Raw genomic sequence first — 564,142 nt, forward strand, 5'->3', positions numbered from 1 at the left:
ATTAAAATCGGGGATGCACAAGAGGCCAGAACTGGAGGAATGCAGAAATCTCAGAGGGTTGTGAGGCTGGAGGAGATTACAGAGATGGAGAGGGGCGAGGTCATGGAGGGATTTGAAAATGAGGATATGAATTTTGAAATTGAGGTGTTGTCGGATGGAGAGCTAGTGAAGGCCAGCAAAGAGGTGTTGGCTGAATGAGTTTTGGAGCAAGTTAAGATATAGGCAGCAGATTACATATTATACATAAATCATGTGTTATACTGTAAATTTAGTGACATTTATTACATTATAATGATGGTGTCACATACATGATTATGTTAAACTTGTATTGAACCTTGGTTTGACCAGAGTACTGTGTACAGTTCTGGTCTCCATATTACAAAAATTATATAGAAATACTGGGAGATGCAAAAAAAGGATTTACAAGGCTGATACCAGAACTGAGAGGTTTTAACTATATGGAAAGAATGATGGCTCTTTTCTCCAGAAATGAGAAGGCTGAGGGGTGACCTAATAGAGATCTTTAAAATTATGAAAGAGTTTGATAGGGTAAATGTAGAGAAGATGTTTACACTGTGGATCAGTCCAAAACTAGCAGTCATCAATATGAGATAGACACTAGTTAGCCCAATCAGAAATTCAGGAGAAACTTTTTTACCCAGAGAGGGGTGAGGCTGTGCAACTTACTACCACATGGAGTAGTTGAGGTGAATTGTAGAGATTAATTTAAGGGGAAACTAGATAAACACATAAGGGAGAAAGGAATAGAAGGATACGCTGATCGGGTAAGATGAAGTAGGGTGGGAAGAGACCTGTGTGGAGCATAAACACAGGCATAGACCAGTTGGGCCAAATGGCCTGTTTCTGTGCTGCACATACTATGTAATGCTATGTAATGGTGCCCTGAGACCAAGGTAAGAAATGGGCCGTGGATTTCCAGTGAGCAATGCTACATGAGATCTACTATCACATAAAGCATTTTTGTCTTAAGACAATAGAACAAGCTGTGTAAATTCTTTAGTACAGGTTTCAGTAATTCTATTATATGCTGTTTTTACTACTGTTGCCATATTCTACCACAAGATGACAGCAGTGCTCCTGCATTAGCTCCCTTCCACCAATTGCAACTACAAATAATTTGAGCAGAGGCAAATGATAAGGCTTAACTTTGTATGTGATGATGAGCTTGTTACCCGATTAAGACCAGGGCCTAAGTTGCCACTATTCATCTGCCATGCACTCACATTCCCTAACTATGCTGTGGACTGTGTTATTTAAAAAGGGATAGTCAAACGTAACTTATACCAGCTCTCATATTTCCACGGTTCTGTAGAGCAGTTCTAGAACACATTGAGTCACCAAAACCACATAAAAATCCCGAAACTCTCAGGCTCCACTTATCAGGCTATTGGTGAGGCCCTGCTGATAGCATGTTGCTTGGACATTTAAATTCAGCAAATGGAGGGTCAATTTTCCTGCCCTCCTCTCCCCACTACAAGCAGAATTTGTCTGTCCTATAGTTCCTGGTGGTGGCCATTTAGATACGTCCAACATTCCTTGATGTCACAGACCTGAAACGTTAACTCTGCCTCTCTCTCCACGGATGCTGCCTGACCTGCTGAGTATTTCCAGCACTTTCTGTTTTTATTTCAGATTTCCAGCATCTTCAGTATTTTGCTTTGATTCCTTGATGTGGGCCTTCTCTTTAGCTTGGCTTTCCTTGAAATAGGTGATGAATGTCAACTGCTGGTACAAGGCGTGAGACTTGCAGCAGAAGTAATGGTTACCTGCTTTGGGGCGTAATTCTGGTTGCTGTCCATAACTGCAGCCAGAAGGTCTTCTTACTGGTTCTGGAAGAACATAAAAGGTACTTCCATGTGTTAAGTTCTAATAAACACTGGCATTGGTGTGGTGATAGCTATTGCTGCTTTTACTTTCAGAATATTTCTGTCAAAGTATAACAAAACAGTACAAGATACACCCTGGAATGTAATTGATACTGTTTGCTTACTCCTATCGGGGGCCATCAACAACACAACTACTAGAATAATTACTTGTCTGAGGCCGGCTTTTTCCAACCCAGTATTGGCAAGACTGAATCTATGCTCTTTGGCTTGCACTAGAAATTCTTCAACAAAATCTCTCATCCTATAGCCCTCTGTGCTTCTCACTTGGACCGAATGAGGCACTGCCAAACTTCATCACTCTATCTGACATCACCAAAAAAAACCACTGCCCAACCCTCTGTCCCACCCCCTCCGCAGCTGAAATCCTTACTCATGCCTTCATCGTCTCCCGGTTCAACTGCTCTAACAAGCCCAAACTCTGTCATCTGCAACACCAAGTAACACCAGTTATCACTTGGCCCTTGTTGACTTCAAAATATTGAATTCAAAATTCTTGTTTATAAATCCAACCACGTCTCACTTTTCCCCAACATTGTAACCCCTTCCAAAGGTACATTACCATGCATGCCCTTGGTTCTTTGAATTCTATTTGGTACAAATGGAGAAATTCAACTTCAGCCTGCAGTCACTAAAGCAATGAACACCTGACCAGAAACCGAGTCGGGCCATGACCTCTTGGTAGTAAGGGTAAAAATATATGCTTAATTTCCCTAGATTGTATTGACATCTTAAGGCTCTAACTGTGCTGACTACAAGAGACAGTATTAAGGAGCCAAACCAAAGAGGGATTCGTCCAGTGCAGGATTCATTGTCAGTGAACATTGTAGAGACTTTCTGCATTTTGCACTTGGTAGGGAGTCTCGTCAGCTTGGAGTATTTATTGGAAATTCAGGACCGTGCAGTGGTACCTCCTCATTTCTATAAGTGCACACTCTTATTCTCTTAAATCGGAATAAACAACTTTAAATCAATTAACAACTTACAACTAAAATATTACTTCAGGCCATCTGATCAATTACAGTCCATCAAGATTAAAATTCCAATTAAAAACACACAAGCACATCTTTACATCTTATCTGTGTGATTAACTTTATCTCTGCATGATGCTCCACATGTCCATTTAATTAGAAGATAGCAAGTTACGTGTTATTATTGATAAAACTGCCTTAAGGGGACATTTCTGGCTCCATGCTCCAGGCAGTAAGCCTCATCCTCCAGAATCATGTGTTGAAAATTCATGCATTGGCCAGACGTGATTTCTAATCATCTAAATTGATGGGCATGGATTCTGAAAATAATCCCTCATAGCAATATGCATTATGGTAGCAAAAGTGGAGAGACAGTGACATAGTGGTAATATCACTGAACTTATAATCCAGGCACCCTGGCCAATACACTGGGGGCATGGGTTGATATCCCACCATGGCAGCTGATGGAATTTAAATTGAATTAATAAATTCAATTAATTAATAAAAATCTGCAATTGAAAGCTAGTCTCAGTAATGGTGTCATTAAAATATCATCGATTCTTGCAAAAACCCATCTGGTTTGCTAATGTCCTTTAGGGAAGGAAATCTGCCATCCTTACCTGGTCTGGCCTACATGTGACTCCAGACTCACAGCAATGTGGTTGACTCTTAACAGCCCTCTGAAATGGCTGAGCAAGCCATTCAATTGTCAAGGGCAATTAGGGATGGGCAACAAATGTTGGCCTTGCCAGCGATGCCCACATCCCTTGAAAGAATAAAAAAAAGAGCAGTGTTAGATAAGCAGTTTGAAGAGTGTCTCTGATCCTGCCTCAGCTCATCTGCTGCTTTGTTTCTTCTAGACTTGACCAATCCAATGTTCTTCTAGCTGGTCTCCCATCTTCCTGCAAAGTACGATTTGGCTCCTTTAATGTAACCTCAGCATATGCCTGTCATGACATTCTGATATTGTGCTCTGCTCTTGCCTCCTGTAAAGAGGAAAGCTCCAGACACAGCGACAGGGGTGGTGGGGGGAGGGATCATGCCATATTCGGAAAATACAATTGAAGTACCAAAATAGGGGAAAGTTGAACTTTTAAATACCTTAATTAGCTACCCACCACTGCCAGGCGTGCAGCCATTGCTGCTGGGAGCCCGCCTCCGGAAAAAGCGCACGGAGGAGGGATTACCTCTGGGAGACAGCCCAACGCCTTCCATCCAGAAATTCCCCACCTCCAAAGTCACCTCCACAGGGGTGGGAAGATTCCAGCCTTTAGTGCAGTAGTGAGGGAGTGCTGCATTGTCAGAGGCGCTGTGTTTCAGATGAGATATTAAACCGAGGCTCCAGCTGCTCTCTCAGGTGGATGTAAAAGATCCCATTGCACTATTTTGAATAAGAAGTTATCCCTGGTGGCCTGGCCAATACCTATCCCTCAATCACCATCACTAAAACAAACAGCTTACCTAGTCATTATCACATTGCTGTTTGTAGGAACTTGCTGCGTTTCCTGCATGACAACAGTAACAGCACTTCACAAGTGTTTCATTGGCTGTAAAGTGCTTTGTGACATCCTGAGGTTGTGAAAGGTGCTATAGAAATGCAAGTCTTTCTTTTTTTCGTTATTGGCCAAGCTTTTGGGTATCTGTCCTAATATCTCCTACTGTGGCTCGGTGTCAAATTTTGATGGATAACACTCCTGTGAAGAACCTTGGGACATTTTACTACATTAAAGGTTCTATATAAATGCATGTTGTTGTTGTCTAAGAGAAATGAAAGGGTAAATGTTCATCTCCACTGCCTGGTTGGTCATCTGGCAAGGTAGATCTCTTGCCCATTATACAAGGCCCTGCCCCACCCAACTCTATTGTCCTTTCATTGAAATCATTAGAATTAAAATTAGACATATATAAAGAGCAAGAGGGTAACTAGGGAAAGGGTTGGCCCGCTCAAGGACAGAGAAGGGAATCTATGTGTGGAACCAGAGGAAATGGGTGAGGTACTAAATTAGTACTTTGCATCAGTATTCACCAAAGAGAAGGACTTGGTGGATGATGAGCCTAGGGAAGGGAGTGCAGATAGTCTCAGTCATCTCATTATCAAAAAGGAGGAAGTGTTGGGTGTCTTGCAAAGCATTAAGGTAGATAAGTCCCCAGGGCCTGGTGGGATCTACCCCAGAATACTAAAGGGAGGCAAGGGAAGAAATTGCTGGGGCCTTGACAGAAACCTTTGCATCCTCATTGGCTACAGGTGAGGTCCCAGAGGACTGGAGAATAGCCAATGTTGTTCCTTTGTTTAAGAAGGGTAGCAAGGATAATCCAGGAAATTATAGGCTGGTGAGCCTGACATCAGTGGTAGGGAAATTATTAGAGAGGATTCTTCGGGACAGGATTTACTCCCATTTGGAAACAAACAAACTTATTAGCGAGAGACAGCATGGTTTTGTGAGGTCGTGTCTCACTAATTTGATTGAGTTTTTTAAGGAAGTGACAAAGATGATCGATGAAGGAAGGGCAGTGGATGTTATCTATATGGACTTCAGTAAAGCCTTTGACAAGGCCCCTCATGGCAGACTGGTACAAAAGGTGAAGTCACATGGGATCAGAGGAGAGCTGGCAAGATGGATACAGAACTGTGTAATAGAACACAGAGGGTAGCAGTGGAAGGGTGCTTTTCTGAATGGAGGGATGTGACTAGTGGTGTTCCGCAGGGATCAGTGCTGGGACCTTTGCTGTTTGTAGTATATATAAATGATTTGGAGGAAAATGTAGCTGGTCTGATTAGTAGGTTTGCGGACGACACAAAGGTTGGTGGAGTTGCGGATAGTGCTGAGGATTGTCACAGGATACAGCAGGATATAGATCGGTTGGAGACTTGGGCGGAGAAATAGCAGATGGAGTTTAATCCGGACAAATGTGAGGTAATGCATTTTGGAAGATCTAATGCAGGTGGGAAGTATACAGTAAATGGCAGAACCCTTAGGAGTATTGATAGGCAGAGAGATCTGGGCTTACAGGTCCACAGGTCACTGAAAGTGGCAACGCAGGTGGATAAAGTAGTCAAGAAGGCATATGGCATGCTTGCCTTCATAGGTCGGGGAATAGAGTATAAAAATAGGCAAGTCATGCTGCAGCTGTACAGAACTTTAGTTAGGCCACACTTCGAATATTGCGTGCAATTCTGGTCGCCACACTACCAGAAGGACGTGGAGGCTTTGGAGAGGGTACAGAAGAGGTTTACCAGGATGTTGCCTGGTCTGGAGGGCATTAGCTATGAGGAGAGGTTGGATAAACTCGGATTGTTTTCACTGGAACGACGGAGGTGTAGGGGCGACATGATAGAGGTTTACAAAGTTATAAGCAGCATGGACAGAGTGGATAGTCAGAAGCTTTTTCCCAGGGTGGAAGAGTCAGTTACTAGGGGACATATGTTTAAGGTGAGAGGGGCAAAGTTTAGGGGGGATGTGCGAGGCAAGTTGTTTACACAGAGGGTGGTGAGTGCCTGGAACTTGCTGCCGGGGGAGGTGGTGGAAGCAGGTACGATAATGACGGTTAAGAGGCATCTTGGCAAATACATGTATAGGATGGGAATTGAGGGATACAGTCCCCGGAAGTGCAGAAGGTTTTAGTTTAGACAGGCATCAAGATCGGCACAGGCTTGGAGGGCCGAATGGCCTGTTCCTGTGCTGTACTGTTCTTTCTTTGTTCTTTGTTCTAGATGGGAGTGGGAGGTCAGATGCACCTGACTACCAAGCAGGCAGTGAAGAGAAACATTTTGCCCACATACTTCCAAGTTGTACTTAAAAAGTGTTACAAAAATGATTGAAAAGGAACAAGTAAATATTGCTGGTGAACCTGGAAGACAGATAAACATGTTCCAGATGCTTGGAGAAGGAGACTACAGGGAGTGAACTGCCGTGATTCAAGAGTTAAAAATCTTCCAAATAATCAGTCGGATTAGATATTTTTACACTAATATTATCCAAGCAATAGATTTAATGTTAAAATATAATTGTATGGGAGGAATATTGTGTTGGCGGCAGGGGTCTCGACATAGAGGGAAACTGTGCTGAGATTCTGGTGTTGCCTCCTGTACGGAAGGCCCACCAAATTTACTGCCAATCAGGCCCTTAACTGGACAGTGGCGGGCCTTCTGTAAGATTTAGGACCCTGTCGCTGGAAGTCCCGGCCTTGCAGTGCTGCCAGCCAATCAGAGGCCGGCAGCTGCAGCGCCACCGCAGAGGCGGTGACTGCTGCTGTAACCACCAGACACTGAGGAACGCCACTGAAATCAGGATCAAGGTAGATCAGGGCAGGAGGGGTGTTGCGGGGTGGGGGTCGTGGGAGGTGGGGGGATGGTCAGCAGCAAAGGCAGGAGAGGGATGGCCCTCAGCGGGACTCCCATCCCCCATTCCAATGCTGGGTCCCTCGTTAGGGCACTAAGTGCCTTTGAACGAGGGACGCCACCACCCCCACCCCCATCTCCACACCCCGTCCCACACCCGAGGTGGAAAGCAGCCCACACGGGGGGTTTTTGGTGCTATTCTTCCCGTGCAGTGACAGGGCTGCCCGCCACATGGGTAATTGTGGCTGTGGTAGGAAAAGGACCTTAATTAGGGATTAATTACCTAGCTAAGGGCCTCAATTGGTGGGAGGGCTGGAAGGCCGTTCACAGGTCTTCCGGCCCTGGACTAAATTTCGGTGGAGGCCGGATGGTGGCGGGATTTCCCCCCCACCACCATCCCACCCAATTTTATGCCCTCCCCGCCTTCAAACCCGCTGCAGGGGAAGGCGTAGAATTCCACCCGATGAGTTGACTTCAAAATCACAATGGCTCAGATTTTCCTGTAACATGCCCGAGTAATTAGACTTTTCCCTTATCCTCCAACTTAAAAATGTTTCTTTCCCTGTAAATTCCGGGAAGGTGTTAGGGCAACAGGGCATCTGGGACTTTGGTGAACGATGGGACCAACAGTCTATCACTTCAATCAATAAAATTAAGGGCCTGAAAAAGAAATAGATGAACGACAAAGGAGAGTGAATTAGAGTCAAATCAGTTGCAGAGAGAAATAGAGGAAAAGAGAAAATTGGTTAAGAGAGAGCGAGAAAAGAAACAGAAAGGGAAAGTTAGAAAAATTAAAAATTTCAAATTGGAAATGTTTTAAATCTTTAAGAAGAATTCGCTACTTGTAGGAATGAGACTCAACAGTTTAAGTAATTCCCTATCTGAGCTGGAGGGATTGTTTGTCATTGTATTTACAATTGTCACAGCATGAAGAGGATATTTACATTGATAAATTCCAGCCCAAACTTTCTGCGGTGAGTTTAATTTGAGTGTAATGTGCAAATGCAGTGTCTTCATGAAACCCATGGAGAGGTTGTGAGCGAGATGTCATTGTCGTGAGGCTAACAGCAAGCAACGCAAGTCATTCAGTAACTTGCGCCAATGCGCAATTTATCAGCACATCTCTTCCTCACTACAAGTTGTTCGGTGACTACATTCAAGAAAGGATGAGCACCATTAAACTCACACTTCTTTTGTCAGTAAATTCAAGGCCAATATGATTTATAGAAATGATAAAGTCGATTTTAAGATCCTCCTCATGCAGGAACTGTGTAGACGGGTGGGGAGGAGTTGGGGTGTGTGTTAAGATAACGGGTGGGAACTTATTTCAACATTCCCAACGTATTCCCACACCTACCATTCTTATATGCCTGGACTCAAGTACAGAAGAATTGGGGCCGAAAAGGTAGCGCCACCTCTGATGACATCATCAAGATATGCAGGACAATTTAAAGACTACAAAGTCCCTTTAATTGTTTTTAAAGATTCCTCGTGGTCAAGGAGGAGCAGGAGTGTTCCCCCTGGTCCCATAATGATACTTTGAGCTCCTGCTGCACTGGGATTCCCCCCATTAACTGCTAATATTCTGAAATACCGGTCACAGATCAAACAATGGTAATGATAGAGAACAATGTCTCTGTAAATCCATTGGGGTTTTCCTGATATCCTGTGAAAGCTTTGGCAGAAGACTGGGGAAGCCGCCAGAAAAACTGAATAAATTGGAAGTTCAGGGAAAATAACTGGATTTTCAGCTGAGCAGGACCCAGTTACCACACTCCCCGAGTTACAGTTACTGAAGAAGCTCCTTGACTACTACATTACAATTCACTTCACAATATATCACACTTTACAGGATAATATGATTCAGTATCCTGCAGATCCTCAGTTCCAAGTTTGATCTAACCCACTCAGTACCAGCTGGCTCATATCGATAGGCAACCTGACTATCCCATGAGGTGGTGACTGGTTTTGTTTGTCAGCTTCTTTTGAACATGGGCAACCCTGACACACTGCTGATCAAAATATCTGAAGTACAAAACACTGCACACTTTTTGTAGTGCAATAAGGTTAGTCCCACTTTAAATACTGCCGATTTGCAGAGTCAATGACAGAGCTGGGCAGTTTTCCTGCACCTATTTTTCCAGTGCAGGGAGTGTGATACAATAAGGAGCTTGAAATAGCCTACTAAGGTACAGCAAGGCCAATCCTCTTCACTATTGGCACTGATGCAACCACACCAGGATCAAGCACAGCCCTGTTTTTTGCTGCTTTCACATAATCAGGGTAAGTAAGATCCATAAGGGCATCTTTCCTCGATCATTTCATGTGCAAGTGAAGTGATGTTGATTTGATCCATTGCAAATAAATGAGACTAGACATTTCCCATATAGCTGGTGCCTCTATGGATTAGAGGTTTTAACATTTTAAAAATGTATTTACATTTCTGTAATGTCTTACCACATAATTGAAATGTCTCAATGTATTCCACATACTCTGGTGAGAGTTTTATGCAGGCAGACATCTCCCATTCTGTGCTAGCCATGTCCCACCAACTGCAGTAAAATAAATGACACTTAATCTGTTGATTATGTTTTTTGTTGAGGAAGTAATGTTGGTAAAGATATCAGGAGGTCTTTCTGAATAGTGTTAAGATTATGATTGAACATCTCCTCTGATGAAAGGCACCTCAGACAATGCAGCACTGTCCGCACGGCACTAAATTGTTAGGCTTTTCTAGGGTTTCCGTGACTCTTTCACTGAGTGTTATAGGGACAATTTGGGAGAACCTCCATGGAAGTTCATCCCCAGTGTGTTGAAGCAGTATGCTGCTGAAACCCCCATCCATGCCTTTGTTACATTTAGACTTAACTTTCCAATGCTCTCCTGGCTGGCCTCCCTCCTTGTACCCTTCATAAACTTGATCTCATCCAAAACTCAACTGCCCATATACTAACTCATGCCAGGTCCCATTCACCCATCACTCCAGTGTGCAGGGCCTACATTAGCTCCCCTGGTCTGGCAACCCCTCAATTTTAAAATTCTCATCCTTGTTTACAAATCCCACTATGGCCTCATCCTTCCCTATTTCTGTAGCCTCCTACAGCCCTACAACCCTCTGCTGCTGTCCTCCAATTCTCTCTGGCCTCTTGCACATCCCAGATATGTATCACACCACCATTGGTGGCCGTGCCTTCAGCTGCCTAGACCCTCAGCTCTGGAATTGCCTCCCTAAACCCCACTGCCCTCTCTCTCTCCTCCTTTGAGATGCTGCTTCAAACCAACCTTATTGACCAGGCTTGCAGTCACCTGTACTAATATCTCCTTATGTGGCTCGGTGCCAAATTTTGTTTGATAACGCTGCTGTGAAGCGCTTTGGGACATTTTACTATGTTACTTTAAATGCAAGTTATTGTTGTTGATAATACAGCCACATGTCTTACTTAGTTTTCTATTTCTTTCACCATATATTGATTGTCTTTTTTCTAACTGACCTATTATTTGGCTATGATATTGCCCCCATTGCTACTGGAAACCTGTATTATTAAATCTATATGGATCACAGTTCTTGGTTTTATGAATCCCACTATCTGATAATCAAATTCCTGTTTGTGACATATCATTGTTTCTTATGCTGGTGGAAATGCATAAAACTGAGAATGTCGTAAATCTGAAAAAAAAATCAGAAAACGAAAGACACAAGTCAGCCAGCATCTGTGAAAAGCATGGATAAGTTTGTTCTGTTCACAGACGTTTACTGGTCTGCTGCTTGTTTTAAACATTTTCCTTTTTTTCAGTTTCTTATTACAATAAAGTTGGCTGCCTGTTTTTTGTTATCTCCAGAAAGTAAGGATGAACTTTCATGTAAGCTTGGCTGCTGGAAGCTCTGTCATGGACATATGAACAGTAATTTAAGTTCTCATTTATTTAACAGTCTGGCTAATCTCATTGATGTTTCCTTGTGAAACAGCTATCTTATCTTTCTCTGTCTTTGATGATCTAGGTACCCTTTCAATGTCATTATCACATGTATGAGACTTATGACATTCTAATCCAATATCCTCCATGCTTCCTGCACTATATTCATGATGGAATAACTTGAGGCATCACAATTGGTTTGGATATCTTCGTTAGGTCTGACTACCTGCAAAATATATGTAATGTACTTTCCAATGGCAGGTTTTGGGGTCTGCGTTTCTTTCTTGTGTTTTTAAGGGATGCTGTTATAAATGCTTAATTTACACTGTTACGACCAGGTGAGAAAGATGTCTAGGGGTCTTTCTCAGCCTTCACCTCGTCTTATTGTTACAGGGCTTTAATTTTAAATACACCTTGTTTTGAGTTCTCCCTTGGTGAATCCTTGTTCACCACTTTCCAAATATAAGGCAAAGAAATGAGCACAAACAGGCTTTCTTAGGTTTAAAGTAGAAAAGTGAAATTTATTTAAACTTAAACTCTAATTTGGTTAACGTCTACAGATACACGCCGCGTCCCACACTAGCATGAATATGCAATATGCACATGCAAATAGAGACAGATAAGAGAAGAAAAATAAAGTGAAAAAGTTTGAGGCAATCTCTGAAAGGGGTTTGTTACTGTGTTTCAAGTTCGCTGTATTCCTTGCTTGTAGGTCGATCTTGCTTTTCGTCGGGGCACAGTATTCTTCTTAAGCCATGTTCTCTCTTGGGGTTCATATGTTTTCAATGGATTCTGAAGATGGTGAGAACGAGATGAAAGCAGACAGGAGAGAAGTCTTTTCCAGTCCAGGAGCAAACAGCTTTCTGAGTTCAAATTCTCTGTGGCATGTTCAAATTCAAAAAACTCCAACAGCCAGTTAGTCATGTGATTAAACTTGTCTGACCACATCTGTTTTTGTATTCGGCCATCTTAGCAGTTAACCTGGAATGCTAGCTTCTCCATCTTCAATGCCTGATAATCAAAAGTCCATTGTGGATTAAATTGGAGCAGGGAGTGGCCCCTTTGTCATTTCCATGCTCTGTCTGTTACTATGCAAATGTCTTTCCAGTCAAGGGTCCGTTTTTTTTTAAAGCAAGTTCTTTTTTTTTACTCCAGTGACAGTTTAAAAATCAATGTTCATGCGATGAAATATATGTGCCTCATTCTTGGCAGGTGGGGCCTGCATGACAACACTATTAAATCTACAATATTCCCCTTTTAGCAACTCACATGCTCCGCACATTTGCCTGCCATCTATCTCAACTTGGGTTTACCCATCTTCATAAACGTAGTGAGAGATATAAATCAGACCCCTTTTCTCTGGGTATGTCACATTTATAGTCTCCACGGGAATAAACCACTGTTAAATACTCTAATGGCAATATGGAAATCTTATAGATCAAATGTATTCATGCAAGGTACTAGCTAGTATTATTGGTATTGTTTTTTCTTCTTGATGGTTTAGCAAGCTGAGCTTTAAGGTGTGTGCATTGCTCTTTATATCATTAAAGTTCCAGGGCTTTAATTTGTACTTTGTACTTTCCTCAGCCTCTGTGATTTGTCAGTGCATGCCCTCCTCACTTACATGCACCCTACCAGCTGGATACACTCATCCCCTCAGTGAGCTACTGTTTAACTGGTCATATTGAGTTTCCTGCCTAATCGATGTCTGCCAACACCATTTAAGTTCCAGATACTTCTTTTCAACATCACGTTCTGTACAGTGGGGTTTCCTGTCTAACCTGTCATTATTTTTTTTTCTACATTTAAGATCCTTCATTCCCTCCTAACTTGTCCAGTTAGATTCTTCATATATTTTATTTATTTAGAGATACAGCACTGAGTCTGTACCAACCAAGAACCACCCATTTATACTAACCCTACAGTAATCCCATATTCCCTACCACCTACCTACACTAGCAATTTACAATGGCTAATTTACCTATCACTTGCAAGTCTTTGGCGGTGGGAGGAAACCGGAGCACCCGGCGAAAACCCACGCAGTCACAGGGAGAACTTGCAAACTCCGCACAGGCAGTACCCAGAATTGAACCCGGGTCCCTGGAGCTGTGAGGCTGCGGTGCTAACCACTGCGCCACTGTGCCGCCCTAAATTTTACCTCATCAAGCTCTGGCAACCTTCTCAGGTGCCAATTCTAGTTATATATGCTTTACATTCCAGCTTTATTTATGCATCTTTGATTTTTTGCTTCAGCCTTTTGGCGTGTTCTTTAAAACTAGGGATGATTGTTTTTAACAACCTTGCAACATCATTCCTGTATTTACTATCAACAGACCCCATGATTTAGCTTGGCCTTCTTCCTCTCTACATTCGAGGGTTATGTTTTTAACAGAGATAATAGTGTCTTTTGTTTCTTTATTGGTCCCTTTACCACTCTCTTTGGCTTTGTACCATGAACTCTTTTGTCATGTAATCTGCCCTGCTCTCCACCCTATCACACACCTTCCCTTTTGTTCTTCTTCCCACTCTCCTCCCCTTTCACTTGCTCAAAACCTATTCCATTTCTAACTTTTCCCAGTTCTGATGAAAGGTCACAGACCTGAAATGATAACTCTGTTTTTCTCTTTCCGCAGATACTGCCAGACCTGCTGCGTATTTCCAGCATTTTCTGTGTTTATTTCAGATTTCCAGCATCTGCAGTATTTTGCTTTTGTATTTGTGATAGTAGTGTCTTTTCCATACCTGACTGCAAACTGCTTCTGGTTCTTCTACCTCCATTCTGTTACTTGGGAGTTTTTATTCTACTGAAAGAGATCTAGTTAAAAATCTCATTGTGGGATTTTGCTGTGTGAAAATTGGCTGGTGCGTTTCCCTACAACAGTAAATGCACTTCAAAAGTACTTCTATCAAGTGCACATACATTTAAAAACTTAACATTCCTCATTGGACAGTCCAGATAATAATGTTGCTCCGTTACCTGCTAAAAAAAAAATGCTTCTGCTTTCTCTGTGGCACTTTAAATGTGCCTTCCCGTTTAATGGTGCCTTTAAGGCTTAGAATGTGCCTCCTTCTCTCTTCATGGCTGTGGCCAAAAACTGCCTAAAGTGTGTCTATGTTACACTTCTTTCATCTAATGATAGGCAGAGAGCAAGTTTGAGCGCTTAATTCTTGGCCCCAACACTGCGTATCTATATAATAAAAGCAAAATACTGCAGATGCTGGAAGTCTGAAACCAAAACAAGAAATGCTAGAAATACTCAGCAGGTCTGTCAGCATCTGTGGAGAGAGAAGCAGAGTTAACGTTTCAGGTCAGTGGCCCTTCATCAGAATTGGCAAATATTAGAAACGTAATAGGTTTCAAGCAAGTAAAGCGTGGGTGGAGCAAGAGATAACAAAAGAGAAGGGTTAGTAGGACAAGGTCACAGAGAATAACTGACCAGAAGGTCATGGATCAAAGGCAAACAGTATGTTAATGGTGTGGTGAAAGACAAAGCGTTAGTGCAGAGAGGGTGTTAATTGACAGAAAAATGAACAGCCTTGGCCTCAAGCACAAACGTGAAAAGAACAGTGGGTAGGCACAGTAGAAACAAACAAATAAAAAATACAAAATAAAAAAGAAAAAGTAACTAAAAATTAAATAAAAAGGGGGCCCGTCATGCTCTGAAATTATTGAACTCGATGTTCAGTCCGGCAGGCTGTAGCGTGCCTCATCGGTAAATGAGATGCTGTTCCTCGAGCTTGCGTTGATGTTCACTGGAACACTGCAGCAATCCCAGGACAGAAGATCCCCTTCCCACAATACCTTCTCCTGCAATCGCAGGAGCTGCAATACGTGCCCATGTACCTCCTCTCTCCTCACTATCCAAGGCCCCAAACACTCCTTTCAGGTGAAGCAGCGATTTACTTGTACTTCTTTCAATTTAGTATACTGTATTCGCTGCTCACAATGCGATCTCCTCTACATTGGAGATTGAGTGACTGCTTTGCGGAACGCCTCCACTCAGTCCGAAAGCATGACCCTTAGCTTCCGGTTGCTGGCCATTTCAACACACTCACCTGCTCTCCTGCTCACATCTCTGTCCTGGGATTGCTGCAGTGTTCCAGTGAACATCAACGCAAGATCAAGGAACAGCATCTCATTTACCGATTAGGCACGCTACAGCCTGCCGGACTGAACATTGAGTTCAATAATTTCAGAGCATGACGGGCCCCCCTTTTTATTTTTATTTTTGGTTACTTTTTTTATTTTGTATTTGTTTATTTTGTTTTAGTTTGTTTCTACTGTGCCTACCCACTGTTTTTTTCATGTTTGTGCTTGGGGCCAGGGCTGTTCATTTTTCTGTCAAATGAACACCCTCTCTGTACTAAAAACAAGAAATGCTGGAAATACTCAGCAGGTCTGGCAGCATCTGTGGAGAGAGAAGCAGAGTTAAGGTTTCAGGTCAGTGAACCTTCATCAGAACTGGCAAATCCCTCTCTGTACTAACGCTTTGTCTTTCAGCACACCCTTAACATACCTTTTGCCTTTGATCCATGACCTTCTGGTCAGTTATTCTCTGTGACCTTGTCCTATCAACACCTTCTCTTTTGTTATCTCTTGCCCCACCCCCACTTTACTTGCTAAAAACCTTTTACATTTCTAATATTTGCCAGTTCTGATGAAGGGTCATTGATCTGAAACATTAACTCTGCTTTTCTCTCCACAGATGCTGACAGACCTGCTGAGTATTTCCAGCATTTCTTGTTTTTATGACTGCGTATTTATAGTGTGTTCTGCACTTAATTGTTCCTAGACAGAGCCAGGAGAGGGAGATTAACCCTGATAATTTAGCATTCATTGGATTTTATTTAATAATGATATAACACAGCAACATTTAAAGTCCCTTGCGGCAGGAGTTTTGCTCCCATATGTGGGTGACTACAAAGGCAGTTGAGCGCGATAATTTGAACCGCCAACTGGAATGGTGGTTTGCCAGTTTGCCGGCACCATCCCACCCCAGGCCTTCTTCTCGGAGGTGGGATCAGCGGCCGAAGGGCAAGGCAATTGAGGAAAGTTAATGGCCGATTAGGCCAATTGTCGGAGGCTGGACTGGAATTTTCCAGTTGGCCTGCGGGCCCCTGAGGCGTTGTTGACTAGGTCGGCGGCCTCCCGGTGGCTTTAACACCCTCCCCGCCTGCCTGGTGACAGCTCTGGGGAGGGATTTCCACTCCACGACGGTGGCTCAGCAGCTGAGGCCATTTTTATATTGAAAACTATTAAAATATGCAGAGACGACACCTCTCTTACCTGAACTGCAGGCTGCTGCTCCTTCTGAGCTGCAGGGCTTCCACTTGGCCCTCCAGCTTCGAGAGCCTGCCTGCCATCCTCACCTGGACAGCGAATCCACCCTGTGGCCACTAATTGACCAATTTGGGCAAAATCACTGCCAGGTAACTGTTTGCTGCACAGTGTGGGCTCGTGACCCCCATTTCACCCCGATGTTGGAGCCCCCACCCAAACGACAAAAGCTTGCCCCAAGATTCCACTACAGACTTCGCAAAATCAAAATTCACCACATATAAAGTGGCGTTGGACTACTTACAGTATTATTACTGTTCTTTTGGGTGACGTTAGCATAAACATATAGTACCTGTTCTAACTATGGCATTGCACAATTCATGCTCCTGTGATTTTTCAGTTTCACCAGTTAGGATATGCATTTCCTGGTTCCTCCAATGTTTTGTGTTCTTGAACTTCACCTAACATTTGACATTCTATTGTAGGGTGTCTGTTGTCTATTGGACTGTCATTTCTTTATATGCTTCAAAACATAGATTGTTACATTAACTGTTGGAATGCACTCAATGTTCACCATTTCTGCTTTGAATTTAACAAATTCATCTTTAAAACATTTTTGCAAGTTCTCCCTGTGTCTGCGTGGGTTTTCACCGGGTGCTACGGTTTCCTCCCACAGCCAAAGACTTGCAGGTTGATAGGTAAATTTGCCATTATAAATTGCCCCTAGTATAGGTAGGTGGTAGGGGAATATAGGGACAGGTGGGGATGTGGTAGGAATATGGGATTAGTGTAGGATTAGTATAAATGGGTGGTTGATGGTTGGCACAGACTCGGTGGGCCGAAGGGTCTGTTTCAGTGCTGTATCTCTAAATAAAATAAAAAAATAAAATAAAAACGTAAGAACATAAGAAACAGGAACAGTAGTAGACCATACGGACACTCAAACCTGCTCCGCCATTCAATACAATCATGGCTGATCTTCTGCCTCAATTCCACTTTCCCGTCCACAACCCAAATGCTTTGATTCCCTCAGAGATTAAAAACCTATCTATCCCTGCCTTGAAAATACTCAATGGTGGAGCCTCCACAACCCTGTGGGAGAGAGAATTGCAAAGATTCACAACACACTGAATGAAGAAGTTTCTCCTCATCTCAGTCCAAAATGATCAACCCCTTAACCTAAGGCTATGTCCCGTTTTCTAGATGACCCTTAACTTTCTAAGCTTTTTTTTATCTTTACTTCCTTCAATCTTCTTCCTAACATTCTTAAAGCCTCTAAACCCCTTTGTAAAACTTCCTTTAACCATGGTCTCTCTCCCCCAAAAATTCCATGTTTGAACAACTCTCTGCAGCAAGAAATGTCTCCGATCCTCTCTGTTCCCCTCTTTGTGATAGTTCTGATCAATCACCCTTGATCAATGACTACCCAGTATTCATTCTCTATTCAGTCTATCAAAATCCTTCATATTTTTAAAGACCTCTATTAAATCTCCTTTAAGCCTCCTCTGCTCCATTGCAAGTAGTTCTAGTATTGCAAGTCTCTCCTCACAATTATAGGCCGGGATTTTACCCTTGGCGGACAGGAGCTTTTATTGGTCTGAGGCGGGACTGCCACCTGCTTGAGGTAGGATGTCCCGCCTAATAGAGCTGCCAGTCAATCAGCAGGCCGGCAGCTCTCTGTCCCAGCAGTGCCACCGGAACGCAGGGAAGATTTTGTTGCCTCGCTGGTGTGATCGGTCGGGCCCTGCCAAGGCAAGGGTGGTCGATTTGGGGCGGGGGACGTTTTGGGTATTGGGGGTGGTTGGGCCAGTGGGGACAGCCCTCCATCGGGCACAGGGTGCCTGATCATGAGGGCCACCACCCCCCCCCCCCAACCAGGACATCCGAGAGCCACCTGCTTTTAACAGATGGCTTTTCCCAGGCCTGGCCGCCTGACCAGCCACAGGTAAAAACCCCATGGAAGCCCTTACGTGGCTGTTAAGTGGCCACTTAAGGGCCTTGATTGGCCTGGGCGGGTGGTCCGCTTTTGACTGCCGCCACCGCCTTGCGTAAAGTGGCAGCGGAGGCAGGAGTGGGTTGGGAAGGGCCCCCCGAGCCTCCCAGTCCATTCTACGCTCCCCACCAACCTCCCCACCAACCCCCCCCCCCCCCCCCCGCCACCTTCCCGCTCTTTGGGGGGGCGTAAAATTCCAGCCATAGTTCCTCATCCTTGATATCACCCTAGTGAATCTACACTCTGCATCCATTATCATCTTAATGCCCTTTCTACAATAGAGTGGCCAAAACTGCACACAGTACTCTAACTGGGGCCTAGCCATTGCTTTGTACAAATTTATCAAAACCTTTTTGCTATTGGAATATATGCCTCTATTTATAGATTCCAATATGGAATTGGAAACTAAGGGAATTAAGGGATAAGGGGTTAGTTTGGGAAAGTGGAGTTGAGGTAGAAAATCAGCCATGATTGAATTGAATGGCAGAGCAGGCTCAAAGGGCCGAATGGCCTACTCCTACTCCTATTTCTCTTGTTCTTTTTAATGGCTTTATTTACCCGTACTTGCACTTTCAAGTAATTATGTATTGGACCTGATGTTTTGCTGATCATCTACATTCTTCAGCCTCTTTCCATTGAGTTTATACTCTCACACAGTTCAATAAAAAATAATTAAAAGCCGAAGATTTAATTGTGACCCTTTTCACCTTTGAATAACTTACCTTTCCTTGGAAAGTTAAGAATTTTGCAACAGGATAGAAATCAGTTCAGGCCTGGTCTTTGCAAGTTCAGAAGGAGGAACACTAAACAACCTAATATAAATAATCTGAAGCCATAATTTCAGGACAAGTGATTCTTACCCAGGGACTCATAACTGAAAACATTAAAAACCAGCAGAAAGGTGTAGTAAGATTTAATTTTCAGTCTCTATCATAACATACATAATGAAACAACATAATTAATATTATAAAAACTTATAGGCAGTATGTGGTAATCGAGTAAGGCAAAATTCAAAGGTAGCGCTGAGAAACTAAATACATTTATATCATACAGTTTGCTACAGAAATATTAAATAAAGAAACTATGCATAATTTAATATATATTTCGTCATGAGTGAGATGACTCAAGGGTATGCCGGATTTCTGAGGACAAGCTATTAGGTTCAAGGAAGCTCCTAGTTGGTTTACAAAGATTGATAGGCTGTCAGTTAAGGTTCATGAGCTAGTCTGTCATATAGTAGCTAACTGCTTCATCGGGACCATATTTTCCTTTATTTAAAAATTTTATCAAAAATATTGACACGAGTAAAAGGAGTGAAATGCCAGTAGAAATCACTCAAGGATTCTCCATGTTATAGCACTGATCATAGGCTTTGCATCCCTTTAAAATGGATGCATGATTACAATTTAAAGTGCTAGAAACATCAGATTTTTTTTATTTAAACCAGTTTCAATTTTCATTAATGGTGAACCTGTTGAGTGTCCTGGAACTTCACAATCTAATCAAAAGTGAAAATATTATTACAGCTCAGATCTGTCCTTATAGAACTTAATGAGCAAGAAACTTTTAGAGCATCACAAAGTCAGTAATAGAAGTGAGTCAAGCACTGAAGTTTTTTTTTTAAAAGAGTACAGGGAAACTGCAGGGGAATCAGACTCAGTGGATAAAATTACATAGAATGCAGAATACAGAAATAGGCCATTCAGCCCAAGTGGTCTATGATGGTATTTAAGCTCCACACCAACCTCCTCCAACCCTATTTCATCTAACCCGATCAACATATCCTTCCATTCCTTTCTGCCTCGTGTATTTATTGAGCTTCCCCTTAAATGCATCTGTGCTATTCATCTCAATTATTCCTTGTGGTAGCAAGTCCCACATTCTAACCACTCTCTGAATAAAGAACTTTCTCCTGAATTCTCTATTGGATTTATTAGTGACTATCTTATATTTACGTTAGTTCTTTCAGAGAGCCAGCTACAGGCAGCAGGAATGATTAATTCTAGCTAGTTTACTTGAATTGAATTGAATTGAATTGAATTGAATTGAAGAGCAGCTACTGGAAGGTGAAGGCTACTGTCTGCAGTCTTGGTTGTCAGGTCAGAAGGTAAACACAGATAAAGTGAGGCCCAGGCAGTTACCTGGATGATCACAGGTCTGTGGCATCTTGAAGCAGGGTGTCCAAAATAATATTTTATCTGCTGTATGCTCAACAATTTTTCTATCCAAGAAGGCCTAGCCATGGAAAATGTGCCTTTAGAAAAATCTTTTTATCCAGAGGAATAGTACACTAGGCTGTCATAGATGCATTATTTAGTTAAGTGTTTGTGTTGCCAATATCAATAAGGCTTTTATCCATATGTGCACTGTGCAGTGTCCCAACATTATCCTGTGCAACATCTAACTACACTGGAAGCTCTTCCTTGGATTTTCTGCTATCTCAGCAGAAAGGTTTGTGAAGCCCCTGCAAAAATGGCAGCCTTACTCTAGTTAAAGCAGTATAAGACAGCCTACGATACATTAGAGTCCGAGGCCTTCATACTAGCAACATGAGCATCCACAAGAGATAGTCCAACTTTCTAAACTAATCATTTTTCCCTAAAAAGATATTCATAAAAATCTGTAAAAATACATTACGAAACAGTTCAAAACAGCACCAAGCTGACATTCCAAAAAGTGCAAAGGAAATCAGTTTTCTTCAATACAGGAGTGAGTTGCCTCACAACCCTTCCATTCCATTTTACATACCATGTACATTTTACAGCAAACCCATATTTTAGTGTATACAGCCCGAGGGGTTTCCCATGGGTTCAGCCCCTCAGTTCACTTTGGTAGGAGGATCTTACACAGTCGTCTTTCCCCATTGAGCAACTTTCTAAACTGATTTTTTTTTCTCCAAAATATACTTTATTCATAAAAATCTGTAAAAAAAAAAATTACAAAAGAGTTCAAAGCAGCACCAAGTTGATATGCCAAAAAAAGCAAAGGAAATCAGTTTTCTTCAATACAGGAGTGAGTTGCCTCACAACCCTTCCATTCCATTTTACATGCCATGTACATTTTACTGCAAACCCATATTTGGTGTATACAGCCCGAGGGGTTTCCCATGGGTCCAGCCCCTCAGTTCACTATGGCAGGAGGACCTTACACAGTGGTCTTTCTCCATTGAGCCTTTGCAGTGGCTGCCCCAAGCTTTAGTGCGTCCCTCAGCACATAGTCCTGGACCTTGGAATGTGCCAGTCTGCAACACTTGGTCATAGACCAAAAAGCGTCTTTCACCTAATTAATGGTCCTCCAGCAGCAGTTGATGTTTATCTCGGTGTACGTCCCTGGGAACAGCCCGTAGAGCAGAGACTCCTATGTTACAGAGCTGCTTGGGATGAACCTCGACAAAAACCACTGCATCTCTTTCCACACCTGCTTTGCAAAGACACATTCCAGAAGGAGGTGGGCAACTGTCACTTCCCCACTGCAGCCACCTCGAGGGCAGCGTCTGGAGGGGGGGGAGATTCTGGGCATGCAGGAAGGATCTGACGGGGAGAGCCCTTCTCACCACCAGCCAAGCTACGTCTTGGTGCTTGTTTGAAAGTTCTGGTGATGAGGCATTCTGCCAAATGACTTTGGCAGTCTGCTCAGGGAACCATCCGACAGGATCCACCATCTTCTTTTCCTGTGGGGCGTTGAGAACATTCCGTGCAGACCACTGCCTGATGGATTGGTGGTCAAAGGTGTTTTCCTGCAGAAACCTTCCCATGAAGGATAGGTGGTATGGCACAGTCCAACTGGATGGAGCGTTCGGCGGCAATGTGACCAGACCCATCCTTCGCAACACCGGGGTCAGATAGAACCTCAGCATGTAGTGATACTTGGTGTTTGTGTACTGGGGATCTACGCACAGCTTGACGCAGCCGCACACGAAGATGGTCATCTGGACAAAGGCGACGTTGGGTACATTTTTCCCCTCCTTATCCAGAGGTTTGAACATCGTGTCCCTCCGGACCCAGTTCATTTTGTATCTCCAGATAAAGAGGAAAATGGCACAGGTGACCGCCACGGTGCAGGAGTGGGGTATGGGCCAGACCTGCGCCACATACAGCAACAACGTGAGCGCCTCGCACCTGATGACCAGGTTCTTACCCACAATGGAGAGAGATCGCTGCTCCCACATGCTCAGTTTATGGTGTTCCCTGGCTACTTGCTCCTTCCAGATTTTGGCGTACGCCCCAGCCCTTCCGAACCATATCCCCAGCACCTTCGGGTAGTCTGACCTGACGGTGAAGGGGACAAAGGATCGGTTGGCCCAGTTCCCTAAGAACATGGCCTCACTCCTGCCGTGGTTGACTTTGGCTCCCGAGGCCAGTTCGAACTGGTCGCAGATGCTCATCAGTCTGCAAATGGACAGCGAATCCGAGCAGAAGACGGCAACGTCGTCCATGTACAGAGAGGTTTTTAGCTGAGTGCCTCCGCTGCCTGGGATTGTCACCCCTCTTATGCCTGCATCCTTCCTAATGTACTCAGCAAAAGGTTCGATACAGCAAACAAACAAGACAGGGGAGAAAGGACAGCCCTGTCTGACTCCAGCTTGGATTGGGAAACCTTCTGATTTCTACCCATTGATTGAGACTGCGCTACTGACGTTTGTGTGGAGCAGTTTGATCCAATTGCAGATTCCCTCCCTAAACCCTATTTTGGAGAGCATGTCCATCATGTAGGTTTGCGATATTCTGTCAACATGTCTTCTCCTGGTCCAAGCTGATAAGGCAGGTGTCCACCTTCCTGCCCGTACATAGGCGATCGTATCACTAAGTAGCGCGAGACAAACAGAGATCTTCCTGCCGGGTACAGTGCAGGTCTGGTCAGAGTGAATCACCAACTCCAGAGCAGACTTGACACGACTGGCGATGACTTCGGACAGAATCTTGTCGTCAACATTAATCAGTGAGATGGGCCGCCAATTTCTGATTTCCGCCCTCTCCCCCTTCCGCTTGTAGATGAGAGTGATGACGTCTTTCCTCATGGATTCTGACATGCTGCCGGACAGAAGCATACTCTCATATACGTCTTGCAGGCCGAGGCCCATAAAGCTGAATACAACTCAACCAGTAAGCCGTCACTTCCGGGAGTTTTACTCATCTCGAAGGACCTGACGGCATTTGTCAGCTCATCCAGAGTTAACGGTTTGTCCAGTCTCTCCCTCATGCTGTCATCTAAGACCTCTGTGATAGATGACAGGAAGGACTGCTTCAGGTCGTACAGCCCAGCAGAAAAGGATTTGCTGATCCTTAGTATGTCGGACTGCGAAGACGTTACCGAGCCGTCCTCTTCCTTCAGGCTGCTGATCACAGAGTTCTCTCTGTGTACCTTTTGGAAGAAGTAATGTGAGAATGTCTCATCCTGCTCAATGGAGCGGACTCTGGACCGGAACATGATCTTGGAGGCCTCCGTAGAAAGGAGCGAGGCCTGCTGGCTCTTCACCTCTTGGAGGTCCTCCTTGACCTCGACCCCCATCGACAGCAGCTGGAACAGATTTTGAATATTTTTCTGGAGTCGGGACAAATTCCCTCAGTCTCTCTCTTGCCCTCTGAACACCTTTGAAGATAAAGAATCTCTTGATGTTCTCCTTGATCGCCTCCCACCAGTGAACTGGAGACTCAAAGAGGGATTTTCATGGTTCTCCAACCTTTGTAATCCCTTTTGAGTTCCTCAACATTTTCTGGGGTTAGCAGTGTAGCATTGAGCTACATGTCCCCTGCCAACCTGTTGGTCATCCTGTAAGTGACAGTCAGCCAGTAAGAGGCAATGGTCAGAGAAGAACACAGGCTTGATGTTGGTGGATCTGACCGTGACAGCACGGGACACAAACAGAAAGTCAATCCTGGAACGGGCAGACCCATCCGGTCTTGACCAGGTGTATCTATGCTGTGCTACATCAGCAGATTTGCTGAAGAAGTCGTGCAGCTTGGCATCTTTTACTGTTTCCATTAGGAATCTGGACATAGTGTCCAGTTTGCTGTCGTCACTGCCGGATCATCCAGCTGCATCAATGATGCAGTTGTAGTCACCACCTAGAATGTCCAGCCTGGACGTCACCAGCAGCAGTGGGAGCTGCTGGAAGACAGTCAGCCGCTCCCTACGTTGAACCAGGGCATACACGTTGATCAACCGGAGCGGAGCATTGTTGTACATTACATCTGCTACGAGGAGGCGACCACCCACCACCTCCTTAACTTCAGAGATGGTGAAGTGACCTCCCCACAGCAGAATACCCAGGCCAGAGGAACGGGAATCATTACCCCCTGACCAGATTGATGGCCCGTGGGACCACCATCGCAATCATTGCCTGTAGGTGCTGATGTGTGGTATTCCACACTCCTGCAGAAACAGCAGGTCCACTTTGACCTTGGCGAGGTCGTCCAAGGTTGAAACACATCGTGTAGTGGATTTAATGCTAAGCACATTAATCGAAGCAATCTTTATACCCATTTCTAAGTTAGCTGTTGCTTCCCACACCAGTTGTCCTTGCTAGTCCCAGTATGTTCCTGCATACCCATAGTGTACGCAAGCTGTTTCACATTCATTGGGCTCAGAAACCCCTCCTGGTTTCTCATGGGGGTTTGTTCTGCTGGAGTGAAATCGGGTGGGTGGGGGTCTTGTAGGCAGCAAGGCTTAGGCTGTGCTCTGCTGTTGGTGTCTTTCCCCTCTGTTCCTCCTTGAAGACATCACTATTTCCGGCTTCCCGGAGCTGGAGTGCACCAGATACTTCTTTGCTCTCGGTGTCCTTGAACTGGGGTGCACTGGGCATGTCGCTAGGTTCAATACTTTGGGTTTGGGGCGCGCTGGGCCCATTACAGCTTCCAGTGCCCCAGAGCTGGGGGGCTTTATCTTCCAGCACCTTTGAGTTCTGCCGCTTCTTTTGCAGGTGCCATCATTCTGGCCGTTCCTCATCCAATGAGGAGGAGCTGCCGTAGTCTGTCTCAGACAGTAGCCTCCTCTTGCCACTGGTTCGGGTGGTGGCCTGTTCCTTTTTTGGAGGTTATTTCTTTGTGGTTTTCCTTTGTACCACTTGCATTCTGTCTGTACAGGAGGGGTTTCCGGGCATGGGGTAGGTGTTGGGTCGCTGGTTGCAGCTGCCTCCCCTTTCTTCCCCTTCTCAGGTAGACTTTCCTCGCTGCGGAGAGGGTTGTTTGTCTTCTTCGCAGCACCAGACGCATTCACCATTCCTTCTCCTGACCTTTCCTTGGACCTTGCCCCCTCAGCATAACTGAGGCAGCGTTTGGGGCAGGTTTTGTAGAGGTGGCCTGCCTCACCGCACAGTTTGCAGCACTTACTCTGCTTACAGTCCTTGGTCTGATGGCCTTCCTTCTTGCAGTTCATGCAGACGACTGTGCCGCAATTAGCTGCCAAGTGACCGGATTTGCCACAGGTGCGACACACTCTGGACTGCCCTGCATAGATCAAGAAGCCTCGACTTCCCCGATAGCAAAGCTGGAGGGAGGATGGATGATGGCTCTGTTGGCATCAACCTTCAAGGTCACCTTGACCTGCCGCCTGCTGGTCCAAATCCCAAATGGGTCCTTGACATCAGTGCTGCTGCCGGCCACCTCAACGTATCTGGCGAGGAAGATGTGTACATCCACGACAGGAATATGGGGGTTGTAGAGGTGAATTGTCACCACCCGGTCACGTTGTAATGGCAGCGTGAAGAGTGGCTCCACTGTGAGGATGGACAACGGTACTTGGTTTCCCTTCTTGAACAACTTCAGGAACTTGATGCATCCCGCCACATTCTTAAACGTCACCTCGAAATAACCACTGCTGGGGAAGTCCTGCAGACAGAAGCTGTCCGCAGCTTGGAATCCACAGCAATCAATAAGGATTTTCTTGATGAAGAAGGTACAGTCAACCGGCGCATCTCCTTCCTTATCCTTGTCCACCACCCGAACGGTGTTACGCTCTCCCTGGCCTAAAGCTCTAGAATTGGTTACAGCCATTTTACTCAAAACCTACCAGGAACAGGATCAAAGGTCACTGATCATGGTTTCTTCCCCTGATCACCTGGTCTTCACTCCAGATGCCCCTGGAGTTGTCAGGTTTTCCACTGTACAATTTACTCCAATAATCAATAATACACCTCACAGTCATAGCTAGATTTTACAAGGTAGTCTGAAAGGTCTCAAAATGACTTCATAAGATGTCCGTGCTCCGTTACCAACCTTCTTTTTTAAGCAGATCCCAAGAGTTTGAATCCCTGTGCTTTGCAGTTGAGGAAGGACTTGAGTTGGCCTTCCAACCTGCTGGTTGCAGCATCTGCCAGATGCTGCTTCTCATTCATGTTCATTGTTTCTCCTGCAGCTAGATCCTCAAACTTCCTACCTAAGTTCCCAAGAATGGACATACTGCGCTGATGCTAGCAATAGGTGGGGTAAGTAATGCAGAGTGCTGTAAGCTGCTGGCTTCTTCAGTGATTTTGGAAGCTGTGACTGGTTCTTAATTGAGACACACAGAAACATATATTAGAATGCTAGTCCCATGGCTCCTTCATATATTATGTCCATAGCTCTATATAGTGTGACATAGAGTTTCTTATAGAGTGATACAGCACTGAAACAGGCCCTTCATCCCACCAAGTCTGTGCTGACCATCAACCATCCATTTATATTAATCCCATATCCCCTACTTCCCTCAATTCTCCTACCATCTACCTACACTAGGGGCAATTTACAACAGCCAATTTACTTATCAACCTGCAAGTCTTTGGCTGTGGGAGGAAACTGGAGCACCCGGCGAAAACCCACACGGTCACAGGAAGAATTTGCGAATTCCGCACAGTCAGTACCCAGATCCCAAACCGGGTTGCAGGAGCTGTGAGGCTGCAGTGCTAACCACTGCGCCACTGTGCCGCCCTACTGTACTCAAATATCTACCCATGTGATAGTAAAAATGAGTAAGAAAGCAGAGAACAAAAAAAGCAGCGCTTCAGTCCATGTTTGGAAAGATTGGGAAGTGTGTGCATAATCTGAAATTGTGCAGGACAGATACATTCTTTAACATTGGAAGCTGAACCCACTTCTTGGAGTGATCAGCACTGTTATCTCTGTGAAAATGTGTACAGCAAATCATCTATGACAGGTGGTATATCTTCTTTCATGTCAGTTTGTCAGGGAGTGTAGCAGGGGAATCTCCTACCTCTGGATGAGGGTGGGGGATGGAGCAGGGAAGTAGCTGGTTTAACTGACAGATCTATAGGCCAGACAGGGCGGACAAGGAGCAGCCTAAAGGTCAAACCATTATCTTTTTATCCAGGAAGGGAACAAAGATCAGGAGGACACGTGGTCTGGGATAAGTTTGATAAGATCGAAGAATGAAGTCAGATCCTGGAAGAGAAAATTCTCTTATTTTAAGCTGAGAACCAGTCAGGAAGACAGGAATGTTAAAAATGGCAGATAGCAAACTGAGGGAGACAGTGGGCTGCACTTTCAGGTCCCTGCAGGGGTGGGAACAGAGGCTGGGGAGTGCGGGCCGAAAATACCAGCACCAGTCGACATGCCTGTTTCCCAACAGTGTTCCCCGCACGGGCAAGTTTCACCAGGGTGGGGGTGGGGAGGGGGGGGTCCCACGATCCCACCCGTTTGATCAAGTAGGCCAAATAACATTGTAAAAGAGCTCATTAAGAGCATGTTCTGATTTTCACAGGGGCACACAGGCTACACACACTGTCTGGGCAGTCCAACTGAATGGAGATGGACACACAGGGCTGGATTTTGTGTTGGAGGTGGGGTTGCCAGTGCCAGGTCAAGAATCTGGGGGAACCCTGCCTCTGTCTTTCCATGCCCCCACGGAGCAATCCACCGGTCTTTTTGATTCAAAGTTTTAGGAGGCAGGATCTCTGTCCTTTAAAAACTTTAAAGGGATGGGGATCCCGCCTCCAAGAGCTGCCAGCCAACCAGAGGCTAGCAGCTCAGCAGAATCTGCAGTACCACCAGGAGTGGTGGCCACTCCCAGTTCTGTAGGGGCCTCGCACCCTCGCCCAGTGCTGGAACCTCGGAACAAAGGTAGGTGGGATGGGGCTGACAGGGCCAATCCGGAAGGCCTCTGGAGGAGGGACTCCCCGCCCCAAGCCCGAAGGGAGGACTCTGCATTTTACAAGGCATCCTCCCCATGTGGCGGAGGCCCCCTCACCCCCGCCACTGGGAAGATCCCAGGGAAGAGGGCTTTAATTGGCCTTTAAGAAGCCACTTAAGGGCTTTGATTGGCCTCTGAGTTGGAAAGCCGTCGTCAGCGTATCCTGTCCCTGGGAAGATCGCTGGTGACGGGGAAGCGACGGGCCCTCCGCCCCTTCCTGCCACCCATCGCAAAACTCCATGCCCCCCATCTCAGCCGGGCCTGTAAAATCCTGGCCACAGTATAGAACCAGTCATGGCTGCTCCAGGGAATTAGCTTGGCCCCATGAAAGTGTGAACAGCACCATTAGGAAATAGGTGCCATTCGCTGCATGCAGGTGGCGGGGAGAGTAGGTAGTAAATGCCCGAGCAGTGCAGGAGGTCATCACCCTCCTGGCATTGTAAGGCATAAGAGGAAGGGGCAAAACTGCCAATTACAATTGGGAGACCAGCTGGGGACAAGGAAGGCTGAAGCTGGCAATGGGTGCATGACTCGCAGACTTTGGGTCCAGGGGTGATGAGAAGCAAGGCAACCTGCAGGAAGGGAATTAGGAGGGAAGAGGAGGGGGACAAGGGGCAGGAAGGACACGGAAGCCACACCCTCATTATAGGATCTACTGGTGAAGAAGGTGCTACCTTGAGATGACCGAGAACCAGTGTAGAAGGAGACTGCGACTCTCCAGGGAGATGGTCACAGACATCTGTGCCCTCATTGCTGAAGACCTTACACCTCACAGAACTGTTCTATCATGGCCTGCCGGTAGCAGTCAAGGTCATTGTGGCCTTGAACTTCGCTCTTTCCAATGATCAGCTCATAAACAACTGCACATCACTGCATTAAAGGCCAGCTTCGGTATGAAATTGAAACCCGAGCCGGGCCCGAGTCCTTTGATTTTTTTTCCCATGCCCAACCTGACCCGACTACTGTAATAAAGTTAATTATATCAAACATACCTTGTCCAAATGTTGTGATCCTCCGTTCCGGCGGTCGTCTATTCCTGCAGAATTATGCAGAAGTTCCCTCCCTGAGCTAGGCAGCACCGTGTCCACATTCAGCCCTACCTGACCTGAGCACGAAAGCCGGACCTGGAAGAGAGACCCGACCCAACCAGACCCGACACATGTTGTCGGGTCTGGTCAGTTTCAGGTCGGGTAGCCATGCTTTACACTGCACCTCGCAGGTCACTGATGCCCTATTTGCAAGAGCTGGACAGTACATTCAATTCATAACAGACATGGTTTCACTGACACAGAGGGCAGTGGGTTTTGCCTCCATTGCTGGATTCCCATAGGCACCCATGTGGCCATCAAAGCACTGGCTGGCCATCGAGTGAGAGTCATTAACAGGAAAGGCTTCCACTTGTGGTCTGCAACTACAACAGGAGTTTCCTCCATGTGCACACTCGCTTATTTCGCAGCTCCCATGACTCCTTCATCCTCCAGCAGTCCAGGCTGCTGCAGATCTTTACTCCATCCTCCAAACTCTGTGGATGGATCCTAGGGGACAAGAGATATCCCTTGAAGAGATGGTTGCTTACTCCTCTACGAGCCCCAGACAAAGGCACATAGGTGATACAACAAAAGCTCACCAGGACTGCCATTGAGCAGGTCTTCGGGCTTGTAGTGGTCTGCTGCGCTCTCCATAACATGCCCCTCCAGAGAGGTGTGGACCTTGAGGATGGTGAGGCCCTGAAAGCAGCCAGGTCATTATAGAAAGAGGAGAAACAAGATGTGGAAGAGGAGGAGGAAGGGGAGGTAGAGGCGCAAGATGCAGAACATTAGGTGCTCCGGCTGCACAAGGAGGTGGTTGGGCCCAGTGTGGGGCTCGAGGGTCTCATTAGGATACCATCAAAGTCAGGAATCATCTGTTTCAGGCATGTTTCAAGTGAGCCTCCATGACCCAGGAGGAACGGTATGGTATGGAACTCACTCGGAGCAGCCTGTGCTAACACTTCTATTGGTCGCCACACTACCAGAAGGACATGGAGGCTTTGGAGAGGGTACAGAAGAGGTTTACCAGGATGTTGCCTGGTCTGGAGGGCATTAGCTATGAGGAGAGGTTGGATAAACTCGGATTGTTTTCACTGGAACGACGGAGGTGGAGGGGCGACATGATAGAGGTTTACAAAGTTATGAGTGGCATGGACAGAGTGGATAGACAGAAGCTTTTTCCCAGGGTGTAAGAGTCAGTTACTAGGAGACATAGGTTTAAGGTGCGAGGGGCAAAGTTTAGAGGGGATGTGCAAGGCAAGTTCTTTACACAGAGGGTGGTGAGTGCCTGGAACTTGCTGTCGGGGGAGGTGGTGGAAGCAGGTACGATAGTGATGTTTAAGAGGCATCTTGACAAATACATGAATAGGATGGGAATTGAGGGATACGGTCCCCGGAAGTGCAGCAGGTTTTAGTTTAGACAGGCATCAAGATCGACGCAGGCTTGGAGGGCCGAATGGCCTGTTCCTGTGCTGTACTGTCCTTTGTTCTTTGCTCTTTGAAGACACAGCCTGGAATATGTCAACTCTTACCACCAATATAGGAGACACATTTGCCCAGAGGTTTCACCTTCACCATTGATGTACTCTTGCTCTCCTTCATCACTTCATACCTTTTCTCTTTTCCTGCCATTCATAAAAGGAGGCTCACACGTCTGGCTTCAAGTGTCAATACTTAATTCTGCTCATAAAGGACAACAGTGCACAGTTGCAGGTGAAGCAAACCCCAGTGATCCACTGAGTGCTCTGTGCAATGCGATGGCCACCAAGCTCAGCCACATCCACCCACTGCTCCCCTTGTGGCCTTGGAGGAGGTGAGGCAGCTTGCTCACTTGTTTCTGCCAGCGACTGAGAGGCATGTATTGGTCGTCCTCATCATGGACGTACCCATAGGCCATCTCCAGAAGGTGCTGCACCTCAGTCATTGTGGGGGCAGCCTCTGTCACTGGGCCCTGATGCACAAATGCTCCCTTTGGCAGAGGAACACCCTCATCTTCCTTGGTGACATACTCAGCCATTGGCTGGTGCACCAGATGGCCGGAATGGGAGCAACAGCTGTGGCACAACTGGGATCCCCTCCAAACATCTCTGCGCCATCAAAGCCACTGATTGGTGCATGCTAGATAGTGTGGCATGAATCCTGTGGATGTCAGTGTGCAGTTCCTGCATGTACTCCAAGCGCTACCACATATGGCTCTCCAAGAGGTTGGCCACTCTCTCAATGGAGGAGCTCATGTGCTCATAGCTCTGAGCCATTGTGACACACATGAGCTGGATGGACTCCTCCATTCTCTGCCCATGACAGTGCACTGCCTCAGGAAACTCGACATGTGAGAGCACATCTGCTCCTGCAGGTCTAGATAGCGCCTCCATTCCTGTGACTCCTGAGGCCCTGCATGTGTGCCCAGAGTTGTGTCTGTCCTCCATCCTAGGAGGGGCACTGCCCACAATTACCTCTGCACCTCCTCCTGAGCACTAGTGCCATGCTTGTCACCTAATGCCACCCTATCTAACCACCGAGATGAGCGTATCTGGGCTTGTGCAGGGTGCGCTTGTAAGGTGTGATGGTGCTTTTCTGGGCTCTGCTGTTGCTGCTCTTGGCATGATGATGTTGAGGGAATTGGTCTCCTTGGCTCGATGACTGCACCTACCGGTGACACAAGAAGAGATCATGAGAAGTAGCCTTGGCGAACAAAAGCCTCTGCAATGCTGAGGCTTCCCAATGCAACTCAATGTTGGGTATGCTGTCAGAAGGGGTGGAGTGCAAGGCTCCCCTTTAATAAATGCTTTTCCCTCTCTAATCACCATCTCTACGACGGACGCCCATCACTCCATGCCCAACTTCCTTGTGGTATGCAATTGTGTCGATGTCCATGGGTCTTCCTCTATGGCTGTGAGCATGTGAAGATGGGAACCCCTCCACCAGTCTGGGCCCTCTCGACTGCATTATGTGTTAGTTTCTCCTGCAAGGATAAAGGAGAATGTAATAAGGCACTGCCGTCCTCTAAGGCTAGTGGCAGCTGCTCTTATTCAATGGAAGCTATTTTTCAGTGTTGGCAGGTCCTCAGAAGCAGCATGGCTACAAGCCATTCTGAGGGGTCAGCAAGTTTCCTGGGCACACACCCCTCCCAAGATTAGGAGCAGCATGCGCCCTAAGGCTCCTCAGCTGGTGTGTCTGCTGGAGGGTGAACCAGTGGCCTGTCCTGTCTGGCTGGGGGTTGCACTCACCTTGCCGGAACTCATCAGGTCATTTAACCTCTTCCGATACTGGATACAACTTCTCATTACACTTCTTCTGCTAACTGTGTCAGCTATCTCCATCCAGTCCTGCTTAGTCTTGGTAGGTGGCCTTCTCCTGCCAACCTCTGAGAAGAGGACCTCCCTCCTCTCTCTTACAGCTTCCAGGAGTACCTCCAGGTCTGCATCAGAGAATTGAGAGGCTGCCTATCCTGGGTACCAGGCCTCTCATTCTCCTGAGACATTCTAATATCTTCTGAACTGAAACTACAGCACTCACAGTAATGGCTGCCATGGTCTCTTTAAATCTGGCCTGCACTTGAGCAGTCCCACCTCCGTCCCCGCTCCATAGTCGCTAATTGGCTGCCAAACCTGTCTCCATGCCAATTGTCTCTGTAAAACTCAAGGGCGGGTTCAGGGCCCGGAAACAGTCCCAACTTCTGTTTCCCAACTGCACAGAGAAAATCCTGCCCGGTATATCTTTCATTTGTTATTTTTCTCTACTGTGAGGATTGACTGAATTAATTTGAAGCAAGGTGAGATTTACTGTAAAATGTCACTCTGAATGTTCGCTAAACAATTGAAATTAAACCTGTCAAATTGTATTAACTTGTCTCATTAAAAGCATGAAACAGCCTGCCTTTCAAACCATTAGAGAAGCAGTTTCATTGATCAATCCCCTAACATGTGCCAATGTGGTTGTTAAAGAATGTGAGGTTTGATATTGCAGCATTTCCTTTTATGTTTCGATCGAGGTTTTACTTTTCACAAGTTGTGATATGATGGTTTTAATAATTAAACACATATAAACACAGTGGCTGTTTTTCAGGCACTAACTGGTTTAACTAACCCCCACAATATGATGGGCAAGAATCCTGTGCATATTTCAGGCCTTAGTGCGTTGCCTGTCATATTGGTGAAAGGAAATAGCTGTCGTACAGTGATGAATTTCTATTCCATGCACAGTTGTGGAAAATATTGTCCTTAGATGAATTGGTCCACATTATATACTCTTTTCATTGAATCCAGGTTTAGACTGTTACTTTGGAGGCCTCTAAAATGAAGCAATTGGAAAGTATCATGTTTAAATACTTGTGCACCAAACTGTCTCATACAAATGCTTACCATCATGATATAAAATAATTCTATTTTATGTCAGCTTCTATTTTTGTGCAGGTCCAGACGGATTGAAAGGCAAATCAATTGATTAAAATTTACCACAAGTACCGCAATGCTAATTTGACATGCATCTTTTAAAGTGACAATGCTGGCACATCAAATTCCAGGCATGCGTACAAACACAAAGAAAAGCAACTACCAAAACATTGTCATTGATTAATGTGGTGCTACACCATGTGGTGCTACCACCCGCCTCAAACCGGGCAGCCGCCGGTCAGTAAGGTTCTGTCCCGTCACAGTCCACCTGCTTCAATCGGTGCTTGGAGCTCAGGGTCATTGCCCAACAAGTGGACTGTAACACCGCACCAAACTGCACGACAAAAAATGGAAAGAAGGCACCAGCCCTTCGTTTCGTAAGCTAGAACGTCAGAACTATGTGTCCTGGCTTGTCGGAAGACCTTATACAAATCAACGATTCTCAGAAGACCGCCATCATTAACAACGAGCTCAGTAGACTCAATGTGGACATTGCAGCACTTCAGGAGACACGCCTCCCTGTGAGCGGATCTCTAAGAGAGCAAGACTACACCTTCTTCTGGCAGGGTAGGGAAGAACCAAGACAGCGTGGAGTGGGCTTCGCCATCAGAAACTCTTTGCTCAGCATGATAGAGCTGCCTTCAAATGGCTCAGAATGCATACTGTCCATCCGACTGCTCACCACCTCTGATCCAGTACACCTACTCAGCATCTATGCTCCAACACTCTGCTCCCCACCTGAAGTTAAAGACCAGTTCGACAAGGAACTCCATAATATCATTAGTAGCATTCCCAACACCGAACATTTGTTCCTGCTGGGGGACTTTAATGCCAGGGTTGGGGCCGACCATAACTCATGGCCCTCCTGTCTTGGGCGCTATGGCATTGGAAGGATGAACGAGAATGGACTGAGACTGCTTAAGTTGTGTACCTATCATAACCTCTGCATCAGCAACTTGTTCTTTCAGACTAAACCCTGTCACCAGGTTTCATGGAGGCACGCAAGATCACGTCGTTGGCACCGGCTGGACCTCATCGTCACAAGGCGAGCCTCTATAAACAGCATCCAAAATACACGCAGCTTCAACAGTGCGGACTGCGACACCAACCACTCCCTGGTGCGCAGCAAGGTTAGACTCAAACCAAAGTAGCTACTTCACTCCAAGCAGAAAGGCCACTCGTGCATCAACACTAACAGAATTTCTTATCCACAGCTGTTACATAAGTTTCTAAATTCACTTGAAAAAGCCCTTCAAAACACTCCCACAGGGGATGCAGAGACCAAGTGGGCCCACATCAGAGACGCCATCTATGACTCAGCAATGACCACCTTTGGCAAATATGAGAAGCAGAATGCAGACTGGTTTCAATCTCACTTTGAAGAGCTGGAACCTGTCATAGCCGCTACGCACATTGCACTGTTGAACTACAAGAAAGCCCCCAGTGAGTTAACATCTGTAGCACTTAAAGTAGCCAGCAGTGCTGCACAAAGAACAGCCAGGCGCTGTGAAAATGACTACTGGCAACACCAATGCAGTCATATTCAGCTGGCTCGAAACCGGAAACATCATAGGAATGTATGACGGCATTAAGAGAGCTTTTGGGCCAACCATCAGGAAGATCGTCCCCTCAAGTATAAATCAGGGGACACGATCACTGACCAACGTAAGCAAATGGACCACTGGGTAGACCACTACCTAGAACTGTACTCCAGGGAAAAGGTTGTCACTGAGACCGCCCTCAATGCAGCCCAGTCTCTGCCAGTCATGGATGAGCTGGACGAACAGCCAACAAAATCGGACCTCAGTGATGCCATTGATTCTCTGGCCAGTGGAAAAGCCCCTGGAAAGGATGGCATTACCCCTGAAATAATCAAGAGTGCCAAGCCTGCTATACTTTCAGCACACCATGAACTGCTTTGCCTGTGCTGGGATGAGGGAGCAGTACCACAGGACATGCGTGATGCCAATATCATAGCCCTCTATAGGAACAAGGGTGACCGCAGTGACTGCAACAACTACCGTGGAATCTCCCTGCTCAGCATAGTGGGGAAAGTCTTCGCTCGAGTCACTTTAAACAGGCTCCAGAAGCTGGCTGAGCGTGTCTACCCTGAGGCACAGTGTGGCTTTCGAGCAGAGAGATCCACCATTGACATGCTGTTCTCCCTTCGCCAGCTACAGGAGAAATGCCGCGAACAACAGATGCCCCTCTACGTTGCTTTCATTGATCTCACCAAAGTCTTTGACCTCGTCAGCAGACGTGGTCTCTTCAGACTGCTAGCAAAGATTGGATGTCCACCAAAGCTACTAAGTATCATCACCTCATTCCATGACAATATGAAAGGCACAATTCAGCATAGCGGTACCTCATCAGACCCCTTTCCTATCCTGAGTGCCGTGAAACAGGGCTGTGTTCCCGCACCTACACTGTTTCGGATCTTCTTCTCCCTGCTGCTCTCACATGCGTTCAAGTCTTCAGAAGAAGGAATTTTCCTCCACACAAGATCAGATGGCAGGTTGTTCAACCCTGCCCGTCTAAGAGTGAAGACCAAAGTACAGAAGGTCCTCATCAGGGAACTCCTCTTTGCTGACGATGCTGCGTTAATATCCCACACAGAAGAGTGTCTGCAGAGTCTTATCGACAGGTTTGCGGCTGCCTGCAACGAATTTGGCTTCACCATCAGCCTCAAGAAAACAAACATCATGGGACAGGACGTCAGAAATGCTCCATCCATCAATATCGGCGACCACGCTCTGGAAGTGGTTCAAGAATTCATCTACCTAGGCGTAACTATCACCAGTGACCTGTCTCTCGATGCAGAAATTAACAAGCGCATGGGAAAGGCGTCCGCTGCTATGTCCAGACTGGCCAAGAGATTGTGGGAAAATGGCGCACTAACATGGAACACAAAAGTCCGTGTGTATCAAGCCTGTGTCCTCAGTACCTTGCTCTATGGCAGCGAGGCCTGGACAACGTATGTCAGCCAAGAGCGACGTCTCAATTCATTCCATCTTCGCTGCCTCCAGAGAATCCTTGTCATCAGGTGGCAGGAACGTATCTCTAACGCAGAAGTCCTCGAGGCGGCCAACATCCCCAGCGTATGCATCCTACTGAGCCAGCGGTGCTTGAGATAGCTTGGCTATGTGAGCCGCATGGAAGATGGCAGGATCCCCAAGGACGCATTTTACAGTGAGCTCGTCACTGGTATCAGACCCACCGGCCGTCCATGCCTCCGCTTTAAAGATGTCTGCAAGCGCGACATGAAGTCCTGTGACATTGATCACAAGTCGTGGGAGTCAGTCGCCATTGATCGCCAGAGCTGGCGGACAGCCATAATGACGGGGCTAAAGAGTGGCGAGTCAAAGAGACTTAGCTGTTGGCAGGAGAAAAGACAGAAACGCAAGGAGAGAGCCAACTGTGTCACAGCCCCGACAACCAATTTTATCTGCAGCGCCTGTGGAAGAATCTGTCACTCTAGAATTGGCCTTTATAGCCACTCCAGGCACTGCTTCACAAACCACCGACCACCTCCAGGCACTTACCCATTGTCTCGCAAGACAAGGAGGCCAACGAAAGAAAGGAAAGAAAGACACCATGTAATATACAACATTTGCATTCACGTGTGAGAAGCATGACACTAGCCAATGCTAATAACACATAGAAAGCCATATCCTTAAAGTTTGTAATATATTATTTGCAAGTAAAGCAAGAAGTGTAATGTAGGTAGCAGTAATTCCCTACAAATTTATTAGGGTGAGTAATTATTCTCTTCTCCCTTTATGAATAGGCATGATGATGCTTGTAATTAGAGGGCTGATTGGAATTTTAAAGCATTCATTCCATACAGTAAAGGTGTCTAGACCACTCTCACTATAATTTATGTACAATACTCGTTTACTGCTCGCCACAATTCAGCTCAAATAAACTTGCATTCTCCTGCGGTAAAACCATTCTTCAGTAAACTATATGAAAATGCTAAATCTTTCAAATTTGATGTAAAATAAATTGCATCATGATTTAAATGTCAGCGTCTTACTGAGCTGAGCAAAAACTCATGAAGGCATGAATCATTCAGGAGACCAGCTTAACCCTAGATTGTAGAATATTGAAACCATCATTAAATAAACATTACTGCAGTGAAAACTACATTTAAATCACTAAATCAAAAGATTTCTTGATTGAAGTTAGAATCTGAAGGCAAAGTGAATTCAAAAGGGTGCGCTTTTCATGCAAACTACCTCTTCATTCTGGACAGAAAAATTATGTATTCGCCAGCATTGACTCACTCAAACCATTAAACTCCGGAGTGACTCGCAGGTCAATTTGAGGTCATTATTCCTACTGTTTCAAAATAACCCACTTCAAAATGCATGGGCGATTAACAGCAACATCACTGCAATGGTGCAGCAGTAAACCAGACCCATCTCCATGGAGATTAATATTTTTTAGTTCCTTTGGCTGCAGAATTGTCCTCTTATGTTTTCATTACCTGCTAAATTGTCAATTCAACTGGCTCCTCAGCAGAGGAATTAATCATTTCAACTAGACAGGTTGCGAGGGGACATGGGGTCATCAATGAAGAATAAGGACCCTAGTCAAGACTGAATGTCGAGCAGAAGGTAATCAGAGGGATAAAGCATCAGAGATACACATGTGAACTAAAGATCAGGAAAAGGCACAAACTCAGGGCTATGAAAGGAGGCAGATCTACATTAAGATGCATACTCATGAATGCTAAAAGCATTGGAAATAGATTGCTGCGTCTGGAGATTGTTAATTAGCAGGGCACTATGATGTGGTAGGGATTTCAGAAATGTGGTTAACTTCAGAAAATGATAGCTCTTTGTCTCGAACCAGAAGCTTAGCTTGAGCTTCAGCAAGGAATCACATCAGTATCCTTCCCCTGCTGTGTTGGACACTCTAGTTGTATCGAAAAGGGATTGGACTCTAGCCAAAATATGATAATGATGTTCAGACAAGAATTTATACAAGGTCAGGGATGTATCAATGGAATAGGTGAAAGCTCCACTCCATCCCAATCTACATTGCCCGTAGGAATCTCCAGATTAAGAGTTTCATCTTTGCTAGTCTGAATTTACTTTGCTTCATTTGTTCTCTTCTATAATTATTATACTGTTTAAGCAACATAACCTACTCTAGCTTTTCATTATCATTGTCTGGATTCAAATGTTTCCTTTGGAAGTGGGAGCAACAATCAAACATTGATCTTCGATTGCCTGAAAATCAGCTCCAGAAAAAGTTTTTTTTAGCCAAACAAGGCACTGAAAAGATGCAGTAGAGTCGTTACAGGTTAGTTACTGAAGCTGTTTGGGCCACTTCGATCATCGAATTTTATTGGGTAACAATCTTGCTTTTGAGTCAGCAAATAACAGGTTCAAATCCCATTCCTGAAGTTGGGGCAGCACTGAGACTTCTGCATTGTTGGAGTCTCTTGGGTGAGCTATTAAGATGAGATCCCATTTATCTGTTCCACTGGAGGGAATTATAACTTTATGGACCACCAGGAGCAGGGGACGGGCCCAGTAGCACACTGGAGACCAAGAATTAAAGCTTTACCTCAACAGGGGGTAAACCTGTGACCTGTCACCGACAGGTTCCCCATCTTGTAGTCAGCCTGATTAACAGGCTTGGCTTCCAGTTGGCAGGGAAAGATGATGAAGAGGCCACAGCAGCAGTTAGGTCCCATCCCCAATCACATCCAGGGTGGGGGTCAGTGTCTGATCCTGAGAGGGGGAGGGAGATTGGGGGTGGGGGTGTGGGAGGGATCTAGAACGATCCTGGGTGTGGGGGTGGAGGGGTCGCAGTGTCTGACATGGGGGTGGGTGTACAAATCCAGTGGGGTGTTAGGGTCTGATCCTAGGGAGGGAAGGCCAAACCCCGGAGGATCCATTCTCGGGGTGGGATCAGATCCCAAGGGCAACCCAAATCCAGAGGCAGGCGATGGGATCCAATCCTGGAAAGGGTTCATTTCCCAGGGGTACCTGATCCTGGCGGGGGTTCCGATCCCGGAAGGGAGGGTCTGATGCCGAGGATGGAGGCCAGAGATTGGAGGCCTGAGACATCAGAAGCTGGGATAATGGGGCGAGGTTGGAGGAGGCTTTGGGAGAGATCAGGGACCACGGCGGTGAGGAAGGGTGATTGGAAGGGTCAGGAAGGGTTGTCTGAAAGCCCGAAGTTGATAAGACAGGTACACTTGATTCAGATGGTAAGTGGAAAGGAACTTATCCCCGAATGCCATAGGCCTCTTCTTTCTTGAGCTGCTGGGTTTCCGGAGGCTCAGGAAACACGACTGGCCAAGAGTTAAATTTGATAATTATAAGGTATACAGCCTCATTACGATGATGAAATTGCCAACCTGCATCCTGGGAGCTAATTGGTTGCCCAACCCCTGTCTAACTTCTGTTAAAACTGAAAGATGGGTGGTTGGAGGTGGGTTGGGATCAGAATTCAGATTTTTAATACTTTATCCTTCCAAACAACTCACCCATTTTTGGGGGGTAATATTCCCCTTATTGTGTTTTAAGATGTTTCAAACAGATGTTTTGGAGCACTACACAACACTAAGTCTCTCTCTGCCAGATAATTCACCTCTTTAAAAAGCTATTGGTTCTTTGGCCCTAAATTTATTGTAGAGCCTTCCTTTATCAATGGAATGTGGCCACCTCTCTGGATCTGCCCTCTTGAAACAAGAGAGGGGTTTCCTACAGAGGGAAAAATTTACACCAAAGGCAATTCACTTCTTGCTATAGACATGAAGTGGAAGTTCCTGGTCAGAAGCTGCGTGTTACAGTGGTTTAGAGCAGTAACATGTCACCTTAAGCATTTCAGTTGAAACATTAGCAAACATGGGGTTGCTGAATTTTATGGGCCCCCTCTGGAAGGGAACAGAGGTGGGGGAGGGGGGGGCCAAATAAAATTGCGCAGAGGCGAGGGTGTGTGCGGAGTGCCCATCGCCTTCCCGACACTGAGGATGGCCTTCCCGTCCCAGGCCAATTGTTGCCTTTAAGTGGTCAATGGCCACCTAAGGGCCTCTTTCTGCATCCACCTCTATTTAATACAAGGTGAAAGGGTCTGCTGCTGCGGGGAAACATTGCCAGGTAAAACCTGGCAGCCTCCTAATGAGGTGTGTCTCTCCTTTGGCGGCAATTCAGGGCCCCCCCACCCCCCCAGCAGTGACTGTTGCCACATGTCCCCTGCTCCCATTTGGGAAGACCCCACCCTCACTAACAACAACCCCCCCCCCCCACTATCCTGTTGCCGTGACTTAGCTATTTGGCCCCAGTGACCCCAACCCCACTCATCTCTCCTGGGATGTCCTGACATCTTTGTACTGCAGACCCTCCTGCAATACCAGCAGTGGCCAACATTCCCAGTACTGTAGAGTTGCCAGCCCTTCGATTGACTGGCTGCTCTTGGAGGCGCGAGCTCGTCCCTTAAAGGGACTGAGTCCCTGACGGTGGGCAGCTAATTGCCTGCCCACCATGAAATTCCACCAGGGGTCTCATGGAATGCCAAAGCAGGGTCTCCCCCCACCTTCTGGCCTGTCACCGGGACCCCTCTTGTCACAACAAAATTCAGCTCGGGATCTTTGTCAGTGTAGGAATCAATAAATAAGCAATATGTTTCCCCATCACTGCTGTGCTCGCTAACCTACAGTGACTTCAGGCCCAGCAATGCCTGGATTTTAAAACTCTCACCCTTGTTTTCAAATCCCTCCATGGCCTCGTCCCCTCCCTATGTCACTAACCTCCTCCAGCCCTACAACTCTTAGAGATCTCTTTGCTCCTCCAATTTTGGCCTCTTGTGCATCCCCAATTTTCAGTGCTTCATCATTAGTGGCCATGCCTTCAACTGCCTTGACCCTAAGCTCTGGGGTTCCTTCTCTCTCTGCCTTGCCGCCTTTCTGTCTTCCTTTAAGGCACTCCTTAAAACCCACTTCTTTGACCAATCTTTTGGACACCTGTCGTAATATGTCCTTACGTGCCTCAGTGCCAAAATTGCTTTGATAACCCTCATGTAAAACACTTTGGGATGCTTTACTATATTAAAGGGGCGATATAAATTCAAGCTGTTGTTCTTGTTGTAGTGGACCTGTCACAACACAAATCTGCACAAAATCCATTCGTAACCAACCTGTGCTCCTCTGACATTGGGTTAAGACACATTTGCTTTAGAACTCCCACAGTTCATGGATTGAACAACTGTGTAACGCATGCCCTTTGTGCTCCCCACCCCCATCAGGAAGTAGAGGAGGTAGCATAAAATACCTTCCCACAGATGGAAAATCTTCCCACAATTTGGAGCCTGAGCAACTATGACCACAAGGGACACTTGTGTGTTCCTGACAAACTAATCTTGCTAAGGGACTGAGGGAATTTAAACTTGAAAACACAAGAGGGGTCAATTGCTTTTGGAAACAACAGCAGCAGAAAGAATTGTTTTTATAGATCCTGGGTTGCAACGCAGACGGACTTGCAGTGACACTGAGCTTCGCAGCTGATTCCCAACCCCTCACCACCATCCCCCATCCCCCACACCCCCCACCCCAACCTCCCAGCTGAACCAGGTGCTCGCCTGCAATATGCATAAACCTCTGATCCTGGGATTTGGATGGGGTTTGGTGCACATCCATGAGAAGGGTAGAAATTCTGTGCCACACTAACTTGTAGACATATTGGGGGGAATTTTAACACCCCCTCTACCCTGCAAAACAGGTGGTTTTGGATCAAGTGGGACGTTAAAAGATAAAAAAATCTCAAACCCTAACTCAGCCCACCTTGAAGCTGCCCACTTCCAGTTTTGATGGAGGTGGAACTAGCCCATTTCAGGACCTCGGGAAACCTGACAGCAAAAGGGAGGTGAGTACTGTTGGATCCAGCAGGTAAGTGTCCTTCCGGCACTGCTTGTATGTCAGTAGGAGCCGGAATGCTTCCCCGCCATCTCCCCAGCCCCCAAACTAACCTGCTACGATCAGCTGTTTCCCCACCTCCTCCACCCCATGATCTAATCTCACCTCTAAACCATGATCTCCCAAGACAGAGAGCGGGGTGGGGGGAGAGAGAGAGAGAGACAGAGAGAGAAAGAGACAGCAGGAATGAGAGAGAGACAGAAAGAGTGGCATGCGGGGTATAGAGAGAAAGAGAGAGAGCGACAGAGAGTGCACAGTTGAGAAAGACAGAGAGAACAGGGGGGAGAGAGAGACAGAGAGAGTGTGGGGAGAGAGTGAGACAGAGAGAGCAGGGGCAAAGACAGACAGAGGAAGATAGACACAGAGAGGGGAGGGAGAGAGAGAAGGGAGAGAAAGAGATCAAGATCACTCCTGACAGCTGAACATCTGTCTGGAATACTCTGCATCACTACATCAAGTGGTCAGGCAGAGATTGAATACTTATGTAAGCAAGAACAATGCCAGGTATCTCACTAAATCAGTGTTCAACTTAGTGATGAGAAAGTAAGTCAATAAATTAGTCTTCTCATTTAAAGCTTCTTCACAAAAATACACGTTTGTTGTTGTTTTGATTCATAGAAAGATACATTTTTAATACCTTTATCTTTCTGAAATGTTCTCACTAGCCCCCTGTGTAGGAAAAAAATTGTATGCGGCTCCCCATGGATAAAGGTTGGACAATTAGATTTGTAATCTAATTGAGGTGTTTAAGGGGTTGATAGGGTAGATGGAGAGAAACTATTTCCGGTGGTGGGTGGATTCTAGAACAGGGAGGAGTAGCCTTAAAATTAGAGCTGGGCTTTTCAGGGGTGAAGTGAAGAAACACTTCTTCACACAAAGGGCCATGGAAATCTGGAAATTTAATCTCCAAAAAGTTGTTGAAGCTGGTGGTCAACTGAAAATTTTAGTACTGAGATTGATAGATTTTAGTTAGGTAAGGGTATTAAAGGTTGTGGAAACAAGGTGGGTGGATGGAGTTAAGGCAGATCAGCCATAATATAACTGAATGACTGAGTCAGCTATAAGGGGTTGAATGTCCTACTTCTGTTCTCATGTTCCTTAACTCTAAGGGAAAAAGGAGTCAATGCTAAGAACCATGTGGACTCCAAGATATTCCTATGCACTCTGACAAGAAAAAAGAACTCCGAGTTAGTATTTGGTTTCAATTACTAACTGAAACCACAAACACCAAAGGTCCATCAAAGGTGAATATTTTGGTGACCACAAAAAATGCCTGGAGTATTTACTTTTTATCTTATCCTGTCCTTCTCTCCCGACTGTGACTTATAGCCATACAAAATGAAAGGGTCCTCACAGAAATGCCAGGAGTACTGACTCCTATCTTAGTTGTTGAACAGGTGTTTAAGGTCTGGTAGACTAAATCTTTTTGAAGTTAATGTGCCAATTTGACTTTTAATTCATTATAAGTGCTTGATATCTGCTAGCCTGTGGTATTTCTGCCAAATAAGGGAGTTACTGTAGCCAACATATCACAAGAAATTGGTTGAAATAAAATAGAAAAAATTTGCATTGTGAATCAAATGTTCAGTAGATGGTGTCTTTAACACAAAAAGGAAGTAAAAGATCAGGAAGGAAGAGCCAAGAGGCCAAAGGAAGATCATGAAGAGATAGAGAGAGGATACAAAAGTTCAGAGATGTGTGAGGGCACCATGAGCCACTGATTGGCAATTAATTCAGTAAGTTCTCGACAGCAGAAGTAATGTTTGATCTATTGAAAGAACAGATATAGGAGGGGGTGAAATTATGATGATAGGCAGATTTATCATACCAATGTCAAGGAAACAAGCCCAAGTATCTCAAAAGAAGATGAGACAAACAGCTCTGCTGTAATAACTTAGAACACAAGGTCATATAAACTCCTGAGTCTTTGCTTAAGCTGTTACCTTGCAAGCAATCAGCTGAACAAACTCAACTTGTAATATATCATAGGCTTGTTATTTAAGGCTGTTAATGTGCCAGCTGTACACAAATTCTAATCTAAACTATCCTTACTGACATTTTGTCAATACTGGATACTGCATATGATATCAACTTGAATAAGCAGAGCCAGCTGATGTTATTTTACAGTGATACACTTGATCTGTCTTTGTAACCTCAGATGTTGATTATTTTTTAGCATTAAGATGGTACTAATTGTATTATCTTAAGTGTGTTAATAAAGAAATGTTAGTTCTTGGTCTAACTTCTTTGATAACTTTGGAAGGAAGAGACTAAAATTCACTCAGTGTCTTTATGTACCCTAATAAGAGGGTTGGTTGTAAAAATCCTGATATAACTTGAAGTGGATGATGTAAAACAGTTTAACCATCAAGTATTTTCTTACATGTCAGGGGGTGAATTTCCAGATCTTTCTTTGGTGAGGAATTAAGGTTTGCCTGGTACTCTTTGATTAATGTTCCCCACAAGGTTTGTAAGGGAACCAATATGAGTGTTCTTACATCATCCATGTCCAGGAGAGATCCCCAGTGTTTTGGCCTCAGTGTTCCTTCAGCAGAATTTCTAATGTGGGAAAACCAGCCTCTTCCATTAAGACCACTGGTCATGACATCTCACTTTGGAGAGTATTGTTGAGCCTAATGGTTTGAGCCTAACAGGTTTTGTGTGTAAAGCTGGACAGTTGCTTGCAAATGACCCTTTCTGATATTTAGTGGGAATTGCCACTGCACAACAAATAACAGTATCGCCCATGTTGAAAGTAAGTGATAGAATTGTGTTCAGAGACAGGTGAGTGATGTCATCAGGCAGATGGACTTTTACTAAATATTCAACAGAAACTAAATGACAATTTCTATTGGTCCACATGTTGGTAAGTAAATGACTGAGAGATGTTTCATACCTATATTTCTCCATATATGTTGTGCCATACAGTATACTATTGTTCTGTTTCCTTGCCTTAATACTTTTCCAAGTTCAAAAGCATCTTCCAGCCTTCATCACAGATGCTGTGGAGCTTGGACAGAAGATTGACTTCCATTACTTTTTCCAGCATGCCTGGCAAACTAAATGTGGCTTGATGGTTTCCCTCTAACTCAAAGTTAACATTTCTGTGTGGTTATACCCTGTCAATTGGTGCCTGGAATGCATTGTTTTCAACATGTGCTTATCTCACCCCTTTCCTTCTTTCCATGCTTCTTCATTCGCTAATACAGCACAACTTTCAAACTGCTATCCATAAGCAGTGTGTTACTGGTGGTTCTGGTAAAATGTCTAACAATAGTTGTTTGCAATTAATTGTTTAGCTCTGTGTTTATTCAAATAAATGCAAGAACCAGGATAGGAACAACATAGATTTCAATCATCTTGTCTGTGCAATACTTCATGTCAACCAAGAATTAGAAAAAGGCTTTGAACAAGGTAGACATGAAAAGATTTGCAGCCCTTGTGCCCTCATAGAAAAGGGAAGTATTTCAATCTGGGTGGTGATTTTCATTGAACATTCTCATTATAAAAGCTGTAAACTGTTTATTCATGCATTCCATGCAAATTAAACCTGTTTGTTCACTTGAAGCCTTTTGTAGAATGTTTTTCAGTCTGTTTTCCATACAGTAAGGAGCATATACTAGGTAAGGCATGTAACATTTAGATTTCAGTACAGGGAGAAAAAGTTCACTGTTATGATCCCTATTGCTATTGTCTAACTGGATTTGCTGCAACAATAGATGTGCTCCATATTGTAGGGACCAGTAGCTCTGTTTATGGGAGTGGCAATGATACCATCCCTGTGAGCGTACCTCGCGCAAGAATTTTAAAAGTTGCTGCACTAATGAACAAATGCAGAAGAGGGGAACTTGAAGAAAAACACAACAATAAAGGATGTAATTAATAAACCTGCACTAATTTTTGTTTATCTTGTTTTCTTAAACTAATTAATATTCATCTCTCTTATTAATAGAAGCTCTTCAGTACACCCTCTACAAAGACAAGAACAAATATGTTGGCATATGTGATATTACGGTGTATGCGGTAAGGGTTCTATGCTATACATCCCAGATTATGCAAACTATTAAGTGGTGCACTCCAGATTGTAAGGGATCTGAGGTCCACATAAAAGAATGGCTAATTGATGTAAAAACCAAGAAAATATCTAGTGTAAAAACTGATAATTTGTGACAGTAATGCATATACGAAATTAGGGGCAGCACAGTGGCGCAGTGGTTAGCACTGCAGCCTCACAGCTCCAGGGACCCGGGTTCGATTCTGGGTACTGCCTGTGTGGAGTTTGCAAGTTCTCCCTGTGTCTGCGTGGGTTTTCTCCACGTGCTCCGGTTTCCTCCCACAAGCCAAAAGACTTGCAGGTTGATAGGTAAATTGGCCATTATAAATTGTCACTAGTATAGGTAGGTGGTAGGGAAATATAGGGACAGGTGGGGAAGTTTGGTAGGAATATGGAATTGGTGTAGGATTAGTATAGATGGGTGGTTGATGGTCGGCACAGACTCGGTGGGCCGAAGGGCCTGTTTCAGTGCTGTATCTCTAATCTAATCATACGAAATTTAGGAAATTACATCCATGTCAAAATGATGCCTTCAGAAATTTATTTATATGTTAATATTAAGTTCTTGAATGTGTTTGCACCTCCAAAATCCATGTCCATCCTTCCCAAAGCTTTGTGTTTGAATCCCTTCAATCTCTTTTCTGCCTCTGCCATAGTACTGAATCAGCTCTGATCAAAGTCAAAAATAAAATCCTATGTGAAAGTGGCAAAGGTGAACTATCCCTCCTCATCCTTCTCGACTTGTCTGAAGCTTTTGATGCGGTTGACAACACTACCCTCCTCCAATGTTTCTCTGTTGTCGTCCAGCTGGGTGGGATTGTTCTCACCTGGTTCCATTCTTGCCTATTTAATCGTTGCTAGAGTATCACTTGCAAAGGCTTTTCTTCTTGCTCCTGCACCATTACCTCTGGTGTCCCCTAAGTATCTACATTTGACCCCCTCCTATTTCTCATCAACAACATAATCTGAAAGCACAACATTAGTTTTCACATGTAACATGATGACAACCATCTCTGTCAACTCCTCCTGTCATGCAGGCCCCCACCTGCCAAGAATGAGACACATTAATTTCGCCACATGAACATTGATTTTTAAACCGTTACTGGGGTAAAGAAAAAACTTGTTTTTTTAAAATAAAAACACCAGACCCTTGACTGGAAAGACATTTGCATAGTAAGAGACAGTACTTGGAAAGGACAAAGGGGCCACTCCCTGCTCCAATTTAATCCACAATGGACTTTTGATTACCAGACGTTGAAGGTGGAGAGGCTAGCCTTCCTGGTTAACTGCAAAGATGACCAAATACACAAACAGATGTGGTCAAATCAGTTTAGCCACTTGACTAACTGGCTGTTGGAGTTTTTTGAATTTGAACTTGCCACAGAATTTTAACACTCAGAAAGCTGTTTGCTCCTGGACTGAAAAGACCTCTCTCCTGTCAGCTCTCATCTCTCTCACCAGCTTCGGAAACCATTGAAGACATATGAACCACAAGAGAGAAAAGTCTCTAACAGTGAACAAGGTTTAAGAAGAATACTGGGCCCCAACAAAAAGAAAGATCTACCTACAAGCAAGGACTACAGCGAGCTCAAAGCACAGTAACAAGAAACCCCTCTTCACAGATTGCCTCAAACGTCTCCACTATTTTTCTTCTGCACTTTTCTGTCTCTATTTGCATGTGCGTATCACGTATGCATGCTAGCATGGGGCGCAGCGTGCATCCTTAGGCGTTAACCGAATTAGAGTTTAAGTTTTAATAAATTTTACTTTTCTTCTTTAAACCTAAGAAGGCCTGTTTGTGCTCATTTCTTTGCCTTATAATTGGAAAGCAATGAACAAGGATTCACCAAGGGGGAACTCAAAACACAGTGTGTTTACAAAATAAAAACCCTGTTACAATAAGACCAGGTGAAGGCTGAGAAAGACCCTGAGACACTTTTCTCATCTGGTTGTAACACCTCCCCTATTGCTAAATTATTAGACTGCTTATCCAACATGCAGTACTGGATGAGCAGAAATTTCCTCCAATTAAATATTGTTTTCAGTCGCCGCTCCAAACCCCGTTCCTTATCTACCGATTCCATCCTTCTCCCTGGCAACAGTCTGAGATGAAACCAGTCTGTTCATGTCATAGTTGACTCCGAAATGATCCTCCGACCAAATATTCACACCATCACTAAGGCTGCCTCTGTAACATTGCCCGACTTCACCCTTATCTCAGTTCATCTGCTGCTGAAACCCTCATTCATGCCCTTGTTATCTGTAGATTTGACGATACCAATGCGCGCCTGGCTGGTCTTTCACATTCTACCCTGCATAAACCTGAGGTCATCCAAAAATCTGCTGCCTGTGTCTTAAGTTACACCAAGTCCTATTCACCTATTACCTCCTGTGCTCGCTGACCTACAGTGGCTCCCAGTCAAGCTACATCTTGGTTTTAAAATTCTCATCCTTATTTTCAAATCCCTCCATGGCCTCACTACTCCCTATCTCTGTAATCTCCTCCAGCCCCATAACCCTCCAAGATATCTGCACTCATCTAATTCTGACCTCTTGACCATCCCCAATTTTAATCGTTCCACCATTGATCGCCGTGCCTTCAGTTGCCTAGGCTCTAAGCTTTGGCATTCTCTCCCTACTCCTCTCCACCTCTCTACTTTGCTTTCCTCCTTTAAGACACTCCTTAAAACCTATGGCCGGAATTTTACACACCCCCAAAGAGAAGGAACATTGCGGGGAGGAGCGTAAAATGGAGCGGGATGCTCAGGGGGTCCTTCCCGACCCGCTCCCGCATCCGCCACCACTTTACGCAGGGCGGTGAGAAATGGCCCGCCTACCCCAGGCCAATCAAGGCCCTTAAGTGACCACTTAACTGCCCGCCACCACGGGGATTTTACCCGTGTCAAGTGGGTGGCCGAGGCCCGAGAAAAGCCACCTGTTAAAAGCAGGCGGCTCTCTGACAGCCTGGGCGGGGGGACCTCATGATCGGGCACCCTATTCCCAATAGAGGGCTGCCCTCGCAGCCCCAACCGCCCCCAGCACCCAACACCAACCCCCCCCCCCCCCACCCCCACGTCCCCCAATCGACCACCCTTGCTTTGCCGGGGCCCGGTGAGGCAATAAAAACTTACCTGCATTCCGGGGGGGATTCCCTGACATGTTCCTGATGAAGCTGGGCTGCATTCCCAGTAGTTGCTACTGCTCCCAGTGGCACTGCTGGGACAGAGTGCTGCTGGCCCGCTGATTGGCCGGCAGCTCTATTATGCGGGACTTCCTGCCGCAAGTGGGTGGAAGTCCCGCCTCAGAACACTTAAAGGCTGGGGACCCGCAAAATGCGGGCCGTATCCCCAGGCCAGGTGGAAGCAGGTTCGCCACCGACCTTTCAGTCGACGGACGGCTCCTGTCCGCCAAGGGTAAAATCCTGGCCCATGTCTTTGACCAAGCTTTTGGTCATCTGACCTAATATCTCCTTATGTGGCTCACTGTCATATTTTGCTTTATAATGCCTTGGGACATTTTATTACGTTAAGGATGCTATGTAAATGTAAGTTGTTGCTGTTTTTGTTTCCTCTGTATTGGAAGGGTGAATCCTTCATTTGTCAAAATCCCAACCTGAAATCCATGTGATGCATAAAATGGGCAGTGATCTGGAGTAGATCTGACCCCATTTTTCAAGTGGCGATTCCCACTTTGTGCTAGAAACTGGGACATTAATCATTCAAAAGTCTACCCTAGAAACTCCTCAACTGGATGTGAATGGTTGTCATTGAGATAACGAAGGAGACATTCAACTCACGGCTACCAGTTTGGCAACTGAGGACATTGGGTGGCCAGCAGCTGAAGTGGCGCCTCAGTGGTCACTATAATGCCCAAGGCCCACCTTATGCAGCATTCAGGCTGGCATGCAAATGGGCATGCAGCCCGCCCACCTAGAACAAGCCCAATTCTGCTGAAATATACAAATTGGTCTTCTTCGCAGGTTGTAAGCAGCCGACTGCAAGCTTCAGGAACCAATGGGCGGAGTGTGTGGCCTTCCAGATTTGCCTGATTACATCAGACATTGAGCAGCCTAATCATTTCTAAGAGATGTGAAGTCTATGTAAAGGAATGACTAGTTGATGTAAAAAACAAGAATCTGTCTAGTTATTAATATCTAATTATCTGATAATTTGTGGCAGTAATGCACATATGAAATTTAGGAAATTGTCATCTATGTCAAAATGCTGCTTTCAGAACTTCATTTAAATGTTAAAATTAAGTCCTTGAATGTGGTGTTGCTTCTCAAAACTGTGGCCAGCTTTCACAGAAATCCATATTTGAATCCCTCCAATCAGGTTTCCGACCCTGCACAGTACTGAAATGGCTCTTATCAAAGTCATAAATGACATCCGATGTGACTGTGACAATGGTAAACTTTCCCTCCTCATCCTTCTCGACCTGTCTGCAGCCTTTGGCACAGTTGACCACGCCAACCTCCTCCAATACTTCTCCACTGTAGTCCAGCTGGATGGGACTGCCATTTGAAAATCAAATCTCCCACCCATCCCTTCCACCCATGAGATTGCCTCGCCTGACCTGCAGGTGGACTCAGTGTAAGAGACAGATGATTCCTCACCCTGAGAAACTGCTGTGCTTGTTTGGAGTCACAGCTCATCAATGGCACGTTAACAAGGCCTGAACCCAAATTTGGTTGGGGGCACACACTGGCACGACCCACCCAGCAGAGCGAACTCTCCACTGACTTTGTGACCATGATGAATGGAATTGGAATTTCTCAGTCTGTAACCATAGACTGTGAGTAATGATTAATATAAATCTTGAGGACCTCTCAGATTCCAAAGCAAAATTTGTTTTGTTCAAGTTCAAATGAATGACATCGTTGACTCCAAGGAACACACATGGCCTTAACAATGATAGATTATTATTGCGTGACAATTAATGTCTTTTAAATGATGAGAAATGCTCCAATGATCTTAGAGAAAACTTTAATCAGTTCAGGGCCATGTCTGTGATAAATCATCTTACAAGAGAACAGTGAACTAGGGAACTTAACAAATTAAAGATTTATTTATGGAAGGTATTTTTACTGTTCTAACAGTGGTCTCATCTGTTTGGGCATTTGATGCTTTATTCAATTGCTGATTGGAATACAAATAAGAGAAAGCAATTTCTGAAGGAAACTTTTTACACTCACAGAAACAATGGCAATAGCTAGTGACATTCAAGAAAGATTCACAGAAAATTCATTATCCTGTATACTTCCTCCAAGAATCTTGAAAGATCGCCATCAATTACTTACAGCAGGATTGGGATGTCTAGATACAAAGATACAAAACAGGGAAAAGAGGGAAAGCGAAGAACAAAATGGAATGGCCTGTGATATGGAGAAGGATCAAACACAAGCGTGGCAGGAGATAGCAATGTGGCTGATAAGCCTCCACCCTATCACAGGCCTTTTAATTTTGTTCTTTCCTGCCCCACCAACAACATTTTTGAGACCACATCTAGAGTACCATGTACAGTTTTGGTCTCCTTATTTAAGAAAGGATATAATTGCATGAGAAGCAGTGCAGAGAAGGGTCACTCGACTGACTCCTCGGATGAGAGGGTTATCTTATAAGGAAAGGTTGAACAGGTTGGGTTTGTATTCATTGGAGTTTAGAATGATGAGAGGTGATCTTATTGAAACATTGAAACATATAAGATCCTGTGGGAACTCGACAGGGTGGATGTTGAAAGGATGTTTCCCCCTGTGGGAGAGACTAAAACTAGGGGGCACAGTTTAAAAATAAGACTGAGATGAGGAGAAATGTTTTTCTCTCAGAGGACCGTGAGTCTGTGGAACTCTCTTCCCCTGAGTGTGGTAGAGGCAGGGTCATTGAATGTTTTTAAGGCAGAGGTATACAGATTCTTGACAAACAAGGGAGTCAAAGGGTATCAGGCGTAGGCAGGAAAGTAGAGTTGAGCCCACAAACAGGTCAGCCATGATCTTATAGAATGGCAGAGCAGGCTCGAGTGGCAAATAGCCTACTCCTGCTCCTAGTTTGTCTGCGCATATATATGTTCAGATAGCCCACATCCCTACTCCTATCCCTATTCCCTGGCTGTATACTTGCTTAAAAGCTGATCATCTATAACATCGACCAGTTCCAATAAAAGGTCAGCGACTTGAAATGTTAACTCTGTGTCTCTCTCCAGAAATGTTTCCTGATCTGCTGAGCAGTTTCCAGCATTTTCTGGTTTTATTTCCAATCCTATCTTCTTGACCAAGCTTTCAATCACATCTCCTCACACTCACAGCATAGCTCACTGTTTGTCCCTTTATGCTTTGTGTCTATTATTTCTCAAGGGATGTCTTCTACATAAAAGATACTATGGAAATGCAATTGTTATTTCTCAATTGTGGTTTAGGTAATTAAAGATTAAATATTTTCATAGGCCTTAAAATTACACCATGGGTAGTACTAGCATATAAACACTTAGTGCATTCATATTAAATTCCTTTCTAGACTAGTTAAATGGAGAATTTAACCTGTTTATTTAAAATGAATTGCCATCTTTGCTTAAGCAATAATTGAAGAAATTTCATGCAAAGACATTCTTGTCATGGACTTCCTGTGGTGTCTCCCATAGTAAATAAGATGTTGCATTTTTATTGCAAGGACAGATGTTATCTTACGTCTGCCAGCTCTACTACTCACCAAGATCTCTATGCTCCTCCAATGCTGGCCTCTTGCACATGCCTGGTTTTCATCACTACATCATTGGCAGCCAAGCTTTCAGCTATCTAGGCCTTGAGCTCTGGAATTCCCTCCCTCAATGCCTCTGCATCTCTACCTCTCCTCTTTTAAAACCTACCTCTTTGATCAAGCTTATGGTCACCTGTCCTAATAGCTCCTTACATGGATCGGTGTCAAATTTTGTCTGATAATACTCCTGTGAAATGCCTTGAGAAGTTTTAAATGCAAGTATAAATGCAAGTTGTTGTTGTTATACCAGGTAATACACAATATATTATTCAGCTGTTCAGTCAGAGCTGAATTAAATGTGGCCTATCCCTTTTAGGCAAAAAATTCCAATACCTGAGGTCAATTGGAGTTGAATTACTGGTAGTGGGCACAACCTGGGAAGCACCTAAGTAATTATTTATGAAATGCTTGACACAGTAGCATCAGGCAGAAGGAAAGAAGAGCAACCACCTGACCTTTTGGATTTTTGTTGGATGTTTTAAAATTGGGATTAAGAAGGAAGGTTACAGCAATGATTACATTGTGATAGTTAATATTTAATCATTGTCAGAAAATGCACTGGCTGTTTGTCTCTTCTGCATAATTTAACCATATTCTTGGGCTATAAAATGCATTGCTTTAAGATTAAAATAAAGGTCCGTTGCCAGGATAGCTTATTTCATCAGGTGCATGCTATGTGAAAGCTAAGACGACTTAATTCACCACAATAATGCTTTTGCCTCCAATATTGACACAACTCACAATTGATCAATATGCACATAAAGAATTTACGATACTGGGGAGAAAGCAGTTACTCATTCTTATTGTCGTATTCATATATGAGATGCAAGCAGGTGCCATAAAGGATGACTTATGCTTTACTGATCTAGGAGCTCCCCTAAGGTGTTATTCTGCAGTGTGCTTGCTGCTATTTTTGGAGCTTATGTACAATAGGAACTGGCCCATCACCATAATACTGGATATTTACTGAAATGTTACATCACAAGACTGGCAAGTAGTAAAAAAAATGTACACAATAGTAATGCTGAAAGATACATGGCCTCACAGTTATAATATATCACAGATGCAATATTCTAATTCCATTTATCTAGCATTTTAGCAAACCTGATGAAGCTTCAAATAATTAAGTTTCTCCTCAATCTACACAACATTTTGTTGACAGTTATTTACATCATTATTTATCAATGAATTAGTAGATTAAAAATAGTATGTTAACATTCCCACATGTCACACTGTAGTCAGCACACTTCACTGCAGCTGCAAAACAATCTTAAAATGCTGTCTGCTTCTCATCTGGAGACAGAAACTGAGAAGCATATTCCAATTTTCAAAGGTTCTTGGTGTTATGCACATGGAGGGAGCAGTGATGAAATATGAAACAAGTTCTTTACACAGAGGGTGGTGAGTGCCTGGAACTTGCTGCCGGGGGAGGTGGTGGAAGCAGGTACGATAGCGACGTTTAAGAGGCATCTTGACAAATACATGAATAGGATGGGAATAGAGGGATATGGTCCCCAGAAGTGCAGAAGGTTTTAGTTTAGGCAGGCATCAAGATCGGCACAGGCTTGGAGGGCTGAATGGCCTGTTCCTGTGCTGTACTGTTCTTTGTTCTTTGTTGAAATGAACTGGAGGAATTATGAAATAAAAATCAACTGTTGAACTGAACTACAAAAAAGTACACAGACAAAATGGAGTAGAGGTCAGGTGACCCCTCCTGACTGTCAATAAACATTTTTGTCTGTTGAACACAAAACCCATTTACCACATCTGAATTAGGTTTGGGGAAAACACACTGAAATGAAAAACAGCCCATTCCATGCTAATAAATCCTATCTGCATGAATGGAGCTAACAAAGACTTCTGCAGACAGACTGACTCCGAAGCCAAGGCCAAAATAATAAGTGTGAAATAACACCTATTTATCAGAATGGACCACATTCAAAAGCCATCATGTAACAATGGTTTCCATATCCTGGAACATTGTATGAATCACCCCAGGGGAGACAGCCCTTAGTCAGCTGACTGACACCCTAACCTGACAAGTTTCTGCCTTAAAAGGTATCTCTCTGGAGAGAGACAGAACACAGGCAAAACAACCAGAGAAGGCCTTTTCCATCCAGAACAGATGTGAGACAGTTCCAGCTAAGCAGGAGCTTTTCTGATGACATATTTTAACTACTGCAGCAGAGAAATTGCAAGGTGACTTTGGAGCTCCCTCACCTGCAAAAGTGAACCAGAATTTCTACCATCAACTTCGGATTGAGGCTTGACCACAATGAGCCTGTGGCACTTCATCCTTTTCAAGCCAAAGAACATTCAGGCCTGCACCGCTGAAAATTTTCTTCCCGAAAAGCTTCTAAAGGTTTTCTTAAAACAATGAACTCTTTTACAACAATTGGACTCTAATTGCATGTTACCACTCTACTCTCTTTTTTCTTGTGTGTGTGTGTGTGTGTGTGTGTGTGTGTGTGAATGCATGAATATTTTTTGGTTATTGAGTAAAAATATTTATCTTTCTTTTTTAACCTACGAGAAAACTTATTGTTTGCCTATTTGTTTGAGCTTTAAAACACTCAGGGACTAAAACACTTTTAAAAAAACTATCTGTGGTCAGTTGAGAGATGAAAAGTGGAAGTCACCCACACCACTTCCCACCTGTCTGTAACATTGGTGATAAAACAATTAAACTCTGAATGACCTCAAGCTGCTTTTACTCACAATAACTTGGATTTCTGGTCATTGGAAACACAACTCCAACTAAACAACAAAAATAACAACCTGCAAGGTGCATATGTGCATAAGTTATTGAAGATGGCAGGACAGGTTGATAGAATGATTAATAAAGCATACAGTATCCTGGGCTTTATTAATAGGGGCATAGAGTACAAGAGCAAGGAGGTTATGTTGAAGTTGTATAAGACTAAGACACTTGTTTGGCCTTATCTGGAATATTTCGTCCAGTTCTGGGCACCACACTTTAGGAAAGACATGAGGGCATTGGAGAGATTACAGAAAAGATTCATGAGAATGGTTGTAGGGATGAGGAATTTCAGTTATGAAGATAAATTGGAGAAGTTAGGACTGTTTTCCTTGAAGAGAAGGTTGAGAAGTGATCTGATAGAGGTATTCAAAATCATGAGGGGCCTGGACAGAGTAGATAGAGAGAAACTGTTCCCACTCATGAAAGGATCAAGAATGAGAGGGCATAGATTTAAAGTATTTGGTAAGAGAAGAAAAAGTGACATGAGGAAAAACTTTTTCACGCAGCGCGTGGTTAAGGTCTGGAATGTGCTGCCTGAGAATGTGGTGGAGGCAGGTTCAATTGAAACATTCAAAAGGGAATTAGACAGTGATATGAAAAGGAAGAATGTGCAGGGTTATGGGGAGAAGGCAGGGGAATGGAACTGAGGGAGTTGCTCTTTCAAAGAGCCAGTAGACACGATGGACCAAATGGCCTCCTTCTGCACTGTAACAATTCTGTGATTCTGTAATTCTGCATTTTATATTACCTTTAGTGTAATAAAACTTTCCAAGGTGCTTTACAAGGGCAATATCAAATAAAATTTGATACCAAGACAGAGAAGGGGATATTAGGCCAGACAAACAAATGCTTGGTCAAAGAGATAGGTTTCAAGGAGTGTCTTAAAAGAGGAAAGCAAGATAGAGAGGCAGAGAGGTTTAGGGAGGGAATTCCAGAGCTTAGGGCCTTGGCAGCTGAAGGAATGGCTGCCAATGGTGGAGCGATTAAAATCAGGAATGCTCAAGGGTCAAAATTGGTGGAACACAGAGATTTGGATGTTCTGTAGGCCTGGAGGAGAAGGGAAAGAACATCAGAAAAGCATATTGTGCATTACAGTCTATAATACTCCTGTCATTATAAAATAGCTTGCTGGTCCATTTTCTGTGAGCAACTCCACATGAGATCTGTTAATAGCATATTATAAACAGTATGGCAGTGTACATTTCAGGCTGGATTTAGCCATGCCAGTGGGCCGCCAGCTGAAAAGTTGAAGGAAATCCAGCCTCAGCCTTCTGAAGCCCCCAGGCATGATTCAACAGCTCTCAAGCACTTAATTGCCTGGTTCTGGGATCCCCGTCCCTTTAAATATGGGGATCCCACCTTCAAGAGCTGCTGGCCAATCAGAGGATCTGCAGCTCAGTAGTGTTGGCAGTGCCACCGGGAGTGGTGGCCATTACCGGTACTGTGGCAGATCTGGGACCAGGCCCAGCGCTGGAGCCCCGGACCAGAGGTAAGTGAGTCGGGGTCACAGGATCAGTCCGGCAGGCCCCTGCAATGGGGGAGGGAGGGTGTGTGATTAGTCTGGGGTGGGGTGGGGGTTTTAAGGGAGGTGGGTTGTTTGCTGTCAGGGGCCCTCCATAGGCCACAGATTGCCCACACCCCCAAGCCCACAGGGAGGTTTTCTCATTTCACCGGGCAACCTCCCCACATAGGAGAGGGCCCCTCCTCCCCCACTTCCCCTCCCCCCCCCCCCCACCCCCACCCCACTGGCTTAATTCCAACAGCGGTGGGAAGAGGCCCTTCGGTGGCTAATAATAGATCACTTAAGGCCCTAAAGTGGCTTCTACGCAGAAACGCTCTCTTTGGCCTTTCTCATCCCCCCCTGACTTAATCGCATTGCGATGGAAAGTCATGGGCCCTCCACCTCCCCATGTCCTGTCGCAATTCTATAGGACTCCACCTCCTAGCCCATTTTCGGGGGCCCATTAAATCCAGCCCTTCCTTCCCTTCACAGTTCAGGCCTCACACTCGAATATCACAATTCTTACATATCATGAGTGAGAGAGTCTGGTTAGATATAGTTCTGAGGGCTAAAGGAATCAAGGGATACGGGGAGAAAGCGGGAACAGGGTACTGAGTTTGGACAATTAGCCATGATTGTATTGAATGGCGGTGCAAGCTCGTAGGGCCAAATGGCCTACTCCTGCTCCTATTTTCTATGTTTCCATGTTTATGCCCTGGAGTGACACTTTCTAATTGGCTGAAATTTGAATTTACAAAATAGTATTTAATCTGAACTATGTAACTAACAGCAGTGACAAAAATCTACCAATAAAAATAAATGCAACTGGACCAATCCAATTGCTCAAAATATTTTTTATATATTTTTTATTTTTATTTACAGATACCATTTAATTTTCTGAACCTCCTGACACTACACATGAGAAATTACAGTTTAAAACATACCATGTAAAATCCTAAGCTACTATTCAGAAGTATTTCCACTCATCAATAAACTGACCCAACTTCTATCAGAGTTTTGCAGTGAGGCCTAAACTCAGTTAGGAGCCTGAAATGTAAATTGAGTCCAAGGCCATAGTCTATGCTCTGGTGCAGATACTTCTGGCCTCCTTTTTGAGTACAGTTGGCAAATACAGTATTAAGATGCTTAAAGGTTGCTTGGGGCTGGGACAGACAGCTGACAACTGGATGGCAAAGGACTGAAATGGGTTGAAGTTAATTTTCTTTGCCCTGTGTCCCATGGGTTTTGCCCTCTGCTCAGTAACAGTTGAACAATCACCTTGCCCAATGCATATCCATTCTTCGGTGTGATGCCAGATTTTATCTCCCAGTGATGACAACCTAAGATCTCCTCAATGCTTCCAGCCGGAAAGGCCTTTCCTCCCCAGTCCTGCCAGACTGCTCTGGACCCAGATCTGAGTAAGCCTCCATTGTTTGTCAGACTCTGCCCCCACTCACCCTCCCTTCTCTCCAGCAAGAGTGCTATGACCCCAGATTCCTCTTCGGTCCCATTACAGTATCACTACACCCAAAGATTTCCCCGATAGGCATCACATCCCCTCCCAGTGCTGTCATTCTGGTGGTACAAAATTCCCGAGTACTCCAGTGCTGTCAGATCCCAGCCCCTCCACCCTGTAGTGCTCCCAGACCCAAGGAATCTCCCATGCCTGTCAGTTACTCAAACCTCTCATTCTTTTTCCACCATGCTCTAAGTCAGCAGGATTATCCTCATTTTCAGTGGTCTCTTTTTCACTGGGGTCCTTTGTAGTGCTGCCAAAGTCCTAAATACTATCAAATCTCAGGTCCTCCAGTCCTCATGTTCCAAAACCTCAGGTCCTACTCAATGCAGTCCTCAGTGCTACCAAATCCCGGGACCGTCCTGTGGTGTTAACTCCCAGGATATCCTTTCTCTGCTGAAAACCCAGACCACCCACTGAGGAACAGACATATTTCAAGACCCCCATCTCTGTCATCTTAAAGCCAAGCACCATCGACCCCAACACTGAAGCTCCATCCCACCCCAAACTAACCATCCCTCCCCCCCCTGCCTCCCACAACAACCTGGTACCAAAGCCCAGGACCTTCACAGTGCCATGCAAACCAATTCTGTCTCCCAATGCTGCAAATCATTGGCTATCTCCTGCAAACGTGTTACAATGTGGCTCTATGTATGAGGAATGTGAATTTAGCAATAATACCGACAAGAGGCTGCAGTCTTTTCCTTGTACACCAAGGATGAATTCAACACAGTCAAAAGATTGAAGGTTTGTTAAAGGTTGAATGAACAAGAACCTACTCAAGTTACAAAGAATGCTTTGCCCCAGAAGTTAGCCACATTATAGTTGGGTGAGTTGAAATCTCCAGATGGTTCTCTTCCTTAATTCCCAACCCCTGGCTCTGTTTTTACACCATTCATACTGCCTCTAGCTGCATTACTTGATAGGCATCAGCATTCCATAACCCATTTACCCACTTTCGGTACCAGTCTCAATCTCAAATCTTATGGTCTTGAGATATACAGAAAAAATATTGGTATATTAGAGTCAGATTGACACATAAGGAGCCATGCACAAAAATAGGCATATTGAGTCTCCAGTTTAAAGTGATAAAGCGAATCATATGTGTAAGCATGTGGCAGCTAGACCTGAAGAATGCCTCTTCCACAGAAATTGTACCAATAGTTGCGATTGCAATCATTAATTCTAAGGTTTAACCACAGAATATCAGATAAAACCTAATGTAATTGTTCAACATTGAGAGGTTTTGATAGTGTAAATAGGGAAAAACTGTTTCTACTGGCAAGAGGGTCGGTAACCAGTGAATACAGATTTACGATAAGTGGCAAAAGAACCAGCGGAAGATAAGGTGAATGTTTTTTGTGTAGTGAGTTGTTATGATCTGTAGTGCACCATCTGAAAGGGCGATGGGTGCAGGTTCAATACCGCCTTTCGAAAGGGAATTGGATATTCACTTGAAGGAGAGAAAAATTGCGGGGCTGTAAGGGAAAAAGAACTGGTACAGACATAATGGGCTGAATGGCCCCCTTCTGTGCTGTGCAGTTCTATGATTCTTTGAAGTGATTCACATGAAATAGTCTCTTTTACCTTAACACCAGAGTAACAGATAAAAATTGAGTACATAGTTAAAGAAAAATATATTATTAATTAAGCCAACTTATTTACAGTTTTCATAGTAAAATGGACAGCATTATGGAACTGAATCCGCACAATGGTATGGACCGTCTGCAATTTCAAAGTGTGTTAAACACCATTGAACTAAATTACTTTATTTTTAAAAAGTTGTTTTTTATTTTAAAATCTGCCATTATAATTTAATAAAAAGGCAACAGACTTATTCAGACACCATAAATAACTGGAGCTGAAAATGGTATATCATGTGTTAGATGGTATTACACTCCTGTTGTTATAAAGCCACTTTCTCTCAGCAATGCTACAGGGGATCTATTATAATTAATAGTCTTTCATCTAGTACATGTTTACAGCTTTACAGTGGTGTGACGGAAATGACACCTACCAAAAGGAGACATATTAAATTTGTCATATGGAACATTATTTTTGAATGGTTACTGGATAAGAAGACAATGGAAGTATTCCCTGATTCAATTAGCTATATGGGATTTGTCAAGTGATGATCAAGAGACATTGAGAGTCATTGAGCCAGCATTCCACATCCCCCACCACCTCCACCACCACCCCCCCCCCCCCCCCCACCCCCTACTGAGAGAGTCTGGTAAGCTTGGAGGAATCCACAAATCTCACGGGCAAGGCTGCTCCACACAAGTTGCTAGTTACATGACTATCCTGATGGCCAACGTGGGTTTTTTTGAATTGTGCCTGACACAGAACAGTTTGGAGAGAGACTGCAACTGAACTTCAAGAAAAGATCACTCTCTCTCTCTGTCTCTCTCTCACTCAGGCAAAGTTCCAGAGACGCACAGAAGTAACTAAGCGTCAAGACAGAAGACCAGCGAAACAAGTTTGAAGATGTGCACTGGGCCCCAACGAGATCTGCAAAACTTAACTTCAATCAAAGACTTTACATCGAACCCAAAGCCAGTAACTGAACTCCAGCTATTGCTTCCATCCTTTCCTCTTTGATTCTTTCTCCTTCTCTGTCTCTATTTGCATGTGTCTTTATCGCGTATACATGCTAGCGTGGTCGCATCGCATATTTTTAGTAGTTTTAAGTGAATTAGAATTTTAAGGTGAATAAACTTACACCTTTGTTGTTTAAATCTGAGGAAACCTGTCTGGTTGATTTCTTTCTAATCACAATTAGAGAGCAGTGAGCAAGGACTCACTGAGGCGAAGCTAAAAACATGGTGTTTTAAAAAATTTAAACCCTGTTACAGCCAAACTAGGAAAACGCTGAGAGGGGAGCCTGAGACCCCTGCCTCACCTGATCAGTTGAATATCTCACCTCAGTCTTAGAGGTTAGTTTCTGGCTGCAATGTATGTGAGGGACAAGGAGCATCATTAGAATGATAGGTTTGACCCTGTTTCTATGAAACTTCAATATCCAGAATACACTATGACAGCCTGTGTCATCTGACAATCAGACAGACAATTCATAAATGCTGTTTTTAATCTACCCATAAGGGGACACTGTGTTATCCCAGTGTCATCAAACAAAAGATTTAACAAAACTGTCTCCTTCATAGAGGGATACAAATAATAAGACACAAATTATTAAAAAGGAAACTTAACAATTTCAATATTAATATTTGTTCCTGTGCCTACTCCTCACAGAGGCTTCGAGCGTACTGCCAGACACTGCATAATCCTTTTCCAGAGAAACTTGGAGAGGGACATAGTCATGGAAGAGAAACAGGCAGCCAGGGTGACCTCTCCCACCAGCCACGTCCAACGTGGACCTGTGGATGACCACCTTGGTTAGGCCCAGGAGCAGACCAATGATCCCTTCTCTGCACTGGTGGCCAAAGATCAGGAGCGTGGGACTGAAGTAGAGGCAGAGATTGAGAAGTAGCCCCTTCAAATAGTAGAACAGGGGCTGCAATCTCTCACACTCCGTGCAGACATGAAACACAGACTCATCCAGGCCTCCAAAATTCAGCAAGCCTCGGGAGTTTGTGAAGTGACGTAAAAGACTATTGGACAGTACTATTCTGTGAAACACTCTCCACTCCAGAACCCCAATGGTGTAGAGGTGGACTCCTGCATAGAGAGGCCTCCTGTGGCTGCCCCAACCCCAATTCCCCAATTCACAAATGACAATAGTGAACAGTGAGCAGCAAAGAGTTCTGGAGCTAATTCAGTTGCATGGATTGAGGCTATTTGTATTATTGAGGGGGAATAATGTTTGTCAGGGGAATACTTATGTGGTGGTTGATGCAGTGTCAGTGAGTCATCAGGATGGGTGGTGGTTATTAAAAGCACCAACTTCTCTTTACCACAGAAATAATTTTATCAGCATAACAGGTATGGAATTAGAAAACTATGTAGAAAATTGACATTTCTTCAAATAAACCAAAAGTCATAGATATATATATGAAAATTTATATCTAAATAACATCTATTGCAGAAATTAAAATGCATGAGTTAATTATAGCCTCATTCTTTATCCAAATGTTTCGTTCAATTCTAGATATAGCTGTGAACAACAATTTGCCTCAAAGTTCCTTCTAAGTGTCCTTAATGGCTGGAAGCACAAAATAGAATGTTTCCATCCAAATTAATACAAATTATAATACCTTCCAAAGGTTAACAGTGAGATGTACTGACCACATTAGGTTTACCTTCAGCTTTCAAATAAGTAAATTGTCCCAAAAAAACAAAAGCTTAAGAAAAGATCGAACTTACATCTTTGCTTTCTTCACCAAAAATCACACAATTGTACTTAAAAGAAGGAAGTAATAGCACCTTTTACCACCTCATGATGTCCCAAAGCACTTTACAGCTAATGAAGTACTTTTGAAGTATAGTCATGGTTGTAAGGTAAACACACCGACAATTTGGGCCCAGCAAGCTCCCACACACAGCAGTATGATAACGACCAGATAATCTGTACTAGTGATGTTACTTGATGGATAAATATTGGCCAGGCCATCTGGGAGAACGCCCTGCTCTTTTTCGAATAGTGCCATTGGATCTTTCACATCTACACGAGAGGGCAGATGCGGCCTCTATTTAATGTTTCATCCAAAAGACGGCATCTCTCACAATGCAGCACTCCTTCAGTACTGCATTGGAGTTGGTGTTATCCTCAAGAGATCCTGTTTATATAGGATGTTTAAATTCAAGGTGTATAAATCTAGAATTGTCCCCCAAATTTCCTGAATAAAAGGTAGGTTCCTGGTGGCCCTTTGCAATCATTCCAGTCAGGCTGACTGAATAAATGATTGACTTTAGCTCTAACGTGCAAACTCAGCATCAAAGCAACTCAGCATCAAAGCACATTGTGATCAACCCTTCCTGGACCCAATGTAAATTTAGCTCACCTCAATGACGCATCCGAAAATCTCATCCAACACAACTCACAATTACCACTTAAGAGTGGGCCTGTCTAAATTGCTTAACAAAATCAAATAATTTTTTTTTTTCTTTTCATGACCTGTTTCTTAGCACTGCAACTTGTAAACATTCTGTTTGATTGACACATGAAATGCCTTGAAGGTATTCTTGATATTAAATTATTAAATTTACGCAACGGTATAATGATTTTTTAGTATGAATTCTTTGGCCTCCTTATCTCGAGAGACAATGGGTAAGCGCCTGGAGGTGGTCAGTGGTGTGTGGAGCAGCGCCTGGAGTGGCTATAAAGGCCAATTCTAGAGTGACAGGCTCTTCCACAGGTGCTGCAGAAAAATTTGATTGTCGGGGCTGTTACACAGTTGGCTCTCCCCTTGCGCCTCTGTCTTTTTTCCTGCCAACTGCTAACTCTCTTCGACTCGCCACACTTCAGCCCCGCCTTTATGGCTGTCCACCAGCTCTGGCGAACGCTGGCAACTGACTCCCACGACTTGTGATCAATGTCACAGGATTTCATGTCGCGTTTGCAGACGTCTTTATAGCAGAGACATGGACGGCCGATGGGTCTGATACCAGTGGCGAGCTCGCTGTACAATGTGTCTTTGGGGATCCTGCCATCTTCCATGCAGCTCACATGGCCAAGCCATCTCAAGCGCCGCTGACTCAGTAGTGTGTATAAGCTGGGGATGTTGGCCGCCTCGAGGACTTCTGTGTTGGAGATACGGTCCTGCCACCTGATGCCAAGTATTCTCCGGAGGCAGTGAAGATGGAATGAATTGAGACGTCGCACTTGGCTGACATACGTTGTCCAGGCCTCGCTGCCATAGAGCAAGGTACTGAGGACACAGGCTTGATACACTCAGACTTTTGTGTTCCGTCAGTGCGCCATTTTCCCACACTCTCTTGGCCAATCTGGACATAGCAGTGGAAGCCTTTCCCATGCGCTTGTTGATTTCTGCATCTAGAGACAGGTTACTGGTGATAGTTGAGCCTAGGTAGGTGAACTCTTGAACCACTTCCAGAGCGTGGTCGCCAATATTGATGGATGGAGCATTTCTGACGTCCTGTCCCATGATGTTCGTTTTCTTGAGGCTGATGGTTAGGCCAAATTCATTGCAGGCAGCCGCAAACCTGTCGATGAGACTCTGCAGGCACTCTTCAGTGTGAGATGTTAATGCAGCATCGTTAGCAAAGAGGAGTTCCCTGATGAGGACTTTCCGTACTTTGGACTTCACTCTTAGACGGGCAAGGTTGAACAACATGCCCCCTGAACTTGTGTGGAGGAAAATTCCTTCTTCAGAGGACTTAAACGCATGTGAAAGCAGTAGGGAGAAGAAAATCCCAAAAAGTGTGGGTGCGAGAACACAGCCCTGTTTCACACCACTCAGGATAGGAAAGGGGTCTGAAAGACTCCAAGATGGCTCCTGGGCTGTAAGCTCCCTAGGAAGCTCCCTTACTGTTCAACTCTATCCATGGCCATCTGCTCCCATTCTTAGTGTTTTCTCCCCCAATCTACCCTCTTAAACTGTTTAAACTCCCCTGGCTCTTTAAATCAGTTCATTTTAGCCCTAACTAAAAGCTAACAGTTAGTTTAGTGTATGTTACCTGGATCCACTGCCCTCCCCCAGCCACACCTGCTCTTTGTTTTCTCAATGAAATTGATCCAGACGAAACTGAAGAGCACAGCTGTCGATACTTTAATCTCTGATCCTGCTGTCTTCACCGCCCAGAGTGTCTGCAGCCAGGGCATGCGGTAAGTCCATTGAGGAGAAGAAGGAGCAGCGGGACCCTAGGGAAGCATTGAGAAAAGGAGCATCTGCAGCGCACTGTCAGCAATGCGGTATGCCTTTATTTAAACCACATCAAAAAACCCTTAGCGAATATAACCACCTTTCTAAGTCTGCCCAAAGATGCTTCACCTCCCGAAGGACGCGGATGAGCTTTCCGGACGTCGATGGTGGGAACTGAGGAAATGGGTTATTACCTGCACCCGCTTTCCCCTCCCTTCCCCCTCCCACCTTTCCACAACCCCCCCCCTTCCCCTTCCCTGCTCCACCCTCTCAGCTCACCCCCTCACAACCCCGTCCCAGCCCCCCACTCGCACCATCTTCCCCCGGCACCCCCTTCCCCTGCACTCCACCCCCCCACCCCCTTACAGCCCCCTTCCCAGCTCCCCCTCGCACCACCCTCCCTCCACCCCCTTCCCCTGCATCCCCCCCACCCCCTTACAGCCCCCTTCCCAGCTCCCCCTCGCAACCCCTTCCCTCCACCCCTCCCCCTCGCATCCCCTCCTCCCACCGGCAACATCCTACACCTGTGTAGGGGCCCTAACAACCCCACTGCCTTGTGGGCGTATCGGGAGAGACCAAGGCTAAGGGAGTAAACCCTAACAGAAAATCCGGAGCGGAACCCCGTAGGCGGTCATGTGTCACCTTTGGCATGTTTCCGGCAGTTCCTGCTCTGCACTCCTTTGGACCCCACCAGAAAGGCCGAGAGGGGGGTTTTGACAACTGGGCAACTCTCAACCTCCATAAATTCGCCCAGGTATGCACCATGGAGAGGTCACTCCATAGTTGCCTCACAGCGACTGAAACAACACCGAAGGCAGCAGTTACGGATATAAGTCCAGATAAATTGGCGTAGAAACTGGGCGCCACGGGTTGCCTTTGTCGGTGGGACAGGTCATCACACCTCACTGGACAGCTACCGCCCGCCTCAAACCGGGCAGCCCCCGGTCAATAAGGTTCGGTGCCGCCACAGTCTACCTTCTTCAATGGGTGCTTGGAGCTCAGGGTCATTGCCCGAAAGGTGGACTGAAACACCGCACCAAACAACACGGATAAAGGAAAGAAGGTACCAGCCCTTCGCTTTGCAAGCTGGAACGTCAGAACTATGTGTCCTGGTCTGTCAGAAGACCTTACACAAATCAACGATTCTCGGAAGACCGCCATCATTAACAACGAGCTCTGTAGACTCAATGTAGACATTGCAGCACTTCAGGAGACACGCCTCCCCGCGAGTGGATCTCTAGCAGAGCAAGACTACACCTTCTTCTGGCAGGGCAGGGATCCTGAATAACCAAGACAGCATGGAGTGGTCTTCGCCATCAGAAGCTCCTTGCTGAGCATGATAGAGCCTCCCTCAAATGGCTCAGAACGCATACTGTCCATCCGACTGCTCACCACCTCTGGCCCAGTACACCTACTCAGCATCTATCCTCCAACACTCTGCTCCCCACCTGAAGCTAAAGATCAATTCTACGAGGAACTCCATAACATCATTAGCAGCATCCCCAACACCAAACACCTATTCCTGCTGGGGGACCTTAATGCCAGGGTTGGGGCCGACCATGACTCATGGCCCTCCTGCCTTGGGCGCTATGGCGTTGGAAGGATGAATGAGAATGGACAGAGACTGCTTGAGTTGTGTACCTATCATAACCTCTGCATCACCAACTCATTCTTTCACACTAAACCCTGTCACCAGGTTTCATGGAGGCACCCAAGATCGCGTTGTTGGCACCAGCTAGACCTCATTGTCACAAGGTGAGCCGCCTTAAACAGTGTTCAAATCGCACTCAGCTTCCACAGTGCGGACTGTGACACCGACCACTCCCTGGTGTGCAGCAAGGTTAGACTCAGACCAAAGAAGTTGCATCATTCCAAGCAGAAGGGCCACCCGCGCATCAACACGAGCAGAATTTCTCACCCACAGCTGTTACAAAAATTTCTAAATTCACTTGTGTCAGCCCTTCAAAACACTCCCACAGGGGATACTGAGACCAAGTGGGCCCACATCAGAGGCGCCATCTATGAGTCAGCTTTGACCACCTACGGCAAAAGTGCGAGTCTGAATTATTTCATCTCTTAATGTGTTATTTATGTTTTCTATAGATTGTTTGGATGATTGTCTATTAGAAGCCAGATTGTAACTGGAAACAGTTTGAAAAATAAAATAAGAAATATATTTGGTCAAATTGCAATATTTGGACAGGTTGCTCTTCAGTGGGATGTTGCCTTACCTTTATTTTAATGAATTATTAAGGTTGTTTGTTATTTGACTCAATCAAAAATGCATGACACTTTTTTAAATTCTGCACCTTTAATGTGTAAGTTGCCTGTAATACTTTTCATCAATATAAATAAAATTATTGGATCTGGTGCGTGCCTATAATACTTCATATGTTACACTTCAAAGTATCAAAAGCATTAAAAACAAAGGGAACCAATCCTTCCTGCTAGTTTTCCTGACATTGATTACTTGACTTCTCCCCAAGAGCAGGAGCTGGGAAGTTTCAAGCTGCCATCAGTGTCTAGGGATCTCCTGAGCTATTTGCCTGTCATTGGTCGCAGCGAGTGCCTCCTTATTTCAACTCTGCACAAGGACTAACTGAGAGTGGTCATAAAGATGCAGGGCAGGGTGAATGGAGCTTCATTACTGGTGACAAATTAGCTCAAAGTTTCTTCCACTTCATCGTCGTGACTTTGGTGGAGAGCCCGTATACTGGCGTCCATGGAGTTTCTGCTGAAATCACACTGGTGCAGCAGAAGAAGCTCTGACTAAATTTACTCTTTGAAACTTAGAAAAAAAGACTTGCATTTATATATCACCTTTCATGATCTCAGGCTATCCTAAAGCACTTTACAGCCAATGCAGTACGTTTGAAACGTGGGATGAATTATAGGCGGTTGTTTCAGGCGGGTATGCTGGTGTGGGGGGACGGAGATTTGCAGCGCAGCTGTCCGCCCGGAAATCCGTGTTGTGACGTAGTTCCCGATACTGTAAAGTACCGTGTTGGAATTGGCACCTGACATGACGGGGACATATTTTAAATTGCTGAAATGGTGCTTAACATGAATGAAATGTAATCATTTGTGATTTAATAAGTGGACAGTGATTTTGTAAATGGTGTGCGACACTCACATGCCTTCAGCTTTGCGGCTGTTAAAAGCTGGCAGCACTGAGGTAAGAGGCCTCAGTGCCGCAGTGGAGAGAAATCCTGACCATTGCAGCATAGGGGAAGTGGGGGATTCTGAGGCCATTATTTCTCTGCCAATGTCGGCTCTGCAAGGGGGTTGGGTGTACTGGGGTCTTTGCAAGGGGGTGTGTGTATCGGGGGCTCTGCAAGGGGGTTGTGTGTACTGGGGCCTCTGAAAGGATTCAGTTTGGGTGTGGGTGGGCATTATAGGGTTTCATTATTGTGTGTGGTGGGTCACACTACTGGAAAAGATGGTGGCCCATAATTTTGAGTTGTGAGGTTCATCAGGCATTCCACTGAGCAAATAGCGATAAGCATTGTTGCCAAGGCAGTGTCGTCTCTGTATCTGAAGCAATGCGGAGGTCCCAGGTTATGTGTCATGGTTCTTATACACCCTGTGTTTTTGGATCCCCTTGACATGTTGAGGTGCGTCCAAAGGCAGGCCTAAGAGGCAGCTGCGCCTGACCCTGAAGCTCCACAACAAGAGCAACAGCAGCCGGCCAGGCCAAGAAGGGCTCACGTACACCAGAGAGTGTGAGGACTCACATCAGCTACCTCAATGTCCGAGCGACATCGTCAGCGAAGACTACGGCTCTCCAAGGAGGCCATCACCGACTTAGGTGGCCTTCTGCAGGACAACTTGCGACCTCTGGAATTTAGGGATAACCCTATGCCAACAGCCTTGAAGGTTACCGTGGCACTTAACTTCTACGCATCCAGATCTTCTTAGGGATCCACTGGGGACATATCTGCAGTTTCCCAGGCTGCAGTGCACTGCTTCATCAAGAAGGTGACCAATGCCTTGTTCAAGAGGCTGGCGACTATGTGTGCCTGACAGTCAGGCCGAGAGAGCCATTGGTTTTGTGGCCATAGCTGGATTTCCACAGGTGCAAGCTGTAATAGATTGCACACAGGTGGTCATCAAGACTCTGACAGACCAGCCAACTGCCTTCGTCAAGAGGAAGGGTCTCCATTCAGTCAACATTCAACTGGTCTGCGACCAGCGAAAGCATTTCCTGCAGGCATGTGCCCCTTTCCAGGGAAGCAGCCAAAACACCTACATACTTAAACAGTTCCAGGTGACTCAGCTATTCAATCCCTCCCCCCCACCACGCTTGCCTACAGGGGTGGATTCTCACGGACAAGAGATACTATTGAAGACATGGCTACTGACACCTGTGAGGAGTCCTGGCAATGGAGAAGAGGAGAGGTACAACACTTGCCCTGGCTCCACCCAAGGGACCGTCGAGCGTGCCATTGGGCCACTAACAATGAGATTCCGCTGTCTCAATCAATCTGGTGAAGCCCTGAAGTATGCCCCGTCAAGGGTCTCGCATATCGTGGTGGTCTGCTGTGCTCTGCACAATGTAGCAGTGCAGAGAGGTGAGGCCTTACCTGAGGAAGATGTGCAAGAGCGACGCTCATCCTCCGATGAGGAAGATGTAGAGGAGAGATGCAGAGGAGAGATGTAGTGGAGAGATGTGGCAAGCAGCAATGGATGATGCGAACACGGCGTTGGAGGACAGACATAATGAGCGACGTGCAAAGGAGGCTAGAGACAACCTCAATGACCAACTTTCAGCCACCCTGATGTCCACTCACTGAGAATCCAATAAAGACTCACTGTCATGCATGTAATCTTCCTCCACCTTTCCATCTGTCTTCCAGCTGCAATGTGCACTAGTGCCCATGGCACAGCATATTTAATGAGATCTGCAGTCACATTGCACTAAAGGGTAGGGTGGATGTCAGAAGCTCACAATTAAGGCATTCTGGATCATGAGTTTCACATAACGATGGCTAATGATTGGCATAGAAGAACGTTTAATTAAATTCCAAAGTACATATTTGCTACACCCGTGAATTCCCAGATGTGGCTATGTGCTTTTCTTAATACGTTTGCGGGTGCTCCTACACAGTGTGACCATTGCACTAGCAGCTGTGCTAGAGGCAGGCTGCTGACCTGAGATGATTTTGGCAGTCATCCTCTGAGTGCCTGAGGCCTGGAGGATCACGGCTGCCTGAGGGTTTTCTGCACTGGTGCAGTACTCTCCTCAGACATCGCGGCTGCTGGAGCTGGGCTCACTGGCAGAGGAGCTGAGGAGCCGGTGTTCACACTCAGAGTACCCTGAGGGGAGCCCCCATCTGTGGACGGCAGCCTCTCCTCCTCCCTTTCAAGGCTCGCTGGCACTTCCCCGCTCACCAGAGAAGGACGAGGAGCAGGAGAAGTTTCCAGGCTCCTGGTCTTTCTCTGGCCTTGCACTGCAGAGTTGAGCTCATGGCCTCATGCATTTGTGGAATCTGGCTCTCCTTGAGGGTCACCAACCTCTCGATGGAGGAAGCCAAGCGCTCGTATGCCTAGAATGCGGCAGTAGTCAAGGTATGGATGGACTCCTCCAGTGTCTGCTCAAGCCTTACCATGGCCTCTGACATCTCTGCCATATGTTTCCTAACCCCTTTTTGCAACTCCAGCATCTCCTGTGCTGTCGACACCAAAGGTTCGTCATCACCCTGGGGCTCAGCATGGGCCTGGCTACCCACAGTCTTCTGACTATCAGAAGCCTCAGCTGTCTCAACGTCAGCCAGCTGCTCGGGTGTGTGTGCGGTGCTTTCATCAGCTACTGACCCTGATTCTCAGGCTGATCGATTACCCACCGAGGTGAAAGTATCTGCCCTGGTGGAAGGTGAAGGCGACTCATGGGACGGTGCATCTTCTGAGTGGTTCTCCTCCTCAGAGGTTGATGGCAGTCTTTCTGTGGCTGCAGTCACCCATGAACGCCGATCTGCATGAGGGAACAGAAACATGTGTAGGTTAGGCTGCACATATCCCATTATGCCAAACATGCATGATGAGATTCGCTATAACTCATGAATATTTCGATGAATGGCAATTATCACTCTCTTGCTCAGGGACTCAAGTCTCCCCATCAGATATTGTGCATCCACTCTAGCTCCCCACCAATTCTCAGAATCACAGAATCACAGAATTGTTACAGTGCAGAAGGAGGCCATTCGGCGCACCATGTCCGCGCCGGCTCTCTGAAAGAGCAATTCATTCAGTTCCATTCTCCTGCCTTCTCCCCGTAACCTGACACATTCTTCCTTTTCATATCACAGTTTAAGTCCCTTTTGAATTGGGTGGCTTCAACTGAACCTGCCTCCACTACATTCTCAGGCAGCGCATTCCAGACCTTAACCACTCGCTGCATGAAAAAGATTTTCCTCATGTCACTTTTGCTTCTCTTACCAAATACTTTAAATCTGTGCCCTCTTGTTCTCAATCCTTTTACGAGTGGGAACAGTTTCTCTCTATTTACTCTGTCCAGACCCCTCATAATTTTGAATACCTCTATCAAATCACCTCTTAACCTTCTCTTCTCCAAGGAAAACAGTCCTAACTTTTCCAATCTATCTTCATAACTAAGTTCTTCATCCCTGGAACCATTCTTGAGAATCTTTTTCTGTACTCTCCAATACCCTCTTGTCTTTCCTAAAGTGTGGCGCCCAGAACTGGACGCAATGCTCTAGCCGAGGCCGAACTAGTGTCTTATACAAGTTCAACATAACTTCCTTGCTTTTGTACTTTATGCCCCAATTAATAAAGCCCGAGACACTGTATGCTTTGTTAACTGCTCTCTCAACCTGTCCTGCCACCTTCAATGACTTATTCACGTATACACCCAGGTCCCACTGCCCCTGCACCCCCTTTAGAATTGTATCCTATATTCTATATTGTCTATCCATGTTTTTCCTACCAAAATGAATCACTTCACATTTCTCTGCATTGAACTTCATCTGCCACCTGTCTGCCCATTCCACCAACTTGTCTATGTCCTTTTAGAGTTCTACACTATCCACCTCACAGTTCGCAGTGCTTCCAAGTTTCGTATCATCTGCAGACTTTGAATTTGTGCCCTGTACACCAAAGTCTAGGTCATTAGTATATATCAGGAAAAGCAAGGGTCCCAACACTGACCCCTGTGGAACTCCACTACAAACCTTCCTCCAGCCTGAAAAAACATCCATTAACCACTACTCTTTGTTTCCTGTCACTTAGCCAATTTCGTATCCATGTTGCTAACTGTCCCTTTTATTCCATGAGCTACAAGTTTGCTCACAAGTCTGTTGTGTGGCACTGTATCAAACGCCTTTTGAAAGTCCATGTACACCACATCAACAGCATTGCTCTCACCAACGCTCCCCGTTACCTCCTCAAAAAACTCCAGCAAGTTAATTAAACATGATTTTCCCTTAAGAAATTCATGCTGGCTTACCTTAATTAACCTGCATTTGTCCATGTGACTATTAATTTTGTCCCGAATTAATTTTTCTATAAGTTTCTCCACCACCAAAGTTAAACTGACTGGCCTGTAGTTCTAAAGCCGCTTCTGCAGCATGCCTTTGAGGATGAATGTCAGGGACCCCTCCACCGTACCTGGCCGCCTCCATCCTGTTATGGGCCCTCTTCTCCTGCAAGAGGAAGGATGGGGAAATTATAAATTGGCATAAACATTGACAGTTCTGCTATTATGGGCCCCTTGTTCCCAAATGGGGGATCTGATGGAGCTCATGATGACACATGCTGTCATGGGATTTACTGAGAGTGATCTATGAATGAAGGCAGTGTGTGGTCCTGGTACAGCAATGTCTCTATCATGATGAGGTTATAACTACTATGCCATCACACTGGTAGTGGCACCCTCATACACCCTGCCACTTAGTCACATGCAAACCCCAAAAAGAGCATTGGAACAGAGCATCACCTTGGCTGAACACAGCAGGTCATTGATCCTCTTCCTTCATTGGATCCAGTTGTGTTGGGTGAGCCCCACGGCTGATGACTTCTGCGATCTCCACCCAGGCTTGCTTGGTCAGGTGGAAGGACCTCTTCTTGCCATTGCTGGGGAAGAGAACCTCCGCCTTTCCCTTGTAGCCTGGAGGGGAATCTGCAATAAGGCATCACTGAAGTGTTTGTCCACCCTTTGTCTACCCTCGGTCATCCTGTCCACTCTTCCAAGGGGGATTGGGTGGTGTAGGAAACAGTGCTGTAAATCTTTTATGTTTCAGTAGGGCTAGCAGGCTTTTAAAGATGGTGCCAGCACTTGCTCCACCATCAGCTGACACCGTAATCAACATCTCATCTCCCACCCCTGCTAAGTGATTGGGGGTCAACAGTGTCTCTATTAGGCAAAATGGCCGCCCACTGCATAATCGTGGCAGTGCAACTGCACACATGACACACAGGAATGACAGCAATTTCCAGGCCCACGGCTGGGATCGGCAGCGAGCTCATTAAATTCAGCCCTTAATCACTGTTGTAATGTAGGAAATATGACAATGAATTTGTATGCAGCCAGGTCCCACAAATAGCAATTTTATAATGACAAGATTATCTATTTTTAGGTGTTAGTTGAGGGCTTAATATTTGCCAGGACACCAGGGATAACTCTACTTGTTCTTCATCAAAAAGTGCCATGGGATTTTTTACATCTACCAGGAAGGGTAGACAAGCATCACCACCGTGCTCCAAACCCTAGCCTACTCATGGAAAACACCAAAGAGGATAAATAGATAGATAGCGTAAGACATTTAGATCGTGCTACTTAATGCCATACTAATAAATAATTGTAACACTTTATTACTTAAGGTGTTGATGGAGCTATTATTTCTAATTTTGCCTTAAAGTAATTACCTTGCTATAATACGAATAGTTGTAATACATATTTAGTGCGGCTGGTTATTTTTACACTCCAGTGCACTTTTCTCCTGTCCTTGACTCTAATTCAACTGAAATCAGATCATATAAAGTATTTTTCTATACAAAATATAGTAAACTAAATTGGTAATATTTACCACAATGGTTGACCTGAAATTTGATAGTGACAATTATTTTTTGACTCCATGCAGCACACTGACGTTTATCCCTGAACAATAAATGCTTTCTGTTAAATAGAAAGAACCTTGAACGTTAATTTCCACTGGAGAGTGAGTAGGATTATGAAACAGATCACTAATGAGAAAATTGTATGTCTGATCCCCTTAGTTCTGAGCAGCACTAAAGATAAAACTGAAACGGACTTTGTAGATGACAGTTTTTACAGTACTAAGCTCCTAAGTACTGACTGGCGTATATTGCCTTACACCTCATATGTATTTTATTTATTTATTTAGAGATTGATAGGCATATTTTGAAAAATATCTGTTATCAACAGAAGATTAAAACTCAATATTAGTATTATGAGTTTTTTATAATTATTTGGATTCATACAGATTCTATTTGGTCACATTAACTGATACGTCTGGGTTTGGTAATGTTGAGATTGATCATATTCCTTGGTTTAGTTTCAAGGCCCTTTATGGTGGCACGGGCTTGCGGGCCTGTATGGTCTTCTCCTGCTCTTATTTACAAGCCTGCGCCGATCTTGATGCCTGCCGAAACTAACACTTCCGGGCATTTCCGGGGCCCATATCCCTCTATTCCCTTCCTATGCATGCATTTGTCAAGATGTCTCTTAAACGTCACTATGGTATCTGCTTCCACCATCTCCCCTGGCAGCAAGTTCCAGGCACTCATCACCCTCTGTGTAAAAAACTTGCCTCACACATCCCCTCTAAACTTTGCCCCTCGCACCTTAAACCTATGTCCCCTAGTAACTGACTCCTCCACCCTGGGAAAAAGCTTCTGACTATCCACTCTGTCCATGCCGCTTATAACTTCGTAAACCTCTATCATGTTGCCCCTCCACCTCCGTCGTTCCAGTGAAAACCATCCGCGTTTTTCCAACCTCTCCTCATAGCTAATGCCCTCCAGACCAGGCAACATCCTGGTAAACCTCCTCTGTACCCTCTCCAAAGCCTCCACGTCCTTCTGGTAGTGTGGCGACCAGAATTGCACGCAATATTCTAAATGTGGCCTAACTAAGGTTCTGTACAGCTGCAACATGACTTGCCAATTTTTATACTCTATGCCCCGACCAATGAAGGCAAGCATGCCGTATGCCTTCTTGACTACCTTATCCACCTGCGTTGCCACTTTCAGTGACTTGTGGACCTGTACGCCCAGATCTCTCTGCCTGTCAATACTCCTAAGGGTTCTGCCATTTACTGTATACCTCCCACCTGCATTAGACCTTCCAAAATGCATTACGTCACATTTGTCCGGATTAAACTCCATCTGCCATTTCTCCGCCCAAGTCTCCAACCGATCTATATCCTGCTGTATCCTCTGACAATCCTCATCACTATCCGCAACTCCACCAACCTTTGTGTCGTCCTCAAACTTACTAATCAGACCAGCTACATTTTCCTCCAAATCATTTATATATACTACAAACAGCAAAGGTCCCAGCACTGATCCCTGTGGAACACCACTAGTCACATCCCTCCATTCAGAAAAACACCCATCCACTGTTACCCTCTGTCTTCTGTGACTAAGCCAGTTCTGTATCCATCTTGCCAGCTCACCTCTGATCCCGTGTGACTTCACCTTTTGCACCAGTCTGCCATGCGGGACCTTGTCAAAGGCTTTACTAAAGTCCAAACAAACAACATCCACCGCCCTTCCCTCATCAATCATCTTCGTCACTTCCTCAAAAAACTCAATCAAATTAGTAAGACACGACCTCCCCTTCATAAAACCATGCTGTCTCTCGCTAATAAGTTTGTTTGTTTCCAAATGGGAGTAAATCCTGTCCCGAAGAATCCTCTCGAATAGTTTTCCTACCACTGACGTAAGGCTCACCGGCCTATAATTTCCTGGCTTATCCTTACCACCCTTCTTAAACAAAGGAACAACATTGGCTATTCTCCAGTCCTCTGGGGCCTCACCTGTAGCCAATGAGGATGCAAAGATTTCTGTCAAGGCCCCAGCAATTTCTTCCCTTGCCTCCCTCAGTATTCTATTTCTTCTTTCTTATGGACTTAGGAGAAAATCAAAAGCCACTTTCTATCTTAAACGACAACCAAGAACTTCCATGGGATTTATGTATCATCTTGTAGAATTAGTCTCTTGCTGAAGCTTTGGCAGAAACCAAAATGCAATCATTGAGTGAAGCTCGGGTGTTTGTGTGCGTGTACGTGCATTGGTGAATATTCATCTTCAAAACTCTAAAGCAGTTATCCTTCTTTGGTGCCTGAATGAAGGATCGGCTATGCTGCAGAATGTCCATATTCAGAGCCTAAGGTTAAAGTAAAGATTAACTGAGCCATGGAACATCCATCTTCAGGGTCTCGAGTGAGGGGCATCCAACTATGGATGATATATTAGGAGCTTAATGTGAGGACTACTCAAGGGACCTTAAAGCATTTAAGAGGAAGATTGTCAGAGAATGTGGAGAAATAACTGACTGAAAGAACTTGCCTATCTTGAGTTAACAAATTCTAACGGTGGTACTCAGTGCAGTATTAAATATATGCCTTAGCCTATGACCTATATTTCTTAAAACTCATTATTTCGAACTCTCAGACAGGATGCAAAACAATGCTTGTTATCAGATAATAGATCTTTCTCTCACTGCGACCTCCAACCTCTCAGGTTTGTTTCCTCTCTATTCAATGTCAGCCATGGTTCAGTTGGAGGGCCACAATGACAGAGGCATTAAACCGAGGTCCCATTTGCCTTCCCTGTCAAAGACCCTATAACACCATTCAAAGAAGAGCAGCCAAAATCACCAAAAAAACATTATCTGGTCATTATCACATTGCTTGTTAATAGGATCTTGCTGTCTGCAAATTGGCTGTCGTGTTTCCTACATTACAACAGTGACTACACTTCAAGCGTTTCATTGGCTGTAAAGCACTTTGGGATGTCCTGAGGACATGATGCTATATATATATATTCTCTCTTCTTTCTTTTATTAGCACTATGCAATTGCTATTCTGAACATTCCTTCATTGTTAAATTAGCTGATAGTACAAGGACCAGGAGTCACAGATTTAAGGTTTTGGGCAAGAGATGTAGGGGGATATGAGGAAGAACTTTCTTATGCAGCGAGTGATAATGAACTGGAACTCATTGCCTGTGCAGATGGTGGAAGCAAAGATGATCAATGATTTCAAAAAGACATTGGATGGGGACTTGAGGGAAATAAACTTACAGGGCTACGGGGATAGAGAAAGGGAATGGGACTGATTGGATTGCTCAACAGAAAGCTGGCATAGACTTGAATGATCAAATGGCCTTCTCCAGTGCCATAATGACTCTATGACTCTATGTTCTTCTAACGCTCCAGACAGATGTACGAAAATATTGCATGCATATCAAAAGTATGCAGGTCTTAAATAAATAACAAATCCAATGGCATTGACAAATTTTTTTAAAGGTCTGGGAATTCTAGCAGATATATCATTTTCTCTGTCTAAATAATGTGGAAAAACTATTAAAAATGCTAATAGATTACTAGAATATGCTATGGCACTAAAAGATACTGCTCAGATCACATTTAGAATATTTTGTTTAGTTTTGGTCAGCATGCTACAAAATTTGCATTGGCAAGGGTACAGGGAAGGGCAAAAAGATTAATGAGCTGAGAGAAAAGATTAGAGACACTTAAATTTATGGTCTAGAAATAAAGCTGCTATGGAGGGACTTCATATTTAATAGCAAAGTGGGTTGCAAGCATACCTAAAAATAATTATGTAATTTCATAATGATTGACAAATGAAAAAAATCTCAAATCAATATACCTTATCAAAGAAGTCTGCAGGATTTTGCCACAGTTCTTTAAGCAACTACTAAATATTATGAAACATAGTAAAGTGCACAGGACATACACTTAATCATTGGATATCATAAATTATACTTTAAAGTGATTTTGACCCAATTATGTGTTTCACATATGTACTATATAACATACTCAAATGAAGTGAAAGGAAACTTTTATTCCATGGGGGCATGAGCAGAGTCGGTCGGCAAGTGGCAGAATGGTACAGCACCATATTTGATAGTTGAGAAAGTGCTTGCACTACTACATGAGATGGATGCAAGAAGGATTGCTCTTTGTCCACTCCACTGCATCCTCACCAGAGCAGTGTAATTTGCCTGTCAGGCTCAGCAGTCTGTAAAGTCCATTTATTTTCTCATTACTGCCATTTACAATGGTCTGCACTCTTGGGAGCCCCTCCATCCAAAAAAATGTCTGTACCTATTGAGCTCTTAACTTCCTTCCATAGACTAAAGCTATAAACTTGTTGTCCCTTTCAGATAAATTATCTGTTTGATGCATCTGCTGACTAATTTGGTGAATACAGAGCTGACTAATTTGGTGAATGCCACCAGTGCTGTCTTGGAAGGATCCAGAGACATGCAGAGATGAATGCACGAATGACCTTCATGCCCATGGAAAGTGATTTCCCGAAGGTATGTGGCATCAGTTATCTGCACCTGCTTCAAGAGATGACACAGCCATGCGACAGCCTTCATTATGAAGCGGAGGCACCAAAGACTTGCTCAGGAAAGAAAATCTTGACCAGTAAATATGAGTACTGGGGTAAGGATGAGTGAGAGCAACTATGTGCGAACAGTCTGATCTCCATATTGTAAAAAGAGTATAGAGGCTTTCGAGGAGGTGCAAAAATGATTTACGAGGATGATACCAGAACTACAAAATTGTACCTATCAGGGGCTCTTTTCTCTGAAACCTGGTAGAGATCTTCAAGATTATTAAGGGGTTTGACAGGGTAGACACAGACAAGATATTTCCACTTGCGGGCAAGACCAGAACTAGAGGCCATAAATATAAGATGGTCATGAATAAATCCAAAAAGGAATTCAGGAAAAACTCCTTTACCCAGAGATTGTTTAGAATGTGGAACTCACTCCCACAGTGTAAGACTCTTAAAAAGGGGTTTCACTTCCCTCTAAAGTCCTGACCCTGTACTGATTATCAATCGCTCAAAACAGACTTTGGATAAAATTTCCACTTTATGTGGAACACCTTTATTAACTCACCAAGCAATAGTATATACTTACACCAGTTGCTTAGTAGACCCGCGTACAAGAGCTCGTTCCCGGGTGTCAGGTCCGCTGAACGATGTTCTCTGCATAACTTCCTATGACTGACCAAGTCACACTTGCCGGTTGCAGCAACAATGTTCTTGTGAGCTGTGGCTTTATAGCGCTTTCTGACCCTGGTCCCTCGACATATAAGGGAATGTTTTGAATTGGGTCATCCGATTGGGTTTCAGTGCCTTATCAATCCCACCCTGGCTATGCAAGACCTTGCATGAGGTCATATCCTGTTCTCAGCAGGCGAGTTCTTAGGTGCATACCACCCATGGATGTGATATCTGCATCTTGATAAGACAAGAAGGAAACCATTCAGACATATTTCAAAAGGCCATTGTCCATGAGAGTGGTTGTGGACAGGCTGTTGATGTTCTAACAACCCAGGCTATCAGTGGCATGTCCTGATTCGTCTGTCTGTGTGTGTATCTATGTGGGGTCCTAGTTCACTTACATTATCTTTTATTTTTCAAAAGTCCACTATGAGCCCCAGCAATGATTTCTTCAGTCGGAATTCTTCTCCCTTCATCCCGATGTCCTTCGCCTCCATGTCTTCACCACCCGGGTGAGCTCCACACACTGATCCACACCACAAATGATTACATTTTACTTATGAACAGAAATGCAGGAGATATTAACAAATGCCTCACAGCACAACAAAAATACAAGAGCTATCCAAATGCCTTACAACAGGGAGCAGTTGAGGTGAACAGCACAGCTACATTCAAGGAAAATCTAGATAAGCAGATGAGGTGGAAAGGAGTAAAAGGATATGTTGATGGGGTTAGATGAAGAGGAGTGAGAGGAGGCTCATGTGCAGCCTATACACCAGCATGGACTAGTTGGGCTGAATGGTCTGTTTCTGTGCCGTAAATATTTTGCAATAGAATATATGAAATATAGTTGCACCTGCAAGAAATTCTATCTGTCCTCAAAATGGATTTCCATTGAAACCCCAAATTAATTCCATTCTGCTCACTATATCTGCCGGGCATGTCTCTGCATGAGATATTAAAACGGAGACCCTACCTGCAGATTCAGGTGGATGTAGGGAACAGTATAACATTACTGCACAACTGAATTTCCGGTTGGAAGCAAAACAGTTATAAGAAATAGAATTGAAATAAATGGTCATTTTGAAAATCCTTTACTCCCAGCTGAGAACTTCCAGGGCAGTTTCAAAGTGAATTACACAAAATTTATAGCAGAGAAGTGGCCATTTGCCCAGCAGGTCTATACCAGTTTCTAAACTCCACACAAGCTTCCTCCCACCTTACTTCATCTCACCCTATCAACTTATCTTTCTATTCCTTTCCTCCCTCATGTTCTTATCTAGCTTTCCCTCAAATGCATTGACGCTATTCGCTGTAATCACTTCATGTGGTAGCGAGTTCCACATTCTCACCAATCTCTGAGTAAAAAATTTCTAAATTCCTTAATGGATTTATAAGTTAATCCTTAAAAGCCTAGAAAAGCAAAAAAAAACTAAAATGACAATTGAAAATAAGGGGTCAGGAAAAGTGCAAATCAACAAACAAAAGCTAACTTTGAAGCTGCACAAACCAGAATGTCATGCCTGAAGTGAAACAGGATGAAGGGAGGTATGTCAGGGAGATGAGCAGGCACCAGAATTATACCACTAACCATATCTGCGGACGTTGACATACCTACCTAGCAATGGTGATTGGGAACTGGTTCCACAGGCTCCAGATCCCCATAGTGTGCAGATATTTGCAGCCTGCAGCCATACTGTGCCAGGTGGGCAGCACTACCAGTGGCAATGAGGGTCATGTGTTACCTCACCTGTTTGGCTCTGCCTCCTTCCAGGCTAGCTGACTCGGTCAGCATGGCAACTGAACTATAACATGGCTGCCTGATATTCTCAACTGGCTACATTTACCAAAGTAGGGAAGGGTATTTATTGTGTGCATATGACTATCCTTTAGCCTAATACATGTGTCTGTAAGTAATCATATGTTATGCAGGTAAGATATAATATAATTTTATATATGAAACCCTTGAGCTTGCCAAGGGCGTCAGTTGCATTAGCTTAGCTCATTTTGCAGCACTGTTGCCTTTGGGTAAGAAAGCCATGGCTTCAAGACTTGAACACATATTCTGGACTGACACATCAGTATAATATTGAGTGTGCAGCATGTTAGAGGTGCTGACCTCTGCATAAGATATTAAAACGGAGACCCTATCTGCATATTCAGGTGGATATAGAGGATAACATGACACCATTCAAAGAAGGAGATTGAGTTTTGACTCGCTACGGTCTTGTTACTATGACCCTGGTGTCTGAATATAATTCTTAAAGTGTCCCTAGGATACAAAACCATTCTCTTTATTATAAGTACTGGATCTATCCCCAGCCCCAAGAGGTACTTTCTTTTGGAAAACCTTCAGAACATTACAATGTCAGGCCACGTTTTTAGTTTTTTTTTAAAGCAAATTTATTCAACAGAAGATAAGCAGTTACAAAAGAGTCAGATAAGACACATAAATATTTATGAAAGATATATTAATTATTTCCAGGAATAAAAAAAATGATTGTTTTCTATGTATTAAACCACTCTTTTGTAATTAACTTTTGCATACACAGTTATTATCGTTGTGGCAGTCTTTTCTAACTGTGCAAGTTTTCTAATCTAATCTAACGTTTCTCTGACTCGAGCTAATTCAACTCAGTTCGACTCCACTACTCTCAGTTTTTAGATGAGGTTCAGCTCCTTCAGTACCTTTGAGAACAGATGCCAGGACTTCCTGGAATTGAAGAACTGTCATCCAATTTCATACATACCTGGCAGTCATGCACATAACTGAGCAAATCACACAGTATCTGTTTGTTTGAATGTGCTTTGGTTGCACTCCCACCCCATGCACCCCCAAGTTTGGGGGTTATCAAATGGCACTTTCTAACATTAATGTCAGTATAGGTCTGACTGCAACTGGCTTTTAAACTCATCATCCTTTGTGACTCAATTGGGAATCACTTCCAAGCAAAAAGAATACTTCACTTGTGCCACACAGATCTTGCCAGCGTGCATATTTGCTACTGTCTTTGCCTAGTTAACAATCACTACATTTCAAAAGTAATTAATTGTATATGAAACAATTTGGGAAGATGGAGTGAATTCTACACAAATAAAAAAAAATTCTTTAAGCTTTAGCTTGAATATTTGCTCTGCTGATGTATGGAGATTTATGGTAGGCAATGAACAAGCAGAAAGGTTGTGTGTGTGTTTGGTATGAGACATGTGACAATGACTGACAGATAACAATTTGTGCATACATGCTTGGGTCATCTATCTGATAATTGGTACTATTGGGTAGTCTCAGTATGGGAGCTTTTGAAAGGTTTGTCTTCTTATTCTGTATGTGCTCCCAAGTCATGTGAGCAGTGTACATAACATTGGCTGTAGTCATCACCTCCTACAAGGCATATTGTGCTACTGTCTTCCAGAAATGGTGTCTTGAAATGCTAACCATGGCAATTCTCATTGCACCCAACTCATAAAGAAACTCACTGGCTTATTTCTGTATCATGCTTGCAGCTGATTGGCTGAACTTGCACATTCATACAATAACAACAAATGACAAGTGAATGGCTACAAAAGAGGCGGCTCAAAACATATGGTGGGAATTTCCTTGCGGCTTATTCCTCCTCACCATCGGAATTTCGGCAGTAGTTTGGCGCAAATTCTAGAAGCCTCTCTCATGGACCCAATAGAAATCAAAAAAAAGTTGCCAGCATCAGGATACAAAATGTCCTTCTGAATAACTAGACATGCCTAATGAATTGCACATTGCTTGAGTCTCTGACAAGACTTTCCCTCCTGCATTGTAACTACCATTTGTCTGCCTACAGATTAGCATGGTGCCTTGTGGAAAGCTTTTGCTTAAAAACAAAAAAACATGCCTTAACAAAGCTCAAATCCAAATCCTTTCCAAAGAAGGAATTAAACAGATGATCCAGAACCTAGACAAGCTCTGTCTCTACTGTTTGAGATGGGGTCAATATCCCTTTGTACAGATGTGCAGGCATCTCAATCCATCACACTTTGCGCGGCTGAGCAGAGTTGTGGAATTTTTCGATCGAGCACCAACATTTTATGCTTTGAAAGCAAAGCATAGAAAAGTGGCAACCTTCAGCACTTAATAGGAAGTTTCTGAATTTTTCGGTCAAATGTGTCCACTTGAGTTTTCTTGCAGCTTCTGTGGGATTTCAAATTTCCTGCCCAACGCAAAAAAGACTGACCACATACAAAAGGAATGTAAAAGTTTGACCACCGTGCACCTAATTTCTTTCTGCTTTTGCTTAAATACTTTTATTCATTTCCAAACTTTTCAATTTTGTTACATTTTGCTGTAATAAAAAAAAAATTCAAAGTTAGCAGGAAATGATTAGGCAAAAAGTGATGTAGTCCCACGTCCCAATGCAAAATTTTATCCACTCAAGTGCGTGGGATATATTATGGGTATACAGCGGAACCAGAATTATTGCTCTCATAATTTCGAGACGACAGAACCTGGTATTCACCGAGGTAATAGCTATTCATTTCAGTTCAACTACTGTGAGATTCATAACTGAGGAGGTGTGGAGAGACTGCTAAAACTGAGAATTTAAACCAGAGCTGGGCAAATGTAGAGAAATTGGATAGTTTGTCATTCAGGATTGGCAGGAAGTGGGCAATCATCAGCTTATTTCTGTAGCATGCTTGCAGATGATTTGCTGAACTTGCACATTCATAAAACAGCAACAAATCACAACTCAATGGCTACAGAATAGGCAGCTCAAAACTTACGATGGGAACTTCCTCGCGGTTTATCCCATTCCACCATGGAAATTTTGGTGGTAGTTTGCCGCAAACACTAGGAGCCTCTTCTCATGGAACCCATATAAATCAAAAAGAGTTACTGATGGACAGAGAGAGAGAGAAGTAGGAATTAGTGTAACGTGCCACATGTGGGAAACTGGAGCTTTGGTGGGAGCCAGGGACAGTACACAAACAATGCAATATATAAGTGAAAAAGTCATGGTTATTGTAATGCGCAAGATGTGAGGTATCCCATTGCCTTCAACAATATGGAGATATTTTCAGTATTTCAGCATTTTCAACTTTGATATAGGCAAACAGATATGTACAAAACCAGAAAAGACCACTTCAGTCCATCAGTCCAATATCTATGGACTTGCTCAGCTCCCATTAATACAATTGGAAGTACCGTAAGAGTTAAACACAGCTACAGCTGAGGGGAAAACCGATGAGTTGTGAAACAGCATATGTTTATATTTCATAAGCATAAAGCAGAAAACAGGAATAAACATAGCTTCACTTTTTGAGATGTGCAAAACTAAACATACTTTGGATATACATTTTCTCAATTGGTTTCAGTATCTAAATCTGAATTGAATTAGATAAATTCTAAAGAAAGAAGAACAAACCTGCACTTAGCATAAGTGTTCCTCCTCACTCAACAAAGAAACCTCAGGCATCCTCTGCCTCCGGTTTCCCGTCTGCACCCCACTTCCCCTGACAGTAATTGTTCCAAACCATTGATAGCCTAACTTGCTGGGAACAGTTTTCACAGCTTGCTGCCATGTGATTGCCCCCTCCTGCCTGCTTGCCTCCAGGTTATTCCTGCCTTCTTCGGGCATGTGTTGGCACAAGGAATTTGAGACAAGGGGAGTTAAAATCTCCCAGCCCCCACACCGTGGGGGAACCAAATGGATGAACAGACGCATCAGCGTCGGCAAGGTGCACTTACACCCCAGGTTAAAATCGGGGCTTATATTTTCAATCGTATATTCATTTCAGTTTGGAACGTGTAACTACTTTTTAATTGGAGATGTTGAGTTAAATCGTATAGATGCCTTTAAGAAAAACCTAGATGAAAAAAAGAGGGAAAAGGGAATAGAAGGATATGCTGATATGCTTAGGTAAAGTAGGGTGGGAAGAGGCTCGTGTGGAGCATAAACACTGGCAAAGACCTATTTGGTCAAATGACCTGTTTCTGTGCTGTAAATTCTATGTAATTCCATGTTTGTGAGTTTTGGGCTTCCCAATGAAGTTTTCCCTAATTCTGCTGTATTGCACTGTTTGCCTATCAACATGGATAAAATGTTAAATCCTGTTGATGGTCAGGAAAATGTTTAACATTGGCTGATCATCATGACTGGACTCCTGCAAAATGAGATGACCTGGAGGTGTTTCAACAAAACTGTTTCTTTTTCTTCAAGGAAAAAAGGCTGCTTTACTTTTCCCTGATAGCCATTGATTTTGAAAAGGTAAAACTTGTTAAATGGATGATAAACCCCTTCATCCTTTAAGGAGGCAGTTCAAAGAAGGTTCACTAGGTTGATTCCTGGGATGAAGGGGTTGAGCAGGTTGGGCCTATTCTCATTTGAGTTTAGAAGAATGAGATGCGATTTTATTGAAACATATAAGATTCTAGGGGGGGTTAGAACTAGGTAGATGCTGAGTGGATGCTTCCCCTCATGGGGGAATCTAGAACTAGGGGGCACAGTTTCAGAATAAGGGTATTCCATTTAAGATGGAGATGAGGAGGAATTTCTTCTCTCAGGGGGTCATTAATCTTTGGAATTCACTATCCCAGAGAGCAGTGGAAGCTGGGTCATTGGATATATTGGTCTACAAGGGAGTCAAGGGTTATTGGGGGGACAGGAAGGAAAGTGGAGTTTAGGCCCAGACCAGAGCATCCGTGATCTCATTGAATGGCAGAATGGGCTCGAGGGGCCAAATAGCCTACTCCTGTTCCTATTTCTTATGTTTTTGTCCCCTCAGTACTCCCATTCTGATCCTTACTGTAATACCAATGCCAAGAGGAAAAAGAGGTTTTGTTGGTTTCTACTCTTCACAAAATAGGCCAGTAACATCAGCAACCATCGGAACATTCAGGCCATTGTTTTCTATGTTTCCATCTCCTCTGAGATTGCTGCACCATTGGAAGTGGCTTCTTGGTGTGGAGTTTCCATTAGGGTCACAATGGGCAAAACGTAGCAAGAATGCACTGGACACTGCATCAGTTTTGCCAAGGTGAAGTTATGCTCAAGCTTCCACACAAACTCATTGTATAAACCCGAACATAAAATCTCCCATGAATTAGAGTTAGATGATGAGGGGTGAGTAGAGGCTCATGTGGAGTAGAAATGCCAGCCTAGACCAGTCGGGCCAAATGGTCAGATTCTGTGCAGTCGTCTCAATGTAATGGATCAGCATAATTAAGCCGTGTAATTGAACATAATTGATTCATGACTGGAACAGCATCCTCCAGCATGACAAAGATGAGTGGGATTGCCAGGAAATGACCCAATCTTCAATGTTTCAAGCAGGGCAGATCAATTGACTGTTTTTAATGCTCTTGGTCTTTATTCTTTAATTGGCTTCAATAGACTGCTGATCACTGCTGTCTAACTAATTACTGCAACAGAGCAGGATACACCTGTGTGGCTTCAATTGACTTCTGGTCACAGGTCTTATGTAGCAAGGGCAGATCAATTTAATGTAATTTAAAGTAATTATAGCACCAACAGGAGAGAGAAACAAAACCTGGGTGAGGTTTCAGCTGACTGCTGGGGCCGGATTTTCAAAGGGCCACGGGGTCGGGACTAAGTGCAGGCGCCATTTGAAAATCTCGGTCCCGGAGATAATTTCAATTTTCAAAGTGCTGGCGGGGCGGGGTCAGGGAATGCAGAACACACATGCCACCAATTAACAGACCATTAATCTCCTTTAGGAGCTTGTTAAGGGGCCAAAGCATTTGGGAAGGCAATTCGTAACTCAGATTTCTGCAATCCTGAATGGTTTGGTGCACGTTAATGCACAGCTGTTGGGGTTGCTGTGGGGCGAAAGCAACTAGCACCAGCTCGAGTGCTGTACCTCCACTTGGTGTTCATGGCCACTTTCCGCTGTTGTTACCGACCTGGCCCTTTCATGAGCTGCCTGCTCTCCTCAGCAAGGCAGCAACAACCCCTAACACGGTCATTGCCTTCCTTTGCCGTTGGCGCCAGGCAGGCAGCTTCTGCCTCCTGGAGACACTTGGGGTCCCTAATTTGGCGCTGAGCTCACATCCTGCCCAATTAAGGCATTAGCATTCAAAGATCATGTGAGCGACGCCACTGAAGCATGGAGTTGGGACCCAGAAGTCATCAGGGTGTTGGGTTCCTGACTCTGAATCCTGTCCCTATTCACTGCAGGTCCAGGTGATTGACATTAGATTCATGTGACAATGGGTACATGTGTAACCGTGAATCTGGGCTCAATGTGCTGAACACCCCCAGGCGGGGCCAGTTTGGTTGGTGGTGACTGCTTCAGGTGAATGGACTTTGGAACCAGGGTAAAAGATTGCAAATTCTGAAGCATAAAGGGGCTATGGTTGCAAATCGCTTATGCTTAAAATTCTGTGATTTTTAGTACTATTTTATTCAATTAATAATGCGGAAACTGCATGCCCTTGCATTTTATGTAAATAATGCATGGATTTTGCCAGTTAAAATTAACACAAAAGACAGTGAACCTTGAAAACAAGCATAAAGTGACAACAAAACAGTCGGGCAGTAAAAGCATTGAAACAAGCCAGTTTACTTGTGTAGTTCATGCCATATTTCACAAACTGTTCATATTATTTCTCATATATGGCAATGCTGACACATTTCCAAAGTTTTGCCAGGCACACAAAAACTTTAGTACAGAGCATTGTATAAAAATGTGCAGCTATGCACTAGCACATTCCTTTCATTTGTATCCCTACTTTGAGCAACATTTTACAACCATCATATATTTCATTCCTTTAGTCAAGCTTGATACTTAATGGCTTAATGTGCATTTTTTTTGGTCTTCTAATACAGTAACGTTGATACATTTTTGCAACGTATCTGTACAATGATTTTTCAAAGTTTATTTGCACACATCAGTTTGTCCAATACAGCAACTCAACATAGTTAAAACAATGTAAAAGTGAACTCATGCACTGACAGTGCAGAAGTGATTTTACACAATCACAGCTTTACATTATTGGTTTCAAAAGAAATCGGGACAATTAGGGAGTCAACACCGTAAGTGCAAATTATCAAAAATAATGTTGTCAAGGGACCATTCGTTGTGTTCAATGATACATAAAACAGGCAAACGAGTGCAGAAGAAAAAGGCTGAAGTGTAGCAATAGTAATTATAGCTCCCATTGATGTTTCAGAAGGTAAATGCACTTAGCAATCCATATAGCCAAAAAAGGTGCCAAGTTCAATCCCTACCTGTGCTATTCTCAGTTGGAGTGGATGGGTCTAAAATTGATATCAGCAAACCTGTGCTAGAGATGAGGAAAAAAGCAGCCAGGATGTCCCTTCCTGATGGTTATCCAGGGTTTCCTGGAAACTGTGGCTGTGTGGAGCAAGCACATATGAAGGATTTTGATAGGGCAACTAAGGAAATACTGTGTCCAGTGGCAAGAGAATCAGTAACCAGAGGATGCAGACTTAATGTAGTTGGTAAAAGAACCTGATGGGAGATGAGGAGAATTCTTTGTTTTTAAACTCAGTGAGTTATGACGATTTGGAATTCAATGGCTGAAATGGTGGTGGAAGCAAATTCAATTGTAACTTTCAAAAGGGAATTGGATAAATACTTGAGAAGGAAAGAAAATGCAGGGGAGTGGCACCTATTGGATAGCTCCTTCAAAGAAATGGTACAGACACGATGAACCGAATGGCCTCCTTTTGTGCTATATGGTTTTATGATTCTCTGAAGAGTGACTACTAAAGAGAGGTACAGGATTTCCCTTCCTGATCACTATCTAGGGAGTCCTGCTGGAAACTGCAAGTGTGGATGTCCGGACGTCCGTTAGGTGCAGCATCAAGCTGTCTTTGATGCCTTTCATTGTCAAATAGTTTGATGGCACTCACCAATTAGTCTGCTATATGAAGAGGGGCTGCTTAAGAGATGTACTGGGGAGAGTTGTTGGCTCCTGTTGGACTGAATCAGTACCTTCAGGGGAGAAAGGAGGGAGTAACAGAAGTAATTTAGGAGAAAATAAATATTTATTGCAACTAAACAATATTGCATTAGGATTTTTGAATTATCACCAAGGAACTAATAAATGACTGACTCTCTGGTTATTAATCTTGTCTGTCATTGGACAGAAATTAGACAAATTAATTTTAAATAAATATATTTAAGTAAATAAGTATATCTATTAAGACATTTAAGATAAATTTTTTAAAAAGAGTGAAAGCAAACTTTACATTGGATGACATGATAACTGCAAGGCTAAGGTGCTGCTGAGCATATACGTTGCATTCTTTACCAATATGTCAACTTGAGAGATACCACTTTGTGATAACATCTTTCATTTTATATGATCTCTATGGTCCATTTTGAACTTAAAATATCCTCAGATATGCGAAAATGACTAATCTGACCAAAAGTACTCCTGGAAATCCTGAAGTGTCGGCCAGCAGTCCTGAATTATTATCATGTAGGTGACAGTGAGAAACTGTGAGCCAAGTGTTTTGCAGAATGAATTACCTGGATGAGCATAAGCTGAATCTATATCTGATCTCTCTGACCCACAAATAATTATTTTGCTATTTTTGAGTTAGTCACCATCTTAAGTATAAGATATATTAGAGATCCTTTATCACTATAATTAATCAAGTACATACAAGTAATTATCATTTTTATTCAGGTGTCAATATAGAAGCTGTTTGTTGACTTAAAAGTCCAAATACCTCTTGTTGGGTTTGATCACCAATAACTGGTGGATCAACTTGACTCATTAGGTAGAATCAGTCTACTGGATCAAAAGTTGTGGATTCAAGCCCCATACAAGGACGTATGTCATGTTCAGTCGTAGTACTGCATTGATGGAGGTGCTGTCTTGATGAACACTAAACTGATGTCCTGTCTATCTCCAAAAAACAGACCATGTGGTGATCCATCCCATCACTATTTGTGGGACCTTGCTGCAGCAGAATGGCTGTTAAAGAAAGAACTTGCATTGATATAGTGCCTTTCACAGCCTCCGTATGTCCCAAAGAGCTTTACAGTCAATTAAGTACTTTTGAAAGGTAGTCACAATTGTAATGAAGAAAATGCAGCAGCCAATTTGTACACAGCAAGATTCCATAAATAGTAATGAAATAATGACCAAATAAGCTACCTTAGTGGTGTTGGGTGAGAGATAAATATCAGCCCAGACATCAGGTAAACCCCTTGCTCATCTTTGAAACAGTGCCATGGGATTGTTTAAGCCCCCTCGAGAGAACAGATTTCAGTCAGGACATCATTTTTGAAGCGCAGAGATCTCACTGAGGTTCAGGTAGGAGAGTTGCTCCCCGATCACTCTGGGTGGATATGGCCTCCTGCTGAGACCCTTCTCCCCATCCTCCTACTCCCTCTTCCAGCAGCTCATCCTGCTGTGCGAGGCCTCTGTTCATTCTCCAATCAAACTGTATTTCAAGGGGACTGCTTACTAGTGCACCCGTGTATGGAAGCAAATAAAAACAGAAAGTGCTGGAAATACTCAGCAGGTCAGGCAGCATCTGTGGAGAGAGAAGTAGAGTTAACGTTTCAGGTCTGTGACCTTTCATCAGAATTGGCAAAGGTTAGAAATGGAATAGGTTTTAAGCAAGTGAAGGTGGGAGTGGGGTGGTGGAGAAAACAACAAAAGAGGTGTGTGATAGGTCAGAGGGCAGGAGAGATTAAATGACAAATATGCCATGGGACAAAGGCAAAGGTTGTGGTGAAAGACAAAGCATTAGTCCAGACAGAATGTTAATGGCAGAATAATGAGCAGCTCTGTCCAAAAGCACAAAATGAAAATCCAAGTTTAAGGCAGGCACATGGTTAAAAACAAAATAAATACGATCATGGCTGATCATTTACTTCAATGCCTTTTTCCTACTATCCTCATATCCCTTTATATCATTGGTATTTAGAACTCAATGACTGAGCTTCCACAGCTCTCTGGGGTTGAGAATTCCAAAGATTCCCAACCCTCTGAGTAAAGGAATTTCTCCTCATCTCTGTCCTAAGTGGCTTCCTCCTTATTTTGAAATTGTGTCCCCTGGTTCTAGACTCCCCAACTAGGGGTAACAGCTTAGCTGAATCTACCCTGTCTATCCCTTTAAGTCTTTTATCAGTTTCAATGAGAACACCTCTCATTCTTCTAGAGAATGCAGGCCCAGTTTCCCCAATCTCTCTTCATAGGACAGTCCCGCCATCTTGGGAAGAAGTCTGGTGAATCTTCTTTGCACTCCCTCTATGGCAATAATATTCTTCCTAAGGTAAGGGGACCAAAACTGCACACAGTACTCCAGGTGCAGTCTAACCAAGGTTCAAAACAAATGAAGCAAGACTTCACTACTCCTGTACTCAAATCCTCTTGCGATAAAGGCTAACATACTATTAGCCTTCCTAATTGCTTGCTGCACTTGCATGTTAGCTTTCAGTGATTTATTGACAAGGACACCCAGGTCCCTTTGTACATCTACACTTTCTAATCTCTTACCAGTTAAGAAATACTCTGCACATCTATTCCTCCTACTAAAGTGGATAACCTCACATTTTTCCACATTATATTCCATCTGCCACATTCTTGTCCACTCACTAAGTCTGTCCAAATCCCCTTGAAGCCACTTTGCATCTTCCTCACAACACACATTGTGTCATATGTGAACTTGGAAACATTACATTTGGTCCCCACATTCAAATCATTGATACATATTGTGAACAGCTGGGGCCCAAGTACTGAACCTTGTGGTACCCCACTAGTCACATCCTGCCAATGCGAGAATGACCTGTTTATTCCTACTCTCTGCTTTCTGCCTGTTAACCAATCCTTAATCCATGCCAGTATATTACCTCCTATCCCATGTGCTTTAATTTTGCTAACCAATCTCCTGTGGGGGACTTAATCAAACGGCATCTGAAAATCCAAATATACCACGTCCACCGACTCCCCTTTATCAATTCTGTTAGTAACATCCTCAGAAAACTCCAACAGGTTCGTCAAACATGATTTCCCATTCATAAATCCATGTTGACTATTCACAATCAGATCATTATTATCCAAGTGTCCTTTACTATGAGGTCATTAATTAATCCTGCCTCATTATACATTATGAGCTCTAAAATAGCCTCCCTGGTTGGTTTCAGAATGTATTATTCTAAGAAACTGGACTGAATACACTCTATTCCTTCAGAACCTACCACACCACTCCCTGTAGACTTTTACAACTGCAAACAACTGTAGAAAGTTTGTAACACATGTAGAATCTTAGCCACAGCTAGAACAAATCAATCAATAACTAACCTGTTAGTAGAGATGGGGTGAGGTGGGTGATGGTAGTGGGAGTCCATCCTGCTGAACATGTGTTCAGCTGTGCAAGGTTCAAAGAGGGCATTGGGTGGAGCATTGAGCTCCAAAGTAACACTGCTGGTGTCAAGACAGCGTTGCAGGCTCTGCCTGCTCTGCATACTCCTAGACGATGTTCACTGCACACACGCTAATGCCTGCACCAATATGGCATTAGGTGCAACACACCCTACAATGGTTGAATTTTATCAGTCCTCTAGGGGTGGATGGGAGCAGGTACGGGGCTGTAAAATGGCGACGGAAGGTGGTAATGGGGTTCTTGTTACCTTCCTGATGCCACTGAATTTTGTCAGGGGTGGGGAAGGTTGAGGATGGCCTTCCCACCCAGAGGCTAATTGAGGCCATTAAGTATCTAATTAAGGGCAACTTAAGGGCATCTTCCAGCTGCTGGTATTTTACCAGTGGATAGTGGAACCCCCACCATGTGGGGAGACTGCCCAGTAGAACCAGGTGGCCTCCCTGTGGGCTGGGGAGGTTGGCCCTCCTGTTTAGGCAACCTGTAACACACAGGGGCCCTCCAGTGGCAAAGGCCGCCCCACGCTAATACCTGACACCTGCTCACAACAAACACCACCCCCACCCCTCACCAGGACCTGACTGATTGGCCCTGACAAACCCACCCTCACTTACTTGCTTCCAAGGCCAGTGTCCATGTTGCTGCTTCTAACAGGTGCAGCCAGAGCAGTGGCCACCGCTCCTGATGGCACTGCTGAGACTGCTGAGATGCCAGCCCCCTGATTAGCCAGCAGCTTTTGGAGGGCCTGAGCACTGTAAAAATGTGGCCAGGGAGCCCCCTGCCTTTCTGGCCCGGCATCGGGATCCCTACTGCCTCCATAACATTCAGCCCCAAGAGTGCGCACCATTTTGAAGCTCTAAAGTCATTCATAGTGCCCCACAAATGGTCGCTAATGACCCCAATTTCTCACCCGGGACATCGGTTTGACATCTCATCTGAAAGACGGCACCTCTGACAATGCAGTGCTTCCTCACCTAGATTTTGTGCTCAAGTCTTTAGACTGAGACTTGAACCCACGACCTCTGACTCAGAGGTGAAAGCACTATCCACTGAGCCATAGCTGACAAAATTGCATTTGACCGTATAATAATCACAGCGCCTCGAAAGTAATTCAATGTGCTAAGAAATTAGCTTGCTAAGGTGCTACAGAAATGCAAGTGCTTCAGGAATAACAATGAATTAGAAGAAAGATTTCAAAGTAGTCTCAATTTTACCAATGATCTCAAGTGTAGGAAATTAAACGCACAGCAGTCTGACTGCAAAATAATTACTGTGGTCACTTTGAGGGAGCTTTTCCTGAAGATTATCCTGTGCAAAGATAATGAGCTGATAAAAAAAGGCTGAAATAAAAACAAACATTCCACCATCAGAGGTTTTAATAAGTTGATTGTTTAATAGTGTACGCCTTGCTTGTACTTCAAGTGTAGACATAATGGCTGCGCTTCTGTGGAATATGACATGGCATATTATTACCAAAAACACTCAAGATGTCCTTGGTCCTTGTCTTCTAAATTTGCTGATTCAATATATTTATACACAGTTATCAGAGAGAGACTTACTGAAAGATGTCATGTGTGCTTCCAGAATTTTTGGTTACAGAAGCCTCATTTGGAATGTACAATGGACAATTCTTTATGCAAATAAATTTTTCATAAGGAGAGGAGGCCATTCTATGTTCAAATCCCATACATTTTACTTTCTCTGAGGTGAGCAAATCCATTAACTTCAAATACTGATTTGGCAGTTTACTCATTAAGTGCTTGGAGTGATTTACAGACGCATTGCACAGCGTAGCAATCACAAAGTCTTAATTTAAACAATATCAATGCTGCCAAGAATTTATAAAAAATTGTTTTCAATTTCTTCTCTGTTTGGTTTTATGATGATTGCTCAGTTTGTTGTGGAGGATTTTGGCTGATTATCAGAAGTTTTGGATTCTTTCTAATGGCCCTCGATCGTTTTAGTTGCCATGCTGATCATTCAAAGACACATCTTTGCAGTAGACAGGGGTACAGTTGGACGCCTGTGTACAGGCTCCAGTGATTGCTAGTGAGAATCTGTGATGAAAGAGTATGTTACAAACACCAGTTCAAAACAATAGAAGGGAAAGCTTCACCGTAATGGCCGCTGCTTCACATTTTGACCACGACAACACAGGCCCCAGCTCTCCCGATGTTCAGGGATGCTACCTGTTGCAGGAGAAACAAAAGTTAGCACATTCACAAGACTTTGAGAAGACTAGGAACATCATTGATATGCAATGTTTCCTCTAATTTTTCTTTGTTGTGCACAGCCTGTTTGTTGCACTACACTTTCCCTTTAAGATTGTTGCATGGGCACACAGCTGAAAGGGAGCATTGTTTATGCATAGTAGCTTTTTCTGAGTCCAAATTAATGCACCTTGTCCAAATATTACTAAACTAAACAATAGATCTGAAAATACAATGAATTAACATTATTTAGAAGCTGCTAGTTCTAAATAAAACTACAATCGTCTGGAAATTAATGTTGACACTATCAGCAGGCAACTCTGTCTCTGGCCACTATTTTAATCATTTTCATAAAAAGTGTAAAGCCTGCATTAAAATAACAAATAGAGGGACATCATTGAACAATGTTAAACATACGTCCTCCAATATCACAAGCAGCGATTTTTGAGAATAACATCTTTTGAAGGAACTACAATCTTGAAATTAAAATCTTCAAATATCAGTATACAATGGAAAACACGATTGTGTGAATTTCTTGTTTCTGCTATTTTAACAGTGGTATTAGCTTGTTTAATTTAAATGTGTAACACCTCTGTTAAAATGAGCAACAAAGGAATTCCAAAGTATTTGAAGAGCTGTTAATTCATAGGAACATGTTTCACATTCAAATATCAACATTTTGAAAGCACATATGAAGACATTATGGACTGAGTACAACTAAAGACAACAAATGGTTTTCTCCAAAAATAATCTTCTAGATTTTTCTTTTCCCAGGGAAATGTTGACGAATGAAGATGTTAGGGGAAGGTGCATTAGGACGCTTTGCATGATCCTCTCTAAATTGGTACAAATTCCAAGCTCTGCTTAGCCATGTAACCTAACCACATTTAAAATATAGTTATCAGCACTAGGAGGGAAGAATTATTTTTAAAAAAACACAATTTGCTCCTCGGTATATTTCTCATTTGTCCTGCTTTAATTGAAATATCCCAGCGTCACTCACTTTTACACTGCTCAGGGAGTGCTCAAACTCTGGGTGCTAAGCAATGGAAAGAGCCATTCAACAATAAGCCTCCATCCCTTTTGCATTTCCTCAGGAATCTCAAGCTGTTTCCTGGGGGTGAGGGGGAGGGAGGGAAGAATGGAACACTTCTGTTTGAAGCTGTCACAAGCAATCCGATTCAAATGAAGCAGGAATCAGCGCCTTCCAGCTGATATTCCTCCCATTGTTCAGGGCAGACAAACAGGAAGGATGTGCAGAAAGTAAAATATGGTAGACCACAAACCTAGCTTCACTCAGATCAGAGGATTTCAGGGTAGAAAAAGAACTGAAAAATATAAGCACCATATTCGAGACTGTGGGCCTACTGTATGATAGCAGCTAGCAAGCCTCCATAGCTGGTGGCAATTGGCATTGTTGTAGGTCTTTCAAATGGTCAGATTACCACCCCCAATTCTGGGCACAGGCCCCTATCAAGAGAGGTTGGGCCCGTTCACAATTTACTTGAACCCAGAAATACAAGTGCCAGGTGGAGTGCACTCCACTTAGTTTGCCATTTTCAACTGGACAAGATCATGTATTTTACTCATACGAATATATGAACGTACAAAAAAAAACACAGGCAGGAAAAGACCCGCTGGTCCATTAAGCCTGCCCCACTCTCATGATGGCCGGAGCGTCATGACGAGATAATTCCCACCCCTTCTATCAGCTGTGTAATCTCCTCGGAGAGGCAAAAAGTTAGGGGAAAAAAACAGGTTCAATAAGGGGAAACAAAATCTGTAAAATTCCTCCCTGACCCCCCTCCGGTTTTTGAAACTAGGCTCGGAAATCACCAGATAGCTTGCTTCACCGTCAGGGAGTAACTTATCCTTCCTTGTGGAAAAAATGCAACCCATTTGATGAAACTGATGCTTCCTTCAAGTTTTTTTTTACATTTATCACTAGAATGAAGTCAAATTCAGATTCTTCAGTCACCTTTGAATCAATCTACTAAGGTAATTTAAAGAAAATTCTCAGGTCTCCTATTTATTTTGATTGATATCAATATTCCCCCTCCCTACCATACCCTATACTTAGGGTGGCTTCATATAGAATTTGCTAACTACAAACCTTAAAATAGTTAGTCACTTAACTAATTGTTGTCTAATTGCTGTTTGCTCGTGGACAGTAAGGCTATTCATGAACCATTCCTGTACTTGGATATCTAAATCCAAACTAGAACTTTTTTAACATCTGGCCAAACCATATTTCTTATTTACATGGCACTTTGCAAAGTTGGTATTGGTCTAAAAATTCAGTTGTTTCAAAATTGAAAAGCTATAACACAAATGCCAAAAATGTTTCATCCTTCCCTTGGCATGCTGACATTTTCCTGAACTGAAGTTTTTTGATGATCGGGGTGATGGATTTTGCTGCTGTGATATCAAGCACTCCCAGCTCAGATGTAGAACGATTAGATGCAGAATACTGTTTGCTTTACTCTGCCGCAATACGCCCCAGGCACTAATTCAGAATATCAGCCCTTCCTGTACCAAAGTGACAATTTTCCCATTCCCCGCAGTAGTCTATCAATTCTATCAATTTGTTGAGTGATGCTGTCAATTAATGCTGAATTAGGGGCAATTTTGTGCTGTGCCAGTTTCTGCTGGGCAGGGGTTAAGGGGTCTGAATTGGGACATTGAATAATTGAAAGCGGCAGCATGCAAATCATAGCAGCAATAGGTAATTAAATATTCCACCCAGAAATTTAAAAAGCTATCAGATTATCCCTATTAAGGAGCACCTCAGCAAGAGTTATTTAAATATATTGAGAAAGGAATCTGCATCTGTGAATAAGTGCTGATAAAGTAATGGCCTTATTATCATTGACTGAGTAATTGACTTCAACTAAAATGAAACAAATGACCTTTTTTGATAATGGGCTAATAAGAACATAAGGAATAGGAGCAGGGGTATACAATACAGCCCCATGAGCCTGCTCCACCATTCAATACGATCATGGCTGATCTTCTACCTCAACTCCATTTTCCCACTCACTTGCCATATCCCTTGATTCCCTGAGAGAGCAAAATTCTGTCTATCTCAGCCTTAAATATCTTCAACAATGGAGCATCCACAAACCTTCTGGGGTAGACAATTCCAAAGATTCAGAATCCTTTGAGCGGAGACATTCTCCTTGTCTCAGTCCTAAGTTATTGGCCCCTTATCCTGAGACTGTGCCCTTGTGTTCTAGATACCCCAGCCCCAGGAAACAACCTTTCAGTATCTGATTGAGAGAGATGGCTTTAAATAAAGAAGTAAACATTTTTATCATACATTCTGCAAAGTAGTATCTGACGCAAACCATGCAAATGTTGAAAATGATCTCAGGGTGTCTCAGTAATATACTGTGCTGTTTTGTTGCAGGGAAACCCATTTTGTTCTTCAGTTTCACAAGGAAGCAAAACATTAGAGTGAAGTTCTCCAAATGTAATTTAATTAGTGCCTATGATATTATTAAACTGCCTCATGTCCCAGCCAGCAATATTTTCAAAAGATAGGGAGAAGATATAATAGCATAGGACTGAATTGTTTTTTTTTAAATTCAATGTGTGGTTAGCACTGTCAAGGCCAGTATTTATCGCCAATCCCTAGTTGCTCTGAAAAGGTAGTGGTGGGCCTTCTTGTTGAACTGCTGTAGTCCTTGTGGTGATCCCACAATGGTGCTAGGGAGGGAATTTTCAGTCAACTTGTTCATCAGTGGCACTGAACCTTGAGCAGTCCAAATTAAACTATTTCAAGTCTGTGTCTGCTTGTAAGGTATTTTTTTTTTTAATATGGTGGTTACCAAAATTTTCAGGTAGCCATGACTGAAAAAGCAGGCAAGAGCCCAGCCTGTTCCCATTATAAACTCAGTTAAGACTATTCCACTGCAGTTACACAGCTTCTTTATAGGCCAAGAAGACTTTTCCTCAATGAGTCTGAGTCCAGGTCCCAAAAGTGAACGACCAAAGTCTAACTCATTGAGGAATTGACCCATTCCCCACCTTTTACAATCAGTTTTAAACCAATTGGAACTCGCTAAGGCTTCTTCAGCAGCATCTCCCAAATGCACGACGTCTACCTTCTAGAAGGACAAAGGCAACAGATACTTGGAACACCACCATCTGCAAGTTCCCCTCCACATCATACACCATTCTGACTTGGACACAGATCACCATTCCTTCATCGTCACTGCATCAAAATCCTTGAACTCCAAACATAACAGCACTGTGGGAGTACCTTCACTGCACAGACAAGAGGGCCCATCACCACCTTCTCAAAGAATCCTTGGGATGAGCAATAAATGTCAGCTTTGCTAGCAATGCCCTTATCCCAAGAATTAATTTTTAAAAATAAGTCATGTTGCTCTCAATCAAACTTCTGATGCCACAATAAAACTGGCCATTATCAAATTAACTTTGAATCGGGATTGTGTTCCAGCATTCATGTAAATGTATGCATGTAAATACTTATTAATGGACAGTGGTCTCTTTGGAGGTGACCAATTACTTTCCCTTCACATTTGCTGTTAACTGTTTCAAGGTCAACATTAAAACAATATCATCTGTTTAATTTAATATATCACTCTTTAGGATTTTCATAATCCATTTAATTGTCTCCAAAATATTGACGCAAACTGAAGTATTTTCATTTTTAAGTAGACTGATGGGATTGCAGCATTTATTGGTTAATTTTATAGAGTTGCTGAAGTGTGGCCAAATTCACCAAAATGTTGCCATTCTGCTTTCCTGTAACAATATGCGACACTTATTCAAGAACATTTACAATCTGCTGCAAATATTTTTGTCATTTGTTGGCTTGTAACAATCAAGGAAATTTACTTGGAATTCATTCCATTTTCTTAATATCTAGGCCAACATTTTTATTCTCTCCCAGCGTAATTATATAAATTGAAGATAATTTTAACTGGATGGGTTGATCCTACACTTTTTTTCCCCACATATTTGTTCAATCCATCATTGACTTCTACCCGGTATTCCACGCATTGAATGACCTTACCCTCACCCTCTGACCAGCCCCTCCCTTCCCTACTTACCTAACTATCCTTCTTCTACCTAAAGCTAATGATTAATTGGTACAAGTCACCAGCTACTAATCATATTTCAGATATATAAAGATCAGTAATCCAAATAATGTTTCATACATTTAATTTCTACATATCCCTGTTGGCACAAACATCAGAAATCACAATCCATAAGTTAGTCGTTAGAACCTAGCCATCGTCATTAAAGATGTCTGTTTTAATCTATTATTCTTGGCATTATATTTGGAATTATTAGGCACTAGTTCTTTTTAAGACAAAGTATTTGTAAGATATGTGAAATAGAATGTAATTTTGGCATTCTTTACAAAATAAATTCATTGGCATAACAGAAACTTTATGTCAACCTATTTGTACTTCCACTCTTTGAAGACTAAGAAAAGCTAATGACCTTCTCCAAAAAATACATAGAAATAGATGCAGATTATCATAAATTTTAGGAAACTTATTGAGTACTTACCAGCACAGGCAAGTGTGAGTTCATCCGTTTTGGACCAAACAAAGGATAGATTTGAGTATTGTTTGTGGGGTGGTGAGTTGGCAACATTGAGGTCTGGAGAGATTTAGGGGTCCATGCACACAGATTACTATAATATAGTTGTGAAGTACAAAAAATAATCAGAAAGGCTAATGGAATGGTAGCCTTTATAACTAAAGGACTAATCTGCTTTTCTATTCTTCCTGCCAAAGTGGAAAACCTCACATTTTCCCACATTATACTTCACCTGCCAAATTTTGCCCACTCACTTAAACTATCTACACCTAGGATTGCTCTGTGAAGAGTGGCATGGACTCGATGGGCCGAATGGCCTCCTTCTATGCGGTAAATGACTCCATGACATCAGAATTTTACAAATAATGTCATGATAATCAATGACACGGAATGCTTCTGTATTATTGCATCTAACAAAAGAGTTCCATGAACATGCTCTTCAAATAATGATAGGAGACCAATTTGTGCTTAAGAATGACTCAAAAGCATGTACTTCAAGAAACAAAAAGATCATTAAAGATCAGTGATTGAAAAGACATTAATTATTACCTGTGTCCATTCATTGGTCTGCGGATCATATGATTCCATTGTGTTTAGATAGGTTTGCCCATCATATCCACCAACTGCATACAGTTTGTCTCCAAGGAGACAAACTCCAACAGCATCTCGGGGGACACTCACTGATGCTATTGTTGTCCAAGTGTCAGTCTTTGGATCATATCTAATGTGTGAAAATGGAGGGAAACACGATTAAAATAAAGTTCCATTACTGTATCATCATTGAGGGAATAAACAATACAAGTTATTCATAAATAATACAAGTCTTAACTATTAATTACCTATCATTCAGATGCTTGCAACAAAAAAGGATCTTTGCCTAAGTTGTCTGAATTGAATTTTTTCAGTGTATAATATTTTTGTAAGGCTAGCTTCAGCATGTAGAGCATAAACCCCCAAGGATACAGACAGGATATTTTTAATAGTAAACGAATAATTTTAACGAGTGTTTATCAGTCAGATTTTTATCAAGATGCAGGTTAATTTAGGCTTGCACAATAATGATTTGAAGTACTACTCAATTAGACATGCCAACATTGATGATGCTTTTTTATGTAAGGTATGAAAATTCAGATGATGCAACACTGTTGGGCTGAGATGGCTGGAACATTAAGATGCATTGTCAAACATCACATGGCATGAATAAAGATTGTTTTCATTCAACATTGATGAATAGTCATAAGAACACAACACAAGAAATAGGAGCAGAAGTAGACCATATGGCCCATTGAGCCTGCTCCGCCATTCAATATGATCATGGCTGATCTTGGGCTTCAATTCCACTTTCCTACCCACTCCTCATATCCCTTGATTCCCTGAGAGACCAAAATTCAATCTATCCCAGCTTTAAATGTATTCAATGATGGAACATCCACAACCGTCTGGTGTAGAGCATTCCAAAGATTCATATCCCTTTGAGTGAAGCAATTTCTCCTCATTTCAGTCATTAATGATCGTCCCCTTATCCTGAGATTGTGTCCCCGTGTTCTAGATTCCCTGACCAGTGGGAACAATCTCTCAGCTTCTACCCTATCAAGCCCTTTCAGAATCTTGTATGTCTCAATTAGATCTCCTCTCATTCTTCTAAACTCCAGAGAATATAGGACCAATTTACTCAACTTCTCATCATAGGACAACCCCCTCATCCCAGGGACCAATCTCGTAAATCTTCGCTGCACCTTCTCCAGTGCAAGTATATCCTTTCTGAAATATGGAGATCAAAGTTGCACACAGTATTCCAGGTGTGGTTTCACCAAAGCCCTGTACAATTTTAGTAAGACTTCTTTATTCCTGTACTCCAATCCCATTGCAATAAAGGCCAACATGCCATTTGCCTTCCTAATAGCCTGCTGCACCTGCATGTTAACTTTGTGTGTTCCTTGTACGAGTACCCCCAAGTCTCTCTGAACATCAACACTTAGCAGTTTCACACCTTTTAAAAATATTCTGCTTTTCTATTTTTCCAACCAAAGTGAACAACTTCACATTTCCCTACATTCTACTCCATTTGCTATCTTGTTGCCCACTCACTTAACCTGTCTATATCTCTTTGCAGCCTCTCTACATCCTCCTTGCAGATTACCTTTCCACCTTTCTATCATCAGCAAACTTAGATACATGACTCTCTGTCTCTTCACCCAAGTTATTAATATGGAGTGTAAATAGCTGAGACCCCAGCACTGATCCTTACGGCACGCCACTGGGTTAATTAAATCATGAGAGGCGTATTGCCCACCCACAAGGTTAAGGGCAGGCTCCAGTCATGAGCACTCTGTTATTCTAATGGGTAGAGACCTCAAGTAACTGTCTTGAGGGGGAATCACTTTGAAACACCTGTCAGTCCCTTTCTGCCACCAGCAGAAAAATATTATCTTAATTTTAAAGACTGAGTCAACCTATAGGAACATAAGAGTAGGCCATTCAGCCCTTCAGGCCTGTTCAGTTACATCATGCTGATCTGTATCTTAACTCCATCTAGCCACCTTGGTTCCCTAACCTTTAACACCCTTGCCAAACAAAAGACTATCAATCTCAGTTTTGAAATTTTCAATTAACCTCCCTCCCCCCCCCCCCCGCCAACTCTACAGACTCAACAACCTTTTGGGGGAGAAAGTTCTCGATTTCCACTACCCTTTTGTGTGAAAGAAGTGATTCCTGACATCACTCCTGAACTGCCTATCTCTCATTTTGAGGTTATGTCCCCTTGTTCTAGACTCCCCAATTAAGGAGGTAGTGTATATCCATCAACCATATCTTTGAAAAATTAAGCTAGTAAAGGCCGTCTTAGAGCCCAGGTTCAAAGAGAAAATTAACCGCATTGCAATTGTTTTCATGAATCAATGAAACAGAAACAGGAGTAGGTCATTCAGCCCCTCCAGTCTGTTCCTTCTTGGTTGATCTGCATCCTAATTCCATCCACCTGCCTTGGCTCCATATCCCTTAATACCCTTGCCTCAAAAAAGTCTATCAATCTCAGTTTCAAAATATTTAATTGAGCTAACATCTAATAGTTTTTGTGGGAGAGTTCCACAATTCTACTGCCCTTTGCACAAAGAAGTGTTGCCTAACTTCTCTCCTGAAAGGTCTGTCTCTGATTTTAAGGTTATATCCCCTTGTCCTAGACTCCCCCGAGCAGTGAAAAAGCTTTCTCTCTATCTACTCTATCAATTCCTTTCTAGATCCTAAACACCTCAATCAAATCATCCCTTAACCTTCTATATTCCAGCAAATACAAGCCTAGTTTACCTACTTAATCTCTCCTCATAGTATAAAATTTGGAGCCTTGGTAACATTCTGATCAATCTGCATGGCACTCTTTTCAAGGCTAATATATCCTGTCATGCAGACCCCCACCTGCCAAGAATGAGGCATATTAATTTGTCATCCGAACATTGATTTGAAACTGTTGCTGGAGTGAAAAAATGACTTGTTTGAAGATCACCAGATACTGGGCTGGAAGGACATTTGCATACTAAGAGATACTGCTTGTGGAGACAAAGGACTATTCCCCACTCCAATTAACCCAAATGGATTTTGATCACCAGACATTGAAGATGTAAGGAAGCGCATTTCAGAGCCTGCTAAGATAATACAATTCACAAACGCAGAAGTGGTTAAGCCAGTTAGTCACATGACTGACCTGCTAGCCAACATGGTATTTTATTTGTGCCACACAGAAAGGAACAGAAGGCAGTTTGCAATTGAAGCTGGAACAAGCAAGCCTCTCTCCTGGCTGCCTCTCTCTCGCCTTCTCCCAAGCCTTTCTAAGGTATAGTGCCCGGAACAGTACACAGCATTCTAGATGTGGTCTGACTAGGGCTTTGTAAAGCTATATCAAAACTTCCTCCCCTTGTATTCTAGCTCTTTGGTTGTAAAGGAGCACTTTCTATTAGCCTTTTTAAATATTTTTGTACCCCAACTACTAAACATAGCGAGAGAGGAAGTATTAATGGGATTAGCATCCTTGAAAGTTGAAAAATCACCAGTGCTGGATGAAATGTTCCCTAGACTGTTAAAAGAAGCAAGAGAGGAAATATCAGAAGGTCTGACCATCAGTTTCCAGTCCTCACTGGATACAGGTGTGGTGCCGGAGGATTGGAGAACAGATAACGTTGTACCTCTGTTTAATAAGGGAGCGAGGGATAGACTGACAGGTCAGTCAGTCTAACCTTAGTAGTGGGCAAACTATTGGAATCTATTCTGAGAGACAGGATAAACTGTCACTTAGAAAGGCACAGGTTAATCAAGGATAGTCAGCATGGATTTGTTAAGGGAAGGTCTTATTTGACCAAATTGATCGAATGTTTTTGAAGAAGTAACAAGGAAGATAGATGAGGGTAGTGCCATTGGTGTGGTCTACATGGATTTTAGCAAGGCATTTGACAACATGGCAGACTGGTCAAGAAAAAATCCCATGAGATCCGGGGAAATGCAGCAAGGTGCATACAAAATTGGCTCAGTGGCAGGAAATAAAGGGTAATTGATAAAGGGTGTTTTTGCGACTGGAGGGCTGCTTTCAGTGGTGTTCCGCAGGGCTCAGTACTGGGTCCCCTGTTTTTTGTGGTATATATTAATGATTTGGACATAAATGTAGGGGCATGATCAAGATGTTTGCTGACGACACAAAGCGTGACCGTATGGTAGATAACAAGGAGGATAGCTGTAGGCTGCAGGAAGATATTGATGGTTTGGTCAGATGGGCAGAAAAGTAGCAAATGGAATTCAACCTGGAGAAGTGTGAGGTGATGCATTTGGGGAGGTCAAACAAGGCAAAGGAATACACAATTAATGGTAAAATACTGAGAAGTGTACAGGAAGTGAGGGACCTTGGAGTGATTGCCCACAGATCCCTGAAGGCAGCAGGACAGGTCGATAAGGTGGTTAAGAAGGCATATGGAATTCTTTCCTTTATTAGTCAAGGTATAGAATATAAGAGCAGGGAGGTTATGTAGGAACTGTATAACTCATTAGTTACGCAACAACCTGAGTACTGTGTCACCTCATTACAGAAAGGATGTAATTGCATGAGAGACGGTACAGAGGAGATTTACAAGGATGTCGCCAGGACTGGAAAAATGCAGCTATGAGGAAAGATTGGATAGTCTGGGGTTGTTCTCCGTGGAACAGAGAAGGCTAAGGGGAGATCTGATTGAAATGTAAAAAATTTTGAGGGGCCTGGATAGAGTAGAGGTGAAGGACAGAGCGGTCAGTGATTAGGGGGCATAGATTTAAAGTGATTGGTCGAAAAATTAGAGGGGAGATGAGGAAAAACTTTTTCACCCAGAGGCTGGTGGGGGTCTGGAACTCACTGCCTGAAAGGGTAGTTGAGACAGAAATCCTCAACTCATTCAAAAGGAGTCTGGATATGCACCTCAAGTGCGGCAATCTGCAGGAATACGGGCTGGAAGGTGGGTATAGAATAGGTGGATTGTTTCTCGGCCGGCGCAGACACGATGGGCCAAGTGGCCTCTTTCTGTGCCTTAAACTTTCTATGATTCTACAACATTTTAGTGATCTGTGTACATGGACTAGTTGGAGTCAACTCGATATTGGGGCAGAGATAGTTACACTGTAAAATGTAGTGGACATGAGGACCCGTTACAGGGAAGATTTGTGATGCTAAAACCTGAGGGAATATTTAATGTAAATCTCTTTGGACTCCATGAGCTTTAGTTTTAGCTAACAGTCACTCATATGGCACATAATCAGATGTCTCCTGGAAGTTCATATAAAGTACATCCATAAACAATCCCCTGTCTATTACTTTAGCAACTTCTTCAAAAAATGCAATTAGGTCTGTTAGACAAGACAAATCCATATTGGCTTACTCTAGTTCAAATTTCTCCAGTGATCAGTCACTCTGCTCTTAATTATGGATCCTAATAATTTCCCCACAACACACAGTAGACTTAAGGGACTATACGTACACTGTGTCAAAGTGTATATTGTTCATTCATCAATTTTATGGAGGCTGGAATTTTACTCTAGGTGGGGGGCCCCGCCCAGCAGCCAAAAAGTCAGGGGCAAGCCTGCCTCCACCAGGCCTGAGGAGCCACACCAGGATTTAACACTCCCCAGGCCCTTAATAGGCCTTGGACGGGAATTCCATCTCTCTGAGGCAGGAAGTTCCACCTAATGGAGCCACCAGCCAATCAGCGGGACGGCAGCTCTCAGTCCCAGCAGCGCCACCAGGAGCGGTGGCCACTGCTGGGACTGCACCCAGCCAATGGTAGGATCGTGGATGTTTGCCCAGGAAGACAGTTAAGTTTTGGGGCCTCACCGGGGACAATTGTCCGGGTGATGGCCAGGCAAGAGAGGGTTTGGTTTGAGGGTGGGGTGGGGGGAGGGACTTTATTTCAGTGGTGGCGGTTGGGGCTTTGGTGGGGGGGGGCGGTGCTTTCGGGCACCCGCAAGGAGGCCACTAGGTTTTACCTGGTGGCCTCATGGGAGACCTTAGCTGTCTGCCTGCTGCTGGTAAGATACCAGTGGTGGTGGAAGTAGATCCTTAAGGTGGTAGTTAATTGGCCACTTAAGGGCCTTGATTGGCCTGGGAGGGGCAGGCCATTTTTCGCTGCCGCTGCTCCTGGTAAAACTGCAGCGGGTGTGGGAAGGCGTCGGGAACGGCACCCCTGCCTCCCACTCAATTTTACGACACCCCCCTCCCCCGCCACCGGCCCACTCCTGTGAGGGGCAGTGGAGTGTAAAATTTCGTCAGAGATTGTAATGGTTCAAAAAACTGTGTCTTGTTTCAGTACAGTGCTTATTCAGGTTGTTTTCTGTAAAGAAAATTCACATGGTGGTATATGTTCTCCCTCAGTAGCTGGTGTACTAAGTATCCACTGTTATGAGCCCTGGCTCATCATTCAACTTGATATTTGGGGAGAGATAGTTACACTGAAAAATGCAGTGGACATGAGGACCCGTTACAGGGAAGATTTGTAATGCTAAACCCGAGGGATTATTTAATGTAAAGACAGACAAATTGTGACATTTCTTAGTAACATGATAGCACAAGAAATCTGAAGTAATATTTTTTCAAGAGTTACAATTTCATTGGATTTTCATTCTTCACATTTTTTTTGTAAAAGACGTTAAAACATGTACTGACACAGGAAGAAAGTATATTTGCATCTTTCACCTCTCTACACAGTCTGAAAGTCGAGAACAGTGGTTTGAAGCAGGAGCATCGTGGCCTCCAACTGCATAAAGGAATCCATCACATGTTGCCACGCCCACGCCTCCTCTTCTTTTGGACATTGGAGTGCACATACTCCATTTATTGGTGTGGGGGTCATAGCACTCTATAGATTTGAGGCAAGCACTTCCGTCTCGCCCTCCTACAGCGTACAACCTGTTGGCAAAGTAAAAGTTGCTCATGAAACCTTCATATTGAAAACTGGCTGACAGTTTATATGTGGCGAACAATATTTAAACTGGAATCGCTGGATCATACAGCACAGAAGGTGGTGATTCAGCCCATTTTGCCTGTGCCTGCTCTTTGAAAGAGCTATCCAATTAATCCCACTTCCCTGCCCTTTTCTCATAGCACAGCAAGCTTCTCCTTTTCAAGTATTTATCAAATTCCCTTTTGAAAACCATTATTGAATCTGCTTCCACCACTCTTTCAGGCAGCGCATTCCAGATCATAGCAACTCACTGCGTAAACAAATTTCTCCTTATTTTCCCACTAGATTTTTGCCAATTATCTTAAATCTGTGTTTCCTGGTTACTGACCCACCTGCCAGTACAAACAGTTTCTTCCTTTTTGCTGTATTAAAACCCTCCATAATTTTGAACACCAATTAGATTTCCCCTTAACCTTCTCTACTCTCAAGTGAATAATCCCAGTTTCTCTAGTCTCTCCAGAAAACTGAGGAATCTCAGCCCTGAAACCATACTGGTAGATCTTTTCTGCACTCTTTCCAAAGCCTTGACATCCTTTCTAAAGTGTGGTGCCCAGAATTCGGCACAATACTCTGGCTGAGGATTAACATTGTTTTCATAAAGTTTTACCATAACATCCTTGTTTTTGCACTCAATTCATCTACTTATAAAGCCCAGGATCTCATAAGTATTCTTTCATTCTTTTAAAAATCCTCATCAACTTGCTCTTCCACCTTCAAAAATTTGTGTTTGTGAACACTCAGGTCTCTCTGATTCTGCAGCCCCTATAAAATTGTACTATTTATTTTATATTGCCTCTCCTCATATTTCATTCCAAAAGCATCAATTCTATTGGTTTTCTTGGGCTGGAATTTAATGCTAACTGGGAGCGGGCTAGGAACTGCCCAGGGGAGGCATGAAATCAGGTGTGAGATGCAGGGGTGCCATGCCCATCGCCCACCAGCCCCGCTGCTATTTTACCAGTGGTGGGGGAGGTGGCAGATGGCCCGCACACCCTTAGACCAATTGAGATCCTTAGGTGGTCAATTAATTGCCACTTAAGGGCATCTTCCCGCCACACCTTCACTGCTCCAGGGCGACCACTGCCCCTCCCCTAATGATCCCTGGGGTCGGCAGTGGCGATGGCAGTAACAAGGGAAATGGGGTGACTTTCTGCCTCCATTCCCCAGCCACTAGTGTTTATATGTGGTGGATGCTGAAGGGGGGGGTCCAGCTGGGGTAGGAAAGCAGCAAGGTATCAAATGATTTTTATATCATTAAAAAAACTTGTTGTTAATCAATCATCATCTCCCATGTTTTGACAGCTATTCATGGATTTACCTATTATACGAGCTAGTCTTCACTCTCAGTTACAAACAGGATGTTATATATTGTTATACTATCTGTAAAGTGCTCAGAACTAATTAGCTAGGAACTAGTTGTTATGTGTAAGTGTTCCAGTGGCGCCATATTCACGGCTGCACTGGAGAGTCATGTGATATGTAACAGAAAACCAGTCTGGCCAGTCCGACAGCAAACAGCATGGTGTACGGTATTAAACACAAAGAGCTCCAGCCATTCCAAGTCTAAAGTGTGGTTATTTCTAACATCTGGGAACCAGAAAACAACAAGAAGACGTAACACAGGATATTAGATAACATTTCATTTCTTGAGAACATTCATTAAATGCTAACGAAAACATCAAAACCAACCAAGGCATTTTTAGTCATTTTAACTGCAATAGTCCCCACACAGATTTTTGCTGAACAATTCCACAACTCCACAACCTTGTAATTACAAGTGAGGCTTCTATTACACAATAATCCCCAATTCACTAACAATTCCTACATGATCCAGCACTCACTGTTCTCATGCACAAGTGTTTCCCAAACCAATTACTTTGCTTTGAGACTGAAAAAAGGTTCTTTATTTTTTGTAGTTCCCTAGAAATGACCCTTCAGTGCGACTGCACATGCATCTTTGTTTGTGTCTATATCATCCCCATCTTTTTTTTTGTTCATTTCATGGGATGTGAGCATCGCTGGCAAAATGGCAACTAGTGTTGCTTTTGGCAACTCTCACGCTTTCAGCTTGTGGCCCCAGCCTCCGGCCTTGTCCCCAGCTTCATTTGGCAGGGGGGAGAGGCTCTGTACTTTCCATTAGGCCCTTGCAGAAACTCTAAATAAAGTCAGAGATCCAGGACATCCATAGGAGATACATAGCTGACGGCTTTAATTATACATGTAGGGCATACAGTGTGCTGAAAGTATTCATCTGAAGTTTTATTTCCACCCCACTTTGATTTAATTCTGGATCATCGTGTATCACCATCATCCAGTAAGCTTTGTTACGCCTCAGTCACTTTTTCTCATTTTCACAGGTGTAGCATTGATCCAGTACACAGTATAAATATCAGTCCAGGAGTTCGTGTGACTGGCACAACCTGTTCAGATTGGAATACACTCTTAAAAGCATATGCCCTACTCACTTGCCATTTAATGCTGCCACTCCCACTGTGCTTCTAGCAATAGACATACTGGCCACAAAGGTCCACTGGCGTGCTTGTGGATCCCATCTTTCTACCGTGTTTAGGTAACTCCAACCATCATGGCCACCTACTGCATACATTGGTCCTTCCAGTACCGCAACACCTGAAAAACATAGAAATCTGTTGATGGAGTGGACAGGAATTAGGAGCCTGTACAGCAGGTACTGCAATTGTGTGGGACAGACTGGATGTACCAAAGGATCTCTTCCTGTTTGTCATTGTTCCTATGTGAGAAGTAATGTTGCACAGAATTCTTACATCAACTTGTTTTACTGTTATAACTTAAAACAAAGCTGTTTCTTACAGTGAACGTGCCCCAATTCTGTCTGGTGTTACATCAATAACAGTGATGTATATTATCATTTATCAAGTGGAATTTTTTATATTAATCTTTTTTTGTAAAATCTACCTTTTTATACTTTAATTTGCCATATAGATTACTGCTGACATAAATGCAACAGTAAGCTATTGTATCTGAAGCTTGGGGAAATCTAAATAACTACAGTGTACAGTGCCGTAGTCACTCCACAAGTATGACATCGATCATGATTTTGAAATGAATCTGTTTTTATGGTTTTAATTTGATTTCAAATCAGGGCTATTTTGAGCAGAACACTCTTCCATATTCCTACTTTACATTTATTCTCTTTATAGTTTACTTTTGTTTTGACCCCAGTTTTCTATTTTTTCCTCTGCTCTTCTTTCAAGTCAATGAGATGTTGATTGTTTTTTTCCTCGAATAAAGTCTTTCATAGGAACATAGGAATGGGAGATGGCTATTTAACAGCTCGAGCCTGTTCCATCATTCAGTGAGATCGTGACCGATCTGCGAATTAACTCCATATACCTGTCATTGCCCCATATCCCTTAATATCTTTGGATAACAAAAATCTTTCAATCTCAGATTTAAAATCAAGAATTGATTGAGCATAAATTGCTGTTTGCCGAAGACAGTTCCAAACTCCTACCACACTTTGATTGTAGAAATGTTTCCTAATTTCATTCCTGAAAGATCTGGCTCTAATTTTTAGACTCTGCTCCTTTGTCCTAAACTCCACAACCAGCAAAATTAGGTTCTCTCTATCTATCCTATCTGTTCCCTAAATATCTTGAAAACTTCAATAGAACCATAGAACAATTACGGCACAGAAGGAGGCCACTCAGCCCATCGTGTCTGCCCCGGCTGAAAAAAACTAGCCACCCAAATCAAATTCACTCAAGTTCTCCCTGTGACCGCGTCGGTTTCCGCCGGGTGCTCCGGTTTCCTCCCACAGCCAAAGACTTGCAGGTTGATAGGTAAATTGGCCATTGTAAATTGCCCCTAGTGTAGGTAGGTGGTAGGAGAATGGTGGGGGCGTGGTACGGAATATGGGATTAATGTAGGATTAGTATAAATGGGTGGTTGTTGGTCGGCACAGACTCGGTGGGCCGAAGGGCCTGTTTCAGTGCTGTATCTCTATGACTATGACTAAATCATACCTTAACCTTCTAAATTCCAGGGAATACAACCCTAGTTTGTGTAATCTCCACTTGTACTTTAAACCTCAGTGTCCAGGTATCATTCTGGTAAACCTACATTGCACTCCCTCCAAGACAAATATAGCCTTCCTCATGTGCAGTGCCCAGGATGAATACAGTACTCCAGATGCGGTCTAACCAGGGCTTTGTGTAGATTGTCTCTTCTCCTCAAGGCATTGATGTCCTCACTGAAGTCCAGTTCCTTGACAACTGAATCTCCAGTACTCCACTCATGTGGAACTTTTCACTGAGTGTCAGAGTACATTCTATGAGCATTGTTAGGCTATTCAGTTCATGGCTGCTCCTATCCTGACCAGTATCCACACAAACACGCAGAGTTCAGGTGTGGGTAATTGTGGATTTAGAAGCATGGACGATATTCCCTCCCAGAGATCCTCAGAGGAAATGATCTCACTGGTGATATTCAGGGTCTCCTCAAACTACAATTGTAGTGTTGATGCCAAAGCAGTTTCACAACAACTTACATTTATTTTGCTTGTTTAATATAAGAAAATGTCCCAAGGTGTTTTACAACTAGCATGGTGGCTGAGATCAATTAACATTGTACAAAGCCAATGTCAGTCTTAATTCAGCTACTGGGAGGTGTTGCCTGTTAGCAGCAATGTAGCTAGAAATTCATATGGGAGATAATCACTATTTATGAGAGAGCATCAATAACCATGTAACAAAATTACTCACATCAACCTTTGATAATATTGTTAAGGTTAAAACAAAGTTATTTCAGATGAAAGTGTTTTTTTTTCCAGCAATGAAAATATTAAAAAGAATGCATATAGGCGATGATGACCTTCAGAAGGAAATGAACTCATTGATATTAAGGGTCTTTTCAAACTACAAGCGTAATGTTGATGCAAAGCAGTTTCACAACAACTTACATTTATATTGCTTGTTTAATACAAGGAAATGTTGTAAGGAAAATGGATACTAAGGCAGAAAGGGGACGATTAGGAGGAGTGATTGATAACTTGGTCAAATGGCTTCATATCAACACTAACCTTGTGTGAATGCACATAAAACACCTTGACTCTGTAAAGCATTGCAATATTGAACTACAAGCTTTACCCAAATGTCAAACTTAGAATATATTCAGGATCTGAAACCTTCATTACTGTAAGTACTTACTTGGTGTCACAGTGAAATATCATTCCACAGTTCATTTAAAGTGTCCATTGTATCTTTATGAAAAAGATGTAACTTTTACCTAATTATCAGTCCTCAACAAAGCACTGTATTAATGTCTTAAAATGGCAATCGCACATTGTGTTGGGTGGAGGTTGGAAGATAACTTATTTGGGTTAAAAAGTACACAGTTGTGTAAAGTGCAGTAAAATTTAAAGGACAAATGAGACAGGGTTGTATCAGTTATTCCTGTGACAATATGTTCCAAATTTAATAAGAAAAATGTCAAAATGAATGCCCTCAAAATGGGCTTCAATCAAGGCATTACAAAGATGATAAATGATGCTATTTCCAAAACAAAGGCCTGCAAGGAAAGACTGTCCCATCTAAGGTCAGCTTTCCTTTTCTTGTAATTACCAGGCTTGCCTTCAGGGAACCATTCTTACAAAGTGAGCAGGAAAATTCTATTACATTTAATTGGTTTCCAAAGTCTCTGCTTGTTGAATTATTTACGCTAGGATATTGGAATAGGATTCTTTTTTCCTTCTGACTCCTGCTTGAAGGTGTTGGTGAAATGTCAAGGATCAGTGCAGACCATTTCACTCATTTCTGTCACATGATTTTATATATCTGTATCGATTGTAGATTGAAATCCCTCACACCTTTCGGTTAAAGTGAATACAGTCAAATGTGTCTTCATCAGGGATTCATGGCAGCAACAGCAATTTTACAAGTAGTTCTGAATGCCTCCTATGTCCATGTTGGATAACTAATCACTGCTATTGCCATAATTACACGCTTGAATTCGATGAAAAATTATTTTAAAAAATGGGTATAAGTTGCCAAGAGATGTAGGGGGAATTTTATGCTCTCTGCTATGGTGGATTTGGTGGAGTGTGGGGGTGATATAATTAGGCGGGAGGTCTTTTCATGGTGGGAAATGTTAGAGAAATTAAGTCAGCGGCAGGTTTGCGGCGTTGCAGGGTTCCCCCAGCGGTGGCAGACTGCAGCTTTGCATTAATTTAAGTGACATGAATACTCATTACCATGTGCATAGTTGCAATTTAGTCCTACTTGCCAGATTAAGTGAATGGCGAGTGATATTCCCACACCATCTGGTTCACAACTGTTTCACCATAGCATGCAGCAATCGGATTTGTGCAATTGAGTCTCAGGTCTGTGCTCGTCTCTCCTTAACTCATCTGCTAACCTAATGCCATGTTTGCCTGCATGCCAACATTGAAATGGATGTTTGGCTCCAGACTCAGCACCAACAAGGGTTGAATCTTCTCAGGAGAAGGTGGCGACGGCATGGGTGGAGACTGCATGGAGGAGCAGGGCAGGGTAGTCGGGGAGAGAAGGGTGGAGTTGCTCGGGTGCATCGAGATGAGGAGGGTGGAGCGGAGCATCCAGGGTGTTGAATGGTTACTGTTGAGACTGAAGATGCATGTTGTCGGCTGTGGGGGTGGTGGGTGGATTAGATCAGTACAGTGTGAAGATATTTGGCAAGGGCCTAAAGGGAGGGATGAGTGCTGTCAACATCGGGGAGATGTGGGGCAAATTGAGGGTACTGGCTAGCAGAGGGAATGGTCACAGTCAATGGGGGCAAATGGATTCTGTGGCGGGGAGGGAAGGTCAAGACTAATGGGTGGGTATTCGACAGCTTCATATGGAGGGGAACGGGACTCCGCAACAATGGTCAGTTTGATGTGAGGAGGTTCAAGGGTAAGAGTTGGCATGTTGACAGTAACGGGAGTAGAAACATGGGGAAGGGATGGCATGAATACATCGATGATTACACTGTGCATGGGGGGAGGCTCAATGTTAATGGAGGGAAGGATAACAGTAACATTAGGTGAGTCAAGGGTGATGTGCTCAAGCTGGAAGGTTGCAGGAGGAGGTTAGAAGGTGGGGAGACTTGCCCTGAATTCCACATGCACCATTTTCTCCAAGGACAATGGAAACAGCATGGAGACTCAAGGAGAGGAAGGAGGATGAGAGGAGGGAAATGATAGTGGGTGTGTCTTCTACCTGGCCACAATTTGAAGACAAGTACAAAGGAGCTGTTCATTGCCTCAATGTTTCAGCTCACTTGCAACAGAGGGCTGAATTGCCACACTCTACTTGTTTATTGTTCAGAAAAGCCACAGGGACATGGATCTCATACATTTAATTTGTCTAGTACCACGGGAAGAAGAGCAAAGAGAGACTAAGGAAGGCTGTTTTCCCTCAACTCATGATGCTGCGCATCAGTGACATGCAGAACAGGAAGGTGAGGATGCGCCAAAATGATAACATCAATGAATGTCCTTATCGAAGCCAGGCACTGGCATGTCATCGCATCCTTCGGACAAGGACAAATTGTCTACAAATGTCAGAGAGGCAATGCCAGAGACGCCTAAGGATGTCACGTGAAATGGTCACAGAAATTTCTAAGATCCTGCAGTATGACCTGCAGCCACTCAGCTTTGGTACCCTCAAGGTCACTGCTGCCCTCAGTTTTCTTGCTAATAGCTCCTTCCAGGGATCCACGGTCAACATATGAGGTATCTCGCAGTCTGCAACACATAGATGCATCAAAGAAGTGACCTGTGCCCTTTCTCAATGTCCCAATGATTTTGTCTACTTACCTGTAGACGAGCACAGCCAGGCAGCAAGGTCTGCGGCCTTCTGTGCCATCGCTGGCTTCGCTAGAGTACAAGGGGTGATCGACTATACTCATGTGGCCATTAGAGCTCCCAGGGACCAGCCTGCTGTATTTGTTAATCGCAAAGGCTTCCACTCTTTCAACATGCAACTGGTTTGTGGCCACAGGAGAAGAATCATGCATGTTTGCGCATGTTTCCCAGGGAGCTGTCATGCCTCATATATTTTGAGGAACTCCCATTTGCCAGAAGTTTTCGAGGAACCAGCCAAAGTGGACGGCTGGATCCTGGCAGACAAGGGTTACCCACTTTGTACATGGTTGATGACACCAGAATGTCATCCTCAAAGCACTGCTGAAGAGAGGTGCAATGCTGTTCACGCATCCACCACAGCCATCATCGAGCACACCACTGGAATGCTGAAAATGCAATTCCGTTGCTTTGACCTGTCTGGAGGCACTCTTCAGCATGTGCCACAGAGGGTGTCATGAATAATCATTGTCTGCTGTGCCATGCAGAACCTTGCAATTAGACACAGCAATATTCTGCAGGTGGAGGAACAGGAGGAACACCAGTCCTCCTTGGATGAGGATGACTATGAAGAGGGTGAGGAGGAGAACAATGCCAATGATAATGTCCTCGATAGGAGGGCCATGGTGAGACATGCAAGTAACATCATGGAGAACCTCATTTATTCATGTTTCAGCCAACAATAAGCTACATCATCAAGGAATGTTGGGCAGAGAAACATAATGATTCCTCACAGAAATTCACTTTTGCATGATGTCTTATTCATTGCTGCAATCTTAATGAAGTGTGGCTGCACTTTCATGTGATTGGCATTTGAAATCATCTCTGGGCTACAATGAATGCAACTACACACCATTGCAAACAGCGTTAAGTTGTGACTGCAGAAAAATTGGCTTAATGGCAGGATGCAGAGCGTAATGGTCGAGGGTTGTTTTTGCGAGTGGAAGCCTGTGACCAGTTGTGTACCACAGGGATCGGTGCCGGGACCCTTGCTGTTTGTAGTGCACATTAATGATTTAGACGTGAATATAGGAGGTATGATCAGTAAGTTCGCAGACAACATGAAAATTGGTGGTGTCGTAAATAGTGAGGAGGAAAGCCTTAGATTACAGGATGATATAGATGGGCTGGTAAGATGGGTGGAGCTGTGGCAAATGGAATTTAATCCTGAGACATGTGAGGTGATGCATTTTGGGAGGACTAACAAGGTAAGGGAATATACAATGGATGGTAGGACCCTAGGAAGTTCAGAGGGTCAGAGGGACCTTGGTGTACTTGTCCATAGATCACTGAAGACAGCAACACAGGTAGATATGGTGGTTAGGAAGGCATATGGGATACTTGCCTTTATTAGCCAAGGCATAGAATATAAGAGCAGGGAGGTTATGATGGAGCTATATAAAATGCTAGTTGGGCCACAGCTGGAGTACTGTGTACAGTTCTGGGCACCACACTATAGGAAGGATGTGATTGCACTGGAGAGGGTGTAGAGGTGATTCACCAGGATGTTGCCTGGGCTGGAGCATTTAAGCTATGAAGAGAGACTGAAAAGGCTGGGGTTGTTTTCCTTAGAGAAGAGAAGGCTGAGGGGAGATATGATTGAGGTGTACAAAATTATGTGGGGCATTGATAGTTTAGATAGGAAGAAACTTTTTCCCTTAGCGGAGGGGTCAATAACCAGGGGGCATAGATTTAAGGTAAGGTGCAGGAGGTTTAGAGGGGAATTGAGGAACAATTTTTTCACCGAGAGGGTGGTTGGAATCTGGAACGCACTGCCTGAAGAGGTGGTAGAGGCAGGAACCCTCACAATATTTAAGAAGTATTTAGATGAGCACTTGAAACGCCATAGCATACAAGGCTACGGGCCACGTGCTGGAAAATGGGATTAGAATAGTTAGGTGCTTAATGGCCGGCATAGACACAATGGGACGAAGGGCTTGTTTCTCTGCTGTATAACTCTATGACTCTATCTATGACTCTAATGTGCATCAGCCATGCCACCTTCGTGCTCAAAACTGTTTCAATTTCCTTTTTCTCCCACTACGTCTAGGTGCTACCCTGACGTTTGCAGCTGAGGTGGAGGCAGTCTGCTCAGTGCACTGCCCCGTCGCTGTGGATGACCGTGGCGGGTGTCCTATGGAGGAATGGAGCCTTGATGAATCCATCCTACTGGGGGTCTGCAGCAATGGTGCTTGAGTATCCCCCATGTGCTTGCCTGCTGGAGATAAGGGGGTCAATGTCAGTGAGGGGGGAGGACAAGAAGGCACTTACCATGGGGGTGTCCTAAGAGGAGGGCCCCGCGGCAGCTGGCACACGCTCCTCCTCCATCTGTGTGCACGAAGGCACCTGCCTGTCTCCCTGAGGGGAAGGAGCACCAGGAGGGAAGTCCAGGTTCCTCAGCCCTCTCTCTTAGACTCTGCTGCATGGAGCCCACGGCAACAGCGATGGAGTGCAGGTCAGATCGCATATGGCTCGAGTGGTCAACCAGACTCTACACGGAGCTCGCCAGGCTCTCTACTGAGGAAGCCATAGGCTCAAATGCCCGGGACATGGCAGACGTCATGATTTGCATGGACATCTCCATGGCACGCGCAAAGCTATGCATGACCTCAGGCATCTCCAACATATTTTCCACATGGCTTTGCTGTACATCCAGCAGACTTTTCGGAACAACAAACAGAGGATCATCATGAGCATGGGGCTGAGCAGGGGCCTGGTCCCCAGCAGTCCTCCAATTTTCAAGGGACACTGCTGACACACGCTCCCTCAGCTTCTGGGATGGTTCTGTGTCGTGACCACCAGCTTGTGACCCAGAATCTAATCTTAAACCCCCCGTGGACCATGTGGATGTATCTGTGTTGGCAGAGGTGGAAGAATAGGCAGGTGACGGTGCACCCTCTGGGGCATCGGTTGCTTCTTCCTCCCAGAGGAGGAGTCTTGGACCACCTGGCATTCAACGACTTGAGTGCAGGCAACTGCAGTGGAGACACAAACAGAGGCACATTAAACATATGTTTCACATGCATTCACACAAGTTCCTTCAGTTTCCACATATGGCTGCAAGAACAGAGATGACACTTCACCCCGATGCCTTGTGGCTCTTGCCTTGCCATCTCCGCTCGCCCAGCCTCCCTCCTCTCTCACGATCTCTGATGTCTCCTCCTCAGATGCAGTCGTCAGCCTGATATCAGGACCCTTCTTCCCATTCTAGCACACTCACGCTGGTTGTGACTTTGTTGACCCTGCAGCAGACATTGCAGACTTAATGACATGGAAAATGATGCAGCACAACCTTTGCATACATGCATCAACATCACTCATTCTGCAGTTGCTTTCGCATGACACATAAACAATGCCAATCTTCATCTTGGCACAACATGATTTTGTGAATGGCACCAAGGCTGCTCACACATTCCACTGCATTCCTTGTGTACCCTCTCCCTTAAAGACATGAAGCCAGGGAGGAAAACAATGGAGCTGCTTCAGCAAGACCACTTACCCTCGCCAATCTGAGCAAGTCATTGATGCGCTAGTGGCACTGCGTCCATGTTCTATGAGTGACCCCACGGTTCAAGACCTCCTCTGCTACTTCCATCCAGGCCACCTTGGTGAGGCGGGAGGGTCTTCACACTCCATCTGCAGGGAAGAGGAAGTCCCACCTTTCCCTGACGGCCTGGAGGAGGACCTGCAGGGAGGCATCACTGAACCGTGGGGCTGACCTCTGCCTACTGGCTGACATGGGACTCACTTTGGCTGCAGGAAAAATAAATGATGTGAAGTTGGTTCTGACTTTCACAAAATAAGAGAGGCAAAAACATTTTAAGTAAAAGCTTCAATTTAGGTTAATCTGGGGATAATAACGTGAAAGGAACGCTGCTGATCCTTGAGTCTGCAAGCACAGAATGTTTTATATCTGTGGCGATAATGTTACTTGGGACAGTGACGGTGCTCGATCCCATGTATCCCCCGTGCCCTTCGCCGCACAACTCATACATACAAAATCGTGTGCGAAACAGGAATTGCAGCGGAAGAGGAAGTCCTGCTGTCAGGGGCGCCGCGGCACTCATAAAATTCCACCTGTAGATTCAGTTGAATAAAATTCAGTTCCTAATTTTATACATATAACAAGGGCCAGGTAGCACAGTAGTATAATCTGCAGGCCTTTTTGTGCGATTCTAGACAGGGAGAGAGATACTGTTATGAATCATAAATCAAATGAATGTAACAGATCAGACTACAGAGCCTCACAGGAATTCTCCTCTGCGGTTCAAGTGGTTACTAACCACCAGTAACCCATCACACGGTTTATCAATCTTGTAAGACAATTGCTTACTAGCTAATTCATTGCCATAACAAATTCCCACTGAGATGTTTGACAGCAAAACACCCCATCAATAATGGCTCATAACATCCATCATTTTTCCCTTGCTAGCTATGACTAGTCAGGTTCAGGTTTGAAACAGTGACAAGTTTATACTTTTACCATTCAAACAATTCACTAGATTAACCTATACAATTATAGGCACTCCAACCATGACCTATTTTGGCTACACATGAGCCAAACAGTCGAACTATTATCCTTTTTTCCCATTCCGGGATTTGCACATAAAAGTCAAGGCTGAACCTCTAGTGCAGTACATAAGTGCTGTGCTGTCGGATGTGCCGTCTTTCGGATGGGACATTAAACCAAGGCCACGTCTGCCCTCTCGGATGGATGTAAAATATCGCATGGCACTATTTCAAAGAAGAGCAGGGAGGTGTTCCCAGTGTTCTGGCCAATTTTCATCCCTCGATCAACATCACAAAAACAGATTATCACAATGCTGTTTGTGGGAGTGTGCCGGGCGCAAATTGGTTGCTACCTATTCCTACATCACAGCAATGACTACATTTCAAAGGTACTTCATTGGCTGTAAAAGCACTTTGGGATGTCTGATGGTCATGAAAGGTGCTACATAAATGCACGTTTTTTTCTTTAGTTCATTTCTTATCCCTCTAAAGGTGGACTAATCCTTGACCATTACCCTTTGCAAAGCTGAAAACGTGTATTTAAATCTTACGGGATGGTTTAATCTGTGCTAAGATGGTCAACATGAACTTCTGAAGTACAATCTTCGATATGGTCATTGTTAGACAGATGGAATAGTTTAGTCTGATCAGCATGGATATAGACTGGAGACAGAAATCTCTCTTCTCCGACAATGCCTCAATTTTAATTCTAGATTTTAGCAATCACGCTGCTATTATATACTGTATAGTTATTACACTGGATGACACATATACTGCTATCTCTAAATTTGAATGGATTGTACTAAAGGAAATTAGAATCTATGCCTTCAGCCACCTTGGCTCAACTTTCTAGAATTCTGTGGGAGGTTAAAGAGTGAAGGAATTGAGTTATTTAAAATGAAGTTGATAGGGAGTGACTCCCTCCAGTAGGGACATCCAGATGAAAAGGCATAAAATCAGAACAAGACCAATTCAATGGAAACATAGAAATGTATTAACAGGACTATTTTATAATATCTTATTTCACTTGTATTAATTTAGGTAAAAGTAAACTTACAATCAAAAACATTTCTGATTACACATTTTAAAGAGCAGTTTAGTATGATTGCCTTTAAGAATGATGTCCCTTTAAGATCGTAGTATGCTAATGAGCTAAGTACTCGTTCACAGTCATGTGACTGCAAGCCACGGTCACTCTGCAACTGTAACGCCTCGAGAAAGATTTTGTAAGCAGTTTTCTCTGTAATAGTTTAGCTGTAATAAACCTGTTTGAGATCTTCAACATAACTGTACTCCTCGCATCTCATTTATGTTGCATCAGACAACATAAAGAACTCATTACAGGCAGCAGTACTTTTCCATCTATTGTCAAATCCTCATAATTAACAGAAATCTAATACTACATCTATTATTTAATTGTTTTTTAAAGTTTCAGCCAGCACTGACCTCCCCCCAACCTCAGGGCCCCAACCTCCCTCCCCGTGATCGACAACCCACCCGAATAACCAATCATATTATCACTTCCTATTATCACTTCTGATTGATTGTCCCTTTCAATTGAAAAGCCCTTCCCTCCTCCAACTGACCTCCCACTCCGATCGACCTCCCCCAACTTTGATCGACACCTCAATTCTGATTGACCATCCCCCCTCCCCCATTCTGATTGGCTCCCCCCCCCTCCCAACTCTGATCAACCCCCTTCCTCTGCCCTCCCCTGCCCCTGGCCAATCCCCCTTCTCACCCCTCCGACTGACGCCCCCTCTTCACCCTATCTGATCTATGTAATACTACATAGTAAAAAGAATAGGTTTACATAGAATATATGGGCTTTTGCTATCTCACCCAAGTGGTGTATTCTTTCCATCTGGGTTTATGATGTTTGATCAGGGACACATGAGAGTCCAGAATTTGAGGAGGGCAGAGTTCTTGGGGGATTGCAGGGCCAGAGGAGATTACAGAGATGGGGAGGGGAGAGGCCATGAAGGATTTGAAAACAAGGATGAGCGTTTTAAAATCGAGGTATTGCTTAACTGGGAGCCAATATAGATCAGCGAGCACAGGGGTGATGGGTGGACGGGACTTAGTACGAGTTAGAACATGGGCTGTAGAGTTTGGATAACCTCAAGTTTATGAAAGGTAGAATGTGGGGGCAGCCCTGAAGTGCACTGGAATAGTCAAGTCTAGGTAACAAAGGGATGGATGATGCTTTCAGCAGAAGAACAGCTGAGACAGGAGAAGAGTCAGGCAAAGTTATGAAAGTGGAAATCGACAGTCTTAGTCACAGCGTGCAAATGTCAATGAACTTCTGTCAAAACAGTTCTGATGAAAGGTTATCATCCCGAAATGTTAACTTGGTTTCTCCCACCACAGATGCTACCAGACCTGCTGAGTATTTCGTGTATTTCTGTTTTTATTAATAATAAAAAGGAAATTTGATTAATTCAACCATTGTAAAGCAATGGGCCGCATACTAAACATTAGTAACATTCATAGAGTTCCATGTAATAAGGCAGAATTTGATTTATTGGGGACAAGTTTACCCTAACCCACTGGTTGGGAAACCCATGGAGTCAGATGCAACACTGTTTTAACATCCCACCCAATGGGGGCAAATTTAACCTATCCAGCCAGTCAGGAAACTGACGGAATTAGGTGCAATGTTGGTTTTACACCCCACCTGATTTTGCTATCCATTGAAGCCAATGAGTGATATTGGGCTGGAACAGAATAAGGGATCGGCCACTTAGGACTGAGATGAGGAGAAATTTCTTCACTCACATGGAATTCTCTACCCCAGAGAAATGTGGATGCTCAGTCTTTGAGGATATTCAAGACAGAGGTCAATAGATTTTGAATACTAAGGAAGTTAAGGAATATGGGGACAGTGCAGGAAGGTGGAGTTTTAGGTCGAAGATCAGCCATGAAATTGTTGAATGGCATAGCTGACTCCAAGGGGCCAAATGACCTACTCCTGCCCCTATTTCTTACGTTCTTAGGTAAACCAGTGGCCCTGATAATGATGCATCTAAATGGTATTGTGGATCCATGGCAATAACTTTGAATCTCAGACACGGCCTCATCAGAGAGGGCAATTTTCTGTCATCTATTTTCCTGCATTGAATTTATTGAACAAAAATAAATAACCTCGAAACTTTCACTGTATGAAATGTTGCATATATACATTTCATCAACAGTTAGTGTAGACCATATCTTTAGTAACACCTGTTATAACCTCATTTCATGCCTTTCTCACAGTACGATATTTTGTATTTTTTGTATGTTAATACTGTTTCTATGGTAATAGCATTTCCTTCCATTGGATGTTAAGAACAGTCCTATTCAGTGGAACAAACTCATTAACTGAGATTGTTTTTGTTATCAACCATTAATTCTCCCTTACTGCAGTCCCCTTCTTCAATCGCTGCATCCTCTTTATTTTCACTAACACCTGACTGCACTCTTATATAAGACACATTGTTTTATACAGAACTATAGCTCTTAAATACAAGCATACTTGATACATTACTGAACTTCCATGGATTTCCAGCAGTGCTACTCAATGTAGCACTTGCGAAAGATAAATAGTTACTTAGAGAAACCATTAAGAAACCTTTTAGAGCCATGTAGTCCAACAGTAACTGCAAAATGTTTCCATCTTTGTTTTACCCACCTGCGGTTCCTAACTAAATCAGGATATTTACCACACTCATCACTATAGAACAGTAAAAAAAACACTTCAATTACTGCCCAGTTAGGAGTATATTTTCCTCATAATGTCATCTGTAACAGAAAAACTGCAGCGTATAAATTCGTGCCAAAATCTACTTGTTTTCATAAATTCCCATGATACTGCATCATTACCTAAAATGATTCCTTCTATTCATAAAGAGTTGATTTGTAGATAGTGAAAGTGGAGAGAATTAAACCTTATTAATGACCTTTTAACCATTTGTTCATGTTGGGAATTTGCTTGTTAGACACATTTGCTCTCCTCAATTTAGAACCAATTTAAAAAGGATGATATTCACTGTTAAAGGTAAAACTGTCAATGGTTTATATTATCCTCCATATGTAAAATCAATCAAAAATTTGCCTAGATTTTGAATGGAACATCTCATCATGTGCCTCATTAGTTAAATTTGTTTTCCCCTCACCTTTCAGATCAAAATAACTTTTTCACTGCAAGTTGCTGGAAATGCCAGGTGTTAATGGCATGGCAAGGGCAACGGGACCTGAGTGAATGAGGGGACCAATAGTCTAGTTCCTCAACCAATGATATTTAAGGATAGAGAAAGAAACAGAGGAATGACAAAGAAGGAAATAGAGTGAATTAGAGTCAAATCAGGTACAGAAAGAGAAATAAAGAGAGGGAAAGATTGGATTAAGGGAGAGAGAGAAAAGAGAGACAGAAGTGAAAAGTAAGAAAAAAGATTTAAAGATTAAAAAAATACTGTGACTGAAAGCTTGGTCAAGAGGGTAGGTTTTAAGGCATGTTGAAGATTGCAAAGAGGTGACAAAGTTGGAGGAGGCATAAAATGTATCATGGTCACAGTCACAGAGGATGTAATTTGTGACTTTGGCCGGGTCTGTTTCAGTACTTGTGCAGTGTCATGAAAACGTGCTATGCTGAATGATGATTTTTAATTCATCAGTTGGAAACCTAAAATAAACTTTTAAAAGGAAAGTTGGAATCTTAAATTCAACTTTTAAAAATACAGCAGCTAAGATGGCCACTGCAGTTTGCATTAAAATCCCTCACATTCCAAGGTAACGAAGTGGAGATGCATTTCTGAATAGCCCTCATCTAGAATAATGGCTTGAGCAGTTTGAATGCTAGCTGGTATCGCTTTCATTAGTAAGACCTTCAAAGCCGTTTTGGAGCATTAACACTAATGGAGACAAACCTCCAGGGGCTAAACATTGAAACAATAAGACCTGAGAGAGATTGAAACTCTTAGACTTAGATCTCATTAAAGTGAAAAGGAGAATACACTGAGACAATTATGTGACAGTCTGCCCATCTGTGTGAAAACCTGGAGTTTCTTTTGGACATAGGAGACAAGCTTTGAGTTCTAAGCAGTGCAGAACTGCAGTGGTCTGTCTGTCTCTCTCTCTCCAGGCAACACTGTAAGTTTCGATCCCTGGCTTTGGGCTGCAAAACATCCAAGTCTATCATTGCTGCAGACAGAGACTCTGCAGAGAAAACCATCTACATCATTGTCTCCAAGAAAACCCTGAACCAGGTGGCTACCTCTACCAACCAGAAACTTCAGGACCAGGAATTCAGATGGAAGACAACTGAGTTACCATACTCCACAGACTGTATATTATTTTATTTATTCTGGACTCTAATCCAGCCAAACTATCCTTCTTCACTCTGTAACCTATTTGTGTGTGTGCAATTCTCCTGTCTGTGTGTATGTGTGTTAAAGTTGGAGCATAGTTTATTATTTTTACTTAGATCAGGTTTTGACTTGAAGTACAACAAACTAATCTCTTTCCTGTTTAAACTCAAGAAAACCTGTCTGATTTGTTCTTGTATGATCATACCTCACAAAGGGTTAAACACTCACTGAATTGGTAAGCACATCCATTGTTCAAAAGAAATAAACCTGTTGCGGTCAAACAAGGAGAGGGACAAGAGGGGAGCCTTTTGACTCCTCCTTATCTGATTAAAATAGGCAAAAACCTGATTGTAGAGATTTATACATGGAGTTTCAGGAAAGATGGGCATGGATTTGAGAGGCCACAATACATTCAAGGACTTTGCAGTGGAAATAGGGTGATAATTTTCAAGCACAGAGGAGCTGAAGGTAAGCTTTTTCTGAAAATGACCAATGTCAGCAGTTTTGACAGGGAGGGAAACAGCACCTTGAAGATCTGGAGATCATCCCAAGACCTAGGTAGGTTTGATCTTTAACTTACATTGGTGATTCCATGGGGTCTTGTGAGTCAGAGCCTCCACCTGCTCCTCACAGGCTTTGGAAGGGGATGGGGTTCGGGACTGGAACTTCCGAAACTGGGGGCTTTCACTTACCCGACCTCACATGGATCCAGCGCATCATTCGCAATGGTAACACTCCTAGGAACAGGTGTACAAGGCCACCAAAAGGTGCAATATGAGCCTCCCATGGACTGGAATCGTGACCTGGACTGCTGAGAAAAGTTTTAAAACATTTACAAAAGAGACAAATGAGATGTTATTTCCATTTTACCTGGGGATGGTATGGGGTGGGCGGGGGGTGGGGGGCGGTGGGTGGTGGGAGTGCAGCACTCTCATCCCATGCTCAACCATCACAATTTGTAGCTTCTGGATCATGCAGCGATCTCTGGTGGCATGGGTGCAAGCTTGCTTGTGGTTTAGTAAGTAAGGGACATCTCCCTGACTCTACTAACTTCAGCAAGTTCAGGAATAGAGGGCCCAGGTGGGCATATCCTGGTGTTTACAGCAGGAATTGCCCCCTGTGGATTTTCAGCCCTATTCTCTATCTTTGGTGAGAATGCCCTTTTTGACTATCTCTTTCTCTCCTGCTGCTATATCTCTCCTTCCCCCTTGCTTCTTTTTCTCTGTTTCAAAATGATGTGATGGAAAAGTGGTGTCAAATTTATACTGTACGATGGTGGTGCAATCAAATCCCAGTGTACCTATGATTAGAAGGACTTTCTAAATCATATTGCAGTAGTTAGTTTGGTCAATCTAAAAGTATGTTGAGCTCCTAATAGTTATTTCCTTTGAATCTTCTTTCAGTTTGCACTGCAGCTTGAGGCTCATCCAGAATTAACATGCAACAATTGTAACGTCTATAGTCCTGGACCATTGATCTCAGAGACAGCCAAACGCTTATCTCTATCATGACTTGGTGTTTCTGCACAAGCTAACCTGACATAAACTCAGGAAAGATAAGGAACTACTTCATGAAATGAAGCAATATGCTTTATTTTCCAATGGATGTCAATTCTGCCTGAGGATATAAAAAAATACAAACTTTGCTGTGCTATGAACATGGAAATGCTGTGGGTCTTGCTCATCATTGAAGAAATAATGATATCAGAGGCAGGAAAAGAAAAACACTATGTCTGGGGCTATTCATACAGCTAACAAATAAAGTTGCACACACATATTTTGATGAAAAGCTATCATTGTTTGCTCAATATAGATTCAATTCATGAGTTTGGAGGCCCATGTAAACTGGCTACTAGGGATTAATGTTGATGCAGAATAAATCTTGTGCACTTTAGAGTCCATTTTGTGGAGTAAATGAAGTTAAATGGAAACATGGTGGCCTGATACAAGTCATACACCTTGATCAGGATAGGGCCGATGAGTTGAGAATATGCCCAATTTCAGGCTGTTTTGAATTATTTAGTGTTTCACATAATTGTTGATGTAGAAACAGAACTAGAAGATTAAATGGTCAATGTGGTTTTCTCATCTGTAGTAGATTATAGTGATGACATGATAATCGGAGATGTGATTTGAATAAACCTTTTAGCCTTACTTATCAATAACATTTGTCAGCCATAAAATTTCGTCAATCAGCTTTTTCTTCCAGGAGGCAGCCTCGGATCAGAGAACTGGAAGCTCTGGAGCCTCAGCAGCCCCACTGGGAGAGGTGCGCTCTGCTGGGGCAGATTGGGGACAGGGAGGGCACCTCAACATGAAGACACGCTCAATGACCTGCATAGTGGTGCAGAAATTAACAAGATCTAGGCCAGCAGGTCCATCGAGATGGAGGGAAAACCCTTCCACTGAATCGGGCTCAGCCGAGGTTGTGGTCTTTTATGTTGGTGGCCCCCTCAATGGGGCATGAAGCCTTTGGCTCTGACTGGCACCCCCCCCCCCCCCCCCCACCCCGGCCTGCTGCAGGGAAGCCACCTCTATTGAGCTGGCAACCTCAAGTTTTTTTTTTGGGGGGGAGGGGGCATCCCGCCAGCAGCATAATGTCAGGGAAGCCGCAAAATCGCCCTAATTTAGGGCTTAAGCAGTGTAATTGTCTGCCCACCTCCATGTAGCGGGCAGCTGATTCGATTCCCAGCCCGCCCTTGGGAAAGTGTAACGGCGGCAGCAATGTATCGTGTATCTGTCCTGATGCAACTCACTGCCATTTTCCTGGTACCCCCTCCAACATCATCACAGGGCCAGAAAAATTCAGCCCATGGTTTTTGGCTACAACTGCACACGTGAAGCTAATTTAAAAACTGCACCATCAATTAAATAATTTAATTAAAGCATTATACAAAATTAATTGGGCTGGATTAATATCAGTTCCAATAAGGACTATGGGCCCAGTGACTGTCTCACTTTCCTTCAATGTACGTCTCACTGGTCAGTTAGCAAACACAGATGTGTGCACGTTGTCAACAACACTGGAAAATTACAAGATCTGGTTCTGCTCTCACTGCTTTTAGACTGAAATAGAGAATAAATCTGTTTATTGCTTTGATAAATAAAAAATATTGTTAATGACTCCAGGTAGCTGTAAATGGAAGCAATGGGGTCAATTTTCATTACTCTCCCCTAATGTTAATGAAGCTGTAAAGGTCCCTAACTGGGGTCCATGTCCATGCAACCTGCTCCAATTTCAAAGAGGCCTACCACTGGGTGTGCAATGTGCCTGCCTGTTTCAGATGATATGCCTCTTTTAGGGCCCTATGACGTTAAATAGGGCTCTAATTCCCATTTTAGGCTCTGAAAATTTCCACGGACAATAGAATCAAAAGGGCATAATAAAAGCAAAATACTGCGGATGCTGGAAATCTGAAATAAAAACAAGAAATGCTGGAACCACTCAGCAGGTCTGGCAGCATCTGTGGAAAGAGAAGCAGAGTTAATGTTTCGGATCAGTGACCCTTCTTCAGAACTCGAAGATTAATATCCTGTGTCTGTTATATCCCTGTTATATTATTAGCATCCCTGTGTCTGCGTGGGTTTTCGTCGGGTGCTCCGGTTTCCTCCCACATGCCAAAGACTTGCAGGTTGATAGGTAAATTGGCCATTAGCAATTGCCCCTAGTATAGGTAGGTGGTAGGGAAATATAGGGGGACAGGCGGGGACGTGGTAGGAATATGGAATTAGTGTAGGGTTAGTATAAATGGGTGGTTGATGGTTGGCACAGACTCGGTGGGCTGAAGGGCCTGTTTCAGTGCTGTATCTCTAAATAAAATAAAAAATAAAAAGGGTCACTGACCCGAAACGTTAACTCTGCTTCTCTTTCCACAGATGCTGCCAGTCCTGCTGAGAGAATCAAAAGGGCCTTTGAAAGGTAAAAGAAACAGCAAAGAGAGGAGAAAAAGGCTACAAGTTTAGATTGAAAACTATTGAATTCAGTGTGCTATTTGCACTGGATTGGCTGAGGAAAAAGAACAGTAAGAAAGTAGATCATGATATAAAGTTGGCAACAAGAATGGCTGTGAGGTCCTGTTGATATTCAGTGTATTGAGTGTAGTGTTCTTGGAATGACTCAGGAGCAGTGTCACAGACAGCGACTATCAGCTCAGAGACTGCGAAAGAGCTGTGCCATCTACTGAATGAAGATTATCTGTACAGTGCAGCCAACAGCATTCAAAGTCAGGACCATCCTGCCTTCCTATACATGGGGGTCATTCCAGATAAACTCTGATAATATCTGCAGTGTCATTATGGCATCCACCAGTGGCATAAAGGGCTGGAATACCTTGGCTTTACTGTTGGTGCAACACCATTTCATGTTAGTCGCAGGCCATCTTGTCCTGTACACAGAAGCACATGAAGGACTGATGATGTCAGGGAATGTAGGAACAGGAGTAAACCATTCAGCCCCTCAAGCCTGTTCTATTTATGGAAGACCATAGTTTGTGTGCAAAGTGGATGCCTTAAGCGTGTTAGCATCACCCTGCTAGGTTTTCTTCCAGGTGTTCATTGTGAAATTGCATTGTTCCAATATATTCCAGTACATGTGAATCATTCATTCCCCAGTGAATTTATGGCAACAGAATACTGAATAACAATTAGTACCTTAACGTAGTAAATGTATCAAGGGCTTCATAAAGGCAAAACAGATGCCGAGCAGTGGTTGAAAACAAATAATGAATCATTTTCAGCTGTTTGTATAGAACTGTGACTCTTTTGAATCCATCAAAGTCTTTGATGCTGAAACTCCACTGTTCAAATCTGAAGGCCAGTTGGAGAAAACAGTGTAATGTACAATCTGATATTAAGTCATGATCATCCCTAATGGTCATTGCCAGTCTTTAACTCCAATAATCATCAGTAAAAATACTCCTGTATAACGCTTAGTCCTTTACCTCTCTCCATGACTCATAATTATAATGCTCATTCTGAGAACTCATCCCTGCTGCTTGTCCCCAATGCTTGTCCTCAGTACTTGTCTATAATAATCATCAATTGTTCAGTATCTGTAATGCTATTGTGAGCACTTATCTCAAATTGTTGCTCTTAATCATCATCACTCTCATTTGTAGCGTCCACTCAAGTACTCAGCAACAACACCTACCTCTAATGCAGAGACGTAACATTGGATGGTATGCTAACTGGCTGTTTGCAGACACTTAACTAAGTAACATGGTTCAGTCTTCTACGGTTAGTTTCCCATAACAGATAATTAGGCATATTTTGGGCGAATGAAGAAACTGAGTCAAAGGCCGGGATTTTATCCTTGGCGGACGGGAGCCATCCACCAACTGAAAAGTCGGTGGCGTACCCGCTTCCGCCTGGCCTGGGGATCCTACGCACATTTTGTGGGTCCCCGGCCTTTAAGTGTTCGATGATGCTGCTGGCACTAAGAGCTGCCAGCCTGCTGATTGGCCGCCAGCTCCATTAAATGGAAGTCCTGCCCCAGGCCAATTAAGGGCCTGGGAAGTGAAAAATCCTGGGGCGGCTCCCCAGGCCTCGTGGAAGGGGGCTTGCCACCAACTTTTCGGTCGGTGGGCAGGGCCTCCCACCCAACATTAATTCCAGCCATAATAACCAGTTTTTACGTGTTGCTTTAGGAATAAATATTGACCAGGACATTAGGGAGAACTCCTTCTTTGATTAGTGCCATGGATCTTTTACATTAACCCAAGAGGGAAGATGACCTTGTTGAATTTCATGGCATTTATTTTGAGATATTTAATTCACGTCAACATAGAACCTCTATAGGGAAAGGACACAACTGTACGGATATCAGCAATCCCTTTTCACTGAAGAAATCCTTCATTATGGCCATGATGCTCCAGATACTAAGAAAACATAAATTCTAATCAAAGTATTATATATATCATATATGTTCTTCACTCCTGTGGTACCCTTTCGCAACTCATTTTAGCTCAAAGTGTTTCAAATTAGGGCTACCTTTTTTCTATTTTTAAGACAATGTTCTATCTAGAACCCAACCCGCTATTCCATGCCCCCATTAATATCCATTAATTAACATTCTTCAAAAATATGATGCTTAGTCCCTATAAAAAAGTATATTTTAGGAATAGGAAATAGACATCCAGTATAACCCGCCCACCCCAGGCCAATCAAGGCCCTTAAGTGTCCACTTAACGGCCACTTCAGGGCCTCTGCCTGCGTCAAGTGGGCAGCCCAAGCCCGAGAAAAGCCACCTGTTCAAAGCAGACGGCTCTCTGATGGCCTGGGGTGGGGGGTGGTGCCCTCAAAATCGGGCACCCTGTGCCCAATAGAGGGGTGCCCCCGCTGCCCCAACCATCCCCAACACGCCCCCCCTCCCATCTCCCCAATCGGCCACCCTTGCCTCACCAAGGCCTGACTGATCACCCCAGCGAGGCAATAAAAATTTTCCTTAGTCCCAGGCTCCCCGACATTGTCATCTTCAAGCTGGGCTGCAGTCCCAGCAGTGGCCACTACTCCTGGCGGCATTGCTGGGACTAAGAGCTGCCGCCTGCTGATTGGTCGGCACCTCTATTAGGCGGGACTTTCTGCCTCAAGCGGGTGGAAGTCCCATCTCAGAACACTTAAGGTGGCCACTGCTGGTACTACACCCAGCTTCAGCAGGAAGAGGAAGGATGACCCCAGAAAGGTGGTGTTTTTGGGGCCTCACCGGAGACAATCGGCCAGTCCCCGGAGAGGCAAGGGGGGGTTGCTGGTTGGGGGTGGGGTGCGGTAGTGTTGTGCGTTAGGGGTGATTGGGGCTTTGGGGGTAGCCCTCCGTGGAGCAGAGGGTGCCCGATCAGGAGGCACCCCCCCCCCCCAACACCAGCCTGCAAGAAGGCCGCCAGGTTTTACCTGGTGGGGTTCTTGGGGCCTTTGCCACCCACCCGCCGTGGATAAAATTCCCGCGGCGGCAGGAGGAGGCCCTTAATCGGCCACTTAAGGGCCTTGACTGGCTTGGGATGGGTGGGCCATTTCTCACTGCCACTGCCCCGCGTAAAATTTCAGCGCAGGCGGGAAGGCGTTGGGAACGTCACCTCCCCCTGCCCCCACCCCTCCCCGCCCGTCTCCCGCTCAATTTTTCGGCCACCCCCTGCCACCAGCCCGATCATTAGGGGGCCATTAAATTCCGGCATACCACTTTGCCGTTTCTCGGACCCTGCTGTGTGCAAATCGACTACTGCATTTGCTACATTACAACAGCCACTGCACTTCGAAAAGTGTTCAGTGGGCTGTAAACTGTTTTGCAATACCTTGAGGGCATCAAAGGTGCTATATAAATGCAAGACTTTCTTTTTCTTTTCTTTAAAGTTGGACCCTAATTTAATGTCTGTTTTCTCAGTGAAACTTCAAAGTTGCATCTGCTTATGTCACAGTCCTATATTTAAAGGTCAAATAAAAACATGAATCTGTGACTTCTGCAGATATTTTATGTAATTAAGAGACTATTTGGCTATTGATTTCAGTGCAGAATTTTTAATGGTATTACTTTGCTATTCAAGTGATCTATTCTAGACTGCAGAAAAAATATATATTTTTGGTTAATCTTTCAAATGATTTGGTCCAGTCATCCATAATGGCTCTGGAATCTAAATGAATAGTGAGCAGTTATATCATTTAGATCCCAAACCCAATGAATGGTGCACTCAGTTATTAATGCACAAATCAGGTATTAACTTGTAGCGAGGAATAGACACCTTGTGAATTGCAATAAGTTCCTGGATGAATTGCACTTTAATATTAGCATGCATTTTTCAGATGCCTCTTTATTCTGTCCCCTCTCTCAATCCAATATTTCTTTCCCTCTGTTTTTTTAACTTTCTGCATTTGATGTGACATTGAATTCAACCCCTTCAATTTACGCTTCCTTCTTAGTCTTTGCACTGTTAATTTCATCATCCTTCAATCTGATTGGCTAAGAAGGTACACCGTTTCACCACGGTCCCAGATGCCCTTTTGCCCTCACCGCACTGTTATCAGTTCACACTTGCATCAACTTTGTAGGCAAAAAATTTTAAACTTAAACATGCACAAGCAAATCTCAGTAACTGGCCATGCCACATGAAGTTCAGCTCCAACAAAATCTGGCCCCTTATTTAAATAGTTTTGAGGGTTTCCATAAGAGGATGATTATAACACACTCAGATTGCACATTGCAAATATGTGTTTTTAAAATTTGCCCCATAAGCTTAAAAGAAATCTGGTGCATAAGAATTGTCACAATATCCAATTTTCAACTGCCCATCACTGCTTGATTAGCTGTCACACAATTTCATCACTTTTCACTTTTTGATATCACAGCTAAAAAGCATGCTAGCAGGGTAGATCACCTCCTTGGCCATGACCTCATTTTTTTCTGGCTATTTCTGATATGAATTAATTAGAAATGCTGCCTGTAATTTTATAAAGATTGACTAACTGTCTGCTGTCACTGCACCAGGGTGACTTCAGGAATAACTGGATTACTGAAACTGAATCATTGTATAGAGTGATGGTAAAATGCTTTCGAGAAGCTAAAGATGTGTTCAGAAGATTTATAGATTCTATTAAACTACTGCAGTGCTATAAAGTAATCCAAATGTTGTATTTTGGATAGCAGAGCAGCTCAGAACACTGCTATAACACTTTAATAAAATAGAAATGGAGAGATCAAGGACAGAAAGATTGAAAGAGAGAGATAGAGAAATCTAAAGTTAGAGATTGAGATCAACAGAGCTGGATCTAGAGAGATAGTTTGAGAAAGGGATAGAAAGATAGAGAGAAAGAGGTAGGGAGAGATATAGATGGGAGAGAGAGATTGAGAAAGAGACAGAGAAATTGATTGAGATAGATCTAGATTAAGAAAGAGATATGATGAAAAAAGGATAGACATAGCTTGAGAGAGAAATAGATCGAGAGATAGAGAGTGAGATGGATGGAAAGAGATAGAGAGACAGAGATAGATTGAAAGAGACAGCGAGACAGAGATAAATTGAGAGAGATAGATTGAAAGAGAGAATGAGATTGAGAGGGCGAGGCAGAGACAGAGAGAGCAAGGCAGAAAGAAGAGAGATAAATCGAAAAAAAATAGTATGAGCGAGGGATAGAATGGTGAAGAGATAGAGAGAGAGAATAAGAGATAGGGACAGACAGAGAGAATGAGACACCGAGAGAAATAGATCGAGAGAGAGATAGAAAAACAGAGATTGAAAGACAGATAGAGATAAATTGAGAGAGAGATACATGTAGAGATAAATTATGAGAGAGGGATGGAGAAAGAGATAAATCAAGAGAGAGAGAAATAGATCAAGAGAGATAGAGAGTGAGCTAGATTGAAAGCGATAGAGAGAGAGATAAATTGAGAGAGACAGACTGAAAGAGATATAGAAATAGAGAGATCAAGAGATTGAGAGAGAGATTAAGAGAGAGAGAGCTCAAGAGATTGAGAGAGATTGAGAGAGAGATTAAGAGAGAGATAATGTGAGAGAGGGATAGAGAAAGAGAGATAGATCGAGAGAGGGCGTAAAACTGATCGAGAGATAGAGGTTGAGAGATAGAGGTTGAGAGATTGAGAGAGGGGGGAGAAAATCAACATTAATTTGCTGATTAATAATACGATAACTAAAAGTGGGCACCTCCAGAGCTGCAATAAATAAATGCATTATGTAGGGACAGACTGATTCATTCCAATAAACTCACACCTTGGATCCCTCATTTCAATTGGTGAGCTTATGACAGCAGGTGGTGATGGGGACATATCAATTATACATCAATTTGTAAATCTGGCAACATTTCTATTTGCTTACTATCATGTTAGGCCCCACCTGCCAAGAATGAGGCACATTAATTTTGTCATGAACATTGACTTTAAACTGTTACTGGAGTGAAGAAAGGACTTGTTAAACAGATCAGCCGTGGCTGGAAAAGACATTTGCACATTAATAGACGGTGATTGGAAGGACAAAGGACCATTCCCTGACACACTCAATCCACAATGGACCTTGATCACCAGATATTGTGTGTAAGAGGAGCATTCCAGAGACTGCTAAGGTGATACAATCCAAGACTTGGTCAGACCAGTTAGTCACATGACTAACCTGCTTGACAACCTGGGTTTTTCTGAATTGTACAAACGGTTTGAACTGAGAATGTCTGTTTGCTCCTGGACTGAGAAGATCTATCCTGTCTGCTCCAATCTCTTTCTCACAAACCTCTGAATCCACTGAAGACACATGAACCCCAAGAGAGAAAAATCTCCTACAGCAAGCAAGGTTTAAAAAGAATACTGGGCCCCAACGAAAAGCAAGACCTACCTACAATCAAGGGTTCTACAGTGAGCTCGAAGAATCATAACAAAAACTCTTCAGATATTGCCACAAACGTTTCCACTTTACTTTTCTTCTGCTCTTTTCTGTATCTGTTTGTATGTGTGTATCGTATATGCATGCTAGCATTGACGCATCATGTATCTGTAGGCGTTAATCGAATTAAAGTTTAATTTAATAAATTTCAACTTTAAACCTAAGAAAGCCTGCTTGTGCTGGTTTATTTGCCTTATAATTGGAAAGCGGTGAACAAGGATTCACCAAGGGGGAGCTAAAAACACAGTGTGTTTAAAATTAAACCCTGTTATGGTAAAGACCAGGTGAAGGCTGAGCAGGACCCCTAGACACCTTTCTCACCTGGTCGTAACATTACTTTTCCTGCCTTCCTCCCTCTTGAACCATCTGATGCATTAAACTTTCAGTGATTTAATCAGAGAACTAAAGCGATTAAAATTAAAATAAGAATGATCGATCACATCAGATCCTTGATTGCACAGCAGATTCTAGGTTGCTCACATATTCATGTTACAAAAAACATAGATTTTTTTATTATTCCATCCTGTTGTCAAATAAAACCCAGAATTCATGACCGATATTGGGACTTGCTACTAAACTCTACATTTTATACATCTCCTGTTCTCTGTAAATCAAGATTGATGAAAGCTTAAATTACTCCATAACTGCCACAGAAATTATAATGCTCCTCGGGGATTCTCATATTTTCCTCAGAACAGTTCTTCAGCTTTTTCTGTCAGAAACAAATAACTGTCAGCTTTATTCAAATAAAGCAAAGGGTTATTTAAAGAAGGTGTCTGCCTCAGTTTGGTATCATCAGTGATGAAATGACAAGTCCTTCAATTCTACTGTCAACACTCTGAAGAGAAATATAGGATTAATATTTTTTAAAAAAACAAATTACAACTAAAATATAGGCAATCATTTGGCAATGCGTTGGAAAAAGACTGGTTTTGTATAAAAATGTTCCTTTTATTACAAAGTATCAACATTTTTAGATATTATATGAGCAATTAAACAAAACAATTGATTTCATAAATGAGCAATGTTGATTTTTTTTGTTTGAGGGAACTCTCAATGAAAACTGTCCAGCTTTGTTGAAACAAATAGATTATGGCCATGAACAATAAGCACTTAGCACTCCCATTTAGAATCTCATATGTTGGAAACCCAGAAGTTGCTTACCGAGACCATGCCTGTGAGTTGACATAGGAGGCAAGACAGTCCAGGTCTTTGTTTTCGGGTTGTAACATTCCACAGTGTTTAAAGTCTTCAGGCCGTCTCTGCCTCCAACCACATAAAGTTTATCATCAATGACAGCCAGGCCAAATTGCAGCCGCCTGCCATTCATCACTCCGGCTTGGGTCCAAGTATTTGTTCTCAGGTCATATTTTTCTATTGTAGTGGCACCTGATAAGACAATTAGTGGGACAAGATTGTGCTGTGAATGAGTGCACTGGAATCCCTGAATGCATACATCACATGCAACCTAAATAATATATTTTACAACTGGCTGAGAGGAAGGACAACACACTTGAAATTCATCAAGATCCTTTCATGTGCAGATGTCTGGAATGTCACCAAGTACCCTAATTAATGGGTATAGCTTTTAGTTATGAAAGCAGGCCTTTTTTTAACAATCGTGTTTGAAAATGGAAGAAGCAATGGTTTACAATTTCTTTACATACAACAGCATGATAAACAAGATACAATGTAAAATAGAAATCACAGTTTGAACATCCCTGTTCAATATGTATATTTTTTTAAATTGCTATTTCGATATTTTAGTTGAGTTTGCTCATATTTACTCATCCTCGATTTTCATCGTTCCACCATTGACAGCCATGCCTTCAGCTTCCTGGGATCTATGCTCTGGAATTCCCTCCCTCAACATCTCCATTCTCTCTCCTCCTTTAAGACACTCCTGAAAACCTACCTTTTTGACTAAGCTTTTGGTCACCTGTTCTGAACCTCCTTAGGGGCTTGCTCTCAAATTCTTTTTGATAATACTCCTGTGAAGCGTATTGGGACATTTTACTACATTAAATGTGCTTTATAATTGCAAGTTGCTGTTAAACGACAGAATTCAAAGTTCTGCCTGTTGATATCCTTAATAATATGCCCACTTTTGGAAGTACATATTATTAGAATATATAATAAATGGGTTCTACTGCTATAGTTGATGAATCGAAAACACTCGTAATATCTCATTCCAGTAATTAGTAACTCAGCTATTCTTTGTGAAAATGCTAAATTGATATTTCTATGCAGTTGTTCAAAAAGACAAACTGAACAGGCCAGCCCTTTAGAGAGCCTCATGAGTGATATAGGCTTTAGATATTTTGCTGCTTAATAAACAGAATAATTGGCTCCCTTCCCTCTGGATGGTTCCTGCTCTCATCAATACACAGCTACACCAGAATATCTTGATTTCTTCATAGGCGCCTGTGTACTGGTGGCTGTGTGTCCTTCATTATGCTGAAATGAGCAACAAGACAATTGTTCATCAAAAACTACATAACACAAATTAATCAAAATTTGTACAAATGTTTAACGCTGGAAATGTTTGAATAAGTCTTTTTATATGATGCTGTGTTGGCAACAGTCTTGGCCTACACATTTGTGTATGCCCCAACATGCTAGGGATGATTTTGGATTAATACCACAATAGGGATTAAAGGCTTTGATTTTCAGGACCTTTAGATCCAAATATTGAATTGTAAAACTGTGTGCAAATATTATGATTATAATTCCTACTGAACTGTCTGGGATTGTCATTACAATTAATTTTATTTTGAAGACTTTACAATAACCTTTGTATGCTCTTGCACCTGAGCTTGAAATATTCTTTAAGATTTTAGAGTTTTGTTCCTTCTTTTCCAGACCAATTGAATACTGACACCAGCAGGAATCTGTTATGATGTGCTATGTAACTTAAAGCACCATTTTCATATCCATGTTATCTCTGTCACTTTGTTAGGGATCACACTGCCATTCTATACCTCAATAGCTCTTGTACTGGCTTTTTCCTGAATCACAACCAGTTCTGTCTGAGCATTCAGATATCATCCCAAGGACTTAACATTGAATGTGCACAACTTCAACCATGTTTTCTAGGCAGGCACGTTCCTTGCAATGTTGGAACAAGGGTCACTAATATAAATGGTTCTTGCAACATGCAGAATACAATGTGTTTCCTTCCCCGACCACGTGGTTTTGCATCACAATTTGAATCGACAGAGTGATAACATATTTAACAAGCTTTCCCAAAAAGACTATTACAATGATTTTCCATCACAGCTGCAATGTAATGATGAATGGAATGCCTTGCAAGTAAATAGCCCTGCAAGTGACCTACTGAAATAGCATGACCACACTATTAATTATGTGCAAATAGCTGAATATTTAATTGCATTCAAAATATTGTTTTAATTGAACTTATTCAGTAAACACAGAGTATGGCATTTTATTAAATCACACATTTAAGATATCTTCACTGCTCTCTATCTTATGATGTTATAAAGCAAATGATAAAATAAGCCTGAACTCAGATGTACTATAATCAATATTTATTCACAACAATGTTTTCTCCTTGCCTCTTTGCGATTGTGAATCATGATGCATAAATCTCACCTTCAAGCATGTTTATTACTTCTTTATTTTAATCTTAATTCATCTTTGGGATGTGTGTAACACTGGCAAGGCTGGCTTTTATTACCCATCTCTAGTTGCCTGACATATAAGCCACAGTCGTTGTGGTGAAGGTACTCCGACTATGCTGTTAGGTAGGAAATTCCAGGATGGTATGCGACTTGGAGGGGAACTTAGAAGGCGATGGTGCTCCAATGTAACTGCCAGCCTTGTCCTTCCAGGTAGTGGAAGTTGGGGTTTGACAGGTGCTGCTGAGAAAGCTTTGGTGAGTTGTCACTGTGCTTTCTGCAAATCATACACATTGCAGCTACAGTATGTCAATGATGGAGGGGTAGACTTCAGACTAATGGATGAGGTGCTGATCAAGTATTGAGCTTCTTGAGTGTTGTTGCAGCTATATACATCAAGCAAGTGGAGAGTATTCCATCCCATCTTTTCTTGTGTCTTGTGGATGAAGGAGAGGCAGAATACCCAGCTTTTTGACCTACTCCAGTCATCACAGCATGTATGAAGCTTTTCCACTTGAGTGTTTGATAAATGGGGACCTCCAGGCTGTTGATAGCAGGGAACTCACCATTGACTAGTTTCTCACCTGTTAGTGATGCTCATTGCCTGGCATTTATGTGGCACAAATGTTACTTATCAGCCCAAGTCTGATGTTGTCCAGGGTTTGTTGCATGCAGGCATTGATTTCTTCACTATCTGAGGAATTATTAATGCAGCTCAACACTATGCAATTAATGAACAGATGCACTCTGACCTTATGATAAATGGAAAGTCATTGATGAAGCAGCTGAAGATGGATGGGCCTAGGATGCTGACCTGAAGAATGACTGAAATGATGTCTTGGGGCTGAGATGCTTGGCCTTCAACACCCATAATCATGTTCCCATTATGGCAACTGGGACTCCAAACATTGGTGAATACTCCAAAACACCCCCTGACTTTGGCTTGACCAGAGCTTCTTGGGGCCAGACTCGGTCGACTGCAGCCTTGCTTTTCAGGTCCAGGCTGACACAAAGCAAAAAAGCCCAAAGATAGAAAACATACATGATGAGAGCTGCCAGTGCTGATTGCACCCTCACAGGCCGCTCGCTCAAGCCAGAACTTCAATTTTGTGCCACCTGCCTCACCTACCGGGTACTCAGGTAAATCCCGGGAAGGAGGGGAAGTGTTGAACGGGCTATGGGGGGGCAAGGACAAGGTCGAGGATTAGGGACAGGGAGTGCAACATATGTCTTGTGGAGTAGTCAGAGAAGCTCTTCTGCACCTATTGTATACTAAAGCCATCTTTGGGGCCTGTAGTTTCCTGTCTGCCCTGCTCATCAGGGACAAATTTCCAAAAAGGGTCCTTAACAGGCATTAGGGACCTCATTTACATATTCAAGTACCTAATGCCTGTTTTACTAATGGAACAATTCCATTAGAGATTGGACGCAGGCCATCCCATTGTTAAATTTATACGTTTTTGCACCCATTTATGCTGGGAAAATGGGCACAATGCAGTCTACCACAGTCGCTGGTGTGGCATACAGCAAAACTGTAAAAAGCACAAAGTGTAAAGTGAAAATTAATTATAAAGTAAAAAGGGTTTAAATAAAAGGTTGCAACTACTAATGGAATATGAAGGTACAGATCATATCTCCAAGGTTGTGATCCCTAAGGTGTGCTTTAACCAGTTCCTGGTCTAGGTCTAGATCGAATGACTTCTACAGCAAAATAATCATCCTTCATACAATATGTGGAATGTACATAGAACCAGGGTAGTGTAAAGACATCTGATAGATAGGAAATATTCATTAACATTGCAGGCACTGAGATGGTCAAAAACACACTTTCTACTGGCTGTTGGTTATTATCAATTAAGCAATCATTCATAATCCATTGTATACACCCCTACAGGCTCTTCAGTACTTTCCAGAAGGCTATGGGAAAATAAAATGTAAAAAACATGATCTCGGCACCGAACTTCAAGAAGGATATATTGGCCTTGGAGTGGGTGCAGCACCGATTCGGCAGAATAATACTGGGCCTAAAAAGGTTAACGCGAGGACAAACTGCATATACTTGGCTTGTATGTTTTTGAATATAGAAGATAATAGGTTGATCAAATTGAGATGCTTAAGGTGATTAAAGGTAAATAGAGTAAAAATATTTCCTCAGGTAGGGAGTCAAGCACAAGGGGACCTAAACTTAAAGTTAGAGCTAGGCCGTTCAGGGGTGAGGTTCGGAAGCATTTCTTCATACAAAAGGGTAGTGGAGATCTGGAACAGGCTCCCCTAAAATGCGGTTGAGGCTGGGGGTCAATTGAAAATGTTTAAACTGAGACTGATATTTTTCTTTAGGCAAGGGTATTAATGATTACTGAAGCAAGAATGGATTCAATATACAGATTACCCGTGATCTATTTGAAAGGTGGAACAAGCTTGAGGGGCTGAATGGCCTATTCCTGTTCCAATGGACTGGATCGTGTTGTCCTTCCAACAGCAGGTTCCATGGCGGGGGTGGGGGGTGGGGGATGGTGTGGCTGGGGTCGGAGAATCAGAGAGGCAGGGGCTGGCACGGAACCCGAAGCTGAGATTGTTGCCCGGCCAAACCTTCCTGGGGACGGGATAGGCCGATGACGGCCTTCCTGCCCAGAGGCCAATTGTGGTCTTTCAAGTGGCCTCTGGGATCTTACCAGCAGCAGGGGGGGGGACCCACCGCGCGGGGAGGAGGCCTTGGAAAATGAGGCACCCTCCCTGCGGGCTTGGAGCGGGCCCTCCTCCATGGGCAATTTGTGGTCCATGGAGGACCCCCACCCCCTCACTGGGAACAAATGAACCCCCCTGGGACCCCCCCTCCTCCTGGACTGAATGCCCACTCCCCACTCCACCCTTGCCGGGGCCTGCCATAATGACCCTTACGAACCCTGCCTCTCCTACCTCTTCTGCGGGGTTCCAGTGCTGGGCCTGGGTCCAAAACCTCTACAGTACCGGCAGTGGCCACCACTCCCGGTGGCGCTGCCGATACTGTTGAGCTGCTGGCCCTGTGATTGGCCGTCAGCTCTTGGAGGTGGGATCCCTGTCACTATTAAGTGTTTAAAGGGATGGGGATCCCGCCTCCTTAAACTTTGACCCCAAAGAGGATCACTTCAGGTGTCAGAAAAATGCAGAGGTGGGGTTCCCCCTGACTTTTTGGCCCGGCGCCGGGAGACCCACCTCCTGCATAAGATCCAACCCTATGTTTCTGATTGGTGTTATATATGCTCTGTATAGATTGAGCTTTTAAAACAATTGGAAGTATCTTGTAACCAGTTCAAATTTGTAAAGATGTGCTTATATAGGGATCCAAACTGGGTCTTTGCAGGGCCAAAACTGACAGCAAAGTCATACTGACGTTTGATCATCAAAATTTAAATATTTTAGATCACAAGATTATAAAGGAATGTCCTTCGCTATCTCACCATGAAACAAAGCCTATTGATCATCATGGAATCCAACATTACTCCCCTCCAATCTGCTCAGGTGCCTGGATTAGTACTAGACTGCCATGATTGAATACATAACCATTAGGCTGCCGAGGATCAGATTTTTTTTTTTTTATTCATTCATGGGATGTGGGCTTATTGCCGTCAGACAGACTTGATATCAAAAGAAACAACCACAATAAAGTCATGTTGGATGGTAACAACCTCACACAAGTGTCTCGCTTTCAATATGTCAATTAAAGACAATAGGAGCACTTGTATCAATATTTTGCAGTGTTTTAAAATAGCTAGATTAAAATGGAAACAAGCCCCTGACACCTGAAGATCTAAGGAGATGACATTTTATTTTCAATGTTTAGTCTGGCCCCATTATAAAAGGCGGCACTGGGAAATAATTATGTTGGGTGGGGGGGGTGAATATTCTTTCTCACCTGGGCTGTAAAGCCACATTTTGCAGCATCCTAGGCCAGGTGATCACCTAAACTGTGCCAGACATGATGCAGGTTAAAAAGGAGTAATCTCCCACTGACCTCCCCCACTCTCCCCCTCCCACCAAACTGCAGCAGGTTGATCACAGGAGATTATTTGACCCAATCTCAATGTATTTACAAGATTGTGTCTGCACATTTTCCCAGGTCCATTCACTTTTTGATCATAAGTAATTTGATAGCATCATCTTGGGAAAAACTTAAAAATTGTCTGAAAATTGTGGAATTCATGGGTATGTTCTTAATTCTGGTACAAGAATCCAAACGCCAGGAATGAAATGGAAATTCATTTCACCTACATACAACATTCCAAGACCACAGTTTACAAAAGAGCCAAATTTCATCTCATAGTCTGTTGCATATTGGGCTTTGTAGGAAACATTCTAACAGACAGTATATTTATTTGTAGAATGATTTTAAATCTGACAGTTTTTGAATTTGTGTTGTTTCAATATTTTGCCTTAACACTTTGGCTTTAGTGTGTATTTTAACCTGGGAATAGAGTCAGCCAGATTGTTCTATCATGCCTACATTGATCTAACAGCATGTTCATTGTACATTGATCACATGGTCAGGAGAGCATGGTGGGTATCCCATGCATTCTCCAGTGGTGATTATAGTTCAATTAAAGAGCTCATTCTTAAACCTATCTATGTATTTCTTGTGTAATGACACACATTTTGGCTCTATAATGGAAACCATCTTGCAATTTGGGCCATAAGTCAAAAATGCTAAGAATCTGAAATATGATAAAATCTTCTGACTAAAGAATGGGGATGTCTTTTATTTAAGAAAGAAGAATGAAAGGCTTGTATTTAGATAGCACCTTTCATAACCTCAAGACATCTCAAAGCTCCTTTCAGCCAATTAAGTACTTTCTAAGTGTAGACACTACTGTAATATGGGAAACACGGCAACTAACTTGCGCACAGCAAGCTCCCACATACAGCCATGTGATAATGACCAGATAACCTGTTTCAGTGATGTTGGTTGAGGGTTAAATACTGACCAGGACACCCGGGATAGCTTGACTGTTCTTTTTTGACATAGAGCCACTGGATCTTTTACCACCTGAAATAGGCTGATGAGGCCACCCGTTTAACCTGTCATCTGGAAGATGGCACCTCTGACAGTGCAGCAATCCCTCAGTACTGCACTGGAAGTTTCTGCCTAGATTTTGTGCTCCAATTTCAGGAGTGGGACTTGGACCCTCAACCTTATGGCTATGATACAAGAATATTACAAATGAACCAAGTCTGACACCTTAAAATAGAAATACACAGATATTGGGCTGCTGTGGCTGCACCCAACGAGACAAAATTCCTCGAACCAACTTAGAAACAAAAAAATTAGTGTGAATAAAAAATGGAATTTCTCATTTGTAAACAAGTTGACTTGAATTTCATATGTCACATAAAATAATAGAATCATGGAATAGTACAGCACAGATGGAGGCCATTTAGCCCATTGAATTTGCGCTAGCTCTTTTGAAGAGCAATCCAGTTAGCCCCACTCACCCGCTCTTTCTGCATACCCCTGAAATTTTCTTCTCCCTCAAGTATTTATCCAATTCCCTTTTGAAGGTTGCTATCGACTCTGTATCCGGCACACTCTCAGGCAGTGCATTCCAAATCCTAACCACTCATTGCATGAAAAAATCTTTTCTCATGTAATTTCTAGGCCTTTTGGCAATCACCTTAAAGATATGTGCTCTGATTCTTGACCCTTCAGCCAGTGGAAACACTTTTTCTCTATTTACTCTATCTAAACCCTTCATGGTTTTAAATACCGTTATCAAATCTCCTCTTAACCTTCTCTGCTCTAAGGGGAGCATGTGTTACAGTATCATTATCTGGAGCCAGAACAAGCTCCAGAGAGCAGAATATTACTTTAAAAATAATACTCAAGTTTATATTTTCAGCTCAAAATATTATATTTCCAAAAGGCAAAAACATGAATAAAAATTGGGTCACTGGTTGTACCACTTTGTGCCATTGTCTACTCTTCCTTGCCAAAAAGATTACCTGAATAAACAAGTGGTAATTTCAATAATGTCAATGATTACACATTCGGATAATAGCATACTAGAAACAGACACTTTTTCCTCTTCTGCAGATTGTGTAACAGGATTGCAGTAAGGACTTCAGCCAGTGGATAGGCTTGGTAAACCAGGATAGGACCAAGAGCTTAGATTTTCTGATCGGTCCAACATGAAGTTGCATCATGAATGAATTATACCTTCACAATACATAATACACTAGTATTACATATTATTTACAGCACAGAAACAGACCATTCAATCCAACTGGTTTACACGGCCATTTATGCCTCCTCTCACCCCTTTACATTTCACCCAATCAGCAGATCCTTCTATTCCTTTTTCCACCATGTACTTATCTAGCTTCCCCTTAAATATATCCATGCTATTTACCGCAAACAGTATATGCAGCAAGTTTCACATTCTAACCACTCTCTGGGTAAAGAAGTTTATCCTGAATTTCTTATTGGAATTATTAGTGACAATCTTATCTTAATGGCCCCTAGTTTTGGACACTCCCACAAGTGGAAAGATCTTCTCTACATATAATTTGGCATCATCTACAAATTTTGATATTGTACTTGCTTATGTATTCAATCATGGGATGTGGGTATCGCTGGCAAGGCCAGAATTTTTTGTCCATCCCTAAATGGCCTTGAGAAGATGATAATGAATACAACTGAATGGCTAGGTCATTTCTGAGGGAAGTTAAGAGGCAACCTGTGAATCTGGAGTCACAGATAGGCCATACAGGGTAAGGATGGCAGATTTCCTTCCCTAAAGGACCTTAGTGAATCAGATGGGTGTTTACAACAATCCTGTAATTTCATGGTCACTATCACTGATACTAGCTCATTATGCCAGATTTTTATTTTGTTTAATTGAATTTAAATTCCTCAGCTGCTGTGGTAGGATTTAAACACTTGTCTCCAGATCATTAGTCCAGGCCTCTGCATTACTAGTTCAGTAACATAACCACTATACTACCATACTTCTAATTCCTGAGTCCAAATCTTTTGTGATCCTCACAAACTTCCAGAGTCAGCACAGTTTAATTATGATAGGTGATAAATGAAAAATGGCTCTCGTTGAGAGCTCACCCTCTGTAGAACGAGGTGTCTGTGGGCTGCTCCAGGACCCCAATGCTTGCAGCAGCTTAAAGGGGCAGCCATCCTGAAAAGCAATCTCAACAAGGAATGAATTAGGGCACAGAGAAGCCTGGTTCTCTGAGGGAGCCACTGAGATTTTACTTGAGGATGGGGTGAGAAACTCTCTTTGACAGGCTCCCAGGGTGAATCAGAAGAGGTGGTCATTAGTGTCAATGCCCCTCACATGGAGGCAATACAGGAAAAAGTGCAATGACCTTAACAGGTTTTGCTGAAAGCAGAGATACCACCATGACCTTCCGTTAAGCTAGCATATTAAACATGTATGGCACTTAGTTACCTCCCCTTCACACTGTCTTCACAGTCGCCAACACACATATCAGGCATATTGGCACTAATGCAGCTTGTGCGCTGTGACCTTCACAGCTGACACTGTCAACAAGGTGACTTTTGCCGCCTGTTGCAATTTGACATAGTATAGTGATTTTCTTCCTTAAATGCTGCTCTTCTGTTTACTCCAAGTATGGTGTTCTGTCCCTGTAGCTCCTCTCCCTGAGATACGCAGGTAGACTTTTTGAATTACTCCCAGCATTTGCCCTATTATTGTCAGCTATGTGTGTATAACCCTCATAAGTGATCAGAAAATATAACACTTCTGCTTCTTTCCTCCACAATCTTCTCTGCTTTTCTCTCCATCCTCATTTGAAGGCAGTGGCTATTCTTGGAGTATAATTTATGTTGATCAAATGTTGATCAGCTTTCAGCACTTCTGACCATTGTTCAATCACAATTTGGCAGAGTTGCTACAGTATTTGGTTAGAGATGACATTAGGTCTAGTTGAGTCCAATTCTTTTCTCATACAATGTCCATACATATGTACATTGCAACAACAGAAACCCCTGGTTGATTCTTTCCCCTCCCTAGTCCAGGAGGTTTGAGGCCGACTGTAGCAATCACTTTCATCCAAATTAAGATCAACTAACTTGAGTATTGTTGAAAAAAGACATGCTGTCAAAGTTATTCATCTTGTGCTCATCAGGACAGATGCAAGAATGCCAAGTTTCAAAGGGAGCAACAATTTATACTGCATGAGCAAAGGGTACTGATTGATTGGCAAGTCGACTCTGATTAGTCGAGGCGTTGCCATGGAAACTCACCAGGGCCTTGGTGAGACTGCACCTGGAGTATTGTGCACAGATCTGGTCTCCTTATCTAAGGAAGGATATACTTGCCATAGAGGGAGTGCAACGAAGGTTCACCAGACTGATCCCTGGGATGGCAGGATTGTCTTATGAGGACAGGTTGCAGAAACTGGGCCTGTATTCTCTAGAGTTTGACCTCATTGAAACATACAAAATTCTTACAGGGTGTGGCAAGGTGGATGTGGATAGAATGTTTCCTCTGGTTGGTGAGTTTAGAACAAAGGGACACAGTCTCAGAATAAGGGGCAGATCATGTAAGACTGAGATGAGGAGGAATTTCTTTACTCAGAGAGTGATGAATCTGTGGAATTCTCTACCCCAGAGGGCTGTGGAAGCTCAATCATTGAGCAAGTTCAAGATAGAAATTGATAGATTTCTGAATACTAATGACTTCAAGGGATATGGGGATCGTGAGGAAAAATTACATAACGGTAGATGATCGGCCATGATCTGTTTGAATGGCTGAGCAGGCTTGACGGGCCAAATGGCCTACTCCTGCTCCTATTTCTTTTGATCTAATGATCTTATTGTCCCCCATGTTTCTGTTTAATTCAAAAAGGGTGCAATGCCTGGACATATTCCTTTTGCCTGCAGAGGACAGGTACTAGCATATGAATATATGTAGCTTCCAGCAAGTGTAAGTGAGCCACATTGTGAACCCGACTGACAATCTTAAATTGGTTGCTAGTGTAATTCTTAGCACACTCAGGATTGTTCAGTAAGTGCTATCATCTAACTTAGTAAAGTCAAGGAATCAAACATGGTACCTTTCTGTTTCCTATAGCTCATTAATGTATTAAACAGTAGAGTTGACTACTGATCTTGCTGGCGGGGTGCTGAGCATGATTCACCCCATAGTGTGCTTAATTACTGTTTGATTGGTTGGTTGACGGGTTTGTGTCTATTGTTGTAAATCTATGTCAGAAAGGAATAACCACTGTTCACAGTATGTGTCTGTTTTGATGGTCATTAGCACTGCTGTTTTCACTTATCATCGGAGGCAAAACCACCAACCTCCTGCATTTAATATGCTTGGGGTGATTCAATACTGATCTCTGTTCAGAGTAAAATAATCATCTGGAGATTTGCACAACTAACTTGCTTAATGCATTTATTTTAAATGGATTATTCCCAGAACAAGCAAAAACATTGTGGCCCTGATATTTAACAAGGAGGCTGGGAGGACTTGTAGCAGTAGGAGCTGATTTAGAGATTTTCCTGGTCTGCAACCTGCCAGTTTGAGAGGTTGACTTGCTGATGGTCAGGAAGACCTGAGGCACCAGACAACAACAGGGGAGTGGAGAGGAGGGAGAAAGTGAGGGATTTTGGGATGGGGGTGGGGGATGGGAGGCCATGGATAGATTGTGGGGTGGTGGAGGGATAGGGATCAAAGGAGGTTGCCGAGATCAGAGGGTGGGGTCAGGGTAGATCAGATGTGGGGAGGGGCTGTAGATAGGTCGTGCGGAGTAGTCGCGTGAAGTGGCAAACAGGTTAGCTTGGGGTCCTGGGGGAAGCACTCCTGCCCCTCCTGGCCCACAAGCAGTGCCGGAAAGGTATCTAACTGTTGCATCTAACTGTTCTCACCTCCCTTCGGCTGTCAGTTTTTCTGCGCCCTGGGAAACCCAGGACACAGGCATTAAATCTAAAACATAGCTAAAATTTGAGGCACACATCCTCATTAAAATATTTAAATGATGGACATGCCTCTGATGAGGTTATTCGCCCATCCACCAACTCACCTCATTAAAATCGGAAAAGTGTTGGAGGCAGATTGGGGTCGAGACACAAATGACATCCTATGTGACTCCTCGTCCTTCTGGACCTTTCTGCAGCCTTTGACACAGTTGACCACACTATCCTCCTCCAACACCTCTCCACTGTCATCGCATTGGTGAGCTGGCACTTGCCTGGTTCCATTCTAACCCATTTAATCATAGCCAGAGTATCAATCGCAATGGTGTCTCTTCCTGCTCTCACACCATTAACTCTGGTGTTCATCAAGAATCTATTGTGGGCCCTTTCCTATTTCTCATCTACATGCTGCCACATGGCAACACCATCTGAAAAGATAGTGCCGAATTTTACGAGCACTGTGGCAGTGGGAAGGGATTTTGAGGCGCTCTCACGGTCCCCGACCTGCCTCAGCAGCACCCACCTCTCCCAGTGAGGCTGCCGAGGCTCTAGAGCTGCCGGCCCTCTGATTGGGCTGGATGCATTGGGAGCTGCCCACCATCCTTAACTGCATGATGAACCTGGAGGTGGCCAATTAGGAGGCTGCCTTCATTAAAATTGTCGAACAAATCCCACTGCCTGCAAGTGCGTGCTTGGGACCCCTATTTCACACTGACGTCAGGGCTCCAAAGCCCATGGTAAAATTCTGCCCATAACATCAGTTTTCACATGTATGCTGACAACACCCAGCTCTAGCTCACCACCACCTCTCTCAACTTCTCCATTATTGCTAAACTATCAGACTGCTTGTCTGACATCAAGTACTGGATGAGCAGAAATGTCTTCCAGTTAAATATTGGAAACACAGAAGCTGCTGTCTTCAATCCCCGCCACAAACTTTGTTTCCTAGCCACTGACCCCATCCCTCTCTCTGGCAACTGTCAGGGACTGAAATCGATTGTTCGCAACCTTGGCGTCATGTTTGATCCTGAGATGAGCTTCCAACCACATAGCTGCACCTTCACTAAGGCTGCCTACTTCCACCTCCGTAACATCAACCAACCCTGCTCCTGCCTCTGATCATCTGCTGCCGAAACCCTCATTCATGCTTTTGTTAACTCTAGATTTGACTATTCTAAGGCATTCCTGTCCAGCCTCTCACATTCTAGTCTCTGTAAACTTGAGGTCATCCAAAACTCTGCTGTCCGTGTCCTCACTCAAACCAAGTCCTGTTCATCTATCACCCCTGTGCCTGCTGCCCTACATTGGCTCCCAGTCAAACAGTGCCTCAATTTTAAAATTCTCATCCTTGATTGCAAATCTCTCCATGGCCTCTCCCCTCCCTATCTCTGTAATCTCCTCCAGCCCCACCACCCTTCGAAATGTCTGTGCTTAGCTAGTTCAGGCCTCTTGTGTATCCCTGATTTTAATCACTCCATCATTAGTGTACCTTCAGCTACCTAGGCCCTAAGCTGTGGAATTCTATCCCTAAACCTCCCTGCCTCTGTACCTCTCTTTGGTCCTTTCAGATGCTCCTTAGAACGTACCGCTTTGATCAAGCTTTTGGCCATCTGCCCTAATATCGCCTTATGTGGCTCAGTGTCAAATTTTGCTTTAAAACGCTTCTGTGAAACTCCTTGAGAAATAGGCCTGAATTTTACCAGCCGCACAACGTCGTGGGTCATGGCGGGGGAGCCTGTAAAATACATGCGGGGGAGGTCCGCCACAACCCATGACACCAAGACCCTGCCGCATATTACCGGCAGCAGCAAGGCCTCAGTGCAGCCCCCCTGCCACTTGGCAGGGGGCCTTCATTTAAATATTACAATTAGTTAAATAAACATGCCGATGAACCTACCTGGAACGGCAGCCATCCCACGCCGATAGTACGGGCACCGGCCGCAACTGGCGCGCCTTCGGAACTCCATTCAGAGTTCCGAGGTGAGACACTGGTGGGGAGGGGGGGGGGACTGAAAGTATCAGGGCGGGAGGGGGGAGCGGGAATAACACAATTTATTGACTGTGGGGATTTTTTTTCCATTCATTCATGGGATGTGGGCATCACTGGCTATGCCAGCATTTATTGCCCATCCCTAATTGCCCTCGAGAAGGTGGTGGTGAGCTGCCTTCTTGAACCGCTGCAGTCCATTTGGGGTAGGTACACCCACAGTGCTGTTAGGAAGGGAGTTCCAGGATTTTGACCCAGTGACAGTGAAGGAACGGCGATATAGTTCCAAGTCAGGATGGTGCGTGACTTGGACAGGAAATTGCAGGTGGTGATGTTCCCATGCTTCTCACCTTATGATGGAGGGAAGGTCATTGATGAAGCAGCTGAAGATGGTTGGGCCTAGGACACTACCCTGAGATTGAGATGATTGGTCTCCAACAACCACAACCATCTTCCTTTGTGCTAGGTATGACTCCAATCAGCAGAGAGTTTTCCCTCTGATTCCCATTGACTCCAATTTGGCTAGGACTCTTTGATGCCATATTTGTTCAAATGCTGCCTTGATGTCAAGGGCAGTCACTTTCATCTCACCTGTTGAGTTCAGCTCTTTTATCCTGTTTGGACCAAGGCTGTAATGAGGTCAGGAGCCAAGTGGCCCTGACGGAACCTAAACTCAGCATCATTGAGCAGATTATTGCTGAGTAAGTGCTGTTTGATAGCACTGTCGACAACACCATCCATCACTTTGCTGATGATCGAGAGATGGCTGATGGGGCAGTAATAGGCCAGATTGGAATTTTCCTGCTTTTTCTGGATAGGACATACCTGGGCAATTTTCCACATTGTCAGGTAGATGCCAGTGTTGTAGCCATACTGGAACAGCCTGGATAGGGGCGCAGTTAGTTTTGGAGCACAGCTCTTCAGTACTATTGCTGGGATATTGTCAGGGCCCATTGCCTTTGCAGTATTCAATGCCTTCAGCTGTTTCTTGATATGACGTGGAGTGCATCGAATTGGCTGAAGACTGGCATCTGTGATGCTGGGGACCTCAGGAGGAGGCCAAGATGGATCATCCACTTGGCACTTCTGGCTGAAGATGATTGCAAATGCTTCAACCTTGTCTTTTGCACGATTGTTGAGGATGGGAATGTTAGCAGAACCTCCTCCTCTTGTTAGTTGTTTAATTGTCCACCACCATTCATGACTGGAAGTGGTAGGACTGCAGAGCTTTGATCTGGTCTGTTGGTTGTGGAATTGCTTAGCTCTGTCTATTGCATGCTTTTTCCACTGTTTGCCATGCAAATAGTCCATTAGCAACAAGGTAACCATAGCAAGGGTGCAGTCATGAAAAGCTGGAAAATTAATGGCCCTATCAACTATTAATCAGTGCATTACATTTTTAGTACATTCAGAAACAATTTTATTGAAATATTCCTCATTACCTCTGAAGAACATTATTCCACTACCTATTTGTTAACAATGCTCCATCAAAACAGTTATTAAATACTAGTCCTTTTTGGAGTACATGTAATGTATAGTAACAGCATGTGGCAATGCCATTGATTGTGGTTACCATTGTTTAATCCATATAATTTAATTCTGAGCTCTTCCTACCATACCTGTTGTGATGGCTCCACTTATTTGATTATTCAAATGCATTGTGACATTTTACTGCAATGTTGCTGAATTGGGAGATTAGCTTTCTGTCTTTGATGGATTCATCTATCATTTATCTATCCGTAATACTTCATATGAATGTCTGTCCCCATACCTTTAAATTATAATACTATTCATGGTTGACTCAACAGCTAACTCTCCATGTTCCTGTTTTATGCTAAAACAATTATTCACACTACACATCTTTTCCTGGGTTGTGAAACAGGTATTCTTGTGCACACACTGTAAATGCACCAAAAAAGCATGAGAACAATTTAACTAAACCACTTTTTATTTTTGATTCGTACTTTAGTTTGTTTTATTCTATGACATTTGATATAGAACTTCATAATGTTTCCTCAGGAGATATTAAAAATGAACTAACATTTACTTTCCAAGTTTTCCTAAAGGTCAGTTTAGCACCTGATCAAACACAGCTTGGGTAAAAATAGCAATGGTGCCATCATGTAGATGCACCTTTTAAATGCTCTGTTGCTGCTCGACATCATCTTTCTCTGTCGTCTAATTCTCCGGGCCCATGGTTTGACCTTTTGCTGCAGTAATTGAGAATGCTCTTTCCAAAGTTGCTTTCTCTCTCTCTCTCTCTGCCTCTTAGATAAATTTTAAGCATCGAACAATTACAAAGATGTGATTAATTTAGACTCTGTTTGTTGTGCCCATTTTCTACTGAATTTTTAATATTTCTTTAAACAATGATATCAATGATTACACTGGCTTCGAGAAGTTAGTGATACTGACAGTGTGAGGGAGTGGATGCCATTAGAAAGAAACAGGGGTTACTTGAGTTTGAATTGTGCATGTTAATTCAAGCTCCCAGGTGCCCTGGAGATCAGTAACTAATCAAAGCTAATTCCTGTAATGATGCCACATGCAATCAACTGTCTAATCAGAAATACCAGGAAAAAGATAGTAAAGTTAATGAGAATTCTTTGTCGCTGATTCGCACATCCTTCCTTATAACAGGCTTTGACAATCATGTGAAGGTGCTGTCACATTATCAGATGATCATTTTGAATGACTCAAACAAGATGGACCAAATGGTGATAACCATCATCTAGTCATTCCAGAAATGGTGTTCGAAACATCTTTTCAGCTGGTAAAAGAGGGGTAAAAAACTTTGTAGACTCATTTTAAAGACATTTTTAGGCAAATTGGTCCTAGTGTCAGTCATGGTTCAGTTTCCAGCACATTCACCACTGAGATACAAGGTTCCAGGTTCAAGTCCCACTCCAGGGCTTGAGCACAAAGATCTAGGCTGACACTCCAGTGCAGTCGTGAGGGAGTGCTGCACTGTTGGAGGTGCTGTCTTTTGGATGAGATGTTAAACCCAGGCCCCGTCTGCCCACTCAGGTAGATGTAAAAGATCCCATGGAACTACTTCGAAGAAGGGCAGGGGAATTATCCGTGGTGTCCTGTCCAATATTTATCCCTCAATCAACATCACAAAAACAGATTATCTGGTCATTATCACATTGCTGGTTGTGGGATCTTGCTGTCTACAAATTGTCTGCCATGTTTCCTACATTACAACACTTCAAAGGTACGTCATTGGCTGTGAAGCACTTTCAGATGTCCGGTGATTGTGAAAAGTGCTGTAAAAATGCAAATCTTTTGCTTGTTTTTTTTGCTTGTAAACACATGACCCAATGATATAAATTACAAAGGAACAAATCATTGTGTTAATTATGCTTGATGTTATTGTAGTAATAATGCATATCTACCCAAACCACAGTTTCATAAAAATGTTCCCTCTTCTAAGTTGTGCATTGTTACTCCTACTTTGCCCAATTTTATTCCATTAGCTTTCCTTAAAGTAGTGAATGGTCCTGGAATAAAATTCCTCATTTCTACAGTTCCTCAGCCAAGATCCCAAATCTTAAGTGCCAACCTAAACAGTGTGGGTCAGCAGAATTTTTAACCAACTACAAAGTAATTTCTTTACTTGTTCTGTTACATCTCTTGCACCATCATCCCTTTTGTCATTTAATCTCCCCTGCCTTCCACTTCATCACACACCTTCCCTTTTGTTCTTTCCTCTCCTCCTTTCCCTGTTTTGCTCAAAAACTGTTACATCTCTAAGTACAACAAAAACTTATATTTGTGTGGCATTGTTAATGTTGTAAAACACTCCAAGGTGCTTCACAGGAGCATTATAAAGCAAAATATGACACTGAGCCACATAAGGAGGTTTTAGGTTAGATGACCAAAAGCTTGATAAAAAGATGTAGGTTTTAAGACATGTCTTAAAGGAGGAAAATGGGGTAGAGAGATGTAAAAGTCTAGGGAGGGAATTCTAAAACTTAGGGCCTAGGCAACTGAAGTCACGGCCACCAATGGTGGAGTGATTAAAATCAGGGATGCTCAGGAGTCCAGAATTAGATGAGCGCAGATATCTCTTAATGTTTTGGGGCTGGAGGAGATTACAGAGATAGGGTGGGGCGAGGCCATAGAGGGATTTGAAAGCAAGGATGAAAATTTTAACATCAAGATATTGCTTGACTGGCAGCCGATGTAGGTCAGCGAGCAGAGGATGAAAGGTGACTGGGACTTGATGCGAGTTAAAACACAGGCAGCAGTGTTTGGATGACCTAGTATTCCTAGATTTGAAGAAGGGTTATTGACCTGATATACGAACTCTGTTTTTCTCTCTGCACAGATGCTGCCTGTATTTCCAGAATTTTCTGTTTTTATTGCAAACTAGATTGTCCTCACTTGACATCCACACATATGTATTTCTAGTACAGATTGCTGGACGGTGACCAGGAATGAGAATCCTCACTGCTCTTATTCCCTTTTTTTTAAACCCAGGTATTTTTACAGAGGCAAAAGCAAAATAGGTCAGATGCTGGAAATCTGAAATAAAAACAGAAAATGCTGGAAATACTCTGCATGTATGGCAGCATTTGTGGAGCGAGAAACAGCAGTTAACGTTTCAGCTTGATGGTCTTTTGTGGAAAGGTCTCTCTCTTTCTGATGAAAGAGCACAGACCTTAAATGTTAACTCTGTCTCTCTCTCTCCAGAGATGCTGCCAGACCTGCTGAGTATTTTCATGCATTTTCTCTTTTTTATTACTCGCACAAGGGCCTATTATAAATTTGACACCACCACCCTCGAGTACATCAGGGATTAAACTTGGGAATTTCCTGATTTATATAGCTCTGTACCACACAATACTGCATGCTTATCCACTACGTCATTGAAGCTGTAGCCTGGAGTGTTCCTTTAACCTCTTAAGAACAAACAGTGACAATATTGTTTCTCATTCTTTGCTTTTCCACTGTACCGCTTATTCATTTTAGCAACTGAAGTCAACTGGGTCTCTGTAGACATTTACCCTGTGGCTGGAAAAAAAATGAAGTACAAACATCAGTAATGGCTGTGGTACTAAGCACAAGTCAACTTGTAGCATTAGGGCGGCACAGTGGCGCAGTGGTTAGCACCGCAGCCTCACAGCTCCAGCGACCCGGGTTCAATTCTGGGTACTGCCTGTGTGGAGTTTGCAAGTTCTCCCTGTGTCTGCGTGGGTTTCCTCCGGGTGCTCCGGTTTCCTCCCACAAGCCAAAAGACTTGCAGGTTGATAGGTAAATTGGCCATTATAAATTGTCACTAGTATAAGTAGGTGGTAGGGAAATATAGGGACAGGTGGGGATGTTTGGTAGGAATATGGGATTAGTGTAGGATTAGTATAAATGGGCGGTTGATGGTCGGCACAGACCCGGTGGGCCGAAGGGCCTGTTTCAGTGCTGTATCTCTAAACTAAAATAAACTAAGCTGGTGTATAAGTCGGGTGAGGTGGGGGTGGTGAGTGGGGCAACCATCCAGAGTGATGTAGCATAGATGGTGAATGGGCTGTCAATGATTAAATTGGTCTTTGAGTCATGTAGAATAATTATTAAACACTATGTTCAATTGCCAATTATTTTTACCATTTTCATCCCCTTCATTTCTGTCACTCCTTCACTTCCATTCCCCTCTCTCATCACTCATTTCTATTTTTCGAATCCCTCACTTCTGTCTATGAATGATGTATTCAGCTCCAAAAAAATCTCTGGCAGAAACAGATAAGCTGCTCTTGGAATTCTCAAGGCAGCAGTGTTCCATGCATCTCCAATGGCGCTACACTTGCCTCAGATCAGGACCTGCCTCGAGACTCCTAAATACTATAGGTCTTGACTCAATTGTTGTGCCCACCTCGCTCAGCTGTAGCTTGGTGATAGGAACTGGAGGGATCAGCTACAAAGCAGAGTGAGGAATAGCTGAATCTCCTGGTTTACAAATAGAATATTGCACCACCCAACTACTAATAATCTTGTTTTTATACCTATGAGTAATATTAAAGGTAAGATCGATAAGGTCCCAGATAAGAGATTAGCATGCAAAATTAAAGCACATGGGATTGGGGGTAAGGTACTGACATGGATAGAGAACTGGTTGGCAGACAGGAAACAAAAAGTAGGAATAAATGGGTCTTTTTCCGAATGGCAGGCAGTGACTAGTGGGGTACCGCAGGGATCAGTGCTCAGAACCCAACTATTCACGATATATATTAATGATATAGATGAGGGAAATAAATGTAATATATCCAAGTTTGCAGATGACACAAAGCTGGGTGGGAGTGGTAGCTGTGAGGAGGATACAGAGAAGCTCCAGTGTGATTTGGACAGGTTGAGTGAGTGGGCAAATACATGGCAGATGCAGTATAATGTGGATAAATGTGAGGTTATCCACTTTGGTGGCAAAAACGGAGAGGCAGATTATCAGAATGGCGATAGGTTGAGAAAGGGGGAGGTGCAGTGAGACCTTGGTGTCCTTATGTACCAGTCGCTAAAAGTAAGCATGCAGGTGCAGCAGGCAGTTAAGAAGGCAAATGGTAATGGTTTGCTCCATGACCTTTTGGTCAGCTATGTGACCTTGTCCAATCTACACCTTCTCCTTTGTTATCTCTTGCCCCACCCCCGCCTCACTTGCTTATAACCTTTGACATTTCTAATATTTGCTAGTTCCGAAGAAGGGTCCCTGATCTGAAAGGTTAACTCTACTTCTCTTTCCACAGATGCTGCCAGACCTGCTGAGTGGTTCCAGCATTTCTTGTTTTTATTTTAGGCAAATGGTATGTTGGCCTTCACAGTAAGAGGATTTGAGAACAGGAGCAAGGATATCTTGCTGCAATTATACAAGGCCTTGGTGAGACCACATCAGGAGTATTGTGCGCAGTTTTGGTCTCCTTATCTGAGGAAGGATGTTCTTGCTATGGAGGGAGTGCAGCGAAGATTCACCAGACTGATTCCTGGGAGGGCAGGACTAACGTATGAAGAGAGATTGGGTCGATTAGGCTTGTATTCGCTAGAGTTTAGAAGAATGAGAGGGGATCTCATAGAAACCTACAAAATTCTAACAGGATTGGAAAGACTAGATGCAGGAAGGATGTTCCCGATGGTGGGGGAGTCCAGGACCAGGGGTCACAGTCTAAGGATAAGGGGTAAGCCATTTAGAAATGAGATGAGGGGGGATTTCTTCACCCACAGAGTGGTGAACCTGTGGAATTCTCTACCACAGAAAGCAGTTGAGGCCAAATCATTAAATATATTCAAGAAAGAGTTAGATATGGTTCTTAGGGCTAAAGGGATCGAGGGATATGGGGAGAAAATGGAACAGGCTACTGAGTTTGGATGATCAGCCATGATAGTATTGAATGGCAGTGCAGGCTCGAAGGGCCAAATGGCCTACTCCTGCTCCTATTTTTCTATGTTTCTATGCAAGGTCAACCTGAAACAGTAACTCTGTCTCTCTCCTCACAAATGTTGCCTGACCTGGTGAGCGTTGCCAGCATCTTTTGTTTTTATTTCAGAGTTGCAGTAGTATTTTGCCTTTATTTTTTATTAGAGACGGAATGCTGGTTCAAATTTCAAATAGCTACAAGAAAACCAAGCAGCAACCTGCACACTCTTCTATAACCATCCAAATTCAATGAATGCAAATTCTATTGAATTGAAATACTTTAAGCAGCAATGCTAAACAATTCAAATAATGCAGAATCTTGCCTGACACTTGGGTGTAGTACTGGGGGAATGCTGTCAGTGGTATTGGGGGCAATCCTGCCATTTGGGAAACTGATGGGATTGGGTGCATTGTTTGTTTTTTTAACCCCTTCTGCTTTTAATTCTTCATTGAAGTCAACGAGTAATATTGGGCGGGTGTAAAATCAACGTTCCACCCAATCCCATAGGTTTCCCACTCGCCAAGTTAGATTAAAATTGCTCCCATTGTCTTTCAAATTAGATATTTAACTGAGATACCATCTATTTGTTTAGATGGACATGAAAGATTCTGTGGCACTATTGAAAAGAATGCAGATATATCCTGGCCAACACTTGCCTCTCACGCTAAACTGCTAAAAACAGGTTAACGAGTCACTTACCTCACTGTTGTATGCAAATTATTGCAATGTTGCGTGTCAGCCATGGCTCAGTTGGCTGCTCTCTCACCTCTGAGATGGAATGTTATGTGTTCAAGTCCTACTCCAGGACTTGAGCACAAAAATCTAGGCTGACACTCCAGTGCAGTAGTATGAGTGCTGTACTGTCAGAGGTGCTGTCTTTTGGATGAGACGTTAAACCAAGACTCTATCTGCCCACTCAGGTAGATGTAAAAAAATCCCACGACACTATTACAAAGAAGAGCAGAGGAGTTATTCCCGGTGTCCTGGTCAATATTTATCCCTCAATCAACAACATTATCACATTCCTGTTTGTGGGAGCTTGCTGTGCACAAATTGGCTGTCGCATTTCCTCCATTACAACACTGACGACACTTCAAAAGTACTCTATTGGCTGTAAAGCGCTTTGTGACATCCTGTGGTCATGTAAGACGCTATATAAATGTAAGTCTTTCTTTTCAATGTTTGCCTGCAAAACACAGTGGCCACACTTCAAAAACAATTCACTGGCTATGAAGTTTTGGGGAAGTCCTGAGGATATGAAAGGCATTTCATAGATTCAAGCTCTTTTTTACACTGTCAAGACAGAACACACACCAGTGCTGTTCATTACATATTAAAAAAATCCATCATATCTCTGCTGATATGGTCTACGCAAGAGATATTAATCCATTTTTTATTTAAACCATTTGCAACCATTTGGCCTTGAAGGAATTTCTGACTTAATTCATATATGTTACTGATATAAGCTCAGTTAACTCCCAAGAGGCATGAGCTAACTGGGGTTTTGATTACAAAAATAAGATCAATGAAAGACAGGGAAAAAACCCTCTGGTCCATCCAACCTGTCCCACACAATTGTGATACCTTGTGAATCAATACATACACTCACCACTCTACCTGAAAGCTATGTGATCTCCCAGGACAGACAAAGAAACAAATATAAAAAAAGGATAATTTTGGGGAAACAAACATGGGAAATTTCTTTCCAACATCCCCAGGTGGTTAAAACTAGCCTGGAAGATTAAAACAGTGCATTGAAAGCTCAGGCTTATCAGATCTTTAAACAGTATAAAAGTAAAAGGAGAGACTGAAAATCTGCATCAAAAACATGAAATGCTGCAAGTACACAGCAAGTTGCTCAGCACCTGTGGTGAGAAGAGATAAGCTCTTCAGAACTGTCAACACTGTTTACTTCAGCACATGGAAGTGGTGCACCAGCTATCTGTTATACCTCCTGCCCTATTGCAAAGGACACTTGGTTGGGAAGTGTATGTTGGACAGGCACTGTCCATAACTGATGAAAGTGAATATCAGACCTCGATACTTTGGCAGCTCAAATGATATGTAAATGCTACAAGTAAACACTATTTTTATTGTTAGCAACAACCCCATTAACTTTGGTATGTCAGAGGTGCTTGCTGATTTTAAAAAATAATCTGAAGAATTGTGATAAGCAACCTCGATAGGCAACCGAAGCACAAGAAAATTCTATGGAACTAACTTCTGCAAAATTAAGCCTTAGGAAACACCAGCATCAACAAGTTGGGCCAAAAGGCCTGTTTCAGTGCTGTGCATTTATTCTACGTAATTCAAAGGAATTCAAAGGAATGGCGGGCAGCCATAAAGGCGGGGCTAAAGTGTGGCGAGTCGAAGAGACTTAGTAGTTGGCAGGAAAAAAGACAGAGGCGCAAGGGGCGAGCCAACTGTGTAACAGCCCCGACAAACAAATTTCTCTGCAGCACCTGTGGAAGAGCCTGTCACTCTAGAATTGGCCTTTATAGCCACTCCAGGCGCTGCTTCACAAACCACTGACCACCTCCAGGCACTTATCCATTGTCTCTCGAGATAAGGAGGCCAAAGAAGAAGAAGAATTGAAAGGAATGTGCAGCAGGCACAGTGTGAAAATGCCTTAAGGAATTTGTCACAAATTGAGATACTGCTGCACCACAATGAAACTGAAAATGGAAAGCTTTACCTATCTCTGCTTTTGACTACAAAGCATTGTGTTGCACAGCAGGATTCCAAAAGTACTGTGAAGGTAAAATATTCCTTAAGAGTGATTTGTTGAAAATTGTTTTGTTTGCGTGACCTTATTGAGACACAGGCATTGTCAAATCCCCTTCCCTCATAACCCCCATGTAGGTGTTCACAGTATGTAGTTCAATACATATAAATAGTCATTTGAATTGTTTGCTTTTTCTGCATCACTCTCATTGTTATAGCAAAGCTCATTTCAGAATTTGAAAGCTATTTGCAAGCGTAGCAATTAATTATCCAGATTGTTCGTCATGGGTAAAGTGGGTGGGATTACAAAAATGTGCCTGAAGTTATAAAATAATAATTCAAACTAAATTTATCAATTGAGGAATTTTACTGAGATGTTAATCCTGATGGTGAGGGTACAGGTGATGTGCAAATGGAGCATGGTGGATCTTTGCCAGATTACTTGAGGAAGTCAGTTTCCCCCTGTAGGGTCTATTTGCTGCCACCCATTTTGGCACTTGTCAAAGTTGAATTTCACCTTCCAGTGGCTGTTGGTTTCTGACTCAGAGACAAAGTGCTACCACTGAACCATATCTGATAACTGAGAAAAGTCACAACAGAAACATTAATCTTTCCATGCTTTCAACTATTTATTGGTTTGCAGCACGTTTCTGAATTCCTGTTTTTCCTCTTATTTCAGCAATGTTTCATTCAAAAACAGTTCTCTAATACTTTAGTTACTATTGATTTCTGCATCTACTTGCTAATATTAAAGGCGTATCGAACAATTATGTGGGTTTTATCTCCTTAGACAAAGATTCCAATTTTTACTCATGGCGTGAGTGAGTTGTGCGGGTACTGGAGTCAGCAGGAAGCACCCTTGACGAAACTGCCATGAGGTGTGGCTCATTTTCACTCGTAAATCCTCATGCAGGACGGACTTCAGCCCGAAGATAACGGGAATGACAGGGGAGCCAGTGGGCAGGAGTGGGAATTCACATGACAGAAGACAGCTGCCAGATACCCAAGGAAAAGATCCCTGGAAGTACTAAGGGGTTGGGCCCAGATGAATTACGGCAGGTGGGCGAGGGAGGGAAGTTGAGGGCAGCATAGGATGGGTTTTCCTTGTGGGATCCTGCTCCTCCAGGCACAGGAGGTAACCTCAGAAAATAAAACAGTTAAACATGCCTAAGCCTCTTCTGGCTACAATCCCAATAGACAGCAACTTTCCCTGGCATCTCTGGCAAGATATCACTGCCTGAACCGGCAGTTAAAATTGCATCGGGGTCCGAATGATGTCATTTTACCTGATAGTTAAATAATAATGAAGATTCCTGACTGACAGATTTGATGCTGCCAAATACCTGGAAGTTAATTTTATCTTTATTCGTTCAATGTGGGCATCGCTGGCAAGGCCAGCATTTATTACCCATCCTTAATTTCCCTTGAGAAGGTGGCGATGAGCCGTCTTCTTTAACTGCTGCCGTCCTTATGGTTTAGGTACACCCATAGTGTCTTTGTTGTGTCTGGTGCCTAGTTTGATGACAGGTGGTCCATCCTGTTTTATTATTAAACTTTTTCAGAGTGGTTTGATACAACTGAATGGCTTACTAGGCCATTTCAGAGGGCAGCTGAGAGTCAAACACATTGCTGCGGGTCCAGCATCACATGTAGGCCAGACTAGGTAAGGACAGCAGATTTCCTTCCCTAAAGGACATTAGTGAACCAGATGAATTTTACAACAATTTTGTATTTTTGTTGTCACCAAACGTTTTATTCCAGATTTATGTAATTAATTGAACTTTTAAATTCCCCAACTGCCATGGTGGGCTATGAACTCATGTCTCTGGAGTATTAGACTAGGCCTCTGGTTTACCAATGCAGTAACATAACAACTATGCTACCAAACCCATTAAATAACACCAGGCAAGAATGTATCAGGAACCGAGTAGGAAGGTCCTGACCACCATTTTAATCAGCTGTCAAAGAACAAGAACAAAGAACAAAGAACAGTACAGCACAGGAACAGGCCATTCGGCCCTCCAAGCCTGTGCCAATCTTGATGCCTGCCTAAACTAACACCTTCTGCACTTCCGGGGCCCATATCTCTCTATTCCCTTCCTATTCATATATTTGTCAAGATGTCTCTTAAACGTCACTATCGTATCTGCTTCCACCACCTCCTCTGGCAGCAAGTTCCAGGCACTCACCACCCTCTGTGTAAAAAACTTGCCTCGCACATCCCCTCTAAACTTTGCCCCTCTCACCTTAAACCTATGTCCCCTAGTAACTGACTCTTCCACCCTGGGAAAAAGCTTCTGACTATCCACTCTGTCCATGCCGCTCATAACTTTGTAAACCTCTATCATGTCGCCCCTCCACCTCCGTCGTTCCAGTGAAAACAATCCGAGTTTTTCCAACCTCTCCTCATAGCTAATGCCCTCCAGACCAGGCAACATCCTGGTAAACCTCTTCTGTACCCTCTCCAAAGCCTCCACGTCCTTCTGGTAGTGTGGCGACCAGAATTGCATGCAATATTCTAAGTGTGGCCGAACTAAGGTTCTGTACAGCTGCAACATGACTTGCCAATTTTTATACTCTATGCCCCGACCGATGAAGGCAAGCATGCCGTATGCCTTCTTGACTACCTTATCCACCTGCGTTGCCACTTTCAGTGACCTGTGGACCTGTAAGCCCAGATCTCTCTGCCTGTCAATACTCCTAAGGGTTCTGCCATTTACTGTATACCTCCCACCTGCATTAGACCTTCCAAAATGCTTTACCTCACATTTGTCCGGATTAAACTCCATCTGCCATTTCTCCGCCCAAGTCTCCAACCGATCTATATCCTGCTGTATCCTCTGACAATCCTCATCATTATCCGCAACTCCACCAACCTTTGTGTCGTCCGCAAACTTACTAATCAGACCAGCTACATTTTCCTCCAAATCATTTATATATACTACAAACAGCAAAGGTCCCAGCACTGATCCCTGCAGAACACCACTAGTCACATCCCTCCATTCAGAAAAACACCCATCCACGGTTACCCTCTGTCTTCTGTGACTGAGCCAGTTCTGTATCCATCTTGCCAGCTCACCTCCGATCCCGTGTGACTTCACCTTTTGTACCAGTCTGCCATGCGGGACCTTGTCAAAGGCTTTACTAAAGTCCATATAGACAACATCCACCGCCCTTCCCTCATCAATCATCTTTGTCACTTCCTCAAAAAACTCAATCAAATTAGTAAGACACGACCACCCCTTCACAAAACCATGCTGTCTCTCACTTATAACTTTGTTTGTTTCCAAATGGGAGTAAATCCTGTCCCGAAGAATTCTCTCCAATAATTTCCCTACCACTGACGTAAGGCTCACCGGCCTATAATTTCCTGGATTATCCTTACCACCCTTCTTAAACAAAGGAACAACATTGGCTATTCTCCAGTCCTCTGGGACCTCAACTGTCGCCAATGAGGATGCAAAGATTTCTGTCAAGGCCGCAGCAATTTCTTCCCTTGCCTCCCTCAGTATTCTAGGGTAGATCCCATCAGGCCCTGGGGACTTATCTACCTTAATGCTTTGCAAGACACCCAACACCTCCTCCTTTTTGATAGTGAGATGACTGAGACTATCTGCACTCCCTTCCCTAGGCTCATCATCCACCAAGTCCTTCTCCTTGGTGAATACTGATGCAAAGTACTCATTTAGCACCTCATCCATTTCCTCTGGCTCCACGCATAGAGTCCCATCTCTGTCCACACTAGTCCTGTCAGACAGGCAGGATTAAAATTAGCCCTAATGATTCCTTTGGGTTTTTCCAATGCTTTGGCCAAAAGGGTTACATTGTGTAGGGTAGCCCATAGTGGGCTCCTTTTTAATATTAAATGTTAATCTTAGGATCATGATCAGTATAATGGCTTGAGTATTTTCCTGTTTGCATTAACTATAAATCATAATGCTCCAAGGAGGCTTGTCAATGTTTTGGGTGAAATAGTGGAATGAAGCTACTGGCAGAGTAATTCCTACATATTGTTTGAATTTGCCTCGCCACATCCATAAATAATATCAACACTTAACCTTTGCATTGTGCCTTCACATTAATAAATAGCACTGAGAAACATTTATTAATCTTTCTCATGTTTTGTTGGGCTAGCTAATCTTATTAGTATTAAGTTAGCAGACCAAATACATAGGATACAGTTCACCTCTTACTTATGTGACCATTTTTAAACAAACTGGCAAAAACATTTGTGGTGAAGTCATACTGTAAAGAAAGAATTGCATTTATATAGCACCCTTCATGTCCTCAGGATGTCCCAACACACGTTTTCAGCCAATAAAGCAATTTAGAAGTGTTGTTACTACTGTAAGGTAGGAAACATGACAATTTGTATTTTTGATTGAGGGATAAATATCGGCCAGGACACAGAGTTCCCCTGCTCTACTTCAAAATAGTACCATGGGATCTTTTATGTCTTTTACGTCCACCTAAGAGGGCAGGTGGAGTCTAAATTTAACATCTCATCCGAAGGATAGATATTAACATACAAGTGTGTTTTGATGAAATTCCTCTGGTCACTATTTTAACACAGGTGTTAATCTGTTTAACATTAATGCACTCATATGTCAGTGTACCATTGGACCCATTGTATTGTACTTTTAGCTATGCAGTGTATCGATAATTTTGACATTGCTCTTACTACCTCTTCCATTTGTCAATGCTGCCATAAGTAGCCCATTATCTCTACAGGCTGCTGTCCAGTAAGTTACACATTTTTCCTGTTTGTTTTCATTTTTTGCTTCTTTGTCCCATCAATTAACCTTCTCACACTGTCCTTGGTAAACATTTTTAATCCATCTTTTGTCAGAGTTTCATTTATATTCATTAAATCCACCATCAGTTGAGAAGTGATTCTAATGCATTATTCATTTCACTATAAACCACTGAACAGCTGAATAGTACTTTCATAAGCAACGTTATGAATACGCATCAAAATTGCCGCATGAATGCTTCTCATCTTTAGAATAATCTTTTTGCCTCTGGTCTGTGATGGACAACTGTTGTTCCAGCCATTCTGCTTACAGATCCCTTCTTACGGGTTATCTAGCTACTTTGGTCTCTGTTTATTGGTCTTTCATTACTGTTCCAGATATTGACCATTTGACTTGATCTATTAGAAATTAGTTTGTTTTAAGGATAGAAATTGCTGTTTTGATACAAGCAAATAAACATTCGGGCCTGGAGTTTCCACTCAATTGCGCTTTTTATTTGGTGCATTTCCCCCCATATCAGCATAACTGGTGCAAAAGACTGGGAACTTTAACCACAAATTGTGTTCAGTGTAACTCGAGTTTCCATGATGTTTCGCACTGGAGTTAAAAACATTGTGCTAGAAACAACCCTCAACTCTCCCCGCCCCCACTCAAGAATACTGGCCTGGCCCCAAGACTGGCCATGCCTCCAAACCTGGCCACACCCCCAGGGTGAATTAATCACCATGGGGAGTTTCTGCTAATTACGCTCACTTGCAGTCCTTTGAGGAGACTCCAAAAATTAAGCTGGATTTTTTGGGTACAAGGACACTCATAGGTACATTTTTAAAGGTTTTTGAATGATTTTTCTTAAATATTTTGCAAAGGAACTCATCATTGCACCAAAATCTAACTTGAAAATAGTTTTGTATATTTTCTAAAAGTTATTTTCAGCTATTTAAAATCGCATTTCTCACAAGTGGTGGATTAATACTGAATTAAAATGCTTATTATTTGTGATAAACCCACTTTCAGTTGTATTAATCAAATGTTGTGAAGTTGCCACTCTTAATTATATGAAGGAATATTCTTTAAAGCATCTTTCTTTTAAAAAATACATTTTAAAATGCTGCCTGATTGTGCTGGCTCATGACAGATTTTGCGTTTGGTGAAATGCAAATGAGTTTGAGCGGAAGCTCAGTGAAAATAAACATTTCACAAAACAAACACAATTTCAGGCTGATTGCACCCCAAGGCATACACTTCATCCTTTACCACATTTCTATTGCATTTTCTGTCCACTTTAACTGTTTCAGTTCAAATCGCAGCCAGAGGAATGTTATCCGGACATGTTTGGATCCTTTATAGCACTGAATCAGAATCACAGAAATGTTACAGCACAGAAGGAGGCCATTCAGCCCATCATGGCACAGGCTATTCAGCCCATTATGGCACAGGAAAGATGATTTCTGACCTTTAATTACCATCATTCTAACTTTCAAATCTGCACCGAAATTCCTACCTTTATTAGCATCCATCCCTCCAACCGCATACAGAGCTCCAACAGTAGACTTTCGAGGCCTAGTCCTCGGACTCTGCATTAAAGGTCGTCTCTCTGGTAACAGATGGTACTTCATGGCTTCAAGAATAAGCTTTTGACACTCCAGATCATCCTTGAAGAGAGCATTATTTTCAAGGTCTGCCAAAAGCTGTAAAACAATAAATAAATAGACAGACAAATTCAGGTAAGTGATTTCTACATTTGCTAGCAACTGCTCATAAGATGTATATAGAATAGTGGGCATTGTGGAAGGAGGCTGAAAGCTGTAATTTAATTGAGCAGTTCTAATGAAACCGTAAAGTTCAAATGGTTTATCAATGTCAGCAGAACTTCAAGGTTAAATTTTTGTCTTGCAACTTTCTCAAGGGCGTATTTTATTTTTTAGAACATACATTGTGTTTGAGGGTGCAATAATTTAATTGGTAATACATATCATTATACTGCACTGCTAAAGTGATTGTGAATTGCATGCGAATTGATAATGAAAGCTGAGAGAAGAGGGAATAATTACAGATTCAAATCTGCCGTAAATACCTACTCTGTTTTAAGGGCATCAGTTGCTCCCGTTAGCAGTCTGAGTATCTTACTTTCATTTGAGTTGGCTCACAGTGCCCTATATCTACCTGTATGATGGCTCAATCCAGGAATGTAACAATAGCATCTCCTTCCGATCTGGACAGGACACTCATGCCTTCTGCACCTGTGTTTCTTCCATCTCTACGAAGGTAGATTGGACATGAGCAGAGCAGTTACAGTGCCACCTCATGCACAACACCAAATCAATCTCAAAGATACCCGCCAACACCCAGCAGCCATCCAGCTCACTTACTCCGGCCACTGGGGGCAGCACCTTGAAAGAGCCTTAGGCTAAACACCACAGCACCTAAAACATCAAGGTGAAGGACCACAGCAACAAATGCTCGGCACACACACCATTCATTTCTAGAGTATTCAATTTGGTTGCAGTTTCTTTCAACTTCGTCAGGAGAATTTTCATGGAATGGTGTAATATAAGATATTAACAGATGAAAGGAGTGTGAGTCATGATAGCTGAGTTAGTGCAAAAGCCAATGTCGGTTAGAGTGCCATTACATTTGGCACATGTTGAGGACTGTAAGCACCTTGAGTGAAGAAGGCATTTAGGTGAAGTTCTCATTAATGAGATCCTGCTATATGGTTCTTGCTGCCTGCAAAGGTGGCTTAACAGGAATAACTTCTGCCCCCTCAACTTTGTCTTGCCCTGCTCTTGGCTGTGGATGGGTGTCCTCTTCCTCACTTGCTATATATTTATGCCTCTTTGCATGGCAAAGTTTTGAAGCATGCAGTTGATGACAAGATCTCAAGAGATCCTGGTGGTGGGTTTTGTAATATACCCTCTGATTTGTCCTGCAACAGAAGCTTCGGATCAAGATGCCTGCGGCGTGTTCAATAATGATCTTGGTGAATGTGTGGGCCTTGTAGCTATTTGCTGCAGTTCACGGTGGTTTCAAAGACGTCAGGAGCTAAAGGGTAACCTCGGTTACTTAGCAGCCACCTTTGCAATTTTCTATCTCCATCAATTCATCCTTGAAAGATCGATTGTCTTAAAATGAAAGCTTCAGTCTGCTGACTGAGATGTAGGCATTAGTTTGTTTTAATGGTTGTAGACAATCGTCATGTGAATTTCATGAATTGTATCAAACTGTGTACAGATGCCTACATGAACATGAGTGAAAATAACACCCTGGATTTTAAGGCATACTGACCTCTGGAAAACAAAATACATTATTTGCTCATTTTACTGCTGGTTTCTCATGGAGAAAGTGATGATGTTGCTTGCCCTGGTGCACAATGCATCAGTCATCTGCATGAAACATCTTCAGACAACAGAATGACTAAACTGTTCATTGTAAACGCCTGGAATGAGCGGAGATGTAGACGTTTTGTGGAAAAGCAGCCAAAGAATCCAGAACTGCAGTGGGCACAATGGCATTCAGCATCGTTTACAATAGTTGATTATGGTATCTGGAAAGTAGAGTATTATACTGTGCAAAAGATCTAATAGCTATTTCATTCCTTACCTGTAGCAAGATGTGGTTTATAAACCAGCTATCATAGTCCTAAACTCTGAATTATTTTCCTAAATCTCTCCATCTTATTACCTCTCTACTTTCAAAAGCTTCATCAAAACCTAACACTTCATTGGTCGTTTTCTCTAATCTAAATATGCTTGTTTCTCATTCATGACCTTTGACATTCCAGGATCAGTTTGCTACCGTCTGCAGATTCAATTTTGCAGATAAGGACAGTTGCAGGGAATTTGCCTATGATGCAATCTGGCCTACCTTGCATCCCTTCACTCATCGTCACCTACCTCCAAATAACATAGGAAGAGAGAAATTATCTTTGCGATAGCAATTTTCCACATTGAAATTTCAGCATCAAAAAAAAAAGCAGGCAATCAAATCCCTTGGTTAAAATGTCAAAGAACAGACAAAAATATAGGTAATGAAAGAAAATTCTTGTGTAAGGCTCACCACCACCTTCTCAATGGCAATTAGGGATGGGAAATAATTGCTGCCTTGCCAGCCATGCCCACATCCCATGAACAGAATTTTTTTTAAAGTAGGCCATTTCACCCCTCGAGCCTGTTCTGCCATTCAATGAGATCATGGCCGATCTATGACCAAACTCCATATACCCACCTTTGCCCCATATCCCTTAATACCATTGGATATCAAAAATCTATCAATATCAAATTTAAAATTTATAACTGACATAGCATCAGTTGCCATTTGCAGAAGAGTGTTCCAAACTTCCACCACCCTTTGGACTGAATTTTGTTGAGGGGGGGCCAGAACATCGCAGCGGCAATGGCCTGCCATGGAGCCTGATTTTGGGATTGCTGGGCCTGATCTTCCTGGTGGTGGCAAGGCTCCATGGCACTCCACTGCTCAGCGATGAACCTGACTTTAAATATTTAAATAAACCTCATGAATGCATTTACCTACAATTCCCTGTGTTCTTACTGGCTGTCTGGGATCTTCTGTTTGATGGGCGACACTCACACGCCTTCACTTTCTCGTCCAGGGAAAGCTGGTGCCACCGATGTAGGGAAGGGGGGAACTTAGGATTTTTAGTGCAGTGGGAGAGGAGCAAACAGGATCAACTCTGCATTTCTAGTGTGGGCGGGAGGGCGGCGGAAGGGGTGAGCTTTGCACTTCCTGCAGTTTTGGGGGGAGAGGTCAAATGTTCAAACTGTTTTGGGAGGGGGGGAACGGGGCGGCCATTTATTTTCATTGTATTGGTGGGGGACATACAGGTCAGAAATTTAGTTACAGTGTAGTTGGGAAGGGGGTATGGGGTTCAAATGTACAGGTCTGGCAGCCCTTTAAAAATGGTGCCAGCGCCTGCACAGAGGAAGCTGACGCCATTCAAGTGTCGCAGAGCCCTCCCCCGCCACATGATTGGGGGAGGGCCTGTCCTGCACATTTAAATGAGCCACCGCATGCTAGATCGCAGCAGTGTGGCTGCGCACCAGCCGCCATTTTTCTCGCAACAAAATTCAGCCCTTTGTGTGTAAAGGACCAAGTTTGGTCTCTCATTAATTTTACATTCCCCCAACCCTGCCCAAACTCCAGTATCACTAACAATGGTAACCTGAAAATATATCCATATAGATACTGCCGTATGTCCCGTAGTAGCTCGGCTAACTATTCCACCACCATTATATTCTCAGATCCTTGCCACAAGTCAGAATGAAATAGTCTTGCTGAATTTTTTTAAAAAGCTACATCTGTTGTTTTTGATAATTTCATCATACATCTGAAGAGAAATCAAAGATTCTCACAGCAACAGAAAACATTAGAAGAGGCAAGGGAAAAGGCTATTTAGCAATAAACTCATCAAAGCAACACCTGGAGCAAATTCATCTTACACCACTGTCTGGAAGTGATGACGATGATAACAACCACTCACACTACTTCTCCTGAGTCTAGAGCCCAGTATTACTGCCTAGCATGTTGAAACCACATCATCACCAGGATCGGAATCTCCTTGTGTTGCTTTGCCAGTTTCTCAGTTCTAAACTAATCTGAATGTAGAACCATGGGTCTGATTCCGATTAATATTTTGAGCTGCTTGAAACAGAAAGTGGTCAACAATGTTTAACTATTGATAATTTTCCTTTTTCTAACTGTATTTGTACGCATCATTCTGTATTTTGCTGATATTTGATTATGTTTTGTACTGTGCTGCTGGAACATGGTCTTATCATAAATATGCTATTTGAGCTCAAGATAAATGAATAAGTAACTGTATTTGATAAATAAAGCTATCACATTCAATCTCTGTTACCTTTACCAGCAAAACGAAGAAGTATTTTTAATCTATTACCTCTCCTCAGTGATTCTGTATTGAAGGAGTGGATGTTCTGGCTTCAGACAGCCATCTGGGGTTCTGATGACGCTGTTTCTCTACATAGTGTTCCCTCTTCTGGCCCTAAATCTTTACCAGTCATGTCTGGTGTTGTTTGGCTGCTGTCACTTGAGACAGGGATGACTGATGGCCGAGATGTGGCATCCTTTTGATAGCCTCTTGCCTGATCCATGACTACGACAGGAATGTTACTGCTGTTGGGCACATCCTCAGCATATCCCCTGATCTGTCTAAGAACTGAACTTAGGGCAGTAAAAAGTTTGTGGAATAAAAAGAGAAAGTGCTGGTAATACTCAGCATCAGTGGCGAGAGAAGCAGAGTTAACGCTTCAGCTCACTGATCTATGTGGACACTGGCTTCCAGGTTGGCTCCATCTGATCTCCAAGTACAATGGTATCTCTAAGAGAGAAGTCTAAGGCTTCTGTGGTAGCAATATAAACATTCATAAAAGATGTTCCTACTCTGCCTATGACCTGTGCCACTGAGGTCTCTGATGCTGATGCCACAGGAGTTTATCCAACACTCCACAACTCTGGGTCATTAATTCTTCCCTAGATGTTGCTTTGTACAAACACCACTACTGATCCTGCTCCAACAGACTGTTTAAAAACAGTCCTTTAGGTTTGGATTTTGTGATATTACAGGAAAATCAGTAACTACACTGGGTCTTTGGAAAGCAGGTGCTTTGTATTAGGAGAAAGCGCACTTGTTCCTCCTGTTATGGAAATTATTCTGTTTTTTGTTAAAATATTTTTTGAGGAATTCATAGTCAAACTGAATAAATGTTGGAGCAGTTTTTTTGTCAAGAGGGCACTGAAAGAATTAATTTGGCAACAATGCTTACTGGTTGTCACATGAATCAAGTTAAAAATAAAACAGAAACCCTGATAACAGGGGAAAATGTAGGCAGAGATGTCAGTTGCGGCCCTTGATTGGATAAGCCTGGCAGCAGTAGCATGCACCTGAGACGGCAGGTTGTAGCAGTTAGAGTGTGTTTTACCTTCTGGAGTGAGCAGCTGATGAAGTTAGCCTGAAGAAGAAGTGAAGGAAGGAGAGACGATCACAACCCAGCTCACTTTCCAACATCTCTAAAAGACCCTGAGAAGTCCATTGTATCAATTCATCTCGTCTCTTGTCTTTGAAGAAAGCCTGCTAAAATAAATCTCAATGCCGCCTGAAAAGAACTGTTCTAAAAGATCCCAGTGACCAGTCTACGTGTACTCAGAGGCTTAACTGTATGTCAGTTTTGGAACAACATATCACATTTGCTATTTTCTTCAAAAATGAGCAAGTAATTAGCCCAAGTGCTTTTTGTCTGTAACAGAGCTCTGAATTTAAAAAAAAAACTATTTTTATTTTTCTGGTTAACCGGTGTATGTACGTGTGTATGCATGTGTGCGTGTGTGCGTGTGTGTGTGTGTGTGAGAGAGAGAGAGTGTGATGGGCTAAGGTTAAAAGGGAACTTTAAAAATTTAAATCTGTGTGTTTATGGTTTACTTCATTACTAGTTAAGACTTAAACTGTTAATGTTCTTGTTCACTAAAGAAATCTGGCTATCGTGTTCTATTCTGGGAGAAATAAAGTATATGATTGGCTGCATTAGTAAGTCAGAAAATTTAAAATATATGTTGTGACCTATGGAGAAGTGGGATTAGAATAAACAGTGCATTCCTCCCACCTCAGTTGTAACACTCCTTACCCATGCACATTAAGATCAAACTCTTTCATCTATATTGTTATGCCAATGCATTTTGTTGACTGATAATCTCCTTTAATCCAAAGATTGGGGATCTAAATTTATATTTTTTAAAAGAAGTTTAAAAAAGAAAAGCTACAAGGATGACTTTACTGGCGACTTAAGATGGCCACCCACTTTGCTACATTGTATCCTACACTGTAATGCTGTGAGGAAGGAGACAAAATGTCTGCTCATATCCCAGCAAGAACCAAGACCCAGGAAGTTACAGGGAACTGCTTGTTCTTTTTCTTTGTAGCAAGAGAGAAATACTACTAACTGCTATGCTTGAATGCCTGAGTGACTGTCATGTGATAAGCCCCTCCCCATTTGTGGTTTTAAGCTTGTGTCTTTCTGCAGCAGAGAGAAGAGAAACAACTGGACTCTGACATGCGCAGAACCAAGTGGGGGGTCCTTTTCTCTCTCTCTCTGTCTCCCTTATAGCTTGAAAGCTTTCAAATCCTGCCTGTTGACTGACCAGCTTTGTATACTTCGGCTACAATCAGAAACCCCATTGGAGGAAATCATCTGCATCGCTGTCTCCAAGAGACCAATCGAAGCAGTCATCTACCTCTTCAAACTAAAAACTTCAGGAACACCAAATTCAGCTAGAAGCCAGCCGAATCACCAAATGCCACAAATTGTATACCCCTTTCTTCTATGGACTTTAACTCAACCAAACTACCTTTCCCCATTCTGTAACTTATTTGCGTGTGTGTAAAGCTCTCATGTGTGTGCAAGTGAAAGTTTGCATTGTTTATTATATTATTAGTTCAGGATTAGGTACAATAAAGTTAACCTCTTTCTTTGTTAAACTCAAGAAAACCTGTCCAATTGGTTCTTGTTATGATCATAGCAAGTAAGTAATCAAAAACCTACTGAATTGGCCAGGACATCCACTTTAAGAAAGAAATAAACCTGTTTTGGTCAAACAAGGAGAGGGAAAAGAGCGAAGCCCTTTGACCGCTCCTCACTTGACCGTAACAATATCCATTCAATTGTAGCTTCTGGGAAGTCATCCTACCATTCATTCTCTCCTTCATTTTCAATACATCTCACGTTGCACTTCCACTGACTTGTCATCCAAGTAGCTCTTCATTCCTTCCCATGCATCATTTCCAGGGCTCAAATGAGTGCATATTACTTTTCAAGGATGCTAGTCATAACAATTAATCCTTTGTGCTCCACCAGATGCTCCATTGTGCATTTCCCATGGTGTGCGCTAAATCTCAGGCAAATGAAACAGTAAAATCTCTGATTGACAAGCATGCTTAATTACATTGGGAAAGTTTAAACAATGCTTAGTTAACCATTTCATACTGCATCAGTAATAATTTCTCGACCTGCCAATGGAAAAACTGTTTATAGATGAAACAGTTTGATCTGATCCAAGTGATCAGCTGGTTTGTGTATATTAACTTTCTCGACGTAAATGCTGTAATTAGTTGAAGAAGTATCAAGGGACTAAATAGCAAGATCAAAATAGACAGTACGAGTACTAACGTAGGCAATCTAACTCTCAGAACACAGCTCCTTTATTTATTTCAATATATATGCCAGGATGTTTTGTTCAACCGTGGCCTGAATCAAGGTTTCTTTCCAAACTCTGTGATTGTCAATACTTCCCGAAGAGATGGAGCAGCAATTTGGTAATATTTCCCACAAGATGTTACATAAGATCATAAGAAATGAAGCAGGAGTAGACCATTCGACTCCTTGAGCTTGCTCCACCATTCAATAACATCATGGCTGATCTGATTGTGGCCTTAAGTCCACTTTCCCCTGCCACCACCAACCCCCTCATAACCCTTGATGCTGAATTCTAGTTAACTTAAAAATAAACCTTTCAAAGGGCTAAAAAAAAAACAAGGCAGCGAGATATATCTTCAGTTCTGGTTCAATCTGATGATTTTTTTCTGATTTATTAACGTCTTTGCAGATCCTTAATGACTTTCTTACAGTGGGCTAACTTAGTGTATTTTAGCTCTTTGTTAGCTGGAAAATAATAAACATATCATAGAAATGTATAAATCTTAGTTGTTGGCAAAGTTGACTATCGGTTAAATTTGATTTAGAGTCTAATCTCATTTGTTATTAATGAGAGCTATCAAAGGTGTGCACATTTTCCTTGCATTTTGGCACTTTAAATGTTCTATTATTCATCTTCAACAAATGCTTCTAGCTTTACCATTTTGTATTTCAATTTGAACCTCGAGACATTTCTTTTAGTCAACATAACAAATGAACCATACCCCTGTTTTTGGGAGTATTCTTCACATTGTTACTTCGAAGGTTTTAATGAAAACCTTTCTTTCATGTCCTTTGATGGAGCTAAGAAAAGTGGCAAGGCTTGGAGATTATTTGTTGAAGAAACAGCGGCTTTCGATGTATACTGCGTACTTGAAGCAGTCACTGAAAGCCCACTGACAGGTCAGCAAGCATACTAAATGCTACTGTATGCAATATAAGCCAACAAGTGATAAGACAAACACTGTGCACATCCATAAATGCAGCAAACATGAACAGCCATACCTTTCAGAGATGGATCAATACTTCTACAGCTCACCAGCTACATGACATGTTTTAATGATTAGCAAACAATACAAGAAAGCCTGGTTCAGGCTGCTGTTTCACTTATTCACAATCTAATATAAATCAAATGAAACTGAATAATGTTAAGAGAACAAGTATACGGACATCATCTTCTTAAGGGTTTCTTGTACCTAACTGCCAAACAGACATGAGTAATCTATCACATATTATGCTCCATTCCTCCAATATTTTGTGCCCTGTTTAGACTCAGAAAGAACGTTTTATGTAAGTGACAGTAACCTAAGAGTACTCAATTAAACTCCGCCATGTCAAAAGGCATTACAAGTTTCAAACTATAAAGCAATATAGAAGATGAAGGGTCACTTGCTGACTTCATTTGAACTGGATAAGCACAGTAGCTATTACAGCATAGTCTGGGAAAATACACTGGAGAAACAGCATATATTTTGTGTTGACCAAAGCTGTTAATTAACATCGAGGATGGACATCGAGGATCGTCCACACGCCTGGGGTCTACCTGACTTACTTCCCTCACGTTCCTGGGCCACAGGAGCCTTCTTGTTGCCAGATATTCAATGCTTCCTTCCTCGTCTGCTTTTCTGTTTTATCCATTTACATCTCCTCTCAATCCAGCTATTATACTTGTCTCATTATCAGTTATTTAGCCTTGAACCATCTTCCTTTTTGATATTTAACCAATGTAGCCTTAATCCATTCACCCTCTTACAGACCCCTCCCTTTGTTCTTTCCATTCCCGACCTTATCCTTGGCTCGCTAATTTGTGCAATTTGTGGGAAAAATCTGCAATTTGAGGAAGTAAAGAACCCAGCTAAAGCCTTTGCTAGCTGAAATCAAGACACTAGTTTTAAATCTTTCTCCCATTATTAGGTATTTATCTGTTCACGTTCTTTGCTCTTATAGTCTCTCTGTTCTGGTCTTTTGCGCATCCCTGATTTTCATTGATCCACCATTAATGGCTGTGCCTTCAGCTGTCAAGGCTCTGAGCTTTGAAATTACCTCCCTATACCTCTCGGCTTTTCTACCTCTCTCTCCTATTTTAAGACAGTCCTTAAAATCTATCTGTCCGACCAAGCTTTCAGTCACCTGTCCTGATTTCTTAAGTGGCTGGGTGTCAAATTTTGTTTGATAACACTTCTGTAAAGCACCTTGTGAACCTCACTGCATTAAAGGCCCTAGATAAAATCATTGTGCTCTGTATGCATCATTGCTTTTGCTCACATTTTGTCTGAGCAAAGAAACATTAATTTCAGAAATGCTTCACACCCCTATACAATTGCAGAATATTTTTTAAAAAATGGACAGACTGGCAAATTGCATTGTTTGTGTCGACCAGTTTGAAGGGTTATGCCTGACTGCACTTGGCAACATGTTCCATGAGAGTCAACAAGATTGCAACATTTTAGTGTTAGTTCTCCTTAACTGGTTCATTGCAGGCCACAGGATGGAGCAAGCAAGGATGCAAGTATTTACAAGAACAGATCACTACCAGAGCTTGTTAAACATTTACAGGGCTGTTACATTTAGTAACCTTAAAAGCCTCACCAATTTACATGATGGTGAAAGAGTAGTGGACAGCAATGGGCTATGAAAAAAATGTGTGGAAAATATTGAAATGATTAAAGAAAAAAGGCTGAATAAATTAAATCCAGGATGGGATCTCTAGTATTGTTTGTGCAATAAAGACAAAGCAATTCTATCAATCATTGTAAAGTATAGACAACACCACATTTTAATTCTATTGTCTACAATATGTATTGCCACCCATGCCTTCAGCTGCCTGGGCTCGAAGCTCTGGAAAGCCCTTCCTAAATCTCACTGTCTCTCTACCTCGCTCTCCTACTTTAACACATTCCTTAAAACCTATCTGTTTGACCGAATTTTTGGTCACCTGCCCTAATATCTCCTTATGTGGTTCAGTGTCAAAATTTGCTTGATGACGCTTCCATGAAGCACCTTGGAATGTTTTACTGTGTTAAAGGTGCCATATAAATGCAAGTTGTTGCTGTACTGTTTTTGATGCTGGTATCATCTTATACTTGTTTGCTCTGGTGCCCTGCAAGAGACAGGATAGTAATTGGAATCATTTAATCCTTCCAAACTAGCCTCTATACTGTAGTGGACCAATGAAAGATTTACATCCATATAAAGTGCGTAGCTAAGCAGTTAATACTGGACTACTGACAAAATGGAAAAAATTGATTGAGACCTTGCTTTTACAGCAAATGGCTACATAGTAAACACAGTAAACAGGGTACAACAGCTACATGCAAGCATTTGACAACTGCTGGTGCACAAGACTGGACTGTTTAGCTTAGCCCCATGAATGCCACCAAACATTCATTAAATATTTGCTCACTGTCCAGAGATAAACCTTAGTCTGAACCCAAGGAAATGTAATCTGTTTCAGCTCAGGATATGCCATTAGTTAACACTGAGTGCCAAGTAATCCTACAAAATCAAATGTATGAGCTTAACTGGTTCCTCCGCACTCAACCACAATACTTTAGCCAGTGCTTCCTCTTCAAGTTCACTATTCAAATTCTCTCAGAGTGGGTGTACCTGTAATGCTGCTTGTGGTAGATGGAGGAGTGACTTTGTCTTATTCATGGGGACTTATAGCTCTAATTCTGATGCTGGAGACATATATAGCAAGAAGAGTTGGCTGCATTTCCTGAAATATACATACCATGACATTTTGCTTGAATAGATGCCTGGTTAGCAGTGAGATTGAATAAGTGAATGTGGGAGTCAACAAAGAATAATTGCTTGATAAGGATAATATTAGCACCGAGTTTAGAGTGTGAATTTGAATTCGCCCTGCCTCACACCTTTATGTTGTCAATCCCTAGGAATTTCAACATGAATTTCAAAGGCTCATACTTGCAAGGCCCTCCTCCAGTTCTGCTCTTCTCCCTTCTGTTATATGCTACCTTGTCCTGCAAGTAAAAGTACTGTTGAGATATTGGAGGCATCAGGACAACATATAATGACACCTAAATGCCCATGAAATTGCCCATTGGGTACATGAGTACATGAACATTCAGAATTCAGCTATTTTTATCAGAAGGATCCTTTTTGTGTAAAGCCTTTAAGTTTTCAGTGTGTCAACAGATGCTTTGTGAGTGCCCCTGGAGACTGTAGTCAACAGTGCCTGAAAATCGGAGTCTAGGTCTGCTGTAGGTTAGAATCCAAGCCTGCATGGGCTCAAAGTCTGAGGTTTGCCTATAGATGGAGAAGAGAACTTGCTTCGTAGGTAGGCCCAGTCCATCACTGAATCTAACACTGACTTAAGTCATATCTGCAACTTGCCCCACCTGCCCTTATCAAATCTTATGGCACTTCTCTGATCTGCCTCAGTACTTGAGTGACTCCATTATTTTTTGACAACCACCCATGGGCACAGCCTGACCATAGCACTGTACTATTTAATTATAACAGCATGAAACTTATAGTCACCTGTTTTTCCAATGTATTGGTTGACTACTGCTCAGATTGGCTCCAACATGCTCAACATCGAGCCTATGAAGACTCCTAGCTTTCTTTCTACATCATCCCTGCATTTGTGAAGTACACGTGTTGTTTATTTTTCCATTCTATGGGCATTAAATTTCATCTGTCATTCATACTCGTCTGCACCCACAAACCTATCTTTAATTCACTGTAATTTCTGAGCTACTTCCTCCAATTCCACTGCCTGTTTGACATTATCAATATCTCTGCAAAATTTCTCTTTATCTACATACTAATGGTACTCAGGGCTATCTCCCTTTCCAATTTTATTTGAGCCCATTACTGCCTGCATGCTGCTAGATTGCCAGTCTCACGTTGTTGTGAATGAACCAGAGCTTTCTCCATTTGAACATCAGGAAGAGAGAAGCCGTGGCCTAGAAACTCTACTCCCAGGCAATAACTTCATTCCCATTCCTGGCTGCCTTCTCAGAAAGAATCATTCATAGCAATGGAAAACAAATCATAGGCCTTTATCAGACACGGAAAACCATGAGGGTTGTGTGTGCAATTTCTCAATATGTGCTCCAGATGAGGTAGACTTACCTTTGAGAACATACTTTTGGGAAATTGGCCTTTTACTATGTACTGAAGTTTTATTCTCTTTTTTTCTTAATTGTGCATTTGAATTTAGAAATTGCACACTAGAAACTATACAACAACATGTATTTATATAGCACCTTTAATGTAATAAAACATCCTAAGGTGCTTCTTGGGGCATTAAAAATATGACAATGATTCACATAAGGTGATATTGCGCAGATGACCAAAAGCTTGATCAAAGAGGTAGGTTTTAAGGAGCATCTTAAAGGTGGAAAGATAAGTAGAGAGGTGGAGAGGTTTAGGCAGGGGATTTCAGAGCTTGGGGCCTAGGCAGTTGAAGGTGCAGCGATTAAAATCAGGGATGCTTGAGAGGCCAGAATTAAAGAAGCATATATATCATGGAGGGTTTCAGGGCTGGAGCAGAATACAGTGATAGTGAGGGACGAGGCCATGGTTGGATTTGAAAACAAGGATGAGCGCTTTAAAATTGAGACATTGCACTACCAGAGGCCAATGTATGTCAACAAGCACAGAACATAAGAACATAAGAAATAGATGTAGGAGTACACCATACGACCCCTCCAACCTGCTTTACCATTTGGTACAATCATAGCTGATATTCTACCTCAAATCTACTTTCCTGCCGACTCCCCTTGTTCCCAGAGAGTTCAAAAATACACTGATCTCAGTCTTGAATATACTCAGTGATCGAGCACCATAACCCTCTGAGGGAGAGAATTCCAAAGATTCACAACCCCCTGAGTGAAGAAATTTCTCCTCAACTCAGTCCTATATGATCAACCCCTTATCCTGAGGCTGTGCCCCTGTTTTCTAGATTTCCCATTCGGGGAAACAACCTGTCAAGCCCCTTCAGAATCTTCCATGTTTCAACGAGATCAGCTCTCATTCTTCTAAACTCCAGAGAGTATAGGCCCAATTTATTGAGCCTCTCATTATAGGAGAACCCTCTCATCCCAGGAAACAATTTAGTGAACCTTTGTTGTTCTGCCTTCAAGGCAAGTACATCCTTCCTTAGATATGGAGACCAAAACTGCGCACAATACTCCAGGGGTGGTCTCAGTAAAGCCCTGTTCAATTGTAGCAAGACTTCCTTAATGTTGTATTCCAACCTCTTTGCAATAAAGGCCAACATGCTATTTGCCTTCCTAACTGCTTGCTGTACCTACATGCTATATTTTTGTACTCCTTGTACGAGTACACCCAGGTCTCTCTGAACATCAACATTTAAAAGCTTTGTGCCTTTTTAAAAAAATTCTGTTTTCTATTCTTACTACCAAAGTGAATAATCTCACACTTTCCCACATTATACTCCATCTGCTACTTTGTTGCCCACTCACTTAACCTGTCTATATCTCTTTGTAGCCTCTTTGTGTCCTCCCCAAAATTCCCACCTAACTTTGTATCGTCAGCAAACTTAAGATACATTACTCTCAGTCTCTTCATCTAAGTCATTGATTGTAAATAGCTGAGGCTCCAGCACTGATCCTTGCGGCACTCCACTAGTTACAGCCTGGCAACTTGAAAATGCCCTGTTTATGCTCACTCTCTGCTTCCTGTCCTTTAACCAATCCTCCATCCATGCTAATTAATTACCCCCAACTTCATGAGCCCTTATCTTGCATATTAACCTTTTATGTGACAGCTTATTGAATGCCTTTTGGAAATCTAAGTATACTACATCTACTGATTCCTCTTTATCTACACTACTAGTTACAACCTCAAAAAACTCCAATACATTTTTCAACCACAATTTCCCTTTTGTAAAACTATGTTGAGTTTGGCTGATCATACTGTGATTGTCTAAGTGCATTGTTAAGACTTCGCTAATAATAGATTCCAGCCATTTCCCGATGACTTCCGAAGAAGGGTCACTGACCCGAAACGTTAACTCTGCTTCTCTTTCCACAGATGCTGCCAGACCTGCTGAGTGATTCCAGCATTTCTTGTTTTTGTTCCCGATGACTGATGTCAGGCTAATGGTTTGCAGTTCCCTGTTTTCTCTCTCCCTCCTTTCTTGAATAGCAGTGTTACATATGCTAACTTCCAATCCACTGAGACCGTTCTAGAATCTAGGGAATTTTGGAAAATCATAGCTAGTGCATCCACTGTCTCTGATGGAGACCATCAGGTCCTGGGTATTTGTTGGCTATTAGTCCCCTAAGTTTCTCCAATACTTTTTCTCTGCTTTTATTAATTTTCTTAAGTTCCTCACTGTTATTAGCCCCTAGGTTACCCACTATTTTTGGTAATGTAACTTGTGTCTTCTACTTTGATGACAGATACAAACATTTGTTCACGTCTCTGCCACTTCTTTATTCCCCATGATAATTTCTTCTGTCTCTGCCCCTCAGGGACCAATGTTTACTTTAGTTACTCTCCGTTTATATACTTGTCAAAGTTCTGTTTTTATATTCCTGGCTACTTTACTCTCATTCTATCTTTTTTTCTCTTTTTATCAACTTTTTGGTTTTTCTTTGCTGGTTTCTAAAACACTCCCTGATACAGAGGTGGAAATAGGTAGTCTTAGTGAAGGTGAGGATATGTGGTTGGAAGCTCATCTCAGGGTCAAATATGATACCAAGGTTGAGCACAGACTGGTTCAGCCTCAGACAGTTACCAGGGAGAAACATGGAGTTGGTGGCTCGGGAACAGGGTTTGTGGCAGGCACCAAGGACTGAGGCTTCGGACTTCCCAATACCTAGTTGGAGGAAATTTCTGCTCATCGAATGTTGGAGAAGCAGTTTGACAATTTAGACAGAGTGGAGGAGTCGAGAGCAGTGGTGGTGAGGTAGAGTTGAGTGTCAACAGCATATATGGGGAAACTTGTGTTTTCGAATGATGTCATCAAGGTGCAGCATACAGATATAAAATAGGAGGAGACACAAGAAGTAATCAGATTTTCGTGTCTCTTTCACTGCTCCACCTTGGGCGACCATGCCTTCAACTGCCTAGGCCCTAAGCTCTGGAATTCCCTCCCTAAACCTCTCTGCCTCTCTCTCCTCCTTCAAGATGTTCCTTAAAGCCTAGCTCTTTGAACAAGGCGTTGGTCATCTGTCCTAATATCTTATGTGGCTCGATGTCAAACTTTGTCTGATAATGCTCTTGTGAAATGCCTTGGGTTATTTTATTACGTTATATAAATGCAAGTTGTTATTAGTGTATAACGAATTGCACTGAAGGGTAATGGGTTTCTCTGTGACCCACTCCTGTTTCGTTGTGGCAATACTTTGACGCCATTTCTCATGTCTTCCCAGGTTACACCAGGAATCCTGCCAAGAATAGATTTGCTGGGACCTTTGTCTGTTGAGAGTAGGCATGGGTTCTGTTGCAAGCCTAGACTATGGTCTGAAGCTTAAAAGGCAAATGATCTTGGAAGAATCAATTGCTATTATTCCTAGGGCTCTATATCGCTGGTGGACAGATACATTTTTTGCCCCTTTGAATCTTTGGCCTGAATAGCCTTCTGCTCTGCCTTTCAGACAGTCAGGATGCCAATCTGAGCACACTGTTTCTGAAGCATGGGCACTGCTATAGTGCTGTCACAGGCACGAGGAATTCTCCCCATTACTTAAATATTCTCAAACACCAGAATGTAGGATGGAGGCATTGGCAGGACCAAGCACCATGCCATGGCACCCAGAAAATTATAGGCTTTTCAGGATATTTAAATCCAAGGATGAGGCAAATGGTGGTATTTTAAAAGTTTAACCCTATGTAGTTAAAGATATCACAGGTGTTTGTCTGACCCACAACATTTGGCTGGTGACACCTTCACCTAATCCTAGCTCTCAGTGATGGACTTTGAACTGACCTGTAGCTGCAGTATCATGCAATCTAACACACACAGTGCAGATCTTGTTTTGGCTTTCAAGAAGTGTAATGCGTTTGAATTAAGAAAAGTCATAGCTAGCATTTCCATTTCAGCTGCATTAAGGTGTAAAGTTAATGGGGTTCATCCAAATTGACCTCGACAAGCTTTTTCCAGTGACTCGGTTAGATGGAATTTCCCCAGGCAATTTCCTGCCCTCATTTCTTCCAGAATGGGCCAAAAGCTCTGCAGAGAATTCATAAGCTTAAGTGGTTGCCAAATGTTGTAATCTGACTGTTTTGTACAGAAATCCGATGAATCCAAAGACCAAATCTAATAGGTACGAACATGTTTGGGTCATGCAAGTCTAATGGTTAATTAGTAGACTGGCAACTTCAAATCTCTAACATAACTGTATCAGCCATGTAATGGAGCAAGAGTTGATACTGAAGCCCTTCATTGGGATGACAAGATGGGGGACAGTGAGATGGAGGTGGCGGGATGTGCTAGGGGAATAAATTGGAACTGACAGAATCACCCTGAAAATGCGTGACCTCTGTACCTAGATAACCAAATGATCCAACCTTCTTAACCTATTGGAGGAAGGAAATAAAAGCATTTTCACAGAATCACAGAATAATACAGTGCAGAAGAGGCCCTTCAGCCCATCGAGTCTGCACCGATACATTAAAGACACCTGACCTGTCTACCTAATCCCATTTGCCAGCACTTGGCCCATAGCCTTGAATGTTATGACGTGCCAAGTGCTCATCCAGGTACTTGATAAAGGATGTGAGGCAACCTGCCTCGACCACCCTCCCAGGCAGTGGATTCCAGACCGTCACCGCCCTCTGGGTAAAAAAGTTCTTCCTCAAATCCCTCTTAAACCTCCTGCCCCTCACTTTAAACTTGTGTCCCCTCGTAACTGATCCTTCAACTAAGGGGAACAGCTGCTCCCTATCCACCCTGCCCATGCCCCTCATAATCCTGTACACCTCGATCAGGTCACTCCTCAGTCTTCTCTGCTCCAGCGATAACAACCCCAACCTATCCAACCTCTCTTCATAGCTTAAATGTTCCATCCCAGGCAACATCCTGGTGAATTGCCTCTGCTCCCCCTCCAGTGCAATCACATCCTTCCTACAATGTAGCCACCAGAATTGCACACAGTACTCCAGCTGTGGCCTTACCAAAGTTCTATACAACTCCAACATGACCTCCCTGCTTTTGTAATCTATGCCTTGATTGATAAAGGCAAGTGTCCCATATGCCTTTTTCACCACCCTATTAACCTGCCCTTCTGCCTTCAGAGATCTATGGACAAACACGCCAAGGTCCCTTTGTTCCTCAGAACTTCCCAGTGTCAGGCCATTCATTGAATACTTCCGTGTCACATTACTCCTTCCAAAGTGTATCACCTCACACTTTTCAGGGTTAAACCCCATCTGCCACTTTTCTGCCCATTTGGCCATCCCGTCTATATCTTCCTGTAACCCAAGACACTCAACCTCACTCACTGTTAACCACTCGGCCAATCTTTGTGTCATCCACGAACTTACTGATCCTACCCTTCACATAGTCATTGATGTCGTTTATATAAATGACAAACAATAGGGGACCCAGCACAGATCCCTGTGGTACGCCACAGTCACTAAAACAGCCATCTGTCATCACTCTCTGTCTCCAACAGCTAAGCCAATTTTGAATCCGCCTTATCAAGTTACGCTGTATCCCATGTGCATTTGCTTTCTTGATAAGTCTCCCATGTGGGACCTTGTCAAAGGCTTTGCTGAAATCCATGTAAACTACATCAACTGCACTACCCTCATCTACACATCTGGTCACATGCTCAAAAAATTCAATCAAATTTGTTAGGCATGACCTCCCTCTGACAAACCCATGCTGACTATTCCTAATCAAATAATTTTGTATTGGAAGATTTCAAACTGATGTGAGTAACAATGTTTAAAGCTGTTCAATTCACCTGCGGTGGTAGCAGAGGTAACCTGATATAAGCAAGCAGTTTGCCGAGATCTCTACATCTTCTTTGCATGTCGTACTTTACCCAGAGCATTAGGGCATGGAATATTGTCTCTTCATCTGGAACATTCACGTCATCACTAACTATAAGTTTGAGGATGTCATCTGCAGGAAGTAGCAGAAATTCCTGATTTCTGATCACCTCCATAATGTGTTCCTGTGAAAGTAAATCAAAAACTGTTCTCAGAAATCATAGGTTAGATCAATCCTTAATCCCTATGAAGTCCTTTCATATATTCATGGACACAAATTTAGAATGACCTGACAATTCCCGACTGTTGCATGCATTCTTTCTTAATAATTGTAGAATTTTGATGCCCATATGCTACCCGGAATTTTATAGCCCCCAACGAGCGAGCCGGTAGCGTGGGGTAGGATAGTGGTGGTGGCCGTAAAATTGAGTGTGAGGCAGGGGGTGCCATTCCCGACGCCTTCCGGCCTCCACTGCAATTTTACATGGGGCAGCAGCGGTGAGAAACAGCCCACCACCAACCCCCCACCCCCAGCCCCAGTCCAATTAAGGCCCTTAAGTGGCCAATTAACTGCCACTTAAGGGCCTCCTCCTGCCGCCGCAGGTATTTTACCCATGGCGGGTAGGTGGCAAAGGCCCCAAGAACCCAACCAGGTAAAACCTGGCGGCCTTCTTGCAGGCTGGGGTTGGGGGTGGTGGGTGGGGGGGTGCCTCCTGATCGGGCACCCTGTGCCACACGGAGGGCTACCCCCGAAGCCCCAACCACCCTCAATGCAAAACACTACCGCCACCCCGCCCCTCCCCCACCAACTAGCCCCCACTTGCCTCGCTGGGGCCCAGCCGACTGTCTCCAGTGAGGCCCCAAAAACTCACCTTCTTTCTGGGGTCATCCTTCCTGCTGAAGCCTGATGGCCTTTTTACGGGCTGGGGTGGGGCTTCTCCTCGGGCATCCTGTACCCCATGGAGGGCCACCCCTGAGCGCAACCGCCCCCAACACACAGCACTCGCACCCCTTCCCTCAACCAAACCCCCTTGCCTTGCCAGGGCCTGGACGATTGTTCCTCGTGAGGCCCCAAAAACTTACCTTCATTCCAGGGCCGTTCTTCACCTTGCTTGCGATGGCTGGGTGCAATCCCAGCAGTGGCCACTGCTTCCTGTCTCAAGGAGGTGGTAGTCCTGCCCAAGGCCAATTAAAGGCCTGGGGAGCGAAAAATCCCGACGTGGCTCCCCAGGCACGGCGGAGGCGGGCTCACCCCGACTTTTTGGCCAGTGGGCGGGGCTTCCTGCCCAACATTAAATTCTGGCCCATATTTTTGGGACTTAAACCTCTGATGCTTTCCTCATGCTCAGCACCAAACATCCCCTCACTTCTTGAGTCCTTGTTCTTTGAACCAGTGTTTTTTTACACACTCAACATCAGGGTAACTGTTAGTTAATCCAGCAGTCAAACAGAAACACTTATTGCTGTATTTCTGCTGACTGAATATGCCACATACCCCTCCTCGTCATTGTCTTATCTTTGGAAAGCTGTGGAGTATACAATGCATAAGATTGTAACTTGGTTATGTATATCACCACTCTCAGCAGAAGAACAGAATAAACTGGATGAAAATGTTTGCGGTATTAAGAGTCATTATAACACAGAGTCATTACAGCACAGAAGGAGGTCATTTGGCCCATCAAATCCATGCCTACATTTAGCAAAGTTACAATGCATATAAAAATGAAACCAGACATATTAAAACTGGCTCCTTTTTACACATTTGTAATTCAGGTAGTTAAATGTGCAAAATGCTGTTAAGGTTAGCTAAGTAAAGATATTTGCGTACTTAATATCCTAGCTTATTGAAGAGCCTCCATTCCTGATAAACAGATAGAGAAAAATCAGGAAAATCAAAATTTAAATACAGACTCTCAGTAGATCACGTTGTAAACTAAATTATCAATTTCCTCCTAATTTTCTTGACATATAACACTGGCCCAAGGCATAATTCCCGGCCAGGACCCCTTCTGGAACTTGTGGTTTGACATTCAGAACAAACTTTAAGAGGAGACAGCTTTGTGATCCAAACCAGAGTGCAGCAGTACATAGGAATATAGGAAATAGGAGCAGGAGTAGGCCATTTGGCCCCTTGAGCCTGCACAGCCATTCAACAAAATCATGGCTGATATTCTACCTCGACACCATTTTCCTTCACTAGTCCCACATCCCTTGATATTTTTAATATATAGAAATCTATTGATCTCTCTTTTGAATATTCTCAATGACTGAGCCTCCACAACCCTCGGGGGTAGAGAATTCCAAAGATTCACCACACACTGACTGATGAACTTCCTCCTCGTCTCAGTCCTAAATGGCTTATCTCTTATTCTGAGACTGTGTCCTCTGGTTCTAGAACCCCCTGGTTCTAGAACCCCTTTCCTGTATCTACCCTGTCGAGCACTGTAAGAATTATGTATGCTTCAATGAGATCACCTCTCAATCTCCTAAATTCTAGAGAATATAGGCCCGTCTCTTCAATCTCTAATCATAGGGCAATTCCGCCATCCCAGGGATCAGTCTGGTGAACCTTTGTTACACTCCCTCTATGGCAAATCTATCCTTCCTCAGTTGTTCACAATACTCCAGGTGCAGGTTCACCAAGGCTCCATACAATTGCACAAGACTTCTTTACTCCTGTGTTCAAATTCCCTTGCAATAAAGGCCAACATACCATTTGCACCAACATATCATTTCCCTCAATATCGTGATGTCTTTGGAGAGGTAAGATATAAGGGGAAATTTAGTGTGTGGATTTTCATAATAATGCCAAGTGTATTAAACTTAAGAAAATATTAAAGTGCTGAAACACTCATCTATGCCTTTGTTACCTCTAACTGTCTATTAACTTGAGCTCATCGGAAACTCTGCTGCAAAACTCGCAAAAAATCCCATTTACCCATCACCCTTGTGCACCTACATTGGCTTCCGGTCCTGCAACAGCGCGATATTAAAATTTTCACCCTTGTTTTCAAATCCCTCCATGTCCTCACCCTTCCCTATCCTTGTAACCTCCTCCAGCCCTGTAACCCTCCAAGATCTCCAATTCTAGCCTTTTTGCATTTGAATTTTAATCACTCCAGTATTGGCAGCCGTGCTTTCAGCTGCCTAGGCCCTAAGCTCCAGAATTCCCTCCTAAACCTCTTCACCTCTCTCCTCCTTTCTCCTCCTTTAAGCCCTCCTTAAAATCTACCTCTTTGACCAAGCTTTTGGTCATCTGCCCTAATATCTCCTTAGGTGGCTCGGTGCCAAATTTTGTTTGACAACACTCCTGTAAAGCACCTTTATGAGGTTTCATTATATTAAAAGGGGCTACATAAATGCAAGTTTCTGTTGTTTGAATCTTTCCTGACAAATGAAATATCTCTGCAACATTGCTTCATTTTACCAAAAGACTAAGTCAGCTTTATTATTCAGAACACCCCTCCAAACTTGAACAGGGGCATAGCTCAAATTAATTAATTTTGCTGACGATGGTAGAAATCAAAAACATAAGGCAATAAAAAAGCAGCATTTATAATGCATCACAAAATATAAAATCTAATTCCAAGTCATTCCTCTCCACCCCCATCCTTCCCCACTCGATTTCTTCTCAGCAGTTATCTGTGATTGCCTTTCTAGCTATACTGGCCAACTGTAGGATTCCAGCTACTCCATAGAATACATAATTTTTGTTTGTAAAGTTCTCTCAGCAAAAGTTGAAGAGTTCTTGCTTTATCTTTTTCTGAGGTATTGCAAAACAAGTACAAAATCTAGCTATTTTCAATGCTCATGAATGTGTTTTCCCTGTGGTGTTTTGCCAACAGTAATTTTCTATCAGTACACAGAGGTGAAGGAGCATCAGGCATCACAAACACAATACCGAGACATTATTGCTTGTGCACAAATTGGCTTCAACATTTCCCTACACTTAAAAAGTATTTCATTGGCTGTGAAACACTTTGGGGTATCCTGAGGTTGTGAAAGATGTTTTCAAGTTCTTTCAGTCTTTTGAATAAATTAACTGGTTGAAGATCAGCAGGATATAAGAAAGGCCTGAAAGTACTTTGCGCCCAGTCTTGGAAAGGTATGAAACAATTAGGGGCACTGAATGATGTTTAAAATGATTAAGAATTTCATAACGTTGAGAGAGACTATTTCCTCTGGTACCAGAGTCCAGAGCTAGGTAATTTAGGGGTGATGCCAGGATACAATTCTTCACACAAGCATTGTGAGTCAGTAAGAGAAAAAAAAAAATCACAAAGTATATTCCTTAACAAACTATGCAAGTCCCAGCCAGAGGAACTGAATGTTGAGTCAACAAACCATTGATCCGTAATGAGACCACTAGGGATGGCACAGAAAACATGGCAGGGGGTTTTATATATTGAAGAGTTCACTCGACCCCACAAAAAAGATTCCACATGCTTCTGATCCCTCTATGGCTCTTGCCCACCGTCAACTGACTCCATCCCCATCCCCTAACCTGCCTGCTAACTCGACTCCACGAAGGAGCCATCTACAATCGGTACCAGTCTAGGGCATGTCCAGTGTTGGCTGCTTGTCAACTTTATTTAAATGAGACCCGATCATTTAATTGGCTGGGGCCTCTCACTTGCGAGATCAGGCCAGTGCTACCTTAGTTCTACCCACTTCCTACCCATTGTATTCTTCAAATAAACATTGCCCCACTCAATGCGCCCTCTAATTTTTTTTGTTGCGTGTGGCCTGTTCATTTCAATGCGTAGTACCTTTCCATTTTTTGCACTGTTGTGTACACACATTATTTTAAATGGGACAACTTGTGAGTGGCCTGTGCGGTACCTTCTGGGTTGCTGTGCACATTAAAAGGAATATTGCCTCCCACCATCCCCCCACTGTTTTTACAGACTGGCAGACTTTGTTTACTCTTCAAGATACAATTACTCACTGAGCACCATTTAAATTCCCATCTTCGAAGACTAACAATTTATGTTTTTTTCTGGGTGTGTCATTCTGTTTAGGAGCTTAAGCTATTATGATCAGAACTCTTGAAGGACATTCTAAAAGCAATCAATAAACACGCTAGTTTGCCTTTGAAAGCCTTGCCTTGTTCATTGCATACAACGTTACAGGGTGTGACGTTTAGACTTGAACAAATTAAAATACTACAAATACTTGCCAATAACAATTCAATTCAATATCAAGTTAATATGAACCTGAGGTTTAAAAGAGACTAAATATTTACATGGCAGCCTTGATTGGTAATATGGTGGGTCCAGACCCTCAGGCAGCTCATTTTAATTGATCGATCCACAAATAATTAAATTATGATATTAGAAGCAAAGTCTGACCTTTAAGGGACAAACTAGTTTTGAGAAAAATTGCTTCTGATTGTTCGGCTCCTGATCAGTTCTCAATGTGGGATACCAAATATCAACTGAATATACTTCAGCTAATTCCTGTAGGTCATTGAGGGGAGCAACATTCTATCTGAAGGAGATAATGCTTGCAGCTATTTTTTGAATGTGAGGCACACACTTACTTACATATCACATTCCGTTGATTGCTGCAGCACAATTTTACTGTGTCACCAATATCAGATTGAAGTAGACTGGTAGTAAAGATATAATATTCTGTACAACTCCTGAACGTTTATTGATCTGTTGTGAATGTGCTGGTAATAACAACTATGCTATTTATGCATGATTAATTTTTTAGCAGATTTTTCTAATCTTTATATTTTGTGGTAAATAATGCAGTGATACAGTCCAAAAAAAATCCTTATAAATCTATGGAACACCCTTCATGTTAAATCATGTTTCCCACTTGCAAATACTTTTATTAGAATGATTGCACCACATTCTTAACTATAATATGACTTTAATCCACTATACGTGTACAAGATTACGAGGGGCATGGACAGGGTGGATAGGGAGCAGCTGTTCCCCTTAGTTGAAGGGTCAGTTACGAGGGGTCACAAGTTTAAGGTGAGGGGCGGGAGGTTTAAGGGGGACTTGAGGAAGAACTTTTTTACCCAGAGGATGGTGACGGTCTGGGATGCCCTGCCTGGGAGGGTGGTAGATGCAGGTTGCCTCACATCCTTTAAAAAGTACCTGGATGAGCACTTGGCACGTCATAACATTCAAGGCTATGGGCCAAGTGCTGGCAAATGGGATTAGGTAGACAGGTCAGGTGTTTTAATGCATCGGTGCAGATTCGATGGGCCGAAGGGCCTCTTCTGCACTGTATTATTCTGTGATTCTGTGATGTCCTACTTTCCTCAGGAAGATTCAACACCATCCTGGTTATGGGACCATTTCTCTCTACAACTATTGGGTGTGAATGTGGATGGATCAGTCTTTTTCCACAGTACAACTGCATCCAGATGCCCCTTTTCAGCCTCAAATCTGACTACAACTGACTTCTCAGTAACAGATGACAAGCACTTAACTCATTTACATCATCCGATATCAGATTCTTGCACATTCCTTTCCCCCGCTCCCTTTATCCGAATTCTCAATGTGCTCACATCTTTTCTTATCCCCGTTAGCTCTCTATTCTACGCCTCCTCATATTGAAGCTCAAGCCAATCTTCTTTGCTCTTTCCAGTCCACTCCAAAATTCAGAACAAAGTTGATTTAAAGATTAGTTTTTCTCTTGGTAAAAATTTGGGTAAAGTGGGTCAATGAGACTTGTTCAGGATAAATCAAATTCAACCGTGCTATACTGCCCAAAAATTCTGCAGACTGACCTGTACTGCCGTGGCTCTTCTTCCCTCATCAGGTGCTTAAATGCAACAGCTGTAACCTGATGGGACGTTGGAGGTCATGTTCCTCACTTATTCAAGTGTGATGGACTGCAAAACTGACCTAAGCTTATGTCTTAATTGTGGTATATTAATATTGCCATGACTTCTAAATAAATTCAGACCCAGCTTTATTCTACTAGTGTAATGTAATGTTAAACTTACCATATAAATTATTACTATACAAATATTGCATTATGCTGTTGTAGTTATAAGGGCAAACTCGCCAAACAAATACTATCACATGAAACCATCTTCAGAGGCAACCGCGGTCAAAGATGGGTGTACAATACAGCAAGCAGACATCTCTTTCCTAAGGCTTGGGTTATTGAATCACCTGGGTACAGCGAATACAGGAGAATCAGACAAGGAGGAGACCAAATCCCTTACAAAGCCTAACCCATTTTCTGTCCATTCATTTAAATGCTGGGGGGAAGGAAATTAGCCTAACTCCCTTACAAACCTGTACTCCTCCCCACCCAATTTTGCTTCCTGGCATCCAGATAATCCAATAGGCCCAGGTGTACAAACAGGAAGATCAGCCCCTGTAGCTCTGATTCTCAGCCTCACACTCCCGATATTTAGTTGATTCACCTGATGGAAATAATGTGCAATTATCATGTCTAGCATAAATGGATATTGTAAAATTATTTTGTCTATTAGCTACAAGCTTCCTGGATTTATTACAGAATTAGTAAAATGAAGTGACATCACAACCAAAATATGTAATAGTTGGAATTTTGTTAGAAATTGCCTTATTTACAAATACTATGGGAATTGTAATGGCTGTCTTGTCTGACAGCATTATTCAGGATGAATATTTTAACTGAATATATCCATGAGTTGTAACTGAATATATTCATTGAGACATTTAAGATGATTAAAGGATTTGATCAGTGAGAGAGAGAAACTCTTTCCTTTTGGCCCGGCAGGGTTGCGGGGAGTCCAAAGCCAGGGACATAACCTTAAAATTAGGCCATTCAGAAATGATGTCAGGAAGCACTAGTCACAGAAATTGCAATGGAAATCTGGAACCCTCTTCCCCAAAAAGCTGTTGAGACTGGGGGGGTGGGGGTGGTGGGCGTCAATTGAAAATGTTAAAATTGATATTGATAGATTTTTGTTAAGTAAGGGTATTAAGGTTTAGGGAACCAAGGTAAGTAGATGGAGGTGAAATACAAATCAGCTATAATCTAACTGAACAGTCAAACATGCTCAAGGTTATGAATGGCCTACTACTGTTCCCATGTTCCTTCTTTCTTTGCTTGGGAATGATACTATCATATATTGTTCGAAAGAGCTAGGAACTAATTAGCCAGGAACTAATTGTGATGTGTAAGCGTGTTCTAGTGTGCCACATTCACTGCTGCACTGAAGTCATGTGAAACGTAACACTGCACCAGTCTAAAAACCAGCTGTACCAAGCAGCATGTAGATCTATATGGAATACACAAACAGCTCCAGCATTTCTAAGTCTAAAGTGTGATTATTTCTAACTTATGGGAACCTAGAAGGCATAAGAGATGCATAACTGGGAACAACTGAAAATGAACTGTATAAAAGAACTGAAAGCTGCATGTTAATGTGGGATATGGCAACACCATCAGGTGATGTAATGATGTCGGGAGTGGGGGAACAGGGAGCTTGTGCAAACAATCCTTTACCTATTGAGAAACTGATCTTCTATGTCTTACACAGAATTTCAAGCCTAGTGTTTTCCTGCAAAAAATGATGCACATTGAAAAGGTGAGCAATTGATGAGCTGCTCTGATGCTTAATAACAAATGATTCAGTCTGCAATGGCAAGAACTGGAAGCAGAAACTCTGCCTGCCTCATGAGGCTGGAAAATCAGATGAGGGAGGAATAAAGCAAATCTTACTGTCAATTAATAGTTTGAATATGAGGCCAAATTAAAAACCAAATGAGTGACATAATTTGGCAATCAAATTTGCATTGACTTTGTGCACCATCTAATATCAGATATACTGATCATATTGCACTTAACTTTGTTTGTACAGTAACACCACTTTTTGGTTAATCTCCTTTCTACTCTAGGTTTTATTCTACCCAATTCTTCTCTTCCTTATTCTCCTGGGCCGCATTAGTTTGGTTACTATCTTCAATCTTGTCCATTTATCAGGTAGAACTTCAACACATCTTTTAGAAGTTTTGTGGCAGTAGTTCATAAATCATAGTCTGATACTCAATAAGTTGCATATATCATTTACGATGAATTCAATACAGAATTCTTGCATGGTTCTACAGACCACTTAAAACATGAAAGTGCAAATATTACAATACTACAAAGAAACACCAAATCAAAAAATATTTTAGCCCTGAAATTAGGCTGTGGATTACTTATTTTACACTTGTTCCTCTCAAAGAATTCTGTTCACTATTTCAGTGGGAAAATGGACAAGAGTTTCTGTTCAATTACTCTGTATTTTTATGGCACAATTCCCCTGATATTGGCATAACTGCCACAAATTATTGTGTCATGCAGGCCCCCAGCTGCCAAAAATGAGGCATATTAATTTTGTCACATTTGATTTTAAACTTGTTGGGAAGAAGAGAAGGCCTGTTACAAGGGCTGCCAAACACTTAGCTGAAAAACATTTGCATATTAACAGACAGTGCTTGTGGAGACAAAAGGACCATTCCCTGACACATTCAACCCACAATGGATTTTGATCACCAGACATTGAAGGTGAAAGGAAGAGCATTCCAGAGACTGCTAAGGTGATACAATCCACAAAAGCCAGGACTGGTTAAACCAGCTGGTCACATGACTAATTGGCTGGTCCAGGTTTTTTTGAACTAGCCACAGAGTTTAGGAACTTAAGAAATATTGTTGCTCCTGGAGTGAGAAGACCTCTCCTGTCTGCTCTCCTGTCTGCTCCCATGACTTTCTCACAAACCTCTGGACCCACTGAGGATACATGAACTTCAAGAGAGAAAAGTCTCCTACATTGAACAAGGTTTAAGAAGAGTACTGGGGCCCAACGAAAAGCAAGACCAACCTACAATCAAGGACTCTACAGCGAGCTCGAAGAACAGTAACCAAAACCATTTTCAGATATTGCCTCAAATTTTTCCACTTTATTTATTCTGCTCTTTTCTGACTCTGTCTGCTTGTGTGTATCACGTATGTATGCTAGCATGGGCGTGTTGCATATCCGTAGGCATTAACCGAATCAAAGTTTAAGTTTAATAAAGTTCAGACTTTTTTCTTTAAACCTAAAAAAACCTGTTTGACTAGCTTCTTTGCCTTATAATTGGAAGTTAGTGGACAAGGATTCACTAAGGGGGAGCTAAAAAAAAACAGTGTGTTTAAAATTAAACCATGTTATAGTAAGACCAGATGAAGGTTAAGAGGGAACCCTAGACCCCTTTCTCACCTGGTCGTAACCAATGAAATGTTAAGTACTAATTGTGTTTCTGCCATATTTTGCACTAGTTTTAAAAACACTCTGCTAGAATTGGACCCTGCCCACAAAACTGGCCAAACCCCCAGGGTGAATTAATCACCATTGGGAGTTTCCACTAATTACGCTTGTTTGCAGGACTTCAAGGAGGCTCTAAAAATTAAGGTACTTCTTTTGGGCACAAGGATACTAACAGGTATGGTTTAAAAGTTTTTAATTTTTAAAAATTTACTAAGAAACTCTTTTAAATGACTGGCAATGACTTTTAGAATTAGGTTACTCACAAGTGGTGGATTGACACTGATTAAAAGTGCTGTTTTTGTGATAAACTCATTTTCAGCTGCATTAAAACTTTAGAAACAAAATACAGCTCCTCGATTGCACTGGTTCGTAGCAGATTTTGCATTTGGCGCTATGTAAATGGGTTTGAACGGAAATTCAAGAAACAAAAGCACTTTTCAAAATGCATACAAGTTGCGGCCGTTTTGCTGATTGTGCCCAAGGCAGAAACTCTACTTCATTAACCCATTTTAAACAAATGTGTTATTACTTTTAACAAGACAGGGAAAGGTATTTCTCTTGACTGATATAAATGATATGTATAAATGGCCTGAATATTGGAATACAGAGTACATTTTCAAAATTTGCCGATGATACCAAACTTGAAGGCGTGACAGACAGTGAGGACGATACCAATCGACTGCAACAGGACACGGATAGGCTAGCAAAATGGGCAGAAAAGTAGCAGATGGAATTTAATACAGAAAAATGTGAGGGAGTGTATTTTGGCAAAAGGGATAGGGAGAGGCAATATAGACTAAACAGTACAGTTCTAAAAAGTGTAAAGGGACAGAGGGACCAGGGATTCATGTGCATAGATCTTTGAAGGTGGCAGAATATATTGAGAGACTGGTTAGCAAAGCATATGGGATCTTGAGCTTCATAAATAAAGGGTTTGAGTTCAAATGCAGGGAAGTTATACTGAATCTTTATAAAGCTTTGGTTAGGCCACAACTAGAGTATTGCGTCCAGTTCTGGTCACCAGGAAGGATGTGAGGGTCCTTGAGAGGGTGCAGAGGAGATTTATCAGAATGGTTCCAGAATGAGGGATTGTAGCTATAAGGTTATGTTGGAGATGCTGGAGTTGTTCTTCTTGTAGCAAAGGAGATTAAGGAGAGATTTGATAGAGGTATACAAGATTATGAACAGGTTTGGATAGGATAGACAAAGAAAAGCCTTTCCCATTAGCTGATGGTACAAGGACTAGGGGACAGAAATTTAAGGGCAAGAGATGCAGGGAGGATGTGAGGAAGAACTTTTTTTTGCACAGTAATTGGTAATGACCTGGAACTTGCTGCCTACGAGGGTGGTGGAAGTGGAGACAATGAATGATTTCAAAAGGAAATTGGATGGGCACTTGAGGGAAATAAACTTGCAGGGCTATGGGATAGAGCCAGGGAATGGGACTTATTGGATCGCTCTACAGAGAGCTGCATGGACTCGATGGGCTGAATGGCCTCCTTCTGTGCCGTAATGAGTCTATGATTTTGTCCTTTATGCTGACATGTCAATCAGAAAACACTGGAATAAATGTATCATGGTTCTGTTCCTAGTAGGATTGCTCCCAATAGGAGCATGGATCAGAAAATTTAGTGCACTGACCTCTTTGACTGGTTTTGTAATTAGTGCTCCTTGCAATTGAGAATCTGTGCCAGGAGCAGAATCTCCAAAATTTAATTCACAGGGAACAAGTTAAGGCCTTCTGGAAGATGATGGAAATTAATATTCCATTTCTGCTACAAATCTACTTCCACTTGAATATCTGAGGCTCCTAGTTTAATGGAACCAACCCAATTTACATTAAGCACAGTACTGGCAGCGACTGAAAAACAGCAATACAGGATTGCGCATGAGAGCAGAGAAGGAGACCATTCAGCCCCACATCCCTGTGCTGTTTTTTTGAAAGAGGTATCCAATAGTCCCACTTCCCTGTTTTTTCCCCGTAGCCCTGGATTTATTTTTTAATGCATACCTGTTTAGATGTAGTGATCATGGATTTAATTCTTTTGTCATATAACGTATGTTCATGGCTGTAGAAGCTCAATATAGGCCAACAATATAAAACCTACAGTTAGAAAAATGCTGGCCAATGGCATTCAATACTCCCAGCCAGTGATTGTCTATATTCACTACTATTGACACTGCTGTCTTCAAGGGAGCCTTGGAAAAGCACCTCTTGGGGAAAAAAAGATTTCCGAGAATGGTTCCAGGGTGGAGGAACTTTAGTTATGTGGATAGACTGGAGACGCTCGGGCCGTTGTTCTTAGAGAGGACAAGGTTGAGAGGAGATTTGATAGAGGTGTTCAAAGTCATGAGGGGTCTAGACAGAGTAGAAAGAGAGAATTATTCACACAGGCAGAAGGGTCGAGGACCAGAGGACACAGATTTAAGGCCCAAAGGTGATGTGAGGAAAACATTTTTTACACAATGAGTAGTTACAATCTGGAATGCAAACCTAAAAGGGTGGTGCAGGAAGATGCAGTCATGGCTTTCAAGAGGGAATTGGATAAGCAGCTGAAGGGAAAATATTGCATAGCTATGGGGAAAGGGTGGGGGAATGGGATAAACTGATCTTGCAGAGGGCTGGCATGGGCTAAAAGGCCTCCTTCTGTGCTATAACCATTCTATAATTTTCTTGACTGGTCCAGATGTAATAGAGTTGTCTCATTTATGGCATGACATTTCTCCCAAAGTCTTACTTGCTGCGAGTAGCAGTGCTTTAAAAGAATGGATGCGTAATTTGTGTCAGCTGTAGCTCAGTGGTTGCTTCTAATTCAGAAGATTGCAGGTTCAAGCCCCACATAATCTAGGCTAGCACTCCAGTGCAGTAGTGAAGAAGTCCTGCACAGTCAGAGGTGCTGTCTTTGAGATGGGACACCTAACCATGACCATGCCTGCCCTCTCAGGTGGACATAAAAGATCCCGTGGCACTTCTCAAAGCTGAGCACGTGTTCTGGCCAATACTTAAACCTCAACCTACATCACTGAAACAGATTACCTGGTTGTTATCCCATTGCTGTTTGTGGGACCTTGCTATGTGAAAGTTAGTTGCCGCGTTTCCCTACATGACAACAGTGACTACACTTTAACAGTAATTCATTGGCTGTTAAGCACTTTTGACACATCCTGAAATGGTGAAAGGCGCTATACAAATTAAAGTTGTTTTTTTAATTATATAAACCTGTACACCAATGGAAATGTTATTCTAGTTACTAAAGGAACATCGTAACACAGTGCCACGCATCGTATGATGCTGCCTCCCAATTCTTAATGATAATTTCCATCTAAAGTTGTACATAGATATGTTCTAATTAATCCAAAATAATAGTAACATTTGTGGATTGGTCAACAAGTGAGGTTTATTCAGTAATGTATATATGAAATTAAGGAGAATGAGTGGGCAACTGGCTTTCGTTAAGCTCTGGCAGTAGCTTCTTCCTGATAGTGCTAGAGCTGAAGAGAAAAATTAAATCTGTTGATTAATTTATCTTATTACTACAAAGTATAGTGCCATGGTTTAGAATTACTTCCAATTATAATCTGTAGCAACATTCAGGCCGGGTTGCTGCTGGGGGGTCTTCAAAACGATGATGGGTTTTGATATAGTAAATGAGGAGAGACTGTTTCCATTGGGAGCGCTGTTGGTAACTAGAGCACACAGAGTTAAGTTAATTGGCAAAATGAGGAGATTTGTTTCTTTTACACAGCGTGTTGTAATGATCTGAAATGCGCTACCGGAAAGGGTAGTAGAAGCTGATTCAATTGTAATTTTCAAAAGGGAACTGCATAAACAATTGAAAAGGAAAAACTTGCAGAGATATGAGAAAGAGAATGTAGAGGGTAGGATTCATTGGAGCCAGTACATGCATGATGGGCCAAATGGCCTCCTCCTCAGCTATATGAATCCATGAGGATGGTGGCATCATGCCCTACTCATTGTCAGCCTATAGTTGAGGAAAAAAACAGCCACAAAGGTCCATAGGAGGTGAGGTTTATCGGAAAGACCAAATATCGGCCAGCAAGAATCGTGACTTTGAAAACGATTACAGAGGATGGTGCTGACTGGGTCCAGAAGTCAACTGCAGTGGCAATGATAGGGAAGAACAAAATTGCAACTGAAGTGAACATTTGACAGGTGGTTGGTCTTTGCAAGCTGTGATGGCAATCTGTTTCCCACAATCTGTTTACTTCAGTTTTTCTTGTTTTTCTCTTAAAAAAAAAACATGCTGCTTACAATTAATTTATTCTGCATCAATAAATAACATGTACTATATGGGGAACTAGATCAGGAGAAGTAAGGTTTCCCTTTAGCTCATGCATCTCCCTGCAGTCTGCAAGGCTGAATTAGTCAAATGTGTACAAACACAATTAAAGGTGAAAGACATAAAATCTATATTCCCTGTAAGGATAATGGGCTTGATTTTCAAATGCCTGTGGGGACAAGATCGAGTACGGGTGAGCTTTGAATATAATGCCCCTGGATGGCATGTCAGTCTTCCGATACCTCTGGAATGTGCGGGGTGGGGAGCCAGCAACCTGTTCCTCTCCAATTAACGGCCTGTTAAGCTCCTTGAAGCGCTTGTTAATGGTCTGGAAAGAGCCAGAAGGAGATTTTCAAAGCGGAGACTGGGAAAAACGAACAGTCTGCTGCACATAAGTGCTCAGCTGTCAGGGGAAATGCAGGGAGCCAATAAATGATGAGTAAAAATAATGGAAAAATTTGGTGATTTAAACTGAGTGGGTCAAGTACCTTCTGATTGATCATTTGACCACTTGCTTGCACTCTTACACTGCTGGTCCTCTGATCTCCTGCCTGCTCCATTCTGCAAGGCAACGGCAAGCCCTGTCATGGCTGCCATCTGCCTCTCAGTATTGCAATCTGGAGCCGGCTTCTGCCACCTGGTGCCATTAAAATGGCGCTGAGCTCGCCTCCGGCCCAATTCAAAATAATATCATACCAGCAATGTAGATGTGGCATGGGGTCGGGACCAGGGAATGATCTGGGCATCGGGCTCCTGATCCCGGATTGGAAATCAAGCCCAATGAGGTAACAACTGTTTATTTTTCCAGTTTTCTTTCTATCAGTGCAAATTAAAATTATTTAATATTATTTGATACAGTGAGGTTGAATAAGCTGCAACATTTAATGTTTACTAGTTACTCTCATTGCTTAATAAAAATCTATCAAACTATTTGGAAAGAAAAATGTACATTTTGTGACAACCTTTTTAAAAGTGAGTTTGAGTGATGTAGCCGTTCAGATCGAGCTTTTGGGGGTAGATTATGAGGCTCTCAATTGGAGGCACGACTCCCTTAATGAGTTTTTGAGTGCAGCAGGTGCAGCAATCAATCTCCATGCCTAAAACGTTAGGCCCAGAGCCCATGTGATATTGGAACTCGGGCCTCTGGCTTCGTTATCATCGAGCCGCGAATATGAGCGTATGGTCACAAAATCTAACATCTAGGGTTAGATTTTAACAGCCCCCCCCCCCCCACATCCGAAGAATATAGTGTATTAGAATCCCAAAACTGGTAGAAAATGACTTACTGCCCATTATTGCTTGGCAGCAATCACCCCTGGGCCTACCGTTGGGCAGCCAGAGTACCTGTCTGAGTCAGGGAATAGGCCCACTTAAAATACAATCGTGGTCCTCTGTCCTACGTAGGACCTCCATTTACTATTTTAGGACAGTATTGTGGAGCGTGCACTGTAGTCCAGCTGAAGAAGAGCCAATAGCGTGTGTAGATTTTTGGAAGTGTTTCTCCAGGCTCCACAAAACCACTGCAACTCCAGGTCCACCTCCATCCTGAAACTGGACTCTTTTCCCATGGATTCTTCCTTCTTCTGGCCTGGAGGATGACTGGACTACCCGACATTGCATTGGGTTGGAGCCTGTGGGTTGCCTCGGAGCCTCTTGTTCTCCACCTGCCAGCTGAATACTAATGAGGCCCGGCCCGCAGGAAAGACTGAACAAGCTGGGACTCTTTTCTCTAGAAAGGAGAAGACCAAGAGGTGACCTGATAGAATCATAGAAATTAGGAGCAGGAGTAGGCCATTCGGCCCTTCAAGCGTGCACCGCCATTCATTATGATCATGGCTGATCATCCAACTCAGTAACCTGTTCTCGCTTTCCCCCATATCCTTTGATCCCTTTCACCCCAAGAGCTATATCTAACTCCTTCTTGAAAACATACAATGCTTTGGCCTTAACTGCTTTCTGTAGTAACGAATTCCACAGGCTCACCACTCTCTGGGTGAAGAAATTTCTCATCTCAGTCCTGAAAGGTTTACCCTGCATCCTTAGACTATGACCCCTGGTTCTGGACTCCCCCACCATTGGGAACATCCTTCCTGCAACTACCCTGTCAACTCCTGTTAGAATTTTATAGGTTTCTATGAGATCCCCCCTCACTCTTCTGAACTCCAGCGAATATAATCCTAACCAACTCAATCTCTCCTCATACGTCAGTCCCGCCATCCGAGGAATCAGTCTGGTAAACCTTCGCTGCACTCCCTCTATAGCAAGAGGTCTTTAGAGGTCTTTAAAATGATGTAAGGGTTTTATATGGTAGACATAGAGAAGATGTTTTCACCTCTGGGGTAGACCAGAACTAGAGGACATAAAGATAAGTTACCAATAAATCCAGTAGGAACTTCAGGAAAAACTTCTTTACTCAGAAAATGGTTAGAATGTGTAGCTCGCTTCAACATGGAGTAGTTGATGTATTCCAGGGAAAGCTACATAAGTACTTGAGGGAGAAAGGAGTGGAAGCTTATGCTGTTAGGATTCCATGAAAAGGGGTGGAAGGATGCTTGTGTGGTGCGTAAGCACCAGCATAGGTCAGTTAGGCTGAATGGCCTGTTTCTGTGTTATGTATCCTATGTAATTTTATGTAAAAATGGACAAGACCTGCTGACTGGCCTATCAAGTGACCAGCTGGTTCCCTACACTCACTGACTGCCAAAGTCCACTCGGGGGAAGGCTGCAGAAGAGATATACCCACTGGATCCTCAAAGGAGTTCTGGTGGTACAAGCCATGTAACCATACATTTCTATCAAATACTTGCTTTGCTGTCTCTTTGGAATAAAATGGATTAATTTGTTGATTAACTTAGCGGGGGGGATCTAATAAAAGCACCTTTGTATAATAACAATTTTCATGGTGATTTCCAGGCTAAATGCTCTGTAATATCTCCCCTGCAACCTCCATCCAAGTATATAATCAGGTCTAGTATAGACAGGAATTCTCAGATAATGGGTAGCTTCACAATTTCACATCAGCGACGTAACTAAAATACATGTCACTGACTGACTGTTAAGGCAAGGTGTGTGCAAAATATATAATCAACTTAATTGCCCGTGGTTTTCTGGTCGCTCTCTATGAAAAGGAGCACAGATCGCATTTAACTTTTTAGATACTTGGTTCGACAGGCTGTATTTTAAAAAATAATGTTACAACTCTAAAACTGACCATTCAAGTACTCTGTTCATGACGATAAGTGATGGGAGGCCTTGAAAATAAAGTATTTCTCACGTTGCATCCACAGTCTAGACTACACGCTTCTAAGTCAAGCAAACCAAAGCTGGCTTTCCCCATTATCAAGCTGACATGTTGCCTCCAGCCCAAACTCAGTAGAGTATTCCTTGCTACATCAAGATGACAATTCCTGCCTCCATGTTGCTGCACCTTAGTGTTTTCTATGGATCTGAGTTAGCTGACGTTGACTGTAGACAAGATTAAATCCACAAGAACCAGACCTAACGTGACAGTGATCACCAAAGGCAGAATCTAATCTCCACTCCAAGACTGGTTTCAAAGTTGTCTTCAAAAAAAAGGCACAAGACAAAATCAGTACCTCACCCAACAGCCAATCTTAATCTCATTGACTCTCTATGCACCTAGATATGCGTGCAAAGAATGACATAGAATTTACAGCACTGAAACAGGCCATTTGGCCCAAATGCTCTATGCTGGTGTTTATGCTCCGTATGAGCTTCATCCCATCCCTCTTCACCTCACCCTATCAGCAATATCCTTCTGTTGGTTTCTGTTTATTTATCTGGCTTCCCCTTAAATGCATCTATGCTGTTTGTCTCAACTACTCACTGTGGTAGCGAGTGCCATGCTCTGGTTAAAGGAGTTCATTCCGAATTTCTTATCAGATTTATTAGTGACTATTGGATTCGCTAGGAACTATCTTATATTTATGACCCTCAATATATATTCCTGTGTATTCCATCTTATCATATTTTCCAGTAAAGAGGCATCTATTTATGGGAAAGCTTGTCTTGTATCTTGGCTGATATATTTAGTGTGTTACGATAATTGGGTTGAAATTTTACTTTGGCAAGGCTGCAAAACAAGTGATCGTCATTCAGCAGCCTGTTATAACCCACTCAATTTTGTCTGTCGCAGTGGGAAAGAGAATCAGGTGGGGCATGAAGGGTCTGCCAATTCACTGTTGGCCATTTTGCGATCACAATGCAAAGCATGTTGAATTTCACTGTGTGAAGTTTGGGGATTTATTGATACGTCTTGCCAACATGATAGATGTTGTATTCTGAACAAATGCATTCTGTTGAACCCTTCAGATGAAAAATAATGTCCACTGGTTGTAACAATGAATTGTAAAACAAAGAAACCATTAAGCTGGAAATCAAGTTGCTGCAGCAAGGGTCTGGGATAAACACAGAAGAGGAAAAACGTGACTTCTGTTCAGCACATGTACATTAACTGTAAATGGTGCATATACTGAAAGGCTTTTCATTAATCTCAGTGGAAATGCATTACTTTTAATTGCTTTTTGTGAATTCATGGAGGTGAATGTAGAGGAAAAAATTATAAGATGCTATAATAAGTTATATAATCTAGCTCAACAAATCCCCCTTGATTTATAAAAGTTTAATATATTCAACAAAGAGCGCTGAATTTGCAAGGAACAGTGAGTCATGAAAATCACACGCCACCTACTCACCTATCCGGTGGGCAGTGACTATACAAAGGATTGAACTGCAAACCACTCACTTCTCTGCAGTAGTCCATCTATTTCAATGGCTCTTTTATTAGTGTCAAAAGGGCAGGATGCTGCAGCTTGGGAGCACTTACACTACAGTTGAGAACTAAACATTGTTCCAAAAACAAAAGGCAGGTTTAAGTTCTTTGAGGGAGTTACATGTGCTGTGGATGAAGGGGAACTGGTGGATGTATTGTACTTAGATTTCCAGAAGGCATTTGATAAGGTGTCACATCAAAGTTTATTGCAAAAAATAAAAGCTCATGGTGTAGGGGGTAACATATTGGCATGGACAGAAAATTGGCTAGCTAACAGGAAACAGAGAGTAGGCATAAATGGGTCATTTTCTGGTCAGCAAGATGTAATGAGTGGTGTGCCACAGGGATCTGTGCTGGGGCCTCAACTTTTTACAATTTATATAAATGACTTATATGAAGAGACTGAAGGTATAGTTGCTAGATTTGCTGATGACACAAAGATAGGTTGGAAAGTAGATTGTGAAGAGGACATAAGGAGGCTATAATGGGATATAGACATAAGGAGGCTGCAAAGGGATATAGATAGGTTAAGTGAGTGGGCAAAGATCTGGCAGATAGAGTATAATGTGGGAAAATGCAAAGTTGTCCATTTTGGAAGGAAGAATAACAAAGAAGCATATTATCTAAACGGTGACAGATTGCGGAGCTCTGAGATGCAGAGGGATCTGGGTGTCCTAGTGCATGAATTGCAAAAGGTTAGTATGCAGGTACAGCACATAATTAGGAAAGCTAATAGAATGTTATTGTTTATCGCGGGAGGAATTGAATACAAAAGTAGGGAGGTTATGCTTCAGCTATGCAGGGAATTGGTGAGACTGCATCTGGAGTAGTGTACAGTGTTGGTTTCCTTACTTAAGGAAGGATGTAAATGTGTTGGAAGCAGTTCAAAGAAGGTTGACTAGACTGATACCTGGAATGGGTGGGCTATATTATGAGGAAAGATTGGACAGGCTAGGCTTGTATCTGCTGGAATTTAGAAGAGTAAGAGGTGACTTGATTGAAACATATAAGATCCTGAGGGGTCTTGACAGGGTGGATGTGGGAAGGATGTTTCCCCAGGGGTCACTGTTTAAAAATAAGTGGTCGCCCATTTAAGACAGAGATGAGGAGAAATGTTTTCTCTGAGAGGGTCGTGAGTCTTTGGAACTCTCATCCTCAAAAGACAGTGGAAGCAGTCTTTGAATATGTTTAAGGCAGAGGTAGATAGATTCTTGATAAGCAAGGGGATGGAAGGTTATCGGGGGTAGGTGGTAATGTGGAGAAATCAGTTCAGCCATGAACTTATTGAATGTCAGAGCAGGTTCGAGGGGCCGAGTGGCCTACTCCTGCTCCTAATTTGTATGTACGTATGGTATTATACCTTGGAGCAAGATTTGGGCTCTGTTCAAATCCATCAGTGTATTTACTATGTGCATTATTTATGTTGCACAGACTTAGAGAAACAGAAGCATGCTAAAGGCCGTATCTTGTTCTGTTTGCTAATTTTAATGGGAAAGTAGATGTGCATGAACATTTAACATGGGAAATGCTCCCATCTAAAACGTTTTTACAGAATTCATGAAAAGTATTTTAAAACATTCAATTTAACTTGTTAAGGCCTTACTAAAGTCTAATTAAGAAAACCTTGTGTAAAATTTCACCCAGATGGGAGAGAATCAAAAAAGTATATTCTAAGTTCAAATCGTATCTGGAGTTACTGATCTGAAGGAAGGTTAAGATTTCAAAATATTAGTGCAGTGGTCACAGAAGTGAATAGCATAGAGGAATTTTCTGCCCGATTATGCCCGTTTCTGCAGCATGCATCTTTCATTAATGACAGGTTTCCCGAATGGAAGTTATCCTGATTGACAGGCTTGATTTCTTGATGGGTAGGGCACTCTCAAGAGAAGGCCACAGGACCAGTTGGGCCCGATCCCTGGCCCAGGGGTGGGGATGGAGCGTCTAGCCCAATGTTCCCTCCAATGTCCCTTTGCTGTGTGTGACCCGTTTGTTGGACTGCACAGTCCCTTTAAGATTGACATGTGGCTGCACATGCACGAATATTAAAGGGACCCGTGCTAATGCTTGGCCTGTCAGACCCCTGCATGACTCATTCCCGATCGCTCTGTGGCCATGCACCTGTGTAGCTCAAACAGAAGATTGGTGTGATCCCCAGTCTCGGAGTTGGGGGCATTTGGATCTCAAGCAGGGACCCAATCCATGATCCTGAGAACCTGTGGAGCAGGCTAAATCTGTGGCTACCAGCCTCATTGAAACATTGAAAATGCCTGTCCACCCCTTGTCCCGCATCAGTGAAAGCCAGAAGTCAATAGTTTGAGCTGGCTTCTCAATGCGCTTCCATTTTTTGACTATTTGACCTGTCCCATCTGCACCCAATCCCACCTGTTCACCTGTGCTAAAACTCTCCCTAAAGTAGCTATAATCAAGTATCTCCGTGTAGCAGCAGGATGAGGAATGAGTAGCATCGGACTGAAAATGCACCAGAGGAATATGACACATTCACAGCCACGACCACAACAGCATCTTCATTCAATTAGTCCAATGTTATCTTAACCAGCCCATCATCATTCACAAATTCCAGCTCATCAAAAACTCTGCTGTTTGTATCCTATTGTACACCAAGTCCCCTTGCCCATAAGACATGTCCTCGCAGGCCTACAATAGTTCCTGGTCCCGGAACATCTCAGATTTAACAAATTCTCATTGTTATGCATCCCTCCATGGCCTCGTCAACCACTTCTAACCTCCTCCAGCTGTAAATCCCTTCTCCTACCTCACCCTTACCAATCCCCCACCACTCCATACTCTCCTGTCTTTTGAATCTGGCCTCTTGCCACACGAGCATAGGTAGCAATGTAATCAATTGCCTAGGCCCAAACTCTCTGGAATTACTTCCCTAAACCCCTTCAAAATGTGCTTTTACATTTGGTTCCAATAATAAAGTTGAATGCAACAAAATTTTGTATTTCATAATATATGTTTCCAGCATTTTGTTAGTGGTCAGAAACAAATATAATAAAAAATCCCACTTTTTGACACAATGGAACATTGGAGTAGGTGTTATGCTTAAGTACTGGAATGGGTTTTAAACCATTAACTTATAATTTAAGGCAAAGATTGCTAGTCAGCTAAAATAATATTTCTACACCATTTGATAAATAGCAGTCCTGTCATTACAGCTTCTTTGGTGGTACAACATTAGTTCACGAATTTTGATGTAGCTTGAACACAGTGTAAATTAGATATACCAGAAGTCTAAGCTCAGCAAATGAACTTATTATTGTGCAGACACATGTCAATCCGCCATGATTAAAGGGGGCAATTAACATTCCAAATCATGCATCAGCTTGTTATCGTTTCACAAAAAAAAATGTTTTTATTCCCCTGGGATTAAATGTTGCCGGTCTCAATGAATTGTTTTATTTGATGGAAAGTAGTTGGTGATTTAATAACATCCCAACATATTGTCATAATATTTACAACTATTATGAGCTGAATAGGACATATCTACCCGTCATATATCGGCCCTCAGCTAGTGGCACGGCTGCTTTGTATGATGAGCGTTCACCTCAGGAACCTGCTCTTGAATCAACGGAATGACAATCTCCTCTTGCTGCTGGCTGTAAGAGTTCTAAGTGAAATGAAATTGGACGAGATTTTCCCTCTGGCTGCGAATACACAGAAGAAAACCACCTTTAATGTACCATTAAAGTGTCAAACTCACTCAGAGGGGCAATAAGAATGATTGATATGGAAAGTGGAAAGATTCAAAACTGGTGCAGTAGAGACAGGGCTAAATTGTGGCGAGTCGAAGAGACTTAGTAGTTGGCAGGAAAAAAGACAGAGGCGCAAGGGGAGAGCCAACTGTGCAACAGCCCCGACAAACGAATTTCTCTGCAGCACCTGTGGAAGAGCCTGTCACTCCAGAATTGGCCTTTATAGCCACTCCAGGTGCTGCTTCACAAACCACTGACCACCTCCAGGCGCGTATCCATTGTCTCTCGAGATAAGGAGGCCCAAAGAAGAAGAGAGTACTCGTCTCAGACTGGAAGCAAGGCAAATTGTCTGGCCAGTGTAGAGGGGCTTTTACTGCGCACCTGGTCCATACTATATTTCAGCTGGAAGCATCTAATGCTGAACTTCAGTGCCTCAGGATCAGCATTGGTCCTGTGATGATAACAATATTTAAAAATTAAAACTGTGATGACACTGCCATTCACCACATATGTAGTTTGAAACAAAAAAAGTTTATCATTCTATGCCAATTCTAAATTAGTACATTAACAATACTCAAAGCAAGTCTTCATTTTGATTTGTCATTAATTGTTACTTTTCCCATGCGTTACGGAAGATTGAGAAAAATGCAAATGTGAAAAAGGGATGACTCTTCATAACAACACGTCTTACGGACATTGGGGTTGAAACTGGCTGTTACAACCAGGTGAGAAAGGTGTCTTAGGGTCTCTTTCAGCCTTCACCTAGTCTTATTGCAACAGGAGTTAATTTTTAAACACATTGTGTTTTGGGCTCCCCTTGGTGAATCCTTGTTCACCATTTTCCAATTATAAGGCAAAGAAATGAGCACAAACAGGAAGAAATGAGCACAAACAGGCCTTGTTAGGTTTAAAGAAGAAACGTGAAAATTATTTAAACTTAAACTCTAATTCGGTTAACGCCTACGGATACACGCCGCACCCCACACTAGTGTGCATACGCAATACACACATGCAAATAGAGACAGAAAAGAGAAGAAAAATAAAGTGAAAAATTTTGAGGCAATCTCTGAAGGGTGGTTTGTTACTGTGCTTCGAGCTCGCTGTAAAGCCCTTGATTGTAGGTGGTCTTCCTTTTTGTTGGGGCCCACTATTCTTCTTAAACCTGTTCACGGCAGGAGACCTTTCCCTCTTGGGGTTCACGTGTCTTCAACAGGTCTTCAGTTCCGTGAGAAAGATGAGAGCAGACAGGAGAGAGGTTTTTTCAGTCCAGAAACAAATAGCTTTCTGAGTTCAAATTCTCTGTGGCAAGTTCAAATTCAAAAAACTCCAACAGTCAGTTAGTCATGTGACTAAACTGATCTGACCACGTCTGTTTGTGTATTCGGCCATCTTAGTAGTTAACCTGGAATGCTAGCTTCTCCACCTTCAATGCCTGATAATTGAAGGTCCATTGTGGATTAAATTGGAGCAGGGAGTGGCCCCTTTGTCCTTTCCAAATACTGTCTGTTGCTATGCAAATGTCTTTCCAGTCAAGGGTCTGGTGTTTTTTATAAAAAAAAACAAGTTCTTTCTTTACTCCAGTAACAGTTTAAAAATCAATGTTAATGTGGCAAAATTAATGTGTCTCATTCTTGGTAGGTGGGGGCTTGCACGACACTGGCCTTCAACGAAAGCACTAAACAGGTGATGCTGAATCCGCAGCTGTTTTACACCATCCCCACTTTTCTCTTCCGCTGTCCTTTTACACTTTTGTTGAAGACCAATCTCACCCCTGTGAGGTTTCATTTTGGTTTTGGAAGTAATCTCCATTGGTGGTTGAGGTTTATGTGTGGGAAACACTTACTACACATTTTTCTTCAACTACCACATAAAATGGTTCAATTATCACAAGGTAAGGCACAGAAAATGTCCCCTTTGTTAACTGATTCCAGATAAAAAGTTTCTTTTATCAAGGGTACAAATGAACAAAAAATTGATCAAAGATGTTTAGAATAGGTTATATGTAGCCTCCAAAATACTGCACACGTCAGAAGTGTAGCCTATGTACCCTTGCATAAAACTAACAAATATGCACTGCAAAATTCCATTTGATGTTATTACAAAAAAAATTAAGGTCCTTGTGATGCCAATTGAAACATTTAGCTTTATATTCAAATACTGAGTGGCATTCTGTGCTTTTTTAAAAAATCAAACTTCAGATTTCTAGCAATCAATTTTTTTCTATTTATTGCTGTAAGATTTAGATTTTGCACTATACAAACAATAGAATTAGTTCAAACAGAAACTACGAAATAATTTAAGATGAGCACTTTTTTAATGTGGAGTGCTACAGGAGATGTGAATAAGGTGTCCTTTCCATTTTAATCTGCACTACGCTGGGGGATATTTTACATATAATGCACACCAATTTCATATTCATTGCTCCAGATTCATACAGCGCTGTGGCAAAACATTTTGGCTTAATACATGAACTAGATTAGCAAATGAACATCCTCAAAAGTGTAAAAAAACAGTGAACATATGAAACATTTAGTGCTAAAAGTGACATTACCAGTTGACATCCCCAGCCTCTGCCCATTAGGAATTTCATTAACTTGTTTTAATTCCAGATGCTCATGTGGTTTAAATCTAGAGATGTTAATTAGGCATTGGCACCTGTAGTTCCTCTGTATTCAAAATGTAAATCAATGAATAAACACTAACATCAACAGTCATTATCAAAACTGGAAACTTAGAATTATGAGAATTGTATCATTGCTCCCATCCTGAATTACAGTTCCTTTTACACAAGTGATCGCTATTTTGCAAGATCCTGCACAATGAATTTAGGTGGGGGAACTCAACTAGAATAAAAAGTGATCACAGTCGATCTGATTCTAACCTCATCTACAACACTTGGGAAAAAAAGCAAGACTTACATTTATATACGGACTTTCACATCCTCAAGACGTCCAAAGCACTTTACAGCCGATAAAGTTTTTTTTTTTAAGTGTAGTCACTGCTATAATGTGGGAAATACTGTAGTTAATTTGCACACAGTAAGCTCCCTCAATGTGATATTGAGCAGAAAATCTGTTTTACGCAAAATACTGCGAATGCTGGAATTCTGAAATAAAAACAGAAAATGCTGGAAATACTCGGCAGGTCAGACAGCATCTGTGGAGAGAGAAACAGAGCTAATGTTTCGGATCTGTGACCTTTCATCGGAACCTGTTCTGATGAAAGGTCACAGACCTGAAACATTAACTCTGTTTCTCTCTCCACAGATACTCCCTGGCTTGCCAGGTTCTCCAGCATTTTTGGTTTTTAAGTGTTGTTGAGTGATCTATATATATATATTGGCCAAGACACTGAGAACTCCTCTGCTCTTCTCTGATATAGTGCCATGGAGTCTTCTACATGCATTTAAGAGAGCAGATGGGGCCTTGTTTTAACATATCATTCAAAAGACAGCACCATTCTCTCACGACTGCACTGGAGTGTACATTCAGTCGAGATTGCTGGATATCAGGAATGGGATTTCCTCTTACTTGTTCGGGGAGACCAAGTCATTTGCAGCATCCCTTCTGCAATAACGTATTTTTTCTTAAGGAGTACACTAGTATCACACCATGAGGCTTAAAATGGTAACATCATGGCTTTACATGGTATTGACATAGTTGTATTGAGTCTGCACACTCATTGAGCATACATAGTCTGTATGTAAGATCAGCCTGTAATGCAGCAATGAAAGTAATAAATTATATCATCTTAGAATGTTAATGTTTCTAATTTATATACACATCACACGTATCCAATACGTAGCTCTTAACACCGACTTATTCGATTACTTTACTTCATTGATTTCAAATTTGACTTTTAATACCAACCATTACTTGATTTAGAAAGATTGTTATGCCTCTTTATTAGCAAATGATGGCAACAGCCCTGCTACTGTTAGCTGAAATATCGGAAGCTCGGAATAATGTGGCATTTTAATTTTTTTATTCTCTACAGTGTGATGGCCATTAAAGTGGATCGCTATCATCACTGGGGAATTTCGGTAGAGTTGGGAGAAAGGCCAGCGAGACTGGGATTGTGGCCCTCAACAAAAAGAGATAGGAAGTAAACAAAGAGATAGAGTAATCTTGAGGTAGTTTATATTGAGAAAATTTTACAATAGCTTTCATGGCTGAATGCTGCAGACTGGTGCACATCTGGCTACTAGTCTAGAAAATTCAGTTGCGTTCAAGCAAAGCCTATGAACTTTCCCCTCCCCCAGGCTTGTCCTCCCAGGAGATAAACAGACCTAGCTATTTCCCAGAACAACTTTCTGTTGATCAGGTATATCTGGCCCCTATCCACAAAACTCACCTAATAAATTGTCTTTCTTGGCATTTTTTCACGGATGAAGATTTAGGAAGGTTGTACTCATTGGTTGCAGGCCCGCTGGTGGCTAGTCAGGCCTGTCCGTGACCGGCAGATTCTCCCACAGTGGGTACAAGTGAAGGTGTAGTTGCTGCTGGGGACATTTGGATCTATCCTTTTCCTCCTTTTCTCTTTCATGCTGGTTCTTCGCTCAGTCTCAAAGGTGTCTGTAGCACTCCTGAAGCAGCATCTCTAGGCATCACGATCTATGGCTTGCTGCTTCCCACTGACGATGGTTGATGTGGCACACAGAGGGGGACTTCTTCAGGGAGTCCTTGAAACGTTTGCATGGGGCCCCTCTGTTCCTTTTACCCATGGTCAGCTCTCCATACAACACGATCTTGGGCAGGCGACTGTCGTCCATCCGGGCAACGTGACCCGCCCAACGCAGTTGGCTTTGCAGCAGAATAGCCTCGATGCTGATGATGTTGGCTGTTTCCAGGACTTCAATGTTTGTGATGCAGTCCTGCCAGCGGATCTTGAGGATGCTACGGAGGCAGCGCTGATGGAAACACTCTCGAAGGTGTACATGACAGCGGTACAGGACCCATGACTCGGCAGCATGCAGAAGGGTGATGAGGACTACAGCTTTGTACACTTTTGAGTTTGTGATAAATTGTCATATCAATTTAAAATGCTATTTTACATTTCCTGTATGACCACACAGGTGGAAATCCATTGCTACAAATACTGAGGAAGCCTAAAAGTTCCAAGATAGTTAGCGGCTTTTAAAGTTAATCAGTGACAATGTATACAAAATGTTCTTCGAATAACTGTAAAATCGGTAGCCCCTCGTGACCTGAAGTAGTTTTTCTTCTCTCTTATTCAGCTACAATTTCACACATATATGGTGTATTGATGATGCAATTAAAAGAATGTGAGAATGTTTGCGATATCCGTCTTGCTTCATTAGAAAAGCCTCTGCGGGTTAAAGGTTTAATGCACTCACCAACTGGTAGATTATATGGTACGGAAGTAAAATCTGTTAAGTGCAGAGAGATTTGCAACAATGGGCAGATGTCACCCACACAGCTTCTTCATCATTTGTGGTCATGGTAACATTGACTAAATAACCAGAAAAACTAATGATGTGCTGTAAGAGCAACATCTGTGTGCTTGCATTCCTCTGCTTAAAAGAGTGATCTTTCCAAATGTTAAAGCAAATTACCCCTAATGTACATTCATGCAGTCAGCTCTTCTTCTTGCCGAAATGGTTTATCTTAATGACATAGCTACACTTCAAACCCTTGGGATGACAGGCCCATCTTACCATAATTCAGTCGATGGTCATGTAGTGATTATCGGCTTATCTTGAACCTAATGTTTTCTGGTTGAGATAACCACAAATGTTAAGTGAAATTTCATCTGCTGTAGAAATGCATATAATGAAAAAGAATCAATACAATTAGTACAGTCCCTGCATATGGATCATCTTAGTTAAAGAAGAAGCCAAAGAACATGCATTTCAGTAAACAGAGATCAGGCCAGGAAACTATGGGCTGAATGTTTCTGGCAGCAATATTGAGCAGGTCGGCTCATTTACATGACTGGGTCACACCGCTCACCCCCGAAGATGTGGAAGGGGTGGGTGTTCCGTCCCCAGCACGGCATCTGGTACCACTGCACAGGCACTGGTGCCATTTTTAAAGGGCTTCCAGCCCTTCAGTTTAATTTAACTTTTTTAAAATTACAGGAGAGATTAAATTAAAGTGAAAAATGTAATAAAAGTTTCAATCCCCTCTCCCACCCCCCCAATGACTAAATAATTTATTAATTGCCCTCTCCCCCAAAGGAAATTACCTAGCGATCCTAACCTTTCCCCCCACAAAGTTTATAACCTTTTAGCTTCAACCCCTTCCCTGCATCCCCTCCACCAATCGCGATGATTTTCCCCGCTCACCCACTGCCCTGAAAATGTACCTACTCCCCCCCCACCCCAACCAGAGTACCGCCTCAGATCTCCAAATGGAGATCCGTAGGCACGGGAGTTCTGGCAATTGGCTGGACTATCGCAACGGTACGACCAGCGGCAGCAGTTAATTAATTCAAATTTATTAACATATGGAAACTGTGATGCCGCCACCAACAGCCAGGAGGCCTCGCCTTCCCAGTGTCGAGGCCTGTGACGGGCCTCTCCCGGAAATATTTTCTGGTCCCCCCTGCCATGACCCCTGACGTCGGGGAGGGCCGATAAAATTCAGCCCTATGACAGTGGCTGATCAAAATGTGGTTGTAAAAGGCATGCAGAGCTCACAGGTACTTCTGGATCCCCATACCTTGTAAATCACAATGAGGAATGACTTGTGACACTCTGTTGAACTAAATTCTTCAGTTTAAAATTGTGAAGGTAGACAACAACAGAAATCTGCATTTATATAGCACCTTTAATATCGTAAAATGTCTGAAGGTGCTTCACAGGAGCGTTATCAAACAAAATGTGACACCGAGCCACATAAAGAGAGTTTTAAGGTGCTCAAAGGAGGAGAAAGAGGTGGAGAGGTTTAGAATGAAAATTCTATAGCTTAGGAACTAGGCAGTGAAAGCACGGTCATAAATGGTGGAGTGATTAAAATCAGGGATGTGCAAGAGGTAGAATTGGAGGAGCGCAGATATCTCAGAGGGTTATAGGGGTGGAGGAAGTTATAGAAATAGGGAGGGCCGAGGCCAATGAAGGACTTGAAAATCAGGATGAGAATTTTAAAAATGTAATTAGGATTCCAATAAGCAAAATGGTATGTTTAATCTTAAAGACAGTTCAACACAGGCAGTTTATTAAACGCTCACGTAAAGAGCAAGAACTTACATTTATATGAGGCCCGATTTTAACTCCATGCAAGTGGATAGGTTTTGAATTAGTTAAAATCTTGCCCATAATGTCTTATCTTGTCCTTAGGCCACCTCAAATCAGTCTACAATCAATGAGTTGTCTTTCTGACATGCAGCATGTTACCATCTAGTGATAGCTACAGAATTTGAAAGAAAGAGAAAACATTTCTGAAAAGGCAGAATTCTCAAACTAATTATATTATCTAGGCTATTCTGCAAATTGCCAAAGTTTGTCAAGATAACATCTACAAAAATGGGTTTTCTCATATTGCACATTCTGCAAAAGACCAAAGTAGCGTAGTTTTTTGTGTGTTGTTGGCATCCTTTCATCTATGAAAGATGATGGACATGCAACAAACAACCCATTTAAGGTGGTTATAGTGTGGATAAAACAGAAGTAATTATTTGTTTCTACTTCAGTTGTTTGTTGTGTTATGGCCACATGGTGAAGGGTTTGGGTGGTTCCCACTATTCAACTCCCACCTGATCGCAGCAAGTTTTTTTTTGTTTTTAGGGTTTAACCCCTTTGTCAAATAAACAGATAGTGACAGATTTAAAACAGAAAATCAATTATTTATTGATCAATACGCCTTAACTCAAAATTGTCGCAAACGCATATGCTCACACATTCGCTCACACACACACACATACAAACACTGACATGCACACACACAAAAATACAGGTACAGCAGAAAAGGGGTAAGCAGTTGTAAGTGGGGGATAGGTTTTGGGGGTCATGGTAAATTTGTTGAATTCTTTTGGCAGTCAAGTTCTCATTGGCCATGTTTGAATACACAGCATGTGGCCATCTTTTGCAGCATTGTCCACTTTTTGAAAAGTAAGGTCAATTTTTATAATTCTTAAGTTTGAGTGTTTTTTTCTTTGTCACACTTCTTGTACGCATGGACAGTTGAAACAGGTCAAATTATCATGTAGAACTTGAGCATAATCTTTATGTGGCAAGTGGCCTCTGATTTGACTGGCATCCTGTTGTTAGTGAACTGTTCTGGTTTTAAAGAACTGTGCCCAGCATTTCATCCACATTCGAGAACAACAAGGGTTTATGGTCCGAATGCAGGGAGTCAGGCTGAGAGGTGGAGAAGGCATCAATCACACAGATAGAGAAATCAATAACAAAATGGCTCAAATTTGGGATTTTTTTTTAATGTCAGAATTATCAGGTCAGCCAAAGGTAGATCAATTCAAATTTAAATATTTATTCTGAACATTTCTAAAAAAAACTGAAGGCACCCGGTCAATGATGAAAGTGACGGCAACTGAAAGCAAGTCGTATTTTGTGATTTTCTTTGCCATATTTTCAGTCTGTAGGAACCTACATGAAGGTGTAATTGTAACACCTCAATAACCCTTGTGTTTTTCTATTTCCCAGGGCTGATATATTTTGTAGGCATTGACAAGGATACCACTCAGGTGGAACACTAAGTAAGAATACTATAGCCAGATGTGACAGTACAAAGCTGGCAGCATAACTTGCTTGTAGCACATTTTCACTTCTTAATTCATATGCGTGGGTTTCATACATCTTTACTTCTGTCTCCTGGAAACTGGAGGGTTTTCTGTGCAGATGAATATCAAACATACAATGGGCCCATCTATTTAAGAGTTCAGACGCCTTGTTCTTTGTGTTCTCAGAAACTCCGCACCACATTCTGAGCATGAGGTGGGTACTGAACCAAGTGGCACAAATCAGGGTGTTCATAAAGTACCCTAATATGGTTGAATTTGGGTAATTAAGGCTTGGTCAGAAGTAGTGGTGTGCATCTCTGCAAACTTTCTCCAATTTTCACAGATGTATCAACCAGTTATTTACTGAACAACTCCCAGGTATGGCCATAGGCTCTAAGGAAAGTTTCATCCAGATGAGACCTTGAATTGTTTGCATGAAGCTGTTGGGTTTTTTCGCTTCAACTAAAGACACAAAATGTAGAATTACAGAGCAGATCAGTCAGATCTGAAGCAAAACGTCACGGCACTTAGTTAACATTTGCGACTATTACTTTTTATAATACATCCTTGACATTTTGGGCACCATTGGCATTTATTAACATTGTGGACCTTCCTCTTGAAGCACCACAATCTCAGAAACTTGCTAGGTCACATCAGAGGGCAGTTAAGAGTCACATTGGTGCAGGACTGGAGTCATATATAGGTCAGACTGGGGAATGATTGCAGATTTCATTTTTTAAGGGACATTAGTGAACCACTTAGGTTTTGCAAACTGCCTTGGTGGGATTGGAATTCACAGTCTCTGGATTATTAGTCCAGTAACATAACCACTACAATATCATACCCTTAAGCAAATGTATTTAGCAAATGTTACTTGTCCATCTTCTGCTACAAAGGTTTGCTGAATAATTTGCCTAAAATGAGTTCTAATGTTATAATGTTCTATCATTTGTTGCAGATAGGAATGATAGATTGAATGGAGCCCTAAATTACAATAACTTGCATTTATGTAGCACCTTTAACATAGTAAAATGTCCCACGGTTTTTCACATGAACGTTATCAAACAAACTTAATTCCAGTAGCTAAAATAAATAATTAATCAAAAGGTTGCTTTGTATGTTATCCAAAGCACAGTACTGAAAACTTACACATCTCGCTGTCAAGTTTAGTGAAGATGGTCTGGAAGGTGTAGAGGTAATCGAAAATACATTACAGCAAGAATAGGAAACATTCACATAACAAACTTTAAAAGCCATCACCAGAGACAATGGAGTCACCTGTTGCCCCTATTGGGTAATGTTATGCCAGGAGAGAATTTATGTACATTTTTCGGAATGATACTGGGGTTAAAAGGTTAACTGATAAGGACAGGTTGCTTGTATATTCTTGACTATAGTAGATTAAGGGGTGATTTAACTGAGATATTTAAGATGATTAAAGGAATTGTTAGGGTAGCTAGAGAGAACTGATTTCCTCTGGTGGGGATATTTAGAACAAGGGTGCATAGACTTAAAATTTGAGCTACGCCATTCAGATATGATGTCAGGAAGCAGTGGCGTAGTGGTAATGAGACTGGACTAGTAATCCAGAGCCCAGGCTCTGGGGACTTGGGTTTGAATCCCACCATAGCAGATGGTAAAATTTGAATTCAATTAATAAATCTGGAATTAAAAGCTAGTCTAATGATAACCATGAAACCATAGTTGATTGATGTAAAAAGCCCATCTGGTTCACTAATGCCAGTTAGGGAAGGGAATCTGCCATCCTTACCTGGTCTGGTCTACATGTGACTCCAGACCCACAGCAATGTGGTTGACTCGTAAAATGTCCTCTGAAATATTCTCTGGAGCAGAGAACACTGAGGGGTGACCTGATCGAGGTAAACAGGATTAAGAAGGGCATGGACAGGGTGGATAGGGAGCAGCTGTTCCCCTTAGTTGAAGGGTCAGTTATGAGGGGTCACAAGTTTAAGGTGAGGGGCAGGAGGTTTAAGGGGGATTTGAGGAAGAACTTTTTTACCCAGAGGGTGGTGACGGTCTGGAATGCCCTGCCTGTGAGAGTGGTAGAGGCGGGTTGCCTCACATCCTTTAAAAAGTACCTGGATGAGCACTTGGCACGTCATAACCTTCAAGGCTATGGGCCAAGTGCTGGCAAATGGGATTAGGTAGACAGGTCAGGTGTCTTTAATGCATCGGTGCAGACTCGATGGGCCAAAGGGCCTCTTCTGCACTGTATTATTCTGTGATTCTGTGAAATGGCCTGGCAAGCCACTGCAGTTAGGGATGGGCAGCAAATGCTGGCCTAGCCAGCAATGCCCACATCCTACAAACAAATAAAAAAATAACAGGGATTAGTGGAAACCTGGAACTCTTTCTCCCTAAAGTCAGTTGAGGTTGGATCAATTGAAAATTTCAAAATCAAGATATATAGATTTTTGTTAGGCAAGGGTATTAAGTTTTATGGAGCATAGGTGGATAGATGGCATTAAGATACAGATCAACCATGATCTAATTGAATGGCGGAGCAGGCTTGAGGAGCTGAATGAGCTACACCTTTACCTATGCTCCTATTTTAAGAAATTAAAAATGATCTATGTTGACTCAGCATACTCATGGTTTACCTATCGAATAATACTTTTTTTATTCGTTCATGCATTTGAGCATCACTGGAAAGGTGACATTTATTGCTCATCCCCAACTGTCCTTGAAAAGGTGGTGGTGAGCCGTCTTCTTGAACTGCTGCAGTCCATGTCGTGTAGGTACTTCCCCACTGCTATTAGGTAGGGAGTTCCAGGATTTTGACCCAATGATAGTGAAGGAATGGATATATAGTTCAAAGTCAGGATGGTGCGTGACTTGGTGGGGCACTTGCAGGTGGTGGTGTTCCCATGTGCCTGCTGCCCTTGTCATTCTCAGCAGTAGAGCTCGGGGTTTTGGAAGGTGCAGTTGAAGGAGCCTTGGCAAGTTGCTGCAGTGCTTCTTGTAGATGGTACGCACCATTGTCACTGTGCGCCGATGGTGGAGGGAGTGAATGTTTAAGGTGGTGGATGGGGTGCTGATCAAGCGGGCTGCTTTGTCCTGGATGGTGTCGAGCTTCTTGAGTGTTGTTGGAGCTGCACCTATCCAGGCAAGTGGAGAGTATTCCATCACAATCCTGACCTGTGCCTTGTAGATGGTGGACAGGCACTGCGGAATCAATTTATTTTGCTATATACTGTGAACGGTGGGATAGGAAGAAACTATAGAAACTATTGTTATGCATTTTATGTCAGTGTTGCTATCCCTTGCAGCCAACTGTTGCAGTTACTCCAAATTCTTTTTTATCAAGACATTGCTCATTCCCACACATTTGATTGTTATCTCCTCTGCAGACAATGACCATCATTATTTATTCATGTATGCTAATACTTTTACTGCACAAGTCTCTTTATTAGTATATAAAATGAGATTCACCAATATTTAAGGAACTAAGTCTCAATGCATTTTATCGTATTAATAAATTCAGCAATATCTCCAGTGAACAGCTGGGGCATTTTCAATTTCTATTTCATTACATTTTATAGATTGTACCAGAAATTTCTACATCAATATTTTTTTCGCCATGGAAAGCTATTCCAGAAGAGTGCAGTACATTAAAATTATACTTTATTGCTTTTACATTTTTTGGTGTCCTATATCTCATAACAGCACACATGATGTTTTAATGTCCACACGTTGGGGCAGATTTAATGGTCATCTAGAGCAGTTCAGTTCCTTAGTGTCCACATAACTAAACAAGCTATTATTTGGTATCAGTCTCTTCCTCAGATTGAGACTGATTTTAATATTTTAGTTCTGCCAGCGCCATATTGATAAAGTCCATGGAGATTCTGGGAACAACGTTCCAACAATGGTGCAAATGTTAGGCACACCCTTGCAAATGTTGCTTTACAGGTTCCATGCCCTGTTTGGTCTTGGTTTGAAGTACATCCAGTTGGGCGATCTTCCAAGCGGCGGTCGGCACTCACGCACCTTCACTTTCCCTTCCACGGAAAGCTGGTGCCACTGAGGTGGGAACGGGGAACTTAGAATTTTTAGTGTAGTTGGTGGGGACGGGGGAAATGGGGTAAACTCTGCATTTCTGGTGTGTGTGTGGGGGGGGGGGGATGGTGGGGAGGTGGGGGGGAGGGTGACCTCTGCACTTAGTGCAGTTTGTAGCGGGAGAGGTCAACTATTCAATTTAAGTGTTTTGGGTGGGGTTGGGAACGGGGCTACCATTTATTTCTGAGTATTGGGGGATGGGTCACACAATTATGTACAGTGTAGTTGCTTGGTGGGGTGGGGGGGGTTCAGGGGTTGACATTTTTTCTCTCTGTGCAGGCCTGGCCGCCCTTTAAAAACGGCGGCAGTGCCTGCACAGAGGCAGCTGATGCCATTTCCAGCGTCGCAGGGCCCATCCCGCCACGTGATTGGGGGACCGGACCGCCCTGCATATGGAACTGCACCACCACGTGCTAGATCGCGGTTGCATGGCGGCGCAGTATGTCAAAGTGCCACTTCCAAAGCATTAAAATATACTCAGCAGAGCCTAATGAAAGAGTCTAGTTATGTGTATTGTTCTGTGTGATTCAACAATGCTTGGATCCTGACCAAAACGTCTGATAACTAACTTGGTGTGTTAAGAAGCTGCATTTGGTTTTTATCCAACTGTACCCAGATGCCACTCAAAATCAGTAAAAATTAAAAGAATGTGATCCTGTTAAGCCAGTTGAGTTGTGAGACCATAAAAGGTCCTAGAGTACAGACAATACATGGCAATGACAATGGCAACATACCATTCTGATCGAAATGTATTCAAGTCAGATTGACTGCATATTAATATCATTTATGCCAGTGTTGAAATTTGTTTGACAAGAAAATAGTTTGCCAAATACTTTTTTGTGCAATGGTGATTGAAGCTTTTCCCTCCTCTTCTCTCCTGAAAGAATTGAGTGCTGGCTGGAACATGATTTCAGGGACTCCAGTCATCAGAACCTCCGGTAAGTCACTACTGTTCTGCAAGGGAGTTCACTGGATAGCAGTCAGGAGCAGGAACCAGACATGATTTTCACGTATCAAAATCAGGGGCACTGAACCCTATTGTAATACCCTTACCATTGAGATTGGCTGAGATCAATTAACTCAACATAGATCATCAGATAAAGGACCTTTGTAACTTGTGTGTTTCGAGCACTCGATGCATAAACTTGCACAGCTAGTGGGGGAAATAAGATGGCGTTCATTTAATTCCGGTCCTTCAGTAAGACAAGTCCATTTGAAAATCTAAACCAACCAAAAAACAAATTTCTGGTGAAGCACTATGGATCCACTGACAAACTTATTATAAATATCATTATTTATTTTAAAAAAAATTCAAAAAAGAGAACACTCTCAACAGCATCAATCCTCAAAATTTATAGAGGGCCGCGATATTAGAAGCATTTTAACAGCTACAGCAAATTTTCGCTCCTGAGAGGGAGGTTTTCTACATCAGCAAAAAAAATCATAGATTCATACAATGCAAAGGGAGGCCGTTCAGCCCATTATGCCTGTGCTGGCTCTTTGACAGAGCTATCAGATTAGTCCCAGTCCCTTGCACTTTATAAAAAGCCTTGCATAATATCAAGAACTTGGGCACAGAAGGCAGTAGACTTGCCACCAAATTTTCCATTCATTGATCTTGTAAAACTTACCTGTACAAAATTTAGGACAGAAACACAATCTTCGTTGACATTTTGATTTCGATTTCTGTTTCTGGTAGAAATGGGCACGCCAGTCTGAACACTGACAGTATACATGAGAAAGTCTGTTCACGTAGAACAATATACATGCAGGGGAAAGGGAGAAGTGATGCAAGAAGGTGATTTGAAATAAAATATCTCTTGTCACCTTACCATAGTATAGCTGTGAGCCACCTTCATTAATTCAGTGCAGCCCTGAGCATCAGCAAATGCACGGATACCCAGGCAGTTTGATGGATGGAGCAGCTTCATCAGGAAATGGCAGCACACTTCCACTACTTGGGAGAGTTGGAGCAGGCAGGCAGCTGCTAAGAGATTCTCGATTGTCTCCTCCTTTAACTCAAGGCAGCCTGAGAACAAATACATTCCCAAAACACACTGTGACAAATATGCTTCCAAGAGTGGCATGGTAAACAAAAATTTCAAAGGAGAATATTATTATTGCACAATGGTCACATACACTTAGCTCTTTGTGACTGTCAATAACAATGAAAACCATTAAAAAGTATATTTGAATATTCTTTTTGTGTGTGAGCTAATTCCATGCTAAAGAGACAAGTTACTCTGAACTGCTAAACAAACCTTTCTTTGGCAATCAGATGTGATACAAATCATTGAATTGTGAAAGTGCCAGCATGCATTATGTAATTGCAAAACAAATGATGCAGAACTGTTTCCCTCCTCCAGTATAGCGATGCAAACCTAGATTTTCCAATCAGCATAATTTTAATACCGCTGTTTATCCATTTGTTTCCAATGGGTTAACTGAGTATTAAAATAATCTCACTCAGAAATCTAAAGAAATATTTCTTTCACAATGGAAGTGTGCAATGGGTGAGAAAATGTATAATCACACCAAAAACTGAACAGATCCTTAGAAATCATGCTCCATATTTTCAACACCAGGGATTTGTGGATGTACTCGTACATGATGTACTTGACCTCCACATCATACCTTAACCTATGCAAGATGAAGGAAGGGAAAATTTCAAGCCATTTAAAAAATAGTTTAGGCACAAATCATAATTTTTTATTCTTTATTATTTGTCCTTGGGATGTGGGTGACACTTGGCAAGAACATAATTATTGCCCATCTCTACTTGACCTGGAGGCGTGAAGAGTTAACCAAATACTTTGGACTGGAATCACATTTAAGCTAGAAAAGTTAGCAGTAGCTCGTTCTCTTCCCTAAAGGGTATTTGGTTTTACAACATAATTTTCATGGTCATTTTTTCCTCGGATGGCAGCCCACAATTTACTAGATTTATTGAATTCAATGTCACTACTTACCCTATGTGGGATTTGAACTCCCAACCAATTGGTTGCTAACTCAGTACTATAACCATTGCACTGCTATATCTGCGCAGGCACATGAATGTTTTAAAGACAGTTTGCTCGGGAACTTCATTAAGTGATTCAATTGCCAATTCAAATTTTCTTTTTATTTTGGTTTAAATAAAATATATTTTTTAAAAAGCAGTGAAATCATTTTGAGTTGCAATAAATACAAGAGTCCTTTACATTGCCAACATGTCACAACATCAAACTGGCAGTGGAGCGGCACTGTTTTATTCTGAATGGGCTGTTTTTCTCTGATCTTGGTTAATGAGGAGAGGTCAAGATTTTTATGTGGCCAGTGGAGGGAGTTGTGAACTATCCTTCCCTCCCTCCATCCATCCAACCCCAAAGTTCACAGTAGGACGGGTCAGAGTGTTGAACTACGCCTTCTCTTTATTCAAAGCCCCTATATTTTTTCTAATTGGTGGAGATGTTTTGGTGAGTTACATCTTTAATCCCTCCATGTCCTGAAATTCCTCTCAATGGGGAAGGGAGTCCTCGTGATTTGAAAGCTTTCTACCACCCAAGCATTGAAATTAACCTGCATGACTTGTGGGGCTTTATGATCTGAAATAGGCGTAAAGCAGGCACCAAAGTTTCCAATATGGTGGGCGACATGCACAGGAACATTCCATGCCTGATGGTATAAGCATCGAAACAGGTGCCCAGAGCCTTGGCCTCAAACAGGCACTAAGATATTTGCAAATGAGGAAATATAAGTGTTGTGCCCCAGGATCATTAGTGCTCCACCTTTACTCTTAGTGTGTGCATGTATCTATGTGCAAGGACAAATAAGTATAGATAAAGATAAATTTCTGGTTATGCCATTGCTATTCAGCACAGTTCCAGATGTCCCATGATAAAAAAGATTGAACAGAGAGTAGATTCACCAAAATGATATTGGGAATAGAAAAGTACAGTTATGAAAACAACTTGGAATACTGGAATATTTCCACTGGAGGAGAGAAAGCTAATAGAAGGTTTGGTAGAGGATTTATAAATTATTAAGAGTTTTGTTAGAGTGAATAAGAAAAAAAAAACAGTCCTTCTGACTGGGGCTAATTGGCAAGGTATCATCAAACTAAAATTAACCATAAAAGAATGAGGAGAGAAGTTAGGAGAAACTTTTTGATACAAAGGCATAATAGAACATGGAATGTTTTAATGCTTTGAGGCCGAGACCGTTGCAATTGTTAAGGGAAAACTGGGTAAATGTTTGAAGCAGGGGAAGATACAGGCTATAGGGAGGGAGCAGGGCAGTGTGATTAGTTTTGAGTTTCTCTACCAAAGGACCAGCAGACATGAGGACCAAATAGCCAACTTCCTTGTTGTAAACTCCTAAGATTCCGAAACTATTTAAAACATTGTTGAAACTCAGACCTTTAACTTCGCCAAAAATACAATTTTTATGTATTTTCTATAATATGGAGATTGTCTGACTTGGAACAGTTACAAATTGTTATTCTTCCAGACATCTGAAACATATAAACCTTCTTGTAGAGATAACAAGACCCCACTGTACATTGTTACGACCGAGGTGGGAGGAATGCACTGTTTATTCTCGTCCCACTTCTCTACAGGTCACACATATATTTAAATATTCCCACTTACTGATATGGTCAATCATATACTCTATTTTTCCCAGAATAAAACACACCAACCAGGTTTCTTTAATAAACAACAGAATTATCAATTTATTATAAAACAAGTCTTAACTAATAATGAAGTAAAACATACACACACAAATTGAAATATTAAAGCCCCTTATTTATCTTAGCTTCACACACACGCACATACACATGCATACACACCAGTTAACCAGGAATTTTTTTTTTTTAAAAACACAGACTGAAAAGGAAGTATGGAAAAATGTCCTTTGTTTTGGTTTGGCATCCCAAATGTGTATAGATGGCTCTCAATGGGATTTTCCTAGAACTGTTCTTTCCAGGCAATGTTGAAGATCAGTTTGCGTAGGCTTTCCAGGAAATGCAGCCACAGAGGCTTCAAACAGGTCCCCCAGCAGAAATGCTGCAATAGGGCTTCAGTTCCTACACATTCCACATGCAAGGTCTCTTCAAATTAAGAAACCGACACACTGGAAATGTAGGATTTCTTTTCAAGAGAGAGAGATGAGCTGTCTTCTTCAGGTAGGCAAAAACTAACTGTATGTTGTCACAATTTAAAGTGAAACTAAAAACATTCCAGAAGTCAAGCCTCCTGCCATCTATAAATCTTGGCATGTCACTTCTTTGTAACCATCTCCCCAAGTCAAAAACAACCCCTGCTGGGCGATTATCCACAGACAGCTGCCATTCCAATAAGACTTGTTTTCAAGTCAAATCAAGGAACCTTCTGGTGACTTCTTTTTTTAAAAAGTTCAGCATCCTCTCAAGATTCCAGATGAATCTATTTCCATAATTCAACTATAAGTCCTTAAAACATATTTTACAAAAGAAATAGAAGCAATCTTGTAACAAGATGCACTGTGAAATAATCACATTGAATTTACAGTGCAGCAATGAGTCATTCTGCTCAATTGGTATATAATAGCCTCCTCCCACCACCCTTCATCCAACCCTATGAGCATATCCTTCTATTCCTTTCTCCCTCATGTGATTATCTAGCTTCCTTTAAATGCAGCTATGCTATTTACCTTAATTACTCTGTGTGATAGTGAGTTCCACATTCTCACCACTTCTGGGTAGGGAAGTTTCTCCTGAATTCCTAGTGGATTTAATGGTAGCTATGTTATATTTATGGCCCCTAGTTTTGGTCTCCGCACTAGTGGAAACATCATCTTTATGAATAATGCTTCTTGCAAGATCATATTTTATGTGTTAAATTAGGCCCAGAAATTACAATACCTAGGAAAACTACTTCTGCCCAAAGCCTATGACAGTTATTTGTGATAGATATATAATATATATACACCAAATTATTTTAGCATTGGTCAAATTACATTCTCTGAGAATTATCTTGAAACCTGGAAGAAGTATACTCTTTAACCAATGGTAAGAATCATGTTGCAAGTCTGTCAATATATATGGTAAGTGCAATTTATCTTGTCTAGTTGAAGACTTACTTGTCTAAGAATGTTTCTACCAGCTGTCATTCATCACATCTTTATAATCCTACAAACAAATTCCTGACATCCAACTTTATTTTTTTTTTATTTAGAGATACAGCACTGAAACAGGCCCTTTGGCCCACCAAGTCTGTGCCGACCAACAACCACCCATTTATATTAACCCTGCAGTAATCCCATAATCCCTACCACCTACCTACACTAGGGGCAATTTAAAATGACCAATTTACCTATCAACCTGCAAGTCTTTGGCTGTGGGAGGAAACCAGAGCACCCGGAGAAAACGCACGCGGTCACAGGGAGAACTTGCAAACACCGCACAGGCAGTACCCAGAATTGAACCCGGGTCCCTGGAGCTTGCTCGAACTGTAGACTTCATTTTGTGTTTTTTTAGGAGCCAATTGAGTTTCAGCAACACCAATGATGTAGTGTTGTCAATATCCTCGGATACTACTGACCAGAAGATTAACTGGATCGGCCACAGAAATGTCATGGCTCCCACAGTGGGTCACAGGCTGGGTATTCTGTGGCAAATAACTTACCCCCAAATCCCCAAAGTCTCTCCACCACCTAAAAGGTCAGGAGTGTTATGAAATACTCTATGTGTACCTGATTGAGTGCAGTTGCAACAACACTTAAGAAGCTTCACATCATCCAGGACAAAGCAGTTCACTTAATGGCACTTCATCCAGGATCATTAATATCCACTGCGTCCATGATCAGAATACTATGGCTAGAGTACGTATTACATGCAGTTGGCACTTCAGCGGCTCACCAAGTTTTCTTTGGCAGCACATCCCTAAACCTGTAACTTCCACCATCTAAAGGACAAGGACATCAGGTGCATGAAACACCATCATCTTCAAGCTCTCGTCCAAGTCGCACACACCACCCTAGCCTGGACATACAACGTTTGTTCCTTCATAGGTCAAAATCCTGGAATTCCCTATCTAACAACATTGCGGGAGCACCTTCAACACATGGACTCCAGAGGTCAAGAAGCTGGCCACTGTTACCTTCTCAAGGGCAACTAGGGATGAGGAATAAATGCCAGTCTTGTCAGCAATGTCCACATTCAGAGAATGAATTTTTTTAAAAATTGATAATTTGTAATAGGTTCATGTAAGAATGCACTTGTTTATAAACTCCTAATAGTGCAGAATAATCATATGTCTTTTTATGTGAAGAGTTTAAAAACATTGTGCTATCTCATTAATAATTTTTAGTAGACATTTGACCTCTCAAGCAGCCTCCCAGATGCTTCCAGGATCTACAGGACATTTAAAAAAAAATTTGTTGTCAATTTTCCCCTTTGCTTCCCAGAAGACAGTGCTTTATGCTGAGGCTGAGTTATACGAGAACTGAGTGTCCTCCAGTGCCTTAATCAGTTGTGGATTCTTCATGTGAGCACGGACAGGGACCTCTGCCAAATTGTTCCATGATGGGAAGCTTCAACACCAACTCCAATCTTGAAACACTCAGCAAGTCAGGCAGCATCGGTAGGGAGAGGAAGGTAAAGTTAACATTTCAGGTCTTATGGTCTTTCATTGGAATCAGAAGACTTCAGACTGAGGAATATCTCAGAAGCCATCATTAACTGTTCCTAGAGGGGTGGAAAAGCAGAGCAATGGATGTGTCACAGAATGAAGGCACCGTGGCAGCATCCAGCGGAATTGGTGCATACTTGCATTATCCTTTCACTGTGATTGTACAGTTGATCATTGTTGGAGAGGATGCCCTTCCTGTTGGCAAAAGCTGCTGGTTTGCCTTCTGGTATCCTGAATGCTACATGAGTGCAGTCTGCTCTGCCCTGGACATGAGGGAAGCTGGCTACTTGACCCCAGAGCGCTCTCATCATAGCTATTGGCATCCATGAGGAAGGGAATGCATTAATTGTCTCTGGCAAGGAGGGCATTGGTGATGTGCTTGATTCAGCTGTGCACAGCAGCTATGCCTCATGTAGCATTCCTGCCTGGATGATTTGGTTAAAATCGGGACAGAAACGTTTTTGTAATTCAGTCAGTCTGGCCAGAAACATTATTGCTTATCCTGTTCCAGTGTTGAAATTGTTCTTTTTTAAATTCTGGATATGAGGTTATTCCTCTGCTTAGACCATACCCATTCTTCACCTTAAAAGTGGGCAGGTGACCTCAGGCCAGTTCTTTAGCCTAATCTGAGACTGGTCATGTGCCAACTGTCAGAAATACATGAGCATTGCCCAGGTCCAGGGCAACAATGACAAGGATATGTTTTCTCGTGTCCTAAAGTGTCCACCATTGTCTTTGCCATCTCACTTTGGTAGCCGAGATAGCATTGCATGTTGGATCACTCGAGATGAACCCTCACTTAAACTACACACCTACATTTAAATCACATCGAATGCCTTTCACAGCCTTGATTTACAGCAAGACAGTGACCAACAAATAGAATGAAGGCCTGTTAAAGGTTAGCGATTTTTAAAAAATTGTTTCAAGTTACATTGTTAGCATGGGATATGTAACATTGTGCAAATAATGCACGACCGGTTGAACAGACCGATTGTAAATTTTTCTGAATTAACGCACATCTAAGACAAAAATGCATTTTATGCTTTAACATTTCTCATTGAACCCTGTCATCGGCCACAGTTCTATAAAATGGCGTGGCTCTAAATCAGAACTATATATAGAATGGGACCATGCTTTCTGAGTCAGTTGGGTGCCCTCTGGTATATTTTAAAGAGAATAATTTCTACCTGCTCTGATCATTAAAAAAACATTACAAGAAAAATAATCCAAGTAGAGAGATATTAGAAGTGAATTGCATTGTGCTGTACAAGCCATTTATGGAAGTGATACATCACACATGGAAGGATCTGGCAGTAGTTTTATCAAATCTGCTGGTGTCTGTTTGTATCTGGACACGGCACAAAACCACAATTATATGACTTCAATTCTGCAATTTTATGTGGCTGCAATGGTAAGTTTCAAATTCCTTCTCCACTAGCAGTGCTGCTCAGTAATTGGAGCACCCCTCTACCTCCACCACCACCACGAATCCACCACTGTGGTTTCTGTGCCACTATGTGCTGGATTTTATGGGCTCCCCGAGGTCAGAGGCAGGGTGCGGAGGGCCTATTGCCTTCCTGTCACCAAGCGATTTGGTCGGGAGTGGGATAGGCAGATGACAGCCCTCCCACTCAGAGACCTATTGAGACCCTTACGTGGCCTCTTAATGGCCACATAAGGGCCTCTTACCCCCACCGCTGGGATTTAACCAATGGTGGGGGGGTGCCTTCGCCATGCGAGGAGGTCACCCTGTAATACAAAGCGCTCTCTCTGCAGGCTTGGGTGGGGGGGGGGGGGGGGCGGGGGGGGAGGAGTGGCGGGGTCCATCCTCTGTGGGCAATCTGTGGCCCATATTTGTCACCCGCCAAGAAAAGCTCCACCTCCCTGGACCCCTCTCCCTCTGCACTACAGGCCCACCCCAGCCAGGGCCTCCTGGTAGCGCTGCCAATACTGTTGAGCTGCCAGCCCTGTGATTGGCCAGCAGCTCTTGGGGTGAAATCCCTGCCTTTAAAAGGATCGTGGCATCAGCCACTAAGTGCCGGAACAATGCAAAATCATGCCGGAGCCCCATCAGTGCCACAAAATCCAGCCCCCTGTTGTGCATATGGAGGAAATGCAGAGCAATTGAGTGAAATGAGTGACACAGTTAATATGAAGCAATCTGGAAGTTGTCTATTGTTAATGTGCTTCAGTGCTTGGGTTCAAAATGGTCATTGATTATCTATGTGATTTGAAATGCACTCAGCCGCTGTTACATGTCATGTACCAATCTCAGAATAAAAGAAAGACTTGCATTTATGCAGCGTATTTCACAACCTCAGGACATCCCAAAATGCTTTACAGTCAATGAAGTACTTTTGAAGTATAGTTATTGTTGTAAATTAGGAAACACAGCAGCCAGTTTGCACACAGCAAGCTCCCACCAACACCAGATCATCTGTAGTGCCATGGGATCTTTTACATCCACTTGAGAAGGTAGACGGGGCCTCAGTTTAACGTCTCATCTGAAAGATGGCACTATTTCTGTACTGCACTGGAGTGTCAGCTGAGATTTTGTGCTCAAATCTCTGGAGTGGAACTTGACTCCGCAGTCTTCTGACCCAGAATAATGACCCAGATTTTGTGTTAAGTATAACAATGGTGCTAACATATCTCACCATTATTATGGAGTAAATCGGACAGAAGCCTCTGGAGTTTGCACACATGCAGTTAAATGCAGAAATCCAAAAGTTATCCTGCTCCACCACAGGCTGCATTATAACAGTACCTCGCCTATGGGCTCAGCATTGAAATCCATGTAAGGGCTTGAAGTTGCTGTATTTACCTACTAATTACCCACTAAATACACTAGAAAAGTTAGGGCTGGTGTATTCGGTTGTAAGTGAATTTTTAATGGTAGAATAAATCATAATTACTGCCATACAGCCTCTCTGGCACTGAAAATTTAATTCTACAAGTGTGACATCTCATTCTTTCAAAATTCAATTAGTGTCGGAGATTTAAAGAAAAGCAAAATTGGAATTTTCCATTTTTTTTTCTCCTTTTCTATTTCACTTTCTGTAAATGATTTTTCAATGAATTAAATCCAATTCATAATTCCTGGTTTAGACTCCAAGTGGTCAGTGAGATGCTTCAACTTGATTGGTTGAAGAGTCATGCTGTTGCTTTCTCTGCTCACACAAGTCAGAAATCCCCTGTAGAGGGCACCTGGAAAGACTGTAAGTCAGTCTTCACTCAAAAGCCTGCTGAAAGTCTCTGGGCAGCAGTCAGCATGATAAGCCCCATTCCTGAGGTTGTGAAGGTGCTACATAAATGCAAGTTCTTTCTTTCAGTTGGGGGAAAACCAGTGCCAGCATAAGTTATTCATTGACATGGAAAAGTGTTGGCTTGAAGCATCATTTGACAATATCTCATTTGAAGCTCTAGAAGATTCATTCCAAACAATTTAATTCTGTCAGATGATAAACTGTTATTTTTGTGTGTTCACAGGTTGTGGATGTCGCTGGCACAGCCAGCATTTATTGCTTTTGAGACACTTTGCAGGGCAGTTAAGAGTCAACCACATTGCTGCAGTTCTTTAGCCTCATTTAGGCCAGACCAGGTAAGGATGGCAGATTTCCTTCCCAGAAGGACATTAGTGAACCAAATTAGTTTTTATGACAATCCGGTAGTTTCACAGTCATCATTACTGATACTAGCTTTTTTAAAAAAAATTCTAACTTTACTTAATTGACTGAATTTAATTTCCCAGCTGTTTTGGTGGTCTCCAGATCATTAGTCCAAGCTTTTGGATTATTAGTCCAGTAACATGACCACTATGCTAATGCACTCCTATTTAGTAGTGTAACAGCAAAAAAGAAATCCACACTTCTGGGGAGCAACACAAACTAACATATTTGTAAAATATATAACACACTTGGGCAGGGCTGGCTCAAGGGACAGGAAGCTGCTTTGCTGAGCTGTGGACTGGGAGGAGTGAGGGGGTGTTGACTGATAGGCCTGGGGAGGGGAATATCAGGTCAGGTACACACACTGCTTCCCCTTTTCCTCCTGGGATGTTTGACTGGAGTTGTGTTGGTGAGTGTTTCTAAACTCTGTCTCACTATCTCGCTAATGTCAGTGGATAGTAGGTTGCTGTGAATGTTGGACTATATTGCCTCTCCACATTCTTCCTCCTTCTCCCACTCCAAGTTGCAGGCTGTAGGCTCGATTAGCCTGAAACATTAACTCTGTTTCTTTCTCCACAGATGCTGCCTAAGCTGCTGAGAATTTCCCGCATTTTGCCCTTTTATTTCAGATTTTCATCAGCTATATTTTGCTTTTGTTTTATTGCAGGCGATCCTCACAGAACTGCGTCGAGAACCACAGCCAGTTTGTACTGTGGGGGTGGGGGGGTGGAAGGGCTGTTGGATGCAGCAGTCGATTCCTGGCCTCCTGTGTAAGTCTTTTTTGTTGCATCAGTTTGAGCTGGAGTGCAGATGGAGGAAAAGCTGCTGGGTTTAACCCCAAGTACCTCTGAGCCCAGTCAGGCCCCACAATGTCCAATGTGAGACTGTCAAGGGAGGTAGATTCCAGGAGAGATGGCATTGCTAAGTGGACATCAACCACACAACGAAGCCACTGCTGGGCTTCTGGACTCGGGCAAGTATAGTGATCTCTTGACCAGGCTGGCATGCAATGTCAAGTATCACATTGAAAGTTAAGATCAGTTTTCTTTCATATTAAATATATTAGAATGTAATTATAATAACTACATATTTAGTTTGCATTTACCTATCTATAATTTTCAATATTTGTTTAAGTGGCTTGTGATATTTTTCATTTATCAGCAGTAGTTCTCACTAAAGAGAAGGTTGGAGGCCCCTGTGTTAAATCATGTGTCTTTTTCTTGATAAAGAATCCAGGGACTTTGCTTTCTAGACTGATATTTTCAAGGCAATGCTATTCTTTAAGTCAACAGTAAATTATGGAAAATTGTCATTTACTTTCCAGATAATGGGCCTGACAATCAGGGGACTCCCCTCTTCTCCTTGGTCCTATTGAATCCTCCTGGATGCTAGTACTTCCAATGGGCATAAAAGGTTTCCAGACTTACGCCAAGTCCCATTTGGGCGATGGAAGTGGGAACTCCCAACTCCCTGACTCTACCCCCTTATAAAGCCAAAGAGGGAACTCCAACATAGGTTGTGATCTAATTATCTTGGACGTAGACAATTCCCGAACTGTTTCGATGGACACTCACCAGAGTTAAAGTGGGAATCCACTGGAACAGATGTGGAAATTCTGCCCCAATATTTTTTTAGACATTTGTTGTTTTTTTTTTCTGAACGGTGTGTGTCTGCCTTGGAATCCAGCATATTGACCCTGCACAATAATTGAATGGAACTCTTTGCAAATCTCTCAAGCATGGCCCAAATCAAGTCTTACATTTCTGAAAAATACGCAGTTTTAATGGAATCGGACTTGCACAGAAACTGTGCCATCCGTCAATGCACTATGCTGAAAAACACTGCCTGAGTCATTTAGCTATCTTGTCACAATGTTCTCAAGAAATACTTCAATCCCCTGATCTCATTCTACGCGCCAGCAGTATTTTTATTTTGACAGGTTGTCAGTGAGTCATTGGCTATGGCTGTTCATTGACAGTGAAGACAAATCAGGTAACTAAAAATCACAAAATCTGGGACATGTTGAAATCCATTCAAATGTATTTGTTATATAGACGTTTGACTATGTACCAATGAATCAGCAGCATCATCCTGTAAGTCTAATTTTCAAGCTCTAAATCTCTTTTCATAGTGTACATGTCTATAACTGGATTATGAATCAACTAGTGAACCTATTACACTGTCTCCTGTTCCAGTAACAAGACTTCAGAATGATTGGCTTGAGGTGGGTAGAGCAGCATAACTAAATCATTTAACTAAAGAATAGTTGATGCATTTTTAACAAAAGGTATGGAAGGTCTCTTTTGACTGAGACAAATTAAGTCATAATCATTCCAGTTTAAATTATGCAACCAATGAAAAAGCTTAAAAGCTTATTAGTTCCTCGAGAGAATCTTCAGCTTTACTTGCACTAGTTACTGAATAATTAATGGAAGATTTAAATTTCTGCAATCTTGCAGTGATCATATCAGCAATGTAATCCTCCAAAAGCGAGTGTCACCACTGACTGACTGAGTTTAGGACTGTTGATGCCTCTCACAACTCACATCAGAAAAGCATAAGGAGGAATATAACGTGAAAAAGAAAAATGGGCATAAATTCAAAAAAATATAATTTCCAAAGTACATCTCATAAAATTAATATATTAGCAGAAGTTGATTGCTGGGTACATATTCTAACCTCAGGATTTAGACTGCAGCACTCATTGCAATATGGGATGGGCTCTCTGAACAGATATTTTGCTTATTTCTTCCCTTCAATCTAGTGTTTGCTTTCTACCATTTGAGAGAATTGAGCCTCAAAACATAACACTGCATTATTCCCAATTGACTTTTATTTTTACATAATAATCTGCCCTTTGCTTAAAGAGAGAGTAAGTAGCTATCTAGAATTCAGGATCAGTATTGGATGAAATGGTCAAGTAGCAAATGATTCAGATTTCATCAAAATGCAAATGCAATGCTCAACCAAACCTGGAAGAACAATTTTAAACAAGTATAAAAGATGAGAGGCTGTTTTCCCCGGCTGGAGTATCTCGAACTGGGGATCGTAGTCTCAGGATAAAAGGTTGGCCATTTTGGACTGATATGAGGAAAAATGTCTTCACCCACAGGGCTGTGAATCTTTGGAATTCTCTACCCTAGAGGGTAGTGGAGACTCAGTTGTTCAGTCTATGCAAGGTTGAGAGCGATAGATTTTTGGACTCTAAGGGAATCAAGAGAGACGGGCCGAATGGCCTACTCCTGTTCCTATTTTCTATGATCCTACATGGGGATAGGGTAGGAAAGTGGAGATAAGATCAAAGATCAGCTATGATCTTATTGAATGGCAGAGCAGGCTTGACCAGCTGTATAGCCTACTCCGCTCTTATCTAAAGTTTTCAGGTGTAATTCAAAGTTTGCACAACATGGAAGATTCACCTTATCTTTAAAAGTTGCAGATGAATAATACATAGAACTGCTTGTTTACATGACAGGTAACAGTTTCTCCTTCAATGCAATTTTTTTTAATGAGATTAAATGAATCACATCTTTCTCAGCATGCAACTTCCAAGTTTTAATTAACTTTTGCCAAAGGTAACACTTGCACATGGAAGCTTAACGTGACTCTGTCAGCAAGGGCAATAGGTCAGCATTTTAATTTCCAAGCCATCTCTTGAATTCTATTGTAAGGCAGACAGGTGCTTTAATTCAAGCCCTGGTTCTTATCAAACCAGTACAGATTTCTACCTTTGGCACTCATTGAATAATTCCTTTCTTAACTCTTTTTCTTTAACTTCGAGTTGTTGAATCGATGAGACATTCACAGTATCTCGCAAGGCCAAAAAACAGCTATAAAATTGATAAACATGAAAGGTAATTGGTTGCATGCTGGAAGACCAGTACGTTTAAATGTAATGTAAATTATAGGCTGAATGTACACGTTACAGTGCCAGACTAAATTAGATTTAACAAGACCGAGTGCAACATTTACAAGCTGTTAATTAATTACTTCTGATTTGTTTAAATGCAAAAAGCAGTACAACAGAAACCTCACCATGACTGTATTTTTTTTGCTGCAGATGAACCTCCAGAATATTTCAATGTCTGGAACCACAAACATGCACTCCTACCTCTATAAGCAAAATTCATGAATTATGCATAGCATAATCATATTTCAAAATTTTCAATTCTGCAAAGGAGCTCTTATTCTGTGAACTTCTACAGAGCTATACTTGCTCTGTAATTTTAATACATACATAATAATTTGACAAAGTGTTATGGTTAAAAAATGAAAAGGTACTCATGTTAAACTGAGATTGCTGAAGACCTGAAAAGAAATTTAAATCACACAATAGACACTAGTCTTTTTCCAGTGTAATTACTGCATTCTCCTACTTTAACAATACTATTATTGTTGTACAAATGTCATGTATTATTACAAAACAGAATGAATTCAGAAGTTAAAATGAAGCAGGCAGCTTTTATGGTGCAATTCACTAGCTTTTTGTTCATTGACCAGTACACTTATTGCATGCTTTCCTTCCCCACCATGCATGATGTTCCAAAAGAAAGCTCAAAGGGAAGTGGTTAACGTAGTTATTGGACAAGCATGTTTGGGAATAATATTCCAGCAGAGCAGAAAGGAATGGGGAAGCTAACCTGCAAAATGACCTGTGGCTCTTTCTTCACATGCCCAGTTAAAATGACAATGCTACCAGTCTAACAAAATTTTGCCACATATATAGGGGACACCTATCGGCCGGAATCCTGTTTAGCTGCTGCCGAGGTCGTTGGCGGGCAAAGGAAGCGGCGCCCAGCCCGCGTCGGCTGCTTGTCAACGAGCCGCCGCAATCTTCAGTGCGCAGGCACTGACACCATTTTTAAAGGGCTTGCGGCCCTTCTGGGATTTTTAAAGAAATCACGACGCATTTTTGAACACAATTGAAACCTGTATGTTTGGACCTCTCCCACTCCCCTGCACACTCCCCAAATACCCACAATATTAAATACTTTCCCTCTCCACCCCAAAACACTTGCATTTTCCAAATGACCTTTCCCCCCCTCAAAGTGCACAAACTATCAACTTTACCCCTTCCCACCATTCCCTCCACCAACAAAAGCCCTTTATCGCTGCTCCCCCCACCTCCCCCCCCACAACCCCCGCACAGAAAAAATTACCTGCTCCCCACACCCAAGCAGTGTGGCACCTTGATTCCCCGGACAGGGATCCGAAGGCGCGGGAGTGCCAGCCAGCGGCACCAAGATTGCACCGGGACTGGAGGCGACGGTAGGCTTGTAATTAAGGCAGGTATTTACATTTATTCAAATATGTAAATGCAAGGCCTGTCGCCAAGTGACATGGGGGCTGCCACGAGACCACTCCTCCTCCGTGAAGATCGGACCATCAGGGTTGGGGGGTGGGCCTACTCTGGAGCGATCTTCAGGCCTCACCTGCCATGCACCCAGACACCTGCAGGGGAGCTAAATTCAGCCCATCATGGGGGAAATTGTATCTGGTTGCACCATGTTCCACGTGGAAAATGGGCACTGAAGGATCCAATATGGCATACTACGTACACATGCTAAGTCTGTTTTGGGTATGCGCCACATGCCATATTGGTTTGAGCATCCTGTAGATGTGCAGGAAGTCTGCCTGGAACAGGTGTTCGGCCAATATTTATAAAATCAGAGTCAAACATCTATTTCAGGCTCCCTTGGTGAATTGGTTTGTGACAGACTGCATAGAGGCAGTTTTCTCAGGTGCTCAACAGTCACACTAGTAGTCTTTAAAGCGAATGCTGGAAGCTGCCAGCAAAAAAAGCAAGTTTCATTTTTTTTTTAAACTTTTACGACATAAGGTCCCATCTGGCTCCACGCTGAAGCTATGGCAGACTGCAAAACACCTCTTACCCCACCCCCTCAAAACACCTCCCCCCGCCCACCACCTTTCACCAGCTTCTTTGCAACCACACGTCAACTCTTGGGGTGTGACTGGCTTCCCCAACACACCGGTTGTATCTTGATAGCTCAAGGGTAGCAATTTTGCGTGATCCTTTTGCTCATTGGCTTTGGTGTGGCGGTTCACATTTGCCCCAGACCTGGCATGAACCAATTTCTAGGCCTTTATATCACAAGTAAAATAATTCACATTAAAAAGTAGTTAGCATTTGGGATAAATATTCAAACATTGTGCATCAAATGCATTTATCGTCACTTATGAATAAAGCAGCAGACGTTAACACATTTGTCTTTAACATCATTGATTTGGAACATATTTTATATTTAATGCCATTGGAATTATCTATTTTGAAGCTAATATGAAAAACGTTGAACAATTATAAACAAGCAATGTGTCAACTGATGATTAATGCACATGAAGTTCCACTTTGAGCCCAAGTGTGGCATGCCTCTTTCTGACATACCCATTCCAATCCTTACAATACATACGATAATTCATTGTATATAAACTCTCTACCTTACCTGTGTAAGCAAATTGAACAAGATCCCAGAGTGCACCAGGGTCTATGCCTTCCATTTTGATTTCCTCTTGTTTAGCTTCACAAACATCACTGGTGAACATTGCAGCAAAATAGTCTGAAACGGCACTAAGAACAAGTCTGTAAAGAGAAGCACCACAAGGGATCTAATTAAATTAGTGCCTTTTAATTAGCTGTGAAGAGTTGACAGAAGGAATTCATTATATGAAAAAAAACCTAAAGGCCCTATTGTACTGTGACAGTTTTTTCAAAGGGGATCTGCATTTTTAGTTATTTAAATTGTTTTTAGTTTTTATTTAGAGATACAGCACTGAAACAGGCCCTTCGGCCCACCAAGTCTGTGCCGACCAACAACCACCCATTTATACTAACCCTACAGGAATCCCATATTCCCGATCACCTACCTATACTAGGGGCAATTTACAACGGCCAATTTACCTATCACCTGCAAGTCTTTGGCTGTGGGAGGAAACCGGAGCACCCGGGGAAAACCCACGCAGTCATAGGGAGAACTTGCAAACTCCGCACAGGCAGTACCCAGAATCGAACCCGGGTCCCTGGAGCTGTGAGGCTGCAGTGCTAACCACTGCGCCACTGTGCCGCTCAAGGAATAACTTGACTGGTCATTAAGGAAAAGTATAGTTATTAAAATTGCAATAATTATTTTAAGTACTAAACCATATTTATTTCATCAGTCGAGTAATGAAAATATAATGCTTCCCTTTTGCATGCATGAAAGTTAAAATTCTGAAAGTAACATTCCTGTTTTTATATAACCTAAAATGAACAACCAACAAAATACCTACCATGGGGTCATTTTATCGATTGGTATAAGTGTAAAATGGACAATATCGGATCAGCTAATGATTCTACAACTCTGCTGATTTTCATTCCCATTGTTTACCATTGGCCAAACTGCTATTGACTGTTTTACACGACCCCCAGCCTGAAAAGCTACAATTACCCCCAATTGTGCTGAGTCTATAAAATGTTACAATGGCCAGAATTTTACACCCCCCAAATGAGCGGGTGGTGGCAGGGGGCGGGGGGAGGGGGGTGGGGGGGGTGGGATGTAAAATTGACTGGGAGGCAGGGGTGGGGGGTGCATTCCCGACCCACTCCCGCCCTTGCTGCATATTTATACAGGGTGGCAGCGGCAAGAAATGGCCCATCCATCCCAGGCCAATCAAGGCTCTTAAGTGGCCAATTAACTGGAACTTAAGGGCCTCCGCCTGCTGCCATGGGTATTTTACTCTTGGCGGGCGGACGGCAGAAGCTTCAAAAAGCCTGCCTGGTGAAATTAGGTGGCGTTCTTGAGAGTTTGTGAGGCACCTTCCTGATCGGGCACCTTGTGGCCCATGGATGCCCTGCCCTGAAGCCCCAACTGTCTCCAATGCACAACACTCCCCTCACCACCCCCCAACCGACCACCTCGCCTCACCGAGGCTCAACCAATTGTCCTCGGCGAGACCCTAAAGATTTACCTTAATTCCGGAGCCATCCTTCCTCTTCCTTGTGACGGCTCCCGGTAGTGCTGCTAGGACTAAGAGCTGCCGGCCCGCTGATTGGCCGACAGGTCCATTAGGTGGGACTTACTGCCTAAAGGAGGTGTAAGTCTCACCCAAGACCAATGAAAGGCCTGGGGAGCAAAAAATCCCAGTCTTGCTCCCCAGGCCCGGCAGAGGCGGGCTTGCCACCGACTTTTCACCTCACACCCACGAAAAGCTCCAGCAATGTTTTAATTCTGAATATTTGGGCAAGGTACAAATGCAATTGGGTTATTGAAATCAATATTTTGCAACATTGTTAGAAAGATAAATATTTTACTTGAGTGAATTTGAAAATGTGGAATTAATATTCATAACTTAATTCTTTCAACTTCACCCTTTAACCTGCTATTGTGTTCACATAATAACATGAATAAAGAACATAGCAGCAACATAGGCAGACACAGTTTCTACAGTTCTGATGAAGGGTCACTGACCTGAACCGTTAACTCTGCTTCTCTCTCCACAGTGCTGCCAGATCTGAGTATTTCCAGCATTTCTTGTTTTTATTACAGTTTCTACAGTGCTCCCTATGTGCACAGAAATATCTAAGACCTCCTTATGAAATGGCAGCCAAAGAACAAGCAGTGAGCAGTACATGGAAAAAGGCAACCGAGGGATTGATGGGAGAGAAAAGCTAAGAAGAAAGATTTTAATGAGAGTTTTAGAGCTAGCATTGGAAGTGACAAGGCAAAAATGCTGGCTCGGGATTTCTCGAAGTCAGGAGCAATATAGCTTGACAGTGGAATGGAGTGAGTAAGGACTGAGCATCAAGTGTTACAACTAGGTGAGAAAGGTGTCTCGGGGTCCATCTCAGCCTTCACCTGGCCTTCCGAAACAGGGTTTAATTTTAAACACACCCTGTTTTTAGCTCCCCCTTGGTGAATCCTTGTTCACTGCTTTCCATTTATAAGGCAAAGGAACTAGCACAAACAGGTTTTCTTAGGTTTAAAGAAGAAAGGTTGAAATTTATCAACCTTAAACTTAAAGTCTAATTCGGTTGATGCCTACAGATACAAGACACGCCCATGCTAGCATGCATATGCGATACACACATGCAAATAAAGACAGAAAAGAGCAGAAGAAAAATAAAGTGGAAATGTTTGACGCAATATCTGAAGAGTTTTTGTTACGGTTCTTCAGGCTCACTGTAGAGTCCTTGATTGTAGGTAGATCTTGCTTTTCGTTGGGACCCAGTACTCTTCTTAAACCTTGTTCGCTGTAGGAGACTTTTCTCTCTTGGAGTTCATGTGTCTTCAGTGGATTCAGAGGCTTGTGAGAAAGAGATGGGAGCAGACAGGAGAGACCTTCTCAGTCCAGGAGCAAACAGACACTGTCCCAGTTCAAACTGTTTCTACACTTCAGAAAAACCCAGGTTGCCAAGCAGGTTAGTCTTGGATTGTATCACCTTAGTAGTCTCTGGAAAGCTCCGCTAACACACAATACCTGGTGATCAAAGTCCATTGTGTGTTGGATGTGTCAGGGAATGGTCCTTTGTCCTTCCAAACACCACCTGTTAATAAGCAAATGTCTTCCAGCCATGGCTGATCTGCTTAACAAGTCCTTTCTTCACTCCAGTAACAATTGAAAATCAATGTTTATGATAAAATTAATGTGCCTCATTCTTGGTAGGTGGGGGCCTGCATGACACAAGACATTTTTGGATTTATGGAGAGTATACATATGGACATAGATCTAGCAGACAGTGGTGAGGTAGAGTAAGTCAAAGCCATGGTGAGACATGTATGTTGTAATGAAAAGCTTAGCAAAGACTGAGATGGTGATGAGAATATGGACTTTGGTTCAGGTAAGCACATGGGTATTTTACATGAGCGGTATTTTGGGCTTTCGATATGGAACTAAAATTACTTGCTGTTGGGTCAGGTGTTTGGAGCTTTAGATATAACACTCTTCTTTAAGGGATTAGAAAAATGGTGACTCTGGAAAGCATCATAAAGAAGATTACATTCATGGTAAGTATTAGTCTACTTTCTATGATCATTGAAATAAGCTCATCTCTTGTAAACCATAATATGAAACAACAGTGGATTATCCAACAGAGGAGAGTGTATATCCAGGGGTAACATTTGAATGTATTCAAAATTGTTCATTTTCCTAAACTTAAACTTAATTTTGCTAGATTTAGGCAGATATTGTTTTTGAGACTCAATGCTGAAATTTGTAATTGTCTCAGTTTATCATGAAGTGATATATTTATTAATCTGTATTGTTTATTTCTAATTTTCTTATTCATTCCCTACTTTGCCACTTGATGTTACATTTTCTGCTCGAGCACATAAGGAAGGATGGTCTGAGTAGATGGTTTTACCAAGATCAATTATACTTTTAAATAGACCTCTCTACAACTGCTGTTTTCCATCTAATATCTAGTCGCTAACTGGAAGAAGTTGAGTTTAATTAGCAATCACCCTCAATCGTTGAACACTTGTCATCCAAATCAATCCTATACAATGCTGCATCAGAACCTCCAGTCGACTGAACCATTTTTCAGTTCTGTTATATTTCAGGAATGGCAGTGCTTCCACCACAGAAGAAAATTTCCAAAACTTTAAACCACTAATCTCTCATTTTATTCAGAACAGATATAACTCTTGAATATCAGCGACAAAATTAACAAAAGTGAAATCCAAAAGGAGGTAAATGGATACAGAAGAACCTCGTCTATATTTTAGTTTCTAAAAATTAAGTGACACTTTAATTTAGAGAGATGTTGAAGCAAGAAAGGGAAAAACAATGAAACCCCCTTGATTTAAGATGGAAAAAGTAATTGGAAATACAGTAAAGTGCAACATCTTAATCAAAACTTCCTGAAGACAAATTACTGATAGTCCTCTAGCTAATTCTAACGGTGTAATAGCTCAGAAAGTAGCAACTATATTCAGGATGATTGGAAAGGAACATTGATGTTTAGCTTGCCTAAAGAATGTCTTTGGAACAAATTATAGAAAGACATTGGAATGAGAAATTGTGAGACTTCGAATAAGTCATTGCTTTGTCTTATTTGAACAGATGCAGGGAAAATGTGGCTCCCTTCACTTGTCACATTTTCACAGCAGGCTAACATATTGATCGACAGCTAAAGATCTCTGATAAGATGTCCTTCGAAAAGGTGGCTGAAAAGATGTCTGTGGCACAAAGGTCAGTATTAGAAATGTACCAACAGCTGACACACAAAAAAGTGTACCAGGTACCTGTCATTAATGCCTGAACAAGAGTAAGGAGCATGCAAATAAAATGGAGTGCTTAACACAGCTTGTGAAAGGCACATGAATTTTATAAAGCTATCATTATGAAAGTGACTCAGGTGAAAGTCCTACAAAAAGCATATATTCTACCCAGGAGGTGATTTGAAAAAGGGGCATCTAACTAAGACTCCTTTGGAGACAATTGATGAGTGAACACTGGAAAAAAAATACTTATAGCCAGACATACAATGCCGAAAAAATTTAGTCACTTTACTAAGTCAAGCACGGTATTAAAACATGCCTATCGCTGAGAATTACTTCCCTCAAATAGTGTTAAAGTGCTCAAATTGCTTATTATTAATACCCAGGATGCAGTACGGACCTCTTTACACTCCCAGCAAGAGTCCTTTAAATCACACATTCATTTCACTAAAAGTCTCATACAGGATCTAACTGCTTGTTGTACGTGCCTGTCCTCATATCCATTATGTAGCAGTTTTAATGTATGAAAATGTCCCAAGGAATTTCACAGTGGTGTAATCAATTAAATGGATACCAAGCCAAGGAAGCACACATCAGGATGGATGATTGAAAGGTTGCTTAAAGAAATGGGTTAGAATGAGGGTCTTAAAACAGGATAGGGAGTTTGAGTGGTTTAGAGTTCAAATTCCAAAGCTTGCAGCTTAGACATTTGACGGACCATGTCAAAGGCTGAAGAGAGGTTGAGGAGAATGAGGAGGGACAATGCAGCGCGTTCCCAGTCACAGAGGATCTTATTTGTGACATTGGTTAGGGCTGTTTTGGTGCTGCAACATAGCGGATTGGAGAGAAAACAATAATTTGGAATACTCTGACAGCCAGCGGAACTGCAGCGGCGATCTTCCCAGCAGCAGCCTATTAATTGGCTGCCGCCACCAGACCCACTGTTCAATTAAGGTCAGCTGACTGACTTTCCACGCTGCCAGCCTAATCAGAGGGCCGGCAGCTCTGCAGTCTCGACAGCGCCATGAAGAGAGGTGGCAGCCGCTGAGGCTGCAAGGAGAATAAGAGGGCACCTCCATTTTGAGGCACCCACACAGAGCAAGAAGACAATTTGTTTTTCTACCGGGGACTAGCAGGTAGGCCACTGCTGTTGCCAGCCCCTTTCTTGGGCATAGGAGCCTCCGGCTCTGATGCCCCTCCCGCGGGAGGCCACCTTCATGCAGCTGGTGGTCTCCCCATGCGTCAGGGGCTGCTCCCCTGAATGGGGGGGTGGTCAGTGGGCGGCCGATGCACTGCCATTCCCGCCGCCGGAAAATTTCCCTGGTAGCGGGGACCGCATCAGGGAGCCGTCCTAATGCAGCTCCCTGGCATTTTACCAGCACCCCGGCTTCCTAGCCCGCCACCCGGGGGCTGGTGACGCCTCGCCCTCAATCCTTGCCTCGCAAGTACCTACCAAAGTTATCCACCTTGGGGGAGTTAGAGAGTGAGCTACAGAGGAGAGTCCTGATTATGGTTGTCTTTGTCAGTGCTGGGCTACAATTTCTTCCCGCAATATGTGACTTAATTCTGGGAAAGCAAGGGCAACATGGTTTGCTCAAATATAGATATGAGCCTCTCTGTCTTTATATTTTTGTGTTTGAAGATCAATGGGCAGGTGCTAACTAAAATGTACACGAAGCAAGACTGTGCCCCAATGATAGTTACATGATAAATATTCATTATATTCGCTTCCAAAAACAATAAAGCAAATTTAATTGAGAAATGGCTGTCAGAATACCAACAATAAGTTGAAGACACATCTTTTACTTAATCCTACACTTCAAAAAAAAATAAGAACCCGACTTTTAGCCATTAGCCAGCCATGGTCAAGAGAACAGTCTTATACCCAGGACTCTACTACTGGTACATTTTGCTAGCAAGCACTCAAGAATAAAATAAAAACAAAACATGCTGGAAATGCTCAGCAGGCAAAGCAGCATCCGTGGAAAGAGAACCAGAGTTAACTTTTCAAAACGTTAACTGTTTCTCTCTCCACAGATGTTGCCTGACCTGAACATTCCCAGCAATTTTTGTTTTCAGATTTCCAGCATTTGCAGTGTTTTGCTTTTGCTTAAGCACACAAGAATGCTTTGGAACGAGATTCCCTCCAGTTTTCTGCAGAGGTATAGGTAGGCTAAGCGAGTGGGCAAAAATTTGGCAGATGAAGTATAATGTGGGAAAGTGCGAGGTTGTCTACTTTGGTAGGAGGAATAGGGAAACAGAAGATGATTTAAATGCAGAGACTGCAGAATTCTGCAGTACAGAGGGATCTGGGTATCCTTGTACATGAATCTCAAAAAGTTAGCACTGTCGGTACAGCAAGTAAGTTGGAAGGCAAATGAAATGTTGGCTTTTATTGCAAGAGGAATGGATTATAAAATTAGGGAAGTCTTGCCACAGGGCATTGGTGAGACCGCACCAAGTGAACTGTGTTCAGTTTTGGTCTCCTTACTCAAGGAGGGATATACTTGCATTGGAAACAATTCAAAGAAGGTTCACTAGACTGATTCCTGGGATGAAGGGGTTGCCTTATGAGGAAAGGTTGAGCAGGTTGGGCCTATACTTATTGGAGTTTCGAAGAATGAGAGGTGATCTTCTTGAAACAGATACAATTCTGAGGGGGCTTGACAGGGTAGATGCTGAGAGGATGTTTCCCCTCATGGGAAATCTAGAATTAGGAGACACAGTTCCAAATAAGGGGTCTCCCTTTTAAGACAGAGATGAAGACGAATTTCTTCTCTCAGAGGGTTGTTAATCTTTGGAATTCTCTTCCCCAGAGAGCAGTGGAGTCTGAGTCATAGATTCAAGACTGAGTTAGACAGATTTTTGATCTACAAGGAGTCTAGGCTTATGAGGGGCAGGTAGGCAAGTAGAGTTAAGGCCGGTTCAGCCATGATCTCATTTAATGGCGGAGCAGGTTTGTGGGGCCAAACTCCTGTTCCTATTTCTTATGATCTTAGGCACTTGAACGCTGCTCATCCAGAGTAAATTTGCAAGCTCTGTCTGCTGGCAGCGTAGACTCAGAAAATTACCTGTACCGTGTTTCTTTTTTCACAGTAACACTGTTGTGATCGGGAAAAAAAGGGCACATCAAATCATAAAGTTCCATTGATTAATTAATTAAAACTAAACTAAATATAAAGACTCATTAGCTTGGGAGAGCCAATAGTTTAATGAAATTGGGCAACTTATCATGTTGCTGTATTGTTCAATGAAAAGGAGATTTGATATTGTCTGTTAAAGGCCAAAACTGAAAGTCCAACTTCTCTTAGTCTCAAAATTATTCCTTTTGATTACTAGATAGATAGATTTAGGTGAAGGAGGTCATTCAACTCCTCTTGGTTCATTCATCCAGAATAAAGAAAAACTTATATTCTCACCAGCGCAATATATAACTCTTGAATAAATCTGAAGTGTTTGCTCCCATTACCCTACCCAAAAGACTATTCCAAGCCCCCCAGATTTTCACTCAACTCCTCTGGCAGGAAATTGATGGGATCAACTTGTTCAGCTACCCATCCAAATTTACGCATCATCAACTTCAATGCAGAATAAAATCAGACAGGACGTCAAACGGGCGTCTGATCTGAACCTGATCTGTTCCTGACCAGAGCCCAAGTGTTGATGACTCCCTGCTTGAAGAAGTGCTTTGTGAAATCTATCTTTAATTTTTCCTTTTACCAACTTTAACCAAGGACTCTTGCTCTCGTGTCCACACATTCTTAGTAATAATGCTGCAGATTTTACATATGATTGCTTGATGCACTTGTAAAAGATTCTTTTGTTCCACTACTTGAGCAGAGGCATTAAACATCGCTTCCTCAATATCTCAAACACTAATTCATAGTCATTGCAGCACAGAAGGTAGCCATTCAGCCCTTCGAATCCATGCCGGAATACATGCTACCCTGATTGGGAATCAAACCCAGGCTGCAGTGGTAGAGCATCAAATCCTAATCACTAGACCAGCAGGGAACTCCAAAAGTTTCACTCTTGATTGGGAATCAAACCCAGGCCATGGTGGTGAGAGTGTCAAATCTTAACCACTAGACCATTAGGGAATCAAGCTATAATTTTTTAACACCTTACTAAAATTTATGTTTTCAACTTTTTTGCAAACTATTAACAACATTCAAAGAAAGCCATTCATTTTTAATGCTAACAGCTGCTGTTTGACATTAGACTTGACAGTTGTACTCAGTCTTGCCTCATTTGAAAACAAATCAGAAATTCATACATACCTACACTGAGAAATATTTATGTATTACAATTAGCAAACTTGAAGGTAACATCACTTCTCTATTTACCTGTCAGCATAAACAAAATCCATTCTGTCAGATTAATAGACCAGAAATTGCTTGCCTCCAGCATCATGAGGTTGCTAAATATACACAACCATATTATTAATAGTCTGCGCAACCAAAGCCCTCACTGGTTTAATTAGTTCAAGTCCCACTTGCATTATGTTCTTCGTTTAAAGCAGTGGTTTCAATATAGTGGTAGTACTTGAACAGGATTTCCATTCCCTGCTTCTGGGTCTCTGATGGCTGAAGGTGGTGGAACATCTGTGCCTTCATTTTTTCTGATTCAAATGAATCATCGGTCTGGAACAATTCAGGCTGTTGCATCTCACCAAGGAAGGTGAACAGCCTGCAGAAACCATTCATAATCTATCAGTATTCTTAATCTAAGTATTCTCTTACAGAGACCTCCTGTTTATTTTAATAAATTAGTACAATGTCTACAGTAGAAAGTTCTACTAGAACTAAAATTCAGACAAAATACAATATTCAGTTCTCCGGTGCAATTGTTTTTTCCAATTACAATTCTATTTTATTTTAAATTACCAGCCAATCATACTGTCTGAGCTGTGACTGGAAAAATATCGTCAGGATAATAATGATTAAAAAAGTGTTTCATTACGTGAGTTATCATATTGGAGGGGCCTTCAAAACATCATAAATGGCTAAAATAATACAATGAATAAAGAATTTCCAGTTCTTTATGAACTGTAAGTGAAATGGTAGCCTAATTTTAATGGCAGAACTAATGTTCACGGTGGAAAACAGACTTAGAATCCAATGAATAACAATTACTCAACCTGCTTCGAAACCAGTGGGAGCTTCAATGGTTCTCATCTAGGCGGAGCATGTTTTGGTAATAGTGTTGCATCTCAGGAGGAAAGAAAATTCATTATGATCAGTTTGGACTACTCAGCACAGTTCTGGTCATCTAATCACAGGACTTTGTCCTTGTCCTTGAAAAGATACAGGGGTAAGATGGTCCTGCATATCAGCAAATTAAATTACCGGAGCATTTAAGGCAGTTTATTTATTTTATTTGGAAAAGTAAAGGCTTTAAGGTAAGCTAATTAAAGTTAACAATGTTACTAAGAGAATTTAGCCAGGCATACAGTTCACTATAGTGAGAAGTTCAAATGACAGCGACACGTGTTAAAAAGAGGTAATTAAGAAAAAAAGTGTAGAAAATAAGACAGAGCTTTAACCCCAAAGTGTATTAAAGTTCTGTAGTAAGTTACCAGGAAAATCTATTGAAATGGACAGTTATAAATAGGTGAAGTGATAATTGGATGTGATTTTAAATAGGGAAGTAATTGCGGGATATAGTGAGATGCTGAGTGGATGGGATTAATCTCTGGAAAAGGAACAAGCTTGTTGGGTCCAATGGTTCATCTCCCCAAGCTCTAAAGCATACCTTGTTAATAGATATAGAATAACACTGATAACAGCAATGGGAATGTGTACGGCATTTAGAGTCACAAGAACTCCAGACGAAAGGCCACCACAGAGAACTGCACAGTACTAACAGATCAAAAAAAGGAATAAAGATAGCTAAAAAGATGATTGAGGCACTGAGAGTCATAGAAACCGCCACATCATTTATACTAATTGAAACATCTGAACTTGGCAGTAAAGAAGTCCAAACAACAGACTGTTGCTGCTCTGAGAGGAATGTTTTGTATTTAAAGAGCATTAAGTAATCATAATGCAGCAATACAGATGAAGATATTTCTGACCCTTCCTTTCTTTCTTTCTTTGGCCTCCTTGTCTCGAGAGACAATGGGTAAGCGCCTAGAGGTGGTCAGTGGTTTGTGGAGCAGTGCCTGGAGTGCATGTAAAAGCCAATTCTAGAGTGACAGACTCTTCCACAGGTGCTGCAGATAAAATTGGTTGTCGGGGCTGTTACACAGTTGGCTCTCTCTTTGCACTTCTGTCTTTTTTCCTGCCAACTGCTAAGTCTCTTTGACTCACCACTCTTTAGCCCCGCCTTTATGGCTGTCCGCCAGCTCTGGTGATCAGTGGCAACTGACTCCCACGACTTGTGGTCAATGTCACAGGACTTCATGTCGCGCTTGCAGACGTCTTTAAAGGGGAGACATGGACGGCTGGTGGGTCTGATACCAGTGACGAGCTCGCTGTACAATGTGTCCTTGGGGATCCTGTCATTTTCCATGCGGCTCACATGGCCAAGCCATCTCAAGTGCCGTTGGCTCAGTAGGGTGTATATGCTGGGGATGTTGGCTGCCTCGAGGACTTCTGCGTTGGAGATATGGTCCTGCCACCTGATGCCAAGGATTCTCCGGAGGCAGCGAAGATGGAATGAGTTGAGACGTCACTCTTGGCTGACATACGTTGTCCAGGCCTCGCTGTCGTAGAGCAAGGTACTGAGGAGACAGGCTTGAAGCACTTGGACTTTTGTGTTCCGTGTCAGTGCGCCATTTTCCCACACCCTCTTGGCCAGTCTGGACATATCAGCTGACGTCTTTCCCATGTGCTTGTTGATTTCTGCATCGAGAGACAGGTTACTGGCGATAGTTGAGCCTAGGTAGGTGAACTCTTGAACCACTTCCAGAGTGTGGTCGCCGATATTGATGGATGGAGCATTTCTGATGTCCTGTCCCATGATGTTTGTTTTCTTGAGGCTGATGTTTAGGCCAAATTCATTGCAGGCATTACCCCTGAGTCTCTGCAGACACTCTTCTGTGTGGGATGTTAATGCAGCATCGCCAGCAAAAAGGAATTCCCTGATGAGGACTTTCTGTACTCTGGTCTTTGCTTTAAGACGGGAAAGGTTGAACAACCTGCCATCTGATCTGGTGTGGAGGAAAATTCCTTCTTCTGAAGACTTGAACACATGTGAGAGCAGCAGTGAGAAGAAGATCCCAAACAGTGTCGGTGTGAGAACACAGCCCTGTTTCACGCCACTTAGGATAGGAAAGGGGTCTGATGAGGCACCACTATGCTGAATTGTACCTTTCATATTGTCATGGACTGAGGTGATGATACTTAGTAGCTTTGGTGGACATCCGATCTTTGCTAGTAGTCTGAAGAGACCACGCTGCTGACGAGGTCAAAGGCTTTGGTGAGATCTATGAACGCAACATAGAGGGGCATCTGTTGTTCGCGGCATTTCTCCTGTAGCTGGCGAAGGGAGAACAGAATGTCGATGGTGTTGTAGTTTAACAGTCTCTGCTCGAAAGCCGCACTGTGCCTCAGGGTAGACACGCTCAGCCAACTTCTGGAGCCTGTTTAAAACGACTTGAGCGAAGACTTTCCCCACTGTGCTGAGCAATGAGATTCCACGGTAGTTGTTGCAGTCACTGCGGTCACCCTTGTTCTTATAGAGGGTGATGATATTGGCATCGCGCATGTCCTATGGTACTGCTCCCTCATCCCAGCACAGGCAAAGCAGTTCATGGAGTAGTGAGAGTATAGCAGGCTTGGCACTCTTGATTATTTCAGGGGTAATGCCGTCCTTTCCAGGGGCTTTTCCACTGACTAGAGAATCAATGGCGTTACTGAGTTCCGATTTTGTTGGCTGTTCGTCCAGCTCATCCATGACTGGCAGAGACTGGGCTGCATTGAGGGAAGTGTCAGTGACAACCTTTTCCCTGGAGTACAGTTCTAGATTGTGCTCAACCCAGCGGTCCATTTGCTTGTGTTGGTCAGTGATTGTGTTCCCTAATTTAGACTTGAGGGGGCGATCTTCTTGATGGTTGGCCCAAAAGCTCTCTTCATGCCATCATACATTCCTCTGATGTTTCCGGTGTTGGAGGCCAGCTGAATACAACTGCATAGGTGTTGCCAGTAGTCATTTGCGTAGCACCTGGCTCTTCTTTGTGCAGTGCTTCTGGCTACTTTAAGTGCTACGGATGTTAACTCGCTGGGGGCTTTCTTGTAGTTCAACCGTGCAGTGCGCTTAGCGGCTATGACAAGTTCCAGCTCTTCAAAGTGAGTTTGAAACCAGTCTGCATTCTGCTTCTCACGTTTGCCAAAGGTGGTGATTGCTGAGTCATAGATGACGTCTCTGATCTGAGCCCACTTCGTCTCTGCACCCCCTGCAGGAGTGTTTTGAAGGGCTTTTTCAAGTGAATTTAGAAACTTATGTAACAGCTGTGGATAAGAAATTCTGTTAGTGTTGATGCACGAGTGGCCCTTCTGCTTGGAGTGAAGTAGCTACTTTGGTTTGAGTCTAACCTTGCCCCACACCAGGGAGTGGTCAGTGTCGCAGTCCGCACTGTGGAAGCTGCGTGTGATTTGGACACTGTTTATAGAGGCTCACCTCTATAGAGACTGCTGGAGTTGTGTACCTATCACAACCTCTGCATCACCAACTTGTTCTTTCATACTAAACCCTGTCACCAGGTTTCATGGAGACACCCAAGATCACGTCGTTGGCACCAGCTGGACCTCATCGTCACAAGGCGAGCCTCTATTTCTGACCAATGTAATGTTTTAGCACCAATATTTGTACCTATACTGTATTTCCCATTCTATGTGTAAGATACTGATTGAAAGTTTAAAAAATCTTAATTCTGTATGTTAAAAATAAATAGATGTATGTGTGTTGGAAGTAATAGTGTTGGTGGTGCAAGTGTGCAATAGTGTATATTATATACCAAGGCATCTGCGTTATTTACTATTCATCATGAAGATAATTTTAATCACAGATTAAATATTGCGATTAAAATAAGTTTTCAATTAAGTACAGAAATACTTTGCCTCCATTTGATATCTCATCATTATTTTCACACCTATAATTTGTTTCAGATCTCACCGTAATGCACTTGGTGTGGGGTTTTTAACATCCATTTGCACAAATTCCATCAGTCCTAGTATGTGGACAGGAGAGACTCCTGATAATAATACTTGGAAACAAAGGCTTAGCATGTGTAAAGAGCATGATTTTCTCCACTGTTTTATTAAGTGTGGAAAGCTGTTGTATTTTAACTTCCTTTTCTAAAATAGCGGATAGGGAATCTCATACACACAGTACACATGCTTCCCCTAATATCACTACCAGTCATTTTTGGCCTTGTGTTTTATTAATTAATGGTCATCCAAGAATAATGTCTGTAGCAGCTGATGAGGTTCCTACAAAATAAAATACAGCAGTAATGGTCTTAAAATATATAAAATATAATTCTTAACCTGATATTACAAGTACAAAATGAGTGGAAAGCTGCAAAATCCATTTTTCTTCTTGCCTGGTGACCAATTCCTGTTTTTTTTTTTACTTCTACCAGAATATGCTGCCTACAGTTCTTGCACTGGGGTCAGTAGAACCTTAACTATTCAATTAAAGCACCACCCACTCCTCTCCACATCAAACACACTAGAAGGTGAGATGTAAAACAAATTATCGGTGTGAAAATAATTCACAACAATTGAAAAGTCAAGTGAGAACAAAACACTTCTGTACTCAATTACGAACCAATTTTAATTGCAGCTTTTGAACAAATTAATATTGATTCCAGATCTGCTTACTTTCTACCGATTAATGATAAATATTGGTGAGACCCATTCCATTGTCCTTTGGCCACAGGTGTCTATTTTCTTATCTTCCATCTTCTCAGCTTCTACCTACAATGCTGGGTTAACTTGTTAAGTGAAAATTATGTGGTATGCCTTAATACCTGCAACTTTTGTATACTGTGACGCAACAACATAAGCCTTTGGTAAAAGTTCTGCTAGTTGCTTTTTATCGAAAAATCATAAGCATGGTTTTTACATGCGTGTTTAGGAAGTAGTTACTCATAGCAATAGGTGGAAATCTTTTCCCAGATTATGCTCACGGCAATTAAATATACTTTCAACCATACATTCAGCTTAGCATCTCAACGCTTCGGTCCTAATGGCGAGAAGCTAGGAATTTCCTTCCCTCAGAGAACTGTTTAGCACATACAAATTAAGATGATAAGAAATAGGAGCAAGAGTAGGCCATTTGGCTCTTCGCACCTGCTCCAACATTCAACAAGATTATGGCTGATCTTTTACTTTAACTCCACTTTCTGGCACTATCCCCATATTCCTTAATTCCCTTCGTACCAAAATCCTATCGACCTCTGTCTTGAATATACACAATGACTGAGCATCCACAACTGTCTGGAATTGAGAATTCCAAGGATTTACAACCCTTTGATTGAAGAAATTTCTCCTCATTCTCAGTCCTAAATGGTCAACCGCTTATTCTGAGACTGTGACCCTGCTTTCTAGATTCCCCAGCCAGGGGAAATATTTACTCGGCATCTACCCTGTCAAGCTCCTTAAGAATTTTTTATGTTTCTATTAGATCATTCTCATTCTTCTAAACTCTATGAGATAGAGGTCTAATCTATTCAATCTGTCCTCAGAGGGCAAGCCTCTCATTCCAGGAACCAGTCTAGTGAACCTTTGATGCAATCCCTCTTGGGTCCTTCCTTGGGTAGGGAGACCAAAACTGCACATCGTACTCCAAGTGCGGCCTCACCACATCCCCGTATTATTGTAGACTAATTGTCTTTCCTCAGTTGACGGCACTTTAATTTCTATCTGGAGGTTATTGGGGACCTATATTCCACTCAGTATTTCTAAAGAATGCCAACACATTCCAAAAAAGAGCTTTTTTTTATACCAAACAGATCAGTTTTGAATTGTTCCGAGTGAGTTAACAGGAGAAATGTATGGATGCCCTACCTATGAGCAGGTATCTTTCGGTTTCCAGCAATCAGGATGACATCACACAGCTGCTGCTGCTTCAGATAGATCTCCATCTTACAAAAGGTTTGTTCTGCATGATTCACAGCCTGGAAGAGCTCCTCACAGCTGCCTGCTTCCAAATCACTGTGTGGCATCAGGGGCTGGCTAGTCACTGTAAGCCTGTGAACCACAAAGGGAGAAATGTATTGTTGATAAAGTGCCAGAGATTATGTAGCCTTAATCACACTTTCTGCTGATAACAGACTTAAGGAAGCCAATAAGAAAAATCAATATATGCCAACGGCCTGCCAGCATGGAGTATATGGAAATGAGTACAATCTATTCCTTGGAATCTTATCAAGCCTACCTGCTTTAACTCACAGAATGTCTTTATCACTAAGTCTTTTTTCTCTTCATGGTAGCTCTGGCAGAAAATTGCATCATATTTTAGCAGGCACCAAAGCACAGTAAGTAATGCAAAATATTGTGTCCTTCTAAATAGCCATAGGTAACCTCATTATTTCTTTCTTTAAGTCATTGGTATAGAAAATGATCTGAACTTCAGCTACTGTTTGAATTAAAATAACATAAGTTATTTTAAGCCAGTCACAGACCCATTTAAACTGGACTAGATAAGTCACTTAAACAAATAGGCAATACTGTAGTGCTGATTCTCAAAATGTATCCTTTGAATCTAAATAATAATGCTTGAATCTTATCTATACCAGGCAAAGCACCAGCCTCAAAGTGTTATTACTGCAAATGTCTAACAAACATAAGCATTAACGTTGGCCTGAATCTGTATAAACAGCTTGGGCAGGATTTTCAATCAGAGGTTGCGAACCAAAAATGGGGACTAGTTCTGGGCCCCGACCCCGGACAGCGTGCTTTAGGCATGCCCACTGCAATCTTTAATATTTCAGCCAAGTAAAGGCCAGGGAGCAGGCTCACTGTCCGATCAGGGACGTTAGAGGGGCTTCTGACGCTGCAGGGCCAATGGGAGGCCCTCCAGTGGTCACTGATCAGCAGCCCCTCTGGCCCAGGTGGGAGCTGCCGATCCAAAGATGGAGACTGTGAGGGACAAACGCAGGTAAGTTTTTTTATGTTTTATAAAGCCACAGCTGCCTGGCCATGATCTGCAGCATCATCTCTTTTGTCATTTATATTATTCCTGTCTTCCACTGTATCAAAGCCCTTCCCTTTTCCCCCGTTAAACATTTTTATTTCTCCCCTCCCACCCACACACACGTCTCGTCTTTCCCTGCTTCAGTACTTGCTTTAAAAATGTTAATCTCTAACACTTTTTCCAGTCTGATGAGAGGTCAATGGCCTGAAACATCAACACTCTTTCTCTCTCCACAGATGCTGCCAGACCTGCTGAGTATTTGCAGCATTTTCTGTTTATACTACCCTTATAGTAGTGATGATGGAGAGGAAAAGGCCATCTATGTTTTGATCTTTGTAAAAGTAATGAAAAAACTATTGTGATTTACAGATATGCCAGGTGTCTTACTGAATCTTAGTAGCAATCACCACTGAGCTGGATTCTAACAGAGTGGTAGCAATCTAAGTGCTTTCATTACTTATAGTATGTATTATATAGAACTACTTTAGCACTGGCAGTCTTTCAAAAATATTATATGTACTACAGTACTACCCAGATAATGTTTATCCATTATCACTAGCTGAACATGAGGAAAACCTGAATGTTTCATAGTTTTGTATGAACAATGCTAAACTTCAATTTATTAGCAGCAAACATCAGTTTAGATAAAGTGAACCACAATCACTTGGTAATCAGGTTTACTCCCAATCTGGTTTCTCAGTGCTTTTCTTGTTAAATTATATTGTCAATCAATATGCTTTCACTAGGCTTGGCAGAGTGCATTTGTGCTGCACTATGTGTGTACCCTTGAATGTTTATAAATATTTACAAATTAAACTAAATCATGTAAGTTAGCTTAAGCTGGTCAGAATCATTTTGGCAAGTTTTATGAGAATGGCATAGGAAATCCAGTGTTAACCTTTAGACCCACCATTTCAGTACCGTATCTATAGATGCCTCGGGTTAAGGACCTTGTTCTATACATATTTGAAATCATGAGCATAGATTTGTAGGTACAGTTGTTTTTTGTTTATCATTAAGTACTGAAAAAAGAAAACATTGTCATGAAAAAGGTCTTTCCCATCAATGGCTGTAGGAAAAGAATCTACATTGATATCAGGTAGAAAATTTGTTTTATGTAGTCTCGTGCAGACCCCCACCTGCCAAGAATGAGGCATATTAATTTCATCATATGAACATTGATTTTAAACTGTTGTTGGAGTGAAGAAATGAATTGTTAAAGAGATCACCAGACCTCTGACTGGAGGACGGTTTTTGTGGAGACAAAGAACTACTCCCTGATCCAATTAACCCAAATGGATTTTGATCACCAGATATCAAAGGTGTAAGGAAGCGCATTCCAGTGACTGCTAAGATGATACAATCCACAAACGCAGGTGTGGTTAAGCCAGTTAGTCACATGACTGACTTGCTGGCCAACTTGGAGTTGAATTGTGCCACATAGAAAGGAACAGAAGGCAGTTTGCAACCAAAGCTGGAACAAGGAAGCCTCTCTCCTGGCTGTCTCTTGCTTTCTCCCAAGCCACCGGACCCACGGAAGACATGTAAACCTCAAGAGAGAAAAGACTCCGACATCGAAACAATTTGAAGCATGAACTGGGCCCCTACGAACGGCAGGACTTATCGGCAACCAACCACTGCACATTGAACTTAAAGGACTGTAATTATAATCCCGAGATTGCCTCAAACCTTTCCCCTTTATTCTTTTCTACTTTTCTGTCTCTACCTGCATCTATGTTTATCGCGTATGCATGCTAGCGTGGTCGCATATTTGTAGTCGTTAACCAGATTAGAGTTTAAGATTAATAAACTTCCACCTTTCTTGTTTAAATCTAAGGAAACCGGTCTGATTTCTTTGCCTTACAATTGGAGCAGTGAACAAGGATTCACTGAGGGGGAGCTAAAAACACGGTGTTTCCAAAATTAAACCCTGTTACAGTTAAACCAGGCAATGGCTAAGAGGGAACCCCTAGACCCCTTCTCACCTGGTCATAACAGTAGTGATTTTGATGTCTCAAGAACCCTATATGCCACACAATGGATGGTTTGCTTGTTGGAATTCAACTGAGATGTATCAAAAAAGGGGAGCAAAATATTGCCGCTGAATACTTATCCAGATTGTCTCTTTTATCTCAAGATGATAGACAACGGCATGATAGAGAGATCAAATGCTATTATTACTATTGACCGATGACATTTCGGAGGAGGAAATCTACGTTACCAGGGCTTCTTATTCCGCACTTAAAATGTCACAATCAAACACAACCAGTGAGTCACTTGAAGATGGGTTCAGAGCTTTCTATTACCTTTACAACAAGCTTCACTATAACTTTATTACATCTTATGCACTCACTATCAGGTAGAGCCTGCTTCTTTGCAGATGAAGAATGTTGTTCTGGATCACACATCTGAACAGGATATCAAATAGACGTAGCAAACACCGATCAGATCTCCAATTGTGTCATGGTGAATTGGAGGGTAGGCTGTTCTATAATGATAGAGTGTTTATGCCATGTAGGGATCACATCAGACCCTTCAATGCAGTAACTGAATAAATTAAATTAATAATGTAGCCTGTTGGGATTTTTACTGGTGTTTTTGGGGAAAGCAATTTCTTAACCCTGCCCATCAACCCATGAAAAGAAGAAACTGTTTCCAATGACAAAAGGGTCGGTAATAAGAGGACACAGATTTAAGGTGATTGTCAAAGGAACCAGAGGTGACTTGAGGAAACTTTTTTTTTTTTGCACAGTGAGTTGTTGTGATCAGGAATGCATTGCCTGAAAGAGCAGTGGAAGCAAACTCAAAAACAACATTCAAAAGGGAATTTGATAAATAGTTGGAGGGGAAAAAAATACAGGGCTATGGGGAAAGAGCAGGGTAGTGAGATCAAGTGGGTAGCTCTACCAAAGAGCCAGTACAGGCATGATGAGTCAAATGGCCTACTTCTGTGCTGCATCATTCTGTGATTCTGTAATTGAGTCTCCTTTAGTGTAAAGGTAGTCCTTTAACTTAATATTTACCTTGTCCCTCTTACCTGTTGGAAAACTGAGAAAACCCAGCAAACTGGAGCCAGAGTTAGATATTGTAGCCATACTGGAGCTGAAGGAGTGGGGTCTAGCTGCACTTGGGGTGCTACTATACTTTGTTGGCGTGAGGGACGGTACTGGGCTTTGGTAGCACTGGGAAATGGTTCTGAAATTTAACAGAACTGAGGTAGGGATCCTGGAATTTGGAAGTACTGCAGTGAAGCTGTTGGGATTCAACAGCATGAGGAACCCTTGCATCTGACAGAACTATGGAGAAAGAAACCGAGACTTGGCAGAACCGTGGAGATCAGCCTGAAGTTTGTCAGAATTAGTGTGGAATATGGGATGTGGTTCACTGGTGGATTCCTGATGTCTGGCAGCACTGAGGGGAGATATGGAATTCCCTTGGCATTTCTCCCAAATAGTCCACATAACTTTGTTGGAAGATCACAGACAGCCCGTTTGGCTAAGGCGACCATTGATTTTGCACCAAAGTTATGGATGCAAGTAAGGATGAGAACGAGAACCCCAAACAGCTCCCAGCACCATTTGTGGGCCTCATTTCTGTGGTATAGGAGGGAATACAAAAATGTCCTCAAAAACATAACAGACATGATTTTTTTTTATCTTGAACTTCAGTGCTATCATCAACTGAAACTGCAGAAGAGAACTAAAAAGACTTGCATTTATATAGCTCCTTTCATGACCACAGGACATCCCAAAGTGCTTTACAGCCAATGAAACACTTTTGAAGTGTATTTGTTGCAATGTAAGAAACACAGCAGCCAATTTGCACACAAGATCCCACACCCAGCAACGTGATATACAACGTTGAAAAAAACATCTAAGTTTCTTTCTTGCTGATTTATTCCCCTCCTCTCCTACAGGCGTCAAGTCCTTTTTGGAATATGGATCCAACTGACCATTATTCATACATTGGCCTTGCAGATGAGTATTGGGGCTTTTCAACTGTACAGGAAGGATATTGCAGACAAGACTGTGTCTTTTCTTTACCTGATGTCCACACAAGCATATTTCCAGCTGAGGTCACTGAAGAGGGATAAAGAACAGATCTTTAGCCATTTTTCCTCTCACTAACCCAAGTGCTCTGAGGCCAACTATAGTTCCTCTTCTGTCATTCTGACAAATACCAGCTAACTCAGTGTAAATCTAGTTCCTCACCATATAAATAGCTGGACCACTGGGGAAGCTCAAACTGAAGGCAGACATGTAATAGGTAAAGCCTCAAAACAAATACAAGGATTATTGTTGGGCAAATACTATAGAGTAAGCTCTTGACACATACAAGGCTTAAACATCATTAACTTTTATTGGATCAAACAAATATTCCAGAAAAGTTTGAAGAGTTTCCTCCAATTTGATAATATAGACTGAAGAGGGGTACAGGTGGTTGCTCAGAAACAATATCAGAGGACATTAAAGAAAGAAAAAGGAAAGACTTGTATTTATATAATGCCTATCATGACATCAAGATTTCCCAAAGCGCTTGATAGCCAATGAAATACTTTTGAAGTGCAGTTGCAATGTGGGAAAATTAAAAATGAAAGTGGTCATCTTGGAAGTGTTTGATGTTGAGAAAACTATTGCAGGACTATGATTTGAAGTTGGAGTGAATAACACTGTAGTAATAATACTGAGGTAAATGAGCAGATTTTATGCTGCCTTGAGATCTCTAATACATTACAGCACTAGGTAAGAGCAATGTGATTTAACTCATGCCAGATACATAATTCCTGGAGAAAAAGCCTGGATTATTCAGATTAGTCATTGATATCTTGTTAACAAAAAAGGCCCTGAAATTGCAGGCAGGATTGACTCAGTTTTTCCAGCATTCTGGCAGGTGATTAGGAAAATCCTCAGGAAAACCATGGAGACCCAACCTAACTTGGTTTACGCCAGATCTCTGCCCTTTTCCTGTGAGTTTGTCACTGTCCCACCAGAGTTACTGCAAGAATAGAAGGCCCTCCATGAAATTTCAGAGTCAAACCATTCTTGTATTTACACTATTACCTTTATGGTCTTCTTCCTCCTGTTGATTATTCGAAATATAGTGATTCACCTTTGGCACAGTGGCGCAGTGGTTAGCAGCGCAGCCTCACGGCTCCAGCGGCCCAGGTTCGTTCTGGGTACTGCCTGTGCGGAGGTTGCAAGCTCTCCCTGTGACCGCGTGCGTTTCCTCCGGGTGCTCTGGTTTCCTCCCACATGCCAAAGACTTGCAGGTTGATAGGTAAATTGGCCATTGTAAAAAATTGCCCCTAGTGTAGGTAGGTTGTAGGAGTATTGAGGGAAGGTGGGGATGTAAGAGGGAAAAATGGGATTAATGTAGGATTAGTATAAATGGGTGGTTGATGGTCGGCGTGGACTCGGTGGGCCGAAGGGTCTGTTTCGGTGCTGTATCACTCTATGAATGTTATTTTATTGCTTGTCTCTCTTATGTTGAACCCAATATTTTAGAATTAGTTGTTCAATCTACAAGCAAGCACCTGGAAACAATGGCTAGCACAGAATCATAGAAAGTTTACGAGACAGAAAGAGGCCACTTGGCCCATCGTGTCTGTGCCAGCCAAAAAAATGATCCACCCATTCTAGTCCCAGCATTTTACTCTGCAAAATGTTAACGAACACTTCAATGTTGGACCTTGGACTGAATCAGGAGGAGATAACATCTGGTGCTGGAGGATGGGTTTTGGAACTGTTTGGAGTCTGATAACCTCAATTACCCAATCTAACACAACGTAAAGCTGAGAATTAGTCACACTTGCTGACAAATTTCATTTCTGGGAGATTGGCAACAAAGGACATGCTGAAGACATTGGCTGTTAAATACCTGCAGACGGCTAGAATGCATGGATCTCTTGATGTTAGTCACAATTCAAAATATATGGGTAGGGGTAGGTTTTCAACTTGCTGTCCAAGTTGTGGATTTGCACCGTATTCCCCCCACCCCACCCCCCCACCCCCAATTATAAAAGTTGCCCGATTTCATTTCTATTCATTTTAACAGAAATTAAAATGTGAATGAAAATAAGGCGGTCTTTATAAGTACGAGCTGATCCACAACATCACTTATATGCCTGTGTGGCAAGTTAAAAATCTAGCGCATAAACTGTCTGACTTGTTTTGTTTCAGAAGCAAAGGTCAACTTTAATGTGGTTCTTACAAGCTGCCTGATGCATGAAGACTGATTTAAGAATAAGGCAGCACAAAGCAGGGTGGCTTATATACACCACTATCCTGAAAAGGGGGTTGCAATGTACTACATAGTAGTTACAGTATAAAAACAGGCCATTTGGCCCAGCAGGTCCATGTTGGTGTTTATGTTCCACACGAACCTCGTCCCACCTTTTTTCATCTAACTCCAAGATATCCTTGTATTCCTTTCTCCCTCATGTGCTCATCTAGCTTCTCTTTAAATGTATCTATGCTAGACATCTCAACTATTCTATGTGGTAACCACTCGCTAGGTAAAGAACTTCTCCTGAATTCCCTATTCGATTTATTATATTTATGGCCCCATGTTCCAGTCTTGCCTTCAAGTGGAAACACCTTCTCTATGTCCACCTTATTGAACCCTTTCATAAGCTTAAAGACCTTTATCAGGTCATCTTGTAAAAGCAGCTTATTGAAAATAAAAGAGGACAACTGAATAAAAGGAGTGACTGAAGCGGCAAGTTCTGTGATATATAACTGCTTGATGACGAGGAAGAAGATAAAATAGCTCACCCAAAGAGCTGTGGACACTGTAATAATCATAGTTCTCAGGAGGCTTATTCCTTCAAGGTTCTTAACATGTTTTCTTCATATCTCAAGAAGGAAGAAGGACAGCTGTGGGGAACATCAGGTACTCTGGTTGTGATGTGTAGCAAAATCATAAGTGCATTCAAAAAGAACACGTTTACAGTGTTACTGCACATAAGGACGAGAGTAATTCTCCTCAAAAGGCTTTACTGCTGTACAAAAGTCCACATAAGGAGCCTTACCAATCAATGCTGTCCAAGCTAATGCAATTTTTTTTTTAAGCGAAGTGTTTTCGAGATCACCGCTATTGAAGTGTCTACGTCCGTCCATCTGCAACAATTGCCTTCCATGTAAGGGCTGTAATTTATGCCTCACGCCTATAATACTTTCAAAGTATATATAATCAAAGTTCATGCACTATTCACCTTTTAAGTCAGCAAAATGAATAAAAATCATGGCTTTTAAAGCCATTTTCTATTTGCTGTTTCAACTTAACAAAGGAATCGTCTGGGTTTTGAAAGCATGTATACTTAAGTTATTCCATTGTGGATTCTGTTGCCGAATAATCTTTCCACTGACAATGGAGTCTTAGAAACAAAGAACATAGAAATATTTGAGCAGGAGTAGGCCATTCGGCCCTGCTCTGCAATTCAAAATAGATCATCATTGATCGTCTAATTCAGTACCCTGTTCCTGCTTTCTCCCCATATCCCTTGATCCCTTTGGCATTAAGAAATATATCAATCTCCTTCTTGAATATATTTAATGACTTGGCCTCCACTGCCTTCTGCGGTAGAGAATTCCACAGGTTCACCAGTCTCTGAGTGAAGAAATTTCCCCTCATCTCGGTTCTAAATGGCATACCCCGTATCCTGAGACTGTGACCCCTGGTTCTGGACTCCCCAACCATCGGGAACATCCTCCCTGCATCGAGCCTGTCTAGTCCTGTTAGAATTTTATAGGTTTTTATGAGAATCCCTCTCATTCTTCTAAACTCTAGTTAATATAGGCCTAGTCGACCCAATCTCTCCTCATATGCCAATCCTGCCATCCCAGGAATCAGCCGAGTAAATCTTCTTTGCACTTCCCCCATGGCAAGAACATCCTTCCTCAGATAAGGAGACCAAAACTGCACACAGTGCTCCAGATGTGGTCTCACCAAGGCCCTGTATAACTGCAGTAAGACATCCCTGCCCCTGTACTCAAATCCTCTTGCAATGAAGGCCAACAGACCATTCGCCTTCCTAACTGCTTGCTGCACCTGAATGCTTGCTTTCAGCGACTGGTATACCCAGTTCTTGTTGCACCTCCCCTCTTATTCAGTAAAGCTTTAGATGCTAACACAAACTTATTGATAAATTCTCCACAGATGTCTTTTACAGTAAAAATAAATCTTGGTGGTAAAGTATTTATTTCATTGGACTGGATTTTACCAGCACCCCTGAAGTCGGGGGTCATGGCAGGGGCCTGGAAAATACCTCCGGGAAAAGTCCACCACGGGCCGTGACACTGGGAAGGCCCCGCCCCTTATTAGCAGCAGCGGCAATGCCTCATGGCAGCCCTCCCGTGATGGGAACCTCATTTCAATATGGAAATAAATGTTAATGAATTAATTAATACTTACCTCATCATGACGGCCATCCCGCTCCGATATTCCGTTCGGAGATCCGAGGCGGAACACTGTTAGGAGGGGGGAGGAGTTAAATTTTCAGGGTTGGTGGGGGGGGGGAAACTCTTGCGATTGGTGGAGGGGATGGTGGGAAGGAGTTGAAGGTGAAAGTGAATAAAGTTCAGTGGGGGGTGGGGGGGGGGAAGGTCGGGATAGGAAGATGCATTTTTTGGGGGGGAGAGGGCAATCAATAAAGTCTTTAGTCATGGAGGGGGGTGGTGGGAGAGGGGCTTTAATCATATATTACATTTATGAAATTAAATTTATCGTGACTGTCCCTTAAACATGTAAATTAACTGTAAGGGCTGGAAGCCCTTTCAAGATGGCGGCGGTGCCTGTGCAGTGGTGCCGGAGCCCATTGTCGGGGACGGAGTGCTCGCCCCCTCCACATCATCGGGGGCGGGTGTTCCGCCCCCTCCATGCAAATGAGCTGCCGGGCTAAACATCATGGCAGCTCCCCAGCGCACATCTGGCGTGTGCGCCACACCGTTGTTGAAGCTCGCTGGCAAAAATTCAGCCCATTGTGCCGTATATTCTCTCACCATTTCATTATGGTCAACATCTTAAATTCCTTTAACCAGTGTATTTTAAGTTCGCCTTGAGCTTCATTCTTTCATTTTCTGCTCACTTTCTCTTGATCTATTAGGTCATGCACTTCCTGAGCGAGTGAACAAGCTGTTCCCAGATCTCTGCCAATGCCAGCTTTGAGACAACAGTTAGGAGGTGTTCACGATGTGTAACTGGGGCACGATGATGACGCTCCTCCTAATTTTCTCTTCCTCCTGTGCACAGGCTGATGGCTTGCACTCCGTGGCTGACATTGATCCATCCACTGCTTCTCGGACATGCTGAAGAATCTTGGCCAAAAGTTCAGCCAATTTTGATGCCAGACATCAGTCTCTTGCTCGCAATCGTAAGAGCATCGTTTGATTATAGACATAATTCCTTTGTAAAGCCAATAATATCACACTTTTTGCTTATTTAATCAGAACTGTCGCAGTATTGCTAACTCTCATTCTTAGCTTGAAAATTATGTCACAAAAATTCAGCTAATTATGAGGTCTGATCAGAGGACTGAGAAACATTTCAGAAACATTTACAATGAAAAAATCAAAAGACAAATACATTTAAATTCATTGCAACAAACTATTGTTTCACTGGCATTAGCTCCCTTTTCACTGTAAAAGGTAACAGCAATGAGACAAGTTTGTCATTTTAAATAGTTTCTTTCTAGAATAACAATATCCAGTTTAGTTGTCTAATATTACAACCGAGGTGGGAGCAGTCATACAGCACTGAAACAGGCCCTTCGGCCCACAGAGTCTGTGCCGGCCATCAACCACCCATTTATACTAATCCTACATTAATCCCATATTCCCTACCACATCCCCACAATTATCCTACCTACACTAGGGGCAATTTACAATGGCCAATTTACCTACCAACCTGCAAGTCTTTGGCAGTGCACTGTCTTTTCTAGTTCCACTTCTCCAGAAGTCGCAACATATATTTAAATGTTTACCCCATACAGCTAATCATATACTTTATTTTCTATCCCCTAATAAAATACACCAACCAGGTTTCTTAAATTAACAACATGAGCAGTTTATTATTAAACAAGATTTAACCAGTAACAAAGCAAAGCACTTACACACAGATTGAAATATATTCCTGCTGAATATTTCCACCATTTCTTGTTTTTATTTCAGATTTCCAGCATCTGCAGTATTTTGCTTTTATTGAAATATGAAAGTTCCCTTTTTAAATTCCCCAATTACACTCACACACTGGAAAAAAATATCGAAATTCTCTTTCTGCAGAGGTCTGTTACCAAAAAAAAAAAATCAAAAAAGAATAGTTTGGCCAAATACTTGCTAATTCTTGATGAAAAAAGAGGAGCTATGAAAGGATGTCAGTTGTCTCTTTTTTGGCCTGGCTTCTGGGTATATGCAGATGGGTCACTGGGATCATTTCAGAAGCAGTCCGTTCTGGAGATGTCGAGAATTATTCTAGTACGCTTTCTAGGAGAAATGGTTTTCCGCCAGCACGCACTTAAATTGTAGGATTTTTTTCCAGCTTCTCAGGAGCTATGCAACACCAGGGATTTTAGTTCTCCCACATTGGATCTTTGCAGGATTTCTTCAAAGAGGTAGAGGAGGAGGTGAGCTGTGTGGTTTCTTTTTTTTCCCTGGCAGGAAAACACCAACTGTCTTCAAGCAGTTCATACTCCAACTGCTGCACTGAAAACAATATCCAACCCCCAAACAGAGAGTTGACCTCCTGACCTCCATAAATCTTGATATGTGGCTTCTCTGCAACCATTTTTCTTCAGGTCACCAAGGGTTCTGTTGTTTATTGAACCCAAAGCACATGATTTACAGCACAGGTATTGTTCAAACAGTATCTCGTGTCCTTTCCGTGAACTTGGTAAAAAAAAACAATCCATGGAAACTTTTCCATTTTAATTCAAGTCCTCGAGAAAAATAAAATATTTTTAAAAAAGGAAGGACTTTTGTAACACCAAGAACAGATATCTTCTTCAATGGTCTGCAGAAACATTACTTGTTCTAGTAAATCTATTTTAAACATGTAAATGTTTTTGCTTCACCAACACTGCTGTTGCTTGATGAACAGTATCACCTGCATCAGCCAACATTCAATGCTATAAGTAAATATGCTTAATTAAATAGCTTTCCTTTATTTATTAGATTATTCAGCATTTTGTTGGTACTTGAAAAAAATCTCTCTGCTGGGTTCTATTCCACTTGTATAATTTTAGTTGATTTATCTTGCATAGCTGTGAATTTGCAAGACAAACTTCTTTTTTTTGCATTTTAAATGCACAATTGTTGCTAGTGGCAGAAATCGATTAATGAAGGCTTGCAAGGAAAAGTTTAACTGGTGAATTCTACCAAAACGTAGGGTAGTTGCATTGTAGATATATTTCTGTTTTAAAAATCCATATTGCAATATGCAAACTAATATTGAGTAAACGAGGCTCATATTCCCTGGAGTTTAGAAGAATGAGAGGTGATCTAGTTTACAGGGTAACTGCTGAGAAAATGTTTCCCCTATCTGGAGAATCTAGAACACTGGGTCAGTCTCAGAATAAAGGGTTGACTATTTAAGAATGACATGAGGAGAAATTTCTTCACTTCAAGCATTGTGAATCTTTGGAATTCTCTTGTCTAGCGAGCTGTGGCTGCTCAGTCGTTGCGTACATTCAAGACAGAGGTCAACAGATTTTTGGTTACTAAAATAATTAAGGGATATGGGATAGTGCGGGAAGGTGGAGTTGAGGTAGATCAGCCACAATCTTACTGAATGGTGCAGCAGGCTTGAAAGACTAAATGTTTCTGCTCCTATTCCTTATTTTCTTATATACAAACTATCATTCTTTTAATTTTATACATGACTTTTGTACCTGACATTAACTGAGCTAATGTGGAACTGATCTTAAATATTTGAAGCTCATGATAGTCCTTTTGCTGAAAGCAAAAACATAACAAGACTACAATTTGCAGCTCCTTCAGAAGTAAAAGATGTAATGTTCTTATCTAATATTAACATTAAAATTTCCAGAAAACCACCTTTTCAGCTATTACATTCATAGACTTATTATACACAGTTTCAAAGCAATTTAGATGCCAACTTATTGTCAAGAGAAAAATATCATTAGACCAAGCTTGTTTTCCGTTGTATTTCTCAAGATGAGAAATGTCAGTGTTTGAACACGTTTCCACTTTCGGTATCTAGTGTCAACATTAAACGCTCCCACATTAAACGTAACATGTACTGTATGAAAATTAGTGCTCCTCTTAACATATTGAAATAATCAGCCTCAACTCCAGACTTAGATGTTCACACCATATTGTGCATGCAATCCCTCATGAATCGAATTTTGCTGCAAACACCCAGATGATGCTGGATTCTATGCAATAGTCCATCTTTACAACCTCTGTGATGAAGATCCCAACTTAGTGCCAGCTTGCACCAAAGTGTGGGCAGTTTCGTGCTCTGGAAATAGAAACCAGACTTGCGACTACTCAAGCTCCTCTCATGTGGGATTTTACAGCCTGCAGGAAGAGGATTACATCTCCACCATCTGGATTAATCACAAACCCGGGACCCAGAAGTGAAAGAGCGTTCATCATTACACCATTCCAATCTTCATGTTTTGCCAGGCCTAGGATGGGCTTAACAGAGAGGCAACTGTTTCAGAACAGGAACAGGCCTTCCAACCCCACAAAACTGCTTTGCCGTTCAATCAGATCCTGGCTCAATTCCATTTTCCCACCTTTGCTCCATATCCCTTCATACCCTTTCCTATTTCTATTACTTTGCGTGGAAAAGTGCTTCCTCATTTTGCTCCTAAGTTGCCTCACTCAAATGCTAAAATTATGTCCCCTTGTTCTTGATTACCATGCCAGAGAGTTTCTCCATATCTGCTCCAACGAATCCTTTTAACATTTTAAAAAGCTTGATCAGATCACCCCCCCCGCCCCTCCCCACCTCAATCTTTTCTACTCAAGGGAATATAAGCCAACCTGTCTTCATTATTTCTCTCTTTTAGACTTTAGGGGTCCAACCTTTAAATGAAAAATAACTTCTGTGCACCAAGATATTGAAGCTTGGGCCTGCTTGAATGTGGTATTATTGAAGGGGGAGAGTCCAATAGACTTAAAGCAAGGAGATTCAGAAGAATGGGACTCAAACAGTCATTGGCCATTATCTTAATATGTGTAAGTTCACATTTTCTGATGCTTAAAATTAATGGAGAGAAAGTCATTGGCTGGAAAGCAATATTCACTTGATATATACTCCCACAATGCACCAGTAGAGCACTGATAGTAATTTTAGTGATGTTTAAGGGGCAAGTTTTATTTGAGGCGCACAATGATTGGTCAGTCAGCGGAATGAGCCCGCCACCCACCACCAACCCCATTATTGAGGCCTGAGACCGCAGGTCTGCTTTACGTGTAGCTGGCAAGCTGTGGGCATTAAATGAGTGCCCCTATGCAGCTGGTGGTGATAGCCTCCCACATTGAGCCAACTGACATTGGTGCCTGCGGGAGCTAGACTATTCCGAGGCTGTCTTGTATGGGCTGGTAAAGGGGAGGAGGCTTTTTCGTGAGCCCAAGAAGAAAACTTCTGCTCCCCATGCACCCCACAAAAATCAAAGCTTGAAAGAAACTTTGGCTGCTTGGTAAACAGCTTTTAAGGCCTACTAACCGCCTGCTGCTTATTGGTGGAACTCAGTGCATGCCCTTCCCATTTGTACTTTAAAATTGCAATCAGATTCTACATATGCCATAGGATGCTGATTTGCATATTGTAAGCAACTTCCTGTCTGAAACATGCACATGTTCTGGTTGCCAGTGCAGGATACTCAAAATGGCAGTGCAAACAGGGAATTATGGGACCTCAAATAATTTTCAGGCAATTACCATCCTACTTATGCCAGGCACATCCCTTAAAATTGTTATTATACAATCTTTAATAAATAGCCATTTCCATAAACAAACAAAAATAACTCATAGTGATCAAAAGTTCATTGTTTATGCAGTTTCCAAGTTTTAAATAATCTCAGCCTCAAAAATGCTACAGAAGAGAATGGATGTATGAATTTTGTGAAAGTGTTATAAATACATTAACACTATCTGTAATTGTTATACTTATAACTTTTCAAAAGATGCTTTCACAGCGCCAGATTTTAGAAATAATCTTGATTCCACAACATTTGCCAACTAACAGTTTTGAAGTTACTCTGAATTTTGTTGTCTAGAGCAGTGGAGAGATAGCTTTTTGGTTTCTTGTGAGGGTGATGATCAATTTAAAGCGAGCCAATTTACTCCATCAGCATGTAACTGCGCATTTTATCATGATGTGACTGCTCAGTCTCATGCAGGGCAAATGGCCCTTGCTATCGTGCAGTGGCTGTAGATCACAGATGATCAGAGGACAGCTCCTGTTAATTTAGCCAAGCCTTTTCCAGTATTTATGAGGTTGTCTATAGATAACACTGTGGAAAATCCTGCCAGAGCTAAAAAAAAATTCTTCCTACGCCAAAAAATCACAAGTACAGACACTGAGGGCTAGAAATTCAGGAGCTTTGATTTCTGGATGCACAATTCACGGTGTGCCCACACTCATTCAGATCGCAGTGTGGAAGACATAAACTGGTCTACCCACCTCATCTGCATAATTTCAGTGCTATTACCTTCATCCCCAGTGCTGGTCTCTCAACCCTACCAGTGAGCTCTGCCCACAGTAGGGACAACCAGCACTGTTGTTTGCCAAGCACATGGTATTGGCTTTCTCTTAAATGCAGGCTGCTTCTAAAGGGAAGGTGGAAAATAAAGAATTGCTGCAATGGAAATTCTTGCAAAGTGAACACCAGAGCCCACATTGTGATCCAGACTGACGGATGTGGTGCTGGAAGCATTAATGGTGAAGGTAGGCAGGAGGAGACACCATGCTCCCAGGGTGGGAGGAGGCGGCAAGAGACCCTCAAGGACCACCCTCAGAAGGGAGTGGGAGCAGGAAGCCAGAAAGGTCAACTCCCAGAGTCTGGATCTGGCAGCAGTGCCACAAGAGGTCTAATGACCTCTTGTAGATGGTCAATGTCAGTGAATGCATCTTTACATGATATCTCCTACCCACCACATCAACAGCCTCTCACACTCTTCAATGCACCACACCCCAATCACTCACCGAGCAGCACTTCCTGACACTCAGGATACAAGATTAACATTTAGATACTCCACCTCATCCTCACAAACCTACCAATGCTGCCAAGCTAACACCCACCTTTCATCACCTGCACATACCTTCAGTTATCCAGATATGGCAGACACGTCACCCAAGTACAGCGCTACAAAACAACCTGCAACCCTCTCTCTTGCAGGACTAGGTGGCTCACAATAGATGGGAGCAGAGCAAAACCAATGGGGGACAAGGACGCCTACATCTCTTGAACCCTGTGGAGGAGATGGTTCTTTGCATCGTGGTGTCTGCTGTGATGGGACCCGCAGCAACCAACATTCTGAGAATATTGTGGATGACTGCATGTTCCTGCCTTATGCCCCTACTCAACCCCCAGCACACGCTCACCCTGCTATCTGCCATGATGAAAAGCTGCTAACCTTATACCTCTTGCCTCCCATCCATCCCCACTTCCCTCACCCTAACATTCCCCTTCTGATTTCCTGCTCTCAGACACACAAGAACTGCCACCTGCCCAGCCACAGCAGCCCAAGGTGGAAGGAAGAGAACAACAGCACAGCACTGATGAAGGAGTCTCATCACTTGATCTGACGCTTGCAGCCAGATACTGCCACTGCATTTACCTTGGAGGCTAGCATAGAGTTAGAATCAGCACATGGTGAGTCACTGGGCACAAGCAGGCTGCAAGCAGGTCAGAGTGAGAGGTTGGCTCGTTTGCCAGCTCACCAGAGGGCAAGGAGGAAGACAAATGCAGCTGCAGAGGACTCAGATGAGGACATTGATGGGGCGGCACGGAAGGGAATGCTGAATGGGCATGCATACCGAGATGCTGAGTGCACAGGCTGGCCTAGCAGACTGCCTCCTGTCACTGTCAAGGAGCATGGAGGAATCCGGCTCCTACTTGACAGAGGGCATGGCATGGAGCTTGTCCTCTCCACAGCCTGTGTTCCATCTCTCGGTCATGTTGCAGACCCAGAGGCACTGCCACTGCTGCCCCTATACCAGTTGCAGTCTTTGCGTGAACAGGTCACCTACTCCTCTGCCATCCCTGTGAGGATGCAGCAACACTCTCCAGCAGATTCACCATTACACCTTCAAAAACATTCCAGACGAGACGACATTCAGACAATTCCCAATAGAAAAGGTTTCCCTAAATTTTATTTCCCTGCAATCAGGATGCCTGGCCCATTAAATAACGCTACTGCAGGGTCCATCTTGGTTTTCGTGCTTCCGCTTTTAAAAGTAGACAACACAGGTGTTGCTAGGGCCTGCATTGGTCCAATTTTGGTATCCTGATGTCACATCAGCTGTCTGATGTCAGGATAGCGCCGTTTCCATGTGTTCAGGTCCATGCAGGGGATGCGGCTGTGAAGATGAACACTGTGTGGGCCTCGAAGGTAATGGCTCGCATTGCTGCCTGCCCCCGAGGAATGAAAATAAGCCTGCGTAGTGCTGCTAAAAGTTTGATCTTCGCAACCTGAATCTTGTATCTTGGGGAACTATGCAGAAAATCCACTGATTGACCTGTCGATTCTCATCCTCCTCCTTGAACATCTAGCTAGGCCTTAAACTGACAGAGGAATAGGATTTGAAAACCTCATCTCTGGAGATGGAAGAGATAGCTTTTAATGCTTGACATTGAAGCCTGCACAGGCTGGGCATGTTTTAACAATTAGATTGTTCCAGGAAACAGCAGGTCAATAATTCACATCTGAAACACACGAAATAAATCAGGCTGTGGCACCTTAAAGTACTGCATTAAGTAGGTATGTTACAGCTTTTTGTTGTTTTCTGGTTCCAAGGTGTTGTAAATAATCACACTTTAAACTTGGAAAGGCTTGAGCTTTTCATTTATTTGTTCAGCCAACATGCTGCCTACTGTAGTTCTGGCCAGACTGGTTTTCTGTTACATATCACATGACTCTCCAGTGCAGCCGTGAATGTGGCCCCACTGGAACACTTACACATAACAACTAGTTCCTAGCTAATTAGTTCCTAGCACTTTGCAGATAGTATCACAATATATATCAAGCTAAACATTTTTGGGTCATGGTTACAGAAGATTTTATCATACGATTATATTTGTTTATTGTGAAAAAACAAAGCAAACATTTTTACATTACTTACCAAAAATAACAAGATTCTCCTGTGCTGTTAAATTCCTTGTCAATTTATGTTTACATGCAAGATTCCTTGATGTTGCAACATGTTCTTTGCGAGCAATATTACCAGCCACATGTAATCTGTGTTAAATTACTGATTATTTGCAATCCTGACTATTTGGAAAAATTTAAGTTTTAGCATTGATGGCCTATGCCTTTCCAAAGGTCTCAGTTGTACAAAGCATTGCAGCTGTCCCCAAAAAGGCATTCTTCAATTTCCTGCAATATGCCGATACTAAAAGTTTGATTTCTCAGAAATGTGCTCTTCTGGCTGTAAAGTGCTTTGGATGTCCTGAGGTTGTGAAAAGCTCAATATAAATGCAAGTTCTTTCGTTTTGCCCCCCTGTGTCTTCTTATGTTTGCTATTATTCAGTTCCGACTGAGTAAAGACATAATTTCAAGTGCACCAGCATATATTGGCTTTATTGAGGTGATAAATATAGATAATTTCAACTAAAAGCCAATTAGGTGATTTACCTTACTGCTGGCAGTAGTTTGAGACCAAAAATAGGGTATTAGAGGATTGATAATAAGTGACCACTGTAGTACGCCTGTGTAAAGTGCTTTTGTACTCAATCGGCTGAGTGTACAGCCATAGGTTTTATTGGATAGAATATATCCTTGATTGGTAGGTTGTCAAAAGGCACTATATGGCTTCAAGAAATACTTTCAGCTGGTTACAGAATAATGAAACACTCAAAGCAACTGGATTTTCAACATATACCTGGTCATTTCATTTGTCTGTTTTAGGGTTTTCTTAATAATGTTTCAATACCTTAAATTCCCTTTGTATACAACACAGATTTATCTCTGCAATGTTATTCTTCATAGCTGATGAATGATGTTAATTTTCTTGGCCATCTGAGATGTAAATTAGTCAGACTAATATCTGTGCTGCCTTGGAAATGAAGAATTGTGCCTTCGATCTCAGATTATCGAGGGAATAAATAAAATAGGATGCTGAAAAAAGTAGTAAAAAATGTGAAATGGGATTTAGTCAATGTCGCTGTATGAATAGAAAGCATTGGCGTTATTTGTTTTGAAAATACAATTCTCTTGATTATGGTTATGAAACTAAAAATGAACAATGAATATTGGTAAATATTTTGTGATGGTCATTTACAAAATGTTTGTAAACCTGGCTAAAGTAATTTATGAATAAATTATTCTTTAATGAACTAAATTATTTGTAGTTCTTGAATGCACTGATATTTGATGTTGCCATCTTAGTAAATGTTAAGTAAGGAAACCTAAACATATTCACCAGAACTGTAAGGATCTTTAGTTTTCTTCATCCTTATTTTTTTGCTTTCCAGTGTGTGTGCTATAGAATAACAGAGCACAAAAGGAGGACATTTGGCCTATCATGTCGTTACTGGCAATTTGAAAGAGCTATCCAACTATCCCCTACTCTTTCCCCATAGCCCTGCACATATTTTTTCTTCAATTGTTTACCCAATTCCCTTTCACAAGTTACTTCTAAATCTTCTTCCAACACCCTATCAGACAATTGTCTTAAATATGTGCCCATTGGTTACTGATCCTTCTGCCACTGGAAACAGTTTCTTCTTATTAACTCTCTGAAAACCCCTTCATGATTTTGAACACTTCCATTAAATTTCCCCTTAACCTTCTCTGCTCCAAGTTTATATCTGTACATCTATATCTAAGTACACTTCGCCTAACTACTGTTGTCACCTTTTTACGTAATACAACTTACGGCAGTCCTACTCAAAGTACACAAATTAAACAGATTTTTTTGCATGGTAGCTGATGGAGAATTTTAAGACATTTTATATTTTCCTTGTCAAATTACAATCCTGCATTAAAAATAATTTAGGGGGGCGTAGTAGTATTGTCACTGGACTAGTAACTCAGAGACCCAGGGTATTGCTCTGGGGACATGGGTTCAAATCCCACAACAGCAGAAGGTGGAATTTGAATTCAATTAATAAACCTGGAATTAAAAGCTAGTCTAATGATGGCCACAAACCCATTTTCGATTGTTGTAAAAACCCACCTGGTTCACTAATGTCCTTTAGGGAAGGAAATCTGCTGTCCTTACCTGGTCTGGCCTACATGTGACTCCAGCCCCACAGCAATGTGGTTGACTCTTACATGCCCTCTGAAATGGCCAAGCAAGCCACTCAGTTGCATCTAACTGCTACAAAGTCAATAAAAAGGAATGAAACCAGACGGACCACCCGGCAAAACTCCTTCCTAACAGGACTGTGGGTGTACCTACCCAACATGGACTGCAGCGGTTCAAGAAGGCAGCTCACCACCACCTTCTCAAGGGCAATTAGGGATGGGCAATAAATGCTGGCCTGGCCAGCAGCGCCCACATCCCATGAATGAATTAAAAAAGAAATTTTAAATAATGTTTAAGCCCCATATTTTCCATGAATTTATTTAACTCCTATTTTGAGGATTTTCAGGATAGCTGTTAATACTGTACATTCTCATGCCTTCACTTTTATTTTTTATATGGTATATACAGGCTAGTTGCACAATATGTAAAGCACATTGGCTGTTACACATTCAAAAGCACATTAAAACTCTAAAATACATCAAATTAACACATTTAAGTGTCTTTTCCCACATTTTAATTTCCTTGGGTTAAAATGCACACTCATTTTTATTCAAAAATGCTGCGTGTAAAAATAAAATTATATCAAATTTCTAGATGTTATTACATGACATAAAGCTTCATATTTTGTGTTTCTGTTGTTTCCTTCCACTCCCACACCCAAGTTTGCCTAAATTATTCGAATGGCTACTGTCCTGAGCTGAGTATGTGCACAGAGTATGACAAGAGAAGTAAGTTACATCAGTAGGATGTGGAAATAAATTTGATTCCCAGGTTAACTTTGCTTGCATTGCATTTCTGACGTTAAACAGCAGTGTTGTGGTTTAATATTATAGGATCATACAGCACAAAAGAAGGCCATTCAGCCCATCGTGCCTGTGCTGGCTCTTTAAAGGAGCTATCAATTTGTCCGACACTGCTGCTCTTTCCCCACATGCCTGCAATTTTCCCTTCTTCATATATTCATCCAATTCTCTTTTGGAAGTTACTACTGAATCTGCTTCCATCCTTTTGAGCTTCCACCCTTTCAGGTAGTGCATTCCAGATCATAACAAGTCACGGATTTAAAGAAAAACTCCTCACCTCACCCTCTGGCACTTTTTGCCAATGACCTTAAAGTTGTCCTCTGGTTACCATACCTCCGGTCAGTGAAAACAGTTTCTCCTTATTTACTCTTCAATTTTGAATGCCTCTATTAACCTTCTCTGTTCTCAGGGGAATATTCTCAGTTTCTCTAGATTCTCCATGTAATTGAGGTCCCTCAACTCTGGTACCATTCTAGTACATCTCCTCTGCAACCTGTTCAAGGCCTTAACATCTTTCCGAAGGTATGGTGCCAGTATTGGACACAACACTCCAGCTGGGACCTAACCAGTGATTTATAAGGGTTTAGCATAACTTCCTTGCTTTTATACCCTATGCCTCTATTTATTAAGCCAAAGATTCCATATACCTTTCAAACAATTTGTCCTGCCACCTTCAAAGATTTCAGTGTGCAAATCACTCAATCTCTTTAAAATTGTTCCACTTAGTTCATATTGCCCGTCCTTATCCTTCCTACCAAAATGCATCACTTCACACTGCTCTGTGTTAAATGATACCTGCTATATCTGCCCAGTTCACCAGTCTTTCTACATCCTCCCGAAGTCTGTTTATATCCTCTTGATTGTTGACTACATTTCCAGGTTTTGTGTCATCTGAAAATTTTGCAATTATGCGCTGTATATCCAAGTCTAGGTCATTAATATAAATGAAGATGAGTAGTTGTCCTAAAACCAATCCCTGGGGAATATCACTATACATTTCCCTCCAATCTGAATATATAACTATTTATTATTACTCTCTGCTTTCTGTCTCTCATCTACGTTTGTATCCATGCTTCCATCAACCTTTTAATCCAATGTGCTTCATTGTTGCAAACAAGTCTTGTGTGCTCCTTAAAACCTACCTCTTTGACCAAGCTTTTGGTTGCCTGTCTTAATATCTCCTTATGCAGCTCGGGTCGAATGTTGTTTGCGAGCACTGCTGAGAAGTGCCTTGGGACAGTTTACTACATTTAAGGCACTATATATATGCAAGTTGTTGTTGTTGCTGCCAGCTGCAGAGCAGTAAGTAGCCCAGCCTATCCCGACCCCTATTACTGCAGTGAGCTTCCTAATTAGGAACGAAAGTGCATCCCAAATAGGTTTCATGGAATCTTCCCGCATTCTGCAATATTTCATTGCAAAACATTCCTTAGCATGAACCAGTGAGACAAAATGTGATCTTATTGCCATAATGCTAAATGGTACTTTTCCAAATGAGTGCCTTAGACTACTGGGAAATTATTGTGTCACTGAGCTAGATGATTTTGTAAGTGTTTAACCTCCCATATTATGGTCCTGAAATGAACGCTAACATTATAGCGATAAAGCTACTCCCATGTCAGGAATGATTCCGCTATATTAATCTCAATCCTATACAATTAAAGCAAAATGCACAAACACAACTTTAAAAGAAGTGTAAAAGCTTCTGATCCTGCTTATTCTGTCATCCCTCTTTTTCAATTCTCCCATTTGTTTGCTGAATTATTACTTTTTACATTATTATGGTTTCTAACTGTGATTCCTTTTACTATGTTTGATCTCTTTGTTTTTCAACTGCATGTTAAGTGTCAGCAGTAGCTCAGTTGGTAGCAATCTCACCTTTGAGTTAGAAGGTTGTGTGATTATTTCACATTCCAGGACTTCAGCGCAAAAATCCAGCTGACACTTCAATGCAGTACTGAGGGAGTGCTGCACTGTTGCAGGTCTTTTGGATGTGATGTTAAACTGAGATCCCCTCGGGTGGATATAAAAGAACCTATGGCGCTATTTGAAGAAGAGTATGGGAGTTATCCCTAGTGTCCTGGCCAATATTTATCCCTCAACCAACATCACTAAAATAGATTGGTTGGTCATTATCACATTGCTGTTTGTGGGAGTTTGCTGTGTGCAAATTGGTAGCCACATTTCCTACAACAATGACTGCACTACAAAAGTACTTAATTGGCTGTAAAGCACTTTGGGACATTCTGTGCTTGTGAAAAGCACAAAATAAATGCAAGTTTTTTTTGTTCTTCCTTTAAAAAGAAGCTCCATCCTGTAAATTGTGTCTATTTCTATGATCAATACAATATATTTATCAGAATGTAAAGCAATGTTTAATAATTTATACAGTTACTCTGTGTATTTAACTTGATGTCACTTACAAAGTTAAACATTCCATTCACCAAATTAATTTGGAAATTATTAAGAAGTATTATAAACAAGGGTCCTAAGCACCCTGAGTGATGTAGGGCAGCTCTGCTAGACACAATTGTACAATTAGAATTGTTATCAATGATACATATTAATTACTGTTTCGAATTATCAAGTCAAATAATCATAGCATCTTATAACCAATGAAATTTTACCTTATTAATATTATTGCCATGAAGTACTTTAGGTTGAAATACATCATCAGCTTACTCTAATATGCTAATAGAGTCACATTCTTTAAGAATTGCCATCAAGTTGTTCTGTTCAACCTGCTTTGTATAAACTTGGATATACTCGTTTTAACTATCTCAAGAGTATGCCTTCTGGACATATTAGGCTGCAAACCAATCCCATAATTTTCCAATTGTGTATAAAGGGAAATCCTAAAAGTGCAAGTTATCCAATTGCTAAGTACTACATTTTTGCAATTTTTAAAAAATGATAAACAAAATAGGAACGAGGACATTCAAACACCCAATTATATCCTGCCATTCAGTTAGATCATGGCTAATCTATATGTTAATTCTCTTTATCTGCCCTAGTTCTGTAACTCTTAATATCTAACAAAAATCTATTGACCCGAGTTTTGACATTTTAAAATGATCCACAGACTCAACAGCTTTTTTTTGGGGGGGGGGCGGGGGAAGGGGAGAGTTCCAGATTTCCACTACCCTTTGTGTGAAGAAGTGCTTCCCAGTATCACCCCTGAATGACATAGCTCTAATTTTAAGATTATGCCTTCGTGTTCTGGATTCCACTGAGTAAAGGTGAAATAATTTTACCTATCTATTGCTTTACTATAAAATATCACATTATATTTAGTTGTTAACTTAAGGTGCATATGTCATAGTCTTAACTCCCTGTGCTGTATTATAAGAATTCTTTTTATGCCAAATACTGACCCACTTAGGTCTCAATTGTGAAAAATTACAGGAAAATTGTGGCAGATTCTATGGGAGTGAGCAAGTGCATTTGCCCTGAGGAACATGGATGGAGAGATAAGAAACTGCTGTAAGGAACCCGGAAGTAGAAATAAGCATGCCTTACAAGGATCACACAACTTTACATTTAACAAATGGCTCTGAGGGTACGAAACAAACAATGTCTGATGCCTTTAACATGACTGATGGTAGCCTCCTGTCCAATTTTGCATGACACCATGGATCTTAAGCAGGCAGTCCAGAAATGTTTAAAAGGTAAATAGGACAAACAAAAATCCCAGTTTCCCTTGTACACTTAATGTGAAAACATTAATTGATAAGGCCATTAAGGTTTTTAGTGAATTTCAATCAGCTAGGAAGATAGAACTGAGGCTGTTTTGATAGAGTAAATAAAGAGAAACTGTTTCCACTGGTTGAAAGATTGATAACCAGAGGACACAGATGTAAGGTAATTGGTAAAAGAATCAGAGGGGAGATGAGATGAAATATTTCGACACAGTGAGTTGTTAGGCTCTTGTATCGGTGGTGGAAGCAGATTCAATTGTAATGCCAAAAGGGAATTGGCTGTACACTTGAAGGGGAAAACACTACAGTACTAAGAGAAAAGAGAACAGAGGTGAGCCAGCACAAGCATGATGGGATGAATAGCCTCCTTCTGTGCTGTATGATTCTATGAACACAAGGCGGGATACTAGCTCATGTCCTACCACTCTCTGTTTTCAGATTTTATAAAGTGAAGCAATCTTAAGTTGACCTAATTAGAAACAAAAATGCTGCAGACAGTATTCATAAAGTAGAATTTTTCCTTCATGGAAGTTTATACACTGAAAAGTTTTACCTGTAACACTTTTATCTCATTGTTAGAACAATTTTATACTTAACACTTTAATGTCAAAATATATTCACAACGTAACAGATGGAACCTCTAAGTGAATCTAAATTTTTGGTTGGTATGTGGAGGTTATAATAGATATTGCACGATCTTGCATATTGGAGTCTTAACCTCAGAAACCTCTGGGACATTGGAACTAATAACAAGGTAGGAATGTGTTTTACGAGTAGAATATATACTCTATAAATTTAGCAACATTTCATGATTGTAATACATGCTTACGTTAAAACATTATTTAACCATGGTTCACTATGCTGTGATTATAATTGTACAGTGCTCTGCTCATGATTTTATACAAGGGAAAGCTTGCTTCCCCACTTCCAATAAGTAAAATTCTTGAGACATTCATGGCTGTGGAAGCATAGCAGGGTGGGGCAAACATTTAACTAATGTCCACCGACTTGAATCTATATAGCAGACTAGCTCGTGTCAGAAAGGTGGCAGATTTCCTGAGTGTGTTCAGGATAGCTTTCTGAAACAATGGGCTTAATTTTGCCATGAGCATTGAGAACCTGACATCGGGACCATGTCCGTGATCCCACCCCATGCGTTTCAGTAGTGTGCCCGCCGGCGTAATTTTACATAAGCCGGCTAATTAGCAGGCCGCCTCCACGTTCGCTGTCCAATTAGGGACAGCGGTCGGGCTGTGGAGGCAGCTGAGCCAATCAGAGCGCTCAAAGTGAAGGGGAGCCAACTGCTCCACCACGACGGCTGTGTGTTGATGATCTGAATGGAGTAGGAGAGGGCAGCACAAGATGGAGCTCAATTCTCATTATGTGACAAGCAGCCAGTCCCTCCTGCCCTGCATCTATAATTAAGGATAGGGTGACTAACACCTTGAAAATTTTCAGCTGATCAAAGAAGACCAACATGGATTTTTAAAGGGTAGCTCACGTCTGACAGAACTGATTGAATTTTTTGAAGAGGTGATTAAAGTAGTGGACAGGGGACTGTCTATGGATGTTATTTACATGGACTTCCAGAAGGCAGCTGATAAAGTCCCTTTAAGTGACTGTTAGCTAAAGCTGGTTAGGAAATTGGCTGAGCAAAAGCAGACAGAGAGTAGATATAACCGGCAGATACTCTAATTAGCAGGATGTGACTAGTGGTGTCCCGCAAGGATCTGTATTGGGGTCTTATCTATTCATGGTGCTTATTTAACAGTTTAGGTGATAGGATGGGAAGCCACCTATCCAAATATGCTGATGACACAAAGATAGGCGCATTATCAGCAGTGTAGATGGAAACATAAAATTACAAACAGATTAAGTGAATGGGCCAAACTACAGCAAATGGATTTCAATGTAGGCAAGTGTGAGGTCATCCACTTTGGACTTAAAAAGGTTAGATCAGAGTACTTTCTAAATGGTGAAAAGCGAGAAACAATGAAGTCCACAGAGATTTAGCGGTCCATGTACTTAGATCATTAAAATATCATGGGCAGTGTGATGTCTTTGGCACTTGGGTGAAGTTTAGCCAAGTTTGATTTGGATATGAAACAAATACAGCGAGACAAAGACTGCAGCTGAACATAAAGGCTTCTCCTTTTATTCTTTTGTCTTAGTTTCACTTTGCCAGCATGTGTGTTCTACAGCAGCCTCTAGCATATACAATGCATAATGCAATTGCAATTTCAAGACACTACAACTTTACATACAGGTACAGAAAATAATCAAAAAGGCTAATATATTATAGATATAAAATCTAGTATTCCAAGTGGCTAGAAGTTATGCTACAGCTATACAAAGCTCTAGTTAGACCACTCCTGGAGTGGTGTTCATTCTGAGGACCACACCTTAGGAAGGATATATTAGCCTTGGAGGGAATGCAGTGTAGACTGATCAGAATGATACCTGGGCTCCAAGGGTTAAATTACAAGGAGAGATTACACAAACTAGAGTTGTATTCCCTGGAACATAGAGGGCTAAGGGATAATTTGTTTGAAGTTTTCAAGATATTAAGGAGAACAGATAGAAACTATTTTCATTGGCTGGGGAGTCTAAGACTAGGGGACATAACCTAAAAATTCAAACCAGATCTTTTAGGAATGAAGTTAGCAAACACTTTTTCATGCTAAGGGTGGTGGAAGTTTGGAACTCTCTTCTGCAAAAAGCAGTTGATGCTATGCCACTTGCTAACTTTAAATTTAGGATTGATAAATTTGCGATAACCTGAAACATTAAAGGATATGATCCAAAGGTGGGTATATGGGCCAGAATTCTACGCCGCCCCAGCCGGTCGGATGGTGGCGTGGGGGCGGCGTAAAATTGAGCAGCAGGCTCCGGGAGGCCTAACCGCCCCGCTTCCACCTCCAACCAAGTTTACGGAGGTCCGGCGGGGGGGGCGGGGTGAGAAGTGGCCCGCCCACTCGAGGCCAATCAAGACCCTTAAGTGGCCAATTAATGGCCTCTTAAGGGCCCTCGCCTGCCTCCACGGGTATTTTACCTGTGGCAAGCGGGTGTGCCATGGACGTGAAAGGCTGCCCAGCTATAGCTGCCGGCCTTTCACACCCTGGGGGGGCCTGGCAATCGGGCACAGGGTGCCCGATTGAGGGCTGCCCCCGCCTCCCAACCCAACCCCAGGATCCAAGACAACCGCTCCCCCCAAACAACCACCCTAGCCTCACCAGGGCACGACCGATTCCCCTGGTGAGGCTGCCCGAACTTACCTTCTGTCCCGGTTCCATTGCGTCCTCCTCGGTCGGCTGGGCTGCAGTCTCAGCAGTGGCCACCGCTCCCGATGGCGCTGCAGGGGGACCTCCTCCCTCAAGCAAGTCGAAGTCCCGCCTCGGGCCAATTAAAGCCTGGGAATCTGTAAAATACGGGACGGATCCCCTGGCTGGGCGAGAGCGGGATCGGCACCGACATTTACGTCGGAATCCGGCTCCCGTCCATCCAGCGTAAAATTACGGCCCTGCATTTTTGTTAATGAAATAATGGGTGGTATGTTACCTCCTTAGTGCAAAGATGGGACCATTTTGGGGTTTGGAACCAAACTTCCCGACGTGCGGGCTTTGTGGTTGCTCTTTCCCAGAGCAAACCAATTACCATCTCACCTCCAGGCACCCTGACCAATTAGGGCAGGTGGGCAAGAAGATACATCCGTACTGTCAAAGGAAAGATGCCTAATTTAAGGCATTACTGTTTCAGAAAAGCTAATCAGCACTTGGATTTTCCAGGCTGCAGCACCCACAGGAATGGAGAGGAGACTTGGGATGCTGACCTGACATCCTTTTCCACAACTTTCCCAGCCCCGCTGATCCCAGAACCTGCCACCAAAGGCCTGGAAAAATTCCCCTCAATGTACCTAGAATGACAGCCTTTTTATGTCGTGATCGACTTGGCCTCCATATAAGGTCTCAATGAAGGGGCTGACTGAGCAATGTCAAAATAATGGTATGTCTACTATTTCCAAGAAAATACTTGGTTGGACAATGTCCTGTAACATCATTATTGCTAAAATGTGGCTTGATTTAATACCTGCTTCCATTTCATAATTTCAAAACTATGACCTCAAAGCAATACAGTTTATAAGACAGACGGATGCGGACCAACATATTACCATTGAGAAATGGTCTACATTAGAGACATCCACAATATGAATAAATCAACCTTTATTAAAAATTACCAAGTAGATTTTTGACAGGTAGATTGCTTGCTTAGTTGACCCAGGGTGTCTATTAGCCAGGAAAGGCTTTTTGAAGCGGTGAATCTGCACCTGAGCATCTTGCTTTTACATTCATCAGATAAATCAATGTCTTCAAATCAGTTGGTGGTTTTATTAAAGTGAATTTGGAAGCTCGTGCATAATTCTCTTGCTATTTTATTATAGAGTTAAAAAATATTAAAGTTGTCAAGCTTCTGGAGTAAATGAATGGCATATGCATGAACTCCAGTTAATGTGTCCCAGTGATTCCACAGATTACAATATACAAAATCTGATGCCAGAGTATGAATGAATTCATATCTGATTCAAGCATAGCAGTCCCAATGCACCAATTCTATTCACTCATTAAATAGAAAGCATGAGCTAATTATACTATTGCAATGCAAACTATTTATCAAGGTTCATCCATACCCCTGTAATTATCAAAACATTGCTGCACACCACAGTGGGAGTGAATCCTATTTTAAACATAAGAACTCAAAAGTAGTTAGGAATAATAAAGTGGCTCCAGTCTAACAAGCCTGTCCTTTTTAAATAGATCACATCTACCTGTCTTCTAACCCTCTTTTAGAAATGTCTACCAACTTATTCTGCTAGCAGTTAACTAATTAAGTTAACTGATTAATTTCTACTTGAATTCTTATTTCTAACATTCTCATTTTAACTCGTGAGTCTTAGTCTTTGAAATCCTTCACAACGATTAATTAATTAGACATGGCTTTCCTTATTTATTCAGTTTTGCAATGGGAGTTTGACAAAGTGCCATGATTTAATTTTAAAAAAACATATCCCAGTGCACTTTATAACTTCTGGATTTATTTATTTAAAGTGAAAGAACAATTAGACTCTCACTCCCAGTCACCATCTCTCCCACCAAGTAATTCTTCTAGTCTCCTTCTCTGTGTTACCTTTGGCTTTCACTCTAATTGTCGATCTCACTCTTTTGCTCTGTATGACTGCTATACACTTTCTGATAGCTGCTTTTGAAGAATAAGAACCCTCACTGATTTTTTATCCTCCTTCACCCAAGGGTGTTGACGACAATTTTAGAATCTTTCAGTAAATAAATGGAAGAAAAGGAGGGAAAACCATCAACTTCTACACGGACAGGATATTATTGCAAGACAAACTGTTCTTGCTAATGAAGCTTCTGCACTGTTTCAACCTTTTCCTCTGCTCTTTGCAGATTCAGTATGCTTCAGTTTATTTTACAGATGTAGTTTTCATCTGCAATTCTTACCTGGGATCAAGCAGTTATCCTGGTTGTCCCCATGGATCTGAATGGTTGTTTGGACATGCTCGTGTGGAACAAGAGGTCTCAGTTGTTTACAGGCAGGGTGGGGTAGGGACAAGCTTGGGCTGAGAGAACAGAACTGTTAGACTAAAGATGCAAGGGCTGGGAACAGAGCTGGGCAGCAGATTTGTGCTACATAAGGGATATCACTTGAGGAGTGAGCTGTGGGAAGTCGGGAACAATGGAGCCATGAGCATGTTTATGGTCTACTACACCCGTGCATGTGTTCTACAGGTGAGGCCTTAGGACATTTTGCCGAAATATAGAATACAGAGCTGCAGGGAGCTGTTTAGTTTCATTTTTGGGATATGGGCGTTGCCAGCAAGGCCAACATTTATCGCCAATCCCTTGAGAAGGTTGTGGTGATCCAGCTTCCTGGCTTACTTTAGTCCATGTGGTGGAGGTGCTTCCACTGTGCTGTTAGGAGGGAGATCCAAGTCTTTGACCCAGAGATGATGAAGGAATAGTGATATATGTCCAAATCAGGGTTTGGATGGGAACATAGATGTAATGGTGTTCTCATGCACTTGCTGCCCATGGACTTCTAGGCGGTGATGATTGCAAGTTTGGGAGGTACTGTTGAACAAACATTGTTCAGCTGCTGCATCTTGTGAATAGTACACACTGCAGCCACGGTGTGAAAATGGTGAAGGAAACAGATGCTTGAGATGGATGGGGTACGAAACAAGCGGATTGCTTTGTCCTGGATGGTGTTGATTTTCTTGAGTGTTGTTGCGACTGCACCAATCCAGGCAAGTAGAGAGTATTCCATCACTGTCCTGACAACTATGGTAATATCTATTTATGCAGGAAAATGTATCTTGCTTTCAGACTGTTGATCTTGTTGAATGGGAGGAAAAGATACTAGATGAGGGTGTACTGGAGAGGCTTAGTTTTTTTTGTCGATTTTTTTAAAATGGTTATGTGATAAAGCATATTTTAGGTGTTTGAGGAGCTGACATGTTAGCTGCATATCAAAGAAAATGTTCTTGCTAAAATATACTTGATTGTTTATGATGGAAGCAATCAAACGTTACACTGCAAAGATGGTTCGGGGGTTTTATTGGCTTCTGGTGATGTTGCTCTGAGATCTGATTGAACAGACAGATGTTTCTAGTTCAGAAATATGATCGATGCAAATAACACCATAACACGTAACCATGCAAGAATTACTAAGATGTTGTATTCACACACATGCAACTGCTCCTGAGGCATAGGGCTGAATTTTCACCACGGGGGCACAGACTCAGGATAAGGGACCGATCATTCAGGACTGAGATGAGGAGAAATTACTACACTCAAAGGGTTGTGAATCTTATAAATACGCTACCCCAGAGGGTTATGGATGCTCCATCATTGAATACATTTAAGGCTGGGATAGATAGATTTTTGGTCTCACAGGGAATTAAGGGATATGGGGAGCAGGCAGGAAATTGAAGCCCAAGATCAGCCATGATCGTATTGACTGGTGGAGCAGACTCAATGGGCCATATAGTCTATTTCTGCTCCTATTTCTTGTGTTCTTGACACATTAAGCCACGGAGTCTGGGACTCCTTTTATTTCTGCCATGACAGGAAAAGTGGTATGAGGTGGGGAAAGAGATATTGGGATCCTCCATGGTGAGGGCAAAGCCTTTGGGCAGATGTGCTTCCTTCATTGGCAGTAAGTGAATAGACAGCGTCTCCTATCCATGTGTTAGCGCAGGTATCGCAGACTCCCTTCCATGCCATGTACCTCACCCTGGGTCAGAGGGATTCAGTTGAAAATTTCCTGAATCAGAAGATCGCTGACATTCATGGTATCCTCATGCACCTCCAGCAGAGCCCAGCCACCTCTCTCTTCAGTGTCATCTTCCTCCCCCTCCACATCCACCTCCTCTCTCACCTCCTGCTCTTCCCCCAATGAGCTGTGGCCTTCCAGGACCTCACCCTCCTCAAGGTCCACATTTTTCTGGAGGGCCATGTTATGGGGAAGACAGCAAACCACCACAATGACCGAGATTCTTGCAGATGGGTATTGGAGGGTGCCACCCGACTAGTCCAGGCATTGGAATACAATCTTCAGAAGCCCGATAGCCTGTTCAATGGTTGTCTTAGTGAGCAGGCGGCTCTGGTTGTATTGCGACCGTGCCTCTGGCTCGGGCTCCCGTACAGGGATGATTAGACATGTCTTCAAAGGATATTCCATGTTCCTGCGGATCCATCCAAGCACTTTAGGGGATGGAGTGAAGATCTGAGGCAGCCTGGACTGGTAGAGGATGTAGGAGTCATGGCAGTTGCCCTGAAAGCAAGCGCACACACATGGAGGAAGCTGTTGTTGTGGTCACAGATCAATTGAACGATGCAGGAGTGGAAGTGTTGATGGATCTCACTGGTCGGTCACTCGGTGCCTTGATGGCCACATGAGTGTTATCAGTAACGGCCTGCGCCTGGGGGAATCCAGCAATGGAGATGAAGCTCAATGCCCTCGGTGCCTGCAAGGCTGCATCGGTTGTGAAATGTATGTACCGTCCAGCTCTGGCAAAGAGGGCATTAGTGACATGCAACATGCAGTGGTGTGCTGCCGTTTGCGAGATGCCACTCAGGTCTTCAGCTGATCCTTGGAAGGAGCCAGAAGTGAAGCTGTTCAAAGCCACAGTGACTTTGATGGCTATTGGCAGGGCATGGCAACCAGTCCTGCAAGGTGCGAGGTCTTCAGCAACAAGGTTACAGATGGCTGTGATCATCCGCTTGGAGAGGTGCAGTCTCCTGCAGCACTGAGTCTCAGTCATCTCGAGGTAGCTCCATCTTTGAAGGTAGTTCCTGTGTTGCGTGTATGGCCTCCTTTGCCTTCCTGCTCCGCTTCTTCTCCCTTGCACTCCAGCTGCTCGGGGTTCCGCCCTTCCTGCAGAGAGTGTTGCCCCTCATCGCCACTGGACCCAAAATCTGACAGTCATGCCCCCATTGCCAGCTGTAGCCTTCCTTCTGGTGAAGTGGCTGCCCAATGATGATTGGCAGGCTTTCCCCCTGCTCGTCTGCCCCTGCAATTCCGGGGTGGGGGGGTGGTGGTGAAGACGTTGTTCAATGGCCAGGCACTGATTGCCCGCTCTCCCTGTCACCTGTGCAGCACCAAAGACACATCCTTACCAAGTGCCAAGTCTCCCTTTTACCTGCTGACCCTCTTATGGGGCTGGGGTGATGCCCTGGGAGCAGCTCTGACTAGCTTCTCATTATGTACCCGCCTGCCTTCAGAAGATCTGTAATAGAAAGTGTGTATAACCTGTGCGCCCATTTAAAAGTTTCACCCTTCAGCTTCAACAAGCTCTTTGCTTTAATTGGCCTCAATTAGGAGGAGAGCAGGATTCCTGTCCTGCCCTCCCCTTCCTTGGTTAACATTGACAGCGCTGGGAACGACGTCCTATAACTAACACAGGGCCGGTGCCATTATTTTCAGGCCATCACCAATCCCCATCCCCCCAAACCCACCCCCATTCCTGCCTTCATAGGGGCCTGGAAATTAAGCCCAACATCTCACTCAGCTTGAGCTTGAATTGGAAGATTAGGTCTGGATAGGAACACGATAGGCAGCACCCTTCATTTTCCAATTACTGGGCAAGAATTTTCTGTCAAAGTAACAGTGACACTAATGGTGCTCACCATTATTTATACGCAAATGGTAAAGTAACTTCAAATAAGGAACAGATGGGCAGTTAAATGCATATATCCAAAAATTGCTTTCTGCTGCTGGCTTTGCTGGTCACTCTGTGCCTCACTATTAAAATGCATTGAACGCTGTAAAGTTGCACTTTAGGTAGAAACTAAACTCACCATAGAAAATTAAGACTTTTCAAGTCTAAGTGTCCTTTTAATGACAAGTGTTATTTACTGCAAATCAACCTCTCTGGTACCAAACATTGATTAATATAAGTGTCAAGTCTCATTCCTTCATGTTTTAATTGTTGTTGGAGATGTTATAAATGTTAAATTTTATTTTTTAAACTTGTCCTTTCTGTCTTTCTCTCTCTGTTAATCTAATCTTTCTTTCTCGCTCATTTCCCTTTCTGTAGCTGTTTTGACATTGAATTCACTCACTCTGATTCACACTTTCTTCTCAGAGCTTGCAATGTTAATTTCACAATCCTTCAATCTGATTGGCTAAGGCGATACATAGCGGCTTGCCCTGTTCACTCAGATCCCAGATGCCCTGTTTCCCTCACTAGAGAATGACCAGTTTGTGCTTTCAGCAACAAAAATTTTAAAAACCAAACCATGCAAGGGTTAACTGATGGCAAATGCCGTTAGATGCCCTGTTACAGCACCAGCTGAGCCACAAATTTTCCTGCTGAGCAATTGGAAGCACTGTAAATACAAACTGGAGTCACTGTCACCCACCTGAAATTCAACCAAAAACAATAAGTTTTTAATAATGGAATAGATTTTTAGACTAGAAAACATATATATTCCATAAATATAAACTATTACCCAGCACCACTTTCTACAGCAAAATTTCTACTGTTGACGCAGTCCAGATAACCCATGACTTGCCCTGTTCAATATTAAGATTGACTTCCTTACCAGGGTAAATAAATATGCCACATGAGAGGCCACATGGCATTCTGTTTAAGGCAAGAGTGAAGCATATTGTTTTGTACAATATTCTGTTTACAAATTGATTTTTGTTGTTGCTGCATAGGTAGATTATTTTATTCATAATGACTCTAACCTATGGTTTTCTGTCTTAGAAAAAGGCAGTTGAATTGCATATGAATTTAACAGCAGGCCATCATTATCAAGTAGTGACTACACTTTGACGCTGCAAATGTATTCCCATTAAAACTAAGAGTGTGCTCCAATCAGCAGCGCCATCAGGAGCAGTGGCCAGTCAGGCAGGCCCTGGCCAGGGGGTGAGATGGGTGGTTGGTGAGGGCAGGGGTGGCCTTGCTGCAGAGACAGTGATTGGCATCAGGGGGCCCTCCGTGGTCCATGAGTTGCCTCCAAAGGAGGAACGCCTCACCACCAGCCTGCTAGTAAGCCACCAGGTCTACCCTGACAGTATCTCCACGCTGCGGTGGATGCCCCTCCAATGTTGGCTAAATGCCAGTGGAGGCAGGAGGCAGTTATAATGGGCAACTTAACTGGCTTAATTGGCCTCCCAGCAGACATCCCGTTTGCCATGGTGCCTGCTGCAAACAAAATGGCCTGGGGGCAGGACAACGTTGGACACACCACCCGATGTCACCGCCACACCATTTTTGCCTGCCCCTGCACTTCCCAGCTCATTTCCAAGGTCCGGAATAAATCCAACCCTTACATTTTGATCATTCCAGGCGTATATTGTCAGGTAAACCCCCACCTGCCAAAACTGAAGCACACATTATTTCGCCACATGTATAGAAACTTAAAATCGCAAGCCCTGAGTGGAAGGACATTTGCATAATCCCAGACAATGTTGAAACAATGGGGGCCCCAGTAGTTGCTTCCCAATACACAGAAGTGGTCAGACCAGTTTTAGCCACATAACTATGGCTGTTGCAGAGAAGTTCCCACAAAGGATTTTTGAAGAGACTGTTCCATTAAAGGAGCTAGTCACATGACTAGCCTGCTGGGCAATTTGGGAGCTTTTTTTAAATTTGAACTCCCAAAGGGATTTGAGGAAGAATGCTGTGTGCTCCTGGAACTGAAGCAAGAACAAATCCTGTTTGCCTGCCTGCCTATCTCTCAGGGAACTGAAATCATTGAAGACACGTGAAACTCAAAGAGAGAAAGGTTTGCCATGTGAACAAAGTTTTAACAAGATTACTGGGCCCCAATGAAATGCAAGACTATAACTTCAATCAAGGACTACAGCGAGCTCGAGAAACAGTAACAAGATATTGCCTCAAAATGTTCTACTTATCTTTTCTTCTGCTCTTTTCAGTCCCTATTTTGCATGTTTGAATCGCGTGTGCATGCTAATGTGAGCACAACCTATATCTGTAGATGTGAACCGTATTAGAGTTAAGTTTAAGGTTTAATAAATTTCATCTTTCTGCTTTAAACCAAAGAAAGCCTGTTTATGCTTATTTATTTGCCTTATAATTGGAAAGTTGTGAACAAGGATTCACAAAGGGCGAGCTCAAAACAAGGTGTGTTTAAAATTAAACCCTGTTACAATAAGACCAGGTGAAGACAGCAAGAGACCCCGAGACACATTGCCCATCTGGTCATAACAGTAAGTGGGGGCTAGCGTACGGATTTTACCCACATACAAACAAGTGAAATTTGAAGTGGGAAGCTACATTGCTTCCAATCAAAAAAAGTAAATCAATACAGGTTTACTTGTGGTTGTGTGTGATTGAATACTAACATGTCTGCAGCTGAAGTGAGTAGCTCTCCAAGACAGGGTGAAGTAACTTGGGATAAGTTAAAAGCACTGTCTATAGAAAAGCACTGTCAGGGTGGCGCAGTGGTTAGCACCGCAGCCTCACAGCTCCAGTGACCTGGGTTTGGTTCTGGGTGCTGCCTATGCGGAGTTTGCAAGTTCTCCCTGTGACCATTAATGTAGGAATTAGTATAAATGGGTGGTTGATGGTCGGCACAGACTCGGTGGGCTGAAGGGCCTGTTTCAGTGCTGTATCACTCTATGACTCAAAGAGTTGAAACAAATGGCTGAGCAGTGTGGGATCACTGTACATGGCAAGGCTAGGAAGTCTGAACTCCTAAGGATAGTGGCCCACCATTTTTCCCTTGAAGCTGAAGTAGAAACAGGCTTAGAAGCAGAATCTGACAGGGCAGTGTTAGCAAAGATACAATTGGAACAGAGGAAACTTGAATTTGAGAAGAGGGAAATAGAAAATAAAAAGAGAGTGGGAGGAGTGAGAGAAAGAAAGAGCCTTCCAAATGGAATGCAAAGAAAAAGACAGGAGAAGGAAAGAGACGAGAGAGAGAGAGAAAGGATATTCCAGAAAGAATCCGAGGAGTGAGAGTTAGCAAAGGGGTGACAGAGTAACCCCAGTGAAAGCATGGCCAATATGGAGGATCAGAATTCAGGCTTGGGTTCAAGATTGCTAAAACTCGCCCAACTGATTCCAAAATTCAATGAGGAAGATGTGGAAGCATTTTTCGTGTTTTTCGAGAAACTGGCAAGATGGCTAAAATGGCCAGCTGAGACCTGGTCTCTTTTACTGCAAAGCAAACTAACTGGGAAAGCCCATGAGGTCTATTCCTTGTTGCCAGATGAGAGTTCATCAAACTATGAACTGACCAAAAATGCTATCCTTGGGACATATGAATTAGTACTCGAAGCAGTTTAGAACCTTCAAAAAGCAAGCCAATCAAACCTGCGATGATGTGGAGGGACTGGGCGAGCCATCGCAAGCAACGGTGTCCAGTGCCAATGCGCAGGCACCGGCACCATTTTTAAAGGGCTTACAGCCCTCAATGGCCAAGTAAGTTACAGTGCAACAAAACAGAATTACATGATCTTTGAATGCATTTTTCCACCACCCCACAATGGCATTTCCAGCCATTCATGCCCTTTCCCCCCCAGAATGCGAATAGTGAGATTTTGCCCTTTCCCCCCCTCCAAAGTTCAGCAACTTTGCCCTTTACCCCTTCCCATCACCCCCTCCACCCGAACAATTCGCATCATTTTAACCTCGCTCCCCCACTCCTGCGCAGAGAAAAAATCCTCCTCCTCCCCCCCCCCACAGGTGTTGCGCCATGTTTCCCTAAACTGGGATTCGAAGGCGTGGCATTGTCGGCTGCCCCAATGAGGATTGGTGATACAATTAAGGAGGCGACGGGACCCTCCTTAAATCAGGTATGTAAATTAATTTACATATTGAAATGGGGGCCCCGTCGCCGAGTGGTGGGGTGGCTGGCATGAGGCCTCGCCGCCACTGCCGGGATCGTCGGGGTCAGTGGCAACTGCACCAATCTTCATTCCCCCCCCCCAACCGGCCAACGATCCAGATGGCGGAGGGGCTTTAAAATCCAGCCCATTTATTCAAAAAAATAAACAAATGAGTAAAATAACAGTAATATAGCACATACATTATTTACAGTATGAATTACGCTTATAAGCTCCTCTAAAGCAAATTAAAAGGTTTCAAAACCTACAAAAATTATATTGCTAATCTACAATTGTTTTCTTATATTTTTCTGGAGGGCGTACTGATCTAACTGTGTCAGCCAATGAGTTGGATGTGGGGGTAGGATTTACAGCAGGATCTATTTTACAGCAGTCTATTTAAATGGAATTTCTACTCACTATAGCAAACAGAATCTATTTTATCAGCAAACGGTCTATTTAAACAAAGTGAGCATGAACCACAGCAAAGTCTCCCAATAAAAGCAGGATTATTTCTCTATCAAAATGCAGTAAGTGGAGGATGGTTACATAGTACAGATTATGTGTATAAAATCAATCCCAGTCACATAGCAGTGTGGTCTCCAGGCATGATTGATTCGGGAATTACCCAAGCATCTCTATTCTGGCTGGAAATAGCATAGTCATTATATGCCGTTATATTTCCCCCCACTGCAGGAGCTAAAATAGCCCATCTAAACCCTTCAACATTATAAGCAGATACTCTCAACTGAACTCTCAGTTCAGTTTAACTCAGACACATATATTTCCCCAAAAGTTCTGTAATTGAGTAACTGACCACCAAATTCAAAAATAACCATGTTCTATACACATAACTGAAGAAATGACATTCTACATGTTTCTAGGGACATGGCTAATATGCTCCCCTCAAGCCAACAGTTCAAAATTCAGGTTGAAACACCCTGGCGACATTTATTCTGGTCCTAGTTGCAATGGACTGGAACTGCTGCTGGTTTTTAAATGCTTTATGTAACTGGATTGGAAATGACATCCATTGAGCCAAAACCAGACAATATACTTCACTTCTTCACACACTCCTCTTGCTACTTCACATTCAAAAACCGCCTTAAAACTTGGCCATACTTTGAATCGCTTCTTCTGAATCTTCCCCGACAACTCAGTGTCTGTTATCACTCTCACTTTGTGAAACATCTTGGGAGGTGAAAGGATCTATGAAAATGGAAGTTGGTGTGCTGGCAGTGAAGTTAAGAGACATAAACTGAATGGGAGTGTGAACTAGATAACTAGATATGAGAACTTGAACTTTAACCCAGCATATGCTGTTGCAATGTAACATTATACCATTAGTATGGGAACTCAAGCAACTTTATCCGACAAGATGTTTCTAAATTCATAATCATGTAGCTAACAAGCAAAAAGTGGGTTACATTTCTTACATATTGCACTTTGGAAAGGAACATTATCATTGTGCTTGTAATATTCAAATTGCCCCAAGGTCCCATAATTCTTTGATAATACAGTTCAATGTTTTTCAACATGCCCTGTGCCAAGGTTTAATGTGAGTCATAAACAGGGAGTGCATAATATGCTTAACAATTCAACCTGTTTAATTTGAGAACATTTTCTGACTATTTCAGCAGCAAAGCAATGACATCTCTGACCAATTATAAGCTTGTGGTACCAAAGCTGCACTGTTAATATTTTATTAACATTGAAAATACGAGTCCAATATCCTTCCATCAGGGAAGTACAAAGCAAAGGTTAAATAAAATTACTGAACTGTACCAGAAAACAAAATCACTTCATGAGGACATAAATATGAAACCATGGAAGAAAAGAAGATTAAGCCCGTGGAACTATGGATCATGCTTGGCCATGCTTGACCACCAATTCACTGAGGTAATATTCTTCATAAATATTTCCTCAGCCCTGAAGATGATCAAGGGAAAGTTCTAGATTTTCTTATCCTCACATATCGGGCTGAATCTTCTGTGCCCGCCACCGAGGTTGGCAGCGGGTGACAAACACGGCGGCCCGCCCACGCCGATTGCATATCGCGGAGCCGCCACAATCTTCTATGCGGCGGCTCATCTGAATGGCCGGGGCGGGCCGTGCCCCCGATCACGTGGAGGGGGCAGGATGTTTGTTACCGGCAATGGCGTTAGCTGCCTGTGTGCAGGCGCTGACACCATTTTTAAAGGGCTGTCAGTCCTACCGGCAGATTTAAATATTTAAAGATAAATCGAAGTTAAAAAATTAAATAGATTTATTATTTTTGCCCCTCTCCCACCCCCCAGTAACCATAAAATTATTAATTTCCCCTTTCCTCCCCACAAAACACTTATCTGAACAATCTGACCTTCCACCACCAAACTGCATAAACTTTAACCTCCAACCTTTCCCACCATCCCCTACACCAATAATGTTACTTTGTCCCCGTTCCCCCCTCACCCCCACACTGAGAAACTTACCTCCTCCCCGCTTCCCACCAGTGTGGCACCTTGTTAGCCCAGACGGGGATCCGAAGGCGTGGGAGTGCCAGCCAGCAGTGCGAAGATCACACCAGGACAGACAGCGGGAACGTAAGTGTAATTAATTCATTAATTTTAATTTATTTAAACATTTAAATGGAGGTCCCGTTGCCCAGCGGCAGGGGAGGGGGTGGGGGGGGTGGGGTGCCGCCACTAGGCCGTGTCGCCACTGGCAATATCTGGCCGGGCCCTCCCGGCGTCAGGGTGCATGACGGCCCTCTGCCCGAGGCATTTTCAGGCCACCCTCCCCCGCCCCCCCCGCCATAGACCCCCGCGCCTGGTGAACTAAATCCAGCCCATCATCCCTGCCTTCTGCACAAACAACAATCCCTCCATCTGAGCCTCCCATAACCACCGGAATCATAGTTCACCATTTGAACCTCTCAGTTTATATTTAATCCTACACCCTCCATTGCATTTCTAACCAGAGACTAAGAACAATTAGAAATAGAAGCAGGAGTAGACCATACGGCCCCTCAAGCCTGCTCCGCCATTCAATGCAATCACAGCTGATCTTGGCCTCAACTCCATATTCCTGCCCACACCACACATCATTTGATTCACTGAGAGACTAAAAATCTGTCTATCTCAGTCTTAAATATACTCAACAATAGAGCATCCGCAACTATCTGGGGTAGACAATTCCAAAGATTCATAAACCCTCTTCGTGAAAGAGATTTCCTCTCATCTTACTCCTAAATGATCAACCCCTTATCCTGAGACTGTGCCCCTGGGTACTAGATTCCTCAGCCAGAGGAATCAATATTTATCCGTCTGCATTCATTTGTCTTCATGTGACTTTCTCAGAGGTGAGTACCTCGAGATTGGATCTTCCCAAGGAGAGGTTGCAATATGTGACCCAATGGCCAGAATTTTACGCCACCCCCCTGCCACCCAGGAGCAGGCTGTGAGGCCGGGGGGGTGTAAAGTCAAGTGGGATGCAGGGGGGGCACCATGCCTGTTGCTTAACAGCCCACACTGCTATTTTACCAGCGTCAGGGGAGGTGGCAAAACCAACGCCCCAGGCCAATTAATTGCCGCTTAAGGGCTTCCTCCCACCGTCGCTGGTACCAGCGGTGCACAGGCACTTTAGCACCTGAGGAGGTCGCCCAGTAATACATAGCGGCTTCCTTATGGGCTGGGTGAGGGGGTTCCTCCTGATCGGGCACCCTGTGGCCCACAGAGGGGCCACCCAGCAGCATGGGCTGCCCCCACTAAAACAACACTCCCTGCCCTGCTCTCCGATTCCCACCCCCCTCACAGGGGCCCAGCCAATTGTCCCCAGCGAGGCCCGAACCCCACTTACCTTCCTGAAGGGCAGCATCTATCATCCTCTTCTTGCTGGGTGCAGTACCAGCAGAGGCCACCAGTCCCGGTGGTGCTGCTGGGACTGAAGAGCTCCCAACCCTCTCAATTGGGCAGCAGGTCTTAGTCCCAACCGAGGCCAATTAAGGGCCTGTACCACGTAAAATTGCTGCATGGCTTGCAGGTCTGGTAGAGGTGGGCTTGCCCCCGCCTTTTTAGCCGGTGGCTGGGGCCACCACTTGAACGTAAAATTCCGGCCAATAATGCGTGTCACAGAAAGGGTTTTAAGTAACATATTCCGAGGAGTTGCATGCATTAAACATATGGCAGTGTATGATTCTGCCAATAGGAACCTAAATAAGAGAGATTCCAGCAGAGAGAGTGACTCAAGCTGCAATAAAACAATCTGACAATAATATATTAACTGAATAGTCAGTTTGTGTAAAGCTGCTGAATGAATAAGCAAGTTGAAGCATTAGAAACACATTTTATTTGTGGCTGCATGCTACGATTAACTATCTGATTTTGTTTAACACTAATGTGATATTCAAGGAACATGTGGAATTTATGTAGGATTTAAGCCATGACTGACAATTGCATATTAAAAAAAAAACTGACAAAATGTGTGAGACACTATTCAGGCTGAATCGTCTTTTAAAATGAAGCAATTGAAATTAAGTCAAATATTCATCGATATCCTGCTGATATGGAATTATCAATTCCAAATGTAACAATAGGTGACTGTCAGTGGGTAATCAGGTGTGGGACTAGTTATAAGAGCTATATTCATTCCTTATGTTAACGTATATCCTGCCAACATGGAATGCTATTTCTTTTTTTACCAGGTACATCTGCTGGGAGAATATTACATTCTTAGAAATATTCATTTTGGTTGATATTGCTTGTACTTTGAGTCCCTATAAACAAATGTGAACAGGGAGATAGAGTCACACACAGTGGATTTGGAAATTAGCACTTGATAGAAATTCCCTTAAATCACACATGTTGAGGAAGGCTTTGAAGAGAACAACTGATCCTGGTGTAAAATCCTTTGAATTCACACAATGAACCCATCAGGTTACTGTACATGCCAGGAATGCATGGTTAGGCTTCAAGATCAACTTTTATATATTCAACTGACTGAACTTAATACTCACTTTGGATTTAACAAAAGCTCTGGGTGTATGGCAATAATTTAAAATCATATCCACAGGGTATCTTCTAAAGGTCATGGAAAGATTTTTCAAGCATCATCATCTTCAAAATGCTGATGTACAATTGGTACTCCACTGGAAAATATGTCCTTTTGAATCTTTATGCTACTTTACCATTATCCCACAGCTTGATTTGCTTTGTGTCTTTCTCCAAAGACATCTCAGTTTGCAAGCAAGGTCATTGCCTTCTCAGAACTATGAGTATTAATCATAAAATTGTTGCTGGCTTGAGCTCTAGAGAACTTTTAATGAGCTAGTTTTACTGTGTGAAACTCTGGGTGATTTTAGTTGGAAACAAAGAGGTCCTGTATCTTAAGTCTTTCATCAATTACAGGATTTCAAAATACAGGATCAGAGAAAAAGATCAATTTCACTGCATTCAGGGAAGCCCACTAGCTCAAACAGTTGAGAACTTCACTTCAAACAAAAGTTTGAGTCTTAAGATTTCCTAACAACTGTATATTGCCTCAATCTTTTGTTCATTACAAAGACTTAAATCATATGCATCCTGCAGAATAAGATCACACAAGTGAACATGATGCTGTCTGATCCTTTTTATTATTCATTCATAGGATGTTAGTGTCACTGGCAAGGCTGGCATTTATTGTCCATTCCGAATTGCTCTGTGAAGGTGGTTGGGGGCCACCTGCTTCAACCCTGATGGTGATTTAAGACAACTGAGTGGCTTGTTAGGCAGTTAAGAGTGAACCATGTTGATATGGCAGTGAAGCTGCATACAGGCCTGACTGGATAAGAACATTAGTGAACCAACTGTGATTTTTTTCTCACAATAATCTGACGGCTTTTTTGTCACATTTATTCACGTCAACATTTTTAGTTATTATTTATTTTTATTTGAATAAACTGCATTCAAATTCTCAAACTCCCATGGTGCGATCTGAATCATTGAATGAAAGAACCGTACAGTGCAAGAGGCCATTTGGCCCCTCATGCCTGTGCAAGCTTTGACAGACCTGTCCAATTTAGTCCCAAACCCCACCTTTGACCCCATAACCCTGAAAATTAGTTCTCTTCCAATGTCCAATTGCTTTTAAAAACTCATACAGAATCTGATTCCACTACCCTTGCAGGTAGTGCATTCCAGATCTTAATAACCCTCCGTGTGGAGGCACTTCTTCTCACTTCCCCTCTAGTTCTTTTGCCAATTATTTTTAATCTATGACCTCTGATTATTAATCAACTTGCCAGAGGAAACATTTTCTCCATAAGTGCTCAAATTCCCTCATAAATTTGAATACCTCTATTAAGTTTCCCATTTTTAGGCTTCTCTACTCTGAGAAGTCTCAGGTTCTCTGTAGTAATTCAGTCCTCCAGATTCCTAGTTCAATAATGTAAACACTGCACTACCCTACATGATATATCCTCCGAAAGTGGATTTAGTCCATCTGAAGCCTAATAATGACGTGATATTAAAAATAATCCTGTTGTGTACATATACTGATAAAGTTCTCATGGCTGGAGCACTATTTCTGGTGGCAACCCCTCATATAAAAGAAAAAGAATGGAGGAAAAGCTAAATATTTGTTTATTTAGAAAAACCTCCAAGTTGCCAAAATGTAACGTTTCAATTTTAGCTGAGCTAAATCTTAAACCCTTATATAAAAGTAACCAAACTAGGTTCACAGTCACGCAATCTTTCACCATTGGCAAAAGTGGAGATACCAATCAAAAGATTTTCTTTTAAATCTCAATGGAGTCAAGACCAGCTGGTAAATCTGCAATGGATGAAATAAACTTAGGAAGATAAAACTACGGAGGTGAATTTCCAGGAGAATGTGGATTCTCCTGATTGACTGCTGCCACTTTGGCAGAAACGCCACTGACACCCCAAAAAATTGGTGTGAGGCCTGATCATTTTGCCTTTGTTCTACTGTCCTGCTTATATGTCCTTGTATTGGAAGAGGCTTTTTAATTTATTTGGTATAATGGCATCAAGTTCTTTCTGCTCATTACTTTTAGAAAATCATGAATGCATTCTTTATAAACATATTTTCTATTTCATTGCAAATAGTGCATCGAAAAAAATCTTGCCCGTAACAATTTTTAGGCTTTTACATTGGTGCAGAGGAACAGGAGTAAGCCATTCAGCCCCTTGAGCCTATCCTGGCATTTAATTACATTTTGGCTGATCTGTATCTTAACTCTAGGGCTGATCTCATGCTCCATTGACCACATTGCTCCAAAGTAAGTATGCCATAATTTTCCAATCATATAAATACAGTGGCTACAAGAGTAGGTCAGAGGCTGGGAATTCTGTGATGGATAACTCACCTCCTGACTCCCCAAAGCCTGTCCATCATCTACAACACATAAGACAGAAGTGTAATGGAATACTCTCCACTTGCTTGATAAGTACAGCTCCAATAATACTCTAGAAGCTCAACACCATCTAAGATAAAGCAGCCACTTGATCAGCACCCCATCCATCACCTTAAACATTCACTCTGTCCACAACCAGAGCTGAGTGGCAGCAGTATATACCATATACAAAATGCACTGCATCAACTCACCAAGGCTCCTTTGACAGCATCTTCCAAACCTGCACCCTCTACCATCTGGAAGGACAAGGGCAGCAGACACATGGGAACACCACCATCTGCAGTTCCCCTCCAAGCCATGTAGCATCCTGACTTAGAAATGTATCGCTGTTCCTTCGCAGTCACTGGGTCAAAATCCTGGAACTCCCTGTCTAACAGCACTGTGGGTGTACCTACACCACATGGACTGCAGCAGTTCAAGAAGGTGGGTCACCACCATCTTCTCAAGGGCAATTAGGGATGGTTCATAAATGCTGGCTTTGCCAGTGATGCCCACATCCCAAGGATGAAAAACATGAATGGATTCTTGTGATGCATTCTTTTCTGGTTCTTCATGTTTAACTAGTATCCTGTATCATCTCATGTTTTAACCTGGATTCCAATGGCTTTCATTTTAATCACAAGTCTATCATATGAATCTTTAATTAGAAGTCTTTCATGACAAAAACTTTCTGACAGTCTAAATAATCTATGTTATGGGGAATACCACAATATTGTTTCACTGTAAGCTCTCCAAGCAAGCAAAAGAGGTTGATCAGGTAGGATTTCCCCACTGATCCACACTAGCTATTTTATATCACGTTGCTGCATTCAAGAGCCCCCGTGGAGTGCATTCAATTATTTTACCTGTGATTTACATTAGGCTAATGGCCCTAACGTTGCTTGGTCAGTTTTGTCTTCTGTATTATGGAACTTTCCATGATTCTCCAAGGTGATAACTGAGGCCCTACAAAATCTCTCCCCAGTCTTCTAACACTCCAATGCTCTCCTTGATGGTATCCACACTGTTACACTCCACAATATCTCATCCAGAATATTGCAACACATCTCTTCAACCACACAAGGTCCTGGACTCCAATCCTTCCTATTCTCGCTGAGCTGCACTGGATTCCCAAGTCCAACTGAACTGATTTCATGACCATTATTTTTGCCTTCAAATCCAATCATGGGCCTACATTACTTCGGTGATCCTTTGCAGCCATAGATCACTGTGGACAACCTCCAGTACGCTAACACGAATTTAACTTTTGCTCCCTATTCCACTCAATCCCCATCATTGCTCTATCATCCACGAAGTACATGTTCATGGGAGTCCTTCTCTGAAACCTTGTTATCTTCTCCCCTACTTTTTGAGGCCTTTTAAAACCCTCCTCTGCAACCAACTGTGTTTTTATCTCCTCCTCCCAACCCTTAAGTTTCACTCTCTAAGTCCTTTCTATTTATTTCCTCCATGCTCCAAAGCACTCAGACATTTTTCCATGTATAAGGAATGCTATCGAAGTAGAAAATATTGTTCTCTAGAATACTGCACATACTACGAAAGTTAAATTGCAAGTTAGAATTATGGTCTCGAGAGAAAATATTCCCTTAATAATTTAACCATTTTATCTTCTCACTACCACTTTTATTGATCACTAAGTGTTCTTTTACTCTAATGATGCCTGATGAACTTTCTACTAATGTGCTTAAGATCTTTAGCTGTGCTCGTCTCCAAGATCCTCTTTGTACTTCTAATATTCCTTTGAACCAGTTAAAGTCCTGTAATCTTCCCTGTAGGTTTTAAAGTTTCTTTTTCCATTTTAGTTGGCTTATTCAGAATTCTTAATTAGCTTGCATTTAAATATCTTACATTGAATTTCCTAAATTTGTAACATTGACTACATTTTAAAAGTGCTCATTAGCTCATTTGCTTTGGGATATCCTGAGATTGTGAAAGATGCAAGATCTATCTTTCTTCTTTACATATACACTTGACATATGTCCTCAGCATTACAGTTCCAAAAGTATTCAAATTTCATTCCCAACTGAGATATATTTCATCAGTATTTCCCTCTTCATTTCTTTATTCATCCCTTTTAGGGTTGCCATTTTAAAAGTATATGGGGGAAAAATTGGATTAGGTCCAAAATTGGACACGGGGAATGCAATGCACAATTAACCCATGCCCGTTTGTTCCCATGCCGACAGCATGCAAACTTCATGCTGTTTGTCCATTACAATGATTGCAGTGTGCAGACAATGTGAAGCACAGTGGCTGCACTGAGAGGCCTGACTAGGGGTTTGCAAAATCTAGCAAGAGTTCAAACTAGCCTGCATTACTTAAAGCCAGCTGCAAATCTTAAAGGGGAGGTACACTGTGGCTGGAGCAGGCGCTGGAAGTCCTTCCACAACCGATTCTTGGGAAAGACATAAGGATGGCCCAACATGGCAGATAGAGGTCTCCTACATTTTCTCATGCTGCACTGGAGGCCATGGCAGAGGAGGTCCAGAGGAGGTGAGATGTCATCTATCTGCAGGGGGTCAGAAGACCCTTCAGACAAACTCTGAGAAGGTGGTGGGACAATATAGCCTGGAGTCTACCATCGAGAGCCTGGGTGTAGTGTCGTAAGAAATTCAATGACTTCACACGAGTGATCAAGGTTAGTGAAGGTATCTTCAAATGCCATAACCGACCAACTCCACACTTCTTGTGGCAGCAGGGCTCTTGTGCTGCCTTCATGTGCATGTGTAATGCAGCAGAGTCATCAGCTATGAGGTCAGTAGCCACTCTCTGGATTGTTGTGGTGGCACAAATGCAGATGGTGCCGCATATTGCTGCAGAATGAAGGCATTATGACTGCGGCCAGGATACAGGGCATTGACCTGCATGCTACAGAGTGTATGGTCAGACACCAGCTGCATGCTGAGGGATTGGAAGCCCTTCCAAAGCGATGTGCGTGCGGTCACTGGCACCCTGCAACATGGGGAACCCTGAAATCCTTGCAGAGTCGCATGCTCACTGCACCTGCTTCTCTCTGGCAAGAGAGAATAAAATGTATTCAGCTCTCTTGGAATACAGAGACTCAGTGATCTCCCTTATGCAGCAGTGGGCGGTGAACTGGGAGATGTTGCAAATATCGCCTACGTCAACCTGAAAGGAGCCAGACACACAAAAAGATCATGGCTACAGTCACCTTCACAGCCACTGACAATGCCGTCCTCACCCTGCTTTGAGGTTGCAGTTGTGGCTGCAGCAGGTGGCAGACTTCAGCAAGCACCTCCTTAGTGAAGCAGCGACATTTGAAACACTGTTCCTCATGAGATTCAGGTAGGACAATTGCTCTCTGAAAGCTCTAGCTGGATATGACTGCCTGCTGAGAGCCCTTCTCCTCCTCCTCACTGTTCCAGCAGCTTGTCCTGCACTCTGCCACCTCTTCTTATTCTCTCAGTCGTACTGTAGGCCATGGGAGATGAAAAACAGTGAACCCATGTCTGGGAGCAAGTGGTCTGTGCAGAATCCTTGCAGTCAGGATAAAATCCTTGTAGACTTTGGCAACTTGAAAGAACTCTGGAAACCTCCTGACACTCTCCAATCACAGCCAGTAGAAACCCCAATCAGTAATTAAGCTGAAGACAGCTGATAATCCCTTTGAGTTCCTGTTTTCCTTAAAGGCTGAGAGGTGATTTTATAGAAGTATTAAAAATCATGAGGAGTCTAGACAGAGTGGATAGGGAAAAACCGTTCCCGCTCGTGAAAGGATCCTGAACAAGAGGACAAAGATTTAAAGTCGTTGGCAAAGAAGCAAAATCGACATGAGGAAAACCTTCTGCACACAGTGAGTGGTTGGGATATGGAATACACTGCCTCAGACTGTGGTGGAGGCAGGTTCAATCGAGACATTCAAAATGGAATTAGACAGCTACCTGAAAAGAAAGAATGTGCAGGGTTACGGGGTGAAGGCAGGAGAATGGCACTAATTGAATTGCTCAGTCAAGAGACGGCACAGGCACGATGGGTCAAATGACCTCTTTCTGCACTGTAACAATTCTGTGATTCTGTTAACAAGAACCAGAAGTATTCACGCACTTTGCAGATGCCATTTTGGAGGTGAGTTGGCACCCATACCACCAGAAAAATGGGTGGCATGCATTTGAATCTTGTGTCCTATATCTTTTATTTGGGTATTTTCTGGTACAGATTAAAATAAAAACAACCTTTCACTGATATAGTGCCCTATTATAGCCCTTAAAATAATCACAAAGCACTTCACATGCAGTGAATTACTTTAAACAGTGACCAGCAACTTTTGCACTGTTAGCCATTGTCTTTTGTCCTCGCCACAAATTCTGTTCACTAACCACTGACTCCATCCCTCTCCTCGGCCACTATCTAAGACGGAACCAGAATTTTTGCAACCTGGGCATCCTGTTTGACCTCCGAGATGAGTTTCAGACCCCTTATCCACTCCATCATTAAGACTGCCTACCTCCATCTCCATAACCTCACCTGTATCTATCCCTGCTTCAGCTCATTTGCTGATTAAACCATCATCCATGCCTTTGGTATCTCTACACTCAACTATTCCAATGTCTTCCTGGCTAGCCTCTCATCTTACACCTTACTGAAGATCCTGGAGAAAGTAGAACAGCGTCAGAATGAGCTTAATGTTAGATTTTGTCAGCATTGAATAGGATACAATTATATCTCTTGCTTTTTCCTTCTTTCTGTTCCCGTAGGAGTACTCCAGGGTCACTTTTGAAAGAACCTTCAGGAATTCCTTCTGTTGGCACACAGGAGCATGTCTTATACATCAGGATACACAGGATGATTTTCATCAGAGCTTGTCCAATTCATTACAACCCTGTCCTGCTCTACAAAATGTTCAATTTCAAAGAAAAGTGGAAGATGGTGCTGAAATACTGCTGACCTGCTTATCTGGGAGGAATGGGTTGAGAGACACTTGAAAAAACACTCAAATTAGAGCAATGGAAGGGTCAGAAAATCATGTGTGGCTTGGACTTGACTCACTGCAGTTTTTGGTTGATATTTAGCCTATGGCAAGGAATGAATAGGTAGCAGGTGTGGAGGGATGTTGGATGACCAGTCGGCATTCTCTCAAATATGAAAAGTGAGAATGAAAATGATAAACCCTTCTGACATTCCTGTGTCGAGAAGATAGAGATAATCAAAATATATTGCACCTACCTCAGCAGCTAATATTTTAGAATTTAGGTGTGACCTTTGATAAAACGCTTCTGAAAATGCTCAACCTGGCGAAAGTAGCTTTGGACCCCCGAAGCCATTTCACGGCAGGCAGGCAGGCAATTAACTGCACGCCACCGGGGGTGCTGTCCCTTTAAGGGACGCGCTCCCGCCTCCACAGCTGCTGGTACAGTAGGAAGCCCTGCAGCACTGAAGAAGATGGCGACCCTGGGAAAGGTGAGTGGAGTCGGGGTCGCTGGAGCAAGGGGGTGGGGTGGTGGGGTGGTGAGGGTAGGGGGGGGTGTCTTCCGGGGGGGCGGCGATTGCTGCCTAGGGGGCCCCAAAAGAGGGAATCCCCCACCCAACCCCACTAAGAAATTGCCAGGTTTTATGGGGAGAAAGCGGGAACAGGTTACTGAGTTGGATGAACAGCAATGGTCATAATGAATGGTGGAGCAGGCTCGAAGGGCCGAATGGCCTACTCCTGCTCCTATTTTCTATGTTTCCATGTTTTACCTGGCGGCTTCTCCCGGTGGAGGCAGCCCCTCTGCCTCTCTCAAAATTAATTGGCCATTTAAGGGCCTCAATTGGCCTGAGGCGGGAAGGTCATCCTCGGCCTTCCTTGCCTCAGACAAAATGTCAGGTGTCCCGGCCATCAGGAATGGTGCTCCCTGCTATTTTGCTTTCTCCCCCCCTCCTCCCCCCACCCACCCCACCTCCCAGAGCAGAATAAAATTCTGCCCACTATCTTCAATTGCTGCATTGCAACTTCTAATTCGATACAAACAAGACTGTTGTTGACTTTTATCACCTAATTTCTTTATCAATGCAACAATGCATTCTTTAAACTAACTAAAGCTAACAAAATGAAGTACATGTGTACTTCATTTTGGCCACAGAGCTGCTGAAAGATTGAATTTCTCATCGACATGCTGCCGACCTCATCCGAAGACATGACGTCAGGTTTCATACAGTGATGAAACCCAAACTCTGCCTCACTGCCAGCTCCCTCAACCCCTCCAGTGCCTTTGTGTTATCAGACTTTTCATCAAACATCCAGTTCTGGATGAGCAGAAAGTTTCTCCAATTCAATATCGGGAAGTCTGCAGCCATTGCCTTTGGTCTCGGCCACAAGCTCTGTTCTCTTGCCACGAGCTCCATCCCACTCACTGGCAATTGTCTCAGGCAGAACAAGACTGCTCACAACCTCCCTATTTGGCCCCAAGTTGAATTTCCAATTCATATTCTGTCCATCATAAAGACTGCTTTCTTCCACATCTGCAACATTGCCCATCTCTGATCCTGCCTCAACTCCCCTGCTGCTGAAAACCTCATGTGTACTTTATCTTCAGACTCCACTATTCTAATCTTCTCCAGTCTGGTCTCCCATCTTCCACCTCCATAAACTTGAGCTCATCCAAAGCTCTGCTGACAGTATTCCAATTTGCATCAAAATCTCATTCACCAATAATTCGTGTGCACTGACCTATGTTGGCTCATGTCCACCAATGCATCAAATTTAAAATCCTCATTCTTGTCTTCCAATCCTTCCATGGCCTCATCCCTCCCTATCTCTGTGATCTCCAAGAAATCTTCATTTCTCCATTTCTGGGCTCTTGAGCCTCCAACCCACTCCCTTTGCCCCACTATTATACTCAAAGACATGAGGCTTACAACAATCAAATTCAACACACATTACAGAAAGCCAAAGGTCAATGTCAGAGAGAATTTGCTAATCCAATAACTTTTAATTTACAAGAAGGATTTTTGACAAGGATAAGTAACTATTACAGGCTTTGCTAATCAGTTTAGTTTCATATTATTCTCAAAATGGAATAGGATACCCGATGCTGCAAAAATACACCATTGATAGACAGCAACATGTGGCAGCAAGATGGATGGCTTCATTTTATTATTGAAAACATTGTTAGGCAAGTGACAAAGTAAGTCAAATTACTGCAATTAAATAATTTTAATTTTGTATGCACATTTTATGCTCTTACTTGAACTCTTACATGAGGAGAAAGTTTTTCCTTATGGGGAAAGAGCAGGGGAGTGGGACTAATTGTACAGCTCTTTTCAAGAGCTAGCACAGGCATGATGGGCTGAATGGCCCCCTTCAGTGCTGTATCATTCTACAATATTCTTCTAATACCTTCAACCCACACATTATTCTCTGATTTTTAATCTTGTGTGACATGGAGTCAATTGGATAGGAGATTGTTAATCAGAAAACCAAACACCAAAAAAAGTTTCTCAAGATTGAATAAATAGCCTTTGGTACTACAGTAATATCGTAAAAATGCACACACCTTTTTTAAAGGAAACATGATATAACACAGTAGAAGCTTCAAAATGTCTTCATGAAATTTTGAATTACTTTAATGTATAATCCATATTAAACAAAGGGAAACACTAATTATGGTATATCAAGTTCAAAAGAATCTTTTAATGAATTAATTCAATTACATGAATGTATCAAGACACATTAAGAGCCACAAAGAAACCTCAGATCCAATGCTGCAAACTTTGATATAGCTCTGCACTTGGTCTCCAGATAGTTCATCCCCTTCACACTACACACCAATATGTGGGACTTTGAGCATTACCTAACTATTACACAGGGAAGATTACAGACATGGTTGGTTCAACCCTTCATTTGGAAATTTTAACTTCAAGCTGGTCTGAAGACAGCTATTGCATCAAAAACAAAGCTGCCAGTGGCAGAACCATGGTTAGTGGACCACCCTCAAAATGAAAGAGATATTTCTAGTGGCGGGGGGGGGGGGGAGATGGTGGGTGGTGAGGGGGTGGTTGTGAAGGCGGATAAACAATTTGAGAGACACATTTACTAGCTGCTGTTTCCATGGAAACACTGGAAGGAAAATTGTTTTCTGATTGGATTATACAGTAAAAATGCTGAACTCTTGATTTTATATGTGGTGTACAGCTATAGACTCTATGTACGGAACTAAATATAACACATGCAATTACATATGAACCATGCAAAAGACATAGAAAAACCAGCAAAGCAAGATATGAGCAAGAATCGTTTGTCATTAAAGTTGAAATTGAATATATATAATTTGTGAATATGAAAGCAATTGACAACATGTCGTTATTATCTGATTAACTTGTTAAACTAAAATGTTTATCCAATATGCCTTAGTGATTTTCACTGTTTTCTTCACCATTATTGCTTGAATAATATACAGTATACTGAATGCAACTTTGGCAAGTTCAATTTAAATTGGTACTACTATGGGCAGTCTTCTTTGGCCTCCTTGTCTCGAGAGACAATGGGTAAGCGCCTGGAGGTGGTCAATTGTTTGTGAGGCAGCGCCTGGAGTGTCTATGAAGGCCAATTCTAGAGTGACAGACTCTTCCACAGGTGCTGCAGATAAAATTGGTTGTCGGGGCTGTTACACAGTTGGCTCTCTCCTTGCGCTTCTGTCTTTTTTCCTGCCAACTGCTAAGTCTCTTCGACTAGCCACGCTTTCGCCCCGCCTTAATGGTTGCCCACCTGCTCTGGCGATGGCTGGCAACTGACTCCCACGACTTGTGATCAATGTCACAGGACTTCATGTCGCGTTTGCAGACGTCTTTAAAGCGGAGACAAGGACGGCCGGTGGGTCTGATACCAGTGACGAGCTCGCTGTACAATGTGTCCTTGGGGATCCTCCCATCTTCCATGCGGCTCACATGGCCAAGCCATCTCAGGCGCCGCTGACTCAGTAGGGTGTATATGCTGGGGATGTTGGTCGCCTCGAGGACTTCTGTGTTGGAGATACGGTCCTGCCACCTGATGCCAAGGATTCTCCGGAGGCAGCGAAGATGGAATGAATTGAGACGTCGCTCTTGGCTGACGTACGTTGTCCAGGCTTCGCTGCCGTAGAGCAAGGTACTGAGGACACAGGCTTGATACACTTGGACTCTTGTGTTCTGTGTCAGTGCGCCATTTTCCCACACTCTCTTGGCCAGTCTGGACTTAGCAGAGGAAGCCTTTCCCATGCACTTGTTGAATTCTGCATCGAGAGACAGGTTACTGGTGATAGTTGAGCTGAGGTAGGCGAACTCTTGAACCACATCCAGAGTGTGGTCGCCGATATTTATGGATGGGGCATTTCTGACGTCCTGTCCCATGATGTTCGTTTTCTTGAGGCTGATGGTTAGGCCAAATTCGGTGCAGGCAGCCGCAATCCTGTCGATGAGTCTCTGCAGATACTCTTCAGTGTGAGATGTTAATGCAGCATCGTCAGCGAAGAGGAGTTCCCTGATGAGGACTTTCCGTACTTTGGTCTTCGCTCTTAGACGGGCAAGGTTGAACAACCTGCCACCTGATCTTGTGTGGAGGAAAATTCCTTCTTCTGAAGACTTGAACGCATGTGAGAGCAGCAGGGAGAAGAAGATCCCAAACAGTGTAGGTGCGGGAACAGAGCCCTGTTTCACGCCACTCAGGATAGGAAAGGGGTCTGATGAGGCACCGCTATGCTGAATTGTGCCTTTCATATTGTCATGGAATGAGGTGATGATACTTAGTAGCTTTGGTGGGCATCCAATATTTTCTAGTAGTCTGAAGAGACCGCGTCTGCTGACGAGGTCAAAGGCTTTCATGAGATCAATGAAAGCAACGTCGAGGGGCATCTGTTGTTCACGGCATTTCTCCTGTAGCTGGCGAAGGGAGAACAGCATGTCAATGGTGGATCTCTCTGCTCGAAAGCCACACTGTGCCTCAGGGTAGATACGCTCAGCCAGCGAAGACTCGAGCGAAGACTTTCCCCACTATGCTGAGCAGGGAGATTCCACGGTAGTCGTTGCAGTCACCGCGGTCACCCTTGTTCTTATAGAGGGTGATAATATTGGCATCGCGCATGTCCTGTGGTACTGCTCCCTCATCCCAGCACAGGCAAAGCAGTTCATAGAGTGCTGAAAGTATAGCAGGCTTGGCACTCTTGATGATTTCAGGGGTAATGCCGTCCTGCCCAGGGGCTTTTCCGCTGGCTAGAGAATCAATGGCATCACTGAGTTCCGATTTTGTTGGCTGTACGTCCAGCTCATCCATGACTGGCAGAGACTGGGCTGCATTGAGGGCGGTCTCAGTGAAAAAGTTTTCCCTGGAGTGCAGTTCTAGGTAGTGTTCCACCCAGCAGTCCATTTGCTTGCGTTGGTCAGTAATTGTGTCCCCTGATTTAGATTTAAGGGGGGCAATCATCTTGATGGTTGGCCCAAAAGCTCAGTGAATATATTGTTATTAAACAGTCTATGCACAGAAATGACCAAAGATGTAAAAGTAGTAGGATCAACATTCTTTCCCCCTTCCTCCCCCAGCTTCATCTTAAGGCAGGTCAAATTGATAACAACTGAAGTGCGCTCCATGGTTTCAGGCTGGCGTCATTTTCATTGTCCCATTGTTCCTCCTGAGAGCCCTACAGTAGGTCTGATTCGAGACCGTCTTCCTTCTATCTAAAAGCAGTGGCCCAAATGTCTGAAGCCTCCCTTTTGGACTGGCAATGATAAAAAGCATCTTTTTTGGAGGCAGGAGATGATGGCTGGAAACCCCTTCTTAGATTACCCCTCCCAATCTGACGGCTAATGGGCAGAACCTCCATGGTGCACACTTTCAATTGACACTACTGGGTTTGGGGCCTCACAAAAATGAAACAGGAGACATGCTGGCATCAATCCTGCATTATTCATTTGCATGTTTCCACCTGTTGTACACAAAAGTCCTTTGCTCCATCTTTGAGGAAATCACTGGAAATGTGAATGAAATGCAACATGAGTGAACACTTAGATGGTCTTGAAAATTTAAATTAACCCATCATTTTGCAGGAGTGAGTTCAAGATTTCCATTACTCTTTGATTGCAAAAGCAATTCCACATTTCACTCCTAAATGACCAGGCTCTAATGTTCATGTGCCCTTTGCTCTGGAGCCCCATAGAAGTTATATTTTCTCTGTACTGACCCTATTGAATCATTTTATCATTCTAAATGCCTCAACAACTCAACCTTCTGAACTCATGGAAATGCAAGCCAAGACAATACAAGCCATCCTCAATTCAACGCTGAATCCATTGGGGATTATTATGTCTCAGTTCAAAATGATGAAATCATAGTATCATAAAGCACAGTGAGAGGCAATTTGACCTATTAAGTCTGTGCTCGCTCTTTGTAAAAGCTGTCCAATTAGACCCATTCCCCTGCGCTTTCCCTATAGGCCTGCAAATATTTTTCATTTCAAGTATTTATCCAATTCCCTTTCCTTTTCAAAGTTAATATTGAATCTGCTTCCATCACACTTTCAGACAGCGCATTCCAGACCATAACAACTCACTGCGTAAAAAGAAATTTACATCTCGCCGTTGGTTCTTTTGGACAATTATCTTAAATCAGTGTCCTCTGGTTACTGACGCTTCTGCCACTGGAAAATATTTCTCCTTATTTAATCTAGCAAAACCTTTCTTGATTTTAAACACCTCTATTCTCTCCTCAACCCTTTCAGTTCTAATGATTAACAATTTTGCTACTATAGATGGGTCTATCTGAACATGATTTGAAATATTATAAGCAAACAGCTGTTATCATATCATGATCAAGGGAATAAATATAATCAGTTGTGCCAGTAATCAACAGTCCACCATAAGAATGAGTCCAATATGCATTGAAATATGTTAAAAAATTAATTGACAACCATACTTTGGTTTTAACCTATATTTTATCACTTCGTTATACCTACATTTTTGATGGACAGCTGTACACTTTGATAAATTGAAATTTCCAAATGTTTGCCTGAAATATATGGGGCTAAAATCTATTCTCCATGTTAAATAGTCTTAATGCTGTGGAGTGAAGTAGCATTAATAAACTACCATCAACAGTCTAGTATTTTTTTTGAAGATGCATAACCTTAGGCCCCATAAGTTGCCATGCACAACTATGAAAGTGGTGCAACATTACCAGAGCTGCATTTATTGCCCATACCTAGTTTCCCTGAGGTGGTGGCAGTGGGTCTTCTTGCTGTGATCGCTCACCTCCTTCTCTCCCCTAACAAAAGATAAGTATAAGGAAAACTGATTGATAGATTGGCGCACTCCATTACAGAATCTAGAAGTCCTGGACTGGATGTCCGAGAATTTCGGCTCCTGCCTGAAATGCACATGGAGGTTGGCAGAATAGCTGCTTTCTTTGCCCACATGTGCTCATGTAAGTCCCAAATGAAACTATGGTTTGGACTACGTGAGCTGCTTGTGACCAATGGGCTCCTTACTGCAGGTCACTGGTCATGGGGAGGTGGTAAGTCAGTCGGCTTTACACTGAACTCGCCAACAAGTCGGCTCGGGGTCGGTGCATCTCCCTCTATAGCCTGGCAGACTTTTATTTTGAAATGTGTGTCCAGGTGAAGCACTCTTGCAATAGGTCCCAAAATTAGGAATCCTACCACTTTTTTTCATTCAAAATATAATCGTAAGAAAAATTCAAATCCTGGCCATCTTTTTCTGCAACCGAGAAATGGGTGAAAATCCAGGGCTCTGTGGGGGAACGGGATGGTCATCTCAGCTGCTCTTTTTCTGCCTAAGGTCTTCCTGATACAATATTAAAGAGGAAACAAGAATAAGGCTGCTGTCATGCTAGGCCACCACCTGCCAAGAATGAGGCACATCAATTTTGTCATGAACATTGATTTTTAACTGTTGTTGGAGTGAGGAAATGACTTGTTAAACAGATCAGCCATGGCTGGAAAAAAACATTTACATACTAACAGACATCGAAGGTGAGGAAGCACATTCAAGAGCCTGCTAAGGAGGATACAATCCACAAGGGCCAGGACTGGTTAGACAAGCTGGTCACAAGACTACCTGGCTGTTCCGGGGTTTTCTTTTGAACTGGCCACAAGAAAGTTTGAACTCAGAAAGTCTGTTTGCTCCTGAACTCAGCAGATCTCTCCTCTCTGCTCCCATCTCTCTACCACAAGCCTCTGAATCCACTGAATATACATGAACCCCAAGAGAGAAAGGTCTCTTACAGCGAACAAGGTTTAAGAAGATTACTGGGCCCCAGCATAAAGCAAGATCTACCTACAATCAAGGATTCTACAATGAGCTCAAAGAACCATACCAAAAACTCTTCAGATATTGCCTTAAACTTTTCCACTTTATTTCTTCTGCTCTGTTCTGATTCTATCTGCATGTGTGTATCGTGTATGTATGCTAGCGTGGGCACGTCGTGTATCCGTAGGTGTTAACCAAATTAGTGTTTAAGTTTAATAAATTTCAAACTTTTCTTCTTTAAACCTGAGAAAGTCTGTTTGTGCTGGTTTCTTTTCTTTATAATTGGAAAGCGGTGAACAAGGATTCACCAAGGGGGAGCTAAAAACAGTGTGTTTAAAATTAAACCCTGTTGTAGTAAGACCAGGTGAAGGCTGAAAGGGAATCCTAGACCTCTTGCTCAACTGGTTGTAGCACTGCTTAACTATGCAAATCAGAATCCTATGCCTGCTGTAGGACCTTGATTGCAAAATTTAGGCATAAATTCTGGCACAGGCATGAAAGGTCCAATGGACTCTTTCTGCATGGTTCTATGTGCTGGCTGGTTCTATGATACTATGAAAGGGGAGTGGGCGTGCCATGACATGTATAGTTGTGTCAGGCAATGAGTCACTTGACCAGTGATCCTCCGCTGGGGCTGCCTTAATACAGTCCAGGAAATTTTGAGTCTTTATTCTTGTGGTCCTAGTAATAGCAAGTGCGAGTGCGACACCTTACTGCCTGAAATGGATAATGTTTGACTCTCCACCACTAGGTTCCCTTAACTTGGTGGGCACAAAAAAGAAAAAAAAATTGAGGCATATACAGAACAAAATTTCAGACCCCAATCAGCATTGCAACCCCAAATTTATCACTTGCCTCCATTGTATTTGGAGCTCAGTAACTTGAAATAAAAGCACTCTAGAGCCTTTTAAAGTTTTTAAGGGAATCAAGGAATATGCAAGGAAAGTGTATTTGAGATAGAAGATCAGCCAAGATCCTATTGAATGGCAATAACATTTGAGGGGTCATATGGTCTACCCCTGCTCCTATTTCTTATGTTCTCTCAGCAACAAAGGAAAATGACAGCCTTATGAAGCAGCTTTGTAATGGGCATTGATTTTGTCATTTAAGGTGTATAGTGTGTTTGCTGAAATAACACAAATTACCTTTTAAGAATTCCCATGTTACACCAAGATGTTTACTCTGAGTGTGTAATGAGTTTCACTCCAGTGCTGTTTGCCACAGGATTGTCTGATTATAAAACAGACCGATTAGGGATTGCTACAATAATGTTGATAAATGGAAAACACTACATTTTTTTTCAACTGCTAAGCCCTGAAGCATTATTGGGATTTTGACTATTGGGACTGAGGTTTTTAGCATTTCAAAATTGCTCCACAAAACATTCTCCTTTGTTACTCTGGTAGTAGTCACTTTATCCCTTTCGATCCCACCAGACTATAACCAAACATAATTAGGAGTATGGCTCATTTCCCTTTTAATCTCCAGTGTACCAATATGTTTTCCATCATTTTCTTTCACAAAGAAATTCTACACAATCTAGACACAAAATGCAAAGGGATTATCATAAATAAAAGAAAATGCAATAGCTCTGCAAAAATCAAGAAACCTGTTCATTTTTTTATCTCAAGCGAGAATTTATTCAGTCTTGGGCTTCTGGATCAGACAAACACAACAATTTAGAAACCAGTTTTCCACACTTTTTTCTTGTTAGGGGAAAGGAGAAGCACCATCGCTATAAGGACTGCAGCCGTTTGCGAAGATTTACCACCATCTTTTCAAGGCAACTATGGATAGGCAATAAAAGCAGCCTTGCCCGAATCGACCATTCTCTCTGCTGGAAAATGGAAACCTGCAAGAAATGGGACAGGATCTTGCTTAATCTCTGCTTTTGGAAATTTAGGCCTGAATGTGTATTGGACTTTCTAGGGAGCTGATCTATTAGTATCTATAACTTTAACAAGTTAGGCAGTAATTGGGTAAGAAATTTAATTATGTGATATGCGTAGTGGACAGGATATTGTTTTGAACTCTAGTGTTGGCTCAATGATTAAACATTTCCACATCCTATTTTATACAGCTTTTCTCTTTAATAGGTAGAGTTAAATTGGATGCTGTCTTTTCTCCAAATGTAGCTGGGATTTAAGGAGGGGGGGGGGGTCAACAAAAATGAGAATTGATTTGAAAATTAGATTAACATGGCTTTGTTCTGGGTGCAAATGTACACAATTGGCATTAACGTATACCGGGAACAAGTGTTCACTATTAGTCCACCCAAATGTCTCTCCATATTGTGCTCTTTAAGGTAGAACGATTAGCAACACTAATTTCAAATGCCCTTTAACTGTACGAGAACTTTAAGATTCTGCTGTAAGATTTAGTTATAGCAAAAGTCTGAATTCTGTGGATGTACTGATATTTGCATCATCCACATACAACAATGCAACTTAAATAACTACCAAGAGACAAATCTGACTGTTTCATTCAAAAGTCCAGTTGGATATCAGATTTTGTAAGAAAGTCTAAAAAAAGGGCATATTTTCCTGAATGCATTCTAAATTTGTTGTTCTTTATTAGTATTTACTGCTATTTCAGTTTCTTGCTGTTCTGCTTCTGTCTATTATTTAACCTGTAAATAAACTTAGCCACATTGTTTAGCCTGTATTGTTTCACCCCATTTGGCAACATATCATTTTTCATCTTTTAGAAGGGGCACAAAACTATAGTAGGATCCCTATACTATAGGAAAAACGAATGTATACTGAAGTTTATTGTCTGAAGACCCATGTTTTACAATTGTATTGTAAAATGGATAATAGATTATTAACATCTGTTCTGTCTGAAGGTGAGAACTGGAAATGGCCAATGTTCTCTCCAAATCTTCTTTGAAGCCCATTTTTCTGAACCTGGTTTTCGGAGAGGACCTGAAAAAAGCCATCTTGATGTGTATTCTCCAGTGAGCAACACACTTCTACCACAGGTTAATTACTAAACCATAAATGAGGTAGGTTTCAGTTCATAGTAGTCATAATCTGTTTATGCAAACTGCATTCTATCTGTGAGCAAGAAACAAAAGTGTTGAAGAAAAGCTCAACCTCATATTTAAGATGATGATTAAATACAGAACTAATGATGACATGAATTGAGTCTGGTCTAATTCAAGAAAAACATTAATAATTTGAAATCACTATTTAATCTCACTGTACTTTTTAAGCTAAAATCCTGGGCTGATGGTGACATTCATTCCTATGTCAGTCATATCGCTAAGGAGAGTGACATATTATAGTTCCTGAATGGTCTTGACAAGGTGGATGTGGAAAGGATGTTTCCTCTTGTGGGTGAGTCCAGAAATAGGGGGCATTGTTTTAACATTAGGGGTCTATAGATGAGAGGAATTTTTTTCTGAGGGTTGTGTGACTTTGGAACTCTCTGCCTCAGAAGGTGGTGGAAGGGGGGCCATTGAATATTTTTAAGGCAGAGGTAGATAGATTCTTGTTAGGCAAGGTAATCAAAGCTTATCGGAGGTAAATGGGAGTGTGGAATACGAAACACAAAAAGATCAACCACAATCTTATTGAATGGAAGAGCAGGCTCAAGGGGTCAAATGGCCTACTTCTGCTCCTAAGTCATTATCCATTTCTCTTGAAGTACATCTATTGGTGACAGAGCATGAAGGAGCATTTTAAGCAAGTAAGACTACAAATTAGTGTCCTGGTCACCAAACATCGCTATGAAAGAGCTTGTGGAGGTAAGCAGCAAGGATTTAACAAATTATAAGCCTGAATTGAACAAAACTGAGCTATTTAGACTTTGCAAGACCATTGAAATTTAGCCCAATATCGTACAACTTCAGGTTTCAATAAGCCTGCTGTAATGGAGTCCACGGTGCGAGACCAGTGGAGGAGTGGCTGCAGACCATTATCGAAGAGATGACTTGCTAAATGAACTGTTAGGTGCTATGACTTTGGATTCAAAGCTTGTGCTTTTTTCTGAGACAGTCGTTTACTGGGAAATGAAACTAAAAGCTACAGAGTTCTGGGAAGACCAAATGGGTTCTATCCAGTTTAAAGTACAGGTCACAGAGTCACATGAGAGAGGTATGACCAGGGCTATTCAAGGCTCAGATTATAGATCAACGAAACTGAAACAGACTGCTCTGTGTGTGCATGTGTCGAAGAAAACAGAAAGCAATTGTTTTAAAAAGACAGATTGAGGAAATCAGGCGTTGAGAGCTGACCATTGGCAAATACAACTTATGGCAGCTGTTTTTGGTGACTTTAAGAGTTATCAGTGGAACCACACCATCAAGACTGTTGTGAACGAGGCTGAGGTTGTTCAGGAGGCGACAAGACCAAACCATTAAAGGGAAGATTGCATCGCTCAGTATTGATGGGACATCATTACTTCCATATCTGCATCCTGGAGGACAGGACATGGAAAACTACCTGAGGAAGTTCCTGATTTTGAAGAACTTTGTGACGGTTCATTGCCATCGCTCTGATAGGACTGCTCAGAGGACTTGTGAGAACTATCTCTGTTGCAACTGATAATTAACATGTAACCTTTAAGTTCATAGGGTTAAGAGACACTTGGTGAGTTGCAATTGTCCAGAACTTACTGGTTGATTTACTGTACTCTTGTTTGCCTCACTGAAATGGCATCTCGCCCCTAGCTTCCCATTATTTCTAAGAGTTTGCCAGATTATTTGTCCATTAAACTTGCTGCAGAAGGTTCATAATTACCAATGTAAGTAACCTTATAGCAATGTGATAATTGTTAATACAATTACAATCAACATCTCTAGCCCTGAAAAGGAAATAATTTAAACTGTTGAGTCTCACTTCTGCATGTAGCAAATTCCTCTTAGAGATTTAAAAATTGTCCAAATTTAAAATTTTAGTTTTTTCTTACTTTTCCTTTTTATTTTTCTTAATCCTCTTTATTTCTCTGCTTGCACCTGATTTGAACCTGATTCACCCTCCTTCTCAGTCATTCCTACGCTTTTCTCAATCCTTAAATCTCATTTGTTAAAGAGATAGACTGTGGGTCCTGCTGTTCGCTAATGTCCCAGATGCCCCATTGCCCTCACTATTCCTTTATCAGCTGGCACTTCCAGCAAAGCACAGCGCAAATTATAATTGAGCTGAAGGGTGCAGGAAGAAGTCCAACTAATAGCGCATCCTCAAGATGCCTCACTCCATCCAATTTTGGTCCAGAGACTAAGTGATCACTCCAGAAAGCACATGAAAATTAATTTTGATTGTTGGGTTTTCTGAAGTTATTTTATAAGTTACTTTATCAACTTTCTTTGCAAACAACTTAGATTTAAGAAACAAGATTTACCTTCTGTTGGGTGGGGTGGGGGTGGGGAAGGTGTGGGAACTTGCGTGAAGCAGCAAATTGGCTGTTGTGTTTTCCACATTAGAGCAATGATTACACTCATTGACTGTAAAGCACTTTGAAGTGTCCTGAGGTTGTGAAAGGCGCTATCTAAATGCAAGTCTTTTTTGCCTTCTTTTTCTTCTTTAATAATTTGGTTAACTTCTTCAAATAGCAACTCTTGCTGCTCATGCGGTAGACAGTTTTGATGACAATTATATGGAGTTCATTCCCTCCTGCTCTATCAGAGGAAGACAAGTATTGCAGAAATTGACATGAAAAGTAGATAAAAGCAGCAAACACAGAAAAATATGTGTGCTGCCCCAATCCTGGCTCTTGTTTTGTCTATTTTTATTTCTATGCTGGAGCCTTTTTCTAAAAAAAAAAGCAGGAGCCTTCATCACAAAGATATTTAAGCATTTACTGAAGAGATCAATTTCAGTATCCTGTGGTTTATATACGCTTCTGCTGTTGATCTCTGCTCTGTGCCTTGGGGTTCCTGCAAATCACAAGACAGGAGTGAACAGTAGAAGTCAGCAGCATTCTTGAAATCTATCTTCAGAGTCAGAGTTCAATAGAATGAATTGTAATGTTCAGTTGATAGCCTGGAGTTTTTAAAGATTGACTGCAAAAACTGGACCATCTTCTTCTTCAGCCGATTAAGTTCGGGTAGAGTCAACGATATGGTAGCCAAATATATTCACTTCATCACAGAGGGCATCTACTTCCACCTTTGTAATATTAATTGCTTTTGTCTGTCTCATAGCCCATTTGCTGTTGAAACGCTCATCCACACCTTTCTCACCTCCTGACTCAACTACACCAATGCTCTGCTGGTTGGCCTCCCAAAATCCAACAACCATCAAATTCAAAATGACAATTGTATTTGAAATTCTGCCATGCCCTCAAGCCTATCTCTGTTATCTCCTCCAGTGCTACAAGCTGCACCACAAACCCATCATTCCTCTGATTCTGCCCTCTTGTGCATCCCGAGTTCCTGCCCCCACTTTTGCCCTACTGTTGCACCTTCAGCCACTGTTGAAGTGTATTCCCAGGGCAGAGGTACCTGCAATAAATACTATACTAATAACCAATAACATATAATTCTAGCTAGCAATTAAATATTTGCAAAGCACCATGGGACTTAGCTAATTAACTTGACTACATTCCTTATAAGGGCTGATCAAGCAGCCTCTAGCAGATGCCCTTATGGAATGCTGACAAAGATACCAGCCTGTAACAAGGTTAAGACAAGATGTTATGTATACATAAGACCCAAGGACAGTAGATAAGGGAGTTTGGAAGACATCATGAGTAACCCCCTAGCTGTCCATGAGCTGGTCACGCAGTCCCCCAATGCCTGGTAACCAATGTCATTGGTTCCACTAATCAATGTATGTAATCTATAATCACTATGATTGGACTGTGTCCAGCCGGGATGGGCTGAGTAACTGTTTGAAACTGTATAAGTATTGATGATTTTCCTTTGTTTGATGAAGAGGAATCTGGATTGCCCAGTGACCTGCTCCCTGCCGGCGTAACCCAATAAACTGTTTGACGTTTGGAGCAGACCTGAGTGTCGAGTGATTCTTTCAGATTCATTCCCGCTAACAGCCACCTAGGCTCAACACAGTTCTCCACCTTTCCTTCTTCTTGTAAAAGTCAGCTGTTTGCCAAGATTTTTTTTTTACTTGTTCCCGCCTAATATATTCATGGCTTGCATCCATTTTTTAATCTGAAGTGCTATAGGGCACCACTCTATGTAAAAGGCACTATATAAATAGAAAGTGTTGTTGCCAAAGGACAGAATTTTATTTTTGCATTCTCGCGATATAGGCAATGCTGGCAATTATTGCCCATCCCTAGTTGCCCTCAAGAAGGTGGTGGTAAGCCTTCTTTGTGGATCGCTGCCATCTGTGTGGTGACGGTACTTCCACAATGCTTATTATAATTTGAATGGTTGCATAATGAAGGAAAAAATATTTTTGCAGTTTGGGTACATCAGTTCTTCTGTGAAAAAAAATTCTATGAGCAAATACATAAAAGCGTTCATGATCCAACCATGACAGCTAAGGCCAATATTATCCTCATGTGACATCAACATAAGCAGATGTTTAGCAGGCGTCACATTTTCAGACTGTTCCAATGCACTTCACAGCCAATTAGCTTTTATTCAACTTTTCATTTGTTGGTAAATGTAGCAGCTACTTTGCAAACACGGTCCCCTCAAACAGTAATGAGATAAATGGCAAATTAATCTGGGCTTTTTGTTGGTAGATTTGGAAGAAGGATGAATGTTGGCCAGGACACTAGGAGAACCACTCCCCTCCACCCACTGCTCTAGAATCTTTTTCATATACTAAACAAATAGGTAGGACCTTGGTTAAGCAGCACCTATGATAATACAGCACTTCCTCAGTGCCAGCCCAATTATATCCTCAAGACATGCAGTGAAGCTTGAACTTTCCGAGTCAGAGGCTAGCGTTTGACCATAATTCCGAGCTGCCGCCCACTGTATATCAGTAAAAGATTTTATGTTCAATCGCATAAATGATATTTTGGCGTTAAAAAGGATTAATATTAAAGCTCTTCCAATAGTTGGTGGAACTGCACCATCCAGTGCAGTACTTAACCAAACAAAGGAAGCAGACCTAGCACCATCGCATGTGTTAACTTACCTTAATTTAGCAAGGCAAGTAGTTATCCAGCTTCAATTGGTCTTAGCAATCCTGTGCCAGCAAAGAGTTGGAGAGGGGGGGAAAAAAAAAATCAGAAAGGATTCCCACTGCGAATTACTAGTCTAAGCCATGTTGACATCGAATGAGGATCAGCGGTCATCAATAGAACAAACCCCTGGCATTAGTTCCTTGGCATTTGACCTCTCCTCAGCCTGATATTATTACCCTAAGTAGTACCAGCAGAATCTTCTTTTTCAGACATTTTCTTCTCCAACTCCAAGGATATCAGCAACCTTTGATGCAGAACATTATTCAAGATCTTCTGTATGTCCAGGTGTACCACGTTCCTCAAAAGCATAAAGGAGGCTTGTCAGGTAGAATTGCCTCCTTCTGAAGCCATTTTGGAAACTGTGCATTCAGTTAATTTCACACAGCTAATCCTCATGTTTATTCCTAATGATTGGAATCAGTCATTGATTTGAGGCTGTTTGGGCGGACAAAATGGATTTGTATTCTAGGTTCTGTCTGTATTCATTGATTTCATTACAAATGTCAGCCATTTGTAGATTGTATCCTGTGTTTCACTCTCGAATATAAACTCTTTTTCTCCGAGTCTGTAATTGTTTTGAAACCTCTGAGCTTTTGTCAAACTTACACATGAATGGTCAATAAAGTTTATGAATAAAGCCTGTTACAATGGGTGTCGTGCTCCCCATGTCTTCATTACTGAATACTTCCAGGTATCATTTAGCACGTAAATTATTTTTTATTCATGCTCAATCTAATCCCTGTTACATCCTTAAGAGCTTCCCATCCTACTTTGATAATCTTCCTACTGTTATAATACCGGAACAATTTCTTACATTGTATTGGTTTTCTGCAGCTATGCTCATTTCCAGTTCCTTTTTCACCCCTCTAATCATCTCTTTTCCATTTCTTGGATGCTCCTGTATTCTACAGTGGTTTTCCTCACCTTCCTCCCAATAAGTTATGATGTGTTTTTCTTGTTTATTTGTATCGCCATATTAATCCAACGAGTTTTACATTCATTTAGTCTGAGCCTGCTTGTCGCCTATATGTATTTATTCTGCATGCACAGCAGTATGCCCTGAACCATATTTCATATATCATCAACTGATGCGTCTCAGAGTAGTCAATTCCTCTTAATTTGAAATTACTTAATTCAAATTATTTGCTAAATCAATTGAAGTCTCACAAGGAAAGCCTCACATTCACTGTTTAGCTTAAGTTGCTTAATTCATCCGGTGGGGTAATTCAGATTATTCTTGACAAAACAAAGGCTGCAAAATTGGACTCTGCCGTGTCCATAGTTTCAGTGCTAAGCATGCCGTTTTGGTACCAAAATGGTATCTGAGCTCCACCCGAACATTTCTGGCCTGGCTTATGGTGAACGGGATCGAGGCATGGGTGTTCGGAGTGTGCTAGAAGTATGCAGAAGAGGTAAATCATAACATCAGTCAGGGTGTAATGCTGATTTGAAGCCTGCCTTACCATTTTTGAGAGAGGGAAACAGGGAGGGGGTGGAAAACAGGGAGGGGGAGGAAAACAGGGAGGGGGAGGAAAACAGGAAGGGGGAGGAAAACAGGGAGGGGGAGGAAAACAGGGAGGGGGAGGAAAACAGGGAGGGGGGAAACAGGGAGGGGGGAGAAAACAGGGAGGGGGGGAAAACAGGGAGGGGGGGAAAACAGGGAGGGGGGGAAAACAGGGAGGGGGGGAAAACAGGGAGGGGGGGAAAACAGGGAGGGGGGGAAAACAGGGAGGGGGGGGAAAACAGGGAGGGGGGGAAAACAGGGAGGGGGGGAAAACAGGGAGGGGGGGAAAACAGGGAGGGGGGGAAAACAGGGAGGGGGGAAAACAGGGAGGGGGGAAAACAGGGAGGGGGGAAAACAGGGAGGGGGGAAACAGGGAGGGGGGAAACAGGGAGGGGGGAAAACAGGGAGGGGGGAAAACAGGGAGGGGGGAAACAGGGAGGGGGGAAACAGGGAGGGGGGAAAACAGGGAGGGGGGGAACAGGGAGGGGGGGAACAGGGAGGGGGGGAACAGGGAGGGGGGAAACAGGGAGGGGGGAAACAGGGAGGGGGGGAAACAGGGAGGGGGGGAAACAGGGAGGGGGGGGAAACAGGGAGGGGGGGAAACAGGGAGGGGGGAAACAGGGAGGGGGGAAACAGGGAGGGGGGAAACAGGGAGAGAGAGAGGGGGAAACAGAGAGAGGGGAAACAGAGAGAGGGGGAAACAGAGAGAGGGGAGAAACAGAGAGAGGGGAGAAACAGAGAGAGGGGAGAAACAGAGAGAGGGGAGAAACAGAGAGCGAGGGGGGACAGAGAGCGAGGGGGGACAGAGAGCGAGGGGGACAGAGAGCGAGGGGGACAGAGAGCGAGGGGGACAGAGAGCGAGGGGGACAGAGAGCGAGGGGGGACAGAGAGAGAGAGTGGGTGTTAGAGAGAGAGAGTGGGTGTTAGAGAGAGAGAGTGGGTGTTAGAGAGAGAGGGAGAACAGAGAGAGAGAGAGAGAACAGAGAGAGAGAGGGGGAACAGAGAGAGAGAGGGGGAACAGAGAGAGAGAGGGGGAACAGAGAGAGAGAGAGGGGGAACAGAGAGAGAGAGAGAGGGGGAACAGAGAGAGAGAGAGGGAGGGGGATGGAGAGAGGGGGTGATGACAGAGAGAGAGGGGGGGACGACAGAGAGCGAGGGGGGGACGACAGAGAGAGGGGGGACGACAGAGAGCGAGGGGGGGGGACGACAGAGAGCGAGGGGGGGGACGACAGAGAGCGAGGGGGGGGACGACAGAGAGCGAGGGGGGGGACGACAGAGAGAGGGGGGGACGACAGAGAGAGGGGGGGGGACGACAGAGAGAGGGGGGGGGACGACAGAGAGAGGGGGGGGGGACGACAGAGAGAGGGGGGGGGACAGAGAGAGGGGGGAGACGACAGAGAGAGGGGGGAGACGACAGAGAGAGGGGGGGGACAGAGAGAGAGACGACACAGAGAGCCAGACAACACAGAGAGCCAGACAACACAGAGAGCCAGACGACACAGAGAGCCAGACGACACAGAGAGGGGGGCAACAACACAGGGGGGGGGAAACACAGGGAGAGAGACAGAGAGAGATCAAGATCACTCCTGACAGATGGATATCTTTCCAGAATACTCTGCATCACTACATCAAGTGTGTGGACAGAGATTGACTACTTATACAAGCAAAAACAATGCCAGGTATGTCACTCAATCAGTTTTCAATATAGTGATGAGAAAGTAAGTCAACAAATTAGTCTTCTCATTTAAAGCTTCTTCACAAAAATGCACATTTGTCGTTGTTTTTAATGGTAAGGTAATTTTTTAATGCCTTTATCTTTTTAAATTTGATCACCGGTCCCCTTGCTTAAAGCAAAAATTGTAATGTGGCGTCCACCTGAAAAGGTTGGATGACCCTGCTCTAAAGAATTTGCGGTGCCATTATCTGAGCTGGTGGCTGCGAGTGTGAGATCGAGTGACGGTGTTTCTTCTTCATCAATCTCTTGTTCCTCTTCGAATTCAGGCTCTTGCCTGACCAGGTGACAATTCTTGGCTATCTGAAAAGGAGAAAGACACAAGGGTAGTGTTGTGGTGAGGAAAGGGAGGAAAGCAAGAGGTGCATGCTTACACCATTTGCAACTTTTCAATCACAAGATGTTGTGGGATGAGGTGGAAATGGTATTCGAGAAAATGCATTAGGTAGGTACGTACCGTAATCCTCTAGGGTTTCAGCCCCACCATAGGCCACCATCTCAGTTGTCATCACACCAACAATTACCAGCACTGTCTCCTCTGTGCGGGGGACGGGGACATGGAATTTGTGAAGTTGTACATTACAATATTAATTTATCCCAGATCAAGTCAAATTTGATCATTTCATTAATAACTGTCACCCAGGGTGTCACTACCTTTATTTCAGGTATATCACCTGTTTGCTCATTACTTGCTGGAGATATGGTTTACCACTTGTGCCATCCCTAACATCTTGGGTCAGGGAACAGTCATGGATTACATTTATCAGTTTAGATTGTAGACCACTTAGGCATTGATACATAACAAATATCAATGTATTGTATGAGCACATTCACTACATAATCATCCTACATTCTCGTTGGCAGTGGAAAAAGTTTCATGCAGTCACTGCCAGACACTATCATGCCAAAAGGTAGATTCTCTGCTTGGATCAGGTGATTCAGTCGGGCAAATATAATCTATTGCCACCCAGTGACAGGTTAACAATTAGTGTACAGCCATTGTTACAGCAATGGAGCAATTAAATCAAACTCTGCTCAGACACTAGACTTGAAGTGACAGCCTTTGTTCTTGACAAGGAATCTGGCTCGCTGAAGGTGCAGGTCCAAAATTAAATGCTGAAGTCAGTGCATCCAATCTGGTTATTAATTTTAATGGTCGAAAAATCAGCAGCATCACAAATCAAACAAAATGACTTTAGAACCCCGTTCTCTGATCTATTGAGTGACATTTCACACCAAGAGGGGGATCTTGTCATTTCTAAGCTTCTACTTTGCAGATGAGTTAGCAATCTTGCCTACTAGACTCAAGCAAGCTTTCTACTTCTTAGTCCAATAGTTTATTCCAGTCAAGTAACATAGACTTACATTACCAGATCATTGCTGACAGTTGTACGCTGATGCCACTGTTACTTTCTTCAGAATCATATTTATCAATTTTACATTGCTTTACTACCTGTACAGCCATAAAGAAAAATAAATAAAATAGCAGACAGCAAAAGCACTGAAGGGGAGATAGAGCCCTTGAGGTTGCATCTGCAGTTGTATTTTGGACTGGGCTTTAGAACATCAATCAAAGTCTACAAAGACAGCCTACCAGATGGCTTAGCCTCTTCCAACAGGTTGGCTGACTTCCAGACCTATGATACCACAGTAATCACTTTCCAATTGCCCCTTAGAGAACAGCAGAGCTGGGCTATTGTCCGACATAACAGCTTCTATTTCCTTGGCATTCTTACTTAGGAACAAGAGCTAATGAATGCCCATTTCCAGAGATTAATGAGAGTAATTAACACCAGCTTCTAGGGTGCCTTTTGAAATATCGCTTAGCCCTGTAGAAAATCATTGCAAATTTAACAATTATTTCTGCCAATATAGCACATTTTATAATAAAAGCAAAATACTGCAGATGCTGGAAATCTGAATAGCACATCTTATAGCTTGCATATTTCCAACTTTGTCAAGTTGTGTCGTACATTACACTATGAGTTATCACATCATTCCAGTCTTGTCTGGACCATATCTATCTATTGCCTAATTGCCAAGGTAAGAAAACAATGCCTTAATAAGGATAACAGAAAAACCTGGAATAAAAGTAGAAAATGCTGCAATTGCATTGATCGGCATCCAAAAAGGTTCCTAGAAATGTCTGCTTTTAATTCATCAACTGTTGTGGATCTCTCTGGAATGCTTTTTTATTAACAAGGATAGAAGATTCATAACAGAAAGAGAAATAATCTGCTCTAAATTAACAAAGGTGAAAAACCTGACAATATTAGCCCGATATTAGGGAAATCATAAGAATCCAAGGGAGTATCTGGACCACATAGATGCTGGTAGTTCAAGATGTAGGCCTAAAACTACCCTGACAATTGCAACTAAGGATGGGCAATAAATGCTCGCTTTTCTAGTGATGTCCATAACCCAAGAATAAATATAAAATAACCAAATTAATTAATGGCTGAAAGGGCATTGTCAACAATCTTACAAGATACTCAACAAGGACTGCCAATAAAATTAGTAGATTAGATGTATTGTTACAAATCCACATTTACATAAGTAAATCATTTGAAGTTTCCCAATTCAAATTAAGAGGAATAGACTACTGCCAGATCCTTAGTTGATAGCATACAAAATACATTTAAGAACATACTGCTGCGCATGCAGGATAAATACATACCGAGGACAAGCAAGCTGAGACTAAATTAGTGTTAATAGGGCAGTACAATGTGATAGAAACAAGAAAAACAAATGTTAAAACCTATTTGGAGGAAGGTGAAGAAAACCACTGAAGAATACAGGAGCATCCAAGAAATGGAAAACAGGTGATTAGAGGGGTAAAAAAGGAACTGGAAATGAGCATAGCTGCAGAAAACCAATACAATGTAAGAAATTGTTCCAGTATTATAATAGTAGGAGGATTATTACAGCAGGATGGGAAACCCTTAAGGATGTAAAGAGGATTGGATTGAGCATGAATAAAAAATCGTTAACATAATGTGAAGAAGACCCCCACCCGTCAAGAGTGAGGCTTATTAATTTTGTCATATGAACATTAACTTGAAACTGTTCCTGGAATGAAGAGATGACCTGTGTAAAGAGATCAGAAGTGGTTGGAAAAACATTTTCATACTAACAGACAGTGCTTGGAGAGACAAAAGAATTGCTCCCTGATCCAATTAACCTGAATGGATTTTGATCACGAGACATTGAATGTGCCAGCGAACCTGCATTCCAGGATGTCCGCCAAGGTGGAGAATCCACAAACACAGGAGTTTGTTTAAACAGCTCACAGGACAGCTTAGGTCAGACAGCAGATTGCAACTGAACTTGGAACAAGCTCCTGTCTGTCTGTCTCTCATTAATCTCCGGATCTACTGAAGTCACTTAAACCTCAAGCGAGAAAAGACTCTTACCTCGAAACAAGTTAAAGCGTGACTGGCCCCAACAAAACAGCAAGACTTGCCAGCAAACAAAGACTCCACATCGAACTCAAAGGACCGTAAATAGAACCCAGCTATTGCCTCAAACTTTTCCCCTTTATTCTTTCTACTTCTGTCTCTATCTGCGTGTGTGTTTATCATGTATGCATACTAGCGTGGTCGCGTCGCGTATTCGCAGTTGTTAACCAAACTAGAGTTTAAGATTAATAAACTTCCACCTTTCTTGTTTAAATCTAAGAAAATCTGTCTTTTTTTTGCCTTACAATTGGAAAGCAGTGAACAAGGATTCACTGAGTGGGGAGCTAAAAGCACTGTGTTTTTAAAATTAAACCCTGTTACAGTTAAACCAGGCAAAGGCTGAGAGGGAACCCCTTGACCCCTTTCTCACCTGGTCGTAACAATACTAAATGCTACCTGGAAGCATTCATTAGAAAAGACACTAGAAGCATTGTAGCAAGTTTATAACTAAACTTGATTGACCATTCACATGGAGGTCTGACAGAGGCTAAAGGATTTCCTAACAGTTACAGCTTCAGAGAAAGAGAGTTTATATTCGAGAGTGAGACACAGGAAACAATCTACAAATTGCAGACATTTGTAATGGAATCAATGAATACAGAGAGAACCTAGAATATAAATCTGTATCGTCTGCCCAAACAGTCTCAAATCAATGACTGGCAAAATAATGGAATCAATCGTTAGGAATAAACATGAGGATTAGCTCTGTGAAAATAGCTGAATGCACAACAGCCAAAATGTATTCAGAAGGAGGCAATTCTACTTGACATGCCTCCTTTATGCTTTTGAGGAACATTGGAAAGACCTATAAAGTGGTGCATCTGGACATACAGAAAGCCTTCAATAATGTTCTGCATCAATATCCATGGAGATTCAGAAGGAAATGTCTGAAAAAGAGGATGCAGCTGGTACTACTTAGGGTAATGACATAAGGCGGAGGAGAAGTTGAATGCCCAGGGACCAGGGCTAGAGGCCTGTTTCTAATGATGACTGCTGATCGTCACCTGACATCAACATGGGTACACTTTCCATAAAGGGTTATTGTGTCGTAATTAGCAGTGGGAATCCTGGCTGATTATTCCCCTTCCGCACTTTCCCAGGGCAGGGTCACTAGGATCGATCGTAGCATATTAACTGCTTACTTAGGCAAGATAAGCTAACTTAGCACACGTGCAATGGAACCTAGGTTTGCCTCATTTGTCTAGCTCAGTATCACCAAGCTATTCATTATTCTTTTTAACTACAAAATGTAATTTCTGGGATTTAATGTAAAATGTTTTACTTATATGCAGTAGTGCCAGGTTGGAATAATGTAAACTTTAAAAGTTTTTTAAAATAAAAACATTAACAGTAAAAAGGATAGTCAAATGATGGGTGGGGCCTCTTAGGGTGCAAAAAAAAAGAGACTTCCTTGTAGAGGCAGAGGGCATGGTTGAGGTATGAAATGTCTGCACTAGAGAAGAGAATGCTGTCAACATAGCAGTAATGCAGGAGACTGTAGCGATATTGGATAGGATAAAATTAGATAGAGGAGGTACTTAAAATGGCACTCATCAAAGCAGAAATGTCACCAGTCCAGATGGGATGCACTCTAAGTTACTGAGGGAAGGGTAGAAATTGCAGAGTCTCTGGCCACAATTTTCTAATCCTCCTTGGATATGAAGTGGTGCCAGTGGACTGGAAGTTTGTAAATCTTATGGAGAGGGATAAACCTGACAAAAACAGGCCAATCAGCCTGACATCAAACTTTTAAACACAATAATCTGGGAGAAAATGAATTGGCATTTAGAAAAATATGGGCTAATAAAATGAGAGTCGGCATAGATTTGTTAAAGGCAACTCGTGTTTTACTAACTTGATCGAAGTGTTGAAGTAATGGAAAAGGTTGATCAAGTTCCTGTGGTTGATGCAGATACAGACTTTCAAGACGAGTTTGACAGGGTATCACATTACTAACTTGTTAACAATATTAAAGCCCATGGGTTTGAAGAGACAGTGGCAGCAGGGATACAAAATTGGCTATGGGGCAGAAAGCAGTGAGTCGTGGTGAACGGTTGTTTATTAGACTGGAGGGAAGTATACAGAGTGTTCCCCAGGGGTCAATACTGGGATCACTGCTCTTTTATATATATATTAATGACTTAGACTGGTGTATACAGGGAATAATTTCAAATTTTGCAGAGGGTACCAAACTCAAACGACAAGGATAGTAACCAACTTCAGGAGGATATAGACAGACTGGTAAAATGAGCAGACCAGTGACACATGATATTTAACACAGAGAAGTGTGAAGTGATACATTTTGGTAGGAAGAATGAGGAGAGGCAATACAAACTAAATTGTATAATTTTAAAGGGAACACTGAGGCAGAGAGACCTGGGGGTATATGTACAAAACTCGTTGGAAGTGGCAGGTCAAGTTGAGAAGGCTGTTAAAAAAGCATATGGAATCCTTGGTAATAAAAACAGAAAATGCTGGAAATACTCAGCAGGTCTGGGAGCATCTGTGGAGAAAGAAACAGAGTTAACATTTCAGGTCTGTGACCTTTCATCAGAACTGGAAAAAGTTAGAAATGTAATAGGTTTTGAGCAAGTGAAAGGGGGGAAGGGGGAGAACAAAAGGGAAGATCCATGAAAGGGTGGAGAGCAGGAGAGATTAAATGATAAAGGGTTTCATGGTACAAAGCCAAAAGGGAGTGGTAATGGGACAAGTAAGGAAACAAAAGATGTGTCTAGAGGAGGTGTGAATGACAGAAGCTGCCATCCAAATGCAAACAAGAGGAAATGAGAAAGAAACCAGAGAGAAAAGAACAAACCAAAGTAAAACCAAACAAAATGGGGACAGAAGTTATGATCTGAAATTGTTGAACTCAATGTTGGTTCAAAAAAGCTGTACAGTACCCAGTCGAAAGATGAGGTGCTGTTCCTTCAGCTTGCACTGAGATTCGCTCGAACACTGCAGCAGGCCAAGGAATGAAAGGTCAGAGTGGGAACAAGGTGGAGAATTAAAATGATAGGTGACTGGAAGCTCGGGTCATGCTTGCAGACCAAATGGAGGTGTTCTGCAAAGCGGTCACTCAGCCTGCATTTGGCCTCCCCAACGTAGAGGAGACCACACCGTCAGCAGTGAATACAGTATACTAACTTGAAAGAAGTACAAGTAAATCGCTGTTTCACCTGGCAGGAATGTTTGGGGCCTTGGACGGTGAGAAAGGAGCAGGTAAAAGGGCAGGTGTTGCATCTCCTGCACTTGCATGGAAATGTGCCATAGGAAAGGAAGGGGATGTTGGGGTGACTGAGGGGTGAACCAGGGTATTGCAGAAGGAACGATCCCTTTTGGAATACTGAAAGGGGAGGGGAGTGGAGGGGAAGATGTGTTTGGTGGGGGCATCACACTGCAGATGACGAAAATGACGGAGTTGAATATGGAGGCTGGTGGAGTAGAAGGTGAGGACAAGGGGAACCCTATCGTGGCTCTGAGATGGAAGGGAAGGGGTGAGAGCAGAAGTGTGTGAAATAGAACGGACACGATCTGTCAACCGCGGTCAGGAGGAATCCTCCGTTAAGTAAAAAGAAAGACATATCAGAAGTGCTAGTATGAAAGGTTGCATCATCCAAACAGATGCAATGGAGATGTAGATACTGGGAGAATGGAATAGAGAAAAGTGTCAGGTCTTATGAAATGCCACACCCTAAAATGTTAATTCTGTTTCTCTCTCCATAGATACTGCCAGACATGCTGAGCATTCCCTTCATTTTCTGTTTTTTTATTGCAGATTTCCAGCATCTGTAATATTTTTCTTTTGACTCCATAAAATGGAGCTCACCTAAAACTCTGCTTCCCACATTCTGATTAGCAGCAAATTCCACTCAAGCACCAGCTCTGTACTCATTGGCCCGCATCAGCTTCCGGTCCACCAACGCCTCAATATGAAAATTTTCATCCTCGTGTTCAAATCCAGTCATGACCTCATCCCTTCCTCTTTCTTTAATCTCGTCCAGCCCTGCAACCCCCGAAAACTCTATGTTTCTCTGACTGGACTTGTGCTTCCCCCATTCCTTTTGCCCCGCCATTGGCCTCCATGCTTTGAGGCATCAATAGAACCCTCTGCTCTGGAATTCCCTTCCCTAAACTGCTCTGTCTCTCTTCTCCTTTAACACCCTCCCTAAAACTTGGCCGCTTTGACCAAACTTTTAGTCACCTGTCCCAGTATCTCTTTCTTTGGTTTGGCATCACTCTTTGTCTTATTACGCTCATCTTGGGATGTTTTCCTACATTAAAGACACTTATAAAAATGCAAGTTGTTCTTGTTTAACTAGAATGATGCAGAGCCAGCAAATAGTGCAACCTTTTACCTCTCTAGGCAGCTACTGGTCCCAAACCAGTCCCTTCACTATAACAGTGTCATTAAACAGCTTGTGAAACATCCATTAGAGCTACTAAGCTCATTGCCAACAGCAATATATTGAAGCATAAAACTTCATGTAAATAGGACACAGATTTTGTCTTGGCTTCAGAATTATTCTCCAATGCAGCAACATCATTGCAACAGCCTTTAACGAGTTCCCTAAATGAGGCAAAATTCCAGCATTTATAATACATGTGGCACATATGTATTCCTGAGTGCTTTAGCTTCTAAAAATACTTTTATAACAATCCTCAGCTCCAAAGTGATACGATAAGCTCACGGCTCTAATCCTTACACTGGAGTTGTGAGGCATAAACTAGCATTTAATGTGCAAGAGGGTTAAAGAGAGATTTGTCAGTCCATACCTTTTCTAACACCTTGGTGAAGTTTATTACACATCTTTGTGATGATATTACATATTAAAAAAGGATGTTTAATGCTTTAAAAAACATTTATTCCAACTCCAATGAGAACAGATATGTAGGATGTAATTGTAAACTAAGCTGTTTCTTACCCTGCCGAATTTTACTTTCAATTGATTTCAAGAAAGAAACAGCATGCATTTCTGTAGCAGCTTTCACACCTTCAGATGTAGTCTGGAGGTATGGTTGTAGTATAAGGGTTTGAAAGGGTTAATGTTTGATACAGTGTGAGGAATACCTCCTATTATGATAATGTAAGAGTTCAGTTGAGAGAGAGACTGGAGGGAGAAGCAGCATGGCTTCAGAGGAGTCATACAGACTTATGTAAAGCTGTATATAGTTAAAATGTAATAAATGAGTTAATGTTAAAATTACTGAGGACTCAGAAATCTCTCCTAGCTAGACTAACCAAATACACAAACAGTGGCAGACCAACCAAACATACAACAGTCGTCACTGTTGTAATGTAGGAAATGCAGCTGCCAATTTGCACACAGCAAGCTTCCACAACAGCCACAAGGTAATGAGCACATAATCTTTTTTAGTGAAATAAAAACAAAAATTGCTAGAAATACTCAGCAGGTCGGGCAGTAGCTATGCAGAGAGAAGCAGAGTTAACATTTCAGGTCCATGACCTTTCATCAGTATTTACAGCACTCTCTGTTTTTATTTCAGATTTCTAGCATGTGCAGTATTTTGCTTTGATCTTTTTAGTGATGTTGGTTGAAGTATAAATATTGGCCAGCTCACCAGGGAGACTCCCTTTCTCTTCTTCAAAATCATGCCATGGGATTTTTTATATCCACCTTCAAGGGCAGACAGGTCCTCAGTTTAATGTCTCATCCGAAAGACAACACCTCCCTTGGTACTGCACTGAAGTGTCAGCCCACATTTGGTGCTGACGTCTTTGGAGTGGCACTTGAATCCATGACCTTTTGATACAGGGGAGAGAGTTCCACCACTGAGTAAATTGGGCGGAGTGTAAAAGGGGTGCCCAATCCAATCCTACCAGTTTTTCATCAGGCAAGTTAGGTTAAAACTACCCCCACAGTAATTAATAATCCCTGAATGATGTTCACTCTCCTATACACAGAGAAGCAGGCATGCCTCTGAGATATTGGCTTGGATTTCCCCTGCTTTGGCAGAACAAGAATGCAGTTTCTGGATGCGAACCCGTAGCTAACTTACTACAGGTTTTCTCCCCCAGTGCATTCATGAACTCTCTTGCTGTTCCTCAAAATAGTGCTGTGGGATCTTTCACACCAACCTGAAAGGACACATGGAGCCTCGGTTTAATGTCTCATCAGAAGGACAGCACTTCTGACACTGCAGCACTCCCTCTGTACTGCACTGGAGCGTCAGCCTAGATTTTGTCCCAAAATCTCTGGAATAGGACTTGTACTCACAATATTCTGACTCAGAAGTGAGAGTGCTACCATTGAGCCACAGCTGACAGTCTGTCGAAGTAATGATTAACTTAATATAAATTACATTAAACAATTAATAATATACTCACAAAATTATCAGTATACTATCACGGTACCTGCCATAGGGAACTTTCATTCTTGAGATTGAAAGTGATAATAAACATGTCTCTGGGTCATGTCACCACAATCTCAATTTACAATGAGCCTGCCTCAAAATAATCTCTAATATTTGATCCTGTGGTATTGCTCAACTTCAAAAATAAAAAAATAAAGTTGCCTTAGTCTTGCTGAATATTAAACAAGGAACCATAAATATAAGAGTTATAAATCCAATAAGGAACTCAGGAAAACTTCATTATTCAGAAAGTGGTGAGAAGATGGAACTCGCTGCCATGTGGAGTGACTGATGCATTTAAGGGGAAACTAATTAAGTATACATGGAGAACGGAATCGAAGGATCTACTGATAGCGTGAAATGGATGTAAGGTGGGAGCAGGATCGTGTGAAGCATGATGTGGTGATCACACAAATCAAAATGCTCCCTCCCCAGGCAAAACGAAAAATGCCCATCCCTATTCCGTCTTTTTAAGTGTCGTGTTTAACCTTTCATTGGTGAAATCTCAGATGGATTAGACACTCATTACAATTATACTTTTTGGTGTCTTGTATTACATTGGCTATCTGGTGGATTATTGAGTATTATTTTTCACTAGATTATGACATGCAATGCCACAAGTTAGTTTATCCTTTTATTTAATTGGCAGATCAAGGAATTTGTTGACGAATACTGAAATCTCATTGGTATTACAATCACTTTGAGTTCTCGGTCACACAGCTCTTTGTGTTCACACACTAATGATGATTCATGGAAACTAGTCACTATTCCGATTATCAGATATCTGCAAAAATTAGGCATCAGGTTTTCTGGCTTCATATGCATACCAGACACAGAGCGAGTCAATGTATCGTGTAAGGAAAACATGCTATGCTGAAAGAGGATCTTTAATTCATCAGTTGGAAACCTACATTAAATTGTTAAAAAGGAAAGCTGGAATCCTACATGTAACTTTTAAAAAGCTGGCAGCTAAGATGGCCACTACAATTTACATTGAAATACCTCACATTCCAAGGCATCGAAGTAGAGACACATGATAAGTTTTGAGAGCTAATCAGTGCAAGACCCCGATGGGGCTGTGCCTCTCTCTCTGTCCAGGTAACATTGCAAATTTCAAAAATTGTCCGCGACTGCGGAACATCCAAGTCAACCATTGCTACAGACAGAGACCCCAGGGGAGAAAACAACCTACATCACTGTCTCCAAGAAGACCCTGAACCAGGTAGACCAGCTGCAAGTGCACTTCTACCAGCCAGAGACTTCAGAACCACGAAGTCAACTGGAAGGCAATTGAATTACCAGACCCCACAGACTGTATATTATTTTTATTTGTTCTGGACTCTAATCCAACCAAATTCTTCTTCATCACTCTATAACCTACTTTGTGTGTGTGATTCTGGTCTGTATGTGTGTGTGAAAGTTGGAGTGTAGTTTATTATCACTTAGATCAGGATTTGATTTTAAGTACAATAAACTAAACTAATTTCTTTCTTGTTTAAACTCAAAAACGTGTCCAATTAGTTCTTTTATGATCATAGCACATTAAGGGTTAAATGCGCACTGAATTGGTAAACACATCCACTGTTTAGAAAGGAATAAACCCTGCTGCAGTCAAACAAGGAGACGGACAAGAGGGTAGCCTTTCGACCCCTCCTCATCTGATCGTAACAATCTGTATTTTTCAACAAATCGCAGAGACCTAGGTGACAAGACATCATTTACCTAAACTCAGACTAGAGTATTAATTGTATGGATTTTACAGACCAGATTCAATCAATAAATCAACATTAACTTCCTGTAAATTAGGCAAATTATCTAATACTTTTTGTGCCATATTATTGAATTGTCAGCCATTCGCTCAAAATTTAATGTACTTCCCAGTTTATGTTGAAAGCATAGGGTACAAGAAAATTGTTATACACCATCATGATTCAGACTCTTCTATAATCTTGCAGCATGCCTAACTTTTATCTGGAATCGAGCACTTCCAGTTTAGGTACAGCAAACCACAAAGGCAGAGTTAACAGCCCTCGACTCCATAGGATTTCGAACCAAGTCACCTGGCTCCTAGGGGGTAATCATTCAGCCTATCAGACTTCCCTCAGCCTGTCAACTGATTTCTGTATTTTTTCTATGTTTGTCGATATAATGCTGATGTAATAATGACTTTTAAACAAACTATATGTGGAGGGGGAGTTTTACATTGAAAGACATTTCATGTCTTTCAGTGATAATATTTTTGTTCAAATTGCATCCTTTCCTATTGGCACTGCTTGAAATATACAAATGATCTGTTGCGGACGGCGCTGCATGGTTTCCACTTAATGACAGCAACTGAGAAGTAGTAACAGCATGAAACACTTACACTTCAAACAATCTCCCATTGCACTTGGAATTATTTCAGAGTGATGCAATGGGAGGTTGATAATGATTTGACATGTTAAAAAGGTTTTTCTAGTCTCCAACATTGACATCCATCATCAGTTCACCACAGAGAAAATTATGTCCAATATATTTCACAAAAAAAATCCTTAGCATTGATCTTATTGATTAATGCATGTGATTTGAATTAGTGGGAATTGATTATAATCCTGTTGGAAAAATAATTCGTACATCTGTTATGTGGGGAGGCCAGAGTAGATGGGATTTTTCCCAGATAAGGTTATGGAGCGATTTAACAGATTTAAAATTATTAGGAGATTTTATTGATTCGATTAGGAGAAATTGTTTCCACTCGTAGGGGGGGGGAGGGGGGGTCAGTAACCAGAGTGCACAGATTTAAAGTAATTGCAAAAGAACCAGTGGAAAGATGAGAATTTTATTTAAACGTGGTGAGTTGTTGAATTCTGGAATGCACGGCCTGAAAGAGTGGTGCAAGCAGATTCAATAGTGACTTCCAAAGGGAACTGGATAATTACTTGAAAGGGAAAATATTGCAGGGCTATGGGTAAAGAATAGGGGGTGGAACTAATTGGATAGCTCTTTCCAAGAGCTGGCTCATCCATGATGGGCCAAAAGGCCATATGGATCTATGTATAAACGATTAACCTATAATTTCTAAGGGGAAAAACTTAGTTCTCTATAATAATATTAACAGAAAACATAGGCATTTAGATTTTGTGTTTCATCCTGAGACCTGCCCATTAAATTTTTCAACAGGAAAATTTCCATCCTCTATAAGCGTAATTATTTTGGCATGTATGACATTTGCATTGTGTTATGACTGAGGCAGGAGGAGTGTACTGTCTTTTCCAGTTCCATTTCTCCACATTTATCCGGTTACCGACACAACCAATCATATACTCTTTTTTTTTTATCCCAGAACAAAATGCACCAACCAGGTTTCTTTAATAAAGAACAAAATTATCAGTTTATTACAAAACAAGACTTCACCAATAACGAAGTAAAGCATTAACACACAGATTGAAATATGAAAGTTCCCTTTTTAAAAATTCCCCAACTACACTTCACACGCAAAACCGGACAAAATACCGAAATACACTCTGCAGAGGTCTGCTACAACAAAAGACAAAAATAAACTACTTTGGTCAAATACTTGCTAATTCTTCATGAAAAAAAGAAAGAAGGTATGGAATCCGAGTATACGGAGACGGGCCAGCACACACTTGAATCACAGAATTTATTTTCAGCTTCTCAGGAGCTATATAGCACCAGGGATTTTTTTTTCTACACTGGATCTTGGCAGAATTTCGTCATAAAGTTAGGGAAGGAGGTGAGCCGTGTGATTTCTTTCCTCCTTGGCAGGAAAACACAAACTGTCTTCAAACAGTTAATAACACAACTAACTAAAAACAATGTTCAAATTCCAAACAGAGAGTTGACCTCCTGACCTCCACAAACCTTGACAAGTGGCTTCTCTGTAACCATATTTTTTCCAGGTCACCAAGGGTTCGACTGTTTTATGAGCCCAAAGCACAGGTGGCTCTCAAACAACATTTTGTCCTACGGTGAACTTGGTTTAAAAAAACACATCCATGGAATCTTTTCAGTTTTAACACAAGTCCTCAAAAATATTAAATATTAAAAAAGGAAGCACTTTTGTAACAGCAATTTTTGTATATCTAAAGTTTAAAAAAAGAAATTGAAAGGTTTCAATTAAAACAAATACTTTTCAGTCTGAAGACAAATTTCTCAGAATTGAGTAATCATTTTCTTAACAAATTTGCATAATGTATATCCATCAAAGTAGGTAGGACATAGGTAGAAATAGGGATGAGGTCCTGCAGGCAGATTTCAGGGAGCCAGGTAAGAAACTAGCAAGCAGACCTTAGAGGTAATAATCTCGGGATTACACCTGGTGCCACCTGCTAGTGAGTGTAGAAATAGGAGGATGAATGTATGGCTGGAGAGCTGATGCAGGAGGGCTTTGGTACTGGTTCTGGGGGAGATGGGATCTGTACAGGCCAGATGGGTTGCACCTGAACAGAGCTGAGACAAATGTCCTTGCAAGGCAATTTGCTAACGCTATTGGGGATGGGAACCAGGAGGTTAACATGAGAGAGGAAAAACAAGGTACATAAATATTTGGGAGAAACAGATAGCACTAGAGTAAGAAATAGCAAGGTATTGGGTGGGGGGTTCAGAGTAAGATGGAATGCAATAATATCTACATTAGGTTTAGAGTGCATGTATGAGAATGCATGGAGTGTGGCAAATAAGGTCAGTGAGCTGCAGGCACAGGTAGCCACGTGAAAGTATGATGTTGTGGTGATAACGGAAACCTGGCCCAATAAAAGGCAGGACTGGGTATTAAATATCCCTGGATACAAGGTGTTCAGAAAAGATAGGGAGGGAAGAAAGGAGGAGGAGTGGTAGTATTGATGAAGGAGAACATACAGTGCTGGAGAGAGAGGATGTCCTATAGGGGTCTAGGACAGAATCTATTTGGTTAGAATGAAGAAACAATAGAGGTATCGTTACATTACTGCATGTATTCTATGGGCTGCCAACTAGTGGCAAAGACATAGAGGAACACATTTGCAAGGAAATGATAGAGAGGTGCAGAAACTACAGAGCAGTTATAATGGAGGAGTTGAATTATCCGAATATAGACTGGCATAGTAATAGTCTAATAGTTTAAAGGACAAAGAGGGGGGGAGAGCTCTAAAGTGTGTTAAGGAGAATTTTCTACATCTATGATTCTGTGAAATTTATTTACATCGACAACTTTTTAAAAGAAAAATATATTCATTATTGCATTTCATTGAAGTTAGCTTTGCTGCTGAATGTTTAATTTTGAGCAATATATTTTAAGTAGTATAATAACATAGATGCACTCAAGGGGTTGGTAGGGTTGTTAAATGGTGCAGCAGGCTCAAGGGCCGAGTGACCAACTCTTGGTCCTAATTTGTATGTTCATATGTTTGTATGTCCCCCTGAGAAGGCAGACAGGGCCCAGATTTAAGATTTCATACAAAAGATAGCACTGCTTTAGTATTGCAGAGCGTCAGCCTAGATTTTTGCACTGAAGTCCTGGAATGGGACTTGAACCCAAAACCTTCTGACTCAGGAGGTGAGAATGCTACCAACGGTGTCATGGCTAATGCAGTGTAATGCTATGGTGATTAAATTATTTTTTTTAATCTGGATCCACTGCAAATTCTGATCTCTGAATCGATACATACCAGATACTAAATACAGAACAGCTCCATCTGAACTGAAGTTTGTCGTGGGTGACTTCCAAAGCAAATTCATCAGCACGTAGCTGGAGCACATTGAAATGATAAGGAAAGGTCAGGACACAGTTCACAATGATGCCATTGTAATGTCAGTCATTGTGGTAAAGGTGACCTCTATTTGCGGGACTGAGCTGCAGCTTCTTACATGTGACCCAATTCTGAAGGGGGTCAAATATTATGGCTGCCTGACAGTATAATGTAGAACTATGTCTAGCTTGTGATGGATCATTGTAAATGCTGGATTCAATTTGCTCTATAAATGGAACAGAAATAACGAGATGCCCAAATGTCCGGGGCCAGCCCACCAGGATTTTACATTCCCCAGGACATTAAGTGGACTTGGGCAGGACTTCCACCACCTTGAGGCATGAAGTCCCGCCTCCAAGAGCTGCCAGCCAATCAGCGGGCCAGCAGCTCTTAATCCCAGCAGCGCCACCTGGATTGGTGGCCACTGCTGGGACTGCACCCAGCCAATCGCAGGATCGTGGACGTCAGCCCCAGAGGGTAGGTACGTTTTGGGGCCTCACCGGGGACAATTGGCTGGGCCCCAGCGAGGCAAGGGGGATCGGTTGTGGCTTCGGGGCAGGGGGAGGCCCTCCGTGGGACAGCGGGTGCCGGATCAGGAGGCTCCCCTATCCAGGCCTGCAAGGAGGCTGCCAAGTTTTACCTTGCGGCATTCTGGGAGCCAGAGGCACCCACCGGCCGCTGGTACAATACCAGCGCTGCCGGAAGCAGGCTGTTAAGTGGCAGTTAATTGGCCACTTAAGTGCCTTGATTGGCCTGGGGCGGGCAAGCTGTTTCTCGCCACCGCTGGAAATATTGCAGCAATGGCGGGAAGGCATTGGAAATGGCGCGCCATGGCCCCCCACCCCCCCCCCCACCAGCCCACTCAAAGAACAAACAAAGAACAAAGAACAGTACAGCACAGGAACAGGCCATTCGGCCCTCCAAGCCTGCGCCGATCTTGATGCCTGCCTAAAATAAAACTTTCTTCACTTCCGGGGACCGTATCCCTCTATTCCCATCCGATTCATGTATTTGTCAAGATGCTTCTTAAACGGCTCTATGGTACCTGCTTCCAACACCTCCCCCGGCAACAAGTTCCAGGCACTCACCACCCTCTGTGTAAAGAACTTGCCTCGCACATCCCCTCTAAACTTTGCCCCTCTCACCTTAAACCTATGTCTCCTAGTAACTGACTCTTCCACCCTGGGAAAAAGCTTCTGACTATCCACTCTGTCCATGCCGCTTATAACTTCATAAACCTCTATCATGTCGCCCCTCCACCTCCATCGTTCCAGTGAAAACAATCCGAGTTTAACCAACCTCACCTCATAGCTAATGCCCTCCAGACCAGGCAACATCCTGGTAAACCTCTTTTGTACCCTCTCCAAAGCCTCCACGTCCTTCTGGTAGTGTAGCGACCAGAATTGCATGCAATATTCTAAGTGTGGCCTAACTAAAGTTCTGTACAGCTGCAGCATGACTTGCCAATTTTTATACTCTATGCCCCGACCAATGAAGGCAAGCATGCCATATGCCTTCTTGACTAGCTTATCCACCTGCGTTGCCACTTTCAGTGACCTGTGGACCTATACGCCCAGATCTCTCTGCCTGTCAATACTCCTAAGGGTTCTGCCATTTACTGTATACCTCCCACCTGCATTAGACCTTCCAAAATGCATTACCTCACATTAGTCCAGATTAAACTCCATCTGCCATTTCTCCGCCCAAGTCTCCAACCGAACTATATCCTGCTGTATCCTCTGACAATCCTCATCACTATCCGCAACTCCACCAACCTTTCATGTCGTCCGCAAACTTACTAATCAGACCAGCTACATTTTCCTCCAAATCATTTATATATACTACAAACAGCAAAGGTCCCAGCACTGATCCCTGCGAAACACCACTAGTCACATCCCTCCATTCAGAAAAGCACCCTTCCACTGCTACCCTCTGTCTTCGATGAGCGAGCCAGTTCTGTATCCATATTGCCAGCGCCCCTCTGATCCCGTGTGACTTCAACTTTTGTACCAGTCTGCCATGCGGGACCTTGTCAAAGGTTTTACTAAAGTACATATAGATAATATCCACCGCCCTTCCCTCATCAATCATCTTCGTCACTTCCTCAAAAAATTCAATCAAATTAGTGAGACACAACCTCCCCTTCACAAAACCATGCTGTCTCTCGCTAATAAGTCCATTTGTTTCCAAATGGGAGTAAATCCTGTCCTGAAGAATCCTCCCTCATAATTTCCCTACCACTGACGTAAGGCTCACCAGCCTATAATTTCCTGGATTATCCTTGCTACCCTTCTTCAACAAAGGAACAACATTGGCTATTCTCCAGTCCTCTGGGACCTCACCTGCAGCCAATGAGGATGCAAAGATTTCTGTCAAGGCCCCAGCAATTTCTTCCCTTGCCTCCCTCAGTATTCTGGGGTAGATCCCATCAGGCCCTGGGGACTTACCTACCTTAATGCTTTGCAAGACACCCAACACCTCCTCCTTTTTGATAATGAGATGACTGAGACTATCTACACTCCCTTTCCGAGGCTCATCAGCCACCAAGTCCTTCTCTTTGGTAAATACTGATGCAAAGTACTCATTTAGTACCTCGCCCATTTCCTCTGGCTCCACACGTAGATTCCCTTCTCTGTCCTTGAGTGGGCCAACCCTTTCCCTAGTTACCCTCTTGCTCTTTATATACGTAGAAAAAGCCTTGGGATTTTCCTTAATCCTGTTTGCCAATGACTTTTCTTGACCTCTTTTAACCCTCCTGACTCCTTGCTTAAGTTCCTTCCTACTGTTTTTATATTCCTCAAGGGATTCGTCTGTTCCTAGCCTTCCAGCCCTTACGAATGCTTCCTTTTTCTTTTTGACGAGGCTCACAATGTCCCGCGTTATCCAAGGTTCCCAAAACTTGCCAAACTTATCCTTCTTCCTCACAGGAACATGTTGGTCCTGGATTCTAATTAACTGACGTTTGAAAGACTCCCACATGTCAGATGTTGATTTACCCTCAAACAGCCGCCCCCAATCTAAATTCTTCAGTTCCTGCCTAATATTGTTATAATTTGCCTTCCCCCAATTTAGCACCTTCACCCGAGGACTACTCTTATCCTTATCCACAAGTACCTTAAAACTTATGGAATTATGGTCACTGCTCCCGAAATGCTCCCCCACTGAAACTTCGACCACCTGGCCGGGCTCATTCCCCAATACCAGGTCCAGTACAGCCCCATCCCTAGTTGGACTATCTACATATTGTTTCAAGAAGCCCTCCTGGATGCTCCTTACAAATTCTGCCCCATCCAAGCCCCTAGCACTAAGTGAGTCCCAGTCAATATAGGGGAAGTTAAAATCACCCACCACTACAACCCTGTTACCTTTACATCTTTCCAAAATCTGTCTACATATCTGCTCCTCTACCTCCCGCTCGCTGTTGGGAGGCCTGTAGAAACCCCCAACATAGTAACTGCACCCTTCCTATTACTGAGCTCCACCCATATTGCCTCGCTGCACGACCCCTCCGAGGTGTCCTCCCGCAGTACAGCTGTGATATTCTCCTTAACAAGTAATGCAACGCCCCCACCCCTTTTACATCCCCCTCTATCCCGCCTGAAGCTTCTAAATCCTGGAACATTTAGCTGCCAATCCTGTCCTTCCCTCAACCAAGTCCCTGTAATAGCAACAACATCATAGTTTGGGCGGCACAGTGGCGCAGTGGTTAGCACCGCAGCCTCACAGCTCTAGGGACCCGGGTTCGATTCCAGGTACTGCCTGTGTGGAGTTTGCAAGTTCTCCCTGTGTCTGCGTGGGTTTTCTCCGGGTGCTCCGGTTTCCTCCCACAAGCCAAAAGACTTGCAGGTTGATAGGTAAATTGGCCATTATAAATTGTCACTAGTGTAGGTAGGTGGTCGGGAAATATAGGGACAGGTGGGGATGTTTGGTAGGAATATGGGATTAGTGTAGGATTAGTATAAATGGGTGGTTGATGTTCGGCACAGACTCGGTGGGCCGAAGGGCCTGTTTCAGTGCTGTATCTCTAATCTAATCATAGTTCCAAGTACTAATCCAAGCTCTAAGTTCATCTTCCTTACCTGTTATACTTCTCGCATTGAAACAAATGCATTTCAGACCAGTCCCGTTGTGCTCCGCAACATCTCCCTGCCTGCTCTTCCTCTCAGTCTTACTGGCCTTATTTACTTGTTCCCCCTCATTTATTTCACCTGCTGTCCTACTGCTCTGGTTCCCACCCCCCTGCCACACTAGTTTAAACCCTCCCGAGTGACGCTAGCAAACCTCGCAGCCAGGATATTTGTGCCCCTCCAGTTTAGATGCAACCCGTCCTTCTTGTGCAGGTCCAATCTGTCCCTGAAGAGATCCCAATGGTCCAGATATCTGAAACCCTCCCTTCTACGTTAGCTGTTCAGCCACGTGTTTAGCTGCACGATCCTCCTGTTTCTAGCCTCACTGGCACGTGGCACAGGGAGTAATCCCGAGATTACAACCCTAGAGGTCCTGTCTTTTAACTTTCTACCTAACTCCCTAAACCCCCCCTGCAGGACCTCGTCACTCTTCCTGCCTATGTCATTGGTACCGATGTGTACCACAACCTCCTTTGAGAGGACGTAAATTTCTGACCATAAAGTTAATTGTGGAATACTTAATTTCTCTGTCTATTACTAGAAGCTTAATGACATGCAGTTAGAATACTTTTAATATCTACTTTCTGTTTTAAAGGTAATTTTTCCCATGTTTTCTTATGAAATGGGAATAAAAGTATGAGAACAGGAATGGTCCAATCAGTAAACAGGACTTAAAGAGTGTATTTTTCTCAAGTTTGCTTTTTTATCGGGAAATATATAGAATCTAAAATCTAAGCTCCTGCTGTCATGTGATCAGAATGGCTCAATTGTTTTTAATGACAAATAACAAAACAGAATTAAGTTATTTGGTATTGGAAAAAATTGTGCAAAAATTACCAAGTCGCCTCCCCCAATCAGATCAGAATACAATTTATTTTGCTTCAGTTGCATCTCCCTTTTTAATGCCTTCCCCAGTCTCTGTCTGCCATGTACTCACCCTTCCCTCTCTGTCTATGGTTCTATGGGTTTGTCTCATGGTACAGAAGACAATTGGATAAGACTAGCATAAGATTACAGATAGTAAACAATCTGAATTAGAGGAGATTTACTTACCAGATGTGTGAAAGTAATTGTTGACAACTTGATAATTCTGTAAAGCATCTGGGTTTGATCGGGGAGGACAGTGCCTCTATTTCTGCCTTTTCTAAGTCTTAGAGGTCATTCTTCCTGGCTGCCCTATATTTCTGAGACTTTTTTCTCCCTCACTATATCATTGCAATCTTCCCATCTTCTCTTGAGTCCTTAAAATTTATCTGATTTTTCTCAGTAAACACTGATAAAAGCACAGTGGAATTATCAATTCAGGTAGATGTTGGACTTTTAACCCTAGGGTTTAGAATCTCCATAACCAATATTAATATCGTAAATAAATCTTTGCCATATTTCCTCATATTTAATCTAAAACTAATCTCTGAGATCATAACCATTCCAGGGAGACCACTGTGCTTTAGTAATCCAGGTGCTGTTAAAGAAATGCCACAGAATAAGGTCAACTAGTTCGGCACAATAATAGCACTTTCATCTTTAAGTCAGATAGTTGTGAATTTAACATCCACTCCAGAGACTTGAGCACAAAACCTGTGTTGAATTACGTAGAATTTTATAGCCATTGGGACCAACTGGTCTATGCCAGTGTCTATGCTCCACCAGCTGGGTAGGAGGATCATTTGAGACCTCAGGGGGTGGTCATCCCTCCCCTTTTACAAATCATCTCAGGCCCAGGCAAGGATCCCAGGCTTAGGGTTACGAGCCATGACCAATGGGTAGAACAAGCAAATTTTCAATGGTGGTGGCAAAAGAGCTAGAACCTCGAGGGACAACAGCTGTTTACAGGTGGAGAGGATCCTTCAGGAAGAGGATTTGAGCTTCCTTTAAAGCACACACAAGGAAGGCAACGGAAATCACCTCATGTACTTTTTCCTTAGTCATGTTGCTAATTTCTCATGGAGGCTCTTACCAGCAATTGAAGAGGAAAGTGCAGGACCGTGAGACGTGGAAAAATGAGCCAAGGAACTGCCCTTGGGCAGATCATCACATCACAACAAAGTTCCCATGAAAGGTCATTGACCTGAAATGTTAACTCTGTTTTTGTCTCTCCACAGTTGTTGCCAGACCTGTCTGCATATTTCCAGTATTTTCTGTTTTTATTTCAGATTTCCAGCATCCACAGTATTTTGCTTTTACATTATTGTCCAGACTGACATGTGAGACATTAAATTTAGCTGTAGCCCAGCAACAACTGACAGCTTCAGCACATGGGAAGAACATTTGAGGAAACAGTGTCTTGTGAAATATAATTTTGAATGATTTTTTATAAACTTTAAATTTCAGTGCACATAAGATCTGTAAAAATACTTGACCATTCTTGTTGCATGGACTCTGATATGTCCATGCATTAAATACAAGGCAAAATCTAGTTAACATTATCTCTACACAGTAGATTATTGTATTTTACAAGGCATGTTGGTGATAGCTTACAACTGTAAGCTGGTCTTGTTTATCTGTCTCTTTCTAAACATAAATGTAGAGCTGACAACTGGGGAAAAAATCTCCTAACATTACACACTGCCCCCCGTTCCTCCTTAAAAGTATGAAATATCTGCTGTGACATATCCCCATCTAATGACTTAAAATAAATGCCACATGACATTGTTTTCAGCTTCTGATTTACTTGTTTAGAAAACAGTCTTTGAAGCCTGAAGCTCAGAACTGTGTAGACAGACAGAATTATCAAATCAAATGCTCAAAAGGATTATTAAACTAATATTTCTCAAATGTGATCATGAATGCCTTGCATATAAGCACTTCATTGCACATGTGCCATCTAAGTGTGCATTGCTCAGCTGATGACAGATTAATTCTCTACAAAGTAAGTATTGTCAATTACTGGTAGAATAACTTTTAAGTAACTACTGTTACAATTAAAAAAAAATCTTATGGCATCTTTGCTGAGTATTTTAATGGTAGAAATCTGACAAATAGAGTCTATATCTGGTGATTATGGGAACCAACATGATGATGGCATTGGTTGATGGCTCACTGCATAGTTTTTGAGAGTATAACGTCCTGTCTCCACAATGAGGATATCTTTCATGGTGCTCTGTGGCAATCCTACTCAGCCTCCACCCAAAGCTCCCCCCCATCATAGCTGTCAATATCCAGCCAATTCTTTTCACATGATATGACATTAACATGAACATATATGTTAAGTGGACTAAAATAAGAATAGATCCAGCAGACCAAAAAATGGGTATCTGTGAGGCACTTTAGGTCAGAAGCTAAATTGTGTCCCACCACAATCTGTAACCTCATTGCCTGCTACATCCCTCGCTCCCTGTTATCAAGATGGGAGTGCAGAAGGACATGATAAGACCAGCACTGAAAATGTGCTACAATAATGTGCCAACCTGGTAAAGTTATATTATACTAAATATAAAAAAGCAGTTGGTTGTAGACAGACCTACGCACCACATTAGCTCTATAGCTCTAGCATATCCAGCTAAGAATGTTGGTAGACAATCAGGCAGCTGAGGGGAAGGGGAAGTTCCATGAACATTCTCATCATGGTGGAGTCTGGCATTTTAATGCAAGAAGTATGGCTGACGTGCTGGCAAACATCGTCAGCCAAAATTGCTGAGTGGACAATCCGAATCAGCCTCCACTCAAGGTCTCCAACGTCATTGATGTCAGTGTCCAGTTAATTTACATGACAGTAAGAAGCTGCTGAGTGCATCAAACACAGCAAAGGCTTTGGGTGAGGCAACAACCAGGCTGTAGTGCTGACAATCCCACATATAAGATTTAACTTTTTTCTCCCACCCATCCACCACAGCCAAGATGCTCCAATGCAGCTATGAAACAGGCATCTACCCAACAATGTGGAAAATTACTGAGGCGTAACCCTATTCATGGAGTAACAATGACAAATCTAACCTGGTGAATTAGCACCTATCAGCTGTTTCTACCCCCTCGAACACACCCTCCCCTCCCCACACCCCCAAATCAAAGTGATGGAAAGAGGAACGTAGAAACAAAAATAGGCTATTCAATCCCTCAGGTCTGTCCTGGCATTCATTGAGATCATGGCTGATCTCTATCTTAAATCCATCCTTGTGGATAACCTCCTTATTTAGCAAAAACTCTATTGCTGTCAGATTATTAATTGAGCTCGCATTTACCGCTTTTTGTGGAAGAATTCCTAACTCTGCCACCCTTTACATGAAGAGGTATTTCCTAACTTCTCGCCTGAATGACCTGGCTCTGATTTTAACGCTATGTTGTTTTGTTCTGGACTTTCTCACCAGCAGAAACGATTCTCTCCATCTTTTCCTTCCAAATCGTTTCCTTCCAAAATCCTGAAAACCTCAATCAAATCAGGGAATGCAAGCCTAAATTATGTAATCTCTGATCATAGTCTAACCCTCAGAACCCTGGTAATAATCTGGGGTGAATCTGCACTGCACTCCTTCCAATGCCAATATTTCTTTTCTAAGGTGCAGTGCCCAGGACTGTACACAGTACTCCAGACATGGTCTAATCAGGGCCTTATATAGCTGCAGTAACACTTCCTCTCCCCTTTACATTCTAGCCCTCTAGTTATAAAGCCCAACATTCCATTCGTCTTTTTGATAATTTTTTGTACCTAATTACTACATTTTAGTGATCTGTGTACATGGACCCCTAAATCTTTTTGGAGCTCCATTGTTCCAAGCTTCTCACTATTTAAAAGAAATTTCAATGTATCCTTTTTTTTAGATGAATGACCTCATACTTACCTGTGCTGAAATACAGTTTTGTTCACTAACTTAATCTGTCAATGTCTCTTTGTAAAAGAAAAGACTTGCATTTATATAGCGCCTTTCATGACCACTAGACATCTCAAAGCGCTTCACAGCCAATGAAATACTTTTGAAGTGGAGTCGCTGTTGTAATGTAGGAAACGCGCCAGCCATATGGCACACAGCAAGCTCCCACAAACAGTAATAATAACAACCAGATAATTTGTTTTTGTGATGTTGATTGAGAGATAAATATTGACCAGGACACCAGGGATAGCTCCCCTACTCTTATTTGAAATAGTGCCATAGGATCATTTACATCCACCTGAGAAAGCAGACGGAGCCACAGTTTAACGTCTCATCTGAAAGCCAGCACCTCCGGCAGTGCAGCATCCCCTCAGTACTACACTGGATTGTCAGCCTTGATTTTTGCGCTCATGTCCTGGAGTGGGACTTGAACCCAGAACCTTCTAACTCAGATGCAAAAACACTACCCACTGAGCCTCAGCTGACACTGACAATGCTGGAGTTTTATGCTCCCATCATAAAGAGAGATAACAATAGTTCCATTAATTGCTACCTAATCACTAATATCCTGCTGACCAATGCTCTATTCGGACTGTGCCAAAAGCCACTCACTTCCAGACCTCTTCACATCCTCAATATAGGTATGAACACAAGAGCTGAAGGTCAGAGTAACTGCCCTCACTAACAATCCAGTATTTGACTGATCAGGGCACCAAGGAATCTTAGCAAAGTGAAGTCAATTGTCATTAAAGGGAAAGTTCTCCAATGGCTGCAGTCATGGCTAACACACAGGAAAATGGTTGTGTATGCTAGTGTCCAATTGCAAAATCCATTGCATTGCTGCAGGAGTTCCTCAGCGCAGTGTCCTTAGCCTATCCACCTTCTGCCATTTCAATGATCTTCCTTCTGTCATGAAGTCAGGAGTGTAACTGTTTGCTAACAATTCAACCTTTCCATTCACAACTCCTCCAATAATGAGGCAACATGACTTACACAACATTGAGGTTTGGGCTGAAAAGAGGCAGATAACATTCACTCCACATTAGATGCACCAGGCAATGATTGTCCCCTTTACCTTCAGTGCACCATCATTACTGAATCCCTCATTATTTTAGGGGTCACCATTCACCAAAAGCCTAACCAGATTAGCCATTTAAACACTGTGGCTACAAGTGCATTGGAGAGGGTAGGTACTCTGTAACAAGTGGCTCACCTGTTGACTCTGCAAAGCTTTGCCACCACCTACAAAGGTCAAGTTAGGAATACTCACTGGCTGCCCAGATGGAAACAGCTACAACAAAACTCAAGAACACCACATGACCCAAAACACAGCAACGTGCTTGATCAGTGCATCTGCCATGGGACTCAATAACCACCTCCTGCCACTGGATATTTGGACTGCAGTATGTAATATTCATGAGATGCATTGCCCCAACTCACTAAACATACTTCAGCAATACCCATCAGTTCTGCAATCCCTACCACCAAACAGGACAATAGAAGTAACATTATTGGAACAGCATCCCCTCCAAGTTTGTCTCCAAGTCACAGCAGACTGATGGACATATAGAATCATAGAAAGGGTACAACACAGAAAGAGGCCACTTGGCCCATCATGTCTATGCCAGCTGAAACATGATCCACCCATTCTAATCCCACCTTCCAGCATTTGGTCCATAGCCCTGCAGATTACGGCACTTGAGGTGCACACTGAGACCCCTTTTGAATGAGTTCAGGGTTTCTGCCTCAACTACCCTTTCAGGCAGTGAGTTCCAGACCCGCACCACCCTCTGGGTGAAAAAGCTTTCCTCATTTCCTGTCTAATCTTTTACCAATCACTGTAAATCTATGCCCCCTCATCACTTACCTTTCTGCTGAGGTAAATAGGCCCTGCCCTCCATTCTCTCCAGGCCCCTCACAATTTTGTACATTCCAATCAGATCTCCCCTCAGCCTTCTCTGAGAACAATCCCAGCCTATCCAATCTTTCCTCACAGTCACATTTTTCCAGCCCTGGCAACATCCTCGTAAATCTCCTCTGTACCCTCTCTAGTGCAATTACAGCCTTTCTGTAATGAGGTGGCCAGAACTGCACATAGTACTCAAGTTATGGCCTAACCAATGATTTATACAGTTCCAGCATAACCTTCCCGCTCTTATGTTCTACACCTCGGCTAATAAAGGAAAGGATTTAACCATCTTGTCGATTTGTCCTGCTACTTTCAGGGATCTGTGGACATTGACTCCAAGGTCCCACACTTTTCGACACCTCTCAGTTTTTTCCCATTAATTGTGTCACCATTCCTTTATTCTACACATGAGCCTGACCATATGAAAATTAAGGACTTTTGGTATTGTGTTATGATCGGAGTCAAACAGAATATTGTATAGATTGACAATTTATGCTTATGAATATTCATAGTTAGATCCCAAAATTGTCATGTCACATCATATTTGAATATTTACATCAACGATAATACACCAAATCAGAGCAAATGTGTATGAAATGTAATGTGTAATTAAGTCATTTTCCCATTTCTAAAGAATGCACTTCTTTAATTTCACTGCACTATATCGCCCTCTGTGGTGATAATCTTATGGCCTGCTTACTGGATCTAGCAGTATGATTATTTTGGCAGTAGCCAATCTTCTGGCCTGATGCACTGATTTAAAATAGACCTCCACACAGTGATTGATGAACCAATTAAACCAGTTTTTGGGGGTGCCTTAGACTGGAATAAAACTAACCTATAATTTTCCACATACTGTGCCATATACATATTGGTCTATAACGCACACTTGGTACAGGTTTAATAAATCACTCTGTTAGATAAATGCATCTTCACAAATATATGTAGTGCCTCAAATGAACCTGCTGTGTTATATTGCTGGCATTCACTGCAATTAGGCACTTGTAGATGATTTTTTAAAAATATCTGAATCAATGCACATTACTTAAAACAATCCAAAATAATATATCGGCTAGTTGATTAAAAATAATAATGAAATTGATTTAAATAAAGTGTTGCTGTATCCACTTATCTCATTATTTTCTTCCTATAAGTTAAGGCACCTCCACATCTACAGATACTTTATGTAGAAAAAATATTGAAAGCGAAACAGTTTTTTTGACTTACACATGCAGAGCCTGAGTACAGAAGAATAACATTGTACTTGCTTGACGTTTCATACTAAAAGTAAATAATTTGCACTTAGGTTTGCATAGAAGAAACAAATCAAAGATTAGGGTAATGTCATCATTGGTCGTTCCTATGTCTTCTAAAACAAAGTTCTATGCATACACTGCCTAATATACAATTTGGAGAGGAGACGTATTACAAAGTTCATCCACAGGGTCAGCCTCTAAGTAAAATGGCACATCATCCACAGTAGCACTCAAGCTGTCTCGATAATCCCAGAGGACCCCAGCCAGTTTATGGAATAGTGCAGTCAGCATATTAATATACTACAGGAATTTTGCTCGGCTAACTGTTCACAGTGAACAATGGGCGGCACAGTGGCACAGTGGTTAGCACCGCAGCCTCACAGTTCCAGTGACCCGGGTTCAGTTCTGGGTGCTGCCTGTGCGGAGTTTGCAAGTTCTCCCTGTGACTGCGTGGGTTTCTGCCAGGTACTTTGGTTTCCTCCCACAGCTAAAGACTTGCAGCTGATACGTAAATTGGCCATTGTAAATTGCCCCTAGTGTAGGTAGGTGGTAGGAGAATGGTGGGGATGTGGTTGGAAAAATAGGATTAATGTAGAATTAGTATAAATGGGTGGTTGTTGGTTGGCACAGATTTGGTGGGCTAAAGGGCCTATTTCAGTGCTGTATCTCTAAATAAACTTATCTCATGCAACACAAAGATGCAATGTCATAAATTAGCCGTGGGTATGTGCGGAATCAAGAATATTTTTCATGCTCTGAGCCATCAAGGCACTCCGATTTTCTGCTGTCTCAAGATGTGGACTGAAAAGTTTAAGGGGACAATGTCTGAGCCATTGTTTATGTTCTTTGTTTTCTAGGTGCATCAAGGGATGACGTTACAGTAGGGAGTTCTGTATGGATCCTTTAACTTAGGTGATATCTTGCCAGCTTTTCTCTTTCCCCAGTAGTGCTGAATGTTCAAAGTCCAGCATTAGCAGAGTTTATCCTTTCTCCTTCCTCTCCATCTTCACATTCCTCCTCCGACACAATCACAGCAGGATGTTACATAATTCTGCAAAATCAAACTACAGTGGAAACATTTTGATTTTGGAGAGGACAAATTCAATTGAAAGTGGGGTATCGACTCCTGAACTATAAGGAAGACAAAGGAAGTTGGTGATGTTTATAAGGCAAAAAAAGGCAGCTCAGGGGATGCCTAGTCATAGTTTTCAAGATTCAATAAGTTATAGACAAACTCTGTTTAATCGGGCAGTACAAAATCAGGAATGTTTGGCTGGATTTTGTTCTCAGCCCAACATCAGGTTTCATTGCGGGGGTGGGGAGTGGGGGAGGGGGGGTGGGGGGGCAGAGAATCGGAGTGGCAACAGCCACCACGGAGCTCGACACCGGGATTGCCGGGCCTAAACTTCCCAGTGGCACTTCCATTGCGTAGCAACGGGACCCTACTTTACATTGTTGGCCAGGGACAGCAAGAAATACAGAATCAGTTACAAACTGCTGGGATTGTTTGTGACCTGTAGTAACCTGAAGCTCAGACACTGGCCTGTGCTGGTAAAAACCAGTTTGAACTAATTACTTTATGTGACAAGACAAAGGAGTGATCACAGGAAAAGAGCCTTTTTTGGACAGGGTGTGATACTGGGGTCTTTGGGCCTGGGTCAATTAGGAGAAGATGCAGACGAGGTGAGCAGGCATAAACCAACCGGAAAGAGACAGCTTAGTTCTGGAGAGATGAGAAGGAGAATAAGAATAGAGCTTTTTGGGCATAGAGCCAGCGATAAACTACGGAGATCAACCATCATGGAAGTGGAAGACCCTGCGTGAGCAACGCGGCGACGACGTAAAAGAGAGAGAGAACGGAACGCCTGGCCAGCGGCAACTCTCCCCTTTTTCGGGTATTATCCTTTGTTTTCTGTGACTAGGTCAGGGAAAGGTCAGAGGAACCTAGTGGGTGTGCTCATCAATTCTAGCTAGTTTTGTAATTAACTGTATAACTCAGTTTGAGTTGCATGCTTTTGTCTAACTAAGTGTATGAGCCTTATTCTTACATTGTACAACAAGGTGAATAAAGTAAATTGATAGTTAAAGAAAGGACTGAGTTTCCTCCTCTTTGTACTAAGCCATTAACTGTAGCTGTGGATTAAGCTGGAGGGTGGCTCTCCTGTAACCCGATATCCCAAACACCCAGCCTGAGCCTGAATTAAGAGGACTTAGTCCCACGTGAAGGCCAGGATCAAGTGGGTGCAGGGAAAAAAGGGGCCAAGGGGGAACTGACTCCGAGCCACAGGTTACAATATATTTAAAATAGCTCTCTGCACAAATTTAAATTTAATTCCCTGCTATCTTTCCTTCAATTCCCAATCTTGAGCACATCGTACGGCACTCATGTGCCTTCACATCCTGTCCAGGAGAAGCTGGCACCACCGAGGTGGGGAAGGGGTCAACTCTGCATTACGTTGACCTGTTTGCAGGGCTGGCAGTCTTTTAAAAATGGTGCCAGCGCCTGCTCCTGTATCAGATGACGCCGTGAACAGTGCCGCCAATAACGCTGCCACCACGTGACTGGGGTGGGGCGGCCGCCATCAATATGTTAATTGGTCGCCCGCTGTGTAATCGCGACAGCGCGAGTCCTGTGCGGGGCAGTCACCATTTAATGTACCCGCCACTGCTCCCAATGGCAGTTCAACAAAATACAGCCCTTTATCTTTGGTACATGATAATTTAACTGACTGCACTGGGGCTCTGGAAAAGGGAGTGGAAAATCAGCCAGGGCTCATAATCTGAATTGTTACCAATGATTGCGGGCAAAATGTGCTCTTCTAGGAATGTTGAGTGAAGACAGGAAAAGACTCAGCTGCGATAGCCTGCCAATATTCAAAACAAAGGCTTACACAAGAAGAATGATAAATTGGACATGTTGTCTGGGACCTCCAGAGAGCTGTACCTCAATGTACCACTTTCAGGAAAGAATGTGCGAGGAAATGTTCCAAAAACCCATGTTTTAAAGACATCCAAATAGAGTTAGTGACCTATCATCATGGCTTATATTCTTACACATTGAATGATGCAACATGATTGATAATATTCAAAATAATTTACCACAACGTGAAGAACATTTTTCTCTCGAGGCTGAAAAGTACATTACTATTCCTTCCAGCTGCAGGCAGTAATTTTGCTTCACCCTTTTTCATTCGCTGCAGGTCTTTACTCTGGATTGCCTTCACCCTTCCTACCCTGTTAAGACATTCCCTGTAGGCCTGTATATTTTTAAAACTTTGTCAGTTTATGGGCTTTTTTATCCCAGACATATGCATGCCTACTGGTCGTAAAATAGCATTTTTAAGAGCACATACATTTCTCTTCTTTTAATGACTTGCTTCACCCAGTATCAGCTCATCTCTCCCGAAAGATGGTTGAAAAATTAGTACATTCCAACATACTTTCCTAAAACCATTGGACATCAAGTCACTCATTTGCAGATCAAATAAGTTTTCCAATTGTTGAGGTTTTTAATTTAAATTCTAACATTTTACATTTCGTTGAATGCCTTGACTTGTCACCAACAGTACACTATTATGGAAAAACATGGAAAGCTGCATTCTAATGGTTGATTAGCATCTATGCTCAATTTTTTCATTCCTTTATACTTAAGGGTCGATTTTAATCCTGCAGATTAAAATTTTAACCTGAGCAAGAAAGAAGGAAAATGGTGGGGTTTCTCCTTTAAATATGCAGATCCAGCTCTGCCGATGTAATTGCAGCCTGACTGCTACTTCAACCTTGGATTGGAGATAGTATCCGATTGTCACCCTTCCTGCAATGTCAATCTAGCATAAACAGCCAGGGCCAAAAGAGGCCAAAAATGGTAAGATTATTTTTTAAACTTTCCTCGTGGGGTCTGGATGAACAGGAGTGATATGGTGAGCCCTCCCACCAAGGAAAATTTAGGTCTCCTCCGCCCGGGTTCCCACCAGAGCCACCCCACCACCAATCTATTTTATTAGGAACTGTAGGCTTGTTGAATTGTCTAGTTTTCCCCTGTGTTGCTGGGATTTAGCAGTTTTATTTCGCTGATGATTAATGTACGGCTGTTACTACTAGAAATGATGCACTGGAGCAGTCCAAAAGCTTGTGTCCAAAAAAGAATATCATAAGAAAATAGCAATCCTCTTTATCATTGAGTCAACATTTGTGAGATGATAAGTATGTGTGCCATCAGTGGGATGTTCCACTCTCTATTCTTGTACTAGATCCATTTCCCTAATGATGTATGGTTATTGTTGAATGTAATAAGGTGTTAGACATGCAGCCTCATCACCTCATACAGCCTTGCAGCTGGAAAGAATGGAGGGTGTGCCAATATTTACACTCGGGTTGTTTAACAAATGCTTTGAAACTGATAATATACAGAGGATAACAGTTAACAAGAACTTTAAGTGATCCTTGCCTACAAGTTGCATTCACCATTCAAAACCCTATAAATGCAGAACTAGCTCCCCAAGAAACAATCTGCTTGGATGAGGATTTCTGTAAAATAGATAAAAACCAACAACTCACAAATGTTTGTACCACAGTCCATTCAATCTATCACTCAGCAATTCAATTTAAAGCTAAAAGGAACACAACAGTCAGTTTTGCACTAATGACAATAGAATTCTAACATGTATTGCTGTTTCAAAATAAAACTTGACAGTTGATTAACATGTTAAACAGAATCACTTATTGAAAAAAGCATGTACATGGGAAAGATTTCAACCTGGCCGAAGGTTTTTCTGTTTAATTGTTGTGCTTGGATAGGAATTATATAAAATGAGGGAATAAAAGTGATTGGCACCTTGGAATTAAGAATGATGCTTCAATAAAGGAATATGTCTATCCTCAAGATGACTGTACAAGGCAGAAGGGCCAGGCATGCATTGCAGCTGTAAAATTGTAACAGTCTCATTCTCAACATCGTGTCTCCTATTTGTGATATTGGCTGCTCATACATTTATCAATCATTCACTTTGCTTGGTTTCTCAGTCTTCCTTGGTTAACACTTTAAATAGAAGATCACAATAGCTGGATACTGAGAAAGCACTGGTACCAAATGAGATAGAAAGAGGCCTCAAATATTGACAACTTTTTTTTTTGGAATTCAGGCATGTGCAAACTTGGAGGAAAAAACAGTAATTTTAAGTGGCCAAAGCCTCATTTTTGGCATATCCCAAATTGAAGGATCTTTTGGCTGGGCCCCCAGGCAATGTGATTTTTGTTTATGGACAGAAAATTTCTAATTGTGAGCTACTGCTATGTCAAAAAGCCCCAGCGAGTTAACATCCGTAGCACTTAAAGTAGCCAGAAGTGCTGCACAAACATGTTGTCACTTTAGATAATCTGTTTTTCTGTATCTATTACTCATCTCAAATGTAATTACAAAAATAACCAATGTGGCATTTCTCCCCTATCTTATCCCCACCATGTTGTCTAAAGGCAGCCTGTACCATATTATTATTAGTAGCGTCAATTCAGTTGGCCCAAATTAATGCTAATGGGCAAGCAATTAATGGCTCCTTTCAGCGAGCATCAGTAAGTAGAATGTATTCAATTTTGCTTACAAATGGAAGAAGCTGGGCTGAGAACTGCAACTGGAACAGAAGGTGAGAGTTAAATAGCTGAATTGGGAAGGGGATGTGGGATGGGATTGTGAAAAAAAAGAAGTAGTTTCACTCTGGTTACCTGTTCCACAAATTCCTTGAAGGAACTGGAAAATGCCTTGGGAAAATCTTGGAGAATGGCAAGATATGCGTATGAGAGTAGAACTCCAGCTTTGGGTACAATCAGTGATTCCAATGAAAATTGTGCCTGTTTTGAAAAGTGTCTTTGTCCAACCCCTTCCAAGTTTCTGCTCAATCTCATTTGTGTATCACCAAAAGCAAAGACTGCCGTGAGCCAGTACAATCAGGCAGCTTTTTAAAACATAATTTTAAATAATATTTTGCTTTAAAACATTTTACATAGGATTACATAGGATAATCCTTAATATACAAGAACTATAAGAAATACCCCAGACAGTTAACATCCGTAGCACTTAAAGTAGCCAGAAGCGCTGCACAAAGAACAGCCAGGCGCTGTGCAAATGACTACTGGCAACACCTATGCAGCTGTATTCAGCTGGCCTCCAACATTGGAAACATCAGAGGAATATATGATGGCATTAAGAAAGCTTTTGGGCCAACCATCAAGAAGATCGCCCCCCCCCTCAAGTCTAAATCAGGGGACACAATCACTGACCAACGCAAGCAAATGGACCGCTGTGTGGAGCACTACCTAGAACTGTCCTCCACGGAAAATGTCACTGAGACCGCCCTCAATGCAGCCCAGTCTCTGCCAGTCATCGATGAACTGGACGAACATCTAACAAAATCGGAACTCGGTGATGCCATTGATTCTCTAGCCAGTGGAAAAGCCCCTGGAAAGGACGGCATTACCTCTGAAATAATCAAGAGTGCCAAGCCTGCTATACTGTCAGCACTCCATGAACTGCTTTGCCTGTGCTGGGATTTGGGAGCAGCACCACAGGACATGCGCGATGCCAATATCATCACCCTCTATAAGAACAAGGGTGACCGCGGTGACTGCAACAACTACCGTGGAATCACCCTGCTCAGCATAGCAGGGAAAGTCTTCACTCGAGTCGCTTTAAACAGGCTCCAGAAGCTGGCTGAGCGTGTCTACCCTGAGGCACAGTGCGGCTTTCGAGCAGAGAGATCCACCATTGACATACTGTTCCCCCTTCGCCAGCTACAGGAGAAATGCTGCGAACAAAAGATGCCCCTCTACGTTGCTTTCATAGATCTCACCAAAGCTTTTGACCTCGTCAGCAGACGTGGTCTCCTCAGACTACTAGCAAAAATCGGATGTCCACCAAAGCTACTCAGTATCATCACCTCATTCCATGACAATATGAAAGGCACAATTCAGCATAGCGGTGCCTCATCAGACTCCTTTCCTATCCTGAGTGGCATGAAACAGGGCTGTGTTCTCGCATCTACATTGTCTGCTTCCAGTGAGATGTTTTTAAAACTAGTGCTGAAGATCACGGATGCGAGTGTTGCGCTGAACGCAAGTTGCACTTAACATTCTGAAATCTTTTACGCTAGTTATACCAATTTTGACCAAATTGTACCAAAATAAACCAGTGGAATCCAGCAGAAACTCCAGGTCTATTACATATCTCCATTTATTGAACAAATTAAAACAGGTAAAGAAAATGATACACAGCATTGATGTGTGTGTATGAAACATGAATGATCAAAGTTGAAACTAGGAAAGCTTCCTACATCCCCACATGAGTTGTAACTCAAGGGACTTATTTGTGTGAAAAATTCTGTTTGCATATTAGAAAGATTTATGGAATTGACAAATAACAAATTTGGGTGCAGCCACATCACTTAATTGGTTGTTTTAAATCAAATTGTGGCAAGTCGAAGAGACTTAGTAGTTGGCAGGAAAAAAGACAGAGGCGCAAGGGGAGAGCCAACTGTGCAACAGCCCCAACAAACAAATTTCTCTGCAGCACCTGTGGAAGAGCCTGTCACTCCAGAATTGGCCTTTATAGCCACTCCAGGCGCTGCTTCACAAACCACTGACCACCTCCAGGCGCGTATCAATTGTCTCTCGAGATAAGGAGGCCCAAAAGAAAGAAAAGAAAGAATACAAATGAGTGTTATTGAAAATAATATATGCTACATTTCTGATATGTATATCCCCGTCTCTCTCTGTAGCTGTCCACCATCAATTTTCCAGTACATCATTCAAGTTTCTAGTCTTCGCTTCTGAGCCTAGGCAGTAAATGCAAGTCTGAATGTAACTGTTGGGGGAGGGGAAGGGAATTACGGCCAAACTTAACTCTTGTCTTCACCTAGTTTCCACGCGCATGCATTTTGCAGAAGAGGGCATTGCTTAATGATCAGGAGCAAGAACACTGGCTGATTTTCTCTTCCAAAATGCTTGTCTAATTTAAAACAATTAAGAAGTATTGCTGAACAAGTCATTGCTTTCCATTTCTGTGGGATCTTGCTGTGCACAAATTGGCTGGTGCATTTCTTACATTGCAACAGTGACTATGGGCTGAATTTTACCTGCCCCTGCACTGGGCGGGGGAGTGCCGCCTCGACCCATGTCGTCGAGAAGGGCCCACCGCATATTACCGGTGGCGGGGGGACCTCAATGCAGCATCGCCACCGCCTGGCGACGGGCCCTTCATCAGCATATGCAAATGAACATTAATAATATGTAAATAAACTTACCTGCAGGCGGTGGACGTCCCAGCTGATTTTACGGCCTCCGTTTGTGCTTCACGCCCCTTCGGAACCCCCGAGGTGGGAACCTGGAGGGGCCGGGGGAGGAATAAAATTTTTTCAGGGCAGGAGGGGAGGAGCAGCAGGGAAAATAATCTGGATTGGTTGTGGGGATGGTGGGAAGGGGTTGAAGCGCAAAAGTTTGAAGGGGTAAGGTTCGGGTAGGGAAAACAGCATGCTTTTGTTATCCTGGGCAATTAAATGACCACAGGGGGGGATTGGGGAAGGGCCTCCATCACCAAGGTTTTCATTTAATTAAAGTTATAATTATACATCTTTAAAAATTAAAATTAATGGTAAGGGCTTAAAGCCCTTTAAAAATGGCGTCGGCGCTTGCGCAGTGGCGCATCAGCACGGGATGCACGCTGCCTTTAGACTGTGCTGCCACAAACTGCAGCGCACTCGTAAAATACAGCCCTATATTTCAAAAGTATTTCATTGGCTGTAAAGCACTTTGGGATGTCCCGGGGTCACGAAAGGCTCTATATAAATATAAGTCTTTCTTTTATGCTTGTTTGAATATCTGCTTTCATTATTCAGCATTCAGTTGCATTGTCAAACATTTTCATCAGAGATTAGAGATGATTGCTATTTCCCCAGGTTGGTGCTTTGTGTTCTGTGTTGCCTCTCTAATGACTAAACTATTTCATCAGGCAAAATAAATAATAGTCATTGGTATTAGCATAGCTAGATAAAGGTATTTTCAAACAAATCTCAGCAAATGCACCAGAATTTCCCAAAACTGCATATAAAGCATGTTAAACAGATAACTTGGTTAAAAGAAACAGATTTGAATAAAACCAGTGATCTTTTTTGCTGCAGAGACATTATTATAATGTCAAGTGGATCATTCCTTTAATGTTCATGCTTTCTAGGTAATAAAAACAATGAATCATAAAGCAGTATTCCATGCCCGAGCTTCTTATTTCTCATTACAATTAAGCAATAAAGTATTCACAGATCAGTTGCAACTAATGTGGAATCATAGCACAAGATAACTGAGGAAAATGTAAAAACGGCAAGCAATTCACATCAGAATCAAATGCAACCCATCTTACTTGGAAAAAAAAACAAAAATATGCAAATGCACATTGCCATAGACTCCTGGTGTCACACTGAAGGTATTTTGCCCACCATGTTGATCATTTCTTGTTAACTAGCAAGAGGATATCATAGCTATCAAATACATGTCCACCACCAGCCTGAGTGGCTGAAGCACTCCAATTCCACAAGCTCCCTCTTACCCATCTACTCAGATTTATAAGTAGATTCACTTGCATGCACCAATAGGTACTTTCATGACTTGACGATTCAAATAGTCTCCTGGCCAGCCTCCCAACTTGCACCCTCTGTAAACCTGAGCTCATCCAAAACTTTGCTGCCCGTACCTACACCCATCACCTTTTGCTTGCTGATGTACATTGGCTCCGGTTCTGGCAACACCTCAATTTTAAATTTCTTGATAGGCAAGGGTATTAATGGTTATGGAACCACGGCAAGTAAATGGAGCTAAAATACAGAACAGCCATGATCTGACTTAATAGGCTCGAGGGGCTAAATGGCCTACTCCTGTTCCTGTTCACAGCCATTTTTGTTGTAAAAATTGAACATGCCTTGTAACTTCCAAAATTCTCACACCTTCTCTTGCATTGCGTAAAGTTGCAATATTGAATATTAAAATTATTGATGCATTCAGCATCATTGAACATTTATAGTTCAGTGTACTCATATGTATTTGATTATATATTATATTTTCCCAGTCAATCAAGAATGTTTATTTATTTGATAAGAATAAACTGTCCTTGGCATCATAAATCATTGTGGAGAGATCAGTCAATTAGATCACTCTGCTGTCAGTCATGGCAAACCTTTTAATTCCAGCAGGATTAGTCAGACACAGACTCCTCTAATGATGGATTTCCTCCTCTGGCAATGTGAGAGCAGTAAATACAGGTCAAAGCTCTGATGCTAATGAGGAAAGAAAAAGTTGCCCATGATGAATAATTCTACAATGGATGTCGTTACATAACACCACAGTACGATTTTCTCCCCTCCTCCAAGTTCCCTTTGATTTCCTTACATTCTATCTTGGAGGCAGCAACTGAATGCATTGCTGATAATTTCACAATGGCACAATTTATAGTTTTACTTAAAATTGCACTGCCACCTCGCTCCGTCTTCATTTTCTATTAGAATCGAGTCACCCTCAAGCTGCTTCCTCCAAGCAGAAGCAAACAAACTAATCATGGTGCCCCATGACTTCAGCTATGTTTAGTGCATTTATAATTTCCCTGGAAGCTGTTTTCACAGTAGTTTGAGACTATCACATACAGCATCTTTTCAGAGTTCAGAATGTTTTTTGAAGTAGATCAAATAGCACAAACCTGGAGTCCTGGGTGAAGGACCTATCAATAGATACACCATGAACTATGCTAATAATTAGAATATCAAGGCAATTAAGTAGTCTAGGAAATCAGCAGGTCTATCGACCTGAGCCATATGAACAGCTATTTTTATTTGTGTTATGAAGCTGTCTCTAACTTGATCTATTGATACTGGAGTGGAGTCAATGTGTGGCAGGTTTTGGTTTGAACTCAGAATCAGCACTGCACAACCAGTATGCATGCAAACTGAGAGGCCTAAGGATGGAAGGAAATTGGTCTTTGGATTTAGTCAACATATTCAGCCTGTGTTGAGCTGGTTTTGCCTTTACATGCAGCTCGCCCAAGTGAAAAAAATCAATATCAGTCCGATTGGAATTGGGGAGATGTTGTTGGAGAGGAGTCGGGTACGGGAGGGGAAGTGAAGGAAATATGAGAACAGGAATAGGGAGGAGGTCATTCAGCCCCTCAGGCCTCTTGTCATTCACTTGAGATCGTGGCTGATCCAAGGGGCTGCTCACAACTGCTGTGAAGTCAGAGGACTTCTGTTTTAAAAACAAACTTTCATTTTTTTACTTGCTTTACATTGCGAGCCTCAGGGGGACCGATGACCAATTCCGAGTGGCTCATCCCCAACAAAAGGGATCCTTTAACTGGTGTTAGGTCCTTGAAACATGCAAATGTATGGACTAGTGCCTGGGATGCCTAAAAAAATACAAAAGGACACGAAAATTTAGCAGTTGGGTCAATGCCTGTGCAGATTCAACCCAGGCCTCCTACTGCTAAATGGCTATGCCTTGCAAGTGCTTTACAGCCAGAAAATAGCTGATACATGCAGTGGTTTTATCAAGAGTGAAGATTAAACAGAAGCAAAAAGAACACAATAAATTTAAGTAGATTATACTATAGATCGTATGCCAGCCAAGAGCGACGTCTCAATTCATTCCATCTTCGCTGCCTTCGGAGAATACTTGGCATCAGGTGGCAGGACTATATCTCCAACACAGAAGTCCTTGAAGCGGCCAACATCCCCAGCTTATACACACTACTGAGTCAGCGGCGCTTGAGATGGCTTGGCCATGTGAGCCGCATGGAAGATGGCAGGATCCCCAAAGACACATTGTACAGCGAGCTCGCCACTGGTATCAGACCCACCGGCCGTCCATGTCTCCGTTATAAAGACGTCTGCAAACGCGACATGAAATCGTGTGACATTGATCACAAGTCGTGGGAGTCAGTTGCCAGCATTCGCCAGAGCTGGCGGGCAGCCATAAAGACAGGGCTAAATTGTGGCGAGTCGAAGAGACTTAGTAGTTGGCAGGAAAAAAGACAGAGGCGCAAGGGGAGAGCCAACTGTGCAACAGCCCCAACAAACAAATTTCTCTGCAGCACCTGTGGAAGAGCCTGTCACTCCAGAATTGGCCTTTATAGCCACTCCAGGCGCTGCTTCACAAACCATTGACCACCTCCAGGCGCGTATCCATTGTCTCTCGAGATAAGGAGGCCCAAAAGAAAGAATACTATAGATCATACTTCATTTCATTTAAAGAAACAATACATTTCTGTATGCATTTATGTTCTCATCTATAACTTTGACCATTGTTTGAAAGGTGACACATTTCACACGTGACTGAATCTTCACAGTGTGCCCTGTTACCAAGCCCATATTGTGAAACAGCAAAGACAAAAACATTGAAGGATGGAGGCTACAACTCCCGGCTTCTGCTTCTCTTTGATGTCGAAGCAACTACAAAGGAAAGCAAAGAGGTACCTTCACAAAGAATCAACACTTAGATAATTCCAGCCATTTAACCATCCCACATAAATGCTTAACGTGTGAGCACTTCTTTCCCTGTTACGATGTTCCCTTTTAACTGCAGTTGATTGGTAACATCTTCCAGTTCCCACCAAAGGGTCCACACCTGGAATGTTAAATACTCTGTTCACTCCACAGATACTGACTGGCCTGCTAAATGTTTCCAGCATTTCCTGTAAGTGTTTCCACACTTTCAGCATTTGCAAACTTTTTTTTTTGAAGGGGGTGGATTTTTGTTTTGAATCGTGGAGGTAACCAGCTAAAAGTGCAATGTGATAACAGAGGTAAGAAAGTCTTTCTCAGAAATTGTTTCCCTAATGCACCAGTGACCCATGATCACCAGAATGGAAGCAAACCCTGCACGAAAAATCAGGAGGGGTTTCTGAGCCCAACCAACGTGAAACTGCTTGCGCATACGATGGGTATGCAGGAACATCCCGAAGGGGAAGGACTGGGACTAGCGAGGACAAATGGTATGGGAAGCAACAACTAATTTTTAGTAAAAAATGGGTATAAGAATTGCTTCCATTAATGTGCGTAGCATTAAATCGACTACGCGATGTGTTTCAACCTTGGATTACCTTGCCAAGGTCAAAGCTGACCTACTGTTTCTGCAGGAGTGTGGAATACCACACCTCAGCACCTACAGGCAGTGGTCGCGATGGTGGTCCCACGGGCCATCGATCTGGTCGGGGGGTAATGACTGCCGTTCCTCCGGCCTGGGTATTCTGCTGCGGGGAGGTAACTTCACCATCTCCGAAGTTAAGGAGGTGGTGGGCGGCCGCCTCCTCGTAGCAGACGTGATGTACAACAACGCTCCGCTCCGGTTGATCAACGTGTACGTCCCGGTACAACGCAGCGAGCGGCTGACCGTCTTCCAGCAGCTCCCACTGCTGCTGGCGACGTCCAGGCCGGTCATCCTAGGCGGTGACTTCAACTGCATCATCGATGCGGCTGGACGATCCGGCAGTGACGACAGCAAACTGGACGCTACGTCCAGATTCCTAATAGAAACAGTTAAGGATGCCAAACTGCACGACGTCTTCAGCAAACCTGCAGACGGAGCGCAGCGCAGATACACATGGTCAAGATCGGACGGGTCTGCCCGTTCCAGGATTGACTTCCTGTTTGTGTCCCGTGCTGTCACGGTCGGATCCACCGACGTCAAGCCGGTGTTCTTCTCCGACCACTGCCTCTTACTGGCCGACTGTCACTTACAGGACGACCAGCGGGTTGGCAGAGGGACGTGGAAGCTCAATGCGACACTGCTGACCCCAGAGAACGTTGAGGAACTCAAAAGGGATTACAAAGGTTGGAGGACCGTGAAACCCCTCTTTGAGTCTCCAGTTCACTGGTGGGAAGCGATTAAGGAGATCAAGAGGTTCTTCATCCACAAAGGTGTTCAGAAGGCGAGAGAGAGACAGAGGGAAGTGTCCCGACTCCAGAAAATTATGCAAAATCTACTCCGGTTGCAGTCAATGGGGGTCGAGGTCAAGGAGGACCTCCAAGAGGTGAAGAGCCAGCAGGCCTCGCTCTTTGCCAAGGAGGCCTCCAAGATCATCTTCCGGTCCAGAGTCCGCTCCATCGAGCAGGATGAGACGTGCTCGCGTTACTTCTTCCAAAAGGTACACAGAGAGAGCTCTGTTATCAGCAGCCTGAAGGAAGAAGATGGCTCGGTAACGTCTTCGCAGTCCGACATACTAAGGATCAGCAAATCCTTTTATGCTGGGCTGTATGACGCGAAGCCCACAGACAGCAGAGCCTCCCAGTCCTTCCTGTCATCTATCACAGAGGTCTTAGATGACAGCAGGAGGGAGGGACTGGACAAGCCGCTAACTCTGGACGAGCTGACAAAGGCCGTCGAGTCTTTCGAGACGAGTAAAACACCCGGGAGCGACGGCTTACCGGTCGAGTTGTACTCGGCCCTGTGGGACTGGGTCGGCCCGGACCTGCTGGAAGTATACGAGACTATGCTCCTGGCCGGCAGCATGTCAGAATCCATGAGAAAAGGCATCATCACCCTCATTTACAAGCAGAAGGGGGAGAGGGCAGAAATCAGAAATTGGCGGCCCATCTCACTGCTTAATGTTGATTACAAGATTCTGTCCAAAGTCATAGCCAGTCGAGTCAAGTCTGCTCTGGAGTTGGTGATTCACCCCGATCAGACCTGTACTGTACCCGGCAGGAAGATCTCTGATAGTCTCGCGCTACTCAGGGATACGATCGCCTACGTACGGGACAGGAGGGTGGATACCTGCCTCATCAGCCTGGACCAGGAGAAGGCTTTTGACAGGATATCGCACACCTACATGATGGACGTGCTTTCCAAAATGGGGTTTGGGGAGGGAATCTGCAATTGGATCCAACTGCTCTACACAAACATCAGTAGCGCAGTCTCAATCAACGGGTGGGAATCTGAAAGTTTCCCGATCAAATCTGGAGTCAGACAGGGCTGTCCTCTCACCCTGGTCTTGTTTGTTTGCTGTATTGAACCCTTTGCTGAGTCTATTAGGAAGGATGCGAGCATAAGAGGGGTGACAATCCCAGGCAGCGGAGGCACTCAGGTCAAAACCTCCCTGTACATGGATGACGTCGCCGTCTTCTGCTCGGATCCGCTGTCCGTGCGCAGACTGATGAGCATCTGCGACCAGTTCGAACTGGCCTCGGGAGCCAAAGTTAACCACGGCAAGAGCGAGGCCATGTTCTTTGGGAACTGGGCTGACCGATCCTTTGTCCCCTTCACCGTCAGGTCAGATTACCTGAAGGTGCTGGGGATATGGTTCGGAAGTGCCGGGGCGTGCACCAAAACATGGGAGGAGCGAGTAGCCAAGGTACGACAAAAGTTGGGCATGTGGGGGCAGCGATCTCTCTCCATTGTGGGTAAGAACCTGGTCATCAGGTGCGAGGCGCTCACGTTGTTGCTCTACGTGGCGCAGGTCTGGCCCATACCCCACTCCTGCGCCGTGGCAGTCACCCGAGCCATTTTCCGCTTCGTCTGGGGATCTAAAATGGACCGGGTCCGGAGGGACACGATGTTCAAATCTCTGGACAAGGGCGGGAAAAATGTACCCAACGTGGCCCTCATCCTGATGACCACCTTCGTGTGCGGCTGCATCAAGCTATGTGTAGATCCCCAGTACGCAAACTCCAAGTGTCACTACGTGCTGAGGTTCTATCTGTCCCCGGTGTTGCGAAGGATGGGCCTGGTCACATTGCCGCGGAACGCACCATGCAGTTGGGCGGCGCCGTACCACCTATCCTTCGTGGAGCAGTTTCTGCGGAAAAACACCTTTGACCACCGGTCCATCAGGCAGTGGTCTGCACGGAATGTCCTCAAGGCCCTACGGGAAAAGGAAACGGTGGATCCTGTCGGATGGTTCCCCGAGCAGACTGTCAAAGTCATTTGGCGGAATGCCTCATCACCAGAACTTTCAAACAAGCACCAAGACGTAGCTTGGCTGGTGGTGAGAAGGGCCCTCCCCGTCAGATCCTTCATGCACACCCGAAGTCTTGCCCCCTCCGCACAGTGCCCCCGCGTTGGCTGTGGTGGGGAAGAGACGGTCGCCCACCTCCTCCTGGAATGTGCCTTTGCAAAGCAGGTGTGGAAAGAGATGCAGTGGTTTTTGTCAAGGTTCATCCCAAGCAGCTCTGTAACACAGGAGTCTGTGCTCTACGGGCTGTTCCCAGGGACGCACACCGAGACAAACATCAACTGCTGCTGGAGGACTATCAATTCGGTGAAAGACGCCCTTTGGTCTGCCCGAAACTTGCTGGTCTTCCAGCGCAAAGAGTTGTCCACCACCGAATGTTGCAGACTGGCACATTCCAAGGTCCAGGACTACGTGCTGAGGGACGCACTAAAGCTTGGGGCAGCCGCAGCAAAGGCTCAATGGGGAAAGTGTAAGGTTCCCCCACCAAGCTGGACTGAGGGGCTGGATCCATGGGAAACCCCTCGAACTGTATCGTTAATATTCTCAATTGCTGTAAATGTAAAACTGTAATTGACATGACAATTGTGAAACGGAAGGGTTGGGAAGAAACACATGACAGTATTGAAGGAAACTGATCTCCCTTGCAATGTTTGTATTTTTTGGTGCTGTTTGGAAACTGTTTGGCAATGTAATTTTTACAGATTTTTATGAATAAAGTATATTTTGGAAATAAAAATAAAAAAATCAGTGAGAATGATGGCACTTTCTCTCAGCTGATTAACAGCTTAAGATCATCAGATACAACATCAAGACTTACCCTGTGAATTACCATATCAACAGTGTACAGAACAGAATCACCTGCATCACAATGTCCCCAAGTACACTATAACTATACCTTGTGTGGAATTGATTGATAGATTGTGTATTAGGCTTATGCAATATGTAGAAATAATTTGAAAAAAGGTAATTTAAATTTTTAAATCTCATTTTCATTAGATGGCAACCATGCCGACTGTCCATTCAGTTACCATTGCTGCCATTCGCCTCTTTCTGTCCACCATCTTGAAACATTCCTGAGTTGCGAATGAACATGAAATTGACAAGGCCATCTTGGTCATTGCCACCATTATTTTTACCATTACCGCAAAATACAAGTGCCAATATTGAGCTCTTTGATTTGACACAATTAAAATATAATTTTGACATAAATGTCAATACTGTGCAGAAGAAACAAATGACCTTTTTCCTTTTATTTCTTCCACTGATGAAGTCACTAATCCAGTTTGGAAAAACGGGAGTAAACTGTCACAGTCACAGATCTTTACATGCTGGGAGTGCATTTCAGAAACTCAGGCTCAACCAATTCACAGTCCCCACTCTTTTACACCATAACTCCAATTGCCAAAAAGCCTCAGGCACCTTTTCCCGGTGACATCTGGGACTTGGTACGCTATTCAACTGTGGGAGCATCACCATCAAGGCCAACCCTGTCTCCACCCACCCTGCGTACATACACACTTTCTGGCACAGGCTATTAAATAGTATTTGGCTGATGTTTTATTTATTTTTCCTTGTTTCTGTTCCATACAAATTGATTTTCAGCGCAATGCTCCTACTGAGATGTAGCTGAATGTAAGTGATTTATGCCAGTAGCTGGGAGGTGGAAGAGAAATAGTCCTGGTGGTGGTTTTATTACAAACTTGCCATCGTAGTGAAGTGTAATAACAGCAGCCTATTCAATCGAAAAATATTCAGTTTATACAGCAACAAATTACTAGGATTCTCGTTGGCAATGGTATTAGAGAAATTAAATCACTACAGGTAAAAGAGAAAGCACAGAATAACCTTCCATATTGAAGGAAAAAAATCTCATTTAGATAATAAAAAACTTTGTATGGAAGCATTTAGTAATTGAAATTTATCCCCGCTGTTATAACCGTGGCAAAGTTGTTGAGTGGCATAAAGTATTGGCACATACTATGTATCTTTTTTCTGTATAAAAAGTAATAATATACATAAATCCTCTGCTGATTCTCCATGGCTACATCCCATACTCATTTTTCATGCCTGCTAGCCATTTCTATGCAGGGCATGCTGCCGAAGTGAAAATCACAAGAGGTTTCTGCGCAGACTACACAAACAGCAAGGAAAGATAAGAAAACCCCACAGGGAGAAGTCATGCAATTTCACCTTTCACAATAAGATATGCCTAGATTCTGCCACACTGCCACTGACAAGTACTGAGCCGAAGATTGATTTTTAAGAGTCAGCCACCTGATCTGACAATCCTTTTGTTCTGTTGTTCCTCCCCACCAGCAGCCCCCTCCAAATTGGGTTGCATGTTTTCTAACTGATTGCACCATGAATCTTGTGTTAAGTATATGTATTGGAACTGAAAAACTCAAACAAAATGTAGGCTGTCAGGACAGTTCAATCTACCACCTGCTTCTCGCATACAAGTTTATAACCGGACCACGGTTCAGACAAAAAACTTTGCTCAGCTTTCCCGCAGGATTTTTTTCAAAACAGACTCTCCTACTTACCTCAAAATCAACAAAACTGAGGAATTGTAAAAACAGTCATACAGCACAGAAGGAGGCCATTCACTCCGTGCCTGCCGCTTCTTTGAAAGATCTACCGATTGATCTCGCTCCCCTGCTATTCCTCCAATGTCTTGCATTTTTCCCTTTTTAATTATATAACCAATTCCCTTTCAAAAGTTACTAGTGAATCTGCTTCCAATCCTGCCACCATCACTCCGTTCAAGCAGTGCATGCCAGATCACAACGACCCGAGGAGAAAAAAATTCTTAGCATCTCCGCTCAGGCTTTTCTGCCAATTATCTGAAATCAGTGTCTTCTGGTTACATACCATGCTGGCAATGGCACCAGTCTTTTCTCTACTATATTAAAACCTCTCTAATTGAGCACCTCTATAAAATCTCTTGTTAAGCTTATTTTCTGTAAGAATAATCCCAGCTTCTCTAGTCTCTCCACATCATTGAAGTTCCCCATCCCTGGTACCATTCATAAATTACCCCTTATTTAATAGATAAAGGCCAACCTAGAGCCAGACAAACTAGAAAGTTACCAGACCATAAAGGTACCAGGTACAATAGCCATCTGTGCAGAATTAGTTGCACTCAGTTTGGGGAAGCATCGAGTGTGGGACAATGACCATAGCATCTTTGGGCTACACAGGGAAAAACTGATCAGAATTCTTGTTCCTGATTGCAATCCAGGAATTGCTGCTGGAAAATGTGAGCAGCAGAGCAGGAGAATAGTACCAGGCTAGGCCTTATAGCCTCATGGTCAGGCAAGCTGCCAATTCTTACTGTCAAAGTGCTGGAGGGTGACTTGTCCAGGTTATATTGTACCCAGCTTTGTGCAGTGCCAGTATTGTTTCTCATGTTATTTAACTGGGGCAGTATTAGGGCAGTATTATTGTTTATTAAAGACAACATCCCAATATTCCAATGTGATGACTTGAAATGCAGCTAGCATTTACAAATTTTTCACAGAGAAAATCCAAAGAAAAAGGCAGAGACTTTCTGTGGAAAGAACAGCACAAGGTCTGTATCCATTGGAGTTTAAAGAATGAAGGGTGATCTTATTGAAACATACAAGATCCTGAGAGGACTTGACAGGTTGGATGCTCTAAAGATGTTTCCCCTTGTGGGAGAGACTAGAACCAGGGACACAGTTTTAAAAATAAGGGATCATCCATTTCAGATGGAGATGAAGATAAATTTTTTCTCTGAGGGTTGAGAGTCTTTGGAACTCTCTTACCAGAGAGCAGCGGAGGCAGGGTCATTGAATATTTTTAAGGCAGAGGTGGATAAATTCTTCACTAACAAGGGAGTCAAAGGATATCGGGGGTAGGCGGGAAAGTGGAGTTGAGTCCACAATCAGATCAGCCATGGTCTTATTAAATGGTGGAGCAGGCTCAAACGGGCCGAATGGCCTACTCCTGCTCCTAATTCGTATGTTCACATTTAAGGGGAAGTTAGATAAATACATGAGGGAGAAAGGAATAGAAGGTTAAACTGATAGGGTGAGATGAAGAGGAGTGGGAGGAGGCTCGTGTGCAGCATTAACAATGGCATGGACCAATTGAGCTGAATGGCCTCTTTCTATAGTGTACAGTCTGTACAATTCTATGTAACATGAGCCAAGCCTTCAACAGAAAACTGAAGCAAATGGCAATTAAAAGCAAGAGATTGGTGGTAATTCTAATATAACCTGCCCATCTAAAAACTGATGGCATCGGATGCAATGGTCAATACAGTGTAATATAAGGCTGGGTGTAAAACTGGTGTTCCACCCAATCCAGTGGGACTCCCACTGTACAAGTTAGCTTAAAAGAAAGACATGCATTTATACAGTGCCTTTCATGGCCAGAAGAAGCCCAAAGCACTTTACAACCAATCAAGTACTTTTAAAGTGCAGTCACTTTTGTAATGTAGGAAACCTGGCAGCCAATATTGCACACAGCAGGCTCCCACAAACTGCAATATGATAATGGCCAGATAATCTGTTTTAATCATGTTGATTGAGGGATAAATATTAGCCAGGACACCAGAGATAACTCCCTTGCTCCTCTTCAAAACAGAACCTAACAGAGTCTATCAAATATCTCATCCCAAAGATAGCACTTCCAACAGTACAGCACTGGAGTGTCCACATCATTTTTTGTGTTTAAAGCCTGGAGAGAGACTTGAACCCACAACCTTCAGACTCAGAAAGAAGAGTGCTACCAACTGAGCCATAATTAACCCTTAACACCAGCACCATTCGTTTGCAAACTGGCACTTGAGCAGGGAAAATCAATTGATCTTCATTAAAATCATTGAAATTAATAAAACTAAAAAAAACTATAACAGCAAAGAATTTATTTTACTGTAGTGGTTAGGAGTCCTCCACATGCAAAAAACAAACAGAATGTGATTCTACTTTTCACTTTATTCAGACATTCTATTTTCTTTTAATGATTAACCAACAACAAAACCTATTTTGTGTCTATACATTTATTAATAGGAAGGAATATTTAGCTTCTTGATCATTTTCTCAGCTATGTTTATTGTAGGTTTGGATAAGGCGTTCTAATAAAGTAATTAAAGCAAACCCAATAGATTCAACTTGAATGTAAAAGGACTCCTGCAGTGTAAATGATTATTAATCTTAATTATTAATTAAGCTCCTCAGTGGTTAAATGCTGCCCATAAGCTGGTGCCAAACAACACAAGTTAGAATGTCTTAGGTCTGTTCTTTGTTCTAGGCTGAATTAGCTGGAACAACACTACAGTTGGAGTTATTTGTGGGCCTGGAAGATAAAAGATAATCAAACCAAGTTCCTCATCCTGATTCTTGTCCACTGAGCTCTTCTGAATATTGGATATTGAACCAGGACAGAATTAGGCATGATGGTGAAGTTTCCCTACCATGGAGTAGCCTGTCCACACTTACCCCCGAGACTCACAGATGAGGTCTAAGCACTGGCTCGCTGATGAGTTACCTGAGGATTATTATTCTCTGGATAACCATACCATAGACAACACAATGCATTTTGTTGGGGCAGGAAGAGAAGTCCTTTTTCTGGCGGGTGGGGGTAAGGCTCCTGTGTTTTAAAACTGATTACTGGACAGATGGAAGACAGCCCAGTCTAGTGCCCCTTCCTCCTCTGGAAAAAGTGCCCACCTCCCAATCAGTGTCATCTCATGGAGCATATAACTGAAGCCAGAAGCTTAGCATGTGGAGAGCAAGACAGGTACAAATATCTGACCAACATATGACAATGCATTGGGATTCCAACAACGGCACTAATCCTTTTGTCTTTTCAATTACCAGAATCAAACCAGAAACAATTTTTCTACTGAATGACTCTTACATGTGAACAGTAAATAAGCAATTGGATTTAAGTCAATCAAAAGACCACTGATGGTCAGGAATTAAAATAAGCATCTTGGCACGTGTGTGGGAATGTTTGTCTATGACAATTTGTGCTTATTTATTTTTATGATTGATTAATTCATATTCTGTGTTACAGATATTACTGCTTGGACTATATCCAAGAGTTACCACACTGTACTTGCAATTGATAGAGCCTATAAAATGATTTTTAGAAGATAATCTACAGATTAAGCCAGTGCAGATACCTAGGCATAATAAAAGCAAAATACAGCAGATGCTGGAAATCTGAAATAAAACCAAAAAGTGTTGGAAATACTCAGCAGGTCTGGCAGCATCTGTGGACAGAGAAGCACAGTTACAGTTTCAGGTCAGTGACCTTTCATCAGAACTGGCAAAGGTTAGAAATGTAATAGGTTTTATGCAAATAAAGTGGGGGTTGGGCAAAAGAGAACAAATGGGAAGGTGTTGAGAGGACAGAGGGTCACCGAGAATGCGGTCTCTTCTACATTGGGGAGACCAAACGCAGATTGGGTGACCACTTTGCAGAACACCTCCGCTCAGTCTGAAAGCATGACCCCGAGCTTCCGGTTGCTTGCCATTTCAACACTCCCCCCTGCTCTCATGCCCACATCTCTGTCCTGGGATTGCTGCCGTGTTCCAGTGAACATCAATGCAAGCTCAAGGAACAGCATCTCATTTACCAATTAGGCACGCTACAGCCTGCCGGACTGAACATGGAGTTCAATAATTTCAGAGCATGACTGGCTCCCCCCCACCCCCCGCCTTTTTATTTACTTTTACCTTTTTTTAGTTTTACTTTGTATTTTTTTTTTATTTCAGTTTGTTTCATCATTACACTTTTTTACTCACTTTTTTTCATGTTTTGTTTTTGGCTAGGGCTTTTATTATTCCGTCATTTAACATCCTCTCTGCACTGAAGCTTTGTATTTCACCACACCAGTAACACACTCTTTGTCTTTGTCCCTGCCCCATGACCTCTTTGTCAGTCATTCTCCGTGACCCTCTGTCCTATCAACATCTTCCCATTTGTTCTCTTATGCCCCGTCCCCACTTTATTTGCTTAAAACCTATTACATTTCCAACCTTTTCCAGTTCTGATGAAGGGTCACTGACCTGAAATGTTAACTTTGCTTCTCTCTCCACAGATGCTGCCAGACCTGCTGAGTATTTCCAGCACTTTTTGGTTTTATTTCAGATATCTAAGCACTTTAATTGCTATTATTTTCTCAACATATTGTTAAGCAGCTGCATGCTAAACACAGGCACTATACTTACTGAATTTCAAATAGCTTTGATGCACGAGCCAAGATATATAAGCAATTGGGACTCTGCCCTTTTAAAGTTACTTTTGTAGGTTGAAAGCTGGAACTATACCTGTGCTGGTATCCATCACCTGTTCCCTCACAGCAGCCACTGGTCATCAATTCCTTCTTCACCTCTTCCACCGCTGCCGTGCTCTCCCTGGTAAACTCCAAGCCGGGCACTTCTTCCAGGGTTTCCATGTAAAAGACAGTACGTTGCTGTGGCTGGCATTGCAAGGTGCCACTTCGGCTGTGTCCCGGGAGCAGGATGCCATTGACGCCGCTGCTTTTCTTCCAAGAGCTCCCCCTTTCGTGATGGTGGTTTTTCAGCCTGCTCTGGCTGCTGCCCCAGTACTCGAAGCTGTCCTGTTGCTGGAGGCAGCCCCCGCTCCCAGTACCGGCTGAACTGGACGATGGGTGGCTGAACAGCTTCCACCGTAGCCGCAGGATGTGCTTGACGTCGAAGTCTTTCCTCCCGGAGCCTGACATTTTCCTGCTTGTTCGAAACTCTTTGCGACGAGGAAGGACCGTGTGTCAAGTGGCAGCAACAAGAGTTAGCCAAGGTGTAACTGAGTTTCACACAGACCTCCCTTTTGTCTTTGAGCGTGCAAGATTCACTTGCTCAGGAACTCAGACTTGAGCTGCTACACTTACACACACACACACACTAACTGCTAAAACCCCTCTCAAACAAAATGACGAGGTTACCTTGTGAGCACAGCTTTACCACAGGATGCAAACTGCCAGCACAGCTACAGCAGGTGGCTTTACATCTTACAGATGTGCAGAGGCACCTACAAGCTTCCCTGTACTTCATCCATCTGTCTCAAGGGAATTCCTAATGTCTCCAGAGCCAGCAAATAATCTTGACAGAAAACAATCTTGTCTATTACATGTATACACACACAATCCTATGCTGTCATGGATTTCAGAACCAAATTCTCTTTTCCTCCCTCCCCCTATTGTCAGTGACGCAGATGTATTCTGAAGCCTTCAATGAGTCTAGAGAGCCTTTTTGTCTGTTTTTATTTTCCAGCTTTAATAGTCCCCTGTGTTGTTTTGCCACCTCGCTACTCAGACAGTTGAATGTCAAGATCATGAGTGCAGCAAGAAGCCAAAGCAGCCAAATAAATAACCCTATATTGAAGATACACTGAGCCTATTAGCCCACTTACTGATTACAAGAGGTTACAGGTTACTCACAATTAGCAAGCGTGCCATTCACCAGGCTAATGCACAGAGCTGTTAAAGCGAGGTGTTATTAGTTCACTTGTTTCTGCCTGTGCACCAAAAAGGATTAGGCTGTAGATGTTTCTGCTTTTCGTACTAATGCATCCAGTCACAGTTAAAACCATGTGAAAATCTGTTACGTTACTACAATCCTTTGAATTACCAGCTTCTGAGAGTGGAATTTTCTGCAGAAGACTGTTACAGATCTCTGTCAGTAAAACACTCCATTTCCTGCTGATCAGAAGTCAGTAAAAGGGAAATATGACAGACAAAGCACATTCACATTCTCTGATTTTGCACCAGCTTACAATTCGCAGCAGATCATATAAAATGCATGAAAGCTGCAGGGATTGTAATTATATTCAGGGCAAGAAAATCAAATGGCATGGTAACTAGAGTGGGAGGAGGGAGGAGAAAGAGAATCACCTGTTAGTCTGTCATAAAGATCATTTACTCTCCAATTTATTTTGTCAGTCCATTTATTTTGCTGTTCGCTCACTATAGTGAGACATCAAAACTGTCAGGAGAAACCGCAATGCAAGTAAAAGAGGGAGAGAGAGCAAGAGAAAGTGAGGATTAAGTTCATTGTTTCACTGGAATATGACAGCTCCCCATTGTGACATTAAAAAAGCTCCCAGAGGCTGAGGGGGTCAAGCATATTCAAAGAGATTCCCATCATCATTCAGTAAGTCTATTGCTGAGATAATAAACATATTTAATCAGCTTGCATTATACACAGTGTTAAGTCTCAGACCAACTTATTTTATACAAAGAGTCAGCATGCAATACCATTTTACATTCGCTTTTTCACATTCTCAATATTACGTCCCAGCACAGCTGAGTTTGCAATCACCTGAGTCTGAAAGTTTTGCAGTTTTATGTGGATTATGTAAAATACAGTTGTATTTGAGAAGGGAAGAGTGACATTTGATAAGTTTTTTTTTCATCCCGGACTCTTGGAACAGGTATTTTTGCCTTTGCTCTTTGCTGGTATTGTGTGTATGTTCAGCCTCTTTCTTTATTGACTAAATATAACTTAAATCCACACTGCTGGGATTCATTAAATTGTCAGCCAAGTTTATGTGTCTCCCCACGGCACCCCCACCCCCACCATTCCCTGCCTTACACATATATTTTTACCAAGGCCAGCATTTTAAAGAGCAGGATATTGCAGGAAACCATCAGGGTTGTTTTTTTTTTAAGTTTTCATTAGGAATTTTAACTGACGAATAACTCATGTAACAAGAAACATTTCTGATCATTAACAGTCTTCTGCTATCTAAATGTCATTGTCCTTATACAGTGATTTAACAGAACAAGTCAGTGGATACGAGTTATCCCAGATCTAACAGAGCACCTCACCAGGAATTGGCGCCTCTCAACTTCTGAACAATGTTTACAGAATAATGTTATAAATTATCAAGAATCTTTGAATACTGCTTTGATTGAAGCACTGGCAATGATTATTTAAGGAAAAGTGGTGTGTAGTCAGGTCTGGCATGGGGTAAACAACAACAATGTAAATAATGTTATGTTATCATAGGTTATGCATCTGCCATGATTCTGCCTTTAATCTGGCTACTCCCTTTGTTTGTCAGGGGGCTGGGTGTGGGTGATCATTATTTTTTGCTCCAACGGATATTACAAAAGCAAAAAAAAAGTTTATTGGTGTAAGGAGAAAATGTAACAAAAGGAATTGTAAATGTGAAAGAAACACCGATTTAGCATGACACAAATTGCCTTATAGCAGACTAGGTTTTACAATGTAAAGTATGAGGAATTAATATACTAAGCTAAAATGAAAGCTAGTTTTAAAGAATCCAGACTGGGCAGTAAGGATGTCACAGTATAATATCATTTCAAAATTCTGCTTATGAAGCCTCTAGTCTACAGCAACACTTTGAGAACAGCTATACTTATATCTAAAACCTAATGAGATAAATGTATTCTGCCTATTCCAAGATCATTAATGCAAAACAACATTGTAGGTTTGTCTAATTTTACTTTCAAATATTTGCCATAGAAATTTAGAATGAATTGTTTTTGAACTTGTAATATCAGATATCAATACTCTCATTAAAGTGCATTTTTTCCCAGAAATGAAAATGAATTAAATGGCAAGCTATGTGATTATTGGTGGCAGAAGTGTTTCAAATGAGGTCTGTCCTGGTTTTATTTTGTTACATTTTACACCAACGCTGAAGAATTTATACCTCCACTTTATAATTTGCCTCTCACCTGTCAGTGCTGCCATTTTAGCATTCTTAATAAATATTGCAGCTTCCAGCACTGAGGTAAACATTGTGTAACAATGAGGAATGGCAAAGGACAGAACAGGCAAGGTCTGGTGCCGTTAATAGTATTTAAATTTGGAAAGTGTTTACTGCAAAAGCTAATTTCAGTTCTCTTGTTCCACTACAATGTGTAGGATTAAGTGAGAACAGGTGGCAGGATGATTGGTACTGCAGTAGCAGCTGTAGTTTCACTCGTACACATTTCCTGGCTGGTTTACATATTTATTCAACGTTTGTTTCCAGTTGTTTTATCAGGCCTTTTAAAAAAAAACACAGGTGGCTCCCTGATGGCTCAGCTGGTTGGAGCAGACTGCAAAGGTCCCAGGTTTGTACAGTTAGCTGCTCTCAGGTAGGGCAGCAGTTGGAAAGCTAGAATTGGTTTCAGTTCTGGCTTACAGAAGACAAAATACAGCTGGAGTTTTCAATAAATAGATTGCAATAAATAGACAGATATGCATTCACACACATACATATAGAATCATAATGCATACGCAATTATATGCATACACATATATAGATGCATACCTGTAAGTAATAGGAGCAGCCATTTGGCCTCTCAAGCCTGCTTTACCATGCAATAAAATCATGGCTGATCATCTACCTTAGCTTCACCTTCCTGCACTATTCCCATATCACTTAGTATGAAAAATCTATCGATCTCTGTCTTGAATATACTCAACAACTGAGCATCTACAGCTCTCTCCGCACATCTATAGATGCATACACATATGTACACAAATTTGCAAATATACAAGTATGTAGATGAATACGCATAATATATAGATATGCATTTACACAACACACATACATAGATGCAGATAGCATGTATTTTGATGAGATTAATACAGTTAATTTCATGCCACGGTTTGGACAATGGCGGATTCACTACAAAGCCAATGAACAGTAGCAGTGGGAAATCCAATATTGCAGAACAAGAGTAGGAATTTATTCTAAAATTTAATCTGTAGTTGACCTCAATAAATTAATTACAGGTAAGGTTTTGGCAGAAACAGCTAAAACCATGAGCCAAGGCATTGCCAGATTCATTTTGGGATAGTTTCTTCATCCTTATTTTTCTTGGGTTGTGAGATGTGGCCCTTTTTGGTGAATTACTGATTTTCACCACACAAGGAATGGATTTACCTTCAAAACACAACCACCTTTTATTTCACATCAACAGTGATCCAGGTAATGTCATGTCCTCTCTGACTCACTTCAATTAGCCAAAATCTATCTGTAGCTTGTTCTCAGATGAAAGTGTCTGCCAGGCTGAAAGGATGAAGAGGGTTATGCCTACTTATAGTTTTGTACAACTTATATTGTGAATACATCTATGAATAAGACTTGGCCTGAAAAATGATAAATTACATGATGCAATTTTTCAACTGTTTGTGAAACATTTAATAACAATACAAGCCTAGATATTATTATTCAGGATATTAGTGTGCATCATTTTATTGGTGTAACATTTATTTATTTACCATTTTAACAGAAGCATTAACATATTTAAAAAGGAACAGGTTACAATAGCAGGAAAAGTTGTGTCAAATTAACACATTAAATGTTCACAGGCTATTATCGTAAACAGTAATTCCGAGGAATAAATTATAGTATTGATCTGAGTGTGATATCTTTCAAAGCTATGTTTTTTTAAGGTGTCTGGAGCCTTAAAAGAACACAGTCTAAAATAAGAAAAACTGCAGAAATAAAATTTGAAAATACAGGAAATACTCAGTGAGCCAGTCAACGTTTGAAAAGGACGTACAGGCTAATACTCCTTCATCCAGTTAAAATACTAAAAGTTATTCTTTTCCCTTATACATGATGATTGACCTGCTTTGTGCTACCAGAGATTGGATTTATATTTTAGATTTCCAGCTTTCATGTTTTCTTTTTTTAAAAAAGGTACAGCTTATCAGGAAGATTTCTACAGATGGAAAAACTTTCTCATTCATTTTTAAAAGTCTTAGATTTGAATTTTAGTATAGTTTAGCAAGCAACCCTTCCAATAGATAATGTGTTTTGGAATCAATTGGGCAGTTCTGTGGCATTATACTGACATAATGCACAAATAGAAACCAAATGATTGACATACATCAAAGATGACATCAGGAATAGCCTCTTAGTGGCAACAGATCGAAGAGAACTCCCACCCTACAATTTACTTTCTGTTCCAAATATTCCAACAAAAACTGAATGTTTAGGGGAAAGTGAGGATTGATAAGCTAGTGCTTCTTATTTACTGCATTTTTTTGTCTTCTGTTTTCTTTCTCCAGGTCTCTACCTCTGCTTCATGTGTTTCTGTTTCCTCTGTACCTAAGAACATAAGAAATCATTCAATCTCCCCTCTGTATATAGTTGTCACTGTTTTTTCTCTGTTAGTTCCTGCATCTATTCTCTTGTGTGATTGTAGTTACAATGCTTTGAGCAAAACTTGCCTGCATGAATACCTTGCCAAAACAGACTTTAGGTTTACAGTGTATATGTGCAACCAACAACCTTGAGGTAGTAAGGAAAGTCTAAGGGGAGTGCTTCCTATTCTATATACTTTTCATCCTTATGTTAAAAATTAATGATGAGAAACATGATTACCAGAACTGAAATACTTCTGAATTTCCTGTCCAATAGATGGGTTGCCATTTTGTATAGAGGCAGCTCCATTTATTCCAGTGAGTGCTGCCCCCTACCCAAACCAAATAACCACGGCAAGACCATGACTGCTCCTTCCAACCAATCGAATCACCACTGCAGCTCTGAAGGAAACGGGTCCCAAAATGCCAGGTCTCCAGTGGACAAGAAATAAAGTATTTTAAGTATTGGTGATATACATATTTATGAATACTTTCCCTGGGTTTTCATTTACCTTTAAGGTTGACAAATATATTTTGTACCAGTAAAGGCTAGTTTTATTTGCTGTTAACTGATATAGGCTCACCTCTTTGTGATGTATTCTGATTTTGCGAGCAATGAATTACATCTTACACTGAGGACAGAAAAGGATACAAAGGAATAGCTCATACAAACTCAGAAGAGATACAGCTGGAGTGTTTTAAAAATGGAAAGGCTGATTAATTAGGCTATTTAATTTAATTTTAACTGGGACCACAAAACTTAGAGGGCTTAAGCATGAAGTTACTAAGCCTCAAACAAGATAAGGGATTAGATGATTTTTCCTCTCACTTAGTGGTAGCTATGTGAATAGACTGTGAAGAACTGTAGTTATACCTCCATTTAATAAATAGCTGGATTTAAAAAAATCTGGTTAAGAATAGGTTTGAAGATTATAAGGGTAAGGTTAGACATAATGCAATTAAGCATGGAACATTATACCTCCTGCGATGCTGGGATCAAGGAATTGAACATGTCAAAGTTGCATATGCTTGTTGTAATGTTATGCTAACATTCTGGAGTTCGGTGGGGTACCTACCATTATTCATCTCCCTCAGGATAGCAAATAGGTCAGGCAGTCTTCAAATAAGTAAGCACATATGCATAATACCAGTGCTTAAAATGTTTAATATCTTGGAGACCTGCCATTTTGGATGCCTTTTCTTCCACATGTGATCATGCCATTGATGGGAAGGAGCTGATGTGGTCCTGCAGTAGCTACTGGGGTTTCAGTAGTGGGGGGCATATTCACGGCAGGAAGGAATTGAGTAGATGATTTCAAATTCAACAAAAGTAGATGGTAAGCCAGAGAACTGGCAAAAGCCAAGGCAAATCTGAACAAACCTGATGGCTCTAAAACATTGCTCAAAAAGTGCTTACAACATATATTTATACTTTCCAACATCCAACAGTAATTACATTTCAGAAGTACTTCATTGGCTGTAAAGTACTTTGGGACATCCTGTGGTGAAAAGCCCTATATAACTGCAAGTCCTTCTTTTTTCACTGAAATGACAATGTGTTATGCACTTATACTACAGTTTATCCAGCATTCCATAACTTGTGTAGTGGAGTTTTGTGGCAAAAATATGAGACTTATCTCTCATTGTGAAAATGTATTGGTGCTTTTTGTTGTTCAATTTGATCCTGATAAGTTGTCCTACTGTTGTCGCAAAGATACTGGGTTTGATGTTAAACTTACCCAACCAGTAGAAGCTGGGCAGTAAAAAACAAACAGTTCACTTACCTTCACGTATCCCCAGTATTTATGACTGTTTGTGATGTTAACTTGCAAAGTTTGTTTTGTGCAATACCTACCTAAGAGCATGGGAACACTCCCTGGTGGGAAAAGATCATTTGACCTCGCAGAAAATTACATAGAATATACAGCACAGAAAGAGGCCATTCAGCCCAACAGGTCTGTGCCTATGTTTAGGCGTCACACGAACCTCCTCCCACTCTATTTCATCTCACACTGTCTGCATATCATTCTACTCCTTTCTCCCTCTATCTATTTCCCCTTTAAATGCATCGATGCTATTCACCTCAATCATTTGTTTAGTAATTTAACTCCTGCACTGCAACTGCCTTTTGAAAATCCTAATGTTTCTGTCTCTACTATTTGGTCTGGCAGTTGAACCCAGCCATTGAGTGAAAAAATAATTCTTCCTAATATCTGTTTCAAATTGACTTTTCACTAATTTAGACTTATGTCCTCTGTATTAGTCTCTTGGCTTATTAAAGGTAATTTTTGTATTGTACTGACTATGCCATTTAATATTTGTAAATCTCTATGAGGATCCCTTCTTTCTAGACAGCAGAGCTTGAATTTTTCAAATCTTTCTCTTTATGCTTGCCATCAGTGTTTTGCTCATCTTAAGGAATGAAGCAATCTTTTCACAAATATGAACCAACTCAATTAAAGTTTGATGGAAATATAGTACAAATGAACTGATCTTTCAGCTCCATATTACGACTAACCCATTATTACTTAACTCTTGTTTTTTAAAAAAATCTCGCTTTTAATTAACTTCTCCTCCAGTTTTTTTGATAGCATGGTCTTGATGTCAAGTGGCTGACATGCTCCCAAGCATCATTACTGGTCCATGACTGGGCACAATCTCTTCCAGCCTTACAAACCTCTGAGATCTCTGTACCTCTCCAATTCTGGCCTCTGGTGCATCCCCGATTTCCATCACTCCAATATCAGCGGCTGTGCCTTCAGCTACCTGGGCCCTAAACACTGGAATTTCCTCCCTAAACCTCTTTACTACTCTGTTCTCCTTTAAGATGCTCCTTAAAGCCTATCTCTTTGACCAAGCTTTTTGTCACCTATTCCAATATCCCCTTATGTGACTTGGTGTCAAATTTTATTTGATAATTGCTCCTGTGAAGTGTCTTGTTCTATTTCTTTTACGTGAATATATTTGACATAAAATCATTGATGCAATGAATGAATAGAAAGTGAATGTAACACTTAGTACTAAAAGAATTAATGCACAGAAATGCTGAGTTTTACATGCATTGTCATATATTGGTGGCTTGAGCCCAATATCCATGGATCATTTAAAATAATTTGTTGCTTTTTATCTCTCTGGGAATAGTCTTCTCTACTCTGGTAATCCTTTGTGCCATATATCTTCACATATTTGCCAAGATTAAGGGCTATGCTCGATGACATTGCTGTGTTAATTTGATAAATTGAGAGAAATATTTCTGGCATGGTATTACTTATATGAGAGTTTAAAAAAAGGAAGAAATGATATTGAGTCAGATTCAATGACAAACTGAGGTGCACAGGCTCACAATTAAATGTTGCAACAATCATTTTGCACATATTTCACTTTATATCTGAGCCAAACACTTTTCTGATTTAACAAAAAATGAACTTGATTGCTAATGTTTCAAAGACATGTGAATCCCTATGGATGCAGCTAGTGGGAAGACAGTTGACTAAACCTATATTAATCCACAGTCAACGTCAAATTCTGATTTCTTTATGATGGCACTGGTAGACATTGCACAGTGTCTCTCATTAAATGGTAGCTGCCTTCTTCCTTACACTGTAATAAGAAAAAACATAGTAGAATTTTCCACTTCTGTAGAAATTTCCAAGGGTTTCTTCTCTTAATAATTTTTTTGTTATTTGTACTGAGCTCTAAGGGTCTAAGGGCTGCTGGCTAAAAATGCAACAATGGAATTATATCCTACATAATCTCAATCTTTCCCTTCAGTGCAATATTCAGCATTAACTTTTGTTGCAATTAAAGATGTTGGCTTATTTTGCACTGATGATGAATTTGTCTGTCTGTTCTTGTATCCCTGGAGCAACTCTGCAATCAAAGATTATACTTGCACTGCAGCATCTGCTTAATATGAAAAACTCAGAACAAATGTACACATAAAAGAAAAACTTACATTTATATAACACCTTTCGCCACCTCAGGACATCCCAAAGTGCTTTCAAATCAATGAAGTACATTGAGGTGCAGTTGCTGTTGTAATGTAGGAAGTGTGGCAACCAATTTGCACACAGCAAGCTCCCACAAACAGCAATGCGATAATGACCAGATAATCTATTTTGGTAATGTGGTCGGGGGATAAATACTGGCCAGGACACCAGTGAAAACTCCCCTGCTCTTCTACAAAATAGTGCTGTGGGATCTTCTACCTCCATCTGAGAGAGCAAGCAGGGCCTTGCTTTAACATCTTATTCAAGAGACAGCAACTCTGACAGTGCAGCACTCCTTTAGTATTGCACTACAGTGTCAGGGTAGATTTCTGTGTGTAAGTCTCTGGAGTAGGGTTTGAGTCCATACACTTTTAATTGAGGCTAGAATGCTATCAACTGAGCCATGCATAATATTAGTATAGCACGGGTCACATATACCTAATTGCATATTTACATGAATAAGATAAGCCTATAAGACATGTATAACACAACATGTGGGGCAGCATTTTAAGAGCTCGATGCCGAAATAGGCGTCGGGCGCAAAAATTTGTGCCCACATGCAAGGGGACCATGTCGCGGAGCCGCCATGATTCCAAACGTGGCGGCTCATTAGCATGGTGGGGCAACTGCCCCCCCCCCCCACCCTCCATTGATGTGGGTGTGGGGCAGCGAGCTGTTGCTGGCAACAGCCTCCGGTGCTCTTATTAAAGGGCTTAGAGTCCTAACTGAGCATTTAAATTTTTAAAGGACCAGTTATTGTAATGTTTAAAAAATGAATGGAAAAGTCTTCCCATGCTCCCTCGCACCCCGCCAATGGCATTAAAGTTCATTTCGGCCCTTTCCTCCCCAGCCCCCTGGAATACCTACCATCATTAAATGACCTTCTCCACCACAACCACCCCCTCCACCCAAAGTACAGACCCTTTTTCCTTTACCCACTTCCATCAACCCCAAACCAATCTGTGGAGTTTGACCCTCCTCCCTCCTCCTCATAGGGAGCGCCCCTCATTTCCCTGAACGGGGATTCGAAGGCATGGCCTTGCCAGCCGCCGGGATGAAGATACCAACATGCTGGCAGAATTGCTGCAGCCTGCATATTCATGAGAGGTAAGTAGCCATTTACATATTTTAATGGGGGCCCCGTCGCCTCGCCGCGGTGCAGCCGCCACACAGCCTCGCCGCTGCCACCGCTGAAATTGTTATGGGGTCTGCCAGCATCGGGGTTTGTGGCGGGCCTCTTCCGTTGCAATCTTCATTGCCCCCCCCACCATTCCCAGCGTCAGAGAGGCTTTAAAATCCAGCCCATTGTGTAAATGCGTGCATTGACAGCCACTGCAGCATATGGAGGATATATGATGAAGAACCATGGGATATGCTTCTATCACATTTGTGAGCTGATCTGATCACTCACAGGGAAGAAGGTTGTAAATTGTCCTTAACAGTAAGAGAAGATAAACTATATTCAATATTGTTGAGCTGTGTTCCCTGTAGTGCCAGCTTGGTTCAATTGGTAGTACGTTTACCTCTCAATTATAAGTTGGTGGGTTCAAAAGCTCATTCCAGAACCTGAGTGCATAAACTAGGCCAATGCTGCTGTATTGAGGGAGTGTTACATTGCTGGAGGTGCCATCTTTCATATAAGATTCTGAACTGAGACATTGTTTTTCCAGTTCAGGTGGACATTGAAAGTTTGGACATTTCTCCCTGTGCCGTAACCAACATTTAGCCCTCAGCCAACTGTTATGAAAGTACTTCCATTTTTAAAATATTTTTTGAGCAGTCGTGTTTAAAAATTGTGGAAATTGATTCATTTGAAAGACTGAAGAGATTCAATAGATGTTGGACGTTGTTTTTTTGAAAAAGGTCACTGGAAGAACTTAGGGACTTTGTTTAAAAACAAACCCTTACTGAAAGTCACATGTCTTAAGCTAAGAAACAACAGGAGTCTTGGTTAAAGGAAGTAGGCGAGCACATTTTAGATGCCCTAACTATAGTCTTTCAGAGTTCCCTAGATTCAGGAGTGGTCCCTCTGGATTGGAAAGTTGCACATGTCACTCCACTTTTTAAGAAGGGTGAAAGGGGGAACCAAGGAAATTACAGACCAGTTAGCCTGACATCTGTGGTGGGCAAGTTGCTGCAGTCTATAATCAAGGATAGGGTGACTGAACACCTAGAAAAATTTCAGTTAATCAGGGACAGCCAGCATGGATTCATGATGGGAAGGTCATGCCTGACAAATCTCTTTGAATTTTTTGAAGAGGTGACTAAGGTAGTGGACAGGGGAATGTCTATGGATGTTATTTATATGGACTTCCAGAAGGCATTTGATAAAGTCCCACATAAGAGACTGTTAACTAAGGTAGAAGCCCATGGAGTTGAGGGCAAATTATTGACATGGTGAGAAAGTTGGTTGAATGGTAGGCAACAGAGAGTGGGGATAATGGGTAAGTATTCCGATTGGCAGGATGTAACTAGTGGTGTCCCGCAGGGATCTGGGTTGTGGCCTCAATTATTCACATTATTCATTAACGACTTGGATGATGGCATAGTAAGTCATATATCCAAATTTGCTGATGATACAAAGTTAGGCGACATTGGAGAAATCTAGATGATAGCATAAATTTGCAAAGAGATATTGATAGACTAGGTGAGTGGGCAAAACTGTGGCAGATGGATTTCAATGCGGACAAGTGTCAGGTTATCCATTTTGGACAAGGATAGAGCAGGGTACTTTCTAAATGTGAAGAGGTTAAGTACAGTGGATGTCTAAAGAGACTTGGGGGTTCAGGTGCATTGATCTTTAAAATGCCATGAGCAAGTGCAGAAAATAATCAAAAAGGCTAATGGAATGCTAGCCTTTATATCTAGAGAATTGGAGTATAAAGGCACAGAGGTTATGCTGCAGCTGTACAAAACCCTGGTTAGACCCCACTTGGCGTACTGTGAGCAGTTCTGGGCACCGCACCTTAGGAAGGAGGGTACAAGAATGATACCTGGACTACAGGGGTTAAGTTATGAGGAGAGATTACACAAATTAGGCCTGTTTTCGCTAGAATTTAGAAGGTTGAGGGGTGATCTGATTGAAGTCTTCAAGATATTAACAGGAAAAGACAGGCTAGATAAAGATAAACTATTTCCACTGGTTGTAGATTCAAAAACTAGGGGGCATAATCTAAAAATTAGGACCAGACCGTTCAGGAGAGATATTAGGAAGCACTTCTTCACACAAAGGGTGGTAGAGGTTTGGAACTCCCTCCCACAAACAGCAGTTGAAGCTAGAACAGTTGTTAATTTTAAATCTGAGATAGATTTTTGTTAAGCAAAGATATTAAGGGATATAGGCCAAAGGCAGGTATATAGAGTTAGGCCGCAGATCAGCCAAGATCTCATTGAATGGTGGGACAGGCTCGAGGGGCTGAATGGCCTACTCCTGTTCCTATCTTCCTATGTTCCTATGTGACCAGGGGAGTTGTTTACAGAGAAGTGGCATGTCAAGATTTATGGTGGTTAAGACTTGGTTTCATTTTTGGATATTATTTTGATTCAGTTGGGGGTAAGTCTGCTCAGAGAGAAGCCATCAGATCATCCTTTTTCCACCTCTTTGAGAACCCCTGAAAATCCAGTGTGATAGCTGAAACCCCTGATGCAGTGATTCTCCTGGAAAGCCTGCCAGACTAATTCTCAATGTCGCCTAAAAAGAACTGCTCCAAAAAGATCCCAGTGACATCCAGAATAACGGACCACCTGGGAACATACCATATTTTATCCTTTTCCTTCAAGAATTAACAAGTATCTGGCTGAAGTTTTTTTTTGTAAAGATATCTCTGCATAGAAAACTTCTTTATTTTTTCTTTAACCAGGGTGTGCATATGTGCATGTGTGTTGGGTTAATCTCGAAGGGAACTTTCATATTTAAACCTGTGTGTTCATAAGCTTTGCATCTGCAGTGAATAAGTCTTGTTTCATAATAAATTAATCATTTTGTTTTTCATTAAAGAAACCCAGTTGGTGAATTTTATTCTGAAACTAAAATAAAGTATATAATTGGCCATATCGGTAACTGGGTAAAACTTGTAAATATGTGTTGTGACTCGTGGAGAAGTGGAACGAGAGAAAGACAGTGCACTCATCCAGCCTCGGTCTGTGGTAGTGACTGTGATCATGTTGCATTTGTGACAGGAATACTGTACTAAAAATGTTGCCTTCGTTCAGTTGTTACTCTGTAAAAAAAAACTTTGGCATGGATTGGTGCCTTAGAAAATGTTCCTGTTTAATCCATGACACTGTTTGACATTGGTGGATTGGCTATTAAGTTTTGTGTACAGCACAGTGCTGGTATGTTTTGCAAGCTGGAACGTCAGAACTATGTGTCCTGGCCTGTCGGAAGACCACCATCATTAACAACAAGCTCAGTAGACTCAATGTGGACATTGCAGCACTTCAGGAGACATGTCTCCCTGTGAGTGGATCTCTAAGAGAGCAAGACTACACCTTCTTCTGGCATGGTCAGGATCCTGAAGAACCAAGACAGCATGGAGTGGGCTTCGCCATCAGAAACTCTTTGCTCAGCATGATAGAGCCACCCTCAATGGCTCGGAATGCATACTGTCCATCCGGCTGTTCACTGCCTCTGGTCCAGTACACCTACTCAGCATCTATGCTTCAACACTATGCTCCCCACCTGAAGCTAAAGACCAGTTCGACAAGGAACTCCATAATATTATTAGTAGCATCCCCAATACCGAACACCTGTTCCTGCTGGGGGACTTTAATGCCAGGGTTGGGGCCGACCATGACTCATGGCCCTCCTGCCTTGGGCGCTATGGCATTGGAAGCATGAATGAGAATGGACAGAGACTGCTTGAGTTGTGTACCTATCATAACCTCTGCATCACCAACTTGTTCTTTCACACTAAACCCTGTCACCAGGTTTCTTGGAGGCACCCAAGATCGCGTCGTTGGCACCAGCTGGACCTCATCGTCACAAGGTGAGCCTCTTTAAACAGCGTTCAAATCACACGCAGCTTCCACAGTGCGGACTGCGACACCGACCACTCCCTGATGTGCAGCAAGGTTAGACTCAAACCAAAGAAGCTGCATCACTCCAAGCAGAAGGGCCACCCGCGCATCAACACGAGCAGAATTTCTTATCCACAGCTTTTTTTTTAGATTAGAGATACAGCACTGAAACAGGCCCTTCGGCCCACCGAGTCTGTGCCGAACATCAACCACCCATTTATACTAATCCTACACTAATCCCATATTCCTACCAAACATCCCCACCTGTCCCTATATTTCCCTACCACCTACCTATACTAGTGACAATTTATAATGGCCAATTTACCTATCAACCTGCAAGTCTTTTGGCTTGTGGGAGGAAACCGGAGCACCCGGAGAAAACCCACGCAGACACAGGGAGAACTTGCAAACTCCACACAGGCAGTACCCGGAATCGAACCCGGGTCCCTGGAGCTGTGAGGCTGCGGTGCTAACCACTGCGCCACTGTGCTGTTACGTAAGTTTCTAAATTCACTTGAAAAAGCCCTTCAAAACACTCCCACAGGGGATGCAGAGACCAAGTGGGCCCACATCAGAGACGCCATTTATGACTCAGCACTGACCACCTTTGGCAAACGTGTGAAGCGGAATGCAGACTGGTTTCAATCTCACTTTGAAGAGCTGGAACCTGTCATAGCCACTAAGAGCATTGAATTTCTGAACTACAAGAAAGCCCCCAGCAAGTTAACATCCGTAGCACTTAAAGCAGCCAGAAGCGCTGGACAAAGAACAGCCAGGCGCTGCGCAAATGACTACTGGCAACACCTATGCAGTCATATTCAGCTGGCCTCTGACACAGGAAACATCAGAGGAATGTATGATGGCATGAAGAGAGCTTTTGGGCCAACCATCAAGAAGATCGCCCCCCTCAAATCTAAATCAGGGGACACAATTACTGACCAACGCAAGCGAATGGATCGCTGGGTTGGGCACTACCTAGAACTGTACTCCAGGGAAAATGTTGTCACTGAGACTGCCCTCAATGCATCCCAGTCTCTGACAGTCATGGATGAGCTGGACGTACAGCCAACAAAATCGGAACTCAGTGATGCCATTGATTCTCTAGCCAGTGGAAAAGCCCCTGGGAAGGACGGCATTACCTCTGAAATAATCAAGAGTGCCAAGCCTGCTATACTTTCATCACTGTACGAACTGCTTTGCTGTGCTGGGACGAGGGAGCAGTACCACAGGGCATACGCGATGCCAATATCATCACCCTCTATAAGAACAAGGGTGACCGCGGTGACTGCAACAACTACCGTGGAATCTCCCTGCTCAGAGTCTTTGCTCGAGTCGCTTTAAACAGGCTCCAGACGCTGGCTGAGCGTGTCTACCCTGAGGAACAGTGTGGCTTTCGAGCAGAGAGATCCACCATTGACATGCTGTTCTCCCTTGCCAGCTACAGGAGAAATGCCGTGAACAACAGATGCCCCTCTACGTTGCTTTCATAGATCTCACCAAAGCCTTTGACCTCGGCAGCAGACGTGGTCTCTTCAGACTACTAGCAAAGATCGGATGTCCACCAAAGCTACTAAGTATCATCACCTCATTCCATGATAATATGAAAGGCACAATTCAGCATAACGGCACCTCATCAGACCCCTTTCCTATCCTGATTGGCATGAAACAGAGCTGTGTTCTCGCACCTACACTTTTTGGGATCTTATTCACCCTGCTGCTCTCACATGCATTCAAGTCTTCAGAAGAAGAAATTTTACTCCACACAAGATCAGATGGCAGGTTGTTCAACCTTGCCCATCTAAGAGCGAAGACCAAAGTATGGAAAGTCTTCATCAGGGAACTCCGCTTTGCTGACGATGCTGCATTAACATCTCACACAGAAGAGTGTCTGCAGAGACTCATCGACAGGATTGCGGCTGCCTGCACCGAATTTGGCCTAACCATCAGCCTCAAGAAAACGAACATCAAGAAATGCTCCATCCATCAATATCGGCGACCACGCTCTGGAAGTGGTTCAAGAGTTCACCTACCTAGGCTCAACTATCACCTGCCTCTCGATGCAGAAATCAACAAGCGCATGGGAAAGGCTTCCACTGCTATGTTCAGACTGACCAAGAGAGTGTGGGAAAATGGCGCACTGACCCGGAACAGAAAAGTCCGAGTGTATCAAGCCTGTGTCCTCAGTACCTTGCTCTATGACAGCGAGGCCTGGTCAATGTATGTCAGCCAAGAGCGACGTCTCAATTCATTCCATCTTCGCTGCCTCCAGAGAATCCTTGGCATCAGGTGGCAGGACCGTATCTCCAACACAGAAGTCCTCGAGGCGGCCAACATCCCCAGCATATACACCCTACTGAGCCAGTGGCGCTTGAGATGGCTGGCCATGTGAGCCGCATGGAAGATGGCAGGATCCCCAAGGACACATTGTACAGCGAGCTGGTACCAGACCCACCGGCCGTCCATGTCTCCGCTTTAAAGGCATCTGCAAACACGATATGATGTCCTGGGACATTGATCACAAGTCGTGGGAGTCAGTTGCCAGCGATCGCCAGAGCTGGTGGGCAGCCATAAAGGCGGGGCTAAAGTGTGGCGAGTCGAAGAGACTTAGCAGTTGGCAGGAAAAAAGACAGAAGTGCAAGGGGAGAGCCAACTGTGTAACAGCCCTGACAACCAATTTTATCTGCAGCACCTGTGGAAGAGTCTGTCACTCTAGAATTGGCCTTTATAGACACTCCAGGCACTGCTTCACAAACCACTGACCACCTCCAGGCACTTACCCATTGTCTCTCGAGACAAGGAGGCCAAAGAACAGCACACGTAAACCAAATATTTATCAGACTGACATAGTATTAATTTTAATCACTTCTTACATGCAAGAATGGAAAAATAACATTAAAGGAAAAGTGTAATAGATGAGGGCAAGCTTTTCATAATCTGAGCATATTTTACCAATAAGAGCTCCTGCATTAAATTATGGTGCAATTCAGAATTTTCGTTTATGCTAACATTAACAGATGTGGCTCAGTTGGCTGCACTCTTGCCTCAAACTCACAAGATTCTGCGGTCACGTCCCACTCCAGGACTTGAGCGCAAAAATCAAGGCTGATACTCCAGTGCAGTACTGAGGGAATGCTGCACTGTTTGAGGTGCTGTCTTTCAGAGGAGATGTTAAACTGAGACCCCATCTGCCTACACAGATGGATGAGAAAGATCCCATGGTGCTCTAGTAGTGGAGTTATCCCTGGTGCCCTTGCCAATGGGAAGTGGTGGCATAATGGCACTGTTGCTAGACTAGTAATCCAGAGCCCAGGATAATACCCTGGGGATAAAAGCAAGAAATGCTGGAAACACTCAACAGGTCTGGCAGCATCTGTGGAGAGAGAAGCAGAGTTAACGTTTCAGGTCAGTGACCCTTCTTCAGAACTGGCAAATATTAGAAATGTGAAATGTTATAAGCAAGTAAAGCTGGGGGTGGGGCAAGAGATAACAAAGGAGAAGGTGTAGCTAGGACAAGGTCACAGAATAGCTGACCAGAAGGTCGTGGAGCAAAGGCAAACATTATGTTAATGTTATGTTGAAAGACAAAGCATTAGTACAGATATGGTGTTAACGGACTGAAAACTGAACAGCCGCAAGTACAAACATGAACAAAAAACAGTGGGTGAGCAAATTGAACAAACTAAGATGAAATAAAACAAAATAAACACAAAAACATATATAAAAAAAGAAAAAAATAATTAAAAATAAAAGTAAAATGGGGGGCCCGTCATGCTCTGAAATTATTGAACTCAATGTTCAGTCTGGCAGGCTGTAGTGTGCCTAATCAGTAAATGAGATGCTGTTCCTCATCTTATTTACCGATTAGACACACTACAGCCTGCCAGACTGAACATTGAGTTCAATAATTTCAGAGCATGACGGGCCACCCATTTTACTTTTATTTTTAGTTTTTTTTTGTGTTTATTTTGTCACCTAGCAAGTGACACCCACATCGCGCAAATTAATAAAAAAAAGACAACAGCAATAACATCTTGTGCATTCCCAAACAAAGACAAATTATCTGGTCATTGTCACATCGATGTTTGCAAATTGGCTGCTGCATTTTTTACATTACATCAGTGACTACACTTCAAATGTACTTCATTGTCTGTAAGGCACCGTGAAGCGTCTGGTGGTCATGAAAGGTGCTATATAAATGCAAGTTTTTCTTTTCTTTTTATCTGAAAATTGTGCACAGGACATTTATTTGATGATAACAGCAGTAACATCGAGTGCATTCCCAATCGCCTTTGCTCCTCCATTGGCAGTCAAGCCTTCAGGCATCCAGGCCTTAAGCTCTCCAATTCCCTCCCTAAACCTCTCAGCCACTTTACCTCCCTTTCCTCCTTTACGATGCTTCTTAAATCCTCGCTCTTCCTGTTCTGATATTTCCTTATGTGTCTTAGTGTTAAACTTAGTCTGATAATGCTCATGTGATGCACCTTGGGATGTTTTACTACCATAAATGTGATATATGGATCCAAGTTTTGCTGTTATATTTATTTACTCTAACTCAATTGTGCTCTTAAAATAGTAAATAACAACACTCCAAATGTGTTTCTCCTCTTAGTCAACATTTCATTTCATCAGGTACAGCTGCCTTCTTCCTGAAGGATATACATGCATTCCTGAAAATGTTGCTCAAGAGATTCTCTGGCTTGCCCAACAACTGTATACCATAATGTGTGTAAACAAAAAAGTTTGTAAGTAGTGTGCAAATCCTGTTTATACATCAACAATTCTGCTTTAGGTTGACTGCATTTAGACAGGAAGATAGTCTGAAAGTTAGAGTTAGGCCGTTCAGGAGCAAAATCGAGAAGCATTTTTTCACACAAAGGGTAATAGAATTGAGGAATCCTCTACCCTGAAAGACTATCGATGCTGGTACAATTGGAGCTTTCCAGTCTGAGGTTGATAGATTTTTGTTAGGCAATAGTGTCAATGAATATGGAGCAAGGGTAGGTAAATGAGATGCAGATCAGCCATGATTTAACTGAATGGCGGAGCAAGCGTGAGGGACTGAATGGCCTCCTATTCCGATGAAAATTTGCACGCAGCATGTTTAATCTGTTGTCTTACAGCACAACTCAAACGTCATAAATCCATCTTTTTCGTTAGCCAGGCATCTGGGTTTCCATACTAGGTGGTCTTATCATATTTCTAGTTCCCTGATATCAAATGCATATTGTCTCCCAGTGGGGGGAGACACTTCGGGCTGGATGTTATGGATCCCCCAAGGTGGAGGCAGGGGGGCATGGTGCATTGCAATGGGTGATGGCAGGGGCAGCGGGGCAGAGGGCCCGTTGCCTCCGCTTCGCGCAGCGATCTTCGCAGGGGTGGGATAGGCCAACGAGGGCCTTCACACCCAGAAGCCAACTGAGGCCCTTAGGTGACCTGTTAACGGCCAATTTAGGACCTCTTCCCACCACCGCTGAGATCTTATCAGCAGTGGGGTGAGGGAGCCACCGCCTCGCAGGTGGACGCTTTGTAAAACAAGACGCCCACCCTGCTGACTTGGGGGGTTGGGGAGGGGGTGTCCCTCTTCCATGTGTGAACTTGTGGCCAATGAAGGACCCCCACGGGAACCAATTCACCCCCAGGCACCTCCTGGACCGCAAGTCCACCACCCCACCAGCCCCTCCCTCGCCTGGGTTTGGCCCCAGCGACCAGGGTTCCAGCACTAGGCCTGGTCCGAGGCCTCTGTAGTACCAGCAGTGGCCACCGCTCCCGGTGGCACTGCCAATACTGCTGAGCTGTTGGCCCTCTAATTGGCTGGCAGCTCTTGGAGGTGGGATCACTGTCCCTTTAAAGTCTTTAAAAAGATGGGGATCCTGCCTCCTAAAACTTTGAAACGAAAAGACCGGCGGATCACTCCGGGGCGGGGTGGTGAGAAAATGCAGAGGCAGGGTTCATCCCACCTTTTTGGCCCAGTGCCAGGAGCCCCGCCTCCAGCACAAAATTCCACCAAGTCCAGAAAAATCAGGTACGAGACAGTAGGAGGTAAAGAGATGCCTGGATTTTCTTCCTTTAATCTTATTGCTGCCATTATTGTTATTGACTGGTTTTAGACAGAATTGAATGTTATTCGCAATCAGTCTTTATAGGTCAGTTCATTCTCATAACTTCAGCTCTGGATTTAACAGACCTAAAGAACAGACCAGTGGTGGAAGCGGAAAATTTCGTGGAAATCAATTTTAAAGGGGATGTTACAACAGGAAAAATCATTTTTGGTATCCTTTGGAGAAGTTGTCTCAATCCATTATCGACCATTGCCAAAGCCAAAAAGCAGATGATTGAAATATTCAGAGAAAAGTGAAGGGAAAGGAGACCCAAGGTACAAGCGTGACACTGCAACTAGGTGGTAAAGAAGCCCAGTAACAAACCCCTTGTTCGATGGCTTCTGAAACTGGTCATAGGGCTGTGCGGTAGTTGTGGTCCTCTATGCCACTCCATTGCACCAGTGTTGCAGCATCTCTTGCAAGGGGACACAACCAAGTTTCAGGCCATATTGTGTCATTGTGTGTGGCAAGCCAATGCTGCATGCTATCAGTCGACGCATCTCTGCCTTCTTGCTCCACAGACTCCCAGAAGGCAATTCTGGTTGCCATTGCCAGAAGCTGCAGAAACAATTGGCGGCATCTGGATGGGTGGAATCAGTGAGATCAGGGGAATGTTATCTTTTAATCAACGCACATTTCTAACTTGAACAGACTTAAAGCCATTGCTTCCAATGGTGGCAGCTAAGAAAGATATCCTCTGCACTCCAATAGGGCAATAATATCTCCAATTTTGCTGGCAACTGCTAGAGGTAATACATTCAAGAATTAAATGGAAGAAAAGTCTCCAGCAATAGAATACCCAAGCTAGTGATTATGAAGGGGAAAAAATCCAGCATGACTGGCTTGCCTCTTGTGCATTAAATTGTTTATTGCGATATTTAAAATGAGACAGAGTACTGAGCCAGAAGGACCTTTAAAAGTTGCTGCTCACAAATAGATTTGCAATATTAATGTATAAGTGTGTCAGTGCATCTGGGTAAAAGTTCCCTGAGCACTATTTATTTTAAATAAACAGGTTAATGTCTTCATTAAGAAATAACCAAAGTAACTGAATGCTAATTTTGCACAGCACAGGCTTGCCTGATGAACAGTGTACAATGTTAATGTGTTCTACTGAGCTTCTCACCTAAAGTTTTTGATGTGTAATTCTTTTGTGTATGCGGATAGTCATCAAGACTCATTTAGTCTTTAACTGCATTAGTGTATCATTTTATAATTAATCTTCGTGCAAATTTATGGAACATCTTTGTCCATTCTGACTGAATATAACTGTTCCATCATACTAAAATAGTCTTGTTTCCCACATCAACCATCCTTATGGTCCGTCTGAAATTGCCCAATTAATGCCAATTAATATCAAAATATGAGTGTTTTATGCTGCCGACTTTAATCCATTGAGAATGAGACCAACACTGCCCAGTCTCATTCCATCTGGGATTCTAAGCAGTCATCAGAGAGAAAGCAGACTTTCATCCCAGATGTTTGGGCTGGATAGAAGCCATTGTCCCAGAGGAGAATGGATAGTGTTCCAGCACTCTGTGCTTCCCAGTGTTATCTCTGAATTAATATGCTGATAAATATACACCTTTTGTAGTTGCCAGGACGATATACCTGGCAACTTCAGAATGCTGTTGGCCTTTGTGTAAATATACTTGTATCTCACACACTTTTTAACTACCTTCTTTTGCTACTTTCTTTTATTAAAACAAATCTGAAAATGTGAGACATAAATTGTATGGAACAGGTCAAAAAGTGTTGTTTCCCTATTGAGAATTAAAATTCATAGTTGCCCGTGACATTTGAAACATTTTCAACCTGAACAGCAAGAATGTGGTTCATATTTCTCAGAGGTGGCCATTTGTGTGTTCATAAATTCACAGCATAAACTTTAAGGCCCCAATTTTAACTCTGGGTCAGTTTTGGATGGCAGACTTTTGATTTTAGTTTGAAACTCACTCATTGCAGCTAAAAACAGGCCTGAATTATTTTAACTTGCATCTCACTGCTGGGTTTTCCCACTGAATTGGCTGAACAACTGGAAAAGAAAGAAAGACTTACATGTATATAGCACCTTTCATGACTTCAGGATGTCTCAAAGTGCTTTACAGTCAATGAAATATTTTTTGAAGTGTAGTCACTGTTGTAATGTCAGAAACACGGTGGCCAATTTGCACGGAACAAGGTCCCACAAACAGCAATGTGATAATGACCAGATATTCTGTTTCAGTGATGTTGGTTGAGGGATAAATATTGGCCAGGACACCAGGGAGAACTCCCCTGCTCCTTTACGAAATGGTGCCATGGGATTTTTGACATCCACCTAAGAGGGCAGACAGGATTTGGAAACCCACCACTGCTATTGAGTAGCTTTCATCGAGTCAGCCAGAGGCCTGTTTAAAAGTGAGACTACACCTCTTCAAACGGGGTTGCATTCCTTGTGGCATCTATCATTTTCAGGATGCCAGAAGAAGAATCTTTGCTGAAATGAAATGCAGGCAGATGCCAAGGTTCTGGAAGCCTTCCTGGAAGTGCTCATGTGCGTGAAGAACTCCTGTTGCCAGCAGCGTCACCAAACGTGTTGTCTGCCATGTTGTGTGATTGCCTTTAAGAGTGATATCACTTTAAGAGTTTAGTATGCTAATGAGCTGAGTACCAGAATGCAGTCATGTGACTACATGCCAGTCTCACTCTGTATCTGTAACACCAAGAGGCAAGTCCTGTAAATCGTTAGCTCTGCACTGCATATACATGTTAGCTGTTAATAAACCTGTTTGAGATCTTCAATCAACAGTACTCCATGCACCTCATTTATGTCGCATCAGACAACATAAAATGCTTCTCATTACATGATGGCAGCGGTGCGATCCGAACCCATGCCCCCGAAGAGACTGGAAAAGCTTCTCATCACATGCCAGGCATGGAGAGTGATTGCAGAGGTCATCAGCTCCAGGACTGTCACACGGAGGATCTGAATACCGTGCAGGAAGTGCTTCAATTATCTCACTGGAGTAACAAGAGTGATTAAAGCTCCCTAATATTTTTCTCTCCAGAACACAGTGCAGTCCTTTTGGGTGTCAAAAGATTTTAGTTCAATCCTCTGTTTGTAAATAAATTCATCACATTGTTCACAGTTGGAAGTTTAGTGTAGGATCAGTTTTCATTGTCGTATGCCTCTTTTAGGCAGATGGATAGAGTGGTGACTGGGATAAGAAGGACTGTTAATGCAGAGTGGCTTTTTGTCATATTTAAGGTGAGTGGATTGCACAGGTCACTGACAGTGCTGAGAGATCCACTGTGCCCAGGCCTATCTGGCTGGCAGGTGTTGTGCTGTTCCCCTGATATCTTTACCCAATTCCTCCTCATCAGATGATGCCGTTGATGTGCCCGGTCCAGCTACATGTTGTGCAGAAGGTAGCACACTATATGATAGAAACCACCTTATCTGAGACATATTGCAGAGAACCCCTTATTGATCAATACACTGGAACATTAACTTCAAGATGCCAAATGCTTGTTCAGTGATGGTCCTGGCGGTTTCATGTCTCTCATTTTTCGTGGCATGACAAGGATGCAGTGGTGTCATCAGTCACGTATGGAGGATGTATCCCTGGCCCCCTAGCAGCCATCCTTCGATGGTCATGGAGGGGTGCAACAGTTGGGGGGAGTGGGAATAAATGTCTTGGAATGAAAGCTTTGTGGCGCTGCCTGTGAAACTGCCACAGATTTGTCGGAACGTTTGGGTGGCAATCACTCGGTAGTTAGAAATTGATTGAATTATGGCGCTTCCTGTAGTGAACAGCTCCTGGATTATGGGAACAAATCTGTTGTGCAAACCCCCAACCCCTCTCTACTCCACCCAAGACTTGAGCATATAATTGAGACTGGCTCTTAACTCTAGTATTGATGTGGTAATGCCTTGTTGAAGCCCATCATTCAGATGAGATGCCTGTCTGTTTTATTGATTAAGGTGGATATTTAAATTTAAAATCCTCAGCTTCATCTTCAGATCCATCCATGGCCGCACCTTATCCTGTCAGCTCCAGCCTTGCAAACATTCATACAAACTTCGGTCCTTTGATTTTAGCCTTCTGTCCATTCAACACCTCCTTCATCCCAGCTTCGAAAGCAGAGGCTGCTTCTGCCTCTGCCTTACTTTCTGGAATGCCTTCCTTAAACTCTTCCACCTGTTCAATCCACTTACCTGAAAAGTGACAAAAAACCTTATGGATTAACGGTCCTTTCCACCCCAATCACCGCGCTGCATAAAAGAACAGACAAAACATTCAGCTCACCTCTATGTTAGTGGCACTTCTTTAAAAACCTTCACAAAAAAATCTTTTCAGTCAAGCTTTCATCATCCCTCCTAATCTCTCTCACCATACCTTGGTATCCATCTCCTTATTTATTTTTCGACTTGCTTTTTCAAGCACCTTGGGGCATTTTCTGCATTAGAGGCATGAAATAAATGCAGATTGTTGTTGTTCTTCTCTCAACCAACATTAACAAAAACAAATTAACAAATTAAATTAATAAATTAACAAATCTTGTGTGATTCTGCTGTGTGCAAAATGCTTTCCTAATCGCCATCGCATTTCAAAGTAATGAATTATATCTAAAGGGCTTTGAGGCATTTCTGAGAAATGTGATAAAGCGTTATGGAATTACAATTTTTTAATGGATGTTTCTTTGAAGAAAAGCTATAAAGAAATTTGCCAAAAAAATTCATTTTACTCCATGAACACAGAGATTTATCTCCAGTATTTAAACCTAACTATTACATCAGTGATATTTTAAATTGTGATAAGAAATTGGAAAGGGCAAACATGAATAACAGTGAATTTTGAATAGCAGTTGAGTACTGATTCACCCACTGCTTTTTCAAAGAAAGAATAAAATTCAGTAATATCTTACCATTGATGAATCTGCATTAAGGAAGAAATATCACACTTAAGGACTTTTAACAACAACAACTAACATTCATTTAGCAAGTTTAACAGAGTAAAATGTCTCAAGGTGCTTTTAAGATAGGTGACTGAGGGTAATCCAATAAAGGTCTTTAAAATTATGAACTGATTTGATAAGTTAGGCATAGAGAAGGTGTTTCCATTTGTGGGGTAGTCCAAAATGAGAGGTCATTAGTATAAAATGGTCACTAACAAATCCAAAATGAAATTCGGGACAAATGTCTTCACCCAGAATGTCGATAGAATGTATATCCGACTACCACATGGGTATCTGAGGTAAATATCATAGATGTGTTTGAGGGGAAGTTAGAAAAGTACTTGAGGGAGAAAGTATTAGAAGGTTACAGTGAAAGAGTTAGATGAAGTAGGGTGGGTGGAGGTTTGTGTGCAGCATAAATACTAGTTTGGACCAGTTGGGCCAAATGGCCAGGTTTCTTACTGTAAATTCGATTAAGACTCAGATTCTGGAACATCTACCTCTGACATCTCTGAAGCTACATTAACCAACAGGAAAATTCACGGTGCAAATGATGCCATTCCTGTTTTTTAGGTCAGTCATAACCAGTGTCACACCAACTTGCTTTGTTGAATGATAATTTTCTTTAATCCACTGACTGGAGATCTGAATTTATATTTTTTTTCACAGACATCTAAAAAAGAAGAGCTAAAAGGATGACTTTGCTGGCAGCTTAGGATGGCCACCTAATTTGCAAGACTGTATCCTACATTGCAGGGACTGTGAGGAGGGAGACAAAATGTCTGCTCATTTCCCAGCAAGAACCAAGACCCAGGAAGTTTAAGGGGACTACCTGTTCTTTTTAGCAAGATGAGAAACACTGTTATGGTTGAATCATTGAGTGACTGTCATGTGCCAACCCCTCCCCATCTGTGGTTTTAAGCTGGATTTTTCTGCAGCAAAGAAAGGAGAAGCTTCTGGATTCTGACACATACAGACCCAAGTGGGGTTCTCTCTCTCTCCTTCCCTCCAGTCTAGCTTGAAAGCTTTCAAATCCTGCCTGTTGACTGTCCAGCTTTGCACAGTCTAGCTACAGTCAGAAACCCCCGTTGGAGGAAATCATCTGCATTGCTGTCTCCAAGAGACCCACTGAACCAGTCATCTACCTCTTTAAGCTCAAAACCTCAAGACCACTGAATTCAGCGAGAAGTCAGCCAAATCACCAAGAGTCACAGACTGTATATCCTTTTTTTCTCTGGACTCTAACTCAACCAATCTACCTTTCCCCCTCTGTAACCTATTTGTGTGTGTGCAAACCCCTAGTGTGTGTGTTTGTGAGTGAAAGTTGTCATGTAGTTTATTATTTTCATTAGTTTGGTTTAGGTACAATAAAGTTAACCTCTTTCTTTGTTAAACTCAAGAAAACCTGTCCGATTGGTTCTTGTTATGATCAAAGCAAATAAGTAATCAAATACCTACTGAATTGGCCAGTACACTTTAAAAAATAATTGAAACTGTTGTGGGAGAGGAAAAAGAGGGAAACCCTTCAACCCCTCCTCATTTGACTGTAATACCAGTGATATGACGTCATAACATTACCAACTTAAATATTGCACGTGGGATTTTTAACCCTTCTAAAATGATTTTCCATTCATTCTAGTTGGAGGTCAATTTACATTAAAATATTAGATTAATACACCTTCAAATGTTGGCCTTGACGATTTAAGAATGCCCCACTCAATAATGCAATTCCCAAAGAAACCCTCTAACTGATGTGCTGATAGCTAACAGATTTTATGACCAAACCTTGTAGAACATTCCTGTCAACGTATAACAAAACAATACCACCGATGTGTTATTGCTATAATGTGTGTACTCCTATTGGGGGACCATCTAATGTTCTGTTAACAGTATGCAAGTACCAGACAGATCACTTTCTTCCTTTCGGAATTATAAATACACTATTGTCCAAAATTGAGGCTGCTTAACACCTTAAACAAATTAAGCAAAGAAATTCAGCAACGACACCTTACAGTAATGTGATAAAAGAAAAATAACCATACCACTCCCAATTATCTACAAGTCCAAATGAATTGGAGGTTTCCTTGACCTTGTCTGGTGATCTCAACACTGGCCAATTTAACTTAAGGCTACGAAACCAATCTCGGCACATCGATGAAGGACCTTGGCTATTAATTACAATTACAATCATTCCATCTGATTTTCATAATTTATTTTCTCAAGGATTGTCTAAAGTAACTTTGCAGTAAAATGTTGATTTTTTTTCCGTAGGGCAATTTTTCCAAAACTTATTCTGATATGCTTTTGATGGCATAACAGTTACCACAGCCCCAGTGTCCAATTAAAATTTACCTCTATCCAGACAGGGGCCACAATTTCACAATTTGTCCTTTTCTGTTATGAAGTGTACAAGAAAATGTACCTCTTCTTCATTTGTTTTACCTAGAGGTATAGTTTCTACTCCAGGTTCCTCATTGGAAGCAACATAATGGACACATTTTGGGCTGAATTTTACCAGCCCCTCAATGCCACGGTGCGCCCCCTCCCACCCCCCCCACTCAGGTCGCTCTGCGGCGGTACCCCAATTAACATATTCTAAACTTACTTCTGCAGATTATGCAGCCCGCCACCTCTCCATGGACACTTCCGGATTTTACTTTGATCAGATGGCCATTACATGTTGTCCCGTTCACAATTAGAAAAGCCGATGGGTCATCGGAGGCAGAAGGTTTTGCGACAGAAGGTAAGTTCTGTTTTCAGGGCTCCCACTCTGCATACTGGAAATGAGAAGGGAGGGTGAATCACAGGGCTCTCACTCTGCATACTGGAAGGGAGGAGAGGGGATTACAGGGGTCTCAGCTCTGCATTCTTAAAGGGAGGAGGGAGGGGGTCTGGGATTACCTGAGGGAAAGCTCTGCAGGCATGAAGGAAGGTACTGAGTACCCTCCCTCCGTAAACAGTACTCTCTGTGTTTGTTTGTGTTTGTGAAGGAGCAATGGCACGCTAGTCATCCTGCGTGTGGGGAGGGTGCCAGAAAGGGTAGGAGCATTAAGGTTATATGGATGGTGGGGGCAATCAATACAGCTAGTAGGATCTTGATGTGGTCATGTTGTGCCACTCTGAATGTTGGCCAAGATGGGAAATGCCATGGCACGCCACATAGTTGATCCAGGAAATCAGCTGATGTACCGAACAATATCAATCCCTGCCCTGTTAGGATCCTTCGAATTCAACTTTATTTATCACATGGAAATAGGTGTGGATCATCCTGCATTGTCTGATCCTCTGCTCCTGAGGATCCGTATGCGCCAGTGGCAAAATCAACAGGCGGGTGTGATCCACGTACGTGAGCAGCAGCCCCCAAGGTGAGCTCGCCATTACGATTACCGTGCATCTACAGGTCCCACATGACATGCCATCGGATGTCAGAGCACCAGTGTCAGAGGCGATTGCGCATGTAGAGAGGGTGGTGACACGTCTCTGTGCCCTGCTCAAAGATGACCTGCAGCCCTTGGGCGTTGGTGGACATCCAATGCCTGGGTCCTCATAGTGGCAGCAGTTCTCAAGCTTGTCGCCTATGCAGCTTTTCAGGGGCCCACCAGAGACCTTTGTGGGGTCACGCAGTCAGCAGTGCACCACTGCATCAGTGAAGTCACCAATGCACTACACCGGAGGGCCTGTGAGTATGTCTGCTTTAGGACGGACTCTCACAGCCAGGCCCAGAGGGCCATCGGTTTCTGTACCATTGCTGGAGAATCATAGGTTTTAATATCCATAGACTACACTCATGCGGCCATCAGACCTCCTGCCAGTCTACCACCTGCAGACATCACCATTAAAAGAATCCCCTCAGTCTAGGTGAAGCTGGTATGTGATCACCGCAGATGCTTCATGCAAAAAGGGCGGCACAGTGGCGCAGTGGTTAGCACCGCAGCCTCACAGCTCCAGCGACCCGGGTTCAATTCCGGGTACTGCCTGTGTGGAGTTTGCAAGTTCTCCCTGTGTCTGCGTGGGTTTCCTCCGGGTGCTCCGGTTTCCTCCCACATGCCAAAGACTTGCAGGTTGATAGGTAAATTGGCCATTATAAATTGCCCCTAGTATAGGTAGGTGGTAGGGAAATATATAGGGATTGGTGGGGATGTGACAGGAATATGGGATTAGTGTAGGATTAGTGTAAACGGGTGGTTGATGGTCGGCACAGACTTGGTGGGCCGAAGGGCCTGTTTCAGTGCTGTATCTCTAAACTAAATCTGTGACCGCTTCTCAGGCAGCTGCCATGACAACTGGGACCTGCACCAGTCCCAGCTGCCACCGTTGTTTACTGAACTGGTTCAGATGGAGCGGTGCGTTCCTGGAGATAAGGGCTATCCTTTGCAGACATGGTCCCCGACACCAGTGAGAGACCCCACCACTGCTGCAGAGGAGACATACAACGGCAGCCACTGAGCTACAAGAGCCACCCTTGAGCCACCAGTCCACATCTACAACATCACTGTGTAAACCATTAGAGGCAGCAGCTGACTGAGCCAATGTCCATGTCACTGCATCCGTGGAGATGCTCATGAGTAATGGTGGCATGGCAATGATGTTATTGCATAAGTTGGCTCTCCTGAAGGGCCAACGGTGCAAAGGGATGTGACATTGGTGCTCCGTGCTGGCACACATCATTCACACAGAGAAAAGGACACATGTTGTTGAGGAATATTTAGTGAAAGAAGTATTTAAATTGCTGTGACACCTATGCATTCCCATTTGTGTCAGTGTGTTCTCTGTAAATGGAGAGGTTTCCCCTTCTTGGTGCAACCTCTATGCTAGCAGCCTGACTGGAGGAAGGCTGCTGATCTGATTGCCCTTTGGCTCTGGATGACTTTGGCACTTGTACCCTGTGCACACAAGGCCTAGAGGCCCCAGCTGGCTGGAGAAGTGCTTGCTCATCCCCTTCCAGCATTGGACCCTTTGACGGCGGATGGCCCCATGGCTATTCATCTCCTCTGCCATCTCCAGCCAGACTGCCTTGTTCAGGCGGGAGGGCCTCTTCTTACCATCACTGGGAAAGAAGACCTTGCCTGCGCAGCCTGGAGAAGAGCAGGGAGGCATTGCTGAACTGTGGGGCCACCTTAGAGCACCGCTCTGCCATCCTCAGCTTATGGTGTGGTTCTTTAAATGCAAAGGGGACTCCACTGTGTAACTGCTCTAACTTCTGGCTGCAAGGTTTGTCTTGAATGTGTTTGAAAACCAATGCAGGACTGGTGAGGAAATCTATGCTGTTGTCATGGTTTTTCAACTATTGCACATCGACACATGTTCACGAACATTTTGCTTCTGCAGCACCTGATCATATTTATTGGTTTAATATTTCTAGTTGGCAATGTAGCTAGAATATGAACATATTTTCCTGTTTTTCTAACAAAGATCATTTAATTGCAGTTACATGTATTTTCACATAACAGTTTGCAGAGAAATGAATACAGATTCAAAATGCATATTAGTCTGCAGTTTTTCACAGTCTGATGAATAGATGCTCATAGTAGGTAATTATTCTTCAATTATGGTTTTATTTCTGTTTATTTCTCCACACACCAACAAGCGCATGGGAAAGGCTTCCACTGCTATGTCCAGACTGGCCAAGAGAGTGTGGGAAAATGGCGCACTGACACGGAACACAAAAGTCCGAGTGTATCAAGCCTGTGTCCTCAGTACCTTGCTCAATGGCAGCGAGGCCTGGACAACGTATGTCAGCCAAGAGCGACGTCTCAATTCATTCCATCTTCGCTGCCTCCAGAGAATACTTGGCATCAGGTGGCAGGACCATATCTCCAACACAGAAGTCCTTGAGGCAGCCAACATCCCCAGCTTATACACACTACTGAGTCAGCGGTGCTTGAGATGGCTTGGCCATGTAAGCCGCATGGCAGAGGGCAGGATCCCCAAAGACACATTGTACAGCGAGCTCGCCACTGGTATCAGACCCACCGGCCGTCCATGTCTCCGCTTTAAAGATGTCGGCAAATGCGACATGGAGTCCTGCGACATTGATCACAAGTCGTGGGAGTCAGTTGCCAGCGTTCGCCAGAGCTGGCGGGCAGCCATAAAGGCGGGGCTAAAGTGTGGCGAGTCGCAGAGACTTAGCAGTTGGCAGGAAAAAAGACAGAAGCGCAAGGGGAGAGCCAACTGTGTAACAGCCCCGACAAACAAATTTTTCTGCAGCACCTGTGGAAGAGCCTGTCACTCTAGAATTGGCCTTTATAGCCACTCCAGGCGCTGCTCCACACACCACTGACCACCTCCAGGCGCTTACCCATTGTCTCTCGAGATAAGGAGGCCAAAGAAGACATTTGCCTTTTATGGTATATTTAAGTCTTACATTCTGGAATGTGCAAAATTAAGATTTTTCACCTAGATGCGGCACACCTACAAGAAGGACTGTTACACTTGAGTGGAAGAAGAGGATCACAACTTCACAGGACACTGGGGCATAGCAGGTTAAGTATGTGGCAGTGAAGCAGAAAGTGCTGGGGTAACTCAGCAGGTCAGGCAGCATCTGTGGAGAGAGAAGCAGAGTTAACTTTCAGGTCTGTGAACTTGGTCAAGTTAACTCTGCTTCTCTCTGTACAGATGCTGCCTGACCTGCTGAGTTTCTCCAGAATTTTCTGCTTTGATGCCAGATTGACAGCAGCCCCACTCTTCAGCAGTCAGGTAAGTATGTCTTTGACAGTTGTCAGGAAGCAGGTGCTGGGGTGCTTTAAATAGGGCACCAGCAGCTGCTCTACAGCTGTCAGAATGTCTCCTACTGCGCCGAATGTCCTGCCTCTCCCCACGTAATATGGCGGGGCGGCTTGGCGCAGTGATGCTATTGAGCCCCCATGCGAAATATCGTGGGGTCTCTGCGGCGGCCACTAAATGCGGGCACCTCGCTGAGTTTAAAGGGTGCCGCCGCACAGCGCGGCGTCCGAATAAAAGTCAGCCGTTTGTCTTTTCTTCTGTTAGTTCCTCACAGCACCATGATATGACTTGGAGCATTTTTTTTCCAGCTCCCTGCCTCCAATCTCGCAACGTCTACCAGAATCCAGCAACACTTAGCTAAATAGCCCAATGCACTGCCTTTTATCCTCCTCACCATTGTTTTGTGCGAAAAAACATCCTACTTACTATGGTAATAGCTACGTGTTATAAGTCTATGTGCTTTTACCTTTTAACGTACAATCACTTCTTAATCATGGGCCTATTCCCTTATTTTATTTTGTATTAATGAATGTAGACTGGTTGTGGTAGCGTCCTGAGTGTGTGGAGTCTGTCTCATGGTGGCAACATGAAGCTTCGAAGTATCCAGATCGAAGACATCTAATGAACTGTATTGTGGGCCTGAAGGCACAAGGCAGGATTGATATGGGTGCTGGAGATAATGAAGCAGAGAACCTGTCTTTGTTATCTGAAGCAGCGGGCCTTGAAATTCTTGCATGAGGTCCACGTTGGACACCTGGTTGTCTTGGTTTTCCAAAGAACAGTGAGGTAATTGCAGGCCAATTGAAGGACCAAAAGACAGGTTTTACCTCATATGGAACAAGGCCATAGCAAGAAAAGGTATAAAGAGCCCACAGGAGCATCTTTGCTGCAGTGTTAGGATGTCATGGTTAGCCACTCAGAAGTCGCACATGGAGGAGTCGTCGGCACATTGACCACTGAGATGGACTCCGGCTCACAGGACTGCTAAGCAACTGGTATTATCGTGAGTTAAAACCAAGAAATGCTGGAACCACTCAGCAGGTCTGGCAGCATCTGTGGAAAGAGAAGCAGAGTTAACGTTTCGGGTCACTGACCCTTCTTCGGAACTATATTCCGTGAGTATTATCGTGAGTATGTACTATTGCTTAGTGGTATAATAAAGGTGTACCCATCTAGTGGAACAGCATCCAAGTTATTTTGTACCATTGTTACCCAGAATAAAGGTTAGACCCTTTAGATCAGAGAGAGGGGCCGGGATCTTTCCCTCTTTTCCTCTTTTCTCTAACTGAAAAGTCGGTGGCGCACCTGCGTCCGCCTGGTCTACGGATCCGACCCGCATTTTGTAGTTCCCCGGCCTTTAATTGTTCTGAAGCGGGACTTACACCCGCTTGAGGCAAGAAGTCCCACCGAATGGAGCTGCTGACCAATCAGCGGTCCAGCAGCTCTTAGTCCCAGCAGCACTACCGGGTGCAGTGGCTACTGCTGGGACTGCAGCCCAGCTTCATGAAGAGGATGCCAGGGAGCCCGGGAACGAAGGTAAGTTGTTGGTGCCTCGCCAGGGGTGATCAGTCAGGCCCCGGCGAGACAAGGGTGGTTGATTGGAGGGACAGGGGCCATGTTGGGTGTTGGGAGTGGTTGGGACAGCAGGGGTCAGGTGGCTTCTCTCGGGCCTGGGCTGCCCAACCAGCCACAGGTTAAATCCTGTGGTAGTGGGCAGAGACCCTTAAGTGGCCGTTAAGTAGCCATTTAAGGGCCTTGATTGGCCTGGGGAGGGCGGGCATTTTTTGCCTCCGCCACCCTGGGTAAAGTGGCGGCAAAAGCAGGAGCAGGTTGGGAAGGCCCTCTGAGCCTTATGCTTCATTTTACACCCACCCCCCCGGCCACCTTCCCGCTCTTTTGAGGGGGAGGGGGCATAAAATTCCGGCCAGGGTCTTTCACTGTCAGTTGTGGTTAAGTTAGTTGCACTCTTACCTCTGAGTTGTAAGGTTTTGGGTTCAAGTCCCACTCCAGGGCTTGAGCACAAATATCAAGGTTGACACTCCAGTGCAGTACTGAAGGTGTGATGCAGTGTTGGAGATGGTGTCTTTTGGATGAGACGAAGGGCCCCAGCTGCCTGCTCAGGTGGATGTAAAGGAAACCATGACAGAATTTCAAAGAAGATTGGGGGAGTCATCACTTGTGGCATGGTCAATATTTATCCCTCAATTGACATCACAAAAACAGATTATCTGCTCATTATCAGATTGTTGTTTGCGGGTTTTTGTGCTGTGTTTCCTACATCACAACAGTGATTATATTTCAACAGTATTTAATTGGCTGTAGAGCTCTTTGAGACGTCTGGTGGTCCTGAAAAGTGCGATATAAATGCAAATTTTTTTTGTTACTTTTACTTCCCGACCCCGTAGAATATTCTGTCAAAGAACCAACTGAAGACTACGAGAGGAGTGTAATTGCTACAATGTGCTTATTCCCATCAGAGGGCGGTCTAGTGTTTAGCTCACAATTTACATAACAAATGACATTTTGAATTGATGGTCAGCCATTTGTGACCCATATTACATGACAAAGTACTTCTATCCAGATTATGCTGCTTTGCTACAATATTTAAGTATATCAGGAACCAGCTAATTGCACTTTACTAATAGCAATGACATGAAATAAAGGTTCAAAATTGTATTTGCGTCAACTTAAAATGATTACACTCTTGATATTGTTTCAAATGTCATTCAAAGAATCTAATGCAATCCAAGAAGGTGCAGTCTTTGTCCCCGCAGATTGTACAGCTGACCTGACACATTGCCAAAAAGAAAGGAATGTAAAATGAGATTGACTTTTTTTCCTGCACCTGAACTCAAAAGTGTAATTAAGAGTCAGTCAGTGCATTTCCAGAGATTAGATGCTGTGTGACTGCTGGCACTAGTTTCCACTGATCTGTGAATTGCATTCCATACAACTTGCTACGCAAAATCATGAAAGATTCAGAGTCATGTTTTCATGGCGGACAGGGGCTTATTATAAGAGTGTCATTCAAGTCAGTTTTGTTGTTAAAGCAATTGGGACATGGCAATATGTTCATAATTTGAGTTCTGTGCTCTCTGATTCAATATGAGCAGATTTCACCTTATTGAGGATATCTGCTACACTTTACACTACTACCGATGTCTGAGCATTTAAGCATTAAAATGGCTAATCATTCCTTCTTTCACAGGTTAAAAACCCACTTCTGCTTATTTAGATTAGGTAGAATCTATTGTTGACCAAGACTCAGCTGTGAGCAAAACTCATCAAATGTAACAACAGCACCAAAAAATGAGGGAAATGAAATCTGATGCACCGCCAGTAGAACTGACGCACCAATATGAACTTTCAGATCACTTCAAAAAGAATTTGAAGACTGAAAGTATAAAAAGGTGCACAATAAAAGCAGGAGATTGATAGAGAGAAATATTATATCACATAGGGAAATGGATGCTTTCAGGCTGTATTTCTACAGTGACTACACTTCAAAACACATTTAATTGGCTGTAAAGTGCTTTGGGACAACCTGAGGTTGTGAAAGGTGCTGCATAAATGCAAGTCTTCCATTTTTTTTCCTTTTAATCCCTGCTTTCTCTTCCATTTGTAATATTTTCTGCTGAAACAAAATATCCCATCAAACTGAACTCTAGGAAGGAGACTAATTTTTTCATCCTAAATATAACTGATGATGTAAAAAGGTCAAATGTCAATATGGAAGACATTACCTGGCAAAGATTTTATTAGAGCATAATCCATTTAAATGATGGAGAAAAGAAAAATGGAAGCATTTCTTCATGATTTTAAATCAAAGATGCACTGTGAGATGTACACCTACCTTAAATGTCATATACTGCATTGTGAGTGCAGAGTAATATATTACTATGTATGCATGTTCCATTTAACTCTTACAGCTATAGGTAGACCTCCATTCACATTTGTGACAATGGATTGAAAAATTTGTAAGGAGAATGTATTTTTAAGCCATGTTTTTATTCAGCTATCTGCTTGCAACAGTTTTTGCTGGATTTCAGTTTGTTTTTTAACTGTTCCATCAAATTGCAAAACGTGTTTGTTACAGATGTAAACTGGGGCTTGGTGATTTCTTGTGCAGAGTTTGACAAAGGGTGGTAAAAATATGGAGTGCGGAAGACATCGGGACGAAGGAAGAAGAATTCTGAACGAAGACATAATCGCTGGGCTCATATTGGACTTTTTTAAAAATAAAGTTTAACTGAACAAGGACACACACATACACACGCACACACACACACACAGACGAGTCACGACATGCCACTAAGGTGGTAGCCTCAGACTATTACAACCTCAGACACTCTGTCTACAACAGCTCTCACAGACAATGGCCTCTCAGAATATGTGTGGATGGTTTCGTCCTGCCTTATCAAGATGCACCTACGACCACCCCACCCTACCACCCGCTGAGAGAAGGATATGACCACATGCAGGTGGTCTTGCATAGCAGTGATGGGATTGATAAGGCATTGAAGCCCAATCGGATGACCCAATTCGAGATATTTCTTAAAATGTCAAGGGGCCAGGATCAAAAAGGGGTATAAAGCCACAGCCCACAAGGACATTGTTGCTGCAGTCAGGAAGAGTGATCTGGTCAGCCACTGAAGACGTGAAGAGAACTTGTTCGGCGGACTGACCACCTGAGGACGAATTCTTGCACGTGGGGTTATCAACTACTATACAATGAGTATATCTGTATAATTTGGATAGAAGGTAAATAAAGTAGTTTGTGAGAACAAATACTTTATGTGTCCTTGTTATGTGCCATTGATATTAAGCGTAAGGCAAAATTCCACAATATCTGGGGGAAGGTACATGGGTAAACGGGTGACCGGCTTATATATTAATGTTGCCATTGGGATTAGAATTAGAATTAGAATTAGAATATTACAGCGCAGTACAGGCCCTTCGGCCCTCGATGTTGCGCCGATCATCTGACCTACACTATTCCATTTACATCCATATGTCTATCCAATGACCACTTAAATGCCCTTAAAGTTGGCGAGTCTACTACTGTTGCAGGCAGGGCGTTCCACGCCCCTACTACTCTCTGAGTAAAGAAACTACCTCTGACATCTGTCCTATATCTTTCACCCCTCAACTTAAAGCTATGTCCCCTCGTGTTTGCCATTCTCATCCGAGGAAAAAGACTTTCACTATCCACCCTATCTAACCCTCTGATTATCTTGTATGTCTCTATTAAGTCACCTCTCCCCCTCCTTCTCTCCAACGAAAACAACCCCAAGTCCCTCAGCCTTTCCTCGTAAGACCTTCCTTCCATACCAGGCAACATCCTAGTAAATCTCCTCTGCACCCTTTCCAAAGCTTCGACATCCTTCCTATAATGCGGTGACCAGAACTGCACGCAATACTCCAGGCGCGGCCTCACCAGAGTTTTGTACAGCTGCATCATGACCCCGTGGCTCTGAAACTCGATCCCCCTACTAATAAAGGCTAACACACCATATGCCTTCTTAACAGCCCTATTAACCTGGGTAGCAACTTTCAGGGATTTATGTACCTGGATACCAAGATCTCTCTGCTCATCTACACTACCAAGAATCTTCCCATTAGCCCAGTACTCTGCATTGCTGTTACTCCTTCCAAAGTGAATCACCTCACACTTCTCCGCATTAAACTCCATTTGCCATCTCTCAGCCCAGCTCTGCAGCCTATCTATGTCCCTCTGTACCCTACAACACCCTTCGACACTATCCACAACTCCACCGACCTTCGTGTCATCCGCAAATTTACTAACCCACCCTTCTACACCCTCATCCAGGTCGTTTATAAAAATGACAAACAGCAGTGGCCCCAAAACAGAACCTTGCGGTACACCACTAGTAACTAAACTCCAGGATGAACATTTGCCATCAACCACCACCCTCTGTCTTCTTTCAGCTAGCCAATTTCTGATCCAAAGCTCTAAATGACCTTCAACCCCATACTTGCGTATTTTCTGCAATAGCCTACCGTGGGGAACCTTATCAAACGCCTTACTGAAATCCATATACACCACATCCACGGAATTACCCTCATCCACCTGTTTGGTCACCTTCTCGAAAAACTCAATAAGGTTTGTGAGGCACGACCTACCTTTCACAAAACCGTGCTGACTATCGCAAATGAACTTATTCTTTTCAAGATGATTATAAATCCTGTCTCTTATAACCTTTTCCAACATTTTACCCACAACCGAAGTAAGGCTCACAGGTCTATAATTACCAGGGCTGTCTCTACTCCCCTTCTTGAACAAGGGGACAACATTTGCTATCCTCCAGTCCTCCGGCACTACTCCTGTCGACAATGACGACTTAAAGATCAACAACAACGGCTCTGCAATCTCCTCCCTGGCTTCCCAGAGAATCCTAGGATAAATCCCATCTGGCCCAGGGGACTTATCTATTTTCACTCTTTCCAAAATTGCTAACACCTCCTCCTTGTGAATCTCAATCCCATCTAGCCTAGTAGGCTGTATCTCAGTAATCTCCTCGGCAACATTTTCTTTCTCTACTGTAAATACTGACGAAAAATATTCATTTAACGCTTCCCCTATCTCCTCTGATTCCGCACACAACTTCCCACTACTATCCTTGATTGGCCCTGTTCTAACTCTTATCATTCGTTTATTCCTGATATACCTATAGAAAGCCTTAGGGTTTTCTTTGATCCTATCCGCCAATGACTTCTCGTGTCCTCTCCTTGCTCTTCTTAGCCCTCCCTTTAGATCCTTCCTGGCTAGCTTGTAACTCTCAAGCGCCCTAACTGAGCCTTCACGTCTCATCCTAACATAAGCCGCCCTCTTCCTCTTGACAAGCGCTTCAACTTCTTGAGTAAACCACGGCTCCCTTGCTCGACAACTTCCTCCCTGCCTGACAGGTACATACTTATCAAGGACACGCATTAGCTGCTCCTTGAATAAGCTCCACATTTCGTTTGTGCCCATCCCCTGCAGTTTCCTTCCCCATCCTACACATCCTAAATCTTGCCTAATTGCGTCATAATTTCCTTTCCCCCAGCTATAATTCTTGCCCTGCGGTATATACCTGTCCCTGCCCATCGCTAAGGTAAACCTAACCGAATTGTGATCACTATCGCCAAAGTGCTCACCTACATCTAAATCGAACACCTGGCCGGGTTCATTACCCAGTACCAAATCCAATGTGGCATCGCCCCTGGTTGGCCTGTCCACATACTGTGTCAGAAAACCCTCCTGCACACACTGGACAAAAACAGACCCATCTAAAGTACTCGAACTATAGTATTTCCAGTCAATATTTGGAAAGTTAAAGTCCCCCATAACCACTACCCTGTTACTCTCGCTCCTGTCGAGAATCATCTTCGCTATCCTTTCCTCTACATCTCTGGAACTATTCGGAGGTCTATAGAAAACTCCCAACAGGGTGACCTCTCCTCTCCTGTTTCTAACCTCTGCCCATACTACCTCAGTAGACGAGTCCTCAAACGTCCTTTCTGCCGCTGTAATACTTTCCTTGATTAACAATGCCACACCCCCCCCTCTTTTACCCTCTTCTCTGTTCTTTCTGAAACATCTAAATCCCGGAACCTGCAACATCCATTCCTGCCCCTGCTCTACCCATGTGTCCGAAATGGCCACAACATCAGGATCCCAGGTACCAACCCATGCTGCAAGCTCACCCACCTTATTCCGGATGCTCCTGGCGTTGAAGTAGACACACTTTAAACCAAGTTCTTGCTTGCCAGTGCCCTCTTGCGTCCCTGTAACCTTATCCCCTACCTCACTACTCTCAACAGCCTGTACACTGGCACTGCAATTTAGGTTCCCATTCCCCTGCTGATTTAGTTTAAACCCCCCCCGAAGAGCACTAACAAATCTCCCCCCCAGGATATTGGTACCCCTCTGGTTCAGGTGAAGACCATCCTGTTTGTAGAGGTCCCACCTACCCCAGAAAGAGCCCCAATTATCCAGGAAACCAAAACCCTCCCTCCTACACCATCCCTGCAGCCACGTGTTCAACTCCTCTCTCTCCCTATTCCTCTCTTCGCTAGCACGTGGCACAGGCAACAACCCAGAGATAACAACTCTGGTTGTTCTCGCTCTAAGCTTCCACCCTAGCTCCCTGAATTTCTGCCTTAAATCCCCATCTCTCTTCCTACCTATGTCGTTGGTGCCTATGTGGACCACGACTTGGGGGTGCTCCCCCTCCCCCTTCAGGATCCCAAAAACACGATCGGAGACATCACGTACCCTGGCACCTGGGAGGCAACACACCAACCGTGAGTCTCTCTCGTTCCCACAGAACCTCCTATCTGTTCCCCTAACTATGGAGTCCCCAATGACTAATGCTCTGCTCCTCTTCCCTTTTCCCTTCTGAGCAACAGGGACAGACTCTGTGCCAGAGACCTGCACCCCATTGCTTACCCCTGGTAAGTCGTCCCCCCCAACAGTATCCAAAACGGTATACCTGTTGTTGAGGGAAACGGCCACAGGGGATCCCTGCACTGCCTGCTGGTTCCCTTTCCTTCCCCTGACGGTAACCCATCTACCTACTTCATTTACCTGAGGTGTGACTGCCTCCCTATAACTCCTGTCAATAATCCCCTCCGCCTCCCGAATGATCCGAAGTTCATCCAGCTCCAGCTCCAGTTCCCTAACGCGGTCTGCGAGGAGCTGGAGTTGGGTGCACTTCCCGCAGATGCAGTCAGCAGGGACACTCTTGGCGACCCCTACCTCCCACATTCTGCAGGAGGAACATACAACTGCCTTTACCTCCATTCCCACTATTCTAGATTCCCAATAAATCTACTTACTTCAACATTACTGGTGTATAATCTCAGGAGTCTGCAATAAAGTTAAATCTGTTGATATATACTGACATTGCCAACATGATTTTTCTCCGAGTTCTGCAAAGTCATGTTTTTTTCTCTCCTACACATCCCATTGCACCCTTTAAGGGAAATATAGATAACTATGTGGAGTAAAATTCAGGGAGATGGGGAGAGGGCAGGACAGTGGGATTTATTTTTGATGCGTCCAGAACATATGTGATTTGCCAAATGGCCTCTTCTGTGCTGTAGACTGTTATAGTTCTAATATAGCCACTTATGAAATGGCCACCACCAACAACAACTTGCATTTATATACCACCTTTAATGTTAGCAAAAGCGACATGAGGGAAAACTTCTTCACACAGTGAGTGGTTAGGATCTGGAATTAAATGCCTGACAGTGTGGTGGAGGCAAGTTCAATCGAGGCATTGAAAAGGGAATTAGACTGTTATCTGAAAAGGAAGAATGTGCAGGGTTATGGGGAGAAGGCGGGAGAATGGTATTAGGTGAATTGCTCATTCGGAGAGCCAGTGCAGACATGATGGGCAGAATGGCCTCCTCCTGCGTAGTAATAATTCTGTGATTCTAGGGCATCCAGGGGTTCAGGGACTTTCACTAACTTATACAATCTGTAAAAACAAGATCTGCTGACGCACACAGTCAACTATATACAATCCCCTATAAGGCTGCAGCAACACAAAAGGCAAAGATAATAATTTCCTCGACAGTGATTTTCCCAAAGTAGGAGTATCATTGATTGTATTACATAGCCCATGGCAGACCTATAAGCCATGGAGTAGCATAAACAAGCAGAAAAGAACAATTAGCCATCAATGTGCAATGTGAGAATCATACATCAAGATTAAGAGGATGAGGATAGGGTGCCCATTCAGCCAGCAGCTTAGAAACCACTGCCACAACCGAGACTGGTGCAACAGACTTTTTCAGTTGACTTTTTCAGTGAAGTGGCAATCAGGGTGCCCCCCCCCCCCACCCCCCACTCCCCCAACAGCAAGCCAATGATAGAATGAATGAGCTCTTGCAAAAATCTTGTCTTCACTGTCTGGACGTGATACAATGGAGAGGCATTGCTTCATATGTATCAAGGATCTATCCTTGGCCCCCTCATATTTCTTATCTACATGCTGTCCCTCAGCGACATCATCTGAAAGCATAACATTAGTTTTCACATGTACGCTGAAGAAACTTAGCTCTGTCTTAGCACCACCTCTCTCAATTCCCCCACCGTTGAGAAATTATCAGACTGGTTATCTGACATCCAGTACCGGATGAGTAGAAATTTCCTCAACTTAGATATTGGGAAGACTGAAGCCATTGTTGTCAGTCCCTGCTTCAAATTCCATTCCCCAGTTACTGACTCCATCCCTTTCTCTGGCAGCAGTCTGAGACCAAACCAATCCGTTCACAATCTTGGTGTCATATTTGACTCTGAGATGAGCTTCTGACCATATATTCATGCAATCACTAAGATCACCTATCTCCACCTCTGTTACATTACCCGACTTCACCCCTGTCGCAGCTCATCTGCTACTGAAACCCTCATGCATGTCTTTGTTACCTCTAGACTTGACTATTCCAATGCATTCCTGTCTGGTCTCCCACATTCTATCTTTTGCAAACTTCAGGTCATCCAAGCTTCAGGCCAGCCAGGCAATGTCCTGATTTTAAAATTCTCATCCTTGTTTACAAATTCTGCCATGGCCTTGCCCCTCCCTATCCCTGTAATCTCCTTCAGCCCCATAACCCTCCGAGATATCTGCGCTCCTCTAATTCTAGATTCTTGAGCATCACCAATTTTAATCACTCCACCATTAGTGACCATGCCTTCAGTTGCCTAGGCTCTAAGTGCTGAAATTCCCTCCCTACACCTCTCTGCCTTTCTACCTCACTTTCTTCCTTTAAGACACTCCTTAAAACCTTCCTCCTTGACCAAGCTTTTGGTCGTCTGTCTTAATACCTCCTTATGTGGCTCTGTGTCATATTTTGTTTTGTAATGCTCCTGTGAAACCCCTTGGGGTGTTTTATCATGTTAAAGGAGCCATACAAATATAAAAATGTTGCTGTTGTAATAGCATGGAAAAGCAGTAAATAAAATAAATACTGTTGTGCTTGATTGCTCAGTGATTGATCGCTCTGTGCTGTGTTTGTAAGACTGCTCACTCCGCTATCAGTCATCCCTGAGGGGGCGTGATTCTGAAGTTGAAACTAGGACAGATCCAGGCAGCTATCTTGAATAAAGCTTACACACACAGAAATGGTGTGTTTAGTTTCTTCATGCTTCAAGTACGAAATATAAAATCTGGTGACAAAGATGGTGAGTAATTTCAATTTACTGGCCCCAGCGCCTTTTCTGTCATCAGTAGGAGATCCTCCCATTCTGTGGGATAGATGGATTTCTGGGATTGAAACCTACTTGCTTACTAAGGGTATGGACGGAATGGATGTAGCAGCAGCCCTCAAAAAGGCGATATACTCATGCATTGCCTTGGAGCAGAGGGCCAGCATATATCCAAGCAGTTAATGGATGATAGTGCTCTCGAGAAATACTTTGGCCCAAAGAAAAGTGTGATGATTGAATGATGCATGTTCCTCCAGAGATACCAGGGAAATGGTGAGCCCATAAAACAATGTGTGCTTTTACATGCAAATTTGCCACACTAACTAATGAGCTAATTCGTCACCAACTAATTGAATAAACTTCAATCCCACAAATTAGGGAATGCCTACTCATGGAGAATGATGGTTTCATTTTGGAAAAGGTCACATCCTTGGCCATCCAAATCAATTCCGCCATGTTAGATTCGAAGATGTTACATAAAAATACACCCTCAGGCTCAGAGTTGCAAATGCAGCTTGCCCAATCAGCTCAAATGCAAGGCTTATGGACAAAGAGTCCTCAGCAGGCTCATCAACACTTGCTTTAACATGGTCAGGTACCCTCGAAACATGACCAAATTGAGGGGGTACCCATGGATTCAAAATACCATGTCTGGCACGAGGGAAAAAGTGCAACTGATGCTCAAAGATGAATCACATCGCAAACGTATGCAGGTCGTTGAAGAAGACTTAGTCAGTTCGCGACAAGAAGGAATCTATTCCTGAGAGCAAGATACAGTATTTGTTTACTATCGTGGACAATAAAGCACCCGGTCCAATGTATGGGGGTCACTTCAAGGATTGCGCAGTCACAATAGTGGGCATTTCAGTGTCGTTCTTCATTGATGTGGGTGTGAAAGAATCCATATTGAGCAAAGACCTTCACCTTTGTTATTTTTCGTAACTTTCTCTGCCTCCTGCGACAGACACTCTTCAAGCTCATGTTGGCTTGATTATCCCAGTCTTCAGAATGATCACATTTCCAGTGTCCTGCAAAAATGTCAACCTAGACAAGTTCACATTTTATGTGGCCAAAGACAGGAGCCTTATGGGGGTAGACCTGTTCAATAAGCTTGGCTTCAAACTTGCAGACCTGACTGGAGTGCACATTAATGATGATACAGACTGTGCACAAAAGTATCATTCCTTATTTGGCAGATTTGGGCAGATTAAGGGGTACTGTCATGCTCCTCACATCGACACATTAATTTTGTCTGTTTTGCAAAATTTGAGATAGTTGCTGTTCACTGAAGTGTCACAGGAGCTAAAATGCGAGGAAGCAGACTATATCTTTGAGCGAATCTACACATCCCCATTGATAGCGAACCTAATCATTGTGCAACACAAAAATGGAGAGCTTAGACTATGCATTGACATTAAGTCAGTCAACAAAGTAATTATTCTGGATAAGTACTCACCCCCTGCAATCCAAGAACTATCGACATCATGACTCTACAATCTTCATGAAGCTCAACATGTGATGGAGCTACCTTCAGATACTACTAGCAGAACAAAGTCAACATCTTACAGCCTTTGTTACACATGAGGTCGTTTCAGTACTGCAGATTACTTCCTGGATGAAGTTCAGCACCTAGTGTGTTCCAGAAGATTGTCTCTACAATCATGTCAGACATCGAACGAAGCTCAACCTTCTCAATGGTGTTGTTGTCCATGGAAGGAACAAAGCAGAACACGATCAGCATTTCTCCACGGTGCTCGCCTGACTAGCACAACACAATTTGACACTCAACAAGGACAAATACACACTTGCGGCATCTGAGATGACTTTCTTGGGTACAAAGTGACAACGGCTGGAGTAAAGCATCATTCATGTGCTTCTGACCCCATCTAATGCGAAAAGGTTGGCACTGTTCCTTGGCACTACTAATCTTTATGGTTTATGGTATAAGGTATAACTAATCTATGCCCCAGTATGCGGGGATCATACAGCCTCTTTGAAAGCTACTGCACAAAGATGCACAATGGGAATGGACAATCGCACAGCAAACAGTGTTTGATGTGTTAAAGGCTAAGAGAGCAGCTCCACCAGTTCTCACGCATTTCAACCCAATGCAAAACTGTATGTCACAAGAGATGCACCAGAAAATGCAATAGGAGCTGTACTCTTACAGTACATTATGGGGAACAAATGACCAATCACGTACGCGCCATGCCCATTGTCCGAAACTGAATGTAAATACTCCACTGGGGAGCGGGAATCACTAGCCTGTATCTAATCTTGTGAACAATGGCACATATATCTCTATATATCTCTATATATCTCCACACTGATCACCAAGTGCTGACTACATTGTTAGCCATATCAGGATCTGGTCATTGACCTCTACACATCTACTGATGGTCTGATCGTCTTCATCAGTACAACTCCGAGGTTGAATATCTTGCAGGTTCATGCAGCCCAGCAGCTGATATACTTTTCTGCACACAATTACAAACAGCATTAGTGATAGTGAAGAGACTTGTGACATCAAAGACTACGTCATCACAATGAATTCACATGCAACCGCGAATATTGTGACGCCAGAGGAATTGAAGGCAAAGTTGGCGGCAGACAACGTACTGCAAAAAATAAGTTATTACCTAAAAGCCAACTGACCTTGCGAGGAAGAACTCGTCCCATACTTCAGAGTATGCAATGAGCTCACATTATTTGATGGCAACTGTATCGCATGCGAAACCCAAGCGGTTATCCTGAAAGTGCTACAGTGACAGGTGTTGCATCTTGCCTATGAAGAACATCTGGGTGTCGTTAAGATGAAGCATTGATCGCGTGAAGCAGTCTCGTGGCCAGCAATAGATTACTGCATAGAAGAGTTCATCAGAAACTGTGTAGCATGTACACTCAGTGAAAAATCTGCTAAACTGTGTCCCGCAGCTCTACAACTGACCCCATGGCAACAAAACCATGGCAACAACTCCAAGTAGATGTTTTTGGAGAAGTGCATGCAGCCCATAGCAATCAACATTTTTTGCTTGTTGTTCATGATCTACATTGCAAGTGGCCAGAAATCGCTACAACAAATTCCATAACCATCACTTCAGTCATTGACATTCTGGACAAGTTGGTTACAAAGTGGGATTTGCTGGAGACCATCACTTCAGTTCACAGAGATACTAGCAAGCTACATAATTCACCATCATCTGACATCACAGTACAATCTGCAATCGAATGGTGGCATTAAACGTTTCAACAGGGTGATCAAGGACAATTTGAGAGTTAGCATGTCAGATGGGAAAACGTTTGAACAATCCATTCATATCCTACTTCGCACATATCAATCCACCCCACACTCTCTTACTGGAAAGATACCTGCCGAACTTATGATTGGTCGCAAAATTAGCATGCCGCTGACCATTCTTCAGTAGTCACCGTCATCCAACGTGAACGTCAGAGCGAAAGCAGAAGAAATTGTGAAGTGACAAGGTAAAGTAGAAGGGTACTTTGATAAGCAAACATGCGCAAGGAAACCATGATTTGCAGTCGGAGATTGGGTTCACATCAAACATTCAAGTCACAACCACATGCTTGTGTTGTCTCTATTGTGACCTCAGCAGATCAAGCAGATGCTCAGTACCAACGTATGACTCTTGGATGACAACAGCAAATGGAATGCGAGACACTTGATTGCGAGCAGACCTGGAGATTTTGCTGATCATGACTCGGATACATTTTCTTTTCTGATTAGCGATCATGATGTTGATCATCTACCTCATCAAGATGATTGCACTCTCGGTGCTGTTATAGAAGGCCTCCATATTTCAATGATTATTTGTGTACAAATGGACTCTAGGAAATGACTCAATATATACCTATTTGATGCTTCTGAAGCATGTATATATTCAAAATAAGCTCCTTAGTCTACAAGGGGGAAAATACATTGTGCTTGATTACTCAGTGCTTGATTGCTGTGTGCTCTGTTTGTGAGACTTCTCATCACGCTGTCAGTTAACCCTGAGGGGGTGTGGTTCCAAAAGGGAAACTAAGACAGATCCAGGTAGCCATCTGAATAAAACTTGTACACACAGAAATTGTGAGTCTAGTTTCTTCATGCTTGGGGTACGAAACATAACAGATACTGCAGGAGTTTGGTTAACTCCCCTCCCCTATTCTTTGGTCCTTCGCCTCCGGCATTTTGTGTATCTCCATCCCTTTACCCCACCACTGGTGACGAAGGCTTCAGCTGGCTTGGCCTTACTCTCTGCGACTTCTTTTCTGAAGCCCTCTCTGCCATTTCTCTCTGAGCCTTTAAAAATGTTATTAATCATTTCAACCATGCTCTGAAAATCTACCTCTATGGCTTGGCATTAATTTCCTTTATCTCTTCCTGTTCATTCCACCCCACCCACATGCCCCAGTACCTCACCACAACTATAAAGTTTCTTTGGACATTATGCACTGTAAAACCAGTAAGTAAATACAGGTTATTGGGGTATTAAGCCATGGCTGAGTTGGTAGCATTCTCACCTCTTAATTAGAAGTTTGTGGGTTCAAATCCCACTGTAGAGACTTGAGTCTAGATTGACACCTCAGTGGAGCACTGTACTGTCAGAGGTGCCATCTTTAGGATGAGACATTAAGCTAAAGTCCTGTCTTCCCTCTCAGGTGGATGCAAAAGATCCCATGGCCTACTTTCATGAAGAACATAGGAGTTCTACCCGCTGTCCTGGCCAATATTTATCTGTCAATCAACATCAGTTAGACAGATTATTTGATCATTATGTCATTCCCATTTGTGGGAGCTTGCCGTGTGCAAATTGGCTGCCATGTTTCCTACATTATAACAGTGACTACACTTCATAAGTTTTTTTGGCTATAAAGCTTTTGGGACATCCTGAGATCGTGAAAGGCGCTATAAAAATTCTCTTCCCCAGAGAGTAGTAGTGACTGCATCTCTGAATATATTCAAGGCTGAGTTGGACAGATTTTTGATTTACAAGTGAGTCAATGGTTATAGGGCAGGCAGGAAAACGGAGTCAAGGCCTTAAACAGATCATCCATGATCTTACTGAAAGGCGGAGCAGGCTCGAGGGGCCAAATGGCCTACTCCTGTTCCTATTTCTTATGATCTTAAGCTTTTCTTGTTCTTTTTATTGTGAAAACAAATGGCTACATTTAGCTTTTATTTTACATTCAGAAGTCAGTTGTGCTAGACCCTTGGAATATTTTTACTGACTGATGAATACATGGCATTACATTGATCTTTACAGATTTTGTATCTTGTTGCTTTCAAACCTCTCGCATTGAAAGGTCAGTGCCATCTTGTACTTAATGTGTTGTTTTCTTTATCACCTAGTTTTCAGGTTTTGGTGTTTAAGTACCCAAATTTTATGAATACACAGCAATTTTTTTTCTGTGAGTAAACCCTTATCTTTAAGCAACATTTGTCAACTAACAGTTGAAAGTAATTGATTGAACTACACACAGAGGCAATGTTCACCTAACCCAGCAGTCACAAAACTGATGAGATCGGGTGCAATGTTGGTTTTACCCCCAGCTTGATGTTACTCTCCGCTTATATCATTATGCAGTAATATTGAAAACGTTGCACATCCAGCATTTCACCTGTTGTGGTATACCTTTAAGAGGCATGTTTAAAACTGCTGTCTATCACCAGACAGGATAAGATGTATATATTTATGTAATCGTCAAGCAGAAGTTAGGAGCAATGAGAGCGACCAGATGTGTTAGTGAACCTCCCAGTTATTGTTATACATAGTTTCATACCTTCAAATAAAAAATCCACTTATTTTATTTGCCAATCTCCTCATGTAGTTGGTGTGTTTGTGCTAAAGAAAGAGAAACACAATATGGCGGCAGCTGGTTGTGTTTGAAGATTTGATTTGAAGAGTGAAAGTTGAATTCCCAGTTATTACAGAAAGAATTACGTCACAAAATTTCACATTTTAAATAAAAAACTTTACTATACAAGAGTTAAACAAGGCAAAATACTACTAACTTAACACTACAATTCAAAAAGACTTATATTTTAAACTTAAAATCCTAACAGAACATGAAATCGTATGCTTTAAACTCGAAATCTCAACAGTCATTTCTATTTGACTGTTACTTCCACCCCAAGAATTTCCCTATACATTACAGGATTTTGGTGGTTTGTTACTTCTCCTTGGACCAATCCAAAGTGTACCATAGCTCTTCGGAATTCCCTTCTATTTTCTTAATTTCTCAATCGTCTAAGGTATAAGATCACCTCTTGCATCTGGACTTCCCAGCTTGAGCATGGACCTGCCTCATAACATAAACATGCCTGGTTCCCAATGGCCTCTTTGCTCTTGAGTCCAACTGACTTCCAAAAGCCAACTACTTGTCTAAAAGCCAACTAACTGTCTCTGTTAGCAATCACACAGATCAAAAAACTAACAAGCATCCCCTGCATCATCTATCTTCATAGCAATGTGGTATATGTGGGATGTCACAGATAGCAACTTAAATAAATTATTTCCAACTCCAAATTTTCTCTTTGATTCCTGATATCCACATGAATAATTGATATTGCTAACAATGACAGAACAAACACTCCAAGACTTTCTGGTGTCAACTGCCCAACTAAATGAGCCTACCAGTGGTTTTATGGCTCTTGCCTCTCCAACTCTGTCTCTGTAAGCACTCTTGGAGAGATTTTGGAATTTAAAACATCTCTTTCTTTTGGAAAATCATATGAATAATTTAAAACCCCGATTGTGGCAGCTGCAGACACTCCATCTCCATCAACAAGTTAGAGGGGTTCCCTCGTGTAGGGTATTTACACTTCCAAATATAACCTTACTAAATAAACATGGGCTCCCCTTTGATTTTTAGCCACCCTAGGTTTGTTTGCCAGCATCTCAAACCAGGACTTTTCATTTGTCTTGCATTAAAAAAAGACAATTTCCAAATTAAAAGTTGCCTCTAGAAAATTAACACAAACCAGGTGATCATAACAATCTGCAGTACTTACAGTACACAGCAGAGCTGTGCAGTCTCAGTAAAGCACCAGCAGATTGGGGGAGCATTAGTCTGAGTCCAATTGCTGATACAGCTTGCACAGAAAAAAAAAAAATTTCACCTGCTCCATCAGTTGGGCATCAGGGCACCGGATCGGAAGTACTGGTGGGGGGTGGGGGGTAGTGAGGGGGGCAGCGACCAAACGTTGAAGACAGAGCCAGAAAATTTGAAAAAATAAGCCTGTCGAATGGTAGCCTCCAACAGCTTTGAGAAGGCTGAAAAAGACCTTCACCACTACAATATTTGGCTCCAACACTCAGTTTTGTGGGCACGGCCTGGCAAAAGAGTGAGATGCCAGCAACAGCGCTGTCAATCCCAAGTCTAACAATTAGGTGTGGCCATTCAGGGTACTTCAAGCAAATGGAGCCATGAAACTTAACCCCTTAAGGGCTGTGCAAGTTTAAATCCTTATTCCTGCCACTGATACTGTTCAAGACAAAATGACTGTGACATTTCCATCGTAAAACTGGAAGGCAGCAGACCTCCTCGCTGAATTTAAATTATTCGGCCATGGAATGGAATTGTGCTTTCTTGACCTGGCAGTCTCCAAACTAGGCAGACCAAGCCATAAAGGTGAAAATTGCTATTGACAATGGTAGCCTCCACAGGTTAAACACATCCAGACTTTCTAAAGATGACCTAAAAGACCCAAGTATGATAGTGTCTACACTGGAAGACCAGTTGAAAGTTAAACTTAACTTTTGAATGCACCGTCTCATACTTATGTTGTTCAGACAGCAACCCAAGGGGACGATAGATCAGTTTGTTAGTCGCTGTAGAGATAAGGGGCGTGATTGTGACTTTTTGGAGGCTGAGCTAGCTGACAGAATAATCGAGCTGACGATAGCTTCTACCCCTATTGAAGTGTTCCAAAAGGATCTTCTCAACCAACCCAAAGGCTACAGATTGGAAGCTTTGCTTAAAAGCGGGCACAAGTTCAAAGCCAGCCTTATGGGTAGGCTGTGCACTATGTCCCCATTCGCACAGTTGCCAATGCAACCAAACCTGATAAGCCATGTAGGCAGTGTGGCCTTGTACATTCACCAAGAAATTGTACAGACTTCTATGACATTTGCAAGGCATGTGGCAGCAGAGGGCACTGGAAACACCAATGCAAAAAACCAACGCCAGAACAGATGGCTCAACATCAGGAACAACCGCAGTTGGATGCACGACAGTACAGCATCCCAACAGACAGAGGGAGCGTTCCAAATTCCACGAGCAGAAAATCCACAAGATGAACAGCCAGACTACAAGATTGGATGCTGAGGATGACCAAAGCACTGATACACACAGTGAGCAGGCATTCCATACAGCCAACAACACAGAGTGCATTGACTCGATGTTACGTTCTGAAGCCTTTGCCACTATCTACATTATGTTCCCACAAAAGCCTGGGAAACATACACTGTGGAACAAAATTGACACAGGTGCAAGTGCCAGCATTCTACCACTTCTTTTTCTGAAGAACATGTACCCACAGTAATGGCAAGTTATGGCTCAACCAACTTCTGCCAAGCTCACAGCATAAAACAGCTCAGAGATTCCATCCCTGGGATCCATTATACTCGAACGCCAATATAACAACTCATCATTGTCACCCCGAGCTTTCTACATCGTGGACGCCACAGGTCCATCAATTCAGGCCTACCGGTGTGGAGAGACCTGAACTTGGTTGCCTTTCAGAGCATCGACACAATAATGGTGAAGACAATAGACAACAAGGACAACTGCACACTATCTGTGCTGAGCAGGAGCAGGCACTGTAGGAGCTGGACTACAAACTCAGTGAGTCTAAACTCAAAATTGAGACAATCAAAGAAGCATTGCAGAGCCCAACTGGAAACTGATCTGAAGATTGAGAAGTAGTGGAGACAGGCATTACAGGGGGCAAAAGACACCATCACAGAACTGAGAGCACAAACACAGCAACTTAGCACCCTGAAGAAAGAATTTGTTTGATTCCAAGAAGACATCGGACAAAAAGTTGGAGTTCAAATCCCAACCGATGGAACATGAAATCATAAGTATCTGTCCAAAACTACGATCAAACCAAGTATGAATACCCAACGACAGGACACTGAGAAGAAATCATTGCCAAATCAGGGAAGTACCAGGCCAAGAAATACCAAGTAGCCCAATCACAAGTAGAACACGATCGAAGACAGAATCCAAGCACAACACTCCTACGGACAACTAGAGTTGTGAGAACATACAGCAATCTCAAATCAACTTCTTAGTAACCAAGTCTGGGCAGATCAATAAATCACCGTTACACTTCAGAGATTTATGAGTTTATCACTTTCATATAATGAAACACAACAGTTTTATCTTGATGTAATGTAAATTGTTCTGATTGTTTAAGGATACAATTTTGACTTAGAAAAAAGGGGGATGTTGTGGTATACCTTTAAGGAGCGTGACTAAAACTGCTGTCTATCACCAGACAGGATATGATGTATATACTCATGTAATCATTGAGCAGAAGTTAGGAGCAGTCAGAGTGACCATGTTGGTGAACCTCTTAGTTATTGTTGTACCTAGTTTCATATCTTCAAATAAAGAACCCACTTATTTTAAATACCAATCCTCCTCGTGTAGTTGGTGTGTTTGCGTTAAAGAAAGGGAAACACAACAAAACTCAATCCCATTACTTTCCCGACGAGTGGGTCAGATTAAAATTACCCCTTGTTACGACGCGGTGAGAAGGGGGCTCGGGGTTTCCTCTCAGCCTTCGCCTGGTTTAACTGTAACAGGGTTTAATTTTAAAACATCGTGTTTTTAGCTCCCCCTTAGTGAATCTTTGTTCACTGCTCCAATTGTAAGGCAAAGAAATCAAACAGGTTTCCTTAGATTTAAATAAGTAAAATGGAAGTTTATTAATCTTACACTCTAATTCGGTTAATGACGACAAATATGCGACGTGACCATGCTAGCATGCAAACGCAATAGACACACACGTAGATAGAGACGAAAAAGTAGAAGGAATAAAGGGGAAAAATTTGAGGCAATATCTGGTAGTTATAGTCCTTTAAGTTCAATGTGGAGTCTTTGCTTGCCACCACGTCTTGCAATTCGTTGGGGCCCAGTTCACGCTTCAGCTTGTTCCAATGTAGGAGTCTTTTCTCTCTTGAGGTTTACGTGTCTTCCATGGGTCTGGTGGCTTGGGAGAAAGTGAGAGATAGAGGCACTGATAGGCAAGGAAATAATTCTCAAAATTCTTTGAGGCTACAAATGATGATGATGTTTTGCCCTGTCTTGTTCTGAATTAGGAGGTTGAAAGAAAAAGCTCCGTGTAAACAGTTGACTTTAGAAAATAAATAGACCCAACAGGTTTCATAACTATAATGGATGATACATCCAAACACACATCACAACCACAAATCTGCTTCGTCAGGAAGGTAAAAGTACAGGCAACAAGCTTGGGCCAAGAATTCCTCGGAGCTGCCCTAACGTCCCCAGAAGTGAAGCAAAAGCCCTGTTTGCCTGTGTAACCAGTGAGGTTATGAAGGTTGAGCAGGAGAAGCTCCAAGGAAATTCCTGGCCAAGTGTCTTTTCATGCATGGAATCATATTATTGAAAGTAGCCAGAAGTCATTTAGTTCTGAAGCAAAATACTATGCCTGCTGGAAATCTGAAATTAAAAAACTGCTGGAAAAACTCAGCAATTCAGGCAACATCTGTGGAGAGAGAAACAGAGTTATTATGGGCTGAATTTTACAAGGGGAGTCGGGATCCCCAACGTCGAGGTAAAATGCAAGTCCCAACCCTGCACTTGCCGGCGGTAGAACCTGCTCGGCAATTTTACCACAGGCGGCCTCCTAATTGGCCACCTGCGGACCCGCCATCCAATTAAGGATGGTGGTTGAGCCGGGTCCTAATGCGGCCGGCCCAATCAGAGCGCCAGCGGCGACAACAGGAGAGTTGGTAGCTGCAGAGGAATGCAGGAGACCTCGACAGTGAGGAAGGTACTTTTTTTTAAAAAATACACGGGGCCCAAAGTGGAGGGCAAACCCCTCCAGGGAAATCACTGGGGCTGCGGGGAATGCCTTCCCTTCACAGGGTTCCCTCTTTGTATCATCAAACTCCCCCCCCATCCCGGGCGGCCGTTAGGAGGCCGCCTCTCCACGCATCAGGTGGCCACCCTGCCATTGGATCATAAAATGGCCCCTAATTGGGCCTTTAATTATGAAAATTGGCTGACCACCTCCTTGGAACAGTCTGCTTCTCTGTTTCCGGTCCCGCCGTCGGTAAAATTCTCCGCAATCATCAGGGAACCAATCTGACGTGGCTCCCCTGATTTTACCAGCCGGCACCCCCTCTTCCTACCCTGCCTCCCGGGAGCCAGTAAAATCCTGGCCGATGTTTCAGGATAATTACGCTGCCTGGCTTGCTGAGTGTTTCCAGCATTTTCTGTTTTTATATCTGTTATATCTGATTTGCTGATTGAAGGAAATGGACCTTGACCTGCAAACAGCAATGCAAAGCAAAAAGCAGCAGGCTTTCTATAATGTGTAGCAAAAAGAATACAGTACCAATAATTATTCTGTTTACCTGAAAAGTTTAGATTATCTCATAGGTTTTGCTTTGCCTTAATTATGACTATAGATCTGCTGGCTTAGCAACTCTCAGTAAGCCTTATTAGCAGAGTCAAATACTAATGTAAATAGAGTAAAGGTGCAGCATGTAATTTAGTGTTCACACAGTAGAAAAACCATTACCTTGTGAATTGCTGGCTGCAAGTCACATTCTATGCGAGGATGCAAATAGCTAACAGGCCTACTTAGACCAAAAAGTGGCTTTATCACATTGACATAATGGAATGCTTCCAATGTTTTGTGTCACAGAGTCGTAGGATAAAGATTAGTTTCATGCAGTTCCCTATATATCAAGATACTGATCTTTCCTAGAAGCAAGTCCCTTCCTCCCACATCAGGGTCATAACTAACGTGATGGAGGGAGAATAAGCTGGCAAGCAACCATTGTAAGCATGACATTGGCAGAGCACTAGGAGAAGGTCATTAACCTGCCGTCTTAGCTGTGCAGCAGTAGCACAAAATATTTGGTTTCCTCCTGCTTTAATGCCCGAAAATTAAAAATGGAAAATTAAAATGTTTAACCGTTCCAGCTATCTCTATATGAAAGATTTGAAGTTCATATTTCCTGATTGTTTCAGTTGTGGAAGGACTCACAACTAAACTTACCTTGAATGCCTGTTTGACAGCTAGAAATAAATCACACCACAGAAAGAGTAAGGTACCCAACATAAGGTTTTGACATTCACAGCAAAAATATGTCAAAATGTCAGTCTTGTTTCTGAGCTTACTTTATGACTGGAAGTAATTGTACTGTTGGGCTGTTATGTCATAAGAGAGATTGTAGATAAAGTGTCACTAATAGATATTGATGTCACCATAGGAACAGTGGAACCAATAACAGCAGGCAGCATAAGCAACAAAAATAAAGAATTTAGTTACTATCTTGAAACATAATTTGTTAATTGTTTTGGTTGGTGGTGCACTATATGGATGAGTGATTAGGAGCTGCAAAATTGGGCATAATTCTCTTTTGACAGGTGTCCGCCCAGTTTGCGCTGCACTGAGTCTTCTGCCTAAATATTTAAGCTGGCCTAAAGTGCTCCTGCAGAAAATGTACAAGAGCTTAAATTTAATGAACAACAAGTTACATTTATATAGTGTCTGTAACATAGTAAAATCTCCCAGAGCGCTTCACAGGAGCATTATCAAATATAATTTGTCATCAAGCTACATAAGGAGATATTACGGCAGATGACCAAAAGCTTGGTCAAAGAGGTAGGTTTTAAGGATCATCTTAAGGGAGGAGAGAGAGCGCGAGAGATGGAGATGTTTAGGGAGGGAATACCAGAGCTTAGGGCCTAGGCAACTGAAGGCACAGCCACCAATGATGAGGCAACTAAAATTGGGGATGCACAAGAGGCCAGATAAATCGAGGGATGAGGCCATGGAGAGATTTGAAAACAAGAATGAGAACTTTAAAATCAAGATGTTGCTGGACAGGGAGCCGATGTAAGTCAGTGTGCACAGGGGTGATGGATGAATGGGAATTGATGTGATTTAGGAAATGGGCAGCAGAGATTTTGGATGAACTCAAACTTATCTGGGGTGGAAGCTGGGACACTGGTCAGGAGTGCACTGGCAATAGTCAAGTCTAGAGGTAATAAAGGCATGGATGAGGGTTTCAGCAGCAGATGAGCTGAGGTGGAGTGGTGATACACAGGCAAAAGAAGGCAGTCTTGGTGATGGAGCGGATATGTGGTTGGAAGATCATTCTCAGAGTCAAATACAACACCAAGGTTGTGAACTATTTGGTTTAGCCTCACACAGTCATCAGGGAGAGGGTTGGGCTTGGTGGCTAGGGAACTGAGTTTGTGGCGGGTACTGAAGACAATGGTTTTGGTGTTCCCAATACTTAGTTGGAGGAAATTTCTGCTCATCCTCTACTGGATGTTAAACAAGAAAGCTGACAAATTAGAGACAATGGAGAGGTTGAGAGAGGTGGTAATATTACAAAGAATTGTATCGCAATGGAAATCAGCACAAGCGCAATTCACAATGTGCTTCAATCATCCTCATACTATGAATGATCAGGATTAGGTACATACTGGACAGCTAGAAAGTCAGCATTTAAAGGATGACCAACTGCATTTTTATTTGGAGCATATTCTAAAATGCCTTTAACTTTGATTTTCTGATAGCTGACTATTGCAGAATTTCTTTTGGATGGTTTGTTTATTTGTGAACATTGTCCCAGATTTTTGGCAGCAAGCTAATTCATTGCTGTAATCAAATGGATTTGGGAATTCTGACAGGTTGCATCCATAGGGGAAACTCAGCAAATCCTCAATGGCATGGGCCCACTTCAAGTGACCACAGGGGACATCAGCAACATTACTACATCAGATGCATCAAGCATATCACTGATTACATCCACACCTGGGAAAATTCATAATTCATGCCCCACAATTTGATCAAAACTTTGGCAGAAGAATGAAAAGGTCTTGCAAGTAATTAACCCTGTGGCATGATGCCACAATCCAGGGCAAGTACAAAGTTTCATAGCATTCAAATCCCAATGTGTTCCACTCCACTTCAGACAGCTAGTGACCAGGAACAGATCATACCAGGCAATGTCAACCTCTTAGACAGCACCCACCACACCTTTATTTTCAGCCAATCCTCTGTTTTAAAAACTTATAGGAGATGGAAGACTGGAGGAAGGCTTTCTAGGAGACCAAAGCTGCCCTTTGTAGCCCTGACCTAACGGAGACAGCCACGAGCAGCAGCTGAGTGATGATATAACAAGGCCACCAGAATCTTTCCTGAAAACACTGGCCTCGATCAGTCCTCAGAGCCAGGAAGATAGTGGGAAACCCATAAGTCAGTCTTTTAATGGCAGGACATCTTTTGTGAACAGGTTTCCTGCTTGATAGCCAGCCAGATGCCAGACTGACAGGCTCTCTGTTTGTCTATCTGGAAGTCAGCCAAGGAGCAGATATCAGGTAAGTCTGACATCATGGAGCAGGTTGGAATGGAGGGGCAGGACGGGAGTTGGACAATGTTGGGGGGGTTGGGGGGGGGGGGGGTGCTTTTAATGGGATGTTGCAGAGGTGAATTGGATATCATGGGAGGAGCAGCCAAACACAGGTTGTTTAAAAGGTATGATTGATGGACTGGAGGAAAGCCTTCCTGCTCCTCCTGTCCCACAAGCAGTTCAATAAAAGCACTTACCTCATGGATTTGGCCCTTCTCCCCTCCTTGGATCTGCTGGGAAACCCAGCCTGCAGAAATTAAAAATAAAAATCCTTTTATAATAGTGCCACACAGCCTCATTTAGTGACTGATCTGTCTCCTGAGAACAGGTTGGTTGTCTACCATCTCTGCGCCCAATCACCTCCCCCCCTCCCCCAACACTGCCCCCAACCTGACTCTGTTTAAAAGCAATAATGGGCACTTTGGAGACAGGCCAGGGTCAAGTTGGAGAATTTTTACATTTTTATCTTCTCATCCACCTCCAACTCATTAGTCCTTGGTGGTTAAAATACATCTTACTGTACACATTGTGGGGGTAATTGTAAAACCCAAAAATGGGTGGGTTACAGTCACAGAGATGCACTTATAAAAACAAATCTCAATCTCTCTCCCAACCAACCCACTTCTGGCAGTCAACACAGTCCCAGGAGGCAGGTTGGCAACTTAAATATAATGAGGCTGTGAGCCTCACATTTAACCTGCCTTACAGGTCTAGTCCTGGCTGGTCAAGTTTCCCTGGCTCCAGGAAACCTGGCAGCTCAAGGGAGGTGAGGACAGCTTCTGGAAGAAGATAAGTACCTTGACAGCACTGCTTGTGGGCCAGGAGGTGCAGGATAGCAAAGCCACCTGGGATTCAAAGACACCATCCTTGGATTTAAACCACCCAAACCTCACCACATTCCATCTAATGCAGCAGCAGGCTGCCGACTTTCTCCTGTGGCCTCTTCCAGAGTTTTCCACCCCCGACAAGGAGCCAAGCCGATTGATCAGACTGGCTTCTGGGTGGGGAGTCTAGTGAAAGTAATGGGGTCAAGACTTCAGAGCCTGCGGAGAAGCTCCCAACCAAAATTCCTCACCCCACTTTACATAACCCACCTTCGTCAATACAGGGACCTGTGAAACAAATGTCTGGCGAGGACAGGAATTGAACTGCATTGAAAATATCGCTGCACAAATTCTCCAAGATAATTGTCATTTGCTGCGCACTGCACAATTTTGCCATTTAGAAATTTAGAAAGGCCAACCAATGGAGTGAGGAAAAGGAGGAGCACCAGGCAGAACAAGATGCTGATGATAACCAAATCTGCCTAGCACACTCACAGTCCTCTCTACATGTGCAGAATCGAGCAGCCCAATAGATATTAAGCAACTTTACTTTCTGTACTAATTCAACTACCATGGAATCCAATCTTTTTATTTTCAAATACCTTATATTTCTCCATCAGCCAACTGCAATCAAACACCCTAAAAGTGATGTTGCTGTTCTTCACTCAGTGCTCACTTTGGGTGATTTTTTTTTTGTGCTGTATATACTAATCTTGGGTTCTCTGTAAGTGCTTTCTCTGATGGCAGGTAAAATGAGGTCACTTAAGCTGCGAAGCATCAAAGAACAAAGAACAAAGAACAAAGAAAATTACAGCACAGGAACAGGCCCTTCCGCCCTCCAAGCCTACGCCGATCCAAATCCTCTATCTAAACCTGTCGCCTATTTTCTAAGGGTCTGTATCTCTTTACTTCCTGCCCATTCATGTATCTGTCTAGATACATCTTAAAAGACGCTATCGTGCCCGCGTCTACCACCTCCGCTGGCAATGCGTACCAGGCACCCACCACCCTCTGCGTAAAGAACTTTCCACGCATATCCCCCCTAAACTTTTCCCCTTTCACTTTGAACTCATGTCCCCTTGTAATTGAATCCCCCACTTTGGGGAAAAAGCTTCTTGCTATCCACCCTGTCTATACCTCTCATGATTTTGTACACCTCAATCAGGTCCCCCCTCAACCTCCGTCTTTCTAATGAAAATAATCCTAATCTACTCAACCTCTCTTCATAGCTAGCGCCCTCCATACCAGGCAACATCCTGGTGAACCTCCTCTGCACCCTCTCCAAAGCATCCACATCCTTTTGGTAATGTGGCGACCAGAACTGCACGCAGTATTCCAAATGTGGCCGAACCAAAGTCCTATACAACTGTAACATGACCTGCCAACTCTTGTACTCAATACCCCGGCCGATGAAGGAAAGCATGCCTTATGCCTTCTTGACCACTCTATTGACCTGCGTTGCCACCTTCAGGGAACAATGGACCTGAACACCCAAATCTCTCTGGACATCAATTTTCCCCAAGACTTTTCCATTTACTGTACAGGTCACTCTTGAATTGGATCTTCCAAAATGCATCACCTCGCATTTGCCCTGATTGAACTCCATCTGCCATTTCTCTGCCAAACTCTCTAATCTATCTATATTCTGTTGTATTCTCTGACAGTCCCCTTCACTATCTGCTACTCCACCAATCTTAGTGTCGTCTGCAAACTTGCTAATCAGACCACCTATACTTTCCTCCAAATCATTTATGTATATCACAAACAACAGTGGTCCCAGCACGGATCCCTGTGGAACACCACTGGTCACATGTCTCTATTTTGAGAAACTCCCTTCCACTGCTACTCTCTGTCTCCTGTTGCCCAGCCAGTTCTTTATCCATCTAGCTAGTACACCTTGGACCCCATGCACCTTCACTTTCTCCATCAGCCTACCATGGGGAACCTTATCAAACGCCTTACTGAAGTCCATGTATATGACATCTACAGCCCTTCCCTCATCAATCAACTTTGTCACTTCCTCAAAGAATTCTATTAAGTTGGTAAGACATGACCTTCCCTGAACAAAACCATGTTGCCTATCACTGATAAGCCCATTTTCTTCCAAATGGGAATAGATCCTATCCCTCAGTTTCTTCTCCAGCAGCTTCCCTACCACTGACGTCAGGCTCACCGGTCTATAATTACCTGGATTATCCCTGCTACCCTTCTTAAGCAAGGGGACAGCATTAGCAATTCTCCAGTCCTCCGGTACCTCACCCGTGTTTAAGGATGTTGCAAAGATATCTGTTAAGGCCCCAGCTATTTCCTCTCTCGCTTCCCACAGTAACCTGGGATAGATCCCATCCGGACCTGGGGACTTGTCCACCTTAATGCCTTTTAGAATACCCAACACTTCCTCCCTCCTTATGCCGACTTGACCTAGAGTAATCAAACATCTATCCCTCACCTCAACATCCGTCATGTCCCTCTCCTCGGTGAATACCGTTGCCAAGTACTCGTTTAGAATCTCACCCATTTTCTCTGACTCCACGCATAACTTTCCTCCTTTGTCCTTGAGTGGGCCAATCCTTTCTCCAGTTACCCTCTTGCTCCTTATATATGAATAAAAGGTTTTGGGATTTTCCTTAACCCTGTTTGCTAAAGATATTTCATGACCCCTTTTAGCCCTCTTAATTCCTCGTTTCAGATTGCGCCTACAATCCCGATATTCTTTCAAAGCTTCGTCTTTCTTCAGCCGCCTAGACCTTATGTATGCTTCCTTTTTCCTCTGAGCTAGTCTCACAATTTCACCTGGCATCCATGGTTCCCTAATCTTGCCATTTCTACCCCTCATTTTCACAGGAACATGTCTCTCCTGCACGCTAATCAACCTCTCTTTAAAAGACTCCCACATATCAAATGTGGATTTACCTTCGAACAGTTGCTCCCAATCTACATTCCCCAGCTCCTGCCGAATTTTGGTAATGTTGGCCTTCCCCCAATTTAGCACTCTTCCTTTAGGACCACTCTCGTCTTTGTCCATGAGTATTCAAAAACTTACGGAATTATGATCACTATTCCCAAAGTAGTCCCCTACTGAAATGTCAACCACCTGGCCCGGCTCATTCCCCAACACCAGGTCCAGTATGGCCCCTTCCCGAGTTGGACTATTTACATACTGCTCTAGAAAATGCTCCTGGATGCTCCTTACAAATTCTGCTCCATATATACCTCTAACACTAAATGAATCCCACCAGTCAATGTTGGGAAAATTAAAATCTCCTATCACCACCACCCTGTTGCTCCTACATCTTTCCATAATCTGTTTACATATTTGTACCTCTATCTCATGCTCGCTGTTGGGAGGCCTGTAGTACAGCCCAACATTGTTACCGCACCCTTCCTATTTCTGAGTTCTGCCCATATTGCCTCACAGCTCGAGTCCTCCATAGTGCCTTCCTTCAGCACAGCTGTGATATCCTCTTTGACCAGTAATGCAACTCCTCCACCCCTTTTACCTCCCTCTCTATCCCGCCTGAAGCATCGGTATCCTGGGATATTTAGTTGCCAATCATGCCCTTCCCTTAACCAAGTCTCAGTAATAGCAATAACATCATACTCCCAGGTACTAATCCAAGCCCTAAGTTCATCTGCCTTACCTACTACACTTCTTGCATTAAAACAAATACACCTCAGACCACCAGTCCCTTTGCTTTCATCATCTGCTCCCTGCCTACTCTTTCCCTTAGTCACGCTGACTTCATTATCTAGTTCCTTACAGGCTTTAGTTACTACCTCCTTACTCTCCACTGACCTCATTTGGTTCCCATCCCCCTGCCACATTAGTTTAAACCCTCCCCAACAGCGTTAGCAAAAGCACCCCCAAGGACATTGGTTCCAGTCCGGCCCAGGTGTAGACCGTCCAATTTGTAATAGTCCCACCTCCCCCAGAACCGGTCCCAATGTCCCAAAAATCTGAACCCCTCCCTCCTGCACCATCTCTCAAGCCACGCATTCATCCTGACTATTCTTTCATTTCTACTCTGACTATCACGTGGCACTGGTAGCAATCCTGAGATTACTACCTCTGAGGTCCTACTTTTTAACTTGGTCCTAACTCCCTAAATTCTGCTTGTAGGACCTCATCCCATTTTTTACCTATATCATTGGTGCCTATGTGCACAACGACAACTGGCTGTTCACCCTCCCCTTTCAGAATGTTCTGCAGCCTATCTGAGACATCCCTGACCCGTGCACCTGGGAGGCAACATACCATTCGGGAGTCTCGTTTTCGACCACAGAACAGCCTATCTACTCCCCTTACAATCGAATCCCCTATGACTATAGCCCTTCCACTCTTTTTCCCGCCCTTCTGAACAGCAGAGCCAGCCACGGTGCCATGAACCTGGCTACTGCTGCCTTCCCCTGGTGAGCCATCTCCCTCAACAGTATCCAAAACGGTATAACTGTTGTGGAGGGAGATGACTGCAGGGGACACCTGCACTGCCTTCCTGCTCTTTCTCTGCCTTTTGGTCACCCATTCCCTTTCTCCCTCAGCAATCCTAATCTGCGGTGTGACCAATTCGCTAAACGTGCTATCCACTACCTCCTCAGCATCGCGGATGCTCCAAAGTGAGTCCATCCGCAGCTCCAGAGCCATCATGCGGTCTAACAAAGGCTGCAGCTGGACACACTTCCTGCACGTGAAGGAGTCAGGGTCATCAGCCATGTCGCTGAGCTCCCACATTGAGCAAGAGGAGCGTGTCACGGGTCTGAGATCTCCTGCCATTTTTAATCTTAAGCTTAAACTTAGTTAAATGAAAAAGGAACGAAAAGTTTTTAACCAATCACACGATAAAAAAAAAGAGAAATAGAAAAAGCCTTACCTTATCTACACACCACCGAGTCCTTTTTTTTTTGGTTAGAGGAGGAGGGTGGGTGGGAGACACTACAGGTGTAGTGTCTCAGGTTCAGAAACGGCCCAAATATATAGGTGTCTACTTACCCAGCAGCCCCCTGGTCTCTGCCAAAAACAAAAAGAAATTAAGTTTACTTTAAACTGACCTTCCCAGCTGCTCACTCGCTTGCACTCTTTGCTCCTGAAAAAGCTGCTGCAATGAAAGGCAAGTTATTTTAAATGGCCCAAATATTTCGGGTTTTACTTACCCAGCAGCCCCCTAGTCTCCGCCGAAAACAAAAAGAAATTAAGTTTACTTTAAACTGACCTTCCCAGCTGCTCACTCGCTCGCACTCTCTGTTCCCGAAAAAGCTGCTGCAATCAGTGGGAGCTTCTTGGGTTTAGGTGGCCCCATAACACTTTGGGTTGATTTATGTGACACCACCATGTCTGGTGCTGCAGTGACCAACTGTTCCTATCCATTTTCTGGTGAATCTTCACTCTATTTAGTGAATGAGTGAGTAGAAGAAGATGTATGGAAAAAGGACAGTGACAGCCCTGAGCTTTAGTGAGGATTCACCCTTGTCCACCCCTGTTCAACATGATCCAAGGGTCCAAAATGGAAGTTCTATCCTACCTGTTGAGTCTTCCTCCTTTCTGTTATGCTTTGCCCTCTCCTGAAAGTTAACACATACGAAATAGGAGCCAGGATGAGGAGATATAGCACCTCAAGCCTGCTCCACCATTCCTTAAGAACATGGCTGATTTTCTCCAATTTCCTGCACTATCCCTATTTCTCTTGATTCCCTTACTGCCCAAAACTCTAGTGATCTCATTCTTGAACATAATCAACGACTGAGCATTCACAGCCCTCTGCAAAAGAGAATTCCAAAGATTCATAACTCTCTGAGTGAAGAGATTTCTCCTCATCTCATTCCTAAATGGCAGACTGCTTATCCTGATCCCTAGTTCTAGATACTCCAGCCAGGGGACTAGCCCTTCAGCATCTAATAGTATTGACATGATGGGCTGAATGTTATGGGGCCTGCCAAGAGTGCCTTAGAAGGTGGGGGAAGACGGGGCTCCAGTGCCCATCATTGTCCCACCACCATGCCATATTCAGGATGAAGGGGAAGGTGAAGGATGGCCCTCTCATCCAGAGGGCAATTGTGCCACTTAAGTAGCCATAACGAATCTTCCGCCACTGCTGGCATTTTACTAGCAGCAGGTGGGCCCTCTGCCTCATGGGGAGACCTCCTGGTAAACCCTGGTGGCCTCCCTGCAGGCTCGGGATGGGGGAGCTTCCTAATTGGATACTCTGTGGCCCATGAAGGGGTCACCGGAGGCAATGGCCACCCCAGTGGCAACACCCCTCCCCCACAACCATCCCCTCCACCCCCTTGCTGGGGTCTGCCTCGCTGGCCCTGGTGACCCCCAACTCCACTTACCTTGCGATGGTGGCATTAACCGCTGCATCACTCAGCTGGGTGCAGTCCCAGCAGTAGTTACCTCTTGTGGTGGTGCTGCTGAGACTGACGAGATGCCAGCTCTCCGATTGGCTGGTAGCTGTTGGAGGCGGGCTTTTATCTCTTAAAGGGACTGGAGCCCTGACGGCAGCGTATTAGTTGCACATTGGACTGAAAATCTATCTGGCCGGGGCTCCCCCAAAAGGCCAAGGCAGGGGTTATCCCGGCTTTCCAGCCTGTCATCGGAGTCACCGCCGTCCTGACAAAATCCAGCCTGATGTATGTTTGAAGAGCAGAGAGAATAACACAATAATGTCCACCCATCTTGTGTGTGAGTAAGTGAATCTGTACCATGCACAGCTGTTTTGTGTTGCTTTGTGAGCTAACTTTTCCAATTGGTCCTGCAACAACAGTTCCAGTTTTAATGAGCAGTAATACAGTGTGCTCCAAAACAACTAGATATGTGAAGGTTAGCCGGAGCTGTCTTCCGAGGGCAGCTTCAGTGACGGTTTAACATTGTGAGGGCAGCATGTATAATTTGCCCATGTATTGGTATAGTGAAAAGATAGCCAACCTTACCTTGGCAAATTTCCTGAGGCATTTAACAATTTTTCTTATCTTCTCCCATGTGACTTTTGAAACTTTGACACAGATTTTACTGTGCCTGCCACGTTCTGCCAAGAGGGATGTGTCGTTTTCCTGTTGGGTAGGTGCTTTGAGACCAAACAGGGCAATTTGTCTGGCAGAGCACCTCTAAAGCAGTGTTAGAAAATGGTTGCACTCTGCATCATTGGCCAGCCATTTTTATGTTTTCCTTCTCCCCAACAACAATCAAGTAGCATTTTAAAAAGCAGCTGAAATCTTTAAGAGCTAAATCTATAAAAGCTATTCCTCATCCCTGTATTAAACGCAAGGTCTCACAGGCCTAGAACACGTTATGAATACATGATGAGGCCAAATTTCAGTAAAATCTCATGAGGTTGGCCAATGCTGCAAGTCAGCAAGTGTTCTTGGAAGTCCGACCCAATAGCTTTAGATTCTTGGAGAATGTTTTTGCAGCTTTACTAGCGTTAGTGTCCTGGGGAGAAAAAAGGCGAGGAAGTCGGTAAAATGAGAGATGAGACTGGGGCAGAGAAAGTGCGACAAGATATTTAAGTTTTACAATAAATTGGTGAATTTTCATGAAACAGTTTTTACACTTGCATGTTCTTTGTCGTGAACATGTGGTGTTTAGGAACATAGGAACATGAGAAGACCATTCAGTTCCTTCGAGCCTGTTCCTGCATTCAGTTAGATAACAGCTGATCTGTGTCATAACTCCATCTACCTGCCTTCATTCTGTAATCCTTAAATACACTTGCCTAACAAAAACCTATTAATCTCAGTTGTGAAATGGTCCAATATTAATGTTTTTGATAGTGTAACTATGGAGCAACTGTTTCTTCTGGCAGCTTTCTCTGCTGCTCTTCCCTCTTTGCTGCTCCCCTTTCTCTGCTGCTCTCCTCTCTCTGTTGTTCCTCACTTTCTGCTGCTCCCCTCTCTCTGCTGCTCCCCTCTCTCTGCTGCTCTCCTCTCTCTGCTGCTCTCCTCTCTCTGCTGTTCCTCACTTTCTGCTGCTCCCCCGCTCTCTGCTGCTCCCTCTCTCTCTCTGCTGCTCCCTCTCTCTCACTGCTGCTCCCCTCTCTCTCTCTCTGCTGCTCCCTCTCTCTCTCTGCTGCTCCCTCTCTCTCTCTGCTGCTCCCTCTCTCTCACTGCTGCTACCCTTTCTCTCTCTGCTGCTCCCTCTCTCTCTCTCTGCTGCTCCCCCCTTTCTCTCTGCTGTGCTTCCCTCTCTGCTGCTCCCCTCTCTCTGCTGCTCTCCTCTCTCTGCTGTTCCTCACTCTCTGCTGCTCCCCCGCTCTCTGCTGCTCCCTCTCTCTCACTGCTGCTCCCCTCTCTCTCTCTGCTGCTCCCTCTCTCTCTCTCTGCTGCTCCCCCCTTTCTCTCTGCTGTGCTTCCCTCTCTGCTGCTCCCCCCTTTCTCTCTGCTGTGCTTCCCTCTCTGCTGCTCCCCTCTCTCTGCTGTTTCCCCCTCTCTGCAGCTGCTCTCTCTGAATAGCAGATCTGTGCTAGTGCTGGTCATATTGCTCCTCGCCTGAGGTCTAATGTACGACAGCCAAGTTGCCACCCATCCTGCTGTGATTGAGAAAATCTCCAAAGTGTAGAAAATAACCTCTCAGCAAAACTACTCTGAACAAATCCTTTCCCACAAACAGCTGGGAAAGCAGCTATCAGTATCAAGAATGTATTGGCATTTTTCCTTTGGGACTGATTCAGCCCCTCAATTGCCACTGTCTTCCCACCTTACCATCACGGACAAGTTTCAGGAAGCCCGGAAGATCAGTGGATGTGGCACTAAATTGAAAGATCAGTTGAAATACTGCTCCAATTGAGCAATTAGCAAATGTATATAGGAAACCTGCTGTTCCTGTGGGGTCTCCGCTCCAGTTAAACATAGAATTCGGCAAATTGGAGACAATTTTCTGATGCACTGATATTTCTGCCTGTTTTAATTCCCCCATCACACCCAAACTCACGCACTCCTCTGGATTAAAATCCCCCTCTATGATTCTATTCACTTATTAAACAAATATTAGACAAATAAGCAATTTAACAATGATACAGAAAATTGTGTTTATCCAGCTCCTCAAGTCAATGAAATAAGAGCCACAATATAATGCTTAGCTCTGCTTTTTATAAATAACATTATTAAATGCAGTCTTTTCCCCACAAATAATCCTCTATGACGACAGGAGTTTGTGAGTCTACCTTATCTTTTCCTGTGCTGTTTCCAATTGGCTTAGTTACCATCTATTAACTCTGTGAGCAGATTCAGCCACTTAAATATCCTTTCACTGGTTGCAATGATTCTTTTTATAACTGACAGTCAGATTCAAAATAATCGGTTGCCATCATTTAACTGAATAAATGACACAAGTTTGTTCTTGTTAAAATTTAACTTGGTTCCTCCACTAGATTTACAGTTTGAAAGCCGTTTGGAGCAGCTTTGCACTACCTAATCAAAATAAGCTTGGCACAGGGATCTCAAATCATAATCATTTTTTAAGACTGCTCAAGTACCGTACATTTAACGGGACAGCCACTAACGAAAACTAGAACAAAGCTTATGATAGCTTGGTTACTAGAGGAGCGTTTTTAGGAGTGGTAGGTCTCACCAGGCAACAATGAGCAAAACCATCTGTCTAGCTTGAAGCAGTTCCATCCTTCCATTGTACTTATGACAAGCAAGAAACATTATTAGAAGGGCTATTGTCACCCTCAGCTCTGGCAAACGTAGCAGAGAGAGATGAAGAGGTTTCTTTTATTTTCAAATGGGAATTGGATAGATACTTGAAATGGAATAAAATAATGCAGAGCTATATATAGGGAAAGAACAGCACAAAAACACAAGAATTAGGAGCAGGAGTAGGCCATTCAGCCCCTCGAGCCTTTCAATAAGATCATGGCTGATCTGATTGTGGCCTTAACTCCACTTTCCCTGTCTGCCCCCCACTCCCCCCATTGTAGTATAAGGATATGAAAGGGTTAATCTTGAGAGAGTGTAAAGATTACTGCCCACCATGATGATGTAAGCGATCATGTGGGAGAGACTCGAGAACAGTTACAGCGTGGCTTTTGAAGGAGACACACAGGCTAGTGTGGAGTGTATATAGTTGTTATAAAATAAATACTCATGTTTAAATACTACAGTCTAATAACTTCTCTGGTAGACTCAATAAGGTGGCAGCATACAGAACCAAAACATATAACACCCATAACCCTTGACTCCCTTGTCAATCAAAATCTATCTAACTCAGCCTGGAATATATTCAATGACCCAGCTTCTACTGCTCTCTGGGGATGAGAATTCCTCAGACTAACGACCCTCCAAGAGAAAAAAAATTCTCCTCATCTCCGCCTTAAATGGGAGAGCGCTAATTTTTAAACTGTGTCCCCTAGTTCTAGACACCCTCACAAGGGAAAACATCCTTTCAGCATCCACCCTGTCAAGTCCACTCAGGATCTTCTAAGTTTCAACAAGATCACCTCTCATTCTTCTAAACTACAATGGGTATAGACCAACCTGCTCAACCTTTCCTCATAAGATAACCCCTTCATTAGGGTGGAATCAATTGGATAGCCCATTCAAACAGCCAGCATGAGCTTGATGAAACAAATAGCCTCCTTCTGTGCTATTAGATTCTATGATTTAAAGTGATTGTTGCATAAAGAGAATAACCTTAAAAAATATTCAGCATTGTTTCAACTGGGATGCACTAAAAATAGCAAAACTACATCAACCAGCTACATTATCCACCTAGAACATTTCTTACAAGGCCAAAGATAGTCATGGTGCACTTGTTCAAAATTGGTTGCACTAACAATGCTGGAATAGATTTTCTGACCAATTGGATCATTCCTACCAGTACACAAAGAATAGAGAGACCAGGAAATAGCATGACATCCAATTTCACTCATTTCCACATTGTGATATTTTCTAGCCAGCAAACCATCATAAAATGCTGTTGCATAGAATGTGTGACATTTTTATTTTCATAGTCAATTTCACAAAATTGAGCTGTGATTCATCTTCCCGAATTTTATACCTGGATCACGGCTTGTGCTGATTCTATCCATATCAAATTAATGGTCAAGGCCAGTTAAATTCTGATCTTTCAGCAACTAGAATTATAGAATCATACAGCACAGAAGGAGATCATTTAACCCATTGACCTGAATTTTATGAGCATGCCGCAAATTGCGGCGGTGTGCTTTGAAGTTGGCAGTCCGCCCGCACAGATCGCCCGTCGCTGAGCCCCCGCAATATTTCGCGCGGGGGCTCATTTAAATGGAGGGGGCAGAATGGCAGCCCCCAATGACATAGAGGGGGTGGCCGCTCTGTCCCCGGCAATGGCGTCCGGCACCACCGCACAGGCGCTGTGCCATTTTTAAAGGCCGTCAAGTCCTTACCAGTAGTTAAACTTTTTAAAGGCACATTGTGAGCAAATTAAAATTGAAAACTTTATCAACAGATCGAAGCCCCTCTCTCATCACCACCCCCCCCCCCCCCCCCCCCACCCCCCCAATGGCCATTTAATGTTATTTACACACCGGAAAACCTCTTCTTGTCAATCAGCAACTTTGCCCCATGACCTTTGTAACTTTACCCTTCCACTCCTTCCCACCATCCCCTCAGCCAATGGAAGGATTTTTCCCCATTTCCACCCCCTCCACAACCCTGAAAATTTCAATCCTCTTCCCTCCCCACCACTGTCTCTCCTCGAAGGCATGGGACGTCTGGGCACTGGCCAGAATATCGGCGTGGGACAGCCGCCAGAACAAGGTAAGTTTATTTGCATGTGTTTTAATTAATTTTAATATTAAAATAAATGCTCCACCACCGAGCAGCCGGGGGGGTGGGGGGGGGGGCCTCACCGTGGTCTCACCACTGCCGGTAAAATGCGGCAGGGCCTTCTCGATGTTGGGGGTTGTGGCGAGCCTCTCCCGGAAGAATTTTCTGGGCCCCCCCACCGCGACACCTGGCATCGGAAGGCTGGTAAAATTCAGTCAATTGAGTCTGTTCCATCTTTTTGGTAGACCTATATAATTAATCCCACTTCCCCACTTTTCCCCAAGTATTCAAATTCCTTTCAAGTATTTGTCCAATGCCCTTTTGAAATTTACTATTGAATCATCTTCCACTATCTTTTCAGGCAGTGTATTCCAGATCACAACAACTCACTGTGTGACCCCTGGTTCTTTTGCTAATCACCTTAAACCTGTGACTCTGGCTATCGACCCTTCTGCCAGTGGAAACAATTTTCACTTATTTAGTCGATCAGAACCTTTCATGATTCCCAACACCTCTATCAAATCTCCTCTTAGCCTTCTTTAATCTAAGAAAAAAACAAACCCAGCTTCTCCAATCTCTCCACTTTTGGAAATTTGATTGCGTAGCTATAATTGTAAAAATGGAGTATCGCACTCATTGCTCCTAAATCCTGGAAATTTGTGAGGGTTGAAGAAGAGTGAACAAAGGGATGTCAGAGAGAGTCACTTGCATCAGAAGCAATCTACCCTCTTACACCTATATGCCTCGATCTGTCATTCTCACTCTCTTGTTTTTCCATGACTTTGCCACCTTAGTCACTGACATCCATCCTATGATTGCTTTACAGGGCAAAGTACTAGAGAATGCAGCAGATGACCATCATTCTTTAAGCTCTCGGATGGTTGTACGGTAAGCTGCCACTCCCTCCCTGGCAGTGCCATAAGGATGTTAACTGGAGGTCTTCTTGAAGAAGATGGCGAAGTTCAGTCTCTTTAAGAATATATGCTTTTGTGGGTATGCCTTCTATGATAGATATCCTGTAGAGCACAGAGGAGGGATTCATCATTACATGAAATCCCTCCCTATTCTTGTGAATTATCTTCTGCCAAGTACATTGCTGCCAGAGCACCAAATGCAGAAAGCATCTTTGGTGTCCGAGAAGTCATCCTTTCAACTCCTTTAACCTATAACTGATAGCCACAACCTAAAACCTGTGGAATAAAATAGCTTCGATATGAGGCCTAGCTTTGGTTTGTGAGTTATATTTTCTAGCCAGTGAGAATGTGGCAGCACATACTTGTGAGTTTCTTTGTTAACGAAGGTGCTCATCCCCTGTGAATAGGAAGTATATTCCGCAAAACCCTCTGCTGCTTACTTGCAAACTTCATCCACCATGAAAAAAGACCAACTCAGGCAAGTTGGCTGCATTTACATGATGATGCGCTGGGGTCGATTTACATGAAAACATTGAGATGCACCTTACGAAGATACGAACATACGAATTAGGAGCAGGTGTAGGCCACTCGGCCCTTCGAGCCTGCTCCGCCATTCAATAAGTTCATAGCTGAACTGATTACTCCAAATTTCCACCTATCCCTGATAACCTTCCACCCCCTTGCTTATCAAGAATCTATCTGCCGCTGCCTTAAAAATATTCAAAGACTCTGCTTCCACCGCCTTTTGAGGAAGAGAGTTCCAAAGACTCACGACCCTCTGAGAGAAAGAATTTCTCCTCATCTCTGTCTGAAATGGGCAACCCCTTCTTTTTAAACAATGACCCCTAGTGCTAGATTCTCCCACACGGGGAAACATCCTTTTCACATCCACCCTGTCAAGATCCTTCAGGATCTTATATGTTTCAATTAAGTCACCTCTTACTCTTCTAAATTTCAGCGGATACAAGCCTAGCCTGTCCAATCTTTCCTCATAGACATCCGTCCATTCCAGGTATTAGTCTAATAAACCTTCTCTGTACCGCCTCCAACGCATTTACATCGTTCCTTAAATAAGGAGACCAGTACTGTACACAGTACTCCAGATGTGGTCTCACCAATGCCCTGTATAGCTGAAGCAAAACCTCCCTACTATTGTATTCAATTCCCCTCATCATAAACAACAACATTCGATGAACTTTCCTAATCACCTTGGCTTACAGTCACCTGAGATTAGCGTAACTGAAATTTCTGAACTTTGATTTTCTTAGCAATTTTTTGAAACATTTTCTTACTGAGACCTGCACTGTACTTAAACAACCGCAACCAAAATTTGTCTAATTTCCGCCCTCCTGACATAGCTGGCAGCAGATAGCAACCCACTCACTATCACCCCTATCGGTGGCGTTGCATTTGCATTTGTTTTCTGCCGGTTTTTCCATTCTGCAAATGAGCATCACAGGAAATTGGGACACAAGTTCCCAATTGCCATAGGAACAGGGCTGGATCTTATTTTCCCGGTGCTGTGAAGAAAATGGCAGCCACCACGCACAGTTCACATGTCGCCGATCTTGCATCTGGCAGCTACTTAGCTTAGGCATGGCGGCTGCACCCCCCAATCACGTGGTGGGGGCGGCCTCGACGACGCTGTTCATGGTGTCACCTGATGAAGGAGTAGATGTTGGCACCATTTTTAAAAGGCTGCCAGCCCTGCAGACACATAACATAATGCAGAGTTGACCCCTTCCCCCCCACACACAACAGAATACAGAGTTGGCCCCTTCTCCCCTACACACAACAGAATGCAGAGTTGGCCCCTTTTCCCCTACACACAACAGAATGCAGAGTTGGCCCCTTCTCCCCTCCACACAACAGAATACAGAGTTGACCCCTTCTCCACCTCGGTGGCACTGGCTTTCCCTGGACGGGAAAGTGAAGGCGTGTGAGTGCCGCACGTCGTGCTGAAGATCGGGAACTGAAGGTAACATTGCTGCAGATTACATTTAATTAATGCAAAGATGTCACTTAGATATACAAACTTGTGTCCCGTCGCAGAGCAGCAGAGGGGCCACCATGGAGCTTCCCCACTGCTGGGCAGATCAGGCCCGGCAATCCTGGTGTCGGGTTTGGTGGTGGGCCACTGCCGCTCCAATTCTCCGAAGTCAGGCTGGGAACAAAATCCAGCCCAGTGCAAATTTTGGCATAATCTCAATTTAAGTGCAATTCGGGAAATGTCAGGCCATAACATTTAACGAATGATTGAGTGGCAAAAATGAACTTATATGTACTATTTATTGAAACATGGATGAACTCATTTTGCAATCTTCTTTCAAATGTTCAACATAAAAGGGATTCGATGGTTCAATAACAATCTCTGAAGAATGCACAAAACCGGGTTACTTTGGTGCACATGCCAAATTTTGTTAAGTAAAACTGAAACTGGGTTTAAAGTTTGATCTAAAGAGTTAAAAGCAAGAGCTGAAGGGCATGTCTCTTACTGCATGAGTGGATAGAAATATGATCCCTATAAATATTAACACAACTGAATAGTTTTGCATTATAGATCCCATTTCGCATGTACAGTTTTCGTAATTAGACGACAGTCTGTTGAATCTCATTTAGCCGAACAAGCGGAATGAACAGAATTAAAGGTGTATAGTTGCAGATTAAACTCGAGAAATCCAAACTCAATCTAATGTGACACACATCCTTAGTTAATAGATTCTCCAAGTCATTTCATTAAAATCTACACTTTCCAAGGAAATGCACTCGAGACAAGAGTGCAATTTTTAAAAACTTTTTCCATAATTTAGAGGGAACTTGCATAAGGTCAGATGAAGAAAAGGAAAAATAATGCATAGAAAATGGCAAGTGTTTTAGAAACCTTTATTCTGTGTTACATTTAGTTTATATTTAGCGTTTCAAAGATATGACAGCTCTGAGCTCATGTGTAGCCCTAGAGGCTTTGTCATTTTTTTTTGACTGCTATACTTGTCAGAGTGAAAGAAGTGCAAGTATTATGTCTTTTCCCTTGTGGGGATTACCAAAATCTTCTTACAGGTACATGGAGGTCCAATTTGTAGCACATTATAAGAAGAAATTATTGATATCCACTAATTCAGCGCTCCAGTGAGCATTTCAGTCATGTTCTGTTTATGTGAAGAATTCTACACACATTTTCAACAATGTAAATAGAATGAACAATGAAAAACTAGACCAATAAGTGGAATAGACAACTAGATTAAGATTTTAGTTTGTCATTAAAAGTAAAAGCATCGCTTGGGGAACAAATGCCAAAAGCAATCACATGTCACAGAGCGACTCAAAAGATAAATTTGTAGAGTTGTGCTCAAATTGCTCAGTCATCCTGGTATATTGTTCATTAGTGATTTGTGGGGCAATGGAATTCTGTTCATTGGTTCAGTGTAACCTGATCCACAGATCTTCAAGTGATCCACTGATTCTCAGTCACCTCATTGGCTGAGAATCTTTGGGTCACTTTAGTTCAAATCTATCAAAGCTTCAATCAGCAATCTGAAACATTCCGAGCCAACCAATTTACTAGAAGCATCTTACACCATTTCAGTATTTCTTACATCTCAGAGAAATCTACTAGTATAGCTACTATATGAGTTTGATTTATGTATATCTATAATTTGAGAACTATTGTCTATGATTTAATTTGAAGACATGTCTCAGTTTAGGACATGAACATCTGTAATGAGCTTATGTTCTACTGTCTGAGTTGCATCTGCATTCACAAAATGAATTAATTTGAGCTCCAATAGCAATGGAAAAATTGAGAAGTTGGTGCAATTTTTCAGTTAGCAGTTTCAGTTCCCAACTTTACACATCCCTGGTGATCTATAGATATTTTCATTGCAGATGGAAACCAGTCAGCCCGTAGATCAATGGAAATTGGTCCTCAGGCCTCATTAACATACGCATCGCGGCGTGCCACCACTGGTCTCATCTCCACAGACAGCTCACTTGAGGAAAGACATAATGATGGGTTGCCTATCTCGTCATCAGTGACCCTCTGGTTAGTCACAGGTGAGGCAATTGGAGCAGTCTATGCGGGGCGGGGGGGTGGGGTGGAGGTGATCACAACTCTTGCGGAGACAGAAGCGCAAGTTTCCTTCTGCTGGTTCTACATCATGGGTTTTTCTAACCCAAAAGAATTTAAACTCGGAGTTGGCAGCTGCACTGGGGACCACTGAAGCATCCTGAGTGGGTCAGGTCCAATGTCTGTCCTGATCGTCAGCGGCAAATTTCTCAATGGGGTTCTTCAATCGCCATTATGCCCCGGATATATGTTTTTAAGGGAATTATCACCTAGTCTTGAACTTCTCCAGATCTTGAGCACACAAATCAAGGCTTACACTTCAGTGCAGTACTGAAGGAAAGCTGCACTGTTGAAGGTGCTGTCCTTTAGATGAGATGTTAAACTGAGGCTCTGTGTGCCCTCTTAGATGGACATAAATGATTCCATGGCACTCTTTCAAGAAAGAGGGAGGGAGTCATCCCTGGTGTCCTGGTCAATATTTATCCCTTGATTAACATCACAAAAACATTATCATATCGCTGTTTGTGGGAACTTTCTGTGTGCAAATTGGCTGCTACGTTTCCTACATTACAACAGTGACTATATTTCAAAGTCCTTCATTGGCTGCAAAGTGCTTTGGGACATCATATGATTGTGAAAGGTGCTAGATAAATGCAGTCTTTCTTTTTTGTTTCGGGCTCCTGCCTGGAATGCCTGGAAAAAAGGGCCCTACAAATTTAGCAGTGGGACCAATGCCTTAGCTTTCCACATTAATGTGAACTGACTGGGAAAAGGAGCTTGTATCAGTGTGGCAAAGCCACTGCTAACTTATAACTGATTAATCTTGCATGTGGTCACTGTGCCCAAGAGCTCATGATTTTCTGATGATTTTAAATGGTTGAAAATCATCAGCACCACAAATTGGGTACCCTGATCTCTGTGCCAAATTTTTGCACTCTTGTTGGGCAAGATTATGCACTAGGGCTTTAGTCTTGCCTGATGAAATAGTCATCCATTGGTGCTAAAACAATGCCTTCATAGATGCTGATCTGAATTAGGATTCTGCTTGTTTGATGGGCCATAGCACTTTGATTACACTGTATATGATACAGAACAATAAAAAATTAAGGGAAATCTATGTGAATGATTCCCATTGCTTTCTTTATCACTCCATGTAATCCAATTATAACTTTATTACATTTGGCCCTCATTCATAAGGGAGTACTTTTTAATTTCACTATTTTGCAGCAGTTCTGGGTTCTAATATATATACTTGTAATACCAGAACTGCATGAAAATGAATGAATAACGTCGCACAAACAAATTATTGTTAAACAGTCAAGTAATTAAAAAAGGCAAAAAAGGTATATTTCAAGGAATTGTAATAGCCCTTAAAGTTTTGCAATTTATATTGACAGTTTATATTAGCCATGCTTCTCAAATGGCTGAAAGCTATTGATCAAATTTATGTGAGAGGGATTTTTTAAAACTATTTTCCCATTGTTGAAAATAGAGACATTTTGTCAAAGCTTTTTGTCTTGCTCTCATCAGGGCAATTCACAAGAATACCAATTTAAAGGAAACAACAAATTTATACTGTATGAGAAGAGAGTGCTGATTGGTTGGCAAATGGACTCTGATTGGTAAAGGCAATGGGGAATGTACCAGTTTATGGTGACTGACAGTGAACTGCCAAGCTTTGTTTGAAATTTAAACCAGGCATCTTGACTCTGATTGGTCAAGACATTGCCCTGAGGAATGAACCAGCGAATAGCTGTGACTTATTTTATTTAGCCAAAACAGGCGCAATCTGTGTACATGTTCTTTCTATCTGCAAAGAACAGGGATCTGTGTATTAACATTGCAGCACTTTTTTCTCATACAGTATAAATTTGTTGTTTCCCTTACACTGGTATTCTTGCAAATTGTCCTGATGAGTGCAAGATGAAAAGCTTCGACAAAATGTCTCTATTTTCAGCAATACTCAAGTTCTGTACTATCAAATGACTATTTTTCCATTGTCAGGGGAGCCGTACAAGGAGCAGTGTGCTTCAGTATTGGGCTATTTAGGCTTTCACAAATCTTACTGCGTTCACGATCTTTTGCTTGTTTTAGGTTTCCTTCTGATTTTCGTTCATGCTCCTTTTTTCCTGAAGGCAATTATTCATGCTGGGTGGGAGTAATCCTCTAGTATCTCATGGGTGAAAATAAATTACTCAACTTAATTCAGAGATCTTGGCTGGAATTCTACCAGCAGGGGTTAAGTCCCGACATGGTGACCAAATGTAGTTCCCGAGCTCACACAGTGGGCAATGGGACCACAGCAGCAATCTTCCTGGCGATGGCCTCTTAATTGGCCGTTGCTGAGCCCATTGTCCAATTAAGGACAGTGGGCTGGATCACCACACAGCTGGTTCAATCAGAGGGTCAGCAGCTCTGCAGCCTTGGCAACACAACCATGAGAGATGGCCAATGCTGAGGTTGCAAGGAGAATGAGAGGGCACCTCCATTTTGAGGCACCCGCACAGGAGAGGTGGAAAAGTTTTTTCTCTGCCAGAACCAGGCAGACAGACCCTGGTGATTGGAGGGATAACTACTCCAGCCTCAAAATGTGACGACCTCCACCCCTAGTCCCAGGAAGCCACTGGAAGGCCACTCCATGCAGCTGGTGGCCTCCCCACAAGGTAGGAGGCTCCTGAGCCACTACTATTCCCACCTCCCACCACAAGTAAAATGGCGCAGCGGCAGGACTGTGTCGGGAGCCCTCCTGACACAGCTAGCCGGTATTTTACCGGCACCCTCCCTGCCTTCTAGCCCACCACACGGGAGCCAGTAAAATCTCACCCTTCCATAGCTGTGCCTAATCCTTTCCTCATTTGGAATCTAGTAATGTGCACATCTAGTATGAGTCACCATTGGAGATCAGGACAGAAAGCTGGCTCGTTAGCCTCCTCCTTAAACTATAGATACTGAGGCTAAATGGTATCCCCTATATCAGCTAACTGAGTAGACACTGAGTTTGAACTGGAGACCTTTGATCAGTTTAGTGTAGTGGTATAACACGGGGTACAGGCTTCCTATTTTTATTAATTTATTTTATATTTTCAACTTTCTTTAAAATAGATTCCATTAAGTGTCTTCTAAGTGAACACTGGACAATAGCCTTTGTTTGGTGTTAAAGCCATTAATGTCCTCACCCCTTCCTTATTTCTGTAGCTTTCTCCAATCTAACAAATCCCTTCAGCAGAACTCTCCATATCAGCAACTCTAGTCTCTTGGGCATTGCCCTTCTTTCAGCCCACCATGGGTCTTTAGCTGCCTAAGTCTCATACTCTCTGGAATCATCCCTCTGCTTCTTCAGCATCCTCTCATCCTTTAAGACGCTTTTTAATGGTCATCACTTTGACTAAAGTTTTGGCCGCCCTTCTTAATCTCTTCTTTGATACACCGTCAATTTTCCTCAAATATTTTGGAGCATCAGAGGACATCTTGCTATGCTAAAGGTGCTTTCCAAATCCATGTTGTTGTTTCTCTTCCTCCTTTCCTCCTTCTTCTTCTCAATTTGTCCCATTAATTAACTTCAGAAGTGATGCAAACCACGTGTATACAGTTCAGAGATAACCTCAGTTTCTGTGTGCTAAAAATATCTTATTTTAATGAGTAAAACAAATTGGGAAAATATTGCACTGTATGGTGCCATTATGCACATGGCAACAATGGTGGCTTCTGCAGTGGGAACCTCTGACACAGTCCACAGGTTTATGTCATGAAGACCCCCATCTGCCAAGAATGAGGCATATTAATTTTGTTGCTGGAGTGAAGAAATGACTTGTTTAAAGAGAACACCAGACATTTGGCAGGAGGATATTTGCATTCCAAGAGACAGTGCTTGGAGAGACAAAGCAACTACTCCCTGGTCCAATTAATCCAAATGGATTTTGATCACCAGACATTGAAGGTGTAAGAAAGCTCACATTCCAGTGTCTGCTAAGATGGAGAATCCACAACACAGGAGTGGTTAAACCAGATGGTCATATGACTAACCTGCTGGCTCAGGATTTTTTTGAACTACACACAGGACAGTTTGAAGACAGACTGCAGATTGCAACTGAACCTGGAACAAGAGAGCCTCTCTCCTGGCTGGCTCTCTCTCGCTTTCTCACAAACCCCTGGAACCACTTAAAGCAGAAGTCGCTTAAACCTCAAGAGAGAAAAGACTCCTACATCGAAACAAATTAAAGTGTGCACTGGGCCCCAATGAGTGGCAAGATTTACCAGCAACCAAAGACTCCACATTGAGCTCAAAGGACTGTAAATACATCCAGCTATTGCTTCAAACTTTTCCCCTTCATTCTTTCTACTTTTTCTGTCTCTATCTGCGTGTGTGTTTATTGAGGATGCATGCTAGCGTGGTCACTTCACGTATTCATAGCCATTAACTGGATTAGCGTTTAAGGTTAATAAACTTCCACCTTTTTATCTAAGAAAACCTGTCTGATTGATTTCTTTCTCTTACAATTGGAAAGCAGTGAACAAGGATTCACTGAGGGGGAGCTAAAACACAGTGTTTTAAAACTAAACCCTGTTTCGGTTAAACCAGGCAAAGGCTGAGAGGGAACCCTTAGACCCCTTTCTCACCTGGTCGTAGCACTTACTAGAAGCATCTAAGCCAACATTGCTGATGTGAACACTTTGAGATTCAAAGCCCAGGGAGCAATAGTTGCTACCATAACCTCATGTGGAGAATTATTATTTGCAGTCGTGAGAGGCGCACTGTTCCATGCACACATGGCAACACTATTTATAAAGTGCCTTTAATGTAATAAAACATTCCAAGGTGTTTTTCGGGAATGTTATAAAACCACGTAAAGGGACACATAAAAAGGTATTAGAGCAGGTGGTCTAAGAGATAGTTTTTACGGAATGTCTTCAAGGAGGAAAGAGAGATAGAGAGGCAGAGAGGTTCAGGGAGGGAATTCCAGAGTTTAGGGCATTGGCAACTGAAGGTACAGCTAATAAGTACCATATGCAGATGTGCTCCAACAATGGCATATGTGAAGTAGCATGGGAGCAAGTGGTTGGCACACATGTTTGCAGCAGTTCTGTGCCATCATGTGGACCAATGCACATAGGATAGCACCTTTGCCTTCAGGTAAAGGAGACCCCAACACTGACACATGTGCATCATGGCTAGTTGTAAATGTAGGTTTTGGGCCTTCCAGATCCCTACAGCTGACCGACTGGCTATGCAGTCATTTTCCAGTGCTACTGCTTCAACCTAGGGAGCCCACCAAAGTAGAAGGATTCACACACAGAAGGTGAAAACATGTCAGAAACCGTATTAAATACATTAGTTAACGTTTCGGGTCAGTGACCCTTCTTCAGTCACTGACCCGAAACGTTAACTCTGCTTCTCTTTCCACAGATGCTGCCAGACCTGCTGAGTGAATCCAGCATTTCTTGTTTTTGTTTCAGATTTCCAGCATCCGCAGTATTTTGCTTTTATTTAAATACATTAGTGTTTGTTTGCATGGATCCTATATCACCTGCCATAGCATAAATGGGAGCTTGTGAATGGTTACATGTGCTTAGTCAAGATGCCCTGAAACCTGGAGAAGCCATCACTGTGGTGTTTTAGCTGTCTCTGCAACAAATGCAGATCAATATTAATTGTGTCGCTTATGAGGTGATGTCGGGTTTTAGTTTAGGTTTTAGTGGGAGCAGCGTACAGCAAAGTGCTTCTATTTTGAGATGTCCTGTGGGTTCCTGGAAAGATTTGTGGCTTAAAAATGAAGAACAATTCCATCGTTACCAGTAGTAGCTCAGTCTGGAAGGCAGACTGTTCCTTCTGCAATCAATTAACCTCCCTCAATCACAGTCTCCACCCTGACCCCGGACCTTCTCATGCACTGCTCCCAGTGTATCCAGGAAGCTCACTGTTGTAGCAGGCCCACTGCCTGGGGTAGTGCTTGCTCACATCCTGTGCCTTCTGCATATCCTCTCCTCTTTTTGGAACTACAATGCAAGATCCCTGTCAGTGAGCATTGAACCCATGCTCTGGAACGTACTACTAATCTTTCCTATTCACCTGTCACTATTGCGGTCATTACCTGACTTAGAATTTTAAAAATCCCTTTTGTTTATCACACGTTCTAGCTAATTATGAATACATTGTTCTGGATTGGTCTTTAACAAGGCTTTCAGTAAAAATTTATTTTCATGCAGGTTTATAAACCCATCCTTGTACATGACCAATTCTCACAACATACACACATGGACATATAGTTCACTGGCACTTTCTACCAGCAATACAGCAATTTTTATTCACCTTCGCTTTCTCAATAACATTTGCACAGAGTTCGAGAGGTTATTAATGAGCAGACGTTGGAATCACTGTGGAGAGACAGAGTGTCACAGTGACTGACAGTGAAGATGCAGCAGTAACTAAAATTGACAGAATAATTGAGAGGTCATGTACCTCAGGGAAAAAGGGTGTAATAGAAAAGAGAATGAGATAAGTCAGCACCATGTTAGTCTGCATCTGCAACACTGACTGTGCCCATGTAACCATTCCAGTGGCCACATTTAGTCCTACAGCATGCTAATTAGAGAGGGTTTGAAACTAAACATGTAAATGGCTCACGCAACTCATGGCAAAATATGAATAGAATTAATATATTTGCATAATGTTGTACAGTATATAACTTTAGATAGAGTAAGATTATATTAACTGCCTCACTGCTGTTAGTGAACTTGATTTTACATGAAAAAATACCCTGCTGTAGTGTATTGTACTGATAGGTTGGGACTGACATGAGCCCCAAAGTATTTTAGAGGGGAAATAATATATTTTAACAAAAAAAAGACACTCTCTGTTACAGTAATAGATTAGGCAGAGGGGAAAAAAACAGATATAACCATGCTAGGGAGAATCACACATTTATTTATGATACTTCCGGTAGAATCTGTTCAAATTCCACTTTTCGTTTTGCAGCTTGGCCTCTTCAGTACAGCTGGTTAACCACTGAGCATCTCAGTATGGCTACCATTGTAGCATTGAATTCCAATGTGGAATACTGGGTGAGTGTGAGATATATGTTCAACTAAGTAGAGTGGCAAAAACAATAAATAACGTGTTTTGTTTGGAAAGCTTCTATTCCAATTGGCACAAAAAGGCCTTGGTGACCTCCTTCTTCCTCCACCAGGGCTCAGTTCTCCTGCCAGAGGCAGATAATTGCAAAATAGTCATAAAGGATGTCCACCCATTGGGAAGTGCTTATACACAATGTTCAATGTCATTAAAGCTGCTCTATTCAAAAATTTGACACAGAAAAACATTGTAAACTTCAACAGAACTGTGCAAATAAGCCAATTAAAGTAATCAGGTTGATTTTTGGCTAATTTTGGATCTCTGCTGCTGTGAGGGGAAAAGTAATGCATGTTCTATTTCTAGTTTTGTACAGCCAGCAGCTCTTGCCTTCCTTTCACTGCCAGATTTCCCAACCCCTGGGAAACCTGTGCGAGAACACTGAATTTTAAATTGGCTCCCAATCGTACTGTGGGAGCCTGATTTATATATGCCCCTCCATGGCAGGATATTTGGAACCCCTGTAAAAATGGCAGCAGGCACATGCTCATCATGTTGGAGATGCATTTCCCATAATTAAATATCTATTTCCCCCCATCATTCTTCTACCACCCATTGTCGAGGTTGGGGAAGGGTGAGCTGGTGGGTGGGGGTTTAATATCGAGGCCACTATCCTTGCCTTTCAAAATTTTATGAGTTGAATCATGTCCCAGTTTTAACATTAGCTTTGGGAAATTCCCATAAAACTAATCTCCACGCATTAACTCAGTCAATGGTTCAAGTGGCCCTTGACTTCATGTCAAACACTGGCAATTGATTAAGCTTAAGAGCAGAATTCTGTTCAATGCTACAATTAGGAAAGCTGATTGCAGCAACACTTACAGTCTGAATCACATTTTTTATTTTTGGAGGGGGGCAGTTGGGGCACGAGAATATTACAAGCATTTGTGCGCATCTGTACATCTATTTTGTTGCCAATCAGTATTTCCATTGCATTGATTAAAACAGCATCATTGTCTTGTCATCAGTCCCAAAAAATACTGCAAACCAAACTGTATAATGTTGATTCATGAAGCAGTGACTCAGTCACATTGCAAATTGTCTTTACACCAGACTTAAACAAAAAGAAAAATTCAAAGCAAGCACAATCCTTCTGCTCTTTCTAAAATGCACATTATAAAAGTAAAAAAATGAAGTAAATTTTGGCTAAAATCACCCTGTCTTGAAATCACATGTATATATGTACTGTTCCTGCTCATTTAAAGAGCCTTTTACACAAAGGTGAATGTATTGATATTTATCTTTTCAACAAATAAGTAGCACGAAGACCAGATCGGTGGAGTACTGTTGCAACAAGAGTATGTAACTGGGGGAATTTGGTCAGTGAGGGAATTTGGCACAGTGAGGGAAGAGGTGCTGTTCTGGTCTTTAACAAAACAAGGAGTGGTCTGAGTGAGGGAGTGGGAGGCAGTGAGACCTGGTAGCAGCAGCAGCAGCTGATAAACCAGAGCGGGGGAAGAGGGGACCTTCCACGATGATTTCCAGATAAAGCAAGGAGTGACGTCAGAGGATAGCAGATCGGTGATTGGTTGGTGAGTTTTTAAGGGGTTTTTTGTCTCTAATCCAGGGTAGTCACTTGAACAAGCACCAGGAAACTCTAAAGTCCTGTATTGAATTTACAGGATAGAATTCCAACTGGGGTTAGTATAACAGTAACTGATTAATAAGAGTATTGGCACAGAGCAAATGTAGAGGCATTTTAATTAAAATTAATAGTTTATACAAGGTACTAACTAGATTATAAAGTAGGGAAGACAGACTTTTTTTAGATCATGGATGGGCAGCTGAGACCTGGTGCTTGCAATTCCTGCGCCATGTGGGAATTCCAGGACAACTCGTGTCTTGCGGGACGACGTGTGTAGGAACTGTCTCCAGCTTCCTGTGCTTGAGCTTAGGGTTTCCAAGCTTGAGGGGCAGCTTTAGTCACTGCAGAGCATCAGCGAGCAGGAGAGTTTTCTGGATCATACGTTCCAGGAGATGTTCACCCTACAGGCAGTGAGAGTTCAGGTGGTCATACGATAGAGTAGGAAGAGGCAGGAGATGCAGGAGTCTTCAGGACGTGTGCTATTCTCAAACTGATACTCAGCATTGGAAACTGCTGGCAGTGATGACACCTTGAACAAGTGCAGTCCCCAGACCATGGCATCAATGGGCAAGGGACTGCACAGGAGGGAACAGCAAAGAATAGAAATGCAGTCATTATAGGAGATTCTATAGTTAGCGGGACAGACAGGCATTTCTATAACCATCATTATGAGTTCTGCATGGTGTGTTGCCTCCCTGGTGTCAGGGTAAAGGCCTGCTTGGGTCTAAAATAGAAACCCGACCCGACCACAGCCAACTCAATCCCAGCCCAGGCCCCAAGTCCTTTAATTTTTTTTCGCGCCCAACCCAACCCGACCGACAAAAATATCATTCATCCATTCTGGCAGCAGGCTATTCCTGCAGTTGGAGTTGTGGGGAATCATGGGTGAGCCCGATCCCGTGAGTTCCCAGAGGCAGCACTTTCCAGCCCAACCCGAGCCTGAATGCTGGATTCTGAAAATAGACCTGACCCGACTTGAACCCGATACATGTAGTCGGGTCTAGTTGGGTTTGGGTTCGGTGGCCAGGCTTTATGTCAGGGTAAAGGAAATCACAGAAATGGTTCATAATATTCTGCAGAGGGAAGGGAATGCGCCAGGGGTTGTGGTACACGTTAGTAGCAATGACATAGAGCAGGTATTGAGGTCCTACGGGCCGATTTTCAGGAGCTAGGGAGGAAGTTAAAATGTAGAACCTCGAAGGTAGTAATCTTTGGATTACTCCCAGTGCCACATGCTAGCGAGAGTAGAAATAGGAAGATCGGGAGGATCAGCCAGTGGCTTGAGGCATGGAGCAGGAGGGAGGACTTCATATTCTTGGGCCATTGGGACCAGTTCTAGGGCAGGAGGTACATATTCAAAAGGGGTGGGTTGTCCCTCAACAGGACTGGGACCAATGTCCTTGGGGGAGGTTCACTTGTGTGTTTTGGGAGGGTTTAAACTAAATTGGTGGGGAGATGGGCACCAACATATAGAAGTAGGAATGAGGAACAATGTGTATAAAGGAGTGAGAGTGTTGAATAGTACTAGAGAAGGAAATAGTACCATACTAGATAGGAGCAGACTAAGAAGAACTATGAGGAATACAAAGACAGATTTACAATGCATGTATATAAATGCACAAAGTCTGGTGAATAAGATTGGTGAGCTACAAGCACAAATAACCATGTGGGAATAGGATGCAGTGGCAAAAGTGGAAATGTAGCTTAAAAATGGTGAGGACTGGGCACTTAAAATCCAAGGATACAAAGTGTTCAGAAAAGATATGGAAGGAAAAAATGGAGGTGGGGTAGCAGTGCCAATTAAGGAAGACATTGTAGTGTTGGAAAGAAAGGATGAGGGGGTAAAGATAGAATTCATTTGGTTTGAGTTGAGAAGCAAAAAGGGGATGATCACGTTATTGGGGATATTCTATAGGCCTCCAAATACTGAGAGAGGGATAGAGGAGCAAATCTTCAGGGAAATCACAGAGATGTGAAAGAACTAAAGAGTGGTGATATTGGGGGACTTTAATTACCCAAATATCATTTGGGATAATGTTAGAGTAAAGGGAAAAGAGGGGGAGGAAGTTCTGAAATGTGTTCAGGAGAACTTCCTTGACCACTATGTTCTCGGTCCAACTAGGAAGGAGACCTTGCTGGATCTGGTACTGGGGAATGAGGTGGGTCAAGTGGATCAAGGGTCTGTGGGGGAGCACTTGGGTAAGAATGATCATGGTATCATAAGGTTTAGATTGGCAATGGAGAAGAGCAAGGAACAATCTAAATTAAAACTTCTCAAATTAGAAGAGGGTTAACTTCAATGGGATGAAAGGATAATGGAACCAAGGTAAAATGGAACCAAAGATTGACAGAAAGAACAGTAACAGAGCAATGGGCGATCTCTAATAAGAGATGCTTCAGGTACAGGTTAGGTACATTACAACAAGGGTGAAAGGTAAAAGAGCCAAAGCCAGGGCTCCTTGGGACAAGGGAGATGGAGAATATGATGAAACAAAAAAAGCTGGTGGATGATGCATGTCAGGTGAATGCTTCAAATGAGAACCAGGTCAAATACAATAAGTTAAGCGGAGAAGTGAAGAGGGAAATATGACTGGCAATGAGAAAATATGAGAATAGAATGACAGTTAACATAAAAGGCAACCCAAAAATCTTTTACCGGCATGTAAATAGTAAGCAGGTAGTAAGAGGTGGGGTGAGGTCCATTATGAACAAAGATGGAGATATATACTTAGAGGTGTAAGGCAAGGCTAGAATACTTAATGCATACTTCCTATTAAAGACCTGCTCGGGTTGGGGAAAAAAAACCCGAACCGAACCGAACCTGACAGAATCACATCGGACCCGAGCCCGACCCGGCCCGAGTCTTTCCATTTTTTCTGCGCCCGACCAGACCCGACTTGCACCTGACCCGACCCGAGCCCGAGCCCGAGCCTGACCCCACCCGAGCCCGAGCCGACCACCGGAATGTTCACTTTACCTACCTTCCGATTCCGAATCCATTTTTCACATTTTTAGTTTGTGCAGATAAGCAACAAAAAACTGTAATTGGACTTGAAAGGTTGTTTAAAAAGATGAAGATTGCAGCCACGAAGTCAGTGATTGTTTGATCACGAGTTAAACTGAAACCCATGGAGTTGTGCCCAGACAGGTTGTGCAACACTCTACCTGTATCTGTATTGCTTAAGATAAACGCAGCAATTGCCCGAACGCTCAGAAAATATCATTCTACATTACCTAGACTCCTGCTTCACAGGTTGAAATACTTGCTGCAAGTTTATCCAGTAAGCAGCTGAGATGCAGTGACCAGGAAGGTCCTGAGTGATTAATTATTATAAAATATACAATATTTATATAAAAAATATAAATGATCACTGTCAGGACTCTAGTCTACATACATACAGTAACAGTACAGTTTTGTAACAGGCAGATCGTGCTTGATCAATCTAATTGATTTTTTTGATAAAGTAACAGGGAATGTTGAAGAAGGGAACACAATAGATGTTGCCTATATGGATTTTAAGAAATTCTTTGACAAAGTACCATATAAAAGGCTGGTTACCAAAATTGAGGCTCATGGAATAGGACAGGCGGTGACGTTGTGGTAATATCACTGGACTAATAATCCAGAGACCCAGGGTAGTGCATTGGGGTCATGGGCTTGAATCACACCATGGCAGATGGTGAATTTGAATTCAATTAATAAGTCTAGTCTAATAGTAACCATGAAACCATTGTCAATTGTTGTAAGAACCCATCTGATTCACTATTGTCCTTTAGGGAAGGAAATCTGCTGTCCTTACCTGGTCTGGCCTAAATGTGACTCCAGACCCACAGCAATGTGGTTGATTCTTAACTGCCCTCTGAAATGGCCTAGCAAGCCACTCAGTTAGCAAGGGCACATAGGGATGGGCAACAAATGCCTTGCCAGCAATGCCCACATCCCATGAAACAATAAAAAAAAGTGTCAGATTGGATAAAAAAATTGGCTTAAGGACAGAAAACAGCAAGTCATGGTAAATGGTTGTTATTTTCAGACTGGAGGATGGTAGACAGCAGCATTCCCCAAGGTTCAGTGCTAGCAGTACTGCTTTTTTGATATGTGTAAAAGACTTGGGTATTGGAATACAGAGTACAATTTCAAAATTTGCTGATGATACCAAACCTGGAGTTGTGACAAACAGTGAGGATGATACCAATTGACTGCAACAGGACAATAATAGGCTAGCAGATGGGGAGACAAATGGCAGATGGAATTTAATACAGAGAAATGTGAGGTGATGCATTTTGGCAAAAGGGACAGGGAAAGGCAATATAGTCTAAATGGTACAGTTCTAAAGAGTGTGCAGGGCCAGAGGGGCCTGGGGGCATAGATCTTTGAAGGTGGCAGGGCATATTGACAGAGTAGTTAACAAAGCAAATGGGATCTTAGGTTTCATAAGTGGAGATGTTTGAGTACAAAAGCAGGGAGCTTTATGCTGAACCATTACAAATCACTGGTTAGGCTACAACTAGAGTCCAGTTCTTGTCATCACACTTTAGGAAGGATGTGAGGGTCCTTGAGAGGGTGCAGAGGAGATTTACCAGAATGGTTCCATGGATGAGGGATTTTAGCTATAAGGTTAAGTTGGAGAAGCTGGGATTGTTCTCCTTGGAGCAAAAGAGATTAAGGGGAAACTTGATAGAGTGTACAAGATTCTGAAAAATTTGGATAGGGTAGACAAAGAAATATTATTCCCATTAGCTGATCGTACAAGGACGAGGGGACACAGATTGAAGGTTTTGGCAAGAGATGTGAGGCAGTGGAGGTGGGGGTGGGGGGGTGGGGGGGAGGTGGGGGGTGCAAGAGGAAGAACTTTTTTACGCAGTGAGTGGTAATGACCTGGAACTCACCTACGAGGGTGGTGGAAGCGGAGATGATGAATGATTTCAAAAGGAAATTGAATGGGCACTTGAGGGAAATAAACTTACAGGGCTATGGGGATAGAGTGGGGGACTGATTGGATTGCTCTGCAAAGAGCCAGCATGGACTCAATGTGAGCAATCCAGTTCCCATTCCCCTGCTTTATCCCCATAGCCCTGCAAGTTTATTTCCCTCAAGTGCCTATCCAATTTCCTTTTGAAATCATTCATCATCTCTGCTTCCAACCACCCTTTTTAGCCTGATCATTTATTTTGCTTCCTGTAAAATTAAAATTAAACGGTGAGAGATTCAGTGGTTTTTACTTGTTGGTTTGCTGTAGGAGTACGTCAACGTGAGTGACTGCTGACCGTGCTTGATGCCATCATTGTTGCTAGGTGCATGATGATCTCCTTGACTGGCATCAGATTCTAAGTGACATTGGGAAAGATGAAGCCTGTAATATTACTTGTTCCTTTGGTATGTGAACTATTGTAAGATTCACAGGACTATAAGTATTATCCAAAGAATGCATGAGTTTTCATGATAACTTGAACTAGAACAGGTATATACACAGCGACTACAGGAGCACACCTACACCTGTCTCACTCTGTCAGGTAACACCGACAACTCCTTGGTCATGTGTGGCGCAACATCACTTCGTCGGGTGACCTTTCACTTACAGCCTCTTAAAGTGATCCCACAACATCCCCCTTTTCCCCAAAGATAAAAGCAAATGTACAATATACAATGATGTTGTGGTTCAGACTAATTATACCTGAATAAAACAAAACTTAATTTACAAGTAAGCAAGTTTAACACTCTCTAAAACGTAGAAGAGGTTTGCTTATTCATCCTGATCTTGTTATCGTAAACCTCTTCCCAGAGCTGAGTTAACCTTGACAACTCCTCTGAGACTCTGGTAACTTGGAACTGTCATTAGCATGTTCTTCCATTATGCTCGTAGCCTCTGTACTTTCATCTTCAGACTTTATCTTTGAACATGTCCATGATACCACAGGGTTGTACAGCTCCCTGAGTTGACTTTGGTTTTGTCTGAGAATCACTACATTGGATATATGTACTTGATATAATCTGGGCTGGTCACATATCCTAGATACCAAATCTCAAAACATGATCGAGGACTCTGACCTTCTGTCCTATTCACACTCAAGCTAATTCTGATTCTGCTTGCCTGTCATACAATGTCTTCATCTTCCCTTGTTTAGAAAGCTGAGAAAAATGATACTAGCAACTTCACCAATCACCGGCAATGCCTCTGGCCTCCAGGTTCTTGCTGCAACACACTGAGGCCTGAGGAGAGACTCCCAGTTATATCGCCTCTTTGTGTCAAGACTCTCAGTCTTTGTGTTATCCTTTACGTGGACCGACACGATACGCTCAACCTGGGTATTTCCTACCATCTTCATGTATGGTGACAATTCGTAAATCTCGACATACCAGAAGTCCTGTGACAGCTGGTCCAGTTGTGTCTACAATATAAAATATTTGTGCTATCCATTTGGATCTCTCATAGCTGCACTGCAAGGTTATCGTTCCAGTGCAATTGATTGAAGAACCATTGTAGGCAGTTAGTCTAGCCCTCGTGGGTTGCACAATGATACCCATTTCTTTAGATACATGACCTTCAGCATATGGATGGGCAGGATATTTGCACTTGCTCCAGTATCAATTTTCACTCTTAGCCTATGTTTGCCACTCTTCTGCAGACATACATTCACAATCATGTCTCAGATTGTGTGATAGCATTGACACGTTGATCCAAATTAACTATGTGAAATGCTTGCTCAATCAATAGCGGCAGTAGCTTGGCAACAGGTGCCAACACCGAAAACAACAACTCACAGCGTCACTTGGCAGCTTCATGTGCGGCACTTGTGGCAGAACCTGCCTTTGAAGGATTGGTCATCACAGCCATCAGCAAAGGTGCGCCAAGAGAAGACACCCCATCTAAATGGATTGTTTGTTCTTTCATAGATCGAAGGATACCAACAAAAACTGTTTGCATGAGTCCATTCTTCATCTGTGTCATCCTCGAAATCTGCCTTTCTGCTGACCTGATGTACCTGCTTGGGCTTTTGTTATGTGTTGGCATACTTCTTGTTGCGTTTGCCATCCTATCTTGCAGACATTCTCTCTGCATGTGATCTGCCACCATTCCTGCGTGCAGTATCTGAGCTTGGCCTTCTACACTGCCTTGTCCAATGCCCTCGTATGCCACAAGCTTTGCACTGGTCCTGGTAGAACAGACAACTGTCAATTAGGTGAGTCAGACCACATTTGCCACAAGGCTTAGCAGACTTCTGAGCCTTGGTTACCATACCAATCGTTGTAGCTGCCTCCAAAGCTTACAACTGTTGGTACCCAGTCATGATGGCTTCACATTTCCTTCCATCATTAAGTATTGCATCAATGCCCTTTCTTCTTTTCTAGCATGTCTTTTTGAAAGACCTCTAGTGAGGTAGACACGATTACTAGCTCTATATTCTGTTACGAAGCCGCATTCTTGAGGTTTGTCACGGCACCTTGCAACAAACTGGTCAATGGACTCATCTTGCCTTTGCTGCTAGGTCAAAAGCTCAAACTTATCATCAACTCACCTTGAGTTGCTCTTCCATGAGTGTCCAGAGCTTGCCAACGTCCTTCTGATCCTCAGCTGACAATCCTGATGTGTTGATCCGTTGCAGGCCCTCATTGCCCAAAGCACTCTTGATCTTTACAGCTTGTTTCTCTGGTTCATTCACTTCTTGATCCAGGAAACATGGTTCCATCCATTGCCTAAACAGTTTAAACTCAGACGTTATGCCTGATGCCTTCTAATGCATAATTGGATACCTGAAAGCCATTTTCTGGATGATCCTGCTTTTTTTTAAATATAGGATACTTGACAGGTTTTCTTTTAGAAAGAACACTTTTTCACAGGCTCTCTTCTTTACAGCCACAGCTTTCTTTTTTCTTGTTTGGACAGATTTGTTTTCTGCAGGCCTGTTCCTTTCTTATGTGAACTATTGTAAGATTCACAGGACCACAAGTAATAGCCAAAGAATGTGCAGGTTTTTACAATAATTTAAACTAGGACAGATATATATATTTATATATATATATAGATATATACACACAGCTACTGCAGGAGCACATCTACACACATCTCACTCTGTTGGGCTGCACCCACAATTCCCTGGCCATGTGTGACGTGACATCACTTCATCCGGTGACCTTTCACTTACAGCCTCTTAAAGTGATCCCACAACAAAACCATGACCACAGAGATCACTCAATTTTTATGGGCAGTTTTCTTTGAGGTTAATGGCAAGTGCTGTCACTTCACCACAGACTGCAAAATCTGGGCCATTATGCAAAGTGTTTCCAAATTGGTTGGCTATTCTTAAAGTTTCAGAAATGTAGCTCAGGCTGGGCACAGTCTCAAAAATGAGCTCTTCAGTAGTGGGGTAGGTGTACAGGGTTTTGCAATAAGTTAACAGATAAACCTTCAAACTAATATTGCCATTGCATCAGTGGTGATTGCTACAGATGCTGTGAACGTACATCCAACCTAGTCAGTTGAATGATGTAAGACTTGCCAGCAAGCATTGACTGAGGCATTAATCTTAGTTACTATATTTTACCTGAGGGGCACAAACTCCAATCCATCTGGAGTAAGAAAAAAATGAAGATTTCCCTTTTTGGGATAAAACAAGTTGCAATAGTCGGTCAGCATCAAAATACATTTGTGAGGTGGATTCAGATTTGCGGGTGCCAACATTCTCAGAATTTGTGATGCCCATACTGATATCCAGGAACTACACAGGGGCAGTGCCAGGGTCTTGGTGGAGACACCTGCCCAAGCAAGAATATACAATTAATCACGAACGCGCTAAAGAATCAACATTCAGGATCATAGTCAAACACTTCCATTTGTGATCATCTTAATACAGCATTGCAGAACCTAACAGTCATAGTACAAGCATAAAGGATTGAATAGCAAAGGATTTTATAACAAAGGATATGATAAAAAGTGCAACTATTATGATTAATTTTGTGAGTTTAAATGCACAACCTTCTAAAATGTTGATGGGATAAATATTACACAGAGTGGAATTCTATCCCCTTCTTGTAGCTATAAGTAATTCATCTTTCCTCTAGTGCGACACCAATTCAAAAGCCTCTTTGATGCAGATTAAGCAGCACAGCTGAAATTCATGAAACAGCAACCAGCCTTTATTTCATCTATTCCAAGTTACATCGTTTTGTCGCACGAAGCTGATTCTGCTTTTGTCTCAAAAGGAAAGCACACTCGCTCACTTGTAGCATTTGATAGAACTTTTGTTGTACCTGCAGATCTGTCTTCAATATACCATGGGAAAAATGATCTCGGAGATATCTCCAAGGGGTAAATTTAAGATGTTTTGAAGAAATATAAAATGAACATCGGCTGCACAGCTGCAGTCTATGGGCTGAATTTTATGGAGCCAGTGAGGGACCTGACACTGGGTGTAAACGGTGAGGGGAGCCCCGCCGGCCGTTTGGAAACCCAGCTCTGTTTAACAGCGCTTGGGCAATTAACTGCCCGGGGCTGGGTTTCCCTTCCTTAAAGGATGGGAATTCCGCCTCCCGGAGCTGCCGGCCAATCAGAGCTCAGTAGTATGGCAGTGCCACTGGGAGCAGTGGCCACTACCAGTACTACAAGAGGCTGGTACCATTGATGGAGCCCCGGACCCCAGGTAAGTGTGGTGGGGTCACTGGGGTCAGTCCGGCAGGCTCTGGCGAGGGGTGGGTGGAGGGTGGTTGCTGAGGGTGGGGGGAGGGGTTGCGGAAGGGTAGCCTTTGCCAAGGGCCCTCCATGGACCACAGATTGCCCATGGGGGAGACTCCCCCACACACCAAGCCCACATGGAGCCTGCCTTGTTTTACTGGGTGACCTCCTCACATGGCGGAGGCTCTCCCAGCCCCTCCACTGGTAATATATCAGCGGCGGCAGGAAGAGGCACATAAGTGGCTATTAATTGGCCATTTAAGGGCCTCAGTTAGCCTCTGGGCAGGAAGTCCGTCTGTGGCCTTTCCCACTCCTAACTAAATTGCCTGGTGACGGGAAGGTGACGGGCACACCACCCACTGCCTCACCACCCCACCCCCCCCACCCCACCTCCCATCCTGTCTCTCAGGGGCTCATAAAATTCTGGTCATAAACAATCAGCATCTACTGAATTCTGTCCATGTGTTGGTATTTGTTGCCTCCACCACTGACTCCACTGCCAAAGTTGTATCAGAATGTTTTGTTAATTCCCTGGGGTAGATCTTGACTTTGGACTTTGTGTGTAAAACCAGTATTAGTGAGTTGGCAACCCCGAGTCACATCTCTCTTGAGTTAAATCTCCAATGTGGGAATAAAAATTGAGAGAACTGTAAAATTAGCTATTACAATTGTGAAGTCTCATTCCTTCAGTTTTACTTATTGGAGTTTTAAAATTAAAATAAAAACATTTTTTCTCCATTTTCTTTCTCATCTCTTTTATCAGTCTCTTAATCCAATCTTTCTTTCGCTCTCTTTATGTCTCTTTCTATATCAGATTTGACATGGAGTTCACCCCACTTACTTGTTCTGTCCTTGTGCTCGTAATTTCACACGACTTCAATCTGATGGGCTAAAGAGAGATCCAGTTGCTTGCCCTGTTAACTTATGTCCTAGATACCCTATCGAGAGCACTGCGCTATTTCCATCCAACACTGTCAGCAACATGCAGCACAAAATTTCATGGAGATTAACCAGACAAGAGCGCATCTAACTAACAGCAAGTGACATTCATTGACCAGTCACAGGAATTTTGGGGCCAATGTGATTTTAAACGTGTACATCAGTGAAAAGAGCTCATTTTCACTTAATACACAAATATATTATGTTACAGTAGTCCAACATTAACAAGGTTAATATAACATATTCCATATGGATGCATGGAGGTTGAAAAATGCAAATGCTCCAAACTACACAATGACATTATTTAAAATTCTGTCTTAGTAGGCTCGCATAATTATATGTTTAAAACAAACCTATGGTAACGCAGGTTAAAATTTAGTGCTGTTCCTCCTTAAGTTTAAAATGGAGGGTCAGAGTCAACCCTTCAGCAGTTTGATGCTTTTGATCAATGATTAATTAAGATAGAGCTTTTCTTTGATCCTGTCAGCCACTGGGGTCAGTGTGCTTGAAATGAAAAAGCAGATTCCTGAGTGTCCATTCCCGTCACTCTGATCACAAGTTTTTACCACACAAGGCTGCTCCAGTGTTTAACTGACAGGGGTGTCCCGTAGCAGCTTCATTGCCAAAATGGTGTTGGGGGCGTAGCAGGAAAGATGTGACATTTGATGACCTACGGGATGTTCTGGACCTAAATGCTGGATGGTAAAATTCTCAGCCTTGTTTTCAAATCCCTCCAGGGCCTCACACATCCCGAAGTCTGCAACCTCCTCCTGTCCACCAACCCTTTGAGATCTCTGTGCTCCTCCAATCCTGGCATCTTGTGCATCCCGATTTAAATCGCCTCATCACTGGTGGCTGAAGAGAAATAGAAATTATACACTTAATACAACATCGGATGATTCTTGGGGAAGAGAGAATAATGTCTTACTCCTCAAACCTGAATAGAGGATGATTAGTACTACTGTATTTTTTTAAAGGTCTACATCAACAACAACTTGTATTATATAGCACCTGTAATATAGTAAAATATCCCAAATCGCTTCACTGAATTAAACAATATTTAACTTCAAACAGCATTAGGAGATATTAGAGCAGATGACAAAAAACTTGGTTAAAGTGGTAGGATTTGAGGAGAATCTTAAAGGATGAAAGAGAGGTAGAGAGGTGGAGAGGTTTAGGGAGACAATTCCACAGTTTATTGCCCAGGCAGCTGAAGACATGCCTACTATTGGGGAGGGGGGGATTAAAATCGGAGATGCGCAAGAGGCCAGAATTAGATGAACATAGATATCTCAGAGGGTTGTGGGGTTGGAGAATATTACAGAGATAGAGAGGGACGAGGCCATGGAGGGATTTAAAAACAAGGATGAGTATTTTTAAAATGAGGTAGTGCTTAACCTGGAGCCAATATGGGTCAGCAAGCACAGGGGTGATGGCTAAACAGGATGACCTCAAGTTTATGGAAGGAAGAACGTAGGAGTCTGGTCAGGAGATTGTTGGAATAGTCAAGTGTAGAGGTAACAATAACATTGATGAGGGTTTCAGCAGGAGATGAGCTGAGACAGGGGCGGAGTGGGGCGATGTTACAAAGGTGGAAATAGACGATCTTAGTGGTGGCACAGATACATGGTCAGAAGCTCATCTCAGGCCAAATATGACACGACGGATGTGAACAGTCTGGTTCAGCATCAGAAGTGGCTAGGGAGAGATATGCAGCTGTCTGCAGCAGTTAGTCCCTATAATATCAAATTTTAATCTTAGAATAATTATAAGTGAATCTGCACAATGGTTATATCAAAGTAACATTGCTGCTTTGATGTGTTGTGTCATCATCATTGGCTGTCACTCGATTCAAGGATGACATCTACTCAAGGTCACGAGTTTCTGCCATGGGTCTTCAGGTGACTGAACAGGCCGATTCTCAACCCACAGATCTTTGGACACATGGGGCAGGACGTCCCCTGAGGTAGTGGGATCCGGAGTTCAGGATTTGCTTCCTTTTCTTTCCTTCTCTGCCGTCGCTCTGCCTCATTATTAAGGCGTTTGGATTCAAAGCATGATGCAGCTTGATGGACAAGGTGTCACCATTTTGAACGATTGGCAGCAAGCTCCTCCCAGTTATCAATGTCAATGCTGCCATTCTTCAAAGAGAGCTTCAGAGTGGCTTTGAAGCATTTTCTTTGTCCTCGCCTGGAACGCTGGCCATTTGAGAGTTGAGAAAACAGGACCTGGCGGGGGAGAAGGTTTTCGGCCATTTGGATACAGTGTCCAGTCCATCGAAATTGGTTTTGCAGGAGTTTTGCCTGAATGCTTGTGGAGATGGCTGCAAGAAGGACACTAACATTTGTCTGACTGTCATCCCATTGAATCCAGAGGCATTGCTGATGGAATTTCTCTGGCGCTCTTATGTGTTGCTGATACATAGTCCAGGTCGCACTGCAGTACAGGAGTGTGGTGACAACAACTGCTCTGTACACTAGGACTTCTGTTGACTTGCAGAGGTCTTTGTTGTCAAACACTCGCTGCTGTAGTTTGTAGATGGCAGAGCTGACGCAGCTGATCCGATGTTGGATCTCCTTGTCAATGGTGGCCTTTTGAGAGAGGTGGCTGCCAAGGTATGCGAAATGCTCAATATATTCCCAAGTCTCTCCTTCAACATCTATGGGAGGTGGAATATTTGGCTGACCAGGCGTGGATTGATGTATGAGTTTTGTTTTGGCAACATTTGAGGACAGGCCGAGTCTCTTGTATACAGAATTGAAGCGATCAAGAGCAACTTGCAAATCTGGTGCAGAGTGGGCAACTACACTGCAGTCATCCGCAAACTGTAGATCAGGTATGTCTATGGTGATCAGTTTAGTTTTGGCACGGAGGCGACTGAGGTTGAAGAGTTTTCTATCTGGGCAGTATTTAATACACCAGAGGGCAGCTGATCTTAATGTAATAACATTGAAAGCAACTGACTGAAAATCCTAACTTCAAAGGGAAAAGGGGCTTTCAACTGGGAATTTCTGCAGTTCATTTCTCATCTGAGCATGTCAGAAGGAAGGAATTCTATAACATAATCTGGTGTTATAAACACAAGAGGAGACTTTAAGGAATTGAAAGACGTTGGTGGCATAGAGCCAGCTGGACTACTTATGCCATGAAACTATGAATATTTTTTCTACTGGAGAAGCTGAGACACATAACAGCTTATTAAGAGAATGTTTTCTATAAGATTTGTGCTTATGATATAGCTTACTTCCTTTAAATATATATAAAGTCCCAAAAATTCCAATTGCCAGTAAATAAATGACACCCGCCATTCATTGGACTTGCTGTTGTCCAGTTAATCTCCATGATATTTTGCACTGCAATTGCTGTCATTGGGAGGTGGATGGAGCTGCATTGTCTACTGGGCATCTAGGACCTGAGTGAATCTGATAAGCCATAGTGTGGGCTGGAATTTGGTCTCCCCCAGGCGTCGGCTTCCGTGGTGGGGGGCAGGCCTGAAGATGGCTCTGGATGAGGCCTGCCACGGACCTCGACACCGTGAGTGCCCGAGCCAATCCTCCCGGTGGCAGCGAGGCTCCGTGAAGGCCCCCCTGCCGCTGGGTGACGGGATCACTATTTAAATATTCAAACGAATAAAATTATTAAATCTAAATACACTTACCTGCGATCTTGAGTATTCCCAGTACTTTCTGTTTGTATTTCAGATTTCCAGCTCCACAGTACTTTGCTTTATTTTAGAGTTCTCTGGGTACCATGACTGATATTTATGTCTGAACTAGTATTACTAAAACAGATGCTCTGGTCATTATCTCATTGATGCTTGTGGGAGCTTGCTGTGCACAAATTGGCTTCAGATTTTTCTGCATGACAACAATGACTACACTTCAGAAGTATTTTATTGGCTGTAAAGTGGCCTGAGGTTGTGCATTGTGCTGTGTAAATGCAAATTGTTTCTTTCTTTATTTTAGACTGTAACAGTCTGGTGCTGGCTGAGGTATTTCAGTGTTTAAATAGACTAAAGTAATGAGAGTCGTATGCAATTGTTGACCTTTGATATATGCAAACCAAGATAGAAAGTGTTGAACTACAATGGAGCAGCTCATGCATGGAGGGTCTGGAATGAGCAGTTGAGTTAAAAGCCTGAGCAGTAACAAAAGCAGTTGCCTGTAACATTAAATAAACTCTGCAAAGAAGAAATAAAGGCTTGAGTTTGAGGTCCAAGTTTAAGGGGTAGTTACTGACTTTAACAAATGAGCTTCATTATGTTCCAAGAGACATGGTTTATATTGGTTGTAGATATATACTAAAATCTGAATGAGAAATAGCTACTACAATCTCGGTCATGATCTATGGTCATGTCAAAAAAGGTGTGATGGAAGTATGCATAGGTTGCAAAATAAGAACATATTTATAATGTTATTTTTGCCATAGACATATATCAACATTCTCATTACGTTCTCAGGACCAATTTTTCATTTTGGTATCAAACAGGGTAACAGCTTTTTTTAAATGTAATTAGAATCAGCACGTAGCAGAATACAAAATAAAAATCTTGATAAATGTCACTGTAAGAATAAATGCACATTGGAGTTTCTTTATAAGCCTATTACACTGTCATTTTATTATAGAAGAATTAAGTATGAAACAGCGAGGTGACTAGAAAGGCAGTGAAAAGTCACAGCTGTATAACAAATTGCTGCATTTTGTAATAGAGTTGTACCTCATAGCTTCTGAATGGATAAAAGGTTAATAAAGTAAGAAGTTGAAAGGTCATAAAGAGAGATTATAGAATTACAGGCCTCTGCCACGAAAAATACGAAGAGTTGTTCTGTCAGCTATTCATTTAAAATCTCATAATCCATTTTCCTTTCAGGGAATATTTTTTGCAATAGTGTCAGCTGGATGAAGCTTGTTTAGCGGCGATACTATTTTAGTAGGAGACAAAACATTTGAGTCATCAGCTGCTACTGTACAAATATCAAGGGCAATGGCTTTATTACTACACCAAAGTAATGACATCATTCACCAGGAGGGTTGCTACAAGACACCTTTCAACAGCTGAGGAAATGCAAACCTCCAACATCCATTATTGTAGCTCTTTCCTCTAATTGTGACATGTACCGAAATGGAAAGGAAACGACTGGAGAAAGCTAATGAACAGCAATTACATATAATGAATGAAACAAAAACTGGTATTGCTTGAAATACACACTGGGTCAGTAGATATCAGTGAAGAAAAGAGACAAGTTAATGTTTTGGATGTAATCTCTTATTCCAAACTGATATGCACCCAAAATACTAACCTGTACTTTCTCTTTAATTGATCTGTGGCCTCATGGGCCTTTGCAAAATCTTAACTGGAGCAGGTGTGGCTTTAAGTGTCGACCAGTAACACCTGAGGAGTCACCAATGGCAATATGGTGGTGCTCGTAATAAAGGTGTCTGGAAATTGCTCCTTTCCCCACCCATTACACATGGAAAATGGATGTCACGAGGACCAATTTATATCCCATTATTACCGTCATGTCTATTGTCATTTTTGCATGTCCAGTTGTGTGTGATTGTTCACATTGAATCCAAGCTAGCCAAATTAGCAGTTCAGATTCAGTTGTGTTGATTAATTCTATGGTCTAATGTTACTGTCATATTAACATGGACCTACTGGAATTGCAATTTTAGAAATTAAACCCCTCTGTAATATTATGCTATAAAATCAGGGCATTTAGCTATTTAATAGTTAAATCCAGATTTTGTATTTTTGAACTTAATCTCAATTTGGGTAATGCTGGCAAGATTGCATTTACTACCCATCCTTAGTTGCCATGATGGTGATGGTGGGCATCACTTTGAAGTAGTGATTCCTTTTACATTTGCTGCTTTACCAAACGGGTCAGCGCCAGATCAGACATAAGTTGGCGACTCACAAGAAACTGAAGACTGTTTTATTGAATAAAGATGAGGGTTGGAATTATTCCAGGAGGTTTCATTGTGAGCCACGAGCCGGAGTTACATTTGGTTGCTATTGTAGAACAAGATTGTGTTATATGTTGCACCACAGGTACATGAGTAAGATGGTTGATGGAGGACAAGCATGCGATGCTTTGACATTTTAAATACTGGCTAGACTATAAACCAGAAATGTATGAACTAACAAGAAACTGATAATGAGATATGTCTGATTCACCATTCAATGTTGATTGTGAGAGTTCCCTATAATTGTTCTCTTGGGTTCCTCACAGCCATGTCTGGAAGATTAATCTTCAATTCCTGGAGACTTCAGGACAATCCAGGAACAACGTCAAACCTTATGAAGAAAACTGTTTCTTATTTACATAACAATAATCTTAGGCTATATGGTTTGGTTAAGTGAATTCTGTAGCTCAGTTGACTCATTACAGACTGAAATCAAGTCTGACTTCTATTGCTTATATCAAATGAATTTTTTAGATAATTTAATCTTTATTTCTCTATAGTGGTTTGGGGAATTGCGCTTTATGCATGTGTGGGTGTATTAAGCATAATTTTGTTTCTATTAACAATAATTTGCATTTATACTCCGTAGTGCCTTTGATGTAAGTAGAGACAAGAAACAGAAACTGAGCTGGAAAGGTATATATTGGCCCTGACTTTGCAGTCAGCGGTGAAGAAACTCACTTGCCATTCACCTCGCTGATTTTTGTGGACTTTAAAGTGGAGGCTTGCTCTGATAGGGTGACTGATCAAATGCAGTGCCCTCTACAAGCCATCTATGGCATCTATGAGCAGGGCAAGAAACAATGAGGTTCTTCAGCCAATCAGATTGAAGAATTATCCTCACTGAGAACGCAGAGTCCAAACTAGGAAGTATAAATTGGGAAGTATAAATTAGATTTAAATCATGTACAGAATACAAAATAAAGATTGGGAAAGAAAAATGGGATTAAGAGAGAAAGATATAAAAGAGATAAACAGAAAAAAATCATAAAATCTCCAACAGCAATTAACGTCTGAAGGAATGAGACTCCACACTTGTAAAATGAAATTTTCGGAGTCAGGGAGGTTATTTGGCAGTAATTATCAATTATAATGCCGTTAAAAAATCACTTACTCCTGAATGCACGAGCTCTAACATTTTACAGCATCTTTAATGGGAAACTAGTGGATAAGATCCCAAGTCCATGCCTTTGCATGTCTTTCAACACTGAGTCTATTGGCTGAATTTTATGAGCGCGCTGCAAATTGCGGCAATATTTCACACAGGGGCTCATTTAAATGGAGGGGGCGGAGTGGCCGCCCCTGATGACGTAGAGTGGGCGGCCACTCCATCCCAAGCAGCTGTGTCCGGTGCCACTGCGCAGGCGCCATTTTTAAAGGGTTTCAAGCCCTTAGATGAATGTTACATTTATAAAGTCATTTTTTTTTTAGAGATACAGCACTGAAACAGGCCCTTCGGCCCATCGAGTCTGTGCCAACCATCAACCACCCATTTATACTAATCCTACACTAATCCCATATTCCTACCACATCCCCACCTGTCCCTATCACCTACCTATACTGGGGACAATTTATAATGGCCAATTTACCTACCAACCTGCAAGTCTTTTGGCTTGTGGAAGGAAACCGGAGCACCCGAAGAAAACCCAGGCAGACACAGGGAGAACTTGCAAACTCCACACAGGCAGTACCCAGAATTGAACCCGGGTCGCTGGAGCTGTGAGGCTGCGGTGCTAACCACTGCGCCACTGTGCCATATTATGCTGAATGTTGTTAAAAAATTAAATGAAAGCTGGAGGGCCCTTTCTCTGCACCGCTCCCCCCACCCCCCACCAAGTGTTTGCTTTTGAGCCTTTATCACCAAAAGTATCTTTATTCCCAAGCCGATCATTCCTCCCCAACCTAGTAATATTTGCCCTTCAACCCCTTCCCACCATCCCCACATCCAATACAAAGTGTTTTCCCCGCCCCACCGCACAACCTCCCCACCCCCGACTGTCCTAATAATTTCACTCCTGGGCCCTCCCCACCAATGTCACGCCTTGATGGAGTTCCGAAGCTGCAGGAGTTCTGGCCAGCGGCCGGAATATCGGCATGGGACGGCCACCGGCACAAGACAAGGTAAGTTGATTTGCATCTTTTTAACTTAATTCTAATATTGAAATGAAGGCCCATCCGCTGAGCGGCGGGGGCAGGGCTGCAACGAGGCCTCGCCACCGCCAGTAAAATGCGGTGGGGCCTTCTCAGCGTCAGGGGTTGTGGCGGGCCTCTCCTGGAAGAATTTTCTGGGCACCCCCGCCATGACGCCGAGGACTGCAACAGTGCCCCCTGTGAAGAAGTTGGGTATCTCTGACAGCAACCTCTGGATTTCAGCATTTAAGTGCACATATGCAGATGCCAGAAGATGCTGTCTGATTTGCTGAATAATAACGGTGAGTGCTATTAACCTCACTGTTATCATTAAATCCGGGCCATTAGGATGGATGAAGGGAAGTGTGGTCAAAGAGATGGGTCCTGAGATGGTTGTTAAAGATGGAGAGAGAGGCTGAGAGGTTTGGGGAAGGAGTTGCAGATGTTAAGAATGAGGCAGCTGAAGGTTTTGCTACTCGTGGTGGATCAAAGGAAGGTAAATTCACAGGAAGCCAGAGTCAGAGAAATTATGTATTCAGGAAGGGTTACACTAGGGTTGGAGGAGATTGCAGAGAAAAGGCAGAATCATTTAAAGATGAGCGAGATGATTTTAAGTTGAATATGTTGGGAGACTGGAAGGCTGACGTAGATCAGAGATGAGATCAATTTGCAAGCAGGGCTTTTATACCAGCTTCATCTTCTGCATCTTCTGGATTTAATCCTGTCAAGTCAAACCATGATGGTACGAGCATAGATCTATTGAATTGCACAGGAATCTTGGGCGCATGAGGACAGATGAATTTCACATAGGGAAGTTGGATCGCGGACATTGATTCGGCCCACCCACATCCAGTTCATGGACATGCCATGAACACGTGCTATGCCGAATGATGATTTTTTTACTCCATTTGCTGGAAACCTGAATTAAAAATTTTTTAAAGGTGACTGCTAGCAGATAAAATGGCCACCAAAATTTGCATCAAAATCCTCTACATTTCAATGCATTGAGGGGGAGTCGAATTGTCTGGCCACTGCCCTCCAGAACAATGGCTTGGGAAGTTTGGCCAGGCCTCATTAACAAGATATTTAAAGGCAAACACTTGGCACATTAAACTGGTGGAGATGAACCGAACAAAGGCAATCACTTGAACAATGGGATCCTGAATGAGAGAAGGGAACTCCTAGACATGAACTAATTAAGTTGCAAGAGGAAATACATACTGATCCATCATGTGACAGGCCCATCATCTCTGTGTTTTAAGCTGTGTTTTTTCTCTCTACAGGAGACAAGCAACTGGACACTGATTAGAAGAGACCTAGTGCGGTCTCTCTCTCTCTCTCTTCCCAGCCCACCTGACAAGTTTTAAACCCTGCCTGTTGGTCGTAACCACCTATGCCGATCACTGCGGTAGAACTCATCCACATCGCTGTTTCCAGGAGGACCACTGCACCCGCTGGCCACATCTACAAGCCGGAAGCCTCAGAATCACTGAGTTAATCTGAAAGCCAACCGAGTCACCAGACTCTACAGACTGTATACCCCTTTTTATTGCTCCGGACTCTAATCTGACCAATCTATCGTTCCCCACTTTGTAACCTATTTGTGTGTGTGTGTTTGAGAACCTTGCATATATGGTGTGTGTGTGTGTGTGTGTGTGTATAAATGTTGGAATGCAGTTTATTAATTTATTTAGATCGGTTTAAGTACAATAAAGCTAACCTCTTTGTTAAACTCAAGAAAACCTGTCTGATTGGTTCTTTTATGATCATAGCACATAAATAGTTAAACACTCACTGAATTGGCAAGCACATTCATTTTAAAAAAGAAATAAAGCCTGTTGTGGCCAAACAAGGAGAAGGACAAGAGGGGAGCCCTTCGACCCCTCATCACATGATTGTAACAGACAGGATACATGCAACAGAGGTTTGGACAAGTTGAGTTTGTGAAGGGTGGAAGATGGTAGTCCAGCAAGAGGACTGTTGAAGCAAGTGAGTCTGCAGGTTACACAGGCATGTACAAGAATTTCAGAAGCAGAATGTAGAGGTGGAGGGAGGCATCGTCACAGGTGTGGAAATAAATATGTCTTTAGTAAGATGGATATTATATGAGTTTTAAAGCTCAACTCAGGGACAACAAGGTGTCATGTTCAACTTGAAAGAGTGGCTTGGGGAGGGGAATGGATTTGATGGCAAGGGAAATTTATAGTGGGGGCTGAGTATGTCATCCTCGTGTTAAGCTGGAAGAACTCATCGAAGGCCAGCAGTCTGACAACACAAGGTGATCAAGGGTTTGAAAAAGGCGATGGAGAGGTAGAACTAAGTGTTATCTACGTACAGCTAACGCTAAACCTGCAGCTGTAATCCTGAAGGTCAACATGAAGATTAGAAAGAGAAGAAGGCCAAAGGAAAATCATTTGCAGGTTTAGAGAAGAGAAACTATTGCTTGGAATGCATTGGTTACATTTGGAAAAATAGACACGGAACCAGGCAAGACTGGAACTGGACCATGAAAGAAAAGGATTGGAGGAGCATATGATCAGCCCTGTTGAATACGACAAAAAGGGCAAGGAAGCAAGTAGGGATAATGCACCATGGATAGAGTCACAGGCTGTTCTTTGTGAGTGTGGTCAAAATTGTTTTGTTGCATGAGTGATTTGAATAGGGAATTTTGGGAGAGTCATGGGTAATTTTCTGGGAGATGACACATTTGAGGATTTTAGAGATGGAAGAAAGGTTGGAGATGGGATTAGTCGTTGGCAAGGAGAAATGGGTCAATGTGATTTTAGATGTAGAGAGGGCAGTACCTGAGGAGAAAATCCAAAGATAATGCCAGCGAGCTTTGGGCCAGGAAGAGGGGTTGAGAGGTCAATAGTTGAGTGGAAACTGGATGAACAGGAGGTGGATCTGGTGGATAAGTTGAGCTTAGAGAAGGTGGGGAAATAGAGGGAGAAGTTACAGAGAGACAGCAGCTCAGGGCTAGAGTGGGTGTGGGACTGGGAACAGGCTGTGAGCGGAAGAGAGAAAGGAAAAGAAGGTAACCGCAAAAATGGTCTCAATCCTGCAAATTAAGGAATCCTGGGGCTCCTCATACTTTGATGTTTGAGGTGCGGGTAGAGGGGTGTGGGATGGAGGGACATAGCATTATTTAGGAACAGACCACAGTGCTAAATGGTGAACATTAAATCTTTCAGAAGCCGTTTCATGCTGAATATGGAAAAAAAGTAGTAATTCTTAATAGCCATCAGAGTCAGATATATTGGCCAGAATTTAATATTGGGCGGGCGACTCTACCCACTGGCCAAAAAGTCAGAGCCAGGATTTTACGTGGCCCAGGCCCTTAATTGGACTTGTGCGTGACTTCCACCTCCCCGAGGCAGGAAGTCGTGCCTCCAAAAGCTGCCAACCACTCAGCGGGCTGGCAGTTCATAGTCCCAGCAGCACCAGCAGGAGCGGTGGCCACTTTTGGGACTGCACCCAGCCACAACAGGATCATGGAATAAAAACAAGAAATGCTGGAAATACTCAGCAGGTCTGGCAGCATCTGTGGAGAGAGAAGCAGAGTTAACGTTTCGGGTCAGTGACCCTTCTTTGGAACTGGAATCATGGATGCTGGCCGCGGAAGAAAGGTAAGTTTTTGGGGCCTCGCCGGGGACAATGGGCCGGGCCCTGGCGAGGCGAGGCAGGGGGTGGGGGGGGGGTTGGGTTCAGTTGGGGGTGGGGGGAGCACTTATTTTAAGTGGGGGCAGTTAGGGCTTTGGGGCAGGGGCCTCCTTGGGGAACAGGGTGCCGGATCAGGATGGCCTCCCCCCAGCCCGCAAGGAGGTTGCCAGGTTTTACCTGGCAGCATTCTGGGGGCCTAAGGTGCCAGCCAGCCACTGTTAAAATAAAAAGCAGCGGCGGGAGGAGACCCTTAAATGGCAGTTAATTGGCCACTTAAGGGCCTTGATTGGCCTGGGGCGGGTGGGCTGTTTCTCACTGCCACCGCCCCTGGTAGAACTGCAGCGGGGGTGGGAAGGCGTCAGAAATGGCACCCCCTCCACCTCCCCCCCACACACCAACCTCCTCCCACTCAATTTTACGGCCACCCCCCAACCACCATCCAGCTCTTGTGGTGGGGGATGGGGGCGTAAAATTCCAGCCATTGATTTGCCTATCTCTGCACTTCAGACAATGGAAAAAGACAGAAATAATTGCTTAAGATATCCAGTATAACTTTGCATTTTCGCATGCACACATGGAGTTTCAGCAGTGCAAATATGAAACCGTTTTTTGCATCCTATGAATATACTTTAAGTCATGAAAATGCAATTGAAAACTGGCAAATGCTAACAGCTTGCCTCAAAATATTACTTTTGAATCAAGGTATCTATCCTGCAGGAATAAATGAGGTCATGGCACATTAGAATCTTGTGCTAGTCGCAGATTTAAGATGAGATCACATTTTTGTTTATTTGAATTTATCAACATTTTATAGCAGATACATTTCAGCTGAGCTATCAAACAGTACTTGGTAAACATTAATTTATAAAGCTATAATCTTAGAAAGATGTTAAGGTTGCAAACTCTATGCTTGATTAACTGTAATTATATTTTAAATTGGGTGGAATTGCTTTGCCTTAGTTAAATCTAGGCTATATTAATAGCATGCTGTGATGTAAATCTTCCGAACATTCAATTAAGTGATCATGGTCAGCAGGTGCTGACTACGTTAAACAGGAATGAATGAAAATGACATGGAGACCAAATGTTGTTGGTATTGTACTGAGGCAGAATCTGTTCTGAGGTGTTATTTACTGCAGCTGGAGAAAAAAATGTTTGAAAAAGATCAGGAAAGGTAGAAGAGGCTGGACTTCTTTCCTCAAAGAAAGAAAAGGCTTTTAGGTGACCTGATGAAGTCTTTAAAATTACAAAGTGCTTTGATAGAGTAGATGTAGAGAAGGTGGGCTGGATTTTCATGTCGGCGGGTGGGAAAGAGAAGTCGGGATGGTTTCCAGGTCCCAAGACCGCCCCTGGGGGCGGGGGGAGCAAACAGAAATGAGTCCCGAGTTTCACAGGGGCAACCCTTAATTGATATGGAAATAGGTTTGGTGGCCAATTAGTGGCCGTGCGGGTGGGAACAGAGGTGGTCAGTTCAGGTGCAGGCCCAATTTAAACTCAGCATGGCAGGCCTCACTGTGCCTGCTGTTTGAGTGCTGAAAATAGACGGAGAAGAACCGCTGTGAGATTTGGGCTGGATTCTCCTTTCAATTCTGTCTGAGAGGAGCCGAAGGCCTGGAACCCTGGGTAGGGCAGCCCCTTGTTTTTCGGACGCCGACCTGTAAGTCATGCTGGAGGCCGTGAGGGAGAGGAGGCAGGTACTCTTCCCAGAGGGTAGCAAGAAGCGGCCACCCTTGATAATTGTAGGTTAATTATGTTGTTAAAGATGCACAGGTGAAGAGTATTGTTTAGTTAAGGACTTAGAGCACATATAAAGAGAGCCTGCTGGGACACAGGGTGCGGGAGGGATATGTAATGCTACATTCTGTGAATAAACTGACTATCAAGAAAAGGATCTGTACTAGTTTCATTCTTCACCATTTGGCTTGGATCCGTTTAACAACCCACACAGACCAAATCACTGCTACCCTCAGCGGCAGAAGCATTGTGAGAAGGAGCTGGATCAAGTGAAGGAAAAGGTTTAACGACCTCACACACACTGGTAAGGTGAGTGCTACCCTCAACCCTCAGGACAGATCTCTGGGTATTCAGTCTCCAGCAGACACACCAGATGAGCAGCTTCAGGGTGCATGCTGCTCCTAAACATGGGAGGGCTGTGTGCCCAGGGCACTTATTGACCCTTCAGAATGGCTCTGAACCATAGTGTGGCTGAGGACCTGCCAGCACTGAAACATGCAGCTTCTAAAGAATTGGAGCAGATGCCATTGTCCATACAGGACAGCAGAGCCTTAGAATGCTCTCTTTTGTCCTTGTAGGAGAAATGGGACATAATACCCAAGAGAGAGCCCTTACAGGTGAAGGGTTACCCTACCTGCAGATCATCATGCCAACGGAGCAGTGGATGATGGAAATAGCTAGAATGGCAGACCAGGGTAAGTTCTCATCAAGGGGGTGCATTGCACTCCATCCCATCCGACAGCATGCCGAACACTGAGTTGAATTGGGAAGCCTCAGCACTGCAAAGGCTTCTGCTCTCAAAGGCTAGTTCTCATGAACTCTTCTTGTGTCTCCCACAGATGCAGTTGTCCACCCCATGGGACCATCTCCCTCTTCCGTCGCAGTCCCAGATGACCATCAAGAAACTGACAAAACACCGTCACACCTTACAAGCACACTGTGCACTCGCACAGATTTTGGTGGGTCCTTGTGCATGCCTAGATAGGGTGGCACTGGGTGAGGAGCACGGCAATAGAGTTCAGGAGGAAGTGCTAGAGGCCGAGGCAGCTGTGGTCAGTTCCCCTCGGAGGAGGCAGGACAGACACAGCTCTGCTCAGGTGGGCACAGATGCAGGGCCTCAGGAATCATTGGAAAGGAGGCTGTACCTAGACAAGCAGCAGCAAAAGTGCTCCCACATATCAGAGTTATGTGACGTTTTGCAGGATCATGGGCAGAGAATGAAGGAGTCCATCCAGCTCCTGTGCGCCACCATGGCTCAGGGCTATGAGCGCATGAGCTCCTCCATGGAGAGAGTGGCCACGTCATGGAGAGCCATATGCAGCAGCATTTGAAGTGCTTGCAGGAACTGTGCACTGATGTCCACAGGATGCATGCCACACTGTGTAGCCTGGACTGCTCAGTGGAGCTGATGGCGCGGAGAGGTTTCGAGGGGATGCCATTTGCGCTCTATCTGGTGCTCCCCTCCAGCTATCTGAAGTGCCCGGCAAGGGTGGAGGATATCACCACAGAGGATGAGAGTGCCATCCCTCATGGGGTGCCTTCATCATTCGTGTTCATGACTCCTCTGACAGGGGAGCACCTGTGCAGCAGGGTCAAGTGGCAGAGGCTGCCCCTGCAATGACACCAGTGCAGCAGCCGCCTCTGGAGAAGCCCCCATGACCACCTCCATGATGAGGACGACTGCCACATGCATCTCAGCTGCAAGCCCAGACAAGCGAGCAGGCTGCCCCAAACCTCTTCCGAGGACACAAGAGGAGCATTGATTGCGAAGGAGTGAAAGAACACGGAAACCATTGCATCCCTTGATCACTGAATGGGTCATGGGGCTGTGTTCTTGCTATATCTGTGTTCCTTTCTGAGCACTATTTAAATAATGACACTTGAAGGCACAAGCGTGAGACCTCTTTTATTGAAGGCAGGACAAGAAAGAGGTATGAAGTAGTGAAGGAGAGCAAGGGTTCCTCAATGGATACAGCAAAGCCTCTGGGCAGATGTGCCTCCTTCATTGGGGCTAAGATTTTAGATGCTCCAGACTGAGTCTTCAATGGATATATTAGCACAGGCACCTCAGAGTGAGTTCCATAACATGTACTTCATCCTGGGTCAGAGGGGCTCAGGTGAAACATTCCTGAATCAAATAATCCCTGACATTCATGGCATCCTGATGAGACCTTCACACGCCACGCTGTACCTGGCGTCCTCCCTGTGCAGCCAGAGCACTTCAGTGTTTTGCATCCTCCCCCTCAAATTCCTGTTCCTCCTCCTCTCCCACCTCTTGCTCCTTCTCTTCCTCCAATGAGCAGTCTTCTTCCAGGGGCTCACTATCCTTCAGGTCCACACCTCTCTGGAGGGCCATGTTATGGAGAGCGCAGCAGAGCACCATAATGAGTGAGCCCCTTGGAGGAGGGTATTGGAGGGTACCACCCAACCTGTCCAGGCACTGGAAAAGCATTTTCAGCAGCCTGATGACCTGCTCAAGGGTTGTCTTGGTGAACAGGTGGCTTTGGTTGTAGCACCTCTGTCTGGGGCTCTCATAGAAGGGTGATAACCATCTCTTCAAGGGATATCCCTTGTTCCCTCGGATCCATCCACAGACTTTGGGCTTGGAGTAAAGAGCTGCAGCAGTCTGTATTGGTGGTGGATGAAGGAGTCATGGCAACAGCTGGGAAAGTGAGCGCACACATGGAGGAAGCTCTTGTTGGGGTCGGAAAACAACAGAACGCTGAGGGAGTGGAAGCCCTTCCTGTTGATGAATCTGTGTGGATGGTCATTAGGTGGCTTGATGGCCACATGGATGCAATTGATGATGACCTGCACCCAGGGGAATCCAGCGATGGTGGTGAAACCCAATGCTCTCTGTGCCAACGAGGCCTGATCTGTTGTGAACTGCAAGTACTGTCCAGCCCTGGGAAATAGGCATCAGTGATCTGCCAGAAGCAGTGATGTGCAGCTGTTTGTGGGATGCCAGCAAGGTCCGCAGCTCATCCTTGGAAAGAGCCAGAGTTAAAAGGTTCAAGGCCACAGAAACTTTGACAGCTACTGGCAGGTGATGCTGACCATTGCTGCAAAGTGTGAAGTCTTCATTGACGAGGTCACAGATGTCTGTAACCCTCTTCCTGGAGGATTGCATTCTTCTGCAGCTCTGGTTCTCGCTCATCTCTAGGTAGCTCCGTCTTTGGTGGTAAATCCTATGCTAAGGGTATGACCACCATGTCCTTCCTGCCCCTTGTCCCTCTCCCCTGCCCTCCTGGCACCCGGGGCTCTATCCTTCCTGTGGAAAGTGTCGGCACTGGGCTGAAAATCTGAGAGTTGTGCCCCCATTGCCAGCTGCAGAACTTCCTTGTGGTCAGTTGTCCTTGGCAGCCTTGCCTGCTGCTCTTATGCTCCTACAGTGCCATGAGTGTGACGATCCACTAGACAGCCCGATCACTTACTGCCCACTCTCCCTGCCACCTGCAGAGTGCCAAGGGCACCTGTTTGCCAATGGCTGAGTTCCCCTCTGTGCCATTCACCCTTTTATGGTGTTAAGGTAATTCACTGGCATGACCATGACTGGCTTGCCACTGTGTACCCATCTCCCTTCACCTGGTCTGGCCCAGACAGTGCATGCAGCCTGTTTGCCCCATAAAAATCCCAATAACCCCCATTAACAAACTCCTCAACCACCTTAATTGACCTTAATCAGGGATCGGGCAGGATCGTGATACCACCCTTCTCCAACCCTGGTGAACATGGCCACTGTCAGGAACCATGTTGGCAAACTGGCATGCCAGCTTCGCCAGTATTTTCAGGCCCTGTCTATCTCTGATCCCACCCCTGGTGGGAACCGAAAATTTAGCCCAATATCATATTTCCACTTGTTGCGGAATCCAAAATAAGGGGTCATGAATATAAGATAGTCACTAATAAATCCAACAAGGAATCAGGAAAAACCTCTTTATCCAGTGGTTGAGGTAAATATCGTAGATGTGTTTAAAGGAAAGCTAGGTAAGTACATGAGGGAGAAAGGAGTAGAAGTATATGCTCATAGGTTGAGATGAAGTAGGGTGGAAGGAGATTCACGTGGGGCATAAACAACAGCATGGACCAGTTGTGCTGAATGGCCTGTAAATTCTATGTAATTCTACATAAAATTGTAAATTATTTTTAAACAACCATGTTTTGGGGACAAAAGCAACCTTCAATCTTTTCCCAGCTGGAAGGTCCCCCCTCCCTTGTAACTAGAAAAGCTGATGCTTTGCAATATGGAGACATTGCAGAAGAGTGCTTGTGTTGAGTTCCTTGTTTCCCTATGGGTTTCTTGCAGGACTATACTCTTAGCCACAGTTCCCTGACAGCTTTGCAGCCCTACTCCCCAGCTTGCCGTTTATTGATCGTGCCTGGTCCTTTTTTAAAATCTCTTATTTGGTGACTCCTGTTAAGTAACTCCCCAGCAGAAATGTGGTTGTTGGTTGCTGGGACTCAGTGGGAGTAAGTTGGGATTGAGGTTGTCCAGCATTCCCATGTGTTGCCTTCCTGAGAGGCCGCGGCAGCTGCTTTGGCCATGTATCTTGTTGTGGTGGCCAACTGACTCTGCTCATTATTCATCACAACAATCACTTGCACGGGACAGGAGGAGAGGGGAAGCACCTTCTCCAGCTCTATTCCTGGGTACTCTGTCAGCAGGTCCACTGATTTCCACAGGAACAGACCACTGAGCAGCCATGGAGTGGTGCAAATTAAAGCACAACTGCAGCAAATAACCTGGCCTTTGAGATTATGACCATCCAGATGAAATATTGATATCCCTCAATACCTCAAAATGTCCTGGACCGAGTTCAAAAATACTGATTATTCTACCTGATAGTGGATTACCCTATTCCTTCTCATTAGTGGGGGTCTTGGCAGGAGGATGGGGGAATAGTACAACAGAGTGCCAAATTCCACTGGAAACTCCTGAGTTGGGGTGTTCAACAAACATGGCCAAAGAAAGATGAGGAAGGAGGCCAGGAATATCCTCTCGTCCACCTTATTATGCTTCCTATGCTGGGTCTGCATCCAATGGGGAAATCCCAGGAAATCTTGGCAAGACGCAATATGGGAGAAGGTCTGATGAAATGGATTTCCTCCACTTGTTGCTTTCCTCTGTGCCAGGGAGTGCTAATTCAACAGGTACAGGACAGGGGAAAATCTACCCCATTCCTGTATTTTAAGAATTTTGGTCTCAAGACACCTCTTCAAACGATGATTATTTGACAGGAATAACTGTGCTCAGTGTTTCAGGCAGATGCCTTGCTATGCATTAGTCCCATTTTTAACCTGGGGCACATTTAGGGTAGGTGTGGTACAACTTGAGTAGGAATCCCCATGTGAAGAGTTCACAATGAGGCCTGGGCCATTTGCTCATAGTATCTGCAGTCATTGATATAAATGTCAAACTATAAGATTTTATTTTAGAGATACAGCACTGAAACAGGCCCTTCGGCCCACCGAGTCTGTGCCGACCATTAACCACCCATTTTATACTAATCCTACACTAATCCCATATTCCTACCACATCCTCACCTGTCCCTATATTCCCCTACCACCTACCTATACTAGGGGCAATTTATAATGGCCAATTTACCTATCAACCTGCAAGTCTTTTGGCTGTGGGAGGAAACAGGAGCACCTGGAGGAAACCCACGCAGACACAGGGAGAACTTGCAAACTCCACACAGGCAGTACCCAGAATTGAACCCGGGACACTGGAGCTGTGAGGCTGTGGTGCTAACCACTGCGCCACTGTGCCGCCCTTATTTTTAATAAGTATAATAAATAATAAATCAATCAAAAAAAGCTGAGCTTATATTAAGCTGATAAGTAAATTGACCTTTCAGTCCCAAAATTGCAAAATGCCGCTTCTAGCTTAACATTGCATTTGAAGGGTGACAAATCAGAGATTAAATTGAAAGTCAGGGAAAATGGACATCACTATGAATTGAGCTCATAGACCTCAATACCAGAGTCTTTGATTTGCACTCCTGAGTGCAAAGTCTCAGAATCCAGGGGCTTTTACTTTAAGGATATTTGCCATTGACTCCTATGTTTATATTTTTTTAGATTAATGTTCCATGGACTTAATATTTATCGTATATGGAATATGACATAAAGACCCATGAAGATAACACAGTAGAGGTCATCTGAGACATAGGGTTGACCCTGTGATTGAATACCAATTATGATAACAGAGTCACAAACGTTAATGATTCCATTCAATCTGCCACACCTCATATGTTGTGCTTCTAGTTGTAATGTTGAATTCCAATCCCGTTACATCAGCCTGATCATCCATTTCAACAACAATCATAATTATTTGCCTGTGAACACTCAACTATGTTTTTCAATAGCAGTCTGTGCAGCAAGTGTTATTAAAGTAATAAGGGCACCATTAAATAACACCATGCCCATGTCTAGTTATTCTGTCAACAATCTGTTTTCAAGTGCTTATATACAAACTGTTCAGATGTTCATGCATAGACACGGCTACATTGTCCACACAAGAAAAATAAAATTCTCTCTCTGCATAACAAACCAAATTGACCCCAAAGCAACTCATGCCAAAATATTAATGTTACTCTATTTTAACTATAGACCAAATTTGTTATAAAGAGTCTGGACTAAATTGAATTAGGCAGCTGAATGTTATCAGCCCTCTGAAAATGGGCAGGTTGTGGGGGGGCGGGGAGGTGGTGCGGGGGTGGGGGAGGCAGGTGGGGAGCCCTGAAATAGTGAGGGAAGGTAGGGGGCACATCTCCTTCCTGAAGTCATTGAATTTACTCTGGAGCAGGAAAGGTCGAGGATGGCTTTCCTGCCCAGGGTCCAATTCAGGCTCTTAAGTGGCCACTTACTGGTGACTGAAGAGCCAATTCCCGCCTCCACTGCCACTGCTGGTAGGGGGCAGGGGGACGGTGGTGGGTTTCCTTCGCCATGTGCAGAGGCCATCCAGCAACTCCAGGCGGCCTCCATATGGGCTGATGGGTGTGAGCCCTCCTCCGTGGGCAATCTTCAGCACATGGAGGGCTCCCGGCAGCAAAGGCAGCCCCAGTGTCACCACCCACACCCCTGCCCTCAGCAAACCACCCCTCTCACCTCTCTCCAGGGTCTGCCTGATTGGCCCCAGTGAGCCTGCCCCCACTTACCTGCCATCCAAGCTCCATGGCTGCTCCTGGTCTGGTCACTGCTGCAGTTCCAATAGTGGCCACAGCTCCCAGTGGCACTGCTGGGACCACTGAGCTGCTGACCCTCTGATTGGCTGGTAGCTCTTGGAGGTGTCCTTGTCCTTAAGGGGATGGGGACCCCAACACTGGACAGTTAATTGCCCAAGCACTGCAAATGCACCCGGAGTCCCCCAAGTGGTTAAAGTGAGGTTCCCCTCACCCTTTCGGCCTGGCATTGGGACCCCCGCTAGCTGCATAATAGTTCAATGGAATTTTTAATCCTTTTTTAGGTCCCTCCCATCAGATGAGAGACTTTTATTTCCATTAGTTGCCCTCAGGATGTGGGTGGCATTGGCAAGGCCTAGTTTTATTGTCACCCCTCTTGCACTGGTAAGATGGTGGTGGGTCTTCTCCATAAACCACTGTCAGCCTCAGTTGATCATGCTCCTACAATGGTTTTAGATAAGGTCCTCCAGGACTTTGACTCAGGGACAATGAAGGAATGTTGTGTATCTTGGGGAAAATTTATCGGTGAAGGTATTTGACATTATTGATCTTGTCTTTTTAGTGGTAGTGGTTGCAAATCTGGGAGCTGCTGCTGACGTAAGCCGGCAAATTTGTGCAGCGTACCCTATGGGTGAAACAGTGCTGGCACATTACAGCTATAATGGAGGGGATAGTCATGCATTCAGTGGCAAGAACACCAATAAAGTGACAACCGTATCCTGGATGGCATTTAACTCTAACTCACCAATGTTTCTCTCTAAACTTGCACTCCCTCTGTTTTTTTCATAAATTAATTCTTGGGATATGGGCATCACTGGCAAGGCCAGCATTTATTTATCATCCTTAATTGCCCTTGAAAAGGTGGAGGTGAGCTGCCTTCTTAAATCACTACAGTCTGTTTTGTGAAGGTACTAACACACACTAAGGTGAAAGTTCCAGGATTTTCACCCAGAGACAATGAAGGAACAATGATATATTTCCAAGTGAGGTTGCTGTGTGACTTGAGGGGCAGCTTGCAGCTGGTGGTGTTCCCATGCGCCTGTTGCCTTTGTTCTTCTGGGTGGAGACAGTTGCAGGTTTGGGAGCTGCTGACAAAGAAGCCTTGCTGGGTTGCTGCACGATATCCTGTAAATAGTACTGCCTGCAGCCACAGTGGAAAATGGATGATTAAGGTAGTGGACAGGTTGTTAATCAAGTGAACTGTTTGGTCCTTAATCATATTGAGTTTTTTGAGTGTTATTGCAGCTACACCCATTCAGGCATGAGGAGAATATTCCATTACATTTCTAACTTGTGCCATGTAGGTGTGGAGAGTATATGAGAAGTCAGGAGGTCAGCCAATTGCTGCTGAATACCCAATCTCTGATCTGGTCTAGTTGTCAGCTTGCTTATCCAACATGCAGTCCTAAACAGCGATAATTTCTTCCAGTTAAACTTTGGGAAGGTTGAGGCCTCTAACACTGTACCCTTGCCACTGATTCCATTCTCCTCCTCAACTACTATCTCAGGTTGAGGTCGACACAACCTTTTTGTCCTATTAGAGATGGAGTTGAGCTCCCGACCCCACATTCTCACCATCACAAAGACTACTTATGTCCATTTTCATAAAAGTGCCCTACCCATTCCTGCATCATCCATGTTTTCATCACCTCCAGAGCCATTTATTCCAGTGTTCTTCTGGCCGAGCTCCCATTCCCCCTCACTGCCCACATTTGACAACATTCTTCATTATGTTCCCACTCAGTTTTAGGTGGGATTGTGAAGGATAATCTATGTCCTTCACTGCCTGTAAGCAACTACAAGCTGTTGACACAACACTGTAAAGTCTACACAACAAATTATAAATGTGGTATTATAAAATGTAAGCTGTATCCTGTTAAAAACATCTCCAGTGGGTGGACATTTTCTCAGGTTGAACACAGAGTTAATAATTAATCAGTCCAGAGAATTTGTGAAGCTACAGCTGCAAGTTATTGGAGTGAGAAAACAGAAAGAATTAGCACAATCAGAGAAGTTTAACATTTGCAGCCACAGAGGATCAATTATAAAGATTAGTTAGACTTAATACCTGTTCCTCATTCTCTTGGTAATTGTATTTGTGCCTTTGTTGTTTTCAGTGATTGCTCATACAGTTATGGAATCTTATAGTGACATTATAACTTATATATTTGTTTACTTTTTTCTGATATACCTTTAAGGTTGGTGTATACTGGCAATCTAAAAAGCTGGATGTTATATAAACAATGATGTTCCAATGGGTTATACTGTCTTAAAGCTAGTCCACTGTAGATTGAAAATTATTCACACCATTATAATGAACATATGCAGAAATTATGCATTATTATGGAGCAATTATTCATCTTTGACCTAAACATGTTTTTTTTTGTTAACTGCTTATCACAACAACACAGTAAGATGCCCCAAGGCATCGAGCCTCATCAACATGTAAAGATATTATTACAGGTGACCAAAGTTTTGGTCAAAGGCGTAGGTTTTAAGGAGCCTCTTAAAGGAGAAAAGAGTGGTAGAGAGGAGGAAGGGCTGAGGGAATGAATTCCAGAGCTTAGGCCCTAGGCTGCCAATGGTAGAGCAATGAAAATCGGGGATGTGCAAGGGGTCAGAATTGGAGTAGCAAAGAGATCCTGGAGGGTTGTGGAGAAGGTTGCAAAGATAACGAGGGGTGAGGCCATGGAGGGATTTGAAAACAAGAACGAGGCTTTTAAACTTGAGGCATTACTGGACCTCAATTATTATGGCAGGATATGAGTCCTTGGCTACACCCCCTCTTGCATGTATTATCATGAGTTTTCTTCACAAGCCGTATAATTATTTCTAAAGGTTAATTATGACTACGTTCATGCAGTCATTCACTTCCTTTTTATATTCTTTCATGGGATGTGGGCATCACTGGCAAGGCCAGCATTTGTTGCCATCCCTAATTGCCCTTGACAACTGAATGGCTTGCTAGGGCATTTCAGAGGGCAGTTAAGAGTCAACCACATCGCTGTAGGTCTGGAGTCACATGTAGGCCAGACCAGGTAAGGATGGTAGATTTCCTTCAATAAAGGACATTAGTGAACCAAATGCGTTTTTACAACAATCAATTATAGCTTCATGGCACCATTACTGAGAGTAGCTTTCAAGTCCAGATTTTTTTATTAATTAATTGAATTTAAATTCCACCAGTTACCATGGTGAGATTTGAACTTGTGTCCCCGGGGCTTTAGCCTGGGCCTCTTGATTACTAGTTTGGGACATCGCCATTGCACCACTGTCTCCTTCCTGATAAAAATCCAGCATTGGACCTGTAGAGACAATCAACAAGCAAGGCTGAAAGAAGAAAAATGTTAGAGGGAGGATTATTCCCTATGCTGGTGCCCCAGGGCACTGTGTATGATGTTTATGCATGCTTTTAACAGATCTCTTGTTACAGATCTCAAGACATTTGATGGCTCACAACTGTGTTAATGAGAGATACAGGAACCTGCTGTGATCCAGTCCGTGCACACCCTTCTGGGGCAAATTCCCCCACATGGGCTACTGATCTGATTGAGCATGGAACCACTGCACTGCTATGAGGTGTCCAAGTCCCTCTGTTGTAGTTGTCTGTGCTCCATCTCCATGAATATTGAAGCCATCCATCATGCAACAAAACTTGCTTTTATATAGTGCCTTTAATTTAGAGAAACATTAAATGAACTTCAATGTTCAGCCTTGCTGAAAGAGCTGCATCGTGTAACAATGCTGCTAAACAGAAGGAGCATTAGATCCTTTCTCCACAGTTATCTATCCACAGGATGTTGATTGTCTCTGCAGGTCCAATGCTGGATTTTTATCAGGAAGGAGACAGTGGTGCAATGGCGATGTCCCAAACTAGTAATCAAGAGGCCCAGGCTAAAGCCCCTGGGACACAAGTTCAAATCTCACCATGGTAACTGGTGGAATTTAAATTCAATTAATTAATAAAAAAATCTGGACTTGAAAGCTACTCTCAGTAATGGTGCCATGAAGCTATAATTGATTGTTGTAAAAACCCACTTGGTTCACTAATGTCCTTTATTGAAGGAAATCTACCATCCTTACCTGGTCTGGCCTACATGTGACTCCAGACCTACAGCGATGTGGTTGACTCTTAACTGCCCTCTGAAATGCCCTAGCAAGCCATTCAGTTGTCAAGGGCAATTAGGGATGGCAACAAATGCTGGCCTTGCCAGTGATGCCCACATCCCATGAAAGAATATAAAAAGGAAGTGAATGACTGCATGAAAGTAGTCATAATTAACCTTTAATGTTCAATGCAGCCTCTGATTATCATAAATATTCCATACAAAAGCTCTGATTATGACTTCTTTCTGCACTACAAGGGTCGTTGAAACAAGTAGTCAGTGGCAAAATGCCTCACCACAGCAATAGTCATATTACAAATAGTTGCAGAAAAAAATCTTCTCAGAATTTAGTTGCACTATCTTAGTGTGTTGTGGATTAATTCATATGAGCCACAAATGTTTTGATGCTCATACAACACCTCTCATTTGAGAGGTAGAGAGCTTCATCACTGTGTTCTGACCCTGCCCCTTGCTTAGCTGTTCTTTGTATCCCATCCAGAGATCATTTCTCAAACACTATTATCCATTGGGGCTGCATACTTTTGAGATGGTTCTTGGCTCAGATTTGGATGTACTTTGATGCTACAGTGTTTGCGAGAGCCTGACTATTTTCCTGTGGGGGAGCAGCCTTTGTGCAAGGATGCAGCCTCAGCCTCTAAGGAACTATCCTCATAATCTAAGTGTGTTGTGTCCTTCCGTGGCTCAATGTCTTTTTGTGAAAAGAACAGATGGTAAATTCTTTGTGTTGCGATTAGCTTTCAGCAAACGCTGCAGAATTGCCAAAAGAGACTGAAAATTCTGTGTGGCTGCTACATCACTCTGTGTCCCCAGATGATTGCAAACATTTCTGACAATGACATACTATGCTAACACAACGCCTCGTGCCATCTCCAGCTTTCTCTTCCCCCACACTATCTTTAACTTGCCTATTGATTATACAAAGCATTACTTCCTCTTAGAGGGGAGCATTCTGATTTGGGATGCATCTAAAAGAACATACATGCTTCCCCAGTTCTTAAATCCTACCTTAGATGACAAGATCAACGAATGCATCAATTTTGAGTACATTGTACAATGACAATTAAAGGTTTGCTGCATGTAGTTATTACCATGGTATAGGCTACAATACAATTTCCATAAATTAGCTATGTTGAACTAATGCAAAGTCAGTGTCTATCTTCTTCTTGCCGGTTCTTGCTGTGGTGACTACTATTTATACATGCTGAAGGATCTCTAGTGGATCAAGGGATATACTGTTTTATGTTATGTAATGCATAATATATCATCAGACCACTGATTTATGGTGACTGAATAGGTGCATTTGTAATTTTATTACAAACTATTATAGGAGATGTTGCAATTTATGATTCAAATTATGTAATTACATCCACACTTCCATGGGAATTGTAGATCAGTGGTCTTGATTGTCTATTTATTTAGCTGTGTATTAAGGTTTAAATCTTACCAGAACATCCACAAGAACATAGGAGCAGGAGGTGGACATTCAGCTCCTTGAACTTGCTCTGCCATCCAATTAAATCTTGGCTGAGCTGTATCTTAGCTCCAGTCACTTGCCTTTGATATCTTTGCCTGACAAAAAATCTATCAATATCAGTTTTGACATTTTCAATTGACTCCCAGCCTCAATAGTTTAATTGGTTGGGGGGTGGGGGGGGAGAGAGTTCCAGATTTCCACTACCCTTTGTGTGAAGAAGTGCTTCCTGACATCACCCCTGAACAGCCTAGCTCTAATTTTAATGTTATGCCACCTTGTTCTGAACTCCCCCACCAGAGGAAATAGTTTATCTTTATCTACCCTATCAACTCCTTTAGATTCCTTTAATCAGTTTAACCACCTCAATTAGATTGCCCCTTAATTTTCTATACTCAAGATGGATAGTATGATGTTTTTGGCAAGTAGGAAGCTTATTAATGTATGAAGGAGGGGAAGGAGGTAATGTGGTTTGGTCATGTAATAAAGGTGCTTTAGAGATAAGCAAGCAGGGTAAGCAGAGTGTTGGGCTGAGGGAGGAATGGGGTGTAGTAGTATTGAAGATCAGGTCTTGGTTCTGGAGTAATGGGATGGGCTTTCATCAAGGTTCTCCATCCAATCCTTCCGAAAAGTGCATCCTGCAGTTATGCTGCGAATGTCAACTACTTTCACTATCAGAGTATAAGCACAGGAATTATTACATTTAAAGCTCATGGCAAGAATGTGGCCTTTGGAATCTCCTCAGTGCAGATGGATAAGATAGACATAGGCAGTCATGGCAACAGTGGTCAGAGGGATATCAGCTGGGAGAAGGGGAGAAGGACCACATCAAAGCTTGATCGCAGCAGAGGCATCAGGGAAAGATAGCAAAGAGGAGCACTGGAACACTTTGCCAGACCTCTGATGGGTGATGCTGTTGAAAACAGCACTATCTGCTTTAAATGCTTCTGAGCTCACAGCTGGAAATTAAGTTATTATTGCTACATATTTTGTTACGGACTCAGTTTGAATTTAAACCTCTTCCAAAATGGGAGCTATCCTCATTATGAAAAGGGCAGGCATTTTCTGGTGAAATAATGGGAAAATAAATAGGTGCATTTCAACGTAAGGGACAATTGTAACAAGATAACATAACAGAAAGGGTGTAACAGGAAAGTGTAACAGGAAGAAACTCTGATACCTAAAGGAGAAGTACATTTTATAATGGCGAGAAATTACTGCCAAAGTAACACAGGTTTAATACTCACATTGTTATTAGTGCGCAAACCAACTTATGGCGAGGAGGAGATAGACCATGAGTTGCCATAAGCTGCCGAACAGTGCACCATTCTGCCATTAAACTCCCTGCGCATTTGAAGAAATTGCTGCATTTGCACAATAAAAATGATTTAAACTCACCACAGAAAGCTAGGACTGCTACCTAACAGCATAAGGATGCTTTTAATGAGGAAATTTAGTTTCCTGAATTACCGATCAACCTCTCTGGGCCAAAACTATATAAAATGTGGAGTTTCATTTCTGCAGGAAGTAGGGATTTTTAAAAATTAATATTTTGAACTTTACATTTTTCTTACTTGGAGTCTTTGTTTCTTTTTTTTCTCTCAATCCAATCTTTCTTTCCTCTCTTTATTTCTCTTTCCATTCCTAATTTGACACTAACTCACTCCTATTTTCTTCTCAGTCGTTCCTTTCTTTCCTTCTCTCTATTCTTAGGTCTCATTGTTTAAGGAGAAAGACTTCACCAAGGTACCAGTTGCCTTGATGACCTCTCACCATTATCAGCTTGCAATTTGCATTGCAAATTTTTTTTGAGCTGAGGGTGAAGGAATAAGTCTAAATAATGGGGCATACTATGGGGGGAGGGGGGGTGGGGTGGGGGGGGGGCCTGCTCCAGCAAACTCTGGGTCAATATTTTAATATATAGATATATCCATGTCAAGGTCATCTTCCAGGCATGTTCATATATGAACTGTAATGACCATTAATTTTTATTGCTTGCCTTTATTTGCCACATGTAGCACTTATCACATCCAGACAATAAAGCTGCTGCAGATTTTAGTCATGTGATTGATGACTGACAAAGAAAGAATTTACATTAACGGTCTTTGTCTTCTTTCAAGATTGTCTGGTAGTGGCTGTTTCTCCTTCTTTCTTGCCCTCTTTAATTGTGCCTCCTCTTCTTTCTAGCACTGCTGTGGGTGCCATGCAGCAGCTTTGTAGCATTTTGCTCCTTGGCATTGGTCGGAACCCTTGTGGGGCAGAGATACCACCAGGAGCTCTGATCCAGGATAATAGGTCATAGCCATGGCTGGATTGAAGAGGCAGGTGGATGGCTTGCCCCAAGTGACCTCTGGTGGAAATTCAACCCAATGTCTCATTCAAAGCTTTGCTCCACACAGATTTTTGGAGATAATCAGGATAGCATTTGATATGCATAATGAAAGTTCCAAATCTTAGTTTAAACAAGTTTTAGAAACACTCCATTCACTCCACTTCATTGCAATGTTGTTTTCTAATTCACTGGCTTTAATAGGATGCAATAGAGTTTGTGCATAAATTATAAGATTTCATGGAGGCGCAATTATCTGACAAGAGTGATGCATTCCCCTGACTCCATACATTCATTCAGAAACATACAAAAGTACAGCAGTGCTCAAATGAACTGCACATCCTTTTGGCAGGTTGACATCACTCTCCTAATTACAGTCAACATCAATTAACCTGACTGCTGTTCATTTGGCAGGTGCCAGCTACTTTGATGTTCGGTAAAGTCAATTAATCCCTGGAATATAAAGACATTCACATTAAGTGGAGTCAAATTTGGCAGCTATAATCATTGGGTCTTATTGAGTCTAATCAGTATAGATATTACATGGCTGTTTGTAAGTCTATTCGCATGTCTAGTGATGCTGAAGTTGTTGGTTTTTGTTTGTCATTGGTGACAAAAGGCAAAGATGGATTACGCTTTGGATGAAAGCACAATTAAACACACACTTGGAGCATGCATACTCTTTCCTTATGGCCAAGCTCTTGACATTGCTAATTCCTGAAATTAAATCTTCTGCTGAAGTAAAAAAACAGGAACAGGAAAGTCAAATTGATTTCCTTTAATGAAAAATCCCAGGTGAAACCAGAAGACCCGTAGCGAAGGACAACGCCAGGGCTGATGAGTTCAGATAAATCAGAAAGTAGCGGTTGTGTGACATCAAGAAAAATAGTACGAAAGAAAAGAAACAAGTTCTTTGGGTGAGTGGGGCATCATAGTAACACAGTGTTCCAATGAAATGTATGATGGAGTGATAGGACCAAGATACAACTCCCAATGGGGTAAATCTTGACTTTGTGTAATAGCATAACATGGGTGATAGCAAACGGACAACCCATTTTACATCCCTCTCCATTGAAACCAATGGAAATAAAAACCAGAAGAGAGGTAAAATTGGTTGCTGACTCGCTTTCACCCACTTTACGCTATCTCATAAAGTTAAGGTCTGCACCATTGAGTTTAGGTTTTCAGTTCCTAATGATCCATTCTCCAAAAGCCACAAGAAGACATCTCAGCGTGAAAGGTTTGTCCATCTCCTTGCAATATGCCATAATGCACCATTAAATTAGACCCAGGAGCAGTTTGCTTGCCTGGTCTCTCAGCTAACCCTTAACCAAAACAGGGAGGTAGGGCAAACATTTCAGGTCTTATAACTTTTGTGCCTTCTGACAAAGGGTCATAAACAATGTTCCGTCTAAGCTGCATGGGTATGTGGCTGCACCACAATCGGGAATGTACTGAGCAGTACAATAAACAGGCCATGCACAAGAATGAAAAATTAGAGGGAACATTGGTCATAAGAATGATTAAGCTCTCTCACCACAGATGCTGCCTGATCTTCAGACTGTTTCTAGCATTTTCTGTCTTTAGCATGTGTCTAGCACTTGTTGAAAATAGTAGACCTAGAGGAAATCCAAAAGCAGCCTGTGAACTTTTTCAAAAATATTTGAACCATCAAAAGTTGGATACAATTTGAAGTTATTATGCAAGTTTCTCTGTATGACTTATAATTTGATTTTGTCAGGCAGCAGCTCTAAAATGAAGATCATCGTTGTAAACACAGCTCTTTTCCAGTTCAAATTTAATGATATATATGTTAAATTACAGGGGCTACATAAAGTGCCAAGCACTAGGAAAGACATGCTTCTCTTCCTTTTTTAAAAATATGCATTCTTGAGATGTAGACATCATTGGCAAGGCCAGCATTTATTGCCCATTCATAATTGCCCTTAAAAAGGTGTGTTGAGTCGCCTTTTTGAACTGCTGCAGTCCATGTTGTGTAGGTACATCCACAGTGCTGTCAGGGTGGGAGAGCCAGGATTTTCACCCAGCAACAATGAATGAACAGCGACATAGCTCCAAGCCAGGATGGTGTGTGACTTGGAGGGGAACTTGCAGGTGTTGGTGTTCCCATGCATCTGCTGCCCTTGTCCTTCTAGATGGTAGAGCTTGCATGTTTGAAAGGTGCCTTGGAAAGTTTCTGCAGTGTGTCTTGTAGATGGTATACACTGCTGTCACTGTGTGCCAGTAGTGGAGAGTGGTAACATTTAAGGTGGTGGGTGGGGTGCCGATCAAGTGAGCTATTTAGCTATGTCTTGGATGGTGATGAACTTCTTGAGAGTTGTTGGAGCTGTACTCATCCAGGCAAGTGAAGAGTATTCCATCACACTCGTGACTTGTGCCTATTGAGTAGTCAGATCTAGTCATATCCAGATAACATTTTTTATTCTCAGTAGAATAAGGATGAAGGATTAAGAATATGCTAGTTTAATAATGTACCTGAAAGCCCATTGAGATGCAGTTCAGTCTCCTGGAGTCTCTTGACTGGCAGAAGTGAAGCATCTTTATCTGCGTGCACAAGTTCATGCATGGACCTGAACTATTAACTCTGTTTTTTTCAACACAGATGCTGCCTGGTCTGGTGATTATTTACAGCATTTTTTGATTTTATTTTATCTCCTGGCACCAGACTGGTTTCCAGGATTTTGAGATTTCGAGAAGCTACATGAGAAACAGAAGATATGTCAGTCTGCACTGTTGTATCAAATCTTTTTAGCAGTGCAGAAAAATTTATTTTCTGATTTTATTTTAATTTCACTGTTTACATTTATTCAACTGAACTTCCTTCCTAAGGATAAATCTATCAGGTAGAAAGTTTAGCTGTCTTTCACTATAACAGACTCTACTGCGGCAGTGCCATTGTGGTGGGAATTATATCGGTAGTGGGTTATGTAAATTAAATGTACTTACATTTTGCTCAATTCATCTAATTTTAAGTTACATTGGCCCATTACTTTAACTAATAAACATACCTTTTCAGCTGATCCTCAGTCTCCAAAATAAAAGAACAGGAATGTAATAGCAATAAAAAAGCAGTATCTTCTAGCCTGGAACCACAACAACAGATCTCAATGTTTTATTTTCTTGTGTAACTTCTCAAATCCTATGGGGAAAGGGGATGAGAGGATTTGCTTTTGAAAGTCAAAGCTGAATATTGAGCACTGAGCTCTTGCAGTGAACACACGCTGTTGCTTTCGCTGACAAGATGATGGTGCCCATTCCCAGTTACAGATATGGTTACCTGCTGCCTTTGTATTTGGTTTGCAACATTACTGTTTTCTCCAGGCCTCCTCTCCTCTTTCACTTACTTCAAATGCTTTGAGAGCGCAACTTTCCCTAGAACGAGCAGAAAGCAAATTTTGAAAATCACTATCCCACTTCCACTTTTTATAATGCCAGGAGCAAGTCCTCATCTAACTTCCCGGGTGATTATAAATTATTCAACTAAACACTGACAACTCCTCTCCATTTCCATCCCTGCTCCCTAATGCACCATGAACTGATACCAGTTCAGATAACAGAAGCAGAAAATTCAGAGTAGGCTCAGCAGGTCGGGAAGCATCTGTGGAGAGAAAAACATAGGGTTTATGTTTCAGGCCAGTGACCTTTTGTCAGAGACGATGGCCTCTGATGAAAGGTCATAAGACCTGAAGCGTTAACCCTATGTTTCTCTCTCCACAATTGTTGCCTGACCTGCCAGCCAGTCCAGCGTTTTCTCCTTTCATTTCAGATTTATCAGAACCTGTGATATTTTCTTTTTCTCCCCAGCTGAAATATTATCTGCTGGACTTGCCTTCTCATGGGCTGTAATGGAGTCAGTAGAAGTTAAGATTAAGTGTATCAATTTAGTCCCTTCAATGACTGTGTTAACCTAGTAGCCATAACTCTCCATTCCTAAGCTGAAAATGGTGACAACATTTTCATTTGGGCCACAGAGAGCACAATGATACAGTTCCTATAAAAACAAATTGTCATTTCAATTTTGAGCATGACTAGATACTTGATATAATAGCTCTGCCAGTGCTTCTCAGCCAAATAAAAAGGTTTTTCAAACACATTTCATGAAGACAGTTGGGGGCCAATTTTCAGCAGTGCAATCAGATGTTAACGATCCTCCAAGGTGGCCAGGATGGGACTTTAAGCTGAAAAATCAGTTTGGCCTGTGTTTAGTGCAAGACAACCCCTAGGTAAAGGAGTTGAAAACAACACTAGGAATGGCCACCGGGAGGCTCATTCAGAGGCTGATTGCTGCTTAAAATGCCTTCTAGCACTCATTGAAGTGCCTGCACGCCATTTTGGTAGCTAGCACTTGTGCTAACGCTGTCTCCTAACAGCAACCAGCTGTTTGTGAATCAACTCAGCATTGATGTTGATTCCGAGTGCGACTTAAAGAGATACTCAACTTTGCATGTTCATTTGCTGCTGGAGCTATGAAGAGGACCTCTGGAACATGCTGGGAGACTTTCTGAGACACTTTGTCAACTTAGCCCACACTTAGCCCACACTCTAAAACCATTTATTCCAGAAATTCACTGAGGACATCACCTAAAATGAGTAAGTGCTATGCTACTCCAGCTCATTGGACATCTTATAGAATTCACAAGGAATGGGAGGGGGCGCAGGTGGAGATGAGTGGGGGGGGGGGGTAGGTGGTGGGGAGAGGATAGTGAGAGGGGAAAGGGTGGGGGAGAGGGGAGTGGTGGGTTGGAAGGCTGTAGGAAGGGATGTAAACACAATGATGAGAATTTAAGATGTAGGCTGCTGGAAGTTCAATGAGGGCAGGGGTGAGGGGTAATTAGGATGTGGGAGGGCAGACGGGCAGTAGGGTTTCGGATGAGTCGAAGACTACAGAAATGGAGGATAGGAGGCTGGCCAGGAGAGAAATGGAGACGACAAAGGCAAGGCTGAGGGTTTCAGCAGCAGATGGGCAGATGCGGGTGATTTTAAGGAGGTGGAAGTAAGTGGTTTGTATGTTGGAGAGGACTGGACTCGGAAACACAGCTGCCGCAAGGCAATGACCAGCCCTGCGGTAAGCCGCTGCTTTAAGATAGCAATAGCATTTTGATCATACCATTTGTTGTTGTACTCTGCTTCTGCCTGTGGATATTTATTTTTTTCCTTATTTATTCATGGTATGTGAGTGTTGCTGGCCAGGGCAGCATTTATTGGCAAGCCCTAATTGCCTTTGAGAAGGTTGCGATGAGCTGCTTTCTTGAACCGCTGCAGACCACGTGCTGCAGGTACACTCACGCGACTGTTCGGGAGGTAGCTCCAGGGTTTTGACCCAGCTACAGTGAAGGAATGGCAATATGGTATGACTTGGAGAGAAACTTGCAAAGCATGCGTCTGCTGCCCTTGTCCTATCAGGTGGTAGAGGTTGTGGGTTTGGAAGGTGCTGTTGAAGAAGCCTTGACACGTTGCTGCTGTGCATCTTATAGATAGTACACATTGCTGCCACTGTGCACTGATGGTGGAGGATGTGAATGTTTACGGTATTGAATTGGTAGTCATGGTTTCGTTCGGAACCAAACTTCATTCTATTTCAAATAAGGATTGCATAATCAATAGCCATAAAATGAAGGTATGAAGAAAGTCCCTGGGGAAGTGAGTATTGATCTACGTGAGTTTGCCTTGGTGGTCACAGACCAGGAGTCATTTTGGGTTTCTGCTGCATGTGCTTGAATTGTCAATACATTCTACTGGTAGGAATGACTCTTGTCTGGTGCCATGAACTACTTTGAAAGGGCTAAAAATGAGAGAACGAATGTCATTTCTGTAGAGCCTTTTATTTCCTCAGATACTTTATTTTCTTCAGCACTTCATGGCCAATGAATCATTTCTGATGTGCAGTCATTGTTGTTTTATAGATAGTCATGTGTAATAGCCAATTTGTAACAGCAATGTTTCATAAACAACTAATAAGATAAATGACTGGTTAATCTCTTTTGTGTCTTTGAGGACTGGATGTTCCACAGGACACCAGGAAATATTTGCTCTTCTTTGATTAATGTTGAGATATTTTGCATCCACAGAACAGGCAGACTGGACCTTGGTTTAATATTTTGACTGAAGGATGGATAGGGACAGTGGGATATATTTTCAACTTGCCACACGGGTATCAAATGAGTGTTGCAGATCAGTCACTCATAATAGCAAATCCACAGTCTTCATTTCCAGCATCTAGTCCAAAAGGCCATTCATTATTTGATAAACATAATGAAAGTTGGCCAGCTATTTTACCATGGAGAGTACCGTAGCTGTGCCTGAACTAGTCTTCACTCAACATCCACACATACAAAGATGCACTTTTCAGCAGATGTTATGCAAATTGTAACAGGAAACCCTGGTTAATATTTATTTCTGTTCTCTCCCTAGCTCACAGATACTAACTAGGAGTGTCAAAAATAGGAAAATGCTCCATTCCCCTTCAATGACATCCATCACCTGGATTAAAAATGGACTCCATAAAATTGGTAAATGTATAATGTGCCTGAAATTAAAATTCTGAAAATATTTTAAAATATGGCAACAGGTATTGATGTATTTGTCTTGGCATGTAAGTTAGAGCCAGTCAGCCATGGAAGGAAAAGAAAACAGTGGCGCAGTGGTTAGTACTGCAGCCACACAGCTCCAGTGACACGGGTTCAATTCTGGCACTGCCTGTGCAGAGTTTGCAAGTTCTCCCTATGACCCATGTGGGTTTCTGCCGGGTGCTCCAGTTTCCTCCCACAGCCAAAGACTTGCAGGTTGATAGGTAAATTGGCCATTGTAAATTGCCCCTAGTGTAGGTAGATGGTAGGAGAATTGTGGGGATGTGGTAGGGAATGTGGGATTAATGTAGGATTAGTATAAATGGGTGGTTGATGGTCAGCACAGACTTGGTGGGCCGAAGGGCCTGTTTCAGTGCTGTATCTGTCTATGACTAAAACATGGGGATAGGTCTTTCTGGAAAAATAATGGGGTATTACAATGTACACCTTTATTAATGCATAAATCAGCTGGCAAATTCAGTAGATTAAGAGATATGCTGTGGGTTGCAAATCTATAGAACTTGCTGCAGTGTTTGCTTCACACAATTGATATCTTACCCTTCCTCTCCCTGTTACTTTTTAGGACTTGCTAAATTTGCACATTAATTGCCCATTAAACTCGCCACAGATTCCTACTTGTGTGGGAGTGCATGTATGGAGATGTCAGCTGAGTAGAGGATGAGATTTTGCTCTGATGTCTTCCATACTCAAAGAATCATTATGATAATGAGATAGTTTGAAGGATTAAGGCTCACTGAAATTTCTGAATAGGTTTTTTTTACAATTCTCAATGCAGTTGCTAAAGTGTTGGCAACACTTCAGCCTTTATGAGGAGAACCCTGGTCTGCCTTCTCTTCTCTTTGGCATTCTTGTCTCAAGAGACAATGGGTAAGTGCCTGGAGGTGGTCAGTGGTTTGTGGAACAGCGCCTGGAGTGGCTATAAAGGCCAATTCTAGAGTGACAGACTCTTCCACAGGTGCTGCAAATAAAATTGGCTGTTGGGGCTGTTACACAGTTGGCTCTCTCCTTGCGCTTCTGTCTTTTTTCCTGAAACTGCTAAGTCTCTTCGACTCGCCACTCTTTAGCCCCGTCTTTATGGCTGCCCGCCAGCTCTGACGAACGCTGGCAACTGACTCCCACGACTTGTGGTCAATGTCACAGGACTTCATGTCGCGTTTGCAGACGTGTTTAAAGCGGAGACAAGGACGGCCGGTGGGTCTGATACCAGTGATGAGCTCGCTGTACAATGTGTCCTTGGGGATCCTGCCATCTTCCATGTGGCTCACATGGCCAAGCCATCTCAAGTGCCGCTGGCTCAGTAGGGTGTATATGCTGGAGATGTTGGCCACCTCGAGAACTTCTGTGTAGGAGATACAGTCCTGCCACCTGATGCCAAGGATTCTCTGGAGGCAGCGAAGACGGAATGAATTGAGATGTCGCTCTTGGCTGACATACATTGTCCAGGCCTCGCTGCCGTAGAGCAAGGTACTGAGGACACAGGCTTGATACACTTGGACTTTTGTGTTCCATGTCAGTGCACCATTTTCCCACACTCTCTTGGCCATGCAATTTACAACTTCCTATATGATCATATGAAAATCTGATTTTCTGGACATAGCAGTGGAAGCCTTTCCGATGCGCTTGTTGATTTCTGCATCGAGAGACAGGTGATAGTTGAGCCTAGGTAGGTGAACTCTTGAACCACTTCCAGAGCGTGGTCGCCGATATTGATGGATGGAGCATTTCTGACGTCCTGTCCCATGATGTTCATTTTCTTGAGGCTGATGGTTTGCCAAATTCGTTGCAGGCAGCCGCAATCTTGTCAATGAGTCTCTGCAGACATTCTTCTGTGTGGGATGTTAATGCAGTATCATCAGCAAAGAGGAATTCCCTGATGAGGACCTTCTGTACTTTGGTCTTCGCTCTTAGACGGGCAGTATTAAAGTAAAAGAAGCTGAAACATTTGGAAGATTCATGTACTGAGATGAAATGGGTCTGATAATAAAGAACATGATGGTATGAGCAAGAGTGCTGTGATGGGAAATTTTGCAACGTTCTTAAGCATAAGAGTACATCAAGACTGGCTGATGCAATCCCAATATTTAAAAGGTTCAGCAACATGCTGCCGGGAATAAGTGAGCTGCTATCTGAACATCTACAATGTGAAGATTATTGCAGTTGGTTACAAAGGCAGCAGTTCAAGAGCATAGAGACAGAAGAAGTGCAATGAATCCAAGTTATATGTTTTTTTTATGACAGGCAAGTCATGCCTAACAAATTTATAGATATATTTTGAAAATGTAATATCATTGGTCGATGAAAGTAATCTGACATTATGTATCTTGCCTTTCAGATATCATTTTGCAAAATCCCTCATGAGAGTTGTGACTGGCAAGGATATTCATATACAAAAGGATTTTCATATGATCATATAGGAAGTTGTAAATTGCATGTTAATTTAACGGATAATTAATGCATGGTTAGTTTTAATGTGTGAAAACTAGAATAACTGACATTACAAGTATGAACTAATGCAGGAACTATTGGGTCCCTAATGCAGGGACCATGTGAGCCACATGGAAGATGGCAGGATCCCCAAGGACACATTGTACAGCGAGCTCGTCACTGGTACCAGACCCATCGGCTGTCCATGGCTCCACTTTAAAGACGTCTGCAAATGCAACATGAAGTCCTGTCAAGGCAGGAGAGCAGAATAGTAATATGGGAAATGAAGGTCAGAGAATTGCAGGAAGGAACAGAGAGAAAAAAAACCTAAGAACATCAACAGTTAAGACTAGATGTTACAAAGATAACAAAAAGACAAAACTAAAGGCTCTGTATCTGAAAGCACGTATCATTCATAACAAAGTAGACAAACTGATAGCGCACATTGCAGTAAATAAATATGATTTGATAGCCATTACAGAGATGTGGCTGCAGGATGACAGGGACTGGGTCCTGAATATTGAGGGGTAGATGACATTCAAGAAGAATAGGAAGCTAGGTAAAGGTGGAGGGGTAGCACTGTTAATCGAGGATGGCATTGGTACAATAGTTAGAGATGACCCTGATTCAGGAGATCAGGATGTAGAATCAGTTTGGGTGGAGATGAGGAATACTAGAGGAAAGAAATCACTAGTGGGAGTGGTCTACAGGCCCTCTAACTGTAACCACAATGTAGGACGAACTATACAAGAAGAAATATTGGATGCTAGTGATAAAGGAACGGCAATAATCATCGGTGATCTTAATCTACATTTAAACTGGAAAAATCACATTGGCAATAATAGCCTGGATAATGAGTTCATTGTATGCTTTTGAGATAGTTTCTTAGAGCAACATGTTCTGGAACCAACCAGAAAGCAGTTTATATTAGTCACGGTATTAACATATTGTTTGCCTTTGCTCCATGACCTTTTGGTCAGCTATGTGGCCTTGTCCAATCTGCACCTTCTCCTTTGTTATCTCTTGCCCCACCCCCACCTCACTTGTTTGTAACCTGTGACATTTTTAATATTTGTCAGTTCTGAAGAAGGGTCACTGACCCGAAACGTTAACTCTGCTTCTCTTTCCACAGATGCTGCCAGACCTGCTGAGTGGTTCCAGCATTTCTTGTTTATATTTCAGATTTCCAGCATCCGCAGTATTTTGCTTTTATATTAAACACGGTGTTGTGCAATGTGACAGGATTAATTAATGACCTCAGAGAAAAGGCACCTCTAGGTAGCAGCGACCACAATACGATTGAATTTTACATCCAGTTTGAAAGAGAAGAGTGGGTCTGAGACTAGTATTTTAAACTTAAATAAGGGCAACTATGTGGGCATGAAAGCTGAGCTAGCTGAAGTGAACTGGGTTACTAGGCTAGGAGATAGATCAATAGAGAAGCGGTGGCAGACATTTAAGAGGATATTTCAGAATACTCAGAATAAGTATATTCCTACTATAGACAAAATTCTAAGGGGAAGATCCACCATCCGTGGTTAACTAAAAGAGTTAAGGAAAGCATCAAACTTAAGGAAAAAGCATATAATTGTGCAAAGATAAGTGGCAGGTCAGATGATTGGTCAGAATATAGAGAATGGCAGAGAATGACTAAAAGGATAATCAGGAGAAAGAAATCAGAGTGAGAGGACATTAGCTTCAAATGTAAAAATGGATAGCAAGAGTTTCTGTAGGTATTTAAAAAGGAAAAGAGTAAGTAAAGTGAGTGTTGGTCCTCTAGAGAGTGAGAGTGGGGAGTTAATAGTAGATAATAAGGAAATGGCAGATGAAATGAACAAATATTTTGCTTCGGTCTTCACTATAGAGGATGCAAAAATGTTCCAGTAATACCTGTAAATCAGGAGGTGGAAGGAAGAGAGGAACTTGGTGAAATTACAATCACCAGGGAAGCGGTAATGAGCAAACTGATGGAGCTGCGGGCTGACAAGTCCTCGGGTCCTGATGGACTTCATCCTAGGGTCCTAAATTGATTGCTAATGAGGTAGTAGATGAGTTGGTGTTAATTTTTCAAAATTCACTAGATTCTGGAAAGGTTCCATTAGACTGGAAAGTAGCAAATATAACCCCTCTATTCAAGAAGGGGTGGAGGCAGAAAACAAGTAAATATAGACCAGTTAGCTTGGCATCTATTGGGGGAAGGTGTTAGAATCAATCATTTAGTAGGTTATAGCTGGGCACTTGGAAAAACTCAACGTAGTCAGGAATAGTCAGCATGGCTTTGTGAAAGGGAAATCATGTTTAACCAATTTATTGGAGTTCTTTGAAGGAGTAACATGCACTGTGGATAAAGGGGAGCCCATTGGTGTACTGTACTTGGATTTCCAGAAAGCATTTGACAAGGCGCCACACAAAAGGTTATTGCACAAAGCAGGAGCTCATGGTGTAGTCGGGTAACATATTAGCATGTATAGAAGATTGGCTGGCTGGCAGAAAACAGAGAGTATGCATAAATGGGTCATTTTCTGATTGGCAGGATGTGATGAGTGGAGTCCTGAAAGGGTCTCAACTTTTTACAATTTGTATCAATGACTTAGATGAGAGGAGCAATGGCGTTTAGTGGTTTTACTTTGCACTGATGCTGTAGCTATAGTGTAATTGCCGCCTTAACTGCTTGTTAGCAGCTCAACAAGTGATTTTAAAAAATTATTGTAGATGTGATCTGATCAATTTACAGATCCGCATTAGTCTAACGCATCCAACCACACTGAATGTTCAATGAATATAGTTGCGTGTGTTCTATTCCAGATAACCAGGTGGTGTAGAATAGAACTGGAGCCTAGTCTTTACACACTTATAAGCTTTTATTTACAGAGACACACTTTACAAACATGCAACACGGTTTCATTCTGTTCCTATCTATCGGAGCAGAAGTGAATACCAAAAAGCTCACCTGAACACAATTAAATATTTAATTGCTATACAATTAACGGTATGAACTTTCAAGTGCACTTAAAACATGGACGATAAGCTGAATAATATTTAAGGTAACCACTAGTGAGCAAAAAAAGAAAGAACTTGCATTTATGTGGCGTCTTTCCGAGCCTGGTGACATCTCAATATATTGCACAGCCAGTGAAATACTTTTAAAGTATAGTCACTATTAAAATATGGGGAAACACAGCAGCCAATGTATGGACAGCAAGGTTCCACATCAGTAATGAGCTTACTGACCAGGTAATCAGTTTAAGTGCCTTAAATCGAAGGATGAATGTTGGCCAGAATACTGGAGAGAATTCCTGTGCCGTTCTTCAAATACCGCAATGGGATATTTTACATCCACCAAAATGGTCAGAAACGGCCTTGATTTAATGGGCTGGATTTTACCTTAGACAGAAGGGAATTCGCCACCAATGGTGGCAAACCCGCTTCAGCTTAGCTCGGGGATCCGTCCCGCATTTTATGGGTCCCCGGGCTTTAATTGTCCCGAGGTGGGACTTCCACCCGCTTGAGGGAGGAAGTCCTGCCTCAGTGAGCTGCCGGCCACTCAGTGGGCTGGCAGCTCTTAGTCCCAGCAGCTCCACCGGGAGCGGTGGCCAGTGCTGGGACTGCAGCCCAGCCGACACCATGGAGCCAGGAGTGAAGGTAATTTGGGCATGCCTCACCAGGGTGATCGGTCATTCCCTGGTCATAGAGTTATAGAGTTATACGGCACAGAAATAGGCCCTTCAGCCCATCGTGTCTGTGCCGACCATCAAGCACCTAACTACTCTAATCCATTTTCCAGCACTTGGCCCATAGCCTTGTATGCTATAGCGTTTCAAGTGCTCATCTAAATACTTCTTAAATGTTGTGAGGGTTCCTGCCTCTACCACCTTTTCAGGCAGTGAGTTCCGGATTCCAACCACCCTCTGAGTGAATTTTTTTTTTCCTCAAATCCCCTCTAAACTCCTGCCCCTTACCTTAAATCTATGCTCCCTGGTTATTGACCCCATCCGCTAAGGGAAAATGTTTCTTCCTATCTAACCTATCAATGCCCCTCATAATTTTGTATACCTCAATCATATCTCCTCTCAGCCTTCTCTGCTCTAAGGAAAACAACCCTAGCCTTTTCAGTCTCTCTTCATAGCTGAAATGCTCCAGCCCAGGCAACATCCTGGTGAATCTCCTCTGCACCTTCTCCAGGGCAATCACATCCTTCCTATAGTATGGTGCCCAGAACTGTACACAGTACTCCAGCTGTGGCCTAACTAGCATTTTATACAGCTCCATCTGTACTCTTATATTCTATGCCTCAGCTAATAAAGGCAAGTATCCCATATGCCTTCCTAACCACCTTATTTACCTGTACTGCTGCCTTCAGTGATCTATGGACAAGTACATCAAAGTCCCTCGGACCCTCTGTACTTCCTAGGGTCCTACCATCCATTGTATATTCCGTTGCCTTGTTAGTCCTCGCAAAATGCATCACCTCACACTTCTCAGGATTAAATTCCATTTGCCATTGCTCCGCCCATCTTACCAGCCCATGTATATCGTCCTGTAATCTAAGGCTTTCCTCCTCACTATTTACGACACCACCAATTTCATGTCATTTGCAAAATTACTGATCATACCTCCTATATTCACGTCTAAATCATTAATATGCACTACAAACAGCAAGGGTCCCAGCACCGATCCCTGCGGTACACAACTGGTCACTGGGTTCCACTCGCAAAAACAACCCTTGACCTTCACCCTCTGCCTCCTGCCACTAAGCCAATTTTGGATCCAGTTTGCCAAATTGCTCTTGATCCCATGGGCTCATACCCTCTTAACCAATCTCCCATGTGGGACCTTATCAAAAGCCTTACTGAAGTCCATGTAGACTATATCAACTGCTTTACCCTCATCTACACATCTAGACACTGCTTCGAAAAATTCAATCTAGTTAGTTCGACATGATCTCCCCCTGACAAAGCCATGCTGACTATCCCTGACTATCTCCCTGGTGAGGCTGGAGTGGTCGTTTGGGGGGAGGGGGCGTCTTGGGTCCCGGGGGTGGGTTGGGAGGCAGAGACGGCCCTCAATCGGGCACCCTGTGCCCTCAGCATGCCCACTTGTCACGGGTAAAATACCCGTGGAGGCGGACGAGGGCCCTTAAGTAGCTGTTCAGTGGCCACTTAAGGGCCTTGATTGGCCTTGGGTAGGTGGCCCATTTCCCCCCATCGCCTGACTGCTGTAAAGTTGACTGGAGACGGAAGCAGGGCAGGTAGACCTCCCGCTCAATTTTACGCCACCCCCACGCCACCATCCGACCCGCTGGGACGGTGTAAAATTCAGCCCAATGTCTTACTTAAAAACTGGTACCTTCGGCTGTGTTGTATTCTCTATTGGAGTGTCAGCCTAGATTATATAACCCTGTCTCTAAAGCAGGGCTTGAACCTGCAAGCTTTTGAATTAAGATAATATTGCAACTGCTGAGCCAAGACTGAGGAAGTTAACCACCCAAAGCTAATCATTTGTTAACATTTTTATTGTTAAAATATTGAGGCTGATAAAATCCTTTACCTAGCCATTCTATATATGTATTAGAACACTGAATTGAGAATGCAGAACCAGCTAAGGATGGCTGCTTTCCTGCAAGCCCTGGTATCATGGAAAAAGGGGATGGAGACAATTTTAACCTAACCCGCCAGGCGGGAAACCATAAGATCGGGTGGAACACTGATTTTACAGCCACACAATATTCCTCATTGGTTTCAATGGACTGCATAATCGGGTGGGCTGTAAAAACCAACACGGCACCCAATAATGTCAGTTTCCTGACTGGCAGGATAGGTTAAAATTGCCCCCATTGGGCAGAGTGTAAAATCAGCTTTGCACTTGATCCCATGGGTTTCTCACATAGCGAGTTAGGTTAAAATTTACCCCGATGCTTACCAAAAAGTACGTTATCCCATCTGTAAAAAAATTTGCCTTTCACTTAAATGGAAAATACTTTGAAGTTCATTCTAAAGGCAAATGCAGCAGCCATTTTGCAGGCTGCACTAAACAGCAATCAGGTAAGTGACCAGCTAATTTGTTTTTCATTGTGTTTGACTAAACCAGGCAACTTGCTTCTCTTTGAATAGAGCCATGAGATTTTTAACATCACCAGAGCAGGAAGATGGGGGTCTTGGTTCAAAGTAGCAACTAAAGAATGGAATTTCCAGTTATGCAACACTTTCTCAGTACAGTGCTAGGTTGTGTTACTTTTGAGTATTCATTTAGCACAGAATGTATTTTATTTCCAATCATGGGTTGAATCCAGGATCAGCATTATTCTTCATCGTCCATTCTTAATGTAAAACTGGCAATTTGTGTTCTGTCTAGCTCCAGAATGATGTAATCCTTTGGTTACCAAGAAAAATGGCAGGGTGGGGATGAAAATGGCTGGTGTTGGCAACTTTAACCATGCATTGTCTGTCATGTTTTACAATAGCACTGCCTCACTGTACATTTCTTTAGTTTTATGCAAGATAATCAGTCACTTTTATCAGTATCTGTAAAACTGTCACTCGTTATCTCAGTTTTTCATTTCCCAGTTCCTTCGCCCTAGCAGTGATTGTGCTTTTATTAACTGCTAGGGGATTAGAGTGATTATATCAGTGTGTCTTGCTTACTTTTATCACTTTCTGACAGTATGACAAGTGAGTTGTCATTGCCTGACATATTAGTATTATCTGCCAAGTAGATCAAATGTAAGGAAATTTAATTGAAATAAATAGAAAATTGGTAGTGGAATTTATTTGAGTTATATCTGTAGAAGTTTACCGCCACCCCAAGAGAAAATGTAATGTGTTATTGTCAGTGATGTCTTCAGCTTTGAGGTCAGTTTTTGTCCTCAAAAAAGCATCTCTTTCTCCAAAATTTAGGCATTATCTACATTGCAATTTGATTTCTCTTATCAATAATTTATTTTTGTCTTTTTCCTTTCCTCTATATCTATATAGCTATAAATGGATATACACTCACTTAAAGCTCGCCTGCTTACTACAAATGCAATATATAAAGGAATCCCCACAGATAATCCTTGGACTCAAAAGCAATATTGAGACTTGTGTTCCAGCTCATCTGTCATTTAATTAAAAGATAGTAACTCCTAAACCTTTGAATATTATCATCAAATAGCACAAAGCACATCTGGCATATCTTCTAGATCTTACAGATCCTGTCAGTGAAAGACCATCTCTTCTTCCAGTGTCTAATCCTGTGGCTGAAATGGATTTAAGCTGCGCATAATTAACTATCCATCTACATTAGAAAGTTGCTGTACATACTCAGTATTGTATGATTCTTAGTAGCGTGTAGATATTATTTTGGATGGCACAAATGCAAGCAACTAAGAAAGACTTGCATTTATATAGCGCCTTTCACGACTGCCGGACATCTCAAAACGCTTTACAATGAATGAAGTACTTTTTGAAGTGTAGTTACTGTTGTAATGCAGGAAATGACAATGACTGTTGAGTTCAAACTTAATTTTAACTCAGTTTGTTTGGACCATCATTGAGCCAGTTCTGAATTCTGATTTTACCAAAGATCTATTTCAAAATATATTTTAGTTTAGTTTAGAGATACAGCACTGAAACAGGCCCTTCGGCCCACCGAGTCTGTGCCGACCATCAACCACCCATTTATACTAATCCTACACTAATTCCATATTCCTACCACATCCCCACCTGTCCCTATATTTCCCTACCACCTACTTATACTAGGGGCAATTTATAATGGCCAATTTACCTATCAACCTGCAAGTCTTTGGCATGTGGGAGGAAACCGGAGCACCCGGAGGAAACCCACGCAGACACAGGGAGAACTTACAAACTCCACACAGGCAGTATCCAGAATTGAACCCGGGTCGCTGGAGCTGTGAGTCTGCGGTGCTAACCACTGCGCCACTGTGCCGCCATTTTGTCCCATGCATTAGTTGGCTTTGCTAGGCAGTCCTCCATTTTCATCACTTTTGTCTTTCTTGCCTTTCTTTCACTATTCTTCATTGCAGCTGCAGTTTCAATTGCAGCATGCAAAGAAGCAAGGAAGGGTATTGCCTTAGAGGTTCTGAATGTGAGCATGACATGACTGACATGAAAGAGGAATCTGTGAGGGGTCAACGACTAATCACCCTTGTGCTTTTCCTTAGTGCCTGCCTTCCATGTGCCTTAACCCTGGCCTAGTGCTCCTACATAGTGCTATTCCAGTGGCTGCCGCATGGCTGGTGAAAGGTTGCTGACTTTCAGTTGGGGAGGGACTGCTGATGGCCGAGCAGCTCTTGGCTGAGAAGACCATGCTTCAGACTGTACCCCATCAGCGTGTGAGGCAGCAGTCTGGTCTGGCTGGCTGACAGGCAACAGCAAGGGCACTGGTGTCGTGGCAGTGGTAGAAGGATGAATGTTATCTTTCTGAGAGAGGACAGCAAGTTTGTGCTGCATGGTGTCACTGCCATACCCCTGGGGTGGCACCTTAGCAGTCCTAGAAATCTTGTTGGAGGAGAGACTGTTAGACAGCTGTGCAAGCTGTATTTCGCAAACTGTAATCCATAGGCATGATGGCAGCAGTCTGACCTTGCCTGACAGCAGTCTGAGCATTCACTGCAGCACTCAGACATTGGGTTGCTGCTGCTTGTGCTGCAATGAAGTTGTGGCATCAGTCATCAGGTGCTGCATCATGGTGGGTTCCACAAATGTGCGAGGAGAGTTGGCCACCACTTCCATGCTGGAAAGGCTGGGCTCCAAGCTCCATGCAAAGTCCGGTGCCAAGTTGGTATGAACTCCTCCATGATCCTTGACATTACTGCCAGCTTTCTGGCAGGCCTGCCAATGCACCAAATATTTTGTTGTGCCAACTCAACAATGTTCTTCTGTAGGTAGCCTCATTGAATTTCTCATCTGAGTCCTTTGCAGCAGAGCTCGTGTGCGACCTCACCCTCTGATGAGCTGGAACCTGCGCCATCTTTCCTTCCTGCTCTGGCTGCAGCCGATTGGTACCCGGTGTATCACCACATGCAGATTCCACCTCTATGCTACCTCTAAATTATGAGCAGTGTTAGTATCTGATCTTGTGGCTGCGAGTATGAAACTGAGTGATGATGCATCTTCATCATCACTGTCATCTTGCTGTTCCTTCACTGCCTGGCCAGGCCGCAGTTCTTGGGTATCTGAAAGGATAAAAGCACAAGGGTAAAGTTGTGGTGAGGGGAGGGATGGAAAGTGAGTGGTACATACTTACACCATCTGCAGCTTGTAAATCAGAAGGCAACGTGCAATGAGGGGAAGCTATGATGTGAGCAGGGGAAATAGGATACCGTCATCCTTGATGCTGGACACACCCTCACCCATGGTCGTCCCAATAATGACCAGACCCGTCTCCTCCACGGGGGTTAAGAAATGCAGACGTGCCTGCCCCCATCCGGTTAGTTCCTGCTGCCTCTGGTTGTATGCCACCTTGTCCTGCAAGAGAGAGGGCAGTGTTTTGGTGAGTGTCATGCAATCCATTTGGCTGATGTGGCTGTCATGGTTGAATAGCTGGCTGTGTATGCAACCTGAGAGATGTGGGTGTGAGGCGTGCAGCGGTGCTAAGTGTATGAGGGTGAGGTGAAGCATACGAATGTTAGGTATGAATCCTGATTTATAATAATTGTTGGTCGGTGAGTGGTGGAGGTGTGGTGAATCGAAGAGTGTCTGATTCTAATGGTGCAGTTAGTGGGGTATATGAATATACGAATTAGGAGCAGGAGTAGGCCATTTGGCTCCTTGAGCCTGCTCTGCCATTTCATAAGATCATGGCTGATCTGATAGTAACCTCAACTCCACATTCCCGCCTACCCCCAATAACCTTTCACACCTCACTAATCAAGAATCTATTTACCTCTGCCTTAAAAATATTTAAAGAATCTGCTTCCACCGCCTTTTGAGGAAGAGAATTCCAAAGACTCACGACCCTCTGAGAGAAAAAAATTCTCCTCATCTCTGTCTTAAATTGGCGACCCCTTATTTTTAAACAGTGAAGATGCTTTCACCCTAGTCACTCATGTGACTTCTTGCGGCACTGCATCCATGTTCTTTGACACTTGACTCTGGCAATGACCTCCATGGCTATGTGCTCCCACTGCCTTCTAAGTTTATATCTGGAGGGCTTCCCAATCCCCTGCAGACACAGGACATCTCTCTCCCTTCCTTTCCACCTCCACCACCAAGGCCTCCAGTGCAGCATCTGAAAACCTTGGAGCCTGCTCTCTCCCATATTGTGCCATTCTTCAATGTTTCCCAGGTCAAGTCACCTGCTGCACAACAGCCAGCGTGTGCTCCAGCCACCATGCACCTCCTCTTTAAGAGGCACTGGCTACCTTTAAGTGGTGCTAGCTGCTCATAATATTGGCCCCCTGCTGATGGGTCCAGCCAATCAACAGTGTGGTTAGCACTGGCTGGACACTGAAAGCATTGAAATTAGCAGTTGGTGTGCCGACTGCATCACAATCAATGGACATAGGTTATGTACATTGTGATCCGCACATCCATTTTGGGAGGCTATTACATTTACCCTCCCTGTTCTTTTGAAAACTACAACAAGCGCCCCTACTGAAAGACGGACTTTAAATGTGAGGAACTGCCCTGTGAAGCGCATATGAGCATTTATAAAATACTTTAACGGCATCATTGATTTTCTGTGGTCCACAAGTAATGGAACCAAGCACTTGATTGATGATAACTGGAGTCTTCTCAGCCTTGTGGAACATGTAAGTTTGTAAACTGCCAACTTTGCATTCATAATTTTTCTATCCTGAGTGTTCCTCAAATTCAGGTGGTAATAAACCATTCAGGATTTGCTGTAGTCAATTTCAGTTTGAGATCCTGTTTGAATCCCTTCTTCAGATTATGGTCTTGTGTCTGCATTCATCTATCTGTTTATATTAAACAATATTCATATTTTCTAGGAATCAACTGAAATTATTTCTCGATAAAATTCTGGTGATTATCTTGATACTTCAGTTTGTTCATCGTGTCTCAGTGATCTGGCATGTACTGCCAAAACTGTGGTTCTGAAATGGAGCCAGACTAACCCCTGGGGCTGGATTTTCAAAATGAGATCGGGAATCCGATGTCCGGATAATTTTCGGCTCCCGACCCCATGCCTCAACTGCATAGCTCACGTGGTGCTACTGTCATGAACACATGCGATGCCAAATGATTTTTTAAAAACAGGAGATGAAGAACTGATAAAAGATCACTGCTAGCAGGTAAATTGGCCACTGCAATTTGCATCAAATACCCTACATTCCAATGTATCGAGGTGGAGCCATGCGTCTGGTAAATCTCCAACCAGAACAATGATCTAAGAATTTTGAATGGGCTACCTGCCTTGCCTTCATTAATAAGACATTAAAGGCAATCTTGAAACATTAATGCTGGTGGAGTTGGACCACTCAAAGGGTAATCACTGAAACAATGGGAACCTGAGAGAGATTGGAATTCTTAGACCTGATCTAATTAAGTTGCAAAAGAGAGAATACAGTGGGCAATCATGTGACAGACTCACCATCTGTATGAAACTGGCTGCTCCTTCTTTCTACAGATAGAAAAGCACCTGAGACTGACCAGTGAAGGACCTAAGTGGGGTCTCCCTCTCTCTCCCCAGGTAACCTTGCAAGTTTGAACCCTGCCTGCTGGCTGCAACCATCCAAGCTTATCATTGCTGCAGGCAGAGACCCCATGAAGAAAACCATCTACATCAGGGCACAGATAGACACGTGGCAGTATGATACCACAGCTATTACAAAAACATGGCTTAAGGAGGGACAGGAATGGCAGCTCAATGTTCCTGGTTACATGATGTGATAGGGAGGGGGATAAGAAAGGAGGGGGGGGTGGCAATATTGGGCAAAGGAACTATTACAGCTATGAGGTGTGATGATATGTTGGAAGGTTCATCAAATGAGGCCATGAGGATTGAGCTAAGGAACAAAAAAGGGGCAATCACACTGCTGGGAGTGTACTATAGATCCTCAAACAGTCAAAGGGAGATTGAAGAGCAGATATGTAGGCAAATCTTTGAGAAGTGCAAGAACAATAGGGTAGTAATAGTAGGGGATTTTAACTACCCCAATATTAAGTGGGATAGTTTTAGTGTGAAAGGGTTTGATGGAGCAGAATTCTTAAGGTGCATTTAGGAGAACGTTTCTGGCCAGTATGTAGCAAATCCAACAAGAGAGGGTGCAGATTGAGACTTAGTTTTAGGAAATGAAGATGGGCAGGTGGAAGGAGTGGCAGTGGGAGAGCATTTTGGTGGTAGTGATCATAATTCAGTTAGTTTTAACATAATTATGTAAAATGTCAAGGATAGAACAGGAGTTAGAGTTCTCAATTGGGGCAAAGCCAATTTTACTAAACTGAAGAGTGATTTAGTGAAAGTGCACTGGAAACAGCAACTTGAAGGTAAATCAGTGTCAGAGCAGTGGGAGGCATTCAAAGGGGAGATTCAATGGGTTCAGAGTAAACATGTTCCCACAAAGAAAAAGGGTGAGATGGTCATATCTAGAACCCCATGGATATCAAGGAGCTTACAAGGTAAGATAAGGCAGAAAAGGAAAGCTTATTCCGGACACCGACAACTCAATGCTGCAGAAAGCCGAGAGGTGTATAGAAAGTGCAGGAGTGAAATCAAAAAGGAAATTAAGAAAGCAAAGAGAGGGCATGAAAAAAATATTGGTAAGCAAAATCAAGGTGAGCCCAAAGATATGTTATCAATACGTTAAGAGTAAGAGGATAACTAAGGAGAGAGTAGGGACCTTCTCTTCTCTTTGGCCTCCTTATCTCGACAGACAATGGGTAAGCGCCTGGAGGTGGTCAGTGATGTGTGGAGCAGCGCCTGGAGTGGCTATAAAGGCCAATTCTAGAGTGACAGGCTCTTCCACAGGTGCTGCAGAAAAATGTGTTTGTCGGGGCTGCTTCACAGTTGGCTCTCCCCTTGCGCCTCTGTCTTTTTTCCTGCCAACTACTAAGTCTCTTCGACTCGCCACACTTTAGCCCCGCCTTTATGGTTGCCCGCCAGCTCTGGTGAACGCTGGCAACTGACTCCCACGACTTGTGATCAATGTCACAGGATTTCATGTCGCGTTTTCAGACGTCTTTAAAGCGGAGACATGGACGGCCGGTGGGTCTGATACCAGTGGCGAGCTCGCTGTACAGTGTGTCTTTGGGGATTCTGCCATCTTCCATGCAGCTCACATGGCCAAGCCATCTCAAGCGCCACTGACTCAGTAGTGTGTATAAGCTGGGGATGTTGGCTGCCTCGAGGACTTCTGTGTTGGAGATACGATCCTGCCACCTGATGCCAAGTATTCTCCGGAGACAGCGAAGATGGAATGAATTGAGACGCCGTTCTTGGCTAACATACATTGTCCAGGCCTCGCTGCCGTAGAGCAAGGTACTGAGGACATAGGCTTGATGCACTTGGACTTTTGTGTTCCGTGTCAGTGCGCCATTTTCCCACACTCTCTCGGCCAGTCTGGACATAGCAGTGGAAGCCTTTCCCATGCGCTTGTTGATTTCTGCATCTAGAGACAGGTTACTGATGATAGTTGAGCCTAGGTAGGTGAACTCTTGAACCACTTCTAGAGTGTGGTCGCCAATATTGATGGATGGAGCATTTCTGATATCCTGCCCCATGATGTTCATTTTCTTGAGGCTGATGGTTAGGCCAAATTCATTGCAGGCTGCCACAAATCTATCGATGAGACTCTGCAGGCACTCTTCAGTGTGAGATGTTAAAGCAGCATCGTCAGCAAAGAGGAGTTCCCTGATGAGGACTTTCCATACTTTGGACTTCGCTCTTAGACGGGCAAGGTTGAACAACCTGCCCCCTGATCTTGTGTGGAGGAAAATTCGTTCTTCCAAGGACTTGAACGCATGTGAAAGCAGCAGGGTGAAGAAAATCCCAAAAAGTGTGGGTGCGAGAACACAGCCCTGTTTCACGCCACTCAGGATAGGAAAGGGCTCTGATGAGGAGCCACCATGTTGAATTGTGCCTTTCATATTGTCATGGAATGAGGTGATGATACTGAGTAGCTTTGGTGGGCATCCAATCTTTTCTAGTAGTCTGAAGAGACCACGTCTGCTGACGAGGTCAAAGGCTTTGGTGAGATCAATGAAAGCAACGTAGAGGGGCATCTGTTGTTCACGGCATTTCTCCTGTATCTGACGAAGGGAGAACAGCATGTCAACGGTCGATCTCTCTGCATGAAAGCCACACTGTGCCTCAGGGTAGACGCGCTCGGCCAGCTTCTGGAGCCTGTTTAGAGCGACTTGAGCAAAGACTTTCCCCACTATGCTGAGCAGGGAGATTCCACAGTAGATGTTGCAGTCACCTCGGTCACCTTTGTTTTTATAGAGGGTGATGATATTGGCATCGCGCATGTCCTGGAGTACTGCTCCCTCATCCCAGCACAGGCATAGCAGTTCATGTAGTGCTGAGAGTATAGCAGGCTTGGCACTCTTGATTATTTCAGGGGTAATGCTGTCCTTCCCAGGGGCTTTTCCGCTGGCTAGAGAATCAATTGTATCACTGAGTTCCGATTTGGTTGGCTGTCTGTCCAGCTCATCCATGACTGGTCGAGGCTGGGCTGCATTGAGGGCGGTCTCAGTGACAACATTCTCCCTGGAGTACAGTTCTAGGTAGTGCTCAACCCAGCGGTCCATTTGTTTGTGTTGGTCAGTGATTATGTCCCCTGATTTAGATTTGAGGGGGGCGATCTTCTTGATGGTTGGCCCAAGAGCTCTCTTAATGCCATCATACATTCCTCTGATGTTTCCGGTGTCTGAGGCCAGCTGAATATGACTGCATAGGTGTTGCCAGTAGTCGTTTGCGCAGCGCCTGGCTGTTCTTTGTGCAGTGCTTCTGGCTGCTTTAAGTGCTGTGGAGGTTAACTGGCTGGGGGCTTTCTTGTAGTTCAGCAGTGCAATGCGCTTAGCGGCTATGACAGGTTCCAGCTCTTCATTATGAGATTGAAACCAGTCTGCATTTCTGTTCGCACTTTTGCCGTAGGTGGTCAAAGCTGACTCATAGATGGCGTCTCTGATGTGGGCCCAATTGGTCTCAGCATCCCCTGTGGGAGTGTTTTGAAGGGCTGTTACAAGTGAATTTAGAAATTTTTGTAACAGCTGTGGGTGAGAAATTCTGCTCGTGTTGATGTGCGGGTGGCCCTTCTGCTTGGAATGATGCAACTTCTTTGGTCTGAGTCTAACCTTGCTGCACACCAGGGAGTGGTCGGTGTCGCAGTCCGCACTGTGGAAGCTGCGTGTGATTTGAACACTGTTTAAGGCGGCTCGCCTTGTGACAATGAGGTCTAGCTGGTGCCAACGACGCGATCTTGGGTGCCTCCATGAAACCTGGTGACAGGGTTTAGTGTGAAAGAACGAGTTGGTGATGCAGAGGTTATGATAGGTACACAACTCAAGCAGTCTCTGCCCGTTCTCATTCATCCTTCCAACGCCATAGCGCCCAAGGCAGGAGGGCCATGAGTCATGATCGGCCCCAACCCTGGCATTAAAGTCCCCCAGCAGGAATAGGTGTTCGGTGTTGGGGATGCTGCTAATGATGTTATGGAGTTCCTCGTAGAACTGATATTTAGCTTCAGGTGTGGAGCAGAGCGTTGGAGCATAGATGCTGAGTAGGTGTACTGGACCAGAGGTGGTGAGCAGTCGGATGGACAGTATGCAATCCGAGCCATTTGAGGGAGGCTCTATCATGCTGAGCAAGGAGTTTCTGATGGGGAATCCCACTCCATGCTGTCTTGGTAGGGCCCACAAAAGACCAAAAAGGTAGCCTATGTGTGGGGGTGGAAGATGTTGCTATTGTTCTTAATGGACACTTTGCATCTGTCCTCACAAAAGAGGGGGATGATGCAGATATTGTAGTTAAGGAGGAGGAGTGTGAAGTATTGGATATGATAAACATAGGGAGAGAGGATGTATTCATGGGATTAGCATCCTTGAAAATTGATAAATCACCAGGGCCAGATGAAATGTACCCCAGGCTGTTAAAAGAAGCAAGAGAGGAAATAGCGGAAGGTCTGACCATCGTTTTCCAGTCCTCACTGGATACAGGTGTGGAACCAGGGAATTGGAGAACTGCTAACATTGTACCTCTGTTTAAAAAGGGAGTGAGGGATAGACCAAATAATTACAGGCCAGTCAGTCTAACCTCAGTAGTAGGCAAATTATTGGAATCTATTCTGAGAGGCAGGATAAACTGTCACTTAGAAAGGTACAGGTTAATCAAGGATAGTCAGCATGGATTTTTAGATCTTGTTTGACCAACTTGATCAAATTTTTTGAAGAAGTAACAAGGAAGATAGATGAAGGTAGTGTAGTTTTTGTGGTCTGCATGGATTTTAGCAAGGGTTTTGACCAGGTCCCACATGGCAGACTGGTTAAAAAAAATAAAATCCCGTGGGATCCTGGGAAATGCAGCAAGGTGGATACAAAATTGGCTCAGTGGCAGGAAACAAAAGGTAATTGTTGACAGGTGTTTTCGCGACTGGAGGGCTGTTTCCAGTGGCATTCCACAGGCTCAGTACTGGGTCCCCTGCTTTTTGTGGTATATATTAACAATTTGGACGTAAATGTAGGGGGCATGATTGAGAAGTTTGCAGATGACACAAAGATTGGCCATATAGTAGATAGCGAGGAGGATAACTGTAGGCTGGAGGAAGCTATTAATATTCTGGTCAGATGGGCAGAAAAGTGGCAAATGAAATTCAACCCAGAGAAGTGTTGGGTGATGCATTTGGGGAGGTCAAACAAGGCAAAGGAATACATGATTAATGAGGAAATACTGAGAAGTGTACAGGAAGTGAGGGATCTTGGAGTGAATGTCCACAGATCCCTGAAGGTAGCAGGACAGGTCGATAAGGTGATTAAGAAGGTATATGGAATCTTTTCCTTTATTAGCCGAAGTATAGAATATAAGAGCAGGGAGGTTATGCTGAAACTGTATAACTCATTGGTTAGGCTACAACTTGAGTACCGTTGTGCAGTTCTGGTCACCTCATTACAGAAAGAATGTAATTGCACTAGAGCGGGTACAGAGGAGATTTATGAGGATGCTGCCAGGACTGGAAAAATGCAGCTATGAGGAAAGATTGGATATGCTAGGATTGTTCTCCTTGGTACAGAGAAGGCTGAGGGGAGATCTGATTGAAATGTACAAACTTTTGAGGGGCCTGGATAGAGTGGAGGTGAAGGGTCTATTTACCTTAGCAGAGAAGTCAATGACTAGGGACCATTGATTTAAAGTGATTGCTGGAAAAATTAGAGGGGAGATGATTTAAAAAATTTCACCCCAGAGGGTGGTGGAGGTCTAGAACTCACTGCCTGAAAGCGTAGTTGAGGCAGAAACCCTCAACTCATTCAAAAAGAGTCTGGATATGCACCTCAAGTGCCGTAATCTGTAGGGCTATGGACCAAATGCTGGAAGGTGGGATTAGAATGGGTGGATCGTTTATCAGCTAGCACAGTCATGATGGGCCAAGTGGCCTCTTTCTGTGCTTTAAACTTTCTCTGATTTTGTGATCACTGTCTCCAAGAAAATCTTGAACACGTTGGCCATATCTACCAGCCAGAAACTTCAGGACCACGAGTTGAGCTGGAAGACAACTGAATTACCAGACTCCACAGACTGTATACTTTTTTATTTTCCAGACTCTAATCCAACAAATCCATTCTTATCCACTCTGTAACCCATTTGTGTGTGTGTGTGTGTGTGTGTGTATAGTAAAGACCCATCTGCTTTATTAATGTCCTTTAGGAAAGGAAATCTGCTGTCCTTACCTGATCTGGCCTATGTGTGATTCCAGACCCAACAGCAATGTTGTTGATTCTGACCTGCCCTCTGAAATGTCCTAGCAAGTCTTTTAGTTATATTCAAGATAGTTCACCATCAACCCCTCAAGGGCAATTAGGGATGGGCAATAAATGCTGACCTTTCCAGAGATGCCCACATGCTGTGAATGAAGAATAACTAGAAAATTCCAAAGGGTCCATTCCTTGCAAGACACCCTGATCCACTCCTCAATAACCCCAAACATTCCCTCCCTTTCCCATGGCACCTGCCTATGCAAGCACAGGAGTTCCAACACCTGCCTTTTACGTTTGCCCTTTCCACTGTCCAGGGCCCAAATGCTCCTTCCAGGTGAAACAACATATACTTCTTTCAATTTATTATACTGTATTCGCTGTTCACGCTCTTCAGTTAGGACACAAAACTCAGATTGGTTGATAGCTTCACAGACACCTCCATTCACTCCACCAGTGTGACCCTGAGCCTCTAGTCATCAGTCATTATAATTCTCTGTCTTTGGTCTCCTATACTGTTCCAATGAAGCACAGCCTAAGCTGGAGAAACAGCACCTCATCTTTTAATTAGGCGCCTTACGGTCTTCTAGATGCAATATTGAGTTCAACATTATCAGATCATAACCTCTGCCCTATTTATTCAGAAAGCAGCTTTTGCAAATAGTTCTGCTGTTTTTCATTTATACCACCTCCAGATCCATCTTTACTTCAGCCATTACCATCTCCTTTTGCCTACATCATCATCTCTTTTGTCATTTCATGTCTTGTGCCTTCCAGCCTATCACAGACCTTTCCCGTACATTCTTTTCCCGACCACCCTTTTCCCTCCCTCTGAATTTGCTCAAAACCTATTACAACTATTTCCAGTTCTGACATAAGGTTATCGAACTGAAACATACATTTGTTTCTCTCTTCACAAATGCTGCCTGACCTACTGAGTATTTCTAGCACTTTCTGTTTTTATTTCACATTTCCAGCATCCACAGTATATTGCTTTTAAGATAAAAATAATGACTGTTCATACGTACATATGAATTAGGAACAGAAGTAGGCCGTTCGGCCCCTTGAGCCTGCTCCTCCATTCAATAAGATCATGGCTGATCTGTTTGTGTTTTGAATTCCACACTCCCATCTACCCCCAATAACCTTTGATCATCTTGCCTAACAAGAATCTATCTATCTATGCCTTAACAATATTCAATGACCCCGCCTCCACCACCTTCTGAGGCAGAGAGTTCCAAAGTCACACGAACCTCTGAGAGAAAAACGTTCTCCTCATTTCTGTCCTAATAGGATGACCCCTAATTTTAAAATAGTGCCCCCCATTTCTGGACTCACCCACAAGAGGAAACATCCTTTCCACATCCACCTTGTCGAGACCGTGCAGGATCTTATAAACTTCAATCAAGTCTCCACTCACTCTTCTAAACTCCAGTGAAAACAACCCCAGTCTGTCCAACCTTTCCACATAAGGCAACCTGCTCATTCCAGGTATCAATCTAGTAAACCTCCTCTGAACCGCCTCCAACGCATTTACATCCTTCCTTAAATAAGGAGCCCACAACTGCACACAGTATTTGAGATGTAGTCTCACCAATGCCCTGTATAACTGAAGCATAACATCCTTACTTTTATTTTAAATTCCTCTCATAATAAAGGATAGCATTCCATTAGCCTTCTTTATTACTTGCTATACCTGTATACTAACATTTTGTGACTCATGCACTAGAACATCTAGATCCCTCTGCACCTCAGAATTCTACAGTAATTCTCCGTTTAAGTAATACTCTGCTTTTTTATTTTTTCTGCCAAAGTGAGCAACTTCACATTTTCTCACATTATACTCCATCTGCCAGATTTTTTCCCACTCACTCAACCTATCTATATCGGTCTGCAACCTCCTTATGTCCTCTTTGTGTCATCTGCAAATTTAACTACCATGCCATTGCTCCTCTCTCTAAATCATTGATATAAATTGATAAAAAGTTGAGGCCCCAGCATAGACCCCTGCGGGACTCCACTCATCACATCCTGCCACTCAGAAAAGGACCCATTTAGCATACGCTCTGTTTTCTGTCAGCCAGCCAATCTTCTATCCATGCTAATATGTTACTCCCTACACCATGAGCTTCTACTTTGTGCAATAACCTTTTATATGGCACCTTGTCAAATGCCTTCTGGAAATCCAAGTACAAGTCAATGGGCTCCCCTTTATCCACACCTCATGTTACTCCTTCAACGAGCTCCAATAAATTGGTTAAACATAAATATTTCTATAAATATATAAAACGAACAAGAGTGGCTAAAGTAAACGTTGGTCCTTTAGAGGATGAGAAGGGGAATTTAGTTATGGGATATGATGAAATGGCCGAGGCATTGAACAGGTATTTTGTATCGGTCTTCTCAGTGGAGGACATTAATAACATGCCAGTTATTGACAAAGAGACGAACGTAGGTGAGGACCTGGGAACAATCATTATTACGGAAGAGGTAGTGTTGGGCAAGCTAATGGAGCTAAGGATTGATAAGTCTCCTGGCCCTGATGGAATGCATCCCAGGGTACTAAAAGAGATGGCGGGAGAAATAGCAGGTGCACTGACGGTAATTTTCCAAAATTCGCTGGACTCTGAGGTAGTCCCAGTTGATTGGAAAACAGCAGATGTGACGCCACTGTTTAAAAAGGGAGGTAGACAAAAGATGGGGAATTATAGACCGATTAGCTTAACCTCTGTAGTGGGGAAGATGCTTGAGTCTATTATCAAGGAAGAAATAGCAGGGCACCTCGATAGAAATTGTCCCATTGGGCAGACGCAGCATGGGTTCATGAAGGGCAGGTCATGCTTGACAAATCTTTTGGAATTCTATGATGACATTACGAGCAAGGTGGACAATGGGGACCCAGTGGATGTGGTGTACCTAGATTTCCAAAAGGCCTTCGACAAGGTGCCGCACAAGAGGCTGCTGCATAAGATAAGGATGCATGGCGTCAGGGGTAAAGTATTAGCATGGATAGAGGATTGGTTGACTAACAGGAAGCAGAGAGTGGGGATAAATGAGTGCTATTCTAGTTGGCAATCAGTCACTAGTGGTGTGCCTCAGGGATCGGTGTTGGGACCGCAATTATTTCCAATTTATATAGATGATTTGGAGTTGGGGACCACGTGTAGGGTGTCAAAGTTTGCAGATGACACTAAGATGAGCGGCAGAGCAAAGTGTGCAGATGACTGTGAAACTTTGCAGAGGAACATAGATACATTGAGTGAGTGGGCAAAGGTCTGGCAGATGGAATACAATGTTAATAAATGTGAAGTCATTCATTTCGGTAGGAGTAACAGGAAAAAGGATTATTACTTGAATGGTAAAAAGTTGCAGCATGCTGCTATGCAGAGGGACCTAGGTGTCCTTGTGCATGAATCGCAGAAGGTTGGTCTGCAGGTACAGCAAGTAATTAGGAAGGCAAATGGAAGGAATTTTGTCCTTCATTGCGAAAGGGATTGAGTTTAAAAGCAGAGAGGTTATGTTGCAGCTGTATAAGGTACTGGTGAGGCCACACCTGGAGTACTGTGTGCAGTTTTGGTTTCCTTACTTGAGAAAGGATATACTGGCACTGGAGAGGGTGCAGAGGAGGTCCACTAGGTTGATTCCGGAGTTGAGGGGGTTGGCTTATGAGGAGAGACTGAGTAGATTGGGATTATATTAATTGGAGTTCAGAAGAATGAGGGGGGATCTTATAGAAACATATAAAATCATGAAGGGAATAGATAAGATACAAGTAGAGAGGATGTTTCCACTGGCAGGTGAAGCTAGGACAAGAGGGCATAGCCTCAAGATTAGAGGGAGCAGGTTTAGGACTGAATTAAGAAGGAACTTCTTCACCCAGAGGGTTGTTAATCTATGGAATTCCTTGCCCAGCGAAGTAGTTGATGCTTCTTCAGTAAACGTATTTAAAGCTAAGGTAGATATATTTTTGAACAATAAAGGAATTAAGGGATACGGTGGGAGCGCGGGTAAGTGGATCTGAGTCCACGAAAAGATCAGCCATGATCTTATTGAATGGTGGAGCAGGCATGAGGGGCCGGACGGCCTACTCCTGCTCCTAGTTCTTATGATCTTATGAAACATGATTTCCCTTTCACAAAGCCATGCTGACTATTCCGAATTATCCAGCTATAACCTCCTTAATAATTGATTCTAACACCTTCCCCACAACAAATATCAAGATAACTGGCCTATAGTTACCAGTTTTCTGCCTCCCCCCGCTGCTTTCCAGTCTGATGGCACCTTTGCAGAATCTAGCGAATTTTGAAAAATTAAAACCAACACATCTACTACCTCATTAGCCACCTCTTTTCAGAACCTTGGATGAAGTCCATCAGAACCCGAGGACCTGTCGGCCCACAGCTCCATGAGTTTGCTCAAACCACTTCCCTGGTGATTGTAATTTCACCAAGTTCCTCTCTTCCTTCCACCTCCTGATTTACAGGTATTAATGGAATGTTTTTTGTATTCTCTATAGTGAAGACAGAAGCAAAATATTTGTTCATTTCATCCACCATTTCCTTATTATCTACTTTTAACTCCCCATTCTCACTCTCTAGAGCACCAACACTCACTTTACTTACTCTTTTCCTTTTTAAATACCTATAGAAACTCTTGCTATTCATTTTTACATTTCTAGCTAGCTTCTTCTCATACTCTAATTTCTTTCTCTTGATTACCCTTTTAGTCATTCTCTGTTGTCAATCATCTGACCTGCCACTCATCTTTGCACAATTATATGCATTTTCCTTAAGTTTGATGCTTTCCTTAACTTCTTTAGTTAACCACGGATGGTGAGTCCTCCCTTAGGATTTTTCTTTATAGTAGTAATATACTTATTCTGAGTATTCTGAAATATCCCCTTAAATGTCTGCCACTGCTTCTCTGTTGATCTATCTCCTAGCCTAGTAACCCAGTTCACTTCAGCTAGCTCAGCTTTCATGCCCACATAGTTGCCCTTATTTAAGTTTCAAATACTAGTCTTAGACCCATTCTTCTCTCTTTCAAACTGGATGTAAAATTCAGTTGTATTGTGGCCACTGCTACCTAGAGGTGCCTTTACTCAGAGGTCATTAATTAATCCTGTCACTTTACACAATACCAAGTCTAATATAACCTCTCTCTGGTTGCTTCCAGAACATGCAGCTCTAAGAAACCATCTCAAAAGCATTCTATCATTCCTCATCCAGACTACTATTGCCAACATGAATTTTCTAGTTTATATGTAGATTAAAATCACCTATGATTATTGCCGTTCCTTTATCACAAGCACTCAATATTTCTTCTTGTATAGTTCGTCCTACATTGTGGTTACTGTTAGGGGGCCTATAGACTACTCCCACTAGTGACTTCTTCCCGCTTACTATTCCTCATCTCCACCCAAACTGATTCTACATCCTGATCTCCTGAATCAGGGTCATCTCTAACTATTGCACCAATGCCATCCTTGATTAACAGTGCTACCCCTGTTCCTATCTTCCTATTCTTCTTGAATGTCATATACCCCTCAATATTCAGGACCCAATCCTAGTCACCCTGCAGCCACACCTCCATAATGGCTATCAGATCATATTTATTTACTTCAATGTGTGCTTCAGTTCGTCTCTTTTGTTATGAATGCTGCGTGCATTCAGATACAGAGCCTTTAGTTTTTTCTTTTTTGTTATCTTTGTATTTGCTATGTTTTGCCAATTGAGTGGCTGCCTAATGGAATGGACAACATAAATTGTGCCATTAGAATGGGGAGGGCAAGTGGTAAGAGTCAAAGCCTGGTGTACTATTTTATAATGATTTCACAATGAAACTTTTCCTGTAATCCTGTGAAGAAAGGAAGTATGCAACCCCTTGTACATCTGAGAACCTTGAGACCTGATAGCTTAGTTGTCAGTTTCCTGGATATTTATCCTCCAAATGGCTGATTGATTTGTTGTGGAATATAAGATATCTGAATGCTAAATTCTGAACAATGTCCACAACATGTCAGATACAGGAATTGGATTTTATTTGACCCAGACCCTTAATTGTCCTTGGTTGGGACTTCCACTCCTCTGATACAGGAAGTCCTGCCTCCAAGAGCTGCCGGCCAATCAGAGCCACCAGAAACTGTAGCAACTTCTGGGACTGCAACCAGCCCAGAGCAGCATCATGGACACCGCCCTTGGAACAGGTGAGTGGGATTTGGGCCTTACCAGGGACAATCGGCTGGGCCCTGGTGAGGTGGTGGAAGGAAGTCGGTCAAGAGTATTACCTGGCAGCCTCCTCAGCTGGTGAAGTGCCCTTCAGCGGTGATGTGAGGAGTCCCTTAAGTGGCAATTAATTGGCCACTTAAGGGCCTCAATTAGCCTGGGGCAGGCGGGCCGGGCCATTTTCTACCTCTGCCACTGATGGTAGAATAGCAACGGGGGGCAGTTCGGTGACGGAAGCAGCAACCAGCCCCATCCCTCCCACCAGCCTCACCTCTCACTCGATTTTACACACCCCTGCCTCCAGCTCACTCTGAGTGGGTGGGGGGGGGGGTGGTGGGGGGTGTAAAAATCCATCCACTATTTCGAAGAAGAGTAGTGGAATTATCCCAGGTGTCCTGGCCAATATTTATCCCTCAATCAACATCACACAAACAGATTACCTTGTCATTATCACATTGCTGTTTGTGGGAACTTGCTGTGTGCAAATTGGCTGCTTCACAAATACTTTATTGCCTGTAAAGAGGTTTGGGATGTCCTGTGGTCATGAAAAACCCGATAGAAGTGTGTCTAACTTTCTAAAACTTTGATCTAAACTTCATACTCCTGCTGTCCAACACACCAACTTCATCACATTCTTCAATCTTCTAACTCCATTCAACACATTCTGTTCCATGTAAACAATAACTGACTTTAAATTCCTTATGTTACTACAGTGCAGATAATTTCAGATGTTTTCCCCAATCAAAACAAATCCATTTGTATAATGTTAAAAGTCCGCCACAAAGTGAAGACTTGTCTTCAAACTTTTCCAAATGAAATATTCCAGCATCAAATAAGTTTTAGTTCATTGACATGCTCTATTGGTAACACCATCCAGAAGCTTCCATTCCCAATGGAAATATCCCACAAGATTTAGGCCTTAGTTAGAAGCCAACAACCAGATCAAAGCATTTGACCCAAAGAAGAAATAAAAACAGAGGGTGCCAGAAATACTCAATTGGAGCACACCTTAAACGCATCTCCATTGAGTTAATGTGGAAGAATGATACCAAAATAGAAATCTTTATGTTGGGATGAAAGACAGTAAACTAAAAGAAAAGAAGGACTTTTACTTATATTGTGCATCACTTGATAAACATCTTGAAAGCCTTCAGCTGCAATTAATGACTTGGAAGTACAATGATTGTTAAGGCAAATGTGGAGTTTCTCATAGGTGGATATATAAAACATAGCTTCCACAGTGCGGACTGCGACACCGACCACTCCCTGGTGTGCAGCAAGGTTAGACTCAGACCAAAGAAGTTGCATCATTCCAAGCAGAAGGGCCACCCGCGCATCAACACTAGCAGAATTTCTCACCCACAGCTGTTACAAAAATTTCTAAATTCACTTGTAACAGCCCTTCAAAACACTCCCACAGGGGATGCTGAGACCAAGTGGGCCCACATCAGAGACGCCATCTATGAGTCAGCTTTGACCACCTACGGCAAAAGTGCGAAGAGAAATGCAGACTGGTTTCAATCTCATAATGAAGAGCTGGAATCTGTCATAGCCGCTAAGCGCATCGCACTGTTGAACTACAAGAAAGCCCCCAGCGATTTAACATCCATAGCACTTAAAGCAGCCAGAAATGCTACACAAAGAACAGCCAGGCGCTGCGCAAACGACTACTGGCAACATCTATGCAGTCATATTCAGCTGGCCTCAGACACCGGAAACATCAGAGGAATGTATGATGGCATTAATAGAGCTCTTGGGCCAACCATCAAGAAGATCGCCCCCCTCAAATCTAAATCAGGGGACATAATCACTGACCAACACAAACAAATGGACCGCTGGGTTGAGCACTACCTAGAACTGTACTCCAGGGAGAATGTTGGCACTGAGACTGCCCTCAATGCAGTCCAGCCTCTACCAGTCATGGATGAGCTGAACATACAGCCAACCAAATCGGAACTCAGTGATACAATTGATTCTCTAGCCAGCGGAAAAGTCCCTGGGAAGGAAAGCATTACCCCTGAAATAATCAAGAGTGCCAAGCCTGCTATACTCTCAGCACTACATGAACTGCTATGCCTGTGCTGGGATGAGGGAGCAGTACCCCCGGACATGCGCGATGCCAATATCATCACCCTCTATAAAAACAAAGGTGACCACGGTGACTGCAACAACTACCATGGAATCTCCCTGCTCAGCATAGTGGGGAAAGTCTTTGCTCAAGTCGCTCTAAACAGGCTCCAGAAGCTGGCCGAGCGCGTCTACCCTGAGGCACAGTGTAGCTTTCGTGCAGAGAGATCGACCGTTGACATGCTGTTCTCCCTTCGTCAGATACAGGAGAAATGCCGTGAACAACAGATGCCCCTCTACGTTGCTTTCATTGATCTCACCAAAGCCTTTGACCTCGTCAGCAGATGTGGTCTCTTCAGACTACTAGAAAAGATTGGATGCCAACCAAAGCTACTAAGTATCATCACCTCATTCCATGACAATATGAAAGGCACAATTCAACATGGTGGCTCCTCATCAGAGCCCTTTCCTATCCTGAGTGGCATGAAACAGGGCTGTGTTCTCGCACCCACACTTTTTGGGATTTTCTTCTCCCTGCTGCTTTCACATGCGTTCAAGTCCTCAGAAGAACGAATTTTCCTCCACACAAGATCAGATGGCAGGTTGTTCAACCTTGCCCGTCTAAGAGCGAAGTCCAAAGTACGGAAAGTCCTCATCAGGGAACTCCTCTTTGCTGACGATGCTGCTTTAACATCTCAGACTGAAGAGTGCCTGCAGAGTGTCATCGACAGGTTTGTGGCTGCCTGCAATGAATTTGGCCTAACCATCAGCCTCAAGAAAATGAACATCATGGGGCAGGGCATCAGAAATGCTCCATCCATCAATCTTGGCGACCACGCTCTGGAAGTGGTTCAAGAGTTCACCTACCTAGGCTCAACTATCACCAGTAACCTGTCTCTAGATGCAGAAATCAACAAGCGCATGGGAAAGGCTTCCACTGCTATGTCCAGACTGGCCAAGAGAGTGTGGGAAAATGACGCACTGACACGGAACACCAAAGTCCGAGTGTATCAGGCCTGTGTCCTCAGTACCTTGCTCTATGGCAGCGAGGCCTGGACAACGTATGTCAACCAAGAGCGGCATCTCAATTCATTCCATCTTCGCTGCCTCCGGAGAATATTTGGCATCAGGTGGCAGGACCGTATCTCCAACACAGAGGTCCTCGAGGCGGCCAACATCCCCAGCTTATACACACTACTGAGTCAGCGGCGCTTGAGATGGCTTGGCCATGTGAGCCGCATGGAAGATGGCAGGATCCCCAAAGACACATTGTACAGCGAGCTCTCCACTGGTATCAGACCCACCGGCCGTCCATGTCTCCGCTTTTAAGACGTCTGAAAACGCGACATGAAATCCTGTGACATTGATCACAAGTCGTGGGAGTCAGTTGCCAGCGTTCGCCAGAGCTGGCGGGCAGCCATAAAGACGGGGGTAAAGTGTGGCGAGTCGAAGAGACTTAGCAGTTGGCAGGAAAAAAGACAGAGGCGCAAGGGGAGAGCCAACTGTGTAACAGCCCCGATAAACAAATTTCTCTGCAGCACCTGTGGAAGAGCCTGTCACTCTAGAATTGGCCTTTATAGCCACTCCAGGCGCTGCTCCACAAACCACTGACCACCTCCAGGCGCTTATCCATTGTCTCTCGAGATAAGGAGGCCAAAGAAGTTCTGGTCGCTTTTACAGGACTTTGTGGAGAATAAGAAAGAATGTTTAATGCACTGAAAAGCAGATGAAGTGCGCAGAATTTTCCCAGTCCTGGGGTGGAGAAGTTGGAGGCAGGAGGGTGGGAAAATAGCAGGAGCTGTGTCGGGATATCTGCCGGATGCATAACTGCAGGAGAGGAAGAATCCCAGGCATGGGCAGGAATGCGGATCAGCTTTCCACTCCGTGGAGGCGGGCAGCCAATTTGCATACTTAAGGCACTAATTAGGGACGATTTTGCTGGGCCACTGACATTTTGCCAGTGGTGGAGTGGCCCCCTGCCATGCGGAGAGGCTGCCAGCTTACCGGAGATAGCCTCCTGCGCCAGCCCGGAGGGCAATTGGAGCCAAAGGCTCCATGCCCCACAGAAGCGGCTTACCCCTCCGTTCCATGGGGCCTTCCACTGTCAGTCAGCAACAATTTTTTAATAAGCGTACCCCTCCGAGGGTGTCTCCTGGTTGAGGTGTCCTTGCAGTCCCCGACCTGCCTCAGCAGCGCCCATCTCTCCCGGTGGGGCTGCCAAGGCTTCAGAGCTGCTGGCTTTCTGAGCTGGCATAATCAAGAGCCGTCACCATCCTTAATTGGTGAGCACGGAGGCGCCTAATTAAGAGGCTGCCTCCGGGAACATTGTCGAGCCGTTCTGCTGCCGGCAAGTGTGGGCTTGGGACCCCCATTTAGTCCTGATGTCAGGATCCTGAAGCCCATGGAAAAATTCAGCCTGTAAGTCAGCTCCAGCAAGACATCACATACGTGCAACATATCAACAACAACCACAATTTTAAGATTTTGTCAAAAGAACTGTACATCAGAAAAAAAAACTCTCCTGCACTTCAAACACTGAAACACATCATAAAATCAAGGAAATTGTGGAGTTGAATAATGCTTCACCCAATCAACCTTCCTTACAAGCCTCAGAATGCTCTTGGTCATTGTTGTAAAATCTTAAATGGTTGATTCCAGGTTAAACCTATTTCACTTGTGTATGGTGGAAAATTAAACTGCACAAAAAATAAAAGAAAATCAACCATCTGAGGCAGACGTGAGCTAGAATATTAATTGCTCAAATTTTAGATTTTTCCATATGACTTAAAGAGGACTCAAAATTGTATTAATTCAGTTTGCCAATTTTTATATTTTGACATGTAACCTTATTTTTCTTGAAGCCTATGTACCTTTCCAGAAGAATCAGTTACTTATTTACATTTCCCTATTAAACCCCTCTCCCATTTTCCCCTCCTTTGTCTTTGGTTCTTAGAGTAAGCAGGCAGCCTGTTCCTGGGTGCTTTCACTCAGTCACCAGGCGGTACGGCAGAATGACCTGCTGGTCACCACCCTGTCTCCCCACCCACTCCTTCCAGTTTCTTCTCTAAATGCCCTGTCTTTACTTGGTGTCTTCCTAAGGCAAGTTAAGAGAAACTGGGAAGTGAAGCTTTGTGCTTTCACTCTGCGTTGTGGTGCGTTAATGCACCAATATGCTCTACCACCATTATACCTTTTTTTATTCATTCATGGGATGTGGTCAGGCCAGCATTTATTGCCCATCCCTAATTATGCTAACTGAGTGGCTTGCTAGGCCATTTCAGAGGGCATGTAAGAGTCAACCACATTGCTGTGGGTCTGGAGTCACATGTAGGCCAGACCAGGTAAGGACAGCAGATTTCCTTCCCTAAAGGACATTAGTAAACCAGATGTGTTTTTACAACAATCAACAATGGTTTCATCGCCATCATTAGACTAGCTTTTTAATTCCACATTTATTAATTGAATTCAAATTCCACCTTCTGCTGTGGTGGGATTTGAACCCATGTCCCCAGAGCAATACCCTGGTTCTCTGGGTTACTAGTCCAGTGACAATACCACTATGCCACCGCCTCCCCTATTATACCTGGATAGCAGTTATCTTTAAAACTTTATTCCTATGTCTCAACGTGCAAATGTGAACTCAACTCAATTCTCACAACCGTTTTTAACTCCTGAAAAGTAGGATGCTAAGCAGCTCATTTAGACTTGTCCACTTTTTCCTCAAACGCTGTCCAATATAATTTTTGGTAAATTTGACAATTTTTCAGAGAGATGTATGGAATAACCTCAATCCTTCTGGTGCCATTCCTGTCCTCTGTTTCAAAAGTATAATCGTTTTCCAAATACTCATCGTACTCGGAGCATGTTCATAAATCATGTTGGGATTTGTCATACAATAGGGAATTCTTGACTTTCCAGTACAAAGTCAAGCAGGTGAACAAGCCTGGAGCACGGTTTGACAGAATATTCATATTGATTCCTGTACTCAGATGCCTCTGGCCAGATCCTTGGAAATCAGTACTATATTGATTCCAGTAGCACAGTACAGGGAGTAGCTGCAACCCAAGTGGAATGAACAAAATGTAGAGATCTATATTCCATCTACCGGCAGAAGCTACTGACATTTCTGCAGTGCACTTTAATCAGCTCAACTTACTTTGCTGAACTTTGTGAAGTCAATAATTTCTATAACAATCATGTTCTTTATAAGTTTGGATTGCTAGTTCTGTGCCCAACCTTACAGACCAGAGGACGACTCTTTGCCTGGTCCCTATCATTTGACACGTCCTTCTTGAGTGGCCCTGCCAATGGAGGTAACTCCCAATGAAACAGTGTTTGGAACTGCAGAAATAAGCTAACACCCTTCACCCTGGCAAGCGGACAGTCCTGTGAAGAAGTTCAATCCATTACTGCTTGCCCAGACTAAGATTCAATACGATTTACTGTGAAAATATCTAAGTATTCTCACTTCACAAATTCTATCACTGCGTAAAAAATTGTTCAAGTACACCTCTGGCACTCTTTACAAAACACAGTGTCAGGGTGTCAATCTGAAATATATGTATATATGCTTTTTCAAAGCATAAGTAATCCATAAACAAATGGTCAATTTGTTAAATTTGATTAATGTTAGAGGAATGTATGGCTTTGCAATACAGGATAGAAAAAGAAAGCCAAAACATTCGCCTGTCTTTGCATTTAGAAAAATCTAGCACTGCAGCACCACTCACTGGGTAAATTTGCTTACTGCTGCCTACAGGTCTAAATTTACTGCTAAAATAGTTGATGGAGATGAGTTTAAGGGGTGATCCAATTGAGGTGGTTAAAACATTAAAGGCATTTGACAAGGTGGATAGGGGACAACTCTTCCTTCTCGTCAGGGAATGCAGAACAAAGGAGCATAATATTAGTATCTAAAACAATTAAAAGCAAATCCAGAAAGAATTTCAGAAGGTGCCCAGAAAGTCAATGAATCAAAGTTAATTGGCGTGTTTAAAAAGGAGATCGACACTTCTTTGGGATGAATGGCTATTAAGAGATACAGATAAAAGGCTGGAATTTGTGTTAAATAGACAAAGTTTCCATGCCCAACAAATTATGGGATCAGATCAATGGGCCAATTGTCCTACCCCTGTTTTGATGTTCCTCACTCTAATGGTCAGAATCACAAATGTTTCAAGTGTGTGAACTTAAAACAAAAATCAAAACACTGGAGATTATGAAAATCTGAAACAGGAACAAGAAATGTTGGAGACACTTAGCAGGTCAGGCGACATTTGTTGAAGAAACACATCAATTCACATTTCATGTATAAACCCTTCCTTGGATTCAAAATTTAAATATTGGTAATTTTATTTAACCAATGTAGAATTCATACTTTGAATCACACTATTTTTATATGAGGATGACTAGCCTTCATTTGCGTTGGTGATTGCCACAATGCTGGTTTTCAGAGGTGTATGAAGCAACCACCTCAGTGTTTTACAACTCTTGTAACCCTGGCCAGATTTTACGAGGAAGCGGTGGCCCTGCCCACCTGCTGGAAAAACAGGGACAAGCTCGTCTCCGCCCTGGAAGCCACAACCGTATTTTGTGTTTCTCAGCCAATTAATGCAGGATATCCCGCCTCCAAGAGCTGCCGGCCAATCAGGTGGCCAGCAGCTCTTCAATCCCAGCAATACCACCAGGAGCGGTGGCCATTGCTGGGACAATAGCTGTCCCAGACCCAGACAGCGTTGGAGGCAGGAGAAGGAGGTAAGTGGAGTTGGGGTCGATTGCGAGGGCGGAGAGATCTTCCAGTGAAGGCGGCCCGTGCCGGCGGGCGGGCCTCAGTGGGGCATCGGATGCCCGATTTGGAGGGCACCCCCCCCACCCCAGCCTGCAAGGAAGCTGCCAGGTTTAACTGGGAAGCCTCACCAGGTGATGACGTGCCCATCCGCTGCTGGTAAAATGCCAGCAGCAGTGGGAAGAGGCCCTTAAGTGGCTTTTAATTGGCCACTTAAGGGCCTCAATTGGCCTAAGGGTGGATGGGCATCTGCCACCTCCCCCTCTGCTGGTAAAATATGAGCAGGGGCAGGTAGGTGATGGGCACAGCACCCCCCACCCCTCCCCACCCCTCCCCCGCCTCTAAGTCCACTACTGGGGCAGGGGAGGGGGGCGGGCACATAAAATTCTGGCCCCTGAATCTTACTTTCCAAACTGTTCATCTTGACCTTATATTCTGACTCTGGTACTTCTTTTTATTTGGTTTTTAATCACACAAAGCATTAAACAAATAAGAAATGTTATTCACATTTAATTGGTTTGGGGCTGATAGCTATAGCAAGGAACCAACATATCTGAGCGCCAATATAACAATCGAAAAAAAAATCAATGTAAGACAGCAAATTCAATATGAGTTATTATTTCTTTAATTTGCTTACTTACAGAAAAGGGGTAATCCAGTTTTATAGACTAATTGTGGGAGAAACATCCAGCTGGAGGTAGTGTAAATTTTTCCAAAGCAGAAGTGAGTTAAAGTAAAATTTAAATTAAGTTGAAGTAAGTTAAGGTAAAGCTGATCTGACAGTTTAATGGATGAATACACCAACCAGTATAACCATTAAATTATATAAGCAGGAAATTTTTAGGTTTGATCCTCATCTATACTGGATTAGTTGATATCAACTGAGATGGTTTTAAGGTTGCAAGTTTGCCTGAATCTCCAGGCTATGAGGAACAATAAGCCATCTGGTGACCCCTGCTGGAAGGTAACAGTGTGTATGGTGTACATTTGTGAGTGCAGGCACACATGCCGAGTAACCACACGATTATACCTCTCCAGTCAAACAGCCACGGCGAGGCTCGCAGTTGAACAGTGGTCACCTGGGTGAGTTTCCTGAGGGCTGACAACACCTGTGAAGCCACACTCAAAACAAATATCAGCATCTTCAAGAAAGAAAAGGCAAGAAAGCTGAAAAATATAAACTTTTATTGTACTTTTGAACATTTATTGGAAAATGCTCTGCACTTCAGTCTTGTTGAATGCAACTCAGACAAAAGTAAGACAGTTGCTAAATGTAATGTTACCTGAGATTTATTGATGCTATGGTGTTGTTAAGTGAAGACATGCTTCTTTAATAAATAATGTGAAAGAATGTGAGGACTCTGTCCATAAGAAACTCGATCTATAGGCATTTTTACATTTAAGTTGGAATCCTGGCAGATCACCGCTCAAATGGAAATCACTACCTTAATAAAACATACTCCTCCATTTACTTTTATTTCCTGTACTGTTGCAAATTGATATCTATTGAAAGTATTTTTTAACATGACTCTGTGCTTTGAGTATTTCTGCTTGATCAGCACCCCATCCACCACCTTAAATATTCACTTCCTCAACAACCAGTGTACCATGGCTGCAGTGTGTATCAAATAAAAGATGCACTGCAGCAACACACCAAGGCTTCTTTGACAGAACTATTCAAACCCACAATATCTACCACCAAGAAAAACAAGGGCAACAGGTGCATGAAAACACCACCACCTGCAAGTTCCCCTCCAAGTTAAACACCATCCTTCATTGTCGCTGGGTCAAAATTATGGAACTCCCTACCTAACAGCACTGTGGGTGTAGAGCTCAATGGTTCAAGACGGTGGCTCACCATCACCTTTGCAAGGGCAATCAGGGATGGGTAATAAATGCTGGCCTTACTAGTGATGCCTACATCTCATGACCAAATTAAAACAAAGCACACTTACGTGTCCTGAGGTTGTGAACTGCATTACATAAATGCAAGTCTTTCTTTCTTTCTGTCTTATGAGCCTATTTGTTATTCTCAATGCAAAATCCAGGCCCTTGTTTCCCACCTAGCAGCGCGTGGAAAAGTTTAGCTTTGTTAACATTCATTTCTTGAGTATCAGCCATGAATACAGATGAATGAAATTGAGCTGAATAGATTTTATTTGAGAAATAATGATGGATGCTCTGGATTCATTTGTTTGGTAAATAGCATAAGCAAAGAAATCACTGTGGCATTTAAAATCCCAACAGTGTTGCTAAAAGCTATTTCTTCTGAGATGAATAAATTCCAACCCTTACAACTTCTGAATCTTAAAATATCTTTGGATTGCACTGTTAATCTTTACATTAACTTATTGGCGCCTTCCAGCAACGCCATCTTCTGGGCGAGTGAGTAGCTAAACCTTCTTGAACAATATGTATATTATGCAGTATACTGAGTAATGACACATTAATATCTACAGACAGGGAACATTTCCAAGCATTGATGTTACTAGAATCAGTAAAGCAGTCAAAAAGAAAACGATGCTATTTCTTAGTAGAAAATTTCCTATGGCATTGCACACAGTCTATCACACATGCCTGACTGATCGTAAAACTAGTATTCTAGACTGGCCACCTTTGTAGAAACTGCCTGATTTCCAATTAGATTGGAAATGAAAACCAGGCAGGTTCTATCATGGGCAATGGACTTATAATGCCATTTTTATGCCAGGGCACTTTGTGCAGTGTTGATCTTCCTTAATCTCTATATATTGAAAGTGACCTCACCACTCAGCCACACAGAAATAATTTGGCCAAAAACTTATTTTTTTTACTGCTTAGTTGAAGTACAGGGAATAAGAATGGAAACCTTTGTCCAAGTACAGAATAAATGAAACAATACATCAAGTTCAGGTTGGGGAAAAGGGACTGGCAGAAATAGAGATATGGGTTTGTTTTTTTAAAATATAAAGTGGAATGAATAATAAATGATAAGGAGGAAAATTACTTTAGCTTTGGTGTGCCAAGCTAATATTATGAAAATGGATATTTAGTTATTGATTGAGCATAGAGGGGAAATGGCATGATTTATTTATTTATTTAGTACAACAGCAACTTGTATTTATATAGCACCTTTAATGCAATAAACATCCCAAGGCGCTTCACAGGAGCAAGATTTAACACTGTGGTACATAAGGGGATCTTGGGCCTTTTCATTGTTTATGGTGGCATGGCTCATTTATACTACCTGGACTCAGACAATAGGTGCTCTTTTAAATTCAATTTAAATTGAGAATATATAGATATATAATTTCTTTTAGTTTACATGTGTTTGCAGGCACTGATGCAAATTTTCATCTGAAAACATAAATGCTGCTTGTATCATTTCACATTTCAACTCCAGAACCAAAGGTATTCTGATATTATAATTTGTTATTAAGTCATTTAAAACTGAAGGTGTTATTTTCTTCAAGTTAAGCAAGTAAATGGTGCTTTTCAGTTTTAAATAAATCCATCACACTCTGATAACTGACCAAATGGCCATTTTCATCATCTCAACTACAAATCTGACCAAATTCTCCTTCTTATAATTCATTATATTCTTTGTTGAAGGAATACTTTGCTCAGTCCTAAATAAATAAATGGCCCTTTCCTAGTTTTATTTTCTAAATTCCAAAGCTCAAGGTGCTTTGGTGATAGTATGTTGAATTTCTGTATTCCTGTAATCACCACTAAAAAATACATTTTACTGTTGATAGGATTACTGATTCTAGCAATAGCAGTGCTTGGAAACTTGCCATGTATGTCGATGTTAATGGGTATATTAACTCAGTATAGTATCCTTTGCTATGTCAAAATACTGTTACGCCAATGTGCTTTGTTGAATGATAATTTTCTTTAATCCACTGACTGGAGATCTGAATTTTTTTTTAAAGAGATTTTTAAAAGACCAGCTAAAAGGATGAGTTTGCTGGCAGCTTAAGTTGGTTACCTAATTTGCACCACTGTATCCTACACTGCAATGATTGTGAGGAGAGAGATGAAATGTCTGCTAATTCCCCAGCAAGAACCAAGACCCAGGAAGTTTAAAGGAACTGCTTGTTCTACTTTGCAAGAGAGAAATACTGCTAACTACTATGCTTTGAATCACTGAGTGAGAGTCATGTGACAAGCCCCTCCCCATCTGTGGTTTTAAGCTGGTGTTTTCTCTGCAGCACAGGAGAAGCAACTGGACTCTGACATGAACAGACCATAAGTGGGGGTCCCTCTCTCTCTCTCTTTCTCTCCATTCCAGCTTGAAAGATTTCAAATACTGCCTGTTGACTGACCACCTTTGCAGACTCTGGCTACAGACAGAAACCTAATTGGAGGAAATCATCTCCATCATTGTCTGCAAGAGACCCACCAAACCAGTCATCTACCTCTTTAAACTAAAAGCCACAGGACCACTGAATTCAGCTAGAAGCCAGCTGAACCACCAAACGCCACAGACTGTATACCCTGTTTTAATGGACATTAACTTAAACTTACTACCTTTCCCCACTCTGTAACCTATTTGTGTGCGTGTGTAAACCTCCAGTGTGTGTGTGTGTGTGAGTGAAAGTTGACACGTTGTTTATTATTTTATTAGTTCGGTTTAGATGCAATAAAGCTAATCTCTTTCTTCAGTAAACTCAAGAAAACCTGTCCGATTGGTTCTTGTTATGATTATATCAAGTAAGTAATCAAATGCCTATTGAATTGGCCAGTACATCCACTTTAAGATAGAATTAAACTTGTTGTGGTCTAACAAGGAGAGGGAAGCCCTTTGACCCCCCTCACTTGACCGTAACAATAAACTAGAGAATATTTATATTATGTGGGCATAGCTCTTGAAATTATTTAACTTTTTAATGTCTTTAATAGCGTGAATGTACACCTGTTTAGAAAGAATGGCCCAGAACTTCTTAGAAGTTTGCACCATTGTAATGGCGCACCTACATTGCAGAGTGCAAAAGTCCCAAGAAATGTGACTTATGCCTTTACTTACTGTGTATGATTACCTTTAAGAGTGATGTCCCTTTAATATCTTAATATGCTAATGAGCTGAGTACCAGGATGCAGTCATGTGACTAAATGAGTCTCACTCTGTAACTGTAACACCAAGAGGCAGCTTCTGTAATTACTCTGTGCTGTATATAATAGGTAGCTGTTAATAAACCTGTTTGAGATCTTCAAATGAACTCCATGCATCTCATTTATGTTGCATCAGACAACATTATAAGCTTCGCATTACATGGTGGCAGATGTGGGAAGAAGACAGAATCCAAGATTGAAGACCACAGGAAAACAACTTTAAAAACTACATACAGCTAAAAGAGAGACAATTAAAAGAAACAATGGCCTAAACAGTGTAAAGAAGAAAAAAAATCACCTCCAGCTGTAGAGGACAGAGCTAAATGACAGGCTGCAAATCAATCACTGTGAGCGGGTGAGTCAGTGTGCCGTCAGTACAAGAATCCCCGTTTTAAAAAAAAGCTTTGAGGTGCTTGTAAAGTTGACTTTTTTAAAAGGCTCAGTAAAAGAAAAAAACAGGGAAAATCCAATCCCTATCTCAGGCTGATCAATTGTTTTCAAAGGCTCCCCATGCTGATCAGGTCCACGCCATTACAGGAGGTGCCTGACAGTAAAAAGTGTGTGAATCCTTCATTCACACAGCTCACAGCTAGAGCTATAAAGAGAAACCATTAAATCATTTCAACGCTGAAGAGCTTTTACTCACTCAGCCATAGTTTTTTTTTAAATCATAAAAGCATTCAATCGTGAAGAATTGCCTCTTGAACGGCTGTATAAAAAGTTAAAAAGAGCACTTGAAATGCCTATTACAAAGCTGTGCAAACAAGCAGACTAGAGGTTGGAAGCTAGATAAACAGACAAACACTGCAAAACACTTGCATCTGTCTATCAAAACAGCTAGTCTAGAGAACAGACAGTTTTTTTTAAAGGGAAGATAATACAGAGTCACAGAAGCAGGTCTTAAAGCAAGTTTTGAAGCAAAAGAACATCACAAAGATGGATACCAATTTTCCCATCATGAATTGGAAAGCCTTGGATATCCTATCCGAGTTCAAACTGCTCCAACAAATAATGCAATTATGCTTTACAAGTCAAGTAGTTGCAGAACCAGAAAAACAGGCTGTAAAAATAATGATAACATTAGAAATGAGGGATTATACAGAATCAATACCACAGGCATATCTGAAAAGGACCAGAAAGATCCCACAAAGATATGGAAAGTGCTGGAAGATCAGCTCCGATTGAGAGTGAATTTTTGAATTCACCATCTGGAATTGATGTCCGACAGGCAACAGCCACAGGAATCAATAGACCAGTTCATCAGCAGATCCTTTAGTAAAGGCAAAGAATGCGACTTTTCAGAAGCTGCGCTATCAGACTGAATAATGGAGTTGGTGATTGTATCAACACCTAATGAAGTGTTTCAGAGAGATCCCTTGGGGAAGAAGAAAGGTCACAGCATTGACGCATTGCTAGAAGATGGCAGGAAATACAAAGCCATTATAGATGGACAACAGCACCTGCAAGCACTAGGTTCAGCACCATAACCAGTTCAAAAAGAGCAAGCAAGCTGTGTGGTAAGTGTGGTTTGTCCCACTCATGGCAAAATTGTCCTGCATTTTGAAATCTGTGCAAGATGTGCAGTACAAAAGGACACTGGGCCCGCCTATACAGGAATTTTGGCTCCAAAGATGCAGCCGGAAGTCACAGGCGGATGCAAACGAACAGATGACAGGGCAACAGCAGCAAAGAGAGCTCCAGAGACCTGCATAAATGCAAGCCGATACACAAAGTCCACAGCAAAACAGACCTGAGACAAGCCCCAGAGAGAAGTAATTTTCAGCCAGAAGCCAATCAGGCATTAACATTGTGAATCAGACACATCACGTTGATGAAGTCCTACAAGTGGAAGCTTTTGCCACTAGTTGGCCATATACCCAAGAAAGCTGGCAAGCATACACTCAAGGTCAAGACTGACACCAGCGCTCGTGCAAATATACTACCAGTCCGAATCCTCAAAGATATCTACCGGATTTGCTGAAAATCAATGATACAACCGACAACTGCCAAGTTATCTGCATATAACGGGTCACCCATCCCTTGCAGTGACACACTAACCATGCAATGCAGCGATGGTAAGTCAGCATGGAAACCACAAACGTTATACCTAGTAGACACGAGTGGAACAGCAGTGACGGGACTACCAGCGTGTAAGGACCTCGACATCATAACCATCCACAAGAGCATTGGCAAGGGGAAATCTCCAAGGACTGGAAGCCGCTCACAGACTCTGACCAGCATCACACGGAAATCCAGCAACAGCCGCAACTTTGCTTCTGCTCTCGAGAGAATCACCAGCAACACAATGAGCCAGAATGGACAGATACCTCCATGAGACCAAGTACTCTTTCCCCAACAAGTCCTCAACCTGGAGCCCCAAGCCTTCAGGCATGGAGGAGGAGAAGAGGCAAAGGATATACAATGCCCTGAGGAAGCAGAGGAGGAATGAGTTGAAGCATTGTCTTCTGGATCTTCGAGATGAGGTACCAGAACTTTCCAAGAATGCCAAGGACTTAAAGGTGGCCATTTTGAGGAAAGCAACAAAGTTTAATCTCACTGCAGGCTTGGGGGGAGCGGTGGGAGGGGTGGTTGGGGGAGGGGGGTTGTCCCTCCTTTTGTGTGCAATTTGTGGCCCACATAGGACACCCACCAGGAACCAATTCACCCCCCGGGACACCCCTCCCACTGGACCACAAGACCAACCGCACCCACCCCCCACACCCCCAATGACTAATCAATTCATTAATTGTCCTTTCCCCCCAAAAAAACTTTTATTCCAATCCTGACCTTTCTGCACCAAACTTCATTTACTTTAACCCTCAGCCCCTTCTGACCATCCACCCCACCAATCGGAACAGTTTTTCCCACTCCCCCACCACCCCCCCCCCCCCCCTCCCCCACATCCTGAAAAATTCACTCCTCCCCCGTCTCCACCAGTGTCACGTCTCAGATCTCCAAACAGAGATCCAAAGGCATGGCAGTTCCGGCCACCGGATGGAATATTGGCACAGGACGGTCGTCGGGACACGGTAGGTGTTTTTGCATGCACTAATATTTATTTAAATATTAAAACTAAGGCTCCGCCGCCGAGCGGTGAGGGACCGCCCCAAGGTCTTGCCGCCGCTGCCAGTAAAATTCGGCAGAGCCTTCCCAGCATTGAGACCCGTGATGGGCCTCTCTAGGAAGTATTTTCTGGGCCGCCTCGCGATGACCCCTGACGCCAAGGGGCTGGTAAAATTCAGCCCAAAGATTTCAACGCAAATGGAGAATCACGATAGACGCTACAGAGTAAAATCTCAAATGGATCTACGACCTGGAGATTTGGTTTTGATTAAAGATCAGGTTCGATACAGGGAAGTGATGTAGAAATCTCCATAGAAAATCATTGGTACTGACATCACAGAAAAAACAAATGGGAAAACAAATTACGAGAATCAGCTACCAGAGAGAGCTGATGACTGGTAATACAACTAACAAAAGATCACCCAGACAACAGTGAAAGCAAAGAACATGAGTCATCTGATAGTTCCGCTCACCCACAGGAAAGTGAGGATAAAGAACTGAAAGACTCAATACCCCAAACAAGTGAAAGAAGAACACGCTATGGCAGAGTCGTGAGAACCCCACAGCATTACAGACCTGATGAATGAAGTCAGAGATTTGGGGGTAGATGTTGTATAATGTACATGCTGGGTAGGTTACGTGTGTAGACCTTAAGCACCATCACAGAATGTGATATCGCAAGTCTGAGCCTCGTGTTGCTCAGTGTTCAGGCAGATAGATATCTTAGGGATAAGAACCCTGTAAATAAACTCCTTTTACTTTGACCCAAAGTCTACTATCATCATAATATAAGCAGCACATTGACCAGTGCAGTATAAGCAAGGCCCTTAATGAGCCTAATTGGCTGCCTGCCTCATGGGGGCGGACAGCCCTGCTGCGCCCAAATCCATCTCCCCTAAAATACCCGATGCTGGGAACAGGGTCAGGCAACTGACACGCTGGCTGACTTTTCGGGCCCCATCCACCTCCATTCTTGACCTTGGCGGGGCCCAAATGTTCTGCTCTTTAATTCTGTCACTGCTATAAAGATTCTTAAAAATCTTTCCCTTGCTAAACTGACTAAACTTGAGTTTAATACTCACTTTTTAATTACCTCACTGTAAATCTTTCCCCTGTTATGAGTTGCTTGGATTCTTTCAAATGTTTGCTAATTTTTTTTGAAACTGATTCTGGCTTGAAACAATCCTTGGAACAGTGCTCAAAATAGATGAATAGACTGTTTGTGCTTTCACCAATATTGCCTCAATATTTATGCAAATGAGGCAAAAATGGAAAGCCCACACTACCACCTCCAACCCCAGTTCTAATGGAGCAGTAGTGGTAATGTCCATCTAGAATACAATCATTTACAATTCACACCTTAACTATCCACACTCGGCAAATCCCTATTGGTTCTCTGCTGGATAGAAGGCAGGATGAACCACTGTCAGTGCCAGTTGCAAAAATGGGCATAAATCATTCCATAACAGAGATTATGGAATATCCATGGAGCCACCTTCTCAGCTAGAGGAAAAGAATGGGAGACTATAGTAAAATTAGTAGCAGGTATGAGGGACTTCAGTTACATGGAGAGACTGGAGAAGCTGGTGTTCTTCTTACAGCAAAGAAGGTTGAGGGCCAATTTAATAGAACTGTTAAAAATTGTGAATGGTTTTAAAAGTGAAAGCTGCTTTATAAATGCAAGTTCTTCCTTTTCTTAGATGCACTGAAGTAAAAAGGAGGTAATGTCATCTGCAAATCTTTTTGCCACTAGAGGACGCTGTAGGCCTGAGTCAAAAAACATTTCCACAAACACTGAATTGCAAGATAGTTCGAGGGTCAGATCTTATTGGAGTTGAGTGGTGCAAATCAACCTGCAACTCACGGTGTATCTCATCATCCCCTGAGCTTGCTGGCCGATTTGCACACTAATCACGATGTGCGTTGTTAACACACTTTTATTTTTCCAGCAAGATTCATGCCAATGCTTTTGTGTCTTTGCACTCACACTTAATACTGGAAGCCTTTTGCTGACACTGGGATGGATTTGTCAATGTCCGACAGTGATCATTTTGTTGCTGGTGAGATTGATGGACAACTCCATTATTTTCCTTTTTTGTTTCTTTTCCCCCAGCAATAACTTTCAATATTTTTAAAACTCCACTCTGTGACACTTTTAAGGTTTATTACGTAAGTTTTTCTTGATCATAAGCGAGGCGTATAACAGGCAGTCGACTAGATACCGCCTGTTTAATGCCACAGTCCAAGACAAATTTCTACAACAACAGCAGCTTACATTTATATAGTGCCTAAAACATTGTAAAGTTTCTGAGGAGCAATTAGAAAACAAAATTTGACACCAAACCACAAATGGAAGTTATTAGGACAGGCGACCAAAAGCTTGGTCAAAGAGGTACGTTTTAAGGTGTGTCTTAAAGGAAGAGAGAAATATAAAGAGACGGAGGGCGTTACGAACAGGTGAGAGAGGTCTAGAGTTCCCTTTCAGCCTTCACCTGCTTTTACTATAATAGGGTTTAATTTTAAACACACCGTGTTTTAGCTCCCTCTTGGTGAATCTTGTTCACTGCTTTCCAATTATAAGGCAAAGAAACCAGCACAAACAGGTTTTCTTAGGTTTAAAGACGAAAGATTGAAATTATTAAACTTAAACTCTAATTCGGTTGACGCCTACGGATACACAACGCGTCCATGCTAGCATGCATACGCAATACACACATGCAAATAGAGACAGAAAAGAGCAAAAGAAAAATAAAGTGGAATATCTGAAGTGTTGTTGTTACGGTTCTTTGAGCTCACTGTAGAGTCCTTGATTGTAGTTAGAACTTGCTTTTTGTTGGGGCCCAGTATTCTTCTTAAACCTTGTTCGCTGTAGGAGACTTTTCTGTCTTGGGGTTCATATGTCTTCAGTGGATTCAGAGGCTTGTGAGAAAGAGATAGGAGCGGACAGGAGAGGCTGTGGCGAGTCAGCCAGGAGAGGTCTTTTCAATCCAGGAGCAAACAACTTTCTCCAGACTCTCAGTTCAAACTGTACAATTCAGGAAATTGACTTGTGACTAACTGGTTTGACCATGTCTGTTTGTGGATTGTATTCGAGCAGGGGATAGCTCCTTTGTTCCAAGCACTGTCTGTTAATATGCAAAAATGTCTTTCCAGCCAGGGGCCTGGCAACCCCTTGTCACAGGCCTTCTCTGCTTCGCAGCAGCAATTTGATATTTAATGTCCATGTGGTGAAATTAATGTGCCTCATTCTTGGCAGCTGGGGGCCTGCATGACAGTAGGGTTTAGGGAGGGAATTCCAGACTTTAGGACCCAGGCAGCTGAAGACATGGCCGGCAATGGTGGAGCAAAGGAAATCAGGGATGCATAATAGACCAGAATTGAAGGATCGCAGATATCTACACTATGCAGTGATTATAGCATTACATAGAATCACATAGAAACTGCAACGCAGAACAAGGCCATTTGACTCAGATGGTCTAAACTCCACATGTCCCTTCCACTCTAATGAATATTCCACCCTGTCCCATATCCCTCTATTCCATTTGCCCTCATATTTGTAATTCTACACTCACATTATTTTCATTGGGTTGATGGGCTGATATGTACTAACTATATTACTTTCTGGAAATTAATTATCAATTGTCATTTGATAATCTTAACATTAATAGGTGTAATGTCCTGTGCACACTGGCATTCTCCATGCTCAAATTCCTGATGCTCCCAGTTCGCCAACCTTCGAGGTGGGATGGGATATTGGTAAATCCTACCCTGTTGTGTCAGCATACTAGTGAAATTATCCTAGAGTTGTGGAAAATGTTACCTGAGAAAACCATTGAAGTGATGAGAGTAAATGGGTTCAGGAGGCAACCGTGAGAAAAGGGATTGAGGGGTGTAATGAGAAGATGGGTAGTGTGGTGTGGGCCTCATGTAATTTTCCTGTTCTTTTAAGACAGACATCATTATGCATCAACTATGCAGAATTCACTGGTTATTAAGAGTTTACATCAGCAAAAATATGGGTACAAAATTAAATAACATTTCTCCCAAGAACATTTTTTTTTAAGAAGGATGGATATCCTGGAGTGAATTCAAGGCTGTAATTATTCTCAGTTTGCATGGCAACTGAAGTTCCTTGATGAGACATACTGTCTTGTAATCTCTCCCAGATATTCATTATTCTCTACATAATTTTATCTTTACATGTAATCTTGTGCATTATCATTATACTTTTATTTTTGTCTCATTGTAATGCAATCAACATGCATAAATGATGAGAGATTCATTGGGTATTACATGTGGTTAAGCATGCGCGGATTCAAAATCTGAAATTTTTCCAAATGGCTGTCACACTATGAAAGATGTATTGTATTTACATAAGTATATGATGTCAGTTTTGAATGCTTTGTGGGACTGTGCAAGGGGATTTTTTGGTGCATTGCTTGGCAGGCTAGGTGTGGTTTCTATTTCATGACAATGGTTATCAAGGATGGAAGATGTATGTGGAAAATTACAGAGTAGCAATCTATTGTGTAGGCGTTAATATAAAGCATGTCAATAATTACATAGCTTAATGTCTACATTTTTAATTATGGAGTATAAACATAAGGTAGAGTTTGCAGATCTCAGCAAACATAATTTAGTTTATCATTTTTCTGCAAATGTGGAATTACAAACAAGTTTGAGAAAACCGCTGGAGCTGATGTGTGAATATTTTGGGAATCATGTAGCAACCGGATTTGTAATTTCACGCTGAATGAGATGACTGAATAGCTCTTGTCATTTAAACCCAGCAGTAGAGTCTTTACATTTAGTCCCACTTAGAATCATAGAAGGTTTAAGGCACAGAAAGAGACCACTTGGCCCATCGTGTCTGTGCCGGCCGAAAAACGATCCACCTATTCTAATTCCACCTTCCAGCATTTGGTCCGTAGCCCTGCAGATTACAGCACTTGAAGTGCATGTCCAGACTCCTTTTGAATAAGTTGAGGGTTTCAGTCTCAACTATCCTTTCAGGCAGTGAGTTCCAGACCCCCACCACCCTCAAGGTGAAAAAGTTCTTCCTCATCTCCCCTCTAATTTTCCTACCGATCACTTTAAATCTATGCCCCCTCGTCACTGACCTCTCTTCTAAGGTGAATAGACCCTTCACCTCCACTCTATCCAGGCCCCTCAAAATTTTGTACATTTCAATCAGATCTCTCCTCAGCCTTCTCTGTTCCAAGGAGAACAATCCAAGCCGATTCAATCTTTCCTCATAGCTGCATTTTCTAGTCCTGGCAACATCCTCATAAATCTCCTCCGTACCCGCTCTAGTGCAATTACGTCCTTTCTGTAATGAGGTGACCAGAACTGCACACAGTACTCAAGTTGTGGCCTAACCAATGAGTTATACAGTTCCAGCATAACCTCCCTGCTCTTATATTCTATACCTCAGCTAATAAAGGAAAGGATTCCATATACCTTCTTAACCACCTTATCGACCTGTCCTGCTACCTTCAGGAATCTATGGACATTCACCCCAAGGTTCTTCACTGCCTCTACACCTCAGTATTTTCCCATTAATTGTGTATTCCTTTGCCTTGTTTGACCTCCCCAAATGCATGACCTTAAACTTCTCCAGGTTGAATTCCATTTGCCACTTTTCTGCCCATCTGACCAGACCATCAATATCTTCCTGCAGCCTACAGCTATCCTCCTCACTGTCTACCACACGGCCAGTCTTTGTGTTGTCTGCAAACTTCTTGATCATGCCACCTACATTTACATCCAAAACATTAGTGGAAACAGCCCTCCAGTCGCTAAAGCACCCGTCAACAATTACCCTTTGTTTCCTGCCATGAATGGACAATCAGAGAACTGGATGTGAAGATCAATGGCCGGAATGTAAACTTGGGTGGAAGGCCCCGCCCACTGGCCGAAAACCTCATGTAGCTGCCAGCCAATCAGCAGGCCGGTAGTTCTTAGTCCTAGCAGCACCACCGTGTGTGATGCCTACTGCTGGGGCTGCACTCAGCTTCAGCAGGAAGAGTAAAGGCAGCCCCGGAAAGAAGGTAAGTTTTTGGGGCCTCACCAGGGTCAATCAGCCGGGCCCCAGCGAGGCAAGGGGGGGGGGGGAGTTGATTGTGGGGGGTGGGAGTGTTGTGTGTTGGGTGCAGTTGGGTATTCAGGGGTGACCTTCTGTGGGGCACAGGGAGCCCGATCAGGAGGCGCCCCCCCACACTCCTCCTGACCATAGCTCACAAACCTGGCGATGTTCTTGAGGCCTTTGCAGCGGCGGGAGGAGGCCCTTAAGTGGCAGTTAATCGGCCACTTAAGGGCCTTGATTGGCCTGGTGTGGGTGGGCCATTTCTCACCTCCTCCACCGCCCCGCGTCAAATTGCAGCAGAGGCAGGAAGGCGTCTGGAACGGCACCCCTGCCTCCCACTCAATTTGTCAGCCTCCCCACCACCAGCCCGCTCGTTGGGGGGCTGTAAAATTCCAGCCAATATGTCTAATTGGCAGTGCTGTTTACCCAGTCACTAAAATCAATGGTTCTAAAATTGGGAGCATTCTGCATTGGGCATTCCTGATTCTCTGACCTGTGCACCTGTCAATGATAACAACAACGTTCATTTATATCGCACCTTAAATGTAGCAAAACATCCCATGGCACTTCATAGGAGCATTATCAAATAACATTTGACACCAAGTGCACATAAGGAGATATTAGGAAAGGTGACCAAAAGAGGGATGCGTTAAGGACAAGTAAGATTCATCTTTGGAGTGGAGTCTTACAATATTTGAGCTTTTGCCTTTAGAAGGGGTATTACACTATGGAATATTACCTTACGAATGTTTAAAATGCATTCTCCACAAATTTCTCTGTGCTCTATTTTAAAGGAGGTGTTAACTTGTTTGGATTAATGCCACATTAAAATAGCAAAGGAATTTGATGGAAACATGCTAAGCGTTTTTCAGTGATAATATTTCAGATTGTAATCCTTGTACTGCACATGAAGCTGACAATAAAAGGAACTGACTAGCATTTTGCAATTCATTACAGGGCCTAACAGTCACAATTTATGTTGTAGTAACATTGATTAAATATAGGAAAGATGAAAATCATACAGCAAAAAAGTGCAGGTTCTCAAGTCTGATAAAACAATACATTGGGGTAACTGAGATAAGACAGATTTGCATAAGGTAGGCAGCAAACCTGCTTGAAAGTAAGGGTGAGAAGCCCAGGTATTACCCAGGTATGTCCTGTCCACAAAAAGCAGGACAAATCCAATCCAGCCAATTACCACCCTGTCAGTATACTCTCAATCATCAGTAACGTGATGGAAAGTGTAAACGAAAGTGCTATCAAGTAGCAATTACTCAGCAATAACCTGTGGACTGATGCTCAGTTTGGGTTCAGCCAGAGTCACTTGGCTTGCCTACCAAACTTGTGAGCTTTACCACCTAGAAGGACAAGGGCAGTAGATGCATGAGAACGCCACCACTTGCAAGTTCCCCTTCAAGTCACACACCTTCCTGACTTGAACTATATTTCCGTTCCTTCACTTTCGCTGGGTCAAAAACCTAGATCTTCCTTCCTACCAGCACTGTGGGTGTACCTACACCAAATGGACTGCATTGGTTCAAGAAGGTATATACAATGGATGGTAGGACCCTAGGAAGTACAGAGGGTCAGAGGGACCTTGGAGTACTTGTCCATAGATCACTGAAGGCAGCAGCACAGGTGGATAAGGTCGTTAGGAAGGCATATGGGATACTTGCTTTTATTAGCTGAGGCATAGAATATAAGAGCAGAGAGGTTATGATGTATAAAATACTAGTTAGGCCACAGCTGGAGTACTGTGCACAGTTCTGGGCACCACACTATAGGAAGGATGTGATTGCCCTGGAGAGGGTGCAGAGGAGATTCACCAGGATGTTGCCTGGGCTGGAGCATTTCAGCTATGAAGAGAGACTGAAAAGGCTAGGGTTGTTTTCCTTAGAGCAGAGAAGGCTGAGGGGGGGAACATGATTGAGGTATACAAAATTATGACGGGCATTGATAGGTTAGATAGGAAGAAACTTTTTCTCTTAGTGGAGGGGTCAATAACCAGGGAGCATAGATTTAAGGTAAGGGGCAGGAGGTTTAGAGGGGATTTGAGGGGAAAAAAATGTTCACTCAGAGGGTGGTTGGAATCTGGAACGCACTGCCTGAAGAGGTGGTCGAAGCAGGAACCCTCACAACATTTAAGAAGTATTTAGATGAGCACTTGAAACGCCATAGCATACAAGGCTACGGGCCAAGTGTTGGAAAATGGGAATAGTGTAGTTAGGTGCTTGATGGCCGGCACAGATACAATGGGCTGAAGGGCCTGTTTCTGTGCTGTATAACTCTATGACTCTAAGGTAGCTCACCTTCTCATGCGCAATTAGGGATGGGCAATAAATGCTGGCTTTGCCAGCGATACTCACCCCCGCTATTAAAATAAAAAAAGAATGTGCGTAACAAAATGCCACGGGAAAAGAGGTTAGCTAGCGTTTCCAAATTTGTTGCCTGAGTACTGGCATGTGATAACAATTCCTCCTTGTGTCCTAAGAAGATGTAAACAGTGAATTATTTTTTTCACAGTAAATTCTAACACAGACTGGCATGGGCTGTTTTCTTGAATGGGGTTCTTATCAGGTAGAATGTATTACAATGTTGGTATTAAGTGAATGATAATGCGATTAGTGAGCTGAAATCTTTAAATTTTGGCTAATGCTATTATACCTGTTAGTGCTGTTTGTTCTGGTTGGCTCAGGTCAAACTGTGGGAAACCTACAAGGCCTTGCACTCACTCAGCCCCTTAATGACAACCTATTTGTGACTGTGTTAACATTGTGGGAGCACTATCTGCTGTTCATTCAATAAGTCTTATCCTGATTTCCAAAGTATAATCTCTACCATTTCTGGGTACAGGGTTGTCATTTTTTTAAACTATCATGAGTAAATTACCTCTCAATTTACATAATGGAGGGATCTTTAACCTGCCTATTCAGAAACTGGTGGGATGGGGAGTAACATTGGTTTTACACATCACCAAATTGGATTTTCTATTGAATGCTGTGGAGAATAATATTGGACAGGGTGTAAAATTGACATTCCTGATGTCTACTAGATGAGTTAGACTAAAATTGCACCCCCCCCCCCCCCCCCCCATGTGTTAACAGTGAAAGTTTTTACACTGTAATATAGAGAATGTATAACTCAAGCTCTGTGTTAATGTATGCATTTATCTTGGCTTCCTCAGTTTTCCACATGCTCCTTTTGTTTGTTTCAATTCACCTTCCTCACATTTCCATGCACTACCCATGCAAATATGGAAAATGCAAAGCTGTGGAATTTAGCATGCAGTCCCCACACTTGGCCTTTTAACGCCTCAATTGCTACAGCAGAAAACAAGGAGGTACTGTAGCGGAAGCACAAAACTTCGGCACATAGTTATCAAATGAACACACCAGACTATCTTTCACAGTTGCAAAGGCAATAAATGCAATACATGGTGGAATTTTTCCCCTCTGATAAATACAGGACATAGACAATTTCCTCACAGCTGCTCCCACTCTGCCACCAGATGTATCACTGTTCTGTTCAGATGAGGGCCAACATTTAATTGGTCTTTTTAAAAAATTATTCTTGTACCTGTGCACTAACTTTTAGTTATTTCTAAATCTCTCTGCTCTTTCATAGTTCCTAGCTTCACACCAGTTAGAAAATACTCTGATCTACTTGCAAGTTGGATGACCTTACAGTTCCCCACATTGAACTCCATCTGCTACAGTTTTGACAATTCACTCAATCCATCAATGTCTCTGACACCCAAACATGAGAATGATGCAGGGTAGATTTTGTGAGCTTTGCATTCCTTGCACAGGGTTTCATGCGGGAAGCGTATATTAGGAATTCGGGCACGAATGTCAGTAGATCCTGCAGGATTTTCCATCCGTTTAAATTAATGGATGGAAAATGCTGTGGGCACAATTACATCTGTGGTTTAAAGCTTTGTGCCAGGTATGTGAATTTGTAATATCTATCCTCATTTCTTAATCACAGCTAAGACAATTTGATTTTGAATTCATATGCTTCTATTAATCTAGTCTTCTGATATAACAAGTGTGATATGAAATGTTCCTGTTTGAGTCATGAGAGCTTCACTTCTGTCATACGGGTTGATCTATGATCATGCAGGTTTATCCTAGAAATTGTTGTGGCAAAATTCTATTTTATTTCTGGACCTTACTATTTAAATCTTGCATTGCATTATGACAATACCGCAGACTCTATACAGAAACATCTTTATTACATGTAGCTAACCATGTTAAGTAACTTTATCTCACATTATAATGGAGATACCTACCTTAATCATATTTTGATTTGCTATCCAAAAACTATATTGTTCCAATTGTCAAAAAGACATATATGGAGGCTTATGGCTTTATAGTTCCATGATTGTCTTTTAATCCCAGGCTATATATGATTGCTTTATTATTGTTCACCCTCCTGGGTATTAATAACAGTTTTTGGAATGTTCAGTCACATGTGTTGCTCTTTTTATCCTGCCGATGTTAATATGTTTATACTGTGAATATCCTGATTGACCTCTTTGAACAGAATGCGTTCTCTTCCATGCATGTTTTAATTTCATCTATCTATAATGTCATTCAGAGAAATGAAATCATATAACACAAGGATATAGAGGATTTGTCGCACGTACTGCAGTGAACCAAATAAGGGGTTTAATCATCAGTATAACTACTGATGTCCCAACTTGCATCAAAATGAAATGCACTAACTGAAACGGTCAGAGCTGTTTTAAAAAATGAACATCGATTACACTGACTTTGCCTCATTGGTGTAAGATTAACTCTTAATTTGAGTTTCACTTCAAACTCAAGCTAAGTCAGTGACATAACTATTCAGTCAGGAAGGATTTCTTCACAAAAAGTGGAAATCTGGAACACTCTTCCCGAAAAAGCTGTTGACACTGAGAGTCAATTCAGATTTTCAAAACTGAGATGGATAGTTTTTTTTTGTTAGGTAATGGTATTAAGGATTAGAGAACCAAGAAGGATATGTGGAGTTCAGATACAGATCAGCCATGATCTAACTGAATGGTGGAATGGGCTTGAGGCACTCAATACCCTATTTTCTTTCCTATATCTTTCAGATTTCTTCTGACCAACTAACTGGGCTAATTCTGTGGTGATCTTATGAGGAAAGATTGAACAGGGTGGGCGTATACTCATTGGAGTTTGGAAGAATGAGATTTTATTGAAGCATATAAGATCCTGAGGAAAGTTGACAGGGTGGATGCTGGAAGAATGTTTCCACTTATGGGTGAGACTAGAACGAGGGCACACAGTTTAAAAATAAGGGATCTCTTACTTAAGATGGAGGGGAGGAGAATTTTCTTTCTCTCAGAAGGTCGTTAGCCTGTGGAAATTGTTTCCTCAGAGAGCAGTAGATGATGGTTCATTGGATATATTCAAGGCCGAGTTAGATGGATTCTATTTATATGGCCAGGGTGGCCACCCACAAGGCTCTGATGTTGGCACTGGAGGGTTCACCCCTCCGATCGTGGGGCCTGCCTGCCTGGCCCCAGCACACTGAACAAATTTCTGACCCACCCTTCAAGGGCACTTCAACATGGTGGCACAGCCGAGGCTGCCAAGCTGCTGGTCCTCTGATTGGGCTGGCAGCTCTGAGAGGTGGGCCACCGTCCTCAATCGGACTGCATTCCCAGTGGCGACCTGTTAATTGGCTGCTGCCGATAAAATTGCCTCCCCCTCCCTTCACCATCCTGATGTCCACCTGCGCAATTCCAGCACCCAGCTTTGGTACTGGCAGCGGGACCTCCTTCCTGCAGGTAAAATTCAGCTCGTTAGCTCTGTTTCTCTCGCCACAGATGATGCCTCATCTGCTGAGTATTTCCAGCGTTTTCTGTTTTTATTTCAGATTTCTTGCATCCACCATAATTTGCTTTTTAGCTGGGCTAACAGATACCTTTTACTCCACCAGAGTTAATGATTTATCACTGTGTTAAATTCTAGTTAGAATTTGCACATGAGTATCATGCAATGCAACTTAATGCCTTGAAAACTATTTTCTGCAAAATGGAAAGGAAAGGTTGAAATTACCAAGGGAAAAATTATTCCCTACTTTTTTAAAACTCCAAAACTGGAAGAGAAAAAGAGTCTGCCATTCATGTTACATTAGTTTGAGTTATTCATTTTGTGCACATAACCATGAGAAATAAACAGATGAAAAGCTTTTAATGAAAACGTACGTCACCATAATTTATGATTCCTTTTTGATCAGTCATATAAATCTGCAATTGCTGTATGACTAATGGCTGTAGAGTTAGCTAATTAACTGGAATCATCCTAAGAGAGGAATCTTTTTCAAAAGGAAATATTTCATTCTGTTCTGAAGGACAGTATTTAGTGTTTGTGTTGGAAACATTCTGTGTAAATGAATTACAGAATCACCAGCACAAACAGAATTGGTTTGTAACTGATGGGTTCGGGTCTTACTTCCTTCGCTCGGCTGTGAAAAGTATGATGAAAATTAAACCACAAACCACGGCATTTATGCAAGAACTGACACACATATGGTTACATTTTCCTTTCCTGCC

At 42.8% G+C, this 564,142-nt stretch overlaps 1 protein-coding gene across 2 annotated transcripts; it reads right to left on the reverse strand.

Annotated features, from left to right (window-relative positions):
* Positions 1–95,966: 95,966 nt before the first annotated feature.
* LOC137371029 (kelch-like protein 1) lies at positions 95,967–378,887 on the reverse strand. 2 transcript variants are annotated; one of them, XM_068032933.1, is made up of 11 exons: positions 378,472–378,887; positions 257,139–257,321; positions 241,372–241,508; positions 225,426–225,622; positions 187,725–187,937; positions 169,098–169,284; positions 138,333–138,557; positions 111,553–111,715; positions 108,820–109,032; positions 102,174–102,345; positions 95,967–96,023 (listed from the first exon to the last, which is right to left on the reverse strand). In XM_068032933.1, exons 1-11 carry the CDS (start codon positions 378,885–378,887, stop codon positions 95,967–95,969), a joined length of 2,163 nt encoding a protein of 720 aa, XP_067889034.1. The 2 variants fall into 2 exon arrangements, with proteins under 2 accessions (XP_067889034.1, XP_067889035.1); XM_068032934.1 differs by lacking the exon at positions 257,139–257,321.
* Between the last annotated feature and the right edge of the window lie 185,255 nt (positions 378,888–564,142).

Source organism: Heterodontus francisci, chromosome 6 (assembly GCF_036365525.1).
Source record: "Heterodontus francisci isolate sHetFra1 chromosome 6, sHetFra1.hap1, whole genome shotgun sequence".
Classification (NCBI taxonomy): Eukaryota; Metazoa; Chordata; class Chondrichthyes; order Heterodontiformes; family Heterodontidae; genus Heterodontus; species Heterodontus francisci.

Bases quoted from the DNA above. Each gene is read 5' to 3' on its own strand.
- LOC137371029 (XM_068032933.1), bottom strand. From the start codon at position 378,887: ATGTCAGGCTCCGGGAGGAAAGACTTCGACGTCAAGCACATCCTGCGG. The intron at 241,509-257,138 runs GTAGGGCATCCA...TTCTCTTTACAG, and splicing joins CGAAAGATACCTGCTCATAG to ACTTGTTCTTAGTGCCGTTT. The intron at 225,623-241,371 runs GTAAGGTAGAGA...ATTTGTTCTCAG, and splicing joins TGTTCAATTTGCTTACACAG to GCTGCCTTGAGTTAAAGGAG.